Source organism: Phascolarctos cinereus, unplaced genomic scaffold (genome assembly GCF_003287225.1).
Source record: "Phascolarctos cinereus isolate Bilbo 61053 unplaced genomic scaffold, phaCin_HiC Scaffold_4;HRSCAF=312, whole genome shotgun sequence".
Lineage (NCBI taxonomy): Eukaryota > Metazoa > Chordata > Mammalia > Diprotodontia > Phascolarctidae > Phascolarctos > Phascolarctos cinereus.
Window position 1 is genome coordinate 461,781,834 of NW_027555847.1, and position 576,716 is coordinate 462,358,549.

The following is a 576,716-nucleotide window of genomic DNA, read 5'->3' on the forward strand; positions in this document are numbered from 1 at the left end:
AGCAATGTAAAACCTCCAGCCACACAGTTCCTCTACCTGAATTTCAGTCAATAAATTACAGCATTTCCTCCTCTGGGAGGTGTTTTGGAAAATTAAGCTCTGTTGATCAAATAAATGTCTTTTAGGGTAGTATTTGGTCTCTATAGTTTCCTGCACTGCTTTTCAACAGATTTCTAGTCTTCCAAAGGCGCAATTTCTCTCAACTTGCCTTACCCACACCCACACTGTTTAGTGAGGGAGAGAAACAGGAAGATTGAGTGGAAACAAGACCTCCCCCTGTCCTTGTCCTCCCTTCCCCCATGACAACAGCCACCTGCTGCAGCAACCTCTCAGGGGGCCTGCCTGGCTCAGCCTTCCTTTCCTTGGGTAGAGCAGAGGGAGCGCTACTTCCATTACTTTGGTTAGGGACATCAAGTTGGCATTAGCAACAAACATTTCCGTTAAACAGTAAAGCAAAACCAATATCCTTAATGGCCTAATTGGAAAGGGTTTATCCACTGTTTCCATGGCTGCCTGGCCATTAGATTGAAAAAAGTCAGATTCTGATGACTGAATGAATAACTGCACAGTGTATGAGATTATAATAAATGGGTAGCAGGTAAGGGAGGGATGAAATCTAGAGATTTATCTTCTTATATGAAAAAAAGAGTTGCAAAAAAAAACAAAAGAGAGGGGGAAAAAAGAGTTGCCCATAGTAACTGTCTAAAATCTAAATGTTCTGAAAGGGTATATGAGTTTTCTATTTGTCCTAACCATAAGTGTTTGTTTTATTCTAAGATCTAATGGTCCTCTCCTGTCCCATTCTAAAAGCCTGACATGTGCAGGGCAGCCAAGGGTATATGTTTTGTTGTCTGGTTGTGTCTGTTAATTGAAACAGCCTCTACTCCTGAGGATTGTCCCAATAGAATTGCATTTGTAGTAAACTACTTCTTGTTGGAAATAAAGATGCCTCGAGTATCAGTTCACCTTCTTTGGATTTGTTTTGGTTGAACAGTTTCATTATTCATGTCAGCCATCTCCACCAAGCACATTTTTCTCAGACATTTGAATTCCTTAATCATTTCTTCTGAGGGGTGCTGATAATGCCAAAAATGTGACAGCTTCTTTGGGGGTCCATATAAAATCTGAAAAACAAAGGATATCAAATGTAATTTAAGCCCAGGATAAGGCATGGCCTTTTGAATCTTTCAAAAATGACTGGAATTTTAAAAAGAGATCTGATTTTAGATTTGTCAGCAACAATAAGACAGAATGTTAATTGAAATGTTTCAGTTTTGATTCTGATTGAAAATTGTAGGATTGCTTTAGTTTCTTCTACACCGTAGGATAATACCTGAAAATCAATTAACAATTCGTTTTTAAAAAAAGATGTAGTTTATATTTACAGTGCCTTCATTTCCAAATGTTTCTCTTCCCTCTCCTCTACCTAGTTTGCCATATTTTATATGAAATGGAGAAATAGAATATTAAGGAATGAAAAATCAAATAAGCATTTCATCAAAACTAACAAATACCTTAACTGCATCTGACAATATTTGCAGTGTTCCAAACCCAGTCTTCCACATCTGCAGTAAAGGGAGGGGGGCATCATGTTTATGTCATTGTGTATATTCCTTGTTTCTCTTTTTGACATCTTGATGCTCAACTAAATTTGCTTAAATATCTTAGTTATTCACCTAAAGCCATTCCTAAAGGTGAAAATAATACTTTCCTGTCTTTTTCTTACTTATTTTGTTCAAATTTTAAACTTTTCTTTTAAAAGCAAGACTGGAGTTGTTGTGAAGAAAATACTTTGCACACCTTTAAAGTTTACAACCTGATAAATATGAACCTTGTAAATATAAGCTACTATTCTACTGCTACTGAATAGAATAAACAACAATAATAATATTTGACATTTCTGCAGTGTTTAAATTTGCCAAAGCCCTTTACATACATTACCTCCTTTGAGCCTAAGAGCCCTTATGAACAGCCAAGTAGTTATCTGAAACCAACATGTCCCCTCTGGAATGCAAATGTATTCCAAAAAAAGGATTTCCTTTTGGCTTCCAAATGTCAATATGTTAAATATGGATGCCTGGAAATTGATCTGAAACCCAGCTCTTAATCTTTTTTACCAGGGAGGAGAGAAAGGGCCACAGCTGTGACCTCCACCTCAACTTATTGTTTTAGACACAAGGGTCCATTAGCAGTCTCCATAGTCGCCTCCGCCCCTCATCATGGAATCACCACCGTCTACCCTACAGTGCTAAATGCATTCTGAATTAAAAAAATACACACAATCCAAACCAACCCACAATTTCAGGACAGATCGTTTTCCTTCTGTACATTCTGAAAGAATACAGGTTAGTGAACTGCTGGAGAAATTCAAGCAAAATAAGTCCTCAGTCTCTTGTCAGCCTTTTGGGTGGTTGTTAACAGGCATCAAGATCAGAAACATCTGTGTAGTTCTTTCTAGGAGAGGTATCTTGACTGTGTCCGTGGAAGAGGCTTATCGTGGGCCGTTTGCTGAGAGAACAGAACATGCAAAGATAATTATAGTCTCTTTTCTTCATGCTTGTCATTATCTCTCCTCATTTTGCTTGCCCATTTTAACTCTGGCCATAAATGCTCATTTGCTTAACTTATCTCCAAGTCTCTCCAAAGGGAAAAAAAAATTCAAATTTTATTGTGAAAAAAGATAGAAAATCATAGATGATCCAAATAACTGGAAGAAGAACAACAAAAATAATAAACCTGTCCATTCAAGTACCATTAGCCTTAAGACTGGTCACCCATTCTGTGTGTTCAATAAGCCCTGCATGTTAATATTTAAAATAATACACGTTGCCTCAAGCCATATTTGCAGGAGAAAGGAAGTCAGGCCCCATTTCCCCTTGTTTTCTTAGTCATGCTGCCAGAAGCTTGGAGAATGGGGCAGGGGGTTGGGCAGAAGAGCTCCAGACAAATCAGTTGAGGATATTGAATGTGAGAAACAATTTCACAGCCTTCCCTCGAGAGACTATGAAATGCTCAGCTCATCTATCAGTAAAAGTTACCTGAAAATTTAAGGAACTGTTTTACAAGTTTTTTCTCTCTCTAAACATTTTTTTATTTGTTGGTTGAAGGCCAGGTTGCATCATGATACTCGTCTCACTGTTAGGAACACTGACAACATTTAGGCACTGAAATTATGCTGTTGATAATTGTTGGGATGTACATTTTAGGACTTTTATGAGCATTCACAATAATAAATATATTAATGAAACAGTAATAAATATCACATAATTAAATAAGAAAGAGGTAATAAAATAAATAATACAATAAATTAATAAAATGAATTGTTGAATGTTCGAGTTGGAAGAGACTTTCAATGTAATCTAATCTAATCCCATTCTCTGTAACCAATCCCTTTCATCCCTTAACAGGTGATTATATAGCTTCTGTGTGAACACTTTCAGGAATGAGAATCTCGCAAGGCAGCCTATTTTATTTTTGTATAACTCTCAAATATCAGGAGGGCAGCTAGGTGGCACAGTAGATAGAGGGCCGGGCCTGGAGTTGGGAAGACTCATCTTTGTGAGTTCAAATGTGACCTCAGACACTAGCTGTGTGACCCTGGGCAAGTCACTTAACCACGTTTGCCTCAGTTTCTTCATCTGTAAAATGAGCTGCAGAAGGAAATGGCAAACCACTCCAGTATCTCTGCCAAGAAAACCCCAAATGGAGTCATGAAGAGTTGGACAGGACTGAACATGACTGAATGACAACAACAAAAATATCAGCAAGTTTTTATGAAATAAAACCTCCCACTTTGTAACTTATGGGCATTGTTTCTAGATGTTCTCTCTGGAACTAGATAGAATAGATGCATGTTCCACTTCTATAGGGGTACCTTATATAGAACCTCTGTTTAACAAAGGGGCTCAGCACAGTCTTCTCCCCCATTTCTTGCCAGCTACCCTACTTTTTTTTTTTTTGGGTGAGGCAATTGGGGTTAAGTGACTTGCCCAGAGTCACATAGCTAGTGAGCATTATGTGTCTGAGGGCAGATTTGAACTCAGGTCCTCCTGCCTCCAGGGCCCACTGCGCCACCTAGCTGCCCCCAGCTGCCCTACTTTTAGACTTCTTTGGAACTCTCCCATCTTGCTCTCTTGAGCTAGATACCTTTAACCCTCACCAGTGTACCCAGCCTTCAACTTTCTGTTGTGTATTGTCTTTCCCTGTTAGATTGTAAGCTCCTGGAAGGCAAGGATTATTATTATTATTTTTTTAATTTTTATTTGTATTCACAAAGATATCCCTAACATCTAGCACAGTGCCTGGCACACAGGAGGTCCTTAACAAATGTTGGTTGAATTGAATTAACCTAATTTATATTTAGAACTAATTAGACTTTAAAAGATCTTCAGCAAATAGATGGTGAAATAATTTTATGAGTTCTTCCCTCCTCGAGAATAGTTAGTTGTACCTCTTTCTATTATCTTTGTCAATTCATTCTTGCATTTAAGTGTTTTTCTTTTGTTTTGTTGTAATAAACATATTTATCTGGTTCTGCTTTTTTTAATCTTATGTCATTATGTAAACTTTAATGTGTTTCTTTAGATCCCTTCTACTGTTTAATTGCATCGTAATATTCCTTTATATTGATTCATCTGTTTGTTCAGCTGTTGCTCAGTTGTTTGACATTTAGGTTGTTTCCAGTTTTTCAAAATTACAAACAAGGGTGATATAATTGCGTTGGGCCAATAGTCTTTTTTTTCCTAAATTTATTTTTTTTATCTGGCTTATCATTTTCATGAAATCTTGCCCTTCCTTCCATTGGCTAACATCTATCAAAGACTAGGGGAGAGATACAAACAGAGGCATCCAGTCAAGAACATATTTTTCCTTTTATGTAGTCATCCATATACAGAATAGTTGTACTTTATAAATGAAAGTTAAACCGGTTATTACAAAAATCTTTAAATATTATGAAAAAATGAAACACTCAGGAAAGCAAATCAGAAAATGACATTAAGATTGTTGCTTCATAGTTATATAGTCTGTCTCTTTTATTTTAATTTATGAAAAATCAGTTTAAAAATCATAACCCTATTGGCCAGTATAATTTAGTTACTGATTCCCTGTCCCTTTTCCCTTTTCACCTTTCTGATAGGCCACTGACAAAATTTAGCATATCAGTTAGGTTCACTGCCACTTTACTTTTCTCTTAGCCTAGTTAAGGTTTTATTGTTGTTTTTTTTTTTTTTTAGCTTGGCTCAATTAAATATCTCACTGAAGTATTTTTTTAAGCTTAATTGATTTTTTCTGTGAGCAAAAATCTATTTTCTCTTGCTCTCACCTTTCCCCACTGTAAAAAAAAAAAGAGAAGTGAAAACTTTGTAACAAAAAATATTAATAATCAATAAAAACAAATTCCTTCATTGGTCATTTCCAAATATAGGAAAAAATATATGTATATATGTATATGTACACACACTATATGCATGTGTGTCTCACCCTGAATCCTAAATCTATCATCTCTCTGTAGGAGATGGGTAACATCTTTCATCATATGTTCCCTCTAATTGTGGTTGGTCATTGTGTTGATTAGAGTTCCTAAGTCTTTCAAAGTTGTTTGAGTTTACAATATTGTTGTTATTGTATAAATTGTCCTCCTAGTGCTGCTTACTTCACTTTGCATCAGTCAATACAAATCTTCCAAGGTTTCTCTGGCACCATTCCTTTCATCATTTCTTATAGTGCAATAGTATTCCATCATATTTATATACCATAACTTTTTCAGCTGTTTCCTATTGGTACCCCCTCAGTTTCCAATTCTTTGCCAACATGAAAAAAGCTGCTGTAAATATTTTCACACCTGTGGGTCTTATTTCTTTTGGGGTTATAAACCTAGTAGTGATATTGCCTGTTCAGAGGGTGTGCACAGATTAATAGCTTTTTAGCCATAGTTCCAAATTGCTTTTCAGAAAGGCTGGACCAGTTCATCGTGCTACTAAACAGAATATTAATGTACTTGTTTTCTCACAGTCCCTCTAGCATTTTCATTATCAGCTTTGCTGATCTAATGGGTATGGAATGAAACCTCAGAGTTGCCTTAAAAATTTGCATTTCTCCAATTATTAGTCATTTGGAGCATTGTTTCATCTGGCTATATTGGTACTTTGGATTGCTTCCTCTGAGAACTGGCTGCCCAAGAGATCCCTGGAATCACACTCAACGTTCATCCCAGAGTTGCCTTTACTCTTCTGGATTTGCTGCAGTCTTCCTCACAGGCTCTGTCAAATTGCTCCCTTATTTGCCACATGATATTTAACAAGCTCTAGTGGCTCCTTGTCCTTTCCAGAATTATATATAAAACTCTTTATGACCTGGCCTCAACCTACTTTTTCAGCCTTATTATACACCACTTCCCCTCATGTAGGCTACAGTCTAATCAAACTAGCCTGCTGTTTGTTCCTCCCATACCACATTCCATCTCCTGTCTCTATGATTTTGCACGAGCTGTCCCTCATGCCTAGGGACTCTTTCCTCACTCTTTCTCTTAGAATCCTAGTTTCCTTCAAAGCTTCACTAAAATGTTGCCTCCTACATGAGACCTTTATGGATCCCTAAGGTGCTAGTGCCTTCCCCTGCCAAGATTACCTTGCATTTTGTATGTCTTTATATGTGTCCATGTTGTATCTCCCAATAGAACACAAGCCCTTTGAGGGCAGAGATGATACTTATTTTCTCTTTGTATCCCTAGCTGTTAACACAGTTCCTGGCGTGTTGTTATACATGCTTATTGACTGATTGATTGAAAGAGTCTAAGATTGTTTAAAAGTCCCTGAGCATACATCTCTAACTGCCTTTCAGACATCTTGAACTGGATGTCCAGTAGACATCTTAAATTCAGTATGTCCAAAACACAAGTTGTTGCCTTTCCCCCTAAACATTCCCCACCTCCCCTGTTACTGTACTCTCCCCATCCCTCAGGTTTGCAACCTAGGAGTCATTCTGGATTCTTCATTATCTCACCCCCAAAATCCAACCTGTTGCCAGGGCCTGCAGATTTCATTTTTGCAAAGATATCTTCTGTATATAGCTTGCTTTGTTTTGTTTGCATGTTGTCTCCAACATTTGATTGTGAGCTCCTTGAGGACAGGGACTGTCTTTTGCCTCTTTTTATATCCCCAGTGCTTAGCACAGGACCTGGCATATAACACAGGAACTGTGTTAAGAGCTAGAGATACAAAGAGAAAATAAATATCATCCCTGCCCTCAAAGGGCTTGTGTTCTATTGGGAGATGCAACATGTACACGTTTAAGATGTACAAAATGCAAGGTAATCTTGGCAGGGGGAGGCATTAGCACCTTAGGGATTCATAAAGATCTCATGTAGGAGGTAACATTTTAGTGAAGCATTAATTTTAATATACATTAATAGATACTTAATAAATGTTTGTTGAACTAATCTAATACATTGTTGGTGGAGTTGTGAAATGATCCAACCATTTTGGAGAACAATTTGGAACTATGCCCAAAGGGCTACAAAAATGTGCATACCCTTTGATCCAGCAATAGCACTTCTAGGGCTATATCCCAAAGAGATCAAACAAATGGGAAAAGGACCCACATGTACAAAAATATTCATAGCAGCTCTGTTTGTAGTGGCAAAGAATTGGAAATTGAGAGGATGCCCATCAATTGGGGAATGGCTGAGCAAGTTGTGGTATATGAATGTAATGGAATACTATTGTGCTATAAGAAATGATGAACAGGCTGACTTCAGAAAAAACCTGGAAAGACTTACATGGTCTGATGCTGAGTGAAGTGAGCAGAACCAAGAGGACTTTGTACACAATAGCAGCCATGTTATGTGATGAGTCATATTGTTATACTAATGCTGTCCACATCCAAAGAAAGAACTATGGAAGTCGAATCACTATCACTTATTTTTACCTTCTGTTGAGTTTTGTTTCATCTTTCTGATGGTTCCTCCTATTGGTTTTAATTTTTACTTACAACTTCACTAATGTGAAAATATGTTTAATAGGAATGTAAATGTAAAGCCTATATCAGATTGTGTGCCGTCTTGGGGAGTGTGGTACGGAGGAAGGAGGAGAAAAATTTTCAACTCAAAAGCATATGGAAGTGATTGTTGATAAATCAAAATAAATTAATAAAATTTTTTTTAAAAAGAAAACAAATGTTTGTTGAATTGAATTGAATAATTACATTCAGGGGTGTGCTCTAGCCAGCTCTCTGATTGTTAAATTTCAGTGTGAACATTTACACCTCAGAAATCAGGGCTTGATTTATTATTTTGTTTATTGTCTAAACTAAAGAAATTGATAATAATAGAGATTAAACTTAAAAAAAACATGTGAATACATTTTTTTTGAGAACCTGGTTGTTAAACATTTACCAGCGTATTCCTGATGATACGCTTTAGTTCACATATGTAGCATACCTTAATTTAAGATTATCATAATATAATAACATAATATGAACTTCTTTTTTCAATTAAAGTTCACCAAAATCATGTTTGTATTACAAGAGCAAAAATCCTGGGGAAGCTACTTACTAGCCATGAGTCATGAGAATTACAGAATCTTAGAGTTGGAACAGACCTGAGAACTCTACTCGACTCTCCAATATCTTACCAAAAATTTCCTTTATATTGGTCCAGATTCATCTTACAGTTCTATCAGTTGCCCATGATGCTCCCTTTCTCCCAGAATGTCAGGAGAGGATTTGTCAAAGGCTTTACCAAAGATAGAGTAGATTATGTCTTTGGAATTTTACCAATCTAGTAACCCTGACATAAAACCCAAATTCCGCAATAGCAAAGGCAAGTTTAATGTAAAATAAAGCATCAGAGAAAGGAGGGACCTGATTCTCATCTGGGTTTTCCTTGAAAGCCAAAAGCAGAGACAGCCCTTTTACAAAGGTGGTATTTTATTGTAAAGTATTAATATAGAAAGTGTTATGAGGTCTTTGTGGTAAGAGGTAATGATAAAAGCACTAGACCTGTAGTCAAGGAAGACATTTTAAGGGGAAGCACAGAATGGAGATAAGAGCAAGCATGGCAGGTGTGCATGAGAGGCAGGCTATTAGTCTGACTGGAATGGAGGCTTTGTGTTTGAGTAGGACTAGATTTTAGAGGATTATGAAAATCAGGCAATGTTTAGCTTGGATGGTGTAGGCAATAGGGAGCCTGTGAGATTAAGCTAGAAATATATTTAAAAAAATGTGTTGAATAGAGGGCAGACTGGGATTCTGGAAACTAGTTAAGAATTTCTTTTTTTTCCTTTTTTTAAAATTCCAATTTAGTATTTTATTTTCCCCAGGCACATGTAAAAACACTTTTTAACATTTGTTTTTAAAACTTTTGAGTTCCAAATTCTCTCCCTTCTTCCCTCCCCACCCCTCCTCATAGAAAAGGCAAGCAATTCAATATAGGTTATACATGTGTAGTCATGCAAAACATATCCATAATGGTCATGTTGTGAAAGAAAACATTGACAAAAAAAAAAGACAAGAAAAATAAAGTAAAAAAAATGTTCTTCAATCTGTATTCAGTTACCATCAGTTCTTTCTCTGGGGATGGATAGCATTCTTCATCATAAGTCCTTAAGAATTGTCTTGAATTGTAATATTGCTGAGAATAGCTAAGTCATTCACAGCTGATCATTTTACAATATTGCTGCTACTTTGTACACAATACATTTCACTTTGCATCAGCCCATGTAAGTCTTCACAGGTTTTTCTGAGAGTATCCTGTTCATCATTTCTTATAGTACAACAGTATTCCATCATAAGCATATACCACAACTTGTTCAGCCATTCCCCAATTGATGGGCATCCTTTAATTTCTAATTCTTTGCCCCCAGAAAAGAGCTGCTATAAATATTTTTTCACATATAGGTCCCTTTCCTTTTTGTACAGACCTAGTGTATGTGTGGTTTTATAGTCCTTTGGCCATAGTTCCAAATTGCTCTAGAATGGCTGAATCAGTTCACAACTCCACTAACACTGCATTAAAGTTTTATTTTTCTCACATCTCTCCCAACATTTGTCATCTATCCTTTCTGTCCTATTAGTCAATCTAATAGGTATGAAGTAGTACAAGAATATGGCTATAGATAGCTTTGACTACTTCACCTGAAAAACTGATCATATCTTTTGATCATTTATCAACTGGGGCATAGCTCTCATTTTTATAAATTTGACTTAGTTCTCAATATGTTTGAGAAATGAGGACTTTATCAGAGAAACTTGCTTCAAAATTTTTTTATTGTTACTTACTATTGCTAACTGTATTTCTGTCCATCCTATCTCCCCCATTTATTCTTTACTCTTTGAAAAGTGTTTTGCTTCTGACTACCCCTCCCCCAATCTGCCCTCCCTTCTATCACCACTCACCCCCTTCACTTATCACCTTTCCCTCCCTGAATTTCTTTAAATAAGGTTCAAAGCGGTATGTGGGGTGTTCAGGGAGGACTAGCGCTCTGGTATGAGGGCTTGCAGAGCCCTTTTTAGGGCTGCTCATCTACCTTTGATATTCATCCATCTCCTAGTTCTCATTCATGGCCCCAAGAAGCTGTAGTGTGTGCGTCAGCCACACCCTGGTAAAACTATCTTGGCACTCAGGCTAAAGCATGTTTGAGGGTAACTGACAGACCTTAAAAGCATCAGTTAGTTAGGGGGATGTCTACCCCAAACATATGAAGACTTTTCCCGGTGGAATAGGCAGATGAGAACGATTTGTTCTAAGGGCCATGAAGGCAGTGGCTAAAATAGACACTGGGGAGCTTTTAGGGCTTGGTCACACATCAAAGAAGCCAAGGTCATCCACCCGTGTCCTGGCCATCAACCGTCATCTTGATTTTTGTCTTGCCGCTGAACTTCAGTAACTCAGGAAGAGAGAATGAGTCTGACAATTTTGTGCACCTCTGCCTCATTAAGTACAATTCATGTGCCAGGTACGACATCACCCTTGTGATGTCATTGATTCTCTGAAAAAAGAAGGGAGAATAACAACAACAAAGTAAGTCTGAATTAGAGTGGTAACATTGGCATTGTAAAGAAGGGACATTAAAAAAGAGAGGACAGGACATGGAGACTGAGGGATGAAAGAAAGAGGAACTTGAAGCATTTAAACCTGATGACTGGCTAGTTCCATGTTCCAGCTCTTGAGTCTACTCTGTTGTCTGAGGCACTTATTGTGTGATGGAATGGGTTTGGAACCTGAGGACCTGAGTTCTAATCTTGGCTCTACCAGACCATGGGCAAGTCACTTATCCTCTTTGGGCCTCAATTATTTCATCTATGTAATTTTTTTTTTGCACTAAATGATCTCTAAGGTCCATTTGCCTAGTGCTGCAGAGGAGCTAGTTTGACTATTTTGTTGGAGCTAATCCATTGCGTCCTCTATGCTATAAAAGGACAGTATTTGTCATCAGCCTCTATGAAATAATACAATGTGTTTGAAGATAGTCTGTTAACTGTGAATTTCTCCTTTAGGCCAAATAAGTTCCTCCTAACCATTTTTCAAGTTCTTATATCCAGCTTTTTAATCATCATTGTGTCTCTTTTATTTCTTCTCCCGGTTTCAAAAGGGGGAGTAAAAGTCTAAGGATGGAATAAGCTCTGCATCTAGAGATTTCCAGGAAGGGAGCTAAATTTGTCCTCAAATGATCAATCCCATATGACCTATTTATAGACTAGAAAGCAGTAAGAATAATGTAATTTTTTTCTGCCATTACCCTGTGGAAGTTCACTGCCCTCTCCCCCAAGCATTCTCCATTCTCCTAAGCAGGAAATCTTTCACCAAAAAGGCTGGACCGTCTCTTTATGTGCTGCCAAAGATATAATTTAAAGCAGAAAACTTCAGGCCAGAAACTCTAAAACTGCAGATTGTAGCCAAGAGACATCAGGAAATTGAAAATGCAAAAATTATTCTTCCTGGATTGACTTATCTACATGGCTTTTTTAAAAAAAATACTGGATTTTAGTTGAGTGATTCTATATCTTTGTTTATATAGCACATATACACACTATCAACTATGAATTCTAATTCTTAACAGAAGCAGAAGAGATTAAGAAGAGGTGGCAAGAATACACAAAAGACTATACAAGAAAGATCTGAACATCACTGGTAACCATGGTGGTGACTGATCTAGAGCCAGACATCCTGGAGAATGAAGTCAAGTGGGCCTCAGGAAACATTGCTAACAATAAGGCTAGTAGAGGTGACAGAATTCCAGCTGAGCTATTTAAAATCCTAAAAGATGATACTATTAAAGTGCTGCACTCAACCAACAAATTTGGAAAGCTTAACAGTGGCCACTGGATTGGAAAAGATCAGTTTATGTCCCAATCCTAAAGAAAGGCAATGCCAAAGAACATTTAAATTACCAAACAATTGCTCTTATTTGACATCATTTCACACTCCAGCAAGGTTATGCTTAAGATGATGCAAGTTAGCCATCAGCAATATGTGGACCAAGAATTACCAGAAGAGCTGGCTGGTTTTCAAAGAGGCAGAGGAACTAGAGACCAAATTGCCAACATTTGCTGAATTGTGGAGAAAGCAAGGGGGTTCCTGAAAAACATCTACTTCTGCTTCATTAACTAAACTAAAGCCTTTGACTGTATGGATTGCAACAAAATATGGCAAGTTCTCAAAGAGATGGCAGTACCAGATCATCTTACTTGTATCCTCAGGAACCTGTATGAGGGTCAAGAAGCAACAGTTAGAACTGAACATGAAACAACTGATTGGTTTAAGATTGGAAAAGGAGTACAAGGCTGTATATTGTCATCTTATTTATTTAACTTACATGTAGGGTACATCATGCAAAATGCCAGGCTGGATAAATCAAAAGCTGGAATTAGAGTTGCTGGGAGAAATACCAACAATCTTAGATATGCAGATGATATTACTCTAATGGCAGAAAGTGAAGAGGAATTAAGAAGCTTCTTGATGAGGGTAAAAAGAGGAGAGTGTAAAAGTTGGCTTGAAGCTTAACATAAAAGCAAAACAAAAAACTAACATCTTGACAACTGTTCTCGTCATTTCCTTGCAATTAGAGGGAGAAAAAATGGAAGTAGTGTCAGATTTTATATTCTTGGGCTCAAAGATCACTGCAGCCAGCAACTGCCGCTGTGAAATTAAAACATGCCTGCCCCTTGGAAGGAGAGCTAGGGCAAATCTGGACAGCATACTAAAAAGCAGAAATGTCACCTTGCTGACAAAGGTCAGTACAGTTAAAGCTATCATTTTTCCAGTAGCAATTTATAGTTGTGAAAGTTGGACTATAAGTTAAGCTGAGTGCCATAGAATCGACACTTTCAAATTGTGGTGCTGGAGAAGATTTTTGAGAGTCTCTTGGACAGCAAGGAGATCAAATCAGTCAATACTTAAAGAAATCAATTCAGGCTGTTCACTGGAACATTAAATACTGAAGGTAAATACTTTGGCCACATAATGAGAAGACAGCAGTCATTGGCAAAGACCCTGATGTTGGGAAAGATTGAAGGCAAAAGAAGAAGGGGACAACAGAGGATCGGATGGATAGATATTGTCATGGAAACAATGAGCATGATTTTGGACAGACTTTGGGAGATGGTAATGGATAGAAGGTCCTGGCATGCTATGGTCCATAGGGTCATGAAGAGTCAGACATGACTGAATGACTGAATAACAAAAATGAATTCTAAGTAGACTTGTTATTTTGTTTTTTAACTATTAGTTCAGTTACCTTCATTCTACTTTTTCCTTTAAAGAATTATGATCTTACACCAACTAAACCAAGTAGAATGGGCATTTCCATCTACACTATAGAGCAGAAGATTGTATAAATTGCACATTTCTATTCTGAAGAGCTTGCTTTTCTTTTTAAGTATATTATAAATCCATCATGAAGACATTTTCAAAAGGTGGACCATTGCTTTAAGGAGGAGCATAGGTTCATAGGATTCATACACTTCTGACCTAACTGTGGGCTCCAATTCAAGGAACTGCATCTGGAAAATTCCTGCTGAGAAGCTGTTTGAATGGCATCTCAAGTCCAAGTTTCCAATGATTATCTGTCTGAGACTGTGAGGGTTTTTCTAGGATGTCAGCCAGCCCTGTCAGGGGTTAAAGCAGGCAACCAGAAGCCCCACAGCTGCTGCCAGCTATTAGAGCTGTCAACATTTCTTCCAACTCTGTCTTATCATTGCTAATTATAGGTTGAAATCAGATTTCTTCTGTGAGCAGGGATGGAATGTTAATTTGTATTTGGTGATTCTATGTTGCCTTTCATCAAAGGATCTCAAAGCACTGTGGTAACTTTTTAAACATGATTGAGTCCATGCTTGTGGTCTTCTGAAAAGTCATTGGTTGAGCTGGGAAGAAGCTTTGCCTCCTGACTCACACCTTTACTTACTGATTCAGCCTAATTAAGAATTTTAGTGATGGAGAGGGTTATTTTTGGTTAGGCAATTGGAGTTAAGTGACTTGCCCAGGGTCACACAGCTAGTAGTGTCGAGTGTTTGGTATGAGGCTGAATTTGAACTCAGGTCCTCCTGACTTTAGGGCTGGTGCTCTATCCACCACACCACCTAGCTGCCTGTGGAGAGGGTTTTATAATCATTTGTTCAACACCTCATTTTTTTTTAGAATAAAGGAAACAGGACCAAAGAAGAATGAATGACTTGCTCAATGTCACACGGTTAATGGTAGAGGCAAGATGCAAATACAGTTGTCCTGATACTTAGTCTAGTGGTTTTACCACTATACCGTGTGCCCGCTAGACTGCTGCTTTCATTTATTGGTTCAACTTATTATCATCTATCTCCAAGGCACTGTGTTAGGCATGAGGATCTAAAGTCTTACAAGAAAAGTTCCTGTCCTCATAGGGCTTACAATTATAGTAATGAAAGAGGGAAAAAATACGCTAAAAATGACACTCTTAAAATATGTGTGGTAAGTGCCATACAAGTGTTACAAACAAAATAATGTAAGAATTCATAAGGAAAGAGATCACTTTTAGCTGGAGTAATCTGGGGGAGGGCAGTGTGTTTTAGTGAAGAAAGCATTAGATTTGGAGTCAGAGAAACTAGCTTCTCTATCATCTTTTTTGTTGTGCTATGTTATGGAAATGCTTATTTTATTTCATAAGTTAAAAATAAATAAGTTTTAAAAAGAAACTAGCTTCTAAGTTCTGGCTCTGCCATTTACTTGCTGTGTGACCTTGGACAAGTCACTTAACCTTTGTTTCTCTGTAGTTCTTGTTTCTTTAGCTGTGCATTGCCTTTCTCATAGGGTTATTTGCAGCAAGTACATTGTAACCATTATAGCATGATATAAATGCGAGTTGATATAATTTTTGAGATGAGCCTTGAAAAATGAGTAGGATTTTTCTGAGATAGAAGTTGAGATTGGTCGGAGAGAGAGGGCATTGCAGGTAAGAGAACAATATTTTTAAAATGGGTACAGAAGGGGAAAAGCACAAGACATATTTACCTATATATGTATATGCACACACACATGTGTGTGTGTGTGTGTGTGTGTGTGAATATATACACTTATATATCTGAGCTGGAAAGGACCTAATCACCCCCTACTTATTTTAAAAGCCTATATGATAAGATTTCTTTTATAAGAGAAAGGAGGAAAACTGAATGAAAACTGTAGGTTGGCAGAAATATATACTAAGGCAAATGGAGTAGATTTCATGGCAAAGATTAACTGAAAAATTATATAAAGTATTGATAAAAGTTAGTGTAGTTAAAGAAAATAATTTGTATTTAAAGCGTAATTACAAGTCCTCTTGGATCACGCTAAACACACTAATTGAGCTGAACATTCATGATTTAAAAGTCAGTATATTATTCCAGTTACATAAATTATATCCCTCCTCCAGAATAAGTTTAATATTTTTTAGTCACATAACACATATGGATTTATTTAAAACATTTGAAATTAAGAATTTAAATAATTTGAAACAGATGACAAGAAAATAAAACATTTATCTCTGTCTTTTCACATATATTTTGAACTGGTTTATAACTGCATAGTAATTACTAAGTTGTGAGAAATTCTAATCACATAGAAATACTGACTCATAGCCAGGTTGTTTAAGGCCAGCCAAATTGGCCTCCTATCTATTTCTCACACATGGTACTCTTCTATTCTCCCCACTTACCCATCTCACATCATTCAAACATGTTAATCTATGTTTCAGATGATGAGGTAGCCCTTCTTCTTGCCAAAGTGACCCCTCCACATGTACCCTTGAATCCCACCTCTTCCCAACTTCTTCAGTAGGTTGCCTCCACTATCATTCCTGCCATCTCTCTAATTTTCAATCTTCCCTAATTACTAATTTTTTCACCTGCTGCCTATAACCATTCCCATATCTTCCCCATCCTTAAAAAAAGCTTCACTCGATCCCACCATCCCAGCTTTTTGTTGTTGTTCAATCATTTTTGGTTGTGTCCAATTCTTTATGACTACATTTGGGATTTTCTTGGCAGATATACTGGAGTGGTTTGCCATTCCTCCTTCAGCTCATTTTGCAGATGAGGAATTGTAGCAAACAGGGTTTAAGTGACTTGCCCAGGGTCACACGGCTCTGAAGCCAGATTTGAACTCAGGAAGATGAGTCTTCTTGACTCCAGTCCCAGCACTCTATCCATTATGTCACCTAGCTGCCCATCATCCCTATTAGCAAGGATTTGAGAAAGCTAACACTCTGTGCCTCTATGCCTCTACGATTTGATTTCTGACTCACTCATTTTAAACTTCTCTCTCCAAAGCTACCAGAGATCTCTTTATCACCAAATCCAGCGGCCTTTTCTTTCTTTTTTCTGGAGGCAGTTGGGGTTAGGTGACTTGCCCAGAATCACACAGCTAGTAGATGATGTCATATTTGAACTCAGGTCCTCCTGACTCCAGGGCTGGTACATAATACACAGTGCCACCTAGCTGCCCCTCGGATAGCCTTTTCTCAATCCTGATCTGTCTTGACCTTTCTGTAATATCTGACACTATTGGACATCATGGATAATCCACCTTCTCTCTCTAGTCTTCATCTTTATGCCATATCTTTATATCTAGTCCTAGTTTCTGCTGGGCTACCGTAATGTATTACCACCTGCCCTTAGGACATCTCATATAGGAAATCCTATAGGTATCTCATATGTGACTTATCCAAAACACAACTTATCTTTCCCCCCAAACCCTACTCTCTATTAGACTTTCTTATTACCCTCAAGGGAGCCACCATCCTTTCAGTGCCCAGGCTTGAAAACTCGCTGTTATCATTGACCTTTCACTTTCACCTCGCATATCCAATCCATTGCCAAATCTTGTTGTTTTTTACCTTCACATCTCCTATATATGTCCCTTTTTCTCAATTTATATAAAACCATCCTAGTTCAGGCCTTTATCACCTCTCACCCAGATTATTGCAATAGTCTTCTTTTGTTAAAAAAATATTTTTTTCCAATCACACAATTTTTTTAGAATTTTGGGTTCCAAAATCTCTTTTTCTCTTCTTCCCCCGCCTTGAGATAGCAAATAATTTCATATGGGTTATACATATTTCCATATTAATCATGTTGTGAAAGAAAACACAAACCAAAAAAAAAAACTCCCCACAAAAAAATAAAGTAAGTGAAAAATAGTATGCTTTGATCTGCATTCGGATTCCATCAATTGTTTCTCTGGAAGTAAATGGCATTTTTCATCAGATGTCTTTCAGAATTGTCTTGGATCTTTGTATGCAATAGTCTTCTAACTAGCCTTTGTTTCAAGTTAATCCCCATTCCAATCCATCTTCATATAAACTGCCAACACAATTTTCTAAAGCATAGGTCTGATCGTGTCACCCCCATGTTTAATAAGCTTGTCTGTTTCCCTATTACTCCGGGATAAAAATCTAAACCCACTGTTTGGCATTTAAAGCTCTTCATACCCTGGACCTTTTATTCTTCCAGTCTTCTGACATTTGTTTCCCCTCCTTCACTCTATGATTCATCAATGCTGCCTATCTGCTGCTACTTAAACATAGACACCATATCCCATCTCTATGTCTTTGCACATGCCTGTTTCCCATATCTAGAATGCTCTGTCCCTTTACAACCCCTTCCTGTTTTCCCTGGTTTCTTTCAAGATTTAGCTCAAATCTCATCCTCACAGGAGGCTTTTCTGGTGTCCCTCTAGGCAAGGCCTTCCCTTCTCAGATTGCCTTTCATGTTCTCTGGCTTTATATTGTATGCAGGGGTATGCTGAAACCAGTTTGTACTAGTTAGTGAGAGCCAATTGTTAAATTTTCGGTGTGAGCATTTACACTTCAGCTAAAAGCAAATGGTACAAATTAGGTCTGATTTATTGTTTTGCGGATAGTATAGACTTAAGAAAGTGAAGGAGAAAATGTTAGTAATGCATATTAAACTTAATGTGTTACGGATACATTTTTTTCCTCCTGGAGAGCCAGTTGTTAAACGTTTACTAGTACATCCCTGCTTGTAAATACCTGGTTACTTATATATTATTGCTTCCATTGTAATGTAGACTCCTTGATGTCAGATACTGTTTGATTTAATTTGCATCCCCAGTGTTTAGCACTGGACCAGCACAGAGTAGATGCTTAACAAATCTTTGTTGACTGATTGTGCCCGTGCCTTTGCAATGTCCAGTCTCTATGCCTGTAATTCGCTCCCTCCGTCTCCCTTCCCCCCTCTCCACCCCATGGAATCCCTTTCTTCCTTCAGGACACTACTAAAGCACTAGATTCTCCACAGAGCCTTTCCTGACCTCTCCCAACTGCTAGCGCTTGCTCTCCCGACCTATCTTGCATTTAATTACCTTGTATTAACTTATTGGACCTTATTCTCTTTATATTTGTCCTGTATATTCTTATATGAGTACTTGTCCTGTCAGAACACTGCAATTACTTGAGCATAGGGATTAATTAATTCTTTTTATTTATATCCCCAGTGCCTAGCATAGCTTCTGACACACAGTAGGCATTTCATTTTACAGATGAGGAAAATGAAGTCAAGTTTACGTGGAATTCACGTTGGGGAGTTGTGAGAGTTGAGGCCAATAGAATAGTTTGGAGCCAGAATATAGAGGGCCTTGAATGTCATGATGAAGAGTCTACTTTACTCAGTAGATAATGGGAAACTGTCGAAGGTTTTAGAGCAGGAGAGAAACATGACCCAAGCTGTGAGTAAGAAGATTATTATAGCAACAGTGTGCTGGACGTATTGGAGACAGGAAACTCTATATTCCTATTTTAATGCTTTATCTTTGATTTCATGAGTGTAGATATTCCCAGTAATGGTATAGATCAAAACACATATACAGCTTTTAGTCTATGTCCTTCCATAAATCCACCATACAGGGTTACAAAATCACAGAATTTAACCCAATGTTCTGAATCCTTCCTTTACATCCCTTAACATTACATGGAAACCAAGGAGAATATAGGGTGCTCCTTGGTTAAACCTTCCTTATTGTTTGTTTTAAAAATATCACTCACTAGCCCATATCCTTTTCTGACAATATCCTTTAAGCCACTTTTCCTGTACAGTTCTCCATTGATAATGTGTTGCAATCTACTTACTCATGCCTCTAAGTTCCTTTCCATTGACCTTTGGGTGACCCGCCTCTTTAATTCTTTGTAGTCTGTGCCTTTCGTAATCTGTGACTCACAGATTTACAGCATTGTGGGGAGAAGACTGATGTCAAAAGCTTGGGCCCCTTTTCTTAGGGAGAAGCTGGAGGTTATTAAAAGAATTGCAATTTCCCAGAGGCAATCCAGTATACTCTCTTCTATCATTCGATTCTCCATCCTATTCATTGACCACTTGCAGTCTTTGTCTAAGATATGTGTGCTCCTGGCCTGGCTCTATGGGTTATCCATCCACTTCACGTCACAGTCAGGCAACAGCCTCGCTTTCCAGCCTCACTGCACAACTCACTCTCTGGGATCCAGTCAAACTGACTTTCCCTCTATCTCTCACATGTGATACTTCGTCTCCTACCATTCTCCAAACATTTGCACTGCCCATCCCCTGAGCCTGGAATACACTCTGTTATCCCTTTCACTCCATAGGATTCCTATCTTCTTTCAAGATGAAACTCAAGCGCTACATTCTCCATTCTACACTCCCTCCAATTGCTCTTCTAACCACCTAACATTTTGTTGTTCAGTTGTTTCAGTTGTGTTCAACTCTTTGTGACTCCATTTGGGGTTTTCTTAGCAAAGATACTGGAGTGGTTTGCCATTTCCTTCTCCAGTTCATTTTACAGATGAGGAAACTGAGGCAAACAGGTTAAGTGACTTGCCCAAGGTCATGTAGTAAGTGTCTGAGGCCAGATCTGAACTAATGAAGATGAGTCTTCCTGACTCCAGGCCCAGAGCTCCATTCATTGCGCCACCTAAGCTGCCCTACCTAAAATTTATTTGTATTTAATTCTCTTTATGTTTATTTTATGTATACTTATATCTACACTTGTCATCTCCAATATAGTCTAAGTTCCTTAAGAGTAGGGATTGTTTGATTCTCTTTATTTGTAATCCCAGTGGTTGGAACATATTAGGCACTCAGCAAACACTGTTCATTGATTGAACAAGAGACAATTTTCTTCTATTTATTTTTTTCCTCTGTGGATAGTTAGACTAAATTCTCTTGAGTGTTTATAGCTCTGCAATATTTTGGGACTTCATAAATATGTGTACCACGAGCACCATACTATGAGATGATTAAGCATATCATAAGAAGATGCTTTTCGCCTTGGGATGCGTGGTAACTCTTACTCCTTTATGTGATTCTCCAAAGAGAACCTGTGAGGCCTCCTTTCAGCTTTGACTTCCTTTCACCTTTTGGTTTACCTTACCGTCGGATTGATATCAATCCAGATTGATGTGATTCAAATGCTGTAGTGGTGTGTACATTTGTTGGTGACTGGACAAGAATCTTATATTCACAGTGGCCAAAGCTAAGTTAATGTTTATGGATGGCTAAAAATGGTTCAGCACCTTCTATCCCTTTTCTTCTACTTTGCCACTTGCTATAGAAACAAAGAGGACCACACAGGACAGAGGCTCATTTTGTAATTTTCTTTTTTTCATGAGTTGTCATGGTCAAGGAAATTTATCATCAAATGGGTAGCCTACTGGTGATGAGCCAAGATCAGTTTCAAAAATTAATAAATGAAAATTGCAAGACATTCAACTGGACAAAGAAATCTATAAAGATATGAATTGTAGAAAATCCATTTTGCAGTAGTACCCAAGATAATTATAGTTTTTAATCAGTGCCTATCTTAATTGAATGCTAAATACATTGCCAGTTCAGGAAGAAGCTAAGTTCAGGTATTCATGATGTGACCGGCAGTATAAAAGGGGTGTATGGGGTGTTCAGGGATGAATACCTATGGCGTGAGGGCTTGTCATGCCCTTTTCTTTATTTCTTTTTTTTCTTAATTTATTTTGATTTATCAACAATCACTTCCATATGCTTTGGAGTTTAAAATTTTTCTCCCCCTTCCTCCTTACCACCCTCCCCAAAATGTCACACAATCTGATATAGGCTATACATATGCATTCCTATTAAACACATTTTCACATTAGTGATGTTGTAAATAAGAATTAGAACCAATAGGAGGAACCATCAGAAAGAGAAAACAAAACTCAACAGAAGAAAAAAAAATAGCAAATAGTATGCTTCGATCTGCATTCAAACTCCATAGTTTTTTCTTTGGATGTGGATAGCGTTTTACAGCATGAGGCGAATGGAGAAGTCTTAGATCCTTGTATTGCTGGGTAGGGTTAAGTTTATCAATATTAGTCATCTCACAATGCTGCATGCCCTTTTCAAGGCTGCCTGAAAAGTGGTGTCTACCTAGCACTCCATTCTTACCAAGAAGCTGTAGCACATGCATCAGCTACACCTGGTATACCATCTCGGCAGACAGACATGTTGAGAGTAACCAATGGGCCTCAAACCTGTCTGTGGGAATGTTTACCCTGAGTACATGAAGACTTCCCCCAGCGGAATGGGTAGATGAGAACTGTAGTTCCAATGGCCATGAAGGTGGCTGAAGCATGTGCTGTTGAACTCTTAGACCTTGTTCAGGCATTGAAGATACCAAGGTCATCCACTGCATCCCAGGCCATTGCCAGTTGTCTTGACTTTTGTCTTGCCACTCATTTTCAGTGACTCTGGGAGAAAGAACAAGACTGATGACTTTATGCAACTCTGCCTCACTTAAATCCAATTCACGCAGGAGTCAAGATATCACCTTGTGATGCCATTGGTCCCCTTTGAAGATAAAGGACAAACAACAGTAGTAGTATATACCGTGTGCCATTAGACCAGTGCACCAAAAAGTAGAGTGGAGAAAGCATTACAGATTAACTTCTAGGGAAAGGGGAAGATCCTTATCCCTCCCAACCAGGGCTGACACCAGAATATGGGCAAAGATGGTCACAGTTGAATGCCACTTGAGGTGTCACAGATTATACAGCTCCCACTTAGGACATCCATACAACTATGATGACGTTGGACAGGTAATAAATAAAACTACATATGGTCTGTGAAAGCCATCCTTCCTGTGCAAAAGAGCTTTGCCAGAGTGACTATCAAGTATGCTGGTATGGAGAATGCAAACGTGTAGGCATAGGCATGGTACAGAAGAAGGTAAGCAGCTCTAGTCATCTAATTGGGACAGGTTCTCATTAGCCTAAGTCTTTTCCCTTCTACTTAGCCTCATGCTATAAGGCAAATTAACATACTAGAACCAGCAGCAGGCATGCCATGACACTGTTGATCTGACCTGGCTATTAGGTGTCAGTTTAATAAAGCATGTTATTGTTGAGAGAAATATTGTTGTACTACACAGTTGTAGTGCTCTTAGGACTATGTAAACCAGGGATCTCTACCCTTACTGTACTGGAATGCCTGAGTTAGTACATAGTACTTGAAACTTGACCATTCAGGTCCTAGTCCAAGGAGAAGTGTCTTACCTCTATGTTTCTGGGAAACATACAAACCCTGGGAAGGTAACTCATGGATCTCTGTCTATTAGTGATCTTATCTTGTTCTTGAGCTGGTCAGATTACCTCTATTGCTTAGACAGGTGGCCGACTAGGCGATATTTACTCCTGTCTCTAGCTCTGACATGACCCTTTATTTATACTCTTTATATAGTACATAGGGCAGCTGGGTGATGCAGAGGATAGAGCATGGAGCGTGGAATCAGGATGACTCTTCATGAGTTCAAATTTGGCCTTAGACACTTAGTAACTGTGTGACTCTGGGCAAGTCACTTAATCCTGTTTGCCTTAGTTTTCCCATCTGTAAAATGAGCTGGAGAAGGAAATGGCAAATCACTCCAATATCTTTGCCAAGAAAAGCCCAAATAGGGTCACAAAGAGTCAGACATGACTAAAAATGACTGAATGACAACACATAGTCTGGGGAAGATCCTTACGCCTACAACCTTGTTAAGAAAATAGTTTTAGGTAATAGGAATTTTTCTAGAAGATATAAATATTGACTTCCCCTTCACTTTACATGTAATGTTCAAAATTAGGGTTTCCTATATTTTATTAAAAATTCTAGCTATTCTTGGAATAATTTTTAGCTACCATAACTTTTTTTGCACTTAATAATATTTTATTTTTTTCTAATTACATGTAAAGATAGTTTCAACATTCATTTTTGTAAGATTTTGAGTTCTAAATTTTTCTCTCCCTCCCTTTCCTCCTCCCTCCCTAAGATAGCAAGCAATCTGATATAGGTTATACATATACAATCATGTTAAACATATTTCCACATTAGTCATATTGTGAAAAAAGAATCAGGACAAAAGGGAAAAATCATGAGAAAGAAAAGACAAACAAACAAAAAAGTGAAAATAGTATGCTCTGGTCTGCATTCAGACTCCTTAGCTCTTTCTCTGGATATGGTTAGCATTTTCCATCAAGAGTCTTTTGGAATTGTCTTAGATCATAGTATTGCTGAAAAGAGCCAAATCTATCACAGTTGATCATCATACAATGTTGCTGTTACTGTGTGCAATGTTCTCCTGGTTCTGCTTACTTCTACTTCACACAGCATCTTTTCATGTAAGTCTTTTCAGGTTTTTCTGAAATCTGCCTACTCATCATTTGTTATAGAACAATAATATTCCATCACATTCATATACCATAATGTGTTCAGCCATTCCCCAATTGATGGGCATCCCCTGAATTTCCAATTCTTTGCCACCACAAAAAGAACTGCTATAAATATTTTTGTACATGTGGGTCCTTTTCCCTTTTTATGATCTCTTTGGGATACAGACCTAGTAGTGTTATTGCTAGATCAAAGGGTATGCACAGTTTTATAGCCCTTTGGGCATAGTTCCAAATTGCTCTCTAGAATGGTTGGATCAATTCACAACTCCACCAGCAATGCATTAGTGTTCCAATTTTCCCACATCTTCTAACATTTATTATTTTCCTTTTCTGTCTTATTCACTAATCTGATAGGTGTGATGTGGTACCTTAGAGTTGTTTTAATTTGCATTTCTCAAGTCAATAGTGATTTAGAGTACTTTTTTTCAGATGACTATAGATAGCTTTAATTTCTTCCTCTATAAACTTCCTCTTCATATCTTTTGACTATTTATCAATTGAGGAATGACTTGTATTATAAATTTGACTCAGTTCTCTATATATTTGAGAAATGAGGCCTTTATCAGAGATACTTGCTACAAAAAGTTTCCCCAGTTTTCTACTTTCTTTCTAATTCTGGTTACATTAGTTTTATTTGTGTAAAAATGTTTAAATTTTATATAATCAAAATGATCTATTTTCTATTTTGTAATGTTCTCTATAACTTGTTTGGCCCTAAATTCTTCCCTTATCCATAAATCTGATAGGTCAACTATTCCATGCTCTCCTAATTTACTTATAGTGTCACCCTTTATGTATAAATCATGTACCCATTTTGACCTTATCTTGGTATATAGTATGAAATGTTGGTCTATGCCTAGTTTCTGTTTTCCAGGTTTCCCATCAGTTTTTGTCAAAAATTGAGGTTTTTTTCTCAAAAGCTTGGATTTTTGGGTTTATCATATACTGGGATACTATGGTCATTTACTATAATGTATTATATGCCTAATCTATTCCCCCTGATCCACCACTATATTTCAGACATTAAATTTAAAACATGGCCCTCATGCTTGCTTTCCTTCATGGTAGTCCTGGGTCAGCCATCCCCTTTTTCTGAGCTCTGGATCGTCCCTTTATCTCCCTGGGGATAACAATGCTTACATGAAACACTGAAGAAGAGCTGATCCAGAGATTTCACTTAACTAAATTGTATAAGATACAAACCTCAGGCAACATAGCAACTAGTGAGCATAAAATATCAAAACCCACTTTTTGTTTTTTGTTATTATTTGTATCCCCAGAGCTTAGCACAGTGCCTGGCACATACTAGGCATTTAATATTCATTGACTGAAAGTGTTTATAGGCTGACCGATACTTTATGAGCCCATAAGAATCAATGTCCAGATTTTTTTTTCTCTACTGAAACCTTGAAAAAAAAAGATATTGTTTTCAGGTTCACAAAAATCACAGAATCTCACGGTGGTTAGGGATCTTGGAGTCCATACCCTGGAAGGAATCCCAACTAGATATACCTGACAAGTAACTGCTCATCCAGTCTTTGCTTGAAGACCTCTGATGAGATGTGTGACCTCTCACTGCAGCCTATTCATCTTATCAAGAGTTGTGACTATTAGGAATTTTTTTTCTCTCAAGCCTAAATTTGATTCTCTGCAAATTCTACCCATTGCTTCTCCTTCAGCCCACTAGTTCAATAGACAAATCTAATCTGTCTTCCATATGAGAAGTCTTCAAATACTTTAAGGCATGGTGCTTTTCTTTTTTTCCATGTTAAACATCCCAATGTATGTCCATGATGTATTTACATGTATTGGCACAGAGATGGACAAACAAAACCCCAGTATGGTTTTACTTCCTTAATACTCTTCTCTGACACCTCTCTTTCTCTCTCTCTCTCTCTCTCTCTCTCTCTCTCTCTCTCTCTCTCTCTCTCTCTCTCTCTCTCTCTCTCTCTCTCTCTCTCTCTTTTTTGAGACACACCTCTTTTCTTCCCTCCCCTGCAACCATGGTCTGTCATGAGGGCTATGCACACACTGCAGGTTTTATAGGAGCTGTACCACCGTATCTGAAATGCAAACTAGAAGGGAATGATTAAAATCTAGTTGGAGATAATGCAAATACTTTTATGATGCTCTGATCTCTTGATGCTTCAACAATACCAGCTCCCTTTTGGCCACTCTTAATGCAAATAGCGCTAAGTCTAAGTGGTGGGTGCAAACTGAACATAATTCACTTACTGACACTAACTAATATTGACTAACATTCTTGGTGGTTCCTAATGATCTTGCTGGCCTCCAAGGTCTTTGACTTGGATCAGAAAAATAATTTAGGGGTAAAGAAAGAAAGAAAGAACCTGAAAGGTTTTATGATTGGTGTGCTTAGCCCCATCCAGCTTTGACAGCTGTCATTCTTGCAAGCATGCTGAAGCCTTGATTCTCTTTCTGTCAGTAGCTCCCATAAATAGTTTCCAGGCAATGTGCATGCAGTGCTATGTACATATCCTGATATCCCCAGAGGGATTCATGTGTTATTTTCCATGTCTCATGCTGGAAATGCCTTTGAGGTTTCAACGGTAATATTGTACTGTGATGTTTCCTTCCCTCCCCTCCCTGCCCCTCCTCCTAACCCCTCCCCAAGGCTTTGGTAGGATTAAATGGAGTTCTTTATTTTAAACTGGATACCCCTCTGGATTTAAACCAATATTCATTAAATGGATAAAGCTCGGCCTGCTCAGTGATCACCACATGTGCTCGTAAATGGGCTAATCTCTGTCAGCTGAATCATTTTCTGGGCATTTTTTGACAGGAGCTCTCAGGCCCCAATGTGCAGCGGGGCTAAGGTCCTTTATCCTATGAGTTGGTTTGGAGTCTGTAATATAAGATGTAAAACTCACATAACAATGAAGAATTTTTCAAGTATGCCATTTAAGATGAATGTGATTATTATCATTATTTGCCCTCAAGTACAGTGCATCACCCCTCACTGTATGGTATGTCCTTGGTTCAAATAAATCCAAGCCTTTTCTAAGTTCCGCTTAAATCGATATGCTTGGAGCTGCAATATTTGGGGCATCATTTATTGTTTTTTTAGGTTCAGACCTACTTTCATTAAATGGAAAGACCTCTGTTCTACCACTTTCTGGCAAACACAGTGCATTCATAAATGACTAAAGTTCTTTGCCAGTAGAATATATGCTCTGGGAATTGTCTACCTTTGTCTTTTTCTTGTTTTCAATTTCCATCAGCCTGTGTAAATCTTTGGCCATAAATCATGTCAGCTCCCAGAATAGAGGTGTGGGTGTTGGGTAGAGAGAGTATATTCAGCTCCTATATGCTTATGCTATGTCAATGCTCCTGATAGATTTAATCCCAGTAGTACTATGCATTCTGCAAAATGGCTAATGCCTTTGGGAAGGCTGGTTTTCCAGTGCATTTAAAAAATACTGATCGAAAAGGGTGATGAGTCTTTGCTTATAATTTTAAAAATGAGGAGTGACTCATGAAAAATCAGCTATGTATAAATTTAGTTTTTAGAAATGCTATCTGTTTTCTTTTTTAAAAGCAGGGTTTATAGCTAAATGCGATGGATTCAAATGTTACCAAACAACCATCTGGACACCTCTTGTTATGATTAAACAGAAAAAGAATATGGAGTTAACTGTGGCAATGGCTATTTGATTTTTGCCCAAGTCATAAAGATCAGCTTGTAAAATATTTTCCAGCTTAGTTGACACAAGGGGCCAATTCCACAGACTCATTTGAAATTACAGCATGTACAACTGGGTCCCCCTAGCTGTTCCTGGTTTTAATTGTTTCTAGCTCCTAACAGTCTCTGCCAAGCTTTGGGGAGTTTTGGATCTAGGGCTTCAGAAAGGCTTCCAGGACATTGTTCAGGGGCATGAAGAGAAGGAGATTTTTATACGGTCCAGATCTACCAGAGGTACATCAGCAATCTGTGATAACTTTTCTCTATCTCAGGAGGGTCATGAGGTGGAGGTGAGACTAGGAATCTTCTTATCTCCCTTCCTCAAATGAGGTTCACCATATTTCTAGGGAGTCTTGTCATCAAAATATTTATAATTATTAATTATGTGAGAATAATTTAGCAACTGTTTATTTATTTACTCTTTTTTTTACATTTTAATCTTATTTCAAAGCTTTTTTCTTACAAATGGAAAGGAGGAGGTATATCCCTAGTTTTAAGTAAATTAACTGATTAATTTTTTATGTTATTTTTTTCTTCTTTAACTTAAAATCTTCTTAGGATAATAATATAAACATCTTGGACTTCCAAATAATTAGTACCAAGTACTCTGAGCTTATTTTTAGAACATGTTACATAACAATTCTAACATCTTTGTATGAATGTGTTTCTATTGACCTATTTTCTCCTTGATTGATTAAAAGCACTCTTTTTATGTTTTTTTTTTGAGGTAACGAGCATTATTTTACATTCTTTAAAGATGAATGTGAAGGAGACACCTGTTTATCCCCAGGTGATAAATCTCACCTGGATCCTTGATTGCCCGGATAATTTGTCTTTATCTGAAGAACAATGCAATTAAATAAAGATTATGCAATGCCAAAGACCCTTAGGATGTCTATCATCTTTGTTGTAAGGGAGGTGGGGATTTGATTTCCTCCCATCCCTGCCCTTTTGCCTCTACCTCAGTTGACATAGTCATAGGATATAGTCACATATGATGAAGTGTATCGTGCAGAGCAGACTAAATTCTCACACAGACCCATTGAACTTTGTAACAGAATTCCTGTGCGTGTAATTGAGAGGAAGAGTTTTCTAGAGGGAGAAGACAGAAGCATTTTAGTACCTATATGTGTGCATCGTCCTAACAACTTTAGTCCTTTGCCTACTCAATCAATCAACAATGAGTATTAAGCAACTACTGTGCCAGATATAGCTAATAGGTACTAGGGATACAAAGATCCCCCCCCCCACAAAAAACCCCAAAAACAAAAAACAAAAAAAGAAACAATCCTCAACCCCTGTACTCAAGGAGCTTACATTCTATCTAGGGAGACAACATATAGATTTAAAAGTATATGTAGGCTAAATCTATACAGGATAAATATGGTAGTTTAATACAGAGTGCTTAGGGAAGAAACACAGTAGTAGTTGAAAGGTAGAGGGAGAGAAAGTGAACTATGAAAGCCTTCCTGTAAAAGGAGGTGCTTGAGCTGAGTCCTGAAGGAAGTAAAGAATTCTGAAGCAGAGATGAGGTGGAAGTGTATTCTAGAAGTGCGGGATGGCTGGTACAAAAGCAGAGATACAGAAGATGGAGGTCCATGTGTGAGGAATAGAGAGAAAACCAGTGGCTGAAGAGTGCAGTACAAAGTATAATATGATGAGGATGGAAAACTACGTTGGGGTCAAGTTGGGAAGGGCTTTAAAAGTTAAACTGAGGAATTTATATTTGATCCTTGAGGCAACAGAGAGCGACTGTTCTCTTATTGTAATGTAGAATGTGGTAGGATTGACATCCTAAAACCCTTCTTTGCAGTCTAGGTTCATTTTTGCTTTAAAAGGCATTGAGACTCTCCTTGAGAAGTTGTCTAGGGGACTAAGGCTTAAAGTAAAATTAACAAGTATTTATTAATCAATCATCACCACCAAGTATCAATCAATCAATTAATTAATTCTATGTGCCAATCACTGTGAAAAGCATTAGGGATACAAAGAAAGTTTAAAAAAATAGTCCCTTCTCCCAAGGAGCTCAAAATCTAATGGAGGAGACAAGATGCAAACAGCTATGACAAACAAGATATATACAGGGAGACAACTGGAAAATGTTGGTGGCAATCTTACAAGGAAGGCTTTAACATTCAGTAGGATTGGTAAAGCCTTCTAGTATAAGATGGGACTTTAGCTGAGACTTGAAGGAAGCCAATGAAATCAGGAGGTGGTGATGAAGAGGGAGAGAGTTCGAGGCATGGGGGAAAGCTACTGAAAATGCATAGATTTGGGGCAGGCTGAGGGGGAGAACTAGGAGGGAGGAAGCAGCTGTTTCTTGCCCTTGGTCCTGGGGAGCTGAGAACAATGGGATTCTATAAAAGATAAAAGATTCAGGAGAAATATGGTTTGGAGAAGAAAGTATGAACTGATCATTTAAGTGGATAGATGGAAAATACATGTTTTCATTGGATGCTTCAGTACTTGGCATTGGACATGGAAATATCATTTTTCTGGTTAAATTGGCAAAATTGTGTTCCTCTAATATTACTGGAATTGATTGCTTTCCTTCAGCAATGCAACTTTTGAAGGTATAATAGAAAAAATTTTATCTAATATTAAGCTACAGAATTTGAAATTCTGGAAGAGGTGCCAACACATAAGTTTACCTTTGGAGGGAAATCCGGAAAGACCATCACAGTGTTAGTTTAAAAAAAAAGTGGACCCTTTTTGGGACAAATTCAATTTTTTCCTTTTAAAAAATCTTTTTAAATTATCATTTTTATCATTTAAAAAAAATTTGAGTTCCAAATTATCTCCCTCCTTCTAGCCATTCTCCAAACCATTTAGAAGGCAAGCAATATATCAATTATGCATGTGAAATCATGCAAAACATATTTACACGTTAGCCATGTTGCAAAACAGAAATAAAATAAAGAAAGTGGAAAAAAAATTATATTTCAATGTGCATTCAGAGTTCATTAGTTTTCTCTTTGGAAGTAGATAGCATTTTTCATCATTAGTTTTTTTTGGAATTTTCTTGAATCATTGTATTAATCAGAGTAACTAAGTCTTTCACAGATGATTATCATTAGAACATTGTTGTTATTATGTACAATGATCTCATAGTTCTGCTTGCTTTCCTCTGCATCAATTAATATATGACTTCCAGGTTTTTTTTTTAAACCATCCTGTTCATCATTTCTCATAGCACGATAGTATTCCCTCACAATCATATACCACAACTTTTTCAGCCGTTTCCCAATTGAAGGGCATTCCTTCAATTTCCAATTATTTGCCACCATAAAAAAAGAGCTGCTCTAAATATTTTTGTACATATAGGTCCTTTTCCTTTTTCTTTGATCTCTTTGGGATATAGTAGTGCTATTGCTGGGTCAAAGGATATGCACAGTTTTATAACCCTATGGGTATAATTCCAAATTGTTCTGCAGAATGGCTGGACCAGTTTACAACTCCACCAACAGTGCATTAGTGTCCCTGTTTTTCCTCCAACATTTGTCATTTTTCTTTTCTGTCATATTAGCCAATCTAATAGTTGTGAGGTGGTGGGTATATCAGAGATGTTTTAATTTACATTTCTCAAATCAATAGTGATTTAGAGCATTTTTTCATATGACTATAGATGGCTTTATTTTTTTTTTTGTTTGAAAACTTCCTGTTCATATCCTTTAATCATTTATCGATTGGGGAATGAGTCTTATTTTTATAAATTTGACTCATTTCCCTATATATTTGAGAAATGAAGCCTTTATCAGAGAAATTTGCTGTAAATTTTTTTGGTATTACTTCATTGTATATTGCACATTGTAGCAAAATGTAGTTTCCCTGAATATCTTTTCTAATTAAATCTATTTTTGCTTTTGCTTTGTCTGATATCATGATTGCTACTCTTGCCTTTTTTTTTAAACTTTAGCTGAAGCATAATAGATTCAGCTTCAACCCTTTATTTAACTCTGTGTATGTCTTTCTGTTTCAAGTGTGTTTCTAATAAACACCATATTGTTGGATTTGGGTTTCTAACAATTCTGCTATCCGTTTCTATTTTATGGGTGAGTTCATCCCATTCACATTCACAGTTATGATTACTAACTGTATATTTGCTTCCATCCTATTTTTTTCTGTTTATTCTTCTATTTTTATCCTGTCGCTCCTCAAAGGTTTATTTTGCTTGTGACCACTACCTCTTTTAATCTGCCCTTCCTTTTATCACCCCCTTCTTTCTCATCTCTTACTTCTCTGTTGGGTAAGATAGATTTCTATACCCAACCGAGCATGTATATGTATTCTCCTCTCTTTGAATCAATTCCAATGAGAGTGTGTTTCAAGAGTTGCCTGCCAGCACCCATTTCCTCTCTACTGTAAAAGCTTTTCCTTCTGTGCCTCTTTTATTTGAGATAATTTTCCCCATTCTTCCTCTCCCTTCCCTCTTCTCCTAGTGCATCCCTTTTTAACACCCCTTCATTTTTTATGAGATCATCCCAACATGACACACACCCATGCCCTCTGTCTATGTAGACTCCTTCTAACTGCCCTAATAATAATGAAGTTCTTAGGAGTTATATGTATCATCTTCCACATAGGAATGTAAACAGTTTAACCTTATTAAATTTCTTATGATTTCCCTTTTCATGTTTCTCTTGAATCTTGTGTTTGTCAAATTTTCTATTCAGCCCTGGTCTTTTCATCAGGAATGCTTGAAAATCCTATATGTCATTAAACCTCTATCCCCCCTCCCATTCCCCCAATAGATTATATTCAGTTTTGCTTGGTAGGTTATCTTGATTGCAATCCCAGTCCCTTTGCCTTCCAGAAAATCATATTCTAAGCCTTCTGTTCCTGTAATGTGGAAGCTTCTAAATCTTGTATTATCCTGATTGTGGCTCCATGATATTTGATTGGTTTCTTCCTGGCTGCTTTTGTAATATCTTCTCCTTGACCTGGGAGATCCAGAATTTGGCTATAATATTCCTAGGATATTTCATTTTGGGGATCTCTTTCAGGATGTTATTGGTAGATTGTTTCAGTTACTATTTTAGCCTCTGGATCTAAGTTATCTAGGGCAGTTTACGTTGATAATTTCTTGAAATATGATGTCTAGGCTCTTTTTTTTTAATCATGGCTTTCAGGTAGTCTAATAATTCTTAAATTATTTCTACTAGATCTATTTTTCAGGTCAGTTGTATTTCCAATGAGATATTTCACATTTTCTTCCATATTTTCATTCTTTTGACTTTGTTTTATTGTTATTTGATGTCTCATGGAGTCATTAGCATTCATTTGCTTTCCTGATTTGTGCTCTGGTCTTCACTCAAGAAGAGCTCTTGCTTCCCTGCAGCTACAAGCAATAGTGCTGTAGCCAGGGTTCCTGCTGCCTTATGACTGACCACAAGCAGGTGGAATTGCCACCTAAAACTATGTATGGGCAGTGGAGTTGCCATACAGCACCTGGTCTTGTACTTAGTGTCAGCCTGGGGTCTCCTGGAATCTCTTTCTGACCAGTCAGTGCCTTTATCGTCTTTGGGCTGAGAGCTCCTGAAGCTACTGATGCCACTGGTAGTGTTGCAACCATCTCCAAGGTCCACCACTGGTGTTGCCAATACTTACTCTCCAGCCAGCCCCCACCTTTGTGTCACAGAACAACTCATTTCATTACAGTTCTGAACCTGAAATACTAGACTGGTCTGAGTCAGGCCCAGTCTATGACCTAGAATATTGTGACAGACCCAAATATATTAGATGATGGTGTGGATGCTCCTTCCATTGATGCATATTGCAAACCCACTGGGACTTAGGAAGAGGCATAATTGCATAGTGGAGAGCCAGTGAATTTAGGGTCAGGAAGACCTGAATTTGAACTTATCTCAGACATTAGCTGTGACCCTAAGCGAATCTTTTATTTTCTGCCAGTCTCATCTCAGTTTCCTTATTCACGAAATTACGTTGTAATTATAATTGTAACTACCTCATAGATTGCTGTGGGGATTAAATGAGATAACGTATTGTAAAACCCTTTATAGCTATGTGGTACAGTGGTTAGCGTCACAGGCCTGAAGTCAGGAAGACTTGAGTTCAAATTTGGCCTCAGATACCTTCTGTATGACCCTGGGCCAGTCACCGAACCCTGTTTGCCTCAGTTTCCTCATCTGTAAAATGAGCTGGAGAAGGAAATGGCAAACTACTTCAGTATCTCTGCCAAGAAAACCGCAAATGGAGTCACAAAAAGTTGGACATGACTGAAACAACTCAACAACAAAGCACTTTGCAAATTTAAAAAAGCCAGATAAATGTTAATTATTATTATAATTATATAATATAATTATTATATAATTACAATGATAATAGTATTATTATTATGGGTGGCTAGTATTTGAGAGTTGCTCTGGTTTAAAAACTGATCACCTTGAAGCTAAGCAGATGGATGATGCTCCTAGGCTAGGTGACAGGCTTGCAGCTTCAACTTTAGTATTTCATCACTATTTTAGTCATTATTTTATATTTAGGATTAGTATGCAGTCACTATTTAAAAAAATAATCATAAAGTTGGTTCTATTTAAACACAGACTTCAGAAATTGTAGCATAATCTTTTAGTTTTGCATTCCATTTTGTTAAAAGAATTAGTTGAGAAATTAGCATTATACAAGAAGTATCTCCTCTTCCAGAAAATCAGTTAATAACCTACTGGTTTATTTTTTTTAAATGTTTTTCATGATTGTTGGACAAAATGATCCATAAGATGTTTGTGGGGTGTTTCAATCTGTATGAAGTTCCATTCTTCTGGTATCATTAAAGAGCTTTTTTTTTTAAGAATTGGGAGGGTCTACTCTGATGATTTGTTAAGCTATAAGTTGAGCTGTTTCTCCACAAGTCTTAGCTTCTTAACTATTTTTATAATCTGATTTTATGAAATTTTTTTGTCTTCAATGCTTTTGCTTGAGTCATTCTCTTTGTTTGTTAGAGCCAATATTTCACCAATAGGCTATTTTTGTCCTTTGGAGAACAATTAATAGTAATGGGGATCAGAAAGTGGGCTCTTTTTATCTTGAGCAGTTCAGTTGTTTTCATGAGTGTATAACTTCTGGAGCTCAACAAAATATGAGAACAATGGAGAACCTGGAGAACTCTTGCTAGAGATCATTGGCATTTAGAGTTGTTTTCTGGCATGCTTTCCTCACCAAGTTCCATTTTATGCATCATAAACAGTCAATGACCGGTTCTGAGTGAATTGTTGTTGGATGAATAGGTAACTTTGAGGTCACTAATGATGCCACTGCCCAGTGGTATATCTTTAAAAATCCCCTTTTCTGGGAACAGGCTTGGTTATTATAATTATAGAGCACTCAGTTCTTTTTCTTTTTATGTTCCTTCCCTTTATAAAGTTATGATCATTCTGCATGTAATTTTTTCTGGTTCTTTTTACTTCACTTTATATACGTTCATACATTTTCCCATGCTTCTCTGTTCATTATGTTCATTTTTTTTTATAGCAGAGTAATATTTTTTTAAAGTTTTTTTCAATTCTGAACTAAACGAACACAAAATAAAATGAGCATTTCCATGTGTGCAGAGTAGAACAAAAAATAGGATTGTACACGAGATTGCAAATATTATATATAACTTGATTTTCTTTTAAAACATAACATATAACTTTCAAAACTGTCCAACATGTCTCTGATTCTTTCTGGCCTTCCTTCTGTTCTCTTCTATGCATTAAAAAAGCTTTAACAATAGTCTTTTATCAGGACAGTAATATTCCATCCCATTCCATATGCGTCACATCCTGCCGGTTCTCAATCAATAGAGAGTCTACTTTGTTTCAAGTTCTTTGTCAATAGTCAATAACCAACAAATACTTATTAAGCATCTGTTATGTACCAGGCACTGTGTTAAGAACTACGGATACAAATATGAAAAATATCCCCTTGCTGTCAAGAAGCTTCCAATCCCATGGAGTAAGACAACAAAGGACTGAAAAGCTTGGGTAGGAGAGTGGGAGGAGGAGTACCTCCTGAAGGGGGGATGATGGAAAAGTCAGAGAAATCCCAGAGTAGTGCAGTGAGGTGAGAAATGAGAAAACTGTCTGAGCTGAGCTCCCTCCTTAAATGGAGGTCTTGGAGTTCTTGGCTGCACTCACCAATCACAGGGGTTGAGGGTAGCAATGGGATCTTGTAGAGTAATGAGATTTTTACAAAAATGAACTTCCTTTTCTTCACTATTAGAAAAGGTTTTGCTATAAATATTTTGGTACATATGGAGCTTTCTTTTTGCTTGACCTCCTTGGGTCATATGCCTAGCAGTGAAATCACTGGGTCAAAGGATTACTAACCATATAAATAAAGCTACTAATAAGTAGCAATATTTAGTAATTTGAGTTTTAGTTTCTGTTTCTTCCTCTACCCAGCTCTCTGAAGAACAATGAAATGTCCAGAAGATGAACATACAGGTATATATCTAGGTCCTTAAGAAACCAATGAATTAATTTTCATGGTTTAGCTTCATCTTTCTCTCTCTTCTCATTCTCCATTCATTCATCTAACATGCTTTCTTTTTTTTTGAACAGGCATGGCACTGTGCCGAATTATTTCTTAATAGTTGACTTCTACTGTGTCCTATTCAATATAGCATCTATTACTCCCCCCCTTTGAATCCTTAGTGACTATACTAAAATCATAAGAGATGCACCTCCTTGTCAAATTCAAAGGACACAAAAATTTATTGATACATTTTCTTTGGATTGAGTTATTTCCCAATAAATAGCCTTGGAGGCAATGGAAATAGAACTATGCCTAGAATCAGAGGTTTTTGTTGTTCAATCATTTCAGTTTTGTCTGACCCTTCGTGACCCTGGGGTTTTCTTGGCAAAGGTACTGGAGTGGTTTACTATTTCCTTCTCCAAATCATTTTATGGATGAGGAAACTAAGGCAACCAGGGTTAAGTGACTTCCCTAAGGTCACACAGCTAGTGTCTAAGGCCAAACTTGAACTCAGGTCTTCCTGACTCCAGGCCTGGCACTCTGTCCACTGTGCCACCTAGCTGCCCTAGAATCAGAGGACCTGGGTTCAAATTTCACTTCTGCCACTTTCTGGCTCAGTGACCATTTGGCCTCCTATGGCCTCACATTCCTCTCCTATAAAATGAAGATGTTGGAATAAATGATCTTTAAGGTTCTTCCACAACTAAGTCTATGATTCTACGATCTCTGCTCTGCCTACCACGTTCCCATAAAATCAGTTAAACAAAATCATCTCCAATAGCCATCCTGATTGGCAATGCATGTCACTTTCCACTCATATAGTTTACCCTTTGTTTGTTAATAGTGTCATAAGAGAATTTTTCTGGCTTGGCATTATTACCACCATTTGCTTAGGATAGCAAGTCACATAATTAGCTAGCATCTGCAAAATCAAGCTGAGACATCAAACTGTAGTTCTTGTGATCAACTGGTTAGTGATATGAGAATTTCTGGCTCAGCTTTATTACCTCTATTTACTTAAGATGAGCAAGTCAAAGAAATTGCTATAGCTCTTTTGTTTATGGTTAGTCTGGAAATTCCTACGATATTCTCTAGTGTTTACTTACCAACTTTAACATGATATAGGTTGTCCCCTTGTACTTATTCCTTGATATGTAAATCTCTACCTTCTCCTTCTGCCTTCTGTAAAATTACATTATATCTATCCTGCCTATATAACCCAAACTTGTATAATGTGGCTTAAGACTGCTGCTCAGGGCCCCACTGGTTTTCAGTAGTCTGTGCTCTTGAGTATACAATAAACTGTTCTTAAAAAATGTTTCTGCATGTTCATAAGTATGATTGGTAGCAGAGCCTATTGATGAATTTCTGGACAATTGCTGGAGTTAATGTTGTTCATTGCATTTAATTTGAATTTTGTTGCCCTATAGTATTGTAATCCTTTAGCTTTTTGCAGTGATGGCGTACATTCTTCTTTTGGTTCTGCTTTCTTCATTCTTCCTTAGTTTCTGAAAATCTTCCCATTGTTCAGTGGACCCTTGATATATATTATTTTGAAAACAGGTTGCTATTTTCTAGCTTTCTTTCCTTAGGAAAGTCACTTGACCTAACCAGCCTCGGTTTCCTCAACTGAAAAACAAAGGGATTAGGCATAGGGGTGGGGAACCTGGGCTAGAAGATCTCTGCGGTCTGTTTCAACTCCAAACCCATGATCCTGTGATCCTCAGCTACCTCTTTGACCTAGGATCCTAGGAGGTATTTCCAAACTAATTTGCCTTCTACTTCTCTGATGCCTCCAGTAGTCTTACCTTGCAATAATAGCCTTCCTCTGATAGTGCAATCTTGCTCTACATTCTGGGCAATGTGATCTCTTTCCATAAGTTTAATCATTTTCACTCCAAAAAGAACAGTGAAATCTATGTCTTCACTTGTGTGTCCCACCATTGCACCTTTCTGACTCAAGCAGTATGTCCTTCCCCGTGGCCCTTGTGCTGGTGCTTGGTTCACTCTTCGCTCTCTATAGCTCCCTGCCTAGACATTCATCCTTCTTTTTCAGGTCTTTCCTTTCTCTTTAGGGTCCATCAAACCTAATCTAAAATGGTCCCAATTCAATCAAGGCCTTGATCTCTGTTAGCTAATTCAGTAAGTGGTTTCCTGTTAAGGTGTTAATGGCTGATAATGGCTTTAATGAAGTACCCTATCTCAGATAAGATTTACCTTCAAGTATACAAAAGAAGGAACTTAATAATGATCATTTCTGTAGCTCAGGAAGGCTGATAGGGCCTGTGGCTGTCACAGTCCATAGGTGACTGCATTGTTTCCCTGAACTGATTAGACTGACCTTATAGTAAATTATTTAAATAGTATATCTTATTTTCAGTTTGTATATGGCATTGATTTACTTTTATTTTTTCCAATTACTTGTAAAAACAAATTTTAACATTCATTTAAAAAAATTTTGAATTCCAAATTCTCTCCCTCTTTCCCTTCCCTGCTTCTTGAAAAGGTAAGCAATTTGATATAGATTATACATATGCAGTATGACATTGATTTCATAATTTGTTCTATTATTTATTTTCCTAAAGAATAGAGGTCTTATATTACTTTGTATACAAGTATGTTCTTAGAGTGTTGTATATATAGAAGTTAATTTTTGTATGCTAAATCATTTGCCCCATTGTTTTTAATTATTTTAAATTATTTGTTGTTCAGTCATTTTCAGTTGTGTCCGACTCTTTGTGACCCCATTTGGGGTTTTTCTTGGCAAAGGTACTGGAGTGGTTTGCCATTTCCTTCTCCAGCTCATTTTACAGATGAGGAAACGGAAGCAGACAGGGTTAAGTGAATTTCCCAGGGTCACACAGTAAATTTCTGACATCAGATTTGAATTCAGGAAGAGGAGTCTTCCTAACTTCAGACTCAGCATTCTATCCACTTGCCACCTAGTTTGCCAGTTGAATTATAACTGCAGAAAAATTTTACTTGGGCCCAGAAGATATGATTAAATTCCACTTAAAGAAGCTGTCGACATTCCTTATTTTATCTTTTTTTTTCTCTCTAAGCTACTATCTCTCTCTAATTCTTCTCACTAAAATGAGGCCATTGGATGCCATGACTTCTTCCAGTTCTAACCTTCCAGGTTCTGAGGTTCATCACCCCCTCCTTTCCCCAACTCTGCATTCTATGTTCCAAGAACCCTTCCAGCTGTGCATTCTGTGTTCTAAGGGCCGTCCCAGCTCTGACATTTTGTGTTCTAAGGGCCCTCCCAGCTCTGACATTTTGTGTTCTAAGGGCCCTCCCAACTCTGATAGTCTCTTTAAGTCAATATTCTTTAAAAAAAGAAAGTGTAATTTTCTGATAATGCTATTCACGTTGTGTTAAATGGAGCGTTGCAACTAAAGCAGTATGATGAAACTAATTCAATTCAGGTACTATTTAGTAAACACCTAGAGTGTGCTAATGGGAAGTTAGGTGGCTTAGTGCATAGAGCAGTGGGCATGAAATCAGGAAGACTCGTCTTCATGAGTTCAAATTCAGCTTCAGATACTTGTAGCTGTGTGACCCTGGGCAGGTCACTTTATTCTGTTTGCCTCAGTTCCTCATCTGTTCCTCATCAGCTGGAGAAAGAAATGGTGAACCACTCTAGTATCTTTCCCAAGAAAACCCCAAAATGGGGTCACAAAGGGTTGGACATGACTGAAATGACTCAAAAACAAAAAATGTGTTTGTAGACACTCTACTAAGCTCTAAAAATACAAAAACAAAATGATAATCACTCCCTGACCTCAAGAAACTTATGTGCTATTGGGGGAAGAAACAACTTTTATATAAAAAGTTAAATACAAAATAAACACAAAGTAATTTCTGGGTGAAGAGCACTGATAAACAGGGGCATCACATCAATTGGGGAATGGTTGAACAAGTTACCATGTAACTTGTAACAGAATCCCATTGTGTTGCAAGATATGATGAAAGGATAGTTTTAGAAAAACTGAGAAGACTTGTATGAGCTGATGCAAAGTGAACAGAACCAAGAGAAAAATTTATACAGTAATAGCAATATTGTAAAGATAATCAACTGTGAAAGACATGTTAACTAATTAATTAATACAATGACCAATGACAATCCAAAGGACTCATGATGAAACATGCTATCCATCTCCTGATGGCTTCAGAGTGCAGAATGAAGCATATATTCTCTTTTTCTTTTTTGACATGGCTAAGAGTAGGAATTTATTTTGCATAATTATATGTATTTGTAATGGGTTTGGTTTTTGTTGACTTCTCAATTGGTAGAAGAGAGTCAGGGAGGAGGGAGGAGGGAGAGAATTAGGAACAATTAAAAAAAAATCTAGGGGCATGGCAAAAATCTTCCTGTAGAAATTCTTGAAACAACTTGAAAAGTTCAAAGGAAGCTTTCAGGAAATTTTTTTTGGGGGGGATGGATGGGCAAAGAACAGGGGAAGATGGGAAAAGAAAAGTTGTTTATCTTTAGACCTATTTTGCTTTTCTAGGCAAGAAACCTGAGTCATACCGCAATAGCCTCTAATGAAATACATCACAGATTTTTCCATTGAGTAAATTGCCACATACCTGTACTTCTTATACATTCTGTTCAGGGACTATTCCCTGAACTCAATTACAGATAAAACAATGAAGATTCTTTGGCAAGATCTTCCTAGTAGTAAATTTAAACTTTAACTCTAGCTTTAAAAAATAAACTGTTTTTTTTTCCAGTCTTGTTGAACAAATGAAAAGAACCCTGAATTCTTTTATAGAGTGAAAATTTGTTTTAAACTTGACCAATCTTTGATCTTCATTAATTGGGGGTTTTGTATATTGGGTTTTGATACACCCAGAATCACATGTATACATGTATATTTATAAATTATTGTATCTAACACATGTATTTCCATATCAGTGTCTGTCATCTTGTAAATTCCTAACAAGAGGAGGTCAGGTGTCTCTGATGCTCTTTATGCAAAGCATATAGTGTAGTGGCAGGTACTTAATGTTTTTGATGACATTAAAGAGAAGGTCAGGACATAGCTGAATTCATGAATGGAGTAATTGAGAATCAAGACTTTATCTTTTTTTTGGTTATTTTATTTTATTTTTATTAGTTTATTTACTTTTAGTTTTCAACATCCACTTCCACAAGATTCTGAGTTCCAAATTTTCTCCCTATCTCATCCCTTCCCCCACCCCAAGACAGCATGCACTCTGAATATCCCTTCCCCTAATCTGCCCTCCTTTCTATCTCTCCCCCGATTCTCTTATCCCTTTCCCCTTCAATTTTCCTGTAGGGCAGGATAGATTTCTATGCCCCATTTCCTGTATATCTTATTTCCCAGTTGCATGTGAAAACAATTTTTTTTAACATTTGTTTTTAAAACTTTGGTTCCAAATTTTCTCTCTTCCTCCCTCTCCACCCACCCTCATTGAGAAGGCAAGCAACTCAATACAGGTGTAGTCATGCAAAACACTTTCATAGTAGTCATGCTGTGGAAAACTAAGTATATTTCCCTTAATCCTATCCCACCCCCATTTATTCTATTCTCTCTTTTGACTCTGTCCCTCCTTAGAAGTGTTTGCTTCTGATTACCCCCTCCCCCAATCTGCCCTTCTCTCTATCATCCTCCTGCTCTCTTGTCCCCTTCCCCCCCATTTTCCTGTAGGGTAAGATAGAAAGACTTTATCTTAAAAAAAAATAAATGTTTCATTTATGCTTTGAAAATATCACTTATGTCCTTTAATTATACTATATTATGGAAATGCTTGTCTTATTCCATAATTTAAAAATAAAATAAAAAGGACAGATATGAGATGTCTCCTCAAAAAAAAAATCCTGGCCAGTCCACTAAAGTGTGCTGCCTTAGTGTACTAATAAATTCCTTTTGTTTTTTTTAAAAAAGGATATTTAAATTATATTAAAGGAGAGACATTATCATATTTTCCTATATTTTAAGGGCCATGGAATTTTTTCCATCTGACTTGTCTCTGAAACCTTCTATATGTGTCTTCTCCATTAGTATGTGAATTACTTAAGAGGAAAGACTGTATTACTTTTCTATTTGCATGCCCAGCATTTATCATAGGATTTTGCACATATTATAAAACTAACAAATGCTCTGTCCTTCCATTTAAAAAGCCAAATGGGGTACCCCACACCTACACATCAGTTCTCTCAACTACCGACTTATTAGCAACCTGAAAATGATTACTTAAATTGTCTGTTTTATTAAAGCTAAATCATGCATTGTTCATGAACAATTTTTTAAAAATTTTAATTAAAAATTATGCAATTTTTAAAAAGTATGTTTAAGCAATACCAATATATTTATCCTGTCTGATACCACATACCTCCCTCCCAACCTATAGTCTACTATTTCTCTTGCTAAGAGGTAAGAGAGGTAGTTTTACCATTAATATTTTCATTTGATTTTCCTAGATCACTTTGGTGTCTGCTTGAGTTACTACACTGCACAAATTTCTATGTCAATTTTATGTTGCATTAGATTCCGTCCAATTTATATTTATTTATCAATTACTTTGTATTTAACTCTGTAGGTGAAGATGTGGTATCAGATACCTGTAAGATATGACTGTTGTCCTCAAAGAGATTTCAATCTTATAGCAAACAACTTCAGACATAATATAAAATAATTACATGAAGAACCATGTGATTGCTAATTACCAAAATGAACAGTGTGACAAGAAGTCCTTAAAGAGTTCAGAGAAAGGACAGATCAATGTAAACTCTCATTTTCATGTTTATATTACAGTAAAGATCTATGGGAATACTAGTGTCTTTTCTTTCACTTAAACAACAGAGCCTTAAGAGCACTAGATAATGAAAATATACCTCATTTTAGATGAAACTGTAGCAGCCAAATGAACTCAAAATAGAATATCCAAATTTAATATCTTTTAGTAAAAAAAAAAATAATGACCTTGCATTTAACTTGGCTGTAAGTCAGGTTACAAAGCTTTTTTCCTCAACGCTTTGTCTCTAAATTAGATGATGAACTTAGCTTCTCTAATGTAGTATTCTGAAAAATAAAAATAGATTTCCTATGAATGGGTAGTCAAAGTCCTTTATTTAACTCCTTGTTCCTAGTATCAGCCATTGTATATACTCCTGGTACTTTGCAATGGTATTAGTAACAGTTATAATGACATATCCATAGAAATTCTGCTACTTTTTCTCATTGAATCATGGAGGTGGCCTTGTGTTCTTTGAGGTTGTACCAGCAAAGCATTAGCTGTGGTAGGTTCTACCATACTAGAAAGCCTTTGAATATAGACTGAATCTTCTTTCTAAGGACCAGCTAACTTAGTACAGAGAGGTTCATCACCAGATGAACTGGCTGCTTGGTGATAACCCCTTTGTCCAAATCAAGAAACCCAAGAAAAAAAGAATAATGCATAATGGCCCTTCTGCTTTTGCAGTAATGGTGCAAGGTAGTGAACAAGCAGCCTTGAGAAATAGGACCGTCTTCCTTTTCTCTTTGTATTTCTAGTCCTTGGCACAGAGCTTTTGTATATGATACATGCTCAATAAATGCTTCATTCATTGACTCATTCATGCAGAGGGTACTAGAAATCATAGCTTTTAGGCCATCTATGAACTTTGACTTTGATATTGATATTCTAAGTATAAGAAACTTGTCCAATGACAAGTAGAGGATAGACTTGGAAAACCTGGATCATATCAATCATAACAGTCTCCTAAAATGTTTTATTGAGCTCCTTTTAAAAAACCTCACCATTATTGCTGAATGTTTTCCTCCTAAATATTGCTTCCCTGTAACAAAGAATTCACATTTTCAATAGAAATTAAAAAAGATGTAAAATAAAAGAAATTATAGCTAAATGGTGGAATAGGTTCACTTAAAGAGCCATTTAAGAAAGTTGGCAGAGTTATTTTTTAAAGGAACATCATTTCACAAGATATTTGTTTATCTCACAATGCTGTACTCGTAATAAGTACAAGCAAGAAGATGACTGACATGAAGGTAGTTGCAGCTGATGCACCAAACTGTCTTGCAGGGGATGAAGAAGCAAAGGAATTCTTTGAAGAATTTTTCAATCAAATCAGTGTGCACACACGCGCACTCACACACACACATCCTTTTATATGTAATCCTTTTATTAAGGGGATTTGTCCTGTGAAGTTTGGATTCAATGAAAGGGCCACACTTGAGGACCTAGAGGGCCGCCTGTGGCCTCAAGGCTACAGGTTCCCCACCCCTGTACCTAGACTCTTTATTATCTCTCTTCCCCCTTCCCATGTCTAATCTATTGTCAAGGCCTGTTGATTTTGTCTTTGCAACATCTCTGAAATTTTCTCCTTTTTTCTCCTCTGACTCTGCACCACTCTAGTGAAGGACCTCATTACATCACACTTGGATGATTGTAATAATAGCCTGCTGGTGGGTCTGTCTGCCTCAAGTCTCATCTCACTCCAGTCCATCTTCCATCTACCTGCCAAAGTCATTTTCCTAAATCACAGATCAGATCAAGTCACCACTCTACTTAATAAATTCCAGTGACTGGCTATCAGCTCTAAAAACAAATACAAGGTCTTTGATGTTCAAAGTCCTTCATAACTTAACCACCTCCTACCTTCCCAGTCTTCTTACACCCTGCATCTCAGCATATACTCTTCAATCCAGGGGCACTGGCCTCCTTGTTATGCCATGAACATGATATTCCATCTCCCAGCATTTTCTCTGGCTGTCTCCCATGACTGGAATGCTCTTTCTTCTCATGTCTATCTCCTGGCTTCTCTGGCTCCCTTCAGGTCCCAACTAAATTTCCATCTTCTAAAGGAAACCTTTCCCAAGCTCTCTTAATTCTAAGACCTTACCCCTGTTAATCATTTCCTATTTATCCCATATATAACTTGTTTGTGCAAAATTGTTTCCCTCCCATAGGATTGTGAGCTCTTTGAGGTCAGGAACTATCTTTAGTTTCTTTTTGTATCCCCACCACTTGGCATAGTGCCTGGCACATAGTAAGTGATCAGTAAATGCTTAGTGACTAGCTAACATCATAAAATATAAAATAGAGTCTATCTTAAGAAATAGAAAATTGGTTATTGAGGTGGAAATTCATTCAAAATCTGCTTTCTGTATGTGGTCAGACTGTTCTCTTGTTAAATAAAAATCAGTACCAAATTGGAAGAATAAAATGAGGAGATCTGGCATGCAATCAAAATAGCTCCTATCTAACCTATTTAAATAACCTATTGATACTGAAAAATGGAATATGGATTAAGGAATTGATATCCACAGAGTGTTACTGCCACAAAAGCTTAACTGACACAAATGAAATACTGGATGTAATATATTTTCTTTTTTTCTTTGAATATAATATATTATTTAATTTTTCCCTCAATTACTTATAAAAACAATTTTAACATTTGGTTTTAAGTTTTGAGTTTCAAATTCTATCTTTCCCTCCTTCCCTGAAATGGTAAGCAATCCCATATAGGTTATACATGTACAATCATATAAAACATATTTCCATGTTAGTCATTTTCTGGAAGAAAACTTGAACCAAAAGAAAAAGGAAAAAAGGGAAAAAAAGCAAAAAATATTATTTTTTGATCTGTTTTTAGACTCCATAGTTCTTTGTCTGGAGGTGAATAGCATTTTTCATCATGAGTCCTTTGGGATTGTCTTAGATTATTGTATAGCTGAGAATAGTTAAGTCATTCACAGTTGTTCATCATACAACATTGCTGTTACTGTTTACAGTGTTCTCCTGGTTCTGCTCACTTCATTCTGCATCAATTCATGTAAGCTTTTCCAGGCTTTTCTGAAATCATCCGGTTTGTCATTTATTGTAGTACAACAGAATTCTATTCCAATCATATGCCACAACTTATTCAACCATTCCTCAGTTGATGAATATCTCCTCAACTTCTAATTTTTGGCCAGAACAAAAAGAGTTGCTATATATATTTTTGTGCAAATAAATCCTTTCCCCTTTTTTTAGATCTCTTTGGGATACAGACCTAATAGTGGATCCAGTGATAGTGATAATAATGATGATAGTAATTATCATTATTATACATCCAGATGGAGAAAACCAAAAGACACTAAGAGCTACCTTGGTCAGTAAATACTGATTTCCTTAAAATGACTCAGGAAAATACTATTTTAGAATGAACTCTTATGGAGGGGGATAATGAAAGATTTTTAAAAATCAGAAGCAGTAGGGGGATAAAACTACAAAAAACCTGGTGAAAGAACTAAGTAATCCAGATCATCTGAAGCTTATTAAGAATGAAATTATTTTACTTGGCTATATTTTCTTACAAGGAAGTGCTTCTTTTAGGGATGGTGGCAGTAGAGTATGAGGGGGTAATGATAGTGATGTGGGGAAAAAAAAGAAAAGAAAGAAAAAAGCATCAAAGAGACTATTAAAAATTCAAAGAACGGAGCAGAAGTAGGTTCAGAAGGGAACATGGACACTGGCCTACCTGTTGTTCCTTACACATGACACTGCTCCCAACTCTAGGAGTTTTCACTGGCAGTCTCCCATGCCTAGAATATTTTTCCTCCTCATCTCTGCCCCTGGCTTCCTTGGCTTCCTTCAAGTCTCAGCTAATGTCCCACTTTCTGCAAAAAGCCTGTCTCAATCCTCATTAATCTTTGTGCCTTCCCTCTTAGACTACGCCCAGTTTACCCTGTATATGTCTTGTATGCATATAACTACTTGAATATTGTCTCTTCCTTTAGACTCTAAGCTCTTTGCCTTTCTTGATATTTCCCATACTTAGCATAGTGCCTGCTACATAGTAGGTACTTAATGAATACTAGTTGACTGACTGACTAGCAAGACAGTATCATATCAAATTTAATATGCTTTTTAAATACTCAAACTTTTCATAATGGAACTTTGAAATTTTGCATGCAATCTTATTTTTCTGTTTTTAATATATAGAAATATTCATATTTCTTTGTTTCTCAAGATCATCATAAATTTTTAATTTAAAAAGAATAAAACTAGAAGGAAGGCAACAAAGAGAAAAAATGGATAAGATCTCATAGAGAATTCTAAACAAAATTTTTCTCTATGAGTGAAAGTGGGAACAACTACATTTAAAGTCATATTCCTTGATGTGCTGTGTGAGGAAGTAGAAATGTCACCAAAGAAAAAAATGGGAAAACCAAGTCTATATGGAGGAGATCTGTGCTGAAAGGAGCAAAAGTCTGAGATTGTTGAGAGATTCTCAAGGTATCTGAAAGAGGAGAAAGCGTCTGAATAATAGGGTGGGAGGGAAGGCTTCTAGGAAAATTTCAATGTCTATTAATCCATATGCTTGCTTTCTGATCTCTGTAAAATTTTTATGATAATAATTTACAAATGTATCTAGGACATCCTTGAAAAATGTGTGATAAAAGAATAGGCAGGTTTTCACAAATAGTATTTGGAGCAGGCCACATTTTTACAATCGCACATATAACTGAAAGGTGCAAAGAATAAAAGACCACTATGCTAATTATATGTTGATAACTAAAAGAATTTTTTAAAAGTTGCTTTGGGGGAACAAATTTCAGCCAATTCAGCCAATTCAGTCAAAATTTAGACAATTCTCTAACAAAATGTCTCCCCATGTGTATGTTAAAATCATATAAGAATCATTGATAAGGGCAATAACAGTAATAATTTTATTTAATGATCCTCTAATATTAATTTCAAGTGAGGCATAAGTCTACTGCAATGGAAGATGTCCTGCCTAGAGTCCATATGGAAGGAGGACTATCTATAGATAGTGAATTCTTCCAAATGTTCCTACTTAAGAATGACATTATGCTAATTGCATCATCAGTCCATTGTAGAGCCTCTTCAATGAAATCCATAATTACTCAAAAGAGTAGTTTAAGTGTGTGTATGGTTTGTCCTTCATTCTCAAAGGGGACTGTAACATCAGGGAGATGATGATATGACTTCAAATTGATTTTGATTTGAGTGAGGGAGGGCTATGTGCAAAGTCACCAGCCTCACTTTCTCCTCCAGGGTCATCTGGATCCAGTGGGCCAGATATTGATTAGGAAGACTGGAGATGGCTCTGGATGCAGTGGGAGACCTTTTGTCCTTTTAAGCTAAAGTCTTTTCAGGTTCTTACTTTGAATGAGGCAACACCATTCAGTGAATAGGCCTATTTAAGAAGTGAGGCCAGGGATAGGGTCTTTAATTAAAAAAAAAAATCAAACTGTCAGGGGAAGGACCCTCAGGGCTGCTGGCTGAAAGAGAAACCATTACTATTTACATTTTTACATTCACTGTCAGCCTGGAGGTACCAAAAAAATAACCATTAAGTGGTTCTTGGGCAGGGACCTATTGTTGTCCATTCCAAGAAATTTAGAGTGAGGTGAGTTTAAGCCTTCCTGTTTAAGAAAGAAATCTAGCCAGTAAACCTCAAATAACTAGGTACCTTTTGGCCATCAAAATTTACCTTCCTTTGGGCAGAACACCCTCAGGTAAGGGAAGAGGAGAGGAGTGGAGTGGAGAGGATAAATAGGAAATAATTAAAAAGGGAGGGTACTTGAATTAAGAGGGATTAGGGAAGGTTTTCTGTAGACACTAGGATTTTAGTTAGGACTTTAAAAAAGCCTGGGAGTTCAGTACTCTGAACAGAGGAGGGAGAAAATTCCAGGCATGTGGGATAGCCAGAGAAAATGCCTAGAGCTGAGCGACAGAGTTAGTGTGGATGGGAGGAACAAGTGAAGGTTTTTTCAGAATGGGGGAGACATGGTCATGTTTGTAGACAGTAGGGAATAAGTCAGTAGATTGAGATTGAAAATAAGTGAAAGAGTGGGGATGGCAGCGGGGACAGTCTGTTAGAGGAGTTGAGGTGGAACTGGACCACCTGAACAAGTAGAAAGGTTAGCCTTGGTGAGGAGTAAGGCCTTTCATCATGTGAGACAGAAGTGTAGGAAAATGGCAAAGACATCCGAGCGATAGGAAATGAGGAAGAGAGGAGAAGAGGGAATTCCCAACCAATAGCTTCATTTTTTTTTTATTGCTGTAAACTATTAGGCATGGTTCTTATCTGAGAGAGTGGGGGAGTCTTGGGAGGTTTGACTTGGGATGAAAAGGTTCGGAAGAGGTGCTGTGCAAAATAGGATAATGAGTTGATAAAGGGAGGCATAGTAGGATGGCATAGCAACAATGAGGACTCAGTTGAGGTTTTGTAACAAAAATATGTAGTGGATCCAGTCAGAATGATTTCATGATTTTTCTCCACCTTCATTCAGCAGCACATTTGTAGAAGTGGAGGTGTTAAATGGTGAGAGTGATACAAAGCTGAGGCTTGGCTGGGCACAATCAGCAATATGATAAGGAGGTTAGGGATTCAAGAGAGGAGGCCAGTATAGAGTCGAATTGGTTCACCAAGGTGTTGAGATGGGGAGAAAAGGAGAGAGTGGCTAATGCAGGGGAGATGGACTTAGAGAGAATTGAAAAGTTGTGGGATTTGAGGTAATGGTGTGAACAAAGAGTAGGGTTTTGTAAGGGAAGGGAGAGGGAGAAGTGAAAAGCTAATAGATTACCGTTAGGTAAGGGGATCCCAAAATTCTTGAATGTAGAGGTGGTACATTTGTAGGTGATGGCACATGGAGGTGAGTAGGTTGAGGAACTGAGTGGTTAGGGTATTTAAGGGAGAGTCAATATGTATGTTGAAGGCTTCTAGTACAAGGGTAGAAGTTGTGGAGGAGAGAAAATGTGTTAGCCAGTATCAAACTCATTGAGAGAGTCACCTGGGGGGTATGGACAACAGCTACCAGAATTTTGATTGGATGGTAGATATGAATAGCATGAACCTCAAAGGAGAAAAAGGTACCGATTGATGGAGAAAGGGAGAGAACCTGAACGTAGTACTGAGGAGCAAGGAGTTTTATAACTCCTTGAGATGAGGAGAATGAGTAAAGGTGCAACCAGTACTGGAAAGTGTGGCCAAGGTAGCTGTGTCATCAAGGGAAAGCCAGTCAAAGCTAGTAAGACGCAAGGAATGGGAGAGAAAAATATTTAAGATGCAGGGAAGTTTTCTGTCGATGGAACAGGCATTCTAGAGGGCACAGTGGAAGGGCTGGATGGAGTTTGATCAAAACTGTGGGGAGGAAGGGTTGAGGGGGACGGGAATGACGAATCAGGTTGTGGGGAGTGTGGAATTAGGTTTGGATGATGATCTGCAGGAGCTGAAAATCACTGGGATGTAAAGAGTATGATCAAGTGTGAAAGTAGGAGAGTGCCAGTCTGCTACCATCAAAGAACAGATGCCGCGTGAAATGGCAGGACTGAAATCAAAGGGAGGCTTGTTTTTCTTTGCACTGGAGGGTCTTCACATCCCATTTGGGATATTGTGCAGGCAGCAGAAGGTGGAAGTTGCATTATGTTGGCACAGATGGAAGTGGTTGCTTTGGGGCAAATGGGAGATGCCTGGCACTGCTCCCTGGGCCTTCTCTCAGGGGAAATGCTGTGTCCAGCAGGAGATGGAAGGTACCAGGTGCAATCTGAGGTCTTCGCACTGAAAGGACAAACTATTCTAAATTCTTGGTAAGAATGTAGATACTGGTTTGGAGATCCAAAATTTTGGCTATATTTTGGTACTCTCTAAGAATATACAATTGTAAATATCCATTGAAACTTGGAGTTAGGGCCTAACAGTCTAGGAACCACTTGAGCTGGAGGAGAAAGATACTAATTAACAGGAGGATTACCACCTTTTGATGCACAGCTTTTCTTAGAGATTCTGTATCCAAATACTGAGTAATTTCAACTCTGTTGATTGCAGAGTCTAATAAGCATGGCCTTATAGAGGAATGATGACTTGAAGAGGACTGGAAGTAAAAATTAATGATGCTTTGCTTACCCTTAGAAATTTTGTCAGTACTCCTTGGGACAAGGTGATGGCACCTTCTACAAAGTGTGGCTAAAAAGTAATGGGACTGATTTTTGAGCAAATTTGCCAGAACTCATACATCAGAATTGTGCCCTTCCAAAAAAAAATATATTGGGGCAGCTAGGTGGTGCAGTGGTTAGAGCATCAGCCCTGAAGTCAGGAGGATCTGAGTTCAAATCCAGCCTCAGACCAGAAACACTTGACACTTACTAGCTATGTGACCCTGGGCAAGTCACTTAACCTCAATTGTCTAAAAAAAAAAAGAATTGTGCCCTTCCAAGTAGCCATTTTGTGAAACTCTACACTGATTCCTCCAATGTAGCCACTGCCCAAAACTCTCCAGGAGCTCCCTTTTTTCCAGATAAGAAAGTAGACATGATGGCTTGGTAGATATAATATTCTCTCATTTGCCTTTTTTGGTAGTTAATAATATTTTTCTATGTCATTAATATAGTTCCCTCCTTACTTACAAATTGATTGTTCATTCTACACTGTGCCACTTCTATCATGAAACTTCTCTTTGTATTCTTGTTCTGGCCAAGTTACTTTTGTTCTTTTCAGTGACATTTCTTCTTCTTCTATAAGCATATTCGGGACTCTTACATTAAAGACCAAAGACTATGGCTCCATAGTCTTTGGCTCCATAGTCTTTGACGGAGAAGAGAGTTTGTTAGAAAGATCTCTGCAGATCTTTTCCCTTTTATGTTTATTGCCCTCTTTATAGTTTCATTCTTAAATGGCCTGAATGGCTTGGTTTAGTTGGCTTTCTTACTAAGCTTTCTTTAAACTTTTGTTTTCTTTTTGTTTCTTATTGCTATCTTATGAGATAATACTGCTTGCAATATTCCACCACTTTCTCCATAAGATTTTACAAACAAGTTTATATTCTGATCCAGTATTGATTGCCCTTGGCTGCCTTATTCTGATAACAGTAAGGTCTCAGATTTTTTTTTCCACATGGGATAGAAAAAAACATTTTTTCCCCTTACTTATAGATCTCTTTTATATCTTGTCATTTCTCCTCAGAACTCATTTCCATGTTTCTTTAAGCTTTAAGATTTATCTCAGGCTCACACATTTATGAATATTATCTACTATGTTTGGACTTTGGTGACAGTTCTATTTGAAAATATTTCTCCTTCTGCCTCAATGTGAGGCTACATGAGCAAAGAAGACCGAGAGAAGATAAAAAAAAGTCTCAGTTTTCAGGTGCTGTTTTCCTAGGGAAACCTATCTATTAGTTCAGACTTACATCAGTCGAAGCTAGCTTAATTTAGACTATAACAACTATAATTTTCAAAAAGTAAATGGCAGCTCAAAGCAATTGGTTGTAATTTAAATTCCAATCCTAGACAACAGGTTTTGCCTCTCTTCAAATGGAACATTAAACTCTTTTGAATCCTGACTCTGGCCTGTCTGAGGGGCTCACTCTCATGTTCAGTCATCTTGCATTCATTCATGACAACAAAGCAATGAGAACAATTGTCAGTGTATCACTGACAACCAAGGACTCTGTTAGAGTGGTCCAGTCCTCATGCCAAGAGCATTAGCGCCTGCGCACACATGTGCAAGGCAGCAACAGTAATAATTTAAAACAGCACATCGTTTCATCTTGGATAGTTGGAGTTTTTCTAAAACCAGGTAATTATCGACCAAAAGAGATAATGTAGTGGAGAGAAAGAAGCTTTGAGTAAATTTAGTACAAAGTAACTTTTTTAAGTTAACTTTTTTTATTTTTGAGTGAGTGAATGAGTGAGAGTGTATGTATGTGAGCTATTTAGAAAGTTTGCCAGCTTCTTTGAGTGACCGTGTCCATTTTCACTCTGAATTCTCCCATTTCTTTCCTTGAAAAAAGAGTTTTTGTGTAGCATTTGTGAAATGATAGCTCAGGAAACTAGGATTGAATTTTGTTTTACTCTCTTTTTTGGGACTATTTGCAGCTCAGAGAATGAGGCCATATTTTTCCTATAGTGAAGGATTAGCTAATTTATTTTTAGGGTAAGAGGGTGGTTAGCAGTCTGGTTGGCCAGTCTGGATATCTATAGTAATGAGACAATTTCTGAGGGAGGGAATTAATGTGAGTTTAGTAGGTATTTATGCAGATTTCTAGTGGAGGAATAGATTATTAAGAAAACAGAAGTGGATCACAAAGGAAATGTCAAGATGGCATTACAATGGGTAGGTAACATGGCCTAACTGATTCTGTTCATTACAGTGGCAGTGGTTGCATTTTTGGGGTAAAATTTTTAATAATATTGCTAATTGTTTTGTATTGCTCACAAACGGACTGCTTCTTTATTTAAATATTTGTACTATATAGGTTTATCTCACTTTACCCAGTGGAGTAAACATTAAAAATTGTACGTGAATCAAACTTTTATAAATCAATTAATTTAATATTCCTATTTTATTTATTTTTAGGCAATTGGGGTTAAGTGACTTGCCCAGGGTCACACAGTTAGTTAAGAGTCAAGTTTTTGGTCTGAGGCTGGATTTGAACTCAGGTCCTCTTGACTTCAGGGCTGTGCTCTATCCGCTGCACCTCCTAGCTGCCCCTAACATTTCTATTTTAAAGGAATACTAGAGTGAATCTTTTTTTTTTTTTTTAAAGCCACTGTCATTACTTGTCTGACTTTGGAAAAATCATGTAACCTGTCTGGGCCTCAGATTTCTCATCTGTAAAATGAGGGCTTGGACCAGAGGACTTGGTGGTATCTTCCGGCTCTTAAGCCTATGATCCTCTAATGCTAAGTAATTTGCCTGTTATTTATTTGTAATATTACGGGTTGAGATTTTCCTAGACCTTAGATCCCTAGGAAGGTGTAGGGTCAGAGACAAACCATATTGAGAAGACTTCTTCTCACTTAACATTTTGGTAAAGGTGAAATGTGGTGAAAAATGAACCTCCAGTGCAGCCTTCAATGGGAATATAAGACACATAATGAAGAGTATGTGAAGTGAGGAAGGTTGTTTTAGGGTAACCAGCCCCAGTTCTTTGCTGCCAGTGGAATTGATGGGCTGATGGCCAGAGACACCATCTTTTCTCCTGGCCTGCCTCCCTGAATCACTGCCCAGCTGCTTGGCTCTGGCAGCAGCGTGAAATCCCCCCAAAGCACAGGGCCCAGGGTAATTGTCCTAATTTGCCAAAACCTAGGGATGGTTCTGCCTGCAGATTCTACCCAGTTTGAGGTTTTTGCATAAATCAAGGAGACAAAAGCAATTAAATTGTGTCCAAGAATGCTATTTAAAAATGCAATTCGTTCACTGAACTCAAGGTCATAAGACCTAGGCTCTGACACCTCCTGGGTATGTGCTTCTGAGTAAATCTCTTAACCTCTCAGAGGCTGTTTTGTTTTTTTTTTCAATCTATAAACAGCAGTAAAACTACTCGGACTGTCTATCCTACAGGGATATTTGAGGGAAAAGTCTCTAAACTTTCATCAATGTGAAATTATAGTTATTAGTGAACAAACTGAATGAAAATCATTGGTAGCTGGGGCAAGAATGAGTAATATGTGAAGCCCACAAAATCATCTTAATTAGTTGCCTAATTCTTCTCCCCTGTGTGCATGGCTATCAACAACAGTCTGTCTTGGCTGGAGAGTTTGCAAAAGGCTCTCTCCCTTCCACCCTATTGTCTACCTTCTTCTTTAGAATTGGGATTACACCCAGATGCTTTCATCGGCCATGCTGCTGGCTGTATACCAGGGCCAGAAGAAGCCTTCTATGCACTTTTAAGTCTGCCCAACTTAATGACCCTGAATCAGCTGCACAAAGGATTCAGATTTGAAGAGATTCTGCTCTGGCCTGCCCCTTTCCCAACCTGGCTCTCCTTTAACGGAAATAAAGAGTAGAGGCATATTGTCCCCCATGATGTAAAACAAGCTTTAGGGATCCCCACAGTGACATGATCCCACATCCATGTGAGCTTTCAGTCTGGGAGGGTTGAGCAGACAGTGTGATAGACAAATTGAGCACTTTCTGGAGATGTAACAATGAAAGAGAAAACAGAAGGGCCCTTCTTTGTAAAGGGCCTGACTCTTTGATCCCTAGGTGGGTAACTAATCCAATCTCTGTTATTCTGTCTACAAATCATGGCCTTTCTATCTGTGATAATAAAGAATATAAATTCTTAGACTGGAACCTAATTAGATTATTGTAATTGATCATGAATAAATGTAGTATTCTTAGGGAGTGATTATTTGTCTTTGGGCAGGGAAGCCCTCTGCTGGTATTTGATAGAATGGATTGAATTGGGGATAGCAGCTGATTCTTTGAATCACCAGCTTAAACAAAAGAGATTTGGGCAAGGAGCATGAAAAGATGTGCCTTGAGATAGATCTCGATAAATTAAAAGGGCTCAGAAGAGCAGAGCTGAGCTCTTTGTGCACACGAAAGACACATAGTCCTTACCACTCTAGTCTAGAAGGTATCAGCAATAGAGAAAAAGGAGTTTGGTAGCATGATAACTGGAGCCATGTTGGGGAGCAAGAGTGGTGCTGAAAAAAAAAAGAAAAATAATAATAACAACAAAAAAAAGAATGGTGCTGGTTGTGAGCCTAGACTTGGTGGGGTGGACAGTGGTGATGCTTGAGGATAGGCTGCATGTCTCTGCACTTGTGACGAGGTTGTACAGATGGTATCTTTAGCTTAACTCTCAAGCCCACGCCAATAATTTCTAGGTGTCAATTAACTCTGTATACGTGTGAGCATGTGTGTGCTCAAGGGGTAACAGCAGAATAACAGATGGGGAAAGTACTCTTAAGAGGTAAATCGCCATACTAATGTGGCGGTTATGAGAAACATGCTAATTTTTTTTCTTTATTCGGGCCCAGGATACCTTGTTAGTGCAGCCTCCTTTGTTATTTACTCTAGAAAGGAAGTTGCCCTAATATTGCATGCTTACCTTTTGAGTAGATCTCAGCATAGATAGCTGGATAGAAGTGGACAGAAAGATAGTCAGGGATCCTACTGGCCCAATTAATTATGCCCTCTGCCCAGGCTTCCCCCCCTCCCCAGCAAAGAGATCCTATCATTTTTATCTTTGTATCCTTAGTACCTAGAATAATGTCTGATGTATAGTAGGCACTTGATAGATACCTCGTTGAATTAGGGTCTGGCCCCACCATGCTTGTAGGGAATAACACAGAAGAGCTGGCAAAGTCTCCCGTTGGTAGCATTGGGCTCTAGACAGAATCTCCATGTCACAGAAACCTGCTGAAGAAACTTAATGTCCTTGTTAGTGTTACCAGTAACATCTCTGAAGTCTCTTCACACAGCCTGGGGTTGGTTTCTTGTCATTTAGGTGACCAGACTGATCTCTACCCATTTTGTTGATAGCTGTACTATTCTGTTAATCTCAGGATTGAAACTGCACAATCATGTTTCTCAACAAGTCAGCTGTCCAGTCCTTCTAATTCTTCTCTCTCAATTCTCTTCCTCTTCTTCCTCCTCCTTCCCAAGCAATCTATAGTATCCAACCCATCTTTTATCATTCAATTAATCAATCAACAAGGATTTACTAAGTGCTTACTATATGCTAGGCACTACACCAGGAATGAGAGTCTCTGCCTTCAATGAACTCATAGTCTAGGTGGGAGAGACAAGATGTTTACATACGTATATGCAAAATTTATACAAAAAGAATCTGAAGTAATTTGTGGGGAGCAGACACTAGCAGAAAAGGCCTAGGTATAGAAAGTGGTACTTGAGCCTTGAAGGCAGTCCCTAAGTGGCAGAGGTGAGAAGGGAGCACATTCCAGGCCTGGAGGACAGTCATGGCAAAGATGTGCAAACAGCAGATGAAGCATCCTGTATGAAAAGCTGCAAGAGTGCCAGTTATGTTTCCCTTTATGTATTTTCTGTTCCAGACAGACCTGACTACATACTAATCCTTGATGTCATCCTGAACTCTCTCACCTCTGCATTAGAACAGGCCCTCCAGGCTTCTTTCCTTGGAGGTTGAAATCCTGCTCTTCCTTCAAGGCTCAGATCATAAGTCACCTCTTCAGTGAAGTCTTTCTCCGCTACTCCAGCTGAAATGGAATCACTCCTTAAATGGCTCTGGTGCTATTTGTCTTGATATAGTCTTTGCTCTGTCATGTTCTACAATGTGCCTTTGTGCATATATCCTGCCACCATTTGATTGTAAGCTACTTGTGAGAGCAGAGTACATTTTTTATTTTTGTGTCCCCAGACCCTAGGACAATGCCCCACTCATTTTAGGTGCTTATTAAATGTGTATTAAATTGAAATGAAGTGTTTCCTCCCTACAGGAAATATGCCAGTTATGAAAAGTTTCATGTTTGCTTTTGAACTTCTCTCTTCTCTCTCTTTCTCCCTTCCTCCCCTTCCTTCCTGTCTCCTTCTCTTCATCCCTAACTCTTTCCCCGTCTTCCTTTCCTCTCTCCCTTCCTTCCTTTCTCCTTCCCTTCTTCCCTCCCTCCTTTCCTTCCTCCCTCCTTCCTTCCCTCCCTCCCTTCCTTCCTTCCTTCCTTTATCACTCCCTCTTTCCCTCTTTTCTTCCTTTCCTTCTTCCTTCCATCCCTTCCTCCCTCCCTCCCTTCCTTCCTCCTTCCCTTCCTCCTTCCCTTCCTTTTTTCCTTCCTCTTTCCATCCCCTCGCTCTTTTCCTCCTTCCTTTCTCCTCCTCCCTCCCTCATTTTGTATATTTTCCCCTAGATCTGCTTATGTTACTCTATATTAGTTCATACACATCTTCTGATATTTCTCTGAATTCTTCGCATTTATAATTTGTTTCGGCACAATAACATTTCATTATATTCATAGTACAGGTTGTGTAGCCATTTCCTAATCAGGTCACCTGTTTTGTTTCCAGTTCTTTGCTAACACAAAAAAATGCTACTACAAATATATTGGTAACAAGAGAGGCTTTTCTTTTTACCTTTGACTTCCTTGGGGTCTATATATGAGTATGAATCATTTAGTCATTTCTCTCACATAATTCCAAATTGCTTTCCACAATGGCTAGACCAAATCACAGTTCTATCAATATGTACTGTGTGCCTGTCTTCCCCATAATCTCTCTAATAGTGGCTATTTCTATTTATTTGTTTTCTTGTTCATCTTCGTCAATCTTCCAAGTGTGGGGTAAAACCTCAAAGTTGTTTTAAGTTGTATTTCTCTTAATATTAGCAATTTTGATGTTAGCTTGACTTTTGAGTTATCATATATGGTTACTTAGTTGCTACCCCACCAATCTTATTGTTAAATATTAATAAACAAGGTTTGTTGAGGATAGTAGGATTTAGATCTGGAAGAGACTATTGAATCCAATAGAAGAGGTCATTGAATCCAATCCCTTCACTCCTTCTCATCCTACATGAGAAAACTGCCACCTCAAAAGAAACCTGTTATAACTTGGTTTAAAACATGCTCTGTTTGTCTGGTTTAAAAGGTCCAGAGGAAGAAGCATCTTGGCCTCTTTATGAAGCTGGCTTGCACAACAAAGGAATCCCTCATCAGGAGGGGCAATGAGCCTTCGGGGGATGGTAAATAGCTCCATTTTGAGAAGAACAGTTTTAGAATGTCTAAAGATGGCAGGGAGAAATTAAGAGCTGTTAGTACTGAGGGAGTAATAGAGAAGTGTTAAGGAGGTAATTAACACCTTTATTCTGAAAAGCAGCTGGGACTGAGCCAGACAGACAAGGCCAAACTGAAGTCCTAGCAAGGTCTTGAGACAGTTCAGATGTGAAGGCCTTAATTGAGGCGTGAAGGAAAGCAAATGTTTAGATAAACAGAAAGTATAAATAATGAAAAGAATGTGCTCTATTCCCATTCAAACAGGACCAGTTAGGTTCTGATTGTGCAAGGACTTTCTTGTCTCCATCTTTGTGCAGATTTTCCCCAGATTCCCCAGATTCTCTCCTCTTCAACTACCCTGTTAAAATCTTACTCATCTTTTAAGATTCAATTCAATACCTCCTCCATGAAACCTTTTCTGGGATCCTTTCCCACTCTCAAAAAAATTGGACGTGATTTATCCGCCATTTGACCTCTGATTACTACTCTGATGTAGGTGTTATCAAATAATGATGTCCTTCTGTAATGTAGGTTTGACATTCCAGTTGATATTATAGTTGTAGTGACTTAATGTACATAAATTCTCTTTCCTACTAGCCTATCACTCTAGAAAGGGACCTTGGGCTTATGGTCTCCTATAGCACAGTGTGCCTTGCACAATGTAGGTGCTCAGTGAAGTGAATTTGTTGAATAAATTTGTGAATAAATGATGAGTAACTTTGTACTTAGGCAGTTGAATATCCTTGTGCCAACAGGGGTGTTGTGTTGCTTATAAAGAGATGCTAATTAATACATATGCTATCTCAACAAAATTCCATTTATTTATTCATTGATTCATTCATCGATTCATTCATTCACCCATCTATTCATTCATTCATTCATTTGTTTATTTATTTATAGGTACCTAGCTTTTTGGAGTTTTGGACATGGAATCAGTCAAACCTGAATTCAAATCTGGCCTCAGACACTTACTAGGCCATGTGACCCTGGGCAAGCCATTTAATCTTTGTCTGCCTTAGTTTCCTCAGCTGTAAAATGGAGATAATAATAGCACCTACTTCCTAGGATTGTTGTGATGAACAAATGAGATATTTGTAAAGTGTTTTGTAAACCTTAAAATGCCTGACACATGTTTATATACTTGTTTTCTTACTTCTTAGATGCATAATAAATGCTTGCTGGATTAGATTGAACCAAACCCATTTATAGATCAGAAGAGAGGCCCTGGGGGCAGCTAGGTGGCCCAGTGGATAGAACACCTGCCCTGAAGTCAGGAGGACCTGAGTTCAAATTCAGCCTCAGACCAAACACTTGACATTTACTTGCTGTGTGACCCTGGGCAAGTCACTTAACCCCCCAAATGCATAAAAATAAAGGCCCTGCCAATGTGCAGAGAAGAGTTTGATTTAGAGTTTAAATAAGTTAAAGTGAATTTGAATTTTTTATTGAATTGAAGAAGAAAGAGTTTAAAAATACAACCCTGGGTTCAAGCCTGGAACATTTGCGTACTTTCTCATTGGTGGAGAGAATGATAGCTAGAGATGTGCACTTGCCTGAGGCTTTTCCTTTCCTGCTTTGAAAAAGGATATATGCTGAGTTCAAATCCCGCCTCAAACCAAATACTTGACACTTACTAGCTGTGTGACCCTGGGCAAGTCGTTTAACCCCAACTGCTTAAAAAAAAAGGATATATGCTTCTAGACTCAATTTGGGAAGAAATAAGGAAAGAAAGAGAGCAGAGGCTCCTATTCTTCAAAGTCTATTCCAAAGTCTATTCTTTTTCTTTCTGGATTTCTTCCCAAAAGGGTTTGGAACCACATGTGTCTTCTTTTGAAAGAAGGAAGAATGTCTTGCCTCTCCTAAGAAGGAGGAAGATCTCTCCTCTCCTAAGCTCTGACACCAGCTTTGCCCCTCTAGTTGGCACAGCATTTCTCCATCAATGTGGACAGTCTTTACGAGAACATTCTAGCCTTGACCTCAGTGTTACAAAAAAGTTAATAAATCAGTCTTGCTAAGAAAAACATTAATTGAACCAAAACAAAAACTCATTTAAACTTTTTAAAATTAATTCTATTCCTGGTAGCTCATGCTTAACTCTAAAAGAGTTTGTGATCTTTTACGAGGACACTGATTTTCAATTTTACAGAAGCAGTTTTTAATTAAATTTTGAAAAACAACAACTCCAAGTCAGACTTTTCCTTACTTGCCCAACTTGCAGAAAGGTCAGACTTTTTTTTCAGAGGGCATGATTTTCAACTGTAGGATGTGGCATGATCTTATTGCAATTTATCTCCTTCTGTCTTCTACAGACTATATAGCATGAACAAGGGTTAATGGGCTGACACACTATGTTCTGATTGTGTCATCAGTGTTATTGAAGAGGAGAAAAAGATTAAGTCAGCCTGATTATTTCTGACATATAGGGGGATACCAGTTATATTCCTACTGAGGTCATCAGGTGCATCTGACAATGTGACTCCTCAGAACTCTCAATTCAAATTGGACTTATGTCTAACTTGCAACTTGAATCCAGGTGACTAGGCAGCAATTAATGAGATGCTTGTGTGAATGAGTGGGGAGAGGAAAGATGACATATTGTAAGACAACAGTGGTTCAGAAGAGGTATTGCCACCTCTAAATTTATGGTGTTGTCTGTCCCACCTCCCAAGCTCTTGAACCTTTTAGGAACAAGATGTACAGTGCTTTCTTCCTCATTGCCTTGTCCTGGGGGAAAAAACAACCTTTGAAGCAGTGATATTAAATATATGTATATAACTTCTCTGTTGCTTGGCCAAGACCATGTGTAGGATATGTGTCCTCATGCTACAGGATTTTATCAAGTTGAGTAGGGAAATCTATGTGGAACATATCACTTCAGTGGAGTAAAATGGTGGTTCTCTTTTTTCTTATGAAGTCAGGACATGTTTGTACCTAACTTTTTTTTTCCAAGAAAAAAATTGTCTCCTTTGATATTTATATTCTTTCTGTTGCTTTTTCAATGCATAGATTGATATATTTATTGTTTTTAAGTATAAACATTTGTTCTGTTTTCTATTTCTATTTATGACATCTTGCTGCTTGAGCATTATCTTCAAATGGAGTTGAGTTGTTAAGAGTTGCAGTAATCCCAAGGATTTTGAAATCTATTGTATACAGGATGTTGATACACATGTATGCATGATTGAACTCACTCTGTTTTAAACATCAACAGAAATAAAGTCAAAGGTCTTGTTCTTATCATTGAAATCCACAATGACCATTACCATTTTGTCAGTAAAGTTTTATGCCTCTCATATGCCTGTTTCCTGTCCATGGCATTTACCTCTTTTGTTTATTAGTATGTTTATAACCTGGATTCGGTAGCATTTTCAAAAAGAATACAGTAGTAGAAATCAAAATATTCAAATACTCCAGGTTTTTCATGACAATCTGTACCTATCAGCTTTCCAGAGAAGTTGGATTGCATATTTTAATAATTGTAATGATGGACTATTATATCTGATTTTATTAGGAATGTTCATGAAGAATTTAGTCACAAGGTATTTGAGCAGACCACAAATATTAAATAATAATCAGGAAGTAACCCAGATACAGTGACTGTATAGAGCAAATTGTCCCCTATATATAGGGAAACAACAAAATCAGCTTTACCATTTTGCCAGTTCTGATGAATGAGCTACACACATATTTTCTGTGTGTCTTTGGATCTAGTTCAAATTCTGTTACAATCCTGAATTAATGGGCACCTAATTGTAATGATCCTTTGCATAGGGAAAGCCCATTTCTAGAATTTATTGAAACATATTGAGATTAGGGCCTATCTGTGCTATTATAGTAATATTACATCATGACTAGAGCACTTAAGATATTGTGTTTGGAAAAAAAGCTGATTTAGAGTATAGATTCTTACCTTTATTTTTAAATTAAATTTTATTTTTTCAATTAATAAGCATTTATTTTTTCTTTAACCCCTCTACCACTAAAAAGAAAAAGAAAACCCTTATAACAAATGTGCATAGCCAAGCAAAACAAATTCCCACATTGGCCATATCAAAAATATGTGTCTTATTCTGTATATTTAGTTCATCTCTTCTCTGTATGTTTAGTCCATCACTACCAGTGGGTAGCATTCTTTATCATCAATTTTCTGGAATCATGGTTGGTCATTGTGTCAGTTGGAATTATTAAGTCTTTCAAAGTTACTTTTGCTGTAGTATAAATTGTTCTCCAGGTTCTTCTAACTTCACTTTACATCAGTTCATGTAAGTCTTCCCAAGTTTCTTTGAAACCATCTACTTTAATAGTATTCCATTTGTTCAGACATTCCCCAAGTGATCGGTACTGATATAGTTTTTAGTACTTTGCTACCACAAAAAAGCTTCTATAACTATTTTTGTACAAATAAGTCCTTCTCCTCTTTCTATGGTCTTCTTACCTCAATTTAAAACACAAAATAAAGGTAAATTTGTCCTGAATAAATGCCACATTTTGTAAGAAATGCTTCATTTTGTAAGAAAAATGAAAAGAATTTGTCTACCAACTGGTGACTAATAATTTCCTCGGGAAATACCAGAATGAAGGTATGTGTTTCAGCCCTAGCCAAGAGGCTACCAAATGGGTGGATCAGTGAATACTGGAAGGATTTTATGCCAAGCAATGGTTGTTGTAAACTTACTTCACATATATATGTATACATATATATATGGTATATATATGTGTATATATATATATATATATACACATATATATAGTATATATATGTGTATATATATATATATACACACACACACACACACACACACACATACTACATATAGTTTGTGTGTGTGCGTATGTATATAAACACATATGTATTTATATTTGACAATACACATACCATCGACGGTACATTTGTGGAATAGCTTGGTTGGTGCTGATGGAGGTTTGGATCAGTGCCCCACAAAACATATAGCTATCAGTAAGATGGAAAGGCCTTCTTGCCCTACAGGAAAATAGAAGAGGGAGGGGATAAGAGAAGGGAGGGGGAGATAGAAGGGAGGGTAGATTAAGGGAAAGGGTATCCAGAATGCATGCTGTCTTTGGGTTGGGGGAGGGACTAGATGGGGAGAAAATTTGGAACTAAAAATCTTGTGGAAGTGAATGTTGAAAACTAAAAATAATTAATGGACAAAAAAAAAAGGAATAAACTTAAAAAAGATGGAAAGGCCTATTGCCCCGACCTGCAGGGCCAGTATACGTGGGGGGTCGAGGAGGACCCTGGCTGAAGAGAATGGGTGAAAAGGAGGAGTGAGACCAAAAGGATGGTAGGCAAGGTCTAATTTTATTTTTGAGCGTTACAAGCTTATATAGGGCAAAAGCGGGGAGGGGCAAAAGGGGAAAATGGGCCTCCGGGACTTTCCAGGGGCGGTGTGGCGACATCTTGCGGTTAGCCCTGACAGGAACACGTTATGGTACGGTTTGTCCCGGAACAAGCTGCTTGGGGTGTGGTAATCTCACGGGGTTAGGGGCCCACTACCAGGTGCTGGCCTCCAGCATGTCCCCCATTTTGTATTTAAAATAGCAGGTGAGAGGCCTGTCTTAGGCTATGAGGTCGGCCTCCATGTTCAAAGCGCATTAGTGGCAGTGGTCCCTGTCTTAGGCTAAGCGAGGGGACCCCACGATGTAACCCATCATGGCCTCACTCTATTCCCGTCATGGGGAAACAACTGCAGCCGCGCTGATCTTTTTTTTGAAACATGGGACCTCAATATTCCCGTCATGGGCTCTCTCACAGCTGCCAGATCACTTTTTATCCTTAATATTTCTCCACCACCGCGAGCAGCGAGATTCCGGATGCACGAGCTTCGAGAACTGGAGACCCTCTTCCATGGTATCAGTAGGATCTTCTGACGAAGCAAGTTGGTGGTAATGGATATTGACGGTGTTTTTAAGAGAAGCCTCAATCTGCGTCTTAATGAAAGAGGTTAGTCTGGTAAAGGCCCAAGGTCCAAAAGAAAAAAGTAGGAGGAGACCAATTAAAGGTCCAAGAAGAGGGAGGAGGTATGGGAGGACTCCATTCAAGCCACTCCAGAGGGGATTTTCAAAAAGTTTTCTGCGTCTTTCAATCAGATCCTCTTGCAGTTTTTTGATTTTATCCCGCACTATCCCAGATTTATTTGCATAGAAGCAACATTTTTCTTGTAGGGCTAAGCAAATTCCCCCTTGTTCTGCCGTGAGTAAATCTAGGCCCCTCCTATTCTGAAGAACGACTCCCGCCAGGGAGTCAATTTGGTCTTGAAGGTCATTTATCGTCCCCGAGAGGGTTTGCACATCATTAAGAAATTGATGGGATAGTTTTGTATATGAATCAACAGCAACTCCTATGCCGGCAGAGCCGGTAGCGAGTGCCCCTGTAATCCCAAGGCCAACAAGGAGGGGGATAAATGCAACAGCCCTCTTGGGTCTTCCAGTAATATAATCAAAACTGGGCAGTGGGACAGGCTCATCTCCCGGAATGATGTCGATATCAGGGAGGATTGAAATTTGTGTGCAGAGTCCTGTCCAATTCTGGGGGAGAGCAGAGTAGGCCATATTTCCCCCACAGGCGAAAAGTTGTCCCGGCAGGGGACAGAGAGGTTCCTGTGAGGTATAGTTTTTGACTTCAGAGCAATTAGCAAAGGTAGCAAAACCAACATCAATATCAGCAGTGGAATTCTGAAATGGGGCTTGGATACAAGGAGAGGGGCGGAGACCAACAGGTTGTACCTTAAAAGGTGGACTAAGTGTGCAATTTGTGGATGTGGAGCCATTTTTGGACATCAAAGCTATGGGCATAGGTGTGCCAAGGGCCATACACAGCCAGCAATCGGCAGCCAAATCAGGGTTAGAGTAATTAAGGGCCTTAAGTGTTGCTTCAAGGATTTCTGAAGTTTGGACATCTAGGTCCGTTCCCCGGGGTTTGGGCAGTGCAAGTGGATGGTAATGGATGGGGGGATACATACTCTTAATTATTTCATTTATTCGTTCCCTAACCTCATGTTCCCTAATTTGGTCTGTAGGGCCACCCCCATCAGAGATATGGACAGGTGCATGAAGGGGCCAACAGACATTTTTTCCAATATTTTCTTTACGACAGGAAGCCTGAGCATACTTATTGGTACTTCCACGTAGGCCTTGGCTAGTTATATGCGCCCAGTCCCCTCCTGTGGAGCCACCATATTCTCTTTCCTGTATTGTAGTAAGATAGACTGTTCCTGAGCTGCCACTGCACTGCTGGGTAGAACTATAGCATGTGGAGTGCAAGGCCTCAAGGTAGTTGCAATCACTGGGGCAAGGCCCGGGCTGGCCACCATTCGGAGGGATAACTCGGGGCTTCCTTACGCATTCCCACTTGGGTTTGGAGACGCCCGTGATAGAATGACGGTAGGCGAGGTAGGCTGTCTTTTCCCCGCAGTCCACTTCTTGCGTGTAGGTGGCGGGACGGACAGTGAACGTGCCCCCGCCGCAGTCACAAGGGCTTCCAAAGAGGGCACGGCTGAGCGCTACTGGGTCAGGAGATTGAAAACCACCGTGGCTCCCACGGAACAGGAGGAAAATTACGAGGATCGTCATTTTCTGTAAAACAGAGAAAGAAAACAGAGGTGTCTCAGGGGGGTGTGGTTCCCTGGACGGCATTATGAGTTTCTGGCTTGTCCATCAACCTAATCAGCCTTTCAGGCAACCATCTAGCATTTTGGCACTTTGAGTCATAAATACAAGCATGGCCTTTGCCCCAGATTAACACAGGATCAGGGCCCTGCCATTTGCCAAGCAGGGGATCTTTCCATTTTGCCTGAGCGTAGGTTTGGGCCGTAGTGGAATGCCAAAGGCGGTCTGCGGCACTCTTTGCCGCAGTGTCCAGAGTGAGAAAATTTAAAACAAAAAGAGCGTGATTGAGCAATGTTTTGGCATTGCCAGCTCTGGGATAAAGAACTTCCCTCCCTGATTGTAATTTCAGGATCATGTTTTTCAGTGTCTGATGGGCCCTTTCCACAATTCCTTGCCCTTGAGGATTATAGGGTATACCAGTAACATGCTTAATATGCAACTGTGTACAAAAAGATCTGAAAGAAGAACTGGTATAACCAGGGCCATTATCTGTCTTAAGAATTTTGGGCTGCGGGAGGACCGCCAAGGCACTAAGGAGGTGATTAATGACATGTTTGGTGGCCTCTCCAGGTTGCAGGGTGGCAAAAATGAAGCCACTGAAGGTATCAATGGACACATGAACATATTTAAGCCGACCAAAAGGGGGATAGTGAGTGACATCCATTTGCCAAAGTTCCCCGGGGATAAGACCTCGGGGATTGATGCCATTATGAGGTTCAGGAAGGAGGGTCAGGCAACCAGGGCACTGTTTCACAATCTGTCTGGCTTGTTCCCGGGTTATAGGGAACTTGAGACGAAGCGTATGGGCATTCAGGTGATGCAGCTTGTGGGCTTGTGTGGCAGCCTCAACAGGGGAGGCAGACAGAGCAAGCAGAATGCGACGAGTTACTTGATCAACCTGATCATTCCCTTCAGAAAGAGGACCGGGGAGGTCGGAATGGGCACGAATATGACCAATGAAAAAGGGGTGATCGCGGGAGAGAATTAGAAGCTGAAGAGTGGCAAAAAGAGGAGACGCATTAGTGGAGGGACGGATATACGGGACGGTTTCCAATAGAGGGACTGACTGTGCAATATAGGAACTATCAGTATAAACATTGAGGGGGCCCGAGACAGATTCAAAAACCTTAATGACCGCTGCGAGCTCTACCAGCTGCGCGGAGGTGAAAGGGGTGTCAAAAGAGGTGACCTGTCCATCAACACTAAAGGCTGCCTTCCCTGTGGCGGAGCCATCAGTGAACGCCAAATGGGCGCTCTCTATGGGCTCCGCTTTGGTGATCCTTGGGAAGACCACGGGTGTTTTCTGAAAGAACTGAATGAGCTTATCTGAGGGATAATGATTGTCTATAGCTCCCATATAGGAAATGCAATTAACTGCCCAATCATCATCATTCTGAAGCAGCCATTGAATCTGCGAAGCAGTGTAGGGGCAAACAATATGATCTGGTTCTCGACCAAAAAGTCGAAGGGCTGCCTCTCGGCCGAGGCGCAGGAGCCCTGCCGTTAAATGCGGGTAGGAAGAAAGGATCTTTGTAGGTGTGGCTGGCATATGAATCCAGAATAACGGATGTCCCTGCCATAACAATCCAGTGGGAGAAAAAGTGGTGGAAAAAATTAAGAACCAAAGAGGTTTTTGAGGAGCGTAATAGCCAATATGTTGTTCATGAATGGCTTGCTCAATTAAGGCAAGGGCCTTACGGGCCTCCGGCGTGAGAGAGCGGGGTGAATTTGGATCGGAGTCTCCTTTAAGAATATCAAACAAGGGTCGCAGTTCCCCTGTAGTGATCTTAAGATATGGCCGAAGCCAATTCAATTCTCCCAGTAATTTTTGGAAATCATTAAGGGAGCAAAGGTGACTCACTCGTAGGCGAACCTTCTGGGAGAGAATGCGATTCGTCAAGAGTTCAAATCCCAAGAACAGCTGGGGGGGGCAGGTTTGCACTTTATCAGGGGAAATATTAAGGCCCCGATATTCCAACGCCTTAATGAGCTCCTGTGATACCTGAGTCAATTCCTCATTATTTGGTCCTGCAAGGAGGATATCGTCCATATAATGGATAATATAAAGCTTGGGATACTGCAAGCGGAAAGGATCAATTGTTTGGGCAACATATTTTTGGCACAGCGTAGGGCTATTAGCCATGCCTTGTGGCAAAACTTTCCACTGAAAGCGCGGAGAAGGGCCCACACAATTGGTAATAGGAACACTAAAAGCGAAGCGCTGACAATCGGAAGGGTGGAGGGGAATGGAAAAGAAGCAATCCTTAAGATCAATTGTAATCTTAGAAAAATCTTGCGGTATGGCTACAGGGGAGGGGAGCCCAGGTTGAAGGGCCCCCATAGGAATCATAGTTTTATTGACGGCCCGTAAATCATGTAAGAGTCGCCATTTACCTGATCTTTTTTGGATAACAAAAATGGGCGTGTTCCACGGGGATGTAGATGGTTCTATGTGACCTGCAGCTAGTTGCTCCTGCACTAAAGCAAGCGCTGCCTCCAGTTTTTTCTTGGGTAAGGGCCACTGGTCTACCCAGACGGGTAGGTCATTTCTCCACGAGATCCTATCTGCCTGGAGTGCAGGAGGACCCGTGGCCCTCACGAAAAATGGTTCTGATTATCTGGGCTCTCACAACCAAGGCCTGCTCGTCCTTTTCTCCCTTCAGCAACAATGGGGACAGTTGCCCTTGACCTTTCTTGCCTAATCCTTGCCCTGGGAGAAATCCCTGGGAGAGCATTTGACGGGTCACAACGGTATTTGGGCTGCACATAATTACCCCCATCTGTGAAAGAATGTCCCTTCCCCATAAGTTGACAGGTAAGCCGGGGATCACAAAAGGCCGAACAGTCCCTTTATTTCCTTCTTTGTCTTGCCAAGGCAGCCATTGAGAGCTCTGTAGGGTATTGTGGGATTGACCTATGCCCTGCAAGTGTGTCATGGATGGTTGAAGGGGCCACGAAGATGGCCAACTGTCTTTTGAGATAACAGTCGAGTCAGCTCCTGAATCTAATATTCCTTCAAAAAGCCTGCCTTGAATAAAAAGCGTAAGCATGGGGCGGTCTTGGGAAATGGCCTGGACCCAATAGATGTCTGAGGAACCAGGCTTGGAGTGGCCTCTAACAGTGGCGAGAGCAGGGTATGGAGTCTGTAGGGGGAGCGGGAGAGCCTGCGCAAGGCGTTGTCCCTGACGGACAGTGAGGGGCCCTTTCAGGGTTGAGGCAAGTATCTGAATTTCCCCCGTGTAATCACTATCCACAATGGAGGGGTGAATCATGAGGCCATTAATAGTAGCGGAGGCGCGACCAAGGATGAAAAAATAGAAGTCAGGGGGCGGGGGGCCAAAGATGCCTGTAGGAATAATATGGACGCCACCCTCGGGAGTCAATACTGAGGTGGAGGCGGCACACAAGTCCACCCCTGCGCTTCCTGCAGTGGCTCTGAAGAGTGGGATGTGGAGTGGGGTGTGGACTGGCTGATCCCCGAGGCCCGAACAAAGGGGTCGACTGGGGGGCCCGGGGCTGGCCCCTCCGACCGTTTCCCTGTAAAGGGTGGCCATGAACGTCTGTAGTTGAGCGGCAGGTATTTGCCCAGTGTTTCCCTTTCCTACACCGAGGGCAGAGGGTGGAGGGTTGGGAAGCCTTATTGCTGATTGGAGCGGAGGGAGTGTCAGGGGCACTAGGGCACTGTCGGGCAAAATGGCCAGGTTGACCACACCGGAAGCATGCCTTTTGGGAGTCCCCGGTTTGGAGAGCTGCCCCTATGGCCAGATGTACGGCCTGGGACATTTTGGTAGTGAAGGGATCTACATCTCTGCACATACGTATCATTTCCTCTAATGTTTTATCTCTCCACTTCCCGCGTAAGGCAGACCGACAGGCATTGTTAGCATTTTCATATGCTAAGCGTCTCACAAGCTGATCATTAGACGCTTCTTGCCCTAAGGTTCGTTCAGTTGCTTCCAAGAGCCTACTAACATACTCAGAGAAATCTTCCTGAGTTCCTTGTACGATCTTATTAAGCGGAGCAAGGGGGGATCCAGAAGTGGGCAAGGCACGCCAAGCCGCGAATGCAGCATTGGCGGTTTGCGCCAAGAGGCCTATTGGGAGGCAGCGTTGTTTGGCCTCCTCTGCGTATTTCCCTTGACCACTCAACTTCTCATAAGTCCACTTTAAAGCGGGGGAGCCAGGGGATTTTTGGTTGGCTGTAGCCATGGATTGGCAGCGGTCGAAGAAATCTGCTTTCCATGTCAAGAACTGCCCCCTTGAAAGGACTGCCTGTACTACACGAAGCCATTCTGCCGGCAAGAGATATCCTCCGCGGGACATAGATTCAAGAGCTGAGAGGGTGAACGGGGCGTTAGGACCATAGGACTTGACGGCGGCGTTAAGATCCTTAATCCCTTTGAACTGCAATCTCCTATATTCTAACCGCTGTCCTTCCTTTTTTCCAATTGCCCATTCCTCTTCTTCTATTTTTCCACTATCCTGTCCCTCCCCCTCTCCCTCGTCCTCTTCCCCTTCTTCCTCACTTTCTTCATCTCCCTCCCCTTCACTGGCAGAAACTTCCTTGGGGTCGTTGTGTGAGGAGTCAGGCTGACGAGACCGGGTCATAACAGGGAATATCATGGGCTGTGCCTTGTTAGATTTTCTATCTCTAGCACTGGCTCTGATCTTTTTCAGGGGTTTCTGATGTAACTGCGACCTATTGGGGGAAAAAATGACAGAATTCTGGAGGGAGTGTTGCAGGGAACTCAGTTCCGAAGAGAGTTGTGCATATTGCTTTTGTAGATCTAAGACTTCTCGGAGCTCCTTAACTTGAGTGGAGAGTTGACTTCTGGCGGATGTGAGGGCTGAGGAAGTGGGAATGGGGGGCAAAAGCGCAGGAGCGCAAGTCTGGGATATGTAGGGAGGGGGTAGGTACTGGGGAGTTATGGGCCAGTCCGGGTTATTATATCGGGCGGCTTCTTCCTCCAGTTCCGCCTCGTCCCCGGGATCTAGAGTATCAGGGTCAGGATCTCCTAAAGGAGGAGTTTTGTGTTTTGCAATTATAGGCAGTGTTAAAGGTTCAGTAGCCGGGACCGTTTCCACAGGGAGGGGAGGATAAAGAGGCTTTGGAGGTTCCGGCGGAATGGTAATGACCACGGAGGGGGGTCTAGGGGGACTTTTTCCCACTGATTCTAATGACTTTGTAGAGGCGGTTCGTGATAAAGGGCGCTGTAGCGATTTAACAGAAGCTGCCCGCGACAAGGGGCGTAAACAAAACTCTGCCACCGAAAGGAGTTGGCGCTTGCCTGGGTCCCCAGGGGCAGATTCCACTATGTCTCTGATGATACCCCAGTAAGAAAAAGCCGAGGGAGGGACCGCCTCTGGCCCTTCAGTTTGCAACTTTCTATTGAGGTCTCTCCCGACCTTCTGCCACTTTCCCGGATGAATATCTGGGCCGGTAACCATAAACCAAGGGCAGACCTCATCTACAAAAAGAAAGAATTTCAAAAGGTCCTTTTTCTTAACTTTAACTCCTCTCTCCTTAAGGGCATGCTTAAGGTCTTGGATAAAGACCTGCTCCTTAGAAAGGTTGGAACCCATGATTAGAATGAGGCGGACGAAAACTCAACTTACCAAAACGCAGGGGCTCTTCATGAGCGATGAGAAGGAGGGGGTCGCGACGAATCGTTTCTCAATGCTGGTCCGCCTGGCAGAAGTCCGAACCTCGAGCCCCACGTTGGGCGCCACTTGCCCCGACCTGCAGGGCCAGTATACGTGGGGGGTCGAGGAGGACCCTGGCTGAAGGGAATGGGTGAAAAGGAGGAGTGAGACCAAAAGGATGGTAGGCAAGGTCTAATTTTATTTTTGAGCGTTACAAGCTTATATAGGGCAAAAGCGGGGAGGGGCAAAAGGGGAAAATGGGCCTCCGGGACTTTCCAGGGGCGGTGTGGCGACATCTTGCGGTTAGCCCTGACAGGAACACGTTATGGTACGGTTTGTCCCGGAACAAGCTGCTTGGGGTGTGGTAATCTCACGGGGTTAGGGGCCCACTACCAGGTGCTGGCCTCCAGCAGCCTATATTAGGGTGGAATAGAAGATTACCCATAGACTGTATCAAGGAAACATGATTTTTACATGTAGTAGTCTTGGTTTAAATCCAACTATCCCTATATTAGATGCAGAAGTTATATAGGATTTCCTACTGACGTTGTTTATTTTTTATTCTTATAGTAGAATTAATGTTCAAACAAATTTTCAAGCTCTCCCTATCTACTGGCTATTTCCTTGCTGCCTGCAAACATACCCACATCTCTTCGATCCTTAAGAAACCCTAGCTTGATCCTACCTTCCCTATTAGCATAACCAGCAAGTGCTATACTGTTTGTATGGTTTTGTCATTTTCCTATACCTTTCTTACACTGAGTTGAGAAAAGAAATTAAACTTCATAGCTTGTCAAGAAAAATGTGAAAAAAAGCTAAATCTTAACTTCTTACCCTATGACATGTTAAATGTGTTGTTGACATTAAGCTATGTTTGATTGTGGGTCAAAAGAGCATGACTCAAGACCTTTTTTCCATTGATACTCAAGATTATACTTTTACTTGTCTTCTCAGTTAAACTCCTTGAAAAAATAGTTTTTACTTAGTGCCTCCATTTCATCTCTTTTCACTCTCTTCTAAAGCCTCTGAAATCTGGTTTCTGATCTTATCACTCAACTGAAATTACTCTCTCCAAAGTTAGCAGTGTTCTTTTAATTATTGGATATTATAGTCTTTTCCCAGTGCTCATCCTTCTCAACACTCTTGACTACCTCCTTCTTTCTGGGTTTTAATATTGCTATTCCCTCTCTACTAGTTATATTCCCACCTTTCTGACTGTTATATCTCAGTCTTCTTTGCTGGCTTATCATCCGTGTCATGTCTGCAATTGTGGTGGATATTCCTCAAGGCTGTGCCTTAAGCTCTCTCCTCTTGATTGATTCTCTGCCTGTCTCTCTTCTCAGTGACCTCATCAGCTCTCAAGGGTTTAATTATCATCTCTGTGCAGATGATTCATTGGCCTGAGTGAATGTCTAGCCCCACTATCTCCACTGAGCTTCTGTTCCTCATCAAGAAGTGCCTATTGAACATTTCAAACTGGATATCTGGGACATCTCAAACTCAACAGGTCCAAAACAGAACTTATTATCTCCCCTTTCCCTCACCCAGATCCTCCCCTCTTCCAACCTTTCCCATTACTGTCAGAGGTATCAACATCCTCCTAGTCAAACAGGTTCACAACCTCAATACCTTCCTTAAATCCACATTCTCATTCATCCCACATATCCAGTCAGTTGCTAAATCTTGTTTTTACTGCTCACATAGCTACTACCACAGTTCCTTTAGTGCCTCTTACCTGGATTATTGTAATAACCTTTTAAAAATATTTTCCCTCAATTACATGTAAAAACAATTTTTGATATTCTTTTTTTTGTTTTGAGTTCCAAATTCTATCCCTCCTTCCCTCCCTTACCCCTCCTTGAGATAGTCAGCAATCTGATGTAGACTATACGTGTGCAGTCAAGTAAAACATTTCTGTATTGGTAATTTTGTGTAAGAAAACTCAGAAAGAAAGAAGGAAGGAAAGGAAAGGAAAGAAGGAAGAAAGGAAGGAAGAAAGAAAGGAAGGAATGAAGGAAGTGAAAATAGTATGCTTCCATCTGTATTCAGACAACATCAGTTCTTTTAATTGATCTTTCCCTCCAGTTTCTTCTCACTGCAATCCATCTTCCATGCAACTGCCAGTGATTTTCCTAAAGGGCATGTCTGTTTTTATTATCCCTCCTTGCTCAGTAAACTTCAGCGGCTCCCTTTTGCCTCCAGAATTAAATAAAAAATCCATTGGCATTTAAAACTCTTCACAACCTGTTCTCTATGCTCCCATATTCTTGTACTTGACTCCCTGCACTCACAATCCAGCTGTACAGTTATACTCACTCCAACCTTCCCCATCACGGTTTCAATACTATGGGTCAGCATAAGAAATTAAGTGGGAATTTTGGGGGAGTATTGTAGCCACAGATGACACTCAAAGGCCAGCAGATAACAGAGAAAGTTTAGAAACTCAGAAATGCATAAAATATATGTATAGTATTGTGTAAAATCAACCCAAATTTTACTATAAGGTACTGTGAACACCCCATAAAAGAAAAAGAAAAAAATAGACTTTTACTCTGCTATAAAGAGAGAGCCAAAAATCTTTACTTGGATTTTTCAGATCACAGGAGTGTCATACCCCTAACCCCTGCGATGTGGAAGGAATAACTGTACCATCCCACTAGCCATTTGCGGTTCTTGGACATAGCTAACTATTTGCCATCTTCATGCATTGTCCTTTTTGTCACCTAAGCCTCTCTACTCACCTTTCCACAGCTTCCTTCGGGAGGCTTTTCCCAGTTTCCGCAGCTGCTAGTGCCTTCCCCTTTAAGTTAACCTTTCATCCACTTAGTATGCTTCTTGTAGGTACCTAATCTGCATATTTTATCTGTCATTAGAATATAAGCTTCTCGAGTGCAGGAGCTGTTTTTGCCTGTATTTGTGTCTCCAGAACTTAGCACAAAGTCTAGTACATAGTCAATGCTTAATAAATAGTTGTTGATTGGTTCATTAGTCAAGTGTTTACCATTTTGGTTTATGAAGATCACGTTGCTGTGGGAGAAGACTTTCTGCAAATGGTTCTTCGATGTTTTTCAGTGTGAATGAAATTGCCTTATGGGTAAGATTTCACTTTAATGCCAAGAAATATGCTCCTTTGCTGATAGTCAAAAAAAAAGAGAGTAATTCCCACACAATTTAGTCAGTAAGATAAATTTAGCTCTTGTCATGATAGAGGAAAACAGCTATGACTACTTGGGAATTTTTCATAGGAAACATAGGATTCAAGAATTCCTGAATAGCTAAAATGACAGCAGAATGACAGTTGATTAAATGGTTAGGACTTGGCATCCTGACCAAAAAAAAATTGATGTAGCCAATTTTTATTCTTCTGAGCATCACATTGCATTTAAAGAATAGCAGGTTTTCCAAGAGCACTTTTGGCACCCTAGAGAGCTGTTAGAAATTCAGACAAGAAATGGTTAAATCTCCCCCCAGAGAGCTACTGTAGAATCCTATACCCACCTTATAAGAGTATCAAGTCAATTTATTTACCATTGACTGAAGATTCCATCATCATCTAGAGTGAGATTACTGGTATCTGGGGATTAGAATTAACTCTCCCATCACCTTCTTTGGGAGATAGTCAGGAATAGAAGGAGGCGTGATCTCAACCAGGTGAGCTTATTGAATAACTTAATGACTAAATGAAGTGTGATTTTGCTATCCAAACAGATTTTATCTAATATAAGATATGCCTTCATGTGGCTACTGCCATTTATGAATAAAAATTAAAATTGAATGGCAATCAAACAATGAGAGTACTTCATTATGCCTCATAGACGCCCGCTGGCAACTGAAGGAGTGGAACACTCATTGAATCTAGTGATTTACTAACGCTGCGGGCAAAAACTGTTCCATAATAAGCCCAACCAAGCGAAAATATAGGCAGTATCTACTTCTACCTTGGCCTCTATTTCTTCTGATGTGAGAATATCTTTATTTGTTTTGCTAAATGACTGTGTCATTTAGCAACACTATTTAGCAACACTACTTCTTTAAGTGTTGTATGACTCTTTGGTTCTAGGATAAATTGCTGTGGGTGTGGACATCATGTACTGTACCAATGTCATCACTGTTTAAATAATGCTATAACCTATAGACGTATTTCATTATTGGACAGGTTGGTGAAGGCCGTCAGAATGCCTGGTATCACTGAGATCCATGCTAATTGGATGGTTTCCAGATTTAGAAAAAGGCTTTGTTTGGACTTCATAGTTTTAGACCAAAACTTTTCCAACCATAATCATAGGTACTAGTTTCCTTTGAAAACTTTTGAGAATACCAGAGCTGGCAAAAAAAAAATCTAAATATCAATTAGTGGTCCAACATTTGGCTCAAGAATGTTTCAGAGTATTATTATGATGCAGTGATTGGAGGTGTTGGTGGGCTCCCGACTGATCTTGGTAATGAACCCAAGCTGTCAAGTTTGAAATTAGGGTTGAGATGCTATCAATTAATATATCAAAAAAATGGTTCATGATGCCATTAGTTGGAGACATTTATGTTGATCATATTACTGGAGTAAGGCAGTTTGATAACTTAGTAAGAGTAGACAGAGAATATAAGGAATCAAGGTATAAGTATATTATATTAAAGAGCTTTTAGTGACTTTCTATTATCACTATATTGATATTTATGTTTTTATTTTAAGGTTTCATGTAAATATTTTAAATATGAAGATACATATTAATTTATTTTTAAAATACTGACTTATTATTGCCATAGTTATATTATATTTGAAGACTTATTTCTGGTATATTCAAATTGTATTTACTTATATATGTATGTTTTCATCATTATTATGTGTTTTATACAGTATATTGGTTTAAATATTCTCTGAATAAAGGCATTTATCTGTTCTCATTATTGAAATATGATATGTCCTCTATTCAAGGATAACAAACTAAGTGGCATTTTAGAATAGGTTGTCCACTGATGCCTGATTTGAATTCTCCCTCATGGTCTGGAGGCATCCCTGAATTCTCAAAATCTGTAACAAGAGAAGTGAAAGAAGCTGGAAAGTTTTCAGATATAAGTCTGGTGGACTGCCAGTCACAGAATCACATTATTTGATGGTTGGAAAAGACTTCAGTGGCCATCAAGTGCAATCCATATGTGAAAAAAATCAACACATAATATATCTGATAAGTGATCAGCCCCTGCTTGAAGACCTCTTTCTAAGGTGGGGGGATAGCATGGGTGGGGGAATGAGCTATTTCAGCTTTGGCCAGCTCTAATTGCTATAAAGTGTCTTTTTAAAATTATTTTTTCACTCATAAGAAGCCTAAATTGTCTTGTTTGCAATTTCCACTCGTTGACCCTAATTCAAAAAGAAAAGAAAAGAAATCTAAATATCTTTACCCTCTGGGGCTAAAGAGAACAAGTCTAGTTTTTCCTCTATGTGACAACCCTTCAAATATTAGAGGACTGCTATCATGACTCCTTGTCATCCTTTTTCAAGGTTAAACTTGCCCATTTTCTTCAACTGATCCTTGTATGATTCAAACTCAAGGCCTTTTACCATCCTGGTTATCCTTCTCTGGACAGTCCCCAACTTATCAGTGTCTTTCCTAAACTGTGGATCCCAGAACTAAAGATAATACTTTAAATGTGGTCTGAACAGAATAGAGTACAATTGGGACCATATCCTCCATATTCATGGAAGCTATGCCTTTCTTAATGCAGTCCATGGTGCATTAACTTTTTTAACTATCACATCACACTGTTGACTCATGTTATGTAGTCTACAAATCCTCCAGATCTTTTTCAGAATGCCTGTCTCCTTCATTTTGTGCTTATGAAGTTGATTATCTTTGTAGGTGTATGAATTTCACCTTATTAGATTCAGCTCAATGCTCTAGCTTGTCAAAATCTTTTTGCTCCTGACTTTATCATCTGATGTGTCAGTGATACCTCCCAGCTTTGTCATCTGCAAATTTGATGAGTATGTGATCTATAATTTAAATACTTACCCAAGTTTATCTCTACAGACTACTCTTAGATTTCCTCTATTTGTTGGAGGTAAAACTACCCCATCTACATTCCAACCTGCATGAAATATTTGTTGGTCACTGTGGGGTAGGTGTATGCTGCTCCCTTCTAAGGGGGAGAAGTCAATTTTGAACTGAGATATTCCAAATGTTTTAACAGAAAGTAGCTTTTTATTTTTTATTAATTTATTTTGATTTATCAACAATCACTTCCATATGCTTTTGAGTTGAAAATTTTTCTCCCCCTTCCTCCCCAAGGCACACACAATCTGATATAGGCTTTACATTTGCATACCCATTAAACATATTTTCACATTAGTGAAGTTGTAAGTAAAAATTAAAACCAATAGGAGGAACCATCAGAAAGATGAAACAAAACTCAACAGAAGGTAAAAATAAGTGATAGTGATTCGACTTCCATAATTCTTTCTTTGGATGTGGACAGCATTTTCCATCCCGAGGCCTCTGGAGATGTCTTAGATCCTTGTAATGCTGAGAAGGGTTCAGTTTAATAATCTTAGTCATTGCATAATGTGGCTGGTTCTGCTCACTTCACTCAGCATCAGACCATAAGTCTTTCCAGGTTTTTCTGAAGTCAGCCTGTTCATCATTTCTTATAGCACAATAGTATTCCATTACATTCATATACCACAACTTGCTCAGCCATTCCCCAATTGATGGGCATCCTCTCAATTTCCAATTCTTTGCCACCACAAAAAGAGCTGCTATGAATATTTTTGTACATGTGGGTCCTTTTCCCATTTCTTATAGCACAATAGTATTCCATTACATTCATATACCACAACTTGCTCAGCCATTCCCCAATTGATGGGCATCCTCTCAATTTCCAATTCTTTGCCACCACAAAAAGAGCTGCTATGAATATTTTTGTACATGTGGGTCCTTTTCCCATTTGTTTGATCTCTTTGGGATATAGCCCTAGAAGTGCTATTGCTGGATCAAAGGGTATGCACATTTTTGTAGCCCTTTGGGCATAGTTCCAAATTGTTCTCCAAAATGGTTGGATTGTTTCACAACTCCACCAACAATGTATGTCTTCCAATTTTCCCACATCTTCTCCAACATTTATCATTTTCCTGTTTTGTCATGTTGGCCAATCTGATAGGTGTGATGTGGTACCTCAGAGTTGTTTTGATTTGCATTTCTCTAATCAATAATGATTTAGAGCATTTTTTCATATGACTATAGAAGGCTTTAATTTCTTCATCTGAGAATTGTCTGTTAATATCCTTTGACCATTTATCAATTGGGGAATGGCTTGTGTTGAAAGTAGCTTTTTTAGTCTGGTTGGGTGGCCATTGCTGCCTTCCTTTCCAAAACCTATTGTTGTACCTAAAGTTGAGTAAGAGTAGTAGTGGTGTGCAGAGCTCTAACTAGGGTAGGGTAAACCAGGACTTTGTCCCTAGGCACCAACAGAAATGTTTGCTTTTTACCTTTGGTGACCACTCACCCAATCATACTGTTAATGGAAACTCTCCAGCAGCATCCAGTCCTTCTGTACCATGGAAATCTCATGTCCTGGGACATGCTTCTTCCTGACAACTATGTGTCAGGTATGCTTCCCTTGCCACAGGCAGTAAAAAATCCCACAGTTACTGCTCTGGTGGTATGTATGAGTATTATGATGTTTCTTTCCAAATAGCTTAAAGGCAATGAGGTATTAATGAAAAAAAAAAGTCTGGTAGGAGCCTCTTAACTCCAGCATTCCAATTCTTTGACTTAACCTGGTCTGGAATGGATATCAGGTCAGTCTATGCAGCTATTTCGCCAAAGGCAGATTTGGGTTGGATTCACTGTGCTAGGTCTGGCAGAATTCTCAGTCTCCTCCAGAACCTTCTTCCTAGTCCTATTGCTGGCTGTGGAGTCCTGGGACATCGCACTGATCCAAGGTATTGCTGTACTTCTGTTCCACTGCTGTCCTTTCACTCTTGGTCTTGTCCTATTTCCTAGCTCCTTGAATGGGGAAATTCTTCCCATTGGGTCCTCAAAGATGCCTCCTCCAGAATTTAGGCTATTTTCTACTGACCTTTTAATTTTTTTTTCTGCTCCCTGTGGTTTCTATGGCTTTTGAAGTCCTCTCCTCTCACTTTAGTTAATCCTCTTTTTCCTCCTTGGTGTGCCTGAGACATATTCACTAGTCAGTCATTAAAGCCCACTCTAGGGTGAACCAAAGCTCAACTTCTTTACCTAGTCCTCTAAACTAGCATTTAGACTGAGTGTATGATGCCTCTACTGAATATATCTATTTGATATGAAGTGCTACCACCCCACCCATCTTGTCTGTATCACCTTAGCATCTTTCAACAGCCAGCAGCATGTCTATTTCCTTCTAGAGTCACCAAATCCCCAAGTTTACTAACTTTGTACTGTAAACAACATTTATCTAGTCCAACTCTCCTTTGTTTGGCAGATGAGGAGACTGAAACATAGAAAGGGTATCCGACTTGCTTATGGTCACATAGGGAATTAAATTAGATTCTGTTTCAGAGTTCTCACCCCTATGTTAGTCCACACACTAAGTTCCTGTTTCCTGCCTGAGGAAAACCTGCAGTGCTTTTAGCCTGTTCAGAGATGTATCGAGCACAATGACACTGAACATTCCTTCCTTGGCTTAGATTGTCAGCTGTGCTCACTTCCCTTATTGCTTTTTGATGATTCCCCTCTTAGGTATCCATTTTTTCCCCACCCAAAACACCCAAGGTAATTAAAACTTTTTAAATTTTATTTTTAATTTATGGAATAAAAGAAGCATTTCTATAACATAGTATAATAAAAAAGATGACTGCACATAAAACTGCAAATCTATTACATACAACTTGCTCTTTTAAATATATAGTAAGGTTATCATGTAAGTTTCCTTTTTTTCTTTTTTCCCTTTTTTTCTTCCCTTCTCCCTTTTCAGAATTGTATTGCTGTAGGTTTACAATAGAAAAGTTATGATATCTACAGTAACATTAAAAGCCATGTTTTACCTGCAATAGGAATTCAAATCCTTATTCTGTTAACTTTCTACCTTTGTTACTTTGGGTAGGTCACAGCTACTCTGGGTTTCAATGTCCTTATATTTAAATGAGGGAGTTGAATTAAATGACCTCTAAAGTCCTTTCCAGTTTCAAAACTATGATCCTATGTAGTCATTCCATCATATAGCTGTTTCCTTCCAAGTAGTTATTTCCTTTCATGGCATGCTGGTGGCTGATAGGATCATAGGATTTAAAGCCAGAAAAGGCCATAGAAATTATCTAGTCCAACCTTTACTTTTGCAAATGAGGAAACTGAGGGCTTAGCGAGGGCAAATGATTTGCCCAAGATTATGCAGGCATTAAGTAGAAGAGATGGGATTTGAACCCAGATTCTCTCACACTAAATCTAGTGTTTCTTCCACTATACCAAAATATGATTGAGTATAATCAATAACAATATTCTTTTGTTTTGCTATGTTGTATCTGTTCCTCTAATACAGCCACATTATAAGGTAAGACATTGCCATTCTCCATTCAATGGCATTCTCCTGTCCTCAAAGATCTTTCAAATAGCAATGATGATGGCTGCGTAATCAAATCTTCCAGTTCTTTCAGTACCATGGGATTTGATTTTTCTAGGAATGGTGGCTTATTTTGGGTTTCAACTCCTTGTTGGCCACTTTTGTCCTGTCCCTTTCAGTCCAAAGACCATTCTTCTTAGCCAAGAAAAAAGGAGCAAAAGAAAAATTTGAACTTCTGTCGGTGGCTATCATTATCTTGAATTCACTGTCCCTACCTGATCCACCAGTAGTGATGCTGTCCATTCTTTGATCTTTTGTTGTTCTTAGCATTCCATACAAGTCTCAGCTCATGATGAGCTTTAGCATTGCCAGCAGTATTCTTCCAGGAGCATGCCCTGCTTTTGTATTTATCCTCCATCCAATCTAGTCAAATCCAGCAAGCATTTATTAAGCACTTATGTGTAAACACTATTCTAGGTACTGGGAATACAAATTTGAGAAGAAAGGCAATCATTGTCATTAAGCATATATTTGACTGTAGCAGATATTCTTCATTACCTGACCTTATTTCTATCTTCTCTCTTTTTTCCATTTTATTTTTTTAATCAGCAAAAATCTGCCTTCTCATACTCTTTCGTTCCTCTCCCACCAAACTGTAAAAGAAAGAAAAACATAACCCTTGTTACTAATATGTAGTCAAGCAAAACAACTTTCTACATTGACTGAGTCTAAGAATAATGTTTCATTCTGTACTTTGAGCCATTCATCTCTCTATTAGGGGGTGGATAGCATGCTTCATCAACAATCCTCTGGAATCATGATGGGTCACTATACTGATCAGAATTCCCAAGTCTTTCAAAGCTGTTTGTCTTTATGTTACATAAATTATTCTCCTGGTTCTACTCGCTGCACTCTCTATCAATTTATATAAGTCTTCCCAAATTTCTCTGAAACCATCTCTCATAATTTCCTGTAGTATAATTGTATTCCATCAAATTTATATACTATAACTTGTCTATCTATTCCCCAGTTGATGGGTACTCCCTCAGTTTCCAATTCTTTGCCACCACAAAAGAACTATAAATATTTTTGTACATCCTTAGAGTTTGTTTTGCTTAGGACTAATCCCTCCCTTAATCTACGCTCCCTCCATTCAACTTTTCTCCCTTCCTTCCTTTCCCTCTGATTTCCCTGTTGAGTGAAATCCGTATCTGTGCCCAACTGTGTATGTGTATGTGTATATTTTTTCCTCCTTTTACCAGTTTAAATGAGTGAGGTTCAAGTGCTGGCTCCTCTCCCCACCGCTTCCTCGTTATTTGTATAGACTTTTACTTATGCACCCTAATTATGTGAAATAATTTTCCCAAACCTTCCTCTCCCTTCTTCCCTCTAGTGTATCCCCCTTTTCCTACCTTTCAAAATCTTCTTTTAAGATCGTCAAGATTTAACAGAATCACTCCCAAGCCTTCCATTTAATTAGATTCCCTTTATGACCCCTGATGATCTTAGAGTTTAGAGGGGACATATTTATTGTCTTCCCAAATTAGAATGTAAGCAGTTTATCCTTGTTTAGTCCTTTATCATTGTTCATTCATGTTTAGCTTTTTACGCTTCTCTTGACTTGTGTGCTTACCCTTAAAAGTTTCTATTAAGTTCTGGTCTTTTCATCAGGAATACTTAGAAGTTCTCTATTTCTTTAAAAGTCCATTTTTCCTGTAGGATTATACTCAATTTTTTGTGGGCTTAGTCATTTTTGGTTGTAAGCCAAAGTATAGTCTTTGCCTTCTGGAATATCATTTTCCAAACTCTTGGCTTCTTTATAGTGGTAGCTGCTAAATCATGTGTGATGCTGACTGTGACTCCTTAGTACTTGACATCTTTCTTTCCCACTGCTTGCACTATTTTTTCTTTGACCTGCAAACTCTGAATTTTGGATATAAAGTGGCTGGGAGTTGTCATTTCAGAGTTTCTTTCAGAAGGTAACTGGTAGTTTCTTTCTATTTCCACTCTGCCTTCTGGTTTTAAGGGATCTGGGCAGTTTTCTTTTATGATTTCTTACATATATGTTTAGGCTGTTTTTTTGGATCATGTCTTTCAGGTCATCCAATGATTCTTAAATTTTTTTCTCCTTAATTTGTTTTCTAGATAAGTTTTATTTTACTATGAGATACTTTATTTCTTCCCCCCCTTTTCAGTTTTTTTTAACTCTGTTTTTTAATTTTTCTTGTTGTCTTATGGAGTCTTTGTCTTCTACTTGGTCCATTCTAATTTTCAGGGAGTTTTTTGCTTGGACAAAATTTTGCAACTCTTGTGTCAAGCTGTTTATTTCCTTTCCAATCTTCCATACTTCTCATTTCTTTTTCATTCTACCCCCCATCTCCTTCCACTTAATTAAAAAAAATCTCTTTTTCTATTTATTTCAGGAATTCTAGCTGAATTTGTGCCCAAATTCTGTTTTCCTTTGAAGCTTTGCTTATAGACATTTCAAGTCATTGCCCCTTCTGGGTTTGTCTTGAGTGTCCCTTTCATCATAATAGCTTTTTATGGTGAGATTCTTTTTCTGTTTGTTCATTTTTCCATCCTATTTCCTGGCTTTGAATTTTATCATAGGTTCCTGCTCTGTACACTTGTGTCCAAAGGTCAAGCTGGTTTTGCTGCTGATTTCTTGGGGTTATTGAGTGTTACATTATTCCAGGATGTTTGGGACAGCTCAGACAGGAGACTTGCAAGCTCTCAGTTCTCCCAAAACAAATCTGATTGTTGCTTACATGTCTAAGTTCCGTATACTCCTGACCTGGGTTTGAGTCTGATCAAGAAGCCTGTGGGCTTGTCTCCTTTGGGGTTCTAGTAGATTGCAATTGAACACAGGTACTCAACTAGCCAGCTGGAAAGCTCTGCTGATTCAGAGTAATAGATTTGTGGGTTTCCCTTTGGTCTGTGATTCTTGCCCTGGTTATTCCTTTACAGGCTTCTGATTGGGCTGGAAGCTGGAACTGAGACCCCATTCCCCTCCTGGAATTTGAGCCTCACAAATGCTGCTTGCTTCTGAACTTGCTCCTTGCTTTGGGAACCCAGTCTAGGACTATTCTTTCTTGGATGGATGCCACCCATAGGTGCAGGTTTCCTCCTCAGCCACCTGGGGTCTACAGTCTGAAGCTGGATAGTGAGGAATAGCTGTCAATTGGCACCTATTCATGCACCTTACAAAAATTTAGATTCCTAAATGCTGAGTCTAGAATCAACTCTTGCTCTCCCATTTTTTCTCTTTAAAAGAAATAAATGTCTATTGATACTTTTTAAAAAATGTCATCTGTTTTCCAGTTTTTGCTTCCCCTTTCCAGAGAGCAATTCCTTATAGAATTCTATACCATGATATCTTACCTGTCTTTCTTAAGTCCTTAGAACTTATGATTGAGGAAATCTGGACATTCTGTTACATGCTCCTTAGGTTTTTAGAGAACTTATTTTAAAGATGGAGTGGTCACTTTCCCTAGGTTCTGCCATCATTTCTATTTCATACAGCTTTTTGGTGAGAATTAGATCAAGAATGACAATTTCCCTGATTGATTCCTCTATCTTTAGAAAGATGAAATTTTAATTAAAGCAAGCCAAGAATTTAGCTGATGTACTTTTGGCATACAGACAATTGTAACAGATGTCCACATAATTTAAGTCTACTCTCCCATCATTACTATATAATGCTTTTGTGCCCAGATTGTGCTCTGTTTTCCAAACTTCTCATTCATTCACTCCTTCTTGTCAAGGTATTCTATGATAAACACTGTTAATACATCTCTTTTTGTATCCAATAATCTTTACTTAAATGCTGTATTATACCATGCTTTCCCCCTCTGGAGTTCCTCATATGAATGTATCGTTAATATAGATGCTACTCTACCCATCCCTTTAATCTATTTTCTTTTGAGATGATTCTTTTGAAGAGTCATTTTCCAGTTCAAAGTCTCATTTTACCAAGTCTTAGTGAAACCTCAGAGGTCATTTGCCTCCTTGGGTTTATGTCCTTAGTTCACCTTCTTCGCAATACTTTGTGCATTTCTAAATAAACATGTGAGATAATGTTTTTTATTCCTGGTTCCTTTTTGGATTTTTTTCTTCTGTGGATTTCTGGGCATCTGTACTGTTATCTTTCTTACATTGTAACTATTCTCTTTTGTAAGTAGTTTGGTGCATTTATGGAGCTAGTTTACTCCTACTCTATTCTTTTTTATTTTTTAAAATATATTTTGTTTAGATTTGCAAGAATGCAGGCAAATATTTATATATCAACACTTATAAGAGACTTCTACCATTCCTGTATTTTAAGCTGGGTTCTAGGAATCCAAAATTGCCTTTCAGATACCATCATCTTAAGCTGTTCACTTCTTAAATTGTCCTTTCTCTTCTGAAGCCTTTATCTTCAATCAGCAACAGTGATGAAAATACCAACTGTGCCTTTAATGTCTTGATTTTATTTTGCTCAAGTCTTCATAACCCTTAACAATGTTTCTGGAGTCTTTCTAGTAGTATCATTTGTGTCCACATAAATCATCAGAAGTTAGTAGTAGTCATTAAGTTACTATATAGATATTAGTTATTTTATTTACTAAACTATGACTTTATAAATGTTGATTTATTGTAGCAAAATAGGGAGCAGGAGAGGCCCTACTAGTAATGTGGTATGACTTTGAAAGAAGTAAGAAGATTATTTTCAAATATATTTCCCTTATCTGGTATAATAATATTTGAAATTCTAACATTAGAGATTCATTCTTTTTGGCTTAATAATTGTCCTATTTCCGTGGCCCTCAATTAAAATAAAATACTCCTGGGTAACAAATTCATGTATAAATTAGTTTATGATATTATTTTTCTCCAAGAGATGACATTAGGTGCTGAGGAGGAGGATTCAGAAAGCAGTGTGGGGAATCAAAACTTGTGTGTGTCTCAGACAGGACTTGAAAATTGTCTCCACTGTTATTTTTCTCTGGTGTTTAATGTAAACTACGTGACTTGATGTCACACAATAAATATCTAAGTGACATGCATGGTGAAATTTTCTGCCATTGAAGGTTTGTGTATTTTTTTTTGAAGCAGTATTTTTTAAATGTCCATCATTATGCTTTCCTGAGTGTTATGCCCTCATTTTACTATTTATCTTATCTGCTCCCCAGGGTATGATTGGAGGAGAGTTGACTTGATTTAAAATTTTTTTTTATTTTTATTTTTTGCCTAGAGCCAATAGAAACTAGTGGAAGCAGGTTTCTTTTCTAAAAACTGTATGGACAAATATCTTCTTAGTAGAGATGGAAGAACACTGATTGCTGGGAAGAAAGGCCATTGGAAAGTGATTATAATTATGGAACAAAATCGCTTTATGGGTTAGACAAATACTGGGGTTTGCAAATAGCTGTTGGAAAAGAGATTTCTCAAGGTCGTGAGATCAAAGTCCTGCTTCAGGTTTAGTATCTTTTGCTTTTTTTTTTTTTTTTTTTTACCGTTGTTGATTGCTATGGAGAACTTTTCTATTATGTCCATCTGCAGGTGACCTGATAGTGTAGCGATACATTGATTACTTTGAGAAGGTCAGAGCTAGAAAATTGAGATGTAGTAGATAGGGCACTGAACTTGGAATCAAGAAGATGTGAGTGCAAATCCTTTTGCAGGTTTTTTAGCTGTGTTACCCTGAACAAGGCACTTAACTTCTCTGGGCCTCACTTTCCTTACCTGTAAAATGAAGGGGTAAGGCCCCTTTCTGTTCTAAATCTACAAGCCTGTGAAATACACAAAAGTGTCTATTCCTAAATGGAAGAAGTATTTGGAAGCTGTTCACCTGTAGAATTATTTAAAACAATTTGTTAATTTGGTTCATTTTCATACACAAATATTGCAAATGAAATACAGTTGAAGGATTCAATGTGTTTTTATTCAACTAAATGTGAACTCAGTAGATGATTTATTTGCCTTTAATAGCAGCACCTTTCCAAGTCTGAATCACCCTCTGGTCAGTACAATTTCATACTCAATTTTTACTACATTAAAAAAAATCTAAAAAAGATAGTTAACTCTGTAAAGTTCCAAATTCTAAACAAAGTCAGGAATGTGTGACTAGGAACAGGTATACTTATATCTATATATCACTGTGGATGAAAATTATCTTTAACATTCATTTTAAATTGTGACAGATTTTCCTCAATGTCTCTACCAGGGCCATTCTAACGAGACTTCTAAAAAAAAACCTAATTAAACTTTTAAAAGACCTTCCACATACATGTAATTGTAACAACCTATCAATTACACTTTCTTCCTGTGCTCTCTTCTGTTTTGTTTCCCTTAGCTTTTTCCTGTCCTCTGATCGCAAAATGGGTACATACTATGCAGCAGAAATACATCATGGTTAAGTGGAAAGAGCATTGAATTTGGAGTGGGATCTGGGAATTAAATCTTACTTGGCTTCAAATTCTGACACTCCCTGTATGCTCTTAGACCTCACTTTCATCTGGAAAATTGAGGGTTTGGACTAGCTGACTTCTGAAGCCCCTTCTATCCCTTGATGTATGATGCTATTAGTCATTCACACCTCATCTGTAAAATGGGGATAAGTTTATTATTGTGAGAAATTTTTAAACATCTGTTTTTTCCCTCCTTGGCAGATGAAGGGGAATTATGGGGGGGGGGCGCGTTCGTCTTCTCATGACGGGCCGTTCCTCTTCTCATGACGGGCCGTTCCTCTTGTCATGGTGGGCCATTCGTCTTCTCGTGGTTGCCACATACTTCAGACCAGGAGGAATTCATTCCTCCTGCTAGCTGTTCTAAGAGTTCGGATAGGGCTCCAGTGCGCGCCTGCGCCCTCTGCTGCTGCTGCTCTCTCTCTGTTTGTCTTTTTGTGTGTATGTGTTTAGAGGGGAGGAGTGTTAGGTGACAGGAGGTGGAGGAAGAGTTCAGCTGGAGTCATGCATAGTCTCGTTCACTGATTTACCGGCGCCAGGACTGAAGCAAGAGGCAAACTCCCTAAACAGCACGCATCTCCTCCGCCTCCACCTTTCCCTTCCCCATCCTGGTGCCCCATTCTAAGGCAGACAGACACACGAGTGAGTAGCTGTTGATTGTGTTCCTTAGCAGCCTTACCTTTCTCTCTTTTTGCTGTTCTTTCTCTCCCTGAACGACTCAATCGAATAACACACCTGCTCACTAGCATCCTCTCTTACAGGGCCTCCCTGGCTCCCCTGTCCGGTGATTGTAGCTCTCTCAGGCCCTTGTTAACGATCCCGCCTGTGTCATTCTTGTGGCTGACGTTCACCCTGCCCTGGATGGGAGTTTGCTGGGATTCCCCGGATCTGTGCTTCTGTAGCCGGTGGGATTCCCTGGGAGCGCAATTCCTACAGGAGCACGGGAGGGGAAACCTAGCTTTGTGAGGCTGTAGGACCCCTACGCTGCAACCATCCTAGAGGAAGTGAGCTAGAGTCTGGTTGAGGGGCAAAGTGGCTGCCGCCAGACGGATCTAGGAGTTTCTCAGTCTCAGCCGCCTCCTCACAGGGCTATTTATTTATTTAAAATCCAGTAGCACAAAGGCAGAGCTGGGACATACACATCGAGATTAGACTGAAGCAGAGCAAAGCGCTGCCCTCCCTAATCCCATCCCCCACTCCTACCCCACCCCCATGCTCTCCCTTTGGCTGCACGTATTTCTGTGACCTGAGGACTAACGTGCGGTTTGGGAGCTGGTTGTGGGGATTTACAAAGACAGCACCTCCACTCTGTACAATCCTGCTGATTCCGAGCTAGTAATGTGTACGTTATTTGTTTTAGAGCGGTTCATCCATCTGTATATGGTAAATGTGTGTGTGTGTGTGTGTATACGCATGCACACGCCACTGGCGTGCACTGTCTGTACGTTCACTTTGTGTAATTATGAAGCTTCTTCCGTACTTACTGTGCCAGCGCTGATCTTATATAGTTATGTGTATGTCGCAGATGGATGTCCGGAACTGCTCTAGGTAGACAGAGAATCGTTCAGTCACCACAGCATTACCCTGCCGCTATTTCTTTGTTTCTTGACATTACCCTCCCTTTCTTCAGCATTGAGAATTCCTGCTTTTAAGATGTTCAGTTTGTAATGGCACCGTGCCCCCAGAGACAGGCTCAGTGTGGGATGCAGCCTTGAATGCCCTTGATATTTGTAATTGAATATTTCTTTCCGTGGGGTTTATTTTTAGTTTTGGAAATAAAGGCGCAGGCATGCTGACCTTTTGCTATGGCTTTTGGCTTTAAATAAAAGGATCTCTTAATTGATGAATTAAACAGACATATATTCAGTAGCGCACATGTGGGTTTGCACAAGCATATGTACATTCTTACACACTCGTAAAGATTTTTTTTTAAGGAGAAGTACAAGAACGCGTCCTCTCTGTGTGTTAACTTTCCTTTGTTCTTATGGATATTTTCTATTTTGGGAAATCAGTAGGAATAGGAAAGGTTACAATTAGTTCCCCCAAATAAAAAGGAAGCTGCTTCTGAGTCATAGCGACAGATTAATAATTATTAACATGTTAAAACAGATGTGCTGCCCATTGCCAAGGGGGCGGGGCAGGGCCGGGGACGTCCGCCCCGTAGACAATGAGAGAGGATCTCTGCCGCCTGGCTCTTATTGTTCCGGAGTCTAAAGACTGAGCCTGACAGCACCCTCCCTCCCCCTCCTCTGGCAGGTTCTTGTCCCATAGCATCGTTCTATCCCCTCTCTGTTCTCTGGGTGGTCCAGCAGATCCCCTGCGCTCCCCACCTCGGGAAGCCGGACGAAAGCTTCTGGCCTCTCTGACCTTTCATTTCTCTTTTTCTCTCTGTGCCTTTCAGGTTGGAAGTTTTTCCCCTCGGGGGTTTTAGGAGCGAGGCAGCGAGGACAGAGCTCCCTTTCACAGCTTCACAGGAAAGGAAGGCGGACAAGGGATGCCGACTAGCCGAGAGAGCCCTGTTCGTCCGCAGCCTGGTTACCGGTCCGTCCAGTGCCCCAGCATTGTCCTAGCACTTTGTGCCTCTGCGTAACCAGCGCTGGGGGCCGGAGGGGTCACGCAGCTTGCCTTTTCAGAGCGCGAGAGGGAGGGGATGCACCCGGGGCAGGCAAGGCGCCCCCTGCGAGCTGCTGACGAGACGTGGTATTCAGTCAGGGCTCATTGGAGGACAGCTGGGGGCATGCGGCCCAGAGCCTGCGGGCCTCCCTCTGAGCGCGGGATGCATTTGGCTTCCGTCTGCTAGTTACTATGACCTGCCCCGCTGCTCAGGGTCCCCAGTTCCGGTCCCACGGCTCTCCCGCATGGGCCCGGCTTTGGCGCCCTGTGCAGGGTGGCTGAAGAGCTTCAGCAGGGTCCTTGTGTGGGATCAGTCACTAACTTAATCTGAATTAAACTTGCCATGGCTGCGCCCGAGTGTGAAGGCGAGGGCATAATGAAGCTTCAGGTGGGAGAGCTGAAGGAGGGAACAGCAGCCTCCGCTGCCCTGGAAGAGGGCAAGCATGAGACCCGTAGGTCCAAAAGTTTGCCAATTCTGAACTCTGCTGGCGGGCGGGACCCCAGTCCCCGGAGGGCAGATAAAAGGTATAGCTCCTTCAGGAGGCCCAGATCGGGCTTTTGTGGTTTCTCAGGGGGCACTGAGGTGAGGCGATGCGTAGACCCAGATCAGGTTCAGCTGGGGCCCAGCTGCTCAGCCTCTTCCCGGACTGTGTTTTCCTGCACTCCTTCCATTTCTTCAGGGATGGTTGGGACCTTAGACTGCAACCACGTGGTCGCCATCGGCAAAAGCCTGTCCGTGTCCTCTACCCAAGGCCTGTCAGTTTCTTCCACCCTGGCAACCCTACAAGGTAGAAGATGCCTCCACGTGGTTTTGACGGATTCCCGTTGCTTTTTGGTTTGCATGTGCTTTCTGACCTTTATCCAGTCATTGATGGTCTCAGGGTACCTCAGCAGTGTCATCACCACCATCGAGAGGCGCTACAGCTTGAAAAGCTCGGAATCTGGGCTGCTGGTCAGCTGTTTTGACATTGGGAGCCTGGTTGTGGTTGTTTTCATCAGTTATTTTGGAGGCCGGGGCAGGCGGCCTCTGTGGCTCGCAGTGGGTGGACTCTTCATTGCACTGGGGGCTGCCCTGTTTTCTTTACCTCATTTCATCTCTCCACCGTACCAGATTCAAGAACTGAATTCCTCAGTTTCCAACGAGGGTTTGTGTCTGAATGGCAACAGCAGTGCCAGGGACCTTTTGGAGTCATCTCTCTGTTGGAAGGACTCTGGCGGTAATGATCACTCGCTCTATGTAGCTTTATTCATTGGTGCACAGGTTCTCATTGGTATGGGCTCCACTCCTATTTATACTCTGGGACCAACCTACTTAGATGACAATGTCAAGAAAGAAAATGCATCATTGTACCTAGGTAAGGCATTCTTGCGGTCTTTAACAGTATCCAACTTCAAAATCAATGACCAAAATGTGTTTCCTTGTGAGAAGCCACCTTTTCCCCTCGCTACCACAAAATTTCAGACTACTTGACTTAGTTTGACGGTGATGCTTCCCATTCTTTTTGTGCCCCATTGGTGCTGTTTTCAGGGAGTTATTTTGGAATGACAGTTGTCACCCAGGGTATAATGAATAAGTTTCAAACTTATTTTTTCATTCCCAACCACAGATGACTTTTGATGTGAATGAAGATGATAATGAAGATGTTGATTTTTCTCTCCAGGTTATGCTTCTTGCCTCTTTTCCCTTTCTATTTTGCATTGTTTTTGGAGAAAGTCAGATCTGTCAGTTGTGCTTCAAAACAACTGATCTAAGAGGCTGTGTGGGAGTGTAGCAGTGAGCTAAATTTTGGGTTGTTTGTTGCTTTTATTTCATTCCTCCTCATAATAGCAAGGATAAGCAAGAATTAACTGCAATGAAATTAGCTTTATTGCAGCCATATATATGTATACATACATGTATGTATATATGCTATACATGCATATGTAAGTATATATGTGTATATATATGTGTGTGTGTGTGTGTGTGTGTGTGTGTGTATACATATATAAAATGTATTGTACTTGTGCCTCTGGGGGAAAAAACGTGAATGACATTAAGTACACTAACTTACATCGGATTAACTTTATGACTACTGAATTCAACTTTTTTTTTGTGAGACAGTGGGGTGAAGTGACTTGCCTAGGGTCACACAGATAGAAAGTGTCAAGTGTCTGAGGTCATATTTGAACTCAGGTCTTCCTGAATCCAGGGCTGGTTACTGAGCCATCTAGCTGCCCCCAATATATTCTTGCCAAGAAGTGGCTTTTGGATATTAATATTCAGCTGTGTAATTGCAAAATTCACCCCTATTCACTCCCCCCCTTTTTTTCTTGCTGAGAGCAAAGAGGAATATATGAGGTGATATTACTTGAAGAATGGTGTGAACCCTGGCAGCCAGTGCAACTGGGAGCCCAATTCCTCCTTGAGAAGGTAACTTTGAGTGTCCATACCAGCAGTCCACTTCAGAACTGAGTCTTGTATATGAAGATTTGGTGAATATGCCGAAAGTTTTTCTATTGAAGTCTCTTCTTCTTTTCACTATCCTTTGTGGAATGAGCAAACGAGGATATTATTTTTAGAAGGTCAACAGGCATAACACTCTGGAGTATTCATTAGATTTAGTTATTTAAATGTACCAAGAGTCCAGGGTTTTAGAAATTTCAAAGGCTACTAATAACCATGCAGATGCAATCGGATTATATAATCTTTCCCCCAGAGCAGAGATAATTATTGTCAGAATCTGCTATCGATAAGGTATGGGAGTTGTTTAATCACATCAGAGAAAAGACTCCTAGGTTTTATTTTTATTCTCAGAGAAAAGAAGAATAGTAAGGGGAATAGTAAGGGCGCGGTACAGAACCATTTCACTTATCACCTTGCCTCAAACTGCTCTTAAAACACAGGGAAAAAATCCCATTGTCTTTCATTCCATTGGCATGAATTTAATTCCATTGGCAGCAATGGACGTTCTTTATAACAACTGAGAAAATATATCAATATCAAAATATAAAAGCCTTGTGAGGCAGAAAACTAGCCTTTTCTCTCCCAAACAGCAGGAAAAGTAAATAACAACTCTCTAAAAGGTATAGATAGATAAGTATTGCTAGAATTTGTCACAAACAACCTACCTTGAAGTTTTAACCACTAGGGAGCAGGAAGTAGTGGAAAGTGTACTAGGCCTGAAATCAGGTGATTTGGGCTCAAATCACAGTTCCTTACTAGATGTATGACCACAGGCAAGTCACTTCAATCTTGCTGAGCCTTAGTTTCCTGTCCTGTAAAATGAGAATAATAATAATATTAGTACCAACTACCTCACAGGCTTATTTTGGTGAGGAAAATATTACGAAATCTTAAAGTGTATTATTGATAAACTGTAAATCTTTAAATGTGAATACTTATATTAACTTTCAGAGATTATTACCTAGTACTGTTGACTGTGACAGACCCCAATGTGTAAAGAAAAAAAAATCCTCCATATACCTTTTCAAAATGGGGTCATGGAAGGTAATATACAAGGAGGAAAGTGTGTTATTTAGTTTACATTTGTGGTGTTGGGTTGGGTTTTTTTTTTTAGATATTTGGGAAATTTTGGACTGAGGCTTTTTACATTATTTACCTTTAAGAAACCTGTAAGAACTGAGATTCTCAGGCACACAAAGTACAAAGAAACTGAAACACATGCTCGACTATTCAGCAGAACTGTAAAGTTATGTGCAGAAGGGGGCAGAATTTTTGGAATGATGTATTCTTGATCAGAAATGTAACCATTCTCCAAGCCCTTTACAGGCAATATTAAGAGCTCCCTTGGTGAAAAATCAAAAGTAGATAGAAATTTTAGTAATCGGAGGCAGTCTGAATATCAGTAAAGCTCAGAGATTAATCTTGGTCTTTTGAAATATCCGTGTTCATACATGGAGGTCATTTTAGAGAAAATGGGTAATCACAGATAAGATGTAGAGTTTTTATTACTAAATACGTAAAGTACTAACCAATCATGTTTTGGTATTAAAAAGCAATCTGGAATTAGGAAGAACCATCTAGATAAGTATTAATTCTTATATTTTGAAATGTGGAAGAGGGAAGGTGATGCTTTTGGGGAGAGGAAATGACTCCACAATTATAGGAAAAGAAAGGCCAAAAGAGAAAAAAGGGGGAAGACTGGGAAAGTATGTGGGGAAGCTGAGAAAAAGAAAGAACAGAGAGGAGGCGGATTCCTAAACTAAACAGAAAAGTTGGACCCAGTTTTTTTTTTAATGGAGAAGATAGTAAATGCCACCTTAAAAATATTTTACAAGGGAACTTTTAGTGACAAGGTATTATAGTGGTCTCACTGAGTTCTCTAACTAAGGGTTAATCCCAACTTCTTATGTTGTTTAACTCCTCTAAGTTTTGTCTAAAATATAATAGTCTGCTTTCTTGTCTTAATGTAATATAATGAACAAAATTTAATTATTTTTGATTACTAAAATTCTTTTTTTTTGGCAAGGCAGTTAGGATTAAGTGACTTGCCCAGAATCACACAGCTAGTAAGTGTTATGTGTCTGAGGTTGGATTTGAACTCAAGGTCCTCCTGACTCTAGGGCCAGTGCTCTATCCACTGAGCCACCTAGCTGCCCCCTAAAGTTCTTACAATGCTTCAGAGTGGCTATTCTGTACCTCTAATTAGTACATTAGAATGGACTGGAGATGTACAAATTGGGATTATGTTTACTGACCCCAGGGAATGCCTTCAAAGTTACTATTTCAATAAAACCCTGATGTTAATGTATTAATATGTTTCTCTTCTAAAAATAAAATGAGTTTTAAAAAAATTATGGTATATGAAACTTTGCGAAGTCTCAGTTGAGTTTCCGCTGAGAATTAGTACATGGTCCTCTCTAGTGAGCTGAAATGAGGGCACCCAAAGAGTGAGTATACGGAAGAAATATTTGGACACAATTGGAAGAGCAGCATAAAGTGATACAGCTTGGTTTCTGTGCTTCTATAAAACAACCTAAGTAGCCTGGTCTGCATTAATAACCAGAGATAACTACTTTGAACCACATTATTGAGATAATTGTGAGCTGAGACATACTCAGGACAAGAAATCTACAAAAGGGCAAATCTGTTCCTTTCATCTCTCAATAGTAATCAGTGAAATAGATTCATTCTTACAGTGGTCCCTTATGACTATTAACATGGCCATATTTAACGTTGGCCATAGAGCTATAACTAAGGGTAGTGTTGCTGGGGCTTTATACCTAGGGTGCTAATACCTGTAGGAGTCCTTGCTGTGAACTAAGTACTTTTCAGTTGGTTCTCTGCTCTTTTAGGCTCCCACCACCCCATGGATCTCATTCCTTTCCTATCATCACCTTCCCTTATTGCCAGGCCTCTTGTCTACCTTATCTCCCCTTTCTACTTCCTTCCTGAGGTTGGTGGGTCTGGGATCAGATTCCTTGAGAGACAGGCCGCCCCCCTCCCCTGAAACAAACACACCTTAGAGAATGGATCGTTCTCTGTGTTATCCCCTAACCAGTTGAATTACCCTCAGCTATCAGAATTTCTAGTTCTGACATGGGCTGAATTGCCATCCATTCTACATAACAGAATGAGTTGCAGACTGAAAGGCCTTTCACACTTGGACACGATAACCCCTCAATCATCCCTATAATGGAGCAATTAGCGACAATGTTGGTGGTGGGCAGAGACACAGTGTGTGGTTTTCATGTATAACATTATAAATAGAGTGATGATTAGTGGGAAGATGTGACAGAATAGGAAAGATCCCTAGCAGCCTTTCCTTCCAGGTGCGGTTTGTGTTTCATGTAAAACTGTAACAGTCCTGCTTCATTGCTTTATGTGGGGTGAAGGTGAAAGTGGCTTTTCTCACTAAATGGGCCATTTTATTTGTGGTGTCTGTTCACTCTGCTGGTTTGTCAGTTGCTACTGGTTCCTGCAATACTGCAGCAGTAACACATTGTGGCCTATACAAAGTTCGCTGACAGAAGGCAGCTTTGTAAAGCACTTAGCACAGTGCCTAGCACATAGAAACCACTATATAAATTTTAGCTATTATTACCTCTATTTTTACAGATAAGAAAATTGAGTTAGGTCAAATGAAGTATCCATGGAATCAGTCAGAAAGTATTGGGGGAGGGTTTTGAAACCAGGTCTTCACTAAGTCTGATATGCTAGACAATATCCCATGTTTTGTCAGTGTAGAAGGGACATTGGACTAATGGTCAACAACCATCTGCCACTGGCTAGCTCTTGACCTTGGACAATGTACTTTACCTCCATGTTAAGTCCCAGCTGTAAAACAAAGAGAGTGGAGTAGGTCATCTTTGTTCATGTGATTAGTGAGCCAACCTACATGACCTAATCACTGATGAAGGAGCCTGGCAGAGTTGATTCTAACAGCAATAGGGGAAAAAATGGATCCAGACACTGATGACAAGACATTTGTTGCTCTGATTTTATCTTGCTGACTAGTAGGAAGTTTTCATTTGCTAGCAATGAGTTGGCAATCAGAAATTTCAAGTTCTGAGCGTTCAGGATTCTTTAAGGAATCAGGCGGTGGGCACATCTTCACTTTTTTCTTTTTGTATAGGGTGACTTTTTTTTAAAAAAAAAGTACTTATTACTGCTTGAGGAGAAATCTAGGTACCCTGAGAAAGTAAGTTGTGTGTGGTATTATGTGGTGTGGTGTGGTGTGTGTGTATGTGTGTGTGTGTTTGTGTGTGTGTATTTGACTGGACCTGTGATTTCAATTGGTGAAAAGAGTTCTTGGTGAGGATGTTCTACTGGTGCCTTTTCTGCAACTTAGGGTCTTACAAGTCACAATGAGTGACTTGTTTAGGATCGAACAGCCTGTATGCTTCAGTCAGATGCCACGTCTTCCTTACTTCAGGGCTAACTTTGTTTTTGCTATGCCATCTTGCTTATTTTGCAAGGGGATAATCTCTCCTGAGATGCCTGATGGCAACCTGATTTCAGCTAGGGCAAAATGTGCAGTTAGAAAGAAATGTAAAACAAATAAGCAGCAAAATATACCTAGTATGTTTTTCCATAGAGCTTCAGTGGAGAAGTCTTCCCTTCCCTTCCCTTCCCTTCCCTTCCCTTCCCTTCCCTTCCCTTCCCTTCCCTTCCCTTCCCTTCCCTTCCCTTCCCTTCCCTTCCCTTCCCTTCCCTTCCCTTCCCTTCCCTTCCCTTCCCTTCCCTTCCCTTCCCTTCCCTTCCTTCCCTTCCTTCCCTTCCCTTCCCTTCCCTTCCCTTCCCTTCCCTTCCCTTCCCTTCCCTTCTCTTCCCTTTCCCTCCCTTTCCCTCTCTTTCCTTTCCTTCCCTCCCCTTCCCCTTCTCCTTCCCCTTTCTTTTCCCTTTTCTTTTCCTTTTTTTCTTTTTTGCATTTGTGGTGTAGCGAAAAAAACACTGGTCAGTTAGAAAGCCTCAGCTCTATTCTTGGCTCTATTGATAACTAACATGATTTTGGGAAAGATGTGTTATGTCTCTGAATGTTTCAGTTTTCTCATCTGAAAATCCAGGGAATTAAATCAGGGATTCTTAATGTGTGTGTGTGTGTGTGTGTGTGTGTGTGTGTGTGTGTGTGTGTTGTGTGTGTGTCTATGTCTCTGTTAGATCCTTTTGGTTGTCTGATGAAGCCCATGGAACTCCTGAACTAGATGACCTCAAAGAGTTCTTCTCGCTGTAAAATTCTACAAAGACCAAAACCAAAACCAATCCCTGTTCTTTAGAAGCTTACATTCTATCCAGGGAGACAACACACACAGCACATTCAGGATAGTTATACATTGGTTACAGTCCTCTATTTTTATAGGTTTGAGGAAGGATGTATGAGTGTGACAAAGCTAGGTAATGGATTTCCAGAAGTCACACATGAAAATCAATCATAACTATCCTGAATGTGCTGTATGTGTTGTCTCCCTGGATAGAATGTAAGCTTCTGAAGAACAGGGATTGGTTTTGGTTTTGGTCTTTGTATCCTCAGCACCACACTGGCAAATAGTAGGTACTTAATAAATGCTGATTGATTGATATTCCATATATTGGCTTAGTAGCATTTACTCATCTGTTCATTCAATAGTACTAGGAACATTAGAAGATTGTATAATTGTTTTAAAAGTAAAAATTACCAAGAAATTAGCCGTTAGCTCCTTTTGCATGTATTGAATGCACCATAGTTTTTCTTAGGAGCCCTAACCTTTTATGTGATAGAGCCTTACACATTCCTGAAAAATTGTAAAGTGTAAGTCCTAGGGAGGAATTAGGATGTTAAAACTTTGGCTCTGGTTCTATGTCCCTTGCAAATGTAAGTTGTCAAAATTAACGTTAAATATTAACAATAAAAGATGGCAAATCCAACTGGTATGGCTTGGCAATGCCTACACTACCTGTTCTCTCAGAGGACTTTTTATACTGACTGACCAGATTTATGCTGAGGTGAAGCTCTGACATCAGAATGAATGACCTTTTACCTTGGAGCATTTGATGCCTTTCTTTGGTTCCTTTTTCATGTAGCTTCAAATCAATTGATGGTAAAATCAGAAATCCTCAGAACTGGAATTTTTGCAAGGCAGTCAGTGTTAAGTGACTTGCCCAGGGCCATACAACTAGTAAGTGTCTAATGTCTGAGGGCAGATTTGAACTCAAGTCCTCCTGACTCCAGGGCTGGTGCTCTATGTACTGCACCACCTAACTGTCTCAGAACTGGAGTTCTGATGGCAGAGGGAAAATTGTCACTGTGAAATTAACATTGTTGCCCAATTGTGTCTGCATGGGCAGGTGCAGTATTTGTATTCATGATGTGTGAATACGTGCTCAGAACATGTTTGATAAGTGAATAGACGACTTTGTATGGCAGACCAACTGGAATCAGAGTCTCCATTCAACTCCAAGAGGCTGTAATTGAATTGCAGAAATTTCAAGGGTCTGAAACATCATTGCTCACATTCGAAAAACAAACAAACAAACAAACAAACCAAAGAGTGTTAAAACTAGAAGGGACTTTGCAGACAATTTGATCCAAGCCTTGACTTTCCGTCATTCAGAATTGCTTGTCTATATCAATCTGTTAATGGGTTGGTCTTGACATTCAATTCTGAGAGAGCTAGAGATTTAAGATGTACTTTTTCTTTTTAAATGAAAAGATGGAAAGAAGTATTGTTTAGCTGATTAGGGTAAGCCATTGGGACTCATACATCTTGGACTTTATTATTACTTTTTCATTCTTAATGAAGAATTTGTAAAATAGGAACAATGTGTCTCTACATTTGCAGATGACAAATAATCATTGATGTTTGTCTAGAAATATACCTATGCACCCAAAAATTTTCTTCCAGCCTCTTAATTTCTGTTGCCAGGGGAACTGACCCTAATTGAACTGAATTACAATGACTTGCCTGTAGGTACAGATGTAGTGCGAGACAACAGCACCTTTTAACAAGATACAAAATCTTCCTGATACTTTTTTTTGGGTGTAATTTTCTGTGAAGAAATTAATTAATTTTGTTTTTAACTATGTAAAACTTTAAAATTGTGATTTCCAGTTTTGGTTTTATAAATCTCTAAGACATCCTCATTATTTCAATGGGTGAAATAAAATCCTCAAAACATAGTTTATATTAATTTATTTTAGTTTTCAAATATGCCACGTAGCACTTCTTTTAAGAACATTGATTTGGTATATATGTGTATATGTATGTACTTGATTCTCTTCTACTGGATATTATTTTCTTTCTTGGTTCTCATGACACTATTCTCAGTTTTTTGTTTTTGTGTTTTTTTGCTTGTTTAACTGCTCCTTCTTAGTCTCCTTTGCTAGATCTTCATCCATGTCACACTCCCTAATGTTGAATGTGTTTCAAGACTTTGTCCTGGGCCCTGTTCTCTTTTCTCTCTGTTCTTTTTGACTTGATGAACTCATTAGCTGTCATGGATTCAATTATAATCTATATGCAAATGATTCCTACATTGATATCTCCACCCTTGGTCTCTTCCCTGAGTTCAAGTCTTGGATCATTAATTTTCTGTTGCGCATTTTGAAATGGATGTCCTGTAGCAACTGAATGTCAGTGTGTTCAAAACAGAAACCATCTTTATCCTCAAAACCTCTCCCCTGCTGACCTTCCCTATTTTGATTGAGGACACCACCATCCTTACTTAGGTTTGCAACCATACTGCCATCCTCAACTTATAATTTTCAATCAACCAACATGTCTAATCAATTACCCTCCACCATAACTCTTCTATATATTCCCTTTCCTCTACTCACATTGTCTCCACTTTAGTTCAGGACTTCATCAACTCTCATCTAGAACATTGCAATAATCTTCTAATTAGTCTCCGTGCCCTTAAGTTTGTCCTCATTCCAATCCATTCTCCATACAGCTGCAATAGTGTTTATCCCAAAGACTAGGTCTCACAATGTCATCCCCCTTCCTCAAAAATTTCTGATGGTTCCCTATTCTAGAATCACACACAAAAATTCCTAAATTTAGCATTTAACCTGGCTCCTTCCTAATTTTCCAATGTTCTTTCATATCACTACCCTCCATGCACTCTACAGTCTAGCCATATTGGCCTAATTACTGGTTTATATGCACAAATGCTCCATATTGCAGTCTCTGTGCCATGGCATCAGCTGTCCGCCTTGCCTGCTGGTATCTATCCGTCAGGTTACCTTTCGTCAGCTCTGTATGTGAATACACACATATGTGTGATTTCATTGGTGTAGGGCACTATTAGATAAGGAAACTCCCTCTATCAATGCAGATCAGCACCTGTTCTGCAAATTATAGTCTTAGAACTGTCGGGGTCACTTGTCCAGACTCACAGAGCCATTATGTGTGTGTTGTAACAGGCAGGACTTGGAATCTGGGCATCTGGAGTCTGAAGCAAGCTTTCTCTCTACCATGCTACCCTGTCTCTCTGGTAGGATGTTACAATTTCTTTAAAAAGTTCATAATAACCAATTTAAAACACCAATTCCCCACCTTTCCCCCGGGATTTCCCCTCCTGAATACATTTTGTTGTTTTTTGCTTTGATTCTATAGGTACTCTCTGAAGGCTGAGCTCATAGGTCTAGAAAAAGTTGGGGAACTTCCATGTAAGAGAACAAATACTCCACAGGAATCTTTTTGTTTTCTCTTTCTTCTTGCTTCTCCCACCTCCGTTTTGGCAAACATTACTTTAGATCTCAAGTCTTTAAGATGTCCCTGTTGTGTAGTGGTAATATAGTATATCTGTTAAACCTTTGTGGATTGCCAATCTGTAATTCAACACACACAAAATCCTAAATTTCAGTATGATTTTGGATAAACTACTTAACTTCTCTGGTCCTCATTCTTCTTGTTTGTAAAATGAAGGGGTTGGATGAGGTGATCTGTAAGACCTCATCTAGCTCTAGATCCTCCTTATGTTAATGAGGCAAGCTATTACTTATTTTGTAAATTAACATGGCTCAGGCCTGAAGTGCTAATGGCTTGAATTCTTCTTTTTTTTTCATATCAGAGTGGAATGAATGTCTGTCTCAAAACCTGCATTTAATAACTCTTTCTTGACTGCTGACAGTGGTGACCATCTGTTGGGCAGGACCTGAGCCAGTCTGAAAACAGGACATGTTAGTTTCATGAAGTCAGAGATAGCAAACAGTGATGTTCTTGGCTGAGCAGTGTGAGTAATGCTGAAACTGTCTCTCTTCTGTAGGGAGTTCCCTCTGGATGATGGGAATGCTGCATTGATTTATTTCTTCATGCTCCTTTGTGCTTACTCATATGTATTTATGTTTACTAGACAAAGTAAAGATTGTTAACAGGGAGGAGAAAGACAAAGACTGTGGAGGCATAAATGGCTTCCAAATTATGTGGTTTTACAACTGACTCTGGAGAAATATGTTAAAAGCTTCAGAGTATGGTCAAATGTAATTGCTAAGGAACATGGGGAACGAGGTTTAAATAGCGTCTATATATGCTCATCTAAGATAGGGCAACTTATAGATTACTTTTTGTTTTTGTTTTTAATTCTTTCTAGACTACAAACCTCCTGTAAGCCTCTGACAAGGTCTCCCTCTGTGAGTCTACTAGTTTGTAAGTAAAAAGGGCAATTATAGAGACCTTTGTGACACAGGGTGGGTGAATGGCTCTTGGGAGACAGTGTGGTATGTTATAAAGTATCCCAGATTAAAAATGAGAAGACTTGGTTTTGATTGATTTAAAAAAAAATTCTGCTCTCAATTTCCTAATTACTTCCCCTACCTCCTGTCTCCATAAAACTTTTTCTTCCAAGAATTTCATACAATTAATTAAAATAGACCAACTCATTGGTTATATTTGATGATGCATGCCTCATTCTGCACCACTAGTCTACCACCTCCTACCAAGAGGAGGAAGGAATACTTTACCAACTTTTGGGGTTGAATCCCAGTTCCACCACTTAGTAGCCATGTCACTGAGGGCAAGTCACTCAACTTTCCTCAGGCTCAGTTTCTTCATTTATAAAATGAGGGTAATAATACTTTCACTCTCAACAGATTCGTGAGGAAAGTACTTTGCAAATTATACAGGCCTAAACAAATAAGAATTGTTATGATCTGGTGATGGCCCACCCAGATACTATTATTTTTCCTGGCTTTTGCACTACAAAGGAGAAGTAGAGATAGATTGTTCATAGGTACTGGGGACCTGATACCTCAGAAACCCAGGTTTGTGTCTCACTTACGGCTCTTTGCTGACTATTTGTCTAATTTTCCATGACTGGAAAATAGTGTGTAGGTACCTTACATAAAGCAAAGCAAGTAGCAAAGGTGTCTACCATATTTTTAGGAGCCAATCTTGCAACAGCACACAGAAGACATAATAATTATCTTTGCCTAATAATAATGTTGATAATTATCACCTTATAACTAGCCTTGGTGAAGCATGGTAATGAAATGTTCTATCCAAACTAGTCTTAATTGATTCAAATGATTTGGTCACTTTTCCAGTTCCTTCCAGGAGACTTGTCTACAGTCTGACAGATTACTTGTCTGTCCCTTCTTTATATGGCAACCAACATTTTCACACTTGTTTTATTAGCAGCTGGATTTCAACCAAAAATATTTATTTTCCCTCTGTGGGGTTAACAGCTTTCCATATACTTAATGTTAAATGATTATTGCATGTTATTTAGATGCCACTTATAGTCACCAGAGCATAAATTTAGAACTGCCCTGCCCCACATTTTAGAGATGATGAAATTAAGCCTGGAGAAGTTTAATGACATGCCTAAGTGGCATGGCCAGAAGTCAGACTTAGATCCTTTGCCTCCAAATCCAGCAATTTGTTTTGCCTCAATAAACTTGTATTCAGTTATTATACAGTTTCAAAATTAATAATTTTGGTAGCCCTTTTATATATACAGGTTATATATAAAAGTTGACTAGCACTCAGATGGGTATACAAGGTGTGGCTTCAGGCTACACCAAAAGGAAGAGGGGATGGAAGAGGAAAGGACAATATCAAGTAGAGGCATATAAAGGAGAGAACAAAGCTTATAACAACCGGCTATTTAGAATGACTAGGCTTAAGTATGATGAGATACTTATTTTCCCTCTACATATATATGTATATTATATATACACATATGTATATGTGTGTATATATCTATCTGATATATATATAAATCTCAATTTACAAAACACAAGTTTTTGCCAAAGGCAGGATAGAGTTATTGATCATGTTACAAAAGATTCACCAGAGAGTTCATTCAAATGTTGAGCTCTTTTAGCACAGATGATTCTCACCATACTTAAGCCTAATGCAGGTGTATGTGTTCTTTGTATAGAACAGTCACTCTAAAGAGTCAGTTGCCATAAGTTTTGCTTCCTTCCCTTAGGCCTCTACCTGAGATTTCCCTTCCCTCCTCCATCCCTTCTTCCCTTTGCAAAGTCACACCTTGTGCCCCCATCTGCATGCTAGTCAACTTTTTTCATCTTGTCCCAGTGTCATTGGTGACCCAGATGGCAATCCTGGTTGTGATGGATGGGAAGAGGAAAAAGGTACTTTGGCATTTTGTTCTTGTCACGTGAATGACATGTGTTCCTTCCTAGTTTTTCATGTTTTCAATAATGTCTTATATGACACTTATCATGAAAAAATTATCCTTGGTAATACGCCATGATCTGTGTAGCCATGTTGTGCATCTTCCATTGCCCTTTGAGTTTTTTGTCATTTTAATTGTTCTGAGACTGTGGTGAGAGAATATTAAGGAGAGAGGATTCTGTGACAGGAAACAGTTTGGTATCATTGAAAGCACTGTAAACTTACCAAAATACAGTCCAGCCTGATCTTCTCTTACTCAATCCTTGGTCCAAGTTACAACAGCACTTGTTACACTGCAGAACTTGCTCAAGATTGACATTTTGATGGAACTCATTCAATGGACTGGCCTCATAGCTTAGTGTCATAGTCTGGGCAATATGTGGTTTTCATCCACTTTGTTTTTCTAATTTTAGTGGCTTGACTAGTTTCTTTCATATTGCTGTGGAATTCACTGAGAAGATTTTGTAATGTTCTGTGGCTATATGCAATTAGCACAATATTGAGGAATAGGAACATTTAGAAACCCTCATCCCCTAAAGAGTAGGCTTTATTTCATTTGAATTGGTATGTAGGATCTCATTACTACAAGTTTCTTATCCTTTCCCTTTTTTCCTGCTGGGTAGTGAAGTGAATTGAGAGCTGGGACTGGAATCAGGAAGACCTGAGTTCAAATCTGCCCTCAGACACTTAACGAATTATATGATTCTGGGCAAATCACTTAATTTGTATCTTCTTCAACTTCCTCAACTGCAAAATGCAAATCAAATGAGATAAAATTTGTGAAACATAGTACTTTGTACATAGTAGGAACTTAATAAATGCTTGTTCTCTTCTTCCCTCCTCATCTAAGAGGTCTAGTCCTCCTTTTAGGTATCCCCTACTGAGGAGATTTCCAGAAAATAGGTTTTTCCTATGTAATGTAAATAAATTTTATTTATTTTTCTTTTTTGGTATTTATGTATAAATACCCACACTATATGAGTGGAAAAAGATGGGATGTTGATGGGTAGAAAAAGGGGAGTAGTAGGAAGTCCTTCTAAACTGTGTTTCTTCAAAAGGTTTATGATTGGTTTATGATTTCATTGGTATAGGATAGGCATTTCCCCTTACACCAGTCAACATATAACTTCTCCACACATTATTCAGACCATTTTTATGAATTTCTCTGGCCAGAAAAATTCATCTCCCGGTGTGTTGTGCCATAGTAGGCACCTAGTAAGTGTTTGTTGAACAGAATTGAATTAGTTTGGTTGCCAACCTACCTGTTGAAATTAAGAACAACAAAAGAGAGAGACCTAGAAAATCATGAGAATTGTCTTCAGGACTAGGTGGGAGAGTAACCTTGATAAAGGGGAGTCACTATGGTAAGGAAGGCTGGAGGGCCTGGAGTTACTGGTGACGCAGTTGAAACAGCCATGCCTGTCTTCCAGGCATCCCTCATTCCCCATCCCTGCCTTTTTGGAGTCCTTGGTCCGGAGGTGAGGCCATTTCAACCGAGTAAGTACTTGGCTGAAATGGCCTTAGCTCTCATTCAGCCACACCTCTGTCCTCATTCCTGCCTGCTGGAATCCCTGCCCTAGGCCAAAGACACCTATCTCCAATAAGGGAGAGATGAGTTCCTGTTCTTATTGTAGGTGTTGCAGTTTTTTGTTTTGTTTTGTTTTTTGTTTTGAGGCTGAGTTTCTCTATCTGACCCAGGCTGGAAATATAGCAGCCACACATGTGCTTAACCCTGAAACTGATTAGCACAAAAGATTTAACCTATTCAGTTTATCCAGTGTAGGGAGTTTGCCCCCTTTAAGGCAACCTGGTGGCCCTCTGCTCCTAGGGGCTCACCATATTGTTTGCAGATACCCAATTGGCTTTTGCTACTGCAGTTCATAACTTCTGAACTCAAGCAGCTACCAGCCTTAATCTTTTTAGATTCAGGGACCACAAATGTGCATCACCATTCCTTGCCTTGAAGTTGAAATTCTGGGTGCATTTTTTCATAGAAACATTACTGTTTGTTGTGGTTATATTCTATACAGTGCTGGATAGGTCATGGGTAGAAAAGGATTTTGTTGGTTGACCTGTAGAGCATTGCTTTCCGTGAGTAACTGTGGACTACTTCATACTTAACCCATTATTTGATCCACAAACATTTAATTTGCACGGAACTGTCTAGAAACACGTCTATTATGTCAAATGACACATCGTTCTATAATCTGAGATCTTCCTCATTGATTGAAGAATCAGACTATTTTGCCATCCCTTTTATATTTGTCCTCATATCTTTTATTTAGCATCATCTGTGATTTGAATTTGATGGCTATTAATCTTTTCCAAGTTGTCATTAGTAAAGCTTACTACCAGTCATATGGCCTCCCATGTAGACCTTCCCTAACTCTTAAATGTTATTTGTTCATCATTACTCTGTCTCAGTTTCCTCCTGCTTCTTTACAGGAGTCTTCTGACCCTTTCATGGTGAGGTAATCAGTGTTAAGTGACTTGCCCAGGGTCACACAGCTAGTAGGTGTCAAGTGTCTGAGGCCAGATTTGAATTTAGATCCTCCTGACTTCAGGGCTGGTCTCTATCTATTGTACCACCCAATGGTGGTGCCCCAATGAATGTGTCACTCTTTTTTTTTATTTCCTTGTGAGGCAATTAGGGTTAAATGAGTTGCCCGGGGTCATACAGCTAGTAGGTGTCAAATGTCTGAGGCTGGATTTGAACTCAGGACCCCCTCTCTCCGGGGCTGGTGCTCAATCCACTGTGCCACCTAGCTGCCATCTAGCTGTCCCCCTGCTCCCATCCGCTTCTTTACGGGAGTCTTTTGACAACTTTCATGGTGAGGCCATCTGAAATGACATCTAGCAGCTCTCAGTCAGATACCTATTAAAGTAATTATGTCTGTTAATTCAGTAATTCAACAAGAAAAGAATTTGATGTATCATGGGGTTTATGTTTTGGGAAAAAAAATATGACCAGACTTTTTTATTGTTTATCATTCTGTTGTCATCAAGTTATTTATAATTTTTCTTTTCCCTTTTTGGAATTATGTCAATCAATTAATTTGAATATTGAATTGAATTAAGTTTATGCTAAGTGGAGATATGTTTTATACACAAACATAAATGAAAGAGGGCAGGACCTCAGCCCTCCCTAATCAATTAGGGGGTAGCTAGGTGACACAGTGGATAGAATGGTGGACCTAGAATCAGGAAGACTCATGTCCCTGAGTTCAAATCTGGCCTCAGACCCTTACTAGTTTTGTGACGAGCAAGTCACTTAACCCTATTTGCCTTAGTTTCCTCATCTGTAAAATGAGCTGGAGAAGGAAATGGCAAACCATTACAGTATCTTTGTCAAGAAAACCTAAATAGGACCAAGAAGAGTCAGACATGACTGAAAAACTGAAAAATGACTGAAAACAAAAATTTACAAATAATTAATTATCATATGAATTTGAGTTTCTCTGGTAAAATATAAACACTTGCTGGCAGAGACCATGTTGTTTTTGTGTTTGTACGCACAATGGCTAGCATAGTGCCTTGTCTAGTGTAGGTGCTTAATATATATTTTTGAATTGAGTGTTTTTATTTCAGATAAATATGTAATATTATGGTAGATCTGAGAAGGGAAAGATCACTTCCTCCAGACAGCCCTATGCTAGCTTCCCCTCCCTCATCAACCTTCCCTGTTTTGTAACAAAGGACCACTTTGCCCTTTGTAACTCTAATGCACCTATCTTGTAACAATTTGTATTATAGCTCTTTATGTTGCTTCCATATCCTCCTGTTAGACTACATATGCTTCCTAGAAATAGAGACGGTATCGTATCTGAACTTGGTACCTTCCCCAGTTCCCTGTGTGTTACTTTGTGCAAGCCAACAGTAAATGCTGAATGAATGAAGAAATGTGTAGAACAGATTCATTGTACTTAATTTTTATTTCTCTTTCCGTTGGGCTAGGGTGGTATTAAGTAGTTGAGACTAGACTCATCTTTCTCAGCTTATTGAACATTACTCTTCTTCATACACTCTTTGGTGCTGCCGAAATGGCCTTCTTGCTCTTCTTCATACAGCACACTCCATCTCTCATTTCTGTGCCCAATGCCACCATCACAGGCTGCCTGGAATGCACTCTCTCCTCAGTTAGGGCTCTTAGGATTTGTAGTTTCCTTCAAAGTTCAATTCAAACACCATGTTCTTTTGGTCATTTCCAAATCTCTTAAGCAGTCAGTGCCTACCTTCCAAAAATTATCTGTTTCTCATTTCGTTCTCATTATGAATACAATCAAAATACATAAACAGTTCCCTTTAAATGGTAGAATAGTTCACTGGTTCTCTTTAGACAGAATAAAGGAGTTGGAAGGATTGGTTTCACGTTTGCCTAAAGGCAACTAGAAACATCATTTCATGGGATGCTTGGTCATCTCTGATAAGCTTGAGAAAAAAGATCATGAAAGTAATTGCATCTGATGCACTGACTTCTGTGGCAAAAGATGAAGTAGAAAAGAAATTTTAATTCTTACCCTTCTGGTCTGTCTTGCACAGTGCTGCCAAATCAATATTCCTAACGCTTTCCTTGGTAATATCATTTCTGTACTTCAGAAACCTTCAAGAGTTTCCCGTTTTAGATGTAGAATTTGACTTCTATCCCTAGCCAAGACCTGACTTGACTCTAATATACCTTTCTGGTGTTATTTTTAACTAGTTACCTTTCCAAATCCTCATCTTCTGCCAAATACGTCTACAGCTTTCCTGGCTCTGGACTTTTTTTTTCTTATTCCATCCTCTCTGCATGTAGTGCTTCCCCTCTTCTTGCTGTATGTACAGATTCTTGGTTTTCAGGATTCCACTTAAATCTTTTTGTTCTGTTCTGAAGTCTTCCCATGCCAATTTAGTGTTTGCTTTCTCCTCTGAATTCCTGTCCCATTCATTTCACAATGATAAATGTACTTGTGATATTTGCATTTCACTTTATTGAACTCTTACTGATATTTCTTGATTGTCATTCAGCTCTTTGTGTGATAGGATAATAAGAAATCAGAATTTGAAACCAGAAAGGAAATTGATACTTATTTAGTTCAACCATCTCATTTTATAGGTAAGGAAACAGATATATACTACTATACTCCTCTGTCTTATGCAATTTTTGTAATCTCCTATAGTGCCAACACAATGCCTTGTACTTAGTAGGCATTAAATACAGTACTGGTTGATTAATTGAGAAACTTTACATATGACAGATTATATGAGTAGGACAAAGAGTTTTTTTTTACTAAGCAAAGTTATATTTCAAATGAAAGTATTTCCTTGCCAAATATATTTATATGTCTTCTATTTATGGCAAAGTTTGGTCCTGGTAGACTGAGCTGTTTTCAATAGTCAGATCAATATCTTCTTGAACATCTCTCAAAGCCAGCAATAGTGAAGGGATTCCTTAATTAACTAATTAGTAGCTATGAGTAGATTGCTGAGTGAAGGGATTTCTTTAACAATAACAACAACAACAATCCAAGTGCAAGTAATTTTAAGTTGGGAGAATTGCTATACTCTGATGACTCCTTAGGATACCAGAGGCTAACCTGATCTGGATGCTAGTAGCATTAGTGTATGGCTGTCAGAGCAGCATTACACATCTGGGCAAAGAGAGAGAAGAGTGACATTTCACAAACAAGAAGAGAAATTTAATGTTATTAAGTGTGTTTAACTATTAAGTATGTTTAACAATGTCCTTTAGAAATTAGATTTTTTTGATGAATAATTTTTTTTAAAATGAACACTACCTGATAATAAATGACATCCTTTTTGTTTTGTTTTGTTTTTATAAAAAAAAACCTTCACAACATACCATGAGTCATCATAATACAACAGAGTGGGAAGGGGCCACAGAGAATACATTTTCTTCTTCAAAGTTGTCTTTTATACTACTTTCTTAATTTTAGGTGGATTCTTCCCCACTAATGGACTAGGTGTGGAAAATGGAATTGAGGAAATAAATAATTCATGTCTTTATGTTTTCTATCTTTTGTCTGCAGTTCTTGTTGAATGGCTTTTGTCACGTCCGACTATCTGTGACCCCATTTTGGGGTCTTTTTGGCAAAGATATTGGAGTGGCTTGCCATTTACTTCTCCAGCTCATTTTACAGAAGAAGAACTGAGACAAATAGGGTAAAGTGACTTGCCCAGGATCACACAGCTAGTATGTTTGAGGCCAGATTTGAACTCAGGAAGATGAGTCTTCCTAACTCCAGGCCCAGCACTCTGTGCACTATGGCGCCACCTAGCTGCCCCTCAGTCTGCAGTAGCTACCTTATATGACCTCGTAAGGACTTATCTCTCCAGTTTTTATAATTGCAGTAGTGATTCTTAAGGATGTCAGAGTGTGAATTCTACGTGCTTACAATTTTTTACTGGAAGGGCTAGTGATAATTCATAAGGATGGAATTTCTTAAATGTTTAAAGTTGGATGCTATGAGTCACTGACTTTTGCAGTTCATAAGATCTGAATATGGAAGGGACTTTAGGAGCCACCTAGTGGTATGACTTTTGAGGAAGGTTCAGGAAGAAAGTGATAGCTTCTTGGCTCTGCATTGATCCAGATTTATATCCCTGTAAATTCCTAAGACAAGAGCCACCCAACCCACTAAGGCCTCTACTGGAGAATGATGTCTCATTTTTTTCATCTGTAAAATGTGTGTGTGTGTGTGTATGTGTGTGTGTAGATAGACTAGATGTCTAGGTAGACTAGATGAACTACACATTTTAAAAAATAGTATTTTATTTTTTCCAATTATACATAAAGACAAATTTTAACATTCATCTAAAAGATTTTTTGACTTCCAAATTTTCTCCCTCCCTCATCTATCCCCTCCCTAAGATGGTAAGCCATTTGATATAGTTTATTATGAACAATCATGTAAAATATGTTTCCATATTAGTCATGTTGTGAAAGAAGAAATAGACCAAAAGAAAAAAGAAGTGAAATAGTATGCTTTGGTCTGCATTCAGACACCATCAGTTCTTTTTCTTGATGTGAATAGTGTTTTTCCTCATGAGCCCTTTGGAATTGTCTTGGATCGTTGTATTGCTGAAAATTGCTAATTCATTCATAGTTTATTATTATACAGTGTTGCTGTTACTGTGTACAATGTTCTCCTAGTTCTGCTCACTTCACTTTGCATCCTTTCATGTAAGTCTTTTCAGGTTTTTTGAAATCCACCTGCTCATCATTTCTTATAGAGCAATGGTATTCTGTTACATTCACGTACTGCAACTTGTTCAGCCATTCCCCAATTGGTGGGCAGCCCTCAGTTTCCAATTCTTTGCCACCACAAAAAGAGCTGCTATAAATATTTTTGTTTATGTGGGTCTTTTCCCCTTTTTTATGATCTCTTTGGGCTACAGACTTAGTAGTGGTATTGCTGGATCAAAGAGTATGCACAGTTTGATTGCCCTTTGTGATTAACTAGACCTTGATTTCTAAAGTCTCTTCTAGCTCAAAAATTTATGATTCTATGGCGCTATGTCCAGCTTTCCTCTCTTCCTATAGTATATCTCCTTATAACTTAAAAAACATTAGAAGGAACATTGGTAGGGTTCAATGGTTGTTTAGTCAGTTAGCTGAACAAGCATTTATTCAGTGTTTACTATGTTCCAGGCATTATGCTCAGCCCAGGGAATATACATAAAGGGAAAAAAATAGTCCTTGCCCCTAAGGAGCTTATATTTTAATAGGGGAGACAGCATATAAATTATTAGATACATTTAAGGAGATAAGCTTAGATGGAAGATAACCTTAGAGCAAAAGGCATTAGCAGCTGGAGGCATGGAGAAAGGCCTCATATGGAAGGTAGAATATAAGCTGAATCTTGAAAGAAGCTGAGGAAATTAAGAGGCAGAGAGAAGGGGGTAGAACATTTCAGTTATGGGGGCCAACTAAGCGTAGAGATGAGAGAGAGAATACTTTTTTGAAGGAATGGCAAGTAGGCCAGAGTACATGGTTTGCAGAATGTGTGGAAGGGAAAGTACAAAAAGATTGGAAAAATACGAAGAGGCCAGCTTGTATATGCCCAACAGAGGATTTCTATTTGACCCTAGAGATAAGAGGGTGCCACTAGGGTTTACTGAGTAGTAGGCCGATAAGGTCAGATCTAGACTTTCAGAAAATCACTTTGGCAATTGTGAGGATGATAAACTGAATCAGGAAAAGAATTGAGGGAAGAACAACTAGAAGACAGTTGCAATAGTCTAGGCATGAGGTGATGAGTATCTACAACAATGTGGCTCAACAACCACATTGGAGACAAGGGGATATATATGGAAGATGTTGTGAAGGTAGAAATGACAAGGCTTGGTGACAGATTGGATATGTAGGTGAGTGGGAGGAGAGCAGAAGATGACACTGAGGTTACCAATCTGAGTACTTGGGAGGATGATGGTACCCTTAATGGTAATAGGGAAGTTTGGAAGAGGGGAAGATTTTGGAGGAAAGATAATAAAAACAGAAGCTATTGAAATAGTCCAGGTGAAAGGTGGTAAGGATGTTCATATTTTTGTTTTCTTTTTTTCATCTCTCTCTCTATCACTAACAGGTTATTTGTTTGAAAGTGTTAGCTTGGCCAGTGGTGCATACCTATAATCCCTGCTTTGAGAGAGGCTGAAGTTGGTGGAATGCTTGAGTTCTGGAGTTATGAGCTGCAATAGGCCCAAGGATGATTAGTGTCTACATTAAACTGGCACCAACATGCTGAGTTTTTTAAAGTTATGGATTAATGGGATGCCTAAAGAGAGACAAATAGATGTAGGTCAGAAACAGAACAGGTTAAAGCTTCTATGATGATTAGCAGCAGTATTGGGTCGTGGATGGCTGCTATACTTTTCTCCTGAGTGATAGGGAGATCCAAAGTCAAAAAACAAAGTAATAACAAAACTGAAAGGGTTAATGAACCTTTCCCTCATACCTTACTTATAACCAAAGAGTTTCTTAGGACTAGGAAAAATATGGCTTGCACAGCCCTCAAAATGTGTTAAGAATTGGTCAGGACCTGAAAGATTTATCTGTCATGTTTGGGGAATGCAGTTTTGAACAAATGGTATCTTTTTTTGTTTTTGTTTTTTTTTTACAAAGAGTTATTTATGTTGTGCTTGAAAAATATCCTTCCCAAGGAGAAATGGGAAGTTCTTCAAGCTGTCATCCAGATGATTACCTTATGCATGCACCTATTTGCTGGCCCAGGTGCACAAATATTTAGGACTTTAATCATTGTAGAAAAGCTGGCCCCTTATTATAGCCCAGGTTGTCATATCTGTGAAAGGATAATTTTAGATTATACAAGGCCATGATTTTAGTCAACATGCTTCTCCTGGCCTGTAATTAAGATTAGGCAGCTGTGAAATATCTTGTTTAAGGAATAAAATATTCACATAGAATCCTTTACTCAGTTTCATGCATTGTTGGAAGTAAATAAATATTAAAATAATTGTAATTACATGTATAATCAGGATACACTGGAGTTGTTAAAGTGGATTGTTCATCAAAACTACAATGTGATGATGAGTTGTCATTGCCACAGTTTTTTCATATATTACAATGTTTGTGGTACTTGGAAATCCCCTGTAATTGCATGTTTCTAAAAACACCACTACACTTAACTTTGACCAACAGTTTTCCAGATGAAATGCCAGTGCATTGAAGAGTGCAGGGCCCCAAAGTACTAGGGATAAATGGTATGGCAAACTGTGAAGATGGAGAGGTCATTTAATCTGCTTATGATTGTTGTTTGTGGATTAAAACAGATTATATGATTCCAAAGGGAGGCACAGTTGGAGTGGAGTTTGCAAAAATGCCCACATCTAGTCACTATAATCCCTAAGTCACTCACTAATTCAAATATTGAAATTTTGAGCTGATCCTGGTGAAAATTTTCTTATAGAATTGTACTTTAAGTAATTATGATTACAAAAAATGAAAAACTTCAGTCTTTAAATGAACTGAAAGGGGCACCTGTGATTATATAAGGTGGTGTGTCCTGAGGTGGCTATGATGAGATAGAATAGGACTTGGAGAATCCTCTTCTGTCTACAAGCTGTGTGTTACAGCTGCTGCCAAGAGTACTAACACTATATGAAATACCTGGGACTCTTTACTCTTAACAAATCCTGTGTCCTCTAGAGCAGTAGTCTCAAACTCAAATAGAACAATCACATTTTAATCTGGTTTGGGTTGCACTTGGGAGGTGTATAGACCAGGAGTTTGAGACCTCTTCTCTAGAAGATTACCCAGGAATCGTTGAGTTAACTGAATTCTGTGGTTAAGTAGGAGTGGAGATAGTTTTCAAAATGATGAGTTATTATTTTTTTTTTTGGCCTTTACCTGTAACTTCATTGGTGTGGGAAATTTTTGGTGGAGAGACTCCTCTACCGATTCAGATCAGCAACTGCACAACATTTTATAATTTTAGAGAACAGCCTGGGGGTGATGAAAGCTTCTGGGACTGCTCAGGGTCACCCAGTCCAGTATCTTGTATTTCAGAGGTGCAACCTAGACCCAGGTATTCCTGAATCTGAGGCTGGCTCTCTCTTCCAGTATGTCGTGATGCCTTAGTTATACTTGTTAGGTATGGAGTCACCCGAATTAATAACAGATTGATAGTAACTCTGTGTCTTATTCTGGAGTATGGTTTTAGGAAAGCATTTTACACAAAGGATCAGATTGTTTTTTTTGTTTTGTTTTTGCTGGCAATGGGGTTAAGTGACTTGCCCAGGGTCACAGCTAGTAAGTGTCAAATGTCTGAGGTCAGATTTGAACTCAGGTCCTTCTGACTCCAAGGCCAGTGCTCTATCCACTGCATCACCTAGCTGCTCCTAAAGGATCAGTTTGAATAAATCACTCTTTCACATTTCATTTTTTCCCCCCTAGGCAATGGGGTTAAGTAACTTGCCCAGGGTCACACAGCTAGTGAGTATTATGTGTCTGAGGCTGGATTTGAACTCAGGTCCTCCTGACTCCAAGACCGGTGCTCTATCCACTGCACCACTGAGCTGCCCCTCAATTGCTCTTTTAAACAGCAAATTTTTGTTCAGCAAATGATTCCTCCCCCCATCCCCAACCCTGCCCCCATTGTCCAGGGTTTAGGTGCTATTCATCCATAGGAAGCAGAATCATTGTAGCAGCTGATGAGGTAGTGGGTGCCTGTAGATCCTGCTCTTGAAGATGCTGAAGCTGGAGAATTCTTTGACCTCAGAAATTCTGAGCTATAGGGCTGAGGCTGATCAGTTTCTTCACTAAGACTGTGTTGAGCTCCCAGGAAGGAAGGGCCACCAGACTGCCTACAAAAGAGTAAGAGGGTCCAGGTTGGAAAAATGGAGCAGATTAAAGCTTTTGAGGTGATTACTATTGGAATCACCTCTGAGTGGCCTCTGACTTCTAGCCTGGAAGAGATAGGGAGACCCAGTCTCAAGTTTAAAAAAAAATCATTGTAATAGTACATCATAGAGTACTATGATGAATAACTTTGGGGAGTTAAATGCTTTGTGAAGTCTGAGGGGAAATGTAATTACTGATAAGAGTGAGGGTGAGAGTGAGAGAAGTTATGCAAGATATCCTGAAAGAGGTATACTTGAGTCTGGTTTTAAGGGGTGGTTAGAAATGTTTTAGAAGGTGAGATGGGAAGACATTTCAGGCATGGGCAGGAGGAAAGCATGGAAGTGGGAAAATACAGTGTTAGGGTACATGGAAGCTGACATGTGTAGCACATTGGAGGAAGGCAATAAGAGTTAGGACTGGAAAAGCTGGTTGGTCTCAGATTGATGGTAGTTTCGGCTCTCAAAGGGTTGAAACCATGAGTGCTACAATCATGAAAGTATTTTGTATGGTGTTTTGCAAATGTAAGTCCTCTCATGTTAAGGCAGTTTTGCAAATAACTGCAATAAATTTATCAAGCTACTAAAACCTTAAGCCAAATGAATCAATTAGCAAGCACCTGTTATGTTCTGGGCACTGTCTTAAGCACTGGGGATAGAAAGACAAAAATGAATGCTCTTGACCGCAAGTAGCTTTTCTATTGGGGGAGATAACGTGAACATATGTAAGTATATACAAAACATACGCAAAATACATTCAAGATAATTTTGGAGATGAAAGCACAAACATCTGGGGGCAAGGAAATCAAGGAAGATCTGCTGGAAAAGTGCTGTAAGAAACATATAATACATATTGTTTTATATACCACATATTATATGTATATATATATATATATACATATATATACACACACACATGATATATAATATATAAAATCCATATATGCATGTGTAACATAATACTTATATGAAATGAGCAAATTCTTCATATTGATCTTTTCTTGCTAGGGATGAGGGACTGAAATTATGTTGTCTTTTTCTGGATCTCATTTGGGTGGCCTTTATAAGAAATGAACAGAAGGATTTTGGCAGTTTTCTAGATATCTGGGGGAAAGATCTTTGCTCTATTTCCTGGATATTCAGGTGAAATATTTTTTGGTCTTTGACTATCCACTGCTCCTACTTCAGCTTCATATTTTGTGTCTGCATAGCCATCTGCTACTTTCTATGTCAGTTTTAAGTCTGGTATATTAATTTTTTTTGAGAATAGAAAGTTAAGATTTATTTTCATCACATTACAAAGACAAGTATACCTCTCATGCTTAGAGTGCTTATCTTGAAATCATCTTTGAAGTTTATTTAAAGACGAACATAATTAACAGAAATTTGTTAAGATTGTTAGAACAATATTCAGAGCATGATTTCAACCCTTTACTTGTGGTTCCTAAAGCCTTCTTTTTTCACCTACAGTGTGCACGTGCTATATGACATGCAACCACTTAAAACAGCTCCTAACCTTTCCTGACCATATTTAAAATATTCTTATGTAGCTTTTCCTACATTTAATCATGTATCCTTTAAATTGGCTTAGAATGTAGATGAAGGCATTGCTTTAATAGCTTAGTCATATGAATGTCATAAAAACATGTTTTCAAAGGTTTGCTGCTGCTGACTTTTACAATCTATTATGTCAAAAAGTAAGAGTTTTAGGGGGCAGCTAGGTGGCACAATGGATAGAGCACTGGCCCCGGATTCAGGAGGACCCATGTTCAACTCCAGCCTCAGACTCTTGACGCTTACTAGCTGTGTGACCTGGGCAAGTCACTCAACCCCATTGCCCCCTCCCCCCAAAAAATTCAGCAATCAATTAACTATCAACAACTCTCACCCGTGGCTCCAAGAAGCTGTAGCATGTACAGTGGCCAAACCCCAGTAAACTGTCTTGCAGATGGGTTAAACCAGGTTTAGAATAACCAAGTGGTCTCAAATCCAACGAGTGTCTGCCCCAAGCATGTAAAGACTTCCCCTGGTGGAACAGGTGGATGAGAACAGTTTGTTCCAATGGCCATGAAGGTGGTTGAAGCAGGCCCCATGGAGCACTTAGAGCTTGATTAGATGTCAAAGATGCCAAGGGCTTCCACTGTGTCCTGAGCCATCACCAGTTGTCTTGATTCTGTCCCACTACTGAACTGTGATGACTCTAGAGGAGAGAGTGAGGCCAACAACTTCATGCAACTTTGCCTCGCTTAAATCTAATTTATGCACAAGTCAAAAGACATCACCCATCTGGTATATTAATTTTCTGGGGAGCAGCTAAGTTGTACAGTGGATGGAATGCTGGGCCTGGAATCAGGAAGCCTGAGTTCAAATATAGCTTCAGATACTTACTAGTTGTGTGACCCTGGGCAAGTCATCTAACCCTGTTTGCCTCAGCTTTCTTATCTGTAAAGTAAGCTGGAGAAGGAAATGGCAAATTATTCTACTACCTTTGCTAAGAAAATCACAAATGGGGTTCACAACTGAACAATAATAACAAAAATGTTAACTTCCTAAGTAGAACTGTCAATATTTTATAATAACTTGTATATGATCACATCTTATTAGCATTCATACTTATGCTTGCTGTAGTTGCTAGGCCCTGAGAATTTGCATTTTAGAATTCAAAATGTGAAAAAATTTATGTAGTAATAAGTCTTTAAAATAATTTTATGATAATGTTGGCCATGGGTTCTAAATGTATTGTGTAATATAAAATATTAATACATTTCATATAAAACTTCTGTTTTTTCTTCTTTTTAAAAACTGAAGGTTGCTATTGAAATCACAGGAAAAATGGATCCAGTTTATTGTTCATTAGAAATATGCCAGGGATTTTTCTTTTCAATATTAGAACCTTTGTGCTAATGGAATACTAATGATGATGACTTATGAATCTGATAGTTAGTGGATCCAAGCTCTGATTTATGTAACTGCTTTGTTTTTCTTTTCTTCTGAATTCCTATCCTACTTATAGTGGGAGCCACTCATTTATATTCTGCCCTTTACTGTTACTTTTGCTTTTATGTGCATACTGCTTATCTACTCAACTAGATTGTAAGCTCCTTGTAGGCAAGGACAATGTTCTGAACTTCTTTGTATAGCATAGTACTTCCCTTTAGTAGTCACTAAATAGCTATTTATTGATGGACCATAAACTTCCATTAATACAATAATAATAGCTAGTATTTGTATAGATCTTTAAGGTTTTGCAAGATGCTTTATAAATATCTTTTTCTGTCCTCACAACTGTGGGATATAAGTGCTGTTATCATCCACATTTTAAATGAGGAAATAGACAGAAGTCAGGTGATTTATTCCGAGTCACACAGCTAAGTATCTGAGGCAGGATTCAAACTCATGTTTTCCTGACTCCAGGTCCAGAGCTCTAACCACTACACCACCTAGCTGCTGCTATAGATACTAGGTAACATAGAATACTTGGCAATAACTGAATATCCTGGTTAACTGAAAACTGTTATAAAGTCTACCAATTCTCATACAATTTGGATATAAGAAAATACTAGGCACAAAATGCTTCAATTAAACAAGCATTTATGAAGGACCTTGTTGTTTGTCATTTCAGTCATGTCTGACTCTTCATGACCCCATTTATTTAGGGTTTTCTTGGCAAAGATACTGTGATTTGCCGTTTCCTTCTCCAGCTTACTTTCCCTCTCCTTTTTTCCCTTTTATTTATTTATTATCTATTTTAAATTAACTTATTTATTTTTAGTTTTTAATATTCACTTCCACGAGATTTTGAGTTCCAGATTTTGTCTCTCTATCGCCCCTCCCCAAGATGGCGTGCATTCTGAATACCCCTTCCCTTAATCTGCCCTCCCTTCTATCACCCCCCTTCTCTTATCCCCTTCCCCTTCTATTTTGCTGTAGGGCACGATAGATTTCTATTCCCCACTGCCTGTGTATCTTATTTCCCAGTTGCATGTAAAAACAATTTTTAACATTCGTTTTTAAAACTTTGAGTTCCAAATTTTCTCCCTTCCTCCCTCCCCACTCCAGCTTACTTTACGGATAAAGCTATTCTAGTTTCATTGGATACAAAGACAAGAATGGAATATTCCCTGTCCTCAAAGAGCATGCATTCTATAATCTGAGCTGAGTGCATCAGAGGATACTTGTCTTGCTTCAGAGTCATATTTATGGCTGTTAATTAAGGGATGATTTGCCTCACTGAATTGTTGTAAGGAAAGTGCTTTGCAAAAACCTTGCAACATTGTAGAAACATGAGTTACTATGTGACCTTTGTAGCTCTACAAAGTCTACAGCAATGCTGACTTTTGAAAGGACTTGATCTTTTAAAAAATAAATTCCAGATATTTAGCCTTTACTTTAAAATCTCTTTATTTTTAATAGAGTGTAAAATATGCAAAGATGAGTCAAGTCTTTATGATTCTAGATAAATGAGCTATGTAAGGGGACTAGTCACTCCCCCAGTCTGGTTTCCCAGTAGCAAAGACAGGGTACAACATCTCAGGTCCCTCTCCTGTTCCAGATCCATTTGATGCAGGGTGGTTATCTGGCCTGAGGGGAAGAGATACTGGCTGAGGTGGGAAAGGGTGTAGTACAAACTGTGCACCAGGACCAGTTTATATTAAATAAATGGCTTTGTTTCTGTCTCCTGGAACCAGGACTTTGGATGGAGGCCAAGCCAAAGAATTTATCAGTGTTGTCAAATTCAAGGGACTAGGGTAGGAGTTGTGAAATGGAGGTAGGAACAGTTAAAAATTTGGTATGTGTGTTGGGGAAAGGTGTGAATGAAGGCAGATAATACTACAGAAGAAAGAACCCAAGTCATTGGCAAAGGAAGGAAAGAAGCAAGCATTTATTAAGCACCTACTGTGTGCCAGTCATTGTGCTAAGTGCTTTATAAATATGATCTCATTTAATCCCCACAACAACCTTGAGAGGTAGGTGCTATTATTACCCCCATTTTATAGATGAAGCAAATGGATTAAGTGACTTGCCAAGGGTCGCAAAGCTAGAAAATATCTGAGGCAGGATTTGAGCTCAGATCTTCCTGATTCTAAGCCTAGCAGTCCACTCACTGTGCCACCTAGTTGCCTTACAAGTTTATATCATACTGAGTCTCGTTAAGGCGGCTGTTAGCTTGTCTGCTGTACCCCTTTCCTTCTCAGTTGTGTTGATGCTGGTGTAAGCCCAATACAACCAAGGCTCTCTAGAAGTAGATTTTGTTCTAGTGTCTCTCATCTCCCTGCCTTTGCTCCTTCAAACTCTCATGCTTAGAATGGATTCCCCCATAATTTCCATTTTATAAATTTAATTTAAAAATTATTTTTGTTACAGTTTAAGTTATGAACTCCTTTCTTCTCCCTTTCACCCCATACTAGAGAAGGCCCCCACTTCACACACATTTCCTTATACTCATTATTCTTTTTGGAGGTCATTGGGGTTAAGTATCTGAGGCTGGATTTGAACTCAAGTCCTCCTGAGTCCAGGGCTGCTGCTCTATTCATTGTGCCACCTAGCTGCTCCCATACTTATGCTTCTCTCTCTCTCTCTCTCTCTCTCTCTCTCTCTCTCTCATTTACAGTTGTTCTTCAAACACTAATTTCCATTTTTTGAAGTTTGTTTTCTTCAAATTAATTGCCACCTCCTCCATGAAGCCTTCCTTCCTCAAATTTCTCACAGTATTTTGCCAGGGTTTTCCCCTTGCAACAATTTCCCTCTCTCTAAAAAGATAACCATGGCTATTTGTGTCTATTCTCTCCCTTCTCTCCGCCTCCCCCACCCACGCACATAATACCATTAGATCATAATGTCTTTAAAAGGAAGCTCTGGGAGGCAGCTAGCAGCTTAGTGGTTAGAATGCTGGGCCTTGGAGACAGGAAGACCTGAGTTCAAATCCAGCCTCAGATACTTCCTAGTTGTGTGACCTTTTGCAAGTCACTTTTCTGTCTCCTCTCAGTTTCCTCAAATGTAAAATGAGAATAACAGTAAATACCTACCTTGTACAGTTGTGAGGATCAAATGAAATATTTATAAAAAGAATGTTTAGCATAGAGCCTGGCACACAATATAAATCTTATTCTTTACCCTCTGTTAAATCTGTCTTTGAGTCTTCTGTGCCTTATCCATTCCTAGGTACTTAAAACAAATATTTGTTGAATGGAAAGAAATTTGGCAAAGGGAAAAACCAATGGATTTGGACTCAGAGGACTTAGGATCAGATCCTAACCTCTACTTACTAGTTGGACATGTTTCTTTGTCTCTTTAGGCCTCAGTTTCCCTTATCTGTAAAATGACTGTTGTATTTCAGATTGTCTCTAAGATCTCTTCTATTGCTGAATCTTGTCATTCTGTGAATAATTACAGTTCCTTCCCAGCCAATTACTCAAATTCTAGCTAATTATTATTTCCTCATAGATAAGCACAGACTGATATTTGCTATAGGCTTGCCTTGCCATGCACTTGTACTAACTAGGCAGATGACCCGGAGATCAGCCCAAGAGACCAGGAGTACTGGATTTATGCAAACATTACCCATCTGAAAAAACAGGAAGAGTCCTTAGGACTCTAGGATGCCTGTAAATCAGTAATATTTCTTCAAGTTTTGGCTTTCATCAAAGTAAGTTGGGAAGGGGTCTTTGATTAGCTATACCATGGATAGGACCCTTCCACAAATCTTCCTCACATTTAATTGTCCACAGTATTCTTGTTACTTCCTACAATCATCATCTCACTATCTCTATCTGGCAGTCATAGTTTGTATTCTCTTTAGTCTGACTAAGGCACACTATATACACTGAAAAAGGTCATTATGAGGCATCAGCTTGGGTAACCTTTCCAAGTTGGTGCTTACTGAGTTTTCATTCTCTATATTGGGGAGGAGTGGTGAGAATAATTCTTACTTCTTACATGGCCCCCCTATCCACCATTTACTTTACAGGCTGCTTGGTTACAGGCAAGTATGTGTATTTCTGTCTGTGTATGATTTACTTGTCTCTTACCATTGAAGAAATTCCTTTAATGTGGGAGTTTGCTAAACATGCTGACAAATAAGCAAACAAATTTTTTTTTGGTCACCTTCACACCTGTTGTTTTAGTAATCTAGGAAGGGTTATGGATGACTATAGGAGATCAGCTGTAGCAGAGATCTCGCTCTCTCTGGTGCCTCATATTCTGTCACTTTGAGGGGTGTTTTATAATAAATGGTTCTGTGATCTCATCAATTCTGGAGTTTCCTCCATTATTAGATTGAAATCCATCCATATCTGCCCAACTTGTGCTACTCTCATTCATGTCTTCTCAAAAGTTTGCCATTCACATAATAACAAAAAAAGGTGGAGGCTTTTCTTGCTTTCTCTTGACATTTTAAGGGTACCAGTGAAACATTCTGGCTGGCCACCTGTCAGTCCACATGACCGACCCATCTTTTCCTTCTGTCATAAAATTCCTTGGTGGTATCTTTTACTCCTTTTCATCTTCTGAGTTCTTCAGTGGCTATGTATTAAGTCTTACTAATACCTACCATTTGCATTTCCATTGCCTTCTGTGTGATATGTATCTTTAGTTCTTCAGAGGAAGAGGTGTTCCAAGTCTTGTTATCATAGAGCAACAATGGTAAAACATTTGTATTGAAAATATGGGCTTTTGCTTTTGTGGGAAGGTTGGGGTCAGTAAAAGTGCTTTACAATTCCCCATAAACAATCCCAGACTGGACCCATATCTGGATCTAGATCATTTTCCATCTGTCTTGCCTGTTCCAGATATATATGCTGTTGTATGAGCTCTATAGGATCTACATTTACATATGTGTTGAAATCTGGGCAATAGACATTCATCCATTTGGTCTTTCTGTCTGTCTGCAGACAGATTAAACCAAACTCTTTTGACTGATCATAGCTCTCAGCAATGTTTTAGGACTTGATACAGTCACCAGTCATCCAGAAAGAGGAATATTTACAGGACCTCACTATTCCCTGGGAGTCTCTCCTTGACCTTGACCTTGGCTCTGTGCTGGATCTCCATCCCAGTGATGATTATTTTTGGTCAGTGGTGTCAAATTAAAATAGAAATGGACCCCTGTAGCCCTTGCTGATTTAGAAAACCAGAAACTGATACTATTTATGTTACATTGAATTTTTATTTATTATTTTGTTAACTAATTTTGTTAACAAATTCCCAATTATATTTTAATCTGGTTCAGGTCCCACTCGGGAGTTATACAGGCCATGAATTTCATGCTTCTGCTTTTGTTGAACGTATATCTCCCTCTTTTATACCTCCATTGATGTTAATTATCAAAAGACTATTTATTAGGGTTAATTCTGTTGTTACATATCTTCCATGATATAATAATCTTGAATGATCTTGATATATAGACAGGAGATACTTTGTTGTAAAAGATCCTGTAAGGCAGTGTTTTTTGTTTTTTTTGGTAAGCAACAAACAATAAGCACAATGGGATCTTATGTTCTCTAGATCTTTCAGTCTATTGTGAGATAGTAAAGGCATTGTCCATTATTGAAAATTGTTTGTGAAAACCTTATTGTTCTTTACCAACATCCTCATTGAGGATTCCCTAAATTCATGTATAGATGACCTCTATGAAGATTTTGTATAGGTGAGAGATTAGGCATAGAGATTGGCAATTTTTGATGTTTTCTTAATCTCATCCCCCCCTTTTCAAGTATCAGTAAAGTCAGAGATTTTCCCCACATTTTTGTGATCTCCCTTCTTTTGGTACCTTGTAAATGAGTCCCTCAATCCCTTTACCATTGCACCACCTCCAGTATGAATCTTTTCTCTCTATTTGATCCAAACAAGCTACTTTTCTTATCCTTGTCTTCTTTAGTGCCATTTCTACTTATTCTGCAGACACATCAGAGACTCTGATATGGGGTCCAAATATGGTGGTTCCATTATCTTTGATGGAGAAAAAGTTTGTTGCAATAATTTTTGGAAATATTTTCTATTTTTCTTCCCTTTGTAGTCCTATTTCTAGTTTTATCCTTGAATGCCCATGGGATGACTTTGCTTAGTTACATATCTTGTCAAGCTTTCTTTATAATGGCTTACACTCCTTGCTTCTCTCTACTTTATGAAATACGCACTGCTTATAATCATCCTTTGTATGATTTTTACAGTGGAGAATATATTCTAACCCAGTGTTGTCTTTGGCAGCCATCTTTCTCCAGTTGGTGAGTAAGTCAGTGTTGGCTAAACTAAAACTCTTTCCAAGCTCTTTTTGGTCTTCAGATTGTGGCACTTAATTTATATTGGCTTAACTTCTCAATGAAATTGCTATAGTTAGTGTCAATATTATTCCTGTTTCCATTTCCCATTTTTGATTTTCAATAACTTGCTCAGATAATTCAGGGTTAAATCAATTTTTTTTAGCATTATTGTTGTTTCTTCTTGTTTATTGTAACTTCTGATCTTAGCTAGATGGTTCAATGACAATTCCCTCAATAATAATAATCCTTTTCTATTCTGTTAAATTCAGTAAATTTCATTTTTTGGGGGGGATGTTATTTGGTGTTTGCTATGTCCAACTATGTCTAACATTTACCAGTTCTTTTTTGGAAAGAAAGTATTAATGATTAAGATGTATGGAAGCTTCTGTAAAATTAACAATTTTTTTTAGCCCCTTTCTTTCTTCTGAACCATATTTTACTATGTATTTCTTCTCATCTTCACCTTTTCCCATCTTAGCATGGAAGCATTAGAATATGTTAATTTAATTGAGAATTTCTTAATCAAATTTTTTGGTAGAATTTCTCTATCATTTCATCCTCAGCAACTAGTGTTCATACATAAGCTGCAATTATTTTCATGATAGCATTTTTGCGAAGACTTATTAGCAATGCAGTATATGATAGCTATGCAATAATCTTTCTTGTTCTATAACGGGGACAGTGGTATTCACTTTTACCCAAGTTACAATAGTACTGCAAGGCTAAAGGCGACAGGAACATTATTTTAAAAAATGACAAATATTATGTTTTTAACTTGTAAAGCAGTTTTGATTAAAGTGTTCTGAGGGAAAGTTTCATATTACTATAATAAAAACAGTAAAGTTGACTATTATTTTTAAAAATTACATGGTCACAAGGTAGAGGATTTGGGAGCAGGGAATGGCAAATTCTTTGCACCCCTCCAAATGTCCTTTGACACCAAGTTCATTTGAACACAGAGGAAGAATTTAAATTCTAGTTCATTTGTTTCACCGAGGCAAAAAAATATATACTTACAAAAAAGGCTTTTCTTGATACTGAAGGAGGCCTTATGATAAGAGATTTCAGGGGACTTTTGCTGAACACCCACATCTGGAAACTCACCACCAGCCCTTTGAAGGTAGCTGAGGAATGGGAGCTCAGTGTCAATATTTACCAAGTGGTACATTTTGTACCAGAAGGAAGTCGATTAAATCAAGTGGATGGCCAGCCCAGTGGCGTACGGGAGGGTTGGACCCAGATCTCGGTGCTTTCTTACAGCATACCTCTGAGAATCTGCAAAGAGGTGGAAGTGGCTGGGCCTGATTCCACTGTTATAGGAGTTCAGAGGAAATAGAGTTGATGAGGCTGCCACATTCAAACCACTGTTACTATGAATAGGCTCTCTCTGCCACATGCTTCCTACTACTGGGTTAAACAATTGGGTTGCCTAGTTCATTTATTTGTGGAGTATTCAAAGGTTCAATCACTCAATCAACAAGTTAACCTCTACACTTCCTCCCCCATTATTGGAAACTCTTTTTACTGTGACAAAGTGGTCCAAACAAAGAACAAAGTAAGAGGACTTCAGTTTTGTTCTGAGTTCTGTGCTAGGTGCAAGGTGAATAGACTTTCCAAATTTATTTTTAGTATATTATTTTTTTTTTACCCAGAAACATAGAAAAAAGGAAAATTCAGCTTTGAATATAGTTTCTAAAATTATATAGTGTATGTAAAAATGTCTACAAATTTAAATTTGTATAACCCTCCTTTTTTACCTGAATAATTCACCAATGCAATTAGGCAATTAACTTGACAATAGCAGTGTGATAGGAATAGTAATGCCTCATTTTAACCAGAGAATAAAAGAGTAGCTGACATTTATAAAGCCTTTCAAGGTAGCAAAGTACTTTACATATACCTGGTGTCCCAAAAGTTTCTGTGTAGTTTTAAGTTATTAAAGCTTCTTCTATCTCATGTGAGTCTTCCAGTATCGTATGGGGTAGCTACTACTGGAAGGAAAGAAAGAAAGAAACATTTAGTAAGCGTCCCCTAAGTGCTACAAATTGTGCTACAGTGCTTTACAAATATCATCTCTGGTATTGTCCCTATTTTATAGATAAGGAAACTGAGGGAGAGATTAAGTCACCTGGCAGTGGAGACAGTTCACAGAGCCATTAAGTGTTAGATCAGAGGTTCCCAAACTTATTTGGCCTACCACCACCTTTGAAAGAAAATTTACTCAGCCCTTCCCTGTCCCCAATCTACTTTCTTTAACCTTTTAATGTTTTTATTTGAAATTTGTATCATTTCAAAAAACATATAGAATATTTTTTAAAAATATGATACATCTTAAGTTTAATAATTTATTGTAAATTTGTGGGTTTTTTCCTGCATTGAAATTTTGATGACATAATATTGCATTATGTAACCAAATAGTATCATATTGTAAACAAATCATTACATGCACATATTCCTGCTAATGCATGCTGTACTTCCCGACAATGCACTATGTCCTTGCCTGCCAACACTTGCTTGTTAAGAACTGTTGGTGGACTTGACCACTGATCAGTTATAACTTGTATTTTGTGTGTTTATTTGGAAAATAATGTAATCATTATGATTTTAACTCTGTTACACAATAGATGAAACATGTACAAATGGTTTTTCAAAATTTTCTTCTCTTTTTTGCTTATGGTTCCACCATCCCCTTATTTTTATTCAGTGCCCCCCCAGTTGTATCTGCGGCTACTGCTGTGCCCCCCTCATCGTTACAGTGCCCCCTAGGGGGCGGTATGGCTCATTTTGGGAACATATGTTAAAGGCTGAATTTAGATTAAGCTCTTGTAGAATCTAAGTCCAGAGCTCTCTCTCTTATGCTTCATTGCTAATCTATCAATCTGTGAAGCAATTAATATTACAGTATTATGTAAATTTAAGGAAATCAGATCCATAAATTTTCCTCCATAGATAAGTAATATAAGCATATGGATCAAAGTTTTTGAATTTTCCTACTCTTTTTCCTCTTTGAGCTTAAATACTAGGTTTTTGTTACTCTCCATTTATGCTACACAAAAAAATACATTTGGATCTGCATTATTTTAGGATGAGATATCATACTTTGTTAGATTAGTTTTTTCAGTATCTGTAACTGAGTATTTATAATTATGTGTTATTGAATGACTGTCAAAATATGTTGAGGTGTGTACTTCGTTTAAAATAATTTTGGAAATTTGGAAATGAACTGTATTAAAAATCATCTTCATTCTCTCCACAGTCATATATTGTGCTAGATTGTGAATGTCAATTGTCAAGGGTCTGAGATAAGAAGTCACTGAAAAAAATGTCACTGAAGCAATTCCCAGTTCCCTGTTGTTTGCTGAGACTTATTCTTCACATAATAGATGTCACTGTAGCCTTATTAGCTTCACAAATGAAGCTATATAGCATTTTTGTTTTTGTTCCTGGGGGAGAAGCTAAATATAGATTTGGGAAAGGATATATGTCAAGTACTAGAACTTAAAGTTTTTGAAAATCATGAATTTTTAAACAAAAACATTTGAAATCATAGCTGAAAAATATTAGAGATCATAAATTCAATTCCCTCATTTTGCATTTGACAAGACTGAGGCCAAGACTGGTTTACTTCATTAAAAGTTGTCTAGGATTTATCTTCACTGAATTGTTTCTATTACCTATGATTTTATTACTGATGTAATGTTTGGAAGTGTATCCCTCCTCAGAGCATGGATTTCCCAGAGGAAGTTCCCCTAGGTTCCAGGTGTTCAATCACTGGAACCATAGTTCATGAGCCCCCAGCAGTGGACTTTCCTTTAATAATCAGTTACAGGATATAAGATAAAGGCATTTGATGAAATATTATAGTAAGAAAATTAGGAATAAAACATTTCCTCCACAAACTGGGGGCATATCTTACTGCAAATACATATACCATCAATGAGAAAAGGGGGGGAGTATATGTGTTCATTTATTTTTATACATATACACATATACATACATATATATACATATATATATATACATATACACATATACATACATATATATACATATATATATACATATACACATACACATACATATATATACATATATATATATATATACACACACACACAGACAAATATACATACACACACACATATATCTATATACACAACACACGTAGAAAGGCATATACATAGGTAATGTGTGTGTAGTAATATTGCAGGATTGCTGATGTCTTTTGCTGGTGTCTTTGTACTGTTCCTCATAGGCCTGCTCTCTATTGGTTTCTCCTGGTCAGATGGAGTGTCTGCCAACAATTGTCAAGTATGGCCTCATAAAGCACATGGCTGAGAAGTTATCCTCTGCTTTGAGTTTCTGGCTTCAGCTGAATACAGCTATAACACTGTTTCATTTTCATGAGAAGAATGGGTGTGTGGGTTCTCTATGCACCTTTAGGTCAAATCTAGAGCCTCCCCTCCCTTTTAAAAAAATCTAGAGCCCCAAACCATGGACCTTCAAAAGTCTTGCCTCGGAAAACCTTTTTTTGGCCTTTTTCCCTTAAGGAATGATGTGTCTCATTTCCTTCAAAATATTAGCTATGAGGCCTCTCATCTTCAATAGAAAATTCTTTTCCTTACGTGTCGAGCTCTTTAGAACAAAGAACACAGACACTTATAGGTACACAGCTAGCACTCTCAGGTTCAAGTTTGTCTTCTAAGCTAAACTTTCTTCTCTGATGCTTGAATCTCTGTAGATGGCTTCGCTTTTGCTCGTGATGAGCATTCTGTATGCAACCCAATTTTAATCTCTGAAGGCTAGGCTTTCCTTATTCATCATCCATGTGAGGACTACTTGCTCAATCATTGCTCGCCCCTTGGCTTTTTAGGTTTCCTCAGGCTCCCCATTCCAAAATCCCCTTTCTGCTTTTAGTTGTGCTAAGTGAGGAGAGAAAGCACAGAGACAAAGCTGAGCATAGGATCAGTGCTTTTCCCATGTGCGTAGTTATATTCCTGGACTTTCATATGGAAATAAGAAACTCTCCCTAACAATTTACTTTGACATCTCTGCAATTTATTTCCTTAGAGAGCACCTAGAGCAAAGGTGTCAAATGGGGTGCCCTGTGGGCAGGCAACACCCAGTGGCTGAACCATATTACAATGTACTTGGGAAATATTTAACAAAATAAATAAAAATAGAATAAAACATGGGTAATGTTAATATACTAGTTGATGAGGGGCAGCTAGGTGGTGTAGTGGATAGAATATAAGGCCTGGAGTCAAGGAGATCTGAGTTCAAACTGGCCTTAGACATTTACTAGCTGTGTGACCCTGGGCAAGTCACTTAACCCCTATTTGCCTCAGTTCCTCATCTATAAAATGGGGGCACACTGTAGAAGGAAATGGCAAACCACTCCAGTATCTGCTAAGAAAACACAATGGACAAAATCCATAGAGTCACATAGAGCCAGATTTGACTGAACAACAACAAAATGTTGATATGTAATTTTCTAAGTCAGTATGTACCCAGCAGGGATCCTTATGTGTGTTTTAAGGCTCTCCCTTTCTATTTGAGTTTGACATTACTGGCCTAGAGCACTAAGAGGTTATCATTAGTTCAGCTAATATTCATCATAGGCAGAATTTGAACCCAAATCTTCCTAGCTTTGAGGACAGCTCTCTCTATTTGCTGCTTTACATAGTCTTTTGTGACTTTGAGTAAATTATTTCACTTCTCCAGATTATAGTTTCTTCCTCTGTAAAGTGAGGGTTTTAGATTAAGTGATTTCTTCTAGAATCCCTTCTGAATCTAATTCTTATGATAGCATGAATCTCAGGATTTTAGGTTTGGAGGAAATAGATCTATTTATAGATGAGGAAACTGAGTCCCAGAGAGGTTAAATGACTCACTCTGGATGATTTAGAGCAATGAGATGCTGTACCAGAGGAAAGAGGACACAAAAATGAGATGGCCCCATCCCAATACTGGCTTACTTAGGCAGGGCATGTGTTCATGGCTGAGGGTCAGGTGGGAGATAGAGCAGATATCATTCCCCTGTCATGTTCATGAGATTGCTCACAGTCAGTTTTGTGCTCTGAAGTCAGAAAGAAGAAAGAGATTGAGGGGCAAGTCACCTCTTTAGTAGGTCTACAGCATTTTGGCTTAGTAGTAGTGGGGGACTCAACCTAGTGATGAGTCATATACCTTGTGGTGGACCACATTCTTGGGGGTTCAGAATGAGGAAAGGATCCTTTCTACAGGGGTAAGGCACATTTACAAATATGTGAACTAGCAGATAGAAGAACTGGATTAAAATCTCCACTCTACCTAGGTGACCCTAGGTGAATCACTTACCTTCTACTTTTATAGGTCTTAGGCAACTCCCAAGGATGGGTCTCACCTCTGTCAATAACTTTGACTATAGATGTTGAAGCAAGGCTCCCTTTCTGAATTTTGGGATTTGTTAGTTGAAAAAAAATCTTTATGGACATTAGAACTTAGGCATTTTCTTTTGCTGGTTAAATCACAGCCCCTTCACCCATCGTAGATAATTGCATCACCTAATCTAGTGGCTCATTAACATCAGACACGTAATAATACTTTGTTGAACTGAATTGAACTGGTTGGAAAAATATTTAACCAAAGATTTTGTAGTGTTTATAATCAATAAAAGCCTAAAAATGAATAGATGGCAAAGAGCTCTAACACAGTTTTACCTTATGTTTTGCTATCTCATTCACTTTGTTGCTGAGAGAAGAGATTTTCAGGTTGTAGCAGAGCTTTGCTTTGGTCTTGGATCTTTCCCATGAAAACTGGCTGGCCAGTGTTTCAATTTCTGGCAGTCAGCTCCTTGGGCTTGTGGCAGAATGTGTACTGCTTTACCTATTGAAGGTATTTCTTGGCAGAGCTGTATGCTTTCCAGGGAACATATGTGCACCCAACAGTTGGTATATATTTTTTGGTCTTCAGTATGACTGCTGAAGTAAATATTATAAAACATATTTAGAACCTGTATTTTTCAGACAACAAGCATTTCGCTATCATTCTTACTACAGCTTATCATTAGGTAATATGAGAATGGAATATACAAAAGGTCCTATTTTAAAACCTCTTCATAGTGTGGAAGTGGCTCTTGGAGGTTTTTGAAGGCCATGCATCTTGGCCGCAAGTATTGGTGGGTTTTATCATGCTGGAAAAGACTTTCACACACATGCACACATACATACACATATAAACATACATGTATGAACATAAATATATATAAACAGTAAAAGTGTTAGTTTTTTATAAAAAACTAGTTTTTAAAAAGTTAGTTTTTATATAGTTTTTTAAAATTTGTGAAGCTCTTTATATGTATTATCTCATTTAATCTTCACAACAACCCTGAAAGGTAGATGCTGCTATTATCCCCATTTTATAGTTGAGTAAACTGAGGCTGACAGAAATTAAGTAACTGGCCCAGGGTCAAGCAGATCAGATTTGAACTCAGGTCTTTCTGAGTCCAAGTCCAATGCTTTACCTACTACTGCTCCATCTACCTTCATAAGTGCCAAACTAACTAAGTTGCAGAAGATTATCAATGTAAGAATGGCCATGAGGCAAAACATTTTGGGGAGGGTATAGTATATATGAAACCATTTATTAAGGCATTACAGAAAATGTCTCAGTCTTCATTGGCACCATTCTAGCCATATTGGCCTGCTAGCTGTTTCCATCCTTGATTTTCAATCTTTTGCTTTATTTCTGTGCACAGACTTTCCCCATGGTCTGGAATGCATTCTTTCCTCACCTGTGTCTGATAGCATCTCTTACCTCCCTAAAAGCACAGCTCAGGTGTCCCTCCTGTGAGGTTTCTTCTTCTCCCCAAGCTGTTCTTATTTTTTTTCCTCTTGAAAATTATTTGATGTTACATTGTATTTACTTTTTAAGGGCATATTATATAATTCTTCTAGTAGAATGTGAACTCCTTAAGGATACAGACTATTTTGTTTTTGTCTTTGTAGCCCTTTGTAGCCTTTGTAGTCTCATCATAGACATTTAATATGTCTTTGTGGAATTGATTTGGTAGGGAGTGTGCCAACAGCAATGAAATCATGGATCCTTGAAATACTCCAGTAAGTAGAATGGAAACTTGAATTCTAAGATTATGGAACAACAACTTGAAGCTCCTCCATCTATCATCCAGCTACTAGAATGACTGATTTTGCCCATAACTTCAAAGACATTTTGATGCTTTGTAAACATTTGAGTTATTTCTTCAGGGTTTATAAGCCCATTTGTTACCATGAAAGATTTGGTTTTTTCCTGTTCTATCCCCACTGCCTTCATTCTTCCTCCTGTAACTTAAAGACTATAGCCAGGACTTTTTTTTCTTGTTATGAGTTTAATAGATTAGTAGCCATCAATAGCTCTAAAATATCTTTTGAAGCAAAGCCTAGTTTTATGGTTTGACTGATCATTCTTTATGAAGAAGGTTTTCTAGAAGGTTTTTCAGATAATTTCCCGGCCCTTGCCAAATCTGTATCCTAGAGCTTAGGTAAACTATGAGAGCTATGAACTATACATGTGGATTCTTGGGCAGATCAGTCTTTTTTTCTTTATTATTAACATTCATTTAAATTTTTTTTGAGGTCCAAACTTTCCCCCTCCTGGTCCTTCCCCCATCCATTGAGAAGGAAAACAATATGATAGCAATTACACATGTCACACAAAACACATTTCCATATTAGCTATGTTGCAAAGACAAAAAAGCAAGAAAAATGAAATGAAAAAATTATGCTGTACTCAGGCAGTTCAATCTCAAGGCTGAACTTGATGGTTACTATGTATGCCAAGATACCTATACACTTACATTTCCCTTTATTTCTACCATTTTTGCCAAGGTCATAATGAGGCTAACAATTAATATGGATAGGTAACATTTATATAGCACTAAGGTTTCCAAGTACTAATATCTTTTCATATTACCTCATTTGATCCTCACAACAGCTTTGTGAGCTAGGTGTTATTATAATCCCCATTTTACAGATGAGGAGATCAAGGCTTAGAGAGGTTAAGTAACTTGCCCAAAGTTACATTGCTAATATTACCTGAAGCTGGATTTGAACTCAGGGCTTCCTTAATCCAAGTTTAGTGTGTTAATCCATTTCACCACCTAGACATCACTTTGTATTCTCAGTATCTAGCCTATTACTTGGTGTGTGAGTGTGTGTGTGTGTGTGTGTGTGTGTGTGTGTGTGTGTGTGCACGTGCAGATACATATATCTGGATATGTATATGTATATGCATGTATATATGTGTGTATACACGTATATAAGTGTGTGTGCTTGCATGTGTATGTACCTATTACCTGATACATGTACACACATATACACATAGTATGTGTGTGTGTATATACCTATTATCTGGTGTACACACACACACACACACACACACACAGAGTAGTGTGTGTTAGCTGATCAAGTACTTCTCTCATTTTAAAATTAACTTTTATTTTATTTTCAGTTTCAAATTTTCTCTCTCCTCTCTCTCTACCTATTGAGAAGGCAAAAAACTCATTACAAAAATATATAGTCATACAAAACAAATTCCTGCATTAGCCATGCCTCTCTGACAGAGAGAGAGAAAGGGAGAAAAAGGAAGAGAGAGAGAGAGAGAGAGAGAGAGAGAGAGAGAGAGAGAGAGAGAGAGAGAGAAACAAGAGATAACACACTCTTAAGTACATCTGCTCTGTATATGGAGGTAGATAGCATGTTTCATCATGAATTCTTTGGAAGTGTGGTTAGTCATTGTATTGATAAGAGTTCCTAAGTCTTTCAAAGTTGATTATCTTTGAGTCTTTCAAAGTTGGTTCCTGATACCATATTAATTGTTTTCCACTTAATTTACTTTGTATCAGTTCATGTAAGTCTAACCAGATTTTTCAGAACCATCCCTTTCATAATTTCTTATAGCATAATAGTATTCCATCACATTTGTATAACATCACTTGTTTGGCCATTTCCCTATTGATGCACATTTCTTCAGTATCCAATCTTTTGCCATCACACAAAGAGCTGCTATAAATATTTATATGTATATAGGTCTTTTCCCTCTTTCTTTGGTTTCTTTGGGGTATATACCTAGTAGCAGCATTACTGGGTCAGTGTATACACAATTTACTTGAGTTTTTGGACATAGTTCCAAATTGCTTTTTAGAAGGATTAGACTAGTTCACAGATCCAACAGTATATTACTGTACTTGCTTTCCCACAGACCCTCTTGCATTTGCCATATTCCTTTTTTTGTCCTTTTAGCCAATTTGATAGATATGAATTGGTACTTCAAATTTGTTTTAATATAAATTTCTTTAATTATTAGTGATTTAGAGTATTTTTTTCATATAGCTATCGATAGCTTGGATTTTGTCCTCTGAAAGCTATCCATTCATATCTTTCAATAATTTTTCAATTGGGGTATGGCTCATAGCCTTGTGAATTTGATTCAATTGATTATCTTAGAAATAAAATCTTTATCAGAGCCTTTTGCTACAGAGACTTCACCTCCCCCCTCCCAGTTGCCTTCTTTCCTTCTAATTTTAGCTGCATTGGTTTGGTTTGTGCAAAAATTTTATGTAAAAGACTCTAAGACCACTTATGATGATAAAGTTCTGAGGGGTTATATCTATCGTCTCCCCATATAAGAAGGTAAACAGTTTAACCTTGTTTAGTCTCTTATGGTTTCTTATTCATATTTGCCTTTTTATGCTTCTTGAATTCTGTATTTGAGTGTCAATTTTTCTGCTTAGCACTGGTCTTTTCATCAAGAATGCTTGAAAATTCTTGATTTCACTAAAGGTCGACTTTTTTCTCTGGTAGGATTATACTTAATTTTGCTGGGTAGTTTATTCCTTTTTATTTGTTTGTTTTTTGGATGAGGCAGTTGGGGTTAAGTGACTTGCCCAGGGACACACAGCTAGCAAATCTCAAGTGTCTGAGGTCATATTTGAACTCAGGTCCTTCTTACTCCAAGGCTGGAGCTGTATCCGCTGCACCATCTAGCTGCCCCTGAGTAGCTTATTCTTGATTGTAATCTTAGATCTTTTGCCTTCTGGAATATTTTGTTCCATGATCTTCATTCCTTTAGAGTGGTGGCTGCTAAATCTTGTGTGATCCTCACTGTGGCTCCATAGTACCAGAATTCTTTATTTCTGGATGTTTGCAATATTTTTTCCTTGACCTGGAAGTTCTAGATTTTGGCTGTAATATTCCTGGGAGTTTTCATTTTGGAGTTTCTTTCAGGAGGTGACCAGTGGATTTTTCAATTTCTTCATTCTCCTCTGGTTCCAAGATATCTGCATAGTTTTCTTTTATTATTTCTTGAAATATCATGTATAGACTCTTAAATTTTTTCTATGTCTTTTAGGTAATCCAACGATTCTTAAATTATCTCTACTCACTTATTTTCTGGGTCACTTGTTTTTCCTATGAGATATTTCACATTTTCTTTTATTTTTCTGTCTTTTAACTTTATTTTAATATTTCCTAATGTCTCATGGAGTCATTAGCTTCCATTTGGCCAATTCCAATTTTCAAGAATTTAAAGCTTTTTTTTTCTTTTCATTTGTTCAGCCAGGTTTTATAGCTTTTTTCTTTTTAAATCAAGTTATTAATTCTTTTTTATAGCTTTCTTGCATAACATTTCTTTTCCCCATTTTTTCCTCAACTCTTTTCATTTGGTTTAAAAAATTTTTTCTGTTCTTTTTCTTAACTCTTTCTCTAAACTCTTCTAGGAATTCTTCTTGACTTGTGTCAAATCTTCATTTTTTGTTGAAGCTTTTGCGGTAAATGTTTTTAAGTCATTGTCATCCTTTGTATTTGTGTACTGAACTTCTCTGTTACCATAGTATCTTATTATGGTTGGGTTCTTTTTCTTTTGGTTATGTTAGTGATGGTTTCTTCACACTTCAGAAGGGGATGTCTGTGGTGAACTTCTGTTCTTTTAAACCCTTTTGTTGAATAGCTTAGGGTGGAAGTTTGCAAGTTTTCATGATTCCCCAAGTGATCTGATCCCAGGAAAGATTTGTTCATTGCTCTCTTGGTCTGAGTTCTGATGGTTCTCAATACATGTTTGAGTTTTTTGGTTTGTGTATGGTTGAATTTTGGTAGACTGAGCTCACTAGGAGTTTCTTCAGGTTCCAAACAACTGAACTCCTGGCTCTCCTTTGGCTGAGAACTTTTGCCCTGGGTATTCAACTGCAGCCTTATGTGATTAGCTAAAGGGTAGAACTGAGTCATTTTTATGTGTCTGTGCTCAGAATTATGTTTTTGCAATTTATTCCTTACTCAGTATTCAGCTATGCCTCCTGTTCTTCCCTGCCCTCAGTCTGTGACCCAAAACTAGGTAATGGGTGACCTGTTCCTGTACCCAGTGTTAGTTCAGGGATTCCCTTGTATCTCTTTTTACCCCAGTGTTTCCCACCCCACTGTCCTTTCTTGGCCTCCTTTCTGTCAGTGGTTGCTTGTCAGGTCCATGTCAGCCTCTGCCCCACTGTTAGCAGGCCTCTCTGTCTATCTACCTAAGCTGTTCTAGGCTGGAAAAATGAGTCATAGTGAATTAGAAGTTAATCTGGAGCACTGTGGAGGGGAGGTGTGTTGGATAGATATGCAAAAATGTTTCCTTTCATTATGCCATCTTACCCCTAAATGATGCTTCCCATGGCATGGGCCACTTAATAGTTTGAAAAAACAAAATTTGCTGTGAAATCTATCTTTAACATGTATGAAAATGTTGGTTTCCTTGCAAACTTGCTCCTTCTAAGATTGGCCTAACTTTTTTATTTTTAAATACTCTGGGCTTTTACACCTAGTAATTAGTATGACTATTTACTAACTTTGAGATCCAAATGATCTTTCCCCAGCATTTTTAATGTAAGTTTGGGAAGCATAAATGGAATTTCAGTATAATGTTCTACAATTTTGAAATTTGAAAAATTCACAGTTGCTATTTATAGGTGACCAGGTTGTTTTCAGATATTTCACATTTTAAAACAATGATCCATCAGGGAGATTTTTCTTCATTCAGGCTAACCTGATTTCCTTTCTTTACTTGAATATTTTTCCTTTTAGAGTAAAACTGCTTTTAAAATAGTTTTATAAAAGATACCTAATTTCAGTTTAGTGATCTTGTCATAGTCATGTAGACATATGTCTTTTAGACTGTATGAACTGCCTCTAATGTGTTAATAGATTTACATAATCTGAACCTGTTTGTACTATGTATATATGTCCTGGTCAATATTCAGTTTAACAAACATTTATTAGGTGTCTGTGATGTATTAAGCACTCTGCTGGGTGCTGGGCATAGAGGGACAATAGTGACAGCAGTCTCTGCCCTCAAGGATCTTTGCATTCTTTGGGGGATGTGACCTATACACAGACACATAAATGTGGTAATTTGAGGTGGGAGAAAGCAGTCACAACTGGGGCACAAAAGTCAGGAAAGACTTTGTATAGAAGGTGGCACCCCAGGTTGAAGAAAGCTAAGGATTCTAAGAGGTGGAGGAAAGGAGGGAATGCATTACAAGTATGAGGGGATAGCCTATGTGAAGTCATGGAAGGGGAGATGGAATGATAAGTTTAGAGAATATCATTTTAGTGATAATAAAAGAGCTTATACAAAATGGGGCATTTGGAGGCATGGGGAATAGTCAGAAAGACTTCTTGGGGACTTTTGGTTTGACTTATATGATAACTTTTTAAAAACTTTTTTTTTTGGCAAGGCAATTGGGGTTAAGTGACTTGCCCAGGGTCACAGAGCTGGTAAGTGTCAAATGTCTGGTCTGAGACAGGATTTGGAATCAGGTCCTCCTGACTCCAGGGCCAGTGCTCTATCCACTGCGCCACCTAGCTGCCCCTGGTCCGACTTATATGGAAGGGAATAATCTATGGAGTCAAGGTGGAATAGCCAGGATATTGTGGTTTTAGGAGGTAGTGATGACTTCCAAATACTGAGCAACTCAATGGATTTTCTATTCTTATTTATAACTTCACTGGTAAAATTAATAGGGGGAGAGGTAATTTTGAATAAAAACAGTAGTTGGCATTGGGTTGAGCTTTACCACAGATACTTATGGTTACCTGTGGGAGAAAGGCTAGACAAATGCTAAAGTCTAGAAATGTATTCTTCTCTGTTCTATTCTTTGAGGAAAAAAATGCTAATATTGCTTTCCCTCCATATTCAACAGCTTCATATAAAAAAGATTTGCTCTTAAATCAAATGAATGTAACTTCAATTGCTTAGCATATCCCAGGCATTGTGGTAAACACTGGGGAAACAAATACAAAAAGATAGACAGTCCTTGCCCTCACAGAGCAAGATAATACCTTCAGTGGAGTGATGGCCAAGGAAGTGATTTGGAGGCTGGGGAGTCAGGGATGAGCGAGTATATTTGGGCAGTGAATTGGCACATTCTTCCCAGAAGCAGTGGTGCTATTGATTTGATTCCTCTGCCCAGAGCAAGAGGTGTAAAGAGAGAGACCTCAGAAGGAGCAGATTGCAAGATCATCTGGTGGATGCTTGGATGGATGGAGTGTGAGGCTGCAATATGGAGTCTCGTTCCAGCTAGTAGATATAGTAGTCTAGTTTGTGTTCAGTCACTGAGCAAGAGAGCTGGGCCCTTGAGAGATCAAGGGGCTGTATACATTTACTTAAAAGTCGAATTCATGGTTCTTCTCTCTTTAAAAAAAACTTACTAAAGCTAAATAGATAATACATCATTTAGAACAAGATTTTAAAAAATATTTTAAAAGTACATATAGTTAGGTAGCATTCTCTCGTTAGTTGTTTTCTGATTTGTCTACCCTAAATTTCTCTTTTCAAATTCTATTTTATTTTCAGTTCTGTATTCTCTTCCTTCCCTTTCCTTCTCCTGTACCCATTGAAAAGGTGAGAAAAACAAAACTCATTACAAGTATATACATAGTCATGCAAAACAATTCCTCTATTAGCCATGTAAAAAATACAGACAAAGAAAGAAAAGAAAAAGAAAAAAATATGTTTCATTTGTATTCATTTGTTCTCTCTGGAGATGGGAAGCATGTTTCATCATGAGTTTTTTGGGACTGTGGTTGTTTGTTGTGTTTATCAGAGTTCCTAAGTCTTTCAAAGTTGATTATCTTTACAATATTTTTGTTATATAAATTGTTCTTTTGTTTTCTGCTCAGTTCACTTTACATCAGTTAATACAAGTCTTTCCAGGTATTTCTGAAATGGTTCTTGTTCTCAAGGAGTTCATAATCTAGTTGACAGAGAAGGTGTATAATTATATAATACTATTTGCTTAACGAATGAACGAAAAAGCATTTATTAAGCCTTTACCATGCACAGTGTACTACAGTAAGCACAGGATACAAATAGAAAAGGAATATGGTCCCTGTTTCTCAAGGAGCTCGCATTCTAATGGGGAAGACAACATATATAGGAGGTTTAAGTTCCAAGTCATGTGGAAAGGCCCAGTGGTCCTTAGGGTTCAGAGGGTAATGAATGTTCTTTTAGTGTTATTTCTGTTAATAAAACCACATCTCTTTCAGATATTGAATCATTTGACAATGCCAAAGACTTTGGTGACAAGAATTTTCTTTTCTGGGTCTTCTTAGTGATACAGATAAAAGATGCTACTGAATTCAGATAAGAAAGAAATCTAGCTTTCAGGAAAAGGCTTTATTCATGGAGGAGCCTTGAGGGATGGGTAAGATTCAGATAAGGAGAAAGAATGTAGAAGTTGACATGTACACGGCCATATTTATCAGTGAATGAAAAGACTGGCAGGACTGGAGTGTTTGTGAAGGAAAGAATGCTAGATAAAGCCAGAAAAGTTTGAGGGCTTTGATCAAATGAGGATCTGTTCGGAAAGGGTTATGCACAGTGCTTGGCACATAGTAGGTGGCAAGTTATGAAATTTAGCATTTATCATGTAGATGATGAGGAAGCATTGACAGTTTTTGCATGATGAAGCATATAGATGAAAATAGTGGAGGCCAGATACATTAGGAGATTATTGCATTAATTTAGGTGATGAAGGATCATAGACTCATAGGAGTAGAATAGACAAAGATCTGGAAGGGGGAAGAGAACAAGCATTTACGAAGTGCCTAAAATGTACCTGGTGCCATGCTAAGTGCTTTACAAATATGATCTCATTTGATCTCCACAACAGTCCTGGGAGGCAGATGCTATTATAATCCCCATTTTACAATTGAGGAAATTGAGGCAGATGGAGTGACTTGTTCAAGGTCACAGAGATAGTGTCTGAAGATGGTTTTGAACTCAGGTCTCCTGATTTTAGGCCCAACACTCATTTACTTTGACCCCTAACTGCCTCTAAGATTCCTTAGTAGTTATTTAGTACTCCCTCCTCACTTTAGAGATTAAGAAGTGGAAGCCCAGAGAGGCAAAGAGTCTTGCTCAAGGTCACACAGGTCATAAATGGTTAAGGCAGGATTTGAACTCATATTCCCTCATTTCAGATCTACTACTATGCTGCCTCAGGAAATGAAGAAATTACAGGTTAAAATGGTGGCAATGAGCATGGATAGGAGAGGATGGACACGGAACATTAAAAAGAACTAATGTAATTTACTGATTAATGAGAAGAAAGAAGACTAAGTCAAATAAGACATTGAGGTTTCAAGCATGAATGACCGGTAGAATTAATGGTGCTGTTAGCAATTGAGAGCAAAATTAAGAGAAGGAACACTGTGTGTGTGTGTGTGTGTGTGTGTGTTTGTATGTTTAGGAGATTAATTCTCAGAATGACTTTTGTCAGTGTTTTTTTTTGTGCTGAAATTAATGCAAGAGCAGGAATGACAGATGGATTAAGTGCACTGTGCTATTGCCAGGACATTAAAAATGGTTTGGAGATAATTTCCCTGGGATTCCAAAGTGTCAAATAGAAGTTTTCATTTAACATTAAAAAAAATTAGAGATTGTTAAAAGAACAGAAGTATTAAAGAAGATAGGCCAGAGCTTTCTTGATTTATATTTTATTATTTTTTATAGAAAGTTTTGAATCAACTCTAATATGAACTTTTCTATTCTTGGATAGGTATGTAAATAAGTTTTTCATATGATTATGTGTTCTTATTTTTCTTAGTCTCCTTATCTTTGTCCCAGATAGATAGCTTAACTTGAACATGAATTTTTGGACTTGTAATTTTAGGTAATAGATCTTAAGCTTTAGTGTGTTAGCAAAAAAAAAAAGTAATTTAGTCTTAGGCTATATTAATAGAAGCTTGCTGGTCAGATGCCATCCAGAGGATTGTTTTCAGTTTTGGGCACCAGATTTTAGGAAGGACATTGATAAGTTGGTGATCATCCAATAGGGTCAAGTGCCTTGAGTCTACATCATATGAGAAGATCAGTCAAAGGAACTAAAGATGTTTAATCTGAAGAAAAGGAGATTGAAATGGGACATGATAAATGCCTACAAGTGTTTGAAGGTTAAGTGAAGGTCAAGTTTGAAGGAAGAGTGGTTTAACTGGTTCTTTTTGGCCCCAGAAGGCCAAACTAGAGGAATTGTATGGAATTTGTAGAGGCAAATTTAGGTTAAAAGAGAGAAGTATCTTATCAATGAGAGCCATCTAAAAGTGAAATGAGTTACTTCAGGAGGTTGTCAGTTCCCTTTTGCTAGAGGTCTTCCAATCAAGGCTGGATGATCATTTGTTGCAGAGGGAATTCTTACTCATCTATGGTTGGACTAGAAGATAACTTCTGAGGTCCTTTCCATCTCTTTGTGATTCTGTGGGATCCTAGTTATAGTGATAATATAGTCGTATACTCCATGTGAGTTTCCATTCTTTATGTAAATGGAACTCAAGTGTCTAGTACAGTTGAACTTCCAATTTCTGCTCATAGTTACTTTGCGTTAGGCTTTCAGTTGGAGGGTATGGGATGTCTGGGTTAGGAAGTCAGGGCTAAAAATGCAGGAGACATTTATGAATATTTCACTTTAGTAGATATTAATTACAACCTGCCTGATTAGGATTTGAATAGAGTCAAATCATATCCACTTAAACTTTTAAAATTTCCTACAGTAAAACTGATATAGGACTAAAAAGATGGGTATTAATCCTGACCTCCAGAATAGACTTTATACAAGGCTCCCCATTTTACTTTTTACCAATCAGTCACTAGATGTATAAACTCTGATTGGGAATTGCAGAAATGTTTGATTTATTTTTGAGTTTGGAGTATAACCTTGTGGAGTGCTGAAAAACTTTCAAGTTTACTAGCAGGATCTTTTCCAGTCCTTTGAAGACTGGAAAATGAACAACAGGTAGTAATTTATGCCATTTTACCCTATTTTCAGGTACTGTTCCCAAATTTTATAGCTTGTTACTTGTTCCTACCATCTAGTTCCTTTCATATCAGGGACTGTTTCACAGGTATATTTATTTTTTATATCATTTTTAGTTTTTAAAATTTTGAACTTAAATACCAAAAAAGATAATTTGCATATATACTACAGAACAAGAAAGATGATCGTATCTAACCATGAATCTCCATTTCATTTTTAAAAAGTCAATAAAAAAATCTTACTCATTGCTTTCAACATGGTCCTGCTTATCTGTGCTTTGTTCTGAACTTCCTTCTGTTCCTTTTTTTTTTTTTGCATTTTAAAAGATATTACCATGGCTCTCTCTTTTTCCATAGCTATTGCTAACTCTTCATCCCCCATAATTTCCTTCACCTGATTAAAAACAGAGAAAAGGAAGGAAAAAAAAACCCTTGTAGCAAATAAGCATAGTAAACCAAGATGAATCTCTGAAGATACATGTCTCTTTCTTTTTGTTACTTTTTTATTTTTAATTTTTAGGCAATTGGGGTTAAGTGACTTGCCCAGGGTCACACAGCTAGTAAGTGTCAAGTGTTTGGTCTGAGGCCGGATTTGAACTCAGGTACTCCTGTCTGCAGGGCCGGTGCTCTATCCACAGCGCCACCTAGCTGCTCCCAATACGTGTCTCTTTCTGCACCTGACTCTATCACCTCTCTGTCAAGGAGATGAATAATGCATTTCTTCATATGTCCTCTGAAGATATGATTGGTCATTGCATTAACCAGAGCTTTTAAGTCTTTCAAAGTTTTTTTTCTTTACGGTGTTGTCCATGTATAAATTGTTCTTCTGATTCTGCTCATTTTACTCTGCATCAGTTTATGTTATTCAAGATTCTCTGAAATCACCTGATCATTTCATGTGGTATAATAATATTCCATGTATTCACATATCACAATTTGTTCAGCCAATCTCCAAATGAAGTATATGATCCCTCTTTCTCCCTGTATGCTGCTCCCTTTCCTATCTCCCCTGCTAGTCCCTTTTCTTTGGTTTTTAATGCCCATCATTGTGAAAGACTAAGCAAACTGAGGAAGTAGAACATTTAAGTATTTGGCCAGCTCTAGCTTGAGTTAAGGGCAGCTAGGTGGTGCAGTGGATTCAGTGCTGGGCCTGGAGTCAGGAACACTCATCTTCCTGAGTTCAAATCCAGCTTCAGATGCTTACTAGCTATGTGGCAAGTCATTTAATCCTGTTTGCCTCAGTTTCATCATCTATAAAATGAGCTGGAGGAGAAAATGTCAAACCACTCCAGTATCTTTGCCAAGAAAACCCCAAATGAGGTTACAAAGAGCTAGACACAACTTAAAAAAATGACTAGAACAACAAAAAGTTTGAGTTAAGAAATACCGCTCCAGATCTTGTTGTTAGTCAGGTCCAACTCTCCATGAACCCATTTGGGGTTTTCTTGGCAAAGATATTGAAGTGCCTTGCCATTTCCTTCTCCATCTCATTTTATAGATGAAGTGAGGCAAGTAGAGTTAAGTGACTTGCCCAGCGTCACACAGCTGGTGTCTGTCTGTGGCCAGATTTAATCTCAGATCTTCCTGACTCGGGGCCAGATACTCTATCTACTGAGCCACCTAGCTGCCCATACTCCAACTCATACTGCCTCCTTATTTTACATCTGTGTAGTGTTGTTCATATAACAATTCATCATATCATATACATAATCTGATACGATCTTCACAACAACCCTGACAGGGAGACAGATTTTGGAGATTGAGAAACTGAAACTACAGAGATTAAATGATTTGCCCAGGGTTACACAGCAAAAAAAAGAGCAGGGCAAGGAATCAAACCGATGTCTTCTGACTCCTAGTGCAATACTTTTCCTACCACTCTCTGCTCTCTTAACAGTAGCTTAAGTCCAAATTGTGGACTTAAATTGCCCTATTGAGTTCCTGACTCAGGAGTATAGACTTTATTGTATAGCCAGTAGGGGAACTGCTGAAAGACTTTGTGTTGGAGGGACTTGCATTTACTTTACTGAGTTACTGTTCTAATGTAATAAGTATTTTTTAGGATACTGAATCAGAACAGGGCCCAGTGATTTTTAAAAATGTTTTCCAGAGTAGAGTGCCAGTCTTGGATCTAGAAAGACCTGAATTCAAGTCTTGCCCCTGACACATACCGTCTGTGGGACTTACGGCAAATCATTTAATCTCAGGTGCTCTAGACCACTATCTAAGACTTTAAATTGCAGAGAATGTAGTGACCTGAATTTTAGAGGGAGTTTCTTCACCAAGGAGTTTCATATATTGGTGAAAATAGCATGTTCAGTCCTCTATCTCTTTGTATGTAAGAGTTTATGTAATTAAAAACAAAACAAACTTTCTGGTATGTAACAGGTAATAAAAAAGAGGTGGAAGAATTTATTGAACCCCTGCTTTGATTTTTTAAAAAATTTTTATAAAAATGTCTACAATGACTATCAAATGCTTGCTGCTTTGCTTCCGCTACCACTTAGGCATCTGTTTAAAAATGACAAGTGTCTAATGGCTCAGTCATGGTTGGTGCAATCAGATGTTCCTTTAAGATTCTCTCTCTTTTGAAATAGTGCAAGAAGTGGGAACAGGTGCCATGGAGCTGCCTAGCCAACTGTAGGCATGTGTAACTGGAGATATAATATTAGTCAACACTTATTTAGAAGCAGATGTTTAAGAAAATGCAGAGTCACTCTGCTCATTTTCATTCGCCTCACTGTAAGAATAACACTACTTACAGGAAAGAGGAAAAGTAATTTGTTGATTCAGGGATTTAAAGGTATCTTTGGTCTAGCTTGTTAGCTTTGATATCTTTTTAAGTTATCTTTGTATCTCCCTAGTATTTACCAAAATGCTATGCACACAATAGATGCTTAACAATGTTTGTGAATGAATGAGTTCCTAATTATGAAACACAATTCTGATCAGAATCCATACCATATTCTAAGTTAAGAATGTTCCTAAAATGTAAAGGAATTTTAAAAGGAAAAAAAAGCCATGGGGAGGTGGAGGAAGAATTGGTTATCTAGGTTTCTTTGTGATCATCAAGGAATTTAATATTTTAAATCCATAAGTGAAAAAAAGGTTAAACCTGATTATAACACTTAAAAAGCATGCTAAACAAACTTTTAAAAAACTTGTTGATATAAAACCACTTCAACCTAAATGATGATTTAAACAAGTCTTTACTTTCTAAAAGAAGAGGATACTGTTGTTCCTTTTTTGGTAGGGCAAGGGATCTTTCCAGTTGTTTTCATGTTGTGTTAATGTATGACCACTGTTCGCAGTTCATTCTCTTTACTGTTGCCTCAAACAAACTGAGACCTGGGAAAGACTTTAGCTTAAAAAGTCCAAGGTCTCCCGCTGTATCTGAGATCCTCTTCAGTCATCCTGACCTATATCTTGTCACTGCACTCCAATGACCCTGGAGGAGAGAGTGAGGCTGATGACTTTGCACAGCTGTGGCTCACTTAAATCTAGTTCACTTGCAAGTCAAGACATCACCTTCCTGATGTCATTGGTCCTCTTCAAGAAGGAAGGGCAAACAACAACAACAACAACATAGCCCCTTTAGGGATGTAATCTCTTTTAGGCATAATTTGATGATAAACAATTAAGCAAATGTCTTTTTGAGGACTTCTTTGATTTTGAAATAGCTTGTAAGGTATTAGGGATTTTGAAGTGGAGAGAGATTTTAGGCTCTGTGTCTGACATGCTCTTCCCAATTCTCTTCTGTGTCTTCCATTTGTATGGGAGACTGTGATGACAATATATCCTTTCTTTGTGACTTATTTTTTGTCTCTGAATGTTTCTCTTTCTCTCTATCTCTGTATTTGTTCTTTTACCCCACCTCTGTTTCTCTCTCTCTCTCTCTCTCTCTCTCTCACCACCCCACTTGTGTCTGTCTCCCTTCTTCCTTACACTTTGTCTTTGTTTTCTGTTGCTTTTGAATGCTTACCTGTTACCAGATAATCTTGGAGGGTTTAGGAATAAAGCTAGGCAACCAGCTTACTCTGTGTTGTACCACATAGGAATTAGCACTGGTCACATGCTCAGCATATGCTTTCATAGGTGTCATATTAAGATCTGACTAGTGCCCATGAGTAAATTGTGCTTATTTTGGGACTTGGATCCTTAGCTATATACTCTACTTATTAAACTATTGGATACTATCCTTTGAGATTTTCAAAATGATAGATTTTGGGTTTGGCTAAGTAGTCAATATGCCTTGTTGACGTCTTTTTATTTTTTAGACTAATTGCTATCCCCCTCCCCACCCCCTTCCCCTTTGATATCCTAAGGATTTCTAAGAGGATAGCAGCCATTAGCCAAATAAATGGATAAGACTTAGAAAAGAAGTATTAATACCTGTCAAAGTCTTCCAGACTGCCAGTCATTGAAGGACCTTTGCTGGCTCATGGACTCTGATGGTGACATATGTCTGCTGTAATTTTGGCTGACTTAGAGAAATAGCAAAACTTTCACAAAATAAATTGCTGTAGTTCATGATTTTCCCCTTCTATTTTCTCAGCCATCATGTATGTCATGGGAGCACTTGGTCCTGCAGCAGGATATTTATTAGGTGGAGTTCTTATTGGTTTTTATGTTGATCCCAGAATGCCCGTTCATCTTGACCAGAATGACCCTCGTTTCATTGGAAACTGGTAAGAAATAATTTTTTTCCCCCAATTCACTGTTATGCTGATAGGAGGGATTGCATGTGCTCTTGCAGCACTGCACAGGAAAACCCTCCAAATGGACAGATTGGTGATGTCACTCATGATGTGATATCTCACAAGTGATCTGTAGCATTGGGGGCTTGTCCTTAAAGAGCGGAGTGGTGTGGGATCACTTGGCAGCATTTGCACCTGCATGGCTCTCTCCCACCATCTTCCTGTTGTGCCTCTTTATACTCTGTCCCACCTCCCTTTAATATCTTCTGTTCCTCCTTTATTGTCTCCCCTCTGTTACTCTCTACCAAACTTTTCCATTATCAACTTCCTTGTGACTGCTTTTCCCCAGTAATCTTTTATTCCTTCCCCCATGCCAGAGGTTGGCAGCTTACAAGCAGGGAGTAGCCGTGAAGACCAGCTTTGCCCAAACCTTGTGGGACCTAAGCAAGTCTAACATTTAAGACTTGACAGAGTCAAGTCTCCAGTGGAGGTGGTAGCTTTGCAAGGGCCTTTGAGGTTTTATAGAAAGCCTGGAGGTGAGACACAATGGTGGGTTTCATTGTTGTTTGTAACAAGTAGCATCCGAGTTTATAACTTTATAAACATTTCATAGAAGCTCTTGCATTTGGACCAGAGCTCTGATCCTGCCTCTCACACTCATTAAGTGTATTAAGTGTTAAGGCAGGTCACTTAACTTCTACAAGGCTCAGTTTCCCCATCTGTAAAATGGGGACAATAATATCTGCAGCACTTATAGGATTGTTGAGAGGCTCAAGTGAGATAGTGTAAAGGACTTTGTAAATGCTAAAGCTGATATGTGTCTATTATTAGTCACAAAACAGGCATTTGTCAGTCAAAAATCATTTCATATTGAAAAGTAAGAACAAAATAGAAAAATCTGTGATAAACACTATGTTAGAAACTGTATAAAGGACAAATGCTTGTTTTGTGTGGAATAATAACCTGAATATTAACCTGACACTTGTGAAGTTATTAGAATGGTAACATTTAACACTTTCTATCTTGAAAGTACTTTACAAGTATTAATTAATTAATCTGCACAACACTTCTTATTTTCACTTCTTTTGTAAGCTATGCACTTTGAAGATAAAAGAGCCCAGTAACAAAAAGCCATGCTCATTATTAAAGTCCAAGAAGTATTATCTCAGTGTTTACATATGGGGAAACTCTTAGAAGTCTAGCTGCTGACTTAGCTTAAACAGGAAGTTAGAGTTAGTCTGGAGGTTAAGGCAGGAAGATGGTTTATCTTTTAAACTCACAGTAAAATTTTTGGTTTCAGGTTTGGTCTCCCACTCCCTTCTACCCAATTAGATTATTGTGAGAATTACATTGCTAAAGAATTAATCAATGAATAGGTATTTATGAAACACCTCCTATGTGCTGGCACTGTGCCGTTGGGACCTGAGGGAAACAAATGTTATAAATTAAAATAATCCCCAGTGTCAAGGAGTTTAGACTTTTAAGAAATTTTACATTGGGGAGGAGGGAAGTTAGGACTTCCCCTGCAGCTAAGATTTGGTAGGGAAGGGAATGGAGTTTCTTTAGGACAGGGTAAGATGTAGAAAAAAGGCTGAAGTTGAAAAGGTTGTGAGAAGGGAAAGCACTACCTTCCCCAAAACCTCCAATAGCAGAGTTTAAGAATGGGGTCTGTGAAGACTGTGTGCGAATTTCCAAGCAGACTGATGAGGCTGGCGAGTTATTTGAGGGAGAGACTCCAGAGAAGGAAGCCCAGGTCTAAGCAGAGCCAACCTGTATCAGGCAGGATGATGGACCCTGAGATATTGAGTCCAGGCTATGGTTTGGCGTGTGGGTTGGATTTAGTGATAGAAAAGGGTTTTTCACATCAGAGCTTTAGAAGTAATAGTAATGTCGGGGCAGAAGGAGGAACCTGGCCCCTCAACTGATAATGTGTGAGGTATAACCCAAAGCATAACATTGATCTATCACATCTTTGGCTGTGTGGAAGCATATCTGAACACATCTGCTGCTGCCCCAACCATCATCAGGTCATTGATTTCCTTTTTTTTTTTTTTGAAATATATTTATTGAAAAATGTGTCACTTGCATTGCAAACAAAGTCATACATACATAAGCAACATGATGTCTAGGTAAACCTACCTGTATCTCTCTCTCAGTATCTGTCACGTGGTTTCTGGTCTTTGTGCCTTATTTATTGAATCATATCTCTTTTTGTTGGGTTCTTCTTTTGATTTTGGATTCTAAAATTTGTTTTAGTAGTTTTGTGTGGGATCATGCCAATTATACTGGTCTTATACCTGAGTGATGTTTGAGAGATAACAGTGCTGAGCTGGACAAGATATTGATGGATCTGACAGTTTTCTCATAGCAGAATTTTTTCAAAAGGAAAGTTTAAGATTTTCTTTCTTTTTTTTTTAAGAAAAAGGGAAAAACAAAGTGGGGCAGTTGCTAGAGTGTTATATTGCCCTATTCATTTTAATGACATCTTTTTTTTTTCTCCAGTCCTTACTTTTCAATGTCTGAGGGTTTTGGAAGACACTTGATATATTGCTTTAAGTTTCACTAGTTTTTTATCCTGTCTCTTTAGAGATTTGCTTTCATGGATATATTTTCCTTAGCTTAGTTCCAGAAATCTTGTAGCTTTCCCGTAACACTCCATTTTTTTCTTCACCATCAACTAAGAGGTCATATTCCTTTCAAACAAGTATTTCTTCAAGTGTGCCAAGTTCTTTTTAATACTTGATTTAGGTGTACCAAATTTTCATTAAAGTACAATGAATTATTATTGTCAATTAAACAAATTACTTAAATAAAACAACATTTTGTTTGATTCTGTGTATATGTTATAACTAGAGAATTGATAGGTGAATGAGGGAAGAACTATTGTCATATTAATGAAATAATGTTCTAATGTGAAGGATGAAAAATATATTGATTTCAAGTGACAGTACAAAAATATTGACTGAACTTTTGTCCCAGAAATGAAATGCAAATGGTAAAATTCAACACACTTTTGGAAATCCAATCGTATTATTGTTCACTAAAGGCATTTATGCTTCAACAAAGTCAGAAAACTTTAGTTCAGATAACCAAAAGGTTAGAGTTTGCAGTGAACCCATAATTCAATATATTAAAAAAAACTTCTGGATTTCATCAGGTTAACAGTATTCCCTGTACTGATGTAGACAGCAGTCCCTTTATGCCTCACTACAGTGTCTTCATGAACTATTATGGCTAAAAATAATTTATCAGGTGATGATCAACCTTCTGGTGATGAGGCTCTTTGAATTGAGTAAGGCTGCTCCTTGGGTGGCAGGCACACATTGTGTAACTGGGCTGCAGTCACAGTCTTGCTGGCCTGTTAGGATCTGTTAGAATTTGCATTACATTGCCAGAACCTTAGAGAGCTCAAAGTCATCTTGACTGCACAATGGAGTATTAGAGATGGCTTTTAGTGAAGGAACTGGTAGCCTAATAAGTTAATTTGCTAATTGGCTAGCACCACTGGCAGTCTTCTCTCTTTTTTCTTTTTTTAATTTAGGACATATTCAGAAAAAGCGTTATTTACCCAGTATTACCAGAGAATGAATTTTCCAGATGGTTAACACTACTCTCTCTTCATTTGACTTCTTTCTACTATCTGATCCTTCCTCAGTCTCCATTACACTTTCTAACTGTGGATGTTCCCCAAGATTCTGTCCTCTTCTCCCTTTGCATTCTTTCTCTTGGTAACCTCATCAACTCTCATGGGTCTAATTATCATTGCTATGGAGATGATTCACAGACATTACAGACACATGTACATGCACACGCACACGTACATGTACATGCACATACCTCCAGTCTTTCCCTTGAGCTTTAGTTCCTGGCATTACCTATTTCCTATTGAATATCTCAAACTAGATGTAGTCATATATTTATGTGAGTAAATTTTACATGAGTAAATAATTTATTTATTCTTTAAAATTCTATGTACAATATAGTTACTTGTAAGGTGGCAGCCTTGGAAGGAGAAATGGACTAGGAGTCATAAGGTCTGGGTTATATTTCTGGTTTTACCATTTTCAGTGACTTGGGTCAAGTTACTTATCTTTCCTGAGTCTCAGTTTCCTCATATATAAAATAGGAAGAACCATTCCTGCTTTGCTTACTTCAAAGGTTGTTATGAGGATCAAATGAGTTAAATAAAAAAATACTTAAAAATGTAGAGAGCTGTAAAATGTAAAATTTTAAATCATCATCATCATCATCATCATCATCATCATCATCATCATTCAGTGGAAATTTAGTGGAAATCTTTGGATAGAGGGGAGGACTAGGCATTTATCATCTTGAAGCTTCAAGGGCAGAGGATAAAATTTAACATGGTACCCAAGAGCCTGGAGGTGTAGAATGTAGAGGTATAAGAGCTTATTATAAGATGTAACTTTAGTTTGGAAGACATTATGCTAAAAAAATAAAAAAAGTATTAGTCACAGAATCATAGCATAAAAATGGACCTCAGCAATTTAGTCCTACCTCTTCCTGACCAGTAATATATAAGGAGAATCATGCAGTTTGGCGGTTTATTCTTCTACATACATCCTAAATCTTAGGCTCCCTTCAAGGTCCATATCAAGACCAGTTCAAAGGCCAGATCCCAAAAAGAGAAAATAAAAAAAAATTTTTGGAACAGGAGTTGCATCATTGGAATGAGTATATTCTTCTGAAGTCACTACTTTGAAGATGACAATACTCTTGTGGATATGTATAAATTCTTTTATTTTAAAATTGGTTCCTTTACTGGTTTTAATGTAAACCTTATACAATGTAGATAACACCATTACACAATTGCTTATACTGTACTGTTTGTTCCAAAAGTCTTAGTGCAGTTTTAGGCTACCACAGCTTAAAATTAGATAACCTCTGCATTGCCCTGGAGTTGTTTTCTAGCAGTTTCATGGATTTATTCTTTCTTTTTCCAGCTTGGAAAATTTACTTTCTTTGTGTTCTTCCTAACATCTAGCAAAGGGATATAGACATAGGAGGTGTTGTTCAGTCATTTCACTTGTGTCTGACTCTTTATGACCCCATTAGGGGTTTTCTTGGCAAAGATATGGGAATGATCTGCTATTTCCTTTTCCAGCTCTTTTTACAGATGAGGAAACTGAGGCAAACAGGATTAAGTGACTTGCCTAGGGTCATGCAGCCACTGTGTCTGAGGCCAGATTTGAACTCATGAAGATGATGAGTCTTCCTGATTCCAAGCTTAGTGCTCTATCCACTTTACCACCTAGCTGCTCCATAGACATAGTTAGTGCTTACTTAATAAAATGTTTGGGGTTTTTTTTGAGAGGCAATCGGGGTTAAGTGACTTGCCCAGGGTCACACAGCTAGTAAGTTTCAAATATCTGAGGCTGGACTTGAACTCAGGTCCTCTTGACTCCAGGGCTGGAGCTCTATCTACTGTACCACCTAGCTGCCCCAATAAAATGTTCTTGAATGAGTGACTAAATGTATATATTTTTCAAATGGATACAAATGAGAATCAGAAACTTATGTGCTAGGATTTGATCATAATCAATAACATTGTTGTGTTGTGATGCCCATCTTCACAAGGCCATTATGGGCATTTTTCAGAGCAATTAAGAGAAATTACATCCCCATGCAATGCTAATCTAAAATGAATAACGCTGACCAGTCACCAATGAACAAAGGATATGAAGTATTTGGCAGGAAGTGTTGTATTGGATTTTCAAAATAGAAAGTTAAATATTTTTGGTATTTAAGTGTCTCATTGGCATGCAATATGAGACTGTGTTTGCAGGTGGGTGGATGGATGTCCTCACGTCAATTTAAGTGAGGTCCGGAAGAGGAGTTAGGGTTTTGAGGTTATGTGGGAGGTATCATTGAATGAATCTTTCTGAGGAAAAAAAAAACCAAACCATGAACTACCCTCTGTTACAGTGGCACCTGTATTTGCAAGTTATTTGAAGTACATCTGTAGTTGAAAAGGGAGAAGGAAATACATAATTACCTTCTGACTCGTTTTTTGAAAAGCAGAAACCAGATTTGGAATTCTAGCAAATCCTTTTTGGGGACGAGAGTGGAGACAAATGAAAGAAGAAAAAAATTCACTAAAATTCTAAAGGAAATCTGCCCATTTTAAAATAGTAAACTTATCTCTGTCTTTTTTTTCCCCTATCACCCCACTCCCAACTGAGAGGCAGCATGGTACAGTGGGAGGAAACTAGCTTTGTTGTTGGAGGCCCTATTTTAAATCCATCCTTCCCTTCACTATCTATGTGACCTCAAACAAGTCACTTAACCACTCTAGGCTAGTTTCCTTAACAATAAAATCAAGGGGTTGGAATAGATAACCTGGAGGGTCCCTTGGATCCCTAAATCTATATGGTTCTAGCTCCTTGGTGCCATAGTTCCTTTTCCTCTCCCTTCATCTTCTCATGCCTCAGTTGTTCTATGTAGAATCCAGGACCAAGTAAGCCAGTTGGAAGAAAACTCAACAGGTTTATTGGACTAGAGATGCTCCATTGATGGCACATTTTGCTTTATGGCTAAGACAGTGCTTTTGTTACTATCTAGGTCAAGTGATTTCAGTTCTAGACTTCTTTCATCAATCATTTATTATTTGACTAGTCTGTGCAAAGCACTGTTTTTCATCTGGGGAGATGAAAATACAATGAACACATGGTTCTTATCCTTGTGGAATTGTGTATGGGACAGAGAGCTATGCAATGACTATAGAATATGCATGCAGTTACTATAACACAATGCTTACTATACAGTTTATAAGTTCACTAGAAAGGTACAAAACACTATGCAACATCTAAGGAAAAAAAGGCTATTTATGAGTGTGAGGAGAATATGGAAGATTTCATGGAAGTTAGAGCTTTTGAGCTGGCCCTTGAAGAATGGTGTGTATTTCAACAGATTGGGGGATAGAGTATCCAGGTATAGGGGACAGTATAAGCCAAGGTTTAACAAAAGAAAATGTTGAACATATATGAAGGAGGGAATGGTTTGGCTGGAGAATTGAAAGGATGACTATCTGGCGATGCAATAAAGTAGGAAGGTACTAGGTGGTGGAGAACTTAAAAAGAGAAAGTAGTAAGACTGAGGAGTATTGTAGGTTCATGGGGCTAATTCCAAGGATTGGGGGTGGGGAATGATCAAGTCCTCCTCTCCATTTCCTGACATTTAATAGCTACTTGTTTTTAAGTGAATAGTTAATTAATAAAAATATTTATTAGGCATTTACTCTGTACTAAGCATGGAATAATAGAAGCTAAGAGTTATAGAGCATTTTGAGGTATACAAAATATATCATATTATCTGTTATGTGGTAAATCTTACTTTGCGTCACCAAAAGGTGAAGGCAAAATTCAACACAAAATTCACATATGTTCCACTGAAATTTTTTGAAGAATATGATTTGTGAGAGAGCTGAATTATAGCTGGCTTGGGTCTTGGATGCATAGCTAGTGTTAGGGGATATGAAGGCATTCATGACCTCTCTGGTAGTTCCAGGTGAAGGGCACACTCCTCTGGGTGTTTAGAGTTTCTTCTTGTCCTACACCAGCTTTTTCAGTGCTGAAACAAGTACCAATATCCATGTGAGGGTCACATGGCAGAATGTGATTTGAGGCCAGATTACTTCTGCTCATATTGCAAAAAAGTTCTGATTCTGAAATACCTCATTATTGATAAGATTGCTATTCTTCAAATGTTCCTGAAGATTTAAGAACACTGGCTCATATTCCTAAAATCTAGCCACTGCTTAGACTCTTATAATCTAGCCACTGCTTAGATTCTTGAAATCTAGCCAATTAGCTTACTAATGTTCAGACTCCTTAAGAGTCTGCCAAATATGACAGATGTTCTAATAAACTGTGTTTTTGGCTGAAAAAAAAACACGCCAAAAAACAAGATTTAAGAACACTAGTTGGTTTGGTGACATATGCCTGAGCTTATGGACGGTCTTCTAGGTATCCAGGGTGCATGAACCTAACTCATGGTACATGAGTTTCCACACTCATGATTAGCCTTTGGCCTTGGCATATATTCCAGATTCTTAGCAGCCATAGACATAGGCACTTGTTATCCCAAGAGAAACTGATGAGTTCATATATTTCATTGGATCACAGATTAAGAGCTGGAAAGGAAGTTATTTAGTCCAATCCTCTCATTTTACAGATTGAGGAAAACTGAGACCCAGAGACACTAAGTGATATATCCAAGATCACACAAGTAGTAAGTGGTTGAGCTGGGATTTGAACCCAAGTCCTCTGGTTTCAAATTGAGTGATATTTCTACTGTCCCATGTTGCCTTCTTCTTTGCTTAACCTAAAAATGTTGTGTAGTCATTGACTTTGGGAAGTAGTGTTATCTCAAAATGGTCCATTTGTTCAGCTTAGATGCTAAGAAATATCCTGAGTATGAACTTGACTGAAACTTCTGTTATCTTAGAGTAAGAAAGCAAGACCCATGACAGAAATTAGAAGAAAAAACTTGGTTGCAATTTTGGGAAGTAGATTTATAAGGCTATACGCAACTATGCATCAAAGGGACTCAACTCTCTTAACATGCAAATTACAATAAGATTCTTCCTTCTCCTCCTCCTCCACATGATTTTTAATAGGAAAGTTTCTTTTGCTTAAAAGTCTCCCGATATGGGAGACACACTTGCAGTCTCAGCATATAGTAAGTAATAATAATAAAATAGTAATACAGGCTTGTTCCACCTACTACTTAGCCTCATCTCTACTGTCAGTCAAGCCTTTCAAGGCCTTTATTAAATGCCTACTATGTGTCAGATGCTATTATAGGCACAGGGGATACAAACACAAAGGATTAAACAATCTTTACTTTAAAAGAGCTTGTATTCTAATGGTAGACAAAAAGTATACATATTTATGTATATATACATATACATGCATATACACATATATTTGCACATATATGTATATGTGTATATATACATATGATTACATATGCATGTGTATATATCATATATATGTATGTGTTGTTCAGCTTTTAATACCTATATGTTTAGCTTCTGGAATGTGACTTTCCTAGTACTCCTTTGATCAGAGCATTCCTTCTCTTTCATTTAGTCCTGGGTGATCTTTTTTCAACAACCAGTGATTTGTTTTGACTACCATTGACCTCACAGGTCCAAATGCTACTGATACATGAATTTTAAAAAAATAGATTCTATTCATATCTTTTGTTTTTATGTCATCCAGATTCCCATCCCCTTTCTAGAAAGCCATGACAAAGATTTTTCCAAAAAAAAAAAAGAAAAGAAAAAGAGGAATAAAAGAAAAAAATACATATAAAAATTAGCATTATAGTCAATCTTCCCCACCTGTGGACCCTGCCACCCCTGTAAAAGAGCAGGGGGAGGTGCTTTCTCCTAGGTCTTCTTTGGAGTAATCCTATATAAGTATGTATGGATAGAATAAATACAAAGAGTTAAATACAAGATAGTTTGGGAAAGAAAGCACTAGCAGTTGGGGGAAGGGAGTTAGGAAAAACTTACTTGAGAAAGTAATATAGTTTTAGAGGTCAGCATGGTGGTGCATGTGTGTAATCTCTTGCTGCTAGGGGAGGTTGAGGCTGTTGAATTGCTTGAGTTTGAGAGTTCTTAAAATAAGAGAATGATTCTATGAGGTAGAAGTGAGGAGGGAGTACATTTGATGCATTTGTTGTTCAGTCATGTTCAATTCTTTGTGATCCCCATTTGGGGTTTTCTTGGCAAAGATATTGGAGTGGTTTGTTATTTCCTTCTCTAGCTCATTTTACAGCTGAGGAAACCGAGGCAAACAGGGTTAAGTGACCTGCCCGGGGTTACACAGCTACTAAATGTCTGAGGCTGGATTTGCACTCAGGTCTTCCTGACCCCAGGCCCAGCACTCCATCCATTATGTCACCTACCTATCCATTTGCATTTGAGGTATAGGGAATAGCTATTGTAAAGGCACAGAGAAAGGGAATAGAATGTGATGTAAGGAATGGAAAGGCAGTTTGGTTCTATCACAGAGTGCTGGAGGGATAGTAATTTAAAATGAAGTGGCAATTAGGTAGTGAAGGGTTTTGAGAGCAAACTGGATCACATTTTATCCTAGAGGCAATAAGAAGCCACTGGAGTTGACTGAGTAGAGGTGTAACGTGGTGAGATGAACACTTAAGGAAAATCACTTTGGCAATTGTGCAAAGGATGGACTGGAGTGAGAAGAGACATGAGGTAGGGATATTGGAAGGATGGTGGTGTCTTCAGCAGAACGAGAAAAGTTTAGAATAGGGGAGGATTTTTGTGGAGAGGAAGATAGTGGGAGCTCTTTGGAGAAATGGGAGTATTTTGAATTTGAGATGGCTCCAGGACATTCCATTTGAGATGTTCAACAGCACATAAACTGGGGATATCAGACACTGAAATTCAGAAGGGAGTCTGGGGCTGGATATGTAGATCTATGAATCATCTGCATAGAGATGATAATTAAACTCATGGGAGTGGATGAGGTCACCAAGTGAGAAAATAAGAGACAGAAGGCTCAAGTGGAGCCTTGGGGATCCCACGGTTAAAGAGCATGATTCTTATTGAATCAGCAAAATAAAGTAAGAAATGCTTGGAAAAGTAGTAGAAGAAGGGTGGTCAACAGTGTCAAATGCAGGAGAGAAAGATCAGGACTGAGAAAAGATCACCAACTTTGGCAGTTCAATGATCATTAGTAACTTTGAAGACAACAGTTTTAAGATGAATGGTGAAGTCAATAGCCAGATTGCCAAGTGTTGAGGAGTGGGAGGAGAGAAAGTAGAGGCAATCAATGTAGACAGCTTTTTTTTCTGGGAGATTGGTTGAGAGGGAGGAGAGATTTAGGAAATAAATGGTGTAGTGAAGTTTCTTTAAGGATGGGAGAGACTTGGGCATGTTTGAAGACAGTCAGGAAGGAACCACTAGCAAGAAAAAGAAGTTGAAGGTTCAAGAGAAGAGAATACGGTTGAGATTGCCTTGATTGAGGTTGGGGTTGGCTTTGGCAAGGAGAAGGAATGACTTATTGTCAGAGACTGAAGGAAAGGAGAAGAGGGAGTGTGTGTGTGTGTGTGTGTGTGTGTGTGTGTGTGTGTGTGTGTGTGTGTGTGTGTGTGTTGGGGGATGATGTCAAGAAGTTTTGAGATGAAGAGAATGATAGATTAAGGAGCTTATGTAGAATGTCCTCAATTTCCTGAGTAATGTAAGAAGACTAGTTTTAAGTAATTTCTATTGGTAGAAATTAATACATCACTCCAAAGAAAATATATGTGAAGACATCCTTCTCCACAATTTTGCAGAGGGGGAGGGCCTCTAGGTAGGGAAAATTGCATAGATGGCTAGGGTTTTTTTGGATGTATTTTTTTCTCTTATTCCATTTTTCTTTTCTTGAAAAATCTTTGTTTTGCATCCTTAGGAAGAGGGAGGGGAGATTAGAGGAAATCTAGGTTATATAAAAACAAATGGCAATAAAATCTGTTAAAAATAAATTCATAGATCCATAATACCTTGACCTGTGAGGTCAATCACAGTCAAAATAAATCACTAGGTAGTGAAAATGGTACACCTGGGACGAGTTAAAGAGAAAAGGAAAGCTCAGATAAATAGGAGGACCAGGAAAGTAGTGTTACAAAAGCCAAACATAAAGGAATTAGGGAAGATTATGCTTAATCCTTGAAGAATCTGGGGAAAGAGAGGTTGGAGTGGACACATAGTTTTTGGTAGCTTTTGATGGTGGAAGGAGTAAAATATGAGAGAAAAGACCAGGCATTGGCTACACGCGAAAGCTAGAAGTAGGAAAATTCCCGAGGGAGCAGCAGAGGTAAATGTTTCTTGCTTTTATTACTGCTATCACTGTTAGTACTGGACTTTATTGTAATGAGTACAAATGAATGGGATAAATTGCTCAGCAAGTGTAGGTAGGGGACTGATCTTTGCTACGAGAGCTCCACAATATATTGGGCTGGGAGGAAGCTGATTTGGTTCATAGTGATTTTGTTACTTTTTATCAAAATATTAGGTGATGAATCATAATGCAGATGAACACAGTGAGCTTCCAAAGTGGGAAGCTGAGGATGTTACTGTTAAATATTACTGTTAAAATTTTATGTAAGTTGCTTTATTTGGCTTAGAAATTAGAATTTCCATTTGGAATCTCTATTTTCTTTTTCTTTTCTTTTTTTTATGTTATGATTACACATATGCACACACATATTCCTATTGCAATATTATAGATGTTTTACAGATATTGTGTTTGAATCTTACTTCCTTTTTTCCCCTGGGGTCTAGAAAGTGAATACTGCTATATTTCTACTTAAAAGTTTCTGGTCTTCATAATAGATCATTTTAAGCCTTTTACAGGCTTCTTTCTAATACAAATCTCTGATACTATTTTATCAGCTGAAATGAGAGAAGGGAAAATTTTCTCCATCGTAAAATATTTTTAAAAATTGCTTTGTGTTTTTATCTTAATTTGATTAAATGATATAAAAACACCTCCAATTCAATTTTTTGGCCAAAAATTGTATTTCCATAATGAGCCTTCTTTAGATTATGTGAGAATCATTTCATGAGCACATAATATGTTTTATATGTTAAAATTAGCCATATGTGCCTATGTCTTATGAGTGTGTGTTTCCGGTATTCTTTTCTTGGGGTCATATGAATAGCTTATATTACCTAGAGGGGAAAGAAAGAAGGTATAGTGAAGCCTCCCTCATACCGAAGCAAAACAGGACGATTTTCCCCTCACACTCTTTAAAGTGTTTGTGTCTCTTGGTTCATTTTTAGCCTTGTTAAATCTATGACTATAGAGCCCAATCACAACATGAAAAATGTCAGCAATTTAACTTAACTATCAACAGTGTTGTTTTAATGACATAGTTTTGGAGCCGGGCATGGTGGTGCATGCCTGTAATCTCTGCTCCTAGGGGAGGTTAAGGTTGTTGGATTGCTTGAGTTTGAGAGTTTTGAGCTACACTAGGTCTGAAGCTGATTATTGGAGATCCACACTATGTCACTGTTGTGATGATCCTCCAGGAAGGGGTAACCAGGCTTCTTAAAGGGCAAACCAGCTCAGGGCAGAAATGGAGCAGGTCAAAGCTCGTATGTTGACATCAGTGATATTGGGCCCATGAGTGCTTGCTGCATTTCCAGCCTGGATGAAATAGCAAAACTTAGTCTCAAAAAATATTCCTTTTTTGATTCCCAGTTGTCCAAGAAGTTCTAGTAGACTTAGACTTAATTTTAAACCTTCAGTCAATTAACAAGCATTTATTAGGCACCTACTCTGTGCCAGACACTGTGTTAAGCACTGAGAATATGAAGACAAAAACAAATTCTTCTCTGCCTTCAAGGAGCTTACCTTCTATGGTGGAAATAACACACTCACATATAAAGCAATACAAAATATATACAAGTATCAACTTTGAAAGTGTGTGACATTTTGAAAATACAATCTCATGATTCAGCTATGAAACTTCAAATATCAACAACTTTTCCAGGAATAGTTCTTTATAATTACATATTTTTTTCAAGACACCTTATTATGTTATACAAGGAACCCTAGGTCCTTGAAGGTTTTATGAAGAGACCATAAGGATGCTCTACCTTGTTGGAAAGACTTGAAGTATTGTCCTGGAGACTGATTGAAACAACTGAGAACCAGTCTAGCTAAATAACAAGAGGCTCATTGCTAATTTGCCACTAGGCGATGGACTTTTTGACATGATAACCCATAAAGCAAAGAAAAATTTAAAAATATTCTTCCTTCTGTGTGACCTCCTTCTAGTTCAAGTCACAGTGGTACCAGGAGGAGCATTGAAAGGAAGCAGAGAGTACAAAGAATCACAGTTTTTAGACCATTCAAAAGGTTGGATGGTTCTTTCTATAGAGGATCTTGGGAGAGATGAATGAAAAGCATACAAGACAAGAAGATGTGGGTGGGTTGTGATTTTCATCAGTGCCCATAATAGATGAGACCAGAGACTTACTGAAGCATTTTTTTTTTTGGCAGTTGGGGTTAAGTGACTTGCCCAGGGTCACACAGCTAGTAAGTGCCCAAGTGTTTGGTCTGAGGCTGCATTTGAACTCAGGTCTTTCTGACTTCGAGGCCGGTGTGCTATCCATTGTGGCACCTGGCTGCCCCATTACTGAAGCATTTTTGAAGTAGCTGGTAGAATCTCAGAACTGAGAGTGACTGACAAAGACGGAGTTTATGATAGAGATAAGATGAGAGGTGTTTAGGTTTCTAAATTTGCCTAAGTGTTTCTTCTAGCTAGTCCACACTCATAATTAGAATGTATCTTCAGATACATTAAAGCAAATTAAAGATAAAATGATCGTTCATAGTGCCTGGGACTGATCTAAGACCGTGTGTTTTTCTTTTCTTTTGAGAGCAAGTGTGGCATCATTAATAGAATGTGAAAGCTTGGGTTTGAATTTTACAGACACTGACTGTGTGCTTTTGGCTAAGACATCTTTTCTGTTCTTCAGTTTCCTCATTAATATAGGGGACAGGAGTAGACTTGGACCTGGGATTTCACTGGTATAGGGATCCTCCTGGATGATAAAAATCTCTCTGCCTATTCAGGTTGGCACCTTCTATGAAATTTAAATTCTTAAGAAAGTTGCCTGGAGTTGCAGTGGATAGAGCACTGGCCCTGAAGTCAGGAGGACCTGAGTTCAAATCTGGCCTCAGACCAAACACTTGACACTTACTAGCTGTGTGACCCTGGGCAAGTCATTTAACCCCAATTGCCTAAAACCAAACCAAAACAAAAAAACCAAGAAAGCTGCCTGGAGCATGAGGGGTTAAGTGACTTACCCAGAGTCACACAGCTAGTATGTGTCAGAGGCAGAACTTGAACCCAGATCTTTCTGACTTCAAGGCTGGTCTCTATCCACTGTGTCATGCTAATAGTATACTCCTTATTTCACAGGGTTGTTGATAGTAAAGTGCTTTTGCAGACTTTAAAGCACTATATAAATGTGAGTTATTATTGTTATGTGAAATAGGGAGATAATGAGATAGATATCAATTTTGCAAATGCCTGCTATCTGCCAGGCACCATGTTAGAAGTTGGGACTACAGAAAGAAATGAAAGAGTCTCTCTTTCAAAGGTTTTGGATTCTATCAGGGGAGAAATGTGTACATGTATAAATATTTGCCAAATAAGTATATATGAAAGAAACACAAAGTAGGTTGTTTTTTGTTTGTTTTTTCAGTGTGTGGGAGGAAGTATTAGCAACTGGGGGAGAGATAAACACAGAAACCTGGAATTTTCTCTTTCCTTTATAGTAAGAGACAGAGTTATAAAGTAAAACAGAAGTTTGGATTTGAAGTCAGGACAAGGTCTTTCAAAACCAGGCTCTGACACTTTGCTTAGCGACCATGACCAGATTTACCTCTCTGAGCCTCAATTTCCTCATATTTTAAATGAATCTAAGAATGTTTGTGTCACTTAACCCTAGGGCTGTGATGAGGATTAAAAAAGATAATTAACATAAATGCCTTGCAAACTTTAAATTTAGTTCTATGTAACTATGAGTTGTTGTGAGAGCATCTGTGTTCATCTTTGTCTTCCCTATGCAGAGTCTACTGAAGGAAAGAAAGGGGGTTAGGGGATGGAACTTTGGATGGCATTTTCCTTATTGAAGGAGTATGATCCAAGGACAACAGCCCTATTAACAATTTATGTACATGAATAATAATTAATAGACAAAGAGGCTAGGAATGACTGACTCTTGGGGGACGTGAGTGAGGAGTTCATGAAGGAGCTGAGGTCAGACCTTATATATTTACACTCCACTGAATACCTGAGATAACTTTTATTATGAAAGCTTTCTGACCTTTTATAGCTAGGTAACTTCCTCATGTTTGTTATTTTTATCTCCCAAGTTTCTCTGTAGTTACTGAAAGCAAAATCCCTTAGGAAATCTCAGAAGGGCTTCAGGGCTTGCACAGGAGCAGGAGAATAGGGGAGAAGTTGGGAATCATATTTCACTTCTGCAGAAGTGGGCCAGGGAGGAGAACAACTTTAGTCAGAGGGAAGGGATGTAATGATAATTGGAAGAGAGCAGACAGCCCAGTTCTTAAGAGCTGTAAGAGAGAAGAAGGCGGGGGTGGGAGTGGTGATGGTGGTGAAGGAAATCTTGGCTGCAGGAGCAAATGGAAAGTGAATGAGTTTCAGTGGTAGGAATCCCCATTCCCATATATGATTGTGGCATTATATTTGATTTTTAGGCTCCTGTAACCATACTTATGATACCAGTAGAATACAAACTTATTGAGGGCAAAGACTATCTCACCTTTATATTTGTATACTTAGCACAGTGCCTGGCACACAGTAGATAATAGGCGATTGATTGAAAGAGGAACTTACGGGGCTGCTAGGTGGCACAGCGGATAGAGCACTGGCTCTGGAGTCAGGAGGACTTGAGTTCAAATCCAGACTCAAACATTTGACAGTTAACTAGCTGGGTGACCCTGGGTAAGTCACTTAACCCCATTGCCTCTCCAACCCCCCCCCCAAAAAAAAATAAAGAGGAACTTACTAGGGGGATTTTGAGTATTAAAAAAGAACAACTGCTTTCTTAATGAATATAAGAATTTGTGGCTCTAACATGGTGATATTCAGTTTATATATAGACAGAATCTAAATCCTATCCAGTCTTTGAGGCTGCTAGGCCTCAAATCCTTTGCCATGAAGCTTTTCATTATACTGCAGTTTGCGCTAATTCTTCCTTTGCTGAGGTCCATAAGCATTTATAATCCCAGGTGGCAGAGTGGATAGAAGATTGGACTTGGGGTCAGGAAGACCTGAGTTTAAATTCTGCCCCAGATTCTTGTTAGCTGGGTGACCCTGGGAAAACTTATTTATTTTCTCTTAAGCCTTGTTTTCCTCAGCTGTAAAATGGGAAGGACAACAGTGCTGTTGTAAGGATCAGATAAGATATCATTATATAAGCTTATTTTTGGAAACCTTAAAGATTATAGAAATACTAGCTATTATTATTGTTTTTCCTCCCACATTCTAACACTTCATCATAGACTATACTCTTCTCACTGTTTTAGGTGAATTGTTTTTTTTTTTTTAAACTATATGTTAAATTACTTTGAGGGAAAGGCCCATACTGTACCCTTTTTTTTTTGTATTCTCCAAAGTACAGACTGCATAGGAGGTGCTCAACAGATTCTTCTTAATCAAAATAAAAAACAAAACAAAACAAACTTAAACATCAGCAGGCAGGTTAAAAAGTGCCTTTTGTTAATATCTGAAATGGTTTTATCTTCCTCCTTTGATAAAAGACTCATGTCTGCAGTAGCCCGTGTATTGAGAGATGAGATTTTTAAAAATTTTCTTTGGTAGTTTCCCTCCTATCTTCCAGTTCTTAAAAAGAGACCAGCAGGGGCAGCTAGGTGGTTCAGTGGATAGAGCTCCAGCCTTGGAGTCAGGAAGACCTGAGTTCAAATGTGACTTCAGATACTTGATACTTACTAGCTGTGTGACCTTGGAGGAGTCACTTAACCCTGATTCACTCACCAATAAAATAAAATAAATCAACAAAAAAAAAGAAAAGAAAAAAAAGAGACCAGCAATTGCGTTGGTGAAAACATGCCTGCTGATGAAGCTTGCCACCTTGCCATGCCTTCATAGGCATGAGAATTGAGGACCTTCAGGGGAAAAGATCTGAGCTAAATTCTGATGTTCCCAGGGGAAACTCTAGATACTGATGTTCCTAAGGGAGACACTGGCAGTGGGGAAAATGAGTCAAGGAGGTTTTAGAAAAACGAAACAAAGCCTCCCAAGAGCTATGGATATGGGCCACCTATATTGTGTTGTTTTCACTCTGCTGGCATAGCCTTGAGAACCCCGGAGTCACCTCCGTTTCTTGTTGTGGAGCTGGAATAGGACTGGAGTGGAAGGTTACTGTTGTTTGATGATGTACCATTGAACTTCCATTAAGGAGATGATAGCACAGTGAAAAACATATTAATTAGGTATTTTTGGAAATATTATTGAATATAATAAAATTTCAATAGGACTGCTAGAGTGTTTAACTGTTGACATTATGGGTAGGCTTGCCATTTATTGTGCTGCAGAACAAGAGAAGCCTTTTTAGTTATTTAGTTTAGCTATTTTTTCCTCTTAGCTGTTGATCTGTGAAGATAAATTTTTTTTTAATCTCTTTAAAGTTTTATCACTTCTGCTCTGTCTTCTTACTTGGTTCACCCTTCATACCACCTAAGGCATAAATGGCTCTTCATGTTTCTTGATTTTTAGGTGGAGTGGATTCCTTCTTTGTGCCATTGCAATGCTTCTCGTAATATTCCCAATGTTTACTTTCCCAAAGAAGCTTCCACCTCGACGTAAGAAAAAGAAAAAGTCCTCTGATGATGCTTCCAATGAGGAAGAAGAGATTATAAAGGAGAAATCAAACAGCAGAGAGCAAGAAGGGGTTGGCTCTTCTATGGCATTTGGAAAGAATGTAAAAGGTAAAGTCTTCTTTTCAGAGAAACAGAGGCTTAGCAATTGAAAGTATTTGAACCAATGTGCATTCACATGTGCATTGGAGACCTCTGATTGTTTATTTTGACTACATCATACCTAACTTAATAGAAATATTAAAAACACATTTGTCAGTTGTGACTTTTTGTCTATTTGAATGTAAAATTTGTTAAAAATTATATCTCCTAGTAATTACTATTAAAATCCTGTAGTCTTGCTTTAACATGCAGAAATAGCTAATGTACTTAGGCTTCAAACACGAGTATTTTTGAATATGAGTTGAGATTATTTCAGAGGTCTTAGATAACTTATTTATTGTATACTAGTTCTTTTATATTTTTTAAAGATAGAGACTAAATAAAGAGAAAAAGTATGAAGGCTCAGAAATTTAAAAAATTTAATATGTCAGAATTCTGCTCCTAGTATCCAGCAGTTTGAGGTTACTGCTCCTAGTATCCAGCAGTTTGAGGTTAATAAAATATCTGTTAATCCAAGTGACTTGTAAATTACTCATTGGCTACCCCTTCATGAGCCCTTGTCCTACTCCGTAATTAATTTTGTTTTAAGAGAATCAAGCAACATTTGATTGACAGGTAATGCATCAAATATTTATATGATAAAGAAATGTTAATTGTGGTTGACTCAGCGATGACATTTAAAAAACATTTAAATAACAAAATTTGTATCAAAGAACTAGAATTTAAAAAGTCATGGCAATTAAAATGAATAAAACAGGTTTGTTAGTCGTTATGGTTTTGATGTTCTCGGTCCCCACACCCACTTTTCCCCCTATTAGTCTAGAACAAAAGCTCTTTGGGTTTCCCTTTTCCGGTTTCTAATGAAGGGAACAGTGCTGTCCACCTCACAGTGGCATAAGAGAGGTGGACATCAGAATATTTTGCTTAATATTTTTCATATTTGTATCCACAGGCTTCAGCACAGTACTCTGTATGTTTTAAGTTCAATTATTCTATGACACCCATGGATGTGGGATATCGGTGATGTGGGTATTAAGTTCCTGGTACAGATTACAATTTATCCATGGCTTCTCATCATATGCCATTCTTTTCTTTTTTTTTAGTGAGGCAATTGGGGGTAAGTGACTTGCCCAGGGTCACACAGCTATTAAGTGTGTTATGTGTCTGAGGCTGGATTTGAACTCAGGTCCTCCTGACTCCAATGGCTGGTGCTCTATCCACTGTGCCACCTAGCTGCCCTCAGCATATGCCGTTCTTGTGCATATTCTTTCTTACATATGACATGGGATCTACCAACAGGTCCTTTTACATTTTGGATAGTACTTGAGCTGTACATTTGTTATTATTCATTCTAAGTACTTAACTAGCCCATCTCTTTTTCCATTCCTGCATTTCTTTATATATCAGTTATATTCAAGTAATCATTGTTAATATTGTAATAAAATTGTTTATACCTACAATGAGTTACTTTTTAAAAAAATATTTATCCTTAGCATTTAAAAAACTTGAGTTCTAAATTCTTTCCCTCTCCATAGCCCCTCTCCCACCCATCAAGAAGGCAAGCAATATATGTGACATAATGTAAAACATATTTCCATATTAGCCATGTCACAAAAAAGCAAGAAAAATAAAGAAAGTAAAAAAACAAACAAACTTCAATTTGCACTTAGAGTTCATCAGTTCTCTTTCTGGAGGTGGAGAGCATTTTTTCATCATGAGTCCTTTGGAATTGTCTTGGATCATTGTATTGATCTGAGTAACCAAGCACATCTTTCACAGTTGATCATTGTAACAGTATTGCTGTTACTATGTACAATGATCTCCTGGTTCCAGTCACTTCACTTTGCATTAATTCATATATATCTTCTGAGTTTTTTTCTGAAACCATTCTGTTCATCATTTTTTTCTAGCACAATAGTGTTCTTTCACAAACGTCTACCACAACTTGTTCAGCTATTCCCCAATTGATAGGCATCCCCTGATTTCCAATTCTTTGCCACCACAAAAAGAACTGCTATAAATATTTTTGTACATGTAGATCCTTTTCCTTTGATATTTTTGGGATAGAGATCTAGTAGTGGTATTTCTGGGGCAAAGGGTATGCACACTTTGATAGCCCTTTGGGCATAGTTCCAAATTATTCTCTAGAATGGCTGGATCCATTTACAATGCCACCAATAGTGCATTCATGTCCCTATTTTTCCACATCCCCCCAACATTTGTTGCTTTTCTTTTCTGGCATGTTAGTCAATCTGATAGGTGTGAGGTGGTACCTGAAGCTTGTTTTAATTTGCATTTCTTTAATAAATAATGACCTAGAACATTTAAAAATATAACTATAGATGGGTTTGATTTCTTCTGAAAACTGTCTGTTCATATCCTTTGACTATTTATCAATTAGAGAATGATTCTTATTTTTATAAATTTGACTCAATTCCCTATATATTTTGAGGAATGAGGCTTTTATCAGAGATACTTACTGTAAAAATTTTTGAAGTTACTTCATTTTCTATTGTACCTTCTAGCAAAATCTAGTTTCCTTGATTGTCTTTTTAATTAGGGCTGTTTTTGCTTTTGCTGTATTTGAGATCATAATTGCCACACCTGACTTTTTTTTTTAACCTCATCTGAAACATAATAGAGTCTTCTCCAAGCACTTATTTTAACTCTGTGTGTTTTTCTTTCTGTTTGAAGTGTGTTTTTTTTAAACAATATATTACTGGATTCTAGTTTCTAATCCATTCTGCCATCTGCTTCCATTTTATGGGTAATTTCATCCTATTTACATTCTATTAATCAGAATTATGATTACTAATTGTGTATTGCCCTCCATCCTATTTTCTTCTGTTTATCCTCCTCTGTCTCTCTTTTTACACTATCCCACTGCCTTCTCTAATCCATCCTACCTTTTATCACATTTACTCTTTCTCTTATCCTTGTCCCCTCCTCCTTCCACATTGGGTAAGATAGATTTGTATACCCGACTGAGCATGTATATATATTCTCCCCTTTTTGAACCAATTCCAATGAGAGTGAGGTTAAAGCATTTCCTGTTACTCCCTCATTTTCCCCTCCACTTAACAACTCTTCCTTATGTACCTTTTTAATGTGAGATAGTTTGCCCCATTCTTCCTCTCCCTTCCCTCTTCTCCCAGTGCATCCCTCTTTATCGCCCCGTCATTTTTTTGAGGTCATCCCAACATAATCCACTCATACCCATGCTCACTGCACATCCTCTATCTATGCAAACTGCCCTAATAATGATAAAGTTCTTAAGAGTTACGTGTATCATTTTCCCATATAAGAATGTAAACAGTTTAACCTTATTAGGTCCCTTATGATTTTTCTTTCTTATTTACTTTTTATGCTTCTCTTGAGGCTTGTGGTTGAATGTCAGATTTTTTTTTAAATTCAGCTCTGGTCTTTTCATCAGGGATGCTTGAACATCCTCTACTTCACTGAATATCCATTTCCCTCCCGAAGCATTGTGCTTGGTTTTGCTGGGTAGACTGTTCTTGGTTGTAATCCTAGCTCCTTGCCTTCCAGTATCATATTCTAAGTCTTCTGCTCCTTTAATATGGAAGCTGCTAAAACTTGTGTGATCCTGACTGTGGTTCCATTTGAATAGTTTCTTTCTGGCTGTTTGCAATATTTTCTCATTGACTTGGGAGCTCTGGAACTTGGCTAAAATATTCCTAGAAATTTTCATTTGGGGATCTGTTTCAGGAGGAGATTGTGGATTCTTTCAATTTCTATTTTGTCCTCTAGTTCTAAAATGTCAGGGCAGTTTTCCTTGATAATTTCTTGAAATATGATGTCTTGGCTCTTTTCTTTTTGATCATGGTTTTCAGGTAGTCCCAGAATTGTTAAATTATCTCTCCTCAAATTATTTTCTAGGTCAGTTGTTTTTCTGAGGAGATATTTCACATTTTCTTCTATTTTTTTAGGCCATTGATTTTTGTTTATTGTTTCTTGATGTCTTATGGAGTCATTAGTGTTTACTTGCCCAATTTTAATTTTTAATTTATTTTGATTTATCAACAATCACTTCCATAAGCTTTTGAGTTTTAAATTTTTCTCCCTCTCCCTTTTTACCTCGCTCCCCAAGACAGTATGCAATCTGATATAGGCTATACATATATATTCCTATTAAACATATTTTCACATTAGTGATGTTGTAAGTAAGAATTAGAACCAATAGGAAGAACCACCAGAAAGAGGAAACAAAACACAGCAGAAGAAAAAAAATAGGAAATACTATGCTTTGATCTGCATTCAAACTCCATAGTTCTTTCTTTGTATGTGGATAACATTTTCCATCATGAGGCCTTTGGAGATGTTTTAGATACTTGTACTACGGAAAAGGGTAAGTCTATCAATATTAGTCATTGTACAACGTGGCTGTTACTGTGTATAACATTCTCTTGGTTCTGCTCACTTCACTCAGCATCAGACCATACAAGTCTTTTCAGGTTTGTCTGAAGTCAGCCTGTTCATCATTTCTTATAGCACAATAGCATTCCATTACATTCATATATCACAACTTGTTCAGCCATTCCCCAGTTGATGAGTTGCTATAAATAGTTTTGTACATGTGGGTCCTTTTCCCATTTGTATGATCTCTTTGAGATTTGCCCTAGAAGTGTTATTGCTGGGTCAAAGGGTATGCACATTTTTATAGCCCTTTGGGCATAGTTCCAAATTGCTCTCTAAAATGGTTGGATCATTTCACAACTCCACCAACAATGCAGCCTAGAGCTGCACATGAGTAATTGAGTTGCCAGATAGCACCTGGTTCTGTGCCTAGTGTCAACTCAGGGTCCACTGTAATCTTTTTCTGACTAATTGTCTAATACTCTTACTACCTCTGGCCTAAGAGCTCCCATGACTGCTGCTGCTGCCACAGCCACCTCCAGGGCCCACCACTGTTGTTGTTATTGGGTCATGTGCTTTTGTGGGCTGGGAGCCAGTCTAGTGTCATAGACCTCTCATGCTGACCTCCTGTGTTGTCTTGGCCTGGAAAAAATGTCTCATCCTGAGCTTTTGTTGGCTGTGCTTCTCCAGAATTTAATTTAACACATTATTTTGAAGTTGTTTGGAGGATAATTTTTAGAGAGTGTGGCTGGGTTGCTGCCTCTATTCTGCCATCTTGGCTCTGCCCTGCACTGTGAGTTTCTTCATTGCTCTCTTTATCACCCACACTTTTGATTTTTTTTTTTTTGGAGAATGTGGTCCTGTGATTGATGTTATAAAAGGTTTATTCCCCCCAGGGGCATGTAATTTAACTTGTTTTCTTTCTTCTGTTCAATTCTGAATCTGTATTACATCCAAGATATGTACTAATTGACTAACCCAATGGGAAGTCCATCCAACTGAATGTCAAAGTCTGGGCAAAGACATCTTTCATCTATTTAGTTTTTTTCATTGTGAGTTGTTAGGCTGAACCTTTTTGTAGTGGTATTAATGGTTGTGAATCTCATTGAGGAACCCCTATAGTATTTTGGCAGCTTAATGTAATGCAAACACAAACATCCGGAGAATCTCACAATCTCTTGGGAATTTTTCTTCTATTTCTATTCTGTGCAAGCCATCTTTTTTGATATTGGCACACACCTTTGGTGAGTATCTAGCTCCCTGTTTTATATCTCAATTGACAGTGGTAATCAAAGGATCACTGAATAGTTTTCTCTTTGGTTATATCTATCTAGGAATCTTATAAGATCTTAAATCCAATTCACTTGCAAGTCAAGATATCACCTTTCTGATGTCATTTGTCTTCTTTGAGAATGAAGATGAGAACAATCTGTGAGTAGTAGTAGCTGCCTCATTGGGGACCCAACTGACCAGTTTCAGTTGGGCAATGCTGCTCATTCCTTTCTTCTTTCCTTCCTTCCTCTCCCTCCCTCCATTTCTCCATCCTCTTCCTTAGTCCACATAGGGAATCATACTCTTATCTGTGGGTGCTCTGGACAAAGGAATATAAATTTTGATTGCTGAAACCTCACGACATATCTTGGGGTTTATGGGGTAGATTTCTTTTTTTTCTTCTCTACTTATTTATTCTACCATAAAAACAAGCAAACAAACAAACAAACAAACAGACAAACTGGGACAATTAACTCTTTTGCCACATGTAGTTTCATATATGATTTCTTGAAATACAGCATTGGAAAATCAGGCTTTGATAAAACTCATTGGGATTCAAATCAAGCTACTTGACCATGTTTTAAATTCAAATCACTCTGGCTGTGACTGATTGGCCAACAATAGGTCCCAGTCCAAGTCTCACTTGGCTCTACATGAGTATATATAGCAATTGTTTCTGTTTTGGTCAGAAACCCTGAGGATCTTCCCCTCCCAAACTGATTTCTTTTTTCTGCCTAGGTAAAAGAGGCCATTTTTGCCTCATTTCTTACCTAGCCTTAATCACTGAATGTGGGCGTTGCCTCAGACAAACTGAGACCTGGGAAAAGCCTTAACTTAAAGAGGCCAAGGTCTCCCACTGCGTCGGGGCCACCTCCAGTCATATGAACTATATCTTGCCACTGGACCCAGATGGCTCTGGAGGAGAGAGGGAGGTTGGTGACTTTGCACAGCCCTGTCTCACTTGAATCCAATTCACTTACAAGTCAAGACATCACTTTCTGATGTCATTGGTCCTCTTTGAGAATGAAGGACAAACAACAACAGCAACAACAATGATCTTAATATGTTTATTGTTATAGGAGAGTCTTTAAGATTTCATTTGGTTTTACTGAATCACCTATTTTCTTTATTCAATAGTGAACATATTGGGATATTATAATATCTGCAATTTTGATTTTTTTGAGTTTGCATTTATTTTATGATTCACACACACACTGGGAGAGTATTGGTGTTAAAAAGATAATGTTGAAAGTACTGTGCTATTTCCAAATTCTCAAACACTTTTCAGTCAATTACATAACTCTAAAGATATAGTCTACTGTAGAAAAATCATTTACAAAAGTCTGATTCCTTCTCATATTTTAATTAAGAAAGGATATCCTAAATATACTTATATATTCTTCTCATCAAGATTTTATGCAGGTGAGAAAGAAAAATCTAAGTCAGTTGCTGATTGCCTCTAAATTTCCTTTATTTTTTAAAGTAACTTTATAATTTTTTAAAGCACATAGATGCTTTCCTTGCTTTGGGATATCTTAAATTGGGCCTTTAATGCCTTCCTCTATTCTATTTCCTCTGGCATTGATTTCCTCAGTGTATACTTGCTTTAGTCCAGTTGCTCTTCCCAGCTTCATCTTTTTGAGTATCATTTCCATTTCCAGTTATCGTCCTTGTAGTCTTGAAAGATTAGAGCCCAAGTGTGGGGGTTCCATTATCATCAATAATGAGAATAGACAGCCATAGAAGTACTGAGAAATTAATTTCATTTTCCATCTCTTTGTTGTCCTCCCTCTAGTTTCACCTATGAATACTCTTAGGATGACCTGCCTTAGTTGCGTTTCAAATCATACTTTCTTCACATTTGTTTCCCAGTTTTGGACTCTTTGTTGCAGTATTTTTTAAAGAAATGATGATATGACTAATGTGGAAATATGTCTAATATGATTGTGCATGTATAGCCTTTATCAGATTGCGTGCCGCCTTGGGGAAGGGGGAAAATTTAGAACTCAAAATCTTATAAAAATAAATGTTGCAAACTAAAAATAAGTAAATTGTTTAATAAAAAAAAAGAACTAGAATAAAAAAAATGATGATAATCAGGATGACTGTCTTTACTATCCTTCTTTTATTCAAAATTTTTTTTGAATGGGTCAAGTTGGAGTTGTTGGAGATGCATATTAGTTTTCATTGTCACATTCTCGTTGATTTGGATTTTGACCTTTGACTGTAAAAAAGCAACCAATTCTAAAATGAACCTGCACACCAGAAATCAGTTATTTCCTGTCTAGTTAGAGTCAATTTCATTTTATTGTTGTTGTTGTTGTTGTTGTTGTTGTTGTTGTTGTTGTGTTCTTTGGGACTCACTGCATCTAGAACATTTTAACTTTCTTGTAGAATCCGTTATGTCCAAGCACAAGTCTGCTGGGTAATGTAGCATTTTTGGCCTTTTAAATGCCTTAATCCTGGGGCAGGTAGGTGGCGCAGTGGATAGAACACTGGCCCTGGGTTCAGGAGGACCTGAGTTTAAATCTGGCCTCAGACACTTAACACTTACTAGCTGTGTGACCCTGGGCAAGTCAATTAACCCCATTGCCTAGCCAAAAAAATAAATGAAATAAATCCCTTAATCCTAAATATTTTTTTCTCTCCTTGTGGCCATCTTGTCACTAAAGTTATCAAGGGATATTCAAACTCATTTCAAGAATCTTGGTCAGGTCTTTGTAGAAGTTCCTTATAGTGCAATAACACTTTAATACCTACATAGGTAATAGTTTGTTGCCATTATTGGACATGTGTTTTGTTGCTAGCTTTTGTTATCTCAAATAATGCTGCCAAGAATATTTTTGGACTTATGAGTCTTTTCTTTCTGTTAATAACCTCCTCGGGGTGTATCTAATTTCAGTAGTAGAATTTTGGGACCAAAAACACAAACAATTCAGTAACTTTTATTGCATAATTTCAAACTGTTTTCTTGAATGATTGAACCAATTTATAGCCTCCACAGCAGTGAATTAGTGTGCCTGTATTTTTACAACCGTTCCTACAGTGAGTTTTCCGATGTTAACTTTAAAAATAACACAGTTTGATGTACATAGTACTGAATGTGCTACCTTTAAAAAGATCACAAACAATTGTATTATCTAATATAATTTAATTTCTGTTTAGAGCTACTGATGAAATATCAGTGAATGAAAAATCAACTGCTGTTGAGTTTTTTATTTACCTTTGGAAGCTGTAAAGACTCTTTTTGGCCACTAGAGCTAACATAGAAAGTGAGATGCATGATCAATTGATATGATCAATTTCTCTAGCTACACCTTGTAAATTATGCAACACATAAGCTGTTTTAAATGTAGTGAAAAAAGGAGGTGTGATTCCGAGTGTTCTTGCTTCAGCTACATGTAAGAAGGTTAAACCTTTTAGAAGATGTTGATTGCTTTAATATCTTATGAACTAAAAGTACCACTTAAAACATTAAGGATGCCTGATCAATTTTCTGAGAGCTGAGCTCGTATCTTTGAAGCCATCACATCTTGACAGTACAGCTGCCTAGAAATTCTCTAAGTTATTGCTTTTGATGACTAGAAAACTTTAGAAAATGTGCTGTCTTTATCTGTTTGTGATCTTTTATGTTTACATATATTGATAATTTGAACAAAACATCATAGGCTCTTTTCTCTATTAGACCTCTGTCTCCATTTTGAGTGCAGTATAATTTAAAATTCATAGTATCTAAGAGTGCAGGAATTTTGTAGGTCTTGGCTAAATTGAGTTAGCTACCCTGAATCTGGGAGCCATATGTAAGTGGCCATTGGAGACCCTGTGAATATGTTTGAGTAAAGGAGTTCAACCACCATCCTCTATATCTTTATCAGAAAGTATAATATGTGGCATGTGTTTGACAGGAAGAATCATATATACCTGTCCTTTACACATTTGCCACTTAAGAGAGTCCCACTGATGTAGAAAATATATCTTGAAGTAAGTAGGTAGAGAATGAATATTAACAGAGTCTATAAGATATGATTTGAGTAACATATAGAGGATGCTTTCCTCATGCTCTAAGTGTGGAAAGAACATTCAAGTTTATATCCATACTTGGACAGATGAAAAGGAACATTGTTCAGTGTCAATTTCAAATAAACAAGCTGGTTTTGTAGCCAGGGACTGTGGAAGGTTCGTTTCATAACTAAGAATGTTACTTCTATTCACTGAAGTATGTGTGTAAGTGGGTTAATATTTTTTTGAGGGGAAAAAGGTGAATTTATCCTTGTGGTGATTGTGGGACTAAAAATTGTCAATATGATTGTTATTATCAGTATTTCACAAATTGAGAGGTGGTGTGACCTCGTAAAGAGCTGGCCTTGGAGTCAGGAAGACCTAGGTTTGAGTCTTGTCTCTGTCACATACTAGCTGTGGGCAAATCACTTAATTTTTCAGTGCAGTTCTCTAATATCATGTGAGTTGCAGAGAAGGTGCTAGCCTGCACTGGTGAATAAGTTCTTTACACTAATGAGATAACTGGTCCAGTCCCAATTCCTAAGATATTATTATTAATACTAGTAATGCGCTTTAAAAAAGCAGGGCATGCTTGTGTCTATATGTATAGGAGGATGAGGGGAGAGAAGGTTGGGAGCAGTGGGGTATTGAGCTTATCAATCAGTGATCCTACATAACTGTCATCCCTTCCAAAGAGAGGAGAAGGATGGGACTGTTAAGTGTTGGTGACCATTGGGTGGTCCTTTATAATAGTTTTCTTTTGTTTAGTTATAACACACAGATGGAACTAGACAAAGAGAGCTACATTTAGTAAAAGGCAAAGAGATTAAATATCAACATGTTCAAAGAAATACACGTCTTCACACACATAAGGTTTATTAGACTTAGACTATAGAATAAGTGATGCATACACCTCGGTAGCTAGGTGTCACAGTGGATGGAGTGCTGAATTTGAAGTCGGATGTCCTGCATTCAAATCTAGCCTTAGCCATTTACCAGCTTTGTGACCCTGGACTACTTTTAGCCTTAGTTTCCTCATCTGCAAAATGTGGATAATAATAGCATCCACTTCACAGGATTGTTGTGAGGATCAAGTGAGATAATATTTATAAAGTAGTTTGTGTACTCTAAAGCGATATGTATTATTATTAGCATTATTATTACTATAAACACTTGTAGTTTTCTTGCTTTCCCCATCCTTTTAAAATATCAGAAGACTTTAAAGTTTCAAAATTATTTGACCTCAAGAATCAGCTATGAGATAAATAAATGAATAAATAAGTGAACCTTACAGTAGGAAGCCCATGTCAAATTCTGTCTTCATTCAGCTGCAGTTTAGAAACAGGTACAATGCCGTGTGGCCAATTTGCACTGACTAAATATTTATGGTCTGTTATGAAATTATTGCATTACTAAAATAAAATTGCTAAAATATTACTAAAATATTTAACCCCAGATTATTCTTAGGAATGGTAAGTTAACAAAGGTCTAGTTTTTTGTTACTTTGAAGCTACTGTTGCAGAACAAATATGCTATCTTAAATTTTTTATTGCTTTTGTTTTAACAACACCTTCATTTCAAAATATATCCCATCCTGTCCCCTCCCCAGAGAGCTATTCCTTTCAATAAAGAATAAAAAAGGAGGGGAAAAAAGCAGCTCAGCAAAATTAACCAACAAAAATCAGCTGAATCCAACAATATATGCAATGTTCTACCCCCATAACCCCTCACCTCTGAAAAGAAGGGAAAGAGATGCATTTTTCCCCTCTCTTCTTTGGGGCCAGATTGTGCTAACTTTTTGCTGCTGCTTATTCTGCCACTACCTACTCTTTCTTCTCATTTTCCCCTCTCCTTTCTTACTCATTTCCTCATTTTCCTCTTCTCTCCTCCCTTAACTAGCAGGTTTAATATGATTTAATAAACTAAAATAACTACACAATGGCAGAAAATATCAGTACTTCAATAGATTCCTGATTTCCTTAGAGGGGCTATTGCCTCTACCAAAACAGATCATAACTGCACCGTGCTATAATATAGTGATATTTTATCTGAGCTTCTGTGATTAAAAAGTTTTATTTTCCTGGTGGCCAATCTTCTGATGATGTCTCTTTCTACTAAGTTGAGCTGGTCTTTGGCTAGATTATAACCCAATGTTCAGAGCCTTTCCATCCTGTCAGGACCAGCCAGAGATTGAATTCCACTAGGATAGCCCTCAGAAACAAAGATCACCTTGAAACCATCACGCATCATCAGCATAATAAGAAGCTGATGGAGGTATGAAAGAATAGGAGAGAGTTGTTAGAAATTAGGAAAATATTTATGGCTAATAGGATTTCCATATGATCAAGAACAAATGTATGAGCAGAAGATATATATGTATTCTATGTAGAGGCACATATCCGCCATTAGTGCATGCTCCCATCTCTTGATTTGCTATTTCATTATTTTAAGTAGATAATAGTAGAATTAGGGTTATAAATAATGGAATTTCTCTCATTTCCCACCTAACAACCATCCATTCTTCTGTCAGATTTGCAGTTCCTAAAGCATAAATCTATACTTCCCATCTCTCATCATGTTACTTCTCTTTAGTCTCATTCACATCTGCTTGTTCCTTTGGTCTCCTCCTTTTGCAGTCTGCTTTTTTCCATTCATCAAACCACTCTTCTCTGCTCATTCTACTAGTCCATTTCCAATTTCACCCCATCCCTGAAGCTTTTCCCCTCCACTGGAAATGACCTTTCCCTCTTCTGATCTCTGATAAAACATTGTTCCTCTACTATGCATTCATTTTTATTATATTTGTATTATAGTGTTTGTATACATGTCTTATCTTCCCTACCAGATTATAAATTCTTTGAGGGCAGGGGCCCTGTTCTTTTCATCTTTCTATCTCCCAATACCTTGCACATGATAGGTGCTTTAAAATGTTTGTTGATTGAATTGAAGACTTTCTCCAAATCTCACTTCAAAGAAGAATCATCCTCTAGAAGGCTTAGGTAAGGCTTTTTCCTCTCTCTAAAACTGCTTCTAGTGATGATTGTACAGTTGCTTAAGATAATTCTCCTTAACTAGATACCCTCAAGAATTTCCAACTAGGAAATAAAATAGAAGGTAAAAATAGAAAGCAAAAACTAACCATAAGGAACAAGCAGTGGGTTCCTATTGTACCTGCTTGTGTGATGTGGTCAGTATGCCTGAAATTAGATTATTAGCACCTGAACAGCCATGTTATATTACCGTATATCGTTTGTATGATACCTGGTGCATTGAGGACATTAGGTAAACATTAGCAATAACAACATTATGGCTTTCTTTGGGATTGTTTCTTATTGAATGTCTGTTTGCAGCCATAGGAAACTTATTTTTCGCTATAGTAAACTGTGGCCACTCAGAGGTTCAACTAGACTTCTTTGTGAAAGTAACTAGGGTGTCTTTTTTTTTTTTAATACTGAAGAGTTGCCTTATTGCTTGGATGAGTTCATTACTAGAGCAAGAATTCTTACCCGTTTTTAGTGCCACGGACACCTTTGGTAGTTTAGTGAAGCTTATGGACCCCTTTTTCAGAATTGTGTTTTTAAATGCATAAAATAAAATTCACAAGATTACAAAGGGAAGTAATTATATTGAAATATAGTTATTAAATATATCTATGTAAAACAAATTCCTGGACCCCTGGATAGGAATACCTGCTAGAGCTTCCAAAAGCAACTGATGTATGTCCTGGGAATAGCTTTCCACGCAACACTTCCTTTTTGCTGTTGCCACGATCCTTTCCAGGGTAGAATTTATTCTGGGGCATTGTATAAAACCATAATAAAATAGTCATCTTATTTTTTCAAGCATATTGGATCACATTTTTGTACCATAGTGGGGGTAGCAAGGAGCAGCTAGGTGGTGCAGTGTCTAAAGCACCAGGCCTGGAGTCAGGAGGACCTGAGTTCAAATTTGGCCTCAGACATTAACTAGCTGTATGACCCTGGGCAAGTCGCTTAACTGTTTGCCTCAGTTTCCTCATCTGTAAAATGATCTGGAGAAGAAAATGGCAAACCACTCTAGTATCTTTGGCAAGAAAACCCCAAATGGGGTCATGAAGAGTCAGACACAACTGAAAATGACTGAATAACAAAAGATGTAGACTCAAAAAGTGTAGTAGTCTGGGGCCATTTAGTGGAAGGAAAAAGAGCTCGGTGCAATTCAATGAGAGGCAGCTTGGTTTTAGCTGTAATTTTTGCAAACAATTTAAAATACATAATTTCATTTGCCCCTCTTGAGGGTGGTATCACTCCTATTTTATATATGAAGAAATTGAGGCTGAGAGATTTGCCCAATGTCATATAACTAATTACTATCAAAAGCAGGATTTTAATTCAGCTTTTCCTGAATCCAAGCCCAGAACTCTGCTATCCAGTCTGTCATCATGCCTCTTTTGTTACTATGTGAAATAGGAAAAATAATTTCTGTTCTCTGGGCCTCAGTTTCTCTTTCTGTAAAGTGAGAGGATTGGACTGATGGTTTCTAAGGTTTCTTCCAGGTCCTAGTTCAGTATGGCCTAGTTCAAAATTTTACTACCTCAGGGCAGCTAGGTGGTGTAGTGGATAGAGCACCGGCCCCGAAGTCAGGAGGACCTAAGTTCAAATCTGACCTCACACCAAACACTTGACACTTACTAGCTGTGTGACCCTGGGCAAGTCACTTAACCCCAATTGCCTAAAAAGAAAAAATAAATAAAGAACAACAAAATTTACTACTTCAAAGGGAAACTTGAAGCTAAATGTAAATTTGTAGACATTAAAAATGATACATCATCTGTAAAGGATTAAATGATCTTGCTTATATACTTTTTTAAAGAAGTGTCTGGAGCAATTGATAGATACACTAAATGGTTTTTTTGTGTCCTTGAATTTTATTATATTGTTTTTGACACTATTCCTATTTTTATCCTGTAGTAAAATTTGCCTTTGTGAAATGAATTAGATTTTAAGAATTTTAAAAAATTATTTACGTGTATTACAAAACTGGATTTTAGCATTTCAACTTAAAATTAATAACATTGCATTTTTTGTTATTTTGGTATGTTACTTCTTCATTGAGCTTTACGCCTCTGTTCTTAGTGATGTTAACATGCTTTATTCCTCAATACAAAAAGAATATCTCTTTATAATTCATAAATTCAAATACCTTTATTCCATAAATTTATATTTAAAAAATATTTTTTCTTTGAATTTGGCAAAAGAGGTTATTAATCCCCTCCCACCACCATTCCCCCACCGAAAAAAACTCTTATTATAAACTAAATGGTTTCTTTATGGCCAAGAGAAAAAAGAAGGAATCATTTACCTTTTAGGCAACTTGGTCAGTTTTGACATGAGTAGAATTTCTTCTTAAACACAATTTATTAGTTTAGAAAGAAATTGTCCAACTGTACCTATTATCTGTTGGATATTTACATTGTAGATGTATTATCTTCTTTGAATTTTATAATAAAACTTTTATTTTTGACTTCCTTTACTATGCCAAATAACTTTAATATTAATTTAAAAATGATATATAGAAGCGAGGAGCAGCATGGTATAGTGGATGGAAGATCAGCTTTAGAGCAGGTGGTCTGATGGTTGGGAAGAGCAAGGTTCCAGTCCAACCTCCCACAGATGCTGGCCCTGTGACCTGTACAAGTCACAACCTCTCAGCATCTTAGTCAACTAATTATCTAAGACTCAAACTGCACAGTAGTTGCTGATCTGAGTCAGGAAAGGGAGTTTCTGCACCAGGGAGTTCTGATAAAATGGCAGGTCTGGACTCCCTAAAAGTATATATGTCGTCCTCCTGACTTTTTAATCCTGGTGGTCCGGAAAAGAAGTTTTAAATTATGTACTTTCAAAGAGATTTATTTTTTATTAAGGATCTTGATTGCAGGTGTTACATAAGACACAAACCATCATTGAGATGACTGTATATGCAAAAAATAATCCATCAGTGTCTTATCATTGGACATATGAGAGACACAAGAAAACCTATGATTGGGAAAATAAAAACACGGACATTACCCAGTTACCAGTGACCCAGATAGGTGAATAGATAGTAGGGAAGCATCCCCAAGCCCCAAACTCTTTCCCTCTTTCTCCATGGGGGAAACTGCCTCACCTTTAATTCAGAGCACTTGGGAAGTGATTGACTTAGAGTGCTGCCTTCCCTTATCCGCATACATAGTTGCTGATGCCCGAAGATCTTTCCTCAGGATACCACTGTTGAGGAAAGCTATATTCCCTAAGGAGGGGAAATAAGAAAAGAAGAGGGAAGGAGGTATGGTCTTGCTATCTGGGGCTGGGACTCAATCAGTTTTCCAAATGATGGAGCCATATAGTTGGACTACTAATACTATTAATATCTTACATTAGGCGTGTTGTTGGTTGAATAGGCTTTTGTGGGCTAGCTTACGAACTAACCACCATTTATCACGTTCTTCCTATGGAAAAATGTATTTTGAATTTAGCATAATCAATTTAGAAATACACTTTTGGAATATAACTTGTTTGTTCATTGGAATCTTTTATGGTGATTATAGACATTTTTTGAAACATTTTGTAACATTAGTCTTTTTTATCCTATTTGAGAAAAAATACCACAAAGATATGCCTAAAAGAAACAGTTTCCAATCAGGCATCATTTTTTCCCCTATTTTTATAAAGGCTCAGTGGTTATTGACAGTTCATTTAGAAGATGATTAAAATTAGATTTGATTTCCCATCCCTTCTTGATAACATTCATTTGTCATTTTTTTTTGTCATTTTGTAGACCTACCAAGAGCAGCTGTCAGGATCTTAAGCAACATGACATTCCTTTTTGTGAGTTTGTCATACACAGCTGAGAGTGCCATTGTCACCGCCTTCATCACCTTCATTCCCAAGTTCATCGAATCACAGTTTGGCATCCCTGCTTCCAGTGCCAGCATCTACACTGGTAAGACACTGCCATTTGGGATACCTGAAAGCACTGTCATGTTTGGTCATCAGACAGGAGTGAGGTCAGGGGAAGTGAAGCCCAGGTTCAAAGCAATGATCTTTATCATCTCATCACCAGCAAACTAAGGAAGGAGAAAGTCTGGGAATGCCAGCTTTGTTTCAGGAAAAAAAATTGGTTTCTATGATTTTTTTTTTGGCTTCTATGATTTTTAAATGATCATTTTTTTTCTGCTTGAACTGAAGAATTGTCTGTTCTTCTGTATTTAAGGCTTTGTTCTTCAAAGAAAAAAAAAGGAGAGGGAGAGGCAATGGAAAGGGGGCAAAGGGCGCAGCTAAGTGGTCTTCTTGTTGTTCCTCTGGGCCTGGAGTCAGCAATATTTGAGTTCGAATTTGGCCTTAGACATTTTCTAGTAGTGTGATCTTGGACAAGTCACTTAACCTCTGTTTGCCTCAGTTTCCTCATCTGTAAAATGGGGATAATAATAGCACTTGCCTTGCAGGGTTGTTCTGAGGGTCAAATGAGATGGTATTTTGTCAAGTGCTTAGCACAGGGCCTGACCCAAAAAAGTAAGTCCTATATAAACGTGAACTATTATTATTATTACCAGAGAGCTGTGCTCAGTGTCAGGAAGACTTGGGTTCAAGGAAGACTCTGCCACATGTTGGCTGTGTGACCTAGAGCAATTCACTTAGAGCTCTCAGGGTTCCAGGCAACTCTCTAAAATTATGAGTTATGGACAATTTGTTGTGTGTTTGTCTTAGTTATGTCCAACTCTTTGTCACCCCATTTGGGGTTGTCTTGGCAAAGAAAGGTTTGTCATTTCCTTTTCTGGCTCATTTTACAGATGAGGAAAATGAGGCAAATGGGATTAAGTGACTTGCCCAGTTCACAGAGCTGGTAAGTGTCTGGGGTCAGATCTGAACTCAGGAAGATGAGGTTCCTCAACTCCAGGCTCAGCACTTTATGCGCCATGGCGCCGCTTAGCTGTCCACATTAGTAGAGGAAGTTTCTTACTGGGAGTTTCCTACCACAATTAAGTCATAGATCCAATCTAAATGAGGAGGAGAGATTTCAGTTCCATCCCTTTTCCTCCTCATTTAGAATAGGTCTATGATTTAAGCTAGGTGGGGCAGATAGGGCAGTGGGCCTGGAGTCAGGAAGACCTGAGTTCAACTTCTGCCTCAGAATTTACTGGCTATGTGACCTCGGGCAAAACAAAAACTGTTTGCCTCAGTTTCTCTAACTGTAAAATGGGGATAATAATAGCACCTACTTCAAAGGGTTGTGGTGAGGGTCAAATAAGATGATATTTGTAAAGTTCCTGGCATGTAGTATGTGCTGTATAAATGCTAGCTATTATCATCATTATTATTATTATTTATTAGCCTTGTGAAATAGATGCTATGTCATCCCCATTTTACAAATAAGGAAACTATGACTAAAGGAGATTAAGTGAAATTTGCCTATGATTACACAGCTAGAAAATGTCTATGGGAAGATTCAAACTCAGATCTTCCTGACTAGAATCCAGCTCTCTATCCACTATACCTCCTAGCTGCCTAATTATCTAACAGTTATTAGTCAAAAAATATTTTCTTGCTGATGATTGACAGGAAAGGTAGCTGCTTTAAATTACCTCAATAGTTACCTCATTTTCTGCCTTTTATCTTATTTGCTTCTTAATATTTATTAATTTAGATTTTAATGTTTTATTAATGCTTTTTAAATATCACTTTCACTTCCCAATGAGCTTATAACAATGAAAAATAGATACTTGAAGCAAACACCAACCATGCCAGCATGTGTGTGCATCAGTTCCCACCCATAGTCTTACCACCCCTCTAGCAAGAAGAGGGAAATATTTTTCATCCCCACTCCTCTGAAGTTAGTGTTAGTTACTGTATCATTCTGAACTGGCCTGTCTTTTAGTATTATTTTAAGCTTACAGTGTTATGGCGGTTGTCTCCATTTTGCAAGCTTGGTTATGACGGAAGATGATAGGAAGCACCTTGTTAGCAGATTGGTGTGATGTAGGTAACAGGTTCCATCTGGGCTTCAGGGTATTTATTGGTTCTGGTCATATCTATTGGGATTTCTGAGACTGAACTCTTGCCTGGGTGTCAGGGAGTCTGACTGGCCTTTCCAAGCCCTTCTGAAGTGCCATGTAGAACAGTTTCTCAAGCTGGGGAGTGTGGGGAAGTAGTAGATATCCTTTTCATAGAGTAATAGGATTTTAGAGCTAGAAGGAATATTAGAAACCATCCAGTTCAACTCCTTTCTTTTATTTTGAAGTCATGTTTTGGACATCTTTTCTTTTTTACATCACCCTTATTTCTGAATGGAGAACGGTCATGTGGCATAGCAGATAGAGAGCTAGCTTCACCATCAGGAAGACCTTGGGTCAAGTCTTCCTTTTGACACAGACTAGTTGTGTGTGACCCTGGGCAAGTCAAGGGGCAAGGGAAAAGGATAAGTATTTATATAGTACCTACAATGTGCCAGGCACTGTGCTAAGTTCTTTTTAACAAATACTATCTCATTTGATCCTCACAACAGCCTGGGAGGCAGGTACTATTATTATCATCCCCATTTTTAAGTTTGGGAAACTGAGCAGGCAAAGGTTAAGTGACTCACCCAGAGTCACACACATAGTAAGTTGAATTTGAACTCATGTTTTTCTGACTCCAAGAAGCAGGTAGGTGGCACAGTGGATAGAATACCAGGCCTGGAGTCAGGAAGACCTGGGTTCAAATTCAGCTTCAGACACTTACTAGCTCTGTAATCCTGGGCAAGTCACTTAACCCTACTTTCCTCAGTTTCCCTATCTGTAAAATGTGCTTGAGAAGAAAATGGTAAACCATTCCAATATCTTTGCCAAGAAAACCCCCAAAAGGGGTCAACAACTAAACAATAGTGACAACTTCCTGACTCTAGGCACAATGCTTTATCCACAGTGCCATCTCTAAATGCTCTAGCAAACTCTCTAAGACTTCAGGTTTCACAGAAAAGTTCTGACTTGTAACAAAAAATAAAGAGAAGAAAAAAAGCAATTAGGTAAAACTAATGAACGTATCAACCAAATCTGATGGTGTATGGAATATTTTCCACCCTGGACTCTCACCTTCACAAAGAAGGGAGGAAGATGCTTTCCAGATTATAGAAACTATTTTTTCTCTTTTAAGCATTGCCACCAGGTCGTCCCACTCCCTTCAATGCTATTCCCTTCCCTCCTGTGCTATTCCCTTCCCTCCCATAGTGATGTTGGGTTTGCCTTCTCTCTGACTCCAAGCTCACTGTGGAGCTGAGGCTGAATTTACGTTATCCAGCTCTGTCTCATCACAGCAATCTGCAGAGAGAGTGGCTGGAGGTAGACCTCAGTGTAGGGGGGAAAATAGAAATGAAAGTTTCTACTAGGTTGGGCTTTTTTGTTGGGTGTAACTGTAGTGGTGACATGGGACATGTAGTGAGAGGAGGCCCTGTGTAGTGAGATCTGGGATACAAGGGTTGAATGATATCTTGCCTGTTGAATACATATATCTGGTTTGTCAGCACCATGATTATGAAAGCAACAACATGCCATTCTCCAGAAATAGCTGTCTGCATTTGATTCTTGTCATGAGCTTTTTTCCGTGGCTTGCCCTTCTTGCATTCTTGGTATCTCCATTGCAATCTCAGCTGTATATGGCCTTCTGTTGGTACCAGTGTGCTCAAAGAAGACTACATTTCCTTTTCCATCCCATTTATAATTTCCTCCTACAACAAAGTACAAGTGGTAATAATCAGGGGTTATGTGGTGCAGTGGAAGGGGCACAGATTTGGAACCAGAGGACATGGATTCGATTCTGTATGCCATCACTTACTGCCTGTGTGACTTCGGGTAAGTGTTTAGCCTCACTCAACAGGACTTTCCTCTTTGTCAAATGGGGAAAGTGTGCTAGATGATCTATAAAAACCTTGTCAGCTCTATATCGTTGACCCAGTAGCGTAATGATCTGTCTGCTTTTTATATAAAGTCAAGCTGGTTCTTTCTGTCTTAACATGGTAGAGTAAGTGCTAAATGTGGATTGGGGGATCTGGGTTTGACTCCTGTTGACCTCTGTGTCTTTGGGCAAAATCTATTATTATGACCTCTCTGAGCCTTAATTTCTTTATCTATAAAATGGAGGTAATTATATTTGTAGTACCTACTTCACAGGGTTGTTGTCAGGATTAAAATAATTATTGAGTATAAAAGCACTTCTGAACTGTGAAGTATTATATAAATATCTATTATTATTAGGTGATACATTGGATAATATAGGGCAGCTTGGTGGCACAGTGGATGGAGTGCTGGGCCTGGAGTCAGGGAGACCTGAGTTCAAATCCAGCCACAGACACTTAGTAGCTGTGTGACCCTGGACAAGTCACTTAACCGTTTTTGCCTTGGTTTCCTCATCTGAAAAATCAGCTGCAGAAGCAAATGGCAAACCATTCCAGTATCTTTGCCAAGAAAACCCCAAATGGGGTCATGAAGAGTTGGGCACTATTTGAACAACTGAACAATGAAAGTATTGGGCTGGAACAGAGGATCAGAGTCAGAAAAACTGGACTTCAAATATCAATTCAGTCACTTACTAGCTGTGTGACCCTGGACTGACTGTCGTCATCATCAATTTCCTTATCTATAAAATGGGAATAATAATAGCACTTACTTCACAGAGTTTTTGAGGACCAAATGACATAGCACATGTACAGTGCTTGGCAAACTTTAAAGTGCTATTTAATGCTACTATCATTTTTAATTCCCCTGGATTTAAAATTTTGATGTACTTTATTCTAAATAATCATACAATTCATTTTGCTTTAGTTGTCCAACCGAAATCTCCATTTGTATTTGCTATAGTAAACACAGACAAAAGAAGCTTGTAGAATGTTATGTGATTAATTGAAAGACCTTTAAAGTCCTTAACAATAGACTTAAATGAACTGCATTTGTATGTTCACATTCCAACACTTTTCTCTTTTGTTCAGTCCCATTCTGTTTACTTTGGCTTAGATGTACAATATAATTAGATGATACTTGTTCTCTTTTTTGAATAGAATTGATGACTGCAATTAGTAGGTGAGCACTCTTTCTGTCTGGGGTGGCCTGTAAATCCCCAGGGATTTGCTAGGGCAGCCCTTACTTAAACAGGTTAGTAAAAGTGGCCAGAATATCCCTAATTTCATTGCTGCATAACAATGTCTATATATCTACCTGTCCTGATCTGTATTCCTATCAGACTCTGTATGGATGGGCTGTCAGTCCTTCTGCTAATTCAGATGTGACCACATTTATAAGCTGAAAATAAATGTTAGCTATTTTATGCCATTCCCATAATAAATATTCAAAATACCTAAATGGATCTGTGGTCTCATTAACTAGGATGCTCCCTCAAATGGTACAGGACACAAGCCTTGCTTCTGCCATTCATCTTTTGTCTATGGCCTTCCAGAAATTTCCTTCAAGGGGTTCAGTCATTGCTCTGAAGACCTTCTTTACTTTGTTTTCTCATCCTAAGGACACAAGCAGAGCACCTGGGCTATTCCTCTGTCATCCCTGACCCGCAACATGTTACCGTCCCATATTCTTGTCCTAGCATATAGATTGATAGCTGTTGATGTTTTCTTGGTTACATTTTTTTGGCTATTAATAAGTTCCCCACCCCTTCCTATGTCATCTTTCCCATCTATAGATACCTTGGGAAACAATCCTTCAATATCCTCGCAATTTTGTTACCTCTATGACAGAGGACTTCTATATACACTAAGTTCATCCTGGGTGTTTTTACCATCTCATTTCTTTCTAGTACCATTTTAGGTGATGTTAAACTCCAAGGGGGGTGGCTTTATTGTCCTTGATGATGAAAAGTTTGCAATGAAAATCTTTGTAGATCTTTAAATTTTTTTCTTTTCTTTGTTGTTATCCTATTTTTCTCTTTAAATGCCTTCAGGATGCATTTCAGTACAAGTGAATTTAAATTAATGTATTTTCTTTTTAAACTTTATTATCTGTTTGGAATCAGGGACTTTTGCATACAAAATGTAATTTAATGATGATATATGGAAATTAGTGATTTAATTTTGAGCCAAAGCTTTAGCATGTTTTTAAAAATTTTATTTTATTTTTTATTTGTGGAATAAAACAAGCATGTTTTTCAAGAAGATTGTACCAATGGAATTTCCTCTTTGGGGGGAGGTGGGCCAACTCAAAAAACTTTCCTAATAACCTCAGAGTAATCTTTGACTGTTCCTGTATATCTAATTAGTTGCTTAGTATCATCAATTCTGTTTTCCCAACATCACTCCCATCAGTTCTACTCTCCTTTCTCATTTGGCCATCCTATGTAAGGCTTCCTTACTTCTTACCTGGACAATTGTATTTGCCTCTGAAGTGTTCTCCTTGCTTCTAGTTTCTTCTTCCCTATAGTCCTTCTTTCTCCCACAGTTGCCAAAATAATTTCCCTAATATGTGGATCTAACCACATCATTCCTTTGCTCAAAAACCTTATTTCCTTTAGGTTAAATACAATTAAAGCATTCCATGATATGGGTTGTGTCTTCATTTACATATTTATTTTATTTTACTTTCCTTCCTGTTTTCTCAGGCCTACCTATTCCTTGCACTGGATAGCCCATTTCTAGCCTTTGTGTTTTTGCACAAGAAGCTCCTATGCCTGTGATGCACTTTCTATTCATCTCTACCTTCCAGAGTCCTTATTTTCTTTCAACTGCTCCACTCACAAACCGCCCCTCTTGCTAATACTTCTTGTTACTGTTACCCTTCTCCTCAAATATGCCCAGATCACTCTGTTCTCTTCCTTGCCTCCTTCATTCTTTATCTGGTACTAAATGTATCTGTATGCAAGCTGTATATCCTAGGAGCTACTTGAGAACAGTGATTGTTTTGCTTTGCTTTTTTTGTATCTCTAGTGTCTAGCTTAGTATCTTGACTATAGAAGGTACTTAGCTTTTTGTTGAATTTAATGGAATAGAACCCTGTCAATCTTTTATTAACCAATTATTATGGGCTAAGTACTCTGCTGAGTGCTGGGATATAAAAAAGAGGTGAAAGACCATCCCAGCCCTCAAGAAACTCATAATCTAATAGGAGAGACAACTGCAAATACACACAAAAGCAAAGCTATATATTGGATAGACAGAAAACAGTTGATAGAAGGAAGGCACTAGAAATAAGGAGGCTTAGGAAAGGCTTCCTGTAGAACACGCCTGCACAATATATGACCCTCGGGCTGCTTGTACCGACCAAAGCCACCCAAGGATGGTATGTTGTGCAGGCCTGCCCTAAGGAAACTTCAAATGGTCAGTTTTGCCAAGAGATTTGCATAAAGCAGACCTTCACAACTAGGGCCCATAGACCACTTTAGCAGGGGCGGGGTGGGGAGGTAGGGGGTGGTGTAGGCCTGCTGTTGAAGGTGGGATTTTAGTTGGGACTTGAAAGAAGTCAGGGAAGCTAGTAGGCTGAGATGAGGAGGGACAGCACTCCAAGCATGGCAGACAGCCAGAGAAAATGCCCAGAGGTGAGAGATAGATTGTGTTATTTGAGGAACAGAAAGGAGGCCAGTGTCACTGAATTGGAGAGTATTTGGGGAGTATAAATTGAGTTTAGAGTTTACTTGCTGAAGAAACTCAGAATTACACAATTCAGAGTATTTTGTTGATGTGAATACATCCCCTACTTGGCATATCAGAAAATCTTTCACTCTAAGTAGATTATTTTGTGATTTTCTGTGTCTTCTCCTCTCCAAAGAAATCACCATTTAGTGACTAGATCCCCTGAGCCACTTAAGCTGGGTCCTAACCTAAGATGGTGGCTCTGGTTCATGCTTGAACCCTTCCTTGGATACAAGTCCCAACTATTATGGGGTAAGCACTCGGGTAAGAGCTGGGGATACAAAAAAGTGGGAAAAGGCCATCCCAGCCCTCAAGAAACTCATAATGGGAGAGACAACATGCAAACAAATACACACAGAAGCAAGCTATATATTGGAGAGACAGGAAATACATAACAGAAGACAGGCAAGGACTTTAAGGACATCCTGGAGCTTACATTCCTTAGGAGTATATATACTTCCTTCCACTTCTTAGGATATCTAGTTTCCTTCTAAGTATAGCTCAAGTTACACTTTCCATTTGAGACTTTTCCTTATCTCCCCAGCTGTTGGTGCTCCCCCATCAAATTATCTTCTATTTATTATGTACATATTTTGTGTAAACTTATATGTGTACATGTCCCCCTTGATAACTCCTTAAATGCACAGACTGTTTTAGTTTTGATTTGAATCACTAGCATAAGAGAAATAGGGAGCATATAGTGGATATTGAGCTGCCCTTAGGGTCAAGAAGACCTGGGTTCAAGTCCCATCTCTGACACAGACTGATTATATTACCCTGGGCAAGTCACTTAATCTCACTCAGGGGCCCTAGGAAACTCAACTCTAATTTGCACAGAAGGTGCAGATCTGCTTTGATGAGGGACATTCCCCAGTGGGAGCTACTTATGAAATCACAGGGACTGGTTCCCTGAAGATTTCCGGCATAGAGTAGGGATTTAGTAAATGCTTATTAAATTGAATAAATCCTTATTAATTGGAGTAGTAAGAACCCAAGGTCACCTCCATGCACATTATGAGTCACTGGAGTAGGACTTTAGTGGAGAATTTGGGGCAATGGCATTTATAATATTTATCCTTCATTCCCACTTCCTTTGGCAGCATAAGAAATGCTTGAGGCCATTCCTCTGAGCATTTTTGCTTTTCACCTCCTCAGGTCATTAAAGCTCTGTCTGTGCTAACCACAAAGCTCTGTATGATTTGGGGGACATGACTCAGTATTCTCTCATTAAGAATAGCATACCATAAAGCCAAAATTGAACAAAAACTGTCCTATTACCTAAATAGCACAGGAGAGCAATTTTTAACCCACAAAGTAAAAAGGGATGACTATTTAGGCATAGTTTGGGTAAAACAAATGAGGGTGTTGAATGAACAATTTATACCTTACTTTTGGTGTATGAGGCTAATCCTGAGGAACCCTACAAATCAAAGCTAAGTGCCCCCCTGGACAGTACTAACCTACCTGTTACTCTCTAGTATGGTAGTCCAGGGGTGAAGCATCACTGAGGCACAAATTTGAGGGTGTCAGTGCAGCTCCACTTAAGGATTTTAGATTTCATGGGGATGGGTTCTCATCATCATCCCCTTTGCTTGCTCAGGACTTAACCTGTAGTAGGAAGAGTTATTCTCATGGTGTCAGTGATCTTTGCAGGAGAAATAATCTTTGAAAACTTTTTGCCTCTGTGTGTGTGTGTGTGTGTGTATGTGTGTGTTTGTTTGTTCACTGGGATGTGCTAAAGAGTGACAAGCTTATTTAGACTTCTGTTCTCGGCATCAAACTTCCCAGGCTCTGCTCAGATGCCTTTGACTTTGGTCCTGAATTTGTTGTGGGAGTTAGGCAGGCTGAATGCCAAGTGCAAAGAATAGTGCAATAGAATGATGAAAAAACTTTTTTTTTTCACTTTCAGGGGTATCAGGTTGATGCCTATGACATCATATTTCATAAGTCAAGGTCAGGTTATTAACCAAGCATTTGGGATCCATCTGTTCAGCTAATGATTGGCGTTAACTGAATAGCATCAAAGCAAGGCTGCTTATCAAATAACAATGAGCTAAACTTCTGAACTATTCAAATTACTGCACCTTTACATCCAAAAGAGAATGCAAATAGGAGAGTACTTTGCTTTACATTATTTATTTTGAATGCAGCAAGGGCTAAATTATTTAGCTATTTTAATTTTTTTCTGTTTAGGTTAGTCTCAGGATTCAAAAATCATTTTTCTATTACTTAAAACTATTTAAAATGGAATTAATAAATAGAAATGGGGTTTTACAAGTAGAAAGGATCATAAAAATCAACTAGTACTAATATCTTTGTATTATGAAGCCTCAAGCTGAGGTTCTAGTAGGGCACTTATCTAAGGTCACACAGCTAGTTAGTGGCAATCAGAACAAGAGCTAGAACCCAGATCCCAGGCTAGCACTTTGCCCTATCTTGGCTGATTTGCTAGATAGCACAATGAATAGAATGCTGGGCATGGAGTCAGGAAGACCTGAGTTCAAATTCATCCTTACACTTAACTAGTTGTGTGACCCTGGGCAAATCGTTTAACCCTAGTTTGTCTCAGTTTCATTGACTGTAAAATGTTTATAATAAAAACACTTAAGATTGTCATGAGGATCAAATGAGATGATATTGAAAAGTTCTAGTATAATGCCTGGCACATAGTAGGTGCTTAATAAATGTTTATTCCCTTCCCTTCACTCTTCAGATCTAAATACAAAAATAAGTTGTTTCTTTAAAACTTATTTATGCTCATTGGACAAAAGTGGACAAAAGAGAGAAGTGTGCTTTTCTTCAGTATCATTTGAAAATTATACATGTATGATTTTCCTGAGAGGACAGTTAGATTGATCTCTTAACTTCATAAAGCAGCATTAATATTAGGACAAGAATTCTAGATTTCTATAGTTGTATGCTTTAACCTTTTCAGCTTTCCAAGGATATTAGGAAAGTGTTTATAAATCAGTTTCTTTCCTCCCACCAACTGCTATAGACTGTCAAACACAGGCATGGGCCCATCTTTTTCATCTTTTAAGAGGGCATTGACAGAGAGCATATCCAGAAGCTGGATGTATCTGGGTGTCAAGTGGCCTTGAAACTATGTCATGTGAGAACAGTTAAGGGAACTGGGGAAGTTTACTATGAAGAAGAGGAAGGAGAACAAGTGGGAGAGGGGAGATATAGAGTTACATCAAATATCTTTAGTCTATCATGAAAGAATTAGGTTAGTCTGGATGACCCTAGGACCAGTAAGTAGAAGCTTTGTAAATCTTAAGGTATTATATAAGTGGTAGGTATTATTAGTATATCAGCAAGGTTACTCAGTGGATAAAGTGCTGGATCCAGAGTGAGAAAGACCTGAGTTCAAAACCTGCCTCTAGCTTCATGACCCTGGGCAAGTCACAACCTCTTTCTGCCTCAATTTTCTCACCTGTAAAATGAACTTTAATATTATAATAATAGTACCTACCTCCAAGGGTTGTTATGAAGAAAAAATGAGATAATATTTGTAAAGTGCTTTGCAAAGCTTAAAGCACTGTATAAACAACCTTCTTCTTTTTCCTGTTCTTCTTTCTCCTCCTTGTCTTCTTCCTCTTCCTCCTTCTTCTTCCTCTTCTTTTTCTCCTCCTCCTCCTTCCTCTCCTCCCATTTTCATTCTCTTCTTCCTTTTTCTTCTCCTCCTTCGCTTCCTCCTTCTCTATCATTTCAGACAAAGGCTAGATGATCACTTATTGTTCATACTGTCAGGCGGATTTATGAATTCAATAGAGTTGCATGACATGATGTCTAAGGTTCTTTCCAACACTAGACTTCTATGATTCTGCATTAAAATAGATAGAATGTATATTAGAACCTAACATGGAAAAAAAAATGCCCTGCATTGGAGCAGAAAGGTAGAGGTCCTTATAAAAATAAACTCTATTCCACTTTCTTCAAGGCTCATGAACATGATTGTAAATGGTGTCATTATAAAAAAAGAGAGAAAATAGGCTATTACAAATTTTGCTTTGCCATCTCCAGGGTTTTCATATGTGAGTAAAGCTTGTGTAATTGTTAACATTTGTGGACTTCATTAAGAATGTAAAATCTTACACTTCACTTTAAAAAATCATCCTCAAAAATGCAAGATGAGAAGTTCCAATGGTTATATAGAAGTTTATTGGAAAAAGATCTTTGGTTTTTTTTTTTTGTTAGGCAACTGGGGTTAAGTGACTTGCCCACAGTCACACAGCTAGTAAGTGTCAAGTGTTTGGTCTGAGGCCGGATTTGAACTCAGGTCCTCCTGACTTCAGGGTCGGTGCTCTATCCACTGCACCATATAGCTGCCCAAGATCTTTGGTTTTTAATAAATCATGAGCTCACTATGAGTCAGTGTGATTTTTGTTGTTGTTGTGGGTCTGTGATTTCACTGGTATAGACAACTCATAGAATCATTGATATGGATCTCAAAGCAAAAGTGTGTTGGTAAATGTTTACCAACTGTTTCTCTGGGGAAAATTTATACATAACACTTAAATTTAATCTGTATTATTGACAATCAACAAAATAGTTAATAATGCCCTAAGAGTATCATTTGCTGACTTCTCAATCAATAAACATTTATTAAGTACCTACTAAATGCTGAGGATTAAAAAAAGAGGGAAAAGAGTCCCTTACCTCAAGGTGCTCACAGTCTGATCTTGATTTTTGAGGTGTAAGTGCTCATACTAAAAATTTGACAATTTTGGCCTATTTGATCTGTCTTCTCTAGTCCACCCCTAAAAGGCACCTCAAAAGCCATCTACTCCATCCCCTCATTTTGCAGATAAGGAAACTGAGACCCAGTGAAATTATAAGTGTCTTGCCTAAGGTCATACAAGTAGCAAATCCAGAATTGGGATTTGAAACTACTACATCTTTCTGACTCTTGAGACCAGGCATCTATTTTGTGCACTGTTTGTCTTAGAAGTTGTGACAAAGTAGTCAAAATAGCTTATAAAATCTTAGACTGCATTACGATAGGCATAGCATCCAGAACTAGGGACCTGATCTCTGCCATTGTCTATTGCATCTGAAGAATTGCTCTGTTTTGCCCCAGAGATCAGAAATAGTAGTGTTAGGTGGAAGGTGGAAAGAGGAAAATTTATGAGTGCCTTGAGCAAGGAACTGAAACTCTCTGGACTAATTTCTTCTATAAAATAAAATTAATCTCTAAGATCCTTGTTCTAGTCTGTTCTAAATGAAGGCAGCTTATATATAATGTGACATTTCTAAGAGGTGCTGTATTTAAATGACATCGTAGCCTATGAGCTAAAGAAATGAGCAGCAAAAGGAGACTATTTCAGTGTTCTTAAAATAATAAGGCATTAGGCTGGGAAGGCAGCACATCCCTGTAATCTCTGCTCCTGGGGAGGCTGAGGCTAGTGGATCTTTTGAACTGGGAATTCTGAGCTATGTGGGGGAAACATATCCCCCCAAGTATGGTACATATATGATGAGCCCCTGGTGGAGGGTAGGGTGCGAGTAGGGGGAACAGGCTATTAAAGGAGGGGAGAACTGGACCACGTCCAAAATGGATCAGGTCAAGGCTCTTATGTTGATTATCAGTTCGATCTCGCCTATGAGTATGTCCATTGAATTTCTAGCCTGGGCAAAATAGAAAGATCTAGTCCCAAAGATAAAAGAAAATAAAACAGTAACACATTAGAAACCACCTATAAGTGAGTATTGCTAAACTGTAGGGGTGAGAGAAAGTTGGTGTTGGCCATAGTTCTTGGCTATGTTTTTTTGCTTCTGCTTTGGATGTGCCAGAAGGGTCAGAGGAAAAATCCCTCATTTGGAGGGCTCAAAAAGCAAACTAAGGCTTTTCTTATAATAGCCATCAATAGCCCAAGCAAGGTAAATAGAAAGAAAAAAACACTACTGGCAGTTAGTGTTTCCTTTGACTCAGTTACTTTCACAATATGGGAACATACATAGTCATGAAACACCTTTTCTGTTTGTTGTACAGAATTGCAAGTAAACAGCTGTGGCCTTAAACAAAATCGTGAAGTTTTTCCAGATACTCTCCTCTGCCCAGAATCCTCCTCTGAGTCTAGACCTTTCGAGACCTTAGTTTACTCGTGGTCTCTAAACTCCTACACTTTAAAATTTTAACTGAAATACATTCCCACTAATGAATTCCTTCTCCCAAGCACATGTACATTTTAGGTCATATTTCAAAGTGTGATGTCAAAGGATTTCGAAGGCGAGTACTTTGATGGAAAGAGGACAGAATTTGATATCAAAGGACCTGGGTTCAAATCTGTACCTTCCTATTTACTTGGAATGGCATTCAACTTCTCTGGCCTCTAGTATCTATAAAGCTGAGGGCAATGACTCTTAGATCTTTAAGATACTTAGAATCTTGAGGGACCTCAGAAGTCATTGAATGCAATCTATTCCTGAAGTAGTGGACCAGTGACCAGTAACCATATTGTTTACAAGTGATTATCTAGCATTTCCTTTGAAGGCCACTGGTGATGTCTCTCTGCTTCCTGATGCAATTCGTTCCATTTTCAGCTAGTGGTAGTTTCAGCTAGGTCCTGATTAGTGTGAACAATGACTCCAGTGAAGTGGTTGTATTATTTGGATTAGTGTCACAACTTTCCTTGGGTCTGGGTCAAGTAACCATGTTTTACACGATTATAACTTTGAATAGCACAGATTCAGATTAATGCACCACTTCAAGTGATTTGTTATTCACACTAATTTGGATTAAACAATTGAAAAATTCACACTTATTCACACGTGAGCCAAAATCTTCCTCCCTATAATTTTCACACATCAGTCCCATTTCTGTTCTCTGGAATCAAAGAAAGTTAGTAAATATTTAACAGTCAATAAACATTTATTAAATACCTACTATGTGCCAGGCACAGTACTAAATGATGGGCATACAAAGAAAGGCGAAAGACTCTTCCTTTTCTTAAGGAACTCTCAGTCTAATGGGGGAGACAACATGAAAATAACTATGTACATCAAAATTTTAAATCCAGGGGAATTAAAAATGATAGTAGCGTTAAATAGCACTTTAAAGTTTGCCAAGCACTGTACATGTACTACTCATTTGATCCTCAAAAACTCTGTGAAGTAAGTGCTATTATTATTCCCATTTTATAGATAAGGAAATTGATGATGACAAGAGAGATAAATTGGAGAAAATCAACAGAACGAAGGCACTAGCATTAAGGGGACAGTGAAAGACTTCTTGCATGTAGAAGGTGAGATTTTAGCTGGGACTGGAAGGGAGCCAGGGAAGCCAGGAGTAAGAGACAAAGAGAGAGGGGTAGAGAGAAAGAGAGAGAGAGTTAGTTAGTTCATTCCAGGCAGATGTTTTCCATTTGTGTAGTAGATGAGAGATGACATTTGACCCCTTTTGCTAGGACACTTCCTTGTACCCAAAGATGGAAAATTAAATAAATTTGGCAGGCAGAGTGGTGCAGGGGAAAGATATAGGTTTTGGAGTCAGAAGACTTGGGTTCAAAGTCACTTACTACCTCTGTGACCTTGGGAAGTCACTTAACCTTTCTAGGTCTTAGTTTCCTTATTTGTAAAAGGGGTAGATTGGACTGGATGGTCTTTTTGGTCTCTTCAAGCTCTAATTCTATATTTCTGTGTGTCATCAGTCAACCGGGCAACAGACTATTCCTATGGTCTACAAGGTCCAGAGGAAGACATGCAATTTAAATAAGAAGTAGTCTCTACCCTCAAAGAACTTATAGTCTTTTAGGGGGATAAGATATAAAGAAAGGTTGACTATAACACACAGCATTACATGATAATCTTTTTTTTAAAAAAACATTTTAATTTAAAGTGTTGAGTTCCAAATTTTATTCTTTCCCCCCTTCCTCCCCTTCCTCTCCCTGAGATGGTAGGCAATCAGATATAGGTTACACATATGCAATTATGTAAAACATTTCTATATTAGTCATTTTGTACAAGAAGACATGAACAAAAGAAAAAGAAAGAGTGAAAAATAGCATGCTTCAGTGTGTATTCAATCAATGTCAGTTCCTTCTCTGGGGGTGGATAGTAGGCTTCATAATTGGTCCTTTGGTATTATCTTGGATCGTTGTCTTGCTCACAATAGCTGAGTCATTCACAGTTCTTCAATCAAACAATATTTCTGCTATATATCACTTTCTCCTGGATCTGTTTACTTCACTTTGCATCAGTTCATCCAAGTCTTTCTAGGTTTTTCTGAAATCATCCTGCTTGTCATTTCTTATAGCACAATAATATTCCATTACAATCATATACCACAGCTTGTTTATCCATTCCCCAATAGAAGGACATCCCTTTGATTTCCAATTCTTTGCCATCACAAAAGGAGCTGCTACAAATATTTTTGTACTAAAAGGTTCCTTTCCCTTTTTTTGGATGTCTTAGTGGTATAGGCCTAGCAGCGGTCATGGTGGACATGATAATCTTTTTTTTTTTTTTGTGAGGCAATTCGGATTTAGTGACTTGCCTAGGGTCGCACAGCTAGGCAAGGATCTGAGACCGGATTTGAACTCAGGTCCTCCTGACTCCAGGGCCTGTGCTTTATCCACTGTGCAACCTACCTGCCCCTGGACACGATAATCTTATTACAGAGATTCAAAACAAACTTCTCTGTGAAGTCTAAGCCAAAAGGTCTTTGCCAAACCCTTTGCCTTCAGGGAAGGCTTCGTGGGAGGAAGTGACATTGGATTTGTATTTTAGAGAATAGGTAGAAATCTAACGTGTGAAGTGGCAGGGGAGGGCATTGCAAGCATAAGAAACAGCACGAGCAAAAACATGGAGAAGATATAGTATAGGATGTGTTAGGGGTCAGAGAGTTATAAAGTTTGATTGAAACATAGAGTACATGGAGAGAAGTAATATGAGAAAAGGCAGAAAAGAAACGATGATGCCAGATTGTGAAAGGCCTTGCATGCCAGTCAGAGTTTTAACTCTATTTAGGATGAAGTAATGATCCATTGAATTTTTTTCTTTTGAGTGGAGAAGTGACATAAACAGATTTATGCATGAGAAAGTTGGTGGTAAAATTTAAAAGATATATGTCTTTCATAATGATGGGAAGACTTGTTAGGAATCTAACATTACAGTTATCCATTTATCTTCATAAGATTCTTGTTTGAAGGAGTTGAAAGAGGAGGTCTAGTATCATTCTTCTCATTATACACATGGCAAAACCAAGGAAAAGGAAAGGTTTTTTTTTTGTTTTGTTTTTTGCTAATTGTCATGTAATTAGTGCTATACCTGAGCTTAGAAACCCAACATTCTTTTTCCAGCCCAATCCAAAGGACTAGCTTGAATTCCCTGAGAGCACAAGGGAATTTCCTTTTAACTTGCAGAAATCCCATTCTGGGCTAATGAGTATCTTGGCCTTCAAGTATTGCCAGGATATCATCATTACCATGCAGACAGGAAGTACACTTCTCTTTTCATCTAAATAATGAAACATGTGCTTGGGCATTATCAGAAGTTGAAGTCATGGTCTTTCTGTAACTTGAACTGGTCCAGGAAGGGCCACAGATAATTTGTTCAGCTGCCAATGTATCAGCTATCCATCGTGGCATGTCTCCATTGGTTGGGTAGGGAGGGCATGTAGTTTCTCTGGAGTTGTTCCTAGAAATAGATGGCCAGGGTTTCAAGCAAATAGTTACTTTTTTTTTCAACTCATTGACTCTAGACTTAAACTTAAACTGTACTAGAGAAACTGAGTATAATTTTCTCCTGTCTCCATTTACAGCAGATAATCATAGCCTCTTAATGTTGGAAAGGACCTTCGCTCTAGTCCTCCCCAGAGAAGAGAACACTGTTGGCACTACATGTCATTAAAACAAGTTATATAGAAAGAGTAAAAGTACACAGTTGCCTTATTCATAGGAGAATATTTTTTTAAAAAAATATAATAGATGCTAAGGTTATATAATAGCTCTTTTCATCTTAGAAACTGCTTCTATGAATTTTTCCAGCATAAATTCCATGCCAGATTCCAAGCCCAGCCACCTTTTTTGCAAATATAACTAAACACAGTAGACCTTGTGAGAGATACTATATGTAAGCTCAGTCTGTGAAGGCAGATGGATAATCTTTTTCTCTAACCAGACTTAATCTAGTACTTTGAGTGTCTTCTCTGAACTGAAATGGTCTTTTAAAATTATTTTAATGTTAGTAAATTATCTACTATGGGCTCTCAGGAGCAGACTATTTGATTTTTTTAAAACACAGTTAGATCTCATTAATTTTGATGTTAGATTGATGATAATTTGAAAAAGGTTGGTTAAGTTTACCTTTGCTTGACAAACTGCTTTAGATAGGGGTCAGATAAATACTGTAATCACATAAAAATTTGTGATGGGGATATTTAAAATACTTGAGAGAACAAACTTCTGGAACAGCCTCAAGCACTTTAGGAATACAATTTTTATTCCAATAATTAATATGTTAATTTAAATAGTCTTATTTGTTCATTAGATATCAATCATTGTGAACCTTCACAGCTTAGTTTGAGTTATTTTATATATTTGTCATAGAATTCCTCATAGTAGAGCTGGAAAAGACTTTAGAGATCATCTAGCCCAATTCTTACTTTTTAAAAAATTATATTTAGCCACATACAATTATTGACCTTATTGTCACACCTGCCCTCCCCCCCATTTATTCTTCAACTTTTTAAAGGTCAGGATGAATACCAACCTAGTTCTCTGAGATGTTAACCTTAGTCTGTGGCTTGAGCAATGCTCATGTTTCTCATTCTGTCATTGGGATTTCTGAGCATAAAAATATCAATTTCACAGGCTGAGTTTGCCCACCCACAAAATGCCACCTGTAGGATAACTTGAGGATGACTCTGAAACACTGCTCGTGGATTATGATCTTCTGACCAAGGGGCTCGCCTAACATGATATCAGGCTACATTTTCTCCCATTGATGTTACTTAGTGGGAAAGAGTGAAGGACTACTGATGGGTGGCCCTGTACCCAGTGGGGGTACAGTGATGTCAAGAGGAAAAGAATAAAGCCCCCCCAGCGTGCTGGGTGGACCCTCTTTGCTGAGCTTACTTATGGCAGGGCATGGTCAAGAGTTTCACGGGATAAGTAGGCAGGGATATGTTGCTATCTCTATCGTTAGAAGGAATATTTTATTGAGAACATCCATTTGAGTATCTTAATATTTGTAGTAGTATATTAAACTGTTTTAATTTGTCATACAAAATTGAAACTCATTATTTTTTATTGTATTCAGTTTACTTCAGTTTTTCAAGGTACATTGGAATCATAAGAGGAAAAGAGATTTGTCTGAGAATTTGTTTTTATATTCCAAATTCAACACATGAAATATACCCTCTTGCAAAAGATAGATAATATCATGTAGGAGGCAGCTTGGTGGTGCAATGGATAGAGTGTTGGGCCTGGAGTCAGGAAAACCCAAGTTCAGATTTATCCTCAGACACTTTTACTAGCTGAGACTGGGTATATCACTTAACCTCTTTCTTCCTCAGTTTCCTCAACTATAAAGTGGGGCTTTATAGTAGATAAGAGGCTCCTTCCTCCCAGGGTTGTTGTGAGGATCACAAGAGATAATATTTGTAAAGCACTTAGCACAGTGCCTAGCACGTAGTAGGCACTAAATAAGTCCTTCCTTCTTTCCTTTCATCCTTCCTTCCTTCCTTTGTTCCTTCCTTCTTTCCTTGGGGTAGGAGAACACCTTGACAAGCACAGTGTATGGGATTTCCTCTCTGGTCTGTGGCTCCATTGCCATTATTATGAACGTAAGCTGAAAGTCATCCAGGGCCACTGACCCAGAGCAGTAGAGGAGAAGACAGGAGTTATATAAAGTTTTCCAAAGGGAGGCCAAATGTGTTTTGCCAGGACCCTTCATGGAGGTAGGCAGACTGTCACCTTCCTTGCATCTCATGATAGGGCCTGTTAGCCTATGCGTCAGCACCGCTCTTGAGGCAGCTTCACCCTAACCACTTGCTCTTTCATTGCTGTTCTGGAAAAACACCTGGAAAAATATTTGTAGATAATATTTGTAAGGATAATATTAGCAAAGCACTTAGCACAGTGCCTGACACATAGCAGACACTTAATAAGTCCCTTCCTTCCTTCCTTCCTTCCTTCCTTCCTTCCTTCCTTCTTCCTTCCTTCCTTCCTTCCTTCCTTCCTTCTTCCTTCCTTCTTTCCTTTTCTCCCTCCCTCCCTCCTTCTTTCCTTCCTTTCTCCCTTCCTTCCTTCTTGGTAGCAGCACTAAAAATTTAAATACACAAAAGTTTAAAAAATTAATCATGTTTGTTTCAATTGAAGGTATCTGCATCCTGAGAAAGAACTGATAGAAGTATATATAGAATGATTTTATATATATACATATTTGTGTCTAATACTAGCCATCTCTAGGGCATGGGGTGGGGAGGGAAGAAAAAAAAGAAATGTATGTGATAACTTTATCATATATTTAAAAGGAATAGCAAGTTGTACATAATAGTTTTACAGTTTCATGTACAATCATTTTTTGTATTATGTTATGGAAATGCTTGTTCTATTTCAGAAATTAAAAATGAAATAAATAAAAAATAAAAAAATAATCATATAGTTTTTGATGCCACATTTGAGGAAGAATAGTGGAAATCACGCCTTGAAAGGATCAATGGAAATAATGGGGAATGTTTAGCCTGGAGAATAGAAGACTTGGTAAGGGGACATAATAGCTGTATTCAATTAAGAACTGCCACATAGAAGAGGAATATTGACATGTTTTGTTTGACTCCAGGGAGTAGAACCAGGATAATGGATCTAAGTTGCAGAGAGACAGTTTTAGGCTTGATGTCAGGAAAAACTTCTAACAATTAGAGCTATCCAAAAGTAGAGTGAGCTATCTAGGGAGGTAGGGGGATTTTTCAAGTACTAGAAGTCTTATGTAAAGGCTAGATGAGCATTTATTTGTTGGGTGTATAGTGGAGTGAATTCTTATTTGGGTATAATTTCTTCCAACACACTGAGATTCTGTGAAACTGACTGCTCCACTATTTACAATTTGTTCTTTAAAAGGATACACTGATTTTAATAAAATAACAAAAATACCCTTTGCTTCTCTGTCTTTCTGAACCTTTTTTTCTGCTGTATATATATTTTCCCAATTATATTACTGTTATGTACATAATTGTAGTCGTTGTTTACATTATTTTTGATTCTTCATTAAGAATCATTTCATGTTTTTCCATATGTTGTTGCATTACTAATAATTATAATAGTAATAGTATAGTGTACAATAGTATAGTATACAATACTAAGTGCATATCTCAATAATATTCTATTATGTTCAAATGCCACAATTTGTTTAATCATTTCTTAATCTTTAGATATAGGGGTTGTTTCTTGTTTTTTTCATTATTGTGAATAAATAATGCTATTATGAATCTTTTTGTACATATAGATCTTTCTTAAAGTATTGTCCTAGTAGTGAGATCACTGGGTGAAATGGTAGGAATAGTTTTGTACCTCTAGTTTTATTCTGCCATATTATTTCCCAAAAAGATCACGCCTATTCACAGCTCCACCATAACAAACTCTGTCTGTCCTTTCTTCCTTCCTTCTTCCTTCCTTCCTTCCTTCCTTCCTTCCTTCTTCCTTCCTTCTTCCTTCCTTCCTTCCTTCCTTCCTTCCTTCCTTCCTTCCTTCCTTCCTTCCTTCCTTCCTTCCTTCCTTCCTGTTTTGTGTTAATGGGGAGAAGGCTGATGTCAATTAGAGAAAAGTCTGAATATAGTAAAAATAGAATAGTTTAAAATAAATCTGGCTTCATTACTTGATTGCATGCCTGGAGACCTAGATTCTAATTCTGATTCTGCCAATATGACCTTGAACAAGTTAATCACTTCTCTGGGCCTCAGTTTCCTTGTTTGTGAAATAAACTGTTCAGGATCAAGTTCTATGTATGACTCAAAAGTAGAGAGCTGTTAAAGCAAGCATACTTCCCTCATATCAGCCAGTGGCTTTTCATAAGAGCAAAAAATAGATACTTATAACCCTTTGCTCCTAAGTTTCTTTATTTTTCGAATTGGGGAAATAGTTTTTACCCATTAAAACAAATTAATGAGGTTAAAAGAGTGTTTTTCTAAAAAAAAATCTTTGGGTAGCATCATGCCCCTGTTAGCTCTGGAGATATTTCTTGTCCCAGGCTGACCTTCTGGGCTCCTAATATCTCCTGGTAACATTTCTTCTGACCATTGTTCCCTAGTGGATTTTTCTCATTTAGATCTCTTGCTGAGGAGGTTACACATCTCTAACTTCTCCCCATCTTAATGATATGAATACAATCTTCTTTTTCACGTTTCCTAAGGAACGTATTTTTTTAAAACTGCTAATAACGGTAGGGAAACATACACGATTTTAAAACAACAAAAGAAAAATTACAAAGTTATTAAATGTTTTACAACTTTTAGGAGTAGTTTTTCAATGAAAAAATATGAGGACATGAGGCTTGCTGTATTGTAGCTGCTGGCTGCTTCCTGATTTCATTTCCTTTTATGTGCCCCTAGAGACTTTCTTCCTCAAAGTGTCTCTGGATAGGATGTTGCCTCAAGTACCTAGGCTTTTAACCCCAAGGGATTCAAAGTCAGCAGGTTGGGTCCTGGGATTTTCAGTTCCCATTTAGAACCCCTCATTTTTTTAAAACTGGTTTTATCTCTAGGTGTAAGGCCTCTCCCTGAGGAGGTACTTAGTCCTAGGTGGTCCAAGAAATTCTTTCCAGGGGTTTTGGTCCTCCCTCCATTAACACTGTAGATGCCACTTTCTTTCCCCCTGAACCTCTCAATGGTTTGGGCCCTTGGAAATTCCATTTTACCCTTGATTTTTTATTCTGTAGGGCCTTCTATCTCTCCTCTCTCCTCCCCAGTTCAATAAACTGCCATGGTTCCCTATTACTTCTGGAATCAAATATAAATCCTCCGGCTTTCACAGCCCTTCATAACCTGCCCCCTCCCTCAACTTTCCAGGATTCTTATACCTTACTTATCCCCACATACTCTGTGATCCGGTGACTCTGACCTCTTTGCTCTTCCTCACACAAGAAGGGGGGAAAAGGGGAACAGAATAAACATTTACATAGCACCTGCTATGTGCCAGGCACTGTACTAAGTGTCTTTTTATAAATATTATCTACTGTGACCCTCACCACAATCCTGCAAGGCAGGTGCTTATATATTATTATCCCTGTTTTACAGTTGAGCCTGAGGGGAACAGGTTAATTTGCTCAGGGTCCCACAATTAGTAAGTGCCTGAGGCTGCATTTGAACTCAGATCTTTCTGACTCCAGACCTAGCTGTCCATCCACTATACCACCAGCTGGCTCTGATGCAGAGGACACTTCATACCCTGACTGGACATTTTTACTGGCTGCTTTTCATTCCTGGAACGCTCGTCCCCTTCATCTCTGGCTTTTGGCTTCTCTGGTTTCCTTCGAGTTTCAGTTAAAACCTTACCTTCTGCAAGAAGTCTTTCCCAGTCCTCCTTCATGTTAATGCCCTCCCTCTGAGATTACCCTCAATTTATTCTGTATGCTTGCTGTGTGTATACAGTTGTTTGCATGTTGTATATTATCCCCCCTCCCCCTTCCCCTGTTAAGACCAGGAACGTTTTTTTTCACCCTTACTTTGTATCAGCATTTAGCAATGCCTGGCACATAACAGGTGCTTCATAAATACTAGTTAACTGATTGACTATGTTTGATTTGCCTGATTATGGCAGATTTTGCCCTTGAGCTGAAGCTTGACTTGTTCATCCATTGTTCTAGGCTATCTGGGCCTAGTTATCCCAAGAGGCCCTGACACCACCAGCCTTGAAGTCCCTCCAGTTTTTGCAAAGGAAACCAGCAGGCTGAGAGCTGTACCCATTTCAGAGCTCACACTCCCTGTTGTATCTCCCCCTAAATTCTCATTTCTGTTCTGATTCGTAGACTCTCAGAACAGGAATGAGCCATGCAAATTGCATAGTCTAACCTTCTCACCTTATAGATGAGGAACTTGCTAAAGATCACATAGTACATTAATGATCTTAGCCTCAGGACTCCTGATTTCAAGTTCTAGGCCTATGGTGTCACTGTGAGATGATAGGCAAGTCAATTTTAATTCTTGAGGTGGCTAGATGGTGCCGTGGATAGAGCATTGAGCTTGAAGTCAAGAAGACCTGAGTTCAAATGTGGACTGAGATTCTTATTGGCTGTGTAACTTTGGGCAAACCATTAATCTCTGCCTCAGTTTCCTCATCTGTAAAATGGGGATAGCAATAACATCTGCCTTAAGTGTTACAAAGATCAAATGAGATGGTGTTTATAAAGCACTTAGCACTGTGCTGGCTCATGACAGTATTATTGCTGTTCAGTGGTTTGTCTTCCCTAACTCTTCATGACTCCATTTGGGATTTTCTTGGCTAGGGTCCTGGAGTGGTGCTGTATAAATGCTAGGTGTTATTATCACCAGAGTCTCAGTTTCCCCATCTGTTTGATAATCATGATAATACTGTGCTACCTCACAGGGTTGTTGTGAAATAACTTTATAAATCTTAAATTGCAATAGAAAAAGAGAATGATGAATTTTTATTCCATTTCAGTCTTAATGGATCCGCTTTAATGTTTAGCTGAGAATTAAAGATATTTATAATATCAATTGTTTGCATTTAAATGAGGACTTGAAAATGATTTGCACTTTTAAGCAGTTTAAACATTCTCCTTATAACCTCACTTAGACTCCCAATTTGCCTCTTCTTTCCTAGGAGGCACAAAATTGAACTTCTGGCCCAACCTATGTAGATTGTTAATAAACTCAAAATTAGCACATTAATGAATTAATTTAGTAGTTACTGTTTCAGTACACTCTAGTGGCCTATAAGAGTTAATACAGCTTACTAAATAGTCTAATCTTCAGCGAGGGAGTAGCCTAGGTATAGGGACAATCTGGCTCAGTATTTTTCTCACACAGAATTGATTTTATTTTTAATGTCCTTGCTCTACTCCCTATGGAAGTGTAGCTTGCCTAGGTTTCTGTAACTAGGCTATTAGTGAATGTTAAGATCATCATCTGTCTCCATGGGAAAGTTCTGAATGCTGCAGCATTTGGACAACAACAGAAAGGTCAGAATTGGAAAAGTGCTGACTGAAAGCTGATCTTGCCACGGGGCCCTGGGTCCAGCTGTACATTTGGCACGGACACAATAGTTCCTGTAGGCCACACCCAGCTGTGTGAACTGGAACTGAGGACAATCACTTGATTATCACTCTCAGTTGAGTTCTTGATTTTGCTCAATGAAAAATTAATGCTGTAACGATGAGCTAAACTCTTCCTTTGGAATTGCCTGTAAAAGAGGCCCTAGGTGTGTAAGGGGGGCAGGTCTAGTTTTTTGCTGTTTCACCTTCACCCTTCTTGGAGCTAGGGATAATTGGAAGTAAATACTCTGATTTTGCATTTCATCATTTAAAATCAGCATTGTCCTCTGGTTTTATTGCTTCACTGCGGAAAAGCCTTTTAGGTTTGTAAGCCATAAAGGATAAAATATTAATTTAGTTTGATTTTTTTTGAATCACATTCAGCATTTGCTTTTACATTATGAGAGCACCCTAAGGCTTTTTGTTAGTTGCATTTTTGTAAGATGCTGAAGTGAAAGACATTATCTACCTTTTTCTTGGGATTGTAATTCCAGCAGACTTTAAAAGGGTGTGTGGTTCCCCAAGAATAAAGGTCTCAGATTTCTCTCAGCCTACTCTGTGTCTCCCTAACCTTTTCTCACTGATAGAAGAGGAAAACCTTCTAAGTTACTACTGTAGAATTGGATTGGTTGGGCCTAATGTGAGTTAAATATATATCAAGTTATTGTACCTGGTTCTTACATCTATCTCAATTAATTGATTTAGAGGCATCTAAAAATATTTCTTAATGGTTTATATTAGAACACCTTTAGACCCCTTATTGACCATGGGAAGGGAATGTCAAATTAATCAACAGAAATAGAGAATTTGTTATGCTGTAAAAGAGGCTCTTTTATACAGGACATTCTAAGGACAAAGGAGATTAGTTTTGTCTGTTGAAAGCACTCCCATAAAATGCTTCTTTCAGTGTATACTTGAAAAAGCACCAGATTTGGAGTTAAAAGACCTGAATTCAAGTCCTAGCTCTAACACTTGCTAGCTGCATTACTGGAGGCAAATCATTAAGTCAATCAATGAGTATTTATTAAATATTTGCTAGCAAGTATTATTATTTCCATTTTATAGAGTCAGAGGTGTTAAGTGATTTTCCAGGGTCTTACTGCTAATAAGTGGCAAGGCTAGGCTTAGCATATTTAAATCCTTTCATTCCAAGTCCACTGCCCTTTGTAACATATTCCCTGACTTTCATTTCCCTTATATATACAGTGAGGATAAATACTCCATAAGGTTGTATTCCAGGGTCTTATTGTATCATGGAGGTAACACTAAGTTTTTGAAGGCTTTAGCAAGGGAATTCAACCTCTGTTAGGTCCCAACATGATGGAAAGGTTTTGAGTAATACCGTGCTGATGGAATCCTCCTTTATTTAAAATTTTTTTTTTTTCGGCAATTGGGTTTAAGTAAGTTGCCCAGGGTCACACAGCTAGTAAATGTCAAATGTTTGGTCTGAGGCTGGATTTGAACTCAGGTCCTCCTGACTCCAGGGCCAGTGCTGTATCCACTGAGTCACCTAGCTGCCCCTGGAATCCTCCTTTCTGAAGACCAGTACAGTGAGGCTTATCTCCAGTAGAACGAGAGGGCATTTGGTAATGACTTCTTTGGCTGTGGCAACCCATAAAACAAAGAAAAAGACAAAATTATTCCTAGGCTTGGGAGGTTCCCTTTTGCTTGAACAATGGTACAGGTAGTATTGGAAAAGGGAATAAAAGGTATTGAGTCTTTTTTTTTTGCCATTTGAAACATTAACTTAATTGTTGGTGTGCTAGATATGAGATCCTTGTCCAGTGACCAATGAATACACATATTGGTGGAGGAACTGAATTGTAGCAAACATTAACATTCTTCTTCTAAACAAAACCAGGAGGAAGTGATATTTTGATGAAGGGTGGCTCACAGATTATTCTTGGACAGGCAAATAAAGAAGTTGATAATTGTATTTTGCAAAAAGAAACATAATTTCCTGGGACATTTAGTCATCTCATTTTTGAGTACTCATGATAATTATTTGCAAAAAGACCATTGTAAAAATAATTGCATCTAATATACCAACAGTTGTTTTAAAGGATGAAGAGACAGAGAAATTCTGTGAAGAACTGAGTAAGAGCCTCTAAAAGCACAGATGCTTTGGTACTAGGTGACTTCAATGCGAAGTTGGGAATAGGTAAGGATGGGGAGAAGTTTGCTGGAAAATATAGAGCAATAATAAAGAATAAAAAATGCCCAAGACTTTTAGACTACAGAGAGACCTCTTATTTATGTATCATGAGCACTTAGTTTTAAAAATGTTTCATTGAAACCATTTGTCTTTGTATTACAGCCCTTTCAACCACCAACCAGAGTGAACCCTCTCATATGACAAAGAAAACAATTAAGCAGAAAAATCCTTTACATTTACTGCATCCTACAATCCTAATAACGTGTTGGTCTAATACTCCTCTGCCTCCTCATTATGAGTGGCGAGAAGTATGCTTCATAGTCTCTGCTTTAGGATCTTTACTGCGTTTTCCATTTCATTATAGAGCTTGATTTCTTTAGACAATCTTTTCCTTTACAGTGTTGGCATCATTATATGTTCTTCTCTTAGTTTTGCTTGTTTTGCTCAGCAACAGTGTATTTATATCTTGCCAGATTTCCCTGAATTTTTCATATTCATAATTTATTACTATATAATAATATTTGATTACCTTCATATACCACTATTTAAAAGTCATTTACTAATCAAGGGGCACTCACTTTGTTTCCCATTCTTTGCTACCAAAGAGTGCTGCTATGAATATTTTGGTGTATATGAGCCTCTGTAATTGTCTTTTAACTTTTTTGATTTAAATTCAATTCAATTTTATTTTCAGTTGAGAATTTTCTCATTTTGCCTTCTCTCCTTCTTTTGAGAAAACAAGAAAAACAAACCTCAGTAAAATATGTGTGTGTATGTGTGTGTGTGTGTGTGTGTATATATATATATATATACATGTATATGTATATATAGTTATGCAAAACAATTTCTCACATTAGCCATGTGTCCCCTTCTGTCCTACCCCAAAAAAGGAAAGAAAAGAAAATGTTTCAATCTGTACTCTGAATACATGAACTTTCTACATAGAGATAGCACACTTTATCATGAGTCCTTTGGCATTGTGGTTGGGCATTGGGTTGGTCAGAGTTCCTAAGTCTTTCAAAGCTGATTGTCTTTGTAATATTGTTGTTATTGTATAAATTGTTCGTCAGGTTCTGCTTTTATCACTTTATATCAATTCGTACAAGTATTTCCAGATTTCTTTTTCTTTTTGAAGCTGGCACTTTCATCATTTATCTTTGAATTCTTTGGAATATATGCCCACAGTGGTGGGCTTGCTGAGTTAAAGGGTAGGAAAAATTTAGTCACTTTTCTTGATTGATTCCAAAGGGAAATACAAAATGGCTGGAACACTTCATTGCTATGCCAACATTGACTGCTCCCACTGGATTAACTCCATTGTCTCCCAGTTTTATTCCAGGTGCATATTATCAGTCTAATCTTTTTTTCCCCCAGGAGACATTTCTTTGAAGGGAGAGGAATGAATAGGGCTGAAACTGAATAGCATAATGACTCCAAATGATATTTCTTACACATCTGTGATCTCTTTTGTGGAACATGTTCATTTTCAAATAAAAGCAGGGGAATTTTAGATTTAGAGTATACAAGAAGAGGTAATGAATGTCAAGAAGGACAACCTAATCGACCAGAACTAATGAGAACATTACTCTTAGTTTAAAAAAAATTCACACTATCATGAAATGAAAGTACTGCAGGCTTTGTGGGGGATGCTATTGACACCACATTCCACAACTTGTGAAAAATTTTCATCTCTAAGCACTTATAGTCACTGTGTCTCATGGTACCACTCCTACAAAAGAATTAATATCCTCCCTTTTTCTCAGGGGGCTTCAGAGATTCTCCCAGACCTCAGGACAGTTCCACGGTACAGAAAAAGAAGTTAGCTCAGCCAAAGTATTGGGGACAGAGATGGGAAGAGAGCCCACGCTTCCTTACTAGCAGTCTCATGATCTTTAATGACCTCTCTAGATACATCTCTCCTTTTAAAAAAAAAGAGTGATAGAATATAACATTCCCTGCATGTTCAGCAGTTGGAGGTAATGCCTAAGAGTCCTAGCGGGGAGTTCAGGAACCCTGGGGAAAGGGACTGGATCTTATTTAAACTTTTGCAATACTTTGCATACAGTATGCATTTGATAAATGCTTATTCAATGAATGAATCCAGGGCTAGAATAAAGCCTTTAATCCTATAGTTTGAGGTAAAAGGCAAAGCCCTCAGAGAGTTAGTTAGCACATTGGTGCATTCTATTTCAGTTGAAGGAGAAATAATTGATGTCTTCAGATCTTACTTTGGGGTGCAAGAATTAAATCGTGGGAGGCACTGGGAGAGGATGCCCCTGACAGAGAACCTCTCCAGCTGCATGGTTTTGGTCAATCAAATAATGCTGTTTGCACACATGCTAATGACTGTAATGAAGACTGAATACTTTAATTCAAGCAAATGAATTATTAGCTTTATAACAGAAATATAAACAGGATCTTAATGAATTTTCTAATGTATTTTGCTACTGATCTTGTCCAGTCTTTACTGAAAGCTGATCTGTAGGTAAAGAAAACCTGGGACTACTTTGTTCTTATGATTTCTGCTCCCTCATCAATATAAAGGTTATATATTTAGTGGTCCTGCCAGCGTTCTTCTATGAGAAGGTTGTTTTGGTTTTTTTAGTTATTTGATACTATTCCTGGACTCTTGGTATTTCAATCAAAAGATTTTGTTTCAGTTATATCTTCAGGTTCAGCCTCGAAGTCCAGTATACTTTCAAGGTGAGGCAGAAGACCTCCACATGGCCCATCCCAAATGCCTCCCTCTGGGTTCAGTGATGAATGATATTAATTTAATGGGGGGTGTGTGTGTGAGGTAATTGGGGTTAAGTGACTTGCCCAGAGTCACACAGCTAGTAAGTGTTATGTGTCTGATGCTGGATTTGAACTCAGATCCTCCTGACTCCAGGGTGGGTACTCTATCCACTGCACCATTTAGCTGCCCAGGACTCTCTTATTAAAGCAAGCAGATTCAGGTTTCTGAGGGCAGGAAAATATCCTAAATTTTTTTTCCAGAATCTAATACAATGCACACAGTAGACACTTCGTGTTGATTAAATGAATCCAGGATTCTTTTATATACCAATGAGTTTGTTGATTATGAATATTCTGTTGATTATTTGCCATGTTACAAAAATTCATAAAAACAGAATTAATTGAAAAGGCTAATGTAAGTATTCATTCATTTTGACTTAATCTTCTGCTTCCTTCTTTTTCCCTAGGTGTGATTATTGTGCCGAGTGCTGGTGTTGGTATTGTCTTAGGAGGTTACATTATAAAAAAGTTGAAACTTGGTGCCAGAGAATCTGCAAAACTAGCAATGATCTGCAGTGGTGTGTCTTTACTGTGTTTTTCAACGCTCTTCATTGTTGGATGTGAAAGTATTAACCTGGGTGGCATAAATATTCCGTACACAACAGGGTAAGTCTCTCTGCATGACTGAACAATAAATATTATTACAATCATGGCAAACCCTCTAAACACTTATGTATTCTACTGTGTTGTAGAATCCTAGGATGCTGTGTGCCTTTCTAATCGTTCCCAGGTGAATGTTTGATTGCTCTGCCTAGATTGCAGTTTCTTTCAAGAGCAGTGACCAAGCTTTTTAACTTCTTTCATATCTTTGTCCCTGCAAAGTGCTTTCTACAGTATGTTTCACCCAGATGATTTCTGCTGATGGTGAATGAATAAAATTAATAACAACTCACATTTGTGTACCACTTTTACAGCTCACAAAGCATTTTCCTAAGCAATAATCGCTTGAGACAGATAGTAAAAGTATAAGTGTCTTCTTCAAATCCAATTCACACATGAGTTAAGATATTATCCCGTGATATCATTAATCCTCTTTGAAAAATAAAACTAAGGACAAGTGACTACAATCCTCTTCAAATGAGAAGACTGAGAATCAGATTGAGCAAAGTCATTGACATAGTAATGTTAGAGGCAGGACTTGAATCCCAGCTTTCTAGACCTAAGTTTAAGTTTTTCTGCGTGAATAGAACCATTTCTTTTCAGAACTCATAAAAATGAAAAGATTCCATCACTCAAGCACATCAGAGGTGTTTCAGCATGCATTCATTACACAGGATTTCAGTGCTTATTTTTAAACATAAGGTTTCAGTTTATAAAGAAAATGTTTAGTTATTTTTTGATCTTTTATTTCATAATAAAGATCATGTTGCAATAAATTCCATTTGAAAATTTCTATTTCATTGAGGCAATTTAGAATGATGGAGAAATGACACTGATTAAATCATAAGAGTATATTATGTTAGTAAATATTATTTTGCTCCAAATATTGTTTTTCACATGGGGAAATTTATTTATTTATTTATTAAATTAAAAAAATTTTTTTTTTTTGGCTAGGCAATGAGGTTAAGTGACTTGCGCAGGGTCACACAGCTAGTAAGTGTTATGTGTCTGAGGCCGGATTTGAACTCAGGTACTCCTGACTTCAGGGCCAGTGCTCTCTCCACTGTGCCACCTAGCTGCCCCAGGAAATTTGTTTTTCTTACTGTTTTGCAAACAGAAATCATGTATGAGTTGTTCTTTGGTAGGTCCTAGTATTGGACATGGAAACAGATAATTAAACATGCTTTTTCTGATGAAGGATATCATTCAATGTGACATAAAAGGATTACTCATAACTTTTCCTTGAATAAAGCACATAGCCAAGATAACTTGTAAAATGAATAGAATTTGAATTTGATGTTGGGAAGACTTAGGTTAAAATCCTGCCACTGGTACTCACTAGCCATATAACGAAGGACAGTCAGTCAATAAATAATTATTGAGAACCTACTGTGTTCCACACACTGTGCTAAGCATTGGGGATACAAAAAGAAGCAAAAGACCATCCTTTCCCTCAAGGAGTTCACAATTTAATGGGAGATAATTCCGTTAATTTCTCTGAGCCTCCATTTTCTTACCTATAAAAGGAAGAGGTTATATTGAATGACCTGCAAGGTTCTTTCAGGCTTTCAAGTTGTGATCCTGTTGTGCTTTAGATTTGGGCTAATTTAGGCAGGATGTACAATAGAATGCTTTCTAGTGAGATGATGTGGAAAGTAAATCATATATGCTTTCTAGAACTGGAGTATTGGTTATTTCAGATATACTTCTATTTTGGATAAAACTCAAGCATATTGCACTTTGGAGAGACTGTCTAAAACTTGTCAGATATGAGACAAAAATCATTTACTTGATGTGGATTTCCCAGAGAAGTAATTTTCTAAAGCTCGGCAACAGGACAGCTCAAGCTGCTTTCATTTGAACAGTTTACCCATTTGAATGTGTTGGCAAAACAACTGAGGGAAACAAAACCCTAAATGATGAGCCACTGATGAGATGTCTGGTTTCTGACTTTAAATACAGCTTTGATTTTCCTCTAGATGTAAATTGAGTTTCATGTATGTATTTCCAAGTCACTTAGGTTGTAAAAGAAAAAAAAAAGAGAGAGAGAAACAAAATAAAAAACTCCTATCAAGATTATAAGTAAAAGACATAGTTTCCTCCTGTGCTACTCTACGTGGTGAGATCATACAAGGTAATTGGCAGTCAGGTATACTGTTGCTTATGGAACACAGTACAGACATCTGTGGCTAACATTCATGGGATATCCATAAATATATATCATATTTTGGGTTAAACTGACTCAGGGTCTTAAGAAACCTTGTATGAAAGGTCAGATTTACTTCTGAAAAAAATATTCATTTTAAACATTCTTTAAAAATTTTGAGTTTTAAATTTTCTTCCTCCCCCACCCCTTCCCCACTTGCTAAGTTCAATTATATTTTAAAATGTATGTGTGAAATCATGTAAAGCATATTTACATATTAGCCATATTTAAAAAGAAGGAAAAATAAAGAAATAAAATAAATTGTACTTTAATGTGCACTCAGAGTTCATCAGTTCTCTGTGTGAGGATGGATAGCATTTTTTCCTCTTGAGTCCTTTGGAGATGTCTTGGATCATTGTATTGATCAGAGCATTGATCACGTCTTTCACTGTTGAATATCATTATAACATTGCTGTTATGTGCATAATGATCTCTCGATTCTTCTCAGTTCACTTTAGATCAGTTCATATAATTCTTGCCCTGTTTTTCTGAAACCATCCCCCTCATCAGTCATTTCTTATAGCACAATAGTACTACATAAAATCATGTGCCACAACTTGTTCAGCCATTTGCCAATTGATGGACATCCCCTTGATTTTCTGTTCTTTGACACCACAAAAATGCTGCTTATAAATATTTTTGTACATGTAGGTCTTTTTCCTTTTTCTTTGATTTCTTTGGGATATAGACCTAGTAATAGTGGTATTGCTAAATCAAAGGGTATGCACAGGTGTTTTTTGTTTGTTTGGTTTTGTTTTCAGTAGCGTAGACTTAATTTACAGAAGCATATACAGTTTAGCTCAGGTGAGTTATTTTTTTAGAATGAATCTTCATTTCTAGGTTGATAGAAATTGTGCTGTCACACATTCAACTAGACCTGTGTGAGCATAGTTCCAAATTCTTCTCCAGAATGGTTGGACCAGTTCACTACTCTGCTCATACTTCATTAGTGTACCTATTTTCCCACATCCCCTCCAGCATTTGTTATTTCTGATAGGTATGAAGTGTAGTACCTCAGAATTGTTTAAACGTACATTTCTCTAATCAATAATGATTTAGATCATTTTTTTCATATGGCTATAGATAGCTTTGATTTCTTCTGAAAACTGCCTATTGGGTGTTACCCCAGCGATATCGTGAGACTAGGGCTGTGGTGGTACATAATTTTTTAAGGACCAACGAACATTCCAACTACGGGTTTGCGCTTTCCACAAGTTCCGTTCAAATGTGCCTGTTCAGTAACAGATACTGTAATGTAATATAGTCTATTCATTTCTCTTACCTAGCTACTTCCTATCCTGATTTTTGCCTCAAGCAAAAGGAGGCCAGGGGTTAGTTGTTATTGTTGTTTAATTGGTTTTCAGTCGTGTCCTTTTTGTGACCCTCTTTGGGGGTTTTCTTGGCAGAGATACTGGACTGATTTGCCATTTCCTTCTCCAGCTCATTTTACAGATGAGGAAACTGAGGCAAAGAGGGTTAAGTGACTTGTCCAGAGTCACAAAATTAATGCATGTCTGAGGCCAGATTTGAACTCGGGAAGATGAGTCTTGCTGACTGCAGGTCTGGCACTCTGTCCATTGCACCACCCAGCTGCTCTAGGAGTTAGTTAGAGGTGCACACAATTTAAAATTAGAAGAGTCAAATTTCTGCCTGAATGTTAGGAATTTTCCTAACTTAGGGCTCTGAGCTATCATCATATTACTAACATTTGGTTTTCTATAAACTTCCTCTAAAACCTCAGAGGAGGGGACACCTGAACAAAAGGGCCTATATTGCCCCCAGGATACACAGCTAATTGTTCTAACAGTGTGTGCTGGTTAAATCTCCCTGGAGAAAGGAGAGTAGAAAGGAGGGGACCTGACTAAAGAAAAGTTCACACCCTAAACCACTCCCTAGGGAAGAGACTGGAAAGGTCTCAGAACATTGAGTTCTGTCCCTATTTAGCCTGGGAGATGGAGCAGAAAGGATAGCTTTGGGTGTCCTCCGCCAATGTTCCACTCTACAGCTATACCCACTGATTACACTTACACTGAAAACACACACATGTAGTCACACACAGAAGCACACACAGAAACAAATACTATATTAAATTCATTTGTGTTTAGAAGCTTTGCCTCCACTTCATGGCAGTGATTATTTTCTATTTAAACAACTTAGTGGCAACACTGACCTCTCTCTGCTAGATCAATGCCTTTATCAAAAAAGATTTCATCCCTTTTGTCCTTTGCCCTTTGAGGTCTTAAGTTTGAAACTTAATATGATAAACAAAGATATCATCTCTGCTAAAGCAGGCAGTTTGCTTTCAGAAATCTTTGCCACTGTATTACAAGCAGAAGCCTGACATGTAGTACATTGTGATTTAGGCCAGAAATAAATGGAATGTTAACAATTTTTTGGAACAGAAAAATCAAACAGCGTATTTGATTGAAATATTTCTGTTTGTGTGTATTTTATTCAGAAATTTGAATTATTTTAAATTTTATTTAACTTAATTTTGTATGTGGCTTAAGGATCCTAACCAGAACCTGCTCTTCCCCCCCCCCCACAAATGTTCATGTTACAGGCTGCTAGGTGGCATAGTAGGGGCAGCTAGGGGACACAGTGGATAAAGTGCCAGTCTGAAGTAAGACTCATCTTCCTGAGTTCAGATCTGGCCTCAGACACTTGCTAGTTGTGTGACCCTGGGCAAGTCCCTTAACCTTGTTTCCCTCAGTTTCCTGATCTGTAAAATGAGCTGTAAAATAAGGAAATGGCAAACCACTCCAGTATCTTTGGCAAGAAAACTCCAAATTGGGTCACAGAGAATTAGACGCAACTGAAAAGTGACCGAACAATAACAAAAAGAGGTGGGGTAGTCAATAGTGTGCTTCACCTAGAGTTAGGAAGGTCTGAGTTCATGCTAGCTGTCTGACCCTGGACAAGTTACTATCGACCTCAGTTTCCTCATCTGTAAAATGGGGTTTTGTAAAAGTAATATCACTTCTCCCCCAGGGTTGTTGTGAGAAAAAGATGAGATATCTGTAAAATGCCTTACAGACCTGAAAGTGCGATATAAATCATGATGCGCTATTATTGTTATACTCTTTCAAAAGTAGAGATACCCTTTAGTTAGATTTCCTCAAATTTTGGTCCAAGGCTCCACAAATAAAAAATGTTGCGTATTTCTTTAATAATCATCCATAAAACTTGTATACATTTCAAAGAGCTAAGCTTTTTAGAACAAAAATAGAATAAAACTATAATCCCTAAACTATGACGATGATAAAGCTTAACCCTAGTTGAGTCTTGCTTTATATTCCTGTATTTTTTATGCAGATTTTAGGACTTATACCTTAGGTTTATTGAACAGGTTTCTCCAGTGGAATTTAATCTCTTTGAGGGTAGGGAGTACTTTTCATTTTTGACCCATAATAATGGCTAATAATAGCTAACATTTTTATAGTGTTTACTGTGTGCCAGGCGCTGTGCTAAGTGCTTTACAATTATTATTTCATTTGATCCTCACAACTCTGGGAGATAGGTGCTATTACTATTCTCATGTTTTAGAAGAGGAAACTGAGGCAAAGAGGGGTTAAATGACTTGCCCGGGTCATGTAGCTCCTAAATGCTTGAAGTCAGATTTGAACTCAGGTTTTTCAGGCCCAGTATTCTATCTACTGTGCCATCTAGCATGGTGCGCTCTATTCAGTAAGTGAAATAAATAGTTGTTTAATTAAACTGAACTTTTTAAATCAAAGAAGTTGCAATAAAGCATTTGTTTAAAGAAGTGCATGGAATTGAAAGAAATGGATAGTGAAATGTCAGCCAAATGTATAGGGGGTTCTTAACCTGGAATCCATTGAACATTTTTTTTTGAGGCAATGGGATTAAGTGACTTGCCTAGGGTCACACAGCTAGTAAGTGTCTGAGGCTGGATTTGAATTCAGATCCTCCTGACTATAAGCTCAGTACTCTATCTACTGAGTTACCTAGCTGTTGCTCCATGGAAGTTTTAAAGCATTTTTAAAAATTGTATTTCAATATGATTGGTTTCCTTTGCAATTCTATGTATTTTATATTATGCATTTAAAAGCATTATTCTGAGAAGAGGTCAGGAACTTTCCCCAGATTAACAAAGGGATCCAGTAAAGAAACCAAAGCAAACCAAAACAAAAAAAAGGTTAAGAAGCCCAAACATCCCAGACCACTTTTTTTTAAGGCAATTGGGGTTAAGTGACTTGCCCGGGGTCACACAGCTAGTAAGTATCAAGTGTTTGGTCTGGGGCTGGCTTTGAACTCAGGTCCTCCTGACATCAGGGCCGGTGCTCTATCCACTGCGGTCACCTAGCTGCCCCCTCGACCACTTTTTAAATGGTTGCACAAACCCTCTAGAGTTTATCTCTTCTCACATTGAAGCCCAACACCCTGTACCAGGTGCTCAGTCATTGCTGGCTGAATTGAAACAGTTGTTTTTGTATTTCAATATGTCCAGAATGTTGGAGTTCATAGTCATTGGATGCAGACAGGAGGTGAATCAAACTTCCTAATTAAAACTGCAAGGGAAGCTCTAGGTACTAAGAATATAATTACTTGAGTTGGAAATGAATCAGTATATCAGCTGGAGCCTGGATAATGAAAAATCATCAAAAGCTCAGGTCTGAATCCTCTAAGTGTCTCAAACAGTAATGACAATAAAATCACAAAAGGACACTAGTTCCATATCGGTGCCAAAGAAATAAGTCTGATTATTAAATCATCTAAACTACTTTCCCCCAAAACTTTGTTACCTAACCTTAGCATTGGGTTCTGATTATGAAGTGTGGTCAACTATTACTTTCTTTGTAATGCTGCAATAGATACTCTGTTGGATGGAGACCACAGTGCTTCTCACTAAGGAAGATAAATGGAGTTGACTTAAATATACTTAAGTTTTAATAACTTTTCCCCTAAATACTTGATTAAGAAACCTTTTTTGTTTTGCAAGGCGTAAAAACAGAATGTTGACATTATTAGATTATTATATCATGGTAGGGGAAACTGGATTTATACTCCATAGATTTGGTAAGTGAAGAGACAGGGTATCCTCTATGTCTTCATCTGCCTGTCTATCTCTCTGTCTCTATCTCTGTCTTTCTGTCTGTCTCTGTCTCTTTCTCTGTGTTACTATCTCTCTGTCTCTCTCTTTTTCCCTTGGTAACTCCCTTTATTTTACAAAGATCTTAGCACTAGAGGAGATCTCATGGATTTAGCTTGACTCTCTTTTTAAAAATAAGGCAATAACGTAGTGGCAGAGTCTGTATGGACTAAAAATTAGAACTCCTGACATTTAATTGCTCATTCTATTATATTGCATCGACTCTTTGAAACTGGTCAGTACAGCTTCGATAATCCTATGTACTAGTCATCCCAGCTAGACAACACTTCCTTCCTGATCTCCTTTAAATCCACTCTCTTCAAGGCATAGGAAGACCTGAGTTCAAATCTGGCCTCAGACATTTACTAGCTGTGTGACCCTGGGCAAGTCATTTAATGCTGCCTTGAAACAGCTGAACACTCTTCTCTATCAATGTCCCTCCATTTGTACTGATTTCATTTCTTTTTTCCACTGCTGGAATCAAGTTGATAAGCTATAACCATGCAATGGCTTGCATGTGATGCTTCATTTTAAGGCAAATCCGTGTAATGACAAAAATGGCTTATTTTATTATTTTTTTGGTCTTGCAGTTGTTAACGTATGCTTTAGGATTATCTATGCTATCTTTAGTCATATTTTTTGGATTAGGTTAGCTAGCTATATATAGGAATTGCCAGATAGGTTTGGAAATAAAAGTAAAAGCCTTTTTATTCATGAGGAAAATTAGTTTTATGATGTAGTCAGGATTATGGAGGGCCTCAAGATCGTACCATATGAGGATTAGTTAAAGGAATTGGGAAGAGTTAGCATGGCAAAAAAGGGAAGGAAATATGGCAGTTCAAATGTTTTAAAAGCTATTATGGGGAAGAAAGATTAGCTTTTTTCTGCTTGGTCCTAGAGAATAGAACTAGGAGTAATGGCTACAAGTAGCAGAGTCAAATTTAAGCTTGCCATAAGCAAATTTTTTTTTCTAACAATTGGAGTTATCCTGGAGTGGAATGGGCTTTCTTTGGAGCAGTGGATTCCCTGTCATGGTAGATCTTCATATAATATCATTTCCTCTATATGTGAGTGTATATATCCTTTAAATATTCGAACATAGCTATCCTACTCCTCTCTATACTTCTGTTTCCCTCCCTACCCCAGTCCTCTTTTCTTCAAGCTAAACAAGCTCAGCTCTTTTAACTAATATTCTCATGGTGTGTTCTCCAAGCAAAAGCAATGCATATTGGAGAGGGGGTTTTTGCTTAGGGGGCCTCCTGCTGAAGGCCTTCCAACTCGAAGATTCTGTGAAAGCCAAACACAGTAGATGCTCCAGAAATGGATGTTGAATTGAATTCCATTTTATTTTCAGAGTTCCAACAGAGGCATGAGGTTTGAGTCCTCTCCTGTTCCACTTGACATCTTTCCTGGGCATTAAAATGATTTAACTGTGGCCTCATCATACTCTTGTGTCAAAGTTAAGAAACCATGTGTACCTTCCATAAAGACAGATCCAAGTCAGACCTAAAGATAACAATCTAATCTTACACAGTCAGCTTTGCTTAAGAACAAAAGCAGAAAATGCTGATGTATATCGTTGAAGCATCTTGTTGGCTAGGCAAATTGCAGACATTTTTTTTTCTTTCTGCGATTTGCTGACTGAAAAGGGAAAGATCACTTGATATTTCTATAGCTTTAGGGTTAGTTAAATGTTTTGAATTCCGTGAAAGAAATATGAAAGCTTTTCCTCCTCAGACTCAGTTGAAAGCTTGTGATTTTAATTAAGTCCCTTGTAGTGTTAAGCAGATATGTATCAGGAATCCAGATGTTGTGGAGGATTCAAGCTTCTAGTCAGTTAATAACATGGTTCACAAAATTCCTGCTGTAATTGGAAGTGTGGAAAAATTTGAGGTCCTTATTTTTCAGTATGAACAGGATTTTCTCAGATGTTTTTAACTAGTTTCATAAAACCATTTTAAATCCATGTTTAAAACCCATATTTAAATTTTGTTCATATGTTTTATAAGGAATATACAGTTCTGGGTTTGCATCACAGATGACTAATCAGTATCACAGGTATTAAATATTCTGAGTCTGCTATTTGAAGTCCTAATGTATATAAATTTCAGATCACTGCTGGCTTAATAGTTGCCAGTCAGAAAATCAATGGCGGGGAGGGGGGAGGATTGTGGGGTTGGAGGGGAGTGCTTATTGGAAAATGACCACCTTTTTGTAGAGAAAATAAGGATAGAACTCAAACTCAGCACAGCTTCGTATGGCTATTTCTGTGTCTTATTTTCCTTTGTGGGCAGAGGAAAGGAAAGAAACTTTTTTTTTTTTTGGTGAGGCAATGGGGTGAAGTGACTTGTCCAGGGTCACACAGCTAGTAAGTTTCAAGTGTCTCAGACCAGATTTGAACTCAGGTCTTCCTCACTCTGGGGTGGGTGCTCTATCTACTGCATCATGTATCTGCCCCAAGGGAAAGAAACTCTTGATATTAGAAGAGGCAAATTAAGACCTTCTCTGTGATTAATAGGAAACAGAAATAGAAAAAGATATTCATTCCTACTAGAGAAAGCAAAATTCCTGATAAAGAAGAAAGCTGGGTGGGACTAGCCTTTGACTACAAATTTACTTTTTATGGTGGTGGAAAGGTATCTTGAAAAGAGTACTGAATTGGGATTTCTGTATCCAAATTGTCCCACTCCAGTGACCTACTGCTTGAGCTAGTGTTACATCAATCAGTCTGTCTACAGTTACTAGCAGCTACTATGTGTTAAGCGCTGTGCTGAGTGGAAAAGATACAAAATACGAAATAATTAACAGAAGGAAAGGTGTTGGAATTAAGAGGGGTTTGGAAAGGTTTCCTGTAGAAGATGGGATTTCAGTTGGTACTTAAAGGTGGCCAAGGAAGTCAATGGGTGGAATTGAGGGGGGAGAGCATTTCAGACATGAAGGACAGCCAAGGAAAATGCCCAGAGATGGAGTGTCATGTTCATGGAACAGCCAGGAGGCCAATGTTATTGGATCAAAGAGTATTTTTGTGTATGTGGAGTAACTGGAAATTGGAAAGGTAGGTGAAGGGTAGGTTATAGAGGGCTTTGAATGACAGAGCATTTTGTATTGATTCTGTAGGTGATAGGCAGTCACTGGAATTTGTTGGGGGGGGTGGTCACATGGTCAGAACTGTGCTTTCTAGAACTTAAGGAAAAGAAGTAGAGACCTGAACTCCTAAAAGCAAACCATGGGGTTTACTGATAATCCACAAACTATCCATATTCCTATATATAAAAAGGACATGGTGCTAATCAGCTTGATGGCCACCTAATTTTTCAGAGTTCTGTTCTGGTCTTTGAGAAGGAAAGCAGCCTTGAGGTAAATTCTAGGAAAACTAGTCCTGTCCAGACATATAGATTGGGTCTAGGTGGCAGCGACAGTGTGTCAGGGTAGTATTACATGCCTAAGCAGGACAAAGGGAGCTGTAATCTGTTGCAAATGTACTAAAACTAAGGTAAGCAGACTCCAGACACCTTTTGAACACAGTTGTCATGAATAAGCCAGATAAGAATTCACACTAGGCGTGGCACAATTTCTTTGGTGTCAGAGGATGCCACTTATCGACACTTCAGTTACTCTGGCTGTTTCTGTCTACCTGTTCTTCCCCCCTCCCCACACTATCCTAGAGAAGGGACTCAGGATGGTCTTTTTATTTCATTCTTGGTGCAGGTCCTTATCACTTCATGCCTGTTCCAATAGCCTGCTGGTTGGTCACCCTGCCTCAAATCTTTTTCTACTCCAGTCTGTCCATCACTCAGCTGTCAAATTGATTTTCTTCTCTGACCATGTCACCTCCTCCATTCTCCTCTCTCTGCCTCGACTCAGCCGACTCTAGTTACTTCCTATCATCTCCAGCATCAAATATAAAATCCCGTTCGGCTTTTAAAGACCTTTAAAACCCATCCCCTTCCTACTTTCCAGTCATACTTTCCTCCATATACTCTGTGGTCCAGTGACACTGACCTCTTTACTGTTCCTCTCACAAGACACATTTATGTCCTGATTCTGTGCATGTCACTGGCCATTCCCCAGGCCCCTTCTCTCTCCTTCCTTCTGTTCTTGGTTTCATTCAAATCCCCACTAAAATCCCACCTTATGCACGAAGCCTTTCCCGTCCCCCATAATCCTAGTGCCTTCCCTCTGAGATTATCTCCAATACACACACAGATACATAAATGTATATACACAGATATACACAATGCGTAGTTGTTTGCATATTATCTCTGACATTAGACTATGAACTCTTTGAGAGCAATGATTTTTTAAAGAATCATTCTTTGATTTAAAGGACTAAAATAATTTAATATGATGTACAAAATAAAGCTAAAAGAAATTCTTCCAAATTCATAGACTCGTAGAACACTAAAATAAAAAGAACCTTGTAGAGATTATTAAGTCCAGTACTCTTATTTTATAAGGAAAGAAACTAAGACTCAGTTTAAGTAAATGATTAACATCACACATTGACTTAACATAGTGCCTGCCGCTTAGAAGTTAATAAATGCTTATTGAATGGATCTGTTGACAGTGTACCTCTTAATGGAGTAGTATTTCTCCCTAATGGAATATAATAAGCTCCTTGAGAGCAGGGACCATTTTTTTGTCTTTGTGTCTTCTATGCTTAGTGTAGTGTTTGGTATGTAATTGGTGCTTAATTGATGCTTATTAAATTGAATTGAGTTGGTTGGGCTGTAGGATTACCTGAGTATCTTGAGCCAGCTGTTTATCCTCTCTAGTCCTCAAATTATCTCATGTATAAAACAAAGGGGTTGCATTGAACAGTCTTAGGTATCCCTTCTGCTCCAGAACCTATGACCTGAAGGTTGACATTTTACAACTGAATGGCTTTTTGATTCAAACAAATTTAGGCTGAGCTAGAAAATAACTTTCTAATCAAAGCCTTTGTATAAGATTAATACTATAATGCATTCAGCTAGGAGATGGATTAGACAGATGACCTTTATCGTCAAACTCTACAATGCTCTATTTTTATTATTCTGGTTATGGATTAGTGGGAAAAGTATAAACATGGGAAGTGAGGTAGAATGAAAGTTCTCAGGACTAGAAATTAAGGGTTAGCATTTGTGTAATGCTTTAAGGCTGAGAATGCCTCACCTATGTTATATCATTTGATCCTCAGCAGCAACTCTGGGAAGTAGGTACTGTGGTTATCCTCATTTTACAGAGGAGGAAACTGAGGCTGAGAGAGGTTAAGTGATTTTCCTTGGGTCAGAGGCTGGTTAGAGTCCAAGGCAGTATTCACACCTGGTCTTCCTTCAAGTCCAATACTCTATCTATGCATTGGACACTTAGAGGCTTTGTTGGGGGATTTGAGGTTTAGCAGGTTCTGACTTTACTACTAATGGTCAATCTGTGTTGTTAATCATTTACTTAAACTCTGAGTCTTTGTTTCTTTATAAAATAAGATTATTGGACTTTATAATCTCTACAGGGTCCTTTTTATTCTAGCGTTCTATGACTCTATGAAATTGGAAGTATTTATTTATTTGAGCTTTATTTTGTACATCATATTAAATTATTTTAGTATTTAGTATATTTACCTGATTTTAGTGTTTAATATTATTTTACAATTTAAATTTTTTTAATTAAAAATTTGAAAATTTTAAAAGTTTTCACAATTTTAAAAAAATTTAACACTTTAAAAAAATGTTGTTATAAATAAGGACTGGAAAATTTGTGGCTGTCATCTGAATCTCAGTTGAGAGGCAGCATGGGTTTAGTGAATGGAAGGCCTGCTTCAGAGAAAGGAAGACCTGGGTTCAGGTCTGACCTCTGACACATAATGGCTGTGTCAGCCTGGGCAAGTCACTTAATTTATTAGTTCTTAGGGCAATTCTCTAAAACTCTACATTATAGGAATTTTTTTGTTGTTGTTCGTTTATTTTTCTGCATTTAAAGCTCTTCAAAACTAGCCCCATCCTACCTTTCCAGGCTCACTGTCCATTTCTCCCATCCACTTTTGGGTTAGCCACAATGTCCTTTTTTTTTTTGTTTGTTTCTGCCTCATTTTCCATGGGGCCCACACAGGGTGGTTGGCCAATCTGCATTTCTTTTCTTTTCTTTTTTTAGGCTAGGTAATGGGGTTATGTGACTTGTCCAGCTAGTGAGTGTTATGTGTCTGAGGCTGGATTTGAACTCAGATCCTCCTAATTCCAAGGCCAGTGCTCTTTCCGCTGTGCCACCTAGTTGCCCCGTACACTGTCCTTCTTGTTCTTCACATACAAAACACTTCATCTCTACATCTTTGCGCCAATTAAGAGGATAAGTAGTGGAGAGATTGCCAGGCCTGAAGTCAAGAAGACTGAGTTTAAATCTGGCTTCAGATGCTTACTAGCTGTATGACCCTGGGTAAGTCACTTAACTTCTGCCTGCCCCAGTTTCCTCAACTATAAAATGGGGATCATAATAGCACCTATTTCCCACGGTTGTTGTGAGGATCAAATAATATAATATTTGTAAAGTGCTTAGCACGGTACCTGTCACACAGTAGGCTTATATTTCCTCCCCATTAACCTCATCGATTCTCACTAAGGACTTAGCAATAGCAAATTTATTTAATGACATATGCCCTATGGTTTGTGGGACAGTATTATTTTGAAGGGACTGTTGTGAGTAGCAGGGACCTGCCATTTTGGGGAACTACATATTAAACTGATATCATGTCAATTTCATTAGTCAGCTGGGTAAATGCAATACTTCCCTGCTCTGTTCTCACTAAAAATACAATAAAACCATAATAAAACACAGCGGTCTTTCAGAGACCCCATTTTTATTATGTGACAGTCAACTATAAACCATCAATTTATGAGGGACCCTGCATACTTGCAAAATACACACACACACACACACACACACACACACACACACATTAAATTAATTCTTTTGCTGCAACTTGCAGATTTTCATGGCTTAAGGTAAGCTCTTATTTAAAGAAATCTACTTGGGAGAAGATATTTTGTCAAAAATTCTTTTATCAAATGAATGTGTCTGTTTATTAGTGAAATGCCTATGTAATCTTTTCCCAAAGGAGTGCCATGGCTTTCTAGTAGATCTTACTATATCACACACCCCAACAGTACATTCACTTTAGGGTAATGAGTGGTATCTGGCTGCTCCTATTTTCAGTTTAGAATACAAGCAAAAGAATTCTATTCCACTGTGCTTTCTGGACCGAGAAACTTTTGAGTAAGTCACTATTATCCTCAGGCGTGACTTCTGTCAACTCTACTTAGAGATCAACCACAAAAATCAGCTCTCTTTTGAGGGTTGGATTATGTCCCCCTCTTGGACTCTCCCCTCCCTTTCCCTCTCCGCCTGCCCAATTCTTTTGACTACAAGCCTTCTACTTCCCTTTCATTAGTATTTGGCTCTCCTACATTGGTCTTCGTAGAGTGTTTCATATTTTCTAATTTCTTTGCATCATACATCACAACCTCATCTTGTCCAGATAGTCAAACACATTCTGAGTTGGCCTGGAGCTATGTTTCACTTACTGTGTACCAGAAGGCTTTTGTCTTTCTGGAATCAGTAGGTTATATGTTTGTTTGCTATTTCTCTTTCAGGTCTTCCCTCTTGCCTGGATACCCATTTAGATGAATAAATTAGAGTTGTTTAATAATTGTCTCAGAAATTAAAAATTGTAAATCATTTTGCAGATGCATTAAATCATTGCAAAATAATTGTGAATCATCCTGTAAACCATAAACCAGAGAACTGTAAATCATTTTGCTGCATACATTCTAAATAGCAATGGTGATAACTATCTTTGGAAGCTGTTGAAATTTACCATTTTATAGGATGATTTTTTTTATTGGATAGACCCTTCACTGAACATTATTTTTACTATCAGTTTTTAAAGTGCTTGTCAGAGACAGTGGATACACAGAAAAGAATTGTGATGATAAAGTGCTAATAGGGATTAATTCATCTAGTTCTATGGATCTTTGACAAGTTTTTCCACCCATGTAAGCAAGGGATATGAATTAAAATAACTATTCTTTCTTGCTTGGTTTAGAAGTTTCTCTTAGCCATATTTTTATTTTACTTTTTTAAAAAATTAAATTCAAAGGACTCATTTCTCAAAATAGGAAATAGGCAAGAGCAGAAAAGCCCTTAGGAAAAAGTGATGTTTTGAGATTTCCAGTCTGATGCTTGGTTGGCTTTCTTTGTTGTAAAATCACTTAACTAAAAACATGGCTTTGCACATAACACTTCCTCAATAAGTATTTGTTGAATGAATGAATGACTTTTCTGTAAAGATAATTTCTAGCTAAGAGATGGTGGGTGAAGAGTTAAAAGGAAGGGAAATAATTATCTAAAAAGAGCTATGCTGTCAGTCGAATACAAATATTCAACACCTATTAAGTGGAAGACATGGTGCTGAGTGCTCAGCCTAGCCCTTCACGTGATCCCCTTTGGAATCTGCCTGATTTGTTATTTTGCCAAATACCCCATTCTCTCTCAGGAGTGATGCTTTGGGCTTAGGCATTCTTGAAGGAGGGCAGACCTAACTCACTGCTTTCTTTATTGTATCACTGAATAGCTATACCACTATGTTGATTCCAAAATTTTTTGGGAAAAAGAAACCCAACACTTTTCTTTCCATTTTTTAAAGGTAATTCCACGCACAGAAATTAATTCCTACCCATTGCACAGGGAGGATTATAGAGATAAATGTGAAGATGTGTGAGGGGGATTTGTGCTATTTGTGACCTTTTCATTTACATTGTTGGACTCATTGTGTATTTTGTTGGTACTGTTTATTTTGTGTTCCATTGGTTCATACAAATCTGCTCACATTTTCTGAATTCCTTATATTTGTCATTCTTATTGCACTGTAATATTCCATTCCATTAATAGGCTATAGTTTATTTAGTCATTCCCCGAGCAATGGACACCCGCTTTGCTTTGAACTCTCTAGTCTCACAAAGAATGTTGTTATGAATACCCCTATTGGCCCTTTGTTTCTGTCCTTGACTTACTTGGTGGTGGCAGTAGTGGTGGTTATGATGGAGGGAGATTCTTGTGTCACAGTGCATGGGTGGTTTAGTCACTTTTCTGTGTAGTTCCAAATGGGGAATCCAAAGTGGTTGTACCCCTTCACGGCCCCCCAGTCAGTGTACTTGTCTTCTCAGGGTTCTTTCAGCATCAACTGTTCTCATCTTTTGAGGGATGATACCTCACAGTTGTTCTTATTGATGTTTCTCTCCCTGTTAGTAATTTGAAGGTTATTTTCATGTAGTCATATTCAGTTAGCAATTTTTCTTTTGAAAGAAGAAGGGAAGGGAATCAACATTTATTAAGCACTTACTGTGTGTTCTGCACTGTGCTAAGCATTTTACAAAGATTATATATCTTATGTATTGGGAAATGGCCCTTGACTCTGTCCTCTGATTTGGAAGTATAGAGGCTTGCACTGAATTGAAGACTAGAGCTAAGGTAGTTGTATAGATAAGAAAAAAATTATTAGACCTGAAAAGTTAGAATATGAAGGCAAATGTTTTTCTTGCTTCAATTATGTGAATAAAGGCTTTGATATAATTCAACAAACATTTATTGAGCATTTACTATGAGGAATTTTATAAACACTATATATAGCACTTACTATGAGGAAGGCATTGTACTAGGCATGCAAACACAAAAAAGAAAAACAATTTCTGTTCTGAAGAAACTTACATTCTACTTTGGGTTACAACACGGTCAGAGGTAAGTAACCGCAAGATAATTTTGAAAAAAAAAAAGGAAAGAACACTTAGAACTGGGGGAATAGGGAAAGGCTTAGGGTAGGAGGTGGGACTTGACTTCTTAGCCTTTGAAGATAGCTAGAGATTCTAAGGTGGAAGTGAGGAGGCATCCCTGGGCATTCTAGGCGTGGGAGACAGCCCATACAAAACCATGGGTGCAGGAGCTGTAATGCTGAGTTTAGGGAATGGTCCATAGTCCAATTTGATTGAAATGTAGAGCGAAAGGAAATAATGTAAAAGAAGTCTGGCAATGTAGGTTCCACACACACCACCATTAATAAAGACCTGGAAAAACATCTCTTTTCTAAAATCTATAATTGTAATGATCAGTTATCTCAAAATTAAGTTTTATGTACTTGTCGTTTCTAACCTTCCTTCTTCTTTTTTGCTTGTAGGCCTTCTCTCACCATGGCCCACAGGAATCTGACAGGAAGCTGCAATGTTAACTGTGGTTGTAAAATCCATGAGTATGAGCCAGTCTGTGGATCAGATGGAATTACATACTTTAACCCTTGTCTGGCTGGCTGTGCCAGTAGTGGTAATCATAGTATGGGGGTAAGTGTTTGGGGCAAATTCATAGACTGCTATTAATCTGCCTTTCCATGACAGAGGACAGGTAGGTATTCATTTACTGTTATGATGGTTATTTTCATTCATTAGAGGCTTACTCTAACCATCAAAATGCCTTCTGTCAACCTAGAGGAAAGACAATGAAGCAATATACCTTTCTCCAGAGATGAGCTCAGCTTTGAGGAGGCAATTGACTTCCACACCAGCACTTTGGCTATTTGCATTGTTGGCTCAGTGCAACATGATAAGGTTCACCCCTCTCCATCACCCTCCCCTTTTTTTTTTCTTTTGACACCTCTTCTGTGCAAATGTGAAGGTCAAGATGGCCTCTGCATTTGATACTCATGAAATAGAACAATAAAGTAAACGGTCTTTGATTTCTTCTCCATTATTTCATGGACTAGATCCAGTGTGTGGATAAGGTATACTTTTGACACAATTGGGGTCTTTAAAATCTCCTCATAAGCTGTTTTTAGGAGCCAAAGATATATTATACTTTTTTCTAAACTTTGGGTTAAAGATAATTCTGTTGGTTCAGCCTTTCAAAGTTTATTTTGAGAATTCATTTTCCCATAAGTTATGAATAACACATAAAAAACATTCCAGCCCAAAGAGCATTGGATTCAGAGTTGGAGGACTTGGTTTCCAATCCTAGTTCTTTTACTGACTAGATCATTTCTTTTTTTTAACCTGCAAGTCTGTTGAACTCTCTGGAATTTAGTGTCTTCCTTTAACAAATGAAAGTTGGATAAGCTTATTTCTAAGTTCTCCTCTAGCTCTAAAGCCTTTTATCCTGAGAATCTATGATTCTATTAACTACAGAAAAGTTTATTATGATTAATAAGGATAATGTTACTGGGAACACTTATGTAGCACTTCAAGGTTTGTAAAGTGCTTGTGTAGAAGTTACGTCCCCCTTTTTGTATCCCTAGCTTTCCTCAAGTCTCAGTTTGAACTGATTTCCATTGTTGTTAGTGCCGTTGAGGATAGCTTTATGTTTATCTTGTGATTACTTATCTGAGTGGGTGCTATGTCTCCCAAGTAGAATGTAAGATCCTTGAAGGGAGGGGCTGTGTAATTTTTGTCCTTCTATTATTAGGGCTTAGCACAATTCCTAGCACACAATTGAAACTGAATAAATGCCAGGTGAATTGAATTGAACCTCATAGTTCCCTTTGTATTAATGCTACAAATCAGGAAATGGAGTCTCAGAGAGGTTATCGGGTTCAGACTTGCCCAGAAAATACATGGATAGTGTCAGAAGTAGGATGTATGCCCATGTCTTCCTGAATTCAAGGCCAGCACTGTTATCCATGAGGCCAATGGTGTCAGGCTCTAATAGAAACAGATTCCTGGGCTGCAGTAGACTTAGAAAACCACAAATTAATATTTTCTGTGCTGTATTGCATTTTTATTTATTTTGTTAAACATTTCCCAATTACATTTTAATCTGGTTGAGGGTCACACTCAGGAGTTTTGTGAGTTGTTGGCTATGAGTTTGACAGCTCTCTCCTAGGCCAAGCTTTAATAATCCAATGAATCTGTGAGCTCATTTATTTAGGTATGCCTCCCACCATGTACACACCTTACAATCCATACACACCTTTTCACTCTGACTTTAATCCATAAATCCTCCTGAGAGATCCACGCAGTGTCCTAAAGTGCTTCCCTATCTGCTGACAACACCTGCATATGAATTCAGTTTAAAAACTGTATCACTGATTATCCTGTGCTCTTACAACATCCCTGGCCCAGGTCCTTTTCTGATCATTCACCTCTTTGATGACATCCTTCCTACTTTTTGCATGCAATTCAGCATTGGGTCGCCTCTTTTTTCTATAATAAAATATATTATTGCTAATTTACTAAGCATTTTTCTCATAGCAACCCTATGAGATAGGTAGTGCAAATACTGTTATTCCCATTTGGTAGATGAAGAAATTGAATCCCAGGAAAATTTAACACATTCCTCAGGAAACTTGAACATATTCCTCCTGTACACAGTTATTTAATGTGAGTGAGGCAGGGTGGCACAATCACTAAAGGATGAGTTTCAGAGCCTGGAAGTTGTCGTTAAGTCATTTTCAGTTGTGTCCAAATCTTCATGACCCCATTTGGGGTTTTCTTGGCAAAGATACTAGAGTGGTTTGCCATTTCCTTCTCCAGCTCATTTTACAGTTGAAGAAACCGAGGCAAACAGGGTTAAGTGATTTGCCCAGGGTCACACAGCTATAAGTGCCTGCGGCCAGATTTGAACTCTGGAAGATGAATCTTCCAGACTCCAGGCCCAACACTCTATCTACTGTGCCACCTAGCTGCCTAGAGCATAGAAAATAGGTTTAATTCCTGCTTTAACAGAACCTAGTTATGTAATCATGGGCAAGATACTTAACTTCTCAAGTAACTTTCTTTTCTTTTTTTTAATGAGTTATCAGAAAGCCTTTATTTCAACCCACAGAAAATGTATAAGATGGAGACACAAAGATATACATAAACAAATGCAAGAAACATAGAACAATGATCAAATAGCCCCTTATGCTCATTATAATCTCTCCCACTCTTGTAAGGTAATGACAACTTTGTTGTACTACTGAACAGATGTTTTCACCTCTACTGTCCAAGGAATTTATAGCTCTAGATCTCCTGGTCCTCCAGGGGATGGCTTTCTCTAATCCATTAACTGCTATTTAGCTATCCTGATTATCTCCTCCTCAAAGAAGCATGCTATTAAGGAAACCCTTTCCCTCTGGTCAAATGATGCCTAACTTCTGAATTCAAGAATTCTCAGAATACAAGCTAGAGACAGATTTCTGAGCTCATTTGGAATGGGGAGTTTCCACATAGGTATTCTTACATCAATTAAATAATAGGTATGCTCCCTCCCCAAAATAACGTGTTGCTTTTTTGTATAAGAACAATATTTTTGATCTAAAAAGAACCTATTTTGGTGACAACATTAAAATACCTTTGAGATTCTTGGATTGGTGGTGTGGGGCTACCATACTAAACAAACAAACAAAATATATGTATATACATACATATTTAAGATCTTTCTATTTTAAAACATAAAAATACAATGGCAAGTTGTAAAATAGATTATAGATGGGTTTTTTTTTTTTTACTTAATGGACCAAATTCAGTGTGTGAGTCACTGTAGACCTTAAGTCCAATACCCAAATATTTCTTTGGTATTAAGTTAGTTCCTTAGTATAAGCATATTAACTCTTTCAGGGCATCTGTTTGCTGATTGCAAACAGATGGCCAAACAGCCTTCCTTAGTCATACTTCTTACCACAATACTGGATAATGAAAATGTCAAAGTAGTTTTCTAATTCATTGAATTCAGCAAGGGTTTTTTTTGAAAGAGAAGCAAAAAAAAAAATCAGTCAAATGAGGGTGGTTGACATAATTTTTTAATTTTAATTGGTTATAAATGCAAAAAATGGTAGTTGGCTGAATTAATTTTTCACTTGTATTGACCTTGCATTAAAAGTATCATTAAAAATAGGGGGAGATTTTGGCTGACTAATGTTTCTAGAAAACTATTCCCTTGCTCAGTTTATTATGCCAGGATCATAGTGACTTTTAAGTTACCCTTTTCCCATATTACCTAAGGTACTAGATGAAGTAGTTTATTTACTCACAGGGTCTGATTTGCTATGACTTAAATGGTGATTGCTCTGTGATGATGATGATGATGATTATTAATAAATATTAATTCAACATATAAATAAATAAAATTAATTAAAAAATTAATAAACATTAACAACATGTGTCTTCTATAGCAAAATGGCGAAGTGGATGGAGAAATGGCCTCAGTGTCTGCAAGACCTGGATTCAAATGCCACCTCTGACATCCACTGGCTGTGAGACCCAGGGCAAGTCATTTCACTTCGCAGTGATCTAAGCAGCTCTCTTAAGACTTTAAATTACAGAAAAGGGACCGACCTGCATTGGCGGAGGGAGTTTCTTTGTCCAGGAATGTTCTGTATCACTGAAATCACAGGCTCAAGTTACTATCCCTTTCCCCAGGGCTGTGCTAGAACATGGCTTGCAAGACCAGATTGTTAAATTTTCAGTCTGAGCATTTAAACCTCAAAAATATTGTAGCATTTGCTACAAATCTGGGCTTAATTTATTGTTTTGTTGATTGTCCAGACTTAAGAAAGTCTTAATAATGCAGATCAAACTTAAAAGTGTATGTATATGTACGTTTCCATTCCCTCCTTCCCAGCCCATCATTAAACATTTATCAGCTTCCCAGCTGGTAAGGAGCTTCCCATTCAAGTGTGGTTGGACTGCTAGCTATTGAGATTCCTGCTAACCCTGAAACTCTGTGATTTTGTGATACCCCTTAGTAGTACGCTTAATACTATGTATATATGTGTGTGTGGGTGGGGTGGGTGAATGCACACAAAGAAATATAACACACAATACCTCAACAGAGCCAAAGACATAAGACCTGTACATAAGCAGATGTTCTAGACCTCTGACTTCGTTGATATAGAGAACTTCGAGGTGAGCAAACTCCCTTCTAGTAATATAGGTCAGCACCTTCTCTTCCACTTAGTTTTAGAGAGTTAGTTGCCTGGGGCACTGGGAGGTTAGCCTTGCCCAGAATCCCCAAGCCAGTCTGTATCTGAGGTGAACCTTGAATCCAGGTCTTCCTGGCTTCCAGGATGACTGTCTATACACTCTCTATACACTCTAACAACCAAATGAGAAAGTGCAGTCAGAGCTAAATGAATAATGCAGACAGTAAGTATTACAGGAGTCAAGAAAACGGAGAGATGAACATTGTAGTGGACAGGGAAGGTTCACGGAGGAAGCCTTGATGGTCAGCATTCTTTACTGGTCTAAGAAGAGTTTACTGACAAGACCTCATTGTTCTTCATAGGATCATGAATTTAGAGCTGGAAGGGACCTTAGCAGTCATCTTGTCTATCCCTTCATTTTACAGATTTGGAAACTAAAGCCCAAAGATCTTAAGGGACTTGCCTGTGGTCACACAGATAGTACCTAGCAAGGTAGGGATTTGAACCCAGGTCCCGGGCCTCCAAGTTCAGTGCTTTTTCTTCTGCACCAATTTATCTATCCCCATGTAATTTTCTACTTAGATTCATTCTAACCTGTTGAGATTTTTTTTTGAGGCTGATTGTCATGTTGATGAGCACATCATATGACTTTGTGAGCATAATGCATGTAGTTACAAATTAAGGTTCATCCAAAAACCATTCATTCTGAAATTTTGCTTTTCAGTCTTATTATTTCCCTGCTGTGTATTTCTTTGTTGTGTTGCTGATCACAGTGTTTAGCTTGAATGCTATTTTATCCATTTTCTTTCCTCAGGTACGTAATTACACAGAATGTGCCTGTGTTCAGAGCCGACAGGTCATCACTGCACCGACGGTGGGACAGCGTAGTCAGCTCCGGATGGTCATTGTGAAAACCTATCTCAATGAGAATGGCTATGCTGTGTCTGGGAAGTGCAATCGGACCTGTAATACCCTTATTCCATTCCTTGTTTTTCTTTTCATTGTTACTCTCATAACAGCATGTGCCCAGCCATCAGCCATCATAGTCACACTCAGGTGAGCCCTGGATTATACTTACAGGGACGCCTTCATTATCCTTATAGGAGCTACTGTAAAGTATCAGGGTTTGAAAGGTCATTATTTATGAGCTGGAAGAGGCATCAAAGGTCAACTTGGTCATACAAGCCTAGCCCTGCATTGGGAACTAAACAGGATAAAGCAGAGAAGAGAGGAGTTTGGATGGAATGAGATGGAGGGCATTTAGGCACTTGCCCAGCATTTATGCTCTTTTTCCGATGTGAAAGCGGTTGGTGTGTGACTGGCTAGAAGCAGGGACCAGAGCACAGTGCTTTCTCTAATCCCTAGCCCTATCCCTGAGACAGGTTCCATAGGATGTTCCTGCTTCCTAAAAATGCCAACCCTGAAAAGTTCTGCTTTGTTACCTGGCTCCATGAGAATATGTATAACCTGTGAGCAAAACCAAGCCTGAAACCGTAGGAGAGCAACAAGAAGCTTATTGGACTTGGGAAATGGTTTATTCTAAAAACACAAGGTTCCCCTAGACTCCAAGCAGATGCTAGATGGACACTCACTGGATGTTACAGAGTGTATTCCTGTTTGGGTCACTTACCAAGCATTTCCTATTCTACTTCCCCAGTGGCTAGCATCTCTTCTCCACTCACAGTCACCACACTAGTTTAGGCCCTCTTAATATCTCATCTGAACTATTGCCATAGCCTTCTAAAGGGTCTCCCTGCCTCAAAGTGTTTCCCCTCAGCAATCCATTCTCCACACAGTGAGCTCAGTTGACAGACACTTATTAAATGTTTACTATGTTCCAGGCACATGGTAAACATTTAAGATACAAAGCTGTCAAAGTGGCGATCCTTGCCAAAGCAGAGATCTAGCATGTTGTTTCCCTGCTTAAAAGTTCTACTGGCTCCTTATAACCTTGAGGTTAAAATAAAAACTCCTCAGTTTGGCATTTAGAGCCCTTCATAATATGATTCTCTAGACTGAGCAGACATACTGCCCTTCCCCCACTCTGTAGTCAGGCCAAACTGTCCCATTTGCATTCCTCCAACGTGCTATTTTATCTCCTGTCTCTTTGCCTTTGTATATTCCCCATGTCTGGAATGCCCTCCCTTCTTCATGACACCTCTTAGAATCACTGGGTTCCTTCCAAGCTCATCTCAAGTGCCTAATCCCTCCCAACTCATACTCCCTTCCCCTCTTCAGCCTATGGAACTTCCCTTATATTTATTTTGTATTTATTATGTGTATGTTTTCCTCTCCTTAAATTCAGGGATTATTTAGTTTTTGTCTTTCTATTGCCAAGGCTTTGTGCCATGCCTAGCATATAGTTGGCACTTAATAAATGCTTGTCGATGGATTGGTTGATTGGTAGAACTTCAGGTTGGGTTAGTTAGCTTTTCAGGTCCTTTTTTTTCCCCCAAGATTCTGAGATTCTATGATTCTAGGTTGGATGGTAAGGATAGTTTGTTCTGCACAAGCAATTACTAATGTTGATTTAACTATCTTTGTACTTCCTGATCTAGAATCAAGGAGAAAATATATTGACAAAGAAACAGATTTTTTTTTTTCACTTGGCTGTGCGTGCATGCTCTTCCTGTCTCCGCTTGGTTTATTACAGGAAGAGGAACTAGACTCATGATTTCATTAGCATAGAGAGCTCTCAGGTGAGGAATTTACCTCTACCAAAGCCAGTTAGCATGTTTTCTACAACTTCTAGTTGTAGAGAGCTGCCTAGGACATTAAAAGGTCAATGACTTGCCCAGGGTCACACAGCCAATATACTACAAAGGCAGGAGCCAGACCTTGGCTCTGTACTTCTGTGCTTTTTACAAAATTGGAAAGGAGATGTTTTGCCTTTTTCCTACTAAACACTTTGACACCAGCATCTCCAGTCAGTACTGTGGTTTTCTTCAGTAATTAGGGTAATAGGAAGGGCAATTTGGGGTTACCCAGGAACTTATGGCCGCATTGATGACCAATGTATTTAAAAGGTAGTGTGGTATAATAGAATTATTTCTTGAGAACGTTATCGAGATTAGAAAAGTGCTACATGTAGAGGCTGTAAAGGAAAGGATCAGTTTTGTGTGCTCAGCATCTAGTAGCCAGCTGATCAGAGAGGCTAAAAGTGAGACTTAATTGTTTAGCTGGAACATCAGGGAGGGATTCTCGCACCCTGCTCACAACACTTTGAGGTTCTAGTTTTGGCTCCATTGCTATGCTCATGCCATTGGTAAGCAGCCCCTGGCAGTACAGTAACTCTTCACGTCATGAAAACCCATGCCATCCACTATCATTCAATTAATAAATACTTACCAAGTGCGTACTATGTACCAGGCACCATACTAAGACAAAAAGAGACAAAAGACAGTCTCTGCCCTCAATGAGCTTATACTGTAATGGGGAAGACAACATGCAAACTGGTATTTACGGAGCAAGGTATACACAGGATAGATGGGAAATAATTAACAGAGGGAAGGCACTGGAATTAGAGAGGTTGGAGAAGGCTTCTTATAGAAGGTTGGATTTTAGTTGGTACTTAAAGGAAGCCAGGAAAGTCAGCAGTTAGAGTAGAGGAGGGAGAGCATTCCAGGCAGGGAGGGACAGCCGGACAAAATGCCCAGAGTCAAGAGATGAAATGTCATATTCATGGAACAGCTGGGAGGTCAGTGTCAGTGGATCAAAAAGTATGTGTTGGGGAGTAAGGTACAAGATGACTGGAGAGGTAGGAGGGGGCTAGGTTATGAAGGGCTTTGAATGCTAAGTAGAGTATTTTGTATTTGCTTCTGGAGGCAACAGGAAGCAATGGGAGTTTATTGAGTAAGGGGTGAAATAATCAGACCTACATTTTAGGAAAATCGCTTTGGTGGATGAATGGAGGATGGATTAGGGTGGGGAGAGACTTGAGGCAGGCACCCCCACCAGCAGACTATTGCAATAATCCAGGTGTGAGGTTATGAGGGCCTGTATGAGGGTGGTGGCAGTGTCAGGGGAGAGAAGGGGGCTAGTACAGAGATGTTGCAAAGTTGAAAATGATAGGCCTTAGCAACAGCTTGGATATGAGTGTGTGTGTGTGTGTGTGTGTGTGTGTGTGTGTGTGTGTGTGTGTGTGTGAGTGAGAGAGATAGTGGGGAATCCAGGATGACTCCTAGGTTGTGAGCCTCAGGGACTAGGAGGATATTGTGTTCTCTTCAGTAATAGGGAAGCTAGGAAGGGGGAGGATTTAGGAAGAAGGATAACGGGTTGTGTTTTGGACATATTAATTTAAGATGTCTATTGGACATACAGTTTGAGATGTCTGAAAGGCAGTTGGAGGGGCAGCTAGTTGGTGCAATGGGTAGAGCACAGGTCCTGGAATCAGGAAGATCTGAATTCAAATCCGGTCTCAGACATTTGATTTTTACTAGCTGTATGACCCTGGGTTAAGTCACTTAACCCTAATTGCCTTGCCAAAAAAAAAAAAAAAGACACTTGGAGATGTGAGATTGGAGGTTAGCAGAAAAAATGGGGCAGGAAAGGTAGATTTGAGTATCATTAGCATAGAAATGGTAATTAAATCCTTGAGGGCTGATGAGATCGCCAAGTGAAGTAATATAGGGGAAAAAGAGAAGACGGCCCAGGACAGAACCCTAAGGGACACTTATGATTAGAGGATATGATCTGGAGGAAGATCTAGCATAGGAGACAGAAAAAGAGTAGTCAGAAAAAAAAAAAAAGAAAAGGAGTAGTCAGAAATGCAGGAGGAAAACCAGGAGAGAGTAGTGTCTTGAAAACCCAGAGAGAAGAGAGTATCACAGAGGAGTGATGAACAGTGTCAGTGTTGACCTCAGAGAGGTCAAGGAGAATGAGGAAAGAAGAAAACCATTGAATTTTTGGCAACTGAAAGATCATGAATAACTTTGGAGAGAGTTGTTTCAGTGGAATGATAAGGTCAGAAGTCACATTGTAAGTAAGAAGAGAGTGAAAGGAGAGAAAGTAGAGGTGTCTGTTAAAGATGACTTTTTGAATTTAATTACAAAGGGCAGAAGAGACATAGGACAATAGTGGGGATGGGAAGAACAAATGTGAATTTTTTGAGAATAGGGGAAAAATGTGCATATTTGTAGACAGTAGAAAATTAGCCTGGAGAGGGAGAGATTGAAAATAAGTGAAAGAATGGGGATGACAGAGGAGGAAATCTGTTGGAGGAGATGGGATAGAATGGGATCACTTTTACCCGTAGAGAGAGTAGCTTTGGCAAAGAGTGATGCCACTTCATCGTGGGAGACAGGAGTGAAGGAGGAGAAGGCATCTGAGTGACAGGAGATCAGGAAGAGGGGTGAAGAGGGAATTCATGGTGAATGGCCTCAATTTTTCCAATTTTTGCTAAAAACCTACTACGAGCCAGAGTTCTCATTTTTTTGGCTTTGTGTCTTCCAGCACTCACTTGTCTTGCACATAGTGGTTGCCTAATGATTGTTGAATGAATGAATATAGGATTTCTGGCAAAATTCTACAACTCATTATTAAAGGGATCATTAATGAATAGGTAGAAAAGGGAAGTGGTGATTACTAAGGGCCAGCATGACTTCATCAAGAAAAGATCATGCTAAATTAATCTTATTCTCTATTTTAACACATTTACTAAGACTGGACATATCAGGGGAATTCTTAGAGTTTACCTAGATTTCAATAAAGCATTTGGCAATGTTTTCCTATTCTTCTAGAAAAGACACAGAGTAAATTGACCTAGAATTGGTTGACTGGCGAAACCCAAAGAATAGCCATTATTTGTTTGAAAACAACTTATAAAGGAGATGGCTAATGGAATAGTAATTCAGTGGTTTGTACTTGGCCATGTGCTGTTTAACATTTTTATTAATGACTTAAAGGCAATAAATAATGTGCTTATCAAATTTGGAAATGACACTATGGAGGTAAAATAAGGTTACTTCCCTCCTGACCTCTGTTCCCTCTCTTAGAAGTATACGAAACATTGTAAAGTTGAATAAAAATAACAGCTAAAATTTATACAATTATATGGACTGCCAAGTACTTTACAGGTGTCATATCATTTGATCTTTTTAATGGTGTGAAGTAGGTGTTATTATTATCTACATTTACAGATGAGGAAACTGAGGCTGAAAGGTTAAGTCATTTACCTGGACTCACATAGCTGGCAAATGTTTGAGACAGGATTCCAAATTTAGGCCACTATCGGTTATGCCACGTAATTGAAGGATGTATAAAAAAGTCTGGCCCACATGGTTAAAGGCCTAGAATTCATGTCATATAAAGAATAAGTTAAAAGAATTAGGGATATTTAGGTCTGAGAAGAGAAGATGTAGAGGAACATAAGTGCTATCTTTAAGTATTTAAAGGGTTTTCATTTAAAAAGGGAGAACGATTTGATCTGCCTTGTTCCAGAGGGTACCGTTAAGATCAATAGGTGATTTTTTAAAGAGAAAAGGCTAGGTTCCTTCCAAGGATAAACGCCTTAACAGTTAACAGCTGTTCATATCTATAGTGGGCTGTCTGGAGAGTATCTGGGCTCCCCTTATTAAAGGCCTTCAAGAAAAAGTTTTGTTGAGTATGTCGTTGAGGGGATTCTTAGGAAGTTTTAGGGTGAAGTAGGTGTTCCCTGAGAGTACCTTCCAACCCATTCTATTTGGCATAGAAACAATCAATATTAAGCAGATTTTAAATTTTAATTTATATAATATTATATGTAATATAATGTTATATTTTATATTATATAATATTAAATACAAATTTATATAATATAAAAATATTTATTTTTAGTTTTTAACATTCATTCCATAAACTTTTGAATTTTAAATTTTCTCCCCCTCCCTCCTATCCCCCCCCTCCCCAAGATGGCGTGCAGTAAGCAGATTTTTCTCACTATATTTAAAGCGAATTTTTATTTCTTATATTTGTTTAGATTCAGTAATAGCTTTTCTCTTAGCCACTAGACTTTTCAGACTGAAGGAATACGTACATCTAGATATATATGTAGGTTTTCATTTAAGCAGAATTAATTTGAAACTGTTATTTCAAAGCATTCTCCTTCCTTCCTTCCTTTTTTTTTTTCCTTCCTGGGACAGGTCTGTGGAAGATGGCGAGAGACCTTTTGCACTAGGAATGCAGTTTGTTTTATTACGAACACTTGGTAAGTCTCTGAATTTCCAAATATAGTTCTTAGTTCCTCTTTGCGGGTGGCAAACTCTCAACTGCCTTTGAAAATGAAAAGTTGCTTGTTTTTGTTAGGGGCTGGGATTTTACAACTTGACCTGGAGGATACCACTTGTTCTGATTTGAACAAATAAAAGGTGAATGGTTTGAGATCATAGATTTAGAATTGGAAAGTACCTCAAAGGGAAGATGAGGCCCAAAGATGTGAAATTATTTGCCTGGTGCCACATAAGTGTCAGAGATGACTTTTGAAACTGTGTCCTCTAATTCCAAGTCTGTTGCTTTTTTTTCCTGTACTACATTGTTGTTGGACAAGTAAACACACCGACTATGCCATTTCTTAGGCAAGAGACACAGGATGGCTTCTAGCACCTCCCTCACTAGCAGGTTCTATTTTGATCCAGTCAGACAGGAAGACAGGAATGGAGTCATAATAAGAGATTAAACAACCTTACTTTATTCTAATCTAGTCTTCTCAAAGAGAGTTTGCTGATCATGGGAACACCAATATCTACAGTGTTCCCTAACAACCCTTCTCGCAGGGGGGGCCACTACCCTTCCTCTCAGTGGGGTCAATCGAGACAGTCACAACTTGTGCTCTCCTCTAAATCCTCTCAAGCCTCTATGGGGGCTGGTTGAGGCAAACACACAGATTCCTTTCCAAAGCCCTGATGGGGGCCCATCAAGGCATGCACAGCATTCAGCCTGCACATTCACCCCTATGGAGGATCCCAGTCACCAACCAGTGCCCTCTTGATTTATAGGGCAGCAGACAAAGAAAGCACATTGCCAGCAATAGCCTCACAGTTTTACATTATTTCATCCCTATATTTACTGCACAAGTGTGGTAGAAACTGTCTTGAACCATGATCGTGAGAACTTGTATCTAAGTAGAGATTGTTATGGCTATGGATCCTGGGAAGAAAACTCTAAGAAAGATAACAAAAAATCCACTTTACACACACTAAAATTCACCCTACTTACAATTGTCTAAACTCTAAAGTAGCCAATTTGATTTTTCACTTGTGATGAAAGAAAAGCTGTATCGAATTTATGTTAAGGTACAAATCAAAATTTAGGCTTCATTCCCTAAACAGTTTAAAATTTTAAGTATCATAAGCCACAGCAGTATGTAATAGACTTATTAATAGGCTTATGTAATATACATACTTCTGTCCTGTTGTGCCTTTTTAATAATTAAAATGATGGCATTCATTCTTCTCTTGCGAGTACATTATTCAGTTGCCTAATTCTTTGGGGGATGGTCCTATTTGTTGTTGAGTCATTTCAGTCATGTCTGACTCTTCATGATCCTATTTGGGGTTTTCTTGGCTAAGATACTGGAGGGGTTTGACATTTCTTTTTGCGGCTCATTTTAGAGATGAAGAAACTGAGACAGAGAGGGTTAAGTGATTTGCCCAGGATCACAAAGTTTAGTAAGTGTCTGAGGTCAGATCTGAGTTCAGGTCTTCCTGACTCTGAGCTCAGAGCTCTATCCACTGTACCACCTAGCTGCCCCCCAGACTTTTTTTTTTTTAAGAGCCAGAATCATTAACACAACTGAAAGCAATGTAGTAGATTGTAACAGCGGTCTTCGTTGGTGGCCTAACACCATCGTTCTGATTTTATAAATACTCTTGCCCTCATTCATTGAGCTGATACTTTAGGGAAATATAGAGAAAATAAGTTTAGCAGAAGCATTTTCTAAACTAACAGCTCTGAGCCTGTTTGCTCCACCAATTTCAATGCATTTTTAAAAAGACTTCCTCATTTGATAGACACTCAATCTTAAATTGCAGCCTCTCATTTCCCTCAGCTGCTGTTATTCTTTCCAGCAATCAGTACTTTTGTCCACAGGACAAAAGAATGTGGTTCCATGCCTTGAATTTCCAAGTATGAACCGTATTTCTACATTAAAGGAGGAAGAATCTTTTAACCAGGATTTCGAAGTATTCAGTGTTACTGAAATCCTCTGGTGGCTGTCAGGAGCCCAAGTTTCATATGTTGGCTTTCTAGAGATAACCAGAGGGTGAAAGCTTTCTTTTTTCTTGTAAAATATAACAGTTTTGTATCCATAGAAGGGTTCCCGCCCCCCCCAGAAGGTGCTTTATAACCTATGTTGTTTGCAAAGTAAATCTGGAGTACTTTGAGAGAATTGAATGGGGGCCAACTCAAGCAGGTATTGGGGTTGAAGGAAATCACTATTTTCACAGAAGAAAAATTGTTTCCCCAAAGAATAGTATAATAGAACGGGTAAGGAAGTGTAGAGAAAGAGTCTTTCTTCTTTTTGTGTTCTCTCTCCTGAGCCTTCATCTTGTGAAGTTTGTTGTGCTGAATGTGGTCAACAGTTCTGATTTACCTGATTTAATTGTCAGGCATTATTGCTTTTTAGAAAGCTCAGCTATGCACAAAGGTCAAAACCCATTGTTATAATCTTCAAAGGAAAAGGGGATTTCCAAGTTCTGTGTACCCACTTGCCATCTCCTAAAGGAATTTTGAGAAGTAATTTGGAGCAGTCACTAGAGGGCTAGTCTCTGGATTTAAGTTCTGTCTCTGACATATTCTGAATGTGTGATCCTGGACAAGTACCTTGACCTTCTAGTGGTCTGAGCAACTCTCTTAGACTGTAAATTACAGAACAGTTGCAAGTTTTCATTGGTGGAGGGTGTTTGCTCCCTGGGAATTCCCTACAGGGATAAAATCACAAGTCAAGACAAAAAAATAAATAAAAATGTCATTGTAATAAAATAAACAAAAACAAAAACAAATCTACTTCTGACCCTCAAAGGGCCTAAAGCTCCTCTTCCCGCATTCCATGTCAGAACCTCTCACGTGCGTGGCATAGGGGAAGTGATTCATTGTAGACTTTCTATCTGACAGACAGCTGTGTGGTATACATACAACCACCATAGTGTTTTCTGGGTTTAAGGAACTAGAGATATTTAGCTTGGAGAAGAGAAGACTTAGGAGTAACATAAAAATCTGTAAGTATTTGAAGGGCTGACATGTGGAAATAGATCTGATCTATCTTGCCCCAGAGGATAGGTATTAGATCAATGGATGGATATTCCAAAGAGGTAAAGCCTGATCACAAAATGACAAATTAATTATCAATAAAAACTGTCTCCCATGATGCAGTATCTGACACTTTCGAATGAAACCTCCTTTGATATTTCAGCAATGTAGACCAGGTCCAAGATAGACCTGTTATAGTCAGAATTCCATGTCATAGCAAAGTATTGGCACGTGATTCCAGAGCTTCTTGTCAATTTTCCTTATAAGTTTGAGGGTTGGAAGAAAAAAAACCAAACTGTTTGTTTTTGCAATTCATTGTAATGAATTGAACTGTTAATAATTACTAGTGCTATGAGCTTCTGAGTATATTTTCATGATAGTGAACATTTTATGGCAATGAATTTTTTGTAATAAAGTTTGAGGTAAAAGTGGTATAGTAGAGTGCTGACTGTAAGTAAAGCCAGACAAATCTGGGTTCAAGTATTACCTCAGGTATTTACTAGCTATGTGACCCTGGAAAATCACTTAACCCTAGTTTGCCTCAGTGTCCTCATATGTAAAATGAGGGGCAAGGGTAGACTCAGTGACCACGAAGGCCCCATTTCTCTCTAAATCTATGTTCCTATTATCTGTCGTGAAAATAAACAAGTAAAGCAACCCAAAAGAAAATTACATGCATCAAAAACCCAAAGCCTTATTTATTTAGCCTATTTTAGTGGAAACCCATATTTTCAAAACTTACGTAAATTGCATTTCTCTTTTTAATACATACTAAATATGGATTCTTTTTTTTTTAACTTCTAGCATACATTCCTACTCCAATTTATTTTGGAGCAGTTATTGACACCACCTGCATGCTTTGGCAACAGGACTGTGGCGTGCAAGGCTCTTGTTGGGAATATGATGTGACATCATTTCGTTTTGTCTATTTCGGTTTGGCGGCTGGCCTCAAATTTGTTGGATTTATTTTTATTTTCCTGGCCTGGTACTCTATAAAATACAAAGAGAAACAGCTGCAGAGGCAAAGGTGGAGGGCATCCCCCTCTGAACACTGTTAGCGAGATGGTTTGCCACACAGATCCCTGTGAAAATTATTCTCGCACTATATCATGTCCAACTTTCAACAATAGAGGGGAGCTCCAGGAAGAAATGGGTCTTGGAAGAGGAATCTGTTACACAGCACAGACATACCCTGGGCCCTTTCCAGAAGCAATAACTTCCTCAGCAGATCCTGAGTTGGAAGAAGCCACTGCTGCCATGTAGCCCTCTTCCCTGAAGGTTCATAATGGAAGACTGTTTTTGTCGGTTGGATCGAAAATGGCGCCTCGTGAAACACCCGTGCCTTCTTCTTTTCTTTCTTTTTTAAACTCTAAAGACGTAATCTATGAACCAACAAAAAATGCAAACAGCCGTTACTGATTGCTAGCTGGATACCTCAATATGACTTAAGAGTCTTCTTTATCCCCCTCTCCAAAAAATGGAATTTAAAGATAGGTTGTAACTTCAGCTATATTAATTTAATGTTCATGCTCCAATCTAGTATAAGTCAAAGGCTGAGATATTCTAAATCGTTAAGTAGAATTATGAGAAGAGTAATAGAGATGCATATCATTAATATAGACTTCAAACAAATAAAGGTGAGATGTATCATCAGGTTTGCATTTACAAATCATAGTTTTTAGATGATAACTACTGTGAGTTCTGCTACAAAGCACAAGTGAATTTGCCTAAACTATGCAATTTGGTTGGAAATTTGTATGTGCAGCATGTTCATTTTGTTTTTTAGAGACCTTGATCCAGCTCAGTCTGGAAAGGAAGCTAAAAAAATTTGTCCTCTTTTTTTTTTTAAAAGTACTATTGATAACTGTAAGCCATAGAAGAGTTAGATATCAGGGAAAGTTTTCAGAAGCTTCAAAGATACCATAGGCAGCGCCCAGTATAGCAAACACTTGAATTCATAGCACATTTTCTATTTCAGCCTCCTCCATTTTAAGGCTGGGAAAGAAGCTGCTGACTCATAAATGCAAGGGCTTGGAAATAAACTAAAATATTATTCATGTTGTAAAAAGGACCCAGTGAGAAACTTCGATTCTGAGAAAGCTCCTGGCTGACTTCCTTTCTAGGATAGTTGCTGGACAAATTCATTGTCTAAGATCACAGTCAAGGCAGCTACATTTGTGACTTTTAAAATGAAAATAGTGAGTCCCCCCCTGTTCATCTTTCCCATCACCTGCCCCTAGCCTACTTGGCAACCATTTCAACAGTGTGGTTCTAAGTGCTTGGATGGAATCATAGATATGTGTAGTTTTCTTTAAAGAAAATTGTTTTGGATTCTCCCTAAATTAGGTTATTAAATCAGGAGAGATATACTTGGGAGTAAGAAATCCTTTTGAAGTCAGTAGAAATGAGATGTGTGATTTGGTACCAGTCAGTCAGTCAACAAAGATTTAATTGAAAATGATTAAAAGAAATGAATCTACTTTCCTGAATCCCATCTCATGAGATCCTCCTATCACCTTGATTTCTTTCTTCTTTGCCATCTTGAATATCCTGAGGTAGCCCTAAAAGGGAGAGTTTTCTACTTTTACATCTACTTCATGTTCACCTTTAAAGAATGTTTGTTGAATCCATGTGAGCATAGCTTTGTCATAGGCACTAAGTAAAGTTCCATCTTGATTGATCTTAATATGTCTCCTAGTACCCAATACCTAAAATATCTATACATGCTATAGAATGAATAGCAAGCAAATTTGTAGGGCATGGTCACTTGGGCGGAGGGTGTTATTTAGTCTTCAGGGCTGGTATAAGAGATGGTCTTACTACTAGGTAACTGTCTCCTATAGATGGAAATGTGAGTCTGACAGTTTCGGGATGAGATTTAGGGATGAGATTTACCACCAATTAGTCCTGGTTGGATTGGCGGAGTAAGAGGAATACCAGACTTGCACATTCTTTGATAGAGTGGTTTCTCTTTACTTTTTAGTCACATTAGTTATGTTTTTTAGAGTGGTTGCCTATAGTTTATAGAGAGATGGTTATTGCTAAAAGTGGAAGAGTATTTCTAAAGGAGAAAGCAAGTTGCTAAACAGGTGATCTCAGAAAGAAGATTTGATCCTCTGACACCCACCTGGTTTTAGCAATTTCATAGGATCATTGGCCTAAGGCTGGTAGGAAGCTCAGAAGTCATCTAGTCCAATCCCCTTACTTTAGAGACAAGGGAACTGATGCCCAGAGGTGGTAAGTGACTTTACCAAGTTCACCCAGGCAGTAGGTATCAGAGGAAGGATTTGAATCCATGGCCTCTCACTTAATAGTCAGTGTTCTTTCAACTATACCACAATGAATGGAAGTTATAAGTACCTCCTTAATTGTATGGTCTCTGCCATACAGTTCATGTAGTTCTATTCACCCTGTGGGGGAATACTTATTAACCACCAGACAGGCGGTAATAATGAAGTTGCTTGTTTCCCACCTCCTGTTAGGGCTTCAGCTGGGGCAGGAAGTCTCCTACTTTCATGCCTTTTTTTTTTTTTAAACAAAGGCTGCTTCTGGTGAGGTTCAGGGACATGACCACACCAGGGCACTTGGATCATTCAGGCCCTTGCTATGAGATATTTTTGCACCAAGTGTTTATTTCTAAGGGGATAAAGGAGATTCTGAGCAGCACACTGAAGATTTGATCATGCTCATTGTCAGATTACTGCCTGGGACTTTCTTATGTTTAACCTGCAGAAGGGAGAAGGTAGAGCTGAAGAGTTCAGCATTCCCTACATCATCCCACATTTCCTTCCCCTGGGCCCAGATTTGATGATGTTAATTGACTGCTTCATCAACCCAATGACCTTGTTGGAAAGAGGAAGAAAGGGAATGATGTCCTTTTCTAACATTTGATGTACCCCATATTGATTTCTGGGACTTCATTAATAATACACTTCTGCATATAGATGGTTGTAGTGGTGATGGTGGATATCCTTTAAACCTCTTGCTCTCTTTAAGAAAGTTGGTATTAGCACTTCCCAGTAGGTTAGATTACTAAGTGTCTAATTCTTGCATTTCCAGGCATAGGCAAGTAATGAAATAACTAGGCATCCATTAATGAGAAGCCTCTATAACACATGAGTTTCTGTTCATTACCTCTTAAGTAGTGTCTCAAGGAGACTGCTTTCAAGGACTATACCCATGTGCTTGTCTATCTGGGATGTTTATTTAAGAAGCAATTGCATAAGTTTATAATCATATTTCATATACACTTCTCTTAATACTTTGTGTAGAACATCTAAGAAAAACCCTAGGTGTAGGGAAATGATTATTAAAATTTTAATATGTTTCACTAGATTTTAATGCTGAATCTATCTTAATGGTCATTTAGGTAAGCATCCTGCTAGAATAAGTTTGTAGTGATATACCTCAAATCTGTTTATATTCCATATTGAGTATGTAAACAACCCATTTTAGGCATTAAAATGCATTCTAAATAAAGCTCCTAACATTAATTAAGCACATTAATTAAGCCTTGCTTTGATAATTAGCTTTGGAATTATAGGAAAAGGGTTAGGCAATTTTGTGTGTAACCATTTTTCCCAGAGCATTTTTGTTCTTCTGAGGTATTAGTATTTCCATTAGTTCTTTGGTGGATATCAGTTTAAAGAAAATTCTTAATAAAGCTTTTCTTAAGATTTGTCAAAAGGGGCAGCTAGGTGGCACAGTGGATAGAGCACCGGCCCAGGATTCAGGAGGACCTGAGTTCAAATCTGGCCTCAGACACATAATACTTACTAGCTGTGTGACCCTGGGCAAGTCACTTAACCCCATTGCCTAGCCAAAAAAAAAATTAAAAAAAAAAAGATTTGTCAAAAATACATACCAAACCACCTGCTCTCATTGGCTACTAATAATATTCCTACACATATCTAATAAACTCTGGGAGGCCATTAGCACATCTTCTATGAGTAATGAAACCTGAAAAGCATTCAAGTGCCTCCTTTGGTGGCAGATTGGTGATTGAGAGCATGGGCCAAATTCTGCTTTTCAAGACCCACCCGGATGAACTTAGGAACTGGATATTTTATTGAATTTAATTCAGAGATGTTTAATGATATTTGTTACAGAATATTACGCATTTCCTTGGTTGGATACACAAACCAGCTAGTATAGGAGGTAGCAAAGTGTGGTAGAAAGAATGCTAGATCTCGAGTTCTGTCTCTGACTTTACTATTGAGTACCTGTGGGTGACCTTGGACAAGTCATTTAACCTGTCTGATCCTCAGTTTCCTCTTCTGTAAAATGAAAGGGTTGCACTAGATGACCTCTAATATCCTTTCCAACTTTGAAAATATTATATGATCCTATGCAGTATGTATTTTACATTTTTTACTATTGATACTGGGATAGATATTTTTGATTAAACTCTCTGATGTAAAGCCTTACATTTGTAAAGAGTGTTTACATTGTGCTAAGTGTTTTTTCATTCATTCTTATTTGCTCCTTACAACAAAACTGGGAAGACAATGGAAGACATACAATCAGTCTTATTTTACAGATGAGGAAACTGAAGCTTAGTGATTAGTTACTTGCCCAAAGTCACAGTGCTAGTTAGTAGCAAAACCAGACCTAGAACTCAGGTCTTCTTGTGACTCTTAGAGAATCCTCCCATGATGCCACGTTATCCTTCTAAAAGGGTCAACAACTATCGTACCTTTTCAGTGAACCATGTTCATGTTTTAAGAATATAATTTCATTAATGTATTTAGTTTTAGTTTATTAATGTATGAATTAGATTACGTATGTGAAGTGTTTTGCAAACCTTGTAGAATTATATAAATTCTAGCTATGGTTATTGTTATAATTAATTGAGGCAGTAAGGCTTTGTATTAGAGTAGAGGAAGCAGATTCAGTAAGATCTTAGTTCATATCCCACACTTACCACTTACTGGTTAATTTACCATTGGCGAGTTATTTAATTTCTATGAGCCTCATGAAGCTCCCTAACATTAATCTATTAGGCTGTCCACCACATTGCTAGATAGAGTTTTTGTACCAATCATGAGTGAAATCAGAGATCCTTGACCTATTATTATGAAAGTAGAGAGAATTGTGAAGTAACATTTCTAGTCATTGAACGGAAAACAGTCAAAATTCAATTTTTTTGAATTTTGTCAGGAAGTGAGCACTCTAAGTATGGGAATTTCATTTCTATTTACTACCATATGAAGCATGGTAGCATCATTATAGTACGACTGCTCTGTAGTGATAACAATACAGTAGAACTCTTTATAACATGACTTCACAATATAGGACCTCAAGCTGGAAGGGACTGGGATCCGTTCCAACTCCTTGGTTTCACAGATGAGGAAACCAAGGCTCAGTGGTTATGATTTTCCTTAAGAACACATGGGATGTAAATAGCAGAGCTTAGAGTCAAGAGCAAGTCCTCTGATTTTAAATCCAGGACTCTTTCGATTATTCAGATTTGGATATGTTTTAGTTCAAATCATAGCTCCCAAAATATAACAAACTCCATACAAAACAGAATTTATTTGACCTGGTTGCCATATCAGTGGGTATGAAGCCTGTCTCTTAATACCAAAGTTCTCTATTTGTTAGAGCAATGAATACAGAAAAATTAACACCAATTTTATTTTCCCCTTTCTGTTTCTTAGTTGGTTGTTTATGTCAGTGGTTCTCAAACTTTATTGGTCCAAAAGTCACTCAGGTGGGGAAAGACCCCATGGACCACCTAATCTACTCATTTGCTTTTTGTTAGTCATCATGAAAATACTTCCCCTAGAACAAACAGATAAAATGACACTGCTGAGAAGTGAGGTTTAGTATCAAACTAGGTATCATAAGTAAAATTTCCATTTATGCCTCACTTCATTTTAAGGATGAGAATATTACATGAGACCAAGGACCACCTAGAGGTCCTTCAAGGATGACAATTTGAGAACCACTTCTCTAGGACCAAATTTTGTGCTTGTCTGTGCCAAGATGGGGCCAGTCTTGGGAGGCAGTCCAGGACCTACACTTCGGCTGACTACAAAGGGAATTTTTATCTGGTCTGTTCGGCAGAACACAAAGCAAGACAAAAAAGAAAAAAAGAAGCAGAGTCCCTTGATTTCAGCTTGCATTCTTCAGTGGAATCAGGACATCTTTTCTCCATTCCTCTTCCTCATCTGGCATCAAAGAAATGATCAATTCCTATTGTATCACAAACTATCCAGAACTCAAGATATTTCAAAGTTCAGACCTTACCATTTCTGGTGTCCCTTTTTGGGATGGGGGAGCTTGGTGATTATGCTTTGGTGTGTATTTTGAACAACGTAGATAGTGCACAGACATACTTATGACCATCAATAACTTGTATAATTGTACCCCAAATAATTTAAGCCCCTAACAGATAGATTTCACAATGCTATTTAAACCTAGATTTGCCTCAGACTTCATTCTTCATTATCCAGACCAGTAGAGAGCCTTACACATGTTTCCATTATGCATTTCATAACAATAGGCTCTGCAGAATGGCTGCTGGGCTAAGTGAATAGGCTTTCAGAACAGAAATCATCTGTAATAATCTTTCTCATTTTCTCTGTGTCAAGCAAGGTCACTAGATATACCACTGGTTTGTTCTCAAGTTGGGGAAAATTTTGTATGTATCTGATGATCTTTCAAAACAGGGCTTGCTTTACCCAGCTCTAGGAAGGATCAATATTCACTCCAGCCTTGCCTACAGTGTCCTTCCTCTCTGTTGCTTCTGGAACATATGAACTGCATTGGTGCTACTGGTGTCCAAGGATGCATGTTCACCATTAGCTAATTCCATGGTATTATTCCCAGTATTCCAGTGCTATGTGACTGCATGTGCTTTACTTTTGGAAAACTAGAGCATTTCCAGGGCAAGAAATACTTCTCATGCTCATTACTATGACTTATGCAACATCTAACCAATGGAGAATTTCTGCTGCGGAAATGTACAGAGTGATAGAAAATACTTTTTCTACAGAAAACTCAGTGCTTTTTATATTTACTTTAGCAACACTAACCAGATAGTAAGAGAGGTTTCAGAAAAAGGTAAATAGTGACATAGTTCAGATTACCTTTTGTTATTTCTTCTTGAAAAGGTTTATACCAATAAGGTGTTTTTAATGAAGGGGTTTTGAAGGGTGATGTTTTTTGTGGTGACCCATTGTTGTTACTGGGTAGAAATGGAAGCAGAAAACATCCCTGAAAACTAAAATAACTATCGGGGCACATTAAGCCAGAAAGTTGTACAAAAGAAAGTCATTTGGACTTGGTATCCAAGAATGAAACATTAAAAAAACCCTTGAGATTTTATAGTGGGCATTCTTCATCCAAAGAATACCTCTACCACAAACCCCAAATGATAGATTGGTTAGGAGCATGAAACAGGAACACTGGCTTCTAATTAATTTTTGAAAAATGTTATGTGGTGTCAAATAATTTGACATTTAGGTCCTTACTGGTTGGGTGTATGTGTGTATAGGTGTGTGTGTGTGTGTGTATGTGTCTGTGTGTATGTGTGTGTGTGTATGTGTGTAGGTCTGTTGTGTGTGCGTCCTTTATAGAAGTATATTTGTGATGAGAGGCTGTTTTGAATTGTTGCATACAGAAGGCTCATTTTGTGGTTTTTAAAATTACTATTTATTTTGAGAGCACTTAGGAACATTTAATATATTTATCACCTTGTGTTTAATGAAAGCTACTGTCAATGTACTTGTAAACATTTGTTTACAATTTCTTGAATACTTGATGATTGAAAATAAAAATTTTAAAAAGGAATGAATGATTACATTGCTTTCTTGGATTGAAACCAGAGTTTGCCTTTAGGATTTTTGCTGTGTCAGAGATGAAACAATGGTGAACCTTTGGGCATTATCTTTTCATAAAGTGATAAAAGGAATTGATTGCTAGGATACTTTCTATCATGCTTGAATCCTTTGCTGACTCTTTTTCTCCACTGGCACAAGCTAAAATATAAACTCTGTACAACTCGATCAATTCAAGATCTTCCTCAACTTGGCCCCAGCCTACGTTTTCAGCACTATTTCATACATTTATATGTTCCTGTCAAATGAAACTCTTTGCTTTTCTCTTCTCTTGTACTGCCTTTATTCCCTTAATCCCATTCTCCCCACCCCCTGTGTTTTGTACTCTCCCCAAATTCTACTGTAATTCTTTCTCCTGACTGAAAGGTCTACCCATCTCAGGTGCCATATCTTCCTTGAAGCTTCTCCTTGAAGATCACTCCGTTTCAAAATCTCTCTTTTCCCTCGATTTGACCTCTGTCGCACACGATTCTGACTTCTATTACAGTTATTTGTGCATGTTGTATCCCTCCCTAGGGGGAAAAATTACTAGGAATTCACAAAGGGATTTCATTAACTGAAATAAGCATTTCCTGATTGGATATCATGATTCCAATCTCAGAATCTCCCCAATAGATACAAGGGGTCAGAGTAATTCATGGGAATAGCAAAGGGTAATGAAAAAAAAAAGGCAGGTGGGTTATTTTTGGTATTATGGTCCCATCCTTTAGTTGAAAGCCAGTGTATCATCCAGTTATGGGGTTTTGGAATAGAAGCTTTTGGGTTGAATAGGAAAGGATATTTTTGAAATTTTGATCAAAACATCTGTAAGACATTACTGGGACTGGCATTAAGAACAGATTGGTTCTCTCTGGGTATTTTCACCTTTCAGTATCCTCAAGCTTTTCAGTCAGTGTGGAATTGGAATGTCATAGTTCTAGTCAGATACATCCACATGTGTCTTATTGTAAGCTCCTTGAGGGCTGGAATTTTTCTTCTTTATATATCTCTAATGCCAAATATTAAAGAGGACCTTAATGTTTATTGAATTGATTAAATACTCTTTCATATACTATTAGGCATGGAAAGGATTTAGGTCACCTACGTGCCACTTATACCTTGAAGAATTATGCTATATATTCAAAAACATGGAGAATCAACTTTTTTTTTTAAAGATCCTTCAGAAAAGAGATCTGAGTCTTCCTGGTATCATGTAGGTTATACTTAATAAGACTACCTTATAGCTATTCAGTATTCAGAATAGGATCTACAAATATCAGAACCAATTGCCTTTTGGTATATCAAGTAGTGTTATCTCTCATCTCAAGTTTTCTTTGAGCAGGAGCTCTTAACTTTTGGAATCTGTGAACCTACCATGGAGAAATTTCAGGGGATCCATGAACTTGGACAGGAAAAAAAAAATCACATTTTTATTTTCTCTGATTTTTAACAAATTCAGCATTTCTTTTTAATTTTAATTATTTATTATTTATTATTCATTCATTCATTATTTATTATTTATTTATTATATTATTTGTATATTATATAGATTATTATTATTATTATTATTATTTATTATTTATTTTTTTATTTTGAGGAGCCCATAGGCTTCACTGGACTACCAAATGGTTACCTGACCAAAAAAAAAAAAGGTAAGGACTCTGTCATTGTCTAGATCTCTCCTGTTCCCATCACTAATACACTTATATGTGTACACATATCCCCCCATTAGAATATAAGGTCCTTAAGAATAGGGACTGTTATGTATTCCCAGAACCTAGCACAGTCCCTGGCAAAAAGTGGATGTTCAGTAAATGGTGAAAATGAATTGCTGGAAATGTAGATTAAAACTGAATCCTGAGGAGGAAATATGCATAAATTTGATGTTACACACCCACTGAAGTGTTAAAGCTTGATGCTATTGAGAATCAAATAGTGATTTACTTTATTTAGATCTGGTTAGCTGGGGTTTGGTAAATGTGAGGAAACCACTGAGCTCAGAGTCTATGACCTGGGAACAAAGGAGAAAGAGCATAGGAAATGACCTGAGTGTATCATTCTTTCCTAATTGAAATGAGAAGGAAGGCTGAAGCTTTGAATACAGTGCCCCCTAAAACTTGAGGGCAAGGGCAGGTGACCTAGGAAGCACTTAAAAAAAAAAAAGGAAAAAACATTTCTGAAGTTGAGAAATGATCCAGGTTGGGACATTCTGCCTAGGTCACTGTAAGGGTAGGAGGTCCCTGTCCCAACTTCTCACCTAAACAAAAATAGTGGCAAAGCCTCACAAGCTAAATTTAGTTGTTCATATAATGGTAGAGACAGAGAAAGTGTTTCTTCGAAGTGATCCATCATTTGCATAAAGGCCTCTGTCCCTGGATGTTCATGGAGAGGAACACATATTAAAAATATCCCTTCTCTTTTAAACCCGTGACTTTTTCCTCAGTTACGTGGACATTTTGGGCAAAAGGCATTTCTTTCTCTTTCCTACTCAAATAATTACCTCAATTGTCCACTTTGCTCCAGGGACTATGAAAGTCAACATTTGCTATTACCTACATGAAATCTTTCCTTATTCTAGTCCCAGCCCCTGGCAGCTCCCTAGATTACCATATATTATTTATTATTATTATTATTATATGTACATGTATGTTTCAATATAATGTTAGCTCTTTGAGGACAGAGGATGTTTCATTTTTGATCTTTTGTACCCCCCAGAATTCAGTACAGTGTCTTGTATACAGTAGGAGTTTAATATATTCTTGTTGTTTGATTAGATGAAAACTCCAGGACATTTTTGGAATAAAGCCCTCCAATCAAAGTGGGAGGTAAGGGCTATGCTGCTTCATCCCCTTTCAGGAAGGACTGGTGCAACATCAATGTCATGGGAATTGGTCAAAACCATATTCCCAAGTGGCTGCTGCCTTTCTTCCTCTCCAGAACAGCTAACAATGCAGCCCACCTCTTTAGCTGCTGTACTCCCCAAGCCAAAAAATATTTTAAATTCCTCCAGATCATTGGCCAATTAGGAGATCAATATTTAGTGTTTATTTTTACATTTAATTTCAGAGACTTATTGTAGTTCCAACTCTTAAAACCAATATGAATCAGCCCAAAGCGAACAAAAATATTCTGTGGCTTTCTAGAATGACGAAGATGTTATGTGAAGGAGAAACAGAGAAACCAGCGTGGATCAGGTTCTTCCGGATACATTTCTGTTTTATGGCAGCATCAAGAGAAGTGCTGTTACTTTAAAAACAAGGATCAGAGACAGCTCTTACAGGAGTACTGAGTCGCCCTGGCAGTGAGAATTAAGTTTGCTTTCCTGTTGCGCTACAGTGACACCTTGTGCCTGAGAGGGGAAATAATTGCTACTTAGGTGGAAAACAGCCTCAGAAAACCCAGCCTTAGGGGATGTAGAAAGGGGAGCAGGGTATAAAATTTCAGACACAAGTGGCCTTTATCCCTTTACTTTGTGCCCAGCCACATTTTACTGGGTTTATTGCCAGCCCAGCCCAGCTTCATCTACTCTGAACCAAAGGATCAACACTTTGGCTGGGCCAGGATGGATTTCATTAAATAAATATTTATTAAATGCCTACCTATTCTGTGCCCGGACCCCAAAGTGTGCTTGGGGATGTTTGTTAATAATTTTGTTATAGTTTTTATTTGTTTAGGCCTAGATGTAGATAAATAGGGCCAAGCCACTTAAATTCCTCGCTTTGTCTCTGGTCCTCCCTTGACCAGTGGCAGCCTCTTCTAGCCCCTCCAAGCCTTCTTGTTTTCAAGCCCTGAGACAGTGGAGACTACAGATATAGTTGGAACCATGGATATCTTAAAGTATTGATTTTAGTTTGAAATCAGGAAGATTTCCTGGCCCTTAAATCTGTTCCTAGCTGAAACTGGCTGCTTAAAGAGGTAGTGAATTCCCCACTTATGGAGATTTTCTAGCCAAGGCTGAATGATCACATATCTAGAATAAGGTAGAATGGATTTCGGGCATGTGTTACAAGACTCAGTGATTCCATAATTATATGAAGTAGAATGAAAGATGTCATCTCTTTGTAAATAAATTTCAGGCAATAGCAAACAAAGAGGAGATTTTTTTAAAAGGAGGTAAACTGATTGATTTATACTGATATCTAGAAAATATACTAATGAACTTTGGAGTTAAGTCTACTTTAGTCTTTTAAGAGTCTGATGAGATAGAGTATCTGAGTGAAGTCTTTTGCTCTCCCTATTGTCCAAATTCCTTTAATCCTAATGCACAGATTCTTTGAGTTAGAGCCATCTGGGATCTTAAAGGCCACTGAGTACAACTTTTTCACATTATAGGTCAGGAAACTGAGGCATAGAGTAAATGCCTTGTTGAGGGACACACAGAGAGAAGTTTCTGAGATGGGATTTGAACCTGGAGCTTCCTGATTCCTCGTGCACTATCATATTCACTATGCCAGGCTGCCTCTTAAATTGCATCAAACTCCATCCCATATGGGGGACTTCAATTTGAAGTACTCTAGACTGGTCCCTATGTCTGAAGCAGGATGCGAGATACTAAGTACGGCCACTTGAGAATATATCAGTTTCCGCTATCACTAAAGTATTTTCAGAGCAGCAATGAACTGTATGTTTAGACTGGTCTCTAACACTCCTCAGTACTGAATCAGCAAAGTGGAAGGGAAGAAGGAAGGATGTAACTGGCTTTCATTATCCTTCCTGGGTTCCCTGCTGCCGGGTGGCCAGTCTGCCCTTACATCAGTCAATGAGAGTATAGAAAGAGGAAAAGGGCATGGCCTCCTCCCCATACAGTAAATTCCACATTTCTCTGTGCCCTATTAACTATTTCAGGGATGTCTTTAGTGCATAATTCTTATGTACAGTAATGCTCCCTGTCACGTCATACCTCTTCTGTGAGACTCCCAGATGCCAAAAACCTTGAGCCTGTTTTCAGTATGGCCTCTTTTCCGAGTCATTAATCTTGGCTTCAGTTTCTCCTTCCAACTCTAAAAATCTTATGACGTCTTCAGGATAACAATATTAGTCTTAAACAATGGGGAGGCTACATTATAAAATCAAGTTGCTAGGAAAAAAGTAGACTGGTATCTCTCTGGGGAAATGTTAAACATTTCCCCTGAATACTGTACCCCCAGGGAAACTAGAATCTCCCATTAATTATCCAAGAAATAACTGTCCAAGTCCTTTTTTCCCCTGTCTTCTCTTATCCTTTTGGATAATTTACAATTCCTTAGTACCTTAAACCAGAGAGCAAGGCAGAAAGGGAGAAGCTTCTAAGTAGCTCAAATCTTGCTAAGTGCAGAATAGAACTAATGTTTGCAAGTTCTTCTTTCTAATCCTGGCTCCCAACAGAGTAAAATGTATTTGCTATTCTGACTTCTGTTCATTGAGCAACTCCAGAGTTCTCAAGGACTGTTCTGCTTGTCCTGTATCCCCAAAACAGCCATTAAGCAACTTCAAGGAAATCATCATGTTCAACCTGGAAATTCATTGCTAGTTAGTCCTCATAGAAGACAATGATTTGAGGTCTGACTGGGATTTAAGTAATGTAAAATGAGATCAGTTTATTGCAGAAATATGTTTACTACAAAACTTGGTCATGTGAATTTATCTGAAGCAGATAAAATTAAAACACCTTTTTATTTCAAGAAATATTGCTTCTAGACTTTCCTGAAGCCAGAATTGTTCTATAAAAGTATCACAGATTATTATACAAGATTTAAAAACACAGTAGGTTTCCTAATGACGGGAGATCTATTTACAAATAGCATCATTCATGACCATAAATACTTTTGTTCTGTCATTCAGCCAATGACACATACATCAGATATGTAACAGTTAGTTTTTTTTTTTTAACATATTTACAAAGTCTATGATAACAACAGTTTTTTAAAATTAAAGATTCAACTAAAAGAAACTGAATCTTAAAAAAAAGAACCTTAAAAACAAAGCAGATTTTTTTTTTTTGCTTTAGTTCTTGAGCTGTGTAAAACAAAACAGAAGACCAGTACGCTAAACAAAATAACAGATAGGAAACTTTTCAGAAGAGGTTGGGTATGGTGGTGAAGAAAATGAATGAGGTAATTCTCTTGTTGGCATGTGAAAATCTACAGTGGGAGAATAATAGGAATTCAAGAGCATAGAGTTTCAAAGGCAATTAATTGAGCATGGTACTTTAAAAAATGTCAGTATTTGGTGAAGCTCATAAAAATGAAAATAAAACAAAATACTATGAAATTAAACTCATGGTGCATGTGTGTTGCATGTGTGTGTTAAAATCAGGAAACATTCATGAGCTTATTTTATTGAACAGATTTTCTGTCATATAACTCATCTCTTAACTCCCTTATTCATGTCAATAAAACAAACCTTTCTAAATGAAGAAAAGTCTTTTATAAGATGTCTTCAAGAATATACTCAAATTTAGACATTTTAAGGATGTGATAAATACTTTGATACCTTCCCTTAAATGGAGGGAACAGCCAATTTTCATCCTTTGTTTTATAAAATCTCTGAATACTCTTAGCCACCATGTCCTGCTATTCAATTTTATCAAGTCAAAGTGGAAACATGCAATATTTTTCTGGCAAAACAGTATTAAAGCAATATACTTTTCATTTGCAATCCATCCTGTATCTCTTTCCTGTGACCCTATGGTATGATATCACAATGCGCAAAAAGTAAGGCAAAGAAAAGCATGTAAAATAATGAAGAAATGACACAGGGAATAAGGATCTCAAAGTGCAATATTGTTTTACTCTGACCTGTGACATTAAGAAATTCCAGTGGTTAAAAATCATTGATCAGAAACACATTATGTAGGCAGTGCGAGTATACTAAGACATTCATTGATGATGACAACTTTTGGAAGCTATGCAACTCAAATTCTTGGCATCTTGATTTAATAACTTTTCATGGTGTGTTTTTATGACCTTCAAAGGGTAATACTGTTTTAACACCCAAAAAACCTCTTTCTCTACTTGTGGAAAATCAAGAATTAAAAAAAATATATATGTTTTAGTGGGTCTGTGACACAAACATACATACATGTACTAATTACAACCACAAACATGTAGCTCTAAAAAGCTTGGAATGTGTGTTGACATGATTGCCTTTATTAGTTTGCTAATAAAATTTTTAAAAATACTGTGTATAAGTTTACGATTTCAACTAATTAGAGGGCAGTGGGGAGGAACCACTGCCTTCTAGGTTTTGCAAATTCTCCCTTGTATGATTATCCTCGGTGGTGTTCAAAGTTGTCTCCATTTTGCTGGATCCAATTGGCTGATCAACATTGGATGTGTTTGTGACCCGATGAATTGATGATCCATCAGAGCTCACAAGAAGATACACCTGATCTTCAAATATATCCTCTTTCTGGTCATTGTCTTGGTGTGATTCTTTCTGATGACTGCTAATGGGCTGTAGAATATTTGTTGACTGCAGCTCTGTTAAACCATTGCCACTGAAATCCATTTCAAAGCTATCTAATTCTTTATCCCCCATCCATTTTTCAGTATGACGATATTTCCAGTGTTCGGAATTCCAATGACTCATCTCAGGAATATCATTATTCCATTCAAGTTTCCTCTCTTGATTTAATGGTGTTGGATTCAAATCCAGGGTTCCCAAGTCTAGTGGTGCAATCAGCAGCCACTCTTCTGCCTCCATACTGCTTATGTCTTCATCTGACTCAGTGGAGGTCATTTCCTCTAGAACAGGTGGTATAGATGATGGGTTCAAGAACCCATATTTTAAAGCGGTTTTAGTGTCGTTTGTGTTATTTTGCTCATAGTGACTGTTCAGCAGTGCAAACACTCTATCTACATCCTTCAAGTAATTAGTCCAGTCAACCAGACTCAGTTTATAGTTGTATCTGTATTCATAAGAACTTTCATTTACACTGTATAAATCTTCCAGTCCTTGCCAGTTGATATCTTCAGTGAAGTTTGGCAGCTTAGCCTTCCCATCCATCCCATAACTGTCCTCTGTGAAAATACAAGCAAGCTTGTGAAGACTTACATTGAAGAAAACAGTTTCAACCCATTCATACCTGCAATTTATTATTATATTTCCAAAGCACTACATTAAAAATAGATCTTTAGCAAGTCTCTCCCCAACAGAGTTGGTATGGAAGCAATAGTTTTAGTTTCTAAAAGTGATTGGGCAAAAGACCCAACCTGGAAAAAAAGGGGGTAGGGAGAAATCTCTGTTAATTGGAAGCACAGTGTAATGGAAAGAACACTGGATTAGAAGTGAGAATTCTCAGCTCTGCTATTCTCTATTATGAACTTGGGCAAGTCACCAAAATTTTTTATGACATGGTTTCCTAACCTTTCAAATGAATAAAATAATACCTGCCCAACCTAACAGGGTTGCTGGTAAGATCAAATGAGCTGATTATGAAAAGTGACATGAAAAATGATAAAGTAGTCAATACAGGTAATTATTATTATTATTATTATTATATCTCAGAACTTTATAAGAACAAAAACCAAACCAGAATTTAAATGAACACTTCACACCAACTACTTGAATATACTTAGTTCATCATATTTTTAACCCTAAAGAGCTCTCTCTCTCTTTGAATGGTTATCATGGTTTATTAAAAAATATATACTTTCTTCATTCTGATTGTTCTTAGTCTCCTTCCTCCTTGCTATTGGCGCGTCATCACAGCCAACTATTTTAGTGCTGTAGATAAAAATAAACAGAAAACAAAGAAACCAAAAATCATCCACCAGAGCCAGTTAGAAAAACAGGCTCAAGGCTGATAATGCTGAGGTATCCAGAGAGCCTAGTCACTGAGGGATGTTCATTTCATTACTCTAGTCAGGTTATCCAGGGATGAAAAAAGGAACTAAGAGTCTTTGCATCTCAGTATCCCAGGTGTCATGGGCCAAATTATGGCCCAGCCCAAAACACCAGTGTAATCTATTCTCCTGTCATTAGCCTTCAATGTCAATTTTGCCCCCATCACTTCCGAGAAAACAAAGGGAAGGCAGCTAGGGCTCCCCGCTAGAACAGCAATAAAATACAATAAGAAAAAGAAATGATCCATTTTAACTGCAATAGTGTTTATTTTTTTCTTTGCTTCTTCCTTTCTATTTTTCTCTTTCCTCTCAGATCCCAATGAATATGAGAAACTAAAAAGCCAATGATTGCCTTTTGGTTTGAGTCAGTCTATAGCTGACTATCATTGAACAGCATGATGTCCTTTCTGCTAGGCCAAGTCATGGTTCTTACTCAGGAAGGTACCATTGGGGTTGGGGAATTATTTCCCTTTTTGAAGCCAATGTCAACTAAAAGAAAGAAACATTATATTGTAATGTATGAAGCAAACAAATTATAGTTCTGGAAAGTGAAATTTATAAGAGGAAGACATTTTTGCAAGGAATTAAAAAAAGGTAAATCCCATAACATCACTAATTTCTAAGGAAGGCTTTTTTTTTTTTTTTTGCTATGCTGGAAGTTTTGCATTGTCAGTCCCTTTTTACTTAGTCTGTACTTCCTTTCATTTCCCTTTCTTCTTTTTTCCTTCCTGTATTTTCTGTCTTTTTCTTAGCTGGCTTTTTCTGTCTTTTTCTCTGTCTGATTCTTTCTCCCATTATCCCAAATCTTATTGGCAAGTAGTTTGACACAATAAATCCTTGTTGAATCATGAGAATTCATCCATATTTACTCATGCTTCTGAAGCCATTTCCCCTGTGGGACAAGAGCCAAAGGTGCAAAAAAAAAAAAAAGAGAGAGAGAGAGAGAGAGAGACTCTAATTATGGCTTCTGCAAGAAAGCTCATATCCAGCACTGAACAAAACTGATTCAGTAAAGCTGTAGTTATCTGCCACAAATGAGGAATGCATTCTTGCACACAACACATTTTTCTAAAGAATCCAAGCTCAATTTTTTATGTGGCAGACCCTTCATTTTAACTATTTCAGATGGCAATCTTTCCAAAATGTAATCTGTGCTTTCCTGCACATATTTTGCTGAAAATCATTTAATCTTTTCTTCATTACAAATGTCAGGGATTTTATTCTGCTGCAGTGAGTACAGCAAGGACCTTAGGTGTTCCTAACGTGTCTCATTGCTGTTTGCCGTATTTTTAAGAGCTGACCTATGATTGTTATGCCTTTGTAGTACCATGATTCCTCGCGTTGCAGAACTCATCTAGCTGCCTATCCCTTTCCTCCCCGTTACTGGATCTCCTGTTCGTCCCTGTCATGGGTGTCAATTTGCCATCTCCACTGGGGTTTCTAGCTGCTACTGACTCTGAACTAGCTCTTAATATTGCTAACTTTTTCCACCACTCTCTTCTCCACTTTTTCTTTTTCTCCTTTTTCATCTTATCTAATTATCCTGCTTTTTTCTTCATGATTCTTGAGTTTTGTGATGTGTGGCTTGGCTTTATAGCTGGCCAACAAGAACCTTCCTTTACTTCAATTCAACAAATCAAACAATCACAACATCAAGTTGAGTTTTGGGGGCTTTTCAGATATTTTCATCACTGCTAACTGCTCAAAGCATTGCTTATTCACTGTGTGAGCTGCCTTCAATTAAAAAAAAATTCCTTTGAGGTTCAATGCTGGCTGGATGATTGATATTCTCACAAGAACAACCTCCAAATAACTGAAGCATTACAGTATTAAAATGTTCTCCCATCTCAAAGTTCATTAACACGTCGAAACTGAACTTTATAGGGGGGCTGTCATCGTAGGAAGGTTGAATATATATAGCAAATGATGACCTTTAACCTTGAATAGAGGTGCAGACAGTAGGAAACAAGCTAACTGGGCATTTACAAGGTCTTGTAACAGGTTATATTTCCTTTATCTACTTCTAGTTGAAATGATAACACTAGATTTAAAATAGATTTTTGCAATAGTTTACAGATTAAAAGTGATGAAATAGCAAATGCAACCAAAAATAAACAAAAAATTTAGATGTTAGAAATAGGAGTTGTAATTTCTTATCAACAGTAAACATGAAGAATAAAACCTAACACACAACTTTTGTACTATGGCTAATGACCAGTTAGCAAAGTGTTTACTTTGAATTGTGCACCAAAAGTGAAGTGCTACTATAGATCTAAGGAGAGATTTGGAAATGAACTCTATTTTTGACATTTGTATTTATCTACTTAAAAGCATTATTTCTCTAAACTATTTTTCTTAGCATTGCAACAGTTTAAAGGTAAACGTCATCTTTCAATCATGGCAATCCTCCAGTGATCTCAGATGTTCCTAAATCAAAACACCAATATAACTGCAGTGTTCAAAAGACTCCATGCTTGAAAAACTTATTTTCCTGTCTCAACAAACATATACACACAATTCACAAGATAAATATGTGGTCATTTAATAACTGGCTAATGTTGATGAATGATGATAATAATGATGGTGATCAAATGGAAATTTTCTTTAATGTCTGGTCAAATAGTGACACAATTTTCTGGACTGGTTAAGATTTGTACTTAATTATTAAGGACAACGTCAGTTAAAATTTGTCTCTTTCTCACATTGTTTTTTTTTTCATCTAAAGCAGGGCTTCTTAAACTGGGATTCATGAATTTGATTTAAAATATATGTTGATAACTATATTTCAATACAATTGGTTTCCTTTGTAATTCTACGCATTTTATTTTCTGCATTTAAAACATTATTCTGAGAAGGAGGTCCAGAGGTTTTCTGAGACTGCCATGGCACCAAAAAGGTTAAAACACCTTGATCTAAGGCTTTGACATACATCTCACCATTGCAAATTTAAATAATAGCAATAATAATGATGATGATGATGATAACTGTATTAGCTAGCACTTTAAGGTTTGCAATGTATTTTAAATGAAGCGGGGGCAATCATAAGCAAAGGAACAGAAGCATAGTTTCTGAGGCTGTGACCTGCTGAGGAACACCATCTAAGAAGACAGCCTGGCACAGAGGGGTGCTATTTTGCTGCAAAATATGAGCTGAAGAGGCAACAGAGAGCTAAAGAGAGTGGCCCTGGCTACAAACCCAAGGGTGAAGCAGAAACAAAATGCAGGTAATTTCAGAGATACTCATAAACATGAACATCTCTGATAGCAGCTCTGACTTTAAAAGTGGAGGACAACAATGTTAATGTTCTTATGTAACATGGAAAAAGACAAAACAAAAATAAAACAAAAACCAACTAACTGAATAACTATATGCCTACATTCCCCCAATACAGGAGGGGGAGGAAGCTCTCAGTTTTAGCCAAATTTGTTTGCTAAAGCACTATCTGACCTGTGTCCTTTTTTTTTTTTTGTTTCTTTCCTAACTCAGGAATTCCCAGCCTGAGCTCTTATATCTTTCATCTGCATCAAATGTCAACTAAAGCAATGAATGAAAAAACCAAAATGAATTTGCTGAACTAGGGAATCAGCCTGCTTTGCCAGGGGCTTCTGGGTCACTGTTGAGGATAAAAACCAAATTGCTCCCCAAAAGAAAGAAGTCATACTTGGAAGGCTCTGGGCCTAGCAGGTCTAGCTCAATTAATTATGTTTTTCCCCACAAGGATTTACAGCCTTTCAAATGTCCTCAGCTTGATTTCTGCCACTTTTAAAAATCTTTGGCAATCTAATATTGTTTATTATTAGAAATACGCTCTAAAATGTTTTTAAAATTAAAGTCTGAAAGAATCATGATTACTTAACACTTCTTGTTCCATATGTACCTATCCAATAGGAAGAATGTTTACTTACACCTCCACAGTGAAGGAGGAAAAGAGAAATTAAATTAAAATTGTGGGAGTGCTTTTAAGTAATTTAAAACACAAAATTGGTAATTCTCAAATCTGTTTGCTTTTGTTGCAAATATTGCAAGATACCAAGCAAGATGCCATCAAACACAATATTTTAGTGTCCAACAAATTATCTCAGGAAATTAGACAAATGATCTACTTGACTATCTCTCTGATGACTCCACACTCCCTAGAAAACCTGTTAGCAATTTCCTTATCAAGGGACTTGGACTATAGGCCGATGGAGGCAGCATGGAATAGTGGAAGAGCCCTCGATTTGGGGGCCAGAAACCTGGGTTTCAGTTTCAATTCTGCCACTTTTGTCATATGACCACGGGCAAGTCCTGAGTTTCCTCATCTGTGTTGATGATAAACAAGAGCAAAATTGAACTATTAGTGATTCCTCCCAACTCCAAAAACTTTGTGATTCTATAGATTGTATATTACCCTTGAGTTGTCACTTTAGGGCCATTTTTGCTTAGAAATCTATTCCATGGCATATGCTTTACCACATGCCATCCCTGAATGCTATCACCACATATCAGTGAATGAAGACTTTATTCAAAGTTCATGGATGTATGGAGTGTATAAACACATAATTACTTTGGAGTTCCAACATATTTACTTCCTTTTTGGGTTCCTGTATTGGCAAGTATGTTGAAAACTCAATAGGGAGCATGATTTCATGCTCTAACACTATAATGAGATTGTTGAAGTGACCACACCACATGAGATCATTTCATTTAGCACATCATCACTGAAAGACAATGTCTAAGTACAACGCCATAAAAATGATTAATTTGATCAAGTCAGTAAAAAAAAAAAAGTAGTTAGGCGTTAGAGATGTATGAGCTAATTTAAAGCTTTGCATTTGAACAAACTACAACTTTGAGTCTGCTAATTGTCAAATAACTATTTCTCATTCCTTCTACCACAGGAATATCATGAGAAATGTACAAGAATGTAGAATAAAAATTCTTGAACTACCAAATAAAACCTGTCAGAAAATAACAGTGCAGCATAGTGGATAGAAAACTAGACTTGGAGTCAGGGAAACCTGGGTCCAAATCTCATCTCTGACATTTTCTAACTGCAAGATCATGGAAAAGCCACAACATGCCTAGGTCTCACTTTCCTCATCTTTAAAATAAGAGAATGGACTAAATGGTTTTTATTTCTATATCTATTTGTCACTTGTTATCTATCTATCTATCTATCTATCTATCTATCTATCTATCTATCTATCTATCTGTCTATTTCTACCTCTATTTATCTATTACTCTATTTTTCTCATCTTTCTAGCTTTTTTATTTCTATATCTATTTATCACTTGTTATCTATCTATCTGTCTGTCTGTCTATCCATCTACCTACCTATCTGTCTCTACATCTCTCACCTGTTATCTATATATATTCCATTTGTATCTGTATTTCTATCTCAATCAATCATCTATTTATCTATTTCTATATTACCTATTATTTATTTATCTATCTTTATCTATCATTAGTCCCTATCTATTTCTGTATTTATTACCTATCATCTATTTCTTTCTCTATCTAGCTATTATCTCCCTACATCTAGATCTACCATCTCTATCTCTGATCATCTCCATCTCTATATCTATTACCTATCATCTATTTTATCTCTATTTCTATCTCTACCACCTATCTTTCTATTTCAGATATATATTTATCTATATTTATAGCTGATAAATATCTATCTATTCCAAAAGTATACTGAGAAACTGCTTCCTCTTTGTTTTCTTTCTTTCTTTTCAGTTCTTCCAGTTGCCATTTAGTTTTTTCTAGTTGGAGCCATGGCTGCATTGGTTGTCTGGATTCAGTATCATAAAAGATGGCTGATTTTTATGAGTGTGAGTCCTATAACAACACAGATTACAACCTCTCCTTGTCCTAATCGACAGTCTTCATGATATGCTGTGGCCAAAAGAAAAAGGAAGATCATTTCCTACTGGCCAGCCTTATGGAGTTGAGAGTCTGTGAACTCACAAAGTTTGTCACCAGGCCTGTATTTGAAGCCCTTCAGTTTTAGTAGGACTAGGCTCACTAGAGCATGTCATCTGAAGATATAGTCAAGTCACTGCTATGACAAAATGATTCAGTGGACTTTGATTCTAGTGGAGGAGCTGGTTCTCAAGAGGCCAAAATAGTAATAAAAGAATGGAAAAACAAAGCTGAAAGAAATATGGCAAGTCAATGGAGAAAAAGGAAGAACAGACCTAGAAGATATTTCTTATTTTTCCTTAAAGGAGTAACCATGAAGGATACTTATTAAGTCTTTGACTGTATGTCAATGCACTACAATTGGTTCTAGGGTGACCCTGCCCTATCGGAGTACAGTACAGTAGTCAATAGTCAAAGGGTGCACAGGGGTGACAGGTCTGTGGTGAACTGAGGCTCTAGAAGGGAAAATTAGGAAAGACCAATTTCCTGAGGTGGAATGTGACAGAATCAATATTTTCTGGTTGTTCTCTACAGGTACAATGTGAAAATAGTATAGTATAGAGGAAAAAGGAGTCATCCGTCCTGTGGGGTATATGTTTCTGGGGGGACATATAGTGGAAATAGGAATCATCAGACTTGAATGTGAATTCCAGCTCTGCTACTTAAAAGTAAGGTGACTTTGGACGAGTCGTTTAACCTTGCTGGTTCTCAGTTTCCTCATTTGTCAAAATGAGGAGGTTTGAATAGATAGATGATCTTTAAAGGACCCTTCCATCTCCAAATGCTATCAGCCTATGTAAATAAACTTTCTCTGGGTATGCTCACTCTTGCTTTCCTTCTCTTTCTTTTGCCATCTTTGTCCTTTTTGTTGTTGTTCAGCCATTTTTCAGTCGTTCCCAATTCCTCATGGCCCTATTTGGGGTTTTCTTGGCAAAGATACTGGAGTGTTTTTCCATTTCTTTCTCCAGCTCATTTTACAGAAGAGGAAACAGGCAAACATAGTTAAGTGATTTGCCCAGGGTCACATTGCTAGTAAGTGTCTGAGGCCAAATTTGAATTGAGGTCCTTCTGATTCCATACCCAGGACTCTACCTGCTGTGCCACCTTAGAACTGGGCATCAATATTTCTCATCAATACCCTTTTGAATGCTTTGCTTTCTAGGATTTACTACTAAGTGGTAACAACTAGGATCTTCTTTGTTGTATTTCCCAGCCTTCTCTTTAAAAGTCTCTTAAAATTTTAACTACTCCCTATGCCTAGAGATATCTTTTAACTTATATTTAATGAAATCTTTCCAGATAACTAGCTGCTATGAAACTCCCAAGTAATTAGAGAAGCCCCCCAAAGAGACTCATTTTTTGGTTCCCTCTAAGAGTATTGTTCTCCACAATAATGAATGCATTTTTCATGTAGTTCAATACACACACACACACACACACACACACACATATATGTATGTATATATATATTTAAAAGTTCTCAAAAATCAGCATGGAATAAATTGTGTGCTGGTTGATGTTTTATTGTGAGTGAGGGGAGTTAAATGCATAATGATTTATCTGAAACCAATGACAAAATGCATGTGTAGGATGCTGTTAGAACTTGCATGCATCACAAGCTAGCGCTTCTCTGTAAAACATGGCAAGGAATAGACATTAGTTGAAATGGACTGGATCATGCAATTATTGGGAAAGCAGCTGCTGGGGAGAATAAAAAAGTCTGAATACCTGTGTGGGTCATAGCTTCCTCCATCTTTATTTCCTGATATAGGAAAATACAAGAGTAACTTTTGTTAGTGTTTAGAATCTGTAAAAACCATTCACAATGTAGTTTTCCATGCATATCATCTAACTCCTAGAAAGAAATATACTGTGTTAAGTACAGACAGGCCTGAGGTCCCAGAGAGGTTTTTGACAAACTAGGTTCAAACCAGAGACTACAAATGATACTTAAAAAAAGTTTCAAGTTGGAAAACACAAAACAGAATTTCCACAAAAGCAAAAAGAGAAAAAGTAAGGAAACTACATTTAAACACAAGGAGAGATTTCCTTCAGAAGTCCATATTACTGATGACCAAAATCAGACCTTGATGTTTAGCAGCCAACACATTGAAAAAAGACTTGGCAATTATGATTTCCCTCAGTACTGGTTTAGTGGCAGATGGGACCATTTAGAGCTACCTGGTAATAAACGTTTGGAATCCTCTCCATCCTATCTCATCACTGAGAAAACTATAAATGTCACCAAACTGTGTGCTCATTCTATCTCTCACAGAGGACACTCTCATGTTCTTGCAAGGAAATACCTTTGGGCATAATGGTTATGAAATTTTCAAGCATTGGATCATGGAGAGAGGACAGGATTTGAAGTCAAAGGACCTGAAGTTAAGTCCATTTCCTCACTAAGTTACCTTGGGCAAGTCATTTGCCTCTCCAAGCCCCTTGTTTCTTATCTGTAAAATGGGGAGAATAAGACCCACAGTACTTACCTCCCGCAATGATGAGGACCAAATGAAATAACATGAACTGAAATACTTTGTAAACCTTAATGTCCTCTACCAATGTCAGCTATTATTATTATTATCTGTATTCAGAGCTCAGCAGGAGTGGCAGTATCTCTCTAATGGAAGCCTTAATCAGGTAGGAAGGCAGGATGTTAGCTTGAATATATCCCTTTTTTATGAAGGCTGAAGAAAGTAGGGTAACCCTAGACAAAATTTTTCAAGGTCACCATACCCTTAAAAAGAATAAAGAAAACCAAAAGGTCCATCCCAATTTCCTTGCAGCTGGCTGTCAATTAATCTCATTCAAATATCAGCTGCTAACTAAAGTATAACTCTTCCTTTGAGGGTCTTGAATTTCCCTGGGGGCTCCTGATGAGACTTTGGGACCTGAATAAAGTTATAATGGTGAAATGATCTACAGAGGGGTTGCTATTTAGGGGCAGGTGACCAACCACTTAGTATACCTTCTCGACCCACATGGAAGGTGACCAGCTGACAACTCAGAAGCACAAATAATCACTCTGAAAATAGGTTATCCCCAAATGGCTCAGCTACTTGCCCTAATGGTTCTTTCTGTACCCCTGGTATCCTTTGTAGTGCTTCTCACTACTGGCTTGTTTTGGCCTTTTCCTATACAGTAAGACTGATTGCTTTCCTTACCTTTCTACTCTTCCCGTTTTCCTTTACAGCTATTAAAATACTGGGAAGTGGAATCTCCAAGTTAACATTTCTGGGTGATAGAAGAAGAGAAACTAGGCATGCTCATTAACCATGAAAGATGGGGGCAGGGAGAGAAGGGGCCAACTTGTTAGTTGTACCCTGGGAGAAAATGAGTTGATAGTACAGTGCTACACCCCAGGGAGGAAATAATCTGACTGATTCCACACAGACCCATTTACCGTGTCTAGATCCCAAGTTAATGAGCTGCTCAAGAAGCTCTAATTTCAGATACTATTCCAACTGATTGTTTGAAATTTTCATTAAGGGGCATGGGAGACACTTGCAAATGAGTCTAATTCACTTTGTCAGATGAACTGGAACCCAGCTGGGGCAATTCCAACTGCAAATAGGCAGACACTGGCTATTGTCTGAGCCAGCCCAGTGTCCTTCAGGAAAGAGGATACCCTCATTTACTTAAAGTACAGCTCATGCCTATTGACAAGAATAACAAACAAACCCCCAAAGCTTTCATAACCGTTATCCCATCCTCCTGTAGATGCCTCTGTTGGGAATCAAAGCTTGTTAACAAAATTGGACCTGTTGGAGAGGGTGGAGTGAAACTCTTACCAACTCTGAAAGGTCGATTGCATTACATTTCATTAATGGCTTCCTCCAAACTGGGATATTAAATCTGACTATGAACTCCCTTGAGAGTTTTCCAAAATATTTTTCCATATACATAAAAGTTTCAGATGAAGAAATTTTGGTAATAAAGGAACTAAAATAATATCTTTGAAATATGGAAATATTATACATATAAATAGATATCTAATTAACTATAACTATACATATATGTGTATATATATATATAAATACATATAAGTCTGTATATGTATATATGGTATGTAGATGTGTATATAATATCTATGAGATATATATATATATAGATATATATATATCTAGATATATATATCTAGATATCTAGATATTTCCCATAGTAAGCACTTAACAAATTATTTCTTCTTATATGATTTCTATAGACCTAAATCTATCTATCTATCTATCTATCTATCTATCTATCTATCTATCTATCTATCTATCTATCTGTCTGTCTGTCTGGCTCTCTGATAGATATGTATGAAAGTCAGTATCAGATACTAGAATCTAGTAACTAGATAAAGACTTGGCCTCAAAGCCAAGAAGACCTGAGTTCAGGTCCTGCTTCTTACACATACTGTCAAAATACTAATAGCTAATCCTAGGGCAAGTATGTCCCTGGGCAAGTCACTTAAGCATTCTCTGAGTTCAAGGCCTATGGTATCAAACTTAAATTGAAACCAGGGCCTCTAATTTTCTGTATACAGAAGAGTCCCTGCAGGCCACATACTGATTCATTTTAAAAGGTAATATTATCTTTGTTTTATTGTATTTTTGTCTATTTTGTTCAATATTTCCCAATCACATTTTAATTTGCTTCGGGAAGCACTGGGGAGAACAGGGCCCAAGCCCCATCTCTGCTCTAGGCTATTCTCCAAGACTAAGTGGTCAAGCCTGTAGTCTCCAGCCTTGGTAGAGGGAACTTCCCTACTCAGGAAGCTAGGAATTCCTTGCGCCAATAAAATCCCACAGGCCTTGTCCCTTTCCCATCCATACACATATACATCTTCTCCCTTACCTGCTTCAAGTCCCTTAGGCCTTGGATTGCACTGTTTATAACCCTGACAGCTTCTCAGCTCCATCAGCTGGATGTGCAACTGGTTCAAGATGCCTCTTTCTACTGTGTGGACTGTATTTGTGAGCTGGAGGTAAAGAAGAGGAAGGGTCAGGCAGAGAAAATTGACTCAAATTCTCTCTTTAATATTGGATTTCGTATGAACTTCAGAAAAAGGAAAGGGCTTTGTTTACCTGGTAGGGATCTGTATTCATATCAAAATATTCCAAGAAGCCAGTAGCAAACTCACAGAAAAGGAAGTTGTGCGTCTCATTGACTGTTCGCAGACACCAGTAGGTATTGTTGTTAGAGCTTGTGCAGGCACAGAAAGATCCCACTGTTGGGCAGGGAAAAAATGGTGAATGAGCTAGGGTGTAACATTGTCGCAGAATTTTAAGCCGATGGTGTTTTATCAGATTTAAACCCACGTTGCTTATTTTCTTTCTTATAGGACTGGTGGTATAGGTTTTTCCCTCTTGGTAGTCAAACTTGGAGATTAAAGGCATGCTAATTACTTACTCAAGTAACAAAAATTTAAGAAGTATCTGATATGTGCCAGGCATATATGTGCTAAAGATACAAATAGAACCTGCCCTCAAGGAGCTGACATTCTTCCCGCAGGATACAGGCATTTTGCTAGGTGACCCTGGGCAAGTCACTTAGCCATTGTTTGCCTCAGTTTCCTCAACTGCAAAATGGGGATAATAATAACATCTACCTTGTAATTATGATCAGAAGATATAATATTCGTAAAAAACACAGCACATAGTAGGAGCTAAATAAATGCTATCACCCTTCCCCTTCCATGTTCATGGACTATTTTGACAGTTTTTAGAAATAGTTTTTTCTTGTGTACCAGAGTGTCAAAGGAAAAGTATCTGGAGTAAAAAGAACGGGAAAAAAATAGCCCTAAGACTAGTGAAAGATTAAATAAAAATGGTGAACTAAAACGTCACTTATGCACCAATCTAAGGTGACGGGTCACCCATAACACAAAGTTCTCAACCTAAAAGTCTTTTCAGTAGAGGGCCTGTAGGGAAGAGAGAAGGTTGGGTTTGATTCTCTTGGAGCAGTAGAGACAGAGCTGAAACAGACCCTCAAGATTCTCTGGTTCTTACTGTTCACAAGCAGGAATCAAATACCTACTCCATACAAGCTCCTCTGCTAGGGATACAAATAAGAACAAGACATGGGATCCCACCCCTAAGGAGATCACCCAGTTATCTTCCCCACTTGGCCTCTTTCCCTGCTCCTCGGGCTGCTGCCACTCAGCTTGGGACCTTACCGCCAGGGTTTGGCATCGGGGAGTGAGGGAAACGTCTAAAGAGATGGCTCAAGAACCCTTAGGATGCGATTGCAGATATATAACCTATTTAAAATTCTTACCTTTTTAGGGAGGGGGAAGGGAGGGAAAAAGAAGAAAATTTGGAACTCAAAATTTAAAAAAAATGGATGTTAAAAATTGTCTTTACATGTAATTGGAAAAAAACACAATGCTATTTAAAAAAAGAATCTTCATGATTCTTCTTACCATTCCCGTGATTTCTAAGATCAAAACACCCTTCCCTAGACACCTGGTCCTCTACGTGTGTAATCTCTTTATGTGTTGTTCTTTCCCGAGGGCAGGGACTGTATTTTGTATCTGTATCTATAGCATGTGTCATAGTGCTTGGTGTACGGTAAATGCTTGACAAACAATTTATCATTGATTTATTTATATGCAAAGAACAACAGCTGGTCTTTCTGGGTTGGACCATGAGCTCTCTTAGTCATTTGTTATTTTCTGGTGCCAATGAACGTGCATCTAGTGCCACCTGGAAAAGAGTTGGCTGCTACATGAAAGTGTGTTATATGTTGTATTAGAGTGGTCATTGGCTATACACGTTTATGGTATACAAACTGAAAATTCCTTATAGCAAGAGGTTTTTTTTTTTTGGCAATTGGGGTTAAATGACTTGCCCAGGGTCACACAGCTAGTGTTTGGTCTGAAGTCAGATTTGAACTCAGGTCCTCTTGACTTCAGGGCCAGTGTGCTATCCACTGTGCCACCTAGCTGCCCCAAGAGTTCTTAACCTTTTTCTGTGTGTCACGATCTACTTTGTTAATCTGGTTAAAGCCCATGGCCATTTGTTTTAAATGCATGAAATGAAATACATAGGATTACAAAGGAAATGAATTATTTTGAAATACAGTTATCAAAATATTTAAAACAACAACAAAACAAATTCAAGATCTCCAGTTATGAAATCCTCCATTAGAGGAACCAGTTATGAAACTCTGCCATTACAGACCTAGTGAACATATCATGGAGAAGTACCAGGAAAGCCCCCTCTCTTAGTCATATCTGCTGCCTGCCCTAGGCAGCGGGTCTTTGCGGGACACACTACCAGGCAATATGGGGATAGCACGAGTAACAAGCCTAAGGAGGGATATAACATTCTCTCCTTCTCCTCTGATGTGCCAGCTATGTAAGTACATAAGGGAAAGGAGGATAAATTAGCTAAAATCCAGAGTTAGTGTTGAGAAATTTGCTCTCAACAAGTTAAATCCTTTCAAATGATTAAAATCTCTATTTGTTGTATTCTCTGTTCATCAGTTTGCTTCTCATTCCTTCGTGTCTATAAAATCAATATAGACAATACATGTCTTTATAGAATTGTAGGGCCATCAGACTCAGAGTTAGAAGGTACCTCACAGGTATCCAACTGGCACCACAATAGAAATCCCCTCTACAACATCCCTGATAAGTAGACACGCCAATTTTTGCTTGAAGACCCCTAGTAATGAGGACTGTACTATTTGTGAGGTCAGCCCAATTGCCCTTTAGTTGTAATTCTAAGTGTTAGGAAATTTTTCCTTGCGTGGAAAATATAGTTTGCATGCAAGCCAATGCAAAATATAAGCATTCATTTAAAAAGTGCACATTTGGCATTATACCTCATCTGCATGAAATGTTTTCTATTTTATTTTGGGTATGCAATTTAAACTAAATGGGAACATTTGTGGGGAAAGAATATATACTATTCTAAGATGGGAATCTGGGAGAAAATTAGCCTTGCCACATAAAATATGGACTACTTAAGGAAAACAAAATAAAACCATCTAAGCTGTCTTTGTAAAAAAATAATAAAATGTGTCCCTTTTGAATCGGCACAGATTCCTGTGTCAAGTGAAGTACACAAAGTACACGAAGAAGAGATTCTTACAGTTCCAAAATGGTGCTGTTTGCCAGTGGTTGTTGTCATGTGTGAAACAAGTAAGTCCAGGCAGGCTGCACTCATCCCCCTTCTTTTGCCTCTTCTTCTCTTTCCTCTCCTTCTTCCTTCTCCGATTCTCTTTGAAAAGCTGTAGTTTGCTATCCACTTCTTGAGCAGCCTCTCTATTCAAAGAGAAGGGATTTTTGAATTATTTAAAAGTACTTTCTCTAAAAAAAATTAAAAAGATCCTCATTATAATTCCTACTGTTTAGAGACATCTAGTTAGATTATTCTTTCTCAAGAAAATGCGAGTTTCAATAAAAGTAAAAGTAAACTTTGTTAAATAGCAATCTTTTTAGAGTTTTATGGGTTGTGTAACATATTTGTGAAATGTTATTTTTCTATAGATTTTATTTTATAATGACTTGGATCTTTGATTTCATTAATATAGAGATCTCCTGGTCTGAAAACTCTGTCCACTGATGCAGATTGATAACTTATCTGTATTTTAGAGGCACTAAGAATGGTCTGCTCACACCTTTGTGATATAGTCAAATAGCTTGTATCTGACTGAGGCAGGTCTTCCTGACTTCAAAGCTGACGCTTTATTCACTATGTCATACTCTCTCCATATTTTTGTTAATTTAATTAAGTAGAGTAAATGTGGAAGTCCTTTTTGTTCTTTAATTCCCTTGAACTGGACATTTCCTCATTCAGTCTCAATCTTCTTTTCAGAAAGTTTCAAATATCCCTTCTCTGTCCTCCTTTCCTCTTCCTTCTCTCTGTTTCTCTCTTCTTTCTCTCACGTAGCTTACAATCCCATTTCCCCCTTCCATCTTTTTTTCATTTTTCTACATTCTACATTTTTTTCATTTTTCCACATTCTACATTTCTACATTCAATACTGTTGTTACTGTAGCAGAAAACCTTAGAATTAGCTGAGGAGGCCTACACCACCCCTCTTTGTCTTTTTTCTCACATGGCAACATAATGAGGACAGCAGGCTATGCACATCACATATATTAGCTGGGTGCTCCAGGGTGGAGAGAATTGAATTAGACTCTGATAATGAGCTTCAGATGAGTGACCTCGAATGGATTCTCACGATACTTTGAGGTGATGTCTTGACTGATTGATTTTCACTGTCCTGGGCATATAGTAAACATTGACTGTTTTTGCTGATGGCACCACTAACAACTGGAAAGTTGCCACTTGACACACTATTTTATTGCTACCCCCCCCAACTATTCCCAAAGGGGACCACTTACTTGAACGGGTGAAGGTGGCTCTTCAATTTCTCTTGGGCTTTCACACCTTTTTCTTTATTATAATAGCTACAGGCAACAGGATTAAAAAGTGAGTTTTCATACATTTCCATTTGATTACATTTAATTCATTTTCTGTAAACAAAGCAAAAAATAGAAAGGTAACATGGCTAGGACTGGCAAAAGCTTCTGTTTAAAGGGACTGTGCCTCACACCTACTGCTTAGATTTATAGTGTACTTAATTTTATTTAAATAGCCTCAGTCATTATTATGTGCAATAGTACATTAAACATAATAAGCTTAGTAATAGAGAGACATAACCCCCACTATAATGACCTGAGCCAGTACCAATAGCTAATGAGTTTCCAGAGCAGACGTTACCAGCAGGCTGCAGCAAAGAAGCCATTACCTCTGCTTGTTACAATCACATTCATCAGGCTTTCTTCTCTTCAGGTGTCCTCTCACTTCTCTTAAATTCTTAATTTTATCTTGGAGAGCTTCAATCTGGGGAATACATTGGGGATTAATTGTATTTTAAGGCCAATAGCCCTTTAGAATTTTCCTTTGAGCAAAATGCTTTCTCACTTCAGTTTTTTTTTCTTTTGCCATAAGCATACATTAAACCACTTAATAAATTTGGGCCTATTCTGGGAAAAGGTCACAGTACTCTTCACATTCTACCAAAGGTAGAACACTTTTCACACTTGATGCAAGTTTGTTTCCTAACAGATACATGGTATCATTGGCCTGGAAGGCATAAAAAAGAGTCATCAAATCATCCTTTGCTTGTTTCCTCAAAGTGCTCATGGAATGGTAGAAAGAGCAGGAGGACCTGACTTTAGATCTTGGCTCTGCTCACACTTCCTTGTGATTTAACCTTGATCAAATTACTTTATCTTTTCTGAATCTTGCTTGTTGTGTGACCTTGAGCCAGTCACTTAATCTCTTGGGACCTCTGTTTCTTTATTTGTAAAAGTGAATAATAATAATAATAATAATAATGTCTATCTCCAGGTTTGATGGGAAGATCAAATGAAATAATGTTTAAAGTGCTTTCCAAACCTTAATATCCCATTTAAATACTATTTATTATTAAGTGGTTACTATAGGCAAGGTCCTGTGTTAGATGCTGATACTAATATTTGCAATCCCTAGCTCACAGAGTTAGGAGAGAGGAGTTATTATTATGTTTAGTATTTTACATGCAATTATAATACATACTAGGTATTAAACCCATCAAATGATCAATAAAAAATAGCTTCCCAGCCATCCAGTTGAATTTGGAATAGACATTTAAATCCCAGCTAACCTCCTTATCGATGTATGCCTTGTGGTCTTTCCAGGCTCTGGCTGATTGATATAGTTCTCTCTCACAATGGATTGTGTCATTTGGAAGAATAAAGCACCTATAGGAAAGACCAAAGAAGAGAACTTTATTTTTCTCCTGAACCAGTTAATCTAGATACAAGCAACAAATCAATGAATACAAGCTAATCAATAGAGAATTATGAATGTAATGCCTCTTGGCTATAAATGTGGGTGTCCAGAACCGGGTCAGTTGGAATCACTGCCAAGGACATGCTAGACACTGGACAGACTTAATATTATTCCCAAAATATACAAATCAACAAAAAGAAATTTTAGCTTTTAGAAAACACCAGCTAATACACCTGAAGAAGTGACTGGGCTGGGGTTCAAAATGCTGCAAAAGACTTGGTGTAAAGAATCATTTAATTAAAAGGACCATAACTATCTGTAATCCTTTTCTACCGAGATCATTTTTAACCAATTCTTTCATTTTTGCCCATTTGAATGCCACAAAGAAAGAGACCCAGGGAGACAAGGAAGGTGGGCTGATCAATAAATAAGGAATGAGGGAAGAACAACATGATTAAAGAGCATGGCTGCTTTTTGGTACTATAAAGATGACAGGATGCAATAATTAAAATTTCATAGCTAAGCAGTGTTTTTATAACACAAAGGAATAAGGAATGATAAAGAAATTATATGACATTCCTACAGAGGTCCTTCTTAAAAAAGCAAAGATGGCTAGATATAGTCAAAGATGGTTATATTTAGGTGTGGAGGGTATATGGGTATGAGAAACAGATCGGAAGAACAAACTGAGAGTATTAGCACTTTGCTGAAGCCGTTCATTCCCCAGTTCTTTCCCATGGGCTTAACCTCCAAAAAGCAAGACATGCTAGACTAGCTGGGTGCCGATCTAATTAACTCAAGTATTTCTCCTCCCTAATTCCATTCCCCCATCCACTCTATTTCCCTGGAAACCTATCCAGGAGACCCCACTTTTTGATTATGCCCCAGCTACCACTGCCACAAGAGTAATACAACAGACTGAATAATAGTAGCCATGTATCCAGGAAAAAAGTGTTGGCTTAGTAGTGCAAATAATTAGCCCCATCTGTTTTCTCTCCTTTCAGCACTCCCCATGGTGATAGCAGCTCAAGGGCATATGCTCTGCCTGCTATGTTAAGATATAGCAATATTATTGCGGCTTCTTGGATTCCCAGTAGAATAAGCCTGAATATGAAACTGAATCAAAATCAGACCTCTAAAACTTCTGTTCCCTGTATCCCCCACTGCTTTTTTAGCCACTAGCTGCTAACCACCGCCAATTATTCTCTCACTAACACTGAGCTGCATTTTTTTCTTGTAGTGGTATGAAGAAGGTAATAATGATGATGATGATGATGATATGTAGCAGGTTAACTTGAAAATAATTCCTCTGAATATCTAAGCGTTCATACTTATGTGTCACTCGGACAGTATCTGACTGTCCCACTGCATTGGGGCCGTCAGCCAGCATTAATTCACCGTCACCACCAACAGCAGCAGCATTGTGGACTCCTGGAGACTTAAGGCCTTCGTCATGGCGCTTTGAAATACTTCTTGGGCGCAACAGTTGCAGTTCTTCTTCTTCTAAGTTGATATCATATATTTCTCCTTCAAATTCCACAGATAGGGAGCGGGTTTGGCGAGTATGAACAAACCTTGGCTTGTATTCTGCAAGGAAGGGAAGGCAAGTTAACACTGACACCAAGATAAAATTGTATAGCTAAAGAAAATGGAAGGATTGAAATGGTAATTTGGTATGGCAGGCCCCTTTGAATGTGGAGAATACTCATACTCTGTATAGATTCCCCAACAAATTTATATGTTTGAGCTGATTGAAATTAGTTTCCACAGTTAATTAAATCAGTCCAACAGGGTACAACTATACTATTAGTATACTATTAGTCCAGTTGATAGAACTATATATATATACTTACACACATGTGTGTGTGTGTGTGTGTGTGTGTGTGTGTGTGTGTGTGTATACATGGGAAAATTCAATGTTCCAGAAACTACCTCTTTGCATAAATGATAGTGAATGACTCAGTGAAGAAAATGTTAATTTTTTAAGATATCTACCAACCAACCTATTATTATTATCTTGCAGTTAGCTAAAGGATAATGATGCCAATATTGGGGAAAATTGTGAGAACTCAATATATTTCTTTGATAACTATCATTTGCTAGTTTTTAAGAGACAATATATTATACTGAAAAGAGAACTTTCCTTGAAATCATGAAGAGACAGGTTAAAGTCCTATCCCTGACATAATCTAGCTCAATGAGCAGAGACAAGTCACTTAATCTCTTAGGTAATTCTAAAAGATTTTAAGTTCTAGAGAAGTTACTGATTTGCATCAGTGAAGGGAATTTCCTACATCAATGGAGTCATGGGCTTGGACCAAATCACAGCCCTTCTACCCTGAATATTATTTACTGTTGTTGTTATTTTGCTATAGTACATGAGATTTGCCATGTGAGACCTAGCTATCATCTTGGTGAAAGCCATCACTGTCTCATGCCTGGACTGTTTCAAGAGACTTGTGGTTGGTCTCCCTGCCTAGAGTTTTTTCCTCTAGTCTAATTTAGCTTTAATTCAGTTGCCAAAGTAATTTTCTTAAAGCATAGGTCTGACCATGTCATCCTGCTACTCAATAAATTCTAATGACTCCCTATTATTTCAGGATCAAATGTAAAAATCCTCTGTCTTTAAAAAACCTTCACAATGTAACCCTTTTTTACCTTTCCAGTCTTATTCATTACTCTGCTCAATGTAATCTATGATCCAGAAACATTGACCTACTTGCCTTCTTTCTGTTCTTCATATACCACATCACATCTCCCAACTCCAAGCCTTTTGCACTGGCTGTCCCCCCCACCTGGAATGCTCTCCCTCCTCACTTTCTAGCTTGCTTCAAGACTCAGCTTTGAGCTCTCCTTACTTCTATTTTCCTCACTGCTAGTACCTCCCCTCTGGGATTATCTTCCATTTTGTACTGCATATTGTCTTGTTTGCACATAGTTGTTTGTGTGTTCTTTCCTTTATTAGAATATGAGCTCCTTGATGGTAAGAATAATGTTTTTGTCTTTCTTTGTATCCACAGTGTTTAAGACAGTGCTTGGCACATAGTAAATGTTAAATATTGCTTGTTAACTAAATCTGGGGTACCACCTCACACCTATCATATCGGTTAATATCACAAAAAAGGAAAATGATAAATGTTGGAGGAGATGTGAGAAAAATGAGACATTAATGCACTGTTGGTGGAGCTATGAACTGATCCAACAATTCTGGAAAGCAATTTGAAATTATATCCAAAGGGCTATAAAACTGTGCAAACCCTTTGATCCAGCAATACCACTGCTAGGTCTGTATTCCAAAGAGACAAAAAAGGAAAAGAATCTATTTGAAACAAAAATATTTATAGCAGCTTTTTTTTTTTGTGGTGGCAAGGAATTGGAAATTGAGGGGATGCCCAGTAATTGGGGAATGGCTGAACAAGTTGGGGTATATGATTGCAATGGAATAATATTGTGCTATAAGAAGGGATGAGCAGGCAGATTTCAGAAAAACCTGGAAAGACTTAAACAAACTGATACAAAGTTAAGTGAGCAGAACCAGAAGAACATTGTACACAGTAATAGCAATATTGTATGATGAAGAACTGTGAATGACAACTATCCTCAGTAATACAACAATCCAAGACAATCTCAAAGGACTTGTGATGAAAAATGCTATTCCCCTTCCAGAGAAAGAACCAATATTGTGTGAATACAGAATGAAATATGCTATTTCTCTCTCTCTCTCTCTGTTCCCCTTCCTTCCTTCCTTCCTTCCTTCCTTCCTTCCTTCCTTCCTTCCTTCCTTCCTTCCTTCCTTCCTTCCTTCCTTCCTTCCTTCCTTCCTTCCTTCCTTCCTTCCTTCCTTCCTTCATCTTCTTGCACAAAATGACTAATATGGAAATATTTTACATAACTGCATATGTATAACCTATTTCAGATTGCTTACTCTCTCAGAGAAGAGGAGGAGAAGGAAGGAGGGATAGAATTTGGAAGTCAAAACATTAAAAAAAAGAATGTTAAAAATTGTTTTTATGTGTAATTGGGAAAAAATAAAATATTGCTAAAGAAAAAATGCTTATTAACTGCCTGAAAAGCATGTAGATCCTGTGAAGCACACTAAGATGGCATTATTTTCCTAAACCTCTATAGACCCCCTGGCATAGAAATAAGGGATACATAATAGTCACTGAATCAAAATGTACAACTGTCTATGTCCCTTTGAGGGGAAGCTCATCAAACCCTAAATGTGAACAAACAAGGTCACTGGAGAATTTAATCAATGGGAAAATGGGACATTTATACCATTCTATTCCATGGAATTTGGACATTTTAAGCAAATTTTAATTTTAGGCACATGTTGAAAAATCTGGCCTCATTCAAAATAAACTAGTCTAAATTTTGCTAACATGTGATTCAGTCCTTAAAATAAATGTGACCTGAAATTCAATGCAGCATTATTTATAGTTAAGGCCCAGGATGATAAACTATAAATTCTTTTTTTTCTTTTTTGGCTAGACAATGGGGTTAAGTGACTTGCCCAGGATCACACAGCTAGTAAATGTTATGTGTCTGAGGCCGGATTTGAACTCAGGTCCTTCTGAATCCAGGGCCGGTGATCTATCCACTACACCATCTAGCTGCCCCATGACAAACTATAAATTACTCTAACAATGCACCTCTGCCTGTAAGCTGATCTAGGAAGTTAAGCCAGGGCAAGGGAGCTGTAGAGCTTTGCTTCTTGGGATATATTAAACCTGACTTACCCACTAATAGAGAAAATGTCTAGACATTGATATCGCCCCAGATATCTGCGTAATCTCTGACTCTGGAGTAATTACTGCTGTACATAACAGTGTTCAATTTCCAAACCAGCTTGGAAATGAAAATAATCACAGAAATAAGGCACTTCCCAAAGTAAGCCACAAGATGGCAGTAGACATTCATTTATAGGCCATTCCTGCTTTGCACTTGGATTGGCCTTTACTCAGGATCTCACTGGTGTTGCTCTGCTGTCTGCTTGAGAGGACAATGTATTAATAAAATTAACAGGGATGCTGGCCAGGGACAGTGTGATCCTCAAAGTATTCAACAGGGTTCCTCTTGAATTGTGCTAATTTGAACCATATCCACCAACCTAAATAACACTAATTTGTCCTTATCTAAAGAACAGAGAAAATAGACCCAATCAGATATTCTGAAGTAAATGTATCTCATACGAATGTAGCCTCTCACACACTGTTTCCTGCTATACCTACAACTTAGGTGCCCTACAGGTGATTATGAAGGATCTGGGATTTTCAGGGCCCATCTTTTCAGTCTATTGAGGGTACCTGTCTATGACTGAGTACATAATTACTAGGGAATTGCCTGAGGCATTTCCAGATAAAGTGGCTTGCCTAAAGCCACATGGTTTATAAGTGTCTGAAGTGAATTTAAACTCAGAACATGCAGATTTCAATTCCAGTTCTTTCTACAACCTCACACTTCCTCTATCAGAGAATCATAGGGTCACAGATTTAGATCACCTTAGAAGTCATCTAGTCCAACATCCTCAGAAACTGAGGCCTAAAGTGGTTAAGTGAGATGCCAAAGGTCACACAGGTAGTTCATAGCAGAGTTACCATTCAAATCTATGTCCATTCCCCAATTCCATAGCACCATCTACATTTGTTGTTGTTGGAGACAAAAGCCTGCTGTCCAACAACTGGCTAAAGCAAATGCTTTGGTTCTATGGCTAAGTCAAAGCAGTCTTAGCAATATTGCTTTTAGGTCAATGTGTGGGAATTTTATTTCCCTGTAGCTATAGAAAAGGTCAGCTAGGAGGCACAGTGGATAGAGCATTGGACTTGGAATCAGGAAGACTCACCTTCATGAGTTCTAATCCAGCTTCAGACACTTACTAGATTAGCTGTGTGATCCTGGGCAAGTTATGTAACCCTGTTTGCTTCAGTTCCACATCTGTAAAATGAACTGGAGAAGAAAATGGCAAACCACTCCAGTATTTTTGCCAAGAAAATACCAATGTGGGGTCACAAAGAATCAGATGCTACTGAAATGATTCAATAACAACAAAGCTCCAGAAATAGTAATGGGGTACATAAAAACACAAGCAAGTAGGCAAAGAGAGATAGTCCAGATGGGGCCCAGGCATTCCATGAAGGAACATTTCTCTCTATTATGCCAGAGTGGTTACTACTTCCCCCCTTTCAATGGCCACTTAAGTGGAGGATGGGGAGAAAATGCAGTAAGGTGCAATGAAAGCTCTCTGAACTTAAGAGTCATAGGTACTGAGTTTGAATCTCACCTCTGCCATGTTACTGTGATTTTGAGCAAATCACTTAACTTTTCTGGGTCTAAGTTTCTTTGACTATAAAATGAGAATATTAGAGTTGATGCCCTCTAAGTTTCCTTCTGGTTTTAGATCTAAGGATAATTGCATGTATGTATATGCATATGTATACATACATATGTATGTATATATATATATGTCTATCTATATATATGTGTGTATGTGTGTGTGTGTTTGTGTGTATGTATGTATGCATGCATACATTGAAGTTCCTTTGAATCTGCTGTATGCTATAAGCCTGATTCCAAGAATCATTTCCTTTGCTAACTGAATGAATTCATTTGTTATTAGCAGAAAAATCTTTTTTTAGAAAATAGAAAAATATTTACAAAGAAAAAAATTGATGAGAATTCTGCTTTTAAACACTAACATGCCATTTAGATTTGTGTGATAGAACAAATAAACCATCCACCAAAGACAAAAATGTAAATACGTGTGTGTGCACACACATATGCACAAGGTTCTGCTAACTACATCCTACCCATTTCCAAAGACTTCCACCTGCTGCTGGGTGGTCATTAGGAAGTCACTTACTTTGAGTGCCATGGTTTCTCAGGAACTGTCTCTGGTTTTTCCTCTGGCTCCTGCTAGCCCGATAATCAGTCTCCCCACAATTACAGTCTTTGTCTTTGTTACTGAAGCCCCGGGAGTGGATACTTCGAGTTCTCTTCCGGATTGCGAGCAGGTCGCTGGATCCTTTACATTTGTGAATTCGAAGTTTGCCAGACGTGTCCTCAAGGCACTGCCACTTCTGCACCAGGAAAAGTAAAAGTTGTTTACTTAGTCCAGATGTTATTTATTAAGACTGTTGTTTCTGTTTTGGGAAAAGCTGGCTGTGTCATTCAAGAGTGAGGGGAGGGCAAGTGATTCCAACAATTCAATTACTTTCTGATCTCTCTTAAGTGTTCCTCCTATCAAGGCAAATAGAGATGACAACAAAATCATTGGAAATTATAATTACCTAAATGACGCCAGAGCCAAAAAATGATCTATAAATCCTGGGATCTAGACAAAACAAGAGTCTTGAATGGGGGATGTATAAGCTCCCAATTCAGCAAACTACAGAGTGCAGCTGTCAAGGCTGTTTTCATCAACTTCTCTTTCTTTGTAAAAACAAACCCTACTCCTTTGTTCTCTACTCTGGAATTGAGAATGTGAGTCAGGGAAGAAAGATAGAGATGAGTGCCATTAAAGACTATTACAAGGAGGGTTAACCTTCATTTACCTTGGCTATTTGAAAACAGATCAGGTTTTCCTGTGCCGTTTTCTTTAGCCATCTCTAAATATTGCACCAGTCACTTCAAGAGCTTCTCAAGAGACGTATATTTCATTTTCTCTTGAGATGTATATGGGGAACTAGAACTGTGTTCTTGTTTCTAGTTTTTTTTTTTATCAAACTTTGCTGCAGACATTTTAATAAGTATTGGATGATGAATATGATGCAGTGTCAGCTTTAAATATTTCCCCGTTTCTTGAGTTTCATGTACTTAGTCAATAGCCTTTACCACTGGAGTTATTTCATGGGATCCTCCAAACTGTTCTCTATTGAACTTGCTGGACTTCTCCATCCCTAGAATGTGGATCTGGGAAGAATGGAGCACCTGGACTAGTTAAACTTCAAAATTGATTATGGCTGTTGCTGCTCAATTACAGAAAGGGGACAGTTTTGTAATGTCTAAAACTTAACTGATTTGCCCAGAACAAGGTTTTCCGGGATTTGGCAGATAGCTTTGTTTTCATGACAAAAGGTAATGGACACCATATGGCATGCAATGACTCTGGTAGCCCCAGGGAGGTGGAAGGCAATGGCTTAGCGCTCCTGAGGACAACTTCCTGAGGTCTTAGATTGTCAGGGAAACTTTTAGAGGATGGACTCAAACTCCAGAGCCCTGAGAAAACAGATATGGTGCCATGAGGTTCTTGAAGACTTGGGTTCTAAGATGTTCCTGAGAATTTAATGGACCCAAGAATATGGGATGATTCTATGACCTTAAACAGAATTGGACTCTAAGTCAAATATAACACCTGAGGAGGTTCTGGGAATATGAAACCAGAGTCCCTAAGAGACCTGTTATTTGCATAACTCCAAATTCTACTCTGGATAAAGGGCTGGTAGGGAGAAAAAAAGGCTGGTTATTAGTGATAGCCAGCATGCAACGGTTCCAAGACAATCCTGCTTTCTCTTCCTGGTGGTAACCTTTTCTAGTCTAGCCACACAATTTTTCAAACAATTAAAAAAAATTAACAATGCCATCCTAATGCAAATATTGCAAAAATAAATAAGAGAGTTTTGACCTCAGGGAAATTATACTGTATTAAATATTCAATGCCCAAGTTCTCATCATATAAAGAAACTAATAAGCCAGGCAAGTAACTTCAGACCTATGAAAACAGAGGAGAGTCTACAAATTAAGTCCTATTCCAAAGCATCATTTTTTTTTTAGCCCTAACCTATGATTTCACTGGTATAGGGAACTCCTGATGAGAAAACTCTTATTAATTCAGTCTGTGCCTGCTCTGCAGTTTATAGTCTTAGAAAGTTGCTAAGGTAACAGACAAAATAATTTAAGAGGCAGCCTGCTATGATGGAGAGAAAATCCTTGGTTCAAGTCATATCTCTCACACAGAGGGTGTGAGGGTCACTCAACCTCTCAATGACCCCAGGTAACCCTCTAAGGATCTGTACATAGCAGAGACTTAATAAATGTTGTTACGTGGATTAGTGAATAATAGTTCATATACATTTCATATCCAAAAGAAACTTTAAAGTAGATTCATATATGTAGAAGACAAAGAAAGCTGCCCTGTCTTGCTGCTGAAAAATTAGGCCCTTGGTTCTATTGGAAGACAACTACGCTGTTAGTCCACATCTTGATTTTGCCTTGCACATAGCAGCATGTATTAAATGTTTATTGCTTATTGAATTGTATTGGATTCAAATAGTGAAGACTTTCTTTTGCTCTCCAACGACCATGCACTTGAAAATTCTGCCTGGCCTTTGACTTGAAAGGGCTAAGGATACAAGTAGATTCCTGTTTGACACAAAGGTGTAGGCAGAATTTTTAGACTTGGCCCATTTGAAATCAAGTCTTCATTTTATTCTTAGCCAAAATGCCTCACTGATTTCCTATTGGATACAGATGAAGGAAAAGGGTGTTTCCTTTCTGAAAAGTTGGTTTTTAACCACACCTTATGTCTGGCACTGTTCTTGGCATTGGCAACTATACCAAACAAAAGTGAGGTCTGAGTTTGGGGCAGGCTTTTATTTTAGATTATGAATTAAAATTAAATAGTGATGTTGATGGTTTATATATATGTTTAGTTAAAATAAAAAAAAATGAAGAGAAAGGGAGAATCATTGAAGTTTCATGCATGTTTGTAGCCTTAGGATATTTTAGGAATGCCTATTATTTCCTGAATAGATTGTAGGAACCTTGAAAGAATCACTAGAAAGTGAATAATTTTTTAGAAGCTATGAAAGAACCCAGGATGAGAGATAGTAAAATAATGAGCCAGTGGCAATGAAATAGGTTTCATCCCCTAAAAACTTGTAAACTAAAAGGATATAAGTACAGATGAGCCAGCAGCATTCAAATATATGCAATATGTATAGAATCATGGGCTTAAGATGGATTGAATGAGTGGCCCTATGGCTTTTAAGTTGCTTCTTCATATGATACAGTAGAAAAACCATGAGGCATAGAGCCAGGATATCTGGGTTCTGGTCCTGACTGTGGGTGACCTTGGACAAATACAAATATCTGCCCAGATATCTATTTTCTCATCTGTATAATCTACATATGGATTCCTCATTTTCTAAATGAGTGGGTTACATGAAACAATTTTAATGTTCCTTCTAGCTCTTAAATATTGTTTCATTCCTTCATTCATGCTTGCTTGCATGCATTCACCAAGCATTTATTAAGTGCCTACTATGTGCCAACCACCATGATAGGTACTAGGGAGAAAAAGACAAAACAGTCCCTTCTCTCAAGGAAACTTGCATTCTATTGGGGCACACACACACAAACACACACACACACACACACACACACACACACAGAAGTAAACCAGGGATTTGAAGAGGGAGAGGAAAAGGAGGGAGTGCCTATGTCAGGGTTCTTTAATTGGACAACAACAACTCTTCTTTTCCTCATAAAATGTCATGTGAACAAAATGGAGTGTGAGCAACACTTCCACAGCTTGTGTAAAGGAATGTGGAAAGGACTTTATTAGATTATAAAGAGTGTGAGGGGGAGCATTATGGAATCTGAGAATGGGAATGAACCTCTTTTATCTTCTAGTCTAACTGATATGTGAAGAAATCTCTACTATAACATACCTAACAACTGGTCATTCTGCCCCCACTCAGAAGATGCTCTTATGACTTTCAACTATTCGTTTTTGAAACTGACCAATGAACTCTTTAGTACTAAATCCTTCTCTTTTCTTCTCTTCCTTGACCTCCTTGTTCACTGGTTCTTTTTGAAACGGATTCTTTGGTTTTTATGAATCTTCTACTGGTTTTCCTCCTACCCCTCTGACTTCTGGTCTTTATTTAATACACAATTTCACTCGATTGCATACAGTCATACCTCATTTTATTGAGCTTTGCTTTACTGCATTTTCCAAATATTGTTTTTTTTTTTAACAAACTGAAGGTTTGTGGCAAGTCTATTGGTGCCATTTTCCCAATAGCATGTGCTCATATCACGCCTCTGTGTCACATTTTGGTAATTCTTGTGATATTTCAAACTTTTTCATTATTATTACATCTGTTATGGTAATTTGTGATCAGTGATCTTTGATATTACTATCATAATAGTTTTGGAATGCCACGAACCATGCTCCATATAAGACAGCAAACTTAAACAATAAATGTTGTGTGTGTTCTTACTGCTCTCTCTCCCTCTCCTCAGGTCTCCCTATTCTCTGAGACACAACAATATTGAAATTAGGCCAGTTAATAACCCTACAATGTCCTCTATGTGTTCAAGTGAAAGGAAGAATCAATCAATACAGCAAACTTCATTGTTGTCTTATTTTTAGAAAATGCCGCAGTCTCCCCAAACTTCAGCAGTCACTACCACCTTGATCAGTCAGTAGCCATCAACATCGAGGCAAGACCCTCCACCAACAAAAAGATTACAACAGGCTGAAGGCTCAGATGATGTTTAGAAGTTTTTAGCCATAAAAAAATTTTAAATTAAAGTATGTACTTTTAAAAGACATAATACTATTATGTACTTAATAGACTACAAAAAGTATAAGCATAACTTTTACATGCATTGGGAAACCAAAAAATTTGTATGATTCACTTTATTATGGGACTCACTTGATTGTAGTGGTCTGGAACCAAACCCACAATATCTCTGAGGTATGTCTGTATCCTTTAAAAATCCATATTGCTTCATTTATCTAAGTTTTATATTCCCAACCTAGATTGGAGCTCATGGACAATGGGAGAGAACATGTCTTTTTTATCTCATTAATTTCAATGGTCCTGGGACAAGTCACTATTCCACTATTATTCTTTTATAATTAATGTTCTGCAGACAATCACACAGGTGGGTAAAATATTTCCTTTTTATGATTGGAAAAAGTATTAGTAAATGAGTTCATTTTCAATTATTATCATTAAATAAGTGAATAACTCACACTTACAAAGTACCTTAAGGTTAAGACTTTTGACACTTCCCTCAAAGGGATAGGAAAGTGTAGAGTATTTAACATATTATGTATATATTTATAATATATATAACATACCATATATAACACAATATACTTTTCATGTGTTGGATGATTTATCACACTAAATTGTTCAGAAAATGAGGCATGAGGAATTAGAGGGATGAAGATTAGGAAGATAGGAAGATAGTTTTTGTGGCTCAATAACAACACCTACTAGGTGCAAGGCACCATTCTAGATTCTGGGGGGTCCAAAACCAAAACAAAACAGAAAGCTCCCTCCCTGCAAGGAACTTACAAATGTAAACTACTATGTATGTTCATTATAATCTGAGAAGGGAGAAAGCAATAAAAAATGAGGGGAAAGAAGGTCAGGGAAAGTTTCCCATAGGAAGTGACACAAAGCTATTACAGGGCCTCTTCCAGTTTTTCTACCTGTGACCCCTTTTTCACCTTTTGGCAGTGTTCAGTTGGTGTTTTGTGGCTTGAGGGCTTGCACAGTGCAAAGTCCCCATTCTTTGTGTTCAAAACCAAGGCTGCAGTGAAGTTGGGATGCAACAAGGGCAAATTCTGCCAGAAACACCTTGGATTCATTATGTGTTTGATTTTTAATTGATTTTTGTTCAGAAACCTTTCGCTGTTGCCAAAGAACGGCTGATCTATACCTTGAAGGAAGATAGAGATTCTAGAAGGAGGACAGAGATGCCTGGAGGAGCAAATTCCATGCCTGGGGCAGGGAGCAGTCCATTTAAAGGTACAGTAAGAGAGACGGAGCACTGAGTTCGGGGAATAGCAACTACATCTCTTTGGCTAGAGAGCAGATGACATGAAGGAGAGTTATAGGAAATAAACCTTGAAATTTAGATTGGAGTCAGACTCTAAAGGGCTTTAACTGCCAAGCTGAGGAATTTGTGAGAGGTGAAGAAGTTTAAATTAAAATGGTTGACCTGCAATAGGAGAGAAGGGGTGGATGCAAGATATATTGTGAAGATAGAATCAACAAAACTTTGCAGTTGATTGGGTATGCGGTGTTGCTGAGAGTAAAGACTTGTGACAATGTCAAGGTTGTGAATCTGAGCAACTTCTTTTTTTTTGGCTAGGCTATGGGGTTAAGTGACTTGCCCAGGGTCACACAGCTAGTGAGGTGTTATGTATCAGAAGCCACATTTGAACTCAGGTCCTCCTGAATCCAGGGCCAGTGCTCTATCCACTGCACCACCTAGCTGCTCCCTTAATCTGAGTGACTTTTGAAGGATGGTGGTACTCTCAACAGAAATAAAGAAGTCCAGAAGCCCATGCTTAGGACTTTAGTTCTAAGTCCTTTAGTTTAGTATTATCAAAGGTAGTAAAAATATGGACTAAATCTCCTTACTAATACATACCAAATCTCCTGACAAATATCTCAAAGAATCACAAAACTTCAGCTGTAAAAAGGGTCTCAGCTTACATAGGAATGCCTTCTATAACAGCTCCAACATGTGGCCATTTGATTTCTGGTCAAAAACCTCCAATGAGAGGAAATCCACTATTCTCCCAAACCTATTCTGCTCTAACAGCTCTAATTATTAGGACATTTTTAGTCACTTGAAGCTAAATGCTCTTCTGTGATTTTACCCCACTATTTCTGGTTCTGACCTTGAAGACCAAGCAGAGAAAATCTAATTCCTACTCCACATGAGAATCTTTCAAACGCTTAAATCTTTCTACTATAACAGCTTCAATTCTTCTCTTCTCCAGGTCATCCCTGAGTGGTCTGGTCTATAATTCTTTCACCATCTTGGCTGCCCTCCTCTGGGAATATTCAGATTGACAACATCTTTTTTTTAAAGGGCAGCGGCCATAACTGAACAAAATATTCCAAATGTGGGCTCACTGTTGAGATAGCCATGTTTCCCCAATCCTGGACTTCTAGAGTTGATTTCTGAGCTCAGTGAAGAGAATAACTCTGGAGTTAAAGGACCTGGGCTCATATCCCTCTTCTGATGATTAACTATGTGTGACCTTGGGTAAGCCACCTAACTTCCCCAGGCCTCAAATTTCCCTTTCTGTAAAATGAGGAGGACAGACTAGAAAACCTGTGGAGTCTTTTCCATGCTCTGTATCTGTGATCTTATGACCCATGTCCCTTTTTCAATTTCATTTTATTAGAGTTGCCAAACATGTTGGGATTCTTACACTGTCATTACAACTCGAAACATTGCTGTAATTCTCTTGCTGTGTTAGAATTTAATTGAATTAAATATCACTTAAATGCAGTTGGAAATGATACTTTAGAGATATGGATTTTATCAATGCAATGGCATTTATCATTACACAATTTGACTAACGTGTGGATTTGATACAAGTTACAGAATGAGCATTAAGTGGACAGTCAGAAGAGCCTCATTCTTGCTTTTGCCTAGCTACTGACCATATAACCTCGTGCAAATAATTCAACTGCTCTGTTTCCTCAGTTTCTTTAAAGCATGCAATTATACTTGTTCTTTTTTTTTTTTACTAACAGAGATGTTATGAGAATGAAATGGAATAAAATGTTTAATAAGTGCTAGTTGACTTTAGCTTAATTTAGTGGGCAGCGAGTTCTTGAAAGAAAAGTTTTAAAATATTAAATTGCTACAGCCCTTTGCAAACTTTAAAGAGGTATGTAATTGTTAGTTACTCTGTCGCTTCCACCACCACTACTGCAGTGGTGATGACAATTACTATGATTACTATTGCTTCTGTAGGTCAGCCAATAAGCATTTAATAAGCACCTGCTATGTGCTAGACACTGTGGTAAACAATGAGTATGTAAAGAGAGGCAAAAAACAGTCTGAGTTTTCAAGGAGCTCATAGTCTAATGAGGAAGACAACATGCAAATTGAGGATGGTTTCAGAAAGAAAGCACTAAGATGAAGAGGGATTAGGAAAGGTTTCTTGGAAAGGTAGAACTTTAGCTAAGGTTTGGAGGAAGGCCAGGAAGGCAGGAAGTAGCTATCAGGAGAAAGAGAGTTCAGGGTGTGAGGACAGTCAGTGAAAATACTCAGCTGAGAGATGAACCTTGGCTTCTTAGACTTGGAATCTGGGTCAGGCATGGAAAAAATGGATACTAGCTTGATTACAATATATGAATCCTAACTACTTGCTATGTTGATTATTGTGGTATTGACTAGGATAATCATACACATTTTACATACTAGGCTGACACTTTTTATAGCTAAATTTTATAGGTGGGGGATTGAGGCCCAGGAAAGTTTGACTGTACTTTTTATTTCATGGTCATACTGAAAGTCAGATTTTACAATCTAATAATACACATATTCCCTCTCATGCATGCAGCAGAAATCTATTATAACACCTCTCTTTTAGTGCATAGATTGGGCTATTCTGTAACTCAAATAATCTTTGAGACACAGCTTGGCAGCCTCCTAGCTATGTGTCTTTGGCCAAATCACTTAACTACTCTTGTTTAATCTTTAAAAAACAACTTTCATATTCCTTCCATCCCTAAGCTTCCTTATCTTCCACGGTCTCTGAAGTAGGAATAATCTCCTTTGCAACTTGGAGATTTTGGGATTTCATAGCTTTCCCTATGTCTCATGGGACTCAAACCATTTTCCTTTCACTATCATGATACATGAAATGTTACCTCAATATACCACTCCTCAATAGGATTGTCAGGCCTGGGAAAGTACTGAGGCACTGAAGCAGATGGGGCTCTGTCTGAATTTTATAGAAACATACATGCAAATTATAGTTAGTTTAGAAAGACAACTAGTTTTGGAGCCAGAAGACCTGTTTTTAAATCCTAGTTTGTCATTTTAATACCTGAGTGACCTTGAGAGAGTCTTTTAATATGTCTGAGCCTCAGTTTCCTCATCTATAAAATAAAGAAATTGGATCAAATGACCTCTAAATCCTGTATGTGTCTATAAGAAGAATTATTTTGGAAATATATTGAAAATTCCTAATTAGGCTTTAAAAAAAAGAGGACAATAGTAGATCAATAAAGAGATTTTTCTTTAAAAGTTAAAAAACATTAAGTAGCTATATAACACCAGTAGGCATTATATTTATATATTTATAAAAATTATAGGAGGAAAATATGGTTAAGATAAAAAAATAAAACTCTAGACTCTCTTTAGAATAGCCATGTACTGTAGCTGAGAGAACACTGGATTTTGAGGCCAAAGGATTACCTCAAGACCTGGCATGGCTACTTATTAACTGAGGCAATTATTAATGATATATACATACATATATATATATATATATATATATATATTATATATATATATAATATTATTATATATATATTTTATTTATTAACGGGCAAGCCTTACCTCGCTTTGGGCTTCAGTTTCCTCATATGTGAAATGAAGGAAACAGATTTGGTCTTTAGGGTTCCTTCAAGTTCTAAATATTATGGTTATCAGGTCAGGACCAGGGTTCCCTTGAGTGCCTTAGCCATACAATTTTTGATTGGGAAGGAACGTTGAAAGTCATTTTGTACGATCATCAGGATAATTTAATCTTGACAAGCCTAATGATTTTGATTTAATAAACCAGAAGAATTTAGTAAGCAGCTACTAGGTAATATAGGGAATCTAAGAGCATAAGACTGGCATGATTTGTGTCCCCAAAGACAAGACAATATATAGAAAATCAAAGGATTGTAGACTGTGGATTGGAAGGGACCTTCAAGAATATTTAGTCCAACCTACTTATTTTGCTGATGAGGAAACTAACTTTAATTTGCATGTATGTTTCTATAAAATTCAGACAGAGCCCCATCTGCTTCAGTGCCTCAGCACTTTCCCAGGCCTGGCAATCCTATTGAGGAGTGGTATATTGAGGTAACATTTCATGTATCGTGATAGTAAAAGGAAAATGGTTTGAGTCCCATGAAACATACAGAGACTGAGTGAATTGCCCACAAGTCAAAACATTAGTAAGTGGTAGAGCCAGGATTTGATATCAAGGTGGTACAGTGGATACAGTGCTGGGCTTCGAGTCAGGAGGACCTGAGTTCAAATCTGTCCTTAGACATTTACTAGCTGTGTGACCCTGTTCAAGTCACTTAACCTTGTTTGCTTCACTTTCCTGATCTGTAAAATGAGCTGGAGAAGGAACTGGTAAACCATTTCAGTATCTTTGCCAAGAAAACTCCAAAGGGCTCATAAAGAGTTGGACACAGCTAATCGACAAAACAACCACTGCCTTTGATTCTAGTGTTCTTCCCACCACATAAGAAAGAATACAAGGAAGTGAGTGAGAGCTGAAGGAAGAGAATCTGACCTATGCCTTGAAAAGAGGAGGCATTCATTAGGATATGAAATGGCCCTCTGGGAGGGAGTAGGCAAAGGGTCACAAGGGAAAATATAGGTGATGTTAAAACAAAATATATGAATAAACATCTGTTTTTAAAGATGGAAGCAGGGAAGACAGAGGAGAGGACATCAGGTAGGTCAACCAATGTGAACATAGGGATGGAAAAGGGAGTGAACACTTTTGCCAGTAAGGAGACTGAGGGTGTGGGTGCGGTAAGGCTGAGTTCCTTCTGTGAAGTCAGAGCAGCCAGAGCACACAGAAATGTCTATGTGTCACATTGAAGTTTTAACTAGAGCTCGGTGAAGGTCTGGACTTCTAGCCAACAGTTTCCTGGTTTCAGCCAGCTTTTACGGGTATATGTGTTTTTTATTCACTCTCTGCAGCTGGTCATAAAACTGACCTTTACAAATGCACAGTCATTGTTGCATGAGAACATAGATCCTGGAGCCAAACCAGACAACACCTAACAAGCTACATTCTAACTTCCTCTATGTTATTATACGCAGCTGGATGGATTGTTGAACTCCTTCTAGCATTCTAAACAGATAAATCACTGCTATTTATTGATAAGTCACTTGAAAAAAACCATATAAAAAGCATCTCAGTGTCTCAGGAGAAAAAAAGATGTGGCATCTATTACATAAATGTGAAACAAAAGCCAGTGGATAGAGTACAACGACTGACACATAGTAGGCACATGATAAGTGCTTGCTGACTTCTAGATATTACAAAAACGGATATCCCATATCCAGGAACATCCCCTCTTTAGTAACTTCCACTTAACATGTCCAGGCCACAACTTGGGTATTGTTCCATGCTAGGTACCACATTGTAGGAAGGGCAACCAAGATGCTAAGGGGTCTTGAACTCAAGCCAAGTGAGGATCAGTCAAATGAAACAGAGATGCTTAACTTGGGATCTAAGGATCTTATTTTCTTGGACTTTTTAAAAAAAATCACATCTCAAGGATTAGGGGAAAAGATTTTTATACAATTTTTAAAAGCTTAATGCTTCTTACAGGGTAAACAATACTCCAAAACACCAAGAAATATCTTAGAGAGGTTACAAAATGGCATTCAATACAATGTTCCAGGGAATTAGGTAGCCCACAGATTATTTTTATTTTTAAACCACAAATACCACAAATAACAATACCATCTCCAAATTAGAGGATATATATATATGTGTGTGTGTGTGTGTGTGTGTGTGTGTGTGTGTGTGTGTGTGTGTGTGCGTGTGTATGTTGTGTGTGTATGTGTGTGTGTGTGTATCTGGGGAAAGGGATAAGAGTTGTCTTCAATTATATGTGAAGGTCTGTTACGTGAGATAGATGTTCAATTGGGATTGCATGATCATAGGTTCATAAAGCTGTACGAGACTTCAGATACCATCTAATCCAAACTCTTCATTTTACACACTTGGGGCCAGAGAGGTTAACAGAGTTGCTCATGGTCACGTAAGTAGAAAGAGATGAGGAATATATGTGCTGAGCTTCTCTGAATATAAATATGGTTGGCTTTCCCCTGTTACATGTTCTATTTGTTCCCAGAGGGTAGAATTAGGAGCAATGAGTAAAACCTGAAGAGAGATAGATTTATGTATGACTTCAAAAAAAGTCCTAACAGTTGTAACTATCTAAATGTACAAAATATTGGCTTGGGACCTTGTTGATTTTCCCTCATTGGAAATCTTCAATCAAAGGCTGGATAAACCCATGTCAGGTATGTCGTAGAAAAGACCCTTGTTCCCCTTTGGGATGAACCAAATGCCTCTAAAATCCCTTCCAGAATTTTAGGGCCCTAGAATTTCAATGCTGGAAGGAACCTCAGTGTCAGTCTAGTCCAAATGATACTTCAAAAAGGATCCTTTCTACAACACACATACCCTTTGCTTGAAAACTCTCTAGCTGTGTGACTCTGGGCAAGTCACTTAACCCCAACTACCTTCACCAAAAAAAAAGAAAGAAAGAAAGAAAGAAAGAAAGAAAGAAAGAAAGAAAGAAAGAAAGAAGCTAATTCTGAGATCCTAGAATTCTAGAAAAATGAAAGTATATTCAGAATCACTCCAGCTGCTGTGTAGGAAATCCCAAAGGACCTGAAACCTGAAAAGAACCATAGAACCTGAAATCCACAGGGAAAGCTGGGAAAATTGCATCCTAAAATCCAAAAAATAAAATAGGGCTTATCTTACCTTGCAGAGGTGGGGTGGGATAGCAGAGAAAGTATAGGCTTTTCCAGTCCTGCTGGGTAACTTATTTAATCTTTATGAGCTATAATTCCCTTACCTATAAAATGATGAAAGTTTGAATAGATGGCCTTTTGATTGCTCCTTCCAACTCTGAATCTAGGCTACCACAAGCTTGAAGCTAGTTTTAACCCTCATTTTGTTGTTAACTAGTTATGTGACCTAGAACAAATTACCTCTCCTCCTCATCTACAAGGTAAAGATAAAATAATATTAAGGATCCCTCTGAGCTTTGACATTCTATTACATCAGAAGGGGATTTTGTTACAAAATGGACTTTTCTATGTATATTTCAGTGCTAAAAAAAGTTCGCTGTTCTGTTGTGACTAATTGATGGGAATTCAAGCCCAGAAGCCTCCAAGGTAGATTCAGGATTACAGAGGTGATGCAAACACATATGTACATATTGTCTGAACTACTTTTCTATCCCATTGCTTCTATGCTGTTGAAGCAGTCTGGGATCAGTGCCAAGTATCTCAGGATTCTAGCACATTTTAATTCCCTATTGGTTTTTTCAAGAATGGAAATGACAGGTAGGGATGTGTAGATAACATGATATGGCTTCCTGTCTACTAAACAGCCCCCAGGTGGCCAGGCATGAGGGGACCTATATTAATGAGTCAAGGGATTATCCCTTATGGGATTAGCAGGGAAGAGAATGGGGCTGATGCTGTCAATTTCTCCTCCGTATAAGAGCAAGTACCAACATGGAGAACAGGGGTGGCTGAGTTGCCGCCAATAACATGTCCCTTGTATGAAGGCAGCATGTTAGGAGGAGGAGGTGGAGGGGAAACAAGACATAAACCAGCTGTAAACACAGAAGCCCAGAGAATAAATCCCTGAAAGTCCCTAGCCAAAACCTTCTCCTTGAAACACAATAATACGTAGCTACCCCAGGCGTCTTCTTTTTGAGAGTGATTTAATACCAGAAATAAAAATTTCCCAGGAAAGATGTTGTCTCAAAATTCAGCTAGCTACCAGGATGGAATAGGAGCATCAGAAATCACAAAAGAAAATTTCTTGCAAAATTGGACCGGGGTAGGGGGTTAGGGTTTGTGTCTTAGGATTTAAATGATACCCCAGTGAAGGCTTGAATGGTGTTGGGAAATCTTCTGAAGTTCTGGATAGTTTCTGACCCTACAAAACTGGTTGAGCAATGACTTGGTAGAGGTAGTGGTTAAATCTACAACAGTCAATTCCTTGCAGAGATTTCTGCAGCTCTGATGTGGGCATTAGGAATTACTGGCTCAAGGCAATTTGGGTATATTCTTTAGGTGTATATTCTTTAGGTGTTCAGTTCAGCAGGAGATGGCAGTCCGTTGCTAAAGCAGAATCCTGGCCCATTTCAGATGTCCTGCAAGGATAACCTACAGTCCCATCTGCCATCTCTTTGCTATGTAGAGTTGGGACTTTACAAAGGAAACATGTATAAAGCTTTACTACTTTCACTGAAATGGAATTTGTACTAATCTGTGATGAAATAAAACAAGCACAGGGAAATTTTTATCAAGAGATAAATTAAAGCCATTTATAGGATAAAAACAAGAGTAGGAAGAAATTGTAAAAGAGCAAAATGAATTTTACAACACAGTTAACATTCAGCTGGCTAGTGGGAAGGTGATGGCAGAGCACCACAGTTTGGTTTAAAAGCACAGCTGGGCTTTAGGGTACATATTAAAATTTCAGAACCAGGCATATGGAGACATTTGCAGAATTACATGCTGCAATATAGGTACTGTACCTTATTTTCAAACGATGATAATGCTTACCACTTAGTATACTAAAATAGTAATGAGAACATGAATTTGCATGAGATGTATTTAACACAGCACATTACAAACTCCTGAATAACAGTAAATTACTATTCTTGTAGAAGTTGGCTCATAAAACAAAAATTCTAATGTCTGATACTGAGGAGAGCATTTAAGGTTGAGTGTTAAGTGATTTCTTTAAAAAACAATCTTACTAGAGAGTTAGAGAAACCAAATAAAATAGGGCCTTATTCTGCACAACAGGATAAGAGGGGTATCTTGCTATCCCCACCCCAAAGGCCCTGGATATCTAAGGGAATATGGGTTCTAGTCCTGGTTGTGTTACTATGTAGCTATGTGTTGCTGGGCAGATAGTTTTGTCTTTCTGCATCCTTTCTTTCCTTCATGAAATGAAGGTTGGGGTGAGATATCTCATCGAAATTACCTGAAAATTAAGACCTATGGTCTAACAGAACTCTATGTGGTCTGAGTTTCCCTCCCCTTTCCCAGAGGGGATCTATTTCAGCTTCAGAACTCTACCTGACTTCAAAGAGAGCCAGGCTTGTGTGCAAGAGACATGTAGTCATAGAGAGTAGAATGAGAATGCAGTGGATTATTTATGTATATTCAGTAAGAGAAATGACTCACAACAAGTATGCAATGAATGAAGCCATTTTAATGGGGATCAAATTGCATACATATTGATACCCGACTCGCTTGTATTCTTAGTCACTGCTGCTTTTGTATGGTTATTGGTGTGATGGGGCAGAGTACCTGAAAACCCACAGGTGATCTGGAATACTTTTATCCTCCATAATAATGCAGTGTAACTCTTGTAAAAAATATTCCTGACACTTGCAGGCACCATCCTTTGAGTGTGTTAGCTTTTCAGCCTTGGAATCTGGATCAGGCTTGGCAAAAATAGAGATTAATTCTGATTACAACATAGCCTTTTAGCTAGTGAAAGTTTATGATCATTTCTCACCTTGGTGACAGTATAATGTAGGCTGGAGGCTCCTTGATGGTAGAGATACTATCATAGATTCAAACCATATACAAGTATAATCCAGTTCATATATTCTCTGGAAATCTGGGTACTGATGATCACTTTTATTCCTTTCTCCTGTCTGCAATTGACAGCTACTTTTACCCGCCTTATCTCACAGAAAAACGTGATGTTGCTTTTGTAATATATCACTTGCCTGGTATGATTATACTATTGTGCATAATGTGCCTATGAAATCTTTTAAATAAAAAAATTACATATGAAGTTTGCTACAGATAATGCTATGTAACCACAAATTTTAGACTAGGAATTCTTAACTGGGGCAAAGGTGTTCATATGCTTGTTTAAAAAATAATCTTGATAACTAGATTTCAACATAATTGGTTTCCTTTGTAATCCTATGTATTTTATTTAATCAATTTAAAAACATTATTCTGTAGTTATTTAGACAGACCTAAATAATTGGAGAAATAATATTTGCTCATGAGTAAGTGGAGCCAATAGAAATGATAATAATATCTAAATTAATTCAAAATACCAAGGGATTACTTTACAGAACTTTATAGAAAAAATGATAATGAAATTCATCTGGAGGAGAGAAAATGGGAAGAAAAGAGGGCTAGCAGCACCAGATCTCAAACAATACTATAAAGAATGAATTGCCGAAACAATTTGTACTGGCTGAAAAAGAGATCAATCATGGGAAAGATTAGGTACATAACCTACAGAAACAAATGAACCTAATAGCTTAGTGTTCAATAAAATACAAAAACCCCAGGTACAGGGGTAAGGATTCACTATTTTATAAACACTGTTCTGAAAACTGGACAGTTGTATGACAGAAATCAGGATAAGATTAACATCTCAAATCTTATGATAAGATAAACTCCAAATAGATAAGTGACCTGGATATAAAAGGTCACAGCATAAACAAATCAGAGGAACAACAGAGAAATTACCTTTCAGATCTATGTGCAGGAGAAGACTAAACAAAGGATAGAGAAGGTAAAATGGATAGTTTTGATTACAAAAAATTTTAAAGTTTTGCATAAACAAATTCAATATAGCCATGATTAGAAGGGAAACAGTTGACTGGGAAAAAATCTTTGCAGCATGATTCTCTGAGGAAGGTCTCATTTCCAAGATATATAAGGGGCTGATTCAAATTGGTAAGAATAAGAGCCATACACCAATTGATAAATGGTGAAAGAATATGAACAGATAGTCCTCAAAGGAAGAAATCCAAGCTAGCTATTATGAAAAATGTAACACATCACTAATTAGGGAAATGAAAATTAAAACAGCTATAGTGTCCTACCTCATATTCATCAGACTGGAAAGGCTGACAAAAAAAAGAATACGATAAATGTTGTAGAGGTCGCAGTAAAACAGAGATATTGTTTGGGCTATGAATTGGTCCAGTAAATCTGGAAAAGCAATTTGGGATTATGTCTCAAAAGTTATGAAACTGTGCACTGAACCAGTGATATCACTCTTAGGCTTATGCCATCAAAGAGATTAAAAAAAGCAAAAAAGGTCTTGTACGTACAAAAATATTTATAGCAGTTCTTTTTGTGGTGGCAAAGAACTGGAAATTAAGGGTCTAGCCATAAAATGGGAAATAGTTGAACAAAATATGGTATATGACCATAATGGAACACTATTGTGCTGTAAGAAATGAAAAAAGACATTTTTTGAGAAATCTTGGAAGACATTCATGAAGAAATGGAGTGAAGTGAAAAGAACCAAGACAACAATTTATACTATAACATCAATATTGTAAAAACAAATAATTCTAGAAGACTTAAGACCTCTGATCCATATAAATGTTCAACCAAGATTCCAGAGGACTGATGATGAAGAATGTTGCCTACCTCCTGATGGAGACACGATAGACTAATACGCTGAATGGAAAACACATTTCTGGATTGTGGCCAATATGGGAATTTATTTTGCTTGACTATGCAATTTGTTACAAGAGTTTTAAATTTCTTTGTTTCTTTTTTTCCCCCCCAGTGAATGGGGTGGGGGAGAGGAAGAAAGTTGAAGCAGAGAAAAAAAATAAATGATTGATAACAGAAAAAATTTTAAAATGTATTTAGAAAAGAATTAAAAGCATTATTCTGAGAAAGTTGCAGAAGCTTTGACAGATTGTCAAAGAGAAATACAAATTATAAAAAGGGTTAAAGCCCCCTGAATTAGAGTTCCCTTATTTTTAAGCTTATTTTTTTGGGGGGAAGAGGGCGACGTCTTCATTTTCCTTACCATGAAAGCACTACTGAATACAAATTTTATTTCTTTGCACTCACCTGTCCAGGCTGTTCACAGGCTGTTTGGTACCGTGCTTGCTGGCAAAGTTCTTTGACCCTCTCGTATTTGGGTAAGTGATTTGACTGTTGGGCATTCTTGCTAGGTTCTTCCTTCTTGCGCAGGAATTTGCTTCGATACGAACAGACAAGCATTAGAGCAGTGCTCTTCCCCACTTGCCATGATCCATGCCCACCCTACAACCTCACTTCTTAGCAAGAGGAGAGAACTTAATTTAGAGAAAGCTTAAAGAGGGGCTCCTGCCAAATTCAGCATTTGGTGAGCTGCTTGGATGAAAACTATCACTCAAGAGTCACCAAGAAACTTTCTGGGATGGCAAAGCTGCTACTAGAGTAACAGTTTTTAAAAGCTTTATTCATTCACAGTGCTTAGTTTTATAGGCTATATATAAAGCTAGTGCAGCTAATAATCATTTGAATGCCTTTAGCTGTGAGAAGTGATGTTATGATAAAGGGCAAAGCATGGAATCAAATGGGCAGAAATCAGTAGTTTTATAAACAAATCTCCATTGCATTTTGGAATTTATTCTAGTTATCAAAAGTGTAATTCAAAGAAACAAAACCTGGGAAATTGGAGATGGGGCTTTGAGTGCAACTGAAGAGGTAAACATAGATTTGGTTATGTTATAAAAGCAATTTGAGGATCATGATCAGAAAGGCTGATTCAATTTTTTTTTTTAACGAAGTGCTATAGGTAAAAAAAAAAGTTCAAATGAAAACATAGGTTAAGGACCCATATTATGAAAATTCATTGCTGAAAATTCAGATGCAAGAAGGCTGTAATGAGAGATCCAACTTGCTTTGCTGGTCAGCAGAGAAGGATTAGAAACTGTTCGACCTTGTGACTAGGAATTACAAAATCTGCAGGCTTGCTGAGTGAAAATGAAAAAAAAAAGCACCCAAGAGGTAGATTTGACCACTAAGAATGTTTTCCAGTACCCCAAAGCCAATAATTACCCTCTTTCCACTAGGAATGTATCACGCCAAATTTTGGTCTTTTTGTTTGTTCGAAACCTGAAAGCAAAACAATAATATTTACTGCTGGCATCTGGAAGCCTTTTTATATGGAGCCGTGTTAACAGTTTATTTAAAGAAGCACCTCTCACTTCATATGGACCGTAACTATAACTTTATAAATGTACTATTCACATACAGCTTAGAAATTCCAAGTTTGTGGTAATCTTGATGGAAAGAGCTTGTTTTACTAGACTTTTTCTCTGTGCCATGGTGGGTTGGCTCAAATGTACACTGAGACTGGCTGTAGGGAAGGATAATGACCCACCTGTTACCTGGTTTTTCTAGGTCCAGCAGTTTGAGGACTGACTTGCCATCCACATCGGGAGGAGTGTCGAGCCCAGCAATATCCAGGATGGTGGGAGCCAGGTCAATGTTCAGCACAATCTGAGACACTCTGCAAGGGAACAGTTAGATGAGAAAGCCATTCACCTCCCATCAAGAGGGCATACAATTTAGGGTGCTTTTCTAGAAGCACAGAAGAAGCAGTATTAGCAGTTTAAGGTTTATATAGCACTTTACTTCAGAGGCATAAAATTCCTAATTGATTGAATCCAGAGCCTGAATAAAATGCAATTGGGAAATATTTTACAAAATAAATAAAAAGACAGTATGACATAATAATGGTAATTTTTTAGTAAAAATAATGGTAGTTTGTTGTTTTCTAAGTCACTATGCAGCCTGCAGAGATTAGTTTGTATCTGAGGTCAACACCACTACTTTACACATATTCTCTCATTTGGTCCTTACAACAACCATGTGAAGTCATGAAGGATTGACTTTTATCTATCCATTAGGCTCTTTATTTTTTTGACCCCATTATGACCAATGAGATATATTTATGAAGCATTTGGCTAGGGTGAGGATTGAACTCTGTAACTGTGGAACAGAGCAAAGCTAACTGACCCATAAAGGGATCAAAACTGGAGATCATGGCCTCATTAACACCATTGTCTAATGGAGTTAGCAGCCTAGACAAGGTCAAGCATATGGCCTTCACAGGTTGTGCACTGGCTTCCCAAAATTCTTTGGGTCAAAGGCTTTTCCTACAGACCTAGGGTTTTCAAAATGGAGCTGCCAGATTCTGTCAAAAGGCGACTAAAGACTTTCAAAGTTGAATATTATCTTCTCCTACCCTATCTCTCAAACAGATTTTCTAAGATTCACTTTTAAGAAAAACCAGGGTGCTTACAATTGTTTCAGGACATACCTCCATATTCTCAAAACACAAACCATTGAAATCCACAACTCTTAAGGGATGCAGCATGATATAGTAGAATGGGCATTAGATTTGGTGTCACAAGACCATTCTATGCCTTTATTCATTCATCCTAGCTGTGTTTACTGTGTGATTTGGACAAGCCATCAAACTTCTCTGGGCTTTAGTTCTCTCAGCTCTTAAATGAGGGGGTTTGACTAGATAGCTCATCTGAGTCCTCTTGAGTCACTTCTTCATTAGTCTAGAGCTGATTATTTCATGATTTGCAAAATGAGGGGACTATATTGGATTTCCTGTGGTGCTTTCTTCAGCTCATTTTATAGATGGAGAGATGGGGACAGAGACACTTATGGCTCACTCAAGGTTATATATCTAGTCAATGGAAAGGATAGAATTTAAGTACATACTAGGTGCTTAATAAATATTTACTAACTGACAACTTAAGGCCATGTCTTCTGTTTTCTATTCACTGATTATTTCCATTAGACTGCACTGTGTTGTTCAAATAATACACACACACACACACACACACACACACACGCACACACACACACATATAACCCTAGACTTCAAGAAATTGGGAAAAGGCTAATGTGAAATCAAGCAAGTGAGAGGTTGTTGCTACTTAAATACAGTCATGAATCCTTCTAAAGAATCTTTTCCCTTCCAAATTCTTTATTTACCTACGAGACCAAAGGTGTGAGTTCTTATTATGCAAAGATGGACTATTAATAATATTTTTTTCTCTGTCTTTGAGTTATTTTGAATGACAGTAAAAAAAACCCAAACCTTTATTCCTATCTTTTATGTTATTCAATCTGAAGATACTGTTTCCTGATCAAAGGAAATTAAAACTGAGATTTTTGTTAACCAAAGTTATTGAATTGCTTTTGGCTTGATAACTTGTGTCATAAACAGAAGAGTACCTACATTGATCCTGGTTCTACACTTGGTCCACGAATAAAGAAAGGAACACGGATATCAAAGTCATAAGGCATGGATTTCCCCTTGACCAATCCAAACTGCCCAATATGGTACCCATGGTCTGCAGTGTAAATGATGTAGGTGTTATCCAGTTCTCCAGTTTCCACAAGCATATTATATAGCTGAAATATATCACAGGGAAAAGTAGAAATGAAATGGAATGATATAATATGACATCTGGAGGATTTTGCTACAATTATCCCTTCTTAACCCCTCTTTAAAAAAATTCCTTTTCAATATGAGTTTAATGATCATTAGACAATATAAGCATTTTAACATACAAAGAAGAGCACAAAAGGGAATATATATGGAACCATCAACTTCTGTCACATATACTTTAATATTTTTCTAAAACTTATCATGTTACAATGCAAAGATTGTTTCTAAAAGGTTGAGTAGGAGGATGGGAAAAAACTGATTTCATTAATAGAGGAACCTCCCAAAGTGGAAAAGCCCTCTATTAATGCATAAAGGCATCTGCTCTATGACTTATAGTTTTAGAGAATTGTCTGGAGGTATCAAGTGATTTGTGTAGGGAAACATAGTTAGTGTTTGTCAGAGGCAGGACATAAACCTGGGTCTTTCTGATTAGGGCTTGCTCTCCAAAAGGCTGATAGCTTATTTTGTTGTTGTTGTTTTCAAATTATATTTTCTACCAATTACGTATGAAAATGATTTTTAACCTTCTTTTTTAAAATTTTGAATTCCAAATTCTCTCCCTTCCCTCACTCCTTTCTGAGATGGTAAGCAATTTAATATAGGTTATATATGTGCATTATGAAAAACATATTTCCATATTCATCATGTTGTGAAAGAAAACATACATCCCCCCCAAAAAACCCTATAAAAATGAAGTGAAAAATAGTATGCTTCAATCTGCATTCAGACCCCATCAGTTGTTTCTCTGGAGGTGGATAGCATTTTCCATCATGAGTCCTTTGGTATTGTCTTGGATCATTGTATTGCTGAGAATAGCTAAGTCATTCATTCACAATTCTTCTTTGCACAGTGTTGTTCTTACTGTGTGCAATGATCTCCTGGTTCTGCTCACTTCACTTTGCATCAGTTCATGTAAGTCTTACAAGGTTTTTCTGGAATCACTCTGTTCATCATTTCTTATAGCACAACAGTAATTCATCACACTCTTATGCCATGACTTGTTTAACCATCACCCAATTGATGGACATCTCCTCAATTTCTAATTCTTTGCCACCACAAAAAGAGCTGCTACAAATATTTTAAAACATATAGATCCCTCTCCTTTTTTTGATATCTTTGGGATACAGATCTAGCAGTGGGATTGCTGGATCAAAGGGTATAACCATTTTTACAGCCCTTTAGGCACAGTTCCAAATTGCTCTCCAAAATGGTTGGATCAGTTTATAACTCCACCAGCAGTGCATTAGTGCCTCAATTTTCCCACACCCCCTTCAATTTTCTTTTTCTATCATAGCCAATCTGATAGGTATGAAGTTGTACCTCAGACTTGTTTTAATTTTCCATTTCTCTAATAAATTGTGATTTAGAGCATTTTTTCATATAACTTTAGGTAGCTTTGATTTCTCTATCTGGAAAGTCCCTGTTCATATCCTTTGACCATTTATCAATTGGAGAATAACTTGTATTCTTATAAATTTGACTCAGTTCTACATATTTGACAAATGAGTCCCTTATCAGAGACACTTGCTTGAAAATCCACCCCCCCCCAGCTTTCTACTTCCCTTCTAATCTCAATTGCATTGGTTTTGCTGGTGCAAAATCTTTGTATTTAACATAATCAAAATTATCCATTTTATATCCTGTAATGCTCTCTATCTTTCATTTGGTCATAAATTCTTTCCTTATCCAGGTATCTGACAAGTAAACCATCCGAGGTTCCCCTACTTTGCTTATGGTATCACTCTTTATGTCTAAATCTCGTACCCATTTTGACATTATCTCGGTATATGGTGTGAGATGTTGGTCTATACCTAAGTTTCTGCCAAGCTGTTTTCTAGTTTTCCCAGCAGATTTTGTCAAACAGTGAATTCTTGTCCCAAAAACTTGGAGCTTTGAGTTTATCAAAATCTAGATTACTATGATGATTCCCTACTGTGTATTTTGTACCTCATCTATTCACTGATCCTCTGCTCTATATCTTAGCCCAGCACCAGATTGTTCTGATGATTACTGCTTTTTAATACAGTTTGAAATCTGCTACAGCTAGGCCACCTAGGGCTGATATTTTAATAAAATGGTCTCTTAACCTTCCTTAGTTATTCATTTTATCTACTAAGTCATGTACATCAGTTGAGTTCTCTGTCCCCCTGGGGAATAAAATCACCATCTAGCTGATTCAGTTGTATTCATCAATTCCATTATTCGCTCACATGGGAAGAAGGAGTCAAGTAAACTAACACTTTTGAAATTTAACCATTTTTTCAAGTGCTTACATTTTCATTGCACATTATTATTTTTTTTGGTTAAGAAGAAAACTTTCTATAACACATCAGTTTGAAAATGCAGCACATAAGCAAGTTATTTTATTGCTGCTCTTGTGTTTATATGTTCTTCCTGTTTCTCTTCCAGTTGAGACTGGCTTGGCTTCCCTCAATTCCTCCTGAACCACACACTGAAAAGTATAAGAAAAAGGTGGGAGCAGGGTGAAGATGGCAAGGGTAATTAGAAATCAATGTCCTGAAATGCAAGGAAAATATGAAGAAGTTTTGAGGGCAAGGGAAGGTGATGCAGGAGAGAAAATAGGAGGAAGCATCCTTGAAGATTTTGTGTGCTTACCCTTTCCACAGAGTCATCAACTGACATCAGAGTCTGAAGCCTTTTCCGCTGCAAAACATTTGTAAATTCCATGTGGATGGGCAGCATGGGTCCTGTGTACTGCATTATCCAATGCTTATCCATATTTGGTGCGTAGTTGTAACTGGGAGTACTGAAAATAGCCGGGAAGAAGTCTTAGTGTATTTTTATACTTAGTCACTTATAAAAACTCAGCAATAAGGGTCATGAAATAATCTTTCATGGGAAGCAATTAAAACATCACTAACACATCATTTTTCTCTCTCTCAGGACTATGTCTTTTTTGCTTACAGAAATTGACATATTATCTTGAGAGTTTCACTGGGAAGTCTACTCTGGTCCCTCTGGACTGAGGAACTCTTTCCCTTCTTGGATCTCTTACAGCACTTAAAAAACATTCTGCTTTTCTGTGCATATCCTTTCTTTCCTACTAGACTATCAGCTCCTTGAGAACAGGAAACATGTCTTATTTATCTTTGTATCTTAATTTCCCCATGGTCTTGCATATAGTTGGAGCTTAATTTTTTTGTGATAAAGCTGCATTTGAAATCATCATCATCTGAAACATCATTAAAATCTCTGGAATTATTTTGATTTAAAATTTTAAATAAAGATTTGCAATGGATACACTGCCATTTTAAAATGCAAGTCTGTTAATATTCTCCATGATCTGGATGGAACTGGATAGAACCTTTCTAGCCTTATTTTATAGGTCTACATTTCACATGCTCTATATTCCAGCCAAATTGATGATTAGCCATTTCCTGGTGTCACCCTATTCTCCCCTACTCCCTCTCTATTTGCAGGCTACCGTCTGCCTAGAATAGACTCCCTTTTCCTCGAAGGCTTAGCTCAGAGATACCTCTTCTGTCAAGGTTTTTGTAGGGCCATCTCCCAAAAGCTTCATGCATCTGTTTGACTTCTTTTTTACTTATCACAAAAGTTTACTTGGGCAAATGTCTCAGGCCTTCCCATTAGATTATGATTTCCTTGAAAGCAAGGGCTGTGTTGTTTTTATTTCTACAGTTCCAGTACCTAGTATGGTATATCGTAACAAACTTGATAAGTGTTGTTGAATTGAACTTTTGTTTGGGTGTATAGGATAAAAGCTGCATCATACACAGTGTTGTTATTGTTGTTCAGTCATTTCAGTCCTGTCCAACACTTCATGACCCCGTTTGGGATTTTCTTGGCAAAGATACTGGAGTGGTTTGTCATTTCCTTCTCTAGCTCATTTTACAGCTGAGGAAACTAAGGCAAACAGGATTAAGCGACTTGCCCAGGGTCACAAAGCTAGTAAGTGTCTGAGGCCAGATTTGGACTCAGTTCTTCCTGATCCCAGGCCTAGTATTCTATCCAGTGTGCCACCTAGCTGCCCATTATACACAGTAATATGACTAAAATAGCATTTATGTTCAATGTTTATAATGAAGAAACCAATGATGTTTTCATAGCAATATGAAAGCATACCTCTTTTGATTTCTTATTAGAGAGTTAAGTATACCATTTTCTACAGGAAGCCTTTCCCAATTCCTCTTAATTCTAGTACCTTTTCTCTGTAATTATGTCCTTTTTATCTTGTATTTGCTTGAATACACACACACACACACACACACACACACACACACGCACTGAGTTTTCTTGTTTGTCTCTCTCATTAGATTTTGAGCTCCTTGAGAACAAGGACTGTCTTTTGCCCTGTGTATTCTCAGTGCTTGGCACAGTGCCTGACATATTGTAGGCACTTACATGTTTATTGATTGATTAATTGAAATATGTTCTCATAAATACTTGCTGTAAGTAATGTGGACTTTTAACATATGCTTCTCTTGAAACTTACTCCATTTCTTGAGTGATATATTTCTACTGTACAGAGAGAGACTTCATTACTCAAGTAAAAGTCATAATATCATACTGCTAACTAATAGAGACTGCCTAGTAATGAGGTAGCATCATGGAAAAAAGGGCAAACCTTAGAACCCAAAAGATCCGAGTAGAAGTTCTGCTTCTGATATATACTGGCTGCATGACCATAGGCAAGTTACTTAAACTCTCAACACTCCCTAATGCTCTAGATTAGCACGGGAGAAAGGCTTCTGGATTTGATATCAGAGTCCTGGGTTCAAATCTCAGCTCTGCCTTTACTAGCTGTGTGACCTTGGGCAAGTCACTTAACATATATGGACCTCAGTTTCTTCATCTGAATGACAAGGGCATTTGGGCTCTAAGATTCCTTCCAACTCTAAACCTATGAGCTTATGAAGTGTTTGCTAAATTTCAACATGAGCAGCACCTGTGCATTTTGCACAATGTTTCTGGTAGTTATAGACATGTCAGTCCCACCTTTCCCTAATGATTTTAAATTATGTGAAAGTTGGGACTCTCCATGATTTTTCACCCAGATTGCCCAAGCATTAGAGATACATCTAGGTGCACAATGGAAGTAAAGGGAGTCTTCCCAAGTGTCAGCGTACCATTATCATTAAGCCAAAGCACAGCTTGGCCAAGAACCCCGTGGTCAGAATGAATATCAACACCCTGGGTGAGTGATAAGGAAAACTGGTATATAATTGCTGCCAACCCTTAAAATATCATAGCTGGGAAAACTTGTAGGTCTTATTTCTAAGCCCAATTGTGTACAATCTAATAGTGTTATTCAAGAGATTATCATTCTAATTAATGAATCCTTCATCTTAGGTTAAATAAGCATATGAAGAAATCTCCAAATGAATTACTGACCTCACCTATAAAATTTCATCCTGTAGTGGCCAAATTCCAGTGCTATCTCCTAGAGACATCTTAGCCTGAGAGATACAATTATCTCAGAGACACCTTAGAAATACGATTATAGCAATGAAGAATTTTGAAAGGAAATGGTCCATGTAAGTGCAATATTTTCATCTCTTCCTCCTCTTCTTTTCCTGCTCCTCTCCTTCCTTCTTGACAGGAGATCTAGAGGAAAAACTTTTTGCCTACTTCCATAGCAGACCCTGCTAGTGACAGCAGAAAAGTTCATCCCTGATTCTCCACGCTACTATATTCATAACTCATTTTTCATCAATGAGTCAACACTGCTCTTGAGTGTGGGATGAAAATATCAGTAGGGAAGTTCACAAACTGGTTCAAATTACAATATGGCACTTAGCACAAATAACAATATTATCAAGGTTAAATCCCACACACCCAAAGTCCTAAACTATAGTCCACTTTACCAAGAAATTTCACGGGCACGCTGTGTTGTGGCAAAAATCACTAGTGGAAACTTTCAAACAATATCTTCCTGTATTTCTGAGGGGGAATTACAGAACACATTTTTCTTCTATTGTCCAGTGAGTAGATGAGTCACATACTGAATGGTTCCAATGAACAAAGTGTGAAGGAATCTGTCCAGCTCCAAAAAGTGAACCACTGACTTGTTTTCCACTGGCCTGATCAGGGCCACTGAATTGCAAGAACAGATGAAGCAGGAAAGGCTCTTTTAGTTAATGTTATGAAATTATGACTTTTACTTAAGTAATGAAGCCTTCTTGTACATTAAAAACCAAGATTGGGATGAGCTGTAGCACAAGGAGAAAGTGAGCTGGATTTAAAATCAGATGGCTTGTTTTCCAATTTTAGGCCTATCTCTCACTGTCTGCATGACCTAGAGTAAGATACTTACCATCTCCAGCCTCAGCTATTTTAGCTGTAAAATGATTAGGCTGTACTAGCTGACCTCTGTGGTCCCTTACTATTCTGATTCCTATGATCCTACTATTATCAGATTGGGCACGTAAGGGCATAAAATGTTCCTTCTCCTAGAAAGGGGGTGATTGAGCATTCTTTGGGGGTACTTTGAGATTAGAAAAATGAGACATCTGTTGGCACAGGTTTCCCAAACTGTTCACTGATCCATAGTTTAAAAAGGGATGTTGCTATACCAGAATAATTTTACCATGTTTATTTATAATCAAATATTCTCTCATTTCTTTTAATGGCAAGAAACCTTAAATTAAAAATCAATTGGTTGTTTTTCTTTTTTTTTAAACTACAAAACCAACCTCACACAAATAAAAAATTTATAGCAGGAATGGAACTGTGGACTCATTTTGGATTAATTATATTGACATCAGCTACCTTGATGTGCATGACATCATTCAGCTTCATTTGGTGAAACAGTCAAGGTTAGTGTAAGACTCATTTAAAAAAATTATTTATCAGTGGTGATCAGGGTGAAGGAACTTGCCCAGGGTCACACAGTTAGTAAGTGTCTGAGGCCAGGTTTGAACTCAGATCCTTCTGACTCCAGGGTCACTGTGCCACTTAGCTGCCGTGTGAACTTCATTTTTGTAGATTGGGTACATGTATTTGGAAATAAGTTGTGCTTTATTGTATTTTATATGTGGGAACTCACAAGGGTATAAGACATGTTGTCCAAATCATAATTTTTCTTTTCTTCCCCTCTATAATGTGACCCTGCTCTCCAAGGAAGGATTCCCAGAAAAAGACCTGAAGCATAGGGTAGGAAATGTAATAAAGGAATGCAGCATGGTCCTTCTGGCAGAAGACAGGTGAATCCTGATTCCCATGGACCATCAGCTATCTTTAGGGATCTGAAATAGGTTCATGAGTCACTTTAAAAAAAATTCCAAAGTGTCATCCTCAATCATCGAAGATGTAGCCTTTAAGATAGTACTTTAACATGTGGCCTCTTGCCTTATAGCTTTAACTGATGTTTGCTTTTTTACACTAAACAAAATTCTTGTTTGCAATGCCCTAAGGCACATAAATGTCAGATAAACACCTGTGTTGTCAGGGGCTAATGGAAAAAACACATGAAAAAACCCCAACCACATAAGTGATATTGGCCATGAAAGAACCATATGATCTGAAAGTAAAAGAAATCAGAAGCTGGTCTGTCCATTGGTTCTTCTTCCCCATCACCCAAGGATGGAGAGTTGGACTTATCTCCACTGCAACTTTGGTAGCTAACTGAGATAATCCCCTGTGTGAGTTACATCAATTCCTTTTTATTAACATTTGATATGGTTACATTTGCCACCTCCTTGTTATTACTTTTCTGAAGTGAAGAGAGGGAGCTTTTTTGCTCTTTTCTTCTTTCTACCTCAAGCCATCCTTTATTTTAGTCAATTCAAAGCCTGGTCGAATGACAATGTCATCCCTCTCTAGCATTCTCCCTGAAGATTATGCACCCACTAGGGGGTGGTAATTGCTTTATTATTGGAAAGTCAAATCCATACCGTGGTAACTAGTGGCTGCCATACAGGTAAACAGAGGCTATTTCCAAAGTGTTAAGGGCATCCAACTCAAATTAATCTCCGTAAGATTGGGTAGTGTGGCCAGGTTTCTTTCTTCTCTCCTCTCTTCAGCCTGTTTTGTAGTTTTAATATTCTTTCCTTTTTTGTCCTCAGGGACAATGTGGTTGATCTTCCCATTCCCAGTGACTTTAGGGCCTATGCTATTTTTTAAGTGTTTCATGACTAAGATGGGCTAATGTAACATGTTGCATACTTCAGCCACCCTAAAGGACTTACTCCTGCCCTGAGTTATAATTCTAAGAAGTTACTCAGGCATTTATAGGGTTCCAGTAATCTCTGGAAGAGGCTCTAGGCTCCAGAATAAACTTGAACTCCCTAATCCTTCTTGGGGAGCTTTCAGACTGACCATCGTACCTGGAAGTCACCAAGGCTAGGAAATGGTATAGGTATGTGGTTACCTCTTTGCTGCTTCCCCTCAGTAATTACACTGGGTAACTTCAAAAGCCTGAGTCTACCTTGGTCTTGATTTACAATTCTAAAAGCTTTCCATATTCCTTTTAAGGCAATTGGAATTAAGTGACTTGCCCAGGGTCACATAGTTAGTAAGTGTCTGGGGTCAGACTTGAACTCAGGCCCTCCTGACTCCAGGGCTGGTGCTCTATCCACTGTGCCACCTAACTGGCTCTTGCTTTCCACATTTTTGAACCATCCCTAGGATTTAAGGGGTTGAGTTGATAGCTTTCCTAGAATGGTTAATTATTACTATATTGTTCTTACTTTTTTATGTTATCACAACATGCCTAGCAAAATTCCTTATATATATTCAACATATATATTCAAAGAGCACAGATTCTACAGTTAGAGTCTCTGGATTCAATCTGACCTCTGACACTTACTACCTGTGTGACCTTGGGCAAGTCATTTAACTTCTCCGTCAATTATCTTATTGTAAAAAAGAGGAATTTAAGTTAGATGGCTTCTGGGATTCCTTCCAACCTACAAGGATCATAGATTTAGAGATACATAGGACATTAGATGTCGTCTTGTCCAACATGCCCATTTTACAGATAAGGAAACCAAGATCTCAAAAATATTAAGGGACTTGTCCCAGGTCACACTACTAGTAAGCAGCAGAGCTAAGATTTAAACCCCAGGTCCTTTGATTCCAAATATGGCAGTCTTTCTACTGTATCACTCTGCCTTCTCTAGATGTATGATCTTATGATCCTATTAAATTTGTAGGCACCAGCTGCCAAAATCCTAATCATTAAAAACAAACAAACAAACAAACAAACAAACAGATTATATGTACATTTCTTTCTGGGCAAAAAAAAAAATCAACTTTAATATATCGAGGTTCCATCAAGGCTCTGCCCTGGCAGCAATATAGATCACAAGCTGTCTATACCTTAGTAGAAGTCTTAGAAAGTTGTTGCTTGAAGCACAGAGGGTTTGTGTGATTTGCTTGGGGTCACCAGCTAGTGACAGAGGGTAGATTTGAATCACTGGTTCCTGATGTTAAGTCTAGGTTTCCATCTTGTATGCTATCTTGCCTCTCACATAAAATTCACTCTGATCTATACTGAACTTGAATACAGCTGGTTTGGGTTCCATTTGAACTTCCCACTAACTGCTAAATAAATATCTGCTGAAAGTACCAAATCAAACCAGACTGTCAAAGATATTAGTGTCAAACTCAAATAAAAATGGATCACTAATCCATATGTAAGGATCTCTGTGGGATGCATATTGACTTAGTTTCAAAATGTAATATTTGCTTGATTGTATTTTTATTTATTTTGTTAAATATTTCCCAATTACATTTTAAGCTGGTTCAGGCCACACTTGGGAGTGTTGAACTCCCCACAGTGTGGTTGACACATCTGGTCAGACATTTTGGTTTTTGTCGGATTTATTGGAGATAATGTAGACAGACACACAATTGCTTTTTTACTTTTTCAAAAACCAGTAACAACAACATAAGGGCAGAATGGGGCCCAATTCTGATTTTTGGAAAGCTACTGGATTTAGTTTTTAAAATCTCCCTGAAGCACATTGTTCATATGTTTTCTGTTATAGTAATAATTTCTCTTACCTCTCTAGATAAGGTATTTCTACTAAGTATAAGGTAGCTGAACTGCATTTCTCCTTCTAAAAGAAAGTATATTCTAATCCTATTGATAGGATTTTCCTCAGATATTCCATTTTTCTTTTTTCTGCACTGAGTTTCTGGATTTATTGCCCAGCTTATTACATCATTAGATTGTGAGCTCCTTGAGGACTTGGACTGTCTTTTTCCTCTTTTTATATTCCCAGTGCTTAGGCATAGCTCCTGGAGTAGCTAGGTAGTACAGTGGATAGAACACTGGGCTTAGAATCAAGAAGATTCACCTCCATGGGTTCAAATCCAGCCTCAGATACTTATTAAGTATATGACCCTGGGCAAGTCACTTAATCCTATTTACCTCAGTTTCCTTATCTGCAAAATGAGCTGGAGAAGGAAATTGTGAACCATTCCTGAATCTTTGCCAAGAGATCATGTACATGACTGATATGAAACAACAAACACAGTTCCTGGCACATAGCAGGTACTTAATAAATGCTTATTGACAGATTGCTTAATCAGAGAAATGGAAAGATCACTTTAGATCCTTTAGTTTATCTTTTTACTACATGTCAAATTTTCTTTGAGAACAGTATTTTCTTTCTAATATGTTTTGCTTTGCTGTCATGCTTGAAGTATTTGAAAATCATAGACTCAATCATTAGAGAATCTTTGAGCTGACAGTTAGCTCAGCAGCCTAGTCCAACATAGAACAAGAATCCCCTACAAGAAACCTGGTCACCTAACCTAAATGATCTATAATGGGGGCAATACCACTACCTCATGAGGGAACTCATTGCACTGTGCAGAAGCCTGAAAATGTGATCTTTCATCCTGACAGGCAGAGACCCATGGAGAGCCATCAATACTATCTACGTGATAGTTCCAACAGCATCTTGGAAAACAGTGCATGAGTTTTATATTAAAACCATACTGAGTGTTGCTAGGAATTCTGCAGTTCACTTTTCTTTTTATACCAGAATATGAACTTTGTTGTCATTGTAGTAATATTCGATGTTTTTCTAGCATGTTCTATTTGGAAATTACTTTTAAACATTTGTTCAGCCTTAAGGAACAACAGCCAGTAATAGTTTCAGGATTCTGATACTATCATCAGCCTTATCTGAAAAAGCTGTGTCCCAGGTCACAGAATGAGACAGTGATACTCACTAGTGATAAAATTGGAAAGCCCTGAGCTTGTCTCCTACGTGATACCATCGCAGCTTTCACTAACACTGAATTGATTTCACTGAAAATATTTTTTCCTTCTCCAACTAACATAGTCAAGTAGCATTCACCAAGATTTAAGTATGGAGAAAAAGCATAGTGCTCAACTGAGGGTAACATGTATTTTCCAATGGACTTCCTAAATTAGCTTGCAATCATCAGTTAGAAGATCACACACATACATGCATACCATTTGGTCATATTTTGATATTTACTAGTAATTGTGACTCAATTGAAGTAGCATGGAAAGAACTCTGGGAATTTAGTCCTAGATCTCTTATTTACCTGCGTTACTTTTAGCTAGATGCTTAACTTCTCTAGGTTTAGTCCTAGATCTCTTATTTGCCTGTGTTACTTTTGGCTAGACACTTAACTTCTCTAGGACTCAGTTTCTTCATCTGGAGAAAGATAGGCTAGGACTAGATTATCTTTAATGCTCCTGCCACCTCTGATTCCAAGATTCTAATAATTACAGGATATATTTTTTAAAATGATAATATTAAAATAAATATATAATCATAAAATTATATTTGATGAGGTTGCCTTAATTCATATTGTTTATATGGAAAATTTCAGATTTACCTATTAATCAATAAACATTTATTTATTCTCAAAAGCATTCCCATTCTTATATTTTTTTTTTGGGAAATGTAATGATATATCATAAGGTAGGGATAGGATATTTATTTTAGAGAATTTCCAACTGAGGAAACTCCCTCTCTCAATGCGGAATGGCATCTGCAACTGATAGTCTCAGAGAGATGTCCAGAGATCTGAGATGTTAAGGGACTTGCTCAAGGTCATATAACGACCATACATAAGAAGCAGAATTTGAACACAGATCTTCCTGGCAGGAAGCCCAGCTCTCTACTTACTGTGCCCCACTACCACTACATCTATAACAAATTCTTATAAAACAGAAAACATTGCTCAGTATTAGTTCTATTGAGGAAAGGATATATACACACACACACACACACACACACACACACATATATATGTATATATATGTATATGTAAATATACATATATGTATATGTAAAAACTTTGTTCTGTACCTTATATTAATTACCTGTATTTGTGGATGAACTTTCTCCAATGTACTGTGCTTTTAGAACAACATCAACTTAAGATGATCTTTGCATTTTAGAGGAAATGTACTGATATTATGAAGTCTTAAGGTTTTTTTGGATTAAAGTTTGTATATGTGTAGATATATGGGGGGATGGGAAAAAAGGAAACAAGTTAAGTTCTTTAATAAATAAAAAGATGTAAATTAAAACAATTCTGAGGTACCACCCCATACCCATCAACTTGATAAAATGAACTAACTACAATTAAGACCTATAAAATGTGATGCTATCTGTGTTGTAGAGAAATAGGCACACATTCTTCTTTGGTGGAGTTGCAAACTTGTAGAATCTTGTTTTAGAGCAATATGGCATTACACAGTAAAATTACAAAAATAGTAATACATTTTGATCCGATAATCCCACTGATGGGAATATACCCTGGAAGTGTTATTGAAAACAAAAAAGAATGATCTTTTAAAAGATTTTGATGATGGTATTATTTGTCATTGCAAAATGTCTTAAGCATCTTTTGTCAACATATTACAATGTAATTAAAATGGACAAATATGGGAGACACAAAGAAATCTGGAATAATCTTTATGAAATGATACAAAGCAAAAAAAAAAAGAACCTGAAAAAACTACCCACTGTGATCTTAAAGAGGAAAAGTGAAAGGCAATGAATAGATAAAGAAACCTCATAGAGACTTAGGGGAATACCTGAAAATTTGCTATCATATCTCATGCCTCGAGAAATCATTTATTTAAATGCAATTAGTTCCCATGCAAATTTAATTGCTTGTATTGTTATTTCATATTAAGTTTATGATAGCTGTTTTTAAAAGGAAGGAATGGGAAAGGAAGGAAGGACAAATCAAAATAAAATTTGAGACGAATTAATTTCTCACAGACCACAGAGTGGTCTGGAAATTAAATTATGTTCTGCTTTTCTTATTCTGCTTAACAGCAGGTGTATTGCACATAATAAATATGTCCTCAATAAATACTTGTTGATTTGAATTGAAATAAACAAATAAAACTCAATTATAAAGCTGGTGTCAAGGGACAGAGTCAGAAACCCATATTAGAGTGAGGAAGGTGACTGTGGAGGTGGGAGACAATTTCCCACCAATTCAGTTGTTCCAATTCAGGATAACTGAGTCCAGGACTTAGTAAGGGCTTTATCTACATGGATGACAAGATTTATTTACAAACCAACAGCAACTGACTGAGGATTTCTCCTATTGTTGAAATCCCACGTTATAGAGGAGGCCATGTGCTACTGAACTCCTTCCTTATTAAACAGTGCCTCCTGTCATATGTGACTGATAATCTGTCCTAATTCTTCATCTGTAGGCATAACCTCTAGTCTCAGTTTATAAAGCCAACAAGCTGATATTGAACTGGTTTCCGTCCTTTGTTGGGGGTAAACACTAGAGAAACCTGATATAATGGTTACATTGCAAGAAGGTCAGGTGGCTATAACCCAAGGTCAGATAAAAAGGATCGAAATGGTGCTTGGCCACCAAGGAAGAAAACCTGAGGGGGAAATGTTCACATTACATCTCTCCAATCTCCAAAAGGTGGAGTCAATAGTTTCTTGCTCTATTTTCCTAGGGCTTGCCACATATGTCTGTGAGACATTTAACTTCTTCCATCCCTTTGCCTGAATGTGCTACTTGGGTTTTTGCTACAGAAACCAGCTATTCAGTAGCGCACACACCATCATTGGCAGTTTGTCTTCAATTTATCTCCCTCCTTTTGTGTGCTGACTGAACTCTGAACCTGAGTAGTCACTCACAGGAACACCAAACTCACTCTGACCCTCTCTAGCCCTTTCCTTTGGGGGGAGCAAGGGAAACTTCAACAACAAAGATGCCAGGAATTCTGGACTGCTGAGACAGACAGGGAGACAAAACTACCAGCCAAGTGTTAGTTCCTTAAAAAAGCCCAAGGCTGAGCAGCAAATGCAAGCCGGATTAAACATTTCTGCTAATTCAAATTTTTTCCGCATCCTAAAGTTTCCTGTATTTACACAAACTCACAGCCCTCAGATTCTGCACCTGGTATTATCGCATAACCTGGATTGATGCTTATTCTATCTAAGCTTTGGTATGACTGGAATATAAGAGGTGTGGGTTTTGCATTTCTATCTCTCTTCAACTGGTCCATTTTGCTGTCTCACTTTCTTCCCAGAGAGAAGAGATTGTAGTCTATAGAATACAGTAAATTATACAGTGGACTCTACTTTATAGAATCTCTAATTGGTAGTCAGTAATCATAATGAACAAAAGTGAGAAAAAACCAAAATCTTCTCACTACAGTGATATGTATATTCTGGTGTCATGAAGATGCCCTCCTTCAAGACCTTAAATGTAAATCTGGAAGGAAGCTCAGAAGCCATCTTGTGCAGCCTTCACATTTTACATATGAAGAAACTGAGGTTTTGGGTATTAAAATGACTTGGCCAAGCATCAGAGGTGGGACTGAGCAGCGGCCTCTGCCCGAAGAGTCATTGCTTTGACCACTGCACTATTCCTGATTGCTATCAGCAGGTGTAAAGTTTGATGGGAGGTCTCTACAACTGTCTCTTGCTGAATTAATTGAATCACTGTAATGACTATGACTTCCCAGGATGAATTTTGGAAGCACTGATTAGTTAACTTCTCTCCCTGTGTTTGGGCCTTTATCCACTCAGGTAGTATAATATGGTAGAAGGAATGGCAGGTTTGAAGTCAGTGGTCCTGGGTTGCAATTCTTGCTCTATCACTTACTGCCTGTGCCATAGGTAAGTCATTTTACCTCTCTAGGCCTTAGTCTCCTTGTCTTTTTTTTTAAAGGCAATTGGGGTTAAGAGGCTTGCACAGTCAACATAGCTAATAAGTGTCAAGTGTTTGGTCTGAGGCCACATTTGAACTCAAGTCCTCCTGATTTCAAGGTCAGTGCTCTATTCACTGCGCCACCTAGCGGCCCCTCTCCTCATCTTTAAACGAGGGCAGACTCAATGACTTCTGACATCACTTCTCGCTCTAAACCTATAAGACATCATAATTCCTGCCTTCCCTTTCCTCTTTGGATTCCAAAGAATCTTCCTAATGTATAGTCTGACCATATCGTCCCTGCTCAAATTACCTTTCATCAGAACCAGTGACTCCATGTGTCCTGTAGATTAAAATATAAACTTCTTAACCCAACATTTAGTAATTTACAATCTGGATCCAAATTCTCCCTTCATGCATTTTATGTTATAGCCAAGCTGGACTACTGGTGGCTTGTTGCTCCATCCTTCCTCTGTGCAGTCCTGCAAGTGATTGTCTGTGTTAGGGATGTATTTCCTCCTCAACTCTGCCACTTGAATTACATTTTTCTTCAAGATCCAGCTCAGGTGCCATTTCTCTATAAGTCTTCCAGGTTTCCATAACTACAAGTCATCTCTTCCTGCTCAAATTTTCCTATATCACTTTGGACCTCTGCTCTTCTCCATCACATTCTATGATGTAACATATCACTTACCATACGTGTGGTATACAAAGTACTTTTCGCACAATAACTCTGTGAAGTATGAAATCTAAATATTATTATTCCTCTTTTCCAAAGGAGGAACTAAGGTTCAGAGAAATTGTGTTCTGCCCAGGGAGATAACTAGGAAGTGTTAGAGCTGGTACTTGAACTCAGGACTTAAATCCAAGGACGGCAATCTTTGTACTATGCTGTGCTGCTCCACATGCCCATTCACTCAACAAGAATCTACTGAGTATCTACTTTGGGCCAGGCACTGTCCTAGGTACTGGGAGTCCAGATAGAAAACTGAGACATTCCCTGTCTTTATGGAATTTGCATTCTATCCAAACTCTAGGCCCTGTGGTAGATTGTAAGCTCCTTATACACAATGATTGTGTTATTTGTCATTCTTGTATTTTCAATGCCCACAGCAGCACCTTGCCCATAGTAGGTACATAATAAATGTTTTTCAAATTGTGACATTCTGAATCTTAAGACAATGCTTCCAAACAGTTAAGAGATTAGGAATTCAGAAATGAGATCTGGCTTAAGATTTTTTTTTTATATACTTAGGAGTAAAAGGGAAGAGAGGGACCAGAAATCCTCTTGAATTGATAAGAGATAACACATGAGCAGAGGAGATTCCATCAAGTTTGACCAAGGTCAATATGTATCATAGAATCAGAGATTTATTTTTAACTCAGATGATCAATTGCAAACTAAATATTGTATGTCAGTATAATTAATTATGCTTAATAACTTTATATTCAAATGACTTTCATTGCATTAAATATCAAGACAACTTTTTTTTTAAAAGACAATTGGGGTTGAGTGACTTGCCCAGGACCACACAGCTAGTGGGTGTTAAGTGTTTGGTCTGAGGCCAGATTTGAACTCAGGCCCTCCTGACTTCAGGGCCAGTGCTCTATCCACTGAGCCACCTAGCTGCCCCAAGACAACTTTTTAGTTACTATTTCTCAGTCTCCATCTAGATCCTCATTCACTTCTCTTACATGGTCCTAATGTGTAGCATCAGAGGTAAAAGGGATGTTAGGGATAATATAGCCCAGTCTCTTCATTTTATAATTAGGTAATCTGAGACAAATTCAATGGTTAGTTACATAGGCAGTAAGTGCATCTTTCCAAGGCAGTAGTGAAAGCCCAGGAACATGGCTAGGAGGAGATTATCATAGGTAGGAAGAAACAGGAAATGCTGAAGAGCCTTAGAATGGGGTCCTATAGCAAAATTCATAGCCAGATGTGACATAATGCTTCAGCATCTGTTGGGTAATGCTTCCTTGATGTATGGTTTAATGTATGGCCTGTTTGAGTTTATAGAGTGGCTTGGAAACCAACTAACATGTGACTTCTACACTCAAAATCATTAATAAAAATGGTAATGGGTATATCTCACTCAATTAATTAATGATTGAGACATAGCCACTATTCTTTTTGGATTCCCAAGAGTCTTCCCAATATACATTGCCTGACTATGTCATTCCCCTGCTCAAAAACCATCAGTGGCTACCTGTGTTCTATAGAATAAAATATAAACTTCTTAGGCCAACACTTAAAAATTTATAATCTGGATCCAAATTCTTCTTTCATGTGATTTATGTTATAGCTAACCTGGACTAATAGGGGTTTGCTGCTCCATCCTCCCTTTGTTCATTCCCACAATTCATGAATGAGATCATTCTGGTTATCCTTGCAATGCAGCTCTCTCTCATAGTGGATTCCCCTTGCTGGAATCACTTTGGGATTTGATTAAGTGACAAGTTCAATTAAAAGGAATAAATTTCACACAGAGAAATTTCAGCAATATTACCTTAGTGATACCTTACACTCATATTATTTAAAAAGCCCCTAAAATGTTCCTGCTAAAGACTTAAGAACATCTTCAATGAGCAAGGAAAAATAATGATGCTCTTGAAAAGCATAAGTGGAATCTGGTAATGTCTGTTTGAATGACTCTTTCTATCACTAATCAAAAATCTAGTTAAAATTCTAGTTTCTTAGCAGCTCAAGAAATTTTTACTGATCTTAGAGTGTTCTCAAAACAATTTGTTTCACTTTAATGAAAACAGATATTTGCCATGTAATGCTTTGGCACAGTGGGTGTTGGTTTCCTGAAGTTGAACAAATATTGATAAGAGAGTTGGCAACTCCCTTTGGTTCACTGAATTAGTGAATTCTTATCACGTACTTGCCAAAACATGGTAATGAGTACAAAAATGGGATCCTGAAAAATTGTTTTTCTTGACAAAATATTAGAGAAATGGTTCGAAAGTCATTTTTGTTATCATTTGAGAGCATAGGACCATAAATTTAGAGCTGAAAGGTACCTTATAAGCTGCCTAGTTCAATTAATTTAACAGTTGAGAAAACTGAGGCACAGAGAGATTAAACAACTTGTTCGTAGTTATTTACACAGGAAGAGCAAGGTTTGAAACCTAGCGCTCACTCCAACCTCAGAGACCATTCCACTGTACTTAAAAAAAAAGATCCTACATGAGATGGAAAAGCTGAGCAGCTAAAGAATATAAATGCTAAGTGAAAGAATCCCTAATTCTTTTCACTGTGATCATTTCTGAGAGTTAATATTGCTGTGATATAAACATATGCTTCATGATTGTTATTTTTCTTCTAAGGTCCATGATTTGATCTCTCTCTCTCTCTCTCTCTCTCTCTCTCTCTCTCTCCTCCTCCCTCCCTCTCTCTCTCTCTCTCTCCTCCCTCCCTCCCTCTTCCTCCCTCTCTCTCTCTCTCTCTCTCTCTCTCTCTCTCTCTCTCTCTCTCTCTCTCTCTCTCTCTCTCTCCCTCTCCCTTCCTCTCTCTCTCTCTTTCATATACATATACACATGTATACATACATACATACATACACACATTATATACACACACATATTAGCCAGCCTGGCAAAAGACTGTATGACTGATACCTGATGGCCAGGCTAGCTCACTTCAGAGGGGTTCATTACCAGCAAGTTAGTTACCAGGTGATGAGTTTTTCCACCCACAGGAAATGATGAAGGCCACCTATCAAGCCACAGAGGAGTTCAGATCTACATTATTGGAGGGAATACCTAAAGTTAAAAAGCACTTATTAAGCACTTATTATGTACAGTATGTCTTGCACTGTGCTAAATGGGGAGTATACAAAGAAAGGCAAAGACATAGTCCCTATTATTAAGGAGCTAACAGTAGAATGGGGAAGACAATATACAAACAATTATGTACAAACAAGACACACATATATTAAAGTATATACACATATAGTATATATACATATACACACATATAAATATACAGATAGCTATATATTATATATACTATGTGCAAACAAGATTAGATACATATATTTGTGTATATATACACATATATTTGTATGTATATATTTGAATGTATGTACATATACAAATATATCTATCTTGTTTGCATTTGTCTCCTCTAATACAGATATACACGCAGATGTATACATAGATATACAAATATAAAGTGAGCTAGCCTGGCCATCAGGTAAAATTCCTACTTCATTTGCCAGCGTTGTCTGTACTACCTGAAGACTTTCTATCTGCACAGGACCCATCAGAACTTGTGCTCTGCTGCTCATAACCTTTGAGAACCCAGGGTCAGTCACCTCCACACCACAATGGGGCACTGGAGGGGCACTTTAGGGGAGGCATGGCTACCAACTTGTTAAATTTTTTTTTTAGTGTCAACAAGATATAAATTAATGTAACATTTGAATTAATAGATCTATCAGTAAAGGAGTATATTATCCTCTAGGAACACTACTGAACAGAGGTGTGTCCCACTTTAAGAAACCTGGATGTATAAAAATCCAAAATGAATGGGCAATTCCTGACATTCCAAAAGGATTGCTTGCTTTACAAAAGGCTTCCCCACGGGGTTTCTTTGACTAGGAAGCCCCTGCGGTGAATGTAATTCATCGGTCAATTAAAAGAAAAAAAATATTTAAACGATTTCATAGGGAAATTCCTAATGCATAATGTGACACACCAGCAAATGATAAAGGAATGCAATGTCTTTAAGGAAGAAAAGAAGTCATAAAATACTAAAACTCAGAGCCTTAATACAGGTCATACAAGCTAAAAAATAACATGAACAAAGATGGGGAAAAGGTAGTCTCTGAGGAAAGACAGCATTACTGTCTAAACTTCACTCCAAACAGTCCAGCTTTCCTCTGCTCCCCTCCCCTTGTAATTTAGAGCATTAATGACTAATTAATCACCTAACAATGATCAATTAATAACAATAATCTACAAAATAAGAACACAAAATAACAAAGAGATAATGAGACTGGCAAACCAGAGTGCCAACAGAAATCACTGTTTTCTCTGAGATATTCCTGTCCAGGGTATTAAGTGGAAATCAGGGCAGGCATCCAAGAGCTTGTTCATTAATAGACTGTGGGCATTTAGGAAGGCCAGAGTTATAGTGAGGATTTTTTTCTTGGGTAAAATTTGATGAGGAGCTTAGAATCTGGGAGTGATAACTTGAGAGTAGTCATGTCACATGGCAGGATGGGCCAGCAGAGGGTTATGAGGTTAGAAACAGAAATGGCACCACAGGAAGTAATAATGTTTCCCCACTCTTAGCTATCATCACCTGGGGACAAAGCTCCTTATGCTCTGGACTAATTATAACTCTAAGGAAAACAACATTCATCCTCCAAATGTCTTGTACTGATTACATACTATGTGCAACATATTCCCAGTCTGTATTCTCACCCCAAACTATATAGGCTGTCAGTAAAAAATTATAACTAGATTGAAGATTGTATGTTACTAACAACAGGCAGAAGGAAAATGTGCCAAATAATATAAGTATAGAAATGCCTGCGCTCCCAAGAAAGCTGTACCTTTCCATCAACTAGTCAGCAAAATTAGATTTGGATCAAAGACTCTTCACCTAAGGGCAGAGGAAAGTTGTTTGAATAGTACAATTCTTTGGTACATTTTGCCCAACCACTTCTACCTCCTATAAAAAAGGGAGGCAACATGTTAAGAGTGCATATGTAGTACAGAGGTCTAGGTTCATTTTCCCTAGTTAAACAGGCAATCAATCAGCAAGAATCTATTAATCAGATACAACAAGGCAGGCTCTATGCTAGTTGCTAGGGATACAAATAATGAAACAATCCCTATTCTCCGTTAGCTGGCCAAGTAACTTATTCTCTCTGAGACTCTGTTTCCTCAGCTGCAAAATAGAAACGAATAATGCAGTAGAGCAATGGGCTTGCAATGGGCAATGGAATAGAGAACTGGGCTTAGAATAAGGAAGACTCACCTTTATGAGTTCAAATCTGGCCTTAGACACTTACTAGCTATGTGACCCTAGGAAAATCTTTAACCCTTGTTTGTCTCAGTTTCCTCATCTGCAAAATGAGCTGGAGAAGGGAATGGCAAACCACTCTGGCACCTTTGCCAAGAAAACTCTAAATGGGGTCACAAAGAGTCAGACACAACGGAAATGACTGAACAATAACAATGAAATGGAAAGTACACTGGCTCTGTAGTTAGAGGACACAACCTCTGATGCTCACTACCTGTATAACCTTGGGCAGATCACTTAGCAGTTCCTTCCAGCTATGATCCCATAATCTTTATACTACCTATCTCACAGGGTTGTTGTGAGGAAAATATTTTGCAAACCTTAAACTACTGCGTGGATGGTGTTATCATCATAACTATTTTAAAAGTAATATCTTCTTGTTTTAAAAATTCCCCTTCTCCTCCAACAACTTTCCTCCCCTCCCCAAGAACTCCAAAGGAAAGAAACTCAAGTTGAACAGTTGCAACCAAACTGTTGAAGTATTTACCTAAAACAAACACACATTCACATAATCATATCGAGGTAAAGTCTGCTGTTGTGAAGAGCATAGCCACCTTGATTTTGTTTAATGCCTCTTTGAACAAGAATGTAGAAATGAATTCTTAATAGCCCATGAAACATCTTTGGAACTCTATGAACTCTCTTATCCTTGACATGTAGTTAGCCTGAGATATTGGAACCACTCCTCATAATTCCAATACTACATATGGCCTTTTAATTTTGCTCCAGGTTGCTAGGGGCTATTTATTTGGGCCCAGTTCAATCTTCCTCCTGTGATCAAGCCCCACATTCCCACCCCCTTAACCTACAGTGCAGAAAGGAACCTGGAGAGGATCGGGGTTGGGAAGAGTGAAGTGTCCTGTTTTGTCAGCATCCAGGTTTTATTTTACTTACATGTGCTGGGAAGCATTTGGATAGAGGTCTGAGAACTGTGGTGCTGAATCTTCGGGGCCGTGGGGTGCGGCATGGCTGATAACCATCATTATGGGCCTATGGGGATACATTCTCTTAGACATTTTGAAGTAATTAATGCTCTCGTTAGTGATTAAGTCTGTGAAGTAGTCCTGAAACATACATTTGACACAAAACAAAAATTACGAAAAGGGTGACATCAAGCACATCACATTCTCCTCCTGACTTCCTCAGAAGAAATTCTGTTAATGAATTATAGTCTAAAGGAAGAAATACAAACAAGCCTTCTGGGCAATCATATACATACATATATACATACACATCTTGGATGCCTGCCCTGATTTCCACTTAATTCCAGCTGCTCTTCCAGAAAAGACACTTGCCACTTGGTCAAATTATGTGGAAAATTGCTAGATAAGGACATCCGTGTGTGAATGAGTACATAGTATGCCCTTACTTAGGCAACATACGTAATACAGATACAATCATTTTTATCCCTTACAGAGACATACAACTTAGATATCAGAAAAGAAAAGAAAAAAAAAAGGTTGTGTTTACCTAAGATAGTTATCAGAGTTGGCAACGCAAATGTTTCTAGCTATGAAACACCGGATACATATTTCATCCTTGGGTTTCGTTGATGTAATAATTTGACAAGTAATTAATTGCTCCAAGTGCAGGAAACCACCCACATCCACTACTAACTCACATTTATAGAACCCTCCCCCCCTACTCTGCCAAAGAAAGAACTTTCCTTCCTTTTGAATTAATCTTACATATCGGAGAGTAACACAATAATCACTATTCCAAAATGGCTGCCAAAATACAGGTATCCAGGGAAAAATGTTGTTATACATTTTTTTTATTAGTGGATTTAGATTGAAACCTTTATGTACATTTGAATGTGGCTGATTCCTGCTGATCCTGCCCTTTTAACTGCCCAGATAAAGCAGGACAGCTGCCAGGAGCTGAGCTGCAACTTGTTAATAAAATGGCTCAACTCAGAACCAGGGTGGCTAATGAAATTCTACAAGGAAGAAAGAGGAAATGAAATCAAAAAGAGAAAGAAGAAAAGATGGAAACTTAAATTAAACCACCTGCCTCCCTAGGTCAACATGACTGGCCTGGAGGGCTCTAGTGTCAACTTCATGGAGAAAGTGCCTGGGCAATGTTCACAATTTCAAACACTTCCAGGCATGACTAATCACATGTTGTGGATTCAAGGGTCTGAACAGCTGCAAAAGCAGTGCCTGAGGGGGCAGCATCTGAGTCACATGTCAGCAACGGGACAGGCCAACCAGCTGTGCTCTTCCTCACTCTCTGTCATTCTCATTCCTTGCCTCACCATGCAACAGTCTTATTTGACACAGTAGTCTTTGACATTTAATCTGCTTCAATAATGAGAAAGAGATGCTAATTTAATATTTTTTGGGAAGTGGTGATTACCTTGTACTCTTCAGAACAACAGGGAGGTAAAGGTTAATAACTTGAGCAATGAACATGAAAAACACTCCCTTGGATAATAAATACAAGGGTATAGATTAATGGACTTAGTTCCAGTACTCTCTGAGCCCTAATTGTGTCAGTAGTTAGATGTGTCACCTTGGGAAGTCACTTCCCTCTCTCTGGGTCTCAGTTTCCTCAACTGTAAAATGAGGGGCTCAAACTAAGTACTCTCTAAGGTCCTTTCCAGCTCTAAAATTCTATAACTATAAAAAGAACTGAGCATTCAGTTCACATTGTTTTTGGAGGCTCAAGAAATTGTAAAAGCTACAAATTCATCCATATTCAAATAGGTCAATTCTAAAATATGGCAAGTGGACCACACCTTCCTATTCTAGTGCTTTTTTATTTTCTCTTGAGAGTTAGACTCATTTGGGAGATTCAGATTATTTTTGATATTTGGGGACACAACACACTAAATTGGAATGGGTGGTAGATTTGATCAGAATATAGATACAAATCATTGCTCTGCCACTGTGTAACTTTGGGCAAATCCCTTTTGCATTCATTTATAAAAGGAGGAGAGTGGACCACATGACCCACAAGGTCTCTTTTAGCTCTAAATGCTAGATATGGCAATATTTGACAAAAAAAACCCCTCAACAATCTAGTGAGAAAGAAAATGGTCATGACTAGGAGGGGAAAGGGGCTTTAATGGCAAATGTGGCTGAATCCAATTACAATTTTGAGGAGTTAGGTTCAAATATTTTTCCTTGATTTTCAAGTGTGATCATTTCACCCTTATATGGGGCAGCAAACTAGGAGCCATCATTGCAAAATTACAGGTCAGATCTTGCATTCAAATGTCTGAGCTCAAACATATTTATTGTCATTGATGAGTCATATACTACATCCCTTTTTGGCACCTTGGAAATTCCAGAATTGGCTCATAGTAACGAATACTGTGAGATACTTGCAAAGCAAAGTCCTCCTATATAGCACAAGCCAATTGTGGTGAAGACTGAAAACAGGGAGGGCAGATTCCCAGCCCCTGATTGTTTTACATCTCTGTCCCCATTCTGCCACTAGCAAGTTAAAGGATCACAGGCAAGTTAGTTAACCTCTCTGAGCCTCAGTTCACTTATCTTTGAAATGGGGATAATAATACTTCAATTATCTAGGGTTTTAGTGAGGATCAAATGGGATAATAAATGCCATGGGTTTTGTTAACCTTAAAAGTGATCTGTATGCAAAGTGTTATTTTCTTTTATTAATCTCCTTTCCAATTCAGACTTCGTAGACAAAATTCCTTGGCAATGAAGAATAGCTCAAGTAAGCTGCTGTTAATACAAAAAAGTTCTCTACAGAATAAAACGAACAACCATGGAAAAATTAAATGTCAGTACTTTTCCTTATACTTTTACTAAAGATTTATTTCTCCTAATCATGAGAAGAAAAAAAACTTGCAAAACTAGTGTTCCTTGGAGCTTTTCCCTACCTTTATTCCAAAATAATCTTAAAATTACTAAGTTTCACTATAAGGGAAAATAATGCAATATAGGTGGGGCAAACTCTTTGAAAATGCTTCTCTCTCCCCCCCATTAAGAATGAGATAATTGATGTTGTGTCAAAGGGTCTGGAAATTACCTTGGCATAATCAAATCCATGCTTCTCTTTGATGCCATTGCGACAAACAGTGTAATTATAGAAACGAGAATTCTTGATTAATCCAAGCCACTCTCGCCACCCAGGAGGGATGTAGCTGCCATTATATTCATTGAGGTATTTTCCAAAGAAAGCTGTAGTGTAGGGGGATGGGGAGGAATGTTAATTTTCTCACATGGAATTACCAGTCACACAAATGCAAAGTAATATGAAATTATAATTTTATTAAGAAATGGCAAGAAATTGCAGAATTCATTTTAACATGACATAGCAAAGTAATATCACAATTGGAAAACCTTAGTACTTTGAAAGACTGAGAATGCAACAGCCATTTTCCTATTGGGAAAATGAAGAAAGCACCCAGAGCTAGGCATCATATTGGTACAATTAAGATCACAGCTCCCTAACTGAGCTACTACTATTTTAAAGCAGCAAAATTTTACTAGAACTAATTTAAAAGGTGCCTAACTTAAGTTAAACTTAAAGTTAAAGCAATTATACTCCAAGAGAAACTTTGACTTCAGTGATATGCTTCATGACAAAGACCTTAAAGTTTCACTCATTCTCTCCTTCTCTACTCCGTCCATTCAACAAACATTTATTAAGCCCCTACCATGTATGAGGTACTGTGGGATGAATAAGATAAGTCAGTGTGGTATGTTTGTGTATGAGGTGGCACATTAGGCACGTAAACAAAGACCTGTTCTATAAGATGGAGAATGGCAATAGAAGATATTTACAAAAATGCTATTGGGGTTCGAAGGAGGATAGATGACATATAGTTTGGGGGAGGGGATCAGGAAAGGATTCATGAAAGAGAGGGCCTTTGAGGTAATCTTGAAAGATGGGTGTGATTTTTCATAAATGGAGATGAGGACAGCAGGAAGCAGCAAAACATGGATATAGGGACAAGAGAGGAAGTAAAACCTATTTTATAAGAAAGTAAGGTAAATTGGTTAATGAAAGATAAGTGTGCACTGAGAGACAGCATCATGGAGAAGATGGATTCTCGGAGTCAAGAAGGAATGGGTTCAAGTCCTGCCACTGGCATACACTGGCCATGTCAACCTAGGAAAGTCATTTAATTTCTTAGTGGCAGTGAGGCAGCTAGATGGTGCAATTGATAGAACACTAGGCCTAGAGTCAGGAAGACCTGAGTTCAAATCTGGCCTCAGATACTTACTAGCTGTGTGATCCTGGCCAAGTGACATAACTTCTGTTAGCCTCAGTTTCTTTAACTGTAAAATGGGAATAAGAATGGCATCTAACTTGCAGGGTTGTTGCAAGGATTAAATGAGATAATATTTGTAAAGTGCTTAGCATAGTAGGCATTTTATAAATGCTTATTTCCTTTTTCCTCCCTTCTTTCCTTAATGTTCTATGCAACTCTTTATGTGCTTGAGGTGCGGGCCTCCATTGGTAGAGGGAGTATTCTTATCAGTAAATGTTAGATTGGAAATCATAGTTTTATTAAGAAAATATCAAGAAAGCATTCAATACACCAAGGATGTGGTACTAGTCATCTAGCCTGGTTTGAGTGGGACAGTTCATAATCATAACCCTTTAATGTCAGAAGACATAGGTCCTTCAGTGGATACAGTCTTTTATCCACACAGCTATCATGAGATACCAAGCAACCAGGGGTCAGAGGTAGAAGGGGTGGGATCTGGGTTTCAGAAAAATGAGATGTCAATTTGACATCAATAGGATTTATGGGGCAAGCAAGAAAACAATTACCAAGGTCAGACAAATTTTGAAGAAATTCAGTCTCTAAAAAGGTTTGTGCTTATACAAAGAGGTCATTTATTCTACAAGCATTTATTTAGCACCTACTACATACCAGACACTGTAATAGGTATAATACATAATACTAATACTAATAATAAAATATGTAATAATATATGTAACATATAATATACAATAATGTATCATATATGTAGTATATCATAATAAATATAGGTAACACACATACAAAAATTAAATAGTCCCTGTACTCAAAAAGCTTACATTTTAATGTGGGAAGAAAACAACACACGCCCAGAAAATTAACACAAAATATTTGGTGTTGGGAAAGGGCATTAAAAATTGGATAAGCTTCTTATAGGAAGTGAAATTTGGTTTAAGTTTTGAAGGAAGCTACAGATTCTAGTGAGAGTATATACCAGATATGGAGGACAGTCTGAGCACAGAGACAGAAAAGAAAACTCTGTATAGGAATAGCAAATAGGCCTGTTTGTCTGGAATACATAGTGCATAAAGGGTAGTAATATATAATAAGCTGGGAGAGACTGGAACCAGATTGTGAAGGGCTTTCAAAGTCACACACAAGTGTTGGTATTTTACCCTGGAAGCAATAGGCAGACACTGGGGCTTCTTGAGAAGAGTTGGGGGTTAGACTTGCATTTTTGGAATATCAACTTGGCAATTGTGTGGAGGCTGGTTTAGAGAGGAGAGACACTGGAATGAGGAGACTGACTATGGAGTTACTGCAACTGGTCAGATGAGAGATTATGAGGCCATGAATTTCAGTGGTGACTGTGTGAGTAGAAAGGGATAGACGTGAGATATTATGGAGGTAAAATTCACAAGACTTGGTGACTGATTGGATATGATGGATGAATCAGAGGTAAGAGGCCAGACAGACTCCTGAGTTTTGAAGGCAGGTGACTGGAAGGATGGTAGTCCCCTTGACAGAATTAAATGAGCTGAAAAGATGGAATTGCTTTGAGGGAAAGTTGGGTTCTTCTGTGAACATGTTGAGATTTGGTGATGTGGGACTGAAATTCAGGAAAGTGATCAGGGCTCAATAAATAGATATGGCAGTGGTCTTCATGGAGACAACAGTAAAGTCAATGAGTGCATAAGAGATACCTAAGAGAAAGAGAATAGGTGTAGAAGATGTGGGCCCAAGACAGAGCCCTGAAGTAAACCACAAATAGAAAGCAGGCATGTTGATGATCCAATAAAGAAGTAGCTACTCAGGTAGTAGGTGAACCAGATGAAAGGAGTGTCTTGAAAACCCAGGGAGAGCAGCAGTGTGTCTGAGTGAAGGAGGGGGTAAACTGCTGCAGAGGGACCAAAAGGATGAAGGTGTTCAAAGATACAATTTGATTTCACTCAAAAAAGCAAGCACACTGATGTTCTTTTTAGACTTGGTGCATTGTGCCAGCTGCCAGCCTTGCTCTAAATAAGTTTCAGCTGTGGACAGCTCCCAGCTTTTGCTAGGGTCCTCTGCATGGAAAACACCCATGTCTGAGAAGTGGAATATTAATTTGGCAGTCACCTCCACCTTACAGAATCCCAAGTTTGCAAGGCTTTCCCTGATCTCCCCAGTTAAGTCGTTAACGTTGTCTTCCTTAGGAAATTACTTTGTGTAAGTTTGTATATACTTTGTATTTACTTAACACACTGTATTCCCTGAATAGAACGGTAATCTCATTTCCCTCCCACTGTAACACAATGCCTAGTGCAGAGTGTAAGCTTAATAAATATTTTTTCAAATTAATCCATTAATTCACTTGATAAATATTTGTTAAATTGTTGATTGAATTTGATAGTCTTGATGGATCTTGGTGGTCTGGTTAATTAAGTATTCGGGTTAATAGACACTTGCTACAAATAAAATTTATAGACAGGATGTGATCTGGGATCTGTAAGATGCAAGAAGTTCTCATACTGAAGAAATTACACTTTTTTGATGTTCTGACTGATTAATCTAATTTACCATAATCCAGATGCCAGATTGCTGGCATCAAATCTTGACTGTGATTTTAAGATAAATGGTGTCAAATGAGGGTGATGAAAAAAGGATAAATAAAATGCTGGATGCATATGATTGTATCCTCATAATAAGACAGGCTCTTGAATCAGATATTGTTCAGTACTTAATTCCCAATTGCTGAAGGTGACCTTTTATATAAAGAACAGAGCAGCTCTCCCCATCTTCCTGCCCAACCCCGAAACACATGCACTTTATTTCACAAGGAGCACAAGGAGCAAAAGATATTTTTACATTTCATACCAAATGCAGTTTAACTTTGAGACACAGGCAGAAATTTCAGGCCATGTGCAGAAGCAGCTATCAAAGACCTATCCTGTTATATCATCTAAGCTACAGTGCCAGCCACACTAAAAGGGACTTCAGGACAATTCTCTGAGGTGCCTTCTATTCTGCTTTATGCCAATTCACAGAAACATGTCTCCCAGGGAAGACAGTTCATTCTCTTGAAATGATGATTTAACCATCTAACAGATCTTAATGCAAGGAGATTCTTTTACATTTGGCTGACATTTTCCTTTGGTTAATTCCATCCCATTACTCTTCGCTGTATTCTTGATGTAGCAATGTAAAATAATTCCTCTCCTTCCTATTTTCCCCCCCATTTAAATGTCATAGGCTTTTAAACCAACTCTACTTCAATACCTTAATTACAAAAACCTAGTCTTTTTAGCTCATCACATACAAATTATTCCTTAGGTCCCTTGGTGATCCTTGAACTTTGCCTCTGAACTTCCAGTTTTTCTACATATTTCTACTAATGAAGTATTTTAAAATAATGAACTGTATATTCTGGATATGGTCTCACCAAACATCTATGGAGAGAGACTTTTACCTCTATATATTATTACACTGCACCACTATATTGTCAGCCTAAAATCACGTTGGCTTTCTTGAAGTAGGAAACAGTGGGCTAATTTGCAATAACTACTTGGTACTTTTTAACATTACCTTTTCCTTGACTGGTCACTGAAATTGATTATCTGTGTTTCTAGTTATTTTTCTACAGATGCATTGGGAGTGTAAATTTCCCTTAAGATGAATTTCATTTTCCTATCTATACTACCAAGATTTCTAGGTATGTTTTAGAAATGGTCTACTTTACTTGGTATTAGAAGTTCACCCTAATTTATTATCTGAAAATTTCATTAGTATGTTATTTTTTCACCCTTCCATATCATTGTTTCTTCTGGTATGCTATTACATGGTTCCCTTCAAAAAAGATTGCAAGATGATACGTGGGGTAGTAGAGATGCAGTGGAGAGATGATTATATTATTATTGTGCTAGAACAGTTTATGAATCAGCTGTGAGACTCTAGTTAAGTCGCTTGACCTCAAGGAATCTCTGGTTCTTCACATGTTAAATGATGGGTTTGGAATAGATTGGTTCTAAGGTGCCTTAGATCTTTAATTGTACTTATCCCCGCTGGTAGCAGGGCCAGGATAGGAACCCAGGTATCTTGACTTCACTTACTATAGAATTTATATTTTTATATATATATATATATATATATATATATATATATATATATATATATATATATACATATATTCTATATAGAATATATCTGTAGAAAAAATATAGAATTCTCTTGTTAAAAAGTACCCCAAACTCTTCTCTCATAAAGTTAGACACATTAATATTTCCTTCTATTGAAAAATTAAAGCATTTTCAAAGTTTTGTTATCCAAGAACAATTTCTAAACATTCATGGTATTACTAAACCAACCACAAATCTTGGCTCAATAAATCATCTTATACAGTGGCAGACAGGACATTGTACTAATTCAATTAATTTTCTGTAATTCCTCTGGATAGTTCCCAAATGAGTCTATTTAATAATTTGCTTCTTGGTCTTTGTTCTTATACAATTTTAATGTTTTGTTACGCCCTCTGCTAGATGTATATTTGAATGTATTATACTTCTCTATTAATTTGGGCAATATACTTAATTTTAACTCCAGTTTGCCAAATAACACATTCATTTTTTAAAAAATAAATCTGCTCAACAATGACTTTTTCTAAATTCAGGTTTCTCAGGAATAAATAACAATTACTGATTCAATACATGGTCACTAAATCTTTTAATTTCCTAAGATGCTCAGGTCTCAGATCTGCTGATTGGTGTATTTTCAAATGGGTTTCTGATGGATAAATATTATTTTGTCAGATCATTCATTATTTCCTAATTGTCTTTTTTCAGTAAAGATGGACTTTGACAAAGTGGACCTAAATTACTATCATTTCAGAGTCTTTAAATGTTAATTCCACTTTTATTCATTAATGTACTTGCCCCCAACTGCATATTATACCTTTATTTCTTTATTGCTGCCTTTTTCAACTATGTGGAAAATTATTCTCCTTAAAAGATATTTTTCATTTTGGAAGAAAGATCCCACTTTTTTGTTATCTGGCATAGTATCACGATCACTCTGGAGACCTTTATTGCTTACCTCATCTAAACAGAGTACCTTAGAGTGGGACCAAAGGTATGAATCTCCAGAAGGTGCTATCAGGCAGAGTAGGCTCTCTCAGGTCTACCCAAGGACAGGCCTGTCTGAACCCAAATCTGTGGGTTTGGGTAAGAGCACTAGATTCTTCTAATGGTCATTTGACAAAATCCAGTCAAACTACAGTTTGATTCATTCCCTTGTTCATTGGCTAAACATTTACTTTTCAAGTGGCACCTATTATGTTCAAGATAACAGAATTATAAAGATGAAAAATAGCACAATCTAACCTCAAGGGGGTTGCAATCTACCTGGGGATATATATGTGCACAAGGAAGTATAATACAGGGTAGAATGTATTAGGAGTCTCCTATCATCCCTAAGATCAGGGATAAATCCCACTGTATGTTATTAAAAGCTCTTAACAATCTGGCTTATTCCTACTTTTCTGATACCTGTACACATTACTCCTCTCTCGACTCTCTACAATTTATACGTCCTAACTTGCTTGTTGATCCTCTCCCAAGATTCTCCATTTCCTGTGTCTTTCTTTGCCTTTGTGCTGGCTGTCCCTCATGCCTGGAATGATCTCTCTGATTCTTTTAGAGAAGTTCCTTCAAAACTTACATCAAGTATATCTTCTAATAATAACATTCATGTGGCCCTTTAAGGTTTACTAAGTACTTTATATATCTTACCACATTTGTTCCTCACACTACCTCTGTGAGATAGATGCTATCATTATCCTCATTTTACAGATAATGCAACTGGGGCTAAGAGAGGTCAAATGACTTACCCAGGAATACCCAACTGTCTGAAGCAAGATTCCAACTCAAGTCTTCCTTAGTACATGTCCAATATTCTGTACAACTGACCAAGCTGCATCTATAGGATACCTTTCCACATTCCCTACAGCTATTAGTGCCTTCCTCTCCAAACCAATCATACTGATTTTGTAAATATTCTATGTATAATTATATAGGTATATGAGTGTGTATGTATATATGTAATCTCCCCTATTAGAATGTAAGCTCCTTGAGGGCAGGGGCAGTTTCACTTTTGTCTTCATATTTCCATTGCTTGGCACAGTGCCTGAGCACATAGAAGGAACTTAAAGAATACTATTGATTGATTAGTTGATTGCAGCAAAGGTGAGAGATTGACAAAGTGCTCCAGCAAAATTTGAGGAAGAGCTCATTTTCAGTTGAGAGAAATTAGGAATGTGTACACACACACACACACACACACACACACACACACACACACATATCTTTCAAAGCTCTTTCCCTCCTCATCTTCACCTCCTGGCTTCCCTGGGTGTCTTCAAGTCTCAGTTAAAGTCCTAGCTTCTGCAAAAAAATCCTTCCCTGTCCTTTTAATTTCAATGTCTTTCCTTGAGGATTATCTCTAATATATGCTGTATATAGTTCATAGACAGTTGCTTGCATGTTTTCTCCTCAATTAGGTTTTGATGTTCTTGAGAACAGGGACTGTTTTTGCCTTTCTTTGTAACCTCAGCACTTAGCATAGTGCCTGGAATGTAGTAGGTGCTTAATAAAAGCTTGTTGACTTAACAAACTATAAGTTTAATATGCAACTTCAAAAAAATAAATTTTACAAAGAAAACTTGCTAAGATAATACCTGGGGCTAAGCTTTGAAAGATATCAATAGGTGGAAATAAAGGGCATGTATTCTAGGCATAGGGAGGCAGCCTTACAATTTGCCCTAAATGAATTCTCAAAGCTTCTCAAAGAAGGAATCCTATCTTATTTAATCTTCAAGTCAAAAGGCCCAAGTAGCAGGCCCAAATTTTTCAATGAAGTGTTAGTGAGATATGGATGGGGAGGGTCTACATAAGTCAAAGACATTATCTGTCTCTGCATGTCTGAATGGGTAGAGGAGTGATTATGGTCATGCAGCTGAAGAAGAAGGCTGGCATAAAGTAACTTTTCAAAAGGACCAGTTGGCATGTGAAACATGAATGCACATATCATCACTGGCTGCAAATATTTTCCTCACTTCTGAATTTCCCCTGCTCTACTACTATAATCGGAATGTTCTCAACTCACCACAACTACTCTATTAAGTATGCCATCTCCCCAACTCAGGTCCCTTTCTGTTCATCTTCTTGACCCTTCTCATCCTGGAAATTTCGTGTAAGTTGAGGTACAGATTTTCCCTAGTGGATGCCAACATTTAAACCTCATCTACTCTGTTGGCATGTGCCGTGTCTTGGCAAAAGCTGTTTCAAAAATATCTCTGGTTTCAGATGCCTATCATAGCGATAGGAGGATGGGGACTCAAACCATAGACAATGATTCTGGATTGCATGGGAGGGTATCAGAATCATCAGGCCTTTACCTGTGGGCTATGTCTATGCTACCAAAGGCCATATAATAAACTTGTTACACAGTTAAAAGGTACTGATCTCACTGTATGCTTTCCATCAAGAGATATAAAACTTGGTGCCTAGAGGCAGGGCTAGGTTGTTAAAGATCTGCTTTTGACTCTGCCATTGAGTAGGTCACCATTTTTGAAAGTTTCCCCTTCAGCTATAAAACGTGAAAAGAAAGCTTGCCATCTACTAATTCCTCAGGGATGTTTGATGGATTTGCAAATTGCATTTAAGTCCTTGGATAAAAGGTGCCATAAATTTAAAATCACTAATATGAGCAAACACACTTAGGATAAGACCCTAGGTGTAACCTTCCCTCTCTCCTATTATGGAAATAATCACTTTATTAATGTTCTTGGGATTCATTTCCATTGTGAATATATATCTAATTATAACTGTCAATGACAACTCTAGCATCATCATAATCAACATCATTGCCTATAAATATAACATATTAAGTGCTGACAGATCCCATGGTCCAGGATCCCATGGGGAAAGATCCACAAAAGATACCTTCCTAGGATATGCTTTTACATTCATCTATGATTAAGGGGGAGGGTGCTATAAGAAGGGAGAGGATTATATTATAATCGTCTTTAGATGATTCCATTCTATTCAATTCAACAATGTTTATTTTATGACCCAAATGTACCAGACACCATACTAGGTTATAAGAATATAAAGACAAACTTAAATGGTCCCACCCCTTAAGAAGCTTACATTCTGAGGATAGGGAGATACAACACATACACATGTGAGTAAATATAAGCTACAGACAAAATAATGTCATTTCACAAGGCAGAGAGAGCTAACAGCTGAAGGGATCAGGAAAACAGAAAATAGCTAAAGAAAAATTAAATAATTTCCAATACACACTGAGTCCCAAAGGCCACTGTCACTTACCTGTTCTGTATCCGGTGTTGTTGAGATACACAGCAAATGTGCGTGGTTCATGCATTGCCTGCCAGGAAGGCGAGGAACAGTTCTCATTGTTCGTGTACACATTGTGGTTGTGGACATACTTCCCTGTGAGCATAGAGGACCGAGAGGGGCAGCACATAGGGGTGGTAACAAAGGCATTAATAAAAGTGGCTCCCCCACGCTCCATGATTTTTCTTGTTTTATTCATCACTTGCAAGGATCCTGAAAGACACAAAAGAATCCAGGGTTGGTGAGCACAGACATCTAAAAACCCATTTGTGGGTTAATGCTTCTTTCCCCCTGATTCATTAATTCTTTCCCTGGTTTGAATGAGCCTATAATTTGATCAGCCTTCATTTCTAGCACAAAATTAAACATTTCATATCCTGCCATCTGAGGTATTTTGCAGAGTAATAAGCACATTTCAGCCTTTCTCCTCCTTAGTCACAAAGGAAAAATGCAGGCTAATCTGATAATTAAAGCTAGAATTTTTGATATGGAGCAGATTCAAAAGCCAGCAGTCCTTTGAAGATTACTTCCAACAATAGAATAGCCAAGCAGTAAAGAGACCCTCTCCCAAAACACAAGCAAAATATTGTTGTTCTCAGGATTACAAGTCATAGGCCATATTAGCTTTTTGAGAAAATAAAAATGTTTTCTTTAATTAAAAAAATGAATCCTCACACCAAAATCACCTGAAGGAAATGACAAAACTGTTTTTTAATTAAATTGGAGCTTTTCTCCAAGTTATATAGCAGGGAAACTACCAATTTAGGTTTTAACAAGTCCAGATGTGGTGAAAGAAAGTCCCTGGGTAAAAGAAAATGATTCCACAATATGCAGAGCATCCCAATTGGAGAATTGAGAAAATTTTTTTTTTTTAAAAAGGTACATTTGCATGTATTGGGGGTGTTCATTTGAAAAAAAAATCTTGGGTTCTTAGTGAACTTCAAGATTACTGTGGGTCAACAAGGTAACGTGTCAACCAAAAAAGACAAGCTGAATTAAGAAAACCATAGTGTGCTCTCCTAATATTTTAAGAACTACTGGGGCAGCTAGGTGGCATAGTGGATGGAGCACCAGCCCTGGATTCAGGAGGACCTGAGTTCAAATCTGGCCTCAGACACATAACACTCACTAGCTGTGTGACCCTGGGTGACCCCATTGCCTAGCCTAAAAAGAATTAAAAAAAAGATCTACTGTATTCTGTTCTCATCAGACTCTATATGGAACATATTGGATTTAGTTCTGGGCACCATTTTTGGGAAGGACATTGGCAAACTGGCATGAATACAGAGGTCACCAGCATATTAAGGAGGCTATGAAATACAAGGATCAGTTGAATGAATTGGGGATGTTTGGCCAGGAGAAGAGAAGACATGGATGGAACATGACAGTTGTTTTATTAGAAGGGAATAATAATGATAGATAACATTTATATTGCATTTATAGGATTTCAATATTTACAAAAAATTCAAATATACATTCTCACTTGAGCCTTACAACATCCCTGTAAGGTAGGTAATATCTCCATTTTATGGATGTAGAAACTGAGATTCACAGAAGTAAAGTGAATTGCTTAAAGGCACATATCTAGTAAATGTCAGAGATGAGATTCGAATTGAGTCTCTTGATTCTTTCCTTTATGTCAACTTAGCTTTTTTGCTTGGCCTCAGGTCAGAAAGTAAAGCTAGAGGCAACTGGTAGAAAATAGAGATTCAGGGGCAACTAGGTGGAGCAGTAGATAGAGTATTGGCCCTGGAGTCAGGAGGACCTGGGTTCAAATCTGACCTCAGACATATAACACTTATTAACTGTGTTACCCTGGGCAAGTAACTTAAATTCATTGCCTAGTCAAAAAAAAAGAAAAAGAAAAAGAAAAAGAAAATAGAGGCTCAGATTTATGTTTGATATATAGAAAAATGTCCAAACAATTGTCCAGAGGTGAACACGATGTCTTAATGGTTACAGGATTCTCTATCACTGGAGGTCATTAAACAAGGACTGAATGAACACTTGCTAGGGATGTTGAAAAGGAGATGCAGTTAAGGTATGGATTAGATCAGATGACTTCTGATATCCCTTTCAACCTTGGTATCCTGTGATCCATGATTCCTTCTGCCAATTCCAAACATTCATACATTTCTCACCACTGTGATATAGGTCCCTCACACATCCACTTACTCAAATCCTTCTTTCCCTCAACTCTCAGCCCATTTGCTCACTCCTCTATGAAACCCTTCCTTATGCTTCTAGCTGAACTCTCCTTGCTCAAGTTTTTCATAGACAATTTTGCATCTCTTCTTTGTCCATTCCACATTCTACTTTATAAAAACACTTAATAATATTTTTATAATGTTATGTCTCCCAGTAGACTACAAGCTCCTTGAGGGCAATAATAATAATATTTTTTTTTTGGAAAGGCAAAATACTGTAGTGGATAGAATGTCAGACTTGGAATCAGGAAATCATAAATTTGAAGCTCATGTTTGGAACATGGTCAGTTGTCTGACCATGGTAAAGTCCCTTAATCTCACCAAGCTTCAGTTTATTTATTCATAAAATTAAGATAATAACATCTGCAGTACCTCTAATACCAAGTTTTCATATGAAGCTAAAATGAGGTAATGTATATAAAATGTGCTGCCAACTTTTAAGTACTTTGAAAATATTGGGTAAAATTAGTATTTTTTCATCTTTTTATCTCCAGTGAGAGAGGTAGCAAGCATGGCATAATGGACAAAGCCAGTCTCAGAGGCAAGAAGGGCTGGGTTCTAGTCTCACCACTAAGAGTTATATGATCTTGGGAAAGTCACTCAACCTGTTCTGCTGAAGAAACTCCCTCTACCAATTCAGATCCAGCAACTGTTTTGCAATGTAGAATCTTACAATGTTGTCTGTAGCACTGAGAGGTTAGGTCACTTGCCCAGGGTCGCATAGAAAGGACATATGAGAGGCACATTCTCTATTCATTACCCTGTGCTACACTGTTCTTGGTGTTTTTGGGGTTTTTTTTGTTTGTTTTTGTTTTTAGGCATTTGGGATTAAGTGACTTGCCCAGGGTCACACAGCTAGTAAGTATCAATTGTTTGGTTGGAGGCCAGATTTGAACTCAGGTCCTCCTGACTTCAGGGCCAGTGCTTTATCCACTATGCCACCTAGCTGCCCCTACACTGTTCTCGTATAGTTGTTTCATTTGTGTCTGATTCATGTCCCCACTTGGGGTTTTATTGGCAAAGGTTCTGGAGTGTTTTGCCACTTCCTTCTCCAGCTCATTTTACAAATGAGTAAATGGAGGTAAAAAGGGTAAATGACTTGCCTGGGGTCACACAGCTAATAAATTTCTGAGGTCAGATTTAGCTCATGAAGAAGAGCCTTCCTGACTCCAGGCCTAGTACTCGATCCACTGCATCACCTAGCTGCGCTATGCTATACAGCATAAACCAAATGACATCTGCTCTCCCTATCACTACTATTCTTTCTATTCCCAGACAGCTCTACCCTCTTCATTTATTGTGTTTTCTTTTAGTAAAGGAGCCTATGTGCAGAAAAATGCTAGTTAATACTCATTTCTCTAGGGTCACTTATCCTGGCAACTACAACTATTTGAGACACAGCCAAGAACCAAAAAGATGAGAAATGAATTCAGCCGAAATGTAAGTTGCAGAGTTGTTTCCTTAAGTTATGTCCCTTACTCATGGTGAAAACCTAAAGACTTCACCGGAGCCTGTTTACTTCTCTTTGAGGCATTTCACAAAAAGAAGCTGAAACTCAAAGGGAATGACCATGGTAATACTGACATTCGTGTGGAAAATAGAAATACCATTTCTGAAGATGAAAGACGGCTATACTTTTGGTCTCTGTTTCCTCTTAATATGAGGAAGTTGCAATGAATGATACCTGAGATCTTCATTGCTCTGATACTGAATGAGGCTATCTCTGTTTGAGGAAATGGAGGAGGGGAAAGTGGCACTTTAGACTGAAGGTTGCTTTTGCTTGCAATATATAGAGTTCTCTTTCCTAGTACCATTTTAACAATGGTGGGGGGGGGGGGTTGCTGAGCAGATTTAGATAAATCTTAAATACATAAACAAACAACAATATATTTGTTTATAATTATATTATATAAAACCATAATTAAGAAAATAAAATAAATTTAAATAATTAAATAATTTGATGAATAAATAATTAATTTAAATAAATATTACGAATAAATAAATATTGCTTTAAATAAAGCAATAAAACTCTTTCGCATACCACTACATCTTTGAACTCATCCATGTAAGCATTCCTTGCAGCGACTCATCCATGACTAGCCCTCCTGTTTGATTGATTTTTGTTTATGTTCTCCCTGAAGTTTTCCATGTAGGGTCCTCCCAAATGTTCTGGTGTCTTTCATCGTGTTCTCTTGACACACTAAGGACACCAATATAGGCCATGGCCTATTGATTGGCTATCCCTCACTCTTACCATGTGACCAGTTGATTTCTTTCAATTACACATTTTTTTATGATGTCCTTTATGTCACTTCTATGTAATTACTTATTTATAGTGAGTTACAATTTACTCAAACTTACTGTACAATTATTGCCCTTTGGATGAGCCTCAATTTTGGTTCTATAGAGATTGTATGACTCATAGCCATATAACATCATTGGATGAATATAATGATAATGATGATTGATGATGATAATTGCTAGCATTTATGTAGTCCCTATGATGGGCTGGGCACTGTGGCCAGCTCTTTATGAATATCTCATACAGCCATGGGAGATAGGTACCATTATTATTCCCTTTTTATCTTTGAGGAAACTAAGGCAGGCAAATGATTAAGTGACTTGCACAGGGTCACACAGCAAATAAATATGTAAGTCTATATTTGAATTCAGGTCTTCCTGGCTCCAGGCCCAGCACTATATCTACTGCACTACCAATGGTAAAAAAAAAAATGATAGGCCTTTGTTTTAGGGAGGAACGTGGGGACATCAAAAAGAACTTTGTAATTCCCTAAAAGCAATTTGGCCTGTTCTCTTCCCACTCTTCAATTCTTGGTCTAACTATTGTCCATTTGCTGTGTCTTTACAAGATATGTATGGACAAGATCTATAGAATCTCTATCTAGATGCATATTACAATCTGGACAATAGATGTACCCTTCCATGTATGAATAAGCAATTGTTCCAAATCTCTTGAGTGAACTTCTCTCTTATTAGGCTCTGCAGTTTTCTGGGGATCAACGCAATCAGTAAAATGTCATACAGATACAGGAGCTTTTGGACAACCTCACTATTGGGAATTATTCTTCAGGTCTACACTGGATTTCCTCCACAAAAGTGACAAATACTTTTGGTAATCAGCTCTCTCTTTTTAAATCATCACTTGTTATGAATGGTCAGAGGGTCATTGAACAAGATTTTCTCTATTGACATATCTTTCAAGGAATTTAGTATAATTATGATACATACATGGGAGCCAGCTTGTTGAGGAAGGTCTTTGAAGTGGTATTTTGTTCTGACAAATTAAGTGCATTTGTTAATAACCAACAAAAAATAAATACCAGGGGGATCTTGCCTTCTTTATACCTTTCAGTCAATAAAGACATATTATACTGTGGAATATCATTTCTGAAACTCTGCCTATTCTAATACTCTCACCAAGTATATCCTTGATGCTCAGCATAAAGATTATTCTCATAAAAATTAAAATTTTATATAGTACGGAAATTAGGCATATGAGTTGGTAATTATTAATGTTTCCTTGATCACCTTTTCCTGCAACTCTGATATCTTCCCTTTCTTTAGATACCTTGAAGATCAGTATGTCAAAGTCTTCAAAATGGTATTGCATACATCATGCACCTGTTCTAAGAAAACTTCATCTGGTCCAAATGCTTTTCTTATTTTTTTTTAGTGTTATTCCTACTTCCTCTAGAAGTTTATTTGGTATATGATGTTGCAGTCAAATGTGGTGGCTCTACTATCCTAACATCACTAAATAATTTATAGCTATCATCATCATTCTGTTTTACAGGTGAAGAAACTGAGACTTAGAAAGGACTGAAACTCAGGTAACCTGACACCACGTACAGTATTCTTTCAACTACTGCATACTGCCTTTATGTTGAATTGACTATGACATATTAACTTTAAACATTTCAGAAAGTTCAGCTTATATATCCTAAAAACCATGTCAGGAATATGAGTTTTGAAGAAGCAGTTTCTGAAACAATGATTTCTCTAAGAAATTAATTGCTAGATTCTACCAAGTCATTTTATCACAAGTCAAGAAAAATACACAGTCAGAAATTCTAGAAGATATATTGGCGCCATCACTATGAACTGACACATTCTGTAGATGTGAGACATGTCCAATCCTCTCTAGAGGCAACTCAAAAACAGCAGTGATATGCTGAGGTTCACCTACCTGTAGAAACTTGAATCTCTACATGTAATTAGGTAACTCATTTTTTATGATGAATTTTGATAGACAAGTCATATATTCAACTCCTTTTATTTTTCAGAGTTCTTTGTGAATTTTATTATCTTCTTGTGAGGTAACATTTAAGTTTAACATGTAATGTTATATATTCACATCTAATCTTTCTTATTTATATATGATTTCTTTATTATTTTGTTATATATATGTATATATGTGTATCTATCTATCTATCTATCTATCTATCTATATCTTTCCTCTTACTCTGATCCACTGTAAACTGACAAAGGGTAATGAAGTATGAAAGCCTAAAAGGAGGACAATTTTTCTGGTTTAAAATTACTCATATTGCTTCTTAACAGTATTTAAACTTGAAAGTGCAAAAACATGAGGGCACTGAGCATATACTGTTTTACCAAAACTATGGACATTAGTCCATAGGAAGTGATAATACTTTCTGCTAAAACCAGAACAGAATAACAATTTAGACTAGAGGGGAGAAGGGTTAGAAAGTAAATCCATCTGGAATTTATCCAGGGAACCAAGACTGATTATTTCTTCCAGAATGACACAGGGCCATGAAAGCCAAAAATAGTCACTCTTAAAAGACAGCATGGCACCTCTAACTTCACAGAGTTCCTTATCTCCGTAAATGAACTATTTTGTCTGGTGTCCAATGGAAATAGAAGACTTTTAGTACCATGTTCTCAGTGTCAACTCTAGTTCCATAGAAGAGAGCATAATGATATAACAAATGCCACATAGGGTCAGAGCAATGGTCTGATCAGCTCAGAATTCTGTTTCTGAAAATAACAAGTGATACTTTTAAGAGTGTTTGGTAGATTGTCGCCATTATGTTGGCTTTGGTAGTAAGGGAGGACAACTGAGAGTCAGAATGCTATACTGGAGAGAGTGCTAGACTTGAAACCAGAGGATTTGAATCTTAGAATTTTCACTTATTCAATAACCCTGTGAACCTGAGCAACTCATATCCTCTCATTTATTCAATGAGAGAGTTGAACTGTATGGTCTTTTCCAGTTTTAAATTTTTAATCCTCTGATCCATCTTAGCAATTCTAGAACTGATTAATATTTTAATATAAATATCATAATTTTAATAATTTAGATTTGAAATATATTTTTTATCTTCTTGAAGTATACTAGAACTAGACTACAAGTCAGGATATCAGAATTTTGGTCCTGGATCTTTCATGAAATATGATGAACTAATCTCTTAACTTCTCAATATCTAGTTTTCCTTATGTTCTAATTTGCATTTTGTGCCAATGTCCTACCTCTTCTACTAAAGTATAAAGCATAAAGTATTAGGAACAGAAACTTTATCTATTTCATTTTTATACTTCCAACACTTATTAAAATATCTTACCCATAGTAGGCACTTAAAATAGAGGTGCCTGAAGGCCCTGTGATTTTGTTATTGTGGTACTTCCTTCCAGAAATCCAGATTATCAGACCTCTATAACTTAAAGTCTTAGAGAGTTGCCTGAAGATCAGAAAGGTTGACTGATCTGCACGTGATCCCACATGTAGCAAAATGTCAGCAGTGATTATTTGAACTCAGGTCTTCCTGATTCTAAGTACAACATTCTAACCACTATGTCATGTTCCCTTCCTCCTGGCCTTGGTAAGTCACTCACTTTTAAATCTTTTGTAATGTGAAAAAAGCTCCATAATCTTGATTACTTTGTTCCCTTTGGGCTTTTAGTTTAGTGGTATCTTATTAGAAGAATAGTGACCACATCTGCACACAACATTCTAGGTGCTAATGCATGATGGTGTTACACAAGGAAAAGATTTAAACATTTGCAAGGTCATTTCAGTACGAGTTAAAAAAAAAAACAGACCAAAGAAATAATATACGATTGTTGGGAGGAAGCTTTTCCTAAATGATAGGCAGCTATGCCCTCAAAGTAAAAATACTATTCCCTGGACTTGATCCAGGCATAGAGAAGGTTGCTACCTTTGACCACAGTAGTAAGTTTTTAAAAATTACCTTATCCTGTGTTCTGATTACTTTCTGTGTGTTCTTTTTATCTTTCCAAATAAAATATAGTTCCTTGAGGGCAGAAGCTATGCTTCATAAAGCTTCTCTTTCCCTGTATAGAACCTACCACCGTGACAGCATATTGCGAGCGCTCGATGAGTACACACTGATGGATGGATTTAGTGATGGAAAGTACTCAACTACAGGTATTCTTTAATACTCCATACTGATAGCCTACTAAATAATAAAACTCCACACATGGAACTCTCACGATCCTTCATTGATTTTCATTGTAAAATAGTGGAGACATTCATAGAAACTTTCATATTATTCTTCAAGGAACTGGAATTTCGTTAGTTGAAAACAGAATGGCTCTGGTGAATAAAAGAACCACAGAGATGGACATCAGCAGGATCTTAATCATTGTGAAGCATCGTTCAATTAATCAATAAATAATTATTAAATGCCTACTATTTGCCAATGCACCATTCTAGGTATTGGGGATATAAATATAAAAATGAGACAGTCTAAGCTCTCAGGAACTGACATTATATTGGATGGTATCAGTAACAATAACAATGTGGCAGTGGAATCTTGGTGGCCTAAATGTGGGAGCAGTGCAGGGAATGGAAAAAAAAAACTTCTCCAGTGTAGATGACACCTTCTACTTCTCCTGCTTCTTGTTTTCATACCTGGCCAAAAAGTCAGAGAGTGGGAGAACACAGAGCAAGTTGCTTCGACTTTGTGGTCAAAGGCCAGCTGTTTTCCATTATTTCCTTTTCCTTTTTCCAAAAAGGAAATGTGTGGAATTAAGTGGGCAAAGTAGGAAAAAAAGTCGTAATCTTATGAAGCAGCTCCCTCCATAGCGAGGAGTAGATTTTTGTTAAAGTAATTTCAAATAAATGTAACTTTTTCAGGTAGTGTGGAGGAGGAGAAGGGTAGGATTTTAAAAAATTTTGTGATACAAAACAAAGACATCAATTTTTTAAAATTAAAGGAAAAGAAATGTAACAGATAAACATGTAGTTGGTTTACTCCTCATTGTCTGGTTCTACAATGTTGAAATGTTCTACATGATAGTGTAAGGGTTTAGGTTTACTTTTATTATTTATCTTGTATGTTTATTTGGCTTTTTGTTTTTCTTGATCATTAGTTTATTTTTTAGGTCCTAAGGTTTCATCAGAGCTGCCTGGGGAACTAAGTTAACTGACCTGTCTCTGGTCATACTATTGTGACATTACTGTTTCACGCACTTGGATGTGGTCAAGTAGTGAATGTAGCCACTAAGAAAATTCTTAAGAAAACATGAATTAGAGGTAGTGCTTGAAACCATGTCTTTCAGATTTCACTATGCCAGGCTATCAATGTAGTTTATAATTAAAATAAATGTGATATACCTCACATTAGAATCCCTGATTTATGAGTTATATGAAAGCAAAAAATCTTCCCCTGATTTTACATCAAGTTACTCTGTCACAAAGTGATAATTTTAGAATAATTTCTAACTCTTGCAATCATTTCTGAGAACTGTATTTACTTTTTAAGGCTACTGGTGTCTATTTAATAAAAATATAACCAAGTTGTAGTTTCATAAAATATTGGCTGATCCTCCCCATTTACCTTCTACCTTTACCTTTCCTCTGTTATTTTGTCTCTTATCTCTAGCATACATTTTCAGGACAGGTAGAATTCTTAGCTTCCTTCATATTCAAATCAGCTGATGTGCTATTTAACATTCAAAACCTTTTTTGATCTCCCAAGTTTTTCATGCTTTTTCCTTCTTACCTCTTATTTATTTTTCTTGCCAAATTCCTTTAACAGAATGCAAGTTCCCTGAGGAAAAATACTCTTTCATTTCTGCTTTTAGATACTGAGCACACAGACCAATGTCTTGCATTTACAAGGATTTGAGAAATATTCATTGATTATGGTCATTATGGTTATGGTCATATGGTTATGGTCATATGATTATGATCATGGATTATGTTCTGGATCAACAATAGAAAGAATTCAAATCAATAAACATTCATTAAGGGGCACAAAAGAAGAAAATCAAGGAAAGGGGGAGCTAGGGAAAGTGACCAGATATTACAGTTTGGTTCAGGCAGTTGTGATGTTCCCTGGATAGCTCAGAACTGAGTAGAACAAGCCCTGTATTGGGACTGACAAGGCTCCGAGGCCAGTGATATAGTTTTAGACAAATTGGGAAGTGTTACTAGTTTTTCTAATCAACTAAAAGAAAATTAAGTGTTTTCTATGTATGAGGCATTAAGTACTGGGAACATAATGATACCACATGGACACCACATACGTCTTGCTTTCAAAAAGGTTAGTTTAAAGAAGGAAAAAGAATGTGAATAAAATAAATATAATAAATATTGTGATAAGTGCAAAGGAGAAGTTGAGACAAAGTGATATGAGAAATTTGAGGAGGAAGAGATCACTTTCAACTTGGAGAAGGGAGAGGGGTACATCTGGGAAGTCTTCAAGGTAGAACCTATTTTAGGATTTTAAAAAATTATGTGATACAAAACAAAGACATCAATTTTTGGGGGGCCTTTGAAGGAAAGGAATTTTGGCAGTAGGTGACCAAGAAAGCTTTGGAAGATTCTCTACGAACTACCTTATATGATCTCAACTAAACTGCGTATGAGATGGTCTGCAAAGTAACATCGACTTGGGGATGTGCTTCTTTCCAGGTTTGCAGTGACAGGACAGCCAATGTTCAAAGGGACTTTCTGAGCTGGAACTAGTTCCCTCTCTCCCTCCTTTCTAGCACAACTGAGGATCTAAGGTAGGCTATCCAGGCAAGGCCTTTTTCAGTCCAGCAATCAAACTAGAGGAGAGTTTTCTGATTCACAGCAAACTGGGGAACATGAGAATATGACCTAGACAATTGTGGGGGAGAAGTAACTGATCTTAACTTCAAAGGATCACAGATCTTGGTGATCAACAAGTCTACCTTCGCTTTTATAGATGAGGAAACTGAGGCATAGAAAATTTAAGTGAGTTGTTTTAAAATTATCATACTGGTAGGAAGGGGCAGATGGAGAATTTGAACCCAGGTCCTCTCAAAGCAAATCCAGCCCTCCTTCCACTGTGTAATGTTGATTCTCATGCCTTCCAGAAATGAGTGCAGGGGTGCAGCAGGAGGGAGCTTGACTATTAAATTTTTAGTGTGAGCATTTATACCTTGGAAATTGGTAAATGCTACAAGTCAAAGTTTGTCTTACCGTTTTGTTGATATTCTAGACTTAAGAAAGCGATGGAGAAAAGGTTAATGGTACAGATTAAATTTAAAAGTTTCATGGGTACATTTTTAAGGGGGGGGCAGAGTTACTTGTTAAATACTTATGAGCACACCCTTATGGATAACCTAAGACTCTGGGGATACCTAAGCTGGAAGGCCCAGCTTTCCTGATTGGTGACTGCCTCTCTGTGACCACTATCTCAGAAAGGACTCCAGTCGTGCTCATTTCAGCCCAGTGCTGTACTCTTCGGACTTTTCAACCTCCTCACTACCTGAGAACATGCTATCCTATCCTCTAAACTGCCATTTTAGAAGGGATCACTGATATGTTCATTTCATTCTTGCTGAATTTACTCTCTAAACTTCTCTCCTAACCAATCTCTTTTCCCTCATATAGGTACTGTCTCTCCTTTCCAGTACCCCATGATATGTTCTCTTCCCCCATTAGAACATAAACACCATGAAGCTTAGGACTCTCTGGTTGCTTGTATTTATGTTCCCAGGGCTTAGTACAGTACTTGGCACATAGTAGGTACTTAATAAATGCTCTCTTCCCTCATCCCCACACCCGTCCCCACTGGTATGGTACCTAGGGAAATGTTGCAGGGCAGAAGAAGCAAACAGAAAATCATGATATGACTACAGTAGAGCTACTAAATAGAAAACTGTGGATCTTATTAGGGTTAGCTGCAAAAACTCTGACATTGGGCTGTATTCTAAATTACCCTAGTTATATATTTTCTTCGAAGAAACAGCCATTACTCCTAAAGTTGACATTGGCTGCCTAGCCAATTTTAACAACATAATTTGTAAAACATTGAAGTTTCATTTTTGTTGGCAAACATGATGCCATCTTTTCAACGAGTCCCACTGTAATGCACCTGTCTTTGAAATTTTCTTATTATATATCTCTATCCATATACTTTATATGTACTTGAGCTTCACAATTTTAGAAAAGTTTTTGCCTAAACAGTATTTAATCTGTTTGCCAACAGTTTCCAACTTGCAAGGTCAAATTTTTAGCTTCCACAAATAAATTTCCCCCTCAAAACAGATTATGTCAAGCTTTGGACAGTCAAAGGAAGTGATAAAAATGCAAAATATAATACTTTAGGTCCCATAAAATCTCATTTCTAAAACTAGGTCAACTGATAGGTACACTAACCTGGAAGAAAAGGCACGGACTTGTCTTTTGGAGGCTAGAAAGTAGTGAAATTACTTATGCAAAGGAGGTGAAAACAGTTTTCTTTTAAAAGTCTCTCACCCAGTTCCACGTCTTGGTCATCTGTGAGCACAAGAATAATATTGGGTCTGATGTTTTTTCGTTCCTGCTGCACACGCCCTCTGAACCGTGGGGATTTGACAGTGGTGCAGAAGCTTCCCAGCAATTCTGTACCCAGAACAGCCAAAACTAGAGTCCAGCAATAGGACTTCATTGTAGATGTTTCAGTGTTGCAAAACAGACCAAATGCTTGTTTCTTGGGTCAGAGATCTGTGGAGTCAGAAAGAAAATGGGAAGAGGGAGAGAGAAAAGGAGAAAAAGGAGAGTAAAACAGAAACCCAAATATCAAAATGAACTTATAGAAAAGTAGTAGAGATAAGTGAAAACCAGTCAAAGCAGCCAGGAGGTAACAAACTTACACACCTTTTCTGCATACTCGAATATTTTACAAGCTTACTTCCTTCATTTGTTTTCCAAATTGCCCCTTGCCTATTTCAATTTCATTGCCAGTTTATAATCTCCAGATAAGGCTTCACATGTTAATACGTTTTAGAAGTAGATAGTACCTTGAATTAAGTATTTGGTCTGAGTAATCAATTTCTGTGCTGCAGAGGTATATGGAACATCTGCCGATGGAGTCCTATCAGAGGAGAGAAAAAAAATAAAGGAAATATCAGCCACAGATCTTGAGACAAGTTCTTCTGATCTGGAATAACCCTTCTGAATAGCCCGCAACATGCCTTTTTTTTTTCTCTTTCCAGACACGAAGACAGAAGAACAGAAGAAAACAAAACACGGGACTGCTACCAATTATTTCAAACAATATCTTACTATTCACATTCAGGCTCAAAGTTGATCATTAAAATAAAGAACCGTCAGGGTCGTTATCTGTGCACGCATTTGTAACAATACTTAAAAAAATCCTTAACAAAAGTAACATTAGACTATATAGTCTGTCAAATAACAGAGCATTTCGTGTGAGTAGGTGGGTGCGTGGGTAGGTGGAGGAGGTTGGGTAAGTAATGAGAAGTTGGAAGAGAAATAACTCACCTGTGTAAAATATAGAACCCCTTTCAAGCTGTATGGAAGGCATAGCTGTCATTTGTAATCTGCATTGGATCACTACCCGGGAGCTTCTTTTCTCCTGACAGAGAGTTCATCTTAAGTGACTGTCAGTGAAGCCCTCCCCCAGCCCTGACTATGAGAGCTCCTAGCTGCCCCCCATCCATCAGAGGCAGAGCTGAGCGCACCGTCCCTCTGGCGAGCCGAGGTCTCCCTCACTGTTCTCTCTCTCTCTTCCCAGGCTCGGCACCCGGGTGCCTATCCGAGCCCCTCTCCCGACTTGTCGGTCAAACAGCCTCACTATTGTGAAGCTCCATGCGCTGAGAACACAGAGCTTGGGCTTTGCGGCAGCACATATAAACCTGCAACTGAAAATGATTGATTGGTCCGGGGACTAAAGGTTAGCCACTATACTCTAACGTGTTTTTTTTTTTAACACTCTTTTTGCATTTCAGGCTGAAGCTCCGCAAAGCCACTGCAAGTCTCCACTGGAGAAGGAAAAGAAAAAAAGAAACACATACACACACACACACACACACACACACACACACACACACCCCTAAGGCCAGAGAAATAAATGCCCTCCTACTTTAGAGCACTAACCTAAAACTGTCTCATTTTCTCTTAGATTACTAAAAAAGTGGCAAAAGATCTCACTCATCTCCCCACTACCCCATTTTTGAAGGCCTATGAGAAAGTCTGTATGGGAATTACTGTGCCCTAAAATTAATTAGAAAGGAGCAGACTTCATCAGACACTCAACTCACACACCTGAGGCTTTGTAACCAGGCAGGCAGCATAGCATTATACAAATAAGCATGACTAATTAAATGGAAGCATTGCATTGTAGGAGGAAAGGACTCCACTGATTTCAGAGGGCCACAGAAAGTTCCATATTTTCAGAAAGGTAAAGTGGGGGACAAGGTGGTGGGGAAAAATACTGTATGCTGTTTAGTCCTGGCCATACACATGATTTTGGCTTTCACACACACACACCCCTATTATTTTAAGCTTTATGAGATGTTTTATAAACAATGTTAATGCTCTTCACTCTACAGCCTCCAATTACTTTGTGCATGTGTATATGAGAGAAAAACTAAACAAAAATCCCAGCGTCTCTAGCACGGAAATCCTGACTGCATTGTCTATCAAGCAGCATTCCATTTCAGACTGACCCTATGCCCAGGCAGAAGTCAATATACGAGATTCAGCATGTCTTCTCCAGGGCTTTTGTGGAAGTTAAAGGGCATTCTGAGTATGAAAAGTCTGCAATTAGTCTACCCTAATGGTTTATTGTGCATTCATTTCTGTGCATTTATTTAAAGTTACAGATTTGAAAGAACAAGAAAACAGGAGGAGTAAGGAAAATGTAGGGAGGAGATGGCATTTAAGTTCCTTTCACTTCTATACCAATGCTTCTATGATCCTATTAAGATGCTAAATTGAGCTTTTTCACACAAAGGGGTAGGTGGATCAGCTTAAAACGGCAAAAAAATTAGTTTCATTTAATGGCTGCTCCTCAAACATCACTAATAATAATAACTGACAATTTAAAGTTTCAAAACTGCTTTGCATGCATTATCTTACTTTAGTCTTGCAATAACTTATGAGGTTGATGGGTACTCTAGGCATTAGTATCTCCATTTTATAGAGGGTGAAATTGAGACTCAGAGAATCTAAGTGGCTTGCCCATGGACACATAGTATTAGAGGCAGAATTGGAAGTCAGATTTTCCTGATCAACACTTTTCTCTGTCACCCATGATGCCTCTTAACAAAATTTGGTTACCTACAAAATCTAAAAGGATGTGTGGGAAGTGAGGCTGGATGTGAATTTCCTATACTGGTCACAGTGGTACATCAAACTTTGCAGATACTCTCAATACAGAAATTCCAGCAAACCTCACTCTTCTGAGCAGTGACATGAGCAACAGTTCAATAATATTTCTGCCCCATATTGTGAAATTGAAATTTCCTGATAATTGTATCTCCATAAGAAAACAATTTGCACTAACCCAAAGCAAGTGATTAACAATTATTCCTTATTTCATCTTATTAACTTTAGTGCTTTAGGGAAGTAGTACTGGCTTCTTGGTGTATGCAACACACCAATAAGCCTTTCTTAAGAAAGGAAAAGGGGAAAACATTGCCTTTGCTAAGATGCATTGCTTTTTGACAATATAGTTCCCTTTCCTTTTGAGTCACAAAAAGTATTGTAATTATTCTGTCTTACTTTGTTAGTTATTTCAGTAATGCATTTATAAAAACATATCAATGGGATTATGAAAAAAAAAAGATTAATCATCCATCCATACTGGTTGAATCAAACTTTTTTTTTAGCTCCACCAAACACACACAAAACCCCTTACAAGAATCCACACAGACAATTCTTTATTTAAAAATGACCTTTTAAAACCTGTTATCCTCTCACAGCCTGGTTTCCAGAACGTAAAGGAAATGAAGTAAAGAAGAAAACAGACAAAATGCAGGACTTGACAGAAGAGACAGGATGCAATGTTTGCATTGGATACTTTGTGGTGGACTACAAGTGTCCTTAGAGACATCACAATTTGTCTAGAGACATAATAGAAAATGAGAGAAATTTAAAAAGAAACTTTTCTTACACATGGAAATTGAGCTTAGGGAACTATGTTCTATCCAAGAATCAGGATTTGAATACAAGTAGCCTTTATCCAAGCCATTAAACAAAAACCCCAAATGCAGTTCCCAGTCAGCCACTATATGGAAAGTTTAATTGGCTCTTTGTATAGGACAGCCAAGGAGAAATGTAAATGTGTCATTAAATGTTTCAAGACACATAAAAAAGAATGGAGGGTAGATACCTAGCCAATGGGGAGTGGGGTTGGATATAGTTTACATATGCTCGTCTCCTACAGCAGAACCCAAGTCTAACACCTCATCACTGCCATCAGAATGCATGGGACCTATAGCCTGCCTGATCCAAGGCTGTCTTACATGTTGAGCAGTCAGGTCTGAGGGATAAAGGATAATGTCTGAAGTTGATTAGATATTGACTTTTCTCTGACCTTATTGGTGGTTATACAGAGGACTTCAGTCCCTAGGACTCTGAGTATGGACTGATTTGCAAGCTTAACCTTCATTTTTTAAAACTCTTCCAACTTCCCTATTACTATAGTGGGCAGCATCATGTACCATGCCTCAGTCTCATAACCTGGGTAACATCCTTGACTCCTAACTATCATTCATTCTTATAGGCCTGCCAATTTCACCCTGTTCGTATCTGTCCAGTATGCCCCCTTCTCTCATCTGACACCAATACTGCTCTGGTGCAGGTCCTCATCACTTCAAGCCTGGACTATTTGAATAGTCCAGTGAGGGGTCTGCCTGCCTCAAGTCCCTTCCCACTTCAATCTATCCTGCATTCAGCCACTAAATTGTCGGTCCAATCACATCACTGTCCCACTCCGGTGTCCCCTTATTGCCTCCAGGATCAAGTGCAAAATCCTCTGGCATTCAAATCCTTTCACAATCTAGCCCCCTTCCAGTCTTCTTACACCTTACTCCCTGATATGTGCTCTTCAGTCTGGTGATACTGGCCTCCTGGTTATTCCATGAACAAGACACTCCCTCTTTCAGCTCCAGCCATTTTCCGTTGCTGTCCTCCATGCCTATAATGCTCTTCCTCCTCATCTCCACCCATTGCCTTCAATGGCCTCCTTTAAAGCCAACTAAAAGTTTAATCTCAGAACTATGCCAAGGAGAATACAAGCATCAAACGGTGGTTCTGACCCTTATTTTTCTCCCCTGCTCATGACTCTTCTTGGTGTCTGTTTGTGTGGGCTTTCTTTCTTAGGCTTAAGCTTAAAGGTTCTCATTCACAATTTGTTTTCTGTGGAGGTGGCCTTGAGGATGAAACCACTCTTTTAAAAAGATCATCTATAAAAGGGCCTTTTTTCTTTCTTTGGAATCTCATAGCTGGCAAAGAAAGACAACATACACTCAATCCAAGAAATGTCCATTTCCCAAGTTAATTCATCAAAATTCCAAGCAAAGAAGATAGACTCCATCTGTTTCCTTCTGGGACAATATTTTCAAACTATCTCTAATCTGTTCACACATCTTCTTCCACTCCTGGGTTTCCAGTCTGTGCTAATTTTCCTGATATGCATATGCTATATTTAGCCTCAGGACAAACACCAGTTGAACCGACTATCCCCCAACCCAGTAATTTTTTTTTAAAGCAAACATTTTTCTAAGCACCTGCTATGCACAAGTTACTGTGTTAATAAATGTTTTCTGATTTGAATCAAATTATTGTATTGTTAGGTGCTGGGAAGATAAAGGAAAAAAACAAATCAGTACTTGGCCTCGAGGAGCTTACAATCAAATTGTCTCCTAAATCTGAATTGTAGGGCCTTCAGTGCACTTTTTCTTTGAAAATTCTAGAAAGCCTGGGTTAGACCTTGAGAAATTTCCTTTCATGCCTTCCCACAGAGAAAAGAGCAAAAGAGAAGAACTGAAGAGAGACAAACATGGTTAGAGAACAGTGGACTGGAAGACTTAGTAGTGGAATTTGGCCGTTTCGACTCTGATCCTTTGGATTATTGCTTCTAAAATTACCTGATGTTGGCTAACTTACCTGCCATCTCTATACTTCACTTTTCTCACCTATAAAGTGAAATAATATAATTCCTATGTCACACAGGGTTTGGGAGAATAAAACAAACTGATGGGTCTGAAAAATACTTTAAAGTGTTTAAAAGATGTGTCCTTTGACTAGCTAGGCTATAATTTTAAAAATTCTGATGAAGCTAGAATAAACTGATTATATCAGTAAAGGCCCCATTAGACATGTATATTATAATAAGTCAAGATTGGACTGAAAGTACCTAGTGACGTGACCCTTAGTATCGAGAAGTCTAGATTTCTGATGTCACTAAAATGTATCTCATCAGTTGCAAGATGCTATTGAGATGACAGGCTTTACTTACTTCTCAGTAAATTTTTAATATTTTGGATATGTAACCTCTTAGTTATTTAATAGTTTCTCAGCTGTCTCAGAAACTTTAGGTTCTCTGCCATTTAGTTATTTTTCTGCCTAAATAGCTATCGCTACCTAGAAGTTATTAAAGGTAAAGAAAAAAAAATATGACACATGAGGAAAATGAAGGGGAGAAGATAATGAGATAGGCCACTTTTGTCTGTTTGCAAGGCATCCAAATGGAAATCTCTTCAGAGTACAAGATATAGAGGCCTCGAGGGAGAATAAAAAGTTAATGAAGGAGATATAGATTTGGGAGTCGTATATTTATTAGTGATGATTGAAACTGCAAGAATATATGAGCTTATAAAAGGACTGGATGTGTAAAGGGAATGCAACTATCTCAGAACTGAACTCTGGGGCAACTTGACAAAGCAGAGGAAGGAGGAGGATTCAGCATAGGCAGATAGTGAGGCTTAGTGGAAAGAAGAGTAGCTTGGAGTCCCAAGACACAGGTTCCAGTTTTGGCCCTCATGTCTGCAACCAGCTCAATTCATTTACCTGAACCTTAGTTTCCTTGTCTTTTACCTGGCAGTGACACAGCCGACTTCAAAGGGTGATTATAGCAAAAATCCTGGCTAAAGTGTTATGCCCCTAGGGGCTATGACTGTTCCACCTGTCAAATTCCAACACATCTTTCAATACCCTATTCACCTATGGAGGAGGTGATTTCCCAATGAAAAATGATCCTTTCTTGCTAAGTAATTATGAAGCCAATAATCTTGGCCTTAGAAGAGATGAGAAAACCTTCACACATTTGCAGAGATAGGAAACTATGGGTTTAGATCCCAGGGGAACTAAAGAGATTATTGGATAAACATAAATACACACACACACACACACACACACACACACACACACACTGCCCAATTAGTGTAACGTGTTGGTTAATTTAGCTTACCTGCTTTTCCCCCTCTTTCTTATTCTTTGTTATAAAAGATAGCTTGCTGTATAGGGGAAGGAGGAGAGATTTATTTGGAAGTGAAGGTGATGTAAAATAAAAAGATCAATAATTATATTAAGATGATCCTTCTGCTGATGTCACATATAACTTAGTTTTTGAAAATCATTCCTATGTATTCATTTTGTTCTATTTTGTTTAATAGTTTTTTTTTACCTGAGAGGCAGCATTGGTATAGTGGGTAGAATGCTAAACTTGAAATCAGGAGGATCTGGGTTCGAATCTTCACCTTGGACACTTACTAGCTGTGTGACCTTGGGCAAGTTACTTAACTTCTCTGTGCCTCAGTTTACTCATCTGAAAAATGAGGAGGCTTGCACTTGGTTGCCTCTAAGACCCTCCAGCTATAATCTTTTTCCATTTTTAGAATGGAAGCTCCATAGTGCCAGGGATCATGTCATTCTTGATCTTGTAGCTTGGTGCCTGACATGGAGCTATATACCTAGCTTATGCATATTAAGTTAAAAGTTAACAGAGACACAGTGAGCCAAGAAGACATAGCCTCACTGGAGCAGCTGCTGCAGAGGATCACATTATGGTCATCATTGTCAAAAGCAGTAAGCAAAGAGGCTCGGGAAAGGAGAAGTTGGATTTGGCTAGAAAGAAGTCGTTAACCTCAGCAAAAGACATCTGCACCAATGGATGAGATTATTAGCTTAAAAAAACTCTGAGTAGGTTGGAATGTTATCAAATATATCAAATTGATACCAAATCAATTTGATCTTTATTAATAGGAGGCCATTCCTGATGTGGATAATGGCATGAATAAAGGCATGGAGATAGGAGACGCTAAGAGGAGAATAGGGGAAATTAAGTAATACAGCTAAGGTAGTAGAAAGGTTGGTTTGATAATAATAATAGCTAACATTTAAATTGTACTTACTATGTGTCAGGTACCGTGCCAAGCACTTTACAAATACTATCTCATTTGATCCTCACAGCAACTCTGGGAGGCAAGTGCTATTTTACAGATAAGGAAACTGAGGCAAGCAGAAGTTAAATCACTTACTCATGGTCACACAGCTAGATAAGTGTTTGAGGCCAGATTTGAACTTAGGTCTTTCTGACCTGAGGCCCAGTGGTCTTTCCACTGTGCTAATTGGCTGCTTCTAATTGTGATCCAAATTGTGGATGGTATAGCATACTACAGTGGAAAGAGTTCTGGCTTCAGTGTTGGGTGACTATGCTCTAATGCTCTATGCTCTAATCTTAACCTCTCATGCTTACTACCTGTTTGTCCTTGATTCAGTTATTTCATTTCTCTGGGCCTCAGTTTCCCTCTTAATAAACCAGGGCAAAGATAAGGAAAGTCTACACTAGCAAAGTAATAATTTAAGCAGAACCAAGAAGATAGAAGTGAGAGATATTTATAAGAATATGATAGTTGGGGCAGCTAGGTGGTGCAGTGGATAGAGCACTGGCCTTGGGAATTAGGAGGATCTGAGTTCAAATCTGACATCCTCAGACACAACACTCACTAGCTATGTGACTCTGGGCAAGTCACTTAACCCCAACTGCCTCACAGAGGAAAAAATAAAAAGGGAGTTCTTGGTAGTTAGATGGCAAATTCATTTTCAACAGGTGTTTTGTAAGTAACTAAAAGTCCTGCTGTCTTTGCATTAGTATACTTCCTGTTAACTAGTCCTTAAAAAGCAAAATGGGGCAATTGCAGACAACGTTGTCAGGCAAAAATACATAGATCCTTTAATTCAATTTCCTTTGTGATATCAAGCCTACGGCCATTAAAAAAAATATCTTCACCATGCAACATGGTGGTAAGTAGCAGAGGCTGCTGCCTCTACTGGAAGGCTAATCCATTAAATTCAGCTGTAAAGCAAAGGGTTTATAAGGAATACAAAAAATGTGATCAGCTATCTACATTTAGTCTGTCTCTATGCGATTTATAGAATTCTTTACCAATCCATCCAATTTATCCACCAGTCTTCAAGTTATAATGTGGTCATTATTGAGATGTTTATCAATGGCTTCAAATGGATTTATATACCTGTCAGCTAGAATTTCAGCACAAGGTCTTAAAGTCATGACTTCATAACATCTTCACAGAAACAATTGACTGCAGTTGACCTGAAAATTGCAATGTCTGCATTGAATGAAATAAGCACACACATTCTGATTTCAGAATTTAAAGTGTGCCTTCAATTCAATTTAAGTAAAAAGAAAATTTCCATGCAGAGAAGAATTTTCTAACAATTAGAGCCTTTCAAAGGAATGGGCTACCCTTGCTAGTAGTAATTTCCTCATCACTGGAGGTCTTGATGTGAATGAAGGTTGGATGACTGTTAAGGATGTTATATCATGAATTCCCGGTGGATAATTATTGGGCTATATTACCACTGAGGTCTCTCTTACATCTCTGAAAGTCTGTGAGTTATTAATTAGAAGGTCATTTTTTGGTTGATAGAAATATATCACTGGTATCCCACCATCAGGAAACTTTCATAAAGTTTTTAACCTACAGAGATGTGAGAAATAAACTTACAGAATACAACTTTTAAACAAGTTAAGGGGAAGCATCATAATTTATTGCTCAGTCTGACATGTAAAGAATTAATTCCATTAGTGAGGTTAAGCTTGTAGTTCAACCTATGTGCATGGGCACTACACAGGCATAATCACATCTCTAATCACTGAAATGTCAAAATTTTATTATTGTCCACACTTTAAATATATCTTCTCACCAATGAATTTACTTTATTTTAAAATTTCTTATTTCAGTGCATGCAAGAAGTGTACTTTCTGTACAAAGGAGGTGGGTATGATTAAAACAGATGATGGGCCCCCACAAGCAAAATCAGCCATTCATGAAAGCTGGTCACCAGAGGCCATTCCAAACAAAGCATATTTCAAAGGACTCTAAAGTAATCCCTTCTCCTTACTGATTTGGTTTCCATGAAGTCTCAGGCACATGTGTGTTACAAAAAGAAGGCTTATTAAAACCTGATGTGATATTGGAGGGATAATGAAACGGATTCCTAACTGCATTTGGGGTCTGAGAGCCATCAAAAAGGAAACCACCTTTCAATTATACGTATAGGCTTTCCAAAACCTGTGCATAGGAAAAGTAGAAAATGTTTATTTGCTAACGAAGGCAATTAATAAATGCTATAAAGTGTTCAGAAGTGACTTTAAGCATAAAATTTGGATCATTAACAAGTCGATAGGAAAAAGTGAGCATATTTTGACTATAACATCCCTTGCAAATGGAAAATGGTACAGAATTTTGAAATCTTTTCATAACGTACATCTATATCGTGCTTAAAGCTGTACACGCATATAAATGGAATCTCATTTGATCCTCAAAACAATTATATGCTCATTGAGGGCAGAGATTATATCACTTTATCACTTTTTTATTTGTATCCCCAGCACCTACTATAATTCCATGGGACTTAGTACATGTTTGTTGGTTATTGAACAACTCTGTGAGGTAGTGGCTACCTCTGTAGGCAACTACATAGCACAGCAGACAGAACACTGGATCTGGAGTATGGAAGACATCTGTTCAAATCCAGCCTCAGATACTTACTGACTGTGTGACTCTGGGAAGTCATTTAATAATGGCAAAGTGGATAATGGCATGAATAAAGGCATGGAGATAGGGGACGCTAAGAGAAGAATAGGGGAAATTAAGTAAGACAGCTAAGCTAGTAGAAAGGTTGGTTTGATAATAATAATAGCTAACATTTAAATTGTACTTACTATGTATCAGGCACTGTGCTAAGCACTTCACAAATATTATCTCATTTGATCCTCACAGCAACCCTGGGAGGCAGGTGCTATTTTACAGATAAGGAAACTCTGTAAAATAAGATAATAAAAGCACATACCTCTCAGGGTTATTTTTGTAAAGCATGACAAATCTTAAAATGCTATGTACATGCCATCATCACCATCATAATCATCATGATGATCCTCCCCATCCTGATTTTCCAGATGAGGAAACTGGGATTCACAGAGATAAAGTGACTTGCCCACTGTCACATGGCTAGCAAGTATTAGATATTACATTAGAACCTGGTTTTCCCAAGCTCTTTTGCAGGATCATGTCCCTTCCTAAAAACAATGTTGTATCTCAGTTGTATTATGTGTCCCTGACTTGGTTCAATAGTGTATGAAACGTTATTTAAGAATATTGCCTGAAAATCGATAGCTGTGGGAAATTTCAACACTCCAGTAAAGAAATGATGATAAATTGAGCAAAAAGGTTAGTGAGGAAGTTACAAACTTGAATAAAATTTTGTTGTTTTAATTTTTTAAAAAAAGAATATTGCCCAGTACTCTTTAACAACCCTGAAAGGATCTCAGGCATCTACTAAGCAGGTTTGTCTGTCTTAAGAACTTCGCCAAGATTCTAAGGCAACATTGTACTTTACAGTCAGTTACATTAGAACTAATGGTGACTAGTAGGATTGGTTGCCTAACCGTAGTGGAACAAAGGAGGACATTTCAGACCCTGCCATTTTCAAATACACAAGGAACCTGGAAGAATGTGATGCTGATTCTTTATCCATTACTACTGCATGGTGTTGACTACCCTTTCAAATTATACACAAAAGAAAACATGTAAATTACTGCAGGCCATTTTTACAAGCTATCATGTCTGATCCTAGCCAATAAGCTTTTGCAATACAATTCCTCTGAGCAAGACATGTATGAAGCAAAGGTTTCGGTGAGACATCCAAGTAATTACTCTGATATGTTAACTATAGTATAACATCAGGGCAGAAGAGTTCTTCAAACACTGAAATAAAACTTCAAATAATGCAGCCTAGCTGTGGAGCTTACCCACACTCTCCCTTCCCCCTTAAAAAAAATAAGCAAAAAAAAAATCCGGCAGGGGTGAAGGTTAGAGGTGGGTGCTTACAATGAAAGCTTATCCACTTACTGATTAGTTAAATACAACATTGATAGGCTCTATAGAAATTCACTATTAAGTGGAAGAGGTCGCTTATAAATAGTATTCTGTATAATGTATAGTAAATGTGTATATTTAATAATTTTAAATATGTTTTATACTGTAGCAGGCCATATATTTGAACACTGTTGCCTAGCATTTCGTGCTCACCAGGAAAAACTCTCCAGTTTACTGCTTCTTCTTTTAAGTTGTTGGGATTAGATTCAACTCAGAATGCAGCCGATATTTATACATTCAAACTTATAAATTCATTAGTTTTATTGGAAGATAAAGCCAGGCAAGGAAAGAGGGGCTTTCGGTGTTCCAACCTATATTGAACCCAAAATAAGTACTGTATTTTAAAATTCCTTAAAGATTTCTCCTTGGGTTTTCTTCAAGCTAGCAGGTTTGGCAAGCACTTTGTTTGCAAACAGGCACAGTTTCTTGACCAGGCATCTTTCCCAATTCTAATATACTGGATATCTGCAAGTAAATTGTTGCATTTAAACACACTAGTAAGGGGCAAGCCCTCACATCACTAATTAAAGCCCCAAACCCCCAGTTTTTAAGCAGCCCACAGTGCAGAGCAGTCAGCATACTCTTATTAGCACACACAGAAGAGGATGGGACCAAACATGCTTGTACAGAGAACAGGCAGATGCTTTGTGTCATTTCACATGAAGGCTGATCTGCCAGGCAGTTGTGTTAACTGGAGGCAGCTGACAAGGAACGCCAGTCAAAAGAAAGGCACTTGGTAAGATGAGCTACCTCTGAGGTATAGAAACAAACTTTTAAAATCACTGAAGACCAAGCATTTTTGCACTGGTTGCCATGAATCCCTAAAATGCCCTGATGTTAGAGCACTGACAAAGGCCCAGAAGCTTTCTGCTAAGTTGCTTTCAGCTGAAGTCCACGTGACTTCTCAAGTGTCCTAGCATTAGAAGCAATGATAAACAAATGATGAACCTAGTTCATGTAGAGATAAAAGCATTGCCTCTAGACTCATGTTCAAATTTCATCTCTAATACTTACTGCCTGTGTGGCCTTAGGCAAATTACCTGAACTTGAGAAATCTCCATCTTCTCACATATAAAATAAAGGAGGAGGATCAGATGGCTTCAGAAGTCCCCTCCTGTTCTAGAACTAGGATCCTAGGAACTAATAATCTGATTGTGGGCACCTTGTCTTTTCTTTCAGCACAGCCTGGTTTACCACCTGATTCTTTGTTTTCCTCACCTCACCTTGACTCAGGCATGGCTTTAGCCCTTGAGTCACTGATGCAATGTACAGCCTCACCCCGGACCTGATCCTCAGTTTGCCTTACTCTGGGGGTGGATTTGGGCACGTAGGAGGTGCAGTGGATAGAGTGCTGGGCCTCGAGTCAGGAAGACTCATCTTCATGAGTTCAAATCTGACTTACTAGCCCTGGGCAAATCACTTAACTCTGCCTCAGTTCCTCATCTATAAAATGAGCTGGAGAAGGAAATAGCAAACTACTTTGGTATCTTTGCCAAGAAAACCCCAATCGGGGTCACAAAGAGTGGAACAACGCAAGAAAGGAATGGGTTCAAGTATGGCCCACCTGCTGGAACATGAAAATCACATCTCAAAATAGAGCCTTCAACAGAAAATGGCATTTGTATGCCCTCTGTTCATGGGGATTAAGTTCCAAAGGTCTTGTGAGGTAAAACAACCCCGTAATACTCTTCTAGATATAGTAATAACAAAGGAAAGAGAGGGAGGGATAATTGGTTTTAGTGGACTTTAATCTCAATGTGTATCAACAGTGGGATATGGTGGCCAAGAAAGCAGCTATGACCTTAGGAGAGACATAGTACCTAAGTCCAGGGAGTTGACAGTTCTGTTGTGTTCTTCCTCTTGTGCTGTCCTAATCAAACTACATCTGGAATATTGGGTTCACTTATAGGTATTTCATTTTAGGAAGAACATTGATAAGCTTGATAGTGTCTCAAGGAAAGTTACCAGAGTAATGAAGAACCTCAAGACCAGGAACTGGGAACTGGGGATATTTAACCTAGAGAAGAGAAAAGGTGGAAGGGGTGTAGGACAGCTGCCTTCAAAGATATCAAGGGTTGAGAGGTAGAAGAAATATTTGAACTGTACTGCTTGAGGCCAGAAGATACAACTAAGTATTACAGGTGGAAGTTGCAAAGAGGCAGATTTTGGCTTAATGGAAGGACAAATTTCCTAATACTTACAGGGATTCAAAAATGGAATGGGCTTTCTGAAGAGGGAAGTGGACATCCTCTGATTTAAAGTCTTTAAGTGAAGACTGGATAACTAGGTTGGTGCTGTTTTAGAATGAATTCTTAATCAGATATAAATGAACTCTAAACCTTCCAGTCTTAAGATTTTGATTCTGTGCAATGGCTCTACTCTTTCTCCTTTTCTTATTTGAAAGGATCGGGATAGGATGGCGTGATACTAGGCTAACCTGGTAGGATCTTAATGGACTAGACTAGGGAACCGGCTCTGTGTAAGATTTTACAGCCTCCTAAAGTAAAGTTAATATCTTAAGTAAAGCACTTATTGCCACTGAGTTCCTAACCAAAATTACAAAGTAAGCAAATACTCATTTTTTTCACTCCTCCCTTGTTTTCCTTCTTAGCCACACCTCCTTCTTCCTCCCTCTAAATGGTCTCTCATACCACAGTCTGGTGGTTCAATTAATCAAGCAACCAAGACAGATCAAAAGCTTACTGTGGGCCATGTTCTGTACAAAGAGTTGGATATACAAAGTCAAAAAGAAGACGTTTCCTGCGCTCAGGGAGCTCATGGTAGTTTGACTGATGTAATTGCAAGAGTCTAGCTCAGGTTGAGTAGTTTTCTATACTTTGTACATAGTAGGTATTTAATAAATGCTTCATGGATTAATGAATGAATGAATTATGAATTTCAAAAGAATAGCTAAGCTAAGAACGTTTAATCAGCTGAATGTATGGGGAAGGTAGTTGTTTAATTCATGCTTTGGATGGTCTTTTTGACTACTCTGGTGCTGTCCTTCCCCACCCCACTTTTATGGAGTCTGCCAAGGAACAAAACACACAGAATCAGCATTACAGCCACATACTATCTATGCCCTTCTACTTCACCTTTGCCAGAGTCTCAGTACCCTTGGGGCATGGTAGAACAAAAAGTATAGTTTGGCACAGTGAGCCATGAATATTCAAAACTGTGAGTCATGAATTCATGAATGCAAAGGGCTCTTGTATTTGTTTCCTATTGTGTAGTTCAAGATATCTTGTAATGATTAATTAATCCTTACAGCACTGAGGCAGGAGCTGAAAACATTAGTGCACAGTCACAGCCATTTATGGCTCAGAGTCAGTTTTTGGGTTCTTACGTTTCTAGAGACAGAATACCATTGACTCAGTTATGGCTTTTGTGCCTGTTGGACCTTCAAGGCCTCAGTTTCCTAATCTGTAAGATGAGGGAGATGAGCACAAAATCTCCTTAGTTCCTTTGTTCTCAAACAGTGTATGTAATATAGAGGAAAAATAGCCTAAACTTTTCAGAAGGAAGAGTAAGAAATAGAAATGGCTTCCAGCTTTCTTTGACCTCACAGAAACATATGATGTTTTGCAGGCATGTAGGCATGTGCGTGTATGCGCATGCGTGTATGTGTGTGTGTGTGTGTGTGTGTGTGTGTGTGTGTGTGTGTGTGTGTTTGTGGAGTACATTGGGCTTAATATCCCTTCCTAACTTCTCATTCATCAGGAACCAAAGAGGGGAAGAGAGAAGAATCTTCAGAAATTGTCTTGATGGTAAAGTATACACTGATATACTTGCTGAGAAGGAAGTGATAGAAATACAGTGATGGTATGCATAAAGATAAAGAGATCATAGAGAGGAATCTACTATCCTGTCTCAGCTCATTTTCCTTCTAGTAGTCTCACCCATCATTTAAATCCAAATACAGCTAGGGCTTCCTTCTCCTTGGCAGAAGCTATCTTTATATCAAAGGAATAGTAGGTGAGCATTATTGTGATTGCAAGGTTGTTATGAAGTGTGGATCCTTATCCAATTTCCAGCATTTAGCAGATGTGCAATTAAAGAAATCAGCACATAGAGGTATACTACAGTATCTGGGTGAAGGCCAGGAGTATGGGTGAATACTGAGAGCCTTTCTGATCACCTACCAGCTAGCATAAAAGTTAGATTTAGAATCGGGGGCTTGAGGAAAGGAAGAAACACATTCTAGTGGCTTCCCAGACCTTATAGGCTACCCAAGCTGAGCAGTTACCCTAGAAATCACATCAGATAAGCTATGAGTGGTATGATTTTACCTGACTATTGCCATTAGGCATAGTGGTTCTTTATAATAGAGAGTGAGGGTGAGAAGGCAAGAGTTGAAGTCATTTGACTTACCAATCAGTCCATGGAAGCCCTTTGGGTGTGGCCTCCCAGGGTACCTGAGCCAGATTATACAAAGCAGAGACTGTTCTAATTTGGTAAATTCAGCTTTTCTTCATTTCTAATTGTTACTATTTTAAAAATCCCAAGACATTGACCGGGAAAATAATAATACTAATTGCTGGCATTTCTAAAGTGGATTAGTGTTTTATGTCTGTTATTTTATTTGATCTTCATAATAACACTGCCAGGTTGGTGCTATAACTATTATGGCTACCATTTTACAGATAAGACAACTAGGCTCAGAGATGTTATATAAATTGCCCTTGTCTACAAAGCTAGCAAGTATCTGATTTGGAAAATGAACCCAGGTATATGCTAACTCCAAGTCTAGTTCCCTTTTTACTTTTCCCTCTGCTTTATGATTCCTAACCCTGATCTTCATCCTACCCATAAACTCAAATGCCTCCACCCTTTAATACTTTCCCAGGCCATCACTATTTCACTGGCTATGCTCTCCTCCCTTCCCCATCTTAAACCAGTTGAACTGGTTCAAGTTTGTGAACCAGTTCAACTCTCCATTGTTCTCTGGAGTCCCTTGCCCCTTATCCTCTTGTCGATCTTGCCTAGCCAAGCCCCAGCCTTGGATTACTCCCATCATTTGCTGCTTTCACTTTATTCATGTGCTGAAGGAAAGTGGAGAAAATCATGTAACCATGATGACTGGTTCCACTATAAACTTATTTTGTGTAATCACAACTGGCCCCTTGCTAAATCAAGGAAATCACTTCAGAATTCTCTAACTGATTCACTATCCCACTCTCATCACAGTGACTTTTCCAATATTTTTCATTTCTCTTTAAACCTCCCATGGCTCTCCATCTCCCACCTTCTCAGTTGAGAGCCTCATTTCATATTTTACAGAAAAAGTTGAGGCTATTCACTGACAACTCCTTCTTTTTCTTTCCTAATCTCACATCATTCCTCTCCTTCAACCGTGTCTCACACAAGAAGTGCTCTCTCCTTTTCTTTGCCTCCTAGCTTCCTTCAAGGCTCAGCAAAATTCCCCACCTTCTACCACAAGTCTTTCCTGATGCCCCCTGGTGTTAGTGCTTTCCCTCTGAGATGGTCTCCAATTCATCATATATATATATATATATATATATATATATATATATATATATATATATATATATATATATATATGTGTGTGTGTGTGTGTGTGTGTGTATATGTGTGTATATATACATACATATACACACACACACACACATATATATGTATATATATATATATATATATATATATATAGAGAGAGAGAGAGAGAGAGAGAGAGAGAGAGAGAGAGGTATCTAGATATATAGAGATAGATATATACAGATATAGCTATCTATATCCATAGATAGCTATATCTAAATCTATATCATATGTACGTATTTGTCCAGGTCTTGTCTTCTATATTAGAATATGGACTCCTTGAGAGCAGAGACTATTTATGTCCTTTTTTTTTCATCCCAAGCACTTAGCACAGTAACTGGCATCTAGTGGGTACTAAATAATTGCTTGTTGACTTGACTTTACATCATGGGCAGCTAAGTAGCACAGTGGATAGAGCACTGGGCCTGGAGTAAAGATGATCTGAGTTCACATTTGGCCTCAGACCCTTAATAACTGTGTGACCCTGGGCAAGTCATTTTCCTCATCTGTAAAATGAGCAAGAGAAGGAAACAGCAAACCACTCCAGTAGCTTTGCCAAGAAAATCTCCAAGGGGGTCACAAAGAGTCAGACACAATTGAAATGACAGAACAACTACAACAACAACAACAACAACAACACGACTTTACATCATGCTGTCTCCCTTAATATGCTTATCTGCATTTGTGCTTATTTGCAGATGTGTCGGAGAGCTAACCCCAAGAAGTAGTAGTGCTCTCTCTCTCTCTCTCTCTCTCTCTCTCTCTCTCTCTCTCTCTCTCTCTCTCTCTCTCTCACACACACACACACACACACACACACACACACAAAACCTCTAAACCCATGTATATTTCAATACTCCTAACATCTGTCATTTCATTAGTATAGTTATTTATTACTTCTGCTGATGCAGATCTCAAACCTTCTTTGCCTAAATATATGATCTTTGTGAGCTGTCATGACTGAAAATGTTTCATACCTCTGGCCAACCCTCTGGTGATAAGTTCTGAACTAGGGAAGCTAACCCTCATGCATTCCATTGCTGGGTCTTATATTTCATTTTTTAGCTTGGGAAGCTCCATCAAAGCTTATATTCTGATGATATTTGAAGATACAGGGTCACTCTTATTTCAAAACAAGGCATTAGAATAAACTTTTTTTTTAATCTGCACTTGAATTTTCTTAATTTTCTTTCTTTTCTTCTGCTGTTATGGAAACACCCTCTACTGAGTCAGATAGGCAACTCATGAAACTCTGAAGCTGTGTAAGGGAACTGAGTGGGTAAGTGACTTGTCCATGATCACGTGGCTAGTCTGTGCCAGAGGTAAAACTTGAACCTAGGACTTCCAGACTCCAAAGACAGCCTATATCTGCTGTGTCTTAGAGATATACAATATACACATACACATTACATACCTACCGTATTATCACAGCACATAAATAGTTTAGAGTACCAGGTAGGCCATGGGAAACCACTGGTAGATTTTGAGTAGAGGGTGACATTCACATAAAGGTGATTGAGGGGAAGAGTATGTTTAATATTCAAGATATACAAATTCTGATTAGTTGGTAAATCTTTAAGTCTCTGAAGTCCCTCCCTTAGAAGATATCACCAAACTGACTTTAACAAGGTTCAGAGTCCCTTGGGGAAAATCTGACAAGAAAAAAAAAAAGGTAAAATACAGCGTAAATTTGAATAATGAGACCACTCCAGGTTATTCATTTTTTTCCACAATAATTAGGACTTGACTGTCAGTATAATTAGTTTCCTTTGAAATCTTGTGTATTTTATTTTATGCATTAAAAATATTATTCTGAGATGAGGTCTATAGGCTTCACTAGACTGCCAAAAGTTTCCATGACACAAAAAAGGTTAAAAATATCTGCCTTAGGTAATGGATCTAAGGAAATGTATATCACAGAACGTTAGTTATTCCTTCATATGAATGGTTGGAAAGAATGGAAATGCATATAATTCTAGTTAAAATAAGTTCTAGGTTACAAAAAAAGGATGAGAGTAGAAAATTCTTACATATACAAAGTAGGGTATCTAAATCATTAAGACAAGCTCTCATGACATTTTTCCCCCCTAACTCCACTTGTTTGGAAAAGGCATTTTTGCAAATCTAACTCTATTCAACTGGTCTCGCTAAGGAAAGCCATCTTCCTGGGATGAAATAGTTCTGTTCCAATTTCAAACTGTAAGCAGGAGTTAACATTATTTTAAAAAGCTGATAAATTCATATTGGATAAATTTTAGCTTTAAAATCCATTCAATGCTAATTATGCATAATAAATTATACTTGCATTAATTTACTCACATTTATTTAGAGATTCAGGGTTTACAAAGTGCTTTCGTCATGAGAATACTTGTGAGGTGTGTAGTATAAGTATTTTTAATTGCCATTTTATAGATAAGGCACTTGCCCTAGGATTGTCCAGCTAATAGCAACCAGAAGCAGTTAAATGGTATATGGATAGAGTGCTGGGCCGAGTCAGGAAGACCCAATACTTGTTATCTGTGTGATCCTGTGTGATGCTTAATTTCTCATCTGTAAAATGGGGATAATAATAGCAGTGTTGCCATGGAGATCAAGTGAGATAATAGGTGTAGAACTCTGAAAGCCTTGAAGCACTGTAGAAATATGTATTAAGTGCTGACTTGGGATTTGAACCCAGGTTTCCTGATTACCATTCCATCAATTTATTCATTGTGTCACATGGAAGAGCTTTGTCTCCTGGACAAATTGAAGGGTCCTTGGGCAACTGCCCTGTTTTTCCATTATGTTGATCTGCATTCTATATTCAGTGATCCTTAACTAGGGCCCAATGAAATTTCGAGTGTGTAACTTTTCAACTCTACCCTGATGTCCACCAAAAAAAAAAAAGGGTTTTGATCCAACATCTTAGGAATTAAACAAGTTTCTCACACACAGACATAGATTTGCTCACATACATATATCTAAAACTTGCTGCTGTAAAGTATGGCCAGTTAAAGCATTTTTTTCCTATTTCAAATAACCAGTTTTCCATAAAACATTCATCAAAGACTCCTCTTATTTAAATGAACGTTTAGGCAATTATAGTTCTTAGTAATTAAATATCATATAGAGGGTGATCTCTCTCTGAATTCTTCAGCTTTCTCCTTTCCTTATTCACATTTGAGAACTTTTTGCACCTCACAAAAAAACAGCCTAAGCCTCTTTCTCTTCATTTCATATGCTTAATTGCACAGAAGCTAATTGTTTTTTTGATACCCATGTGAATGAATATTTGGGCAGTTAAATCTCAAAAACATAAGCAGGAAAAGGAATGGCAATAGAAGTGAGAGCTCATTATCCTTATCTACCTTGCTTTAATGCCTCTTGAACAAAGTCAGACTATAAAATAAAGAGGAGGCCTCCTTTCCTTCAGATGATTTTTTCATTTTGCTCTAGAGGCACAGGACATGGTTCTCATCTTTATCACAGTTAATGCATCTGTTGCCCTGGAGTTGGCCAATTTCAGGACCAGTTTTGGGTGAGCTCTGGTCTCCTAGAAACTGGTGTCTTTGTCAAGTTATTGTGTTTTACAGTGATATTTCTGTGGAATGTAAAAGTCTTTTTTGTGGAATGAAAGTGTATTTAATGGAATATTGAAGTGTGACGGAGTTCATCCCTTCTTCCCTTTCAACTCTCTTGTCTATTTTCTCCTTCAATTTAACTCATTCCTCTTTGTCCCCAACTTTATAAGCCCTTTTGAGATGGGATAAAAGACAAAAATATACATATTTTAGCTTCAGGATCAGCTAGTGGGATGAAACCAATGTAGGACCCCATATTTTGAGAGTTGCAAAAGTCTTGGAATTGCAAGTCCATTTATGGTGATCTTAGTAGGTCTAGTAGCAGAGATCCCATTGATTTATCTCAACATAAAATAAAAGTATTAAGTACCATCCTGTTATGAGGCCCATAGTAAAGAAGGATACAAAGAAGTTTCCACCCTACAAATTCTTATAGTAAAGAGTGCTGCATTTGCATGCAGAGGACCTGGGGTCAAATCCTCCCCCTGTCACTTACTAGCTCTGTCACATTAGACAAACTCCTTTGACTCTCTGATATGCCTCAGTTTCCTCATTTGCAAAGTGCAGAAGTTGGACCAGATAACCTCTGCAGTCTCTTCTAGCCCTAAATCTTTGATCTAAGAATCAATGGGCAGGAGTAACTGACGATATCATTCAAGCAGGAAAAATGGCAAAGCAGGTATGTACTTACTTCCTAAGTGACAGAAACTATACTCTTTGGTCACAGTCTAGACCCTCTAACCCCATCCAGCAAGAAATATTACTGTTCTCAGAGGGACTGGGTAATGGAGTCTGTATAATCTACTCCCAAGACTGAAAACCCAATACCATGACGGTGTGTATTAAAATGGCATATTTAAAAAGACCTGGAGGAGCAGGCAGCCCAGCTTTTGTTCTCTAGTAACTGAAGAGATGATAGTGCCATCTGGCTACACCAAAGGAGTCCTGTTTGATGAGTGTACTGACCAACCCAAGTGGGGAATTTCTAGAAAAAATAGTCATTAGTTGCTTCACTGTTGGTCTTTTCAATAGTATTGCTTCCCCCGGTTAGAATGTGATCTCCTTGAGATCAGGTACTATCTTGCTTTACTTAGCCCAGTGTCTGGCACACAATAAATGTTAAATAAATCCCCATTCATTCATTCTGCCACATGGATAGTAATTATTATTGGTAGGATCGTTGCACCTATGAATAGTGTAGAGTATCAGAAAAACTAAATCACGAAACAATCTTTATAATACAGGGCCTATTTTACTTTACAAATCTTTATTTTTTACAAAGTAAAACTGCTTTTAAAACAATCTTCTTCACAGAATGTCTTTAAAGATGGCTATTTTACAAATATCTGGCTCTATGCCAAAATAGTGTGAATTCCTCCCATAGCCCTTAAGGTGTTCTTTCCATGAACAATAGCCATGGCATTTAGAATCTAAAAGGAGTAACTGCCTTTAGTTTTCTCCTAAGTGAACAGAGCCCTGGATGACAGAGATAAAGGTGAATGAATGGGCAAGAGAAAGAATTCACTGACAGATATGTTCCTGTTCTTTGAAAGACAGCAACATGAACATACAGAAAAGGTACCCAGCTGCAGGGCAAAATCCAAGGCTTATCTTGTTTTATTTTGGAAACTAAAGCACCCAAAAAGGAAGAAGGATATAAGACAAGGAGGTATTTTTTGGGTAAACATACTCATGTTTAGACATCATAGGATTCTGTTTTCTTTCATTGTCTCTTATCTCCTCTCTAGCCTTTCTTCTTAAGCTTTTGTTTATCATTTGTACTTCTCACCACTGAGACCATTGCTGAGGCCCCTATGCCTCACCTTGCCAAACATGGTTTTTTAGCATTTGCACTTTTGTAAGCTTTCCAGAGGGATGAGGGCAGACTCATATATAAGGCCAGGGGTCTTGGCCTCTGTCGGTAACAATGAAGACATGTTGAGTCTGTCAGCCCCAAACAAAATATATCCACCATGGCACAATTAAGCGAATGGCTTCAAACGCTGAAGGTTTAATCTTATTAGTCATTGGAACCACTGGGAAGCAGATCACTTGTAGAGTAACTTCAAAAGATAATCCCTTTTTATTTTCTATCAGAATGAAATGATAAATGCCAGCCATGACTCTTTTTCATGCAAAGGTTGTGATGGTAGTATAACAACTCAAATGTACAATGAAAAGATTCTACCCTAGAAAAAGGAGGCAGAGAGGTGCAGTGGAAACAGCATCAACATGAAGTTTAAGAATCCTTATGTTTGCCTTATGTTTTTCACTCTTGGACTGAGGACTACATTGTTGGAGTTAGTAATACAGGACATTTGAGCCTATCCTATCTTTTTTTAGACTTTCCATTTGAGATTTGTAAGGTCAAAGTTATGGAAATGTCAAATGATGGCTGCACAAAGTATTAAGAACATATAATTATCAGCTGAGGAAATAGCCTGCATTTTTCTTTATTATTTTAACATTGCAGCAGATTTTCCATTCAATCACTATAAACCCACAGAGTGAACAAATACCCTGAAAGTCCCCACCTTTGATCCTTTACCTCCTCTGGGAGTAGAGCAACTCTCAGAGAAGAAACCAAAAGGGTTAGATTTAGTGGTCCCACATGATACTGTTGGGAGAACTTAGATGGATCTGCAATCTTATTGGTGGAAACAATAAAGACCACAACTATTCCAGGCCTTCCCATCCTGTATCATTCTCATGAACAAGCTTTCATAAATTTTACATGGAGTTTCTCCCCAATGTGCTGGAGGCCTTACTCTGTTTCTTTTCATATCTTGAGAGTTCCCATGTAATGTTCGGTTTATTCATCTGGTCTTCCTTCTGTCACATGACTGGACCTTTTCCTTTTCAGGTCACCTATGACCTAGGTTTCAATGTCACATCTTATGCACAAATTGTGGTAGGTAATATGATGCAGCCTACCAGTACCTATTATGTGACTTTCTAGGTACTATTTGGATTACTCAAAATTTTAAGTTTTCCAAGATAATTGTGTTTCATGACTTACTATTACATTATATAAAATATCTGGTATTAAAGACATGAATTGAGGTTATTGAAAATATGGTGCAATTTCCCAAGTGTAATCTAATCTAAACTACTTGTCAATTCTGTATCCAGCTCATTTCTGGAGCAACTCTCTGTTGTGTATGTATGTGTATGTGTATCTAAATCTATATCATCCATCTATAGATATATGTGTACACATAGCACACATACACGTGTATCATACAACTATATCTATCTGTACAACACACAATACATGCATATGTATGTATAACTCAATGGACTATATATTGAGTTTAATTTCGTAATTTGGACAATATACATTTTTTATTAAGTGTGGATGGTTAAACCAATCTCTGGATAGTAATTATCTTTTTCACTAAGAAAGCTTTGGTTGTACTATGGTTCTTGTTTCAATTAGTACAAGGTCATTTGGAATAGGTGAACATCACCATTGAAAAATCGTCCCTCTATTTGGATACAAAGTAGAACTTCCTCTATGATACTGGTGAATACCTTAGGTGAGCATAAGCTCTCTTTTTATGTTACACTTGATATTAATAATCAGTGGATCAAAGCTCTCTCTCTCTATGTGAGGGTAGGAGTAAATTGGGTCACTCATTCACTCATCCCCATTCTAAGTAACTGAAACAATTAAAAAAACTGAAAAAGGGGTGTATGGGGTGTTTAGGGAGGATTAGCAGCTCTGGTGTGAGGGCTTGCTTTTCAGGGCTGCTCATCACCTTTGTGTCCACCTGGCATTCAACTCTCACCTGTGGCTCCAAGAAGCTGTAGCATGCACAGGGGTGACACCCTGGTAAACCATCTTGGCAGACATGCTAAGGTTGAGAGTAACTGACAGGCCTCAAACCTTTCAGTGAAGTAGGGGGGCGTTTACCCCAAGCATATGGAGACTTCCACTGGTGGAATGGCTGGATGAGAACAATTTATTCCAGTGGCCATGAATGCTGCTGCAGGGAAGGTAGGAGTGGTAGGAATATAAAAAAAAATTCTACTTTTTAAAGTAAGGAAAGAAAGAATGAGGCAACATTTATAAAATGCAAGTTATGCTGGCAAATTGTCCAAAGAATTATTTACCCTATCATGAAGTGATGTACTACAGACACAATACAAACAATAAAAAGAAATTTTGTAGTTGCCAGCCACTCCCTTGGATGAACTGACTTTCTTTCTGCCTTGTATTTCTTATTGGATATATTCAGTAATAGGTTTTATCTTCCTTGGTCCAATCTCAAATGTTTTTATCAATGTATTGATGTATAAACCTAGGATCTCTATTAACTCTACATTTAGAAAAATATAGTACAACGCTTCATAAAATTTTATTTAAAGTTGACTTCTTATTTGCATTTGTAATAATCCCTAAGTATTTGTAGGATTATCCTAGAAAAAAGACAATGAAGAAATGTGATTTTTTTCTTCATATATTTGAATGGCTATCATGTAGAAGAAAGATGATACCTAATTCATCAAGCTCCAGAACAGAGAATCAGGCTTAATAGGTAGAATTTATCAGGAGGTAGATTTTGGCTCTGTATAAGGAGGAACCTTGTAACTATTAGTGCTACTAAAAAAGGGGAATGTATTGCTTTGGGAGGCTGTGTATTTATTTCCCATTACTGGAAGTGTTCAAGCAGCAGCTTGATGGCGGCTTTTTAGGATGTAATAAAGGATATTTTGAATCAGGCAGAGGAGTGCTAAGGTCCTTTATAATTCTAGGATTTTTGGATTTTTCCATTGCTCAATAGCACTCCTTTGACTTTCCAGGCTAATTCATTTCTGCCACTTTGAGGGTAGTTAAATATGAATTATAACTTTTTAAGATGGGGACAGTGCTATGGTACATTACTTGTTAATTGTGCATTACATCAATTATGTCAAGTGCAACAATTTTTCTGAATGTTGAATATATGAATGAGTGAATGGATGTTGAGTTTATGTCAGCATACTCTTTCCATCTTCCCCAGCTTTTTGATTTGCCTTTGGGGCCTTAGGATTTAGATAACTTGAAAAAATGCACTCGGCGACACATGAAAGATAAAGTTGCTTTTCTCCCATCTGTTGAAGTTTGAGTCAATACTAATGCAGATGTCCATGTAAAAGCAATATAACTCTCTTTCCCTCATGGGATTAGTTCTCATATACTATACTATAAAACTTCAAATGCCTAATGATACCACTGAAAAGATTTCACTTTATTACAAAGCTGGCTTTTTAAAAAGTTCATTCTTTCCTTAACTAGCATGAAACAAACTATCTTCAAGATTGAGTGGTTGTTAAAATAAACACTGGCCATGTCCTATTCAGTAAAGCAGCCATCTCATACAACTTCATTAAATATTATCTGGAATGCCCATTTTACTTTAAAGGTGCGATATTATATTAAGTGCTTATTTTTTTGTCGTTTGGAAATGCTTCCTGAATTCCTCAATTGTTATCTGATCCTTAGTGACCCTTTGCTAAATTAGTAGCTGCTTCCTTCCTGAAAGAAAGTGCAAGCAAGCCAACTACAGGTTTCCATAATGAGTGATGAGCATTAGCAAGTCTGCTTGGTATTCCAGATTTTCTCTGATTTTGTACACTTCCTTGAAAGTCATCAAGGGGAGAATTTCCTAAAACTGCAATTGCTTCCTTCCCTTTTCAGTAACCTGTGTGACATTACAATTGCTTTGGACCAAAAAAAAAAATTACTCAAGCCAGAAAAGATATTTGACTTTCTAATGAAACTTTAGAATTTTTATATCACAGCAGGGACAAGGATCATGCTAAATATAGTTTCATTTGTTTAGTTCTGGTTAAAAATATTTATAAAGGTCCCAGGGATTTCATAGTGAAGAACTGAATCCTTCACAAATCAAAGAAGTTATCTATTTTTCTTTCCCCACCTCAAAGTCCTCAGAATTCATGTATTTTGTGAACTACTATGTAAAAGCCTGAATGCAAAAATCTGAGCCAGAATGTGTATACTAAGTCATACAGTCTGGCTTATACCAGGAAAGATTCGTTTCCCTTTGCTTTCATGTGGTCAAAGTTAATTTTAAGCCTAAATAACAGGGAGATGATTGTAAAATAATTTAATCATTTTGAAAATCTCAATTTTATTTAGATTAAGATATCATATTAATGATAAATCATGAGCTAATATGGGAATTTGTTTTGTTTGACTATACACATTTGTAATATTTTGGTTTTCTTGCTTTCTCAATAGATGAGGGAGTGAGAAGTGGAAGGGAAAGAATTTGGAACTGGAACTGAAATAAAATAAAATTAAAAAACAATAAATCCATGAGAGCTGAGTTGAAGCAGTAGGCACTCACATTTTTCAGAATCTCACTGATTAAGGATGTCTAGGTGTAGATGCCATCATAACAATAACAGCAACAATCACAACAACAACAGCAACTAATAAGAACAAAGGTCCCAGAAAGGACTGGATGCTGCCATGGAGTAATCAAAACTTTAGAGACTTTTCTAATCAGGATATGACTTTCTTTAAACAATCACTAAAATCAAGAAAATGTTCTTTTGTTTGGGGGAAAAATAGGCCTGCAATCCCTTCAGAAACCATGCTTTCTACACTGTTAACAAAAATATTGTTTTCATATTTCTGCTCAATTTTGAGGATTGGAATTTTTTCTAAATATTGAAAATTCTTTTCAATATTTTCTTTTGAAGAACTCAAAATCAATTATTTTCAAGAAAGCCTGAAGCTTTCTTTTTTATTTTTATTTTTTAAGCAATTGGGGGTAAGTGACTTGCCCTGGGTCACAGCTAGTAAGTATCAAGTGTTTGGTCTGAGGCCAAATTTGAACTCAGGTCCTCCTGATTTCAGGGTGGGTACTCTATCCACTGCGCCACCTAGCTGCACCCTCTGAAGCCTTCTTGTGCTTCTGTTTGTGTAGATGCAGCTATGCCCACAAATAAAACCACTCTTTTTGCTCCTGCCCTCACCCTAATAAGACAAGCTTCCTTTTTGAAATGGTAGAATTTGAGGTTATGGGAGTGATTTTGAGGATATTCCCTTTTGAATGGGTACTGTGCTTATCTAATGAAAAACAGCATTTAATGTTTTGCTACTGCAGTATTCTTGAATATATAGGCAATGATTTCACTAATATTTATCCTTGTTTCCTAACCGCTAATATGCCCCTTTCAGAGTTTCAGGAAAGCTAGCAATTATCACACCAAAGCTTATGGGCTGACAACTGAAACCTCAACCTTCGGCTGAGGGGCTATAACTGGTATTAAGGATATGCACGATAACATTGGGAAAGGTTTCCAGTCCCACCACTTTCCTTTCCACTTCCACTCCATCCCCATTTTTGGCAGTGTTGTTTTATGAGGATATGGGAAATGCTAGCTTTCCTGGTAGTCTTGCCCCACAAAGAGATCAAGGAAAATGAATAGCTTTCATTGGTCTGTACAGAGGAACACCTAGAACTTTGTTGATTGCAAAGTGACAATAGCTACGTCCCACAAGCTATTCTGTGAAAAAAAAATCCTCTAGAGGTGCAGGAATTACCATTCTGATGACTATAGTCAGTTCTCCCTACGGCTTTCTACCGCCATACTAAGCCTTACTGGATGAAGTGAATATATTATGGTCACCGAAGTACTTGATGTGCACAATCTCCGTTCATCCTCACAAAAACTGTGGGAGGTAGGTGCTATGGGAATTATTTTTCCACTTCTACTGATGAGGAACCTAATATTTATAGAAGGTGGCTGACATAGTAACATTGCTAGTAAGTGGCAGATGTGGGACTTCAACTCAGGTCTCTTGACCTTTCCACAATATCATGAGCAGTTCTTTCTGCAATATCATGAGTAGGATTTTCAGGAATGGGGAATATTTGGATTCAGAGAAGGAGAGTTCTAAGAGAGGAACATATGGAAAGATTGGTGATATTTTAAGCTGTTTTCAGATCTTGTGAATAAAGTAAATATACTTTGAATAAGTCCCACCAAATGCCTTGTTCTCAGTTTGGCCCTTTGTACTAGTTTCACAGGATATCGTCTTAAAGAGACCTTCTCATTATGCCCTTCATGCTGTTAGTAAATGGATAAGATATGGTCTCTTAGTTAGGAGATTAGTAACTAGGGAAAGAGCTTTATCTTCCTTCCTAAACTTATTCCTCTACTTTAAAAAAAGGGTCCTTATTATCTGTGAACATAACTTTTGGAGAGACAGTCTGGTTTAGTGGATGGAGGGCTGACCTCAAACAGGAAAACCTGATTTAAGTTCTGCCTTTGACCCACACTGGCAGTAGGACCCTCGTCAAGTGATTTCCATTCACAGTGTTCCTGGCAACTTGCTAAGGCTATAAATTGCAGAAAAAGTATTAAGTAACATTGATAGAGGGACTTCCCTACAAAGATGAGATCACACATCTGGTAAAAAAAAAACCCAAATAAAAAAATCCAACTAACTTTTAACTGGTTCTAAGTGTAAAAAGTAAGGGATAATATATTTAAAATGGTATGTTAATTTAATTCAACACCTATTCATCATTACTCAAGTACATTTTTACCTTCTCCTACATTTTATCTTTTTTCTACTTGCACTAAGAATTTGGAGTTCAATTCAACAAGGATTTATTAAAGCACCTACTATGTTACAGGCACTGTGCTAGGCAGAAGGGATACAAGTACAACATGAAATAATACCCACCTTCAGGAGCTTACATTTTCTTGATAGGGAAACAGCATAAATACACATAAGTAAATATAAAGTATATAAAGGAATTGGGGGCCCACAGAATTAATAGGAAGGGAAGTTTGTTAATATAACAGGGACTTCAGAGGGCAGAATCTAAAGGAAGGGAAGAGAGGGAGAGGGATGCTGGAAAGTTTCAGTTGATACAAATGGGTATGAGTGTAGCACATATGTCTATTCACTGACTCAACTATACTCTTTACTGACCTGAAAAAGACATTCTAAATATGAAAGAAATCATGAAATATTCTCTGGGATAACAGCTGTCATCTGTTTGAGATGTTGATTTTTCCAGTTCCAAACAAGTAATCAGTACTCCAGGGGTCCAAAAAGCATTGCCCTTCCCATCAGCTACTATAACATTAGTAGGACTAAAACACACCCTGTCTCATTAAATATGATTATTTGACAGATTAGTTTTAATCATGTTATTAGTTTGTTGTCAAAATTCCGAGTTCTGAAGTGGTCTAAGATTACCAGAAGTTCCAATCCAATATTAGTTTATCAGTTTACTCATAAACTTGTAAATTTACTTCTAAAGGACAAGCAAATCACAACCCACCACAGATCAAGATTTGATTGTAAGTGCTGGACAGAAGGTTGGGCTAACTGACCTTTTGGGCTTTTGAATTGGTATTCAGTCTCACTTTTACATAGGAACTGAAGACTTCTGGGATTTCCAGTCACTTCAGTCATTAGCATATTATAGACTATTGTTGGCCTATTTGAATTCAAGAAGGGGGAAGGAACCAGAAGGGCAGCAGGTGGCTGAGCAAAGACTGGACTCCTCATTTTTAAGGTCAAGAGGCAATGTGCCAGAGGTCACACAGGGTAAAGGGCACAGGGGCTGGGATAACTCTTAGACCAGAGAAAAAGCTGTGTAATTGGCTTTAAAGGGGAATTGGGAAGGAAAGAAAGCTGGGAAGAAGCAGATCGTTTGAATGATTTGAACAGGAAAAACATTCTTCCTTTCAAGCACAGATTTTTAAAAATTTGCATTGTATAAATGTGAGTATGGTGTTGTTGGTAGTGAGGTGTGTTTTTACTCAGACCATATATAAATCCTAGAGAAATAAAATTACTTTCCTCCTGAGGAAAGCAATCTGCCCTTTCTTTCATTTCTTGTCCTATCCCCAACACAGTGATGAACAGATTGGTATTCTTCAAACATCACTAATCTTCTATTTCTCTCCAGATGGCAGATTTCTTACAAGTATAAAGGAAAGGAAATATATAAAATGTATATATGTGTGTGCATACACATATATTTTAAAGAATGAGACTGTTTTTAGGTGTTAGATTGAAAGAAATCAAACTGAATGGGTTTCAAATACATTAAGAACCTGATGCGTTCTAAAAATCTCTGTGGATGTTAAATAACGTTTTATTTTTGATCAGCTTCTTGGGAGTGGGGTGAGGCCAGTGTGTTGAACTAGACAGCAGCTGAGGTCCATTCCCACTCTCAAATTCTACAATTCTGTGAAATACTTCTTCAGAATATTACAATCTACTGCTTTGTTTTATGGGAAGTTGTTACTTTGTAACTAATAAAATTTATAGATTTTATTCTATGATACCAAAACTGTCTAAGCATCTCCTGCTGACACAATAGAATTCCAACTTTGCTTCTTCGTTTTCTCTACAAATCTCTTTATACTTGCTGACTTAAAATTCTTTCCCACTGTTCTGATGGCTCTCTTCATCAACCTCTGATGACATAATTATTGTAAAGTTTTCATATTATTTTGGCCTTCTATGGAACATTTTGCTAGCTTGTCTTTTTGTCTTCTCCACTGTTTTCACTTCCTTTTCATCACAGATACATACATTGCCTACAAATGGATAGCAGGTAGTTAGAAAACATAAAATACAGGTGCAAATGTGAAAAATATGTTGTATTTTTGGTGTTAAAGCTCTGTTTTTATCACTTTGGCAGAGTAATTGCATTTCCTAAAGTACTCTGTCTTCAGATTTAGCTAACGTCATCTTAACTGGATTTTATTCAATCATGTTTAAGTGACTGTACAAGTATATCACTGTTACTAACTGATAGCAAACACAATGTAATTAGAATGGAAAGGTTAGTCATCCTTTATTATTGGTCAGGACAAAGTGTTGAAGCATTCTTGGATTTTTTCCCTTTTTTAGACTCTAGACAAGAGACCGTTCTTTTAGAATTTTGTGGTCTTTCTCTTGAAGTAAAAGTCAGCATTCCTTAACTCATAACAGAAGGGGTAATCAAGGTGGGACTTTTCAATTAGCTCATGAAAAAGACAACTAACACTAATATATTATTTGTAGCTCTGTGAATTGCTTCAATAATTCTGAAAAGTAATTTGAATTTATGTTTAAAAAGTTACTAAAATGCCCATGTCCTTTGATCCAGGAATTCTATTATTAGGAATATATCCTAAGAAGGTAAAAACTAAAAACAAAAGAATCAAACAATCAAATAAAGCATTTATAAATTGTCTATTACGTGCCATGCACAATGATGGATGTGCTTTGTATCTGGGGATAGAGAAAAATGTGAAACAGTTCCTGACTTCAAGTAGCTTATACTCTAATGAAAGATACAAGTATATTTATGTATATAGAAGGCAGAAAGCAGACACAAAATAACTTTGGATGCAAAGGCACTATATAGAAGGTAGAATGTTAGTTGAGTCTTGAAAGATACTAGGGTTCTAAGAGATTGAGATGAGGAAGGAGAAGGAGATATTTCATAGGCATAAAAATATTAAAAACAGCACTTTTGTGGTAGAGAAGACCTGGAAACAAGTGGAAGTCCGTTAATGAGGGGATAGCTAAAGTAATTGTGGTGCATAGATATAATGAAATTATTATTGTCCTGTTAGAATAAATGTATATTAAGAATTCAGAAGAGTAGGAAAACTTATATGAACTGATATAGAGGAAAGGAAGTGGAATCAAAAAACAATAAACATGAGTACAGCATGTGTAAAATGGAAAGAACAACAAAATAAATTGACGTCATACATTTACATTATCTAAGCTTATTCCCATAGAGTTGAGAAAATCTACCTCTTCCTTTCTTTTTAGAGGATAGAGGTGGTATAGGGAGAATAACCTATGGGTGTGGAATATGACATATACTTTTAGACACATTTGGCGTATTGTTGTTTTTTCTTTCTAAACTACTTTCTCCTCCTTTAAAAAATCCTTGTTATAGGAGTTGGAATATGAGGTAAGAGAGGGGAAAGTTATATATTCAGAAATCAACATGGAGTAAAAATTAATTCTGGGACAGCTAGGTAGTGCAGTTGACAGAGTACCAGTTCTGGAGTCAGGAAGACTCATCATCCTGAATTCAAATCCTGCCTCAGACACTTACTAGCTGTATGACCCTGAGCAAGTCACTTAACCCTGTTTACTTCAGTTTCCTCATTGGTAAGATGAACTGGAGAAAGAAATGGCAAACTACTCCAGCATTTTTGCCAAGAAAACTCCAAATGGCATCACAAAGACTCAGAAACAACTAAACAACAACAACAACAACAAATTCTAGCAATAAAAATAAAATAAAAAGAAAGTAATGGCCATTATTCACTGAATTTTCTAAATATCATCTCATAAAACAGAAATATCTTATTTTAAAAAATCTCTTAATACATTAATGTTTCATGAGTTCAGTTGCTTTTCAAGCAAAGGACTATTAGCTTGGGTGTAGTTGAAGCTGCAAAACAAACTTCTTTTCTGACCAGCTACTTGAAAAATTGCTTTCACTGTTTTTTGTTATCTTTCTTGGAGTTTTGGGGAAAAAATAAATAGATGGGATTGCAGAAAAACACAATCTTCTGATTTTTGCATGTCATTTCCAGCAATGCTCATGCTTCTTCTTCCTCCAAAATGATCTATCTCTTGTAAGAAAAGAATAGTTAACCAAAAATGCTGAATATAATAAATGCATTTGATTATATATACGATATGTACACATATATACATGTATATATGTATGTGTGATGTTCTTTACCAGTAGATTCTCCTTACTAGTCTTTCAGAGTATTATTTATTCTATGGGATCATTACTGGTTTTTCAATTGCTCAGTGAGGCTTCCCTTTTCATTTATACTGTTGTAGTAATTTTGCGTATTGTACTTTGGGTTCTGCTCATTTCATTCTGTATCAATTCATAGAAATCTTCCTGTGTTCTCTGAATGGTGGCTATCTTGATATCTTTTTGGCTACCTGTGTAGATCATGTTACTTCCAACCTTTTTTATGTAAAGAACTTTTAAAATTTTCACCTGACTTTAGTTATAGTTCTACCTTGAGGGATTAGATTGAAGAATCCAAGGATCAGTCTGATTCCATGTAGATGGAAGAATCTACATATCTAATGAGAAGAAAAGAACAATGGATAAAGGAGAAAGTATTGGGCTAATAGAGAGTCTTCTGTGGAAGAGGGGAGCACAACAGAAAAATGAAACTATTTTGCTTGGGGTTAGGGCAGGAACACCTCAGAAGTGACTTGCTTTCTTATTAGGTAAAACAGTTGAGGGGAAATTCTAGCTTAAGTCAGAGGAGGAACTAAAGTGAAATGGCAAAGGGAATACAGATTCTGTGTGCAGTCAGGGAGATCATAAAACAATGGCTCACATATTTCCTAACAATAATCTTGGGAGGGAGTAATGGTAATAACAACTTTATTGTATTTGAGTCAACTGCCTGAGATCTATTCCTGAAATTCTGGCTTTTTTTTTTTTTACTGAGGAAAAGAATGGAGGGTAGAAGGAAGACTATATCCCCAAGGTTCAAGAAGTTCTACAGCCCCAGCTGGTGGCAGGGAGACTTTGCACTATTTTTCACATAGCAGTGTTGGATAATTATATTTGTAGATCTAGGCAAATACCAAAGAGCACACAGAATAAATGCAAACAAGATGAGGAGATACTTGCTCTGGAACACGACAATTTTAAAGTGGTTGAGTGATTATACCCAAAAAGCGGTGATCAGAAGATTAATATCAACCTGAAGGAAGGTATCTAGAAGTAACTAGTGCTATGCCACAGGGATCTGTTTTTGGTTCTGTTTTAGCTTTTTTTTTTAAATCCGTGACACTAATAAAAATACAGTTTGCAGGCTTTGTAGATGATGAAATTTGTAGGTGATGAAAATTTGGAAAATATATCTAAGATATTGGATGATAGAATAAAAGCCCCTCCCTCCATTAAAAACCTCAGCAGAATAGAATATTGGAACAGATCTAATGTAATGATATGTAACAGAGGTTTATTAAAAAAAACTTAGTAATCTCTTAATTCCATTTTAACTGTGATTTTGAGAGTTCATGTGGTGGCTCTCCATGCTGGTGGAAAACATTTGTTATGCATTTTTTTTTGCAGATTTTTTCCATTTATTCCTCCTTTGTTCTTTCTTCATTTTTATTCTTAAATAATTTGAGTTATATCTCTTGCCATGCTATCTTGAAACTGGTTTTACCTCCACTGATTTTATTTTATCAAGTGATGCTCCCCATAATGTTCCATTATCTCCATTCTATATCTCCATTATTTTGAGATTTTTTTAAACAAATTATTAATATGGTAATTCAGTGTTTCCTTTATCAGCTGCTTCTTTTTATTTGGAAAATAAGAAGTATTTACTGATTACAGTGATTTTTAGGCTCTTCTGTTCTTGTGGAAATCAGTTAATCCTCTATATGTAAAAAACAAATTCAATGAAGTTACTATAGTACATGTCTACCAACTCTGTTCCATTCGTTACTATCCCTTCATCAATAACCTGTTAGAATAGGCCAAGACTTGGTTGCTTCAGTCACATGCAATATCTTTTCTCATTTCTTTTCTCATTTTTCTCATTTTCTCTTCTTACTTTGTACTCATTTTGAACTTTGTTCTAATAAGTCAGTATTTTGACTATTCACAGATAGTACAGTCATCAAGAGCAACTCCCACATCAGTAAAGAGTCTTTTTCTTTCTGTCAAAATATAATCATTTTCAATGTGTGTGTGTGGTGTATATGTGTGTATAGGCGTGCAAGTGTGTATCTGTGTGCGTTCTTATTCGGTGCTCACCATGTCAAGCACCTACTGATTGTTTTATAGAAGAAATTGCTCATGATACATAGGTATGATACTTCTGTGTAGCATTCAAGTCTTTTCTCTCTCATTCATCTTTCCTAACTTACCTTTCTAACTTTTTCATCCTTACCTATCCTCATCTTTGCACTGAAGTCCCCAAGTTCCAAAGAGTATGTTGATTTAATATAGAAAGTATTATCAAATTCATCATAGTCTTTCTCTTTCTCTTCTGCAGCAGCTGTTGTTGCATAAGCTGCAATTATTTTCATTATCATCTTTTTGTAGCTACTTATCAAGAGCACCACACAAAAGATAATTAATGATCTTATGAAATAATGATTTTTGCTGCTTTTGGACATACGTATAGTAAAATCAACTCTTCCAAGATCTAGATTTTTACTGGATCCTCTTCAAGGTGAACTTGTGAGCCACTGGCATCCTTCCATTTCAGCTGCATCATTCTTTTTGTTTCTGCTTTTCTTTATAGAGAGAATGTGAAGACAAACTCTACTCAGAAATTCTTCCAATAGCATGTCCAGTCTGACCACTGGAGAAGGATCTCGCATTTACAGTGACAATAGGTAAATTACAGGTTGCAGACTGAATAAAAAATAATGTTGTAATCTTTAGCAACCCCTGTCTTCTTTCCAACCATTTTGACATAATCATTTCAGAAAGAAAAGGAAGTGGTGATACAGGACATTGTCATATTTGATTTTTCTTTGTACCAAGTGGCCAATCTACTGGAAAAGAGCCTCTCCATACCTAGGTACACTAGTCCTTGGAACCAGACTTGGTTACTTGTGGGGACTGTACTAAAAGGCTCTCCAGTATGGTAGAACCTATCAGACCACAATCTCCACTGGCAATTATTAAGAATCCAGGATCTCAGGCTACCTCATGGTACCATACAACACTGGAACCAGATCCTGTGGAGGAAGGGATTTCTTATATGTGGACATAATGAATTAAACTTTATAAGAAATGCAGTGTTATATAATGGATAGCCAGCCTTGGATCCACAGAGTCCAATCTCTGTCATATATTGCCTGAGTTATTCTAGGAAAATCAATTAACTACTCAGTCAGTCAGTCAACAAGCATTTATTAAGCACTTACTATGTTTGAGGTTCTATACCTAGTTCAGGTAGTGTAAAGAAAGTGAAAACAGTCTCTGGACTGAAGGATCTCATAGTCTAACAAAGAAGACAACATGAAAATGATGGTATATGTAGGCTAAATTAGATATAATCTCAGAGAGAAGACCCTGGATTGAGGGATCTTGGGAAAGGTTTCTTGCAGAAGGTAGAATTTTAGCTGACATTTGAAGGAAATCAGAGAAGCGAGGAGGTGGAGATGAAGAGGGAGAGAATTCCAGCTAGTTAAAATGTATGGAGCTGAAAGATTTAATGTCTGGTAAGAAGAACAATAAGGAGGACTGTATTGATGGATCTTAGAACACATATTCTCTGTGCTCTAGGCAACTTCTTAAGATTGTATATTATAGACAAGGTATTGACCTGTATTGGTAAAGGGAATTTCTTCATCTTCAAGTTTTATAGTAGTTTATATACCTATCCTATGAAAACTAATTGAAATCAGAAAAATAGAAAATGTATATACATACATTCATATATACAGGCATATGTATATATGCTTTCTTTTTAGCTTTATTCAACCTCTACCTGGAAAGACTATCTACTCACTTGACTCTGAAGCAGGACTTCTGTGTGTGTGTGTGTGTGTGTGTGTGTGTGTGTGTGTGTGTGTGTGAGAGAGAGAGAGAGAGAGAATGAGAGAGAGAGAGAGAGAGACAGAGACAGACAGAGACAGACAGAGATACAGACAGAGAGACAGAGAGAGAAAGACAGAGAGGGACAGAGAGACAGAGACACAGACACAGACACAGAGACACACACACACAGAGAAAGACAGACAGAGAAACAGGGACAGAGAGAGAGAGAAGGACAGACAGAGAGACAGACAGACAGAGAAATAGAGAGACAGAAACAGAGAGAAAGAATGGCAAAATGGCACTTCTGGGTATGGGGAAGAGGAATAGATTGAAGGTTGAAATCTTAGCTCTGATGCTAACTACCTGCAAGATGATGGACAAATCATTTCATATCTTTCTGGGCCTCAGTTTCATCATATGTAAAGTGAGGAGGTAGACTAAATGGCTTCCAGTATCCTTCTAGATCTAAACCTGCAATTATGTATAAAGCAAGTGACATTTTAAACAATTATGTGAATATTTGCAGAATGTCTATAAAATTTTGTCCTAGACGTAGAGCAACAACCTCCCTCCCCCTGCCATTTTTTAAAGGAATTCTACTCAAACTGTTTTTTTTGCCACCAAGAACAGGCAATGATTTGTGACAGTTTGCTGAATTTGAGCCCAACTTCTGTCCATTAACCTTCGAAGCCTTTAAACTACTGAGTGGGGAAAAAAAATCTAATGAAATCATCAGTCTATATAGATAGGACTCACTTAACAATGTTTTTCTAGGGTATAAGGAGAAAAGAAGGTGCAAGCCTATGAAAAAAGCAATAAAGTTCACATGATCATTTACAAGACTGACTGACAGCCCTTCTGAGAGTCCATAGCATTTCTCACTGCTAAGATACTCAGTTTACAATTGCTATAAAGCAAACTTGGACCACTTATTTTAAAAGTAGTTTCCTTCCCCTATGAGGTTGTACATCAGCTTGAAGTCTCATGTATTTATTTCACTGTAAAAGAAGAAACAAACTACTGCGTGGTCTGAGTTCATCCTGCGGGGAAAAAGGGCCACAAATGTCTGTCTGCCAAAATGTTGTCAGTTCAAACTCTAATGACGTACTCAAGTTTGTGAATTGTGATACCTTTGAAGAATATTCTTCTCACCTCCTCAACACCCCTGTGAATGTGTTCATGGATTCACGGGTCTCAAAGGAACCTCAGACTATATCCGCCTTGCCTGCTAACAGTAGACTCCTTTTGTTATAATCTCCAGAGAAGATAACATTATAACCCAGTAAGGAAGTTCTTTCCAATGAAGGACACAAATCTTCTACCCTTAGTCATTTAGCATGAAACACTTTTATTCAAGCATCATATGATGCTTCATGGGAAGATTTTAAGAAATAGGAGAGATGGTGCTTCGCCCTTGACAGAGGTGGAGTATATACCCAGAGTGATTCAATATTTACAAAATGCAATTTATCGTATTCATTACAAACTGAGTAGGAGTGCCAAGGAGTACAGAGTCTAAGTGCACAATAAGCCTATTCCACTTTCTTTTCCCAACAAGGAAAGAAAAGCTGCATGTCACTATTCACAGTTTCCTATACTATACTAGTAGAATATTGTTAAATTCTCTTCCTCCTTTTTTGTTTTTTTATTTTTTAAAAAATGTTTTATTTTTAATTTATGGAATAAAACAAGCATTTCCATAGTACAGTATAATTTTTAAAAAGATGATTGCATATGAAACTGCTATTCCTTTTAAATATATGAATTATCATATAAATTTCCTTTTTCCCCTTTTCTCCCTCCCTCTATCCTAGAGATGACTACCATTAGACACAAATATATATATATACATATATATGTATATATATATATGTATATATATAATGTAAAATCATTCCATACATATTTCTAAATATCAGTTCTTTCTCTGGATACAGATAGTGTCTTCCTTCATATGCCCTTTGTAGTTAATTTGAGCATTGATAATAGTCAAAATTACTTATTTGCTCAAAGTTATAAAGAAACTCTTTTGTTTATAATTTCAATGCACACAATTCCATTAGTCTTTCCTTATGGAGAGTTCTTTTTTTAAATTTTACTGATTTTTTTTATGTGTGTTCTTCTAAATCCTTACATGCCACCTTTCTATTACAGGTTTCCCAGTTAATTAAAATACCTGTATAAAGGCTTGGCTAATGTTTGCTGTAGTGACATAACCTGTCAGTGCTTCTTTTAATCAGACTATGTTAATTCATGCTTTTGCATTATGACACAACATTCCTAGTTAGGCTTGTATTAGACTATGATCATCAGATCTCTTTCTACCAATGCTAATCCATACTGTACTTGTATAGTTTCATTTTATTCACTTAATGAGCTACCTTGAACTCATCTTTATTGAACGTCATCCTATTTGTTTTTATTGCCTTTTCAAAACTTCCATTTAAGCATCAAATGAGTGCTAAGAATCTATGTTCAAATAACCCATGAGACCAAAGACACAATTCTTTCTTGGGATCTTACTATTAATTCATTGAACTTGTTTTGCCTGGTAAATTTAATAAGCATGTTATATATTCCATTGCCTAAATCATTACTGCTACCAGGATTCTTTGAGGATAACATGTCTTTGACTACAAAGTTACCAGTTCTTCCCTAGTAAGACTTTGCATGCCCTCTGTTATAAAATAAAAAGTAAATCTTTAAAAGAGTTGGTCCCCAATTTCACTTTGCTGCCAAGGTAATCTCTATAATGTAAAGGTTACTTACCTGTTTTCAAATCCTTTAAAGGATATCAATTGCCTACTTGCATAGAGATGAAGCTGGACTCTTACCATGTCCACTGAAGTGTCAATCTGGGAGGCTCTAAACTGCTGAAAAGTATTTGAGCATGATTCTAGGAATAAACTGAGCCTATGGTCCAAGGACCATACTAGCTAAGAATGGAGAGACTCGTGAGTAGTATGTTGTTCACTAGGTAATATAGCCATTGGCTTTGGAAATCCATGAATCAAAGAAATGCCCTTCAATCTCTGTATGACATTATTCTACTTTCACAATAAAAAAAGAATTAGAGAGGCATGGGGGTGGTGGTGGTGACAGCAAAAAATGCTGTTTATAGAAATGTCCTTAACTGTAGGGAAAACTAGATTGTCCTCTTGTCCAATGAATTGACTTAACATTAACTACATCTGTATCGATATTCTCACAATAAACAAAGGAAGAAGACAGACGGAATTTGTAGATAAATAGGATGGTGTATATTTCTTTCTTTGAAAGATAAGGGAGTTAGCAGAATTGGTTTCATTGTGTACCCAAAGTCAAAAAAAGAAATGGCATTTCAGAGAGCTTTTGGTCATCTTTTCTCGTTGGACTCTAATGAGCATAAGCAAGAAACCACCATGAGCATTATTACAGCTCACGAGCCAACATCTGTTATAGAAGAAGTTGAGAAATTCAATGAACTTTTTAAAAGTCTCACTGATTCTTCCTCCACAAATTGTTTTGCACCTGAACTTTCTCACTACCATTATTCAAGCCTTCATTGTGTCTTGGCCGGATGATTATAATTATCTCTTAATTGGTCTCTTTGTTACCAGTTTCTCCTCCTCTAGTCCATTCTTCACACAGCTGCCAAAATGCTATTCAAAAGGCCATGTCACTCCTTTTTTTCAAAAATCACCAGTAGTTTCTCATTGCATAAAAAAAAAAAACTCCTTAGCCTGGCATGTATTGGCCTCAATAGGAACTAAAAGTTAGAAGGCACCTATCTGAAGAGAAGCAGTCTGGTCCAATCCATGGTTGAACAAATATTCTCGCTGTAAAATACCTGATGAGTGGTCAATCAGCCTTTCCAAGAAGACAACTAGTGAGAGGAACACAAAACCTCCTATAAGCTATTCTTGAACATTATGTGTTATCCCATGCTTCTGTTTATTCACACAACTTCTCTATGTCATTGCCCAAGACTGAAACACGCGGATTCTCCCCTCACTTCTTCTGCCTATCAAAATTCTTTTCTTCTGTCAATGCTAAATTCAGATGTCATCTACTTGGTGAAGCTTTCCTGATGTCCCTCGTTAGTGTTCTGTCTTTCCTCAGTTTTCTTTGTACTATGTTTGGCTGCATATTGTGTCCCTCCAGGAGAACATATGCTATTTAAAGGCAGAGATTACTTAGCTTTTGGTTTTATATCTCTAGAACCTAGAATAGTTCCTTGTATATAGCAGGCACTTAAATGCTTTCTGAATTGAATTAAAGATCTTCCAAACCAAATCAACATATACTGTCAATACTCCAGGACTTCAATATGCTGTTGAATAGTGGGATGGATGATGAAAAAATAAGTTATACAATATGCCCCAGGTTTATAAATGAAAGAAGCCGAAAAATTGGAGAGTATAAAAAAGCCTTATGCCTTTATATGATGACTATTTTCTTCTATAAGAAGAGCAGAAGGGACTGAACATGGAGAGCTCTGAACAACTTTAAACAATACGAAACTAGTTATGTCTTAGCAGACAAGAAATGCCTATTAGCAATATGGGAATCATAAAAGAGTCAAATGTTTGGGTGTAGTCCAATCATTTGACTGGTGGGAGGAAGAAAAGAAATGTAACAGATTTGCAACAGTTCTGTCAATGTATTTATAATGATTTATTTTCACCATCAATGAAAAGGGATCGTCAGCATTGGGATCCTAATACCTCAATATCCAAAGTGTTATTAAAAAAAAAGTAGGGATGGCTCTTAGGAAGACAAAAGTGGGAAGGAAGGTGGGATCAGAGAAGAAATCTGTGCTAGAGGTGACATGATCTTGAAAATACTGATGGCTGGCTTGCATCATGAAGGGAAAGGTAGTGAAAGAATTGGAAAACCCTCCACAGATTATATGGATGAGATGACCCATTGAGCATCAGCAACTACTGATCTATATGCCTACTCTCTCATTTTCATATGAATGATTGCACATAGAATCATAAATTTAGAGCTAGAAGAGGCCTTGTTGTTGTTCAGTCATGTAGCCATGTCTGACTCTTTGTAACCCTGTGGACCATACATAGCATGTTAATGCTGTCCCTGGGGTTTTCTTGGTAAAGATATTGGAGTGGTTTGCCATTTCCTCTTCTGGTGGATTAAGGCATATAGAGGTTAGGCAGAATCCACAACTGACTGAGAGATGCAGAAGTTACTAGATTGCCTGGGTTTTTTGTTTGTTAACTGTAAAAAATAGCATTGACTCATTGCAACAAAATGCAAGTTAATGCAAGAATTCTCACATGTATATGTTAAGATCATATGAGATTCCTCGATCAAGAAAAAAAAAACAAGCAATCACAGAAATAAACCCATTCAGTGGTCCTCTGAATATTATTATCAAGTAAGGCTTATATTATGGAGCAGAATATTTGCCAGTGGTTATCACCATTATTGTGGCAGATGTCTTGCACCAGCTCCAAATGGAAAAATAAATCCCTATAGATGATGGTGTACTCTAGACATTCCTGTATATGGAAGATATTGTGCTAATTCTATCAAGCCTTAGTGCATTACAGGGCTTCTTCAATGAAATTCATGGTTATTCAAAGGATATTAGCATATGACGAGCCATCCAGAATAACTAAATGGACAAAAAATGCCCATTGTCCAAATTATTTTATTCAGTTTGATAGCCAGTACATTGAGTTAGTATACTAGTACATATATTTGGAAGAAATGCAGCAAGTGGGCAAATTGGGCTCCAAACTTGAAATAAATAAAGAGACATGGTTGGATTGCATTTAGAAAGTTCCTCAGTGCTTTTAATGATCCCAAGTTGCTCCCTAGCACAGAGGCCCCTCTAAAAAAAAAAACAAACCAAAACCTCACCTGGCTATCTATGCTCTATCTAGGTTTGGAATCTTGGAATACAATCATTTTGAGCCTAAGAGAATGTGCTGATATGCTGAGCCCAGGTCATCAGTGGTCAACTACACTATAGCGGACTCAGGCTAACATGTATCTATCCATTGCTTTGCAGGTCCCTTGCAACTTTGATTCCTTGGAGATTTTTGTGTTTTAAGATTCACAAACACAAAGAATCATTGGGAGAACATTGAAGTTGAAAAGGAATGGCCTTGACTTACAGAGTTTGGGTTAGTTAAAAGAATCATGTAATTGCTTGAATGTGGTGCTTTTTTAATGACTCTAAGTTTCTCCCTGAAACTATCTTTTTCGCATCAATATTCTTCTAGTGATGCTTAATGACTGTGAGTCATGGAACACTACATTCTCCAAAAATCAAAGTTGTGGTTCTCCTCAAGGGCAATCAGAGGCACAGCTGTGGATTATCAGTGGGTAATTGTGCAGGACAAGGGGCATAAAGGATGTTATTGGAGAGAAGTATGTGGAGCAAGAGAGAGAGCAGATGACAAGAACTCCTGAACACGACACTCAGAATGTTGGGTGGTTTCTGAGTAAAAATTTATGAAAGGACATGGATAAGAGTTAGATCTGATAGGGTTGGGATGAGCTGCAATCTATGCCTTTGGAGAGAGTGCATAGATTGAAAAAAATCACATTCATATCTAGGAAAACTTATGCTTTAGTAGTAAAATAAAGGGCATCAGAATATGTAATAAGAAAAGGAAGCAAGGCAGCTAAGTGGTGAGAGGAAGAGACAATAGATAGCCTGGTGTTCACTGGGTACCCACGAAATGAAGAAAAACTAGAGCAGGTATTTAACTTTTTGTGTCATGGCTAAGAAGTGTTTGAAGCATAGTTTGAATCCAGGTCCTCCTTACTTACCCACTATTTTACCATGCCTTATGCTTAATTAGAGCATTTTTATGGGGAGCTGGTGGGATGCAGTTTATGGGGATTGGGAGGTAGTAACAGTTATGTCTGACAAAAAGATGAAAAGAAATTCAATGAAGTAGTTTAACATTTTATAAATACACGGAACAGAGCAGAAGGGAGTTTGGAAGGGTCCAGAGATAAGCAGGGCAAAGTTGGTTATTTTTTTATATAGATTTAAGGTTTCATATATAATCCTTTTTAATATAATTTTTTACATATGAAAAAGTTCACGCTCTTTAGTGTTTATCAGGCTCATAATAAAAAAGGAAAAAAGTGGTTATTGAATTAAAAGAGTATTGTTACAAGATGACTTTATCCCTATTTTTGGTTCTTGCTCCCATATATTCAAATTCTCCCCGCATCTCTTTTTTCTCTCCTAACCTCTCTCTCTCTCTCTCTCTCTCTCTCTCTCTCTCTCTCTCTCTCTCTCTCTCTCTCTCTCTCTCTCTCTCTCTGTCTCTCTCTCTCTCTGTCTCTCTGTTTGTCTGTCTGTCTGTCTCTCTGTCTGTCTGTCTCTCTCTCACACACACACACACACACACACACACACACACACACACTTTTTTTTTCCAGCTTTAGGAGTATGTTGCCAATTCCAATTTTTCTTTTTGGCTAAAGAAGTATGGCTTAGGTGGTGGGGGAATAGTGGGAAGGGGAAGGTTGTTTCTTTCCTATATATTCTTGGCAGATTAGAGTGTTGGTGGTTTGGCTGTTCTGTTCATGATCTGTCTTGCTGTTCTGACAGACTGAGGCTCTATATCTTGGTAGTAAAAGACATATTCATTTGTTGGTTTTTTTAAAAAATAAAACCTTTGAGATTTAATACTATTTGTTTAAATTTTCTTGAATACGGCTACAGAAAATGTGTTGTTAAAAATCTTAATTAATTAAAAAGGATGAAATGTATACTCAGCAGGAAGTATAAACATAATTTGTTTGGTGAAGATGGTTTCTGGGGGAGGTTGGCTCTGCTCCAGTTTGATAACTATCTTTATTCAGGCAATTTTTTTTGGTGGGAGGAGGGGAGAAGGTGAAGTCCTTGCATTTTAATGGGACATTCACTTCTAACATGGAATTGGTGCAACTAAGCAGATTCATCAGCCTCTCCATCAATATGCCTTATTCTTTATAGCCTTTTCTTCACTTCTTCCTACTACAGGTGGAATATTGACAATGCTAACCATTCAAGAGGGATATTCCTGGGTCTGGGAAGATTTGTCATCTTGAGTAAATGTGCTGCTAAAAGTATTTGCCTCTGTTTATCATCCCCCATCCCACAGAGGCAAATACTTTTAACCAATGTTCTTGATATCTATATTTAAGATACTTTCTGGTAAGTCTTCAGAAAAGAGATGTATTCCCACAAAGCTGCTAGAGTTACCATTCGAGAGGGCCTGGATGGTTCCCCAGATAAATAGGATTATAGATTTTTTTGATCCAGACCTATGACTTCATTAGCACTTCTGATATAGAAAACCCTTTTACCCATGAAGATTGACAGCTTTTATGAAACTTAAAAGGAAGAAAGGTCAGAGATCATTTATTCCTGTATGTTCCTTTTCCATATGAGGAAACTGAGGCTCAGGAAGGGTGATTTGCTTAATGTTTTTAGTAGGTTGTGTGGGGGACCTGAAATGTTGTGACTATTATATGTCAGAGGAGCTATCAACTATTCCACATTGTCTCTCTTCGGTTATTAGCCAGTGGGAGGGGGGGAAAACAAACATGTTCCTTCACTGGCTTGAAGAAGGCCACCTCCTGCCACTCATTACTCTCCTGATAGTACCAGATTAATTCCTAAAATAAATTCACTAGTGCTATAAAACCCAAACTAGGTAAGTGGCCTTGTGTTAAGGAATAGGATAAAATAGAATTTCTTTCTTTCTTTTTTTTTTTGCTTTTTTAGGCAATTGGGGTTAAGTGACTTGCCCAGGGTCACACAGCTAGTAAATGTCAAGTGTTTGGTCTGAGGCTGGATTTGAACTCAGGTCCTCCTGACTTCAGGGCCAGTGCTCTATCCACTGCACCACCTACCTGCCCCAATAAAATAGAATTTCAAAAATACCTCAGGGCAGGGCCATTAAAAACCCTGCCAAATTTCATACAACCCAGCCCCATATTTAAAAAGACCTGGGCCAATTTAAAGTTTCACATGGAAACTATGCAAAAATATAATGGCTTTATGTGGGTTTTGACCCCAAACCAGGTAAAACTTGAGGTTTTGGCAAAGTTCACCTTAATTTCTTAATCTGGGAAATGCAAACCAAAGGAAGAAGTGCTACAGAAAAACAACAATAATAACAACAGGGAAATAAAAATGTTCCATTTGGAATAATCATGGGACCATAGTGTGAGCATTACTGCTCTTTCAGCATCTATCTCACCCTGGAAGCCAGCATGATCATGGTTTTTGAGCATATTTGGAGAAATTTAACTCAATAATTGTCCAAACATTTAATTAGTCTATCTTAGAATTTAGGGTAAATAGGCTTTATACTCATTAATTTATTAATTAATTTTATTATATTAACATTATTATGTACTCATTACTTTATACTCATTAATTTATTTCTGTTTATAGTAATTGTGGGAATACCATAGGATCATAGAATATGCGGATCATAAATTTAGAAATGAAAAGACCCCCTAGGGCTAGCTGATTCCTTCCACTAGATACACTAAGTAATTCCAAGCAATGATCTTGAAAAGTTGACTTTCCTAAGATTGCTACAAGAAGCATAGGTAAAGTTAACATTTAATCCATAGGATAGTCCTCCATCTTAAAACAAAAACACACCTAGAATATAGCCAAGAAAATGAAAAAAACAAAAACCAAAAAAGAATTACACATAGAGTGTGTAGTTAACCCTGTGACCTCTGACAGGGCAAGAAGTATTTTTGTTGTTGTTGGCAAAGGTACTAGAGTAGTTTGCCATTTCCTTATCCAGTTCTTTTTGTAAATGAGAAAACTGAAAAGAAAAAATAAATAAACAAAAGCAAACAAACAAACAAATAAATAAATAAATCAGAAAACTGAGGTAAAAAGGGTTAAGTGACTTGCCCAGGGTCACACAGCTAGCAAGTATCTGAGGCCAGATTTGAACTCGAAAACAGGAATCTTCCTGACTCCCAGGCTTGGCACTGTGCCACCTAGCTTCCCCAAGAAGTATTTACCTGTGTTCAAAAGAATGGGATATAGGAGGGTACAGACACTGATTATTGTTACAATCAGGGCACCTTGTTAGCAGTGAGGCACAGATTTTTTTTAAATAGACAGAAGTGTGCACATCCAAAGATTATATTAATACTAAAATTTTAAGAGTTGGAAGAGGCCCTAGACATCTTCTAGGCCAAACTTCCTTTCAGTGTAGGAATCCCCTCTACAAATTCCCTGACAGATGGTTGTTCATCTAGACAGAGGAAAATCCTTAGCTGGAAAATGAAAGGCCTCCCTCCCTTCCCATATTGGCCACCTCCTTTCTGACAGTTTGACCCTGAGCTCCGAATGTAATAATCCTTTCTCATACTGCTTTTGGATCAACAGGAAAACAGCTTGTTAGATAAGTAAAGCCAACTCAATAAGCCTTGATGTTTTAGGCCCCCAAATTCCTTTGAGGGGCTGAGTTAAAAGAAGATTTTCCCCTAAACTTTAGTCTGGAGGTTTAACAATTATCCTTGTTAAATGTTTAGAGACAGAGACTCTCGTATAAGAACTTCACTGAAAGATTGCTAAAAAGAACTGGGTCTGCTCTTAGACATTGAAAACAACTTTTCATTACTAGGTCCTGTCAGTGCCTAGAAAATGTGACCTTTCTTCCTGGTGAATAGCACGCTGTTGCTCAAAGGTACATTAAATTGACTCAACACAGAACTGGTGTTAGCCCAGCATCAATCCATAGCTTGTGTGAACTCAGTAGTCTCATAGATCTTTCCCTGTTGTTTAACATTCCAAATATCCCCTTCCCACTTTTTTTTTAACAGAAGCAGCATTTATAGACTTACACCAAGGCCACTAATAAACATATGCCTTAAATATTATAAATAAATCTAAAATACACATACATACATACATACATACATATGTACATATATACATACATATGTAACTGTATATTTCTGGGATTTCTCTCCTAACTATAGAAAGATGAAATGTTCTCCTCTTTATCTCTGTCTGTCTCTCTCAATACACATAATACATATATAAGTATACATAAAACATGAGGAGCAGAATGGTTTTGTGTCAAAGAACACTGCATTTGTAGTCATGAATCCTGGCTTTAGAGTAAGGATCATGTTTGAGTTTGATCTTAAATACTAACTGTGTGACCCCAGGTGAATCACATAGCCCCGCCAGTACTCAGCTTCCCTATCAGCAAAACAGGGATGACACATTTTCCACCTATATAGCTGAGAGATGCCGATATTTTAACAATGACCGATAGAGCCCTCTCATAATGCAATCATCTTTATCCAAGGGAGCAGGATGAAAACATTTGCATTTTTGAGAATTTCTCCAGCTCCTTTATTAAATGATATGCATCATTGTCCTACAGCCAGAACAGGTCCCACTAGCTATCAACTTTCCCTTCTGGGTATGTAAAGCATGGCTGAAATGATTTGATGTTTTAACTGTTGCCTCTACACGTGGACTCCTTTGGTTTGTAGTCACAGCCAGTGATTAAAAACACCATTGCTCCAGGTGGCTCTCTCTGCCTCTTGAGTTCTAAAGGTCTTGCTCAAGTTATTCCACTCTAATTCAGGCAATGCTATACCACTGGACCGTTACTCCTTAACTGTTATTCCTCAGCAAGATGAATGACACATTCACGTTGTCTGGGTAACATTTTTTCCTGTTCAATGTGCTTTCCTATCCAATGTTCCACTTTATCGCAAGTCACAAACTACTATTATAAGTAATAAACCAGTATTCTCCATAGCAGGGATAAGTGGCCCACTTTATACTCTGGCTCTAGCCCAGGCCAGAGTCTTCTTAAGAATTCATTGTTGTTGTTAAGTTGTTTTTCAGTTGTGTCTGACTCTTGGTGACCACATTTGGGGTTTTCTTGGCAGAGAATTCATACCTGTGTGTCAAATATGTGGAGAAACACACAGAGACAGAAGACGAAAACAATGATAAGTGAAATAAAGTTTGAGCCAAAGTATGAATGTTTTCTGGTAAAACACACAACTAAGCCTTTTCAAAAAAATTTTTTTAAGTCAATTGGGGTTAAGTGACTTGCCCAAGGTCACACAGCTAGTGTCAAGTGTTCAGTCTGATGCCAGATTTGAACTCAGGTCCTCCTGACTTCAGGGCTGGTGCTCTATCCACTGAGCCACCTAGCTACCCCCAATTAAGCTTTTAAATCAGGTAGCTGGCAACCCTCAGCAATTCCTGCTTCTTTTAAATTTATTTTTTAAAATCTTAGTCATTTTCAATTGAGTGACAGGGCAGCCTGGGGGAATTAAAGCTTAACAAAGAGTTAACAAAATATAATAATAATAGCTAGCATTTACATAGCACTTTGAGGTTTGCAAAGTGCTTTACAAATGTTATTTTATCTTTAAGACAACAGTGGGGAGTACGTGCTACTATTACCACCCCTTTTTCACAGATGAGGAATTGAGGCAGAGAGTAGCAGTGACCTGGCCAGAGTCACAAAGCTACTAAGTGTCTAAGATCATGAACTCAGGTCTTTGGAATTCCAGGTACAATGCTTTATCCACTGTGCTACCTCACTGCCGAGAGTATCATCAAGCCCGAGTCTCTATGTCTTTATGATCTATCTATCTATCTATCTATCTATCTATCTATCTATCTATCTATCTATCTATCTATCTGTCTGTCTGTCTGTCTGTCTGTCTGTCTGTCTGTCTGTCTGTCTACCTCCTTCCTTCCTTCCCTTCTTTCTTTCTTTCACTGGTTGTTAATCTAGTACTATATTTAATTGTCCTGTTTCAGATGTATGTTAACTCTGTGAGGTGTATCAAAGCATTTTTAGAAGTTGGTGGGGATAAAAATTCTAAATAATAAAAATACACATGGCATAAGCAGCCCCAATGGTTTTTGCTCTTCTACCCAATCCAGCAGGTACATAGATAGATGGAGACAGCATTTACTAAATACTTACTAAGTCCTAGGCACTGTGGCAAGTTTACATGTACATTATATACCAGGAAGGAAAAAAAAAACCTTGTTAGAATGTTTTAACAATCAGTATTTATTTGTCTTATTTAGCTGTGTATGGTCAACAAACAGTTGTTCACATATTGTATGTATCATTTATAACGATTCAATATTGTACAAATACACAGAGGTTTGGGGTAGGCATAAAAACCTAGACGTACTTGAAAATGAAAAGTTATGAGTAGGGTTTCCCTTCTTTCTCCCAGAAGGGATATTTCAGCACTTACAAGCTAATAACTCGATAGTTTACTTGACATTCAATAGAAAAGCCTCTGGAAGGCATGTTTCAGGGTAGAAAAGGGAGGAAGAAAAGTCAGTGTTTCCCTATAGGGAAGGTATTCTTGCCATGCACAGGCAGTGAGGAGAGGAAAAGGACTCCTTGCCTTGGGACTCAGTAAGGGGACTCCAGATGAGGGCTTTTTCTAAATCTACCTTCCTCAGAGCAGGAGCCAGCAAACAAAGCATGAAATGCAGTAGCATTACAGCCTGGTGGGTTAAAGTTAGACATCTACTTTCTTATGCTAGAGATTAATTGCATTCTGGACCTAACTGAGGTCCAACAACTACTCATGTGTAGAGTACACGCTGATTCTTTGCCCCCTCCCTTCCCCAATTCTACTTTGAATCCTTAAGCTGGGAAAGGTATTTCATTATCAGGACACTTTTTTTTTTAATGGTCTGAATGCATAGTTGTAATCCTACTGATTCTATAGAGTTCTTTCCTTGCAAGACATTTTTGAGTTCTTGCCAAAAACCAAAAGGGCACATTTAGATCAGTTTACTGGCGGCAGGCAGGAGACTAGGGAAGGGGGAAGGGAGGAGAAAAAAAAAGAATGTATTGGAAAAACACAGCATGATGTCAATTATCATCCAATGTCCTAAACTTGCATTTGTCAACAAAATATCTCAGCCTATTATGTGAAAATGCCCTTATCTCTCCCATCTTCCAATTTTTTTCCCCCAATCCTTTATCCCATTTTATCTTCCAACCATCACTGTATGACAGATATGCCAGGTGCTATTATAGAGATGGGAAAATGAGGCCCAGGGAAACTTGCTTAAAGTGACACAGTAAATGAGTCACTTAACCTAACTGGGCCTTAGTTTTCCTCATCCACAAAATGAGGTCATTGGATTAGATCTCTTCTAAGATTCCTTCCAACTACAAATTTCTGTTCCTATGAAGTTTATGGAATATTGGAGGCTCCAACTAGGTCTTTTCATTCCAGGGTTTGTATGGAAGCAGCCATCCCAACAGGGATAACTATTATGGTCAGTCAGTTCACAAGCATTTAGAAAGCATCTACTATTTTCTAGGCACTGTGCTAAATGCCGAGTATACAAAAAGAGGCAAAAGACAGTCCTTGCCCTCAAGGAACTCACAATCTAATAGGAGATAACAAACAAACAAAAACCCCAACCAAATATGTAAAAATAAGCTATATAGAAAGTAAATAGGAAATAATTAAAAGAGGAAAAGCACTAAAATTAAGAGGGTTTGGGAAAGGCTTCCTGTAGAAGAGGGATTTTAGTTTAGTTATATAGGTTAGATATATTGAAGTTGAATATATTACAGTCTCTATAAACAGAAATCTACATCCAGCAAAACACAAAAATTATCCTTTAACTCCTTTGTTTATCCTAACCAATCACATGAGCATGGCATGCGAAGTATGGTATAGGGAGTCCCTGGTGAGGATCTTCTTCTGTCGGAGAACTTCTGTACCTCCTTTGAAACAGACACACAGAAACATACAGAGAGACCTAGAGATGCACATAAAGAGACAGAGATAGAGACAGAGAAAGAGATGGAGACACACGGTAAGACTGAGAGAGGAGGAGATAGAGGGGCAAAGAAGGGAGAGGGAGAGATAGATACAAATACCCAAATAGACAGAGACAACAAAAGAGACATACAGAAAGACAGAGAACCATCCTTGGAGTCCCAGAGATCTGGGTTCAGATCTTGTCTTTAGCACATACTGGTTGTGTGACCCTTGAGCCTGAAATGCTCCAGGCAACTGTGAGACAATAGAACAATCTGTACTTGTAGCTGGAGTTTTATCACTTGGAGCTATGATTTCATACAAATGAATTTTTTTTGTCATTGCTATTTATAATTTCATGTTGATGAAATCACTGGGTCAGTCCAAAAATCAAACAATCTATCAATCAAGTAATCTATCTATCTATCTATCTATCTATCTATCTATCTATCTATCTATCTATCTACCTACCTATCTATCTATCTATCTAATTTATTGATCTATCTATTGATCTATCTGTAATCTGTGGCTCACTAGGCCTACTCTGGGCTCACACAGACCAAGCTCAGTGTTGAAGGGATCTCAGTAGTAATTCTATGACTCCTGCTCCACTGACAATTTCCCTTGGGAGCATTTGGCTCATGTCTAGCTCTCCACAAAAATGAAAAAAAAAACCCAAACAAAAAAAAGAAAAGAGCTTTTAGTTCTCATGCAAACACTCTGCCTAGCAAAGACATCAAATGTGGACAATCTTTATTGAACCTGACAAAATGACACAGAAAGGGCTCATACTCAAGCCCACAGATAGTCCAGAAAAACTCTTTTCCTCTAGTTTTTCCATATCATCCAGGGACCTACATAGCCCACATGACTCACAGTACCAGTGAAAGGATAGGTCCAAGTTGGCCCTTCTCTAGACATCACATCTGCCTAAGGAAACTTGTGCTTGTCCTTTCTGACTCTGTGCCTCATACTAACTCTCTTCATGGCTTGTATGCCTTCCTGGTGACTCAGTCTATGCCTCCTACCTCTTAGTGGATCTGTATCCATTGATCCACTGCTCTCTTTTTAGAGTTGGTGGTATCTACTCTTTGATAAGTGCTCCTTGTCTCCCTTAAAAAGCCTAGTCCAAGGGCCACCTTCAAACATCGTCATCAGGAGAGAACTAACAAACTGATGCTCATTGATCTTTCCTTAATCTCTGTAGCTGTGAACTGCACCTCAAATGCCAGAAAAAAACCAGGTCTACATCAGCATGGATGTGAGTATCCAGGGCAATAGGAGTTCACTATTTGTCAAAGAGTTTACTTTGCCCAACACATTTCATTTGCTGTTCAGGAGACAGTGGAAGAGAATGGAGCTTTGCCTGACCCGTCTGGTGTATGACTGCTACATTTGTGTAAGCATGTATACATGTATGCATATATGCGTATACACATTCATACATGTATGTGTATATAACTCAAGATTCTACACAAACAGCATCAAAATCAAATAAAAATACATGAGAAATATTATTTGTTCTTATAATTTAAAACCTGAAAAAGTATTTTAATATTTCAGTATTCTGTGGCCAACCACAGCAGATGTAGTACTTTCTACAAAGTATCTGTGAGTATGAAGGCTAATGGCTTAGAGAGTGTGAGCATTGGCAGCTACGGGGTCATCTTAGGATATCATGTCAACTACTTACTGGTAAAATTCATTAGAGCAAAATCTATACTCCTGTGTCCCAATATGGTATATTCTCTTTATGAAATATCAGCTTTCAACTGAAAGACTCAAAGTTTTGATTTCAGCAGGCCACCTTACGCTTACCCTAGCTAAAGGATACTAACCTTGAAATCTTACCCTAATAAGTGAAGCAATTCAATTCTGCCTTCACAAATTCCCTCTGCACTTCGAATTTAAGAGGGAACCACTTTCCTGCTCTCAACTAAGACACAGTGATCTTCTTAAACAGTCCATGAGCCCCTTCACTGACAGGTCACTTCAGCAATGGGTATAGTGATTTTGATGCTTCTTACATGATTTTCAAGAGGTCCTGGAGAAATTTCTTGGTAATGCCTGCATGGCCCCCTTTGAGCCTTGCTGATGGCCTGTAGAGAGAGCCATACTGTTCACAACCATGTGGGACAGGTGGCAGAGAACAAATAAGTCATTGTTATTTGATTTTATTTTGGTTGCCATCTCCAGAAAAGGACGACATCATCCCATTCTCTTTTTTTTTTGTCATATGCTTTATAAGAGCTACCCCCAGCCCCACTGGACACAGAGACACAAACAGACACCACATACAATTATAATTTAGCTGCTTTCCCCCAGGGGATAGCAATTTTCATCTTAACTTCCTGCCTAAAAGTGTCATTATGACAATCAGCCTTCTAGAGGACAAGAACAAAGGATTTTCTACAGAAAACCCCCCTTCTTTTTTCCAGTTTCCCTTCTATATCCAACTAAGCCCCTGTTCTGCTTCCCGTTAAAGCATAGCATGGTGACCACTTGTATACATAGGCCTCTGTCAGAATGAGAGGATGCTGCCTAAAAGCAGCATGCTATTTTTGGTGATGCTGTTTTCTCCTGTACTATTTCTAAGAACAAAAATTCATTTGCTTTGAGAATATGCATATGCAAAGATGCATGCCATGAATCTACATTTGTGTATGTAAGCAAACATTTGTTTATTACTTAAACCAGTCAAAGCATGCCTACACAAAAGTCTCTGGGTGCAGGCATGGGAAAAGTACATTATGAGAGTCTGGAATGTTGAGGGACTATTCCATAATCCTCAAGAGAAAATATGGGTTTTCCTTGGCATGAGCGCCCATCCTACAAATTGAGCCCTGTTGTCTAATGGATGAAAGAAAATTCCAAAGATCAGAGTATCAACCCAAGGACAAAGACTTCCTCTAAGCACCTTAGACTGCAATTTCCTTGAATTCCTAGGTTAAGGCTTCAATGCCCCTGGGATACAAAGACAAAGACAGTCTTAATGGGTCCATATCTGGGATAAATCCCTTGGTAGTCCCAGGTTCATTATTCTGCATACTGTAGGCCAATCAGTCAACAAATCAAAGAATATTATAAAAATAAATAAAATGCCAAGAAGACCCAATTAGAGAAAGTTTAAGAAGACCAATTTTCTTATCACAATCAAGCATGTACAGGGCCCACTAAAGTTCTCAGAGAGCTCATAAACAGCACTCTCACTATTATAAGTTACTCAGTTTTAGTGTACCAAACTGCATCTGGGCATGCAATAGTAGAATTTAGTTGGTACAACAAGAGATATTAATATTTTAGCAGGTTTATCTATGAAAATGGGGTCTCATAAATATAAAGAACCATATTAGGCTTCATATTTTCTCATTATATGAGACCTCAGTACATCTCTTTCTTGGGACAAGAAACATTTAAGAACATTTAAGCAATTTGATTGACAGAAGATGCTTAGGTAAGTTATGGTATCTATATGTATGTAACTACTTCTGTCTATGTTTCTTGGGTACTATAAAGTTCCCTTATGTATTGTTTGGGATTATGATGAGGACTATGAATTTCAGGTAAGTGATTCTTAAAACTGGCTAGAGATTCAATGACAGGACTCTATCATATACAAGAGGCATCAGTAGGGAAGTAGTCAGAAATAAATAAAGCATCAGGGGAATTGTTTAACCCAGAGGGGCCTTATACTTCTTGCTATTTATCATTATATCACCCAGGGTACCCAAAAAGAATATGTGTTAAATCTGTCAAACCTATAGCATGGCCAAGTCCCAAATCTGTGAGGTCAGAAATTCTAGAAGAAAGTGAGATGTGAAACTAACTGGGTTGCCTGTGATAGGGTGAGAGGAAGAGGAGCAGGGCTCCATAAAACTTCCCGTGAGTTTCCTACACCAAAGTGTGGTAAAGCATGGTGCCAGGTCACATTAATGGCTTAGAGATTTAAACAATTGTGTTCTGTTAATGTGTGATTCAGTTTAGTTCCTAAATTAGAATGAAAAATTCTTGCCTCTCTGTTAGGAGGAACTGACATATAAAGGATAGGGCCTAAAGAAGAGAAGTTGTTCCATGAAATATAAAATTATTAAATCAAGGGGAGAGGAGCTTTCAATGAAAGATAACTTTTTAATGTAAAAACTGAATACTGTTATCAACACTCTCATCTTTAAAGACTCAAAGTAAAGCATGTGCTACAGAGTACAATTTTCCCGTAGAGTAGATAAGATGACCTTTAATAAGTCTCTTCCCATCCAATTCCATGAGTCATCCTGAATGGTCTGAATCATCAAGATCTATATTTCTTTCTTTTTCATAGGAAACCTACTGGTATATCACATTTTTGGCAAATGATTTCACATACATGGAAAAGGTTCAGTCAGCCATCTAACTGGTATTACTCAATGTGTTTGAGAAGATAGAAAAACTTTAAGATAAAAGATAAAATGAGTTCCGTTGCTTGAACGAGTTGATTTAACTATCAGGTTTTGAAGTGTCAACTCTTTGCAAGGAATTGTTCTAGATACAAAGATGAGAAATGGAGTGATCTCATAAGGACTTAGTCTTAGAGTCTAAAAGCATGTTGTCATACAAATAAGCATATCAAACAGTAGAGTTTGACAAGAACAGAGGAGAGATACAGAAAATATTAGGAAGAATAATTGGTTTTAACTGGTAAGATTGGGGAAGGCTTCCTGGAGGTGGTACTGCCTGAGCCAGGGTTTGAAATGAAAAGAGTGTCAACAATTGACAATGAAGCATGAGAGTCCTTTGCAAGCATGAGGAATGGTATACGTATGTATGGAAGAATGTAGCAGGGGATACACTGATCTTTTGAAAGTACTAGCTGTCCAGTTTGTCTGGAATTTAGAATGCATGTCAGGAAATAGTATGAAATAAGGATGGAAGTGTAGGTTGAAGCCAGATTGTATAGGGTCTTAAATGCCAGGCTAAGGAGTTCTATGGGCAAAAGGGAGCCACTGATGTCTTCTGAGCTATTATCTTTCTTGAGAACTTTAATTTTGAATGATTTCTTGCATGCCATTCCTTTTGTGATATAATATAATGAGATACATTTCAGTAAGAAATTCTCTTACTGAATTTTGTCTGATTCCATTCCTTTGCTCATGATGTCCCCTCTGCCTATAATGCCTTTCCTTGCCCTCTGATGCTGAAATCCTGTGCATGTTTTTTAAAGCCCAACTAAAATGTCACTTCGTGTATGAAGCCTTTCCCAATTCCTCCCCGTCAATAACAACCTTAGATTTCACATCACATTTTATTGTATACATCTTTCATGTACTTACCATGTGTGTATTGTACTTATGTGTGCTTGTGTCTGTGCTGTAAAGTAGAGGATCACGTAATGGCCAATGGAAAGGCACATATTGAGTGCAAGCAGGCCACAATACATAAAAAAGAGGAATTATATAGAGGTGACATAAGGGATGCCATCCGAAAAATAAATCCCTGGAAAAAATGGCAAACTGGTCTCAGAGTAGAGTGAGGGACAACCAGAAGACAGTTATTGTACTTTATTCATATGTGTGTAAAGTCATGAGAACTTGAGGAATGACACCTGGCACACAGACCCCTTGTGGCAGATTTATAGGAGGTAAACAAGAATAATATAAGATAGGCAGGTAGAAATGGGTTGCAATATGCATTATTGGAGGGAAAACCCACACTAGGAAGAATGCAAATCCACACAGGTATCTTGGGCCTTCCCTTTGCTTCAATGTTCATTTGTTTATATAAAAAAGTAGGAAATTGTCTGAAATATTGATTCCCTCTGACGAGCAGTGCAATAACTATGTTGGTTAGGATTAGCCATTTATTGCAACCCTGGTACAAACTACTTTTAATTTGTAAGTATTTTATAGGTCTTTCTGACCTGGTCACATGAAATTATTTTAAGGAATTTTAATTACCAAATGTACAGCCTGTTAATTCTTGCAGTTTTTTTTCACTTTTAAAAATGTGTGTGTGTGTGTGTGTGTGTGTGTGTGTGTGTGTACTTCATAGCTGCTGATAGCACTAAATTCAAAGCTATGTTGCTGAGTCAGTCACCTTGGAACACTGGAATGTGTCATGTGCCCCTATTTCACTTAAAGTTCCATAAGGACAGAGACTATCTCTAGACAGAGATCTATATTTTGTTTTCTCTCTCAGTGTCTAGTGCAGTTCTTTAAAATAACAATACATGTTTACTGAATGAGAGTTTAGCATAGCTTAGTTTCATCAACGAGTTACTAAACAATTAGGCTAATTGGTGAACTTCACTAATATGTTCACATTCTTGATATGGACAAAACTCCATGGCATCTTGGGACAAACCCTAAGGCCCAGAGTCAGAGTCAGTCAGTCAACAAACATTTATTAAGCACCTACTATATGCCAGGCACTGTAAACAATGTTAGGAAACTTAGCCTCCTCAAACCCATACATTTCAAGGTCCAATTCTTTACTTGTCTTTTGTGTTATGAAAATGAAATGTTTGATTTCATGAGGTTTAGAAAATGGAGCTGGGTTAAAACAAACAAAGAAACAAACAAACAACAAAACTGAAATTTGGGCTAGATTCACTGAATCTTTTTCTTGAAGTTCATAAACTTCAAGGAGAATTGTAAACCATGTTCCAAAGAAACATTGGACAGCACATGACTCTGAATGAAAACCAAAGCAAAATATAAAGACAGTGAAAGGATGCAGTTCAAAACCAGGAGAAACTCAGTAGTTTCAATTGCATTCCTTTTGATTAAGTTCGACTTGAACCAGGACTCACGAGACACAATCTCACTTGAAATGAAACCACATCTCTCCTACGAGTGTTTTTTGCAACTTGCCTTCATGCTAACATAGACCTATGTCTTCCTTCCTGGTCCCCCATTGTTTCTATCCAATATCATTTGTGTTCAAATATGAGTGACACAAAGGAATATTGGGAACAACTTGTGAACAGAAATGCTGAAGTTTATAGTCTTCATTTCCTAATAGTATTGATTATTTTGTGACTGAGAGGTGAATAATGAGTGGCTTGGTATGGAGTGGCCCTTTGAATCTATCAGAACTTCCCTAACACATGATGTAATCATAAGTCAATGTTATTACCCTATTCTGCTCAAGTCCTCTTCTTGTATACCACCATGGCATGGAGGTTTCTGACAGCTATGCAACTGGAGTGTAACTCTGGAATGTTCTACCAAAGTGGGAATGGCCATAGGGTCATAGACTAAGAGATGAAAGGGACCTTAGCAATCATCTAGTCTAAGCCTTTGATTTTAGAGATGAAAAAGCTGAGGTTTACAGAAGGTAAATGACTTGCTCATGATCACATAGCAAATAAATGTCAGAAGTGGAATCTGGACCCAAGTTTTCCTGATTCCAAATCCATCACTCTCTTCACTATACTAGTTATTAGCATGGGTCCAGGGATAGATTGTAAGTCTGTTGTCTGAGTCCCAACTGGGCTGTTTGGAAAGACTCAACACCAGAAGATTGAGCAATAGATTTTGTACCACATACACACACATGCACACACATTTATTAAAACACTTCGTGAACTCTTTGTTATCTACATAGCTAACATTTATATGGTGCTTTGAGGTGTGCAAAGCACTCTACAAATATCTCATTTCATCCTCACAACCACCCTGGGAGGTAGGTACTACTAGTATCCTAATTTTACAGATAAAGAAACTGAGAGATAGACAAAGGCTAAATGACTTATTCAGGGTCATACAGCTATGTATGATGATGATGCAGAGACTCTATATACCAAATGTTATGCCAAAAAGTTCATCATTTTCCCAACCACATAAAACTCAACATGACTTGAAGGTAAACCTCTTGATGAACATGGAGAAATGCAGCTACCTTTGCTTCTGAGAATAGCCTGTTCAAGTATTCAGGGACTGATTATTTGGTATTTGAATTACTTAAGTCTTTACTCCTGTTATTCCCTCTTCTTGTCTGACTTTTCGGTATTTGTTTGGTCATCAGCATCTCACCAGCGGGGAGATAAAGAAAGGAAAATAAGGGATGTATAAATTTCTATGAATTTGGTTACTTATTAGCATTTGGGAGAAAGGTCTGGTAAGAAGGAAAGGTCTAAGGATTATCTGGATTTCAATTACCCATGGCATCCCTGACTCTCATTGCAATGTCAATTTCATATCTGGATGTATTTCATTTTTTACCAAGGTACCTTTGGCTACTCAAACATGTTACATGTTATAGAGCATTTACTTATTTTAAGTGTTTACAAGATACTATGAACTACATATAACAGAAATGTCTCTCAGTATCATGAAAAGATCTATATAATGGCAAATGTAACCATGTGACTAGCTCACATAACCACTTAGCAGGTTAGCAAATGATGAAGGAAATCATTTAACCTCATTTTCCCCTGACTCATATCCTCCCTACCTCCTATACAGACACACAGAAACCAGGAAGAATACCTTACCCCCTTCCCACCCTCCTTGCTTAATAATTAGCTTCACTTAATACCCAGGATACACAGCATGTCCAGGTGGCTTTGGGATTTAATTAATCATCAGATAAATATTTGATTTTGGTACCTTTGAAGATTTTCTGCAACTATTTTGTCTTGATGAACTTGTGTGCCGTTGACCAAATTCAGCTGTCCAGAAGAAGGTAGGTGGCCTATAGTACCTACAAAGGGGAAAAGAAGAAATGTCAGTAGTTGCTCTCTGTCATCTGATTTTCCCATCTTATGGGTTTTGCCCTTTTGTAACTTCAAAGAAGAATACCATTAAAAACTCTACACCCCCAGTTTGATCTACACTGAAGATTTTTTTTATATCCACTTAAAAAAGTCTTTGAAGCGTTGTGGGTGAGTCAATCCTCTTATTTTCAATTTTGACCCTCACCTGACAGCATCCCTCCTCTAGTCCTTTTAAAAAAAAGAGCCAAGAAAATAGAGATTCTGCGAACACAAAAGACAACTTAACTAATCGAGGTGGGTAAGGGAATAAAAAAAAGCTTATCAACAAGATTAATCTCATCCTATTATTCTCAAGAATTGAACTGGCATTGATCAAGAAAAATTTTGGGGGGGCTTTGAAAATGCCTCTAATCTGTGCTACTTTTAAAAAGAAATATTTCAAGGGAGAATTTCATGTTTATCATAAAAAACTTTAAAGCACTACAAATTTTGTCAAATAAAAGAGAAGAAAATAGGTACCATTGTTTAAAAATGAATCAGCTACTGGGCTATCTGGATAATTTTGAGGAAAGACAAAAACTACTTTTGATCCATTAAGTATGGAGTTAAGCAATCTCGCTGCTATGAAAATTACAGCACAGCTAGAGAGCTATCTTGTACGCACATTCACTATTCAACTGAGATCTCACAGGCACAGTCCAATTTTTTGAAATTCTTTAAGAAATTTAATTTCCTTTCTGTCTCCCCATCTAAATGCTGACTTTTATTTAAAACTCCCTCATTTCCAGAGAGAATGGGGACAAAACATGTAGTCCTCCTCTCAGGAGAAATTTCAGACTATAGGTACAGAATGTTCTATGTGTTTGCTTTATTGGTCAGTCTGGTATGATTATCTTCTTTTCAAGGGAGGGGTCAAGTGTTTAAGGAAATATTGGAAAATGGCATTTTAGAAACATCAATTAAAATTAAATAAAAACCACACCTAAAACTTTCTACACTCCACACTGGCAAATATTTTTACATAATCATCAAAGAGACAAAGAGAAAAGTAGTAACAGGAAGGCTAGGTTCACTCTACTTAAGCCAGGGACCTCAGATGCTAGATTTAGATCTAGAAAGGTACCTGGGAGACCACCCAGTCCAACCCCCTCATTTTACAGATGAAGTTACTGAGGCTATGAAAGTCTAAGTGGATTACCAAAGGCCACCCAGCTGGTTAAGTGTCTGAAGCAGGTTTTAAATTGAGGTCTTCCTGCCTCCAAGTCTGCACTCTACCCTCTCCTGCTAGCTAGTTACCTCCAGATTGGCTCTGAAATGACTGTTGTGATGCAAGTTAAAGTAAGGCAGCTCCATGGAATTCACTCAGATCAAGAACATCTCCTTAGATCTGAATTAATGATGCTTATCAAAGTGTGAAGAATACTGGCTTTTGGAGTCAGAGGATCTGTGTTTGAGCTGGGCAAGTCAATAAAACTTTCTAAGCTCCATTTTCTTTATTGATAATTTAGACAGCATTTATCAAGTGCTTACTACATGCCAAGCACTGTGTTAAGGGTTAAGGATACAGAAGACATGAGTGAAATTGTTCCCTGATCTCATATAGCAATGAGCAATATAACATTTGTACTATCTCAATAGATTATTATGGTAATCATAGGGATCATAAATTTGGGGATGAAAGGGACCCTAAAGATAATCTGGCCAAACCCCTTCATTTTACTGAGGAAACTGAGGTCAACAGAAACAGAATGACTTGTTCAAGGCCTCAGATATAATAAGTTTCAGAGTTGGTTTTTATACCCAGGTCACCTGACTCCAAATCCAGTGATATTTGCACTACATCGTGTTGCTCTCTAATCAAATGAGAGAATAGGTGAAAAGTGCCTTATAAAGTGCTATATCAATATAAGCAGTTTTCTTTCTTCCACTAAAATCCTCCTCTGGTTCTTCATCCCAGTGTGGAGTGGTCCTGGGCTGTTGAAGGCTATCCTCTGGAGGAACATAAAATCTGGCAGGTCCTACCAAGTTGGAAAGGCTTCAAGTGTAGGCCTGGTGCCTGATTCTATGTTTGTTGTCTGAGGGCCAAGCTAGCAAAGTTTGGAGAGTCTCATTACTGGGTTGGCTGCAGAATGGCAAATGTTTTGGCCATGGTAATTTGCAAATACTAGGTTGTAAAGGGTTGATTCAGAGAGTATCCATACTAGTGAAATCATTGGACCTTTAAATATTTAATTACTACTACTACCACTGCCACCACCACCACCATCACCATCACTATCACCATCACCACCACTACTACTACTACCACCACCATCACTACTATTGCAACAGTTCCCTAACTGTCCTCTTAGGAATCATGTCTGTCTCCTCAATCCAACCTCTATGCCTCTGCCTTGCTAATCTTTATTAAGCTTTACTTTCATCATGTGACTACTGGCCTCTAGAATGTTCAATGGCTTTCATTTTCTTTTCATATCAAGACCAGTCTCTTTTGTCTGACTTTCAAAGCCCTTTGTTGCCCTCCTTACTTATCTCCAAAGGTATTGCCAATGACTTTCCAAAGCCAGTCCCTCAGCTTTAGTCAGACTGATCTCATTATCTCGATAATATACATAACTTATTCTGGCTCCTGTGCTTTTCTTTATATGTGGTCTTCCCCAGACTCACAGTGCTTTCCCTTTTGTGGTCTCCTTATCTGAATCCTCCCTATCTTTCAAAGATCAGCTAAAATCCCATCTCTTTCAGGAGGTCTTCCCAAATAACTCCATCTTTTGTTAATCTCCTCACTTGGAATCACATAGTACCACAAGGGTCAAATATACCATTAGAACTTTCAAATGTGTTGCCTTGTATAGTTTTTTCTTGTTTGGTGTCCTTAGTCATCCTTTCCCAGTTTGTAAGCTTCTTTTTGTAATCTATAGTTCTTGTGTTATCTACATCATCCTGCCCTTGCCAAGTGCCTAGAGCTGCACTCACTACATAGTAGGCACTCTCTCAGGACTTACTAGTGGATTGATGCGGTATCACTGGAAAGTGTGGCTCTGTTGTGAGTGATTTCTATATTCCTCAAAACTTGTTTCTGAAGCTGGCTGGGGTTATGTTAACTCTAAAAATAGATCCAAAGATCCAGTTTCATCTAGGATCTACAGAACTTTCCCCACGATAGACCACTTCCTTGCCTATTTGCTCCCACATTTTCCAGGTCATACTTCCAAGTTTTTATGTATGTAACTATTTATCATAAAAGTTAAGTATCTGAATCTATTAAAACTGTGGTAAAAGAAATAAATGCTGGATTAAGAATCTAAAGTAAACTATGTCATTAACAACCTTTTTAATTGTACACAATCCACAGATTGGATCAAAATGACTTTAAGGGGGCAATGAGGGTGGTATGGTGTATTGGATAGGAATGGACTGTGAGTCAGGAAGACATAGGTTTGAATGCTACTTCAAACAATTACTAGCTGTGGATCATGAGTGAATCACTTAACCATTCTGAGCCTTAATTACCTCACCTGTAAAAAAAGAATATTAATAGCACTTCCCTCATATGTGAGGATCAAATGAGATCATATATGTAAAGAGGTTTTCAAATCTTAATGTCTAAAATAATATAACCACCATGATAATAACAATAAAAATCACTAACACTTAAATAGCACTTACTATGGTCCCAGGCATTAATGTGAGATGGTGATGATGATGATGATGGTTATAGAGAAAACTTCCAATATGCATGCAGCATGCCAGATGCTACAGATATTACCAGGTTCAACAAAGGAAGAATGGCAGTGGAGATGTTCAATAATTCATCCCAGATAATACCTAAGAGTGCAGCAGTAATATTTATAGCCTCAGAAGTCTATGCAAAAAGGCATAGAAATTGAGTAATAAAAGGATAACTTAACCTAAGGATCTGAATTTAGCCTTATATGAGTATCATTGACAATTGGTCCAATGTGACTAATGGCAAATGAAGAAATTTCATTCAAAATTAATAGATTTGCTAAGCTGGTTAGTGCAGTACTATTATATATCATGTACTTTTACTCTTAGGAAGAAATCTATTATCATGGAGAGTATTTGTATGAAGATACAAAATGGAGAGACCAAAAGTATACTGTGGTAGAATGAAACAGCCCACACAGCCAGAAGTTGTAAACAAATGATGAGTTCAGGAAGCAGATCATAGAGCAAGGCAGTAGGCATGATATGGTAGCAACAGGGGATTTAAACTGAGATGACCTTACTCTTCTAAAAGCAGAGTAGATGACACATTTCTAACTTTCTTTGATGATAATTTCATCCTCCAGAAGGTGGAGGGAGATTCAAGGAGAGAAGCTATCTTAGACCTGATCCTAATGAAGAATTGTTTACTGAAGTAGGAACGAGAGGAAGTTTGTGAAAAAGTGACCATGCCGAAAGAAAAAAAAAGAAGTTACCATGCCATCTGCAACTTTGCTACAGATATGGAAGAGAGAGTCAAGTATAATCTCAGTATATTATAGACTTTGAGATGTCAGATTTTTAAAAAGTTCAGAGAAATGATGCATAGGAGTCCATGGCCTAAAAGTCCATAAGGGATGTTAGTCTATTCTCAAAAATGAAATTGAATATAGAAGCACAAATGATTGTGATAAGAAAGAAAAGAGAAAAAAGAGCAGGAAATATACACAAGGAAATTTTGTTTTAATTTAGATGTTTAAAAGATAGAAAAAAGGGCTAGTGATTGAGGTTCTGTAAGAATAAGTTCGGCAATGTAAAAATTCAGAATGAGACTATGAGCTGTGCTACAGACAAGAAAAAGAACTTTAAAAACAAACTTTGGTTGGAAGTGGAGGCAAGAGGATGATTTAAAAAGAGACAGGTCTATTGCTTGGGGTGGAAGGTATGATATAGTAATAGACACTGAAATTAGAACAGAATTATTCAACTTTTATTTGTTTTATTTCCTTACCAAGAAAAAAGATCTTCAAACTGAGGGGGGAGAAGAATATAAGCATGTATTAAGCACCTACTGTGCCAAACACTGTGCTGAGTACTGTACAGCTATTGCCTCAGTTGATCCTTACAGCAACCCTGTGAGGTGTGGGTTATTATCACCCCCACTTTGTATTTGAAGAAACGGAGGCAGCCACAATCACGTTGCTAGTCAAGTAAGTGTATGAGACTGAATTTGGACTCATGTCATCCTGACTCTACTCCCAGAACTCTATATACTGTGTTGCCTAGCCACTTAGGATATATAGAAGAAAAAGGGAATATGGAATTGATACAAAGATAGGGAGGAGATGCTAATAGAGTATCTAATTATCCTCAATGAATCCAAATCACTAAGTTCAGATAAACTATATCCCAGGAGACTGAAAGTATATTCACATATATTTGTGAAGCAACTGTTACATGATTTGAAAAATCATGGAGAATAGGACAGGTACTAAGTGACTAGAAAGGTGAATGTGGTCCCTATTTTGAGAAAGGAAAAGAAAGTAGACTTTTAAAATTTTAGTCTGATTAGTAGGACTCAAATTCCTTAACAATCCTATTATATTATTAAAGTGATGGCTTATGAGTACTTAGAGATGTACAGATCACCAATGAGTCTACATGATTCATTAAGAACAAGCTATCATAATCTTCTCTTTTTTTGATAAGATTGCCAGACTCATAGATAAGGAATGCCACAGGTGTGTACGTATGTGTGCATAATGTATAGGCATGATGCAATACACATATACATGTTTGTATGCCTACACACCTATAAATATCTACGCACACATATATACACATACACACATAACACACATATCCATGTACACATACACACACATGGCATTCCCCCACTTTTGAATCTGGCAACCTAATAAAAAAAGAGGAAGATTCTGACTTGTTCTTAATGACTCATTTAAGCTCATCAATGATTATACACACATGTACACTTGTGTGTATGTATGTGTATGTGTATGTGTGTGTGTGTGTGTGTGTGTGTGTATAAATGGACTGTGACAATGTGGCATTTTGGTACTTAAAAACTGGTAGAATGATCTTTCCCAAACAGTGGTGGTTTATGGATTGATGTCAACCTGGAAAGAATAACATAGTGGACTGCCGGAGGGCTCTGTCCATGGTGCTGTTTTGTTCAACATTTTAATCAATAACATAAGAACACATGTATGACATGCTTATTAAATTTTTTTTGGAAGACACAAAACTGATATGAATAGCTAACATGTTGGATGACAAAATTGGTATCCAAAAAACATTATTACAGGCTGAAGCCAATTGTATAAAATTTGATAGAGATAAATTTAGTCCTATTCTTGGATTAAAAAATGAACTGTTCAAATGCAAATCTATATAACAACTCATGTAAAGAAACTCTGAATGTTTTCATGGGCTACAAACTAACTCAATTGATTGAATAGTGTGTCATGGTAACAACAACAACAAAACTAAATGCAAACTTAGGCTGCATTTAGACATCTATTACCCAGATGTCTGGCCTGGTCAGATTACATCACATTTGGAGTGTTGTGTTCAGCTCTGGAGCCCAAATTTTAGGAAATGCATTAACAAACTTGAAAACCTGGAGAATGGCCAGGATAGAAAGAGAATTTTTTTAAAAAAATGCCATATAAGGACTGGATAAAGAAACTGAGGTTCTTTAGCATGAAGAAAGGAAGTCTTTGGGAAGGAGAATGATAGTTGTCTTCAAATGTTTGAAGAGCTAGCTCATGGAAAAAAGTTTAGAATTGTTTTGCTTGGCTTCATAGGGCAGACTTGAAACAATGGATGGAAAATGCAAGGAAATCGTTACACCTCCATATATGGAAGAATCTCTTAAGAGTCAGAATTGTCCAAAAGTAGAATATCTTGCCTTGGTATATAGTAATAGTAGCAACTAGTATTTATGCAGTATTATGCTTTAAGGATTACAAAGCACTTTACACTAGTTGTCACATTTGATTTTCACAACAACTCTGTTAGGTAGACATTGTTATTATCTCCATTTTATAAATGAGTTTAACTGATTTGCCCAGGGTCACTCAACAAGTAAGTCAGGATTTGAACTCAGGTCTTTCTGACTCTAAGTGCAGTCCTCTATCCACTCAGCTACATAGCTAGTCTGTCCCTCATCAATGGATGTCTTCAAGCACAGGGTAGATAACCATTTGTCAGGGATATTTTCGAGGAGATCCTTATCCAGTTTCAGATTGGAGAAGATGGCCTTAAAAGTGTCATCCCAACTCTGTCATTATATTATTTAATAGGACTAGAATTTAAGAATACCTCAAAGAACCAAGCCACATCGATTAGTGCACTGCATTATTGTATCCATCAGACAAAGAAATAGAGATAGAATGAAAAAATTGTATTTCAAAATAAAATTATAATTAAAATTTTGTATCACTTGATGCATGTGATCTATCTAGTGTTGAATGTTTCCATCTAACAAGTTCAGCTGAAGAATTTAGAAGCCAGAATTGGAAAATTTGGCTCTGCCTTAATCTTATCTTTAGATCAGTAAGTCATTACAGTTGGCACTTGATCTTTATCAATTGATGGTTTAGAGCAGTTTAAATGACTTAATTTAACTCTCTTGGCTTCCTCAGTTGTTTAGAAATTGAGCTGCGTTTCCTGGGTCTCAAACTATATGAACTTACTGGACATTCCTGGGAAACATTAAAATTATAGTTCTTGGTGGAAAACACTAACATCATTCATCAATACAGATAGAGTGAAACAGTATTAGGTATTTTTAAACAGTATTTGGGAAGCAATTTTGTATATAGTATCTATGTACACATTGAGACAGACCTGTGCATGGTAAATATTTGTTTTACTGTCTTACACACTTAGCCTTAAACTGTGTCTTAAGGCTGGTCTTGGCCCTATTATTGAAGCTTGCTTCATTCTCTGTTTTCCTCCCCATGGAAAATTCAAATCAATTCAAAAACACCCTCTGGGAGTTGTTGGAAGGTCCAAAAAGTCCTCATTAGGGAAGCTGCCCTGAACTACACAAGTCATACCATTGTGAATGATGAATGCATGTGGGACCATTACTTCACACACAATGACATGAGAGCTGAAAACATGTGAACAGGAAGCCAAACCCAAGAGAAAATTGGAATGTTTCCAGATTTCCAGGGAACATAGAAATTGAGCACAAAAAACTATCCTCTGGAATCAGGTATCTGGGGGATCATACAGTTGTGACATTGCCATTTCTGTCCCACTAAGTGAGTAAGCCCAGTGGCTCAGACAGCACCTCATGGTAACTCATCCTGATGAGACTGTCTTAAAACAATGACTATCTCTAAAGTCAGGGTTCTAAAGAACCCAGCAGGAAGCTTGTATGACGCATGGGGGGCACTGCACATGGGAGTTCAGCAAATGTTTCATATATAATCATGTTAAAAGGAAATATTTCCCAACACATCTCACTCCTTATTTAATAATGAAGTATACACTGATACATATAAATATGCAAAGGAGCTGTGATTGCATCAGTGTTGGGAACTCCCAGAGTCCTTCCAATAATGTAACCTATCAATGACTTAATAAGTAGTTAAGTCCTAGGGAGTTGCCTGACTTGCTTCAAGTAACACAGCTAATAAGTTTCAGGGGTGAGATCTGAGCCTTGGTCTTCTTAACCCCAAGCCAAATATGGTATCTATTGTACCACACTGCCTCTAAGCAATTACATAAAGTCTTTTTTTAAAAAAAAATTCTAATAAATGGCTTGTTCTCTCTAGCTTAAAAAAATACTCGTATCTGAATGCCTGAAATCAAAAGGTCTTCCCTATGCTTGGCACTTATGTTTACTCAACTACAGAGTTCAAGACTGATTTTACATTCTCTCTATTATTGTGTGAAAAGACTCTCAGCATAAATGAAATCAATATTTACTGTTTTCTCAAATGCCAATGAGGGGCATTTGAGATGGCCAAGTTGTGAAGTCAATCATTGAAAGCCAAAAGTTCCCTAGATCCTACTCAGTTCCTATATTTCTAATGACTGATGCATATTTTTAATATTGAGAGGATATGATTATGGTTCCATAGTCGTAACTTCCTAAACCTACTTCTCCATGCTCAATAGGTGTGGATTACCCGGCGGAAAGAAATATCACAGGGCTTTGTGAGATTATCCATAAGGTCTTGGATCAAACCTCCTTTGCCAAGAAGGTAAATAGTATGTGCTGTTAAATTTTCAAGAAAGGCATAACTCTGAAAATCAGCAAATATGATGGAGACATTACTGCAGAAGATTAAGTGCTGAGGCTGGAAAGGGCAAAAGGTACAAGAAAACTAAAGTTATCATAAAATAAAACCTCAGTGATTTAAAAAGTTATGGCTTTCTGTCTTCAATACAAATCAAATACCATTGAAGATGCAAAGAATTTTGTCACTAATATTGGGCTGGCAATAGGCAGTGAATACAGTGGTGATAGGCAGAAGAGGTGCAAACTCAATTAATTGCTATAAGAATTTCTGGGCAAGACCTTATCTGTCTTCATGCCTTCATTTCTAAACTGGGTCTCCTGATCAGGTAATGGCAATTATCCCTGATTCCTCTTTGCTTTTTGGAGCCTCAGTTTTCCAAAAAGACCCAGTTTAAGCACCACCTCCAGCATCCTCCTCTCTAAATTACCTTGCGCTCATTTTATGAATATTCTGTCTATAGTTATGTGTGTATATATCTATATCTATATCTACATCTATATCTATCTATCTGTATCTGTATCTATATATGTACATGTCATTGTCCTCATTAGACTGTAAGGTCCTTGAAGACAGAGCTGTTCTGTCTTTGTATCCTCAATATTTAACAGTCACTTATATGATTGATTGTTTGATTATGAATAAGTGTTGGAACGGACCATGAAACTCCCAAAGGTCTTTACTAGTCTGGCCTCCCTATCCCTGGTCCTCTAGTCTCATTCAGAAAGAATAGGAATTAAAAAAATTAATTAGAACTCTTTCTTATTTAACCTGTGAAAGCCAAAACTCACCTTATCTGAAAGTGTACTTAACCTTTGGCAAGGCTGCACTTCCTGCTATATGTGAATCTTCTTAAAGGTAATAGGGGCAATCCAATTAGCAGCACTGATACATCTAAGATAATGATTAGAGTCACATGATCACAGGATAAAAGTGTTACTGAGTCTTTGTTCCTTAGGATCAGTTTCAATTGCCATTATTCCCCCACTCAAAATTCAAGTAAAATCACTTGGCAGATCAAAGAAACAGCTTTTCCTGCTCTCACACTTCTTCCCATCTTCACTACCTTATTACATTTTTCAAACTCTGGTGAATGCCAGTATTCGACCACAAGGATCTCCCAGGTTTGGCTAATATTAAATCTGGAGAGAACAAACAGAAATTTGAAATATTTTTTATCACTATCTCAGAACAATTAAAATCCAACAATTATTAACATTATGTATACATCCCTAAAACCAGGTAATGAGAAACCCCTCTTTGTCTCATTTAAAGTTGAATATTAGCCAGACCTATGAATGTAATGTTAAGATTATGTCTAACATTGGCATCAGCCACATTATCTCAAGTTTGAACTTTAGCTGTAACATCAATTTTTCATCTAGGTGCAAAGAAAATGCAAATCCAGCCACACAGAATCCCAACTAGAAATGCCAGTCACAAAACACACTGAAAATGGACAATATTTCATGGATCCACTGCATTCACAAATTTGAAGATGCTTCTCTACTCAATCCAACACACTCATTTATACTACCAGGTTTATTACTGAAATTTTCGAACATATGATCTTATCATTAGAAACTTGGCTATAAGGTGATTGATTTTTGTCTAATGAAGTGACATGTGAAAACAATTTGATGAGGTACACCTTAATTTTTCTTCTAATTTAGGGGCTAGAATATTGGCTCATATTTTCCAGGCTTCTTTTGCTTTCATTACTTTGATTTACTTTCCTTAATGCCATTTATGCCAGAGAAGTGTATGAATAGATTGTGAAATACTGAGGTATATAACTACATAGACCACTTCACTACTTCCAAATATTCACTATTTTATTGAAAAAGCATAGATTATGACATCTTGCACACACACTCATATGTGTGCACACGTGCACACACACATACACACACACACACACACACACACACACACCAATCACCTGTGGCCAAGCTTCTAGAGATGAACCTATACAAACAGCATAGTTGGGCTTCTCATAACAGACATACCATCTTGGAATCAAAATCTTTATAACTTAGTCAGACCTTCCAGAGTTTAGTCTCTGTAGTTAAAACCTTAGAGAACCTAGGACCATCTTTCATGGTAAGATAAGTCTTTAAGCAAGGGTTTCATAGAAAAAGCATATAAATGGACAAATTTAAATAGCTGTGGAAATAGACCATCCTTCCTTGATCACCACTAACTGGATCATCACCAGTAGGCTAGACATTACTAGCATTCATTGCAACCCATGAAACATATAAACAAAACCAAATTTCCCTCATCCTGTGCAGATCCCCCTCTGATTCTGTAGCGATGGTGGAAAAATGGTGAAAAAGAGGGCAGAATCAGTTTTGAGCCTAACTTAAAATGGCATTGGTAAATCTAAATACAAATATTCACAATATCTTGTAAATACAAAATTCTATATCAGAAAGGACTTTTTAAAGCAATTTTTTCAATTAATAAACATTTACTTTTCTCTTTTCTACCTGTGCCCCAATTGAAAAAGAAAAAGAAAAAGAAACTCATCATAATAAATATACATACTCAAGCAAAACAAATTCCCTCATCAGCCTTGCCCTAGAATATGTCTCATTCTGTATCTTGAGGCCATCACCTCTGAGAAAGGATGCATACAACAATAAGAGACACAATAACACATAATCTGTTGGTTCTTTAGTTAGCAAATAACACTTCAAAAGCTCTTCAGAAATTGCATTTTGCTTAGTGCTATTCTGCTGTTTCCAAAAATTACTTTTTGTTGAAAAGCTAGAACTCCAAGTAATATCATATAGAAGAGCACTAATTTTATATGAATTTAGCATTCTCTGAAAAAAATAGCACCGTGATAATGACACTTTGGATTTTTGCCAGTGCTTAAAAAGTTAGATTCTATTTCTTCCCTCCTAGGGCTGTCAAAAATGTAATAGAAAATTCACATTTCCACTATGTAGTCTTACTCCATTTATACAAGTCAGTACAAGCTTCATGCACATACTGAGAGATGGGTTATAATCCAGTGTGAAAAGCAACTTTCAACAGCTGTTTACTTGTTGAAATGATAAGCAGTGGAGGCAGAGATACTGAAGATCAATGTTTATTACTTTTTGCCTAACAAATCAAGCTTAAAGTTGCAAGGCAAGGGGAGAAGAGGCTGGGAGATAGAGAAACAGACACAGACAGACAAAGAGGGAGAGAGAGAGAGAGAGAGAGAGAGAGAGAGAGAGAGAGAGAGAGAGAGAGAGAGAGAGAGAGAGAGAGAGAGAGAGAGAGAGAGAGAGAGAGAGAGAGGTCATAGGATGCTGTGAGAGTGACCAGATCCAGCGGATCTGGGGAGAGGGGTGCTAGATGATTGAGTGAATTGGCTACAAGAATTTTTTTTCCTTCCTATTTTTGTTAGGGGAGACCAAGTTGGGTGGAGGACTTTGGGCAGGATAGTATTTTTTCATCACCCAAGAATTCGAAGGAGGGAAAATAGCCCCAATGATTTTTAAATTATGAAACATTCAAGGCAGGGAAAGGACCATTGAAATACCCACCAAACCCCCTCAAAACTAAAGCCAGAGGCTCATACTTACTTACTTACAAAGGTTGCCCTCCAAATCTTCTCTAGGAAAAACGTCTTGAGATCCAGAAGTTTGCAGAGTACCAAAGATATGGTGGCAACAGGCTTTCCTTTCCAGGACTCATTGTTTCTTATCTCTTTTGACCTCTGAATGGAAGGCTACCAGGAGTCAGGAAACCCTCAATTCTGCTGTTGACCTTTTCCCTGCCTCTGCCAAATCATTTAACCTCTCAGCCTCAGTTTTCCAATCTGTGGAGGGGGGAGGGCTACCATCTGATAAAGGCCACAGGATACAGGAGCTTCATTAGAGAAGGTTTTGTCAAGTGCTTGCAAGATGAGAGGGTTACGTAAGCGCTGGGGTATTATTATCATCATACACCCCCATACAACCAGGGCTGCCAGACAAACAAAAGAGCAGTTCCAAGAAGAGGAGGAACAGAAACAGGAGTTACACTGAGGGTGAATTTAGGGACACTGCTTAAACTGACTGGATGAGGGAAAAGAGCAATTCAATATGTGCAGGCAAAGCTCTCTAAACAAACAGGGAGCTGCAGCTGGCAGAGGCCGATGAGGTGAAGAAAGCCACAGGCTCTCATTGTGAGGGCAGGCAGCCCCAGGCAAGGATTCTGTGCATGCGATTCCCGGCTCCATGTGGGCATAAAACAGTAGCTGCCTGTGGCAGGATAGAGTAGATGACGAGGATGTGGTATCTGGGGGCTGCAGAGGTTCCAGGGACCAAGTGCTTAGTAAATACAGTTGTCCCTTAGACCAGGTGCTGCTCCTGGTTTTCTGATTCTGGACTCTTCATTTCCCTATCATTGGTTGCCAGTGAGTTTCTGCATCATGATACTATCCTGTCTCTTTTAAGGATCCAACCAATAAGGCATGAGGGAGCACTTTATTCTGTGAGGAGTACAGGAAATGGGGTAGAATGTTGGAAAGGACTTTGGCTCCAGTGATTTGGAATTAGTTCCAGCCGTACTACTTGTTAACTGTGTGAAATAGAGGATAGGAACTGGCTCTGCAATTTTCTTGGTATAGGGAATTCCCTAGGAAGAAACTCTCCCTACCAGTACAGGTCAGCACCTGCTTTGCAACTCAGAGCTCTAGGACAACATGAGGTTAAATGACTTGTCCAGGCTGTCATGGCTAGTATGTGTCAGAGATAAGGACTTGAATCCACTCCCCTCACTACTCACCACAACACACTCTCTCTTTAGTTTTGTGACTTTGGATAAACCACTTTATTTCTTCAGAGCATCATTCTCCTCATTTGTAAAATAGAAAGGTAATGATTTTGTTGCCTACCCACCTTGTTTCCCTAAAAAATCTCAGGGAATTTCAAAAACCCAAGTCACACCATTAGGAATAGGACCAGCACTAAGGTCCCAAAGACCCTTTCCCACCACTGAGGTGTTTGAATATCAGCTAATACCCAATTCCTTGAAAGTCTTGCCTCTTCCTTGACTAGTTTGAATTAGCACCATTTCCAGGTCCAGATTCCTTGCTCCTTTTCCCCAATACTTACTCCTGCTTGATCAGGACAAGAAATGTATTAAAAGCTTATCAGATTTTGCTGGTGTTCATCCTTCGTTCTGGAAGAGGACCATGACATCAGGGAGATGATAGATCTTACTGGTTTGGGGGGGTACCACATTCCCTCTAAGTCTCTAGTTGGGTGCACCCAATTCCACCTGAGACCCCAGTGGTCCAGACCTGTTTCCACCATCCTCCCTGACTGCCTTTCTTACTGTGAGTATGCCATCTCAACAAAGGTGACTTCCTCTGCTGTCTGGTGTGGTCCATGTTTCTGTGCACTGGACTACTGATATCCTTGAACTTTTCTAAGTCTGCATTAAGACACTATCTACCCCACTGATTTGTTGGTAGAATTAATGAGATAAAGTATGTAAAGCACTTTGTAACCCCAAATTATTATATAAATGTTAACTATTATTATCATCATCATGAAAGATAATGATGACAATAATTTGTGATTCTTGATAGCTTGTTTTCCTACAGATTGTGTACAACGTGTTCCCCAGATACTGAATAATAATAGTTAACAACAAATAATAATTATGATGACAAATAGTGTGGTATAATAGACGAAGGGCTGGGTGTGGTAGAGCTGTGCTCAAACCCTGCTTCTGATATCATCTATAGGACTACTGGCAAGTTGCTTAACCTCTCTGAGTCTAAGGGAACATTAACATTATAAACTATACAGGTAAACCATAAGTCCTTGACATATTACTATAATAACAGTAGTGATGATGATGATGATGATGGTGGTGGTGGTGGTGATGATGGTGACAATGATTTCCATCTTGTAAACTGACAATAATCACTTCATATTCCTATAACTTGAATCAGGGTCATACAAATATATAATTTTGGTATTGGAAGATATCTTAGAGGTCCTGTAGTCCAACTCCCTCATTTTACAGACGAGGAAACTGAGGTCCAACTTAGTGAAGGGACCACACCAATAGTGTCAAGCTAGGACTAGAATGGGATTTACCCTTTGATATACCCAAATATGCAAAATAATGAGACCTGTTAAAATTAACTTATAATAATATAAAATATAACTTATAATAATAAAATTAACTTATAGCTTAGTGGACCTGCTCAGTGGGCCTTTAAATATGACAGGCCCCCTACCTTGATATTCCACATTTCCTTATCCACTAAGAGATGACAGTTGTCTATGTAACGATAATGAGATATTATCTCAAGGTCACATCTCCTAGTCAAATATGTTACTACTGTTTTCTGAGAGTGTAAGATTTAAGATAATAGCTTTTGTATGGGAAGATCTAACATTTTTCTGGTTTTAAGACCGTGGGGGTAGAAAGCAGAACAACTTTTGTTTTATGTCAAGTCGAAGCTGAGTAAAGGTTACATACATGCATGCATATGGACAATTTAGTTGTTATTTTCCTAATTCAAGCAAAGGCAGTTGAAGGGCTAAGTTGGATGCACTGTGGGACATTTTTTTATTTCCCCATGAATCACCCCCTTCATTATATAGACTGATCCTGAGATCATGTTGGGAGTAGATAAAGAATTTGGGTGTAGGACTCCTAATGCAGGTACTTTCAATTCTCAGTATTGGAGCTCTCACAAATGAAACCTATCTGTGATTCAGGACATAAGACCTGGGAGATTTTTTCAGGCATGAAGAGGTTGAGCAACTTCCCAAAGGTCACATTACTAGTAAGTGGCTGAGGTAGCATTCAAACTTAGACTTTCTGACTTGAAGCCCATCACTCTGCTACCCTATGTACCTCTTCTCATTGGAATAACATAGCTTAAAACTTTTATGTATTTGCAAATATTTGCTATTTACATTTTTAAATACATATTGTTTTCCCCAAATAGAATGTAAGCTTCTTGAAGTCAGAGACTGTTTTGTTTTTGTCTTTGTTTCCCTTCACCTAGCACAGGACCTGACCTAATACTATAAATACTTGAATGAATTAGTCCACTCAAAAGTACTTCATATGAAGCTTGCCTCTTCTTTTTGGGTTAGCATATGTATAGTGGTTTATGAAAAGCCACATGGGTAGGAAAAGCAGTATTTCAGGCCTAGGAAAGGTAAAATAATCTAAAGTCCCTCTGGTTTCTCCTTACATATTTGTGATAATTCTCTGACACAATAGAAAAACGGAGCACAAAATTATGAAGGAACCTGACAAAAAATATGGAATAAGCAGCTCATGATTATGGAGCCCCCACTATGCATCAAAATATTTACAAATACTGCTCGGTGTGAAGTGGCTCCACTATTTGAATCCACATTATTCAAAGGTATAATTATATGTAAAATATTTTAACTAGATCCAGCACAATGGAAATGTATAAAGTAAAATAATGAAACATTATTTGCACTAATCAGGACCTAGCCATAGAAATTATAATACAAAGATACTATGTCCATGGGAATTGATGTACTTTGGTTTCAGGCTGCCTGGGATTTTCCTTCCTTTAAATATAATTTCTACCTGGAGATCTTTTGGAAGAGCAGAGGTATATTACTGGCATAGCTTAACATCCTTGGGATGGCTCCAGTGCACTCCTGCCTAGAGGCCAAAAGATAAGCACAATTACCCATTGGGGTTTCTTCCAGTCCTATCATGTAAACCTTTATTAATTGTAATCATTTGGTGGTGCCCTGGGTAAAGTGAATATGCAAAGATTTCTCCTTCTTAGACAAGCAATCATTGCTTGATAAACATTTTTCTATTATGAAGCCTACTAGTTTCCTTTAAAATTATCCATTACAAAACAAAACTTGAGATGTCAATTTTTTTTTCCTCTTCATGAAATTTACTATGGGAAGGAAGATTATGCATGTTTGCACTAGGCTTTGGGTTCTAAATGAATTTTCTACAAAGTACATAGAATGCATAAGATCATTTAATCATTTCCAAAATATCAATACATTTCATTCCCAAACAATACTTTCATCTTCATTTTACTTACGGAGAAACTGAGTCACAGAGCTTGAAGTGTCTTGATTGCAAGTTATACTAGTCTAGTTTGCCAACTACCAGGACCCCAGATAGTAGAAGGGAAGGATAATGGACTTGGAATCCGGGGGAACAGGCTTGAATATGACCTAGCTGTGCAGCTATAAAAAAGTCATTTGACCTACGTGAGCTTTAGTTTTCATCTCTTTAAAACTGAGCACAATAACTACAATATCTATGTCATAGGATTGCTGAGAGGCCCTAATTAGATAAATTATAGAAAGTGCTTAGTAACTCTTTGGTTGGGGGGGGTGCGTCTAGGGGAAACTGGGCCATCATTGGGGTAGACAATGTCCAGCAAGGAGATCCACCCTGTTCTATAACTTAGGGTCTTAGAGAGAGACCTGGGCCAGAGGTAAGCTGAATGACTTGTCCAGGATCATGCAGCCAATATGCATCAGAGGTGGCAGGACTCGTACACAAGTCCTGGCTCCAAGGCCAGCCCTCTATTGACTCCCTCCCCTACCTTTCGCCTCTTTAATAAACATTAAGGGCTGTCTAAATAGAATTTATTGTTGTTGTTGTTATCTGTAGGCTACAAAATGATGATAATGTGAAGGTTACAAGATAAACGTTTGAATTGGGTCAGTACAACTTTACTCCAGTCTCAATACCATTAAAAGGCCCTAATTAGATGCATATTTGCTGGTTGTGTTGCCTTTTTTCCAAAGCTCTACAGATCAAGTAAACAGAGATTCAAACACAAGCTGCCTGCACAATGAACCTGCGCCATGCACACCCTCTCCCATTTCTTATGTGCCATGAACCAAGCTAATCAAAATAGAGTCTGAGTCTTGTTGGACAAGGGTTCATTTAAATCACATCTGTTGCTCATCAAACTTCCATTTGGGGAATGGATAGTTCTCTTTTGCAGTTCGATTTTGCTGGGCCTTATTGGCATCACATAGCCAGCGTTCCATTTCACAATACACCAGCATCCATGCTGTCAGGTCCCTGGCCTGAATATTGCACTCCTTATCCCTCCACTCTACTTCCTACATCAAAGGATTCCTCACTTGACTAATTCTAGAACATAAATTGATTTTCTCTCATTTGTTGTGGTTGACAATAGGAAGGCTGACTCAGCAGCATTGCTAAAATGACAGCTCACTTCTATTCCAGGGGAAGGAATTCCCATTAATGCTCTTAATGAGGAGCATCTCTATGAGAGATAGGGAATCATCTATGCTTAGCAGTAACCTGATTAGGATTGCAAATATGTGCTACTTAGAAAGGAAATAATCAGTCAGAGGGGAAATGATTTAAGCAGATCCAAATTAATAGCAAGGATTAGTTCACTGCAGTTCCCTAATGGTGGCTTGTGTATTTGACAGAGATAAGATCACAGGGTGGAAGGTAGATTTGGAATTGGCCTTCAGATGCACTGGCATCCCACTGGGAAGGAAACTAACTGGACATACTGCTATAGTAAGATACTCTTACATTTTCCTAGGGTTGGGGGGAGGGGGAATAGTGCTGTGGTGATGTTATAAATTTCAAGAAACCAAGGAAAGGAAAAGAAACTATAGGTTATATGTTGATATATTTGATGAACATTTTTATGTGCAAGTTTATAATATTCCTACTATGTGTGATAATTGTCCTACTATGTGCAAGCAGTAGTTTATCTAAAAAATGCAATCCAGCAAAATTGACTGTGTGCAAGATAGTATACCACACACTGAAGGTACAAAGGTGAAAAATGATTCAGTCCTTTTCCTTAAGGAGCTTAAAATCTAAGAGGGTGCATGCATGTGAAACATTATACACACACATACAACATAAATGTGATGATATGTTCTCAGATTATGTTAGGAAATGAAGACAAGCTCACTGGCTTGTAGTTGGTGGTCACCATCATTCTCTTCCCTTCTTTGAAAACTGGGATGGCAGCTGCTTTTCTCCGATGTGGCAGCACATCTTCAGTATCTTTCTTCCTTTAGTATCTCAGTATATTTCAAAGATCTCTCTCTGATGGGGAAAGGTAGTTCATTTGGCCTGGTGACTTAAATTCATTGAGGACAGCTGGGTGCTCTCTTTCTCTCCCTTCTTGTCTTAAATACCAACTTCCCATTATCAATCTTTGCTGTATCTTTTCCAATTCAAAGATCATTCACCTTGGCAGAGAAAACAACAGCAAAACCAAAGGTGAACAATTTTGCTTCTTCTGTCAAGCGTTATTATCATCTCATCCACGCTGAGAACAGCAATCCCATTCCTTCTTTGATCCCACTCTTTCTCCAACATAGGAAAAAAAAATTCTTTTTTGTTGTCATTATCTTTGCTCACAAATCCCAAGGCATGTTGGACTTTGGAGCTTCTGACAGTATCCTTATAGGACTGTGCCCCATTTTTGTATTTGTGTGAATTGATGCAGAATGAAGAAAGCACAGCTAAAAGAACAAAATGACTAGAACAATTTAAATGATAACAATATTAAAAGAAAGGAAATCTCAGATGAAATTCAAAGACCAATCTTATTTGAGAGGACAGATGTTGCAACATTTCCTTGGAGGTGGGGGATTTTGGAAGACTGTAGAATGTTGCATATAACAGACGTCATTGCTTTAATAGTTTTGCTTGACTTTTTGCTGTTGTTGTTACAAGAAAGAGTCCTGCGTGTGTGCATATATGTGTGTGTGTGTGTGCATGCGTATGTGTGTAATATTAGGAAATGATAATATTAAATGACAATTCACCCATAAAATATAAAAAATGAAATACAATACAAAATAAATTAACTCTAAGCTGGCTGATGAGTTCCCTGTACAACTAATAATATTGATTCTTTAGACAAAACACTAGAATTTGTTGGGTTTTTTTCAGAATTTCATTCTGGAGAATTTTCTGTATTTAATAGATTGACTTCCCTTCTACTTATCATTTTTCTGAACTAAAGTTCTAGAAGGGAAGTTCATGAAGTATACAAAATGAAATAAAATACAAAAATAAATAAAATTTGCTCCCCATCAATTGAGGATATGTGTGAAACTATACTTGGCATTTCCTCTATCATTATTTCTGGATTGGAGTTATTCTTTCACCACTAAAATTCCCATCATTTCCACCCCAGTGACAAATTCCTCCTTGTTGGTAAAAATCATATTTAGAATAGAATTTCCCCTTGTTTGTTCCTCTGCCTTATCATTAAGGCGAGTCAAGATGTTATTATCTATTCTGCTTTTGGCAGAGATTTTGCTCTAGCATATGTTCAGATAATTAAAGTCTCCTATCACTGTTATATGATACTGCCTTTCTAGGCCAGGCTCGAGTCCTGTGGTGCAATGGGTGGAGTGCTGGACTTGGAATTAGCAAGACCTCAGTCCAAAATCCACTGTTGACACACACTAGCTCTGCTTCCGTGACTAAATCACTTAACATGGAAGTCTCAGTTTCTTTATTTGTAAAATGGGGATATTATGCTCCTCGTAATAGTATTATTTGACTCAAGATCATGTACGCAAAAAGAGCAATGGTTCTAGAATTAAAGAACCTGGGTTCAAGTTCTGCCTCTGCCTACTTACCTGCATGAGTTTGCAAAAGTCACTTAGCATCCTTAGGATTCAGTTACTTCATCTGTAAAATTATGAGATTGGGCTAGATGGCTACATGGCTACCAGGCTCTCTTCCAGCTCTAAATCTAAGATCTTATGATGAGAACCATTATCATTGGTATCTCTTTCTCACCCTCCTCTTCACTTTCTTTTCTCTTCAGCTGTTTCATGGTAGACTCTGATGGCAATTGCACTTCTGTTTGAACTTTACCCAAGTGCTTTTCACCCTCTGCAGCCTTAGCTCAGTGTTTCTTTTCTCTGGGATTGTGTACTGGTGGATAATTAGGGATAAGGAAGGGATGGACAGGACACAAGGAAGAGAAAGGAAGTGTTTTTTTTTAAGAATTAGTTCAGAGTTATAAGCTTGTCCTCCAGTCATAGAAAATACATTCCCTTTATTCCATTTTCCTGTAAGCATTGGAATGACTGTTTAAAAAAAATCCAAAAAGATACTACAGACTGTACTGCAGTCTGCATCATTCCTTCACTCACCTTGCCACCCCTCCTCCCAGAAATTCCCAGCACATTAGCTATTTATCTCTAGCTACTTCTAGTTAATATTAAATTATCTTCCATGGGAATCTGCCCCCATTTCCGTTTGCTATGCATCTCTTCAATATACACTGCTGTATGGCTCAATTTATGATAAATGAGTTTGCTGCATCCTCATTTTATATTGCTAACAAAGAGTTATCTTCAATTACAAGACAAAGGAAACTTGTCAACACTAAGTTCTAGTTTTTAATAGTTGGCATATTTCATCTTATACCAAGTCAAGCGTCTCATGCCATAGCAGTCAGGCATTCCTGAGAATCACTGGAGTTAGAGCTTAACAATGTGGTTCTTTTATCTAGATTTCAGTGAATCCCCTGCTCATGTGAATACTCTCTATTCAAACATAAGCACAAAAATACATCTCAAGGACAAATATTTTGATTCTATTTAATTCTAGGGTTTGTCAAATTCCTGCTACATTCAAGGTACTGTGCTGGGCTATGGAGATAACAAACAAACAAAAATATCTGCTCTTTGCCCCCGAGGTGTTTATATTTTTTTAAATGGAAAGAAAAATGATATATACATAGTCAACTATAATAAAAGATAGGTGAAAACCAAGTACTCTAATGATACTTGAGGAACGTAGGAACATATTGAAGAAGGAAGGATCTGGAAAGGAATCACTGAGGAGGTGACTTCTGACCTGAGCTTCAATGAAAGATAAAGATTCTGAAATAAAGTCCATTTTTAGTTGATGATAAGGCAGGAATGCATCCTAGGTATGGGAGAGGGCCTTTATAAACTCACTCAGGCTGGATGAGTTGTTAATTTTTTAAGAAAGGAAAAATATGGGTCATAAAGTTAGGGGGACAGATAAAAATTTTTCATGTTTCAATTCAATTCAACAAATATTTATTCAATGTATATGTTAGACATTGGTTGGGAAATATTAATCCAGGGCCAACTCCCTCTATGTTTCCTGAATCCTTTCTGCAATATCTCTGACAAGGTGTTATCCCTCTTCTAATTGAAGACTTCCACTGTTGAACTCACTATGTAATGAGGTAAGCCATTTCATTTTAGGACTGCTCTGATTATCAGGCAAGGTGGTGACTGTCAGTAACATTATTTTTGATGGGAATTTAGTAAAGATTAACATGTAAGAGCTTGGTTCATGACTAATAACATTCAATTATTCAATATCTATCTATATATCTATCTGTCTATTTATCTTTGATTCTACAAACTCCTAAAGGGAACTAATGGTAAAACCTGGACTGAGATAGGTGAGGTAGACTAGTAAGAAGTGCCATAATCCATAAGTGAAGTCCTAAAAGAAGGATGTGGGGATAAATCAGGGAGTAAGAAAAGGGAGTGATTGAAAGGACTGTTTAATTCATTAATTCATTTAATTCATTAATTCAGCTAAATAATTGATCAAAGTTTACATATAAGAATTACTTCAAATGAATATAGTTCTTACCTTGAGATTCCCTTACATTCAAGGGTTTTTAACTTGGGATCCATAGATAGATTTCAGAGGGTCTATGAACTTGAATGGGAAATTATAACTTTATTTTCACTAAACTCCATGTGAAATTTAGCATTTCCTTCAATTGTTCAAAAACATTATTCTGAGTACACAAGCTTCACTAGGATGTCAAAGGATCCATGGTACTAAAAAGCTTAAGAAATGAAGGAATTGGGGAGGGTGGAGAAGAAGAGGGGGAAAAATTTAGAACTCAAAATCTTATAAAAGTGAATGTTGAAAACTAAAAATACATAAACAAATGAAGGAAGGAAACAAGTATTTATTAAGCACTTATTAAGTGCCTGGCACTATGCTAAGTACTTTACAAATATCTCATTTGATTTTCACCATAACCCTGCGAAGTAGGTGCTTTGTGGTGTAGTAGAGGCTGGGGAGCAGGCTTGGAAAATAACAACTGATTCCATTTATATAGCATGTCCCAAATGTCTTAAGGCAGTTTTAAACTATTAAAACTTAAAATCCCCCTAAGACTTTTGGGACATTTTATATGGTGCTTAACAAAGCAAAGCTTTGGAACATTTTACATGGTGCTTAACAAAGCAAAGCTTTGGGACACTCTATATGGTGCTTAACAAAAATGAAAAAAAAAGTACTTTCTTAAAACCAACCCTATTAGGCAAGTAATACAAGTATTTTTATTTCCACTTGATAGGTCAGATAACTGAAGCTCATAGAAATAATTGACTTTAAGTAAGTGGAGATCTACAGCTTCTGTCTCTAAGTCTAGTACTTTTCCCATGAAAGAATGAATATATAAAAACTATTTTTCAAGCATTTTCTATATGCCAAACTCTGTATTAATAAATGTTGGTGTTCAGTCATTTCAGTTGTGTCCAAATCTTTGTGACCTCATTTGGGGTTTTCTTGGCAAAGATACTGGAATAGTTTGCCATTTCTTTCTCCCGCTCATTTTACAGATGAGGAAACTGAGGCAAACAAGGTTCAATGACTTATTCAGGGTCACATAACTAGTAAGTGTCTAAGGCCGGCTTTGAACTTAGGTCTTCTGGTAAGGCACTATCCAATGCACTGCCTAGCTGCCCATATTAAGAAACAGGGATACACATAAAAAAGCAACAGATTTCCTGCCCTCAAGGAATTTAGATTCTACTAGAGGGAGTCAGCACATGTAAAAGAACGGTTGCCAGACCTGAAGGGTGTCTTTGAAAGGAGGTACAAGTAAATCCCATCTCTTTGACTTGTTGGATGGCATTACTAGGAGGTGGTGGTGGTAGTAATATGCTGGCTATATGCGTGAGAACCTCAGCCCTCTTTCGAATTTTTTGGTGGGGCTGCCTCCTTGCCCCCCATCTCCTTTCTCCACCCCCCAGCTGCTGCATAGGTCCCTTCCCTTATCCCCTCAGCCTTGGGTAACAGTGATTGTCACCATTCACAGTACTCCACGGATCTTTCTGGCCAGGATCTAAGGGTGTGGTTTTTGAAAGAGAAATCTCCTTTTTAAAACAGATTTAGGTGGTGACAACAAAGACAGACAGACCCTGATATCCAGGCAATGATACCATATCCTGTTTTGTCACACCCTAACACACTGAGACAAACAGATTATAATTTGCTACAGATTTCCCTGTAAGTCTACAGTTGTGTCTATAAGATAACGGACAAATCATTTGGCACAGAAAAGTGCTTGTCCTGGAGCCACCTCAGTGAGGAGAGTGCCAGGAGGGATGTTTCCAGGTCTCAAGTCCCATGCTTTACCTACACCCTCTTGCCTCCTTTAACCCCAGTAAAGATGAGCTGCAGTGAATGGATTCTCTTGAATTTCAATATCTGGCCTGATTTGATCGTAGTTTTGTTTTATGGCGTTAGAAGGATCAGAACTGAACACCACAGCCATATAGATCACTGTGTGATGTTTGAGCTTTAGATATCAAGTGTCATCACACAAACAGGACACTAGAAAATAATTTGTATTCGGAAGATATCTCAATCTCATTCCATTATTAAACAATAAAATAAACTTTTCCCTGAAAAGTGCAGAAAAGCAATTGGTTTAATAATGCCAAACTAGAATCATAGAATGTTTCCTCCAGAAAGGCCCTAGAAGACTTAACCCTCTCATTTAGGAGATGAGGAAACCTCAGCATCAGAAAGAAAGTAATTTTCCCATAGTCTCATCTCTCTTTTCCATTCCCTTGCCTCTACTCATACAAACATTGCCCTCGTTCAGGCCCTTATCACCTATTTAGGGAGTACCCTAATTACCTCATAATTGGCCTTTCTGCTTTCAAGCTCTCCCTTCCTGCAATCTATCTTCCACAAATTGAAAAAAAAATCATCTTTTGAAGGCACAGGCTGACCATGTCACCCCTCTGCTCAAAAACTTTCAGGGACTCCCTATGGCCTTTATGATAAAAATGAACTCTTTAATCTGCCACTTCAGGCTTGCCATAATTTTCCTCCATCTGCCTTTCAAATTGAGCCCCTTCATGTACTCTATATTTCATCCAAAATGGACTACTATTTGTTTCCAGAACATGATCTGCCATCTCTAACCTCTGTTCCAGGTTTGGAACAACAATCCCTCCTCACCTCTGCCTTTTAGAGTATTTCTCTGCCTTCAAAGGCCAATTTCTTTCATGTGGCCTGCCCTGATGTCCCAGACAAAGCTTACACTATCTACTTCGTAGGGTTGTAATAATGAAAATATTTTGTAAATTTTAAAGCACCATGTGTATGTGTGTGTGTGTGTGTGTGTATATATATACATACACACACACACATACATATATATATATATATATATATATATATGAGCTATTATTATTTAAAATTATTTTGTCTTAGTGGAACTCTATAATAAACACAATGGTAAAAGCCATATGGCTAGTCTATAAAGTATGGTGATAAAACAAAGGCAAATTCCAATCTTTCTGTGATGAATTAGCAAATAGAAAGGAGTACACTGAATCCAGTAGGAGAAAGTGGTGGGAGGATTTTGCATATTCTAGTCCCATTTCATATACATCAAGTATGTGTATATATGTGAGTATAAAGAAACACACATACACATATGTAAAGGATTCCTCGCCCAATAGAATGCCAGCCCCTTGAGGGCAGGGCTAGTTTTTATTTAAGTCTTTATATCCCCAGCATATAATAGGGCTTAATAAATACTTGGTTTTTTGTGTGTGTGTTTTAGACAAACCTTTCTAGTAGATGTTATCATGATATTTGAGCAAGAGTAGAATGGGCATTTTCTCTTGCATCATGGACTGCTTCTAGAATGAGCCATGGAAAAACAACTACTGTTTGCTGATGTCTATGAAAGGCTCCAATTACCCCTTAGTTAGGCTTTCATCTTCTTTTGTTGAATGCAAACAGCATCCAGTAAGATATTCTCATTGTACTCAATGACTCCAACATGGTAAGGGAAAACAGAAGGCATTTGCTATGTAAGAATATTGGTTTGGAAAATTTGTTGTAAACAACTGCATAAAAGCACTCTTGTTGGAATCCATACTTACTTTTGAGGAGCCTTCCACAGTATTTGTCATGAAGGGGTTTGCCTATTTTTATAAAAAGGGAAGTAGGCTATTATTCTGCCACATTATCCACACATTCTCAATGGATTTCTGCCTTTCATCAGAAATTATAATACTTTTAAGCCTGATTTCTTTATAACTTCAACCAGGTTTGCAATCACATTTTTCTAGTGGGTTGAAATGAGACCAAATGACTTACAAGTATGAATGGAAAAGATATTTCTCCCACAGCATATTTCTTTCATTGCTCTGGAAATCATAATATCTCCTTTTCAAAAACTAACTGGGAAAAAAGTGTAAGATCTACCAGAAGTTTTAAAAATAATATTAAAAAAAATTAAACCCATTCTTGGAACTAACATTTCAGAATGGGCATTTCCTCTTGCATTATTAAGATGAGAAATTGGTGAGGGTTAAATTGTCACAAAATAGATTTGTAGTTCAATAATCATTATTTTTAATTAAATTTGAAAGTGAATAAGCAGGCCTTCTTAAAATATATATTAGACATATACTCATTTAACTTGCTGAGCCACTGAAGACATTACTGTTGACTTTTCTCTTGGGAAAACTCTAGTATCTGTAAGAGTACTTAAACTTTTTATTGGAATATAGATCTTAATAAAATTATGTTTCCTTAAATAGTGAGAAAATATGACCTAATTTTAGATAATTTTTCATCTGTGACATTTTTAGGCATACAAGTGCTATACTGTAGGGGATGGTTTTCTAAAACAAAGAAATAGCCACATTTGGCAGACAGCCCATTTTAACAGGGCTTTGTTTCTCTAGTTACAACAAATTATTTATAAAGCCTATAAATTTGAGTAATAAATGTTTTCTCTGGTCCTTGTCCAATAATATTTATTGAGTGTGACAAAACACCTCAACTGTGTACTCTGCAGTACCAGAAGGGAGCTTAGATGGGCTGCCTTGGGAGGTAGTAGGTGACCTTGTCACTGGAGGTCTTGGAGGGATTATGTAATCATGGCAGGTGGAACATAGGAGAGATTTCTGCTTGTGTATGGGCTGGACTAGATGACCTTTGATGTCCCTTTCAGATTTGAGATTCTATGATTCTGTGAAAAGATGATCTGAGCACTCCACAGTTCTTTTATTATGTCATCAAGTAATTCCCAGAAGAAAAATCCACCTAGCAAAATCAAACTAGTCAGGAAAACAAGGAACCCTCCCTGCCCCCAATAACATAAAAAGATCTGGTAGCTTAGAAGACAAAGGAGGATTAAGGTTTTTTGGAAAGGGGGATTTCTGATCATTTCCTATTTCCCTTTTGTTTTAAGGATGATCTTAAGGTCCTGCAGAATAGAAAGGTGACTTCTGGCAATGTTTTTGCTTTGGTAATAATAATAATATTAATAATAGCTAGCATTTATCATAGCACTTGAAGATTTGCAAAGTGTAACTATGCCCTCACCTTTTAGATTTATTGTTTATGTCTTTCCATAAATCCTCCTTAGAAGATCCTAGCTGTCTTTATTATTTAGCAAAATCTCACTACAAAGAAACAATGTACAAGTCCTATGGAGTTTATGATGAGATTAGGTCTGCATTAGAAGGTACATGTGAAAGAATAAAATAGCCTGAAATGTATTGCTGGCACTTTTCCTGATGTTCCGGGCCCATCTCAGGAGTCTCAGTTTTTACAGCTCCTTAAGGACTAGATTCATTACCTTCTCTTCAGTTCAATTGTCAAGAGAGTCTAAAAGACACCGGGATGTCCAGTGTGACTGGCATTTGAGTGACATCCTGCTATGCAATTTCATATGTAATCAAGTAAGATGGTAGTTCTCACTGGCCTATTGTATCTGAATCTATTTTTGGATGAGCTCCAACTGGCTTAAATTCAACTCTGGAAAATTGTGTGCAGAAGATGGAAAAAATTTGAGCCAGAGTACAAGAGGATAAGATAGTGCAGGAGTGTCTTCCCACAATGTCAAAATAATATCTATTGTAGGAGTTGATTTGCTGTTGATTAGTTCACCAAGTTTTCTCAATTGCTGAAAGGTAATTTTCCACTTTCAACTGGCTACATGCCAGAATGGATTGCAGATAGGAGGGGATCAGAAGGCTGGACAGAGGTATTTCCACCAAGGGATCTAATCAGCCTGATCTCCTAAATTAGACAAAGCTGGACTCTGTATTGACTTCATGCCCTGTAATTGCTTACCCATTTGAACCCTCCTGGTGCCCTCATGTCTGAAGTTTTTATTCCTCTAAAGAAGACTGGCCTTAGAAGAGAGCATGGGGCTGTCAAAATGACTTGCTGCGAGGTGCGGCACAGGAATAATAACAGAGGGGCAATACAGTGTAGTGAATAGAACACAGAACTTGGAGTCAAGAAGACCTGGATTCAAATCCTACCTGTTATACTTGGTGCCTGTGTGACCCAATTTCATTCAACCCAACAAAAATTTTATTAAGTACCTACTGCAAACAAAATACTATGCTATGTGCTGATACAAAGATAAAAAAAAAAGATAGTCCCTGCCCTCAAGGAACTCAAAGTCTAGTAGGGGGAATGTGATGTGTACATGACTAGTATGATAAAAGGTATGATGTGGTGAAGAGAAAGGAGATCTCCAGGAAAAAAAATGATCTAAGAAAACTAGATGAGGAAGATAATGCTAGCAGCTACAGGGGAATTAGAGAAAAGTTTATGGAATGGCACCCAAGTTGAGCTTTGAAGAATGAGAGGGATTTTGCCAGGCAAAGAGGGGGAAGGAGTATCTTTCAGGCATGAGGGAAAACATCTGCAAAAGCATGAAGGGTAGAAAGTGCCAGGTTGAGTGTGGGAAAGTTCTATTAGTCCAATTGCCTGGAATGCTGAGTTCCTAGAAGGGAACAGTGAATTGAGGCTAGAAAGATAGTTGGAGGCGGATTATGGTGGTATGGAGGGCCTTAAATGACAAGTCTGTATTTTGTGCAACAGGCAAAAAGGAGTCATTGAAGTTTTTGCTAATATGAAAAATCCAAATTGATTGGGTTTTTTACATATTTAATTTTTGGAGGAAGTCTTCTTGCGAAGTGTACTGGAATAGAAACTGAAACACATAGGTTTCAATTCCTACTCTGTTATTTCCTTGCCTATGTGATCCTGAGCAAGTTCCTTCTGTGAACCAAAGTTTTGTCACCTCTAAATTGGGTACAACAATTGCCCAAGGAGGATCAAAAACATTATGAGAATAAAATGTTATAATATATGCCATAGGATTTTGGAAAAGCTGAGGCACTATACAAATATAAAGATTTTATTATTATCAACAATAAAAGTAGTAGTAATAGTGGTAGTAGTAGTAGTAGTAGTCATACACTTATTTTGGAATAGATCTCTTAAATTCTAAAATATTTTTGGGAAACATGCCTATTCCAAAAAAGGAAACAGTCCTAGACCTGTAGTCAAGAAATATGGATTCAAATCCATAAATAATTCACTTAGCCTTTTGAAGGCTTCTTCTTCCTCTGTAAAATGGGTTTAATAAAATAAGCATATCTTCAGTGCCTCCCTCATTAGGAGGGTCCAATGAGATAATGGATGTAGTAGATTCCTTCGTAAAACTCAAAGCACCATATAAATGCCACCTATCATTATTTGTGCTATACTGGGCTGAGTCATTAGACCATCTAGAAGCTTTAACATAAAACAAGTCATAGTTGAGAGAGTGTCAAATAACAGTATCAAGGGAGACAGAGAGATTTACATCATACAACTGAAGTCTTCCATTGCCCCATTTCAGTCTTCCTTCAGAAGCAGGCTGAACTGTCAAATCTGAGAATCTGAGAACTTTTCCAAATTTTCCAGGTTAGAGTTTCTTAAGTCAGGTCCAAGATGAAAACTGCAGTGGAGACTTAACAGGTCTGACTAATACTGTATCTGTTAGGTTGCTGCTCTTGATTAATTTTGAGATTGAACATAGATAGTCCCCCTGGAAGTGGAATTGACAAGGCTTGACAAATGATTGACTATGGGGGTGGGGTGAGAGTGAGGGGTTGGAATGTGAACCTATATGACTGGAAGGATGGTTGGATCCTCTAGGAAACTGAGGAGGAGAGGTGGGTATAGTGGGAAGGGTAATGAGTTCTGTTTTGGGCATGTTGAGTACGAGATGTCCATGAATCATCAAGCAGGAATTTGGAGATGTAGGAATGGAGCTCAGAAGGTGGACTCATTCCATTGTCTGTAATAAATCTTAAGTCAGCCATTATTTTTTGTCTTTTAATTTACCAGTCAACTTTTTCCACTAGCAATGACACAAAGATGTTAAACAATGAAATCAGTATTTTTTTCCCTATCTAGACAATGTAAATTGTTACTTACCTGAGGCAAGTAAGGCAGCTATTTCCAAGGCGGTCTATTTATAAGATTTAATTAATGTATTTATTTTATATTTGTAGAGTTTTGCATACTTCTCTGAATCCATGTTGGGGTTGGTTTATAAGTTTAAATATCCAGCAAAGTATAAAGTGAAGCTTCTTTGAGGGCAAAGACTGCCCCTTCTTCTTTGTATTCCCAGAACGTAGAACAATGCTGGCACATAGCAGGCTCTTAATAAATGCTGGTTGACTAAAAACAAATACTTTTATCAATGATCACAGTAAATTTGGTGATCAGAGTGGGCTTGATCTTAGATTGCCCTTGTGTGAATGATCCAATGATGTGGAATTTAAGAGCAGAAAAAAATGTTGTGTATAGTGACAGCATTGCTTCTTTACCCAAGTTAGATTTAATATTTGATCATGTTTTGGAAGTCAATGTATATTTGATTCTACGGGGAGGAGCCAATAACTTTAAATTAATTCAGAGAGTGTCTGGTATCTTATAGCAACAATACCTTCCCCACCTTAATTCCTCTCTTTCTTCACCCCTGCTTTTTGTGTAGAAAGTAGTGTTGGTGGAAGGAAATATTAGAACAGCCAGTGAGAAAACTGCTAATTATTGCATTTAGGCAAAGACTACAGAATGCAGCCACTTCTCATCACAATACACACACACACACACACACACACACACACACACACACACCACACACACACGTCAGGCTGTTTCGAAACAAGACTATCTGGTCTTCCTGGTGTTCTTTATGGCCACTGAAGATATTTTGGGGGAGGGGAAAGAGAAGGGAGGAAGCATTTCAGCTGTATATGGTAGATTAATATGGAACCAAACTTAGTAAGGCAGAGGATGTTAATCTGGTCCCTTGTCATTCCCACCCCTAGGGCCAGTCAAGTTCTGACCCAGCCTAGGAATGTGAGCCCCAGGTCCATGAAGAGCCTATATTAGAACATTCTTCCCTGCCCAGACTGATGGCTTCCTGATAGACCTAATGCTCCAAGCCCCAAAAGATTGTTCCTGTGGCAAAACCAGTTTTTCTTTGCAGTACTGAATTTAAAAGACCTAACTTCTATATAAAGCACTTGACTGAAAAACAGTAATTAATGATATCAAATATACAACAACCAGCAAGACAACATTTAATATTGACATAAATGCTTACAGGGAAATGCAACAATTTATAACAGGAAAATTCTTTTAGCCAATCCCTCCAAGAATGGCCATGATAAAAAGAAAAATAGGATGCTTGGATTGAATACATACATACATACATATATACATAATACATATATGTAAATGTTATATGTATTATGTATATGTGTGCATATATGTGTGAATATATATCTATTAAAGTAATGTTACCATAAAAAGGGGATGTCTATCCAGCATACAGTATCTATATCTATATCTAATACATCTAAAATGCAGTAGTGGGTCTTTTTTTTCCATTAATTTTTTTTCCCCAGGAAGGATATCTTTGTCTGATAAATGTGTAAGAATGAATGAATGTGCTATAAATAAGGCTCTCAGAAAACTTCTGCCTGGTAATGGAAGTACTAGATATTTAGCTGTCAATAAAAACAGGCAAACAGTATCCAATCCAATCCAACAAGTATTTATGAAGTACCTACTCTGTACAACGAGCAATATACTAGGAGCTGCTGATACAAAGTCAAAATAAAAACAGTCCTTGCCCTGAAGGCGCTTGCATTCAACTCACAAGACAGTAAGTTTTATTTTATTGAACAGTATTAACAACCAAACACACTAGAATTATCAGGACTAATAAAAATATTAGGGAAGATTCTTCATGTCAAGAATTTATATTTGAGCTGGGACACCATGTGGCTCTTTCCATAGCATACTGGTAACTACCTCTAATGCAGAAGCTAATTAAAATATAATACACATTTTTAAAATGCTTTTTATGTGCAAATTGCTAGAGTCTATGTTTGACCAGACTAGACAGGGATGCATTTACAAAAAGGCACATATTGTTGGAGCAGAAAAGCTAGTGACCACAGCAAAAGGACATCATGACAGATTAAAAAAGTGCCTCCTTTCATCTAGTATTTGATGACATCTCTTAATGCTCAGTTTAGCAATGAATTTGAGAGATTGGATATCAACCATGCTACCATTCCATTTTTTTCTTTTCCTACTTCTATTCTCTTCTACCTTGTCTTAGGGAACCATACTTTTCAACTCGAAGAAGGCTCTTGCACCAGTGAGACAGGATCAAGAGACTAAATCAGTAGGGGGCAGAATCCTGAGAAATATGAATTTAGACTATCAGAACAGGAAGCACGTGTGTGCCAACTACACAACCAAGTTTACAGTGAGATAAGAATATTGACCTTCATGGATACTAAATAAAAGGAACTGGTTTTATACCTGGCAGTGAAAGAAGATTGTCGGGTTAGCTTCCGCTTACTTTTTTTCTTACTTTGCTATGGTATTGATTTATAATACTTTTTCTTATTGGTTCTTCCTTTAACATAAAACACTTATCTCAGGAAATGTAGACTCAATCTCAGTTCATTGGATTCTAAATGAAAAATAGATTATAACCATTTAACATTCATGCCTGACTACATTATAGAAGGAAAGGAATGCAGACTAATATTTCTTATGCAGGTATTGGGGGACATACTTCCAAAAATTCAGTTGGATAAAGTAAGAACCAAAGGCTTCATTTAAAATTTGAAATAATCCTCAGTTTCTCTAGAAATATTAAAAAGTTACCAAACTTCTCCCCTTTCAATATATTTCCACAGTTTTCCTATTTGCCAATTAATTTCTAATAGAAGTACTGTCAAAAATGAAGCATCATCTCAAGAAACAATCTAGATTGAACCTATTTTGTGAATTAAATGGCATAATTTTGAAAAAATGTGAAATGTTTTCTAATCATCTAGGTTTTGGTTTTTGTCTTGCTTTTTTTTTCCTAGCAAAATATCTGGTCCACATTCATGGCTGACCTACAGTCATGCATTACTGAAAACTGTCCATGCCAACTACCTCATCATGTGATTGTGTGCATCAAAAATGATCATATAGGTAAAAAAATACTTTAGAAACTATAAAAGACATTCAACAATTTTTTATGTTCTGTTACAGTTATTTATTCTTCATGAGAAAATTGGTGGGGCAAAAGATGACCTCCAACTACAAATCAAAATCATTTGAAAATTATGTGTCAGAGATGAACAACACAGAAAACACTGAGACTAAGTTAGCATGAAAATATGATTCAAAGTTGCCTGTCCATTCCTTTCCGTGCCTTTCTTGAAGGCAGGTTAGTATCTATACTGCCATACCAACTATACATGTTGGCCACCACACAGTTCATTGTTTATTTCTAGAATAAAATGTAAACATCTAGTTTACCAGTTAAATCCCTTAAGTTTCAGCCCCTCTTTTGTTTGCTTATAGTAGATTCATTCAACATTTGGGCTAAAGTGATTGTTCATACAGCTTGATATTTGAGCTACCGAATTTTCCTTTTTACAGAATATCCCCAATATTTCATCATGACATTTACCACTTAGAATATACTCTCCCTTCTCACTTGTGCTACTTAGAATGCCTCACTGCATTCAGGGCTTAGCTCATTTGCTAGTTCCTATGGGAAGTCTTTCTTTATTCTCCAGTTATTAGTGCTTTCTTCTATCTCCTCAAATTTCCATAGACAATACAACTATTTACATTATATCCTTCCAGTTGAATGCCAGGTCCTTGAAGGTAGGTCCTCTTTTTCATTTTGTTGTACCCTCAGAGACCATGTAGTAGACACTAAATTCAAGCCTGTTGGATTAGATTAGCTTGGTTGACTAATTTAAAAAAAATTATTTCTTGGTGATACTGTTATTGTAGTTATAGAACATTTAAAGAGCTCCTTAAAATGGGAAAAAATAAAGCCAGGAAGAGGAGGAACCTCCATTTATTTACTAAGCACAGATATGGCATATGGGGAAAAAAAACTGTCAAGACTGAAAACAAACATTCTGTATGTGATTCTGTTTATCTGCACCATAAATCCATTATAGAACTCTATTAATCTATTTCATCTAGAATGGACCAGACCATCTTTTTGTGTCTTTCTTGAATTAAACTGTTGAGAAGATGGAAATAAGGAATCTGGGTCCTCTCTCCTCTGGAGCTCACCTCTCATTAGCTGAAAGTTAAAAGCTCAGGTTTTGAGAGTTTCATGATGAAGTATGAAACATGGTGGTTTAATATGACCTTCTGTTCCAAAGAAGATTGATTATTGACAGGTGAAGGGGTGGCTTTAAATAGACATTGGTAGTATTAACAGGACATATTACAGAACAGTAGTTTGGGCAGCTTAGCCATAGTAAAGAAATAAAATTGAAGACAATTTTTAAAAATCTGACAATATTATACATAGGTGCACAATATTAAATCAAATGATCAATCAAAATTTTCAATGTAATTAATTCATACTTGTTAGAGCTCTATTATAGCTATTATCCTACAGCATCCTTTCAACCTTACTTGAAAGTACAGCAGATATGACCCATAAGCTATAACAAAAATCACCAACTTGGCCTCTATTCAAGTGGTGACATACTGAAGCTGATGAATCTTAATTTTATAGTTTGGTAGAATAAAAAGCTGGAATTGTACAACGAAAAAAGAACTGTCCAAGAAAAAAAAGATTAACTATTAAGTGGTTAACATAGGAATATTTCCCATTGCTTTCTAATTAAGAAATGAAATAATCACTTCCCAAATAATTAAATTCATTTACTTAAGTGCATACTGTGTATATGCAAAGTCCTTTGTTAAACTAAGTGCTACAAATGATGAAAAAGAGTCCCTGCTTATGTTCTGCTGGAAGCATATAGGAGTGTTTTGGTTTACCTATTGACTCTCAGTATTCCTTCAGGAGCTCAAATCACATTTGATTTATCTCTGGCATTATATCTTATGACAGAGAAGGAGCAAGTAGTCTAAACTCCATTTTACAGAAGAAAAAAATTAAAGAGTCAAATAACGCAGTCCAGGGTCACAATTCATGACAGCGTCAGGAGGCTAAGACATAACTACTCAAGATCATATGGCAAGAAGCCCCAAATAATGCTGTTTACATTTGTGTGAAAGAGATATATACACCTAGAGAATTACACCCAGGCTATGGTTTCCCCAGCCAAACTCTAAATTAAAGTCATAAAACCCTGCTACGAAATCTCAGGCAGCATAGCACTGGGGAAACAATCCTCAGTTTAGAATCAGAGGCTGAAACTTGGCTGTTCCCCTTAGTACTTCACCTCAATCACTTCACTTCTATGGTACACAGGTTTCTTATCTATAAAATGAGATGAGCTCTAAGATTCCTTCTAGTTCTAATTTAGCTTCCAGTGGTCCATTTATGGCATTATTTCCAGTAAACTGCCTTAGGGTTTTGCTGAATGTCTTTTTTCCCCCTTTTCTGTAACCAATTAATAACTTTAGGTTGGGGTAAGCTTATGTTTGGGGGTTTTGTTTTTGAGGATTAGGGGATGTAGACTATGATTTCATAAGTATAGGGAAACTAACAAGGTAGGCCTGCAGTCATTTTGCAACTTATGTCTTATAGAGCTGTCTAGGGTGCTGAGCCAGTAGGTTTCAGAGAGGACATTTGAATCCAAGTCTGATTCTGAGGCCGGCTATGTGTCTCCTATGCCATGCTGCCTCTCATGCTTATATATTATAAATCACTTATTATTGTTTATATTGTATCTTTCCACCAAAAGGCTCCTGATAACCACTTCGAACCTTTTCAATCTTATCTCATACTAGTCCCCTTGATATGTTTTGCACTTCAACCAAGACTACTCACTCTCTCCCCAACCCCTTCAGAATTGTTCGCCTCCATGCATCTGCATATTCTATTTCCTTAGCCTAGAGTGCTTTCCATCTCTCTTTAATCTGTTAATATTCCAAAATATTCTTTAAAATTCTAAAACATCCTTTTAAAAGCCCCACTCTAACATCACTGGCTCTGAGATCTTCCTTGATCCCCTAATATCTAATGATCTCTTCCCCCTCAGACCCAACATAGCATTTAGTCTATAACTTCCCCACATTTTTATTGTTTAGTTGTTTAGTCATGTCTAACTCTCTGAGACCCCATGGACTATAGCATGCCAATACAATACCGTCAATGTGGTTTTCTTGACAAGGACACTAGAGTGGTTTGCCATTTCCTTCTGGGGTGGATTAAGGCAAACAGAGGTTAAGTGACTTGCCCAGGGTCACACAGTTAGTAAGTGTCTGATGCAGGATTTGACTCAGGTCTTCCTGACTCTAGGCCCACTGCTATCCACTGCACCACCTAGGTTACATATTCAAATGCAGCTGTAATTTGGAAGTTCCCTCAAAAATGCAGATCACAACCCATCCATTCTTGCCCATACTGTGTGACTCTTTCCAATTTCTTCCTGTAAGTTTGTTACAGGAAGTCTATTCAACATGCTGGAGGCCTTCCTTTACTTCTGATGTAGTAAGGACACCAGTGAAGCAATCTGGGTCTACTTACTATCTCTGGTACTTACCATGTGATCAGTTCTTTTATCATGCAGTTCCTTGATAACATCTTTTTCTCCTGTTCATCTTCAGAGTTCCTCTTTGATTAAATAGTACAGTGAGCTCATACACGATGTGTTTTTCCCTTGCCCTCCTGTATTATTTTGCATAATAGTTGTTTCTGAATTTGTCATTTCACCCACTAAGTAAGTAAGTCCCATGAGTCAGGAACATGTCTTATCTAAACTTTCTGTCTCCCCCTTGTGTCTAGCACAATAGTCTTCATAGAGTAAACACTTCATACACACTTGTTGAATGATTAATATGCAATATTAAGCCAAATAAAATTCTAACATATATATGTATGTGGGGGGAGTAAGAGAGAGAAGAAAAGTAGAAATGAAGACCCTGGCTACCAGAAAGTAGCCAGAGTAAGAGATAAACTGACAACTTCACAAATACTTTCTCTCAACTAAGTGACTCTGCACATAGAAATAAATAAGAAACTCATGACATAAAAAGGTATTCTTCACCAAATTTAAAGTCGTGTATAGTAACAGAGGAATATTAGTGCAGAGCAATGGAAAGGGTGCTGGATATGGAGTCAGAGAGCTTGGATTTGAATCTCAGCTCTGCCACTCACTACCTCTGTAACTTTGGGCAAGGTCACTTAACCATTTGGAGCACAGGGCAAGATAACCACAAAGCCTCCAGATCTAGATCTATGATTTTGGGATTCTAGGAGCTTTAGGAGAGGCATTATCAATAAAAATGGCCTTTCCCCTTTGCTTGGAATTAATTGCAGTTAACCATGCTCCTAGCTTATGGCTTTGGACTAGAACAGATGCAGGAGAATGACTCAAGATGGACTAGGCTAAGTTGCATCTTCTTTGACCTTTCCCAACAATCTTAGAACAAAGAAGGAAGCAGACCAGGTCTGAAGGGCATTCTCTGGGACATTGACTCCACGGTATTTGGTGCTTTTTAAAAATACCATTCTCTACTCAGCTGTGCTTCTGGGATTGTTTTGTCACAGAGAAAAGATTAGATGTTTGAAGGTGGGTGCAGTGGTAGAGACTAGGCAAGAGTTGAAGCTGATTTTAAAACCCCCCCACAACTTTTCATCATATGTTGTTTGAATGGGAAAGATCAACGAATAGTTTAGACCCCTTATTTTGTTTAAATGGTATCTTGTCTTACCAATTACTTCTGGAAGTTTGACCTGACTCTCCATAATGTTTTCCAAAGTTATTATTTCTATTTAAAAAGTGTGCAGGAGAGGAAGGAAGAGGGCCACATGACCCTCTTGTGAATAAAATCTCCCACTGAGCATCCACTGATCTGTTCCTTTGTTCCATCCCAGCACTGGGGCTGAGCTCCTGCTCTCCATTAACCTTTGGTGCAGGGCCGGGTGCTCTCTTTCTCTCAGTGAAGTTTATTCAACTGTCACCATCCTATCTATTAGTCCATTAACTCAGTTGCCCCAAATCCCCAAATACTAAAATAAGTTGACTTTATTTAGGGGCTGAGGCAGGTTGGGCAAGGAGGAATGAAAGGTGCACAGAAATGATGGAATCTATGATTGATATTAATTGGGTTAATGCTTTCATTCATTTTGGTGTTTTACAATGCCCACTGATGCTTTGAAATCTGACTCCTATGGGGAGAAGGACATATCATTTCTAATTGTCTGTGGGAAGAGGGGATGACAAGGTTAGATGAGTTTTAAAGAGAGCATCCCCAAACCTCATTTTAGGTAATAATTTAAAATTCTTCCCAACAAACCTATTACCAAAGATGTCAAAAAAGTAAAATGGATGAGTTTTTCCTTTTTTTCTCTCTTCTTATCCAGATAGAGATGCTAATGAGCTCAAGTGAAATGGCCTTATATTAGGTAATTGAAGAAGAAAAGTTCTAAAATTAAGTAAATCACTCAACAAGCGGCTGTTAAGTACTTTATATAAGTATAGGATCATGCTAGGCCAGTTTCTGTCCTCAAGGAGTTTATAATCTAGTTTAAGAGACAAGAGAGTTCTACACACACACACACACACACACACACACACACACACACACACATTAAGACATCACAATAACACAAAACAAATGAGGAGAGGAATTTATGATTGTGTGCAGATAGCAAGTGCTAGGAGATCAGAGCACAATTATAGCCACGGAAGAGTTAGGGAAGGTTTCATGGTGAAAGTCAGATTGGACCTAGGTGTTAGTGTTTACAAAAGAAAAGAAGAGGGAAAGAGCAAATGTGGCGGGAGTGGGGTGGTGGGGGACTGCATCAAGAAGACTCTTGGAGGCAGGGCATTGAGTAAACCAGTCTGTCTGGAGCAAAGGACCCCTGAGTTAGAGATAGAGTTTCAAAGGAGAGATTTGTTGTTAGATTGTGGAAGGGCTTGAGGGTGGGTTTGGACTAAGAAGTTTGGACCTCACTTTATAGGTAATAGAGAACCATTTAGAGTTTCTGAGCTAGCAAATAATATGATAAAAGTGAAATTTTTTTAAAGATTATTTTGACATCTGTTTGCAGGATGGTTTGGAAAGAAATAGCTTAGAGATAGCCTAGGATGATGATTTACCATACTCTTCAAGCAAAATTTGAATTCAACATAAACAATGCACTATAGCTTTTGGCTATGAAAATAATCTATGAATTAAGGGATGACAACTCCATGTAGAATGGTTGGGAAGGGGTGATAGTAGGAATAGAAAAAGGAGAGATAAAAGTGAGCAACAACAAAAAGAAAGGTCAATAGGCTAGTCAATTGCTGAAATATGGAAAGTAAGAAAGAAGATAATTTGTCATAAATAATCTAAATTTGTCTGAAAGTCTTCTAAGTATAACATAAGCAGAAACTGTGAATAGAATCTTTTCTCCAAAATACCTTCTTAGAAATGATCATATGTGTCAAGTCACATAATCTCTCTGGGCTTGTTTTTCAAATCTAGAAAACAAGAGTGTGAGACTGGATGACTTGTGAGATCCTTTTCAAATTTAAATCAATGCCCTAAGACCTAGTAGGATAGAATTCCTATATAATTGGCTTTGAAGGCATTTTTTCCAATTGATATCTTAAAAAAATGAATGCCGTTTTAGAATATGGATAGAGAACTCATTCCATATCAAGACTAGTAAATGCTGCTTCTAACTCTATTCCTTAAGTCTATAATAATTCATCTCATGCCTGAATAAAGTAATTTATGTAACATTTAATAAGAATCATTAAATCCTGCAATACTGTTTGCGTCTTCTGTGTGGAACTTCATTTGAGTAAAGCCAACAACATAGATATTAGGAACAGAAGTTTTACATTATGGGTTATTAAAATAACTTTCCTACCTCCAATATGAAATTGCAAAAAAGAGACTAATCCCCTGTCAAGCCACAAACTGGCACATAATTAAATCAAGGAACCCTGCCTCCTCCTCAGTTCCCACTCACATCAGTCTCTTGTGTATTTGACAAATTTGTATGATATTATTTATGCTATTTTACTGAAAGTGGATATGAACAAGTATCTTTCAAAGTCACATGTCTCCCCAGAGGTAACAAGGGAAGAAACCTTCTGCTCTCTCATGAGCAGTCCCTATACAAAACTCCTCATGAACTCCACAACACATGATCAATAGCTTAGAGATAGCCTAGGATGATTTACCATACTCTTCAAGCAAAATTTGAATTCAACATAAACAATGCACTATAGCTTTTGGAAAGTTTTCTCAAACTTTCAAATCCTGGGCAGGCAGCAGACTATAGCGGATCCTATGGGATTCAGAACATCTCTGACACTAGCTATGTGACCAGAGGAAGTCATTTAACGTCTCTGAGCCTCAGTTTCCTTATTTGCAAAAAAGGGATAATCATTCCTGTAGTAACTTACCTCACAGGGTTATTGTGAGGCTCATGAGATAATGAATATAAAGTGCTTTTTTTTCCCTTCAAATTTTAAAGCAGCATGTTAACATCAGTTATTGTTATTTCTACCTCCAGAATACCTCACCTTGATTTAGGCATTGAGTTAGCAGTTATGTATCAGGTTATACCAATGGTATGGACCCAGATAGCTCTCATCAAATTGTTGTTACCTTGGCTAAGAGGGACATCCTTTGAGCATGAACACTTTTACAGCTGTTAAGATGCTGATGGGAACTTCATGTGTGTTGTCAGCACAAGTGCTGTCAGGAACAAACCAAATGTCAAATTGAGGTATGTAGAAGTCACCATAAATAAGTCTCTGAATGTTTACCATCTGGCAGAGTAGATTTATACTTTGACCAGAAGCTGGATTACCCTATGGGCATTATCTTTGGAACTGGCCCCCTTTTTACATTGAAGAGACAGTCTTTTCTAATTAGTACAGTTAAGGCCATCCCAGAAAAAAAAAAAGTAAAACAAACAAACTGACAACAACCTGCCTTTTCAAGGTGTGAATTAATGTTTCTCTACATTTTCTCTCTCCTTCTTAAGTTTCTTATGATTGTTTTAGTCCTACTCTCACCCCAGTTTTGGTACCATGTTTCTTATTCAAAGGTACAGTCATTGGCTAATCTGTACATTAGTCTTTGCCTAATCTGTACATATTGCAAAGTGCTTTTAAAAAGGCAGTCTTCTGATGAGCAGAGGGCCTTTAGCTTTGTATACTTTTCAGCTCAAACTCCTCTGACTGCACCTTATCTAGATTTGAATATGACCAGATGTTATATATAAGGAAGAACTGATGGGCCTTGAGGAATTTCACTTTTTTCCTGCAATATTGCTGCTGCTCTAAAATAATGCCATGTTCATAATAATAACAATAATAATAATAATAATAATTCCTGTTCAATGTATTTTAAAAACTAAGACAGTAGGATAGAATTTGTGCAACATTTTTTATTTTTATTTTTAAAACTCCAGTTCCAGTATAAAGCCAAAATGGAATAACTAGAATTCCAAAAGAGTTTAGCTTATGAACTTTAGTCTCATTTTGGTTATGTAATGTTATTAAGATTCGTCTAATATTCTATTAGAAATAACTACATGACCATTTACAAGAATATTTTCTCACCAAAGGAGATTAGAGAATATGAGCTGAGAACTACCTCTAAAAGAGCCAGACAAGCACTGTTACTTTTTTTTTCCTCTTTCTTTTTTTGTGAAGAAAAAAATAACTTGGTTGAAGGGCCAAAATAGAGGTGGATCTTGAAACATAATTTTATGGGTACCTTTATAAGGTCTAATGCCAGAATCACAAAGCACCAGCCATAAATCCTGTTATTCAACCTACCAAACAGCTCTTATTTCAGAATGGATTATATACAGTATTATTTATAGAATCTCTCACCTGCAAGGGGGTGAAGACAGTGTTAGGTTTCTCTTGCAAGTATAAGGGAGTCCAGTAAGACCAATAATTCATGAACACCACAGGTATAAATGAGAATTGATGTATGTTCGAGAGACAATTAAAGAGTTGCAAAAGAAAATTAAGAACTCTCATTCCTTGTAAGTTATTTTAATTAAAAAAAAAACACAACTCAGTACCTGTTTAGAGAAAGCAATTCTTTGAGGAAACCATATTATAAAATAGAAAATACCAAGTTTGTGAGGTTTTGCATTTATTCCATTCCATAGATACATACATATATATATATATATATATATATATATTTGCTTTGGGCAGCAAAAATGAAGATAACAAACTAAACAGCTGAAGCCCCGGCTGACCAGGTATTTGCAATGAGAAAATGATAATTAAGCCTCTCGCCTAAGAACCAAAGCCGGAAAATCTATTTCCATTTAATTAACACTCTAGATAGCCCGTTTAAAACCAATAAATGTAGTGACTTTAATGACCCATTACTGTGATGCTACTTTAGTTTTCAATGACTTGTAAAACTTTCACAAACAGATCTGCAAATGAATTACATCCATCTGCTCCTCTGCAGCTGCGAGGGAGGGCTCGGTTCAATCGTATTTTGCTACTTCCTCCTTTCCTGGTTCTCTTTGAATTCTAAAAATGTAGTTTTTATGCCAGTCTATCTACCCCCCCCACCCCCCCACCCCAGTCTGAAGCTCAGCCCGCGCTCCCTCAAAAGGAGCCCTCACACTTTACAGTCACCTTCAAATTACTTTAAAAACATTATGGTTTGTTCCGTGATGAGTCAGACAGAATCCCCACTGCATAAATCAGCCCAGAAAGCATCTCCATCCCTGCCAGGAGTTCTGTGGTGGAGTGTTACTAGAATCTTCATACACAATGTTGCAAGTACAACTTTAAAAGTGATCTGAGTCCTCCTTCTGCAAAGAGAGGATAAACGTTCGGTTGGCCATCCCTACACTTTTCTCTGCGGTGGTTAGCCCCCTTGGGGTCCTCGAAAGGGAACACTGAGTGGCTAAAGCACTGCTCCCAAACACATTTTCCACCCTACACCTTCCGAAGCATGGCATTAGGAGTGTTAGCGTTCTTAAGACAGCCACGCTTCCAGCTCCACTCTCTGTTATCTGTCAGCCATACAATAGCAGCATTGATAAGACCGTAGCAACTGGCTTGACAAGTGTGCTGCGCTAGCATTCCATTCAAAACTATGCTAGGGGGAAAAAGGCATCCGATGTCTTTTACTTTACCTGAACAAACTGCTTTTCTTGGAGCTGCTGGAAATGAATTCCTCGCCTTCTTCCAAAAGCTAGAGTTCTAGTGCTTGCAACTCACACTTGGAGAAGACCACACAGCTCCAGCAAGGCAGTCTTCCTTCTCTTAATCCCCACTCGAATGTGATGACACACACTAACCCCAACCATCTGTTGAAACACGTCCTCAAGCACTCAGCACAGTGGTGTGTCAAGACAGGCTGCCCAATCCAATTGCTGGGGCTGGGTGTCTCTTAAGGATTGGAGGCTGAGACTAGGACAGAAACTATAGGTCTGAGAACTCTCAGCAAAGTAACCTGAGATTTGGAGAGAGAAAGGAGGGCTATAAAAAGAGTAGAAGTGGGAGGTGCTAAAGAGAAGGTAGAGGGAGTGAATTATTCTAGTGACCAGTTGTGTTACTTTTCACAACTCCTTATATTCCCGAGGGACCACTGGGTCCCACAGTGGAATGCACAGAAGCAAGAGAAAACCCCTAACAATCTTTTATTGCTGGTCTATTTGGGGCAATCTCCTCAGTGAGGCACTTTTCTCTGAAGGAGATAAAAGATTCATCTGGACACACTGATAAAGCTAATGTAGGAGTCATTTGCATTGAAATGTGACATCTGTATTTTGAAATCCAAACTCCTACCCTCCTCTGATTAAATTGGGGCTGCCTCCAACATTCCTGGGAGAAAGGGGGTTGGCGTGGGGGGCCCAAGGGTGCTAAAAGTGCAAATCTCTTTTCCTACATACAGGTCTGTACTGTTAATCACAGGCTGTGCTATCCAAATAGTAAATGAACATCATTTTCATTTCTACACATGCAAAATAGTATCTTTTCCATCCTTGGAGATAAAGGCTGCTTTTTATCATTTGCTTCTTTCACAGACATCTCTTTGTAAAAAGCTTTTGCTCCAAGAGTGCTGGGCTCACTCTGTGATTGATTATTTTTATTGGCTTCCAGCTAATTGCACTTATAATGCCCATACAGTTCAAACAGCTCATTAACAATTTCTCTTTGAAATGTTTTCAATTTTTGATTATTTCGATGCCCCCCCCCTTCTTGCATTCATTTTTGTACCTCTGTGAGCTGTGAGTTTTAAGACCTAATTGCCTTGATAGCAGCCAGAGCCATATATGGCTCTACTTCTAGTACTTTAAAAAGAGATCTGCTAACAAGTTAATTGCAGAAAATCTCCCCTTTTCTGATTTCACAGACTTGCAAGGTTTTTGGTTACTACCACAGGGAAAACAGAGTGCAATTTTCATTGTTCTCAACCCCCTTGACTATGTTTGTAGCACTGAAGTTTTACATCTTGACACCTTTTGAATTCTAGGAAGTGGAAGTGGGAAGGCAGAGAATTGTTATAAACTTGCCTAAAGTGCTAAATGGGATGGGGGTGGGGTGGGGAGGAGGGATTTGTCAGTGTAGACATTGCTTTCATACAGTGAGCACCTACATGAAAAAGGGGGGTTGTTTTGTTGTCTAAAGACTGACTTGTTTATTTTTCGTAACATATATGCTGTTGCAATACATTTTAAAATGACTATTACTACTATATTCTGGAACCTAGAATGAGAAAGCTATAATTTGTGTACAGTTGGTTCCCATAGCTAAATCATAGTACTGGGGGGAGGGGGGAGGAAGAGAAAAGTTAGAGTCCTGATTACGTTTGTTCAAATTCTTCCCAGAAGTGATTATATGGTGTCTGTTTCAGACAATGTCTTGTGTTCACTAAAGCACTACTCCCTAATCTGCTAAATTCAGAAAAACAATCAAACCCAGCAATATTTTCCAACAATGGCAAGTGGCAAGATTGGGATAAAACTACTTTCCCTTGGACATTTTAAAATTTTAAGAGTGGCAATTATTGCTTCAAGGCTTTTTTTTTGTTGTTGTTGTTAATCCAACCAAACAGGTTTGAAAAGACCCTGGATAGTTCTAACTTTGCTAGTCTGAAAGACCCAGGAGACACTGGTAAGATGTTTCAGATCTTCAGTCTTGATGTGGAATCACAAAAATTGATTTCAAGGAACTGTGAAAGATGCAGAATCAACATGTTATTTCTCATAATTGTGTTACTAACAATTGACCAAGTGTGCTCTTTGCAGAAAGACTTGGGCAGAAGGCATCATAAGGCATTCTTTAAAATGTTTTTCTTTGAAAGTACTTCGGTGATGTTTTTAGATTCAAAATTCCATTTTAAATCTGAAGAACCTTAAGTTAGCTCACTAACTCCGCAGATTGTTTCCTATACTGAACTTTTTTCTTTCAGCTCTGAAGCGTTCGAGTAAGAGAAAGAAAGGCCAGACAAAAACCTGAAGCTGGTGCTGCAGGATCACTTCCCAGCCTCTTTCTTCAGCCTGGAGCCAGTTCTCTTTCTCCGTCGAAGTGTCAGTCTCAAAGTTAAGAATTTTCCATTACCTCCCCTCCTTTCTCCTGGCCATCTGCAAACAGTTTATTTTTTAAGAAAAAAAAAAGGTTGAAATGGATGCTGTGTTGAAAGAACTGCACCTAAAATCTAATGCCTCCTCCAAGATGACGCTCGCTAGTTTACAGTCTTGCGTGGTGTGGGGGTGGGCGGTGGGCAGTGGGGGTGGGGGTTCGGTGGGGAGGAGGGTGTCAGACTCTGTGTGTGTGTGTGTGTGTGTGTGTGTGTGTGTGTGTGTGTGTGTGTGTGTGTGAACTCCCAACAGAGCGGAAGGGTACAACATCATCAGAATTAAGTAAGGGCACTCCGAAAATGAAAGATTGATGGTGGGTAACGGGGATATTGAAAAATAGCAGCTTCTATTCAGTTCCCACAGTTAAAATGTCCCTTTGCTTATTAGCTCCAATTAGTTTCCATGGTAACCGACCAACCCCTTGTAAAACCCCCTACTCAGAGCTGCGCTCATCTTTGTCTAGACTGAACCCAGGGCCCTTCTCCCTTCGCAGATGGCAGTGTGGCTGAATCTCTAGCTCCATCTCTTGCTGTCCCCCTCCTAGCACCCCAGGGGCGCACGCACACGCGCACACACGCACACACGCACACGCTCACTTTATGGAGCACATAATGGGGGGGGGGAATCAGGGCAGCCTTGGGGTGGGATCCAGTCCCCAACCTAGGCTGCCCGCATCTGCTGCTACACTAATGTTTCCCCCTCTCGGTTATTGTTTCTCCCGGGCTCACTCCATTATCAGCTGTTTGCTGCTAGTAATTTCTTTTCAGAAGAGCCAATACAGTATAATAAAAAGCTCATTAAACAGGAACACCTATCAGCCTCCTCAGAAAGCCTGGGCCTGCTCCTTTTTGTTGCAGGACCATTAAAGTGAAAAAAGAAAAACCACTTGTTTGTCATGCTTGGAAAAAAGAGAACAAAGCCCCCATGAAGGGTTACCAAGCTAGGGGGGCTAACATGAAGATTTAATGCACTTAAGAAACTGTGGTTCTTTTCCCCCACCAAGGGCTGCCAGTTGGCCAGGAATCCCAACTTGAACACAGTAAACAAATGATCAGCCAGTCTGAGGAGAGCTTACCACACCAGACAGTGGGAGGGAAGTAACTGGAATCCACAGCATCAAGGCCGGGCCCTGTCACACAGCAGGGCTGGTGGGTGAGCCTGAGCCGATGGTCCCCAGTGCAGAATAGGCCAAAGTCAAGGGGGAGGGAGTGGAGACTTCAGTCAATGTTTAAAACTGTGAGAATGCAGCAAGCCATAGGCTCTCATAATTTGTGCTGACTTTACATCTTTGGACCCAGCTCAATTTCATTACAGTAATATTTTGAGGTAAACCATCCAATGCTTAGGAAGAATTGGAAAGGTGCCAGCAGCTTGGAAGCCAGAATGTCTTTTGTGCTGTGAGTGTTAAATATTAGCATGTTGTGGAGTAATGGAAGCTGCCTTCTCTCATAGATAGAAGGATGAGGTAGAAGGCAGGTGCTAGATTTGAAATCAGAGGACCTGGATTCAAATTCAGTTCTTCCAAGTACTGGATAAGTTTAGGCAATTCTCTTACCTCCCTGGGCCTCAGTTTCCTCATCTGTAAAATGAGGACTTGGGATTCCTAGAGAGAGAGGTGGTTGGTTTCCCCCTTCTTGGGGGTCTTCAGTCATAAGATGGAAGAGCACTCAACAGGTGTGTGATATTGGAGATACCTTTCAATGGGTGGATGGATATTAAGATGGATATTAAGAGTTCTTTCAATTCTCAAATTCTGGGATTTGGGGATAGGACTAGATGACCTTTAAAGTCACTACTAACTCTAAACCTACAATATTATGAACTTCTGAGTCAGCCACCTTCTGCACTTGTGACATGACTCAGAAAAATAAATTGAGAGTAAGCTCCAAACAAGGCCAATGAAAGAGATGAGTTGACCTCCAATGGTACATGGAAATAAAGAGGTAGGTATCTTACAATATAATCTGACCAACTGAGCTCCATCTGACAGGGTGTGGGAATCTGCAATACTCCACGTAAAGATTCATTTTTCTCCTTCAATGCTTGCATTCCTGGCAGCTGCACAACTGGTTGCCTTTGTATCTGTCTAAAGACAAATGATATCTATATTCCCATGGCACTGGAAACATGTGTAACAATCACCCCTATTGCCACAACATCATAAGACATCTGTAGGTATATAATAAATCTCACAAAGCAGAGCCCCCGAGACCTTCAATTCTTCTGTCCTACATAGCTTCAAAAAGTCCTTTCCCATTCTTTTTCCAAATAAGCTTTCTTTCCTCCCTGAACCAAGTATAAGCCCAAGGGGGAGGAGGAACAACCTTTCACTTATAGTAATGCATGATATTATCATGGTCCGTGGCACTGTCTCCAACCCTGGGGAAGATGGCACTGCATTGTTGTGAGTTGCTTGGATGCCAGTGGTAGCATCCTTCGCAGTTGTCATTTATTTTGTAGGGTTGAAATTCTCTTGAAAAAGTATCATGGAATATGGTGAAAAGACCTGCATGGCTACAGTCCCCAAAAAAGTCAAATGAACTTTATCCCAACTGCCCACAACCAAAAACAAGCACAAAAAAAAAATCAGGAGGATTATAGACTGACTGGCCTGGTACTAATCAGGCAAGGAGCCTTAATCAAAAACAACACCCTGTATTTCTCCTTATATCTATTCTGAATTAATGGGAACCTGTGTCTTCGAATAAATTCTCAGGGGACAAGCAAATGCTTCTGTTTTCCTGGAGGGCAGTGTGGAGTAGAGTAAGAAGTGGAAGGCGCTCAGTAAGAAGAGGAAGGCGCTGAGTAAGAAGAAAGTGGGGATTTAGACAATGTGCCTATAAACTCAGGTCAGTTCCAGCTGGGGATCCAATGAATAAAATCTGTGAGTACAATAGCTGCAATGCATTTGTATTTCCAAGCCCACATAAACATCAGGGGGGAGTTCAAAAAATAATCTGGCTTGTTAAGAAACTAGACAATAATTTTAGAGTTAGAAGTTAGTTTGAAGGCCCATAGAGATAATTCAACCTATTCACTTCATAAATGAGGACAACTTTGATGTCCAAATCTTCAGTGAAATTACAAATGGTATTCTGATCTCTTCTCCAATTTAATGGTTTTATATCATATTGCTTGGGGCAGCTAAATGGCACAGTGAGTTGAGCTCTGGGCCTAGAGTAGAGAAGACTTGGGTTCAAGTCTGACCTTAGACACTAATTAGTTATGTGACCCTGGGCAAGTCATTTAGCCTTTGTTTGCCGTAATCCACTGGTGAAGCCACTCCAGTATCTTTGCCAAGAAAACCCCAAATGGGGTCATGAAGGGTTGAACATGACTAAACAACTAAAAAACAATGACAACAACAATGGGGATAATATTAGCATCTTCCTTGCAGGGTTGTTGTGAGGATCAAATGAGATAATAATTGTAAAGCATTTAGCATAGTTCCTATAACAATGCTATAGAAATATTATTATTATCTCTAAATAGCTCTTATCTAATGACAAAATGAAAATTAAGTAGAAAGACCTTGAGAACTGCAGATAGTCTCTTAAAATGTAAGCTCTAAGATTTTATTTTTGTTTTAAGAGATGAAAAGTTATTTGAGAACAGGACATTCATGTGTAGAAAACAGAGGGTAGCAAAAACTCTTTGCATTCCACTTTTGAATGTAAATAAGCTCAGAAGAAAATGATTGTTAAGTAAGTGCTAATCATGACCAATGACCATTAGAATGGCCAAATGCAGGCAAGGGAAACTTCCTGACTTGGAAGTATTTCTAAAAATGGGGTAAGGCCCAAGGGATGAGTTATCCAACTTTCTTAACTGTAAGGTCATCAAATTTATTTCTTTTAAAAAACAGAATTTGGGGTTCTGGATTAACTAACCTGGATAAATGTTATGTAAACTGTAAGAGACATTTTGGTTTCATGCTGAATAGAAATTAGTAAGACCATGTGATTTTAGTCTTAGCTCTAGAAAGGATCCTAGAGGTCATTTAGTCCAATTCCCTTATTTTATAGATCAGAAAATTTTAGCCCATCTCTGACTCCCTTCATGGCTCAGCTCAAATCCTATTTTTTTTTTTAAAGAGCCCTTCCCATAGTAATTAGTACCCTTCTCTCATGTCCTTTCTAATTTTTCAAAAATTTATTTTGTACTTACTTATCTGTGTACATGTTGCCCTTACTCCCTATTTCCAGTAGAATGAAAGCTCTTTGAGGGCAGGGAATGAGTCATTCTGCCTCTGCATTCTGAACACCAAGCATGGTGCCTGACATATGGTAGGCTGCTTGTTAAATTGATTCTTAAAGGTTACACACATTTATTAAGTGGCAGAGTTGAGAATGCGTTTAAATAATTTGCCTAATACCCAAGGCCTGCCATTTTGGCAGATCTTCATAGCTATTAAAGCTTAATGAAATTGGGTAAAGGGCTCTCTATGATCTAGCAGCGGGGCTGGGGCAGTTTGAAGGGACTTCACTCAGCTCATCTGATATTCCTTGAAAAATGAAGAGTGCTACCTGAACTCAGCCAACTGGGAGAAATGAAAGGTGTAAGGTTAGAAAATAAACTTTCACCAGGTAAAATAATGGTAACAGAAGAGAAAACAATATAATGGTTGAAGTAAAAATGGATTCAACCTGTTTAAAACAATGATAACTGGTGATGCTTCCTAATTATCATTATTTGATAGTGAAGACAAGTGGATTTTCCTTTCTCAGATGGGCTACCAGTCTAGATTCAACTTTTAAGGTGCTTTTCCTCCAAATCTCATTTGATGAAGACCTGGAAGGGACCTCAACCTGCACCCAATCTAAAATCTTTTGACAGACAGGGATATCAAGGTCCACGTTAAATGACTTGCCCAGTCACAAAACAGTGTAGTCAGAATTTGAACCCAGGTTGTCTTTCTCAAAATCCAACCCTCCTTCCATGACACATGCTGCCATTTGTGGAGGCAATTTCTGAAAACAGTTTTCTGTAGCTCCTTTCTTAGGAACTGATGTTCTTGCTGATCAAGTTCAGTTCGATTAATTGGGGGCTGTATCATGATGGATATAGTACCAGGAATTATCTTTTCTTTGCCACACTAAGGAAGGGAATGTGCTTCCAGTTCAAAATATTTGTGTAACATTTTCTGGGAAGCAGATGGAAAACAGCTGGATGCTCATACCTTTTGGTATCATGGTCTTCCTAAGAAACCAGAGCCCACAGATGTTTGTAAAAAAAGTTTGCTTCCCTGAATAAAATAAATATAATTTACACTTTAAATGCACAAAAATCTTTGTTGACTTCTATAGTAGCCATGTCTATGAACTAAATAAAAGCTTGGATTTTATTTTAGAAAAACCTCAAAATGAATCAACATTATTAGCCTATCATTACATTAGAATACCTTACTCTTAAATCCCTTCATACTAGAATATGTAAAGAAACAGTAAAATAGAAAACCCTAGGTCTTTTTCCTCCCTCTCATGATGGTAATAAAAGAGTTTGCTTGTTATTTTGATGACCCTGCTTCCTATTTGAATCAGCTAAATTTCCCAATATGACTATTGAAATAGCAGTCATAATATTTTTGCAGTGGCTTTTAAAAAGAGATCATTTGGTCTGTATTACCCAACAAACTCCTTTCTTAAAAATAAGACACCCAGAGCTGGCGTTAACTCTTTCTTATGCTAAACAGACCTTGCTAGTTTCACTTAAAAGCTTTGATTCCAAGTGTAAATATGTTGAACTGTGAAGTCAAAAGAGCTCTGTGGGCCATTTCCTTTGTGCTTTGCATCATAACCATCTCCAGATAATGATTTAATTGCAGCCACTTCCATCAATTACGATGTCAAAGAAAACCTTAAGGTTCCTGCAAGACCATCAATATTTTTCACTTGTGAAAACTGACTGAAGTGGACTTTTAAAGGCACCCTTTGGGACAAATAGTTTAAGCAGACAGTTCTCAACTTTTCCACTTTTACTTTAGAGTTTTACATTTCATTCCAATTTCTACTACTAGACTAACCTTTAGGAACATCTTTCCATGGGATGGGTAGATGTGACATTATTTAAAAACAAACAAACAAACAAAAACTTTCCGTTTCCTCTTCTAATCCTAAAATAATGCCCTCCATACTTAATCAATCCTTACTGTACTGCCCTGGTTCCATAACTCCTATTAATGAACATTTTAGAGTGGCACTGCCTCTTACAGCTTAACCCCAGTCTAACAAATCCTGCCCAGCTTTCTACGGGATTACAGGAGGTTTTAGAACCACTGGGGTGAGCTCCAGGGTGTTGGATATCTATTCCAATTTTTAAAATAAGAGAAGAGAGGAAACTATTGGAAAGCACTCCTGGAGAAGGATCAGAAATGAGAATCTGGCTCCCTGAAGGTTTTCAGGATCCTTGATTCCTTTTGGTTCTGTATAGAACTAAATAAGACCTACAGCACCAGAGGTCCATAATAACCATTAAATAACAATGAAATTGTAAAAATATACCTACCTACCACCTGTGTACACTCATCCTGATCTTGATGCTGGAGCCTAACCTACTTCTTCAAATCTCTTCATCTTTATGACATAATAGCCATATGTGTTTAATTTTTTAAAATATAGGTGAACACCCCCTTGGTAATCATTAAATACCATTTTCAATCAATCACTTCCAACTCTTTTAATTAAACCCAAGGGAGTCTAAAGGACCTTGCATTTCTTGCTCAGGACAACACTATTCAGAGTTTTTTGATGCGTCATTTGAACCAGAAATGAGTTATAATCCCCCGAAGATGTTGATAACAGTTTAAACTACTGTGAACTCAATTATGGGATTAGAAATTAGATTTAAAGGCAGCCAAAGGGTAAATTTAGGGACTTTAAACAGCCTTTTTAAATGATGCCTATAATTTTTTCCCAAGCCACTTAAAAATGAATGGGCTGAGAATCCTAAAAAAAAGTTAATTTGCTATGGTGTCTTCCATATTTATTATATTGCTTTCCAATCTATTTAGGAAATTAATTGAGGCTGATTGCTGGTTTTACAGATTACCTATCTGGAAAAAAAACAGTGCTTAGAATACTTTTTTTTCTCTATTGCATAGAAAAAAAAGACTTTCATCTCTACCATTTCTGGATTCCATGCTTTACATTTTATGTATATATATATATATATATACACACACACACACACATACATATATATATACACATGCATACATACACATACATAATAAAAATAAAAAAGCCCACTGAAGCTCCTAGTTCAGATATATATGTATGTACGTGTATGTATGTATGTGTATGTATGCATGTGTAGTAGGACATGTATATATATATATATATACACACACACACACACACACACACATACATATATATATACACACATGCATACATACACATACATACATACACGTACATACATATATATCTGAACTAGGAGCTTCAGTGGGCTTTTTTATTTGACCAAGTCTCTTAGCAGCCCCTGGCCCAATGACTGTTTGAACAGGTCAGGTGTTGTTTTGTTTTTAAAGCAAACAAATCCTGAAGTTGAATTCTCAGGGATTTTATTTCTAGGGAAAAGCTTCTCTGGGGCCCCTGGCAGCAGAAGTTACTATGTGTCACAGATTGACAGCTATCAAAGGGTCCAATTGGTTTAGGCTTAAAATGACTGGTTCTTTTTTTTTTTAACCTTCCAAATGGATGAGTTATCAGATTTGGATTTCAGTGCCCCTGAAAGCGACATTTTTAAAAGGAAGAACCTAACTTTGTTATTACCTTTAAGTGATGGTTTTATTGAATAGTTATTGTGTGCTGTCTACACCTTTGGTCCTAGACTAAAATTCAAGGATCCTCCCACTTTAGATGGCAGCCTGCAAGTTGCACAATGTCTATACAGACAAAATCCCATGCTAAAGAACTCAGTGGGTTATCGATTTTAGTTTCAATGGAAAGCAACTGTTATAAAGTGCTTAAGACATAAACCTCATTTTATATTACTCACCTACAGGTACTTTCTGTTCCTGTCCAACTGTCCTACTTAAGGTTTCCTATTCATAGAATGGCCATCTCCTGCCACAATGGTGTCCCATGTTTGGAATACACTCACTCCTTATCCTTGCCTCTTAGAAATCAGAGCTTTTAAAAGACCACTTAGCTGCCACTTCCTACATAAGCCCTTTCCTAATTCTCTCACTTGTTATATCTCCCACTGTCACGAAATTACTTTGTATTTATTTCATGTTTTCTCTTCTGTGCACATGTACTGTTCTCCCAGTAGAATGTAAGCTCCCTGAGGACAGATACTGTTAATTAAAAAAAAATTCTTTGTATCTCAAGTGTTGAGAATAGTTTCTTGTATGTAGTAATAATATAAATGAATTTTATAATTTATCATTATACACTTTGCATAATTTATATAACATATACATTTATAAATGAATTTTAATGTATTTATACTAACTTTGTCCTTTGCTATCTGTGATGTTGGACAAGTCATTTAGTCCTTTTGGGCCATAGTTTCTTCAACTGTAAAATGACAAGTTTGGACTAGATAGTTTCTAAGGCCCTTTTTAGCTCTAAATCTATAATTTTATGAATTATGAGTAGTCTCTGACTTACAAGCATCAAAAAACAACAACAAAAAAATGAAGTGCCTATGAATCGCACTGTCAAAGATGGTATTTTGCTCTCTGAGGGGTGATAGATACAATTCTAGCCAGATATTCCTCTTGGAAGTTAGAGGACAGATTTCCCAGTCTTGGCTGTACCATACCTTGTCTATTGCAGTTATCCTGCTGATGAGAAAGACACAGCTTCTTCTATACTCTCCAAAGGGTGGGACAGACCTCAGATCACATCCATGCCACACATAAACATCTGTATATTTAGAGTAACTACCCCAACATATCACATTTATATGACAGAAAGATCATCAGGACCCCACCTAGAGTCTATTAATTTATTTTAGGAGCAATTTTATATAGTTTTCTTATTTGGCTTCTCAAAGCAGAAAAGAAACAGCAAATTATAGAATGAGGATTGGTTGAGGGATATTGCTAGATACAGACACAAGGACAATTAGAAGATGGTGAGGCAAGTTTTTTTTTTTTAAGAACTATAAAAAGCAGACTCAAGAACTCATAAAGCATAGTATTCTGGATCTCTTTAGTTTGGGGCATTGAGACCTTACTAGCCTTTAGGGGAACCACTGTATTACAGCATTGTATACTTAATACAGAGAGAGGCAGGGTGCCATATGAGTAGAGAACTTGAAGTAAGGAAGACCTGCGTTCGAGTCTCTCTTCCAGTATATATCGACTTTGTGACCCTGGATAAAACACTTCTCTGTGTTCCAAGCAACTGTCTAAGACTATAAATTGGAGTAAAGATACTGATCTGCATTGATAAGGGAAGATTCTTCACTGGGAATTCCTTACTGCAATAAAATAACAAGTATGGTCCAAAAGGCTTTTCTTCTTCAATACACAGTTCTACTTTGTTATCCCTGTTTCATCAAAAGAAGGCTAACTTATGTTCAGTATTCCCTATTCAAGAAATGAAAGAAGTGAATAATCCATTTTAGATAATTGTCTTAAAAGGGTAAATAAGCTTCAGTTATTGGGAAAATTCATTCATGTGGAACAATTCATTCTCTGATGATGACAGATTACTACAATAATTAGTTCCAGGAGAAAAAGGGGACATTTTGCAGATTACAGGGAAACCTGAAATGGTAAGTCATTTAATGACATTTATCTCTTCTGTTATACCATGTTTTGATGCAATATAGGATTGGTACAGTGGGAAGAATGCTGAATTTGAAGTCAGAGGAACTGAGTTAGACCCCTTTCTCAACTACTTACTACATTGTGACATGGGGCAAGTGATTTCATATTTCTGGGTTTTAGTTCCTCATCGGTAAAATAAGATGATTGGATTAGGTGAATTCTAAAGTTCTAGCTCAAAATCTGTAATTCTAGGATTATCCATTTTTCTCCACAGAAGTCTTACTCTGATCCCTCCTCATGGTATGTAAGTTACTTAGGATCCTGAAGGCTTCGTCTATAGCATTAAAGCTCTGGTGGGTTCTATCAAATTGAAAAACCTTTGCGTATAGCTTACATGCCGCCTCTAACATAAGGATTCCATTCCTCCCAACCCACACGCCTGTTGCTAGTCCCACCTACTACCTTAAAAGTAACTTGTATTTACTTTTGTGTACATGTTGCTTCCCTAATAGAATGTAAACTCCTTGAGGGTCGGCACTGTTTTGATTTTGTAATATCCCCTGTGCCTAGAACAGTGCCTGACATCTAGCAGGTACCTAAGAAATACTTACTAATTGATTGATTGATTGATTAGTATATGCCCAGTGACAAACTGTTTACTATAAGAAGACCAGCTAAGCACAGTCAGTCAATAGACTACATACCAGGAATTGTGCTAAGCACTGGGGATAAAAAATAAGGCAAAAGATAATCCCTGCTCTCAAGGAGCTCACAGTCTAGAGGGGGAGACAACATGCAAACAACTATGTACAAAGAAACTGTATACAGGATAAATTGGAGATTATCAACAGAGGGAGGTACTAAGATTAAGGGGGATTGGCAAAGGTTTCTTGTAGAAGGTGGGAATTTAGTTGAGACTTGAAAGAAGTCTAGACAGCCAAAAGGTGGAAATGATGATGGAGAAAATTTTGGAGACGATCGTTGAAAAAAAAATGCTATTTTGTGCAAGGAACGTCAAGGAGTGTATTAGCAAGGAGGTCAGAATAGCTGGATCAGAGGGCATGGGGGTAAGATGTAAAAGGACCAGAAAAGTGAGGAGAAGGAGACAGGTCCTGAAAGGCTTTGAAAGCCAAAAAGAGCATTTAGTATTTGATCTAGGTAATGGAGAGCCATTAGAGTTTGTTGGGGCTTGGGGGTGACATGGTCAGACCTGTACTTCAGGAAGATCACTTGACAGCCAAGTGGAGGATGGTTTGGAGTGGGGAGAGACCTGAGGTGGGTAGAAAGATCAACTAGCAGGCTATTGCAGTAAGGGAAGGAAAGGAGAACAAGCATTTATCTAGCACCTACGATTCCAGTTATTGTGCTAAATGCTTTTTGAATATCTCATTTGATCCTCACATCAACCCTGAAAAGTAGTTGCTTATCGTCATTTTAAAACTGAAAAAACTGAAGCAAGCCAAGTGACTTGCCCAGGGTTACACAGCAAGTAAGTGTCTGAGGCCGTATTTGAACTCGGGTTTTCCTGACTCCAGGCCCAGTACTCTGTACACAGAACCACCTTACTGCCATCATTCCCAAGGCATGAAATGATGAGGGCCTGCAGAAATGACTATCACCACCAGTTGGTGAATTCTTTGGCCATGCCATTCTGTGAAATAGATAGAATGTTCTCAGTAAAGTTTGAAATGTTTTAAAAGATGTTGCTAATTTGAAGCTAAAGGGCTAAAGTAACTTGGAAGTCCTGTGAGTTTCTTTACAGGAGAGATGAATAGAGGAATCTGAGATCTTGGATCCGGACATCATAAACAATTACCTCCTTTTGTCTAGGATAGTCCAAAGACATGTCTATCTTGAGTTCTCCACTTCTCTCTTTCCAAATACAAAATTGGATGGAGCCAAGTGAGTAGAGACAAAGAAATCCTGTGGCCAAACAGAGGGAGGGTCTTGGTCAAGGCACATCTAAGGTGTTGTGTTCAGTTCTAAATGCCACATTTGAGGGAAGACATTGGCAAAGTGGAATATGGGTATCTGAAGAAGGTGTTCAGGATGTCGAGGACTCTCAAAACTATGCTATATAATAAGGCTGAAGAAACTGGAGATTTTAATTTGGAGAAGAGAAGATGTAGGGTGGATGTGATGGCTATCAGTCAGCAGAGAATCCTCTTGTTCCTAGGAGGAACAACTAGGACCAGTGGGTAGAAGTGTTGGTAAGGCAGATGTTGACTTCCTATAAAGAAAAACTTTCTACCAAAGTTGTACAAAATGGAAAGAAGTACAAAATGGATCATTAATCTAGCACAGGAAGAGGTATTAGAAATCCACCCCCTCATATTACAGATTAGGAGACCAAGACCCAGAAAGTTACTTAACTGAGCTCACAGAGGTAATAGGTAACTAAGCCAGGATTTGAACTCAAGTCTAAAGACTCTGAGTTCTGACTTCTTTATACTGTACCTTGAAGTAAGGCACTCAGCATGTTAAGCAATGGATAAAAATATAGGCTCTTACATCTCTACCATAAAGTCTGTGGAGCTGACATTATACTGGATAACTTACTAATACACAGATTTCAATAAAATCTCATTCATCCACTCAGCCAATTAATTAGAGTATTAGATAGAGTGTTGGTCTTGAAATCAGAAAAACCTGATTTCTAATCTTGCCTTAGATGCTTAGTAAATGGGTGATCCTCAGTAAGACATGACTTTTGCCTGCCTATTTCCTCATCTGTAAAACTGGGATAATAATATCTTCTACCTTGCAGTGTTGCTCTGAAGATAAATAAGATATGTTTAATGTGCCTGGCAAGCTTTAAAGGGTAACATAAATGCCAGCTATTGTTGTTGTTACTATTATTATTATTATTACTAATCTGTATTCACAAGTATTCCAAAGAATTAAAAGCATGGCCTTTGCCCAAGAGGAGCTCATAGCCTAGTTTCAGACAACTTGCAAACATAAAGCAATTAGTGATCATTGTGAATAGATTATAATTAAATGTATAATTAAGTATGGTATGGATTTTTTGATATGGAGGTTGGGAATAGTGGTAAAAATCAATGGGGGATGAAATGGTCAATAAAAACATGAATATTCCAACAGGTGGAGAAGGGGAAAATGGGATACTCTAGGTAAGAGGAAAAATAGGAGGGAACACTTAAGAATGAGTATGACATGATATATTTTTGCAAAAGTGAGAAGATTGTCCTGTCTACAGAAGTGTCTATTGGGAATAAGTGAGAAATAAAGTTGAATGGGTACAATAAGACAGTATGTAAATGGTCTTGAAAGTTAGAATTGACACTTTATGGAGTGGGAAATTGTAGGCATTGATGATTTTTGAACCAGGGAGTGACATGATGAAACCAATATTTAAGGAAGATTAGTGTATGCCAACTTACATACATGGAATATTGACGGCTGTGACAGAGGCAGAAAAGAGGATATAGTTTGAAGTCCAGGAAGTCAGTTGGGAGGTCATTGCAGTGAGATCATTGTAGTAATCTAGGAATGAGATGATGAAGGCCTAAACTAGGGTGTTGACATAGGAGTGGAGATGAAAGAGATGTGAGGGAAACCTCTATTGGACTTGGAAACTGACTAGATAGCAGTGACTGAAAGGGATGAGTCAAAGACATCAGTGAGGTGGTGTAGTAGAAATAATATTGGACCTGGAGTCAGAAAAACTGGATTGTAATGGTAGCTCCACCACTAGGCTAGGTAGGAACACTGGATAAGTCACTTCTCTCAGAATCTGTTTCTTTATCATAAAGTCAGGGATTTGGGTTAGATGTTCTGTAGGGTTTCTTGTAGCTGCAATAGCCTCTGTTTCTATGAATCCAAGATTTTGAGCCTAGTTCTACCATCAAGCTGTGGGGTCTTGAGCAGATCATTTGACCTTCTGGGTCCCAGTTTCTATAAAAGAGGTGGTTGAGCTGTAAGGGTCCTTTCAACCCTAAACATGTGTGACAGGTGGGGAAGTCGGGAAGCGGAACTATTTTTGGAGAGGAGGATGATTTCATTTTTAGACATGTTAAGTTTGAGATGATGGAAATGTCCAGTAAGCTCCAGGGACACGGACATTGCCCTAGTTCTCTGCTGACCTAAAGTCAAAAGAAATTAAGTTGACGGTGATCATATATTCAGTAGGTTTGATTAAAGAAATATTGTATAGTATTTGGTGGATGGCATCTTTTTTTCTCAAATCTGGATTATATAAAACCTGAATACAACTTACAATCAGTGCTATTTTTCAGTGTATGTCTATATATTATTTTACTTTCAAAGAGATCTTATTTTAGGAGTATGGCCTATATTTTGAACAATACATCTTTTATACATGTGCTTAAAAGCATTTTAATTAGTGCAAATAAATATATGATCATGGGGCTATTGATAAAATTACATTCATCATAAGATGTGAATTCTTCAGAACTTAACTCTTGAAGAAGTCAATATCAGAGAGGCTTTCTAAATATCTACTGAATTGCCTATGTTCTTACCACCACCAACACTCCTTTCACTATTATGTTGTATAAAATGCTATGCCAAGTCACAACTGAACATTATTATAATTGTAAAATAATGAAGAGATGTCTCTGCTAATCCTGAATAACTCTATGCACCATTTGTCACTCTTATACAGTAAATAGAAACAGTGGATTGAGTTCATTTCCTGGCCCTTCTTAAAGTGACATGCTGTTGTTGCTTGTCAATTTCACATGTATAATCTCTATCTATTCAGAGCTGATGGCCTGAATTTCCCTACCATTGTCCTAGTGGTCCTATTCTGGCTTCCCCAGCCTTGCATTCTGTAACCTTTGCCCTTTTATTTGGCTCAGGCTAAAATGCCACCTAACTAATGTACCAGAGAAAATGGGAGTATGAAGCTACATAACTGACTATTCTTTTTCGTTTTGTCTTTGAATGTTGTCATTAGAGCTTATTTTTTGAAATTTTAAATCCATTTCAAATACCTTGGGTTTGAATTTTCTAATGGAACAAAAACTTTTCATGTTTGGATATTAGAATGCTACATGGATACCTTAAAATTCAAATTTTTTATACATTGGTGGAGTTGCTCAAAGATGCTTTATTTTAAGAAAAAAAAACTCAACTGACTTTACCCGTAGTTATTCTGCATTATCTGCCCTATTGTTGCATATTATTCTAAACTCTCCTCCTCATTGAAAAATCACTTTCTTAAGAACACATCAGCTTTACCTTCTTTTTTGATCCATGGGTGAAGCCATCTGGAAATGATCTGGCATGACGTCACAAATCCAGGATTGTAATTTCAATGTGGGATCAAAGAATGGGAGGGGAAAAATGAGGGAGCAGAGAAACTATGCTTAACCTTTAAGCAAAGACAGTTAGCATCACATGGGGGGAAAACAGCAAAAAAAACAGTTAAAAAAAAAAGAATGAGAGATTAAGATTACATCCTTGGATGTTTGCTCTGGCACTAAGTTCCTTATGAAGATGGGTCTAAAAGAAAGGCCAGTTGGCTTACCTTGAAGTTTAACCAATCTAATATTACAGGCACCACTTTTGTTATTGATGGCAGAAAAAGAAGTGGAAAAGCAGTGATCCAGTGATAACATTGACTCCTGATGTCAATACTAAAAAAGTCTTTGTAGTTTACATTCAGCTGTGCTAAATGTAGAGGAAGACTATTCGAAGACTCTGAATCTGGGGCCAGAGGTCATAATCAAGGACAAAAGAAGCTGGAATTTGGAGAACTTCATAGTCTATTGAAGAATTCCTCAACCACCTCACAGAAATAGAAAGCTGCCTTGGTTACTAGGGACACCTAAAAATAGGCCCCTGAAGATTAGGTGAATACCTTTAGTTTGTATTAGCCTGTTATATTTTGTTAAAGGCTTTCAGATCCATTGCCTTATTTGTTCTTCATAGCAACCTCGTGTGGTAGGTAGGGCAGGAATTATTAACCCCATTTTACAGATGAGAAAGCAGATTTAGAGAAGTTAGACAACTTGCCCAAAGCCAAACAGCTAGTGAGCGGAAGTGCTGAACCTATACCAAGCCATCTGATTCCAGTGAGTCATCTTTTTAGTATGCAACATTGCCTCTATTAGAACAGCTAATCCAGGCACTGTGAAAGGGTAGGGAATTAGACATTTTTAGATAGATAAGAAAATATGAAAAATTACTTTTATGAACCTCCTGGAAGTGGAAATATTAGAGACTGAGAAGCAGACTGATATTTGTATCTTCTCAGTCCCTAGTATATTACATGATGAATTTTGTACTGAAGAGGGTTTTTAATAAATGATTGAGAAATGAAGGAAGGAAGGAAGTTATAGTCTTATTGCCACTCAGCTGCGGAGCTGCTGGGTGGAGCAATGTGCCTTTATATCTGGCCACTGTGGCTTACCTCCTATTTCTAAGTTACAACAGGAGATTGAAAGAGGCATGGGTGAGAGGTAAGGCCTTTCATAGGGGAGGCAGAGCAGTGGATTTCTCATCCTATGCATGAATCAAGCCTAAGAATGGCTTTTGTTGCCCTTCATGAACTTTCTAGACATAGTTCAAACCATTTAGAACTTATTATTATACCTATCACCACATAGACTTTTGATAACACTTTCTCAACATCTACAAGCTTTGGCTTTTGGTCACGGAAGCCCTACATTTAGTTACGAAATAGTGCCGAAAGGAAAAGGAAAAAAGGAAAACAACTCTACAAATGATGTTTCCTTTTTGAAAGGTGAAGAAAAAAGCCTTTATCACTTCCCTATGGAACCGCAGGAATTAGGAACCATGCCTTCTAGTTTCCATCTTTGGGGACACTTGTCTTTATAATACTTTGATGAAGCAATTTCTGTGACATTTTACATGCAGGCCTTTATGATATGGGTTCTTAATTTTGTGGAAGTTGGTATCAGCTCTGATGGCAGAAAGTGAGAAAGAATTAAGAAGCCTCTTGATGAGGGTGAAAGAACAGAGTGCAAAAGCTGGCTTGAAGCTTAACATCAAAATAACTAAGATCTAGGCAATTGGTCCCATCACTTCCTCGCAAATAGAGGGAGAAGTGGTAACAGTGTCAGATTTTATATTATTGAGTTCAAAGATCACTGCAGATGAGGAGCAGCTAGGTGGCACAGTGGATAGAGTACTGGTCCGAAGGACTTGAGTTCAAGTCCAGCCTCAGACACTTACTAGCTGTGTGACTCTGGGCACTCAGCCCTGATTGCCTCTAAAAACAACAAAAAAAATATAAAATATCACTGCAGATGGTGAATGCAGCCATGAAATTCAAAGAGACTTGTTCCTTGGAAGGAAAGCTATGGCAAATCTGGACAGCATACTAAAAAGCAGAGACCACCTTGCTGACAAAGTTCTCCATAGTCAAAACTGTGGTTTTCCAGCAGCAATGTATGGCAGTGAGAGTTTGACGATAAGGAAAGCTGAGTGCTACAGAGACAATGCTTTTGAATTGCTGTGTCAGAGAATATTTTGAGTCTCTTAGACATCAAGAAGATCAAATCAGTCTGTTCGTTTTTTTTTTTTTTTTGCTTAGGCAGTTGGGGTTAAGTGATTTGCCCAGGGTCACACAGCTAGTGTCAAGTGTTTGGTCTGAGGCTGTATTTGAACTCAGGTCCTCCTGACTTCAGGGTCTGTGCTTTATCCACTAGGCCACCTAGCTGCCCCCAAATCAGTCTATTCTTAAAGAGATTTGCTCAGACTAATGCAAGGTCAAATACCGAAGCTGAAGCTTAAATGCTTTGGTCACATAATGAGAAGATGGTACTCAATGGAAAAGAAGTGGATGGCAGAGGATGAAATAGATAGATAGTGTCATGGAAACAATGAATATGAGCTTGGACAGACTTCAGGAGATAATGGTAGATAGAAGGGCCTGGAGTGCTGTGGTCCATGGGGTCATGAAGTCAGACACTACCGAATGACTGAACAAAAACAACAAATTGGCATTTTCCCATTCTGAATGTAACATTCTTTTGTTCAAAAACATGCAGTGGCTACCCGTTGTCAAATTAATAAAGTCTAAACACATTCATTCATTCATTCAATAACTACTTATTAAGGGCCAATTGTGCAGAGGGCACTTTGTTGGTTTGCTGTTGTCTTTCATTGTAGAAGAGGACCAAAATGAGATCACTATGTTAGAGTCGATTTACAGTGTGTTCAACTGTGGCTGATCAGACCAATAGGAGCCCAGAAGGTTCTACCACAAGTTGGGCACGAATAGTCCATGTGAACATTTGGAGTGATTCTCTAAATTTGCATATCTCATGGTTCTTTTGAGCTGCTGCAATTCTGTTTTGCTCATAAAGCACAGCACCTTCTTTGATGTGAGCACACCATGCTAGGTGGTCCTTTGCCAGCATCGCACATGTCACCCAATTAATTCCAAAGTTCTTCAGAAAGACTTTGTAAGATGCTAGTGAAGATACAAACTTTAGATAAAACACTCCTTGACCTCAAGGAGCTTACCTAAGCATGGTATCTAACACCTTCCTCAATGGATTCCCACCTAACTTTTCAACTATGTACTTCACCCTTCAACTGTGTTCAAAAGTTCATCATAATCCATGCCTTGAGTGCTCTCACACCCCACACCACAAGTGTCCTGTCACTACCCTTCACTTTTTTCTGCTGAAATTCTACCCATACTTTATTTTCTTGCCTCATACACAAAGCCTTTCCTGATATTTCTAGTCAGAAAATATTATTACCTATGTGATCTTGGGAAAGTCACTTAGCCTCCTTTGCCTGTAGTATCTTGATTTGGAAAATGAGGAATTTGGACTAGATGGTACCTGAGGTACCTTCTAGCTCTAAATCTGTGCCTCAACCCTCCTTCCATGACCTTCCATCATACTTCATTCTTCTGTGGACTTGTGTTTTATTTTGTATAATGATTTATGTACATGGCTTATTCTACTTGTGTAATGCAAAATCTATGTCTTATCTGTGGAAGCATTTTCCCTAGCCTTCATATGAGTTCTACTTTCATGCCCTATAATGGCCTGAGGGTGACTTCAACACTTGAAGTCTGTGCTAATGGAATTCAAATTCCAACAGGCTCCTATAAGTGGGAAGGCTTTCTAGGACAGGTTGGCCTAGCAATAAATATGAAATACAGCCTTTGAAAACCAGCCTCCCTAAGTCCAGGAAGTCTGCTTGAAGTTTGGCCACCAGCTAACAAACTTCCTTAATCACAGAAACTCATAAAGACTGTGTAGCATGGAAAAGTTGTGACCTATGCTAGTAAAGGGGGCTTCCTCCTGATGAAATCAAGGATCCTTAAGGGTTGGACATACTGTTGTTATTGTTTGTTCTTAAGTCATTTCAGTCATGTCAGACTCTTCCTGACCCCATTTGGGGTTTTCTTTGCAAAGATAATGGAGTGCTTTGCCGTTTCCTTCTCCAGTTCATTTTACAGATGAGGAAACTGAGGCAAACAGGGTTAAGCGACTTGCCCAAGGTCACAGAGAGTAAATGTCTGGGGCCAAATTTGAACTCAGGAAGATGAGTCTACCTGACTTTAGGTCTGACACTCTATCCACTTCACCACATAGCTAGCTGTCCAAGTATGGAAGTATTATCCATTGCCAACTATAGATGGTACTGGATGGTAGAATGGATACAGTCTTGGACTGGGAGTTAAGAGAGATGTACATTCAAATTCTGTTCCAGACACTCAGTAGCATTGTAACCCTGGGTAAATCACTTGACTTCAGCTTCAGTTTTTTCATCTATAAAATGGAGATAATGATGCTTCCCAGGATTGTTGTGAGCATTGAATGAGGTAACATATAGAAAGTACTTTGTGAACCTTAAAGCATTGTGTAAATATTAGCTATTATTTCTTCTGACCTAGTTCCTTGCAAATAGTAAGTATGAAATGTATTTATTGAATCAAGGCATCCCTACAGATTTTGATGTAGGCAATTCCTAATTTACAATCAGATTTGATCTCAAAAATTTATCTGTAATCTGCTTATTTAGAATTCCTATCTATGGCAGCCATGGCAGCAGATCCAGGCATCCTGGAAGTGATCTCCTAGGCCTTTGTGTGTATGTGTCGTTTTCCACTTAAGACATTACAGATTTGGGACTGCCTAGAAGACATAATGGTTAGTGAGATGTTACTAATTTACAGCAAATACTACCTCCCTAGCTATTGTCTTATGATAAGTCCTCAAATTATGCTATTCTTTTATTCAACAAGGTACTTTACCACTCTAAACAGCTTTTCTGCCCGAACTCTATCCATGGAACACCTAGCAACACTGTTGAATGAGACTGGCAAATATCTAATAATTTTTTTTTTTAAGCCAAAGACAAGGTTTATTGGCCATCATATTGGCCATGCTCTTAAGGAATCTAAGCATTTGTATCACTAATGCCAAACATCTAATTCTTAAAAATAGGGAATCCAATTTCTTCTGCTGCCTACTGACCTTTGTATCATAGAATGGGCTTTAGCAATCTCTGATTTATCCTTAGTATTTCTTGTTTGTAGTTGCAACATTTGCATGTTGCCTTCCTCATTAGACTGGGAATTCTTTGGGAGCAGGGACTGTCTTTTGCCTTTTTTGTACCCTCAGAGCTTAATGCAGGTGCTTAATAAATACTTTCTGATTGATTGTGGTCCAACCTCCTCATTTTACCGATGAGGATAAAAATATTGGCATTAGATTTCTTTTAGGGGAGTAAAGTTAAGAAGGAAGGACCAACAAAAAAGTAAAGGTGTGATGGTTGTTGTTTTTGTTCAGTCTTTTTTTCAGTTGTGTCTGACTCTTTGTGACCCCATTTGAGGTTTTCTTGACAAAGATCCTGAAATGATTTGCCATTTCCTTCTCCAGCTAAGGAGGAAACTGAGGCAAACAGGATTAAATTATTTGCCTAGTGTCACACAGCTACTAAGTGTCTGAAGCCAGATTTGAACTCAGAAAAGTGAGTCTTCCTGATTGCAGGCATGGCACTCTATTCATTGCACCACCTAGCTGCCCAAAGGGGAGAATGAGTAGGTACATTTTTGGCATAACAAGTGGGAAATTAAAATATATGCCCCTGAAATTTAAGGGAAATGAACAATTTTTATTATTTGAGTATAAAATAAAATTTCCAAATTAAATTAAATTAGGGATCATTAGCTCTTTATTAATGATTAAAGCTTAACTAGGCAGATTTGATTAACTTGATCATTTTCAACTGTTGCCCCATGGTAATTTTTCAAGGTCTATATTTTAAAAAGCCGGAAACTTCTCCCAGTCTCTGATTCTGTCCACATGCAGATCCTTGGGTATCACAACTAAAGAAGATGACTGGCTTTGGTTGGAGAGAGAGTAGATTAGTGGTGACTTGCTGTGACTCAGGGAGGTGGGTGAGCAGGGAAGAGAAACATAGCTGCTAATGCCAAAAATAAAATCCACTTCAGAATCATTTAAAATAAATTTTTATTGATAACTTCTCTTAAACATCACCCAAGATTGAGAAGCATGCACCCAGAGAGTTTGGGCAGTCTCATCTATTATCAATGTCCTTTGGAGATTAACTGAATAACATACAAGGGGTCTGGTTTCTGAATGAAGAAATAGGGAAAACCTTAAACTTAATTTAAGGATTGGCTATTAATGTAAGAGAGAAATAATAATTTCTCTCATGAGGATGGGAATGGGGAGGCTTTTCCAAGAAGTTGGTATCTGACCTGAGCATTAAAGAGAGATAAAGATCCTGAAGAGGGAAAATGTTTGTGTTCATATTCATATTTGTAATCTTGAGTCAAATGCCAGCTTATATCTACTAGGCAGTTTCCTGTCTTAGGTACGGTGTCAATACCTTTTAAGAAAAAGAATTAGTAGGACAGCTAGGTGGTGCAGTAGATAGAGCACCGGCCCTGAAGTCAAGAGGACCTGAGTTCAAATCTGGCCTCAGACCAAACACTTCACACTTACTAGCTGTGTGGCCCTGGGCAAGTCACTTAACTCTAATTGCCTTTAACAAAACCCCAAAACAAAATAAACTAGCCCAACTTATGTGGCGAGGGACTCTGGTAGACATTCTTCCTACCACATCTTCTCTCAAAGAAGTTACATTCGAAGAGGGAGCCCAGCACCTTCTTTGATGTGGACATGACATGTTGGGTGGTCTTCTGCCAACATCTCCCATGACTCAGAATCAATACTAAGTTTCTTCAGAGAGACCTTGAGAGTGTCCTTGTGCCACTTCTTCTGATCTCCATGTAAGCACTTGCCTTGTTTGAGTTCTCCATAAAAATAGTCTTTTAGGTAATTGCATGTTTGGCATTTGGGCTATGTAGCCCACCCATTGTAGTTGCACTCTCTGCAGTAGAGTATGAATGCTTGGCAGTTCAGCCTGAGAGAGGACCTCAGTGTCCAGTACTTTATCTTGCCAGGTAACCTTCAGAATTTTCCTAAGATAATTCAAATGGAAGCAGTTCAATTTTCTGGCATGGTATTGGTAGACTGTTCAAGTTTCACAGGCATACAGCAATGAAGTCAGCACAACGACCCTGTAGACTTTCAGTTTGGTATGCAGCCTAATACTTCTTCTCTCCCACACTTTTCTTTCAGAGCCTCCCAAATGCTGAGCTGGCTTTGGCAATGTGTGCATCAACCTCATCATCTATGTGAACATCCCTGAAAAGTATGCTGCCAAGGTGAATGAACTTACCAGCATTCAAGTGGAGAGCATTCAGAATTTCTCCATTTCCTGTAACGGATGGCTCCACGGTTGGTGGAGAAGCTATGTTTTCTTGGTCTTGATTGTTAGGCCAAGATTAGCACAAGCAGAGAGTCGATCCATACTCTATTGCAACTCAGCCTCAGAGGCTTCATTAAATACACAATCATATGGGAACAAGAAGTTATGCATCAACTTTCCATCTACTTTACTATTATCTTAGAACCTTTTCAAGTTAATTTACCATAAGTACTTTTTAGCATGAACTTTTCCGCGGACAGAGGTGGAATGATGTGATGATCTTCTTCTTGTTATTGTTGCGGCCTGTCCTTTGTTCTTGAAGAGGACCATGATGTTGGGAAGGTGATGCAATGACTTGCAAGGGAATTGGACTCATATGAGAGAGGGCTGTGCAACGTCACCAGCCTCACTTTCTCCTCTGGACCATCTAAGGTGCAGTGACAAGGTATAAACTCAGTAGCTATGAATTGGTTGTAGCATGTTACAAACAAGTGAATAGGATGTCATTATGGAAATGTATGACTTTGAAAAAAATGGACCAACGTGCCAGGCATATGAGAAAACTGAGTGATAAATGATGTTTTTTTTATTGGAATCCACAGAATGTCAAGAGCATGCTAGAAGTTCCACAATAAAGTGGGTAGATTCCCTCTCAAGCATCTTTTCCCTTCAGTTTTCCAGAGGGAGTTTACCCAATGCTCTTAGTATTCCCTTCTCCCTTACTCTCACCACAAGCATGGCAGGCTGATCCATTTTTTCTCCAAGTCATACATTTTTATGATGATCCCCTTCAGCCCTTTCACAACCCCTACGAACCTCTGCAATGTCCTTTGGGTGACACTTGATTTCAGAATCTCACATTGTATCATCAAACTTAGATTTGAAAAAAAAATAACAGCAAAAATTGTAACATCAAACAAGTGGTTATTTGGGGAAGAAAGGTTGAATTCATCTTGGTATGCATACATAGATAAGGCCCAAGGAGCCTTCTTTGTATTGTGGGTGAACAAAAAACAAACAAATGAAAAAAAAAGATTAAAAATCATATATCCCATACATTGTAGATATAATCAGAGCCATATCCTCAGCCTGTCAGAAGGAACAAGGTGCTATGTGATCTCTTCATTCAGTTATAACAATGATTGTCTACTATGTTAATAAATTGGAATGAATTACAGGGAAAATAAGCCTTAAAAGATAGCATTTTCATCTGAAAATACTTCAATTTCACTTTCTAAATGTGATTTCTTTTAAGTGAAATATGTTTTAATCAGAACAGACTTTAGGAAATTTCTTACTGGGAAACTGAGACTCTTCTCACAAATTTCTTTGGGTTTTGATTCTGCAGTACAAAGGGAGACTGGGAGGCTAGAAATTTGAAGAGGAGAAAAGAAAAAGACATGACCCCGACAGTCCAGAAAGTCTGAAAAAATGCACCTCATAAGAAGACAAAGAGGATGTGGTATGCTAAAAGAAAGTTTTGATAATTTATCTTTGAATTTTGCTCCAATTATCTCCAATTTTTCTGTACCTGATGAACTGAGTAGTAAATGAAGATTCTAGAATACTTTATCTTCTGTAGAAGATGCTTGTATTAAGACCTGTTGTGAATGTGATCATTTTAGCCTGTCTTATTCGGTAAGTAGAACTCTGAATGGGAATTTTCCCCAAAATTCCTCTTTTCTTTTTTGTTCATGTGCATCTGGAAGCGATAAATCCAGCAGAATGGTGAAAAAGTAAGCAGTAAAATGACTCCATCATCCTAAAGTTATTTTAATTCCAAAATTTCTTTAAAAAAAAATCAAGCTAAAAAACACCCGACACCACACAACCAAACCTTCTCACAAAGGGAACAAAAGACAGGCCTAAGCTGGGCCTTTGCACCAAATGCATTTCAATGCTGCGGAAACATTTCATTTTCTAGTGATTTCAAGGTCTGTACATCCCCTGCTGTTTGTAGTCTTTATTAAAAAAGAGAAAAAAGAAGAAGAAAGAAAAGGAGAAACCCTACATGACAAGAACATGAAACCCTGAGGGTGGTTCATTTCAATTTTGAAGCTTTTCTTCACTTCTCCAGGGACACTTATGTCAATGTCTTAATAAGAGAAGGAAAGCAGTTTCTATGCCTGAAAGCATGTGCTTCAGCCCAGAAAATCATCTATGGAAGAAAGAGTGAAAGCAACCAACACAATCTGTGTGCTGGAAGGGCTAGTTAAGTGAGGTCTCCATGACTTAATGGGCAGAGACTGGATTGCAAAGTTATTCCCATTTAAGGCTAGAAGGGAAAAATCTATGAGGAGTGATTGGGTTCCCTATTACCCCCTGGCCAAATAAATCTTGTCCTCACTTCACAGCATGTTGAAAAAAGTTCCATCCACTCACAATTATTATCCTCTGTTTTCATAATGTTAAACTAAATAATCGTACACTATAAAATTGAAACTTGAGAACCATTTTATACTGATGGAAGAACTGCTATTTAAGGCATTGTATTTATTATTTTTCAATTTATATTTCTAACCCTTGTCATTTGTACATTTAGAGAATAAAGAATGTAATCAGCAAAGCTTTTTTTTATATTAATAATTGATTCTCCTAAATATGCTAAAAAGAATAATTACTGAAAAATAGACTAATTAAAAATTTTAAATATTTTATTAATACAATTATCACAGAATCTCAAAGTTGGCAGAGATCTCAGAGGCCATTTATTCCAAACTGTAGTAGGAAGAACTCTAAATTTAGAGTCAGAGGATGTGAATTAAAAACCTGCCTGCTACTTTTGTGACTCTGGGAAAATCACTTAACCTCTCTGGGACTCATCCACGCCTCATCTGCAAAATGAGGAAACTGGACTAGATGTCCTCTGATGTCTCTTCTAGCTCTACATATGATTCCTTTTATAATATTCTCAACAAGTTATTAAAATCCTCAAAGAAGTCCTTGCTTGATTAAGCAACAATAAAAGTTTCTGTAACAATAACTAGACCTTTTCACTGCCCATGACTTATAAATTTAAACCTATAAAAATACATTGAAAATGTTTCATAGAATGTTTCAAAATATATAAGTCTTTTGATTTTTTTTTTTTTAGGTAATTGGGGTTAGGTGACTTGCCCAAGGTCACACAGCTAGTAAGCGTCAATGTTTGGAAAATACATAATTCTTAATGTACTACCTTTTTTTTCTGTTTGATTGTTCAAATATTAAATCTGCCTTTCTTGTCTTTACTAATGGAAATGTATTTTGGAAAAAGAATAGAATGCTCAGCTTAGAGTCACAAAGATCTGAGTAAAAATGGGGCCTTAGACACACTACTGTGTGATCCTAGGTAGGTCATTTAATTTCTATTTTCCTGTTAAATGGAGATAATAATATCAGCTGTCTCCTAGGGTTGCCGCGAGGATAAAATGAAGTAGTATTTGTGAAGTTTTTAACACAGTGCCTGATACATAGTAGGTATTTAATAAATACTTGTTCCCTATCTCTTTCCTTAATACTAGATCAGGAGTAGGCCAATTATGTTCAGACATAATTATATCTGTCTGAATGGATAAATGAATAACATTGCATTAAATGATAAATAAATAACATTTATTCAATGAAAATGTTTAAATCATCTACTACGTGCAGGCATTGCTTTAACTATTGAAGAAGTGCAGTTTACGTAAGAAGTAGTCCTTACCCTGATGGAGCTCACAATTTAGACACACACACACACACACACACACACACCCATAAAATACTTGTGTTACACAATATTAAATGATAAGATAAAATAAGAATTGTAAACCAAAGTGCTAGGTGAGATCCCAAAAGGAAGGCCATGGTAAAATAAGGGGATCTGGAAAGACTTCAAGGAGGAGGCCACATTTGAACTGGGCTTTGAAGGATTGGAAAGGATTCAACAGAAGAAAAGAGGAAGAAATGACATTCCAGGCAGAGGAAGGAATCCGAGCAAAAGTATGGAATCTAGAGAGATCTCTTAGGAGGCTATTATAAGAGTCCAAGCCAGTTCCACATTTTCTCCCTCACTCCCTTTCTCCCACTCTCCTCTTTCCCCTCGTTGAGAAGGCAAGCAATTTGATATGTTATATATGTGTAGTCATGCAAAACATATTTCTATATTAGTCATTTTGTGAAAGAAAACACAGACCAAAAATTAACAAAAAAAATCCAAGAAAAAATTTTAAAAAGTTAAAAGAACCCAAAAAACCATGCTTTGAGGATCTGCATTCAGATCCCATCAGTTCTTTCTCTGGAGGTGGATAGAATTTTTCATAATGAGTCCTCTGGAACTGTCTTGGATCATTGTGTTGCTGAGAATAGCTAAGTCACTCACAGTTGATCATTATACACTATTGCTGTTAGCTACATACAATGTTCTTCTGGTTCTACTCACTTTACTTAGCATCAGTTCACATAAATCTTTCCAGGTTTTCCTGAAATCTGCCTGATTATCATTTTTTATAGTACAATAGTAATTCATCATGTTCTTATACCATAACTTGTTTAGCCATGCCCCAATTGATGGGCATTCCCTCAATTTTCAATTGTTTGCCACCTCCAAAAAGAGCTGCTGTAAATATTTTTGTATATACAGGTACTTTTCCTTTTTCTTTGATCTCTTAGGGACATAGAACTAGTAGTGGTCTTACTGGGTTAAAGGGTATGTGCAGTTTGGTTGCTCTTTGTTCATAGTTCCAAATTACTCTCCAGAATGTTTAGATCCGTTCACAAACCCATTGTGTCCCAGTTTTTCCACATCCTCTCCAACATTTGTTATTTTCCTTTTCTGTCATATTAGCCAATCTTAGAGTTGTGAGGTGGTACCTCTGAGTTGTTTTAATGTGCATTTCTCTAATTAATAGTGATTTAGAGCATTTTTCATAAGACTATAGCTAGCTTTAATTTTATTTTCTGAAAACTGCCTATTCATATCCCTTGACCATTTATCAGTTGGGGAATGAATTGAATTTTTATAATTTTGACTCAGTTCTCTATATATTTGAGAAATGAGGCCTTTATCAGAGTAACTTGCTGTAAAATTCCTCATCACACACACACACTTCCAGCTTTTAAAAAAATCTTGTCTGCTTTGGTTTTATTTGTGTAAAACCTTTCTAATTTAATGTAATCAAAATTATCCATTTAACATCCAACCCCACAAAGAATGAAGTTATTGAAAAAGTCTGTATCATTATATACTTGGGATTTGTATGCTACCAAATAGTAGAAGCAGTATGAAATAATGGATAGAGTATGAAGCTTGTAGTCAGGGAGTCCTGGGTTCAAGTCTTACTTTGGACACTTCATAGCTCTGGGACCCTGGGAAAAATCAATTAACTTTTCTGTGCCTCAGACGACTTGTCAGGAAGTGCCTGCTAAATCATAAAAGCATTGCCATTTGTGTGGCTTTTTCTCCTTCAGATTTCAATTATCCAGGCTGATCAAATCACAGATCCTTCACATGTTCTACCAATAACATGCAAACTGCCTTCCTGGACAAATGAGTGTTCATGAAAAAGACTGGGGGGACCCATTTCACCTTCCCATCTTTGTTAAAGGCATGGACTGTCAGCCAGCTCTATCATGAGTAACAAGCAACCCTAAGATAAATAGAGCAAAGAATTTGCAATTTCCTAAGAAATTATGTATAATTTAGTAATTATACTATTACATAAGGGTGTCAATCTATTAGGCTGATTTTTATTATACTTTCTGACTTAATAATAATAACAATAATATCTTAATGAATGCAAGGAGATGGTGGAGACAATATAGCACATCGCTTTGGGTTGTAAAAAATGTTGTACCTGCTAAAGACTTGGAAATATATTCCCCCTGGGGAAGGGAAAAGGGAAATGAACAAACATTTATTAAGCACCTATGTGTCAAGCAAACAGCTAGATGGCACAGTGGATAGAGTGTTGAGCCTGGAGTCAGGAATAACTGAGTTCAAATCCAGCCTCAGACACTTATTAGCTATGTTACCCTGGGCAAGTCACTTAACCCTGTATACCTCAATTTCTTCCTCTTTAAAATGGGCTGGAGAAGAAAATAGTAAACTACTCCAGTAACCCTAAATGGCAGCGTAAAGAGCTGGACATGATTGAAACTACTCAACAATAACAAATATGCCAGATACTGTGCTAACTTTTTTTTACAAATAATTATTTCATTTGATTCTGATGACTAGACTCATGGATCTGAGGCTCACCATTTTTCATGCTTATAGATAACAAATCTCCATGCTACAAATATAGACTTTAAAATATCCCTCAGAACTCATCTGATAAAGTATACTAAAACTGGACCATTATTACAGACCAAACCATTGTCTACAATGATCAAGACAGAACACTGCTTTGTAAAGACTGAAGAGCAATATTATTAACAGCTGTCATCTTTCCAAATGCTCATAATCTAAGCTTGTAGGCACCTTGAAAAGTTTATCTCATAATAATAAGTTACGTGGAATGAAAACCTGGCCAGGGAGATTGATATCATGTGTGAAGAAGATAAAGTACATAGCATTGTTGTCCTTCCTTTCTGCCCCTGGAACTCCACCAAGAATGTGAGTTTCCAGCGAGCTTCCAGTGTTTGACCTCACAATCTAATACAAAACAATTATTTTAATCAACCTAGGCAATAAGCCATTGAATGTCAAATACAAAGAGTAAGAGCAGGTTAGTAATGAGCCCCAGGACCATTTGAACCTCATCAAAAAACTGTATGAATGAAAAAATCATGCAAGAGTTGCCTATGTGAAAAGCACTGTGATTAAGCAGTGGAGCTAGGAATGGAGAAGTCAAACAGTCCCTGCTCTCAAGGTGCTCATTTTCTAAAGGTGGAGACAATACATATGGAGGATCTCAGCAGCAGGGTGCAGTAGCAAAGAATATTCTTTAGTGTTATTTCCACTGATAAAAACCATATCAATTTCTGATGTTAAACCATTTGATGGTACCAAGGACTTTGGCTTTCTTTTCTGGGTCTTGACGATGAGAAGAAAAGAAGTTACTACTAACAATAATGATGATGATGGTGATGGTGATGATGTTGATGATAACTGACATTTATATAGTTCTTCAAGTTGGCAAAGAATTTTATACACATTACAAGCAATTGATCTTCACAACAATCTGTGAATTAGATACTATGAATTGCCTTGTTTTATAGATAGGGAAACTGCGACTCAGAGAGGTTAAATAATTACTTCAAGTTCACATAGCTGGGAAGTTTCAGGATAAGATTTTAGCTCAGGTCTTCTTGACTCCAAGTCCATGCCCGTATCTACTAAGCCAAGCTGTCCACTGTCACACAAATTGGAATTCCAGTTTTCCTATCTCCAGGTTCAGTATTCTTTTCACCACACCACACTGCTTGCTAGAGGATAGAGGAAACAACACTGACTTTGAAGTTAGAAGCCCTGAACAGGAGTCCTAGTTCTAACACTTATTTTCAATGTGTCATTCATAAGTGATTTAATATTGCTGCGCTTCAGTCTCTTCATCTGCAAAATGGGGAAATAATACTTGCATTGGAAAGAACTCTTACAGCATCCCAATAATCATAATGGAGTAACGTGAAATCATAACTGAACCTGGCTTAGAAGAAGAGATGAGAATATAGGTTCCTTCTTTCTTTGTAGAAAGTAGGGGATTATGGGTAAGAAACACTGCATAAAATATCAGGCTTGGTTGATCTATTGGTTAGTTTTGCTGAACTCTTTTTTTCTTTTTAATTTTTTTTTTAATAGAGATAGCTCTCTGGGAAGGGCTTGGAAAGGGCTTGGGAAAGGCAACATTGGAAAACATAAGTGATGTAACAGCAAAAGACACCAATCTCTCTTTTTTTTTTTAAAGAATACATTTTATAAACCTCATAGCACTATGTAATTTATCAGCAGCAGATAAAGCACTGATCCTGGAGTCAGGAAGTACTGACTTTAAATGTAACCTCAGAAACTAGCTTATGTGAGCTTGGACAAATCACTTAACTTCAGTTTGTCTCAGTTTCCTCAAATGTAAACTGGAGATAATAACAGTACCTATCTCTGAGTGTTGTCAGGATGAAATAAGATAATATTGAGGAAAAAACCTGCTTATCATAGTGCCTGGCACAAAGTAGGTGCCATGTAAATGGTAGTTATACGAATAATAGTTATTATTAGTCACACATACAATTATTCTCTATGTGCATTTATGTAAAAAGCAAAACTTTCATCCATATATAGAAATATAAGCTGAAAATACTGAATGATTCACTTTCATGTGTTCAAAGTGTAACCCCAGGTCCAGAGCCCTTTGGTATGGGGACTCTATACTTACCCGTGATCTTCTTCGTTGAAGCTGGAAGCCAGAAATGTCCCAAACAACTTGAAACTTGAAGAGCCTGAAGAGATTCTCCTTTTTCCCACTCTGGTCAACTCTACCTTGTCCCTCACGTAGGAAGGGGGCATTGATTTCCATAAATAAGGAGAGAGTCCCATACCAATGGACTTTGGGACTGGGGTTAAAAAAATAATTGGGGTTTGGGTTACTTTTTTTGCTGTAACCAACATTCTACTCATAGTCTACTTTCCTTTATTCAAACATGGGTCACAACACTGCAGAGTGTCAGCCTGAATTAGACTGAAACGTAATTAGGAAATATTTAGCAAAATAAATAAAAATACAACAAAACATAGATAATATTCCATTTAAAAATAAATCAATTTATGGCCCACAGTGATCCCTTGTACGGTTTAGTTTCTTTCTATTTCTATTTGAGTTCCACATGACTGTTCTACAATGCCAAAAAAATAAAAAAAAAAGCCCCACTAGAGCTAGATGGCAAGAGTGAAATTTTCTATTAAAATCATTTATCCCTCTATTGGTCAAATAATGAGATATAGTGACCTTTTATTCTTCCCAGTATGAGTCAGAGATTGATGGCTCTTGCATAAGTCTAGGACAGGGGATGGGAACATAAACCCTAGAACAGGAGCAGGCAGGCACGGGTGGGGTGAAGATGGCTTTGCAGACCTCTTGACATTCTCCAGGGTTTGTTATTGCAGCTACTCTGTTCTAGTGATGTAGTTTCCCACAGGTCTTCAAAAGGCTTTTACAAAAATATGTTAGCTAGTGCCATATGAGGTTGTCATCTAGCAGCTGAGGAATAGCTCTCTGCTCAATTTGGGCATAAGCCTGATTAAAGCAAGTCATCAAAAATAAGGCATAAAGGAACATCTTTCCTGCTCATGTAACAGCTTTTCTAGTAAGGCTCGGACTGGTTGCCTGTCAGGGGGCCTAAGTTGCTAAAGACCCTGGAAGTTGTATTTCTGAGTGGTTATACTCAGAACAAACTATTCTATATACCTGTAGAATTGGAAGGGAAAAATAAATTTATTTTCCATGGAATTATGGAGTATTCTGTGGAATCACAGCCCATTTCATTGGCTCTATCTTATTAAATCTGGAAACATAGAGAACTATGTGGGGCCTTTCTCTCTTACTCCACTGTTTACCACTGTGAAAAACATTACAAGTCAAAACCTGCACATAAAAAGCTTCAAGGGAGTGTTCAAATTCTTTTGTTTGTTAAACTGGAATTCTGTTGTATCAAATTTTACTCGAAATAGAAGTTGCTTTGGGGATTGAAATGTTTTTGTATTAGGCTCTAACTTTTATAATGTTCTTTCTGTCTCCCTCCCTCCCCTCACCCTTGTGCCTCTCCCTTTTTTTGTAGATAAATTTTTATTGTCTATATATCACGCAGTTATAATGATTAGCTTATTTTCATCCTAGGGTAATTTATAATGGCCCCTCAGGTCTACTTTGTTTCCTCCTCTGTTGCTTTAGGGACTTTATAGTTAGTCAATAAACATCTATTAAGTACCTACTTTGTTATCAAACACCATTCTAAGCACTAGGGATACAAAAAGAGGCAAAAGACAGTCTCCATACTCAAGAAGCCCATGATCTATTGTGTGTGTGTATGTGTGTGTGTGTGTGTGTGTGTGTGTGTGTGTGTGTGTGTGTGCGTGTGTGAGACATGATCAGACCTACACTTTAGGAAAATCATTTTGGTGGATGAAATGAAGAATGGATTAGAGTGAGGAGAGACTTCAGACAGACAGACCCCACCAGGAGGTCATCACAAATAGTCAGGGTGTGAGGTTTTATGAGAGCTTGCATTAGAGTTCATATTAAACAAAAAGTTAAGATTACAAAACAAGTTAGAAGTATGATCATTATCAACCTTAACCCCTAGTTAGAACAGTTCTAACATTTAGGCAAAAGTTGTGTAATGTTGTTTGGTTCCTGCTACATGAAACACCTCTCAAATTTCTTCTTAAAGAAAATATTCATGACATATATTATAGGTATGAAGCTTCCAATAGTTTTAGTTTTTAATTTCTTAATATCCTCCCCTATGTCCATCTTTACATTGACATCACTGACTATGAAAGTATAATTTTTGCAGTTATGTAGAGGATAGATTAGAGTAGAAAGAGACTTAAGGTAGGGAGACTAATTAGAAGGCTATTACAATGCTCCAGGTGAAAGGTGATGAAGGGCTAATTTGAAATGGTGACTATTTGAGTAAAGAGAAGGAGTCAGATGTAAGAGTTGTTACAAAGGTAGAAATGGCAGGCTTTGGCAATTCACTGGATAAATGGTGAGGAAGAGTTACAGGTTGAAATATTTATCTGAGAGATGAGAAGAAAATTAAAAGAAATAATGATATTGAGAAGATACTATATTCATTCAAAGCAACCGGACCTATTTCAACAAATTGTTGACTTCAAAAAATGGAAAAAAGAAAAAGAAGAGACACTTAAGCAGATAATCACCATTTCCTAAAGAAGTTTAATGCATGCCAACCAGTTGCCATAGTGAGACCAAGAGTTAGAAACTACTTTCAGTCAACAGATCCTTGATTTTCTTTTTTTTCTTTTTTTTTTTTTGAGGCAGTTGGGGTTAAGTGACTTGCCCAGGGTCACACAGCTAATAAGTGTCAAGTGTTTGGTCTGAGACCGGATTTGAACTCAGGTACTCCTGACTTCAGGGCTGGTGCTCTATCCACTGTGCCACCTAGCTGCCCCAGATCCTTGATTTTCTTGAGAAGAAGAGAAACATAGGAGCCAAGGGAGACACAATTTAAATTATAAACTTCTTTGTAAAACTTTATAAAGGAGCATGGTGGAAGATTGTGAGCAATATTATCTCATAAAACAATGAGAAACAGTAGGGAAAAAAAAGGGAGAGAAAAACAAATTTACAGAAATCTTGACAAGAGACCCAACTGAGCTAAATGCAAGAGTATTCTATGGTGAAAATGAAAGAATGAAAAATGTGTTAAAAGCGGAAGCCATCTGTGAAGATCTCTATAATACACTCATTCCTCCACAATTACTGTGTAGATATTACATTTACACTCTAGCTTTACTGTTCTTAATGTATAGCATGAAGAAAAGGCACTAGAGAAACAAAAATGGAAATACCATCTACATTAGGATAAATATAAATAGAGGAAGTCCATGCTAAAGGTGAAACAATTCTTAAGGTGTTGAGAAATTGATTCTCAAGATGTCTGACAGGCTGTACATCAAATGTTTGATAAAAATCCTAGACATCAGTATTAGTAGAAAAAAAAGTCTATTGAGAAAGTATCAGTGATTTTCAATCGTAACCTATTTCCAATCTCTACACATTTTTCACAAATGAAACACAACAAATTATAAGAGAATGCAAAATTATAAGAGAGCAAGATGTAGGAAAATACAGTTAACAATTACAACTATGAATGTGAATGTGGTGAGCTCACCGACATAATGGAAGAGAATGACAGAATAGCAAAATACAAAAAAAAAAAGAAAGCAAAATGCAAAAACTTTTTCCTTTTTAATGAGAAATACACTCAAAATAGAAATATGCACACATTGTTAAATAAAGAGGACTGGGACAACATTTATTATGCTTCATCTAAAATTTTTAAAAAAAGACAGGAGGCAAAAATCATGATGTCAGATGAGCTAACAGCAAAAAATAGGCTTAAAGAGATAAACAATGAAATATATATATATATATATATATATATATATATATATATATATAATAGCATAGCATTTAAATACTTAAAGAAAAAAGTTAAATGAATTACTGGGAGATACAGACAGTCAAACTATAACAATGAGGGGCTCCAATATATACTTCTCAGAACTAAATGAATCTGACTAAAAATAATCTAAAAAAGTGAAGAACTTGAATAAAATTTTAGAAAAGTTAGATAACATACCCTGATGGAAATTATTAAATGGGAACAGAAAAGAGTATATTTGCTTCTCAGTGGCATATGGTACAATTACAAAAATTGACCATATATTAGTATGTAAAAATCTCATGACAAATGCAGAAAATCAAAATATTAAATGAAACTTTTACAAACCACAATTAAATAAAAATTATTTCCAATAAAGGGCCACTGAAGAAATTATTGAAATTAATTGGAGACTAACATAATCCCAAAGAATGATTGGGTCAAAGAATAAATCATAGAAACAATCTATAATTTCATTAAAGATAATGATAATAATGAGATGATATGGGAAAACTTTTGGGACACTAAGCAGATTTTATGGAAAATTTATTTCTCTAAAATTTTCATTAGTAAAAGATAGAGTAAATCAATGGATTGGATTTAAAAAATCTGGAAAACCAACCAATTACTATCCTTGACTAAACATCAAAATAGAAAATCAAAGAAGAGATGAATAAAACTGAAAGCAACTCCCTCATCCCTATTGAATTAGTAAATAATGCTAGGAACTGGTCTTTTAGGAAAAAAACAACAAGAACAATGACAATTATGTGAATAAATCACTAGGTAACTTAATTTTAAAAATGTAAGAAGGAAACCAAATTGTCAGTATCAAAAATAAAAAAAGTAACTTCACTACCAATGAAGTCGAAATAAAATAAAATATCAGAAACTATTATACCCAATTATATGTACAAAAAAGTGACACTTTAAATTAAATGGATCCATAATGCCCAGATTAACAGAACAAAGACTAGACAATTTTAATCCAATTTTAGAAAAAGAAATTGAATGAACTATACATGAACTCCTAAAGGAAAAAAAGAAACCCAGGACTTAAAAGTGAATCCTATCAAATTTTTAACAAACAATTACATCAGATATACCACAACTTGTTTAGCTATTCCCCAATTGGTGGGCATCCCCTCAATTTCCAGGTCTTTGCCATCTTAAAGAGAGCTGCTCCAAATACTTTAGAACATATAGGTTCATTCCCTTTTTTTCTTGATCAGCTTGGGAAACAAACATAAAAGTGGTATTGCTGGATCAAAGGATATACACAGTTTTATAACTCTTTGGGCATAATTCCAGATTGTTAACAACAACAACAACAACAAAGTGAAAATAGTATGCTTCGATGTGCATTGAAACTCCACAATTCTTTCTCTGGATGTGAATAGCATTTTCCATCATGAGTCTTTTGGAATTGTCCTGGATTGCTCATTGTATTGCTGAGAAGAGTTAGATCTATCATAGTTGATCATTGCACAATGTTGCCATTACTCTGTGCAATGTTCTCCTGATTCTACTCACTTCACTCAGCTTCAGTTCATGTAAGTCTTTCCAGGTTTTCCTGAAATCTACCTGCTCATCATTTCTTGTAGACTAATAACACTCCATTACATTCATACACCACAACTTTTTTAGTTATTCCCCAATTGATGGGTGTCCCTTTAATTTCCAGTTCTTGGCCACCATAAAAAGAGCTGCTATAAATAATTTTTACATGTGGGTCTTTTCCCCTTTTTTATGATCTCTTTGGGATACAGACCTAGTAGTGCTATTACTGGATCAAACATGCATCTTTATAGCTCTTTGAGTATAGTTCCAAATTGCTCTCCAGAATGGTTGGACCAGTTCCAATTCCACCAACAATGCATTAGTGTTCCAATTTTCCCGCATCTCCTCCAATATTTATCATTTTCCTGTTTTATCATGTTAGCCAATCTGATAGGTGTGAGGTGGTACTGCAGAGTTGTTTAATTTGCATTTCTCTAATTAATAGGGTTTAGAGCCTTTTTTTTATGTGACTATAGATAGCTTTAATTTCTTCATCTGAAGACTGCCTGTTCATATCCTTTGACCTTTTACCAACTGGGGAATGACTTGTATTCTTACAAATTTGATTTGATTCTCTATGTATTTTAGAAATGAGGCCATTATCAGAAACACTGGCTCTAAAAATTGTTTCCCAGCTTTCCACTTTCCTTCTAATCTTGGTTGCATTGGTTGTGTTTGTGCAAAACCTTTTAAATTTAATATAATCACAATTATCAATTTTACATTTCATAATGTTCTCTATCTCTTGTTTGGTCATAAATTCTTCCCTTCTCCATAGATCTGACAGGTAAATGCTTCCTTTCTCTCCTAATTTACTTTATGTCTAAATCATGCAACCATTTCAATCTTATCTTGGTATAGGGTGTATAAAACTTTTTTTTAAAAAAAGTTTTTGAACAAAGAAAACCCACTCAACTAAAACTAGAAGAAAAACAAGATATTAGGAGAAAAAAAACTTTTCCACTAAGTTTCTCTGATAATTGCCTTATTTCTGTAAAGAATTGATTTAAAATTTGTAAGAATTAAAGCCATTTCTGAATTAATAAATAATAAATGATATCAATAGGCAATTTTCAGAGGAAGAAATCGAAGCTATCAAAAGCCAGATGAAAAAATGCTTGAAATCTCTAATAATTAGGGAAAAGGAAATCAAAACAAGTCTGATATTCCACCTCACACCTCTCATATTTTCAGTTGACAAAAAGGAAAATAATAAATGTTGGAGGAGCTATGGGAAAATAGGTATATTAGTGCATTATCGATGAAGTTGTGAACTGGTTCAGCTATTCTGGAAAGCAATTTGGAACTATAACCAAAAAGTTATTAAATTTCTCACACCCAACAATATTATTATTAGGTTTATACTTTAAAGTGATCAAAAAAAGGGAAGACTTTATGAGCTGATAAAGAATGAACAGAATCAGAAGAACAATTTATGCAATAAAAACAATATTGTAAAGGCATTTTAAATAGCTATAAAAGTTTAGGAACTCTTACTAACGTAATGATCAGCCAAGATTGTAGAGGTCTCATGAAAAAACAAAATTTCCTTCTTCTGATAGGCAATAGACTCAGAGTGTGGATTGAAACACATATACACATACATACTCACACACACACACACAGAGGAAGTATATGAATACAATTATAAAACACTCTTTACATAAAGACAGATCTAAATTCTCGGAGAAATATTAATTGCTCCTAGGTGGGTTGAGCCAATATGATAAATATGACAATAATTTACTTATTTGGTGCCATACCAAACTAAGAAAAGATTACTTTATAGAATTAGAAAATAATCATTAAAAAATTTCATCTGGAGGAATAAATGGTCATGAGTCTCAAGGTAATTGATGAAAAAAACAGAAAAAGCAGAAAGGAGGCCTATCAATAACATATCAAATCTCAAACTCTAATGGTACTAGTACTACACACAACACACACACACACATACATACATACACACTTGTGGAAATTTGTTTTGCTTGACCATACATACTTTTAATAGGACTTTTGTTTTTCTTCAATGAGAGAGAGAGAGAGAGAGAGAGAGAGAGAGAGAGAGAGAGAGAGAGAGAGAGAGAGAGAGAGAGCTAATAAAAGAAGGCAGATCTTCATTTGAAAAAAGTTTAAATAAAAAAAAGTAGTTGAACAGCTATAACCAAAAAATAGTAATGAATATTATTATGTCAATTTGGGAAGTGGTCTCCAGTGGTCTACTACAGTGTTCTGTGTTTAAAATTGTTATTAATGGCTTGGAAAAGGCATAGCTGACATCTTTATTAAATTTGTAAATGACAAAGGAAAACCTAACACATTGGAAGAGGATCAATATTAAAAATGACCTTGATGATCTAGAGCACTGAATCAAATCCAATTAAAAAGGATTTGTTCTGTAAAACTTGGAATTATTCAAAAGGCTGCACCAAAGGACCTAGAAGGCCACGTGAAACCTCAAGGCTGCAGGTTCCCCACTCCTGGTCTTAGAGAAAGGAGGAAATAAAAGGGAGGGTAGATTAAAGGACACAATAATAAAAAGCTAAGCAAATGTTTTTCAGGAGGGGACATGGTAAAACAAGAGAAGGGTGAATAGAAAAGAATAATACGCGATTGGTAATCATGACTATGAATGTCATGATGATCATCATCAATCAGATGAACTCGCCCATAACATGGAAATGGGAAACAGCACGGATTAGAAACCAGAATCCAATAATATATTATCTACAAGAGATGCCCTTGAAATGGAAAGAGTTAAAATAAGGGGCTGGATCAGGATCTATGAACTAAAGTTTAAAAAAAAAAGAGTAGCAATAATGATGTCAGACAAAGCAAAAGCAAACACAGACCTAATTAAAAGGGATATTCAGTGAAACTACAGTTTGATAAAAGTTCATAGACAATGAAGTAATATCAGTTTTGAATACCCATAGTAATACTAAATTACTTATATACTAAATGACATCATATCCAAATTTTTGAAGGAAAAGTTAAATTAGTTACAAGAAGAAAAAGAAAGTAAAACTATACTAGTGGAAAACCTCAATTTATCCCTATCAAATCTGGGTAAATCTAACTATAAAATAAACAAGAAAGAAATTAAGAAGATAAATAGAATTTTAGAAAAGTTAGATATGATAGATCTCTGGAGAATATTGAATGGGTATAGAAAGGAGTATACATTTTTATGTCCTAAGACATGACACTTTAAAAAATTAATCATGCATTAGGCCATAAAAAAACCTCATAAACCAGTGCCAAAAGCAGAAATATTAAATGCTTCCTCTTCAGACCATAATACAATTAAAATGACATTTAATAAAAGACCTTTGAAGCATAGATTAAACTATAATTGGAAACAATAATCTAATCATAAATAATGAGGGAGTCAAAAAACAATAAACAATCAATAATTTCACTAAAGCTGATGGCAATGAGACAACATATAAAAAATTGTGGAATGCAGCCAAAGCAGTACCTACGGGAATATGTATATGTCTAAATGCTTACATCAAAAAATAGAACATATGAATGAAATAGGCAAGCAAAAAAAAAAAAACTAGGAAAAGGAACAAATTAAAAATTTCCAATTAAACACCAAATTAGAAATCCTGAAAACAAAGGAGAGAGTGACAAAACTGAAAGTAAAAATTTTTAAAAAGTTCAACTAATACATAAAACTCACATTTGGCTTTATGAAAAAAGCTAATAAAATAGATAAACCATTGGCTAACTTGATTTAAAAAAAGAATGAAGAAAATCAAATTACCAGTCTCAAAAATAAAAAGGGTGAGTGCACAACCAATGAAGATGAAATTAAAGCAATTATTAGTTGTTTTGCCCAATTTTATGCCAATAAAACTGACAATCTAAATGAAATGGATGAATATTGACAAAAATGTAAATTGACTACATTAACAGGAAAGGAAGTTCTATACTTAAATAACCACATCTAGAAAACGAAATTGAACAAGCCATAAATGAGCTCCCTAAGGAAAACTACAACAACAACAACAGCAACAACAAGAATAATGCAGGACCATATGGATTTGTCAATGAATTCTACTAAAGATTTAGAGAACAGTTAGTTCCAATATTAAAGAAAATGTTTGGAAAAATAGGCAAAGAAGGAATCCTACCAAATTCTTTTTATGACACATACATGGTTTTGATACTTAAACCAGATAGAGTAAAAACAGAAAAATAAAACTATAGACTAATTTCCTTAATGAATATTGATGTAAAAAAAATCAAATAAAATGTTAGAAAGGAGATTATGGCAATTTATCTTCAGCATGACCAAATGGGATTTATACCAGGAATGCAGGGCTGGTTCAATATTAGGGAAACTATCAGCATAATTGACCATATCAAGAGCAAAACCAACAGAAATCATATGATTATCTCAATAAATGCAGAAAAAGCTTTTGACAGTACCCATTCCTATTAAAAACACATTTATTGCATAAATGGAGCTTTTCTTAAAATGATACATTATATATAAAACCAAGAAGAAGTGTTATCTGTACCAGGGATAAGCTAGAAGCCTTTCCAATAAGGTTAGGGATGAACCAAGGATGTCCATTACTTGTACTAGAAATGCTATCTATAGCAATAAGACAAGAAAAAAGAACTTGAAGTAATAAGTACAAGCAAGAAGGAAATAAACTATCACTTTTTGCAGATAGGATGGTATACTTAGGGAGTCCCACAGAGTTAGCTAAAAAACTAGTTGAAACAATTAACCTTAGCAAAATTGTAGTATATAAAATAAACCCACACAAATTATCAGTATTTCTATATATTACCCACCAAACCCAGCAGGAAGAGATAGAAATAGAAATTGTATTTAAAATAACTGCAGGCATCATAAAATACTTGGAAGTCTACCTGCCAAGACACACAGGAACTATATGAACACAATTACAAATACTTTTCATACAAATAAAAACAAATCTAAACAACTGAAGAAATATTAATTGCTCATAGTTGGCTAAGATACCATAATAAAAATGAAGATTCTACTTAATTTATTTATTCAGTATATGCTTGTTCATAATTGATTTACTTATTTTATTTATCTATCAAACAGATAAAGAATTATTTTCTAGACCTAGGAAAAAATAATAACAAAAATTCATCTGAAAGAACAAAAGGCCAAGAATATTAAGGGAATCAATGAAAAAACAAAGTGAAGAAAGGCAGCATAGCACTACCAGATCTCAAACTATACTACAAAGTGGTAATCATCAAAACAATCTGATAATGGATAAAAAATAGAGTGGTGGCTCAATGGAATAGATTAGGCACACAATATATAGAGAAGAAAATGACCACAATAACCTAATGTTTAATAAACCCTAAGATCTAAGCTACTGGGGCAAAAATTAACTATTTGACAAAAGCTTCTAGTGAAAAAATGCTCTAAATCTCTAATAATGAAAGAAATGCAAATTAAAACAACTCTGTGGTACCACCTCATACCTATCAGATTGGCTAACATGACAGAAAAGGAAAATGACAAATGTTGGAGGGAAAGTGGAAAAATAGGGACACTAATGCATTGTTGGTAGAGTTGTGAACCGGTCTGACAATTCTGGAGGACCATTTAGAACTAGGCCCAGGGAGTTATAATACTGTGCATATCCTTTGACTCTGCAATACTACTACTAGGTCTGTACTCCAAAGAGATCAAAGAAAAAGGAAAAGGATCTATATGTACAAAAATATTTATAGCAGCTTTATTTGTCATGGCAAATAATTGGAAACTAAGGGGGTACCCATCAACTGAGGAATGACTGAATAAGTTGTGGTATATGATTATGGTGGGATACTATTGTGTAATAAAGAATGATGAAGTACATAGTTTCAGAAAAACCTGGGAAGACTTGTGATATAATGCAAAATGAAGTGAGTAGAATTAGGAGAATATCATATACAGCAATAGCAATTTTGTAATGACAATCAACTGCAAAAACCTTAGTTACTCTAAATGAATACAATGATCCCTGCCAATTCAAAGGAATTGATAAAACTCATGATAAAAAAGTGCTGTTCACCTCCAAAAAGAGAACTGATAAAATTCTGAGTGCAGATTGAACCAGCTGCCTTGGGAAGTGGGAGTTGCCGCTCACTGGAAGTCTTGAAACAAAGGGTGGATGTCCACTTGATATCAAGTATATTGTAAAGGAGATTCTTGTTTGGGTAACAGTTGGCCTGGATGACCACTGAGGTCTCTGAAATTCTATTACTCCTTGAATTGGTTGAATGATTGCACCCAAACAGTAGACGTTAATAATTCAAAGTCAGCTTAGAAGGTCTCCACTAGTATTAAGATGTGTTCCAGTAATCTATGCTTGACCCTTCACTATTTAACATTATTATTTATGATTTGGATAAAGGCCTTGACTACATGGTTAACAAATTTGAAGATATCAGAGTGTTCATAGGGAAAGGTATTACATTGTATGATGGAATCGGTATTCAAAAAATTCTTGACAGACTAGGATAATGGGCTGAATCTAATAATTTAATTGGGTTAAATGTAGTATCTCACAGTTATTAAAAAAAAAGCCCAACTCCAATTTCACAAGTACAAGATAGAGATGAAATGCTTAAAAACATTTAATGTGAAAAAGATCTAGTGGGTTTGGTGGACTACAAGGTCAATATGAATCAATAGTGTGATACAATGGCCAAGAAAGCAAATGAAAACCCAGGCTGCATTGAAATAGATAAGGTATGCAAGACTAGGGAATTTAGAGTTCCTCTTTACATTTCTCTGATCAAAGCATACTTGGAGTGTGTTTTTTTTCTTTTCTTTTCTTTTTTTGCAAGGCAATTGGGGTTAAATGACTTTCCCAGGGTCACACAGCTAGTAAGTGTCAAGTGTCTGGTCTGAGACCAGATTTGAACTCAAGTCCTCCTAATTCCAGGGCCAGTACTCTATCCATTGCTCCACCTAGCTGCCCCTGAAGTGTGTTTTCAGTCCCAGTAAGACATTTTAGGAAGAATTCTGATAAGCTGGATAACATACAGAAGAGGCAACTGGGATGGTGAGAAGAATGGAGGTCGTGCCATATGAGGATCCACAGAAGAAACTATGTTTATTCGGCTTGGAAAAGAGAACACTTAGGAGATATATGCTAAATGTCTTCACTTGGCTGAAGGGCTTCGTATGGAAGAATTTTTAATTGAGATTCTGTTTGGTTGCAGAGGGCAGGACTAAGCCCAAGAGGAAAGTTTTGACTTCAGGTAAGGAAGCAATTCTTAATAATTAGAGCTATATGAGAAGGAAATGGGCTGTCTCAGCATATGGAAGTAGTAAGTCCCTTCTTCATTAGTAGTCTTGAAGTCAGGATGATCTCTTATTGGACATTTTGTAGAGGAGATTCTTGGTAGATATGTATTGGACTAGAATCAGTGCTTCTTAAGCTGTGGGTCGTGACTCCATATGGATTATGAAAAATGTAGCAACAGTAAAAGGTTTCTGAACACACAACGATCAAAAATTAATTAAAAATCAAACAGTTATGAATCTGAGGCGTTTCTTACCTGTGTTGCATCGCTCAACTTCACTGCAGCCCTGGTTCTGAGCACACAGCATGTGCACTTTGCACTGTGCATGCCATCATGCCATACAACTCCATGAATGCTGCCAACGCATGAAAAGGGGCCATGAGTGGAAAAAATTTAAGAAGCCCTGGAGTAGATATGCACATGTATCCTTGCAGTATCTTTCGCTCTTCACTGCAGTCTTATTTGTATAATATCCTCTAAGATCAATAGCCATATGAAAAAATGCACTTAAAAAAATAAATAAAAATGCACTAAATCCTTAATAATTAGAGAAATGACAATTAGAATAACTCTGAGGTTCCACCTCACACCCTTCATATCAGCAAAGTTGACCAAAAAAAGGGAAATGATAAATGCTGGAGGGGGTATGGGAAAAGAGTACATCAATGTATTGTTTGTGGAGCTGTGAAATTGTCTGGTTATCTTGGAAAGTAATTTGGAACTACGTCCAAAGAGCTATTAAACTGTACATACTCTGCTAAGATTCTGATTCTATTCATGTGTTACATCCACTTATTAGTATATAGTCTCTAAGATGGAGGAACATTCATGAAGTAGTTACCTTCCAGAATCCTTTTCCTCCTTCCTGTCCAGTCCCATTCACCCTACCTTCATATTGGCATCTCCTCTTGACCATCTTTAGGGATCTATTATTTTGTATTTTCATTTTTAAACCCTTTTTTCCCATTACAAAGCAGAAAAGAAACCGATATATTATGATTGAAAATATTTTAAAATATTGACTTTCTCAGTTATTTTTATTTTATATTTTTTATCTCTAATTGAGAAGTGATAAATTATCAGGCTGAAGGAATTTGAGGCATTATTAAGTAGCTGAGAGAGTTGTTTTACTTTATTATATTTTTTCAGCTAGGGGTTACTTTCTTCTTTGCTTCACTTGGTGGATGCCTTTGTGACAAGATGAGGGAACCAGAGAATAAAGCTTCTGGCAGACCTAAAGCAACCCATCCTATAAGGTCTCTTGCTATCCTATTGAGGTTCTGAGTTGTTTAAGGTCAGAACCACAAGGAATGGTGGAAGTTGCTAAGTGACAGATTTTAACTCCACTAATTGGGGGGGAGAAAAAGATCTACTCAAAATCAGAGTGGCCTAAAGGAAGAATGGGCTGCCTCTGGAGTTAATGAATTCCACATCACTAATAAAAAGGATAATGTAAATATGTATATAAGTATAAGTAAGAGTCTGGTTGACCCCTCTTGTGTTATGTTACAGAGGGGATTTTCTGTTCAGTTTCAGGTAGGACTTGGAGACCTCTGAAGTCCTTTTCATTTTTGAGACTCCATCATCCATACTGCTTTGGTTTGGTTGAGCTTATGTTCAGCAAACATACCACACTACCATTCATTGTTATACAGATAAGACTACAATGAAGAATAAAAGAGATACTGCAAGGATACATGTACATATCTGTGGGCCAGTTATTTGTGGGTCGAAGTCATTTTCCTTTTCCTGGGATGTGCCACAGCACACATAGATTTTTAAAGAATTGGTCAGCTTTGTCCAGGACCACTGATTGACAGGAACATTCCAGAGAACTTAGGGCTTACATTCCTTTATCCTCGAGGGTAAACAGGTGGTTCTGTTATGCTTCCTAAATGCACCAAATCTAAGTAAGCAAAGCCCTGAACATATATGGATATGGATATTATATTGGTAAATCATAAGTGAGTCAGGCAAGAATGCACACCTGTGTGTCAGTGCACTTTCTTTGGCCACTTGTAGCTGCTTTTATTTATTCAATAGCTGTCATGGGCTCTTTCTGCTGATGCATTTCTCTCTCTTATTCCTTCTCCTCCTTCCTTATCCCCTCATACTTTCAGGATAGTGAAGGGGAAGGTCTGCCTAAACCATATCACAGTCTAAGTATAAGACTTGCCCTGAAGATCAGCCCACTTCAGTTGTTTTAAGATGCTAGAAGAGCTAGATTAAAAGCCACTGGATCTTCCTACTTGACTCTTCCCTGCTTCCCTGGACAAGAGGAGCCTTAGACTACAGCTGTTAAAAAAAAAATTTCCTGAATATTTCTAGGTACACAGGAAGAAGATTTTCATCTTGCTGGTTTTTTGTCTCTCCCAATAGAATATAAGCTCCTTGAGGGTAGAGACTATTTAATTTTTGTTTTTGTATGCTAAACATTAACACCAAGCACAGCAACTGGCAAAGAGTAGGTGCTCAATAAATACTTGTTTATTGATTGATTGGCACTGTAGGCCTAAGAGCTCAAGCTCCTCCTCTATGAGAGCAGATTGAACTGATTGATTCACCCTCTCTTTTTTTATGTTTAAAATTTTCTTTATTTTTTTCTGAACTTAAGAAATAAAACAAACATTTCCATAACATAGTAGAATAGAAAAAAAGATGCATGCACACAAAGTGTGCATGAAACCACAAATCTATTATGTATAACTTGCTATTCCTTTTAAATATACAATGAAGTTATCATGTAACTTTTTTTCTCTTGCCCTCCCCCCACCTTAGAGATGGATGGCTATGATTAGACACAAATACACACACACACACACACACAATCATGTACACACACATATATAAATACATATATATGTAAAACTATTCTATACATACTTCTGTTGATCAGTTCTGACTGTGATGTTTAAAAAGATTGAGAAACATAATTTCTTGGTAATTAATCATACTAGCATTTAATTAATGAAAGGGGTCAGTGACACTCTGGAATGCCAAAGACCTCTCATGGAACCCAATCAGTGCTTATTTGCCCTTGGATGAGTGGGTGTTCCTGGGGGTGGCAATCCATTCTGGTTAATAAGCTATGAGAGAGAATGAATATTATAATGAGAGTTGGACCTATTCTAAGGAGGGGCTGGGGGATGTCACTTTGATCCAGTCCTTTACTTCCAAATCACCCCTAGCCTTGGGGAATCTAATCGAATAATTTATTCCCACTCATACCTTTGGAGAACACAATGCGCTTCCCCACCTGTGTGGGGTCTGAACAAGATTGAGGAGAAAGCTAATCCAATCTCATAGCAATAATGTCTTTCAGATGCTGGCTTGGCCTAATAGGGAATAAGGTTTCAAAAAGAGATAAATCCTGTGTCTCCCCAATATTAACAATTTCTTAATAATCGTTTCTCTGGATGCAGATAGTGTCTGATGGCACAGAGAAAGAGAAGAAAACCTTAGGGAGATATCCTGGACAAAGCTTAGGTATAATCCATGTCTAGGTTATTCACGATATAGATAACAGGGTCCCCAACTCTTGCACAGGCACACAATGTATAATATGGGTGCTGATTATGGAATTTTCTTTATTTTAGCCATCAGAAAACATGAATCAAAAGACTCACAGGAACCCACAAACAAATGCAAAAACATAAAGCACTTAGTCATTAGACTGCTTAGACTCAGACTCCCTGGAGAAGGTAAACACACTTTGGGAGGAGGGGTAGAGGTGTTGCTGGACAAACAAATCCACCTCACATCAGACTTATGCTGTCTACCAACTCATAGCAATAGCAGGTTTGATAAGGTCCAGATTTCTCTTCTCATCTCCCCCTCCTCATATCCTAGTGGCATAGCTTGTGTTTAGCCACAAGGCAATTCTCTGTCTTGTTGGTTGGTTTGCTTCTTGTCTAAGGATCACAACTGTTAAAATATATATTGATTTAATAAAATTCATTAAATATCCTCAATTGCATTTAAAAAAGTTAGCATTCATTTTTTAAAAAACTTGAGTTCCAGTTTCTCTCCCTCCTCCCCTCCCTTTCCTCATCCCTTGAGAAGGCTAGCAATATATGGATTATACATGTGAAGTCATACAAAATATATTTCCATATTAATCATGTTGCAGAAGAAAATAAAACAAACTCAAGAAAAATAAAGTGAAAAAAAGTGTTCTTCAGTCTGCATTCTGAGTTCATGGAAATAGATATTATTTTTCATCATGGATCCTTTGGAATTATTGGATCATTGTGTTGATCATAAGGAGTGTACTTTTAAGAAAATCTCCCTCTAGGAGGCTGGTTTCTAAATAATCATATTTAGCAAGTCTCAATCTCTTAGGAGCTCTTGAATTTGCCAGTTTTCAGGAACACTATTTCCTGAATATGCTCAGAAAAGAGAAACAGAAAGGCAGAAAGAGTCTGTCATTCATTGCTCAAAAGATTTTTTTGAATATCCCTCTTTAGGAAGCATCTTTCAGGGTAGTTTGTGAACCATAAAAGACAATTTTTGGTTACCTGAAAAAAAAATCAGGTCCATGTTCAAAGAATGAGCATTAAATGCAGTGTCAGGGATATTCTTAAAAATGTGATTTAGGTTCAGAAGGAACTGTATGAAGAATTCCAAAACAGTTTTAAATGACAACTGCATGAAAGTGCATATTCTCTTGCAGGGTGAATACTCTTAAGAGGACAATAGTTTTTTGGATTCCTAGGATTTAGTGTGTTCCTTAAAAATCTAGCCACATTTCTTTATCGTCACACCTTGCCAGCTGGTAAGATAATGTGACCTGAGATGAAAAATTGTCATTTCTGCTGTCAATTTTTAAATTATAGGATGGATGCAAGAAGTATATATTTTTTAAAAAAATTAATTCACTGAATAGCTGTATTTTTTTTAAATGGTTTAAGAATTCAGATTGAATTCTTGATTATGTGGCTAGTGCATCAGATGAAACTTAAATCTTCCTTCCAGATGAAGTCTCTGGCTTTGCAGGTCATATGAGAGATATGTTAAAATCTTCTAAGCCTCAGTAATAATGGAGTGCTGATGCCTGGCTCCAGTTTGGAACATAAGCCTAAATATCACCCTGAAATGGAAATTGACAAAGAAAGGAGAAGAAGAAAGTGTCCTATTTTATTAAGGGTTTCCTTCTAACAGATGTCAATGAAATATTTTCCCTGCCCACATTTTTACTAGAATTTCAGAAGGGTACCTTGACATGGCAAACTTTGACCTCATCATATTTTTAAAAATTGGCTCTTTGTAATGATCCATTCAATTATGAGGGTGCAAAATCCAACTTGTTTGCTCAAGATTTAATCTCTCAAATATCTTGGAGGAAAGCTTCCTTACTCAAATTAGGGTGTGTGTTTTGGGGGCATTCCTGACCTCTGTCAATGAAAGACTTCTGGCAGCCTGAATTGTTAGGATAAAGAATAAAAGAGGGAAGAAAAATACAGCTGACCCAACTTAAAGCAATAGTAGGATATGTGAACTTACAAGCATAACCTGTACACACAAGGTATGAAGGAAGGCTCTAACATTACACCTCCTCACAGGATCTCAATAATGATTAGACAGCGTTTCTTGGAGCCGAGACAACTTAACAACCAAAGACGTAAAATAGCACAAACAGAACAATAATAATTAACACCTCTGGGTCTTGGTTCCTTGTTTGTAAAGCTCACTATAAATTTTGGAGTAAAGCAATTACATTATCTGTATGTAATAGGTATGTCATTCTCAATGGGAAACTGAGATGAAGAGATTCACTGATTTGTGCAAATTACTGGGAGCTAAGCTCCATCCTTGTTTTTGTCCAGAAAGAAAATAATTTCCTCGGCATATACATCTATGAATCAAACTATGAATGAATTTGGTCTTAAGTAAACATAAGTCAATGATGAAAGAAACATATTTTACAAACATAATATGAAGATCTAAATATTTGAAAGCATAAATTTACCCCAGGTCCCTAACTATACCACCCTGCTCAATATTGTAGATTGTAAATCAATAGTGTGATTATCTTATATGTTCTTTTATAATTTGGCCTGATGCCATTATCCTTATAAAATAAAAGATATTGTTTTTATGGATACTATTTAAATGAAGATGCCTATTGTCTTCTTTTTAGAATTTTCAGGTTTGTGGGTAATAATAATAGCTAGCATTTATATAACATTGTAAAGTTTGCAAAGCACTTAGAAAATTTTTTTTTGAATCTTTTTTCCCCCTCACATCAACCCTGGGAGATATGTGCTTTTCTTGCTCTCATGTTATACATGATGAAACTGAGGCAGACAGAGATTAAATGACTTGTCCAGGGCCACCCAGCTAGCAAATATGAGATCAAATTTGAACTCAGGTCTTTCTAACTCCAGGTCCAGAGCTCTATCCCCTGTATCATCTAACTGCCAGTTAACAAGAAAATGAAAATAGAGCAGAGCCTAAATGATACAAATTGTGGTTAGAAAAAATTATAGTAATAGGAAGAGGGTAATAATAACATTAAGACTACTTCTTTGAAGGATTTTTTTTTAAATCAACTACATAAATGCAGGATTGGGAAGGTGGGGCCAGATGAAAAGTTTATGTGAAAAAGGTATAGGGACTAAGAGTGCTACAAGCTCAACATGAGGCAATGTTGTGTCATGACTATCAAAAAAAGTTGACAAAATCTTTGGTTGCATGAAGAGTGACATAGTATCCAGGACAAGGGAGGTGGTAAACCTCCTAAACTCTGCCCTAGCCAGTGAAAGTGCCTGATTTCTGGAGATAGAGGGTTGTGAGTGAGGAACAGCAAGGAGGCAACTGGATTGCAGAGTACATTGGGATGTAAGAAGACCTGAAATATAGGAAGGGGGCAGGTTTTGAACAGCTTTAAAAACAGAACAGAGAATTTTGTATTTGATCCTGCAGGTAATAGGAAGCTCCTGAGAATATTATTATTTTTTTCAGCCAAAGACAAGGTTTATTAAAGATCCGCCACATTAGCCAGACTTTTAAGGAATCTGAGCACCTGTGAGCCATTGGCTAGATTGTAAAAATCTGAGCACCTTAATGGACACAAGATGGACCTTATATACAGAAAGACCGTGGGAGGGATCTAGCAAGGATCTTAATGGGAGTGACTGGGAGGTTGAGAATGGGGTCTAGTTAGGGTCAAGGGTGGGAAGTAGCCAGGGGCCATAGGGAGGTAAGACAATGGGGGGCTAGGCTAGGTTAAGGGTAACAGAGAATTGGGAGATTGGGTGTAGCCACAATGAAAGGCCAGTTGATGGGATTATAGCCTCAGGCCAGAGATTTGGCCATGTGGGAAAGTCCAGGGTTTTTCCTTTTTGGGGTCTAGATCCCATCCTCATCATTCCCCTCCAAGTAAATGGAACCCAAATTCTTTTGGGGTAAGGGGTGAAGAATTGCTTCCTGCTGGCAAGAGGCATAGAGGTGTCCCTGCCTCAAGGGGGTCCCAAAGAGGAGATTGACTGGATCTGAGCACAGGCTGCATCCAGGGAACAATGGGGGGACATTGGTTGGTACCCACTGTTTACTACCAACTGTGCTACCAACTTTAGGTGAATGGCCTGTAGTCTGGAAGACATAAATCTGACAGAAAACATTGCAGGGCCTTCCAGTCTTGACTGGTGAAGAGCTTGGTATTAGGCAGTTTTTTTCCTAGTCAGGGAACCATATGATGATGTATAGAGGTTTAGGGGTGCTGGGACCCCAAGATCATGACATGCAGATCCTTCCTGAAAGAATTTGACCCAAGCCTTTTGTCAACTAAAGACAAGGTTTATTAAAGATCCACCATATTAGCCAGACTCTTAAGGAATCTGAGCACCTGTGAGCTATTGGCTAGATTGTAAAAATCTGAGCCTCCTCACGATTATTGAATAGGTGATCCATACTCTAGGAAGATCAATTTGACAGCTGAGTATATGATGGATTGGGTGTGAAGAGACTAGAGGCAAGGAAATCAATTAGCAGGGTGTTTCAATAGTCTAGGTGTGAAGTATTAAGGGCCTGCCACAGGATGGTGGCAATATCAGATGAGACTGGTCATATACAAGATAAGTTGCAAAGGCAGAACCAATGGAGTTAATGACTGATTGGATGGGGAGAAGGCAGTGAGAGAAAATAAGGAGTTGAGGATGGCACATAGAATGTGAACCTGGGTAAGTGGGAGGATGTGGTACCCTTGACAGTAGGAGGAAAGTTAGGAAGAGGGGAATGATAATGAGTTGAGTTTTGGTCATGCTGAGCTTAAGACATTTATAGGACTTAGATTTTGATATGCCTAAGAGGTAGCTAGAGATAGGAAACTGGAGGTCAGAATAGAGATTAGGGCTGGACAAATAGATCTGAGAATTATCTGCATAGAGATGATAATCCATAATGATGAAATCACCATAGTATATTTTAGATAGAACAGAATAGAAGAAGAGAAGAGGACCCAGGGATATGCATGGTCAGAGGGCATGACCTGAATGATAACCCAGCAAAATAGACAAAAAAGAAATGATCCAATAGGTAGGAGGAGAATTAGGAGAGAACAGTGGGCAAAAGACCCAGGGAAGATGAAAGCAAGCTAAGGCATATTGCCAATGATGACTTGTGCATGAGAAGTGGTATAGAATCCTAACCTGGCACTAACCCTGTGTTCTTGAAGGCTCTACAAAGAGAGTGCATAGTCTAGTTCAGGGGTGGAGAACTTGTTGTCTTGAGGCTACATGTGGCCTTCTAGGTCCTCAAGTGCTGCTCTTTGACTGAATCCAAACTTCACAGAACAAATGGTTCACTTGAGGACCCAGATGGTTCTGTGAAGTTTGGATTCAGTCAAAGGGCAGCACTTGAGGACCTAGAGGGCCACATGTCACCCTGCAGAGTCTAGTTGGTCAAACTCAATATGCCCAATCAAAATATATATGGTTAGAAGAAGAGATGAGCCAATCTTGTGTCAACATGAAGGATAACAGATGGACAATTTGAGTGTTGTAGTGCTATCTTCACTAACTCAGAAGAACTAGAGGAAGACCCTGGAACAATCAAGTAGATTCTCTATGGAGGATTTTTGGAAAGACATGGACAAGAATGGCACAGGATGAGGTATGGAGGGGTGTGAATTGCTTGGGTGGACGGAACATCTATATTGATGAGATGAATGATTCATCAGAGTATCAAAGCAAGCATCAATGAACTACAAGAGTTCAGAATAGTGTAAAAAGCTTGAGGAAGATATTCTTGAAAAAAAAGAGACAAATTAGTCCAATAAATGATAGGGTAATAAAAAGAAAATGTGTATTTGAATGCAGATCGAAGCATACTATTTGCTCTTTTTTCCCCTTCTGTTTGTTTTGTTTATTTTCTTTCTTGTGGTCCCTCCTATTAATTCTAATTCTTCTTTACATGACTAATGTGAAAATACGTTTAATAGGAATGTATATGTAGAGCCTGTATTAGATTGCATGCCATCTTAGGCAGGGAGATGGAGAAGGAGGAGGAGAAAGTTTAGAACTCAAAAGCATATGGAAGTGATTGCTGAAAACTAAAAAATAAACTAATTAATTAAAAAATTAAAAAGAAAATTAAAAAATTAAAAAAATAAGAAAATATGCTGAATAAATCGAGTAAAGAATGAACAGAATTAAAATGAGAGGAGATAAAAAAGATGCAAAAATATAGTAGACTACATAAAGGAAAAAAAGAAATGTAGTGTAATCAGTCATTTAATAAACATAATTAAGTTCCTGCTATATACCAGGCACTGGGCTAGGTGGGAGGAGCAAAAATACAGACATGAGACATCTCATGGAGCTTACCTTCTTCTGTGACCTACAAAAATGTTGTAGTGGGAATAATCAGCACTAGGCTCAAGGAATATAATTAAATGCTTTGTTTGTGGTCATTACATCCAGGAGAAATGTTCTCTTGCTGACTATTTTGACTTAAATTTTGTCTTAGCCATCAAAATTCTTAATCTGGCTGCGTAAGAAGAACACTATTCAGGTTTTAGGGTTTCAAACTGGGCTAAACCTCTCTCTACTGAAACATCAATAGGAATGCTCTTCCAGAGATATCTTGTCCTCCAAATCATTCTGTTTGACATTGTTTAGGCATAATTGATCACTAAGACAATTTGTCCTGGAGCAGGATGCCTCTGGAGTATTTTTTTAAAATTGAATATAAATGGCAACAGCTATAAGGTGCAGTGGGTAGAGTGCTATGCCTGTAATCAGGAAGTTCAAATCTGGCCTAAGACACTTTCTATTTGTGTGACCCTGGGCAAGCCACTTAACTCTGTTTTCCTCAGTTTCCTTCTCTATAAAATGAACTGAAGAAAGAAATGGCAAGCCACTCTAGAATCTTTGCCAAGAAAACCCCATATGCGGTCAGACATGACTGAAACAACTGAACAACAAAATAAAATGAAGGGTTTTCTACTGGTAGCATTAATTTTCCTGCTTCAACACCTTTGCTTACCCTAAGACATTCTTTCCTAGAATGTCCTTCTCTCATTATCTGCCTATAGGAGTTCAATCCATTCTTCAAGTTCTCCTTCAAAGGTCACTTCTTTAAGGAAATCTTTGATCCTCCAAGTCATGAGTAATCTTTCCTTCATATGAATTTAGCTCATTCTTTGAACTACACTGCTTTGTTTGCATTTGTTTCACAGACTAAGAAATATCTCATTTACATGTGTATGTTTTTCCCACCTCTTGCTGACTAGATTATAAGCCCACTAAAAGACACTGTCTTTGGCTTTTTTGGTCACCTAGCACAGTATTTTGTACATAGAAGGAGCTCAATAAGTATTTTTTGAATAAATAAATGAAAAATAAAAGGTAAAAATATTCTGTTGTTTTTTTCTCATTGTTTTAGGTGAAAGCAAAAGGAAGTGAGATGATCTGTGAAACATTGTACCTTGAGAAATACAGAGAAAGGTAAGTTAACCTTCACATATAGGATTACGTATTTGGATCTGGAAGGGATCTCATAGTACCATCATAGAATCATAGATTTAGACCACAGAGACCTTTGACTCTAACCTGCTCCTTCTCCTCCTCCTCTTCCTCCTCCTGTTCTCCTCTTCCTCCTCCTCTCCTTCTCTTCCTCCTCCTCCTTTTTTTGCTTCTTCTTCTTCCTCTTCTTCTTCTACTTCATTAAGTACTTTAAAACTTGCAAAAGTACTTTATGTTTGAGCCTAATAACAACCCTGTAAAATAAGGCTATTGTTAATCCCATTTTATAGTAAGGAAACTGGGCCTGAGAAAGTTTAAACACCTTGCCAGGGTCACAAAGCCAATCAGTGATGGAGGAAGGATTTAAACTCAGGTTTTCCTGAATCCAATTCCAGTTCTCTATCTATTATTCCACTTTGCCTCATCCAGTCCAGTTTCCTCATTTGTAAAATGAAGGAATAATAAATAAGCTGCCCAAGGTCATACTGTCAGCAAGCAGGAGGCCTGGGATTCAAGCTTAGGCCCCATGACTTCAGTGGAAAAGTTCAACAGTCTTTCTATTACACCACATTGTCTTGATCACTTGATCACTCAAAAATAGTAGCAAGGATTCTGACCAACATAAAAAGAAATAGGATGACATTCCATTTCATCTCTCTCACTCTGAGTGCTACATCCTAGAAGCTGTGTTCTTCCCAGAAAGCAAAAAGAAAACCATAACCAAAAAATCCTTTTAATTGCATTTTTCCTGGTTTTGTCAGTTTGTCTTGGTCTTAATCACATGAATCAAAAATTTCCTTCCCCTTTGGCATGTAAACAATATGTCTTAGGACACTCCACATGGGTGTCAGTATTGTAAATTAGAGAAGCTATGTATGAATTGCAGTGCTGGTGAAGACTTTTGAGGGTCCCTTGGACAGCAAGGAAATCAAATAAGTCAATACTTAAAGAAATTAATTCAAACTAATAATTGGATGGACAAATACTAAAGCTGAAGCTTAAATATTCTGACTGCATAATAAGAATACAGAACTTGTTGGAAAAGAACCTTATGGGAAAGATTGAAGGCAAAAGAGAAGGGAATGGCAGAGGATGAGATGGATAGATAGTGTCATTGAAGCAATGAACATGAGTTTGGATAGACTTCAGGGAATACTGGAGGATAGAAGGGCCTGACATGCTGTGGTCCATGGAGTCAAAAGATTTGGACGTGACTGAAGGAATGAACCACAAAAACGTATGAATGATTCTATCCACCACACTCCTGTCCCTGCACCCAACCCCTAATTTTGTAAATATTCATCTAGAAAATGAAAATATCCAGGAAACCAAAGGCAGGGGGCTAGATGAACAAAAGTAAACTGAGGATTGCATAATGGTGAAATGTGAGACTGTCTAGTTAACACAGACTCAGTCAAAGCTTAATTCAGACAAAAGTAAGCTTTTGGTGTGAATCCACACTTACACTCATCAGCTTTGTATCCCAACATTCAATAGTTACATTGTATGGTTAAATCCTTTCCTTTGTTATGTGCAAACTTGTTGATCAATGTCCAGGGCAGGATTCCTCCTTCTTCAACAAAACATCTCTCTTCACCAGCTCGTGAGTCACCATTAAGGCTCCACCTGCAGTTTTCCTAAATGCATGATTACTCTGGGTCTGTGGATTAATTTCTTCATTTTTAAACTAGGAATTGGAATTTGTTGTTTTGCTAGGGTTTGCACATAGCTGAAGGGGAATTTGCAGTAACTCATCCTGCCTTCCAGAGGGGAAGGAGCTCACAGACACTGGATTCTTTTCTCCCAGGGGTTAAAGTGCTTAGTTTATTCTCATCAGTGGGTAATTTGAGAGGCTTTGCACCACCTTGTCCAGAGTGGCATTAGGGAAGGTGACTTCTAAAGTATTAGAATCACACTGTTATGTCACTGTGACAGCTCAAATGTATTGTAGCTAAATTGCTAAAACTGACGAGGGCCCACTTGCTCTTTAGAAAACTGTCATTCTACCTGGCTAAAATCACCACTTTCTTGATTTTTAGGAAAAAGTAATCAGTCAACCAACCAATTAACTAAATTGTATTCATGGACCCTGTAATAGGTGTCTTTCCTAGTCTCCATCCTATGCCCCCAAGGGGCTTAAACTTTCCCTTCTGAAATTTTATCCAAAAACAACAAAACAATAAAAGTGTCTGATTGTGTATGGAACATTCCCTATCTGCAGTATCCTATCTCTCTATTGAAAGGAGGTCAGTACTTTCTCATCTCTTCCTTGAGGCCAAGATTTGTCATTACAATTACTTGGGGGTAGAACCTCCTATTAAACCCCAGAGTAATCCAGTTTGATTTGGGGAGAAAAATCAAGGGCATAAAATGTTTATGAAATCTTTGCAGAATAGTGATGCCTTTTCTGTTTTCAGTGTTTTGGAATATTACTTACTTGGGTACAGTGTTGCTGTTTGTCCTTCGTGCTGGAAGAGGACCGATGATATCACAATATTGGGGTCAAGGTACAGTGTGTTTGATTGTGGCTGATCAGTCCAATGCAAGCTTGAAAGGCTCCACCACAGGCTGGATATGTTTGAGCATTTTGGATGAGGAGTTTTACACACCTCACATTTCCTTAGTGCTACTGCAATTCAGCTTTGCTCAGAGCACAGAGCCTTCTTTTTGATGTGGGCATGCCATGATGGTCAGCCTGTGCCAGCATCTTCCGTATCTCACAGTCAACACTAATGTTCTTCAGAGAGACTTTGAGAGTGTCCTTGTATCACTTCTTCTGACCTCTGTGTGAATGCTTGCCTTGTGTAAGTTCTCTATAAAATAGTCTTTTAGGTAAATGTGCATTTAGCATTTGAGCCAGCCCATTGGAATTGTGTTCTGCAGAAGAATTTGAATGCTTGGGAGTTCAGCTTGAGAGATGACCTCAATGTCTAGTATCTTATCTTGCCAGGTAATCTGCAGAATCTTCCTAAGATAATTCAGATGGAAGTGGTTCAATTTTTTGGCACTGGTAAACTCTTCAGGTTTTATAGGCATACAACAGTGAAATCAGCATAATAGCTCTGTAGACCTTCAGTTTGGTATACAGCCCAATACTTCTCTCCTACGGTTTCTTTCAGAGCCTCCCAAATGCTGAGCTAGCTCTGGCAATCATTAACCTCATCATTTTCTTTTTTCAGTGTTGTTTTGGTTCTCCTTTAGCAAGCTGTTGACTTGTTTTTCATGATTTTCTTACATCATTCTCATTCCTCTTCCCAATTTTTCCTCTACTTCTTTTACTTGCTTTTCAATTTTTTTTTTTGAGCTTTTCCATGGCCTGAGACCAATTCATATTTTTCTTGGAGGCTTTGGATGTGAAAGCTTTGATTTTGTTGTCTTCTTTCGTTGTATGTTTTGATCTTCTTTGTCACCAAAGTAAGATTCTATAGTCTGATTTTTTTCCTGCTATTTGATCATGTTCTCAGCCATTACTTGACTTTTTAACTCTTTGTTAAGGTAGGGCTCTGCTTCCAGTGTGGAGGTGTACTGTTCCAAGTTTCAGGGGTTTTGTGCAGCTGTTTTCAGAGATACTTCTAGGGACCTGTACATTTTCAGTTCTTCCAAGGTGGTATGATCAAAGGAGAGGTGTTTACTCCTTTCCTGGCCTGTACTCTGGTCTATGAGAGACTCTGCCTTGGAACTGTGAGGAGGATTCTCTCTCCTGCTGCCACAAGCTCCACCATGCCAGCACTGCTCCTCGCCCCAGGACTGCCACCCAGGACTGCTACCTAGATCCAAAGACAGGCAAACCAAGAGAATCCTGACTCAGACCCAACAAAGAGATTCCTGCAATCCACTCTGATTAGCTGCTTGATCCCCCCACTGTCTGTGGGCTGAGACCTCCAGAAGCAGCCTCTGCTGCCACCCCAGGGCTGTGCCAGGACTGGGGCCAGAACTTTCTCCTCTCTCACCCAGGTCCAACAGACCTTTCCTACTGAACTTTAAGTTGTCTAAGGTGTTTGTGGGTTGAGATGTCTGGAAACTGCCACAGCTCTCCTTGATTCAGTCCCCTGAGGCTTACTGCCTGGCCTACGCTGACCTGTGCTCCTCTCCCAGCCCAGTGCAACAGACCTTTCCCATTAACCATCCAGGTTGTCTTGGGCTTGAAATTTGTTTCATTCTGTCTTTTTTGTGGGTTCTGCTGCTCTAGAATTTGTTTAGAGTAATTTTTTACAGGTATTTGGAGGGGTTTAGGGGAGAGCTCAATCAAGTCACTGCTTTCACTCTGCCATCTTGACTCTGCCCCTCCAACCTTAACATCTATGTGAACATCCCTGGAAAGTATGCTGCCAAGGTAGGTGAATTTATCAGCATTCAAGTGAACAGCATTAAAAATTTCTCCATTTGCTGTAACTGATGGTTCCACATATGGATAGTGTGGTGCTGGCTGGTGAAGAATCTGTGTTTTCTTGGTGTACAGCATATGGGTTGGGTGATGGTCTGTATGTCCATTGTCTAAGGATTGACCCAGCCTTAAGACATGTCCATCACCAGTCTGGCAGCAGGCTAATGGATTTTTCAGTAACAAGAGCTTTCCCAAACAACTTACAAAGGCAAAGGGAAGTTTTAGGAGAGTACATATGCAGGCCAAAGGAATTACAGTTCCTTGAAGCCTACTTAATTAGGCTTTTGGGTTTTAAAATTGAGAGACTGAAATATTGTACAAGTTTGTTATGACTCAGGATGTTATAATTATTATCCAGCTAAAAGACTGAAAGGTCAAATAGAGGGTGCTGAGCACAGTTCCTTTAAATACTGACAAATGTTGATCCACAGATTGGTATTTACTTTTGAACTGTGTTTGACTCGTGCTGTGGAACATCTTTATTCCTTATGTACCTGGAATCTTATCAAAAACTGCTGAGAATTCTTTCCATAGACAAGCATTCTTAGCAAGTGAACACATCTGCAGCAAACAAGGCTGTAATAGTCTTTTCCTCTGATGTGTTTCCATATTTTAAAAAAAGTGACACTACTCTCTCCCCAAGATGACAGTGGAGGAGAAAACACGTATCACAAGTGACAGAAAAACAGGCCACATTTGAATTGTGATGAAGGGTATTCAAGCCAATTAGTAGAAAGCTTGGTGGGAAGGAAAGAAAAAGAAACCATGTAACTAGACTTGAAATGATGTTGATTGAGAAGGAAAGGTCCAGTGGTAATGGTTCACTGAAGGTCACTTACATACAAAGTCACTTGGATGGATCTTAAGAGTACCAGGCTTATTATTAAGAACTCATGGCCAAGTGACTGCTTGAATTTTATAAGAAAAAGTATAGTCTAGAAGAGAAAAGACTGGATGTGAAGTCTGTCCTCTTTATACTCACAATGTGACCCTGGAGAAATCCCTTAGCCTCTCTGAGTTTTTTTTCCCCTCCTATCTCTAAAATGGAGAAAATAACAACGATGAGGATAAAACTATGTAAAATGTATAAATTGCTTTGCAAAACTTAAAGTAATAAATAAATGTGAATTTTTATTACAATTGCCTTGAGTGTGGTTCACAATGGTCTTATAAACACTATCAGGCCAACAGTCACACAGTGGAAGTCAGTACTAGCTGCTCCTGAGGACCCTCCCTCTGATTGGCTAGTTCTTGGAACTTCCATTTTAAGAAGACAGTGAGGCCAGCCATTTCTTAATGACGTTCTTGACTCTCTTTACCTTATCCCATTGAGTACCTTCATTTCTTCTCTTTCCCCCCACATTTCTTTCTGTTTGTATTTGTACTCCCCAGCACTTTGCAGAGCGTTAGGTACATAAGTGCTTGATAAATGCATAAATACTTGTTGCTGCCTTGTTGACTTGACTTTGGGGCAAGATAAAAAAATCAGCGATCATAAAGAAGAGTGAAAGAGGAACAAAACCATAGCTGTGGAAGACAAGCCTTCATTTATGCCCCTCAAAAGCTACTACAGGAATCTACTTTATAACACACAATTTGACTCATGGGTAGGGAGTCAAAGGACCTGGGATTTAGTCTTGCTTGTCATTAAATAACTGAATAAGCTTGAGCAACTACCTTCACCTCTCTAGGCCTCAGTTTCCTCATCCACAAAATAAGGTAGTTGGACTAGATGACCTCTGTGGTTTTTTTCCACCTCTGAGGCTATGCTCCAATAAAAATATTATGATAATAAATGATCATTGTTTAACAGATAAATGTTAAGGACATGATGTACTTGACAACTCTCAAATGCAACAATAAGATGTATGTATGACTCTGGGGACACTTGCAATTTCAAGAAAGTGAGAAGAAGGAAGAACAGCTCTGTGGTCTTGTTGGAATTTGATCTTGAAGTTGGTAAATACATTCATGTCTCCCTGTGTCCACTTTAAAGGACTGTGAATGGTCATAGCCAGCAGCCAGTGGCATCCTCTTAAGCCTGCATAGATAAGAAACAAGTTGTACCTATTGCTACCAGAAAAGGCTAATGACAAAGAAGAGTGAAAACAAAGTTAAAGGCTTCAGAGTTAGCAGGAATATATGTAAGAGTTAGCTATAAAACTGTGGTGGCTTTGGCTGGCCACATCTGAACATAAAAGACCAGGGAGAAAGGATAATTATCTTATTTTCCATGCTCAGCTTTGTCTCTTCACCCTCTCTTCTACAAGAGGGAAGTGTCTTAGTATTCAAAAATGAGTAATTCTGAATTCACAGCTATTTGGTAATTATTAGGCAAATAATCTTTACAAGGTACTTCCAAAATCTAAAGTTAGAAGCTATATAGAATAGTTACCATGAACTAGAGTGAAGTATCCCATGGAAATCACAAACCCCGGGGCCACAAAGTTTATTCTAAAGAAAAGAGAGGTTTGCTTGGGACAATAGCTACTTAACTCAAGATTGCCTGCTCTTCTTTCTAAAGAAGTTACCTATGTGTCTGGGAAGCTCCAGCTGGGGAGAGGAGAGGCCTCATAGCCAAGAAATTGAGGGGAACAAGATGGGTCATTCTACAAGGGGGGAAAAAACAATCCTAGAAGGTCTATTCCCATAAGGAAGGCTTTTTGCTGGTATAAGGTGAGAGTGTCTTTTTTTTTTTTTTGGTAAGAGTTATGTAGCAGGGAAAAAGCTATGGGCTTTAAGCTAAAATAACATGCAATATTATCTCTTCCTTTGAAGACAAAGCTAGCCAAGGAGTTCAGCCACACCAGAAACTGAAGGAAGCAGTGCACCATCTAACAGACCAGGATTGGGTAGAGATTACAAGAGCAACAGGAAGCAGCATCAGCCTGAATGGTGTGACAATAGCACTAGACATCAGCAGCATTGGAGGTGGGAGTTGTCCTTTCAGGTGTGTCCCTGGGCCAAATGCATTTCTTAGGTGTCTACTTCTCCATGTATGTGCACTGGTCACGTGTGTTCTTTATAATGTTCTTCCCTTCCTTTTAGACCCAGTTTAAGCACCACCTTCCAGATGAAGCCTTTCATGATTCCCCCCTAGTGCTAGTCCATTTTTTCCCAGGCAGCCTTTTATTTAAGGACTTTGTGTACATTTCTACTTGTTAACTTTATGTTGATGCTGATATACACATAGATAAGTATATACAATATATACATACATGTGCACACATATGGTGTGCTATGTACTTGTCTCTCATTAGAATGTTAAGTCCCTTGTAAGTGGGTATTTTTTCATTCTTTGTACTTATATCCCCAGCACCTAACAGTACCTGGAACATAGTAGGCACTTAATAAATACTTGTTTTACTGTATTGATTCTCTTCCCACAGATACTGTATATATGTGTAGGAGATTGTGCCCTAAATTCATGGAGAAAATGTTTTGCTGCTGCTTTTTAAAAACCATTCCATTTTATGAAATGCCTTTGCTTGTAAATAATTAGGTCTACTGGCTATTAACATTGGGAAGGGTGGGGCCTCTGAGCTATAATTTTAAAGATATGGACCCACAGAGCACTTTTGACTTGGGGTAGCTTGGGGTCTGAAGGAATGCAAGTAGGAATTAGGAGATATCATTAGGAAATACATAAGTGTGTGTGTGTGTGTGTGTGTGTGGTGTGTGTGTGTGTGTACACAGGGTGTCCCCAAAATCTTAGGACAGTTTTAAGCTCACAGTTTAGAGCCTAGACCTTCTTTTAAACTAGGAGAGCTTCTATGGCCCCAGGCCACTTCCCACCCTTAATCCTATCTAGGCTCCATTCTCCCTTTGCCACATGGTCCAGGCCCTGCAGTTCTATTACCTCATAGACTACTTGGACACTCCTAGATCTCTCCCATAGTGTTTCTGTATATAAGGTCCATCTTGTCTCCATTAAGATGCTTATTCTTAAAATCTAGCCATGGGCTCAGATTCTTACAATCTAGCCAAATAGTTCACTAATGTTCAGAGTCCTTAAGAGTCTGCCCAATATGATGGATGTTCTACTAAATCTTGTCTTTGGTTGGAAAAAAAAAATAAACTAGGAGAGCTTCAAACTGCTGTATGACTTTTGGGACATCCTGTCCCAAAATGAAAATGAGGTGGAGAGTAAGCCAGATTGCTTAAGGGAAATTACAAATCTCCTTTATTGACTTCAAGGTTCCTATGAAAGCAAAGACCCATATTTTCAATACTGATATTCTACTGGTGTTGCTATTTAGCAGTGAGATATAAACTGCAACTGTCTCTGAAGAGTTAAAAATAAATATAACACAGAATACAGTAGTGAGGTTCATGGTGGGTGTGAGGGTATGCAATATTTAACCAATAAGGATCTCTGAAATTATCTTGTATATATCTTATTCACACAGAGTTGTTTGCATATTATCTACTCACTGAGACTGTGATCAGGATTTTTTTTGGGGGGGAGAGTTGTCTTTCTTTGTATCCCCAATGCTTAGCATAGTGCCCGACACATAGTAGGTACTCAATAAATGCTTATGGACTGGCTGAAAAAGAACAGGAATAAAAGATATCATCAATGAATTGTATAATAGATGGGAAGATGAACTGGTGATCTGCAAGAGTGTGGAATAACAGTGGATGTCTAGATAGCAACATCAGAAGAAAGCATGGAAGGCCTCCATTAGGTTGTGTGGAAACCCTGTAGTGAATTCATGAGAGGGCCTATAGAGAAGAATCACATAGGATGGCTTAGAGTGAATGGGTGATAATCTTTGTCTCCGAAAGGAGCTCCTACATCAATGAGATCACAGATGAATTTGTATATCTTGAGAACATACACACATACGTGTGCTCCCCACACATTCTTTATTGAAAAGTTAATTTAAATTGACCTGGCATAGAATGTTAATACTTATTCTGTCTGCATTAGCATTTCGAATCACAATTGTAAATCAATCACCAAATTCCTATGAATTTGATGATATTTCATGGCAAAATAATCCGCCCAATTTTAACAATGAAGTGATGCCTACAGAGCTGGAAAATTGTTTACAATGAACTTTGAGGGGATATCATTACTAAATTTGTATAGGCTTAGTGTTTATTTATAAACTAGTCATTAAACTACATTTTCCTTTTTTTTTTCTCCAGCAAAATGGTGAAATCAACTCATGGCATCTGGAAACATTTCCACATTTTAAGTTATTCTAAGGGGGAAAAAAGACCCTCATGTAATATGAAGGCACTGTAAAATGAAATAAGCATTTCTAAATGAGAGGGATTAGACCACATTCCATGCGGCAGAAATTGTATTTAGTAAGCTTTGTCCTGTCCCCCTCTCTCTGTTTTTTTTTTTAATCCATCTCTTTTTGTGAAGGTAAGTGCTACTTGACAGTGCAGAGAATGCTTAGTACAGAACATCATAGCTTTCTTTCTTTGACAGTTATGTTGGTGGTTTCTTCTCTTTTTCAAGTTTTTGCCTGCTTCCTGTAAACTAGCAAAAAGTCAGAGGTGCCTCAAAGCTCTAGGTGTTCCATTTGTAAGAAAACTTAAAAAAAAAAAGGAGAGTACATGATTAATAAACTGTAATCTTTGCCTGAAGAAAAATTTCTCTTAAGTTTAATATACCAAACAGGACAATTTTATGAGGTAACCCTTATGCACAATGCATTTTTATGTTCCCTAACTAAAACTTGTTCTGTAAATAGTAGTGCTAAAAAATGTTAGATATATTTCAATTTCCTTTTTTCTTAAAGAGAAAACAGAAATAGAGAAGAAACTTCCTTCTCATCCCACCATGGTTTAAAATTGTTTTTGGAAATTTCATATCTCCTTGGAAAGTGTTAATATTTACAAAAATCATCCATGGGGCTTAAAACTGTGGCTTAGTGAAGACCTGAACAAGTGGGTAGCTTTTGTAACTAGTTTCAGTTTGTTTAGAGAGTAGTATCTCATTTTAAAGTCTCTCCATTGCCTTAAGGAAAACATTCCTTCAAAAAATTGTTTCCTATCTTTAGAAAACATTCTTATGTGCAAAGGGAGTGATCAGGGGAGATGCAGATCAATTGAGTTCTGGATCATCCTCACTGCATTATTAAAAGTTTTTGGCTGTGCCTGTTTCCCATTGTTCACTTGGCCTAACACCCTTTGGATAACTGGCCATGATTTATACACAATACTCATTTACAGCTATTGAAGAGATGGCCTTAATAGCATGTCTATGGATACTATTGTCAAACTAAAACACTTTGTCCCTTATGTCCCTTATGGGACCAGTAAAAGTTTCATCCTGATTTTAATGAGTATTTGACAACATAGACCACATCCATAAATACATGTATTTTATTGTACCATATAAAATTTGTGCTGCATGTATGAATTGAAACACACAGTAGTGGGTTTTATAAAATGAAGGGAAATAACATACTGCTCTTTTTTCCTTCATCAATGAATTCAGACAATCTCTACAGAGAGACTGGAAACATGCTCAGTGGATTACAATAGATTTAATTAAAAAAAAACTCTTGCACACGGATAATGCAAATATGAAGAACATTATTGAGTTTGGTATTGTATAATATGTTCCCAATTGCTGTTCTGAAATACCTGGGGAGTAGTGATCTCTCTGCTTTTGTTCATGAAACCACAATCTTATGACCTAGAAGGATATGTGTGTGTGTGTTTGTGTGTGTGTGTGTGTGTGTGTGTTACATGGCTTCCAAAGAATAGTCCTGTGACAAAGAAAGAAGACATCTACAGTGCTGGATGTGTCCAGCAACATGCTCAGTAATAAAAGGGAAAATAATCACTATGGCAGCTTGTTGGCTGAAATGGCAAAACAGTGAGGGAACAATTATCAGTTTGTTATCCCTGTGACCATTCTCCTTTCCTCCAGCCTTTTTTAGAGCACGACTTTTGCATCTGGCACTTGGGTGAGCCGGCAGCTGAAAGTGTGCCTGCTGACGTGGCCATAATGGGTTGCTCCCCTACCTTCCTTCAGAGGCAAGCATCCATTTCAATGGCTACAGATGTTAACAAGAGAACGGTCACTCCTAGGTATCTGTCTTCATTGGAAATTTGAGAGTCCTTGTAGTCAACAGCTTGAGCTCTTTAACATAAAGGTGAGGGCATGAATTTAAAGGTCTCCAAGGAGCCTGGATAGGCTCTATTTCAAATGTTCTCAACAGATTGTGAAAATCACTCAGTCTATAAGGCCTTGTGGATTTTTAATACATTTATTTCCATTAGAGACCTTCATCAGGCTCCTCCGATGGGCTTCTATCAAGTGAAGGGCGAGTTGGATTTGCAGCCGACTAAATTTGAAACGCGAAAGCGAGGCTGTAACTGGTTCTTATTAAGCTGTTAAACATGAATATGAAGAGGTAGCTTAAAATCAGGTGCATTTAATAAAACTCTGTTTGAATTGGCACTGAGGTCATTCCCATGTGCTTTTCAGTTTAGCTAGTGCTGCAAGTGGATCACCCATATTACCTATGGTAAAATGTTACTTGGCTCCAATAAAAATAAGCATCATTTACTATTTCTATCAAATGTTGTTACAGTAACTGCACAGTTAGATTCGTTAACTTGATGTTGGGGCACATAACACACCCACTAGATTTACTGCATTTTTAACAGAGATTTATGCATGTGGATTAGTGGCAGCCACAGGAAAGAAATTAAGGGGTCTGGAGAGGACTTTCCAATGCAGGGTAAATATTCCAGTTAAACCAAAACCTTAGCATGCCTGCTAATCAGCATAAAACCCCACCCCACCTTGCAGAAATAATCCTTAGTAAGGATAGTAGAGAACATGTTGTTTCAGAGGTGAAACAATTCTTTCAGTCTGCTATAATCATCCATTTATTCATCATTTGAAGCATGTGCAAAACACCATGTGCTGTAGAATAAAACATGATTGCTGGCTTTAAAGCATTTATCATCTAGCAGGGAAAATAATTATAATATATGGCAGAATGTGAATATTTCTTTGAGAGAGCAACAAACCCATTTTATAGGAACACAGAGGGAGGAAAGATTACTTTCAGCCGGGAGATCAAGGAGGACTTTTATGTTAACCATGGTGCTCAATCTCTATGACTTTGCACTGTCTGTTCCGCATACCTGAAATGCCCTCCCTCTTTACCCCCACCTCTTAGAATTCTTGGTTTCTGCTAGAGCGCCACCTTCTACCTGAAACCTTTGCTGATCTCTGCCCCCTGACTGCTAGTACACTCCCTCTCAAAAGTACCTTGCAGTCATTTTGTCTATATTATCCACATTCCTCTCCACATACATGTTCTTTCCTTTGTTGGGATTTAAGCCAAATCAAGGCAGAGACTATTGCATGCTTTTCTTTCTGCCCAGAAGAGCTTAGCACAGTGCCTAGAATATAGTGGTTCTTAATAACTGATTGACTGTTTGATTGATTAAGGAGGTTGCATCTAGCTATACTTGAAGGATAGGGAAGATTTTGATAAATAGGGATGAGTATGGGATATGTGTGTTGGGGGTACAAGGAGGACAGACAGGACAGCACCCTGTGTGAAAAGACATGCAAAATGCAGAGTGTTAAAGAAATGAGAAGCCCTGTTTGACCGGACCATATGACACATGAGTAGGAGAAATAAAAGATAAGGCAGGAAAGGTATAGAAGAGCTTTATAGGTTATACTTAAAGGTTTGAAAGTTATCTTGTAGACCCTAGGAAGTCCTTGAAGATTTTGGGATAGAAAGCTATATTTTCAGAGCTATGCTTTAGGAAGTTTGTTCTGGTAGTCATAGATTCAGAAGGAAAGGAATATTTCCATCTTGGAAAATAACACTTTCCTTCTCTGCCCTTAAATTTATCTCGTTTTGTTCTGAGAAGTCATCTGCCATTAATGGTAGGATTCATTGACCCTATCTGTGCTGGCCAGAAGGAGCAGTTCAAGAGGTAAACCAGACCTCACCAGAATGAGAGGCATTATTAGATTATCAAAAGTTCACTAGACTTGGAGTCAGGAAAGAAGTGGGTCAAATCCCACCTCTGATTCTTATAAGCTCTATGTCTATGGACAAGCTACATAATCTCTCAGCCTCAATTTTCTCATCTGGGGAATGGGAATAATAGTAACATCTTCTTCATAGGGTTATTATGTATCTCCAATGAGATTTTATATATATATATATATATATGTGTGTGTGTGTATATCTATATCTATCTATATCTATATCTATATCTATATCTATGTCTATATCTATATCTATGTCTATGTCTATGTCTATGTCTATGTCTATGTCTATGTCTATATCTATATCTATATCTATATCTATATCTATATCTATATCTATATCTATATCTATATCTATATCTACATCTACATCTATATCTATATCTATATCTACATCTATATCTACATCTATATCTATAGCTATATCTATATCTATATAAAATATAATATGCTCTGTAAACCTTAAAGTGTTATATACATTTTAGCTATTATTATTAGTACAAAGAAAACAGGACCAGGTCAGGAGAATCAGAATTTAGGAATGCCGAATTCCCTCCCACAAAAGCAGCACAATTTCCTGTCAGTTGTTTTCTAAGGTTTTCTCAGACTCATTTCTTTAACAAAACAATTCTGAATACTCTCCAGGCTGTATGCATGTGTACACTTCCCTGGAGAGCTGAACCATTTAAATTTGGTGGTTTCCCATCTTAATAAGACTTTCGAGACCTACTGCATTTTTATTCCTTGTATTATATGCAAAGTCATATTATTTTTTTAAAGTAAACCAAAAATGACTCTCATCAGGTCAGAGGAGTAGCAATAAGTTTCCTATTCTGGTTAGGGAGTTTCAGCCCCTGAATTCCTGACACATCTCCCTGTACTCCTATTTCTAAAATAGTGAAATTGAAATAGATCTCAAATTTGGGTTCATTTGGAAAAAAGGTTATAAGGATGTTTTAATTAGAGAGATTTATGTCTGTAAATTTCCCAAGGCAGATGGTTTTCATTATAATAGCAGTGAACTGATATCTTTTAAATGATACCCCCAACCCAAGCCCCTGCACGTGAAATCTTACTAGAGGTCACTCTGAGTTTTGCAAGGAAAAGTAGACACTTAGAAAATTTCTTGAATCAGGAATTCTTTTGCTTAAGAAATACTTTAGAAACATCATTGAAAGAGATTGACAAAAGAATTTCTTAGCAGTGAACATCCTGACAAATGGAAGCCACTCCAAAATAATATTTGAAAAGGGACAGTTCTTTTGAAGTGAGATTTTTTTTTCTATGAAAAGAATAGTGACTTGACTCAAGATGGGGTGAGTGTTGTATTAGACTTAAAGAGACCATGTAGTGTGCTAGAAGGAACATTGGTCTTCGAAACTGATGAAATGATTTGATATCTTGGCTTCTCCATTTAGATACTCTATGGTGGTTTGGTGGTATGCACATTGCAGTAAGCCTCTGTTTCCTCATTGGTAAGGCTGAGAATGACAATACCTGACAAAGTAAGGAAAACTGATGAAGACAACAGGGAAGTTATTGTCTAATTTTATTAACTCCCTGTATGGTGGGCATTTACTCATGCCTTAAATTTTGCTTTACTGCTCAAGTTTCTGTTTCTCAATAATTAGCTTCTCTTAGCTACAGCAAGCCCCTCAAAGGGTTACAGGGAAGAGGAAGGGAATGAGTGTTGATATAGTACCTACTATGTGCCAGGCACTGTGCTAAGTGCTTTTTACATTTTTTAAATTTTCTAACAAATATCTCATTTGAGCCTTTCAACAACCTTGTGAGGTGGGTGGTATCATTATCCCCATTTTTACAGGTTTGATGAAACTGGGACAAAAAGAGGTTAAGTCACTTGTCCAATAATTTTTTTCAGATCAACTGTTATCTAGTCATGCTTATTCCATCTTATACTTGTAAGATTTTTTTGAACCCAAGCGTAAGACTTTATACTTATCCTTATTAACTTTCATCCTATTAGATTTCATACTATGTCATCCCAGCATTCTTTTTGTCAAGGTCTTTTTGAATTCTGGTTGTGTCACAGCTATCTTGTCTAGATTTATATCATTTGCAAGTTTGATAGACATGTCAACTAAGTCATTGATAGAAATACTAATTTGCCAGGTGTGGGTGGTATACACCTGTAATCCTTTCTTTTGAAGAAACTGAAACTTTTGAATATCTTGCCTTTGGAAGTTCTGCGTTTCAGTGGGCTAATGTGATCTGATGTCCATACTTGGTACTATATTAATGTGGTGAGCCTCCAAAGAATGGGAGGCCAACAGGTTACTTAAGGAGGAGTGAATGAATTAAGATTGGAAATGAAGCAGTAAAAACTCCTATGCTGATCAGAGTGGGACCAGGCTATTGGTAGCCCCTGCTCTCCCAGCTTGGGTTACAGGGGGAGACCTAGTCTTGAAAATGCTAATCAGTAGAGATATAAAAACAGATTCCTGGAGACCTAATTCCAAGTTGATATGGAAGCATTAATGATCACTCTTTGGATATATTTTCATGGGCATTTCTTTGAGATGTGGATTAGGCTACATGGCTTTTTGACTCTCTCATTTTGTGATTCTATGGATCTAGCCATTGTGATTTGATCTAGTGGTACCAGTGTCTAGCCTGCATCTCTTCTAAAAAGAATATTCTAAAAGAATAGCATGAAAGGCTTATTTAAATACTTTGCTAAAATTTAAGTAAGTTATAATTTATGTCTGTAGATTTCGTGGATCTAATAGTCCAGTAACCTTTGTCAAAAAAAGATAATTCAACCATAGTTCCTTATCCATTTTATCAAAGCGTAGTTAATACGAGGGGTTGGTTAAAATATGAACATATTCTTATTATATTAAGCTGGACATTATCTTGGCAATTTATCAGCATAGGAATTCTACATTTATAATTATGAAGGTTATTAGGGAACCCACTGGAAATTTCTAGTATACATTAAATTGAGCCTGCTAGAAACCCACAAACTATATCTAACCTACTGGGCCTCACTAGTTTAAAAAACCAAACTTTATCTACACACATGCTTCCTCTGCTTCATTTCCGCCCACTTTCCTCTCATTTTCTTACAACTTGGTTTCCATTTTTCACCACTCTACTGAAACTATTCTCTCAAAGGTCACCAATGATTCTCTTACCACCAAATCTAATGGCTTTTTTCAGATTTCTCATCTTTGACCTCTGCAACATTTGGTACTGTTAAATACTCTTTCCTTCTCGTTAATAACATTTTTGTTAACTCTTGAGATATCTCACTGTCCTGGTTGTTTTTTTTTTTTTTAGTCTCTCCAGCTGCTATTTTTCTGTCATCTTTACTGGTTGGCGTCTTGTCCAGCGGAGGTTCTCTGAGTGTATGTATTCAGCTCAATATTTTTCCGTCTCCTTGCCTTTGCTAACACTATTCCTTGTGTCTAGAATACTCTCCCTCCTAATCTCTACCTACTGAGTTCCTACCTGCCTTTTAAAGCCTAACTCAAATGCTTTCTCCAACACATATCTTTTTCTAGTCTTCCCAGCTAGGACAGATCTTTCTCCTTAGACCTCAGATGGCATTTTGTTGGTCATATTATATTCCACCTTTTTCTGGAAACTTCCCCAACCCCATTTAATTCTAGGGACTTCTCTCAGTTAATTATTCCCTATTTTTTCTGTATGTAGTTTGCTTTGTATATTGTGTCACCCGCTCATTAGAATGTGAGCTCCTTGAGGACTGGGACTATCTTTTGTCTCTTTTTATGTCCCCAGCTGCTTGATAAATGTTTATTGATTGATGATTGATTATTATAAGAGAGAGCGTAGGGGCCTTGGAAGAAGAAAGGTTTTGCTGTTAACCCGTAATAATTGTGTGGTCATGAGAAAACTACTTAATATCCCTAATGAATTAATGACTAAACATAGCAGATGAATTGCTACTGTTTCCGTAAATTTTCATCAGAGGACTTTGTACATGGTATATACTTAACAAATATTTGTTGAATTATTATATGTGTAACAGTGACCACTCTGGCTTTCATTGCCTGAAGGCTAGGTATATTACATTTCAATCCTCCAATAGGATTCTTCAGTACCTTTAAGGGAGTTCAAGGTGTCTAGCCTCTGCCATTGGCTCAAGCCCCAACCAAATGTGTTTTCCCAGTTTTTAGGGGTTCCCCACACTCTACTTCCATTTAACTACTTAACTGTCAGACTAGCTTTTACAAAGGAATATTTATTTCAAAGGTATAAGAATAAACAAGCAAATATTCCCTCCCCCAACACCTGGGGAGGGGTATCATCACCCCTATACCACTTCAGTCTCTTAGGAGGGGGGCAAGGATTAGGTTCAAGGTTTCACTCAGTTCCTATATAGCATAAGTCCACCAAATTCTAAGACCAAAGGCACCTCCCTCCCCCCCAACATGGTCATCACTCTGGGTTTGTGTCCTGGAACCTTGGCTTCTCAAAGCTTCCTTGCTGAGCTAGAAGTAACATCCCGCTTAGGATCCTGGCTCCAAGGTCACAATGGTTTGAACTCTGAAGTCTGGGACTCCACTCCCTGCATCTAGATATGAAAAGGATAAATGAAATAGATCCAAACCACAAGCACATCTCTAAGTACCATAGGACATAAGAGGAAGTTATAGGGACCTTTCACCCTTCCAGCTTAGAACATGGTACCCATGCTTTGGTCAATCAAGACCTTCACCTTTGTAGGCCAGCAGAAAGAGAGAATGAGATTGTCTGAGTCTCATAGCTCAAAAGACACAAGCATTTCCCATTATGTAGCTAGAGGAAAGTGACTGCTCCCACTCATGTGGTAGGAGAACACAGTATGTCTTCTCACAGAAGCAGGTCACTAGAGTCTATTATATGAGGGATCTGGGAATGTGCCAAAGCCTGGTTATGAACTACTGTGTAAGCATTGTCTTAGGTTCTGTGAGTGGAAACAAGATATAACATAGTTCTTTCCTTCAGGGAGCTTACACTCTTGTTAAACAGTGTAATAATTTGTTAGCTTTTGTGACTTTCAGGAAAATTCTCTCCCCCTTTCTATTTTTCTTTCCCAAGAGGTGGTAGAGAGTTATTTGTGAATCTGAACGGAAGCATAATTGACATCGGAAATTACCCAAAAGATTCCAACTCCATAAAAATAACTTTCTCGTTAAAATGACTAAAATTTTGATCATTTAGTTAAACAATGAAAAGTTAAACTTGTCATCACTAGCTGATGCTCCAAGGGCAGACTTGAAAAGCAGATAGCTCACAGCAAGTCACTGAACAAACAAAACATTTCTTTGCTACTTGCAAGCTCTTGGAAACTCATTTTAGTTCCATTGGATTCCAATAGTTCATGCACTCTTGCTTGGCTAATCTGTTACTGCTCTTACTTTGACCCCTTTCTCAACATTACATCTTTGGCGTCTCTTCCTGCTCAGTCATAGACTGATTTCATAGTGAAGAACCATGGCTTAGAATTCTTGGATGAAAAATCATCTATCTATCTATCTATCTATCTATCTATCTATCTATCTATCTATCTATCTATCTATCTATCCATCTATCTATCTATCTATCTATCTACCTACCTACCTTCTGTTTTGGGCCAAGCCATACAAAGATAATTTGTTTACTTCTTTCCTTGGACCACCAAGACCCACTTTATTCTCTAAGTCCTAATCATAATCTGAGGTTTCCATATACTTTGCTTTTGATTTTGAGAAGAGGCTTGTGTTCTTTTTAGGGCCCTTGGTAGAACAGGGAAGGGGCATAATGTGCCAAGGATTTTGTTGGGGAAGGGAGTTAGGACCTGAGAGTTAGTAAGAATGGGGAACTTTCTCTTCACAGATGCAGATTGGCAACTTTCTATAATTTGTAGTCTTAAAGAGTTTCCTGGGTCATTGAGAACTTAAGTGACTTGTCTGTCACACAGCCAGTATATGTCAAAAGACAGTCCTTGAATCCATGACTTCATGACTTTAAGGTGGGCACTCTATCTGGTAAGCCATGCTTTTTCTTAGTAGCAAAGTAATGGATAAGAGAAAGTCAAAAGGTCCCTGGAAGAGAAGAGAAAGGCACAATATGAATACAATGTGCCTCACTTTGGAGATCAAAGGTCTAACCAATAGCAAAGGTCTAAGACGGTAAGCTATCAGATTCAGGAAACAAGGAAGGAAAACCATAGTCCGAATTGGGTAGCTGAGGGTTCAAACTTGAAAGAAGTCCACATAGAGTTGGGAGAGGAGAACAATGTGGAGGGAAGAGAATGATGATTTGAATGTCAAAATGCTTCGTGGCAAGACTGTCCAAAGTAGCATCATATTATAATGGAGAATATTTTGCTTTTTTATTTTTCAACTCACTCTCCAGGTCCCCTCTCTCCCCCTCCTACTCAGTTGAAGGCAACACAGCTGTGGATTTGGGCATTTTTGGAAGATTCATATAGTTGCCAGTGCCTACTGCAGATAGCAAAAAGTGCAGCTGATTACCACTTCAGGTTTTAATTTCTCTTTAATTGGTGTTCAACTTGGCTTCAGTAACCGTGCAGTAAAGGAAAGAAACATTTCAGGAGCTCTCGGGTTCTTCTGAATATTTTTGTGAACCCAGGCATGGATTTGACCCAGCTTGTCATTTTGGTTGGTTTTAGTTCTTTTCTCCAATGCTCCCTCGGGGATGGGCAAGGGTGATTTTCTCAGCCTCTGAGGTTTATTATGGTAAACGTGGCTTCAGTGTCATTCTCTCATTCTCACTGGAGTACTCAAAGTACTTGACTTTGGGTCTTTGGGGCATATTTGAGTAGGAGCATACCCAAGCAAAGTCTTTTGCTTTACAACCTTGTTTTCCCTTTTCTTGGCTAGGAGAGGCAGCCATCTGCCAGATTTGGATTGAGTCATTTGAGGAAAGCTAGGGAAAAGGTTCCACTTCAAGCAAGCCAGCCAGCATTGTGGTGACTCAGGGTTACAAGTCAGATTAATTTACATAATTAAATGAGCCTCCCCACATGATCGAACACCTCCCCCCTCCCCCTTCCAAGGCCCTAATACTTAATTTCTAGGAAGTTGACACAGTATTGATCGGGTGGAAGCCCTTTGCTTTATAATAAATTGATTAGTCTATTCATGTAAAATTGGAATTTAAGGGAAAAAAATAATTTTTAAGCAGTAGTGTGACTTCAGGCAAGTTACTGCCTCTTTTCAGGTCTTAGTCTTGGTATATATAAAATAAAATTCCTTTCCACTCATAGTATTCTAAGATCCTGTGAACTTTGGTATCTCTCTCCCTCCTATTCCTTTTACCTTCTGACCCTGACAAAGGGGGAAATTAAAACAAGTTTCTTTACTAATGATTTTAAGACTCAGAAAAGACTTTGAAGCCAAAGGGCCAAATCAAAATGTCAAAATGGAACAGCAGCTGTAAGTAACTTCTTCCTCTCCATTTCCAAAGTACTTTTTCCTTCTTAAATCAGTTAACTCATTGTATTAAGGTATTATTATGTGTCCATGTGTCTCACTTTCCCATTCTATGAGAATAAGATCTGTGTCTTATTAATTTAACGCCCTTTCTGTCCCCTCTCCCCATCCCCCATCTAGAATAGTCCCTATCTGTATTGCTTCAAAGACAGGACATTCCCAGTTGTAAACCGAAGGAGGTTAACATCCTGTCACTCTTCTGCTCCTAGGGCAGCTCTTTATGCAGTTGTGAAATTTGGAAATCCCACTCAATCCACGGGTTCCAACACCCCTGCCTCCTTTCTACATCAGATGGCCCCAGGGTTATCTAAATAGCAGTGGGAAGCCGCAGATGTTATCAGTCTGAGCAAGTGGGAAGCTCAGCTGGACTGACAGTGCTGGAGGAAATACAGACTCGAGGCTCCCAGGAATCCCCTTCCATCAATCACCTCAAGAGACTCGCTACAGGGGGAGGGAGAGTTGATGGACTTTTTAGCGGCAGCCCTATAACTGAGTGGACCAGGGTGCAGGCAGTCACTCACAGAGGTCAAGGGAGAGTAATCTGCCCCCTTTATCTCACAGAGCCAGGAACAGAGGTTCGAAGTGACTTAGCAAAGTACCCAAATGAAGTCATGTTTAAACTGGTATCAAAGCACACAGCCTCAGAGAGAATGATCACCCCAAATCCAAGTCTGGACATCTCTGTGGGGACAAATTTCAGATGAATTTAATTCCGATGTCTCTGAATAAGCAAACAACAAATTTAAACTAGTCTTTCCCTAACTTTGCCAGACAGGTCTCTCGGGAACTGCTCAGCACTTCAATTTGGGGCTCTTCTTCCTGTTCTTTGGGAGAATTAAGTAGCAAAAGGGGATCACTTAAAATCACGGGATCACAGAGTCTTAGAACTGGAAGAGACCTTATGGGTCATTTCACTTCATCTTTCGTTATGTGAACAGGGATCCTCTCTATGTCCTCAACAATTAGTAGTTGATGAGCTCTCCTTAGAAGGCCTCCACCAAAGGAGTCACATCTTCGCTTTGGGATAGTTTCAATTGTTAGAGAGTTCTCTTCCTCCCCTCCCTTTTATCAAGCCAAAACCTTCTCGGCAACTTCTACTCATTGCTCCTAGTTCTGCTATTTAGGGCCGAGTCAAACAAGTCTATACTTATTTCTCTACATCCAACTCTTACCTCCCACCCTTTTCCCTGCTGACAATTCGGTTTTCAGGTTCCAGCAGCCACCTCGGGCACACAAAATAACTAAACTTGGCTAAGCTCCCAAGAGCCCAAGGCCAACAGTTTGCACACTTGATCCCTACGTCCTGGGGCTGCAATGATATTCTTTACCCATTTGCTTACACTCCAAGTGAGTGCTGTAAATGAGGTAGGTGATGGACTACCCCTTGAAATAAAATTTCTTGTTGCCTTTAGGCACATGATAAAAATTAACTTTTCCAACTACTTTATTTATTTCTCCGAAGAGAACCTGTGAACCATTCATTCACTTAGCTACAGATCTTTTTTTTCCCCCTTTCCAGTTTCATTTAAAAATGTGCTGTTTTATTGATTTTTTGTGTCATGACATTGCAGTCATTTCTGGTAATGACCTTCCCGCTGTGCTTCCCTCTTGCCCTTTCTCCCCCTTTCCCATGGAATCCTTCCTCATAACAAAGAAACACAATTAAACAACCATCAGATACATTGACCATTTATGACAATATAAGACAAGTATAGAATTCTGCTTTAGTTCTCTGATTCTCAGAGGTATGTTTCATTATATGTGCTCTAGCACATATTAGCTATTATTTGTTTCTTTAAGTTTTGCATATTTTATTCTGTATCAACTCATAACAAATCTCATGTTTTTCTAAATTGCTGGTTTTAATTTTAGAGGGAATATGATGTGGACATGGTTCCTTTCCTCTAGGAGACTGTCTATTCATTGTTCTCTGGGCAAAGATAACATGTTGTATATATAACTGAATAAGGTGAAGTAGAGAATTTCTATGAAGAAATTGATTCTAAAGAGGGCACAGGGAACAAGACAAAAAAAAAATCACTTAGAATCAAGAAGTGAAAGAAATTCAAGGCATGTAGAAGTTGTAGCTCTGTCCATTGTGTTAGAGTGCAAGCTTCCTGATGACCAGGACTGTTTTGTTTTACCTTTCCATTCCATGTGTATGCAGCACAGTTATATAACTGACACTCACTACTTGCCGATTGATTAATTACACACAGTGACCACTAAAGTACATTTTAAATGTGAAATATACTGTGTTTTAACAGAGGAAATGACTGGTTACATATGTAGCCATTATTTCAGTTTTATCTGTCAGCATCCAGTAAGATCTATTGGATTAGAGCAAAGGAAGGTCTCAGTTAATAACAGATATTATTTTCCCATTGCTGCTGCCAGGACTGTCTCCTCCTTTTCCTGGCAGTGTTGGCTCACAAAATAAGTTAGAACGGTTGAGAGGAAAATCAGGCTATAAAAGAATTGTCATGAGACCCAGTTAGACCAGATAATTATAAGAATATGTAATAAGGGCGTATTAGGGTCCTTAATAAAGGACTTCTAGCTAGATTCAAGTTCCTATAATTTCAAGGCAAGGGAGCTAATTTTGGAAGAATCTCTAAAACTAACCTTTTTTGTGTGTCATGGACTACTTTGTCAGTCTGAGGAAGCCATTGGACCCCTTCTCAGAATACTTAAGGTTACAAAGGAGCCAATTATACTGAAATACATTTATCCAAATACAGCAGCAACAACAACTTATATAGCACTGGAAGGCTGGAAAAGAGCTTTACAAACATTTTATTTTATCCTCACAACTGTGGGTGGTGGATGAGGAAACTGAGGCACAACAAGAAAAAAGTTCATGGATTCTGGGTTAATAATATTAGGACATGAGTATCTTATGGGGCCTTATCTCTAAATGCTGTCGTAGCTGAATAGCAAAAGCTTTGACAATTTTTTTTGTAGTCAAAATTTACTGTTTTATCTTTATGATCTCTTTATCCCTACTTTACTTAAGAATTCCTCTATTAATCATAGTTGTAAAAAGTGCCTGATCTCATTCTTTTCTATTTAGTTTATGTTGTGAACTTTTATATTTAGGTCATGTATACAGTTTGAACATATTTTGGTATGTGGTCTAAGAAGCCAATCTGAACCTTATTTCTGCCAAACTTCATTCCAGTTTTCCTAGTAGCTCTTGTCAAAAAAGAGGAGTCCTTTCTCAAGTGGATCAGACAGTCTTTTGAAGATTTTTTACAATAGATTACATCTTTATGTAATCTATCATATAAGAGAATAGAAGATTCTGCTGTGAATGTCATCTACTGATTTAAAAAAAAATGCATTTGACTCGATAGTACAAAATACAGCCTTGAAGACTTTCCTTAAATAATGTATCTCCAATGTCACTATGACAGATGTGACCATTCAGTGCTTTGCCAAATACTGATATCAATGAAGTATAAAACAGTGATACATATGCTCACCATATGCTACCAAATAAACCTTCTTAGATATCCCATGGCATTTCCTTGCTCAAAGGTCTTCAGCAGCTCTATATTGCTAATAGAATAAATGCACATTCCTTTGTCTGAAATTTAAGGCCCTCTATACTCTGGCTCTATGTTACCTTTCAGTCTCTCAATCGTTAAGCATTTAGTAAGTGTTCTCTAAGTACTAGGCATGGTGTGAGGTTCTAGGGGTACAAAGACAAAAATTGAAACAATTCTTGCCCTTAAGAAGCTGACATTCTATGGAGGAAACAAAATGAATTGTATGAAGTGCCACATAATTGTGAACTGTTTTCATATGGATTCTTCCTGGCCTCATATCTTCAGTTTTTGAGCTAACTGGTTCAATAATAGTTATAAGGGAATGCTGTGGTCCAGAGATTACTCTTTTTAGAAATTATCCAACTTCCAGTTCATATTTTATCTTTGTCATCCCTGCTTTGTGCAGTATACTCCTTAGAACATTGGGTATTAATTTAATGCTATTTAGTAAACAAATGTGTATAGACCTTCCAAATGTTTTTGCTATTTTATTTATATATATTTTAGTTTTTAAATTATTAGTTAGTAATTTGCATTTGATTTGTTAATTAATAGTCACCTATCAATAGTGGTGTAGTAGATGAAGTGTTGGACTTGGAGTCAGGAACACCTGGTTTTAAATTCTACCTCTAGTACTTACTAGGTATGTGACTATGACCAAGTCACTTAATTGTGCTGAGCCTCAGTGTTATTATCTATAAAATGTGAGTAATTATACTTCATAGAGTTGTGGTAAGGTTAAAATGACATCATGTATGTAAAATTTTAAAACCTTAAGCATTATATAGATATTAGTTATCATCATTATCATCATTGTCATCATTATTGTTACGCTTCTTAACTAGGTTACACCATGTTTACTGACTTGGCTAGTCAGTGCAATAGGATAACCAGTCAATTTTCTTTTGAAAAAACAAAACAAAACAAAACATCAAATAAGATGTTTGGTATAGGGTAGAATTTGAGGCAGTGTGGTATAGTAGAAAGAATGCTGGATTTGGAGTCAAACTCTGGTTCTGAGGCTTCCTACTTATGCAACCTTAGGCAGGCCACCTTTAATCTCTGGGCAGCAATTTCCTCATCTGTAAAAAGTAAGAATCTACATGATATATAAGATCTCTTCCAGCTTCAAATCTATGATCATCTGATTGTACTCTCAATATTCCTCCCTCATTTTTCTTGGCTCTGTTGATATCATTTAGAGGATTTGGCAAACATGCCTTTAATGTCTCTGTATCCTCACAGAGCAGTGTTATGCACAGGAAATACACAAGAAATCTGTGTTGATTGACTGACTGATTTCAAAGCAAATCCAATTAAAGGGATTTTGTTAATGAAGGTTTACCCAGCAGGTAGCATGGTGTCAACTTGCTCAGCTTACAATGTTCCTCATAAAATAATCAGCCTTGAGTACTTCATCAACTTTAATTTTGAGACCCGAAATGGAAACCAGAAAACAATGTCAACTTTGGCTTCCTTAGGAGTAATGCCTTTCTCTCCAACACCACTGTGAAAAATTATAGAATAAACAGAGCAAAACTGATACTTCCCTCGAGGTATTAGGAAGTAGCCACTTGTATGTTACCAAAGGCAGTACTCAATGTAAATACACACTCTGTCAGCCTTAGAATACTCAGTCAAAACAGTGTTTGTCAGCTGTTATGGATACTTCCTGTTTCAACTGGTACAAATTAATCACAGAGAATGTAAGGATGATTAATCTTTCCCCATTTGGCAGTGACACACTTTCAAAGATTCTTTTTTTTTTTTCCATGTTGATGATTCACCATACATGTCTCAGAAGAGAATAGCTAGGGCAGCAGCTCAGTGGGAAAATGTCATCTAGTTTGGAATTGCCTCATCAAAATAAGGTGAAAAAGTCACATCTGAACAAAGGCAAACCATTTCAAAATGGCAGTCAACCTTCCCACCAGCTATTTCTACTCTGGCAAGGAAACTGTCTGTTGATTACCTGAGCAGCTGCTGGCAGACAAGGTCTGTATTTAGGCTATTTAGATCTTGGAATCATGCAGATTTTAGGCAAAATATTCATTATACAAATCCCTGGTTTTACTTCATTAAAATCTAGTTTATCAAGATAAAGACATTCACATGTACACATATGGAAAATAAGCATGTCCTGGTCAGTGTTCATTTCAAAGTATCTGTAGTCTTGTACTGATCATTGGAAAACTGTGCCCTCTGACCTTTGTGGCCTGGGGTAATCTGGGCAGGTGCATAGATTGACATAGTCCATGATAATTTTCATGTAGAAAATGCCTTAAGAGTAGTCCTACAAGGCCCATCTGTAGGCTTCTAAGTATGATATTTCTAACACATTGTATCTACTAAATGGATATACATTCCCTTAGGCTTATTATCATAAGGAAAGCCAAGTCGAAGGGAATTGTATTACTAGCCAGTCTCATGTAATCTGGGAATAATAAAGGAAATGAAGCCTTAGGCCTGATTTTGGATCAGTACTTTACAAGCCAAAAGAAATGAAAGAAGATTTTCATTTGATCACGTACAGCAGAATCAATCAATCAACTCGTTTATCTAGAACTTTAAAGTTTACAGCAGATTTTTCTCCCCACAATCCTATGAGGTAGATTACAGAAACATCATCCCAAACTGATGTACAGATAAATTAAACAACTTTCCCTTGGTCACGTACCTAGTAAATGGTGGAGCTGGCATATGAACTCAGGGCTTGGTAATGACAGAAAAATGGTTAATATAGGGACAGAAACTCTGAATACCAAATGTAATATTACATGCCACTCCCTTAAATGATCCTAGTAATCTCAGAATTTCAGTAATGTCTCTGCGTTCCTCCCCTTAAGCTATTTACTCTTGATTAGGTTGAGCTGAACCACACCCTGAGTCCCCCTACCCTGGGATTTTACCTTGTAAAGGAACCTAGTCTAGGCTGGATCACAGCTCCCAATGTCCTTGCCCCCCCTCCATTGGAATTCATGTCATGAAGAGTAAAACAACTAGAATGAAGTGTTTTTCCTTGCCCAGATTGCCAAGGGCCACTGAAGTCTTATGACCATCCCTTGCTACCTCATCTATCTCCTCCCCCTTCCCTCCTAAAACTATGAAAAACTTTTTCATGGGTCTGTTTGGTTGGGAAATCACTGGACATCTCCCAGGGCGGAAGGTTTGCTACCCTTTATCTTAGTTAAAGAGTGAGATAACTTTATTTTTCAACTCATGACTTTGATTTATTTCAGGACTTGACGTTAACTCTGAGTCTAGTATTCTTTTTGCTATGTTGTTTCTCTAACAAGTAGTTACTAAGCACTCACCATACGTCTGTGACACTGTGGGAACAGAGCATTTATAAGCTATTGGGGTTTAGAATGTAAGACTAAACATATGATCAATAAGGAATATATAAGCCAGTATAATAGAGATCACAAAATCAGAGAATATATCAGTACTTAAGAAAAAAAGAAGTGGATGAAAATTAAAAAAAAAAGGTCCCAAGTAAGTTTAGAGAGAAAGGTAGATGGTTTATGAGATTTTGTGACTGAAAAATTCAATATTCTTTGGTGCACCTAGTGATAAGCATCTGTTTGTAGGTAGGCTGGTCCTAAAACGCAAACACGTGTACACTCTCAGTCCCAAATTCAAAGCCTTTCTGGATTGGCGGACCTACCAAGTCAAGTTGTCATCAAGCCTTTATTAAGTGGCAAACACTATACTAAATGGTAGGGATTCAAAAAAATATCAAAAAACAAAACAAAACAAAATTGTCCCCACACTCAAGGAGCTCACAGTCTAATGGGGGAGATACCATGCAAAAACAACTATGTACACACACAATGCATATTTAGGATACATTGGAGATGATTAATAAAAGAAAGGCACTAAGATAAAAGGAGGACTGGGCAAGGCTTCTAGTGAAAGGTGGGACTATCAATACTGCACTCTGTAGTCATAGCCTTCAAGTACCCAGGGTCACCTTTCCATCACAAAGAGGCATCTAAGGAAGGCTTTAGTGGAGGATTAAGCAAAGTGGGAGAGATTTTTTTCCAAGTCTCATTTCCTGCCCTCAAGTAATTTACAATCTAATTAGAAGACAAAGCAGGTATACACAGCACGGCACAGCTTAAAAAACATTAGCAAAGCTTTATATAAACAAGAACATTAACATAATTAGTACCTAATTAAACCTTAGAACAAAATCTAAGGAACAGGCCCATTTCTTTTGTTGTATTTGACTTGCATATGAAACTAGAGCCCCCCCCCCCCATAGGGAGGTGACTTATATGCATCTTGCTCCCACCATCTTCATTCTATCTCCATCATTCATAGGGATGGGCATACTTTTCATTCTGCCTTTGACCATAACTATGCTAATTCCATGATCAAAGAATTCAGAAGTTCTTCCCTCTAGCCATAGCCTCCCATGCTCCAAGAAATTAGAGGGAGATGTCAGAAATGGCTTCCTGAGGAGCTCATGTAAGAGCTAGTTCAGAGACAGTGCTTGAGATAAATCTTGAAAGAAGGAAAAGGGGAACTGAGGAGGGAGTGCATTCAAGCAGTAGGGGGCAAGACATGCAAAGGCTTAGAGATAGGAGGGGATGCTGAGTTTGGGTAATATCAAGTATCCTAGTCTGTTCTCACACAGAAAATAATGGGTTTTGTTTTAGAAATATTAAGTTTGAGATGTCTGCAGGGATATTTGTTGGATAAGGCAGCTAATACTGGTGAGGATGGGACTTTTCCAAGGCAAAACAGATAGTAAACATCTGAGGCAAGCTATTAACCCAAGTCAGCTGTCAAATGAGCAGTTGGTGATATAAGAATGGAGCTCGGGAAAGAGTCAATGAGTTACCTCACATTTATTAAGCCCCTACCATGTGTCAGGCACTGTGATAAGCCCTGGTCAGGGTTGAATATTTAGGAAAAGGAGGCACCTGTAGATATGATCATTGAACCCATAGTACCTGATGAGATCACTCTATGATAATATAAAGAAAGAAGAGAAGATATAAGATTCTTAGGGAGGACAAGGGTTGGGGAGTCAGTCAGTCAACAGAAATGTATGGATCACCTACTGTGTACCAGGCACCATGCCAAGTGCAGGGGATACAAATACGAAAAAGAAAGATAATCAATCCCTGCCTTCAAGGTAATGGGAAAGACAACACAAATAGAAATGGAAAAGGAGGGGAGTAAAAGGGAACATGTTGGAAAAATCAAAAAAGTAAAAAAAAAAAGTCTGGTGGGAAATGAAAAAATGACTGGCTTGGGCATTCTCTGTAAATGGAAGTTTTAGGAGGAGCTTTCTGTTTCATCTTCCAACCAGAGAGGTCTCAGGATAGAGGGTATTGATAAGATGGAAATGTTGAGAGTGATGTGATTTTGCAAGATGATGAAGTTCCTGATGGCATGATGTAGAACTCCAAAGGAGTACAGCCAGGTATAAATATCAAGTTTGAGATGTCTATGGGATATTCAGGCTGGGGTCATAGGATTACTAATTCTAGGACTAAATGGGAAATTTGAGAGGAGGGACATTTTGGGGTGCTTTTTGTGCTGGTATTACCAGCACCTAGCAGAGTGCTGAGTATGTGCTAGGTACGTAACAGATATTTAATTTAATTGACATATAAATAAAAAACAGTATTCAAATAAATTGGAAAATAAGACCTACAACAGTTCAAGGTTAAGAAATGAAGTTAAGTGTTTTCTCTGGCCTATGCCTAGAATTCTTTCTCCTTCATTTCTATCTTCTGGTTTCTCTGGTTTTCTTTAAGTCTCAGCTAAAGTCTTCCCTTCTTCAGTAGCCTGTCCCAGGCTTCCTTAATCTTAATACCCTCTGTCTGAGATCACCCCCAACTTATCCTATGTCTGTCTTGTTTGTACATAGTTGTTTGAATGCTATCTCCCCCTCCCCCATTAGACTGTGAGCCTCTTGAAGGCAGGGACTTTTTTTTTTAACTTTTCTTTGTGTCCCTAGCACTTAATACTATGCCTGCCTTGCATGTATTAGGCAATAATAAGGGCTTGTTGACTGATTAATATTAATAAATAGCTGCAATATTTGATGGAATTATAAAGAATAAACTTGTTGTTGAGACTTTTTAGAAATATGTGAGGGAATATTTTATTTCTGTTTCCAACATTCCAAATTTAATCATTGAGATTTAATGTTCAGCCAGATTAAGCTCTATGTAACACATTGAGCTATCAGGTAGTACTTTGGGGAATCTTAAGGGGTAGCTAATCTATGGATAACAGAGGAATTCACATTGGATTAGGATAACAAAGATGAGGAGCCATTCAATCAGGAAGGGTTGGAAAGGAAAGGAACCCAGGAATGAACTCTCTAAAGGCTTCCCTCTTGTCTTTGGCTACTGAGCTTATTAAAGATTCATGTTTAAATTTGTTGCAAAAAAAACACTAATATTGCACTCTGTACTTTTAGACTTAGGTCTGCCAGAAGCAATTTAATTTAGTTTATTATTAATCTATATCTAAGACATTTCTAGTTTGGCGAGAGAAAAATGCCCAAACTGGCAGAGTCCCCCATAATATGATTCTCTTGACCCAAGACAATTTTAGATAACTTTTGTAGGAAACTTGAACAAGGAAACGACATCTTAAAATACTCTCTGGGTTAAAATTTCAGAATTTGCTGATTAACCAAGTCAGGGCAAAACAGGGTAGCATATACATCAGAAGCCACTCAGTGGAAAGAGAAATGTATAATCAACCAATCAGTATTTATTAAATAAAAGCCTTGTTGTTGTTCAGTTGTTTCAGTCCTGTCCAACTGTTCTTGACTCCATTTGGGGTTTTCTTGGCAAGGATACTGGAATGGTTCACCATTTCCTTCTCTAGCTCATTTTACAGATGAGGAAACTGAAGCAGAGTTAAGTGACTTACCCACGGTTACACAGCTAATAAGTGTCTGAGACATATTTGAACTCAGGTCTTCCTGATAGGCCCAACATTCTATCCACTGTGCCACTTAGCTGACCATTGAATGCCTACTATGTGCCAGGCAATGTGTCAAGCACTGGATCTTTTGTTTGAAGAATTCTGTTTGAATGAATTTTTTATTTTGGTCCAGTAAATGCCAATATTGTAATGGAGGAAATTAGCTGTAGTATTTATAGAATCCCTAAAGTCACATAGAAATCTTGTGGGCAGAAGAGTGCTTACTGATACAAACCTTAATTACTAGTCATATTTAACTCCCTCAATACTACCATAAAGAACATAGGATCATAGGTTTAGAGATAGAAGGGACCTCAGAAGTCACTTCATTTTATAGATGAAGAAATTGAGGCCCAGAGAGGCAAAACAAACAAACAAACAAACAAACAAACAACAAAACAACTGATCTAAGGTTATACAGTTAAAAAGGAGAACTGGGATTTGAACCCAGGTTCTTAGACTTCAAACACAGTGCTCTTTCTTGCTTCAAAATACCATTTCTAAAAACCAACTAACAAACAAAATACGCTTTCCATTGCTCATATTAGTGTCAGAAGACTAAGGCCTACCCATTGCTTCAGATTACAGAGTGAATATAGATCATGAACCAGGAGACAACTCTGAAAATGGAGCAGGCCACAGAGCTTGACTGCCTTCACTTTAAACTGGTTAACTTTTCTGCCTAGATTAGAATCCAAAGACCCAGCTTTTGTGATACAGCCTGATTAGCCTTAGAGCTCCTGAAGAGAAAGGACTATTTTTTGTCTTTCTTTGTATCTTCAGTATTTAGCACAGTGGTTGGCTCTTAGCTGGCACTTATAAAGACTTATTGATTGACTAACTATAAATACCTAAGAAGAAGGGATACTTTGCTTATGCTGCGATATTTCTGCATTTAAATAAAGAGCAGTCTGGCCAGAAAGAACTCACTGGGGACCCACTGTTCTGGGAGTAGGGATAGGGTCACAAAGTTCAGGTCAAAAGACTCCCAGTTTTTTGTTTTGTTTTGTTATGTATTATTTGTTTGTTTGCTTCAGTTTTCCTTTCTTGTTAAAGAGGATCACCAAAAGAAATCTAACTTTGAAATTGAATAATATTACAGTATACTCCACACTGATCCTGGAGAAAGGAGGGGCTCAGTTGGGTGTTCATTATAGCGGCTCATTCACAAGTGTTATAGGGCCATCATTGTTTCCATTTAATAATTTTTCTTGCTGCTAGGGGTTTAACATTCCCACATTAAGAAAAAAAAATCATTCCAAGACAAGTACCTGACACACCCCAAGGCAGCCTCAAGAAAGCATGATCTATTATGAATTGTCTGTTAAATCAACTAGACTAAAGCTGGCTGCAGTACCTGCTGATGATGACATGGTTTATGGATGGTGAATGGTGTGTAAAGGTCAAGATTTGAGGGACTTTTTGAATTTATTAACTCTTATTTGAATGGGAGGGGTGGCATTAGTGGTTAGAGTGCTTGGTTTGGAATCAGAAAGGCTTGGATTCAAATCCCCATCTCTGGCACTCAGTAGCTGTCAAATGTTGACCTCTATGTGTTGAAGGGACATAGAACATAACTGTTAAGCTTCACATGAGTTTCCATCTACATTGGTAGAAGGAGTACCTATACTGCTAGTTACCAACACTGAGGAAATCACAGACTCTTCAAGTTCTTACCCAGTTCTTACATGAGGTCAATAATCAGAAGTAATTAGAAATTCTAAAAAAAACAGTTGTATAGTGAAAGGCTGAGGTCACTTCCTTGCCTCCAGGAATTATTCTCAATGTAGCAACCATACTGAATACAGAAATAAGGCATTCAGAAGTACAAATAACATTTAGGTAAGCCAATCTAGTAAATAAACCTTTCCCCACTTCTAAGCACTAGATGTGAAATCTCTAAATGTACCCATGTTTACATCTTTTACATAGGATGAGAAGAATGCTGCCAGGTCTTTTCTTTTCATTCCAACTGAAATTGTATTTCCTAGTTGGGTCTTTCCAGATCCATTCATATAAAACCCCCAAAACATGGTTGGCAGATGTATGATCCTACAAAATGTTTTTAGATTTAAATCTTGCTTGCATGACCTCATTGATATTGACTCCTTGTTATAGGGTTCATTTACCCAGTGCTCAAATTCTTTTTCAAGTTGAAAAGAAGAAAAAACCTGGGAATTCATGACTTTCCCATATGAAGATTACAAAAAATCATAGCTGCCTTTAATTTCATTTAATTGGACAGATTGTAGTTTAGCAATCTATAATCCATCTATTCCAAGGTAAGAATTATCACTAGGAAACAGGTATTAGGAAGTAGTATTAGGAAAAGTAATAATATCTTCCATTTATTAAAGCTTCTTTCTCAAAGAACTTGGTAAAAATATGAAAGAGAAATCAGATCAGGCCATATCTATGAACAGTGTGTAAAAGTATATGAATCAGACAGCATTTAGGTGTAAAAAGAAAAAGTGTATTTAAAAACCTTCCTGGAATGCAAAAAATGCACATTCTTTTTTATCATAACACCTAATAAGGTATTAAATGTTAATAAAGCAAGGTTATCTTAAAAATGAGCTCTTCAAAAAACATATTTAATGTCAGTTAGAGAGTTTATTCCTTGTACACTTAGAAACAATTTATCTTTTCTTATCAGCCTAGTACTTTGCAATGAGAGCAGTCTTTGTTCTCCAGAGAGCCTCGTTCCCTGATGCTGAGATGGGGTGACAGTGAAAAGATTCACTGTGTGAGCAGCCTTCCAGCCTCTTGACTGATGTCAATTACCTGAAGGCCCCGTCAAGCAACAGAGGCACAAGATGAGCTGTGTAGATGAAATAAAGCACCATTATGGAGTGACTGGTGGCCATCCACAGCACTGGAAAAAAGACAGATTTCCCTAAGACTTCACACCAGATGGAATGTTAATATTTGATCCTTTTGTTCCAACTCTCCAAGAGATTAACTGGATAGAGAAGAAATCTGGATTAACCTGCTTCCTCATCCAGTTGGAGGTGGGGGAGGGAATAGGAATGGGAAGGAGTAAGGAGATTTCTAGGGAGAGTTTCATTATTGTATAATTACATACTCCAATGAATTTAATTATTCTCCAGTTAAATTCCTAGAAGACAAATGTCTTCTCAGTATTTATCTTCAACTCCCTTTTGGTGTATCCATTTCTTTCTAGATATTTAGTGAGAACATATATTTAGGTAATGCTATAAAAGCTATAAGAAAGGACTGATTTCTCTTGCCAAGAATTTCCATCTTCTCTTATTCTACTGTTATCATTTGCTGTGTAAATTTTGGAATTTGTTAAGGTCAACTTAATATCTCAAAACCACAGATGTGATTTGTTTTAGAAATACGGTTCCTAGTGCTCCCTGGTGTTAAGCCCGAGTATAGACGTAGCTACTGCCCTGATGGAAGAGCCTCTTCTCTCTTCCCACCCTTTTCTCTCAAGCAGAGGGCCCCTCTAGGCTACATGGCCTTATATCCTGGGGTAGTTGCCTAGGGGTCAAGGGAGCAGTGCTGTAAAAGATTCTGCATTAACTTAAGTGAGAAGACAATTCTGGCTGAGCTTGAAAAGTTAGTTTGTCTATCCAAATGTCACACCCAAGTCATCACCATTTATAGTGTGGTGAAAAAAACCATTGAACAGAGAACCAGGAGACTTGGTCTCCAGAATAGTTGTGTGACCTAGCAAGTCATTTTCACATCAGTGGGCTTTATTTTCCTCACCCATAAAACAAGCAGTGGTCTTACTGATATAACATTTTACGTGTGTGTGTGTGTGTGTGTGTGTGTCTTTTCCTTCTACTGGACTTAGAAACTTTCCAGGAAGTCAGGGACTGACTCATATTTAAACACTATACCCTTCTCACCATCTAGAAAATAGCTCTGCACACAATAGACACTTAGCAACTGCTTGTTTTATGAATGAGTTATGAATATTTTTTGAACATCTCTTGCATTGTGTCAAAAATTGTTTATTAAGTACTTCCTAAATGCCAGGGACTGTGCTAAGTTCAGGGGATACAAATAAAGACAAAAACAATCCCTGTCCTCAAGGAGATCACATACTAATATAGGATACAATATTAAAATAACCAAGCACATACAGTGTATGTACAGAGAGGAGAAGGTATTCTTAAAGGGGAAGAAGGCACTAGCAGCTGGAAGGACCAGGAAAGCTCTCTTAAAGAAGTTGGGATTTAAGCTGAGTCTTTAATAAAGCTAGAGAAGCTGAGAGACTGAGCTAAGGAGAGAAAGCATTCCTGGCATTAGGGGCCAGCCAGTACAAAAGGGATGGAGTGTTGTGTGCAAGGAACTGTGAACAGGCCAGATCCAGCTGCTGTCGAACCAGCTGTGGGTGGATCTGGGGAAGAAGTCTGGACCAAGGATTTCATCAATGGGGGAGCACTGGGTGAGGAAGCTCCTCCTACTAATTTGGCTCAGCAAATCTCCTGATAAGTATAGCCTTTGAGAGATTCCCATGCACACTCAGAAATTAAGTGACGCGACCATGGTCACATAGCTTCTATTTGCCAGGAACAGAGCTTGAAAGCAGTTCTCTTTGTCCCAAGGCCTGCTCTCCATTCATTTAATCAGGCTACTTTTCTATTTCATTAACTCATCAGTTCAAAGTATCTATATTTCATTGATATAGTGAAATAAGTATATTGGGCACTTGGGCAAAGAACACAAACATTTGGCTTTTCCAAAGAGTGAGCCCAGTATGATCACCCTAATGCCATCTTTCACCAACCTCTATTAGCCAGAGTAGTTTTGTTATTGGTATTCAAACACCAGAGCAATGAACCATTTCTTCTCTCCTAGCTCACATCAATACCACAGAGGCATTCCTTGGGAAAAATCATTAACCAATTATAAAAATAAATTAAAAGTGCTCATGTAATCAATATACAGATTTTTCCTGCTTTAAACTTTAATGGAAAAGCTATAACTGATATTTATAATGCTCAGAAAGCAGATCCTAGTCAGCTACCACAGTTTTCAAAAGAAATATCAGGAAAATAATCCTCAGTACTTTGGGAGAGCAGGATAGGGTAAGATAGGAGACGAAAAGTTTCAGAAGCAAAATTAGGGAAAGGTGATCTGGGACCCCTTTCTAGTGAGATTTTAAAGTCATTTGTGAATGGGCTTCCTGATCTGGAAGCCACTTATTTTCCAGGATCAATCCTCAACAAAATCTTGAAGTTGCTAATGTTATTTGGCACCCTGAGGAAAGAGGTATGTTGTGAACTTAGTGGGATGATTTGTATGAGTTTTGGGGGTGATGGGAATACTGCCATTTTATCTGTATTTCTTTGTTTGTCACTTAATTAGGGAGAAGTTAGCTATATTGTGTAGTGATATTGTGAGAACTGTTCCCTCTACCCCTAGTCCAATAGGGAAGCTTCCTGATTGACTGAGAGTAGACCTGGACTGGGATGAACGGACCAATAAAACAGTGAGCTCCTTGAAAGTAGGGACTGTTATTTGCTTTTATTTATATCCCCAGCTCCTTGAGGTTGAGATTTTTTGATTTTCTGCATTAAATCACTACTACCTAGCATAGTGACCAGATGTTTAATAAAAGCTTGTTGTCTTGACCAATGTGCTTCATCTAGAAAAATTAGGGGACAAAAGCCTAAAGTGACTTGACTCGGGGATGTTTGCTGGGTCACAGAATCTCAGAGTTATTAATGAACTCGAGATCATTTAATCCAACACATGCCTGAACAAGAATTCTCTCAAGGACTTTGAGATTTGTAAATCAAGATAACATTTTTCTTCTGGGGGCCCGTTCCCCAGGCAGAGGGAGAATCGTGGACAAACTAGGTATGGAAAATATGACTCGGTTTTTGGAGTTTCTTAGTCTTGGATAAAGTAGATGTCATGTATATGCATTTCTGATTATTTTAAACTGAGGCATTTTGTATATAATTTATTTTTGTATATTTAAATTGGTATATAATTGATTTTTTCTTATAAATAAACTCTAGAAATATATATTATATGTATAGGTTCTGGTCTATGTGGTTAAAGGAACAGGACACGTTGGCAGTGGCAAAATAAAGAGAGAAGGCCTAGCTCTAGGGATCACAGATTGTAGGGTTGGAAGAGGGGTCAAAGGACATTTAGTCCAACACCTTCACTGTGTAGATGAGAAAAATTAGGCTCAGAAAGGTTAAGAAACTTGCCCAGGGTCACACAGCTAGTTAAATGTCAGAGGCAGAATTTGAACTAATGTCTTCCTGACTCCAAGGCTGGCACACTATTCAGTATGCTCCTTTTTTGTAACTGGGTAGATACAGGTCTTTGCAGTCAGAGAACCAAACTGGTACAGCCACCAGGAAGGTCCAGATGACTCAATACCTTGAGTAGAAGTTTAGTGATGTTGGAAGTTTAGAAAGTAGTAAAAGATGAAAATCCTGGAGTTAAAAGTAAAGCTCCCCAGGTTGGTTCCAAATGAAGAAGCTCATGCCCTGGGAAATAACTTCAGGTCAGTGAGTACTATATTCCAAGACTGGCTTCTTTAGTAACCCCCTACCACCTCCCTTTGGTTTTGTTCCTTCCATACCTTTGTGCTCCTGAAGTTCTGCCTCTCTAGGTAGCTAATGCCATCATGCTGTCATCTGGCTGTCCAAAGCTTCCACTTTCCTCCTGTACAGACCGAGGATCAAAGAGTACAAAGTTACATCATCCATTTCCTCCATAAGCTAAAGCCCTTCTATCAGCTAGGTGCTAGGAAATCACTGGAAGCTACGTGGCACAGTAGGTAGAGTGCTGGGCCTGGAGTCATGAAAACTCATCTTTCTGAGTTCAAGTCTGGCCTCAGACACTTACTATCTGTGTGACCCTGGGTGAGTCACTTAACTGTGTTTGCCTCAGTTCCTCATCTGTAAAATGAGCTGGAGAAGGAAATGGCAAACCATTCTAGTATCTTTGCCAAGAAAATACCAAATGAGATCACAAAGAGTTGCACATGAATGAACAACAACAAAGGATCACCCAAATACACACTGTGAAGATGTCCTCATGGAGGTATTTGCATATTAAAAGATGATTGATGGGCTGAAATCATTCTCTGATCGTTGGAACATCAGGTAGTGAGTCAGTCAAAGAAGTCATTTCAGGCACTAATGGGGAGATATTTTGGATTTGGGAGAAGTTCCCAGCACTCTAAATCACAGCGCTTAGCAGCCTACTTTGAGGTCTAGTGATGGACTAGTGGAGTAATGTTTCCCCAGTCACTTATTATTGCTTCATCTACTGATCTCTGGAGTTGAAGGTAAAGCTCCCCAGATTGGTTCCAAATGAAGACATGCATGCCCTGGGAAATGACGTCAGATCAGCAAGTACCAAATTCCAGGGCTGGTTCTCTTACAAATACCTACTACTTTTCTTTGGCTTCTTTCACTCAGGGAAAGAAACTTTCTTCTGCTCCTGTTACTGTGCTTCAGTCACTTGGCTTCTTATCATTCTGGGTGATAGTGCTTGCCAGTTATAAAGAATCTAGAGAGGTATGTTTGGAATTGTGGGGAAGTATTGCAGTGAAGAGGCATTTAAGGGAGCATCAAGAGGAAAAGTTTGCATCCAAGTCTAGGGTAATCTTTTACCTTTTCTCCTATGGAAAGTTTTTTAGTTTTATTCCCTAGCAAAGGAATACTGCAATTAAATTCATTCACTTAATCATGAAGAACTAACTTTTGAATTGAATTTGTCAAAGCAGAGAAGCTAATTTAAGAGGAATTCCCCAAATGCAGAGTTGGGACAAACATTCATGCTAGTATCTCTTCCCTGCAATGGATGCTCCAGAGGTAAAAAAAGTTCGCAATTTTAGATATTTAACATTTAAATGCACAAATTAAAGCTGGGTAACCATTAGGCTAAAAAGCAATCCTCTAAACCATGAGTTTTTAGCTTTGTGTGTGTCATGGATACCTTTGGCAGTTCACTGAAGCTTTTGGACCTCCTCTCAGAATAATGTTCTTAAATAATTGAAGGAAATGCCAAATTTCAATTAAAGAACAGAACACTGAGGAGGAGATACAGAGAAGAAAGACAGTTTTCAACAGCTAATATATTGAAAGTATCATAAATACTTTTAAAAAAACAACTAATATGTCAAATATATCAAACACCTTTTAGTCTTAATTCGAGCAGTACATAATGTAGATTTGAGGTTTCATGGGCAATCCTCTATTTATATTTTTTATTGTACATAGAAGTGCTTGTCTTTGTTGGTGATTGTCAAGTTCAGAATAACAAAAAAAAAATTCTTAAAAAAGATTACTGATCCAATTAGAGTTTATTGTATATGATGCAAAGTATGGCTCCTTTACAGCCCGAGAGTTTGAGGAAATAATTACTTTCCTAAATATAAATCTTGGCCTTCAGATAAAAGCAGCCTCTAAGAAGAGTCATTAAAATAATTTAATGGCTTTCCTTTGTTTCATTTCTACTTTTTTGTATAACTATCTCTAGTCTACTTCTGCATCCTAGATCCATCTTTATTAAAAACAAACAAAAAAAATCAAAACAAAACACAAACCCTTGTAACCAAAAAGCATTACTAAGCAAAACAAATCTACCCATTGGACAGGTTCAAAAATGTAAGATTTATTTTGCATTACAAATCCATCCCTTTTCCATTAAGAGGTGGATAGCATACTTTGCTTCATCACCAGTCCTCTGAAGTTGTGGTGTATATAGTCTTTTACAGTTTTTTGCCCCTTTATAATGTTGCACTTACTATGTCAATTTTTCTCTAGGTTCTGGTCACTTCATTTTGCATCACTTCATATACATCTTCCTTGATCTCTCTGAATTAATCATTTTAATAATTTCTTACTGTGCAATAATATTCCATTATGTTGATACATCATAATTTATCCCTCATCTCACAATTGATGAACACCCACTTTGTCCCCAGTTTTGTGAAATAATAAAAAAGTGCCTCTCTAAGTATTTATATATATGGGTTCATTCTTTCTGTCTTTGACTTCTTTGGGAGTATATGCCCAACAGTGGGATTGTTGAGCGAAAGAATATGCACACTTTAGTTATTGGATCAGTGATCTTAGTATTACTGAAAACCATTAAAAATTGGAAAGAAAAGAAATAAAGTATTTATTGTTGGAGACAAAAATCAATGGATTTTTTATTCAAAAGTAAAAAAAAGCATTCTGCACAACAAAAACTAAATATTTCTAATATCGGAAAAAAGAAATAGAGAAAAGTATATCATACAAAGCCCTGACAAAACAGAATTTATGATGAACTGGTACATTTACATGTATAATAAACATTTCCCAAAGGGGCAGAGGTCAAAGTACATAAACAGATGCTTTCTGACAAAGAAACACAAAGAAACATAAATCAAAATATCCTCAAGATATTATTTTACATGCTAGAATGTCAATTATAGTCCCAAACTGGTGAAATTTAATATTAGTAGAGCCACAAGGAAACAGTCACTCTATTACATAGTTGGTATAATAGACTGGTACAAAAGTTTTGGAGAAAAATATAATATAAAATGAGTCAAAAATAAAAATTTCCACTGACTCGAAAATTCTATTACTAGGATTTCATACTACAGATGTCATGAAAAGGAAAATAAAAAAAAATATTCACAGATGTTTACTAATAGCAACCAAATGGGAGACAAACTATATGTCCAATAGTTGGAGAAACAGAAAGGCTTAATAAATTATGATATATTTTTGGAATCTAATATAAAAGCACTACAAAAATATGAAGAATACAAGGAAATACAAAAATTCTTATATAAAGTGATACAAACTGAGATTAGCTGCACCTAAATATTATATGCATTAATTGCCCTCTATTTAAAAAAAGGGAGGAGGCCTGAGGAGAGGAAGCCAAAGAAAACAAGACTACAGAAAAATGCAAAAGAGGACACAGAACAATTATTTATGTCTGTTTTTCTGTCTCTTTGTCTCTGTTTCTTTCTCTGCCTGTCTCTGTTTCTGTCTCTTTCTGTCTGTCTCTCTCTCTCTTTCTCTGTGTGTGTGTGTGTGTGTGTAGATTTGTACTAATATTATCTATATTATCTATATAGATAGGCATATTCAAATAAGCAGAATAAGAAATAAAATTATACATTAAAAACTACAACAAAGGATGTTGTGATTTCACTGACCAAGAGTGCTATCTTTTCCCCTTCTGTACCTGTCAGAATAATTTTTGATCACTTCAGCACTCTTATTTCTATTATCATGTTTAACTTTCCATATCACATAATCTGTACTATATCATGAAATATTCAATATTTTCACTAATTGCTTCATGTGTGTAAGTTGTCCAAAATGATGCTGTGAGGTCTCTTTGGACAGAAGTCAGAGTTTCAATGCCTGTGAAAATAGGTAGTTAATAATAATAACAACATTACTAGCTAGCATTTACATAGGACTTTAAAGTTTGCCAAGCATATTAAACATATTATGTCATTTAATCCTTAAAATGATCTGGGAGACAGATGCTATTATTATCTCAATTTTATAGATGTGGAAACTGAGAATGGCAAAGGTTGAGTGACTTATCCAGGGTCAGTCACCAGCTACTATGTGTTTAAGGCACAACTTGAAATCAAGTGTTTCTGATGTCAAGTCTAGTGCTCTATCTTTGTTCCAATCATTCCCTGTTGGTTGACTGAGTGGCTACATGAAGTTATATTGAAATCTCTGTATTTGTGAGGCATACAATATAGTGTCAGCTCCACCAACTTTGTGGTGGAACCGGAAGACACCATGCTTTGACCCATTGGTTCAACGTGCTGAATGCCCTTGCTTCATGGTATAGTTGAAAGATTGCAGGATTCAGAGTCACAGGAGTTGAGTAAATTAAGTAACCCAACTTTCTGGATCTTGGCTTCCTAATCTGTGATATGAGGGAGGTGGACTTCTAACATCTCTTCTTGTGCTAAATCAATGATCCAATGATCCTTCCAATTTTGGGACATCTCTGTTAGGAAGTCTTTCCTTATGTGAAATCAATATCTCCTTCATTTTAATTTTTACCATTCTAATTCTCCCTTCTGGAACAAGTAAAATAAGTCTAATTTTTCTGTTAACTCATGGCTCTTCAGGTAGATTCAAAGCTTCCAAGAGCCCCCGGTATGAGTCTGACTAAATGCGTCCATACTCCATGTGGGTAATGGGGGTTGGCCAGTTATGCGGGATAGTGGAGGACGATTATTTCTTTTACCGTTTGACTGGGGCCACATCTTTTCTGCTAGAAAGCCACCTCCGAGAGAGAGAGCTGTCAGCCAGAGGCCACCTCTTCTTCTGGCAGGTATGGTCCCTGTATCATCAGCCTTTTGGCTTAGCAAACAATTGGGAGTAGGGGGAACTAGACTCAGATATGAGTTGTGCATAGCCGAAGCAGGCAGAGGATACCTGCACTTGCATAAGGTTTAAAAGGTTTCCCAGGGGCAGGAAGAGACCAGGGAGATACTGAATGAGAATATCATAAAGGGGAATGGGGTACACTATGTTGGGACAGCTAGGTAGCCCAGTGGGTAGAGTGCTGGGCCTGGAGTCAGGAAGACTCATCTTTGTGACTTCAAATCTGGACTCAGACACTTACTAGCTGTGTGACCTTGAACAAGTCACCTACCCCTGGTTTACCTCAGTTTCGTCATCTATAAAGTGAGCTGGAGAAGGAAATAGCAAACCACTCCAGTATCTTCCCCAAGAAAGCCCCAACCAAATGGGATCACAAAGAATTAGACATGACTGAAAATGACTGAACAACACCACTATATTGGTTTTCTTTCCAGGATGTCTTTGGCAGATGACTGGATTTTGACAATTCTACTGAATAGACTGGACAATGTTTTTCTCTTTTCTCCTACGAGTGGTATAATAGAAAGAGCATTGGATTTGGAGTTAGAGCCTCTGTGTTCAAATTCAGGCATTGCCACTTACATCTGCACTCTGAAAAACATTAAGCAACTCAACCAAAAAATAAATTAAAATTAAAATTGGAAAGGGCTGGAAGTTCCTTTCAGAGTCAAATTTTTGATACTGTGAATTCTTTATCTCCTCTCTAATTATATATTAAGGTAATGAGTTTTTCAGTCTTTTGCATAACTAAATTTTATGTCTCCTCTTTCAATTTATATGTTTTTTTATTTTTACTCTTTACTCTTCGACAGTTGTCCAAAGATAGAGAAACCCCAGAAGAACAGGAACCGGGGGGGGGCAGTCTAGGATTCTATTAAAGGAAGTACAATGGCTAAATTTCATCATGCTTGGGGGTTCTGATTTATTTTTAACCATCCAGTGAAAAACACGTTCATTTTGATATATTTTCAAAATTTTGGCAGCTATCCTGAAGCTACCAACAATTCCAGCATCTACAGTATTGAATAAAGCCACCTGATATCAAATTTGAGGCTTGTTCATGTTCTGTTGCCAGTCTCTATCAACTTTTTGAAAGTTTTATTGAGGCCTATTATTTTTTATACAACCATTGTTTTGTGATATAACCACCCTTTCTCATAACAACAACAAAATGTACTTGACACAGAAATCATTTCTGATTTCACGTCTAACATTCCATGCCCATATACCCATATACCACCACTTACCTCCCAGGAGTAGAGGGGTGTGTGTGTGTGTGTGTGTGTGTGTGTGTGTGTGCGTGTGTGTGTGTGTGTGTGTGTGTGTATGGCTTCATCATCTGTTCTACTGGATCAAGAGTACAATTAATTAGGTAAGTTGTCTTTTAGTGTTGTTTTCATTTAATTTATTTTAGTCATTTTATATTGCTCTGATTTTGTTTTCTTCACTCTAAATCTCTTCACATAAGCCTTTTCCCAAAGTTCTCTGAATTCTTCTTATTTATTATTTCTAATGATACTAAAGCATTCCATTCCATTTATAGATAGTTCAGTTATTATCTAATAAATAAGACACTCTTTTTATGTAGTTTTTTTTTGGCTACTGTTAAAATGTAGTTGAGAATATATTGGTATATTTTGTTGTTATTTTTGACCTCCTTAGAATATATGTGTATAGTAAGATCTCTGATTCATAGAGTATGAATAATTCAGTCGTTTTTCTAGTGAATTCTGAATTGTTTTATAAAAAGTTTTGACCAATTCACAGATTCCCCAACAATGTGTCCATATACCTGTCTTCATAGCCTCTCCATCACTGAATATTTCCATATTTTTTATCCTGGCTGAGATACAGCAAGGAGTAATGGCTAAGGAACTGGAAATTTCATCAGGAAGACCTATGTTCTGGTCCTATCTCTTCTATGTAATTGCTGGTTGACCCTGGATGACTCAGTTAACCTCTCAGTAGCCCAGCAATCACTCAGACTCTAAATTATAAAACTGTAGCTGATCTTAGTGGCATAATGTGTAGAAAGCTCTCTATAATGATGAGGCCCTGAATTATATTTTTACTAGTGGGCTATAAGTCTGCACTGTAATTATTCATTGTCTACCTTTAGGCATTCATTCAGCATTTCCCATTTCTTGGGGGGGAAGCTTAGTGAAACAGAAAGAACATCAGACCTGGCCTCTAATTGCAGATCAGTCACTGATGAGCTGGATAAAGTTGGTCAATTCCCTAAATATCCTTGATAAAAAAGAGGTTTTGAAGAGATAATCTCTAAGGTCCCAGCCAATTCTAACACTATGTGATTCTGTTTCAAGTTTCTTTTCACTAAGGCAATCTGATTCTCCCACCACCACCTGATATGGTGAGTTATTTCTTTTTTAATTTTTTCACTGAATCTGCCTTTTCTTTAAAGGCCTTTTAACTTTAATGTCTTAAAGAATTTTCATAAGGGGATTAGATTCTGGCTGCATTCATTCATTTGTTACTATTAAACTGGGATGTACAGGATTGGGAATTCTGTGGTAGAGCAATGATGTGAAGCTGGAGCTCTGAGGAGAGCAACATGGGTAATCAGGAACCTGGAAGGATTCATTTATGAGGAAAGAATAATGAATGATGCATTTAGTGGCTGAGCCAACCAAACCTCAACTTTCAGCTTATGCAATGTGGAAACTGCGGAAAGTTCAAACTTGTGTCAAGGCAGAATGACCCAGATTGGATCACGTGCCATAGTTGTGATTCAGTATGGTTGCTCTTCAAAGACCAAGCCCAAATTGGAGGGATAGGAAACACAAATACAGGATGCAGTTACTGAAGAAATAGCAAAGGGTAAAATGGAATAACTAAGGAAAAGAAAGTGTAGACATTGTTTCAGGAAAATATTTCATAAAAAACCCCCCAAAATCTATTAATCAGAACAATGTCCTTTCCCTGGAAGCACTGTTGCTGTAAAACTTATTGCATAAAAGCGAACAAGATCTATTGAGAAACAAACCAATCTCCCTCTGAATTTGTGATAGTTTACTCAAGAAAATCAATTAGTTGTAAACTTGCAAGATGACAGAAAAGGAGTGCTGAACAGCTATGTTTAATTAAGAGGTGACTAGCAAGTAATGAGATTTCTTTTCTCAGGTGACTTGTGGAGCATCCCTTCATGGTGTATAATCATGCCTTACATAATAAGGCCTTGTTTATATCTTCAAGAACAGGGTTTAAAATTGCTTTAAAAGTATTGGTTTTAAAATAGATGTGGTAATACTGTGGTAAGACTGCCCATGAACCATAAAAAAGCCCTTCTCATTAATTTATTTTCCTACTGTGTTATGTTGTTGTTGTTGTTGGGTCATTTTTCAGTCATGTCTGACTCTGTGATCCCATTTGGGGTTTTCTTGGCAAAGATACTGGAGTGACTTACCATTTCCTTCTCCAGCTCATTTGGTAGATGAGGAACTGAGGCAAACAGTTAAGTAATTTGCCCTGGGTCACAGTTCAGAAGTGTCTGAGGCTGGATTTGAACACAGGAAGATGAGTCTTCCTCTCTAACTACTGCGCCGCCTAGCTGCCCTAGGTGCGCCTACCTTGTAAGGTAGCATTGAGTTGGGTCCTATGGGCCAGTGCATCCCATGTTGATGTTTTCTGCTTAACATATGCCAGCAATAGGTCCCGTTTCCTGTTATTTTGTAAGCATAAAATAAATGAATTTTCTCATGTAGAGTTTCCCAGAAGAAACCTGTTTATTTCTTTAGCAGCATGATAAAACGTCAACAGCCCTAGTTTTGATTTAAAAAGACCTTGGTTCAAATCCTGCCTTTGCTAGTTGTGTGACCTTGAGGAAGTTTCTACATCTCTTTGGGCCTCAATTTCCTCATTTTGGGAAAGAGGATGGGACTGTATCTTTCAACTCCAAAAAAGACCTTTTTTTATATAGCTGAAGGATTTTCTAAAGAGGAAAAAAAATGGCCTTCTGAAAATTAAACTCTTTAATTTAGGTTGGCGTGGCTAACAATGACCCAATAACGTAATTGAGCTTTGTTGTTATTGAGTCCTTTTTTTTGGTCATCTCTTACTCTTCATGACCCCATTTGGGGTTTTCTTTTCATTTTTTTTTGGCAATTGGGGTTAAGTGGTTTGCCCAGGGTCACACAGCTAGTAAGTATCAAGTGTTTGGTCTGAGGTCAGATTTGAACTCAGGTCCTCCTGACTTCAAGGCCAGTGCTCTATCCACTGCACCAGCTGCCCTTATTTGGGGTTTTCTTGGCAAATATACTGGAGTGGTTTGTATTTCCTTCTTCAGCTCATTTTATAGATAAGGAAACTGAGGCAAACAGATAAGTAACTTGCCCAGGATCACACAGCTAGTAAGTGTCTGAGACTGGATTTGAAATCAGAAAGATGAGTGTTTTTGACTCCAGGTCTGGCACACTATCTACTGCACCACATAGCTGTCCCATATTTGAACTTATAGGTGAGGTAACTCATGTCTAAGAGTCTTTTTGTGTTGCAGGAGTTTCTTTCTAAGAAAGACTTCGCTGCCTGCTTTGTCCCTTTGTGAGTTGCTCTCCACATGATGTTCCCTCTGCCATGTCCTCTTCCTTCCACTTAATGATTGCTCAGCTGTAATCCCTTTCTCCTTTCCTTTTCACAAGTCCACCCCTCCACTCCCTACTCCTAGCCAGCTGTTTTTTTCTACTTATTTACTGTCATTCTCAGGAAACATGAAAAAGGTTTTGCAATCTATTTCATCAGAAAAAAACAAAAAGCAAAAAACAAAACCCTAACCATTGATAGGAATTACAGTTCTGTTTATTGTACAGTATGTTAAGCACATCTTCCAAGGAAATGACTCCCAGAAAAAGGTTTGCAAACTATTGACCTAATTACTTTGGGGCAGCCCCAAGTGGGGAAAAAACAACAATCACAGCAGATTGATGTGTCGGGAAACAGAGAGGCACAGAATGAATATCGCGAACCAGATTTCTGGGATTTTCGTGTAAGTAAATAGGGAAATGATTCAGCATATAAAAAGTCACTTTATGCAAGACTTCTCAGGAATTGGACTGCTGTGTGAAGTGAGAGACGCATACATTGGCAAATTTCCAAATTGGTAAGCAGTTGGTTCTACCTTTGCACAATTACTGCTTATTTATCATATTTTTGTAATTGATATATGAGGTGTCCAAAAAGTCCTAGTACAGTTTTAAGTGCTTATAGCTCCAAAGTGCATTAAGGCTTTTGGGATGCCCTGTTTAAATCCATCTGAGATATTTCCCACAGACTAGCGTAAGATACTTTGCTAGATGTGTGTTCTCATCAGTGTGGTTGCTCTTGCCATCACTAGGGCAGATTGAGTGTTCCTTCATGCTTTCTCATCCTATGTGATTCTTTCTGATATTTTTCCCCATAAATCTTCCCAAGAATCTATGAAACATGCTAGAGGTGCTCCCATAGATATTATCATATTTTGTAGCTACCAGAGTAGACTCAATCTATCCAGCTTAGGATAATACTATTAATAAGATGTTGCTAAAGGGAGCACCATTAACAAACCAAACAGTTTATTGAGTCATATTTTCAAAATCGACTTGGAGAGAAGTCTCTAGCAATTTAACATTTTTATCAATGATCTGAATAAAGGACTTCTTGGCCTTTACTCAATTATTGCAAACTATTTAATATGTCAGGGCAGCTAAGGGGTGTGGGGCCTGGAGTCAGGAAGACCTGAGTTCAAATCCAGCCTCAGATGCTTAATTAGTTATGTGACCCTGGACAAGTTACTTAACTCTATTTGCCTCAGTGTGCTCATCTGTAAAATGATCTAGAGAAGGAAATGGCAAAACATTCCAATACCTTTGCCAAGAAAACCCCAAATGGGGTAAAGAAGAGTTGGACACTACTAAAACTACTGAACAACAACAACAAGAACAATAAATTCAATATGCCAAGCTACCTTTTATGATGGGGTTAAATGATCACTTGTTACTTATGGTTTAATCAGGATGCCTTCTGGGTATGAGTTGGACTAGAGAGCCACTGAGATCACTTCCAACTCTCAGCTTCTATGATTCTATAATTCCATTATGAATTCTGTGATGATGTTTTATTTTAGAAATCTCTTAACACACCTTACCTCCACCAGATATATATCTCAGGCAAAGCATTCTTCTTACAAGAAACTAAAGTTACCTTTGATTTCTTGCTGTGCTTAAATCTCTACCCTCATGCATTCTTTTAAGTTTATTGTTGTCTTTCCACTATACTTCATACTCCTGTGAATATTTTTCCCTTCTCACTACCTCCAGAATCCTTTGGACATTGGCAAATAACTATTTTCTGGCTCCAAGCTTCCTCAGGAATACTCTTTCAGTCATTTTGGCAGTTTACTATTTGGCTGAAGCCAAAGAGAGAGCTTGAGGATATTAAGCCTGGTTGGTACTAAGATGCTCAGTGTTCACTCACAAAATAACACAAATCAATTCACTTTTTACCATGAGAAACATTCTCAGTGGAATAGGGTATGGATGGTCACTGTCCACTAGTAGAGGCTTCACATCATATCTAGGCATTTTGATACCTACTCACGCTCTAAATGGCCTCACTGATTACTTAATTCTGTATCTTCCCTCTGTTATTTCTTATTTATCTTGTATGTAGCTTGTTTAGAATTTATTTGCTTGCATGCTAGATTGTGATCTCCTTGAGGTCAGGGATTATCTTTTGCTGCTTTTTTGTATCCTCTGCACTTATCATGCTACTGGCACATCCAAGGGGATTAATAAGTATTTATTTGTTGATTGATTGAATAGCACTTTTAGATATTAAAAACATTGAGTAATAGGGAAAAAGAAATATCACAAATGATCACATACTAAAGCAGTACGCAAATCATAAAATACATCACAATCCACATGTAAACACGAGTCATGCTTTCCCCAAAATGCACTGTATCTGTGGATGAGAGTGGATTCCCATTTATCTGGAAGCTAAGCACACTAAAGGACGAAAAGCCATGGACTTGTGATAATTCACAATGCTGGACTGCAAGCTTTGATGTCATTGGTCCATTCAAAAACATTTGCAGTATGAAACTACTTCTGTGCTTACTGTTTATCTGTTTGTGCTCATCACTTTCTAGCTGGGCTAAACCTCTTCTCTTTTATGCCTGAATGTATCACATACAATATCTTTCAACTCACAATCACCCTCAAAAGGGAATTTAGAAAGTTACTGTAAAGCTTATCAGATAAAATATCTTTGTGCTATATAGACCAGCTTAGCTACACTCACTCAAATCCTGTGTTGCCCATTACAGCTCAAGATAAATCTTTAAACCTAGAAAACAAACCTAGTTTGTTAACTCATCGTAAAATCTGTTTTCCCCATGCTTTTCTTTCTTAAACCAGAGGGGGCAGCAGAGAGCAACAAGCGCATTGGAGAAGTTTCTTGTTTACTTATGTCCTACTCTTAACGACTATTCATGGTTTTCTTGGCAAAGATCATGAAGTGGTTTGCCATTTGCTTCTCCAGATCATTTTTCAGATGAGGGAAACTGAGGCAAACAGGGTTAAGTGACTTTCCTATGGTCACACAGTTAATAACTGTTTGAGGCTAGATTTGAATTCAGGTCTTCCTGACTCCAGGACTCTCGCTCTATCCCACTGTGCTACTTAGCTTAATTCTAGGTAAAAATAGATACCTGAAAGGTACAAATAACATTATCTATTTTGCATTTTAATTTATTTTGTTAAAAATTTCCAAATTACATTTTAATCTAATTCTGGTCATCCTTTGGAGTTTTGTAGGCAGCTTGAAATCAACTCTCTTTACTACCAATCAGGAATTCCTTGGTGGAAACCTGTAAACTGACTTCTTTTAGCAGACATCACTCCAGCCGTGGAGCTTTTCCATCTTTTTCTGTATCTTCAATCTCCAGACTTTTCTCATCAATAGTCTGCCTTATCATGTTCTTTCCCCAGGTTCATCTCAGGTTCCATTTTCTTCAATGGCTTAAATGAGAGTTTCTTGACTCTCAGTGGGTAACAACTCCCCAAATTTCCCACATGACATTGAGAGCTCATTTAAAATCATACTTCATCCTCCAAATGTTTATGTATTAAAATTATATTTTCTTAATATATTTAACATATATAATTACATCAAGTATAAGTATATATAATTCTATATGACATAATTAATTTATAAACTTGTATATAAAACCATGCATCTCATTAAAATGTTTTACTCTCTTTAATTATAAAGTAGTTTCATGTAGATGAGAAGAGGTACAATAATCCCTTACAGCTCTGAAGTTTTCAATATTGTCCAACATTTCCTTTGGTGTACTTGAAAATGTATTTATTTGTACCCATATCTTTTCATTTTTAAATAAGCAAAAGTTCTTTCTGTGCTCTTTTAGGCCATCAAACAGTTCATATATAAGTGAAACACCATTCTACAGCAGAGGTATCAAACTCAAATAGAAATGGGACCACTACACCATATATAAGAATTCCTGCAGGCCATATATTGACTTAGAAAACCACACATTAACATTATCTATGTTCTATTATATTTTTATTTATTTTGTTAAATATTTCTCAATTATAGTTTAATCTGGTTTGCTACACAAGAGTGTTGCTGCTGAAGCTGTCTGATGTATCTGTTCTTCATCATTCAGAATGTTGTATCTTTATATTTATGCTACAGCTAATTTTCTGTCCCAAACTGCTGAAATCCCAGTTGAAAACTGTTTCTTTAATACACAAACTTTAGTAAATTTTGTTAAAGTTCTTTTCCTACTCCTTTTAGGTATTAACATATTCATCTCTGACAGAAGTAATATTTTATATTTTTTGAAAATTGATGTAATGTTTTCCTTTCACACAAACATATCTTGTATGTCCTTCTTAACACTAAACTCCTCCACGGGGTAGTATCTCAAAGGCATAGTACATCAACAAGAGAGGCACATGGCTTTGTAGATAGAGGACTGATTTAGGAGTCAGTAAGACCTGGGTTCAGGTCCTTTCCCTGGTACTCACTAGTGGTGTGAACATTAGCACATCCTAAGTTCTAAGTTCCTCAGACAAGAAGAATTGCTGATCAGTACCAGTGGAGGGAGTTTCTCTACTGGAAGTTCCCTACAATGATAGAATAACAAGTTTAATTCCCTAAATTAAAATTCTCATTAAAAGACACAAAATCATTGTAGAAATTATCTATAGAAGATGATAAAGATCAACGACTAGAATTAATGGAAAGGTGGAGTGTTGCATTGGAACTTAGGTGTACTTAATTTTAATTTCAGCTGTCAGGAACAAGATGTGTGGTCTTGGCCAAATCAGTTAAATTTTCTATGGCTAATGAGGGAATTGCATTATATTACCCCTACAGGCCCCATCAATGCTAAACTTTTATGAACTACACAGAGCCAAATATTCTGGTTGGATGATTCTTCAACAATTCAGTGGAAGTAATAGGTTTCTTTGGATCCCTGCCAACTGCATCCAAGGTTCAGTTGGCATTTTGGAAACCAATTAACCACTGAGATAAGTGTCTTTCATTTGGATTCTATCTACTGACCATTACAGCCCCAACAGTAGGTCACTGGTAAGAATGAAAGGATGTAGTATGCCAATGAGAATGAATAGTAGAAGCCACTTAGCTACTGCCCAGTACCAGAGTGATTTATTCATTTATGAGGTAGAAATTCTTATAATTTGTTAACAATATTGTTAGAATATGCATTTTCCCCCAAAGGAAAAATATATGTATTTTGAGGCCATTGGCAGTGAATATTCCAATGCATCCTTTGATACTAAATAGCAGACAAAGAGTAGTCACAATTAAGGACATTCTGGTAATTGGCAGGTTTCTATTTCCCTTAGGTTCAGGACAAGTTCTGAGAAACCAGGAAAAAAATAAAAATTTAGGAAGGAATTAAAATTAATGTGGCGGCAACTAGAGAAATGTGGTAAACGTTTTTTTTTTTCTTTTGTTCTGAAAAGTCACCCTTCAAAATGCCATGATGTGAGATAACGCAGGCTTCTTGCTCTGACTGCCTAATATCACAAAACTCTGTTAACTAATGTATGTGGACAAGAAGCTTGAGGAACTGAGCTGTTTCTATGGAGATTGGAATTAGTGAGGAAGTACTTTTCTTTTGTTTATGTTGGATTTTCGAAGGGACAATTGTACCCATTTATCTTTTTCGGAAGGAATAAGGGCAATTCTGGGAACAATAGCAAGGATTTGAGAGACACAGTTCCATTTTAACCAGATTTAATATTCTGAAACAAGACCTTTCAACATCTCCCAATGGAAACCTAGAAACACATGGAAGAATTGCTCTTGCATAGCAGATATGAACGTGGTTGAACCAGACAGACAAATGCGCATTTTCCTAGAGTTTCAACTAGGAACTTCTCTGCTAGGGGACATTTTATTCAAACACTGTAGTCATTCCTTAAAATGCGCAGTTTGTTATATGTTTATAACACCTTGGATTTATATTCAGCTTTTCCTTTGGGCTATTCACACAGTTTTCACATTTATGACATCATTAATCTTCAATATTCCTGTGAGGTTCCAAGGGCTGTATTTTCATTATTATTATTATTGTAAATATTTCATGGCATTGTGAATAACTTACTTTTTTACATAGCATTTTGCAGTCCATAAAATGATTTCTTCACCACAACTCAGTGAGGTAGGTAGTTCAAATACTGTCATCTCTAGTTTATAGACTAGGAAACTGATGATGGAATAGATGAAGTGATTTATGTGGGGTCAAAGGATTAGAAAGTAACTGAGGAATTCTCACTCCAAATCTAGTGCTCTGTCCATTTGAACCAAACTATGTTCTCAGATGACAGTTAAAAGACCTGGGTCAAAATCTTGGCGCTGCCATTTACTGTTTATTTGTCCTTGGGAAAGTCTTTAGGGACAGCTAGGTGGTGCAGCGGAGAGAGCACTGGCCCTAATGTCAGGAGGACCTGAGTTCAAATCCGACATCAGATCAAGCACTTGACACTTACCAGATGTGTGACCCTGGGCGAGTCACCTAACCTCAATTGCCTAAAAATAAAAAAAAAAGGAAAGTCCTTGAATCTCTCTTGTGTTTCCATATTTTCATCCTTGAAATGGGAGTAATTTTACTTTTCTTAATGGTTTGTTGTGAAAATCAAATAAGGCAAAGTATAATTTGCTTGCAAGGATTTATGCTTTTTGATTCTCACAAAAAATTCGTGAGAGAGGACAAGTAGTCATAATGCATTAAAATATTATCTTTGATCATTTTCCTCTTTTTTCTGTTGGAAAAATTGAGGCACAAGTTGAACATTTTAAAAAGTTGCCCTTTTTCAAATTTATAACCAGTCAGCAACCATATGGGGAAAGAAAGAAAAGTTTTAGACTCTAAGTACAATTTTAGCTATTGTGCTAGTTTGTCTCCCTCTTTAAATTTTAGTTCTTTCATTAGATCTTGTAATACCTTGCCATCACAGAGCCTTTGTTTTTCTTCCACAGAAGGTAATAATTTCTTATTAGGATCAAATAATATTTCAGAGTGTGCCTTATTGGGAAGATAATCTTCCCCAGCCTTTGATACTATAAAATATTGAAGCATACATATATGTGACCAAATCTTACATAAGGAAAAATCCATTAGGTTCAAAATAAAATAAACATATGTTGTATTGAATTAATCATTCCATGATACCAGTTGCTATTCTCTAATTGTTTCAGGTATGTATATCCTTCCTCCCCAACTTCTTGAGAATAGGATTTATGCCCCCTACTTTGTATTCCTCTTCCTATAGCAGGTATCCCAATGCTAGACACACAGTGATATGTCCTTAGTAAAGAGATGTTGCCTCCTATAGACTATACAATGTCTTTTCTGATGACCCCTGACTCTTAGTACCCCACCTCCAAAACTGCTTTTTATTTACTTGTCTGTGTACATGTTGTTTCCTCTAGTAGAATATAAGTTCCTTGAGAGCAGGAATTGTTCATTTTTGTCTTTCTGTCCCTGTGCCTAATACAGTGCATGACAGATAGTAAGCACTTAAATAAGTACTTTGATGCATTGAATTGTGGAATAAAGAAACCAATTATAGTTTTATGATATATAATGACTTACACATTTGAAGTCACCATCGTAGCACAACCGTGCTATTTCTAAGGGAAATCTATCCCATGATCCCAATGACTCACCTGACTTCTGTTCTCTACTATTGATTTTAAGTAATCACTCTTGAATCATGAAATAGCTTTACTATTCCTTTGTTGACACAAGATAAAACTCCTTGGACCACATAACTGTTCTTAATTGCTTTGGTTGCTGATAAAGAAGCTGTTTGCCTAAGGGTGGCAGGTTTTTGGGAACTTAAAAATATGTATAGTAATGGAGGTATAAGTTATCACATGTTAGTAATGGGCACTGGAGCAAAGCTGAAACTCAGTAGAAACCTATGGAGACACAGAAACCTGCACTGTACTAACAAGAATAACACATTTATGTAGCACTTTTGAACCTTACAAAGTGAAGCTTCCTTCAAGAATGGCTTATTCTACAAACCCTTTTCTTTTTTAAAATTTATTTTATTTTTAATTTAGGGAATAAAACAAGCATTTCTATAACACAACACAATAAAAAAAAGATGATTGCACATGCAACTGAAAATCTGCTATGCACAACTTGCTATTCCTTTCAAATTTATAACAAAATTATCACATACATTTCTTTTCCTTTTTTTCTTCCCTTCCCACCCCACACCTTAGAGATAACTACCATTAAACACACACACACACACACACACACACACACACACGTGAAATTATTCTATTGACACTTCTATTTATCAGTCATTCTCTCGATGCAGATAGCACCTTTCTTCATTTGTCCTTTATAGTTAATTTGGTTATTTATAAAAGACAAAATAACTTATTTGCTCAAAGTCATTCTTAAAACAATATTGCTATTACTATATATAAAACATTCTCTTGGTTCTGCTCATTTCACTCTTTATTATTCCATGCAAGTCTTTCCATGTTTTTCTAAAATCACTGAGTTCATTATTTCTTATAGCACAGTAGTATTCCATCACAATCATATATCACAACTTGTTCAGCCATAACCCAATTGATGGGCATCCCTATAATTTCCAGTTCTTTGCCACCACAAAGAGAGCTGCTATAAGCATTTTAGAATGTATAAGGTCTTTTCCTTTTTCCCTAAAGAGATCTATTTGCTATCTGTCTGTCTATCTATCTATCTATCTATCTATCTATCTATCTATCTATCTATCCATCCATTACGCCCTTTCTATACCCAGCCTTGGGCTAAATGACAGAGGCTACTCATGAATATCAGAATCACTGAATCTTTGAGTTGTATGGAACTCAGAGGCTATCTAGGCCAACACACATGTCAATTTATAGCGTATATTAAAAAGTGGTTGTCTGATATCTATATGACTACCTCCTACAAAAGAGAACCATCTGGATCCCAAAGTAGGGCATTCCCCACTTTTTGATGATAGCTATAATTGTTAGAAAGTTTTTCTTTATATAAAATCTAAATCTACCTTCAACTTCTACCCCTTGCTCCTTGACCTTATCATTAATTCTTATAGAAGTTTTAATGATGAAAAATAGTTGATGACATTGATAATGACAAAAACAATTTGATGAAAAATAGTTGAGACAAATGAGTAGAGCAATAAAACTGCCTCAGGCAGCAGTCATTTGATCTGTTAGGGCATGGCATTTGAATGCAACATTGGCTTCCAGTACAAGGTCAATTGTGAAACATCACAGAGGAGGACAGAAGATTTAGAGCAGCAGCAGTTGAGAGGAAAATGAACCTGCAATAGTGGTAGGAGATTCAGTTAAGTGAGAACATTATGAGAGTATTTATAGGTGAAACTGGAAGAGGACACTAAAGAGAGAGGGAAATGGAACAGATCTGCTATTATAGATATGTTGAGTTTGTTTCAACACTACCTGTAGAGCTACCACATTTGGATTCTATCACTTCATTATAATGTATAATATGGGGTACAAGTAATGTTACTTGGAAGATGAAGTTGGGAAGAACATCTGGATTTGATGAAATATATATGAAAAAGTCTGTACTGGAAGCAACAAAAATTTTAAAAGGTAATGGGAAAATTTTAAAGATATTTGTATGGAAAAAAAATTTCAACTGAATGAGAAAGACCATTGATGGTGCATTCTTCTTAAAAAGTCAACAAAGAAGTCAGCATCCTTATTATCATTTTCTTGTCTCTATGAAACATTTTTTGAGACTTTTGCATGAACCTACCTTATGATTGATGAAAATATGAGAAGGAAATACATTGGTTTTTATAGCTGATGTTCTGTGGTATGTCTATATCTCTAGAGTCATTCACCTGCTGAGAGCTGTAAGAAACATAAGATCCCATTGTTTCCATTAGTAATTTGATGTCCAAGAAACATTTGACTCAGCAGAACAAAATAAAATTTCAGAGGTTCTCCTTGAATTAGGTATCTCTCACGTATATCATAAAATCTTATGAGATTGTATGCTAGATGTGACTATAAGACAATGTTATTTAATGTTTCACTGAATATCAATGTCAAGAGATGCACAGAACAGGGAGGCATATGTTCTTTATGTGTTTTTTTATTTCATGGAAGTTGTCCTATAGAAAATCCAAATAGAAGATGAATTTCCTGTTGATAACAAGGGTCTCCAAATGCTCATATTTGCTTATGACAATGTCATAAGTCCTCTAGGCATCTAAGGCTCCATGCAAAATCTCCCCAGTGAAATATATAGTCACTTGAAAGAGATTGTCCTATCCAACCACTGTAAAAAACAAAACACAATATGGATGGGAAAAAAAAAAAGCACGCTGCTCAGATGACAATATGCCTTTAGACAGACACTCAGTCTAGTCCAGTGATGTCAAATTCAAAGAGAAATGGGGGCTATTAAACAGTATCTAAGGACCCCTGTGGGCTACATGTTGATTTAGTAAATCATATATTAACATCTATGTTCTATTATATTTTTATTTATTTTGTTAAATATTTCTCAATTACATTTTAATCTGATTGCGTCATACTCCAAGTGTGGCAGGACACAATGCGGTCAGCCCGTGGGCCATTTGATATCTCTGATCTAGTCTGTCATTATGTTTATAGCTATCTCTATTCATCTCCCTCTCTCCTTCTCTGTCTTCTCTTTCTCCTTCCCTCTTCCTCTCCCTTTCTTTTTCCCTCTTTCTTTTGTTTCCCTTACCCCCGACCCTGACAATCCAGCAGGATTTAAGATAGAGATTAAACATTCAATCAGTGAAATTAATGTTTGTGACTTCATGTAATAGAACCAAGTGCCTTAAGTGGCAGATTATTATATTTAGCTTATTTTGTGTTTAGTGTATTTTCAGACTGCTCTTAGTGTGCTTCACAAACACAGATATTAATTTTTGTAATGGAAAAGAAGCCATTTACTATGCACAAAGGGCCATTTGTGCTACCCAAATCTATGCTAATCTCCATTCCAAATCCCTTAGCAACTGTTACTTAGAGCCTCAATTTTCATAAGAGATAAAGCTTACTGAATATGTTTCAGTGAAATTGTGCTTTTTGGCTAGTCAGTCAAGTAATTAAAAACTTCACAATTGACATCAGGTCATAGAATTACTGTTCTGAAATGAATTTTTACATTTTTTTCATATTAGTAGATGCCCTTCTGAAATTAAGTCTGAAATCACATGATTTAATTCTTCATATGTCCTCCTT

At 37.7% G+C, this 576,716-nt stretch overlaps 3 protein-coding genes and 1 long non-coding RNA gene across 9 annotated transcripts; 2 read left to right on the forward strand and 2 right to left on the reverse strand.

Moving 5' to 3' along the window:
- Positions 1 to 64,092: 64,092 nt before the first annotated feature.
- Positions 64,093 to 72,472, reverse strand: LOC110219007 (syncytin-1-like). Its single transcript, XM_021002074.2, has 2 exons — positions 72,034 to 72,472; positions 64,093 to 66,384 (listed from the first exon to the last, which is right to left on the reverse strand). Exons 1-2 carry the CDS (start codon positions 72,052 to 72,054, stop codon positions 64,573 to 64,575), a joined length of 1,833 nt encoding a protein of 610 aa, XP_020857733.1. The 5' UTR covers positions 72,055 to 72,472; the 3' UTR covers positions 64,093 to 64,572.
- A 17,595-nt stretch (positions 72,473 to 90,067) lies between these two features.
- On the forward strand, positions 90,068 to 255,109 carry SLCO5A1 (solute carrier organic anion transporter family member 5A1). Its single transcript, XM_021002071.2, is given in 10 exon segments — positions 90,068 to 92,005; positions 148,191 to 148,323; positions 166,648 to 166,859; positions 183,291 to 183,455; positions 213,681 to 213,879; positions 231,391 to 231,550; positions 236,915 to 237,156; positions 243,219 to 243,283; positions 247,126 to 247,361; positions 247,363 to 255,109. Coding segments are annotated over 10 exon segments (2,646 nt in total). The 5' UTR covers positions 90,068 to 90,993; the 3' UTR covers positions 247,585 to 255,109.
- Positions 255,110 to 260,699: 5,590 nt separating this feature from the next.
- Positions 260,700 to 461,694, reverse strand: SULF1 (sulfatase 1). Of its 6 annotated transcripts, none has more exons than XM_021002089.2 (22): positions 461,374 to 461,694; positions 417,329 to 417,422; positions 356,879 to 356,952; positions 356,355 to 356,582; positions 343,383 to 343,622; positions 333,837 to 333,988; positions 330,729 to 330,898; positions 311,297 to 311,447; positions 308,468 to 308,643; positions 306,587 to 306,715; positions 306,262 to 306,318; positions 305,287 to 305,416; positions 287,513 to 287,729; positions 281,982 to 282,237; positions 280,523 to 280,619; positions 279,623 to 279,717; positions 279,216 to 279,281; positions 277,957 to 278,129; positions 274,945 to 275,087; positions 274,715 to 274,838; positions 271,604 to 271,637; positions 263,022 to 263,143 (listed from the first exon to the last, which is right to left on the reverse strand). In XM_021002089.2, exons 4-22 carry the CDS (start codon positions 356,524 to 356,526, stop codon positions 263,113 to 263,115), a joined length of 2,613 nt encoding a protein of 870 aa, XP_020857748.1. In that variant the 5' UTR covers positions 356,527 to 356,582; positions 356,879 to 356,952; positions 417,329 to 417,422; positions 461,374 to 461,694; the 3' UTR covers positions 263,022 to 263,112. The 6 variants fall into 6 exon arrangements, with proteins under 6 accessions (XP_078009489.1, XP_020857748.1, XP_020857750.1 ...); XM_021002091.2 differs by lacking the exon at positions 461,374 to 461,694 and adding an exon at positions 430,248 to 430,514; XM_078153361.1 differs by lacking the exon at positions 461,374 to 461,694 and adding an exon at positions 430,244 to 430,514.
- On the forward strand, positions 293,168 to 306,696 carry LOC110219018 (uncharacterized). Its single transcript, XR_002327486.2, has 3 exons — positions 293,168 to 293,420; positions 305,295 to 305,357; positions 306,607 to 306,696. It is a non-coding gene; the product is annotated as an uncharacterized LOC110219018 (long non-coding RNA).
- Positions 461,695 to 576,716: the final 115,022 nt, after the last annotated feature.

Bases quoted from the DNA above. Each gene is read 5' to 3' on its own strand.
- SULF1 (XM_078153363.1), bottom strand. From the start codon at position 356,526: ATGAAGTCCTATTGCTGGACTCTAGTTTTGGCTGTTCTGGGTACAGAA. The intron at 330,899-333,836 runs GTAATTTCCAGA...TGTATGTTTCAG, and splicing joins ATGGATTTGATTATGCCAAG to GACTACTTCACAGACTTAAT. The intron at 308,644-311,296 runs GTAAGCACACAA...GATATATTTCAG, and splicing joins TTGATGACTCTGTGGAAAGG to CTATATAATATGCTTGTGGA.
- LOC110219007 (XM_021002074.2), bottom strand. From the start codon at position 72,054: ATGAAGAGCCCCTGCGTTTTG. The intron at 66,385-72,033 runs GTAAGTTGAGTT...TCTGTTTTACAG, and splicing joins TGAAGAGCCCCTGCGTTTTG to AAAATGACGATCCTCGTAAT.